Source organism: Mercenaria mercenaria, chromosome 16, assembly GCF_021730395.1.
Source record: "Mercenaria mercenaria strain notata chromosome 16, MADL_Memer_1, whole genome shotgun sequence".
Taxonomy (NCBI): Eukaryota; Metazoa; Mollusca; class Bivalvia; order Venerida; family Veneridae; genus Mercenaria; species Mercenaria mercenaria.
The window spans coordinates 62,590,566-63,167,281 of NC_069376.1; the positions used below are offsets into that span (position 1 = coordinate 62,590,566).

A 576,716-nucleotide genomic window follows, 5' to 3' on the forward strand; every position below is an offset into this window, starting at 1 on the left:
CCCTTCCCTCTCCCTTCTCCTTCCCCAACTCGGCTGAAAAGTTTCAGAGCAAAATATTGTAAGTGTATGTTCGTTTGCAAAGTCATTTTTTTTCAACAGTATTTCAGTTATGTAAGGGTAGACAGTAACCTAACCAGTGTTCCTAACCTGTGTTCCTGGATACTGTACCCGTACAAACCTGTTCTCCACAAGTAAATTACCAACTTCCTCACATGAATCAGAGATGGGGGACGAATGATATCAGACACGTCATCTATCACATCGTCACGGAGAACATACGCCCCGCCCGGGGATCGAACTCATAAACCCGAGATCCATAGTAAGATCCCTACTACATGTATATGTATTGAGCTAAATGAGTGAGTTTTGGGAGAAACTACTTGATTTGAAAGAGACTTGGTGAGGACAAAGGATGTTACTTAAGTGTCTCATAGAAAATAATCAACATTTTCAGTACTGTATTAAATGTTAAATTTACAGCATAAGCACAAAGTTAAAGCGGCATGCCTCCAGATCGTTCGACAACAAAAAAATATTTGTTTTAAGATATCTAGAAATAAATGTTATGTTACGGAAACACATGAGAACTACTTTTTACGATGAAAATCGAAAAACGCTTGTCACGCTTTTACTCAAGGTAAACTCTCTCATTATAAATGTATGTATTTTAAAGTCATTCACTACTTAAGCTATAGCGCTATTGGTTACGACGACGGGAAAATGTCTTTATTGCCGCGGCGGTCATGGATTCATTTCCCCTGCGCGATCATCTTTTTTCTTGACTTGGAAATTTTAAAATATTTTAGAAACAAAAATTCATATTCTAATGTTTATAATATGACCAAACTTCAATTTGAAAGAAAGGTTATTTTTAGCCAAATCTGGAGGTCAGTGCCTTTAAATTAGCACTATAAGGACTTTTTCACTATCTGTTTAGTGTTAATAAAATTATAAAATCAGCACAATTACATGTAGAATGTCAGTGTGCACATTTTGATTAACATTTCGCTTGGATATTTTCTTATCTGAAACCTATCAAGAATATCTGTCAAATTTTCTTTGTGCCTTTGAATTTTGGTGTTTTGCAGTACCTGATATGTATTTTACAGGAGTTTTTTTTCATCAGAGCACTGTTGTCAGCATTTGTCTCACGTGAACTGTGAAGACATTTGGACAATGTACCTGAAAATTCATCACAAATTACTTGTGGTTTAATATCTACAACGTATGTATGTTTATAATTGTGTTTAAGCCTTTAGATAATTCTAAAAAGAATGAACACTTTAAGCATTTTGCATCTGTTAAAGGGAATTCCTATAGTTTTTATGCGCATCTTTCTGCGCCGCAGCCGACACTTTCTATGGAAAACTGAAATGAAGTCTACATTTGTTGAAACATGTGACAGACAACCTTAAATATGAGGAATCTTGAATGAAATAACATTTTTGATAAGTTTTATCAGTAATCAAATTTTGATACTGGTTTATGTTGTATTGACAAGTATCATGCCTACCAGGTAACTTTCCATTTTTGTGGTTGTGTTTTTTCACATCGCATTTTAGTACAAAGACAGTGTTGTTCATATAATGTAAGACAATTGACTTAGTACTGATAAGACAATATCACCTTTAAGATTATTTAGTATTCAAATATAGGAAGATTTGAGAATTTTTAAAACTTTTTTTAACTTCTAGCAGACATACATGTAATCAACTTATTAAATAATTAATAAAAAAATATTCTTCACTATGGGTATTTTTCATTGAAAAAAGTTCACAAAAGTGAATAGGAAACAAGATTTATTTTTCATTTTTACCCATTATTGTAAGGATATAGTATTACAAATATGACTATGATATCTAATAAGTATATTATAAAATCTGTAAAAAGAATCAACCTTATTGTGCTGTCTTGATGTATATTTTGGTTGGTATTTATAAAAAAGCAGAAAATTATGTAAATGTTGAAAAATCGATGGAAGTTTCAGCAACAGAGGGTGTTTTCAAAACAATTTTTCACAAAAACAAGTCTGGTGACCCATTGTTTTTATTTGTTCATTGCTTTCAGTACAAAATTTCCTATCATATATGTGAATTTTAAAAAAATTCTATGAAAGGAAAAAAACTATAGGAATTCTCTTTAAGTTTTTGTTTGTTAAGTATTGCTTTAATGTCAGAATATTTTTCAACAGCATTTAATTTCGTTATGGTGAAGAAAAGTAAAAATGGCCATAATGAACTTATACCCCCGTTTCGAAACGGGACATATTATGTGATCACTAAAGTTGTCCGCTTTCTAACTTGAGCAGTACTTATCCAAAGTTACAATGTATCTTGGTATCGTATCTCGGCAAAGTTTGGCAGTCAGCTGGACTATCCCAGTGTATGTTGTATTACGGCCGATGGATTACTAAAACATCAAAAAAAGAAAAAAGAAAAAAAAAAAACAAACAAAAAAACAACTGACACACTGAGTGCAAACTATTACTTAGGTACTCTTTATCCAGTGTTCACCAACCTTGTCACAATATTTATGACTTTTATGAGCATAAAATCTCAGACAAATTCGATCACCTGGTACATGCTCTAAGGCACTCGTGAGTTATAGCCCTTTATTATCATTATTATTTTTGATATCATTACAATATTTATTATTTCTTTTATTTGTTATACATTATAATAATAATAATTACATAATAATAATAATAATAGTAATAATAATAATAATTATTATTATTATTATTATCTATATAATATTGAAATAATAATAATTATTATCTATAAAATGTCAAAATAATAATAGTTAGTACTATTATTCAACATTCACTGAAGGAAACTTAATTTCTTTCAACTCAACTGCACACATCTTCATGATCTAGTTGGGAGCCCTGCTGCGCTAATTGCCCTCTAATCAGCTACTGTTACATAATCGCTGATAAGCAGTAGATAAGATGGGAGTTGTTTATTGGATTTGGGTGGTGGGGTGGGGGTGTACACTTATATAGTAGTAGATCTAGGCCTATAAATGTGTACTTAAACTTCCCAGATACATGTACAAAAGTTGAAACATCAGCAAGTGAATGAAGCTTTGTGCAATATTAATATTTAACGCCTTCCCGATATCTTTTAAGTTATTTTGTGTGTAGGTTCCAAAACTTCTCGCTTGAGCTACGCAGCCATTGCTAGTTGACATTTTCAATCCCCCACCACCATTCGAATGGTGGTGGGGTTTTTGGGCTGTGCGGGTTATAGGAATGGTCTCCGTCCGTCAGTCCGTCCGTAACAATCGTGTCCGCTCCATATTACTCAAACCCCTAGAAGGATTTTCATGAAACTTGGGTCAATTGATCACCTCATCAAGACAATGTGCAGAACTCAGAGTGAGAAATGTCAGCTCAAGATCAAGGTCACAACTCAAGGTCAAGTTTTGAACCTTCCGTATTGTGTCCGCTCTGTATCTCCTAAACCCCTTGAAGGATTTTCATGACATTTTGGTCAAATGACCATCTCCCCTCATCAGGGCGATGTGCAGAACTAATGAGTCAGTTTTGTTGGCTCAAGGTCAAGGTCACAACTGGAGGTCAAAGGTTTGAGCCTTTCATTTTGTGTCTGCTCTGTATCTCTTAAAACTCTTGAAGGATTGTAATATGACTTGTCTGTAATATTCACCTTATCAATACGATGTGCAGAATTCAAAATGCACCAATACCAGCTCAAGGTCAAGGTCACAACTCAAATGTTTGAGCCTTCAATTTCCTGCCCCCTCCTTTTCTGCTAAGCCACTTGAAAGATTTTCTTGAAACTTAGGTCAAATGTTCACCTTATTGCGATGGTTTGCAAAACCTATGAGTCAGCCATTCATGTTCAAGGTCAAGGTCACTAAAATATACTTAACACCCAATACTATCAACCCTTTCACTAGCAGCGATGGGGTGTGGTGTAACAGTGTTTTAGGTTCACTATACTAACTACAACAATAACAACTCTGTTCTGTATGATAACTACTATTTAATATTGTACTAAGTCCTAAGATAATATATACATCAATGCCTTTCTTCATAATTCTCTAACATAGTTCACTAACATTTTCTCAGTTATTAACAGAACTTCTATTCTTCAACGTTAGCCCTTACCCTGCTAAATATCTAAAATGGACCGATCCATCATTCAATTTGGGCCATACCACTTATTATTCAAAGGGGTGTTCACTGAAAAATTACTGACTGAATAGCGAACAGTGTAGACCATGATCAGACTGCACGGATGTGCAGGCTGATCTTGGTCTGCACTGGTCGCAAAGGCAGAATCATCTGCCGCCAGCAGGCTAAGGGTTAATTGCCTCGGCCCTAACCTAACTTATTCATTTTTCGTGTATCGGACATACGTATCTAACCTAACTGAGTACCAGAATGATACTGAAGTTTTGTCTCAAAACTTCTGCTTATGAAAGAAATGATTCGTGACTTGAGTCATGCGGCGTGATCAAAAGACCGGGTGTTTATAATTACCCTGTCATTTATCCAGTTAGTCAGTTGTCAAAACAATTAGTAATTTTGAAACATGCATTGCTGAACAATGCATTAACTGGGCGATATAATGTAACCTGTCATTTTTAATGCACATGACTAATTTCTAGACCGTAAAGCTAAGTGTGAAAAGGAATGCGAAATATATTCTTAAAGTACATGACTTATTATTGACCGAAAAGCTATCTGAAAAGAATGCCTAAGAAGTATTTGGTATAATGGATTCTTTAAACCATTATACCACGGGGGGATATAGCTGTCTTTCAGACTGCCTTGATATTACCTCCAATGAAAAGCGGGAAGGAGATATAGAAATCCAGTCCGTCAGGTAATGTTACCTCAAAAATCATAAATCCGTCTTAAATAGTTTTAAAAACTTCATATTTTGCTGTTTTGTCCGAACGATTAATTTGCAACAAATATAGGGAATTTAAAGAAAGTTCATGTAATGAGAGAAAGTCTGACCACGAGAACCAGAACTCTTTCTTGAATAATGTGTGATTGGTTTCCAATTTTGTACTTGTTTCCCGTTTAATATTTGCGACATCAGAAGGATATTCAAGAAAGTAAGTTAGGAAGTACAAAGCGTAAGAACTAATCTCTTACTAGTTTTGAATTATCTCCCTTGTTGTACTCGAGTTATTTTTATACGCCCGAAGGGACGTATTATGTTATGACGCTGGTGTCCGTCCGTCTGTCCGTCCGTCCGTCCGTCTGTCCGTTAGCAATGTGGTGTCTGCTCTGTAACTCTTGAACCCCTTGAAGGATTTCAGGGAAACTTGAAACAAATGTTCACCACACCGATACGACGTGCAGAGCGCATGTTTCGAATGTCTCGCTAAAAGGTCAAGGTCACACTTAGGAGTTAAAGGTAACATCAGTTTGTTTCGTGTCCGCTCTGTAACTCTTGAACCCCTTGAAGGATTTCAAAGAAACTTGACATAAATGTTCACCACACCAAGGCAACGCGCAGAGCGCATGTTCCGGATGACTCGCTTCAAGGTCAAGGTCACAATTGGTGCCAAAAGTCATATCAGTTTGTTTCATTTCCGCTCTGTAACTCTTGAACTGCTGGAAGGATTTCAAAGAAACTTGGCAGAAATGTTTACCACACTGAGACGATGTGCAGAGCGCATGTTCCGGATGACTTGCTCCAAGGTCAAGGTCACATGTGTATATTGCTCTGCATTGCAGTGCTTTAACCTATCTGCTCCTATCAAGCAGTAGTTTGTACTTTAATTTCCTATCCATGTAGCTCAGTTTGTCAAGCATGACTGTCAGTCTAGTGGTCACGAGTTTGATCCTTTGGTCAGATGAATATTTGTTAATGAAATTTTGTAAAAGACCATAGATTGCAAGTCCTTTGACCGCCACTTCTGATTCAAATGGGGAAGTTGTCAATTACTTTCGCGCAGTATAGACCAGCACTGTAACACGTAATCTTATTGTCTGAATCATGATTACATAAACTGAAATATTGTTTAAAAATTGCATTCAACTGAAAACCAAGAAACAAACAAAAAAGCTTTAATAGTTTCATGCTGCGTCAGCTAAATTATAATTTTTCCAATTGTTCAGGTTTCATATATACTTATATCATGACTAGGAGCTGGATTCTGAGCTCGACTATACGAAGTAAATGGAGAGCTATCCTATTCACCCTTACGTCGGCGTCTTTCCATGTCCCCAACTTTGTTCAAGTCTTTTACACTCTCCTTTTTCTCCTTATCTCTGTAATTACTTGATGGATTTGCTATAGACTTAAAATGGTTATTTCTCATCATCACCCACATCATTTGGCACAAGGGCCGTAAATCTCAAACTAATATATCGTGAATTATCCACCCTTTTGTACTTAGAATTTCAGGTTAGTTTTGTTGCATTTTCACTCTATCTCAGTTATTCCTAAATGGATTTGATTCAAACTGAAAGTTGTTGTTCCACATCATCTCCCACATCATATGACACATGGCCCATACCTTTGGTGCCAATATTTAATCAATTATCCCCCCTTTTATTAGCTCGCCTGAGCCAAAGGCTCATGGTGAGCTTTTGTGACCGCTCAATGTCCGTCGTGTGTCGTGCGTCGTGTGTCGTGCATCGTGCGTCCGTCAACATTTTCTAAAAAATCTTCTACTTGAAAACCACTAGGTAGAATTACACCAAACTTCACAGGAATGATCCTTGGGTGGTCCCCTTTCAAAATTGTTCAAAAAATTTAATTCCATATAGAACTCTGGTTGCCATGGCAACCGAAAGGAAAAACTTTAAAACTCTTCTTGTCCAAAAACCGCAAGGTGTAGAGCCTTGATATTTGGCATGTGACATCATCTTATGGTCCTCTATGAAGATTGTTCAAATTGTGCCCCTTGGGTGAAAAGAGGCCCCGCCCCGGGGTCACAAGTTTTACATAGACTTAAATAGTAAAAAAACTTCAAAAATCTTCTTGTCTAAAATCACAAGACCTAGGCCTTTGATATTTTGTATGTAGCATTGCCTTGTGGTCCTCTACCAAAATTGTTAATATTATGCACCTGGAGTGAAAAGAGGCCCTGCCCCAGGGTGTCTCAAGTTTTACATAGACTTATATAGGAAAAATCTTTAAAAATCTTCTTGCCTGAAACTATAAGGCCTAGGTTTTTGATATTAAATATGTTGCCTTTCCTAGTGTTTCTCTACCAAAATATTTCAAATTATGTCCCTAAGGTGAAAAGAGGCCCTGCCCTGGGGGTACCAAGTTTAAGATAGACTATATAGGAAAAAAATAAAGATCCTCTTGTCTGAAAGTTCAAGGCCTAGGCCTTTGATATTTGGTATGTAGCATTGCTCGGTAGATCTCTAACAAGTTTGTTCAAATTATGCCCCTGGGGTGAAAAGAGGCCCCGCCCTGGGGGTCACCTGTTAAAATTATGAGTTATATAGGAAAAAATACTTCAAAAATCATCAGATCATATTTCCTAGACTGTTTAATTATAATTTCCTGATGACCCCAAGTGATTAGGGATCTCTCGGCTGTGACCTTGACCTACTTTTTTGACATGTACAGTTTTGCACACCGATCTTAAAACTGACTTTCAGTTACCATGAATGTGACCTACTGATCTACCTTTTTAATATTTTAGCATCAGGTTGCCATTTGAAACATGTGGCTTATATTACTCAGGTGAGCGATCCAGGGTCATCATGACCCTCTTGTTTAGAATTTCAGGTTAGGTTTTGATGTACTTTCACTATATCTCAGTTATTACTTAATGGATTTGATTCAAACTTAAAATAGTTGTTCATCATCATCACTTACATCATATGACACAACTTGCACCAATATTTCATGAATTACCCCCCTTTTTACTTAGAATTTCAGGTTAAAGTTTTATACAATTTCACTCTATCTCAGTTATTACTAAATGAATTTGAAACTTAAAACAGTTGTTTCACCTTATCACCCACATCATATAACACAAGGTGCATAACACTGGCAACAATTTTTCATGAATTATGTCCCCTTTTACTCAACGTTAATTTTGAGACATTTTCACTATATCTCAGTTATTACGAAACGCATTTGATTCAAACTTAAAGTAGTTGTTCCACATCACCCACACATCATATGAGACAAGGTGCATAACTCTCGTATCAATATTTTATGAATTATGCCCCCTTTTTGCTTAGAATTATACTTATATTTTGTGTTGATACACTTCTTCTTAACCTCTCTTATTTTTAATATTTTTGACACAAACTCAAGCTATTGTGCAATATCTTCATCCGCCGTTGGAGTCATTTAACACTCCAGTGACAGCTCCAGTTTCGTCAGATGTGCCCAGTTTCACTATCCAGCATCGAAATAGTCGAACGAGCTGTCTCCTTTGACAGCTCTTGTTTGTCAATGTTTTTTCCTTACATCCATTGAAATATTTCTTTCCTGGTTTGATACAAAGTATTCATCACTTTAAAGAAGTCAAGCTTGGACAGACTCGTTTCCTTGCTGAGCCAGTGTTGATTAGAAACTGTCATGCAAGTGATGAATCCTTCCAAATATGGAAGTTTAGCCATTGGTCTAGCATGGAAATACGGAAATTCATAATTTCTAACAGAAAGTTTTGTTTTCCTGTGAGAGCATATTCTGATTCGCATGTTTAAGTGGTTATTGCAAATAATGATCTATGGTGTTAGAAATTCTGCCAATAGAATTGCAATGCCTATAAATGCAGTACATGAGATGGAATCGACGTGTTTGTTGAATGTCAGTGTATAGAAAAAGTCATTTTTATCAGCATTTATTTTGTAATGAAAATTAGCTTGAAAAAGTTCATTGTATGTAAGTAATTACAGGAAAAAAACCTGCCTTAGAATAGTATGCTTATTATTAAATCATTTGCCGCCTGCTAGTGAAAGTTGCTAGCCAGTAGGTTGTATGTATTTTGAGTATAACCAGGACATAGAAAAAGTTGCAGAGGCTTTGGCGTGTTTTTGCCTACAGAATTATTTAAAGAATGATTATCATGGACTTTATACTTTCTGTCTGTCTATTTATAAGGTTTACTTCTAGTTAAAGCTATAAATAAAAGTACTGGTAGATATGTAATAACAGTAGACATTTAACTATTGTATCTTAGCATTTATATTTTATCAAAGCTGTTAATTTTGTGTGTGTGTGTGTGTGTGTGTGTATTTTCAGATTGTTGATGGTAACATTGAAAATGAAAGTGCTGATAGCAGTTTCCTGCTTGACTTGTGCTGTTGTAGTTCATGCTCGTAAGTGTTTTAGTTATTATAAATGTATATTCCAGTCTGTCTCTTTTTTTTAAAATATTTTTCCCACAACACCTCTGACACGGCACTGCCTATCTACACCAAACTGAACTGATGCTGATCTTTGCCAAGCTATAGTATTGCAGACCATCAACATGTTCTAATTGATTGATTTTAGTGAAGGTATGGCCCATGATTTGCAGTTAATATTTTAACAAACTGAACCAAAACTGAAGTTTGAAAACCACATATATATGCCTTCTGAATTCATTTATTTCCAATCATTATAAGTAACTATATATCACAATAATTTTTACAAGTTTAAATTTCATTGCTAACAAGTCATCTTTACTGCCCAAATATTTATCAAATATAATACAATAGATCTTAAATGTAAATCAGTCCGGAGGCAAAGTATGATTTTGATAAAATAACAGTAACTGAATGGGTTGTGAATCAAGGATAGGAAAATTATTTTCAAAATTTCAGTGCAAAAGTAACATTATCAGAATTTTAGAGAACATTATTGATAAAATATTCCCATTACAGGAACTGCATGAAGAAAGTTTGATCCACTTACATGTAATTGTACCAAATGGTTCTTGTGGCAAACGTCACGTTGACCACTGAAACGATCCGAAACAGCAATATGGAAATCCTCAATGCTTCTTAAAATGCACTTCAGTAGTATGTGGTCTTAAATACATTGCTCAGGCACTTGAGGACACTTGAAATGTACCTTTGTCGCAAAAAGTATTTTGCCTGGAGTCATCACCATAAGCTCAGGGTGAGCTATTCTGACTGCTCACCGTCCGGCGTCCTTCCGTCCTGCGTCAGTCCATTCGTTCGTCCGTCCACACTTTCCTTTAAACAACATCTCCTCAGGCCAATTTTGAAGAAACTTTACAAGGATGTCCTTGGATGGTCTTCTTTAAAAATGAAAAGAAGAATTGAATTCCATATAGAACTCTGGTTGCCATGGCAATCAAAAGGAAAAAAAAACAACTTTAAATATCTTCTTGTCCAAAACCACATGTCAAAGGGCTTTTATATTTGGTATGTAGCATCATCTAGTGGTCCTCTACCAGTGTTGTTCATATTATTTTCCTAGCATCAAATATGGCCCCGCCCTGGGGGTCACATGGTTTACATAACTTATATAGGGACAACGTTGAAAATTTCTTGTCCAAAACCACAAGGCATAGAGCCTCAATATTTGACATGTGCCATTATTTAATTGTCCTCTATAAAGATTGTTCAAATTATGCCCCTGGGTGAACAGAGGCCCCGTCCGGGGGTCTCAACTTTTACATAGACTTATATAGGAAAAAAATTTGATCTTCTTGTCTAAAACTGTAAGCCCTATGCTTCTGATTTTAAGCTCGCCTGACCGCTCAATGACCGTCGTGTGTCGTGCGTCGTGTGTCGTGTTGCCATCAACAATTTCTAAAAAAATTATTTTTCTTCAAAACTACTGGAGATATTTACACCAAACTTCACCGGAATGATCCTTGAGTAGCCCCCTTTCAAAATTGTTCAAGGAATTTAATTCTAAGCAGAACTCTAATTGCCATGCAACCTATAGGAAAAAATTTAAAACTCTTCTTGTCCAAAACCACAGAGCTTTTTATTTGGTGTATAGCATGATATAGTGATACTCTACCAAGATTATTCCCCTGGGACTTATTTAGGAAAAAAGTTTGAAAATCTTCTTGTCAAAAACCACAGGGCCTAGGGCTTTGACATATGGTATGTGACATCATCTAGTAGTTCTCTAGCAAGATTGGTCAAAGTATTACCCTAGGTTGAAAGGAGGCCCCACCACTGGGGTCCCAATTTTATATAGACTTATACAGGGAAAAAAACTTCTTGTCTGAAACCACAAGACCTTTGATATTTGGTATGAAGCATTACCTTTTGCTTTTCTACCTAGACTATTCAATCAATACCTGGGGTGAAAAGTGGCCCTACCACGGGGTTCCCAAGTTTTATATAGACATATAGGATTTTTTTTAAATCTTCTTGTCTTAAAGTTCAAGGCCTAGGCCTAGGCCTTTAATACTTGGTTTGTAGCATTTCCTAGTGGTTCTCTAACGAGAGTCTTCAAATTACGCCCCTGGAGTGAAAAGAGGCCCTGGCCCGGGGACACTTGTTACATGAGTTGTATAGGAAAAAATATTTTTAAAAATTTCTGATCATATTTCTTAGACTGTTTTATTATAATTACCTGATGACACAAAGTAATTAGGGGTCTTTTGACTTTGACCTTGAGTTAATGAACTACGTTTTTTAAGATAGAGCCTTGAGATTTAGATGACAAGTACAGTTTTGCACACCGATCCTAAAACTGACTCACAGTGACCATGAATTTAACCTACTGACCTACCTTCTTAATATTTTAGCATCAGTTTGAAATTTGAAATATGTAGCTCATATTACTCAGGTGAACGATCCAGGATCATCATGACCCTCTTGTTGGTATGTTGCATTGCCTAGTGGTTCTTTACCAACATTATTCAAATTATGCCTCTGGGGTAAAAAGGGGCCCTGCCCTGGGATTCCCAAGTTTTACAAAGATTTACATAGGAAAACTTTAAAAAAATCTTCTTGGCTAAAACTTCCAGGCCTAGGCTTTTGATATTCGGTATGTAGCATTTCCTAGTGGATCTCTAAAAAGATTGTTAAAATTATGTTCCTAAGGTGAGATGTGGCCCAGCCCCGAGGATCAATTTGTTTTATATGAGTTATATAGGAAAATTACTTTAAAAGTTATCTGATCATATTTCCTTGGCTGTTTATTTATAATTACTTTATGAGACCAAGTAATTAGGGGTCACTTGACTGTAACCTTGCCCTACTGACCTACTTTACGGATTTTAAGGTACAGTCTTGAAGTTTGGATGACTTATACAGTCTTGCACATCGATCATAAAACAGACTTTCAGTGACCATGAATGTGACCTACTGACCTACATTCTTGTTTTTAAGACACAGCCTTGAACTTTGGATGACATGTACAGTTTTGCACATTGATTTTAAAACTGATTTTCAGTGACCTTCTGGCCTACTTTCTTGTTTTTTAGGGTACAACTTTGAAATTTGGATGAGATGTATAGTTTAGCATGCCGATCTTTAAACTGACTTTCAGTGACCATGAATGTGACCTATTGATATACTTTCTAAGCTACAGCAAAAGGATTTGGACAACCTGTAATATTTTGTTACAGATTCCAAAAGTAATCTTGCATAGTCTTGACCTTGACCCACTTTCCAAATTTTCTTGCTTTTAAAGCTTTAGCTAAGAAATTTGTTCAAGCAAACAACTCTACTCAAGTGAGCGATATTGGGCCATCATGGCCCTCTTGTAATTAGTATTTCACACAGCCAGATTAGACTTAGTCAAAATTACGCATGCAGTGATAGGAACGGGGGCACCAGTGTCCTGTACATACACATCTAGTTAGACCATTTGTCCACATATACAGCAGACCAAAGTCCTGTAAATACTACAGTGTCCAAATGACACAGCAATGTCCTGTAAATACACGTCTAGCTAGACCATTTATGCTCATATACAGCGGAGCATAGTCAAGTCAGGTTGTTGAGACAGAAGACAGAAAAGCCTAATTTAATCATAGAATTCAAAGGCCTTAGGAGAGACTATTAAAGCTCAACTGAGCAAAAGGCTCATGGTGAGCTTTTATGACCGCTCAACGTCTGTCGTCCGTCCGTCAACATTTTCTAAAATAATCTTCTTCTTCAAAACAACTGGGTAAAATTACACCAAACCTCTCAGAACCTTGATATTTGGCATGTAACATCATCTAATGGTTTTCTATGAAGATTGTTCAAATTGTGTCCCTGGGTTGAAAAGAGGCCCCGCCCTGGGCGTCACAATTTTCACATAGGAAAAACTTTAAAATTCCTTTTGTCTAAAACCACAATACCTAGGCTTTGATATTGTGTATGTTGCATTGCCTTGTTGTTCTCTACTAAAATTGTTTAAATTATAACCCTGAAATGAAAAGAGCTCTGCCAGAGGGGTCTCAAGTTTCTATAGACTTACATAGGAAAAAAGCTTTAAAATCTTCTTGTCTGAAACTGCAAGGGCTTGGCGGCTTTTGTCATTTGGTGTGCTGCATTGCTTTGTGGTCCTCTACCAAAGTTGATCATATTATGCCCCTGGGATAAAGAGCGGCCCTGCCAAGGGGTCTGAAGTTTTACATAGACCTAATATATAGGAAAAAATGAAACGTATAGGCTTTTGCTATTTGGTACGTTAACTTGCCTAGTGTTCCTCTACCAAATTTTTAAGTTATGCCTCTGGGGTAAAAAGAGGCCCTACTCTGGGGGTCTCAAGTTTAACATAGACTTATACAGGAGAACAGTTCTTCTTTTTGAACGTTTAAGGCCTATGCCTTTCATATTTGGTATGTAGCATTGCTTTGTTGATCTCTAACAAGATTGTTCGAATTATGCCCCTTAGGTGAAAAGAGGCACCACCCTAGGGGTCACTTGTTATATGAGTTATATAGGAAAAAATACTTAAAAATTTATTAGATCATATTCCTAGACTGTTTGATTATAATTACCTGTTGACCAAAAGTGACTAGAGGTCAATTGACTGTGACCTTCACTTACAGATCTACTTCTTTCTTGTTTTATTTAAGATACAGCCTTGAAATTTGGATAACGTATACAGTTTTGCACACCAGTCTTAAAACTGACTTTCAGTGACCATAAATTTGACCTACTTTCTTAATATTTTAGCATCAGTTTGCCATTTGAAACATGTGGGTCATATTACTCAGGTGAGCGATTCAGGGTCATCATGACCCTGTTGTATTATATTGTAACTTCAAATAGTGAATGGTATAAGCAATGGGCAAAATGCCCTTCATCATGATTTACCCTCTTACTTTGAAAAGGAGGGTGATGGGTTTTTACACATAGGATCCAAAAATTATCCAAAATACTGTATTATAAAATATTTCTTTTTCTGACCATCTTTTATACAAAACGTATCCATACCCGACCAAGCTCAGGTTAATTTTTGATAAGTAGCTTAAAATGATTTGATTGCTTACAGGTGGAAAATTACCAACTATCTCCATTCCTGAGAGTAACAAATGGCCAATCTCCAAGGTGTATGTGAGGAACGCTGATCCTCAATTATTCAGTTGTCAAGCAAAAACAACAGCCAAGTGAGTAGATTTTATAAATGGATTTTATGTCCCAACAGTTTTTAAAAGGTTTTTATTTTGATCGCTCGATGTCTGTCAAAAGTAGGTCACCAGGTCAAATCAAAGAAAAACATTTTGTATGCGATAGAGGCTGTATTTTCAATTTATCTTCATGAAATATCGTCAGAATGATTGCCTTGATAAAATCTAGGTTGAGTTTGAATTTCGGTCGTCTTGGTTCAAAAAGTAGGTAACTAGGTCAAATCATATAAAACCAACCTTTTATATGCGTTAGAGGCTGTATTTTTCAGTTGCTCTTCATGAAATTTTATCAAAATGATTTCGTTGATAAAATCTAGGTCAATTCTGAATATGGGTTATCTGGGGTTAAATCAAAGAAAAACCTTGTATATGCGATAGAACCTATATTTTTCAATTGATCTTCATAAAATTTGATCAGAATGTTTGCCTTGATGTAATTAAGGTCAAGTTTGAATATGGGTCATCTGGGGTTAACAAAGTAGGTCACTAGGTCAAATCAAAGAAAAACTTTGTGTATGCGGTAGAGGCTGTATTTTTAAATGATCTTCATGAAATTTGGTCAGAATGATTGGTTTGACGACATTTAGGTCAAGTTTGAAGATGGGTCATCCGAGGTTAAAAACTGGGTCACTAGGTCATATCAAAGAAAATACTTGTTTAACATCAAGAAACCACATTTTTGGTCCAATCCTAATGAAAATTGGCCAGAGTATTTGTTTCCATGAATCACTAGGTCAAACATGTTTACTCTGTTATGGTGTGTTTCCCAGGTAAGCGACCTAGGGCCATCTTAGCCCTCTTGTTTTATTGTCTCAGGGCCAGAAGAAGATTTGTTTGTTTGCCGTATTGAAGTATCCCGATATACAAAAGTTTCGATAATATTTGTTCCAAGTGTAAACCCGGACCTGTTATTTGACAGTCAAGGATAACTTAAGAAAGCTGATTTATAGTCTCAGACGGTTTACATATAGATGGAACTCCATTAGAAGACTGTTAAATGTGTGTAAGTGGAAGGATAGTGCAAAATACAGAAGATGCTCCTATTTCAGAAGCTTCCCTTGTTTCTTAGGTGTAAAACACCTGTACACTGGATCCTTTTTTCCAATTTTAGTTATTGAAGTTGGAGTGACGGGGCTCGAACTTAAGATCCCTGGTTTCGTATTCAGACAGTGTTACAATTTGACCACTTTGTCTTAGCCGGATACACAGTATAATTTTTAGGACCATTGTGTATTGTCAAACTCTCCATTTCTTAAAGTGAAATGTCCAGTTATTATTTAATCATGTCCCGAAATCATGACTAGGACCTCAAAATCTGCCAAGAAAAAAATTGTTGGTTATCACATCATTGATCATTCATTATATTATTTGTCAGTGCAGTAATTAATCAGTATACCTGTTATAATTGCTGTATTGTTTCAGGTATAGATGGACTTTCAATGGCACAGCTGTTAAGAATGTTACGGGGGTAACAACTGTTTTTGAGAGAAATGGAACACTTAGAACAGGTCCACTATTTGGACTGGCAAATTCGGGAGATTATCAATGTTTTGCTGAAAATGATTATGGCACCACTTTTACACCAATAATCAAAATTCTAGGAACAAGTAAGTTGAATTATTGGTATATTTTTCCTGTGTTCTATAGACTATTTTATTTTACAGATTTTGCACATTTGATAAACTGGAAGTCATGGCGTAATGCTCTGTATCCAGATAACATAGAATAAAGCTTTGACCAGGCATGGAAAGAAGAACATCCTGGAATCAAATATCATCTTGTGTGTATATTTATAAAAATAACAACATTACTTTCTTTCTTAAGATAAAACATATAAAAAGTAAACATTTATCGATCTTCCAAAATTATATGTTTAACTAATGACTGGTAGGCAATTTGATAAATGTTTTAAGAAGGTAGGTTACCTTGTTACAAGCGTAAATTCAAACTAGTTGAATCGCAGCAATTTTTTGTATTTCGTGTAACATGATGTTTTAACTGCTGCAATCTCAATTTCGTTTATCTCAGTCCCTTCAAGTTCAATTTGTATCCAGGTTTGAAGAACATGACCCTCCAAAGGTATTTTATATGGAAAGAAGAAGGAAAATACGGATGTTTAACACTTTTTAGTGTATTTTAGTTTCATTGATATCCGTAGAAGTCTGCATAATTAATAATTTTACTAGTATGCGAGTTAGCTTTCTGATATAATTTCAAAATGTATATGTCGCGGGGCTCGTGTTTCTATGGTAACCAGTTTCTCTCACTTTTAAACAACTATGTAAAAACGGGTTTTCTCGACGGCTTCAGTAACATTCTTGTAATGACCAACATGGAATATTTGGGTAATATTATTAGCAAAATACCAAACACTTTACATGGTACCCTATTTTTCTTAAATTTTAAAGTAACCATGGCAACAGAGATGTTTAAAATAGCTTATATCTTGCTTTTTGTCGTAATTTCTTATGAAAAAATATTGAATCAAATTATCTTTCTTGTTAGTGTAACTTTAAAACATTTCTTACGTAAGATATATTTTCGCGTTATTTGCATTTATTCAAACAAATTTCACAGCTTAAAATAATCACAGCAGTACCCTTCGTCTGGCATTTTTCATCGAAAAATCGTTCAGCATGCTGCTATTATTCTCATGGATATTGTTGAACTGAAAATAAAAAGCCGAAGCTGTGTTCCTTAAAAAGACCAGTTTTAACGCTTTTGAATTTTACATTTAGATATTATAGGTCACGGGCTTCGTTTCCATGATAACATCACTTAAATTCAAGAAACCACACTTTTCTACTGAAATTTGAACAAGTTTAGATCTTAGTTTAGTATATAAGTAACAAATTATCAACTGAAACTGAAAAATAGGTATTACAATTAAATCTACTAGTTTTTTATTTGAAAATGGCCGTAACAAGTAATCTTTCACCCAACTATATTCTAAATAACATTGGTTACCATCATCCATTTTCTTACATTCTGCATAAGATTTCAATATAACTACATAAAACGAAGCAAAATATTGATTATTATTCAGAGCAAAAGACTCCTAAAAATATTTCAGCAAATAATTGTTATTTGAAAATAGTTCAAATAAAGAAAATGCACAAAATTACATACTTTCAAAATAAAAGCTATTAAATTTGCGCGGTAACTGACACGTAACGTCATGACGTCAGTGACGTCCTTTTAAGGCAACATTGTTTTGAAGCGATTCTGCGGCAATTCATTCATTTTTTCTGCATTATTAAACCATAAAGCATCAGATCGGAGACAGGTTCATGATTTGTTTTCAGAAGAATGGATATACAAACACATTTAGTTTGTCGTAAACGTCGTCGTAAATCGTCACGTTAGCTTCCGGTTGGACATGCGCACAAACAAATATTAAGGTAACCTACCTCCTTAATACATGATGTTAGAAATAAATATTTACATGACGTCAGATATGAATGTTGCTCAACTATTCGAAGAAAAGCACGGTTATCGGAGTTGCTGAAGTCGACGTCCATGTACGCATAATTGTTCCCATTATATGATTGTTTAGCGAAGCTAGGAAGTCCTCAGACACAAGTTCCTGCTGTAGGTCGGAAGTTTTAACTCAATAATAAATTGCTTACAAACACCTGCAAATACACAAGGTTTGACTCTATGTAGCTTCTAGATTAGTGGGCGGAGTTTCCAAGCTGTCATCGATAGCCGAGTATAGCCAATCAGCGTTGCCCATTTGTACTAGACGACATGTGTATGATCTATGCAATTACATGAGATTGTCGGCGTGTTTGCATATGTGTCAGTCCCTGATTTTAAACCGACAGTTTCAGGGGATTATTTTCCTTCTATAATAGGGGCCGTTAACAGGTCCTTTCCCTTTAGAAAAGTTCTTTAAATCATGCAGTGTTCTCCCCAAAAAATTGACTTTACATTTGCCCAAATACCAAACTATTTTTTCCCAAATCATAGGCCTGCGCCTCGTCCCCTCTTGGTAAAAAATACTTTTGAAGTAACTTTGATTGTTTTCCCACATACTTATAAATTGGCAGAATTAAAGAACATTTTAGATAGAGTGTTAATTAGTCTTAATCATGTATCTTCAAGTAATTTTAAGATATTGTCGATGTTGTCTTACAGTGATTATTTCTCTGCATAATTGCAAAGAGTTTGTTTCAAATTGTTACAATTCCGGGCCAGCAAACTTTGTTCAGCGTAGGGGTTAAAAGAATAAGATATGATGTAAGTGAATATATCAGTCCACCGACCCTAAGTACAAGTACTTATAGTGAAACTGAAATGCCCATAATTAAAGAAAATTTGTGAATACTTATTCTGTCGTTACCTTTTTTTTAGCTCGCCTGAGATTGTTAAGGTGAAGTTTTGCTATCACTAAACTTTTGTCATCTGTCCACACTTTACTTGTCTGTACAATAAAGGTCAAAGTTTTGACAAAATGCTTAAGTTTATCCATCTGTCTAATTTAATAAGACTGCAACTTTTTTCAGTTTGTGGAGTCTAAGGACTGCAACTTAAAATTGCGAGTGAGAACCCTAAATAAGCAGAACTATTCGACTAATCATTTCCTCGGCATCTGTGTTAGCGTCGGCATCCCAATTTTTATTGAAAATATTCTTCACACACATGTTGACCGTGATGATCAAACATGCACAGCACAAGTCACATTACACTACTTTGCATTTTGACAGAATTATGCCCCTGTTTCATTTAATAATTTTTGGTTAAGTTTTGAATGTTAGCTTGTATGGGAATGGATTGAAACTTCACACACATGTTCACTGTGATAATCTGACATGTAGTATACAGGTTTCATAACACTGCTTTGCATTTTTACCTTCAACTTTCATATTTATTAAATAACTGTATAGTCGAGTATTGCTGTCAGACAGGTTTTTTTTTTGGGGGGGGGGGGGGGGTTGTTGTTTTTTTTGCAAGTTTTCATTTTAGTCCAACAAATATGTTGGATATTTATTGATCATATAAAACAAATTGTGAATAGAAAATTTATATAAGGAAACAATGAATGAATAATAAATTTAAAAAATGGTATTTGTTTCAGTTGCCCTTGCATTTAAAGGATCTGAAGATATACCAAGGAGCCTGAAGACTTATGTATCGAAGTACATTAAGATGGAATGCAAGGATGTACCTCTTAGTGTTCCACCATGGAAATTTCTTTGGGAAAAAGGAACTTTTGATGTATTCATGTTTTACATTTTTTTATGTCCCCACACATTTATGTAGGGTGCATAGAGCGTTGCTGCTGTCCGTATGTCCATACGTCCCGAAATCTTTTGTGTCATCCAAGAAGATAAAATCATGCTCAATAACTTACAAATGCTTTGACCATTGATCCTCAAACTGTTACCGTAGCTACATTGGTGATTGGTACTGGATGACCTCTTTTGATTCTTTTAGGTCAAATGTGAAGTTCACAGTTACACTTTCGATACAAAAATATATCTGGAGAGTCCCATGATATTCAGTCCACAAACTTGACAGGCATATTTCCTATGGGAAGTGAATGACCCCTTTTGATTTTGAGTTTAGTGGGCCATTGCTTAAGGTCACAGTGACAATCAGTATGGAAACCATGTCCGTTCAACAGTTCTAAGTGATATCTATAAAAAGCACTTGTATAAAAATTTTGTTGATAAAATTACTTCCCCGGGCTATCCATATTGTCTCCCATGTGCATCCAGCTGAGTAAGGAGCAGATTTTTTTTTTAATTTTTCAATTTCTCCATCAGCAGCAGAGTGCCTCTTATGTTTTTCAATCTTAGATAAGAGAATGGTTATTTCGTTTATAGTTGACAGTGATCTTTTTTCAATGAGACATAGGCTTAATTGCCATACGTCTATACAGATGGTTCCTATATTGGCCTGGTTCAAGGGTCATATATACAAAGATTTGTTATGACATATTAGATATTACTAGACCCGCCTGCTTAGCTGGGCAGGGAGAACCAGGATGTACGTATCACAGTGCCATGAGTTTAATCACTGTCCAATGCGAATGTTCTCTATAACAATTGTATAAAAGACATTGTTACTGAAATGAGTCTAAGTATGATTCATGTGAGGCAGTTTGCACTTATTTCCAGAGAACAGGTTAGTGCTGGCACGGAATCCAGGAACACTAGCTGTGTGAACTACACACTGTTAACCCTTATCATGCTGGACACGATTGATTCCGCCTTTGCAATATCCATGCAGTCTGATCAAGATCTACGCTGTTTGCTTTTCAATCAGCATCTTTTTGGTATAAACCCCATTAAACCGTTAATGGTAGTGTACAAACTGAAAGATGGACAAGTTCATTAAAGAAATTTAGCAGGATAAGGGTTAAATATTTGAACTACAATTGAAAAGCGGTGCAAACCCTCCAATAAAAAAGCAGATTTCATTACGTAGTCGTTCAAGTTCCTTTTTTCAAAGTTTCATTCAAACTCCCTTAAGGATGTTTTTGTTTCTTATACAAAAAATGATGTTATGTTTGTGATATTTCAATAGAAATCACTCATGGAAATGATGTTGACTGCAAAATGATATACAGAGGTGATTAAGCCTGTACTGGGTAACAAAAATGAAACTAACAAGCAGAAGTAATGATTGCGGCAAAAAAAATCATTAAAAAAAACTTTGTGTGTGTCCGCGGATTGTATAGTACCCTTTATGTTTGTTGTCTAGCTCTTTCACTTTGATATTTTGTAGGATGGCAGGTTAATTTCTGACCCTATAGAGGACAATGAGAGGTTGATTAATGATCAGCAAGGTAGGTCAGGCTTAATTACACGCAATAGATCTCTTCAGCGGAGTTGTTAAGTTTGCTGATTTTGAATCATTTGCTCCTCAGTGACGCTGCTTTGAGCGTTGCCATGTGACTAGTTTGTAGAAGATTCATGGTCGTACACAGATGCCTGCCCGTGCCTGATATAACATTCAGGAAGGCACCTGACAAGTGTCTCTCTTCTCTACTAAAGCTGCTTCATGGGAAGCTTCAATCTCAAGAGGAGATAGGCGTATTGTCTTCATATTTGGGTTCGATGATTTTCTTACTGCTTTAATAATTTTAAAGCCTGCCTGCTTAACTCCATAGGGAGAGTGCAGATCTGCACATCGTGGGGTTATGAGTTAGATCCCCGGGCGCAGCGTATGTTCTATTTGACGTCTGCTAAAAGACATTGTGTCTGAAATCATTTTTCTTCCACCTCTGATTCGTACATGTGGGGAAGTTTGCAGTTAAGTTGTGAATAACATGTTTGTACTGGTACAGAATCCAGGAGCACTGGTTTGGTTAACTACCCGCTGTTACATAACAAACAAGCAATCAACATCAGTGAACTATAGTGCCCTTATAGTTAGAAGTATTGCGTGGAATTTAGCAGACATTCATAGTATGCTTCACTCTCAAGAGGAGGTAGACATATTTTGGTATTTCAACATTAGTAAACAAAATGTGCCCAGTCAATAAAGTCCGCTTTTGTTTTCAGCTCACCTGTCACATAGTGACAGGGTGAGCTTTTTGTGATCACCCTTCGTCCGTCGTCCGTAGTCCACAATTTCCTTGTGAACACTATAGAGACCACATTTTGTATTTGATTTTATCAAACTTGCACACAACTTGTATGGGCATAACATCTCGGTTCCTTTCGAAAACTGGCCAGATCCCATCATTGTATCCAGAGTTATGGACCCTTAGAGGGCCAGAATTTCCTATTTTCGGCTTGTGAACACAATAAAGACTATATTTTGCAATCAACTTTAAAAAAAAGTTGCACACAAGTTGTATTGGCATAGCATCTCGTTTCCTTTTGAAAACTGGCCAGATCCCGTCATTGGTTCCAGAATTATGGTCCCTTAAAGGCCAAAATTTGATATTTTCGGCTTGTGAACACAAACTTGATCTGAATGTTTATCTTGATGATTTCTAGGCCAACTTTGAAACTGGGTCATAGAAATTAGGTAAGCAGGTCAAATCAAAGGAAAAGCTTGTTAACATTCTTCAGGCCACATTTATAACCCTTTCTTCATGAAACTTGTAGAAAGTTTAACTTGATGATTCCTAGGCCAAGTTTGAAACTTAGGTCACCCATTCAAATCAAAGGAAAAAGCTTGTTGACACTATTGTACATTTGATGTGCATGAAACTTGGTCAGAATGTTTGTCTGCATGAAATATCTGATGAATTGTTATGTGGGTCATGTGGGGTCAATAACTAGGTTTCCAGGTCAGATCAAAGAATAAGCTTGTTTACACCCTAGGGACAAATTTTTTATTCTATCTTCATAAAATTTGGTCAGAATGTTTGTTATCATTAAGTCTTGGAGGATTTCAAATCTGGGCTAAATGGGGTCAAAAACTAGGTCACTAGGTCAAATCATAGGAAAAGCTTACACTCTAGAGGTCACTGTTTTGCTTCAATCTTCCCGAAACTTTGTCAGAATGTTTGTTCTCATGAAATTTTGAACAAGTTTGAATCTGTGTCATGTGTTGTAAAAGACTAGGTAACTAGGTCAAATCAAAGAAAATGCTTGTTTACACTCAAGAGGCCTCGTTTTCTTTGTCCAATCCTAATGAAAATGGTCAGAATATTTGTCTCCATAAAATTACTAGGTAAAACATGTGTACACTTTTATGGTATGTTACACAGGTGAGCGACCTAGGGCCATCTTGGCCCTCTTGTTTAAAATGAAGATTTTGGGTAGCATCCGTTGGTAAAATTACCAATATTTCCGTGTTATAAAAGTCTTATGGTACTTTAAGATATATGAACCCTGGTTGTATTTCAGGTTTTCTACACTTTCTTTGGACTGAGATGTCAGATAGTAACTTTATCTACGCATGCTCTACAAGGAATGATATACTGCTTGTTAGAGCCAGAAATACAAAACATATCAGTCTTACAGTAGAACGTGGTAAGTGTTACTTTTTATGCACCATTAAAAAATTGATCTATTTGCTGTCTCTCTCCTTGCTCAGAATGGTGGAGAAAGTTATTTTTACCACTTATCTTCTGGCCAGGGTATGTCCACATTTTTATACGTCCGTCTCTGAAGAGCAGGACGTATCGTGTGAACACACTAGACGGCGGGCGGGCGGCGTCCAAAGCATGACCGCCTTCTAATTTTAACAGTTTGCCGACAATGGTTTGCATAATATTTCAGCCAAGTTCGATAACCAGCCAAATTGCGCCAGGCATTACTGGATTATTAAAACACACACTTTTTCTTCAAGGTCTATTGAAACTAACTTTGCACTGGAAAACAAGCTGTTGTATGACTGTGCAATAAAAGTTATTTACTGTTGTTTATTGTTCTGTAAAATATCTAGTATAATTAATATGTAGAATCAAACCAGATCCAAGCTAACTACCTTTTAATGTCGATATATTCTAAATATATTTTTGGTGTTGTAGTGTGTGTCTATATCATTCTGTGATATGTAGTTTGTACAGCGCTTTTAAACGTTTATTTTATAGATGGAAAGAGCGCTATAAAAATCTGGTAAATAATAATAATAACAATAATTATGGCCCTTGAAGTACTCGAAAAACTCCAAATTTAGCCTTGTCCTCTCTTTAAGTTGAACAGTTTTCATTAGATCTTCACCAAACTTGCTGACAATATTTGTGGGCATAATATCTCGGCCAAGGTAGATAACCAGCCAAATCGTTCCAGGCACTCTTGGATTATGGCCCTTGAATTATTCGAATAAAACAGCGAATTTAGCATTGTCCACTCGCTAAGTCAAACAGTTTTCATCCAAACTTAACCAAATTTGCTGACAATGTTGTAGTCATAATATCCAGGCCAAGTTTGATAACCAGCCAAACGCTTCAGGCACGCTTGGATTTGGCCCTTGGATTATTTGAAAATGTGCGAATTTAGCCTTGTCTGCTCTCTAAGTCCAACAGTTTTCATTCGATCTTCACCAAACTTGCTGACAATGTTTGTGAGCATAATATCTCAGCCTAATTCGATAACCAGCCAAATTGTTCCGGGCATTCTTGGATTATGACCCTTGAATTACTCAGTAAAGTGCGAATTTAGCCTTGTTCGTAAGTCGAACAGATTTCATCTAATCTTCACCAAATTTGCTGACAATGTTTGTAGGCATAATATCTCGGCCAAGTACGATAACCACACAAATCGCCCCTAGGTTCTCTTGGATTATAGACCTTGAATTAGGCCAAGTTCGATGACGGACATATTTTGTGACTGTCTGGCACTCTTGTTCTTCAAATGGCTTTTTATGCCCCCAAAGGTGGGCATATTAAAATCCCACTGTCTGTCCGTGCATCCATCCATTAGCAATTTTGTGTCTGCTCTGTAAATCTTGAACCTCTTGAAGGATTTCGAAGAAACTTGAAATAAATGTTCATCACATCAAAAAGACGTGCAGAGCGCATGCTTGTGGTGACACTTTGGGATCAGAGGCCATAAGACTTTGTTTCATGTCCACGTTGCAACTATTGTTCAGTAGGGCGAGGGTTAGTCTACGGATCTCCGTGACGTTTTGATAAAAGATATTGTGTCTGAAATCATTTGTCCTCAACCTCTGATAATTCATGTGGGGAAGTTTGCAATTACTTGCAGAGAACAGGTTTGTACTGGTACAGACTCCAGGAAGACTGGTTAGGTCAACTACCCGCCGTTACATGACTGAAATACTGATGAAAATGACGTTAAACCAAAACCAAACAAAGCAACTCTTTAACTGCTTGTCGGATTTTATAAATCTTAGCACAAATGTTCACCACATCGAGATGACATGCAAAGTGCATGTTTCGAATTGCTCACTTCAAGGTTAAGGTCACGCTAAGGGGTCAAAGGTCATACCTTCGAGCATATATTGCTCCGCATTGCGTTGCTCTTGCTTTTATTTGCTTTTTGTGTGGACTTTCATAGAATTACTTCCCTTCCTTGTTACTATAAATACTAAGTAGCTTATTTTTTCACTTTCATTATTTGCTGTAGGGAAAACGTTTAACACATCTGTACCTGGTAAGGATTGTGTTTTGTCGACTAAGAATGTTTTGTGTGGACTTACATGTTTTTAAGAATAACTTCCCTTTGTTTTTCCTAAAAATAGCTTATTTTGTAACTTTTTATTATTGGCCATATGGTTAAACCAACACCATTCTTCTATGATAGAACGTGGATGATACATCAATTTTTTACAGGTGTATTTTGCCATTACTCTGCCTGGTAAAGATTTTTTTGTGGAAATACTATCTATTGTTATTTTTTGTGGATGATCATTTCCATTAAATAACTTTACGTTTAGGTCGAGATATTGAAATGAAAATTGTTTTAATTGGCTGAAATGGTTGAGTCATTCAGGCGATGTGTCAACAAATAATGAGCTTGACATTGTTGCCATTTTGGCTTCAACATTCTAGACTTGAATTTACTGCCTATATCTGAGTCATTGCGCGTTTTACAATAAGTTAGAAAATCTGATTTGGAATGTGTTAAAGGAGATCAACCTGACCGAGCACCAGAGTTAATGTACTCAGAGAATGTGCAGGTGTATGAGGAGGAAGATGCAGAGCTCACGTGCATTTTTACATACTTCTCCAGTGCAAGGTAGGTTTCCTTTCAAAATTATCTGTAAATGTTTTCAACAGTGTTTGGCATACTGTTTGCCATCTGTATTAATCTCAACAGTAACATGTTTCAACATCTAAATGGTCATTGTTACAGTGTCTCAGTATATGATCAGATAGTTCATACCCTTTATCAATTTTAAAAATTGTGCAGACAATAAATATGTGATATTAACCTTAACCCTGCTAAATTTCTTAAATGGACTGGTTTGTCTTTCAATTTGGGCAGTACAGTCTATCATTTGTAGGGGTGTTCACTGAAAATTTACTGCCAGAGAAGCAAACAGTGCAAACCAAGATGAACTCGCACGGATTTGCAGGCTCATCTTGGTCTGCACTGGTCGTAAAGGCAGAATCACTTGCCACCAGCAGGCTAAGATGTAGACTGAATACCACTTGAGACATGTCCTTTTGATTTTCAGATCAGTACTTAGTATCTGGCAATTTGTTTCTGGGTTCTTATAAAGTATAATAGCAATGACCTTAAAACTACACAATGACTAAGTGCTACTTGAGGAAGATCCCTATAGATTTTAGGATCAGTGGCTTACAGGACAGTGTCACAGGGACCCTCGTACATACCCAAATCTCTGTCCCTGTATTTTTATGCTCACAGAAGAAGAAGGGGTATATTGTATTGCTCATGGTCTGTCCTTTTGTCTGTAAAATATTTGGATTCTAAAAATCCCAAAGCTCAAACTTTCAGTAGATGACCTTTATTAGCTCACCTGAGCACGAAGTGCTCAAGGTTGAGCTTTTGTGGTCAGTGATTGTCCGGCTTCCGTCGTCGTCTTTCGTCCGTCGTACGTCGTCTGTCTTCCGTCAACGCCTTCCAGCCTTAACCACCAGTCTAATTATTATAAAACATCCCAGGAATGTTCCTTGTATGATCCTCATTGAAAAAAAAGTCAAAGAAATGAATTCCTTACAGAACTCTGGTTTCCATGGCAACCGAAAGGAAAATCATTAAAAATCTTCTTGTCCAAAACCACAGTAGCTAGGGCTTTGATATTGAGTATGTGGCATCATCTAATGGTCCTTTACTAAGTTTATTCAAATTATCCCCTAGAGTCAAATATGGCCCCGCCCCGGGATGTCACATTGTATATATCGACTTATATAGGACATATAAACTTTGAAAATCTTCTTGTCCAAAATCACAGGGCATATGGATTTGATATTAGGTATGTGACATACTCTAGTGGCCCTCTACCAAGATTCTTCGAGTTATGCCTCTGGGGTGAAAAGAGGCCCCACCCCGGGGGTCCCAATTTTATATAGACTTATATAAAATGAACATTTTAAAATCTTCTTGTCTGAAACCACAAGACCTAGGTCTTTGATATTTGGTATGTGGTATTGCCTTGTGGTGGTCCTCTACTAAGTTTGTTCAAATTATGTCCCTGGGTTGAAAAGAGGCCTTGCCACAGGGGTAACAAGTTTTACATAGACTTATATAGGGAAAAAAATCTTTTGTTCTGAAACTTCAAGGCCTAGGTATTTGGTATGTTGCATTGCCTAGTGGACCTTTACCAAGATTATTCAAATTATGCCCCTGAGGTGAAAAGGGGCCCCGCTCAGGGGGTCCCAAATTTTACATAGACATATAGGAAGAGACTTTAAAAATCTTCTTGCCTGAAACTGCAAGGGCTAGGCTTTTGATATTTGGTATTTTGCATTGCCTATTGGTCCTCTACCATAATTGTTCAAATTATACTCCTTGGGTGAAAAAGGCCCTGCCCCGGGGGCCCCAAGTTTTACATAGACTTTTATAGGAAAATATTTAAAAATCTTCTTGTCTGAAAGCTCGAGGCTTAAGCCTTTGATATTTGGTATGTAGCATTGCCTAGTGGTTCTTCAACAAGATTGTTCAAATTATGCCCCTAGGGTGAAAAGAGGCCCTGCCTCGGGGATCACTGGTTTATGGGTTATATAGGAAAAAATACTTCAAAATATATCTGATAATGCTTCCTACATTGTTCAGTTATAATTACCTGATGACCCCAAGTAATTAGGGGTCACTTGACTGTGACCTTGACCTAATTTCTTGTTTTTTTAAGATACAGCCTTGAAATTTAGCTGACCTATTTAGTTTTGCACACAGATCATACCAGCATAGAAATTTGAACCGCGTCAGTAACTTTCGAGGAAGATTTCAATACTCATCTTTATTGTTCTTAGCCCTGACCTTCTGGCCTATTGTGTTTTTTTTGAAGCTAAAGCAAAGAGATTTGTATAATTTTTTCAATAACAGTACTTATCTTGAAGAATCTTTACCATGACCTTCTCACCTAGTTTTCTTTTGTTTTTGAAGCTTTAGTAAAGAAATTTGTTCAAAAAAGTAATTAAACTCAGGTGAGCGATGTAGGGTCATCATGACCCTCTTGTTGTTTTTTAGTTCAGTAGGTCAAAGATCAAGGTCACAGTGACCTTGAGACTGAAAACAGTTTTCATTCCTTAACTAAAGTTAGCTTGGCCTATATTCTCGAAATTTCATAGAATTCCATGGTTGGTTTATGACCCCAAATATTTTAGGAGTGAGTAGGTCAAAGTTCAAGACAACAGTGATCCATCCCAAAGCCATGCACAATTTCTGCTCAATAAGAACGGTTTTAGATACAGTTCTTATGCGTAAGAATATATCACGAAGAACGAAAAACACCAGTTATTCTACGATAAATCACACTTTGGAACTTGTTATTTCGATTCCAACATGACATACTTGAAACATCATTGTTCAAAAAAATAGTAACTACATTTTACGCTCTGAACTACATTTTGTGCTACGCACCTGGATTTGGCTTTTGAAATTTCCTCTTACAAAACTGTAAAAGTTGCAGATTCATTCATAAAGCTTTGCACACAATATGTAAATGGAATAGCCAAAACACGACGCGCATTTCAAAGGTGGTCTATTGCAGAATAACCCTAGATAGATATTGCTCTACATGTATGTAAGTTATTCGCTGGTCGTGTTAGAATTCTTAGTATCCCAGCCTTTCCTCCACTACCCCACAACATACACAGCTTCAAAGAAATTAATTATGCCCAGTCTTACTGCGATGCTCAATTCTGCTTGTAACTGGGCATACTATGTCTAGATAGGCAGATATTTTTTCACAACTTAAGCCTATGGTTTAAAGTGAAATACTGACATTCATTAAATATTATTCATTCTTAGGGGTGTAACGATATGCTAGTCAATGTTTCTACTTTTCACTGTACTGTATGCTCAGGTGAGTTATTGTGATCATTCGATGTCTGGCGTCTGTCGTCGGTCAACATTTAGCTTGTGTATGCGGTAGAGGCTGTATTTTTCAGTTGATCTTCATGAAATTCGGTCAGAATGATTTAATTGATGATATCTAGGCCAAGTTTGAAAATGGGTCATCTTGGTTAAAAAAAAAGTCATTAGATGAAAACGAAGAAAAAGGTGTGTATGCAATAGGGGCCGCATTTTACACCGGATCTTCAATAAATTCGATCAGAATGTTTGTCTGGATAAAATCTAGGTCAAGTTCAAATATGGGTCATCTGGGGTGAAAAACTAGGTCACCCAGTCAAATCAAAGAAAACTTGTGTACACTATAGTTGCTGTATTTTACACTGGATTTTCTAGGAAATCTAGGTCAAGTTTAGATATGGGTCATCTGAGGTCGAAAACTATGTTACCTGGTCGAATCAATGAAAATCCTTGTGTACACAATAGTGACTGCATTTTACACTGGAGTTTCGTGAAATTTAGTCAGAATGGTTGCCTTGATGAAATCTGATTAAAATTTGAATATGGGTGATCTGGGGTCAAAAACTAGGTCTCTAGGTCAAATTAAAGAAAAACTTGTGTATACAATAATGGCTGCATTTTTCTTTTGATCTTCTTGAAATATGATCACAGTCTTTGCCTGGATGAAATGTAGATCAAGTTCGAATATGGGTCATCCGAGGTCAAAATCGAGGTCATCCGGTCAAATCAAAGAAAAACCTTGCATATGCGATAGAGGCTGTATTTTTCAAACGATCTTCATGAAACTTTGCCAGAATAATTTTCTTGATAAAATGTAGGTCAAATTTGAATATGGATTATCTGGGGTCAAAAACTAAGTCACTAGGTAAATTCAAGGAAAAACCTTGTGTATGCAATCGGAGCTGCATTTTACATTGGATATTTATAAAATTTAGTCAGAATGCTTTGATGAAATCTAAGTCAAGTTCGAATATGGGTAATATGGGGTCAAAAACTAGGTCACTAGGTCAAATTAAAGAAACAACTAGCAATAGGGACTGCATTTTACAAGAGATCTTCATGAAATTTGATCAAAATGTTTGTCTGGATAAAATCTAGGTAAAGTTCGAATATTGGTCTTCTTAGGTAAAAAACTAGGCCACCTAGTTAAATCAACGAAAACCCTTATGTATGCAATTGTGGCTGCATTTTACACTGTGTACTCATAAAGTTTGATCAGAATGTTTGTCTTGATGAAATCAAGGTCATGTCCAAATCTGGGGTCAAAAACTAGGTCACCAAGTAAAATCAAAATCAAAGAAAAATTTCTAAAAGCAAAAGGGGCTACATTTTAGGCAAGATGTTCATGTAATTTATCAAAATGTTTGCTTTGATGATATCTAGGCTAAGCTTAAATATGTGTCATGTTGGGTCAAAAACTAGGTCACCTTGTCAAATCAAAGAATAACCTTGTGTATGCAATAGGGGCTGCATCTTTCACTGGATCTTCAAGAAATTTGGTCAGAATGTTTTGATGAAATCTAGGTCTAGATCAAATGGGGTCATTTGGGGTCAAGACCTATGTCATCCAGTAAAATCAAAGAAACACTTTGTAAATGCAATAGGGGCAGCATTTTAGGCAGGATATTCATGAAATTTGATGAAAATGCTTGCTTTTATGAAATTCAGGTCAAGTTCAAATTTGGCTCATTTTGTTCAAGTCAAACAAATACCTTACTATGCAAAAGGGGTCACATTTAAAGCAGGATGTTCATTAAATTTGATCAAGCTGTTCTCAAGCGAGCGAACTGGGACCATTTGGTCCTCTGTTTTTCTATCATAAAACAGACCTATGATACGATATGTGTATCACCAGACTAATGTATTGTGATAAAGTGAATTTTGATTTATTTTTACACTCTTATTCTTGGCAACAACAACTTTTGAAAATAAGAAATTTAACCTATTTTCAAATAGGCACAGAAACTTGTATAACACAGTGAACTCCTTTAATTTTGTGGACATAAAATTTGGTGGAAAAACTGTTAACTGGCTTTTTATGTTGACTTAAGTTATTGGATGATATTAAAACATGTAGGAATTTTCTGTGTTCATTTCGGATGTGATTTCGTTGACTGATGTAATCTTGAAATCCATGAAAATAGGCCCCGCTCGAAAATTAATATTTGACTGTAACATTTTTTTCTAATCAAAATAAAGAGTGTAAAATGTCTGGAAATAATTTGTTCTAAACTACACAAATGCAAATGTTATAATCTAACACTGATAAATATGTTACAGGGTCTCAAATAAAGTGTTACATAAATCAAAATAAACTAGTTACCTGAAATAATAGAAATAATGGTTTTCATTTTCTTATAGAGAGAGAATGACAGTTGAATGGTATAGGTTCGGAAGATTGGTGGGCGAAGGTCACAAACTGGTATTGAATAAAGTTGATCAGAGTCATGATGGAGAGTATATTTGTAAAGCAGCACTTGGCGGGAAGAGAACACAGCCTAATGTTGTATCTCTCAAAGTTGTTGGTGAGTAGATAGTATTTTTACTTCCCCTGAAAAGATTGGGTGTTGAGTTGTTACTTTGTCCATTCAGCCATTATTCTGTAAGTCCTTCCATTGGTCATAGTTCTGTCTTGAGCATAAATCCTGACCTGGTCGTAGAAGAGATTTTGATGAAAATTAAAATATAGATATTAGTAGGGGAAAGTGAAAGGTCATGGTCACACTTGAGGGACATGTCAAATTCAGAGGAGGGGTGTTCAAAAAATACCTGGAAAAGTTCTCTTATTAAATATTATTAGCTCACCTGAACCATAGGTTCGTCCATCGTCCTTATTTTTTCTTAAACATCTTCTGAAACTACTAGTCAGAATAACACCAAATTTGGCCTTTAACATCCTGTTCAAATGGGGACATTTGGCTCCTTTTAGCGGCCGCTAGAGCTAAAAATAGAAAAAACTTTAAACGACTTCTCATGAACCGCTTAATGTATCTTCATCAAACTTGGTCTGTAGCATTGTTATATGGTCTTCTCCCAAATTTGTTCAAATGGGGGCACTTGGCCCCTTTTAGGAGCCGCAAGAGCTAAAATTAAAAAAACTTTAAACGACTTCTTCTCATGAACTGCGTAATGGATCTTCATCAAATTTGGTCTGTAGCATCATTATAAGGTCTTCTTTCAAAATTATTCAAATGGGGGCACTTGGCCCCTTTTAGCGGCCGCTAGTGCTAAAGATAGAAAAACCTTGAAACTACTTCTTCTCATGAACCGCTTAATGCATCTTCGTCAAACTTGGTCTGTGGCATCGTTATATGGTCTTCTCCCAAAGCTGTTCAAATGGGGGCACCTGGCCCCTTTTAGGGGCCGCAAGAGCTAAAATTGGAAAACTCTTCAAACGACTTCTTCTCATGAACTGCGAAATGGATCTTCATCAAATTTGGTCTGTAGCATCATTATAAGGTCTTCTTTCAAATTTGTTCAAATAGGGACACTTGGCCCCTTTTAGCGGCCGCTAGTGCTAAAGATAGAAAAACCTTGAAACTACTTCTTCTCATGAACCGCTTGATGGATTTTTATCAAACTTGTTATGTAGCATTGTTAAATGGTCTTCTCCCAAAGCTGTTCAAATGGGGGTACTTGGCCCCTTTTAGGGGCTTCTAGAGCTAAATATAGAAATACGTTTAAATGACCTCTTATCATAAACCGCATGATTGATCTTTTTCAAACTTGGTCTGTAGCATCATTATACGGTCCTCTTTAAAGTTTGATCGAATGGGAGCAGCCATTTTAGTGTGTATATGACGTCATTCACACACTACTGAATTCTTTATTTAGCAAATAACCTTTCAAAAGATTAATTTTCATATGTTTCTTGAGTGTAAGGTGTAAAACATGATAATTTCTTTCATTATAGCCGGAAAAAGTAGATAAATTATTTTAAAGGAATAAGTAAATACGATTCAAATGTGTATCTAGAAATTTAATACCTCCGCCATTTTGTTTTTTGTTGCCATGGAAACAAAATGGCCGCCAATTTGATAAAATATTTAAATGCTCATAACTTTCTCATTTTTACTCCGATTTTGAAAATTCTTTCACTTAATTAAATGATTTAAGAAATCCCAGCTGACCAAATTAATGTAAGAACAACGTTGCTTTTCCCTGCTTAAAGGGTAAAGAAAGCCTGAAATTAAGTTAATCCCATATGAAAGCCATCCTCAAGCCTTTTATCACACTGAAAGAATTTTTAAAATCGGACCACTATTGAAAAAGATATTGTAGTTTGAAATTTAAGAAAATGTCTGATTATGGAGGCAGCCATTTCAGTATGTATATGACGTCATCTACACACTGCTGAATTCTTTATTTAGCAAATAACCTTTCAAAGGATTAATTTTCATATGTTTCTTGAGTGTAAGGTATAAAACATGATAATTTCGTTCATTAAAGCTGGGAAAATTAGAGAAATTATTTTACAAAAATACGTAAATACAATTCAAATGTGTATCTAATAATTTAATAACTCCGCCATTTTGTTTTTTGTTGCCATGGAAACAAAATGGCCGCCAATTTGATCAAATATTTAAATGCTCATAACTTTCTCATTTTTACCCCGATTTTGAAAGAATTTTCACTTAATTAAATGATTTGAGAAATCCCAGCTGACCAAATAAATGTAAGAACAATGTTTCCTTTCACTTTAAAATAGAAATACCTTTAAACGACTTCTTCTCATGAACCGTTTGATGGATTTTCTGCAACCTTAGTTGTAGCATCATTATAAGGTCCTTTTTCAAATTTGTTAAAATGGGGGCAGTTGGCCTCTTTTAGGGGTTGTTAGGAATAAAAATAGAAATAGCTTGAAACGACTTTTTCTTATGAACCGCTTGATGGATCTTCATCAAACTTGGTCTGAAACATCATTATATGGTCCTCACCAAGTATATACAGAATTAGGGCACTTGGCTTATTTAAGGGGCCGCTAGCCAAAAATAGAAATACCTTTAACAACTTATTACCATGCACTGCTTGACCGATCTTCATCAAACTTATTTGAATATCATATTTTAGGACATGCACATTATTGATTTATCGTCTCTATGGCAACGTGACTACCTATATATAGCGGCCAAACATCATTATGCTGCTGTCATATTACATACAGTTAATCAATACAGCCTGTGATTACAAGTGGTTAATTGTTGCTTGCATTTAAATGCATTTTCTGCACCTTCCTACAATCAAATTAATTCTGTGAATATAATTTTACTATTGTATTGATGAAATGGGACATTGAACTGTGATGAATTGAAGCGTATTGAGGAGCTCTTTAACTTTCAGAACGTAACCGAATGTTATCGGGATTGCAAGTTGTCAGCAGTATTCTGCTGACCACTTTTAAACCTCCTGTTCCAAATATAAAATGTTTTTTTAAGGCCATTGACTCTTAAGTCTTGTGCAGCATAACATTTGTCTTCTTCCTTGATAAATTTTATACTAAACACATAATGTTACATCATGTATCCATTCAACACATGATTTCAAGCGATGACCAACAATATATGCCTGCCAAACATTTTAATTATGTCATTATATATTATGTATAATTAATGACTACATTTCACATTAATATTCATCTGATTTAAGATTTGATAGCTTGAAAAATAGATGAATTACAAGTAATATTTTAGCTAATGCAATAAAAAAGGACATAAAATAGGGCCAGATGACATCACATGACTTTGCCCCTGGGATTTACTTAATAATTGTCCAAAGAAAATATGATTTTGATATATCAAATAAGTATTTCTGTATCTACATTATGTAACAGTTTCATTGATTTTTGAAGATGCATGAAGAAATGACAGCACTTTTACGGGTATTTGTTGAACACCCTTTTACTTTAACACAGGGTTTTAGAATTTTATGTCCGGAGCCAGGGGTACCAGAAAATTCTTTGGGCTACTGGGTTCTTTCATATCGTGCCTGCCGGGCTACCTTGAAAATCGAACTTGAGTAGTCTGGAAATATTAATCTTGCACATCGACGCATGACTTTTGACAGTTGTCATTTATCCCCTTGTTTACTGACTGATACAGACTGGAGGATGTAATTATCTGAACAATAATCTACTCACTCATCAAACAATTACATGTTGTATACAAAGGCATATGCATGCAAGATTTTAAACTGATTCAGTAGTACTGAAAAAAGTCAAACCCATTGAGAGGTCTCTGTGGTCGAGTGATTAAGGTGTATGAATCACTTGTCCCGAATCAGTGTGGGATTTAAACCTTGCTTGGTGTGTTCTTCTTGTGAGGAGGCTATCTAGCTGGCTTAGGAAGGTCAATGGTTCTACCCATTTGCCAATGCCTAAAACTGTGCCTGGAGGGCATTTTAGATCTTCCATATGGCCTGAATTGTGTCAGAGTGACTCAAATAAAATTTCCATTTTTATTGTCTTTAGCATCAATGGATTTACTTAAAAGTAGCAGATTTAGCCACCAGACTTTAATAATTGCATAGTAGTCTGGTGGACAACTCTTGGTAAAGTGTTTTGCCTAACTGATTTGCTTGCAACAATAATCTGCTTTATACAACATTTTGGTCACTGTGTAATAGTATTTTTACATGGTGAAACTACTGTTTAGGTATAATAGAAGCTAACAATACATCCATTTGCTCTGAAACAGTCATACATCAAAGTATGCATATAGAAATTTATCTCATATTATTCCATTAAGTGCTTTTAGTACACTCTGTTTTGCCAAAGAACTGGAATCACAATACATGTACTCATTACCTCATCTGATTTTTTTCAGGAAAACAGGAAAAAAATGATGAGTTATTGTCATCACTTGATCGGCGTCGGCGTTGCCTGGTTAAGTTTTATGTTTTTATGTCAGCTTTTCTCCTAAACTATCAAGGATATTGCTTTAAAACTTGCAATACTTGTTCACCATCAATAGCTGACCCTGTACAGCACAAAACTTAACTCCATCCTGCTTTTTGCAAGAATCATGGCCCCATTTGGACTTAGAAAATCACATTTCTTGGTTAAGTTTTGTGTTTAGGTCAGCTTTTCTCCTTAACTATTAAAGCTGTTGCATTAAAACTTGAAACACTTGTTGTTCACCATCAAAACTGATTCTGTACATCAAGAAACATAACTCAGTCCTGCTTTTTGCAAGAATTATCGCCCCTTTTGGACTTAGAAAATATCAGATTTCTTGGTAAAGTTTTGCGTTTATGTCAACTTTTCTCCTTAACAGTCAAAGCTTTTGCTTTAAAACTTGGAGCAGATATTTTCCATTAAAAGCTGACTCTGCACAGCAAGTACTGTTACTCTACATTGCTTTTCGCAAGAATTTTAGACTTAGAAAATCATGGGTATGATAATATTTCTATTATACAGAGACAAAAAAATCAGATGAGCGTCTGCACCCGCAAGGCGGTTCTCTTGTTTTATTTTAGCACCACCAAAATTTGTTGTTGAACCACTCTCAAAGGATGTACCAGTAGGAAGTGATGCTGTATTGCAGTGCAAGACAACTTCACATAATTCATATAATCAACCCCCAGTCTGGTTCCTGAATGCTGTACCACTCATAGGTAAGTCCAAGTCTGGTTTCAGAATGCTGTACCACTTATAGGTAAGTTCCAGCCTGATTCCGGAATGCTGTATCAATTATAGGGAAGTCCCAGTCCGGTTTATGAATGTTGTCTTGTGTCTGAATGTTGTACCACTGATAGTTATGTTTCTCACCATTCTCAGTGGCCAAGTGATTAAATTGGCAGATAGATTCATTTAACCCTCACTGCTGCGCGTTGAGTTGAGTACTGGTTGTATGTTCTCAAGTACGACTCAAGTACTGGACAATTTGATAATTGTGAGTACTAAGTACCTATTTTGCTTAAACAAATTCAGGATTAGTCCCAGTACTCGTTAGTTTTATGTGAGTACCACAATATAGTACCACAATATAAATGCAAAGTGTGTTTCCTTAAGTTTAGAGACGATTGTGTTCTGCTGCAGTAGGCATAGAGCAATGGTGGCACTCAGGTGTTATGTCACCAAATATACCATCATGTATGTTAGAACGTTATGCTAATGATTTTGACGTGTTGGGTAAGTCAAAATACCAAGTAACATATAAAAACTAAATGTTGCCTACTTTTGTGTCAGTGGATGAAAAACAAGTTTGATATGCTTCAAAGTAAAGTATATTATATAAGTGCTACTTTGCCAATTGACAGATTGATATTTGTCAGCTCACATGTTGATATTTGTCAGTTGACAGATTGATATTTGTCAGTTGATGGATTGATATTTGTCAGCTAAAATATTGATATTTGTCAGCTGGGATATTAATATTTATCCCTTTGACATACTGATATTTGTCAGTTGACATATTTATTAAAAGATTTTAAGCACTGAAAGCCGTACTTGTCTATAAATAGACTGATACAGAAAATGAAAGAAAATTGTTTTTACTTGGTATTTCAGGCTGCTCTGACCGTAATTTTGAATGTAAAAAACCGAAGCACAGTGGTTTCTCTGAGTGTGTTCATGAGAAAAAAGTATGTGATGGCTATCCCGATTGTCAAGATGCCAGTGATGAGCAATTCTGTCCTGGTAGGTAAAATTTGAGTCCTTCCTATACACAGTAAGGTGTATGATATTTAGAACAATTACATATTAAAGTATATGAAGAACTATCCTACTTGTGTCCGTATCTGCATCCTCACTTTGGTTAAAAGTTTTAATGCACTTTCACTTTTACTTAATGAATTTGCTTCAAACTTAAAATTGTTATTCCTCATCATCACCCACATCATATGACACAAGGGCCATAACTTGCACCAGTATTTCTTGAATTGTGCCTCCGTTTTACCTCGAATTTCAGGTCGATTTTGATACAATAACCACTATAACTTTGTTATTACCGGATGATTTGAATCTCTTGCATGTAATTGTCCTTATATGACACAAGGTCCTTAACTCTTGCACAAATAGTTTATGAATTATGATCCTCTTTTACCCAAAATTTCAGTTTAATTTTGATGTTCTTTATACATAGTTATTGTTTTGATACACTTCCACCCTGTCGGCTGGTATTGATTGATATATGTAGATACCATCTGGATATAAAACACATTAGACTGTTAAGTGTGAAGGTAACATGCCTTTGAATACACAACATTCTGTTTTGTTCATTTCTTTGGTCAAACAGGAACAAGTACATTATATAAGAGCACATTCTACTAATTTTTTGTACATGCTATTTTGAATATTTTTTGCTTCTTAAAATACCTGATAATTTTTGCAGCTCTGCTTGTTTGGTAACTGTACATGCTGTATCTATATATAGCCCAGGTGCAGAGTTCCATTTCTGTTCTGTTAGCATTATGTATTGTTCTAACGCTTTGCTTACAGTTCTAGTTAACACCAGTTACCAATTTAGTTTGTTTTCACTTTTGTGGACATTTTTATCATATATCTATATAAATTGTGTCCAAAATACAGCTTGTATTTCACAAGTAAATATGAACTGGGAGAAAAGATTCTGTATTGTACCTTTTGCTTTTGTATTGTATGTTGCTGAACTATTTTCATTTAATATGCATGACCTGACATGGTTGTTAAAACGCGCACACAAAAACTTCGCCCACTTCTATTTTAACACTGACAGACATTTAAAATATCGTCCAATAACAAAAACAACAAATACAAAAATATGGAGGTATATAATAAAAGGATCATTACAACAGTAGCTTGATCTTGGATTTTGTATTCGGCTCTCGTGGATTTTGCAAGGATGGATCACACTCCGCGCTTGCGTGCTTCATGAGAATCAGATCTATCATCCCAGATAGGGCGAAAATAATAATAATTTTATGCTTATGACTTTTCAGTTTCAAATACAGCATACATTTTACTGATGAATACAAAGCCCTGTATTCAACTCCTGTTAGATAAGGACAAATATTCAGTCAAAAAAGACGTCTTTAAGTTCCATGCATCAAAAGAATTGCCGGTTGAAATGAGTTTTCAGTCTTATTTGCATAAGATTATAGTCAATTTTTAATGATATAACAATAGAAATTGGTATATGTATATAAAAATAATCATAAAAATTAAACCTGAATCTACAAAGATGCTATCGAGGAATTTTCTAGGCTGGATCTGTAAGTACCTCTGGGATCCAGGTCCGGCAAAATCCACTTGAGCTGAATACAACATCACAGATCAAGGAACAGTTATAATAGCCCTATTTTATCTGATCCTAGCATACTGTAGTCTTATTTTTGCATAGGCTTTATTTAGCATACGATGGTTAGCAGCCGCATTGGCAATGTTAAGAAATCATAAAATGTGAATTTTTGTATTATACGACATGGTGCAGATTAATATTCAAGACTATATTTAATTCATAAGCTGCATTATCTGAAACTCTATATCTCAGACTGGCTTATCTCAAAACACTGGCTATCTCGAAGACATTTTCAAATCCCGTCCCGAAACATATGCACAAAATATCATTTCGAGTCAAATTCCATTTATCTTAAAATAAAACGCTAGGGCTCTTGGAATTCAAAGTCCCGAGTTCAACTGTATTAACGGAAATAAAACTACTGATATGAGAAACATTGTCAAATCTGCAGGATTTGTAGCTATACAAGTCAGAATTTTTTATAGACTGGGAATGACAGTAAAGTTGGTAGGCAGTTGGTAGTTGGTAGTTGAAAATTCGAATAACCAACTACATACTAGTTGCCAGTTGGTTATTCAAAATGTATTGGATACTTCTACATGTACATTTTAAACTCGAAATGAAACACAATCTAATAAACCTTATCAGTTTCGAGCTGTTTGGTTTTCAGTTTTCAATTAGGCATGAATATATACTTCTTACTGGAAGGTAGTTAGTTATTCAAATTTTGAAAAATCCGAACCTATTTTGATTGGACAAAATCATACAATTTAGAATTTCATTTGCTGCAAGATATCAACATCAAACACTTAATATATAGATGGGTTTGATAAAACATTCAAGAGAGCCAGTTGCAAATTCGAATGTGAATAACCAACTGCCTACTGCCTGGAATGCAGTTGGTTATTGGACATTTTTTTAGGAAATCAATTTGTTTGTCAAAAATGATAAAATCATTTATTTTAACATAACATTTCATTTGCTCTAAGATTTTGATATTCAACACTTTCAATGTATGTAGCAGTCTTAATGAACATCAAGAGAGCCAGTTGCTAATTCGTATGCGAATTACCAAATGCCTTCTGGTAGACAGTTGGTTATTCAACCTTTATTGAGAAATTCTGCTTTTTCAGATGCAAATGATAAAATCATTAATAGTAACCATTGGTTCATTCTAAAATATTAATACTCAACCGTTTAAATGCATTCAGAAGTTGTCGTAAGGACCAGGAGAGCCAGTTGCCAATTCGCAATATGTTTCAGAAAATCATATTTTCAGACTTAAAGGAATTAAAGCAGTCAGTTTAACAGTTAAGTGTTCTTACAATACATATCAATATCCAACACTATATAGATGATTCTTCAAAACATTTAGGAGTGCCAGTTACTAATTTATGTGCGAATAACTGGTAGGCAGTTGGTTATTTAACGTTTTTCAGGAAATATTACTTTTCTGCAAATGCAAAAAAATGATAAAAAAACCATTCAGCTTAATATTTCATTTGCTCTTAGATATTAATACTCAACACTTTCAATGTATTTAGCTGTCTTTATGAACATCAAGAGAGCAGGTTGCCAATTGGCGAGCCAGTTAACAATTCGTATGCGAATAACCAACTGCCTACTGGTAGGCAGTTGGTTATTCAACCTTGTTTGAGAAATAATGTTTTTCAGTTGCAAATGATTAAAGCATTCCGTTTAGTCATTGGTTTGTCCTTAAATATTAATATTCAACCGTTTGAAAACATTCAGAGGTTGTTGTAAGGACCAGTATTATCGGTTGCTAGTTCGCAATATGTTTCAGAAAATCTTTTTTCAGACACAAAGGAATAAATGCATTTAATTTAACATTTAATTTGTTCTTACAATTTAATATCAAAAACTTTCAATACATAGATGAGTCTTCGAAACACTCAGGACAGCAAGTTGCCAATTCGCTTGCGAATAACCAACTGCCTATAGATAGGCAGTTGGTTATTTGACATTTTTTACTGGTAGGCATTAGGTTATTCAATTTCTTTTTAAAAGCAATTTTGTTTTTCAGTTGAAAATGATAAAATCATTGAATTTATCCATTGGTTTGTGGTTAAATGAAATTACCGCATGATTCCTTTGTTTTGATTGGGTTAGTATTGAGCGTATCAAACTGAAAAGCGCACGAGCGCAGGTTGGTAACCAAATACTAACCTGACTACTAGGTTAGTATTTGAATACAAACCTGTGCTCGTGCTTTGCAAGCAACGTATAGTGTACGCAACTTGACCCCGATGGTTACCCTTGTATTATAATACAAAAATGAGGCACAACGTATTATCGAAAAGGAATGTACGTAAGACGATTCATCTCTTTGCATAAAAAACACGAGCTGCACGAGAAAATAGAAATATAAATTTGTGTAAATATAAATTAAGGTATACAGACTAATTCCATATAAACATATACGGCTACCGTAAGCACTCCCTTATTTCTACAATGAAATAATCGATGTGAATAATCAGCCAAAGGTCAACCATCGCGGTCAAGTTGCGTCTACTATATATACACATAACACGCGCATACAAACTCAAGACTGTTTTTTTCCAAACTATTATGTAGAAAACTACGCGGATTATTTTCCTGTCTAATATTACACTTCTGAAAAGAATATGAACAGAGACAGTCTGACGAGTAAATTTAGTGTTGAACTTAAATAAAAAAAACTGTAGTTCCAGCATATGTAACATTTGTTTAAAATTTTCTTTTTATCATTTAAACACACATGCTTAGTTCAATAAAGTAAAACACAGTGTTTTGCATCCAGAGATTGCAACTTCAATCCCAAGCCCAATTTGAAAGATGACAGTGTGTAATCGGTCTCCACATTCGAGTCATATGAATGTGTAAGGCACTTTATTTTACCCGCACATTAATAGGTCATATAACCTTCGGGCATTAGCTCACCTTGAGCGGGTACCTAGGTAGAACCACCGACTTTCTATAAGCAGGCTGGACGGCTTTTGAGAAGAAACAATTATGAACTCGAAAATATCGAACCTACAGAGGTTATGAGAAAGAGATACGAAGCCAGCGACCTTATCTACTCGGCCGCTGTAAATTTGTGACGCGTGCGGAGTCCATAAAAAACTGTTTAGGTTAACTGACCTCCGTTTTGTTATTTAAATAGTGTGGAAAAATGACTAATAACTAAGGAAAACAACAACAACAAAGAAACAACAACAACAACAACAACAAAGCAATCGAACAGTGTTAAGATCTGTTTTCTTGAAAAAACTGTAGAAAGAACATAATATTTGTACTAGTTATTACTGCTTGTAAATTTAGATGATAAAATATAGCTAAATTATAAGTGCAGTTAAGCAAAACAACAGCTAACCGTATGACAGCGCGCTCCACTATTCGGCAATTTGACAGTACGTAAAATGAATATATATCTCAATAAGAGACCTCTACTTTAAAGCATGCCTCCAGATCGTTCGATAAGAAAAAAAGTTTTTTCTAGATATCTTGAAATAAATGTTATATTTCTTAAGAAGGTTTTAAAACTTAATTACTGACAAGCTTTATGTTAAGGAAACACTTAAGAATTTTCTGTTTTTACTACTTTTTTACGATGAAAAGCGTTTGTCACGCTTTTACTCCAGGTAAACCGTCTCGATTATAAATATCTATATTTTGGAGTCATTATTCACTACTTCTGCTATAGCGCTATTGGTAACGACAACGAGAAAATGTCTTTATTGCCGCGGCAGTCCGGGGTTCGATTGCCGACGCGTTCATCTTTTTTCTTGATTTGGAACTTTTAAAATATGTTAGAACAAAAATTCATATTCTTATGTTCATAATATGATCAAACTTCAATTTGGAAGGAAGATTATTTTCTAGCCAAATCTGGATGCATGCTGCTTTAAAAGGATACACCGGGGGCATAATTCTGTCTAGAACACAAATCAGAGTTATTGGGACTGTTACCACACATGCAGATGATGAATGTAAAGATATATATTTTAAGTTTCAAGTCAATATCTTGTATAGTAAGAAAGTTATGTCCAGAAAACGAGATTTGTTAAAAATAATTAATTAAGTATGAAAGGGGCATAATTTGGTCATAAATACAAATCAGAGGTATGGGGAGTGTTACTACACATGCAGATGATGATAATCAAGATACAATCTAAGTTTTAAGTCTGTATCTTATATTGCATTAAAGTTATATCCAGAAAGGAAAGATTTGCAAAAGGGGCATAATTCTGTCAGAAATACAATAAGAGTTTTTGGGTTTGTAACCACACATGCAGATGATGATTAAAAAGTACAAAACCTTGGTGACCTTGACCTTTGGTGTAATGGCCCAGTCCCTGTCCATACTTTGTTTTTATGCTGGACAATGTTTATGTAAAGTTACAGTAAGATATCTGCAATATTAACAAAGAAATGACAGAAAAACAAAGGTTGCCGTAAAACTTTAACCAGGAAAGGTCACGCCGGCGCCGACGCCGGGGCGAGTAGAATAGCCTCCCCCTAATCTTCGAATAGTGGAGCTAAAAGCGAAGCCCAGTCTCTGTTGCGATTGAAACGCGGTACACATTTTATGTAAACAGAAAGGAAAAAGTTGTTGTTTTTAATTTATGTCATACTTTAAAAATATCAATTTAGATATTTTGATATTGTCGGCAAATTTGCTAAATTTTGACATGTGTTTTAAATACTTTGGTCAAAATTTTTGTACCCAAATGCTGAATATTGAGAAATTTTGTTTTAACAAAATCTACGGAGCAATACAATTCTGCTTTGAAGATACTCCCAGCTTTATTTTTTAAGCAAACGGTAACTTACAGGAAAGGTGAAAGTTTAGCAGATTTGTTATACTTTAAACAATATCTTTTCTTTCATCTGTAACGGTTATGCTTTGTTTGTTTTTGGGTTTTGGGTTTAGCGTCGTTATTCAACAGTTTTTCAGTTATGTTACTGCCAACTTCCTTACATGAATGACGAGCAGAGGAGGAAAACAAATCAGATATAATGTTTCTTATCAATCGTCACAGAGAACATACGCCCGAGGATTGAACTAGAAACCTACCCGCGATCTGTACATCTGCGCTCCCCCTATTGAACTAAGCGGACGGGCTTTGAATTTTCATGCAACGGCATTCAGTTACCCAATTACCCTTGATTATGGATTCTGCACAAGTATTGAATTGTTCTCCGCATGCAACTGACATTTTCTCCACATGATAGATACCGTGTAGAACGAACAATTCCAAGCACACCTGTTTTATGTTAAATAATCAAGAAGACACGTCACGCGCGGTGCAACGAACTTGTGACATTTTTTTCAAAGTCTTGTGGTCAGCATACTGAGCTAAGTAGGCGGACTCACTGGCACCAGAACAGAAAGAAAATGCCACTGTACATGTTATACCTTACCCCTAGGTATTCTACCAGAACCATGGTCATGAAGGGGAAAATTTACTAACCTGCTTCAATCGCGCATTTCATATTGAAAACACGCAGTTCGGTAAATGTGTACTATGGATATCAAACATGTGGTGATTTATCTTCCATTTTGTCCCTGTCACATTCTTCAATACTTCTTATCTTGGAAAAACAACGCATAGTTTATAGTTATTTCAACGTTACATAAAAAACTTGCTTGACCTTCTCTGGTGAAGTTCCGTTCTAGATTACAAAACCATTCTGATTGGCTGTTGGGAAAATGTATGTCAATCGTCATATTACTACACGTGTTCGCTAAAATGTAAAAATGCAGCATAAATGTGCAAAATGAATAAAATAAACAGAACAGATGCAGACCAATGTACGATTTCAAATTAAAGATCATCTACAAGATGAATTTCATTCATCATTTCCAGTTTCAGTGTAAAATTGTATTATTTTTTTTAATTCTGTTTTTGTTTGTTTACATTTCGCCAAACATGTGCACACTGCCGTGACCTCTAGACCGGATGTTCATTAGGGAAGGTCAGGCAAGTTTTTCTGTAACGTTGACGAAAGCATAAAATATCTTGATAATCTCAGCAATATGGAATATTGAGACAAGGTGGCTGGTGCACAGTGGAGGATAAATTATCGCTTGTCCAATATACTAGGTACCCATTCACCGAATTGCGCTTTTAAGTTGAGAAATTTACTATTGAAACGGGTTAGTATATTTTCCCGTTCATGACCATGGTTCTTATAGAATACCTAGGGGTAGGGTATAACATGTACAGAGGGATTTTCTTTCTGATCTGGAGCCAGTGGGCGGACTTGCTGTTAAGGAAGAGACAAAGATTGCATTGCATTCACATGTTCGTGTAGATTTGCATTATTAACGAATTCTACGTTGTCGGGAAAATATGAAATAGTAGTTAGTAGCAATAACAAGCAATTTGGTAAAGATTAACCATGCATAGTAATTTATCAACCTGATTAGTGTGAATGATAATATTCATACCTTTTTTTACTTCTGCATGTCACAACCATCGACTGCTGTTCTATACTATAAATGTGTACTGTACACGATCATGCGGTAAATCAAATACCGAGCCTCAGTGTCGGTATGCATGGCCATACTAACCTGAGCCCGTGCAAAGTGTAAAATTCACGCATTGCACGGGCTCAGGTTAGTATAGCGATGCATACCTCCACTTTGGTCGGTATCTATTACATACTCAACAGTTCAAATGCATTCAGCAATTGTCATAAGGACCAGGATAAACAGTTGCCAATTCGCAACATGTTTCAGAAAAATATGTTGTTTTTTTAGACATGAAGGAAAACATGCATTCAATTTAACATTTAATTTGTTCTTACATTTCAATATCCAAAACTTTCAATGCATAGGTGACTCTTCGAAACATTCAGGACAGCCAGTTGCCAATTCGCGTGCGAATAATCAACTGCATACTTATAGGCAGTTAGTTATTCGACGTTTACCAGGAAATCAATTTTTATTTCAGATATATATTTGAATCATTCAACTGAACATTTCATTTGCTCTTAGATAGTAAGATTAAACACTTTCAGTATATTTAGCAGAGTTCAAAAACATAAACAGAACCAGTTGCCAATTCACGAGCCAGTTGTGAATTCTCCTACGAATATCCAACTGCCTACTGGTTGGCAGATGGATATTCGACTTTTTTTTTTCAAAAAATATCTTTCAATTCAAAATGAAATACTCATTCGCTTGAACTATTGGCTATTTCATAAATATTAATATTCAACTGTTTAAATGCATTCAGCAGTTGTCGTACGAACAAGGCATGTCAGTTGCCAAATCGCAATAGGTTTCAGAACATCATTTTTCAGACTTAAAGGAATAAAATCATTCAATTTAGTATTTGATTTGTTCTTAAATATCAATATTCAACACTTTCAAAATATAGATAAGTAGGCAGTTGGTTATTCGAACACGAATTAGCAGCTGGCTCTCCAGTGTGTACCCAAGATTGATTTATGTATTGAAAATGCTGGATATTGAGATATATAAAAAAAATAATAAAAACTAAAATGAATGCTTCTGCTGTTTTATGTCTTAAAAAGATTTTCTGAAACATGCCGCGAACTGGCAACTGGCACCCTTGGTACTTCTTGAGACTGCTGAATACATTTAAATGCATAAATATTAATAGTGAAAAACTGGTTAAAATGAATGCTTTTATCATTTTCGACCGAAATTTTGACTTGTTGGAAAATGGCGAAAAACCAACTGCCTACCAGGAGGCAGTTGGTTGTCCGCATGAAAACTGACAACTGGCTTTCCTACGTGTTCCCAAGACTGATCTATATATTGAAAGTGCTGGATATTGATATATAAAAACAAATTAAAAAATAAATTCAATGCTTCTGTTGCTTTTTGTCTGGAAAAATTATTTTCTGAAACATGCCGTGAATTGGCAACTGGCTCTCTTTGTACCTGCGAAGACTACTGAATGCATTTAAAGGAATAAATATTAATATCTAAGAATAAAACACGGGTTAAAATGAATGCTTTTATCATTTTCGACCAAAACTTTGACTTGTTGGAAAATGGAGAATAACCATCTGCCTACCAGTAAGCAGTTGGTTATTCGCATGCAAACTGGCAACTGGCTCTCCTGAGTGTTCCCAAGACTGATCTATATATATATGTGGAAAGTGTTGGATATTGATATATAAAAACAAATTAAAAAATAAGTTGAATGCTTCTTTTGTTTTATGTCTGAAAATTCTTTTCTGAAACATGTCACGAATTGACATTTGGCTTCCTTGGTACTTGCGAAGACTGCTAAATGCATTTAAAAGGATAAATATCAATCTGAAATGACAATACAAAGCAAGGGTTAAAATGAATGCTTTTATCATTTTCGACCAATTTTTTTTTTTACTTGCGAAGACAACTGAATGCATTTAAAGGAATAATTATTAATATCTAAGAATAAAACAATGGTTAAACGAATGCTTTTATCATTTTCGACCAAAAATTTTACTTTCTGGATAATGGCGAATAACCAGCTGCCTACCAGCAGGCAGTTGATTATTCGCATGCGAACTGGCAACTGGCTCACCAGAAAGCTTCAAAGACAGTTCCAGATATCAAAAGTGATTTGTTTTGAAATCTAAAAGCAAATTAAGCCTAATTGTATGATTTGATACCTTTAAAGGAGGTTCTGATTTTTTTTCTTCAAAATTTGAATAACTATCTAGCAGTTGGATATTCGTGCGAAATGAAAACTGATAAAGCAATACCTTCAAAATGATGATATATGCTGTATTGTGGTTTATTTTAGTTTATAAATGTACTCGAACTTGCCAGTACATTTTGAAAAACCAACGGGCAACTAGTATGTAATTGTTATTCGAATGTTCAGCTACCAACTACCAACTGCCTACCAACTGTACTGTCATAGACTGGGGCCTCTAAGAAAACCTAGGATGGACTGGAGTTTATCAAGGGAGATTCGTAACAGTAGATGAGGTGTTCTGTAATTTTATCTATAATCACAACTAAAGAATACATCTATAGATTTTGGTTTAATTATCCTTAATAAAGCTAGTATGAAGCATATAGTAGCTTACATGTCTCAAATTGTTTAGATCTTGTAATGTGGTGTGATGTACCTCAGACATGTCAGTAATTGGTGCGCCAAAAAGGGGCATGGCTACAGTTATCAGTGTTTAATTACTTGCCTTATTTATTGTCTCGTCACTTTCCCTTCACTGATATGGGTTAGAGCCTCACTCAGGGCATTGAATTCTTCGTGTGTGGTAGGTGGGTTGTCCTACTCAGGTTCTCGCTAATGATAAAATAATGCACGGAGATGCCCCTGGGGTCTTCCTCCACCATAAAAGGCTAACAATTGTATGATCTATAATTGTTTTGGTGCGATGTTAAATCCAAGAAAAACAAAATACATATTACAGTCTCAAACTATTTATTAAAGTTCTTAAGTCCTTATCTATCCTTCATATGATTTTAAATTGACTTTTCATCATTACAGTTATTCATTTGCATCATTATAAGGTCTCCTTATTTGAGGACTACCTCTGCGGTAGTATCTGCTACTTGGGTATAATTTTCAGGTGTTTTATTACACCAGGGAATCCCCCGAATCTTGTGTTTATATCAAACATAGGTATAAATGATTTCAGAACAAGTTTGTTTAAGCTTTCACCATTCCAGTAAAAGGAAACTTCTCTTCATGTTAACTATCTAGACTAAAATCTCGGATTGCAATTACATTCCATAATAGACAAGGTATTATTATACCCCCACAAAGCCAAGTTTGGGGGAGGGGGCGGGTTTGGTATATTGGAGTGAGGTTGTCGGTCTGTCGGTCCGTTGGTTTTCATGGTTTCTGGACAATAACTCATGAAAGGCTTGACCGATTTTAATAATTTTCAGTACACAGGTGTATCATTAGAAAATACAGGTCAAATTTGACTTTGAGGTCAGTAGGTCAAAGGTCAAGGTCACAGTAACTCTGGACAGTTAAACGGTTTCTAGATGATAACTTGAGAATGTTTATGCCTGGGATCATGATTTTTGGTCACAAGTGTAACATCATGAAATACAGGTCAAGTTTGACTTTGAGATTAGCAGGTCAAAGGTCAAGATCACAGTGAGCCGGAAGAGTTAAAAGGTTTCCGGATGATAACTTGAGAACCTTTGGACCTAGGATCATAAAGTTTTGTACACAGGTATAACATGATAAAATACAGGTCAAATTCGGCTTGCGGTTAGTAGGTCAAAGGTCAAGGTCACAATGACACAAAACAGTTAAATGGTTTCCAGATGATAACTTGAGAAGGTTAAGGCCTAGGATTATGAAAATTTATAGGGAGGTTAAATGATTTTGAGGTCAGTAGGTCACAGGTCAAGGTCACAGTGACCCGGAAAATTTTAACTGGTTTTCGGACAATAACTTCAGAACGCCTTGGCCTAGGATCACAAAACTTAACAGGGAGGTTGGTCATGCCCAGTAGATGACCCCAATTGATTTTGTTTCAAAAGGTCCAAGGTCAGAGTAACCCGGAACATTTAAACCTTATCCGGACAATAACTTGAGAACGCTTGGGCCTGTGATCGTGAAACTTCATAGGGAGGTTGACCCTATTGATTTTGAGGTCAGGAGGTCAAAGGTCAAGCAAATTCGGCTTTGACATTGGCTTAGTTCTGTGACAAGGTCATATTGTGGGGGTATAATTCGTCACTCTTGTGACAACTCTAGTTTGAAAACAAAATTAATTTTATATGAATTCAATAGAAGCTTAAGAATGAAATATCAAAAATCATAAATATTATAATATCAATTAAAGATCAATATACGAGTATAGGCCGAACTCTTGTATAAAAAGTGAAAAAAAAATAAAAACGGATTTCTGGAAAAATGTTTATACCTGTGCATTGGTAGCAGAAAAAGGGGAATCTCTTGCTTTGGATCGTCCATTAAAACTGTATGTATTTAAACTGGGAATTCTTCTCCCGTTAATTAATGCAACATTGCAATATCACAAAAGGAGTGTCAATCAAGTTTTACAAACATGAAAAATCCTTACGGCAGTATGAATTGCAATTTTTCTCAGTAAATTCACTTTTCCGAATTTATGTTTGTCCAAAATTCTCTATAGATTCTGGCATGACTTTTGCTAAAATATTGTCGATTTTTTGCATGTTATACATTTATTTAAATTGAAAAGCATAAACTCAGTGTAAGCACTCAACATCGCTCCATAAATATTGAGGTCAGCCAAAACGAAAGTACACTTTGGTAGGTGGTGGTAAAATGACGTAATTTTTAAGACTAGTTTGCATATTGTTTTGAACACTACGGATCAGTGACTTCGATGTAATTGGATCAGTCTAAAATTTCTCATGCACGTGTTTACAATTGCCTATAATTAAATGGTTAATTGTTTGCAGATTGTGACAGTAGGTGGTAAGATAATAAATGCCTCGGGCGTGAATTTATCGATAAACAAGGGAATTACAGATAACTACCAAAATTATGTTTGAAGAGTATTGATTTCCTGGCTATTTAATATGGAGTTTATGTATTGTTTCCTTCTCTACTTTGGGTCCGAGATACGATTTTTTGACAGATGACATTTTTGTATTCATTTCTTTTTTTACGGGAGATTTTCCTGTCCCGGTAAGAGACCGGGAGATATACTGAAAATACGTATATTAGTAGTATATGAGTCCTTTCGGCCTCACTTGTCTGTGCTCTTAAGTCCAATCTTCACCAAACTTGAACAAAATGTGTTTGACCATAAGTCCTCAGCCAAGTTGGATAACTGGTTAAATCGGCCTTGGCACTTCAGAATTATGGCCCTTGAATTACCAAAAATCTTTTCACTCTTGTCCGCACTCAAAATCGAACATTTCTCATCCAGTCTAAACCAAACTTGAACAAATATCTTTGTCTATAAGTCCTCGGCCAAGTTCGATAACTAGCCAAAACGTATGAGGCACGTCGGAATTATGCCCCTTGAATTACCGAAAATCGGCCTTTTTACTCTTGCCCGCGCTCTAAGTCGAACAGTTTTCATCCGATCTTCACCAAACCTGAACCAAATGTTTTTGACCATAACCACTTGAATTCTCTTCAATGAAAAGGTACGCGGTCTAGAAAATGTCATTTTTCTTAATTTGCTGAGTCAGAGAAAAAAAATGTGGTCTTGTTCTGTACCCGTGTATAAGTCTTACCAGTCCTCATCGACCTGAATCTCGCAAGAAGACGCAAATCTTTAACAAAGATATAACATGACATGAGGCACACTAATTGCCAATAGATACCAGCCACCAACAGATCATAACAAAAGAGGGTCACATCTTTTGTTATCATTTTATGTTGAGAAGCTTGTATCGTTTAAATAAAAAAAAATGCTAAGCAAGACTTATTCTTCTTGACTGCATAGGCAAAATTTATTACCGATGTCAATGCCAATTCAACTTTGGAGTCTACTCCAGAATTGATCAAAAAGAAAAAATTCCAGGATTTTTTGCTTTAAACGAGGATGCACTTTGTACATGGGTATCTATGGCACAGGTGGCAGTAACGTACCTAGGATACAGTATGGGTCCATGAGCTATATACACATAAATATGTTACAGTTATAATGTTTTCATAGAAAAAAAATGCCAAAAAGTCATTTTGAAATTTTTTGCCCCTGTGACAATGAGCCAATAGAAAGGTCTTTATGAGCATTTTGACATGTGCATTGCTTCCAGGTCCGTTCTTTAAATATGTCTTTAGAAATGGTTGGCCGTCTTTTGGGCAAGTGAATACTCTTTCAGAAAAATCTTACTTCAAAACCCAGTTGCAAACCGTTTACGCACAGCGAGCGAGCAACGGCGTAAAAATGGTACTTTTTTCTCTATCCGAATAAATCCCACACAATTTACGCACCGAAGTTTTCCCTCTTAAACACATCAAGTACACCTTGTTAAAAATAGAGTCATAAACGTTCAGAACAGGCTAAGTGCAAACTAACATGACCGAAAATCAGGTACAGTCCTACTTTGTTACTTACAGATTCGCTATTTAACTTTTTCGCTTTCACAAATTACCTTTGTCTTTTGCCAGGGAAAATGCTACTTTTCTCGCTTACAATTTTGATAAAGCATTTTTTACTAGTTGCATTGTAAAGAAGTATACTATGTGGACCTGTGACGAAGTTTGCTTGTAAAGCCCTATCCTTTTTATTGAACAATATTTACGTCAGGTTTCGGAATGCAGTTTTTAGACAAGTAATTGGTATTCCCATGGGAATAAATTGTGCACCCCTTGTCGCAGATATGTTTTTATTTGTTATGAAAGAGATTTTATGTTTGGCCTTTCTGCAGAAACAGACATTATTACTGCATTTAATAGTACATCACGCTATCTAGTTGATATACTTAATATGGACGTAAGTAGTCCGTATGATATTCGTGCGCTTTGTTGTGGCTGCACTTATTTTTGTTATTTGCCGTTTTGCACTAATAAGTGTAGTGGATTTTCATTTCCCGTCTTTAATTTCATTGAGTCGGAGCAAAGCCCCGACCCAAAAAATGGTTGGAAGAAGGTCAGCGTACGCCGTTGAAATACGGTCCTATATTAAGAAGCGTTATATTCTTGGCATAGGATGTAAAGACATTTTTGATGAAATATGTTCTGTTTATGGGCATAATGAAATGTCTTTTTTGACAGTTATTCGTTGGTTTAAGAAATTTAAATGTGGGTTAGTTTCAACAGTTCGGCCGAAAACAGCAACGTTTGCCAAGATGGTTGCTAGAGTGAAAGAAATAGTTGCTACTGATGCAAGATACTCCGCTAGGCAAATAGCTAGTATGGCTGGCATCTCATTAGGAGCAGCTCATACAATTCTGAAACGTAATTTGAAAATGAGAAAAATCTGTTCTAGATGGATTCCCCATCTGTTGACAGATGAGCAGAAAAAGGCACGCGTGCAATGCGCAAAATTGTTCCTTAAAAAATTTCCAAATTACAATGCACGGTCTTTCGCAAATGTCGTCACTGGTGACGAGACATGGGTTCACTTTTTTGAGGTGTGTTTCTCAGGTGAGCGGCCTAGGGCCATCTTGGCCCATCTTGTTGATGATTGCATTCATTTACATTAGGAGCTCCGTAACAGCACTTTGATAAAGGATACTACATGAATGGCTTATCATATTGAATTTCTAAACAAGGTGAGTAATATAACGAAATGCAAGGCTCTGCGTTTCCTAGTGAAACATAAAAAATTCTGCTTTCTTTCACTATAAATAAAAGTCCGTTTGACCAGTTCTCATGTATATATTAAACAATATCGATATCAAAACTTAATTACTCTAGTGTATTATTATTTTTATTCATTAGCTTTATTACACTCCCGCGAAGTCAAACATGTGATCAATTAAAATCTCTGAAGCTAAAATGTTTTGGCTGTTATCAAATGAATCCGAAGAACAAAACTTCAAAAATAAATCAGTCCAAAGAAGAAACAAAATTATTACTAGTTAAATTATCACATTTTCCGCCTGAGAACGAATTTGTTTGGGTGCTAATGAAGAGTATTCAAAAGCATGTACTCTGAAGACTTATACAGCTGTTGCATGAGATATTATAAATACTGGCATTGCAGGAAAATAATGATTCATTGATTTGCAGTCATCCTATTCTGTCGTTCATTTCGCATGAACACCGAAAAAGTCATTTCATTTATTAAATATTTCCATCTTTGAATCTGGAAAGATTACCATTAACTGTAAAAATGGATGCTTACTAAAAAGATACTGACTGAATGGCAAACAAGGCAGAACATAATCAGACTGCACAGATGTTCACAATTGTTATGATCAGATTGCACAGATGTACATGGTGATTGTGATCTACATTGATTGCAAAGGCAGAATCAATCCTCTCAAGCATGATATTCAGCATCAAAATATTTCTGATACAAATTTCGTATTCTCTTATAAATTTGAGAAGCTTACAGTTGAATTAATTTTGGATAAAGGTGTGTCTGAAGTCGCTGCGTTGCCAGGTTAAGAAAAAATCTTTGTTTCCGGTAACATGCTCAAAAAACTAGGGTAGGTAGGTCGGAACATATTTTTTGGATTTTTTTTAAGGGTGACTTTTTATGAATTATTTTTGCGTTAAAAATGAATACGAACAAGGGGGTGTATGACTTTAGAGCATCATGCAGTAAGTTGATTTCTAGCATCATTGGGCATGTTTTAAGCTAAAAAGGTGCGTTTTCGCATATTTTTGTCAAAAAGTTGAAAAAAATATCCAAGGCCATAAAAACATTTAGGGTTGGTCCAAAAATTTCGGGTAGGTTGGGATACTGGAAACGAACATTTTTTTACTTCTCTAATGTCAGCTTTTCTAAAAAAGTTTCAAAGCTATTGCTTAAAACCTTGCAACCCTTGTCCACCATCAATAACTGACACTGTACAGTAAGAAGCATAAATCCATCCTGCTTTATGCAAGAATAATGGCTCCTTTTGATATTAGAAAATATCAGATTTCTTGATTAAGTTTGCGTTTATGTCATTTTTTTCTCCTTAACGATCAAAGCTATTGCTTTAATACTTTGAGCAGTTATATTGGCCATTGAAAGGTGACTCTGCACTGCAAGCGCCGTATCTCTACATGGCGTTTTTTAAGAATTATTGCCCCATTCGGACTTAGAAGATCATGCGTAGGACAATATTTGTATACCCGAGACAAAAATTTAAAGATTTAGATGAGCGTTTGCACCCGCAAGACGGTGCTCTTGTTAACAAGTTATATTTAGTTGAGACTTATCGTTTTACAAATATTTAGTTCAGACTTGTACTGAAATAAAGCCCGCCAGCTTAGCTCAGTAGGTAGAGCACTGATCTGCTGATAGCGGGGTTATGAGTTGATCCTCGAGCGGGGATTATGTTCTCTGTGACTATTTGATAAACCTGTTCTACGCAATTAATGTGGAGGACTAATGATTTTTGACACAATGTCGTTTATCAAATAGTCACAAAAAATATACGCCCCGCTCGAGGATGAATCTCGACCCCGAGATCCGTAGACGAACGCCCTACTTACAGAGCTAACCGCGCATGCCCCTTTTACTTAGAATTTCAGGTTAAAGTTTTGATGCACTTTCACTATATCTCAAAATTACTAAATTCATTTAATTCAAACTTTAAATAGTTATCACTCACATCTTAGGACACATGGGCCATAACTCTTGCATCAATATTTTATGAATTATCCCCTTAGAATTTCAGGTAAAAGTTTTGATTCTTTTTCTCTCTATCTCAATTATACTAAATGATTCAAACTCCACTCAAATCATATGACACAAGGGACATAACTCTTGTACCATTTTACATGAATTATGCCCCTTTTACTTGGAATTGAAGTTTAATTTTGATCCATTTTCACCATATCTCAGTTATTACGATATGCATTTGATAAAAACTTGAAAGTAGTTCTTCCACATCATTACCCCCATTACAGAAAACAGGAGGCATAACCCTTCTTCACCAATAATTTATGAATTATGTCCTCTTTATGTTTAGAATTATACTAATGTAGTGTTTTTGTACACTTTATCTTAACTTACTTTTATTATGCCCCCTCGAAGAAGGAGCGGTATATTGTTTTGCAGATGTCGGTCGATCTGTCGGTCGGTCGGTCTGTATGTAGACCAATTCGTTTCCTGATAACTCAAGAACGCTTTGGCCTAGGATCATGAAAGTTGAAAGGAAGATTGGTCATCACCAGCAAATGGCTCCTAATGATTTTAGATCTATATATCAAAGGTCAAGGTCAAAGTGACCCTGAAAAGTTAAACGGTTTCTGGATTATAACTCAAAAACGCTTAAGCCTAGGATCATGAAAGTTAATAGGGAGATTGGTTATGAACAGTAGATGGCCTCTATTGATTTTGAGGTTAGTAGGTCAAAGGTCAAGGTCACAGTGATTAGGAACAGTAAAACAGTTTCCGGATGATAACTCAAGATTGCTTGGGCCTAGGATAGTGAAAGTTGATAGGTAGGTTGGTCATCACCAGCAAATGACTCCTATTGATTTTGAAATCAGTAGGTCAAATGTCAAGGTCACAGTGACCAGAAACAGTAAAACGGTTTCCGGGCGATAACTCAAGAACGCTTCGGCCTAGGATCAGGAAAATACAATAGGCCAAAGGTCAAGGTCACATTGACTCGGAACAGTTAAGCCCTTTCCGGACGATATCTTGAGAACGCTTAGGCCTAGGATCACGAAACGTAATAAGAAGGTTGATCGTGACCAGAAGATGACCCCTGGTTATTTTGAGGTCAATAGGTCAAAGATTAAGGTCACATTGAACCAGAACAGTTGAACTTTTGTTTACAATGAGCAAAACATTTCTGTTCCTTTTGCAATTGCTGAATGCATCAAGGGGGCATTTCGTGTCCTACGAGCTCTTGTAATTAATTAAAATTTTTGACACAGATTTAAGCTATTGTGCAATATCTTCGTCTACCATTGGAGTCATTAAATACTCCAGTGACAGCTCCAATTTCCTCAGAATGGGGTCTCCGTGGCCGAGTGGTTAAGGTCGCTGATTTCAAATCACTTGCCCCTCATCGATGTGGGTTCGAGCCTCACTCGGGGCGGAAGGTCGGTGGTTCTACCCAGGTGCCCGCTCGTGATGAAATAATGCACAGAGGGGCACCTGGGGGCCTTCCTCCACCATTAAAGCTGGAAAGTCGCCATATGACCTATCATGTATCGGTGCGACGTTAAATCCAAACAAAAATGTCAAGTTTCTCTATCCAGCATCGAAATAGTCGGAGGCTCTGTCTCCTGTTGTTAGCTGTCGTAATGTTCACTGCAAGTGAATAGTCTTAATCTTGAATTGGGTTGTCCCAAATCAGTGAAGGTACACATATTGCAGTTTTTTTATATTAAATATTAGAATTTAACCTTTAATACACAAAATTCATTTGAATTGACACTCCAAACTGATACTATTTACTATAGACATATATGTTAAAGTCATTATGTATAGGATTCATACAATCAGACTGAATTTGTGTTCGTGTGTGAGTTTAATATTTTGGCATGTTTCAAAGCTACAAAGTACAATCAATACTTAGACTGTTTTGTTTTTTGTTTGTACCTACAGCACCTGCATGAATCTTGGAAATGCCAGACATAAACCGATTTCCAGCATAGATCAGATTATTCTGCCATGTCATAAATGCAGCTCAATTGCCCCGACCCATCAGTACTCTCAGTGCTTTGATTGTATTAGTATACACGAGTAGGCAATGTTTAGCGAGCGATAGACACAGCTAAAGTGAACGGATTTTATTGGGTGTGGTATCAATGTAAAGCTAACATGTTTATCTACCCAATAATCTTAATTTCCTTGTGATTTTCGCATTTTTGAGCGAGATAACGTGCTAGATGCATTCATATTTGAACAATCCTCGTAGTCCGGCAATAATACTGGGTCGTTGTTGAATTCTATATGCATACATCTCGATGCGGTGTAGTAAAACGGTCTGTGGCATCCTGAATTCGCTAATCACTAAAATTGTCTAAAAATACTCCGAGTTAGTTTCAACGTGTTGAATGTTTGCTGTTTTCAGCGAGGGCAGTTTTCATCTAGGTAACATAAAGACTTCATAATCAAAATATTTTCAAACTGCGTTGGATATTTTTATAGGTAGTGCATGGAAAAAAATGGTATATTTCATCGACGAGGATCTAACATCGTGCAAATATATTTGTTGCTTTAAATGTTTGTTGCTGTACTTGATTTTTTTTTTCTACACAGAATTTCAGGTTGTTTTTTTTTTTATTTTAACATTGCTCATAAATTCTGTATAAACAAAGTTTCATTAACTATAGATGAAGAGAAAGATTGATATATTATTATAGCTTCAGGTTATGTTTTTGTGGATTGTTGTATTATTCAAAATTTTATCTTTGTCACTTTGACGTCTTCAACCCTGAAGTTGCTGATATGGTTGACTGATAATGGGTCCTTAAGGGCTGGTAATGTTACAAAGTCGCTGATTGGTCAGTATCGTGCGTTCAATCGTGAGTTTGCTTGTCTCTGTTTGCATTCGTGGTAGAACTTGTTAGATAAACTGACCATTGTACTTTTGCTTGCGTTCGAAGCAGACCGTGTTTTTAGAATTTTTGGTTTAAAATGAAATTAGAATTCCACCGTAATACGAGCACTCAGAGATAATAAAAGGGTATAACAATGGATAACAAGAATGATTACACGTATTCAAGTTATTGCAAGGTAAGTACATTATTTATTTATCTTTTAACTTATATAAGTTGTTTTAAATTTAAAAAATACTTTAGCATTTAATTTGCGTATGTAAACAGATTTATATTTTGTGAATTATTTTGCCAAAATCTTTCGGGCAAGTGAATTTGATACATAGTTAAACGAATAACAAAATTCTTTTGTACTTATTGCCGCATTTTTGCTTTTTATTTCACAACATTTGTGACATTGCTAACTTTTTTTAAAGTTCATTAACTTCAAGATATTAACAGTATAACTTTAAATTAGATACTTTAAGGATATGAACTTTGAAACATGTACTTGATAGAAAGAAATAGAATTAAAACGACTATAACAATTGGTTTATTTAAGGAAATGTATCACGGTAATTTTGCTTTTATTAAAATGGCTAGAAAAACAATATGCTTGTTCTCACAAAAAAGGTCTTAGAACACTAAATCTAAATCAACAAAAATCATATTATAGGCCTAACTAAAGTAAAGGAACCAGCGTGGGAGCCATCTGGTCTAGTACCGTAATGGCTACCAGGTATTTGAACACTAATTTTTCACTTGGCATGGCAACAGAGGTCTAAATTAAAGCTAGTTACTGTTTAAATTTCATTGTGGATGTATTTTTGACATTTTGGTAGGAAAATGAGAGCAGGTTGTATTTGGTGAAGCCAAGCTCAATTTTAGTATGAGTAGTACTTCCAGGTCACAGCAGTGTGATTTTGATGTGATTTTACAGGAAGCAAATGTGACCAGAGAAATCTCCCTTAGAAGATACTTTTCTCTTCATTTTATATCACTTTTATCATACCTCTTTAAAATGAGGTAGGGATTTGTTGTCTGAAATGGGTCTAGCTATGTTTGGTAGCTCTTTAAAAAATGTCAGTTTTATAAAGAATATATAGGGAAAACTATCTACCTGTTTGTGACCTATATACAAATAAAAGTAATTACGAATTGCATAGCCATACTTTTTTGGCTTATCGGGGTGACTTATTTTAAGATCTGTTTTGTAATCGTCATTAAGAACTGGTCAAAACGTACGTGCTTTAATTAAACATTAATATCTTATATAGAAAATTCAAATGGGTTGAATATAACTTAATTGTTTTTTAAAAAAACTTAAATCTTCGGAATTACGTTTAAACAGGTGTGAGGAAGAAAAACTACCCTGACACCGGTTCTGCAAACAGGTGCATGGAAAAATCTACCCTGACACCGATTTCAATAAACAGGTGCGTGGAGAAACCTATCGTGACACCGGTTTTAACTCTCTACAGATTGCCATTTACATTAAATTGCAGAAACGGAGCACAAAATTTACATTTAAAATGCCAGCGAGGCAATAGTATGCTTTAATGTCAACATAGATCAATTTCCATCATTGTAAACCTCACATTCTGACTGTTTTCATGTGTCTTACAATACTAAATATGTTTAAACTAGTGAACATTACGGTATAATCGTTCTCACAGGTCTCAGAACGCTTAATGATTTGATGTTGAAATATACTGATAACAATAATTACAAATGTAAACAATAGCATAGGTATTCTGTTCTCAACAGAAATAAAGAAAAAAATGTTACTTTGAGGTCGTATCTTAATTTTTTCTACTAACCTTTTACTCTGCAGAAAATATAGCTCTATGCATGAGGAATGTAACCAAAACCCAGTAATTGTAATAACATATGTATGATCAAGAACTATAATCGAAGATATTTACAAAAACAATACAGTGTATATGTATATACACCTTGGTGACAATCTGACTAAAGTACTTGATCTTCTAAACGAAGATCTGAGAACGACCCATTCACATTCGTCTTCTGTATATTTTGGATTTCCAGTATTGCTATTTTTATTTTCGCAAAACTATTTTTATTTGAACCAATCAGACAACTTGTTCGAATGTCAAAGAGTAAGAAAAATTTGCAGTCAATCCAGGGCTCGAACCTGGGACCTCTCGCTTACTGAGCAAGTGCCCTACCGACTGAGCTAACCGGCCATCTAACGTCTTTCGACATAAAAATTATAGATATCAAAAGCCAATGATTTTTAAAGCTTGCAGAATTTTGTAAGTTAGTTTTTGATTGGCTAGCGGAAGGGTCGTCAGAACGAGGCCATCAATAGCTCGTTGTCAGATCCTATGCGTAGCGTAATAGGAGATGTACTTTAGTCAGATTGACCTTGGTGAAGTCATTTTGAATTATCAACGTTATCGTATAGCGCTACTTTATCTTAGCAATCTGTTGTGTATCATTTTTATGCTATAAATTAGCATGTTATTCTCAAAGGTAGGACCTTTGCGTAAGTCCTTAAACAATTGTCGAGCAGCTAAGGCCTAACAGAATTTTTAATCAGACCTTGCATCATATCATTTTTACTTTTTTCACTCTCAGCCATGTAACTTAATATCATTTGCAAACATTTTTGTTTGTCATCATCTTCATGTTTGATTACAGGACTAGATGTCATTGTGTGTCTTGTTACACTTTCAATAACCATATTACTTTGATTATTTTCAGACTCTTTGACAAAGACTGTGTATCCATGTCATCAGTCTCTGTGGATAGATCAGAATGCGAAGCACTTGATTCCATGCGGTATTCATTATCAAGGTAATGTTTTTCTTTTGTATTGTTACTCATACTAGCTGAATTTTCGCCAGTATTGCTTGCAGTGTGTTCAGTTTCTGAGTTATTTTGTTCCCTACTCTGTTCTCTTAAATGTTTTCTTCTGAGGAAGAATTTTCACGTTCTTGACGGACCCTATTAATGCATTTTAACTTTTCTAATTTTGTTTGATTTTTCAGTATCAGAAACGTCAGATTCATCATTACTGCTTGAGCTAGAATCATCGGAAGGTATTGCATAATTAACCCTCCGTCGTGGATAACCTTTAACAGCTTTGCGTTCGGGCCATTCAGCAATGTCAGCAAGCCTAATCTGATCTGCATGCACTTGAACAACTGAGTTGTCAAGCTGATTCTTAATTAGATATGCAACTGGACCTTTTTGTTCAAGAATTCTGTAATGTGATTTCCAACGATCTTCAAGCTTGTTTTTTTTCTTTGATAGTTCTTATAATGCACAGTATCCTTTATTTCGAACTTAATGTATTTTGCTTTTTTGTCTACTTGTGCCTTATGTTTTCTTTTTGAGCGTTTTAAATGTCTATAAGCCGTAAGGAAACTTGAATGTTGTTCTTGAAGAACTATCTTGTGAAACTCTTCGCCATGTAATTTAGCTCTAGGCTTTAGCAAATTGTCAATAGATAAAACCCGGTCTCTGTTATAGACTAAATAGAAAGGTGTGAACTTCGAACTTGAAGAAATATTGTGACGTATGCCTGCTAAAGACATATTAAGATGAAGATCCCATTCACGTGTATTATCTTGAACTTTTTTTGCTAAAATGTCATGCAGAACGCTGTGCATTCGTTCTTGCTTTGCAATACTTTCAGGGTGGTATGCTGTACATGATACATTGTCAATATTTAACTATTTCAGAACCTCCCTAAAGGCAGAACTTGTAAATTCTGACCCTCGGTCATGAATAATCCGGAGAGGATATTCATATCTAGGATATATTTCATTCAGAAGTAAATAAAATCTGGAAAGTAGATCCCTCGGAAGCACCGAGAACAAGGCAAACAGTGAAAATTGCAGACTTGGTTTGATTGAGTCTTTTCATGAGCAGTAATGGAAAATGCAACACTGCCCACATCCGCTAGCACCGGCTTAACCGTTATTCAATCTTCAAATCTAAATGAGTTGAAATCAATGATCCCGAAGGACCAGAAAATATAACAACACTGAGATAAAGTCGGGGCGACTTTTTACGGCCTCCACACAGCACTTAACACCCGCTAAGTCTATAACTGTATTTGTACTTTTGTCAGGAGCTGCAAAGGCTTCCGGAAAACCACTGAACATGTCAACAAAACAAATGATGTAACGATTGCCACAAAGTGTTTTCTCATACGGATCACACATGTCTTTTGAAACAATTACAAATGGTGCAATATTCGTTCCTCTTAAGATGGCTTTAACCGTAAAATTTCTAGCTTGGTAATCAACACAAGTTGTAACATATCTATTAAGTTCTTTAAACATATTTGGCCGGTAGTACTTTGCTTTTATAGTTGCAAACAAACGCTGTGTACCGGGATGACCATTGTTGTGATATTCTTTTATGACTAATGATTTCAAGTGACTAGGAACATATAGTCTCATAACTGGTTCTTCATCTGGGTTCGAAATATAGTACAGAGCATTGTCTACCTCTAAATACTTCTTGAATTCAGCCTTATTTGGGTCACCATGCTTTAGGTGGGTCGATACCTTATTCATCAAATATGACATTCCTTCCGATTTTGATGAAACTTGGTCCAACTATAGCGCTATGGTTCCTTTTTTGTTTTTCAGTCGTCTTGGCAACAATAAATAATCAGTGATGACGTCACGAACGTCGCAACGTAGGGCGCACAAATGCCCAAAATCCGCCGTAATAGGTCTTCTAAAATATCTAATTAAGATTTAAAAAAAGCGAAACTTCACAATATGATACTTTATCTAATTCACATATGGACTAGTGTGTTTTTAAGTGGTATCGCACCACATTACAACGGACATTTATAATTTTATTGAGCAACCAATTTCCTTCTGATATAAAATTGTGACAAAAAATCGGCAAATATACGCAAAAATGACATCTTTAAAAATCTACAGGCCCATTAAAAGTCTGATTTTCAGCACAAGTGATCAATTTGCAAATGAAATGTCAAATAAAAAAGGGAACTTTACGTTTTCAGTTTTTCACAATATTGTGTTGAAGACAAACTGTCCTTCCGATTTTTGGACTTTTGGACGTAAAACGCAACGTTTTATCGACGTTGCTTATTATTTGCATCGTTGTGCTTTGGACGTTTGCATTATAGTTTAGGTCCATTTCAACTGTATTCATGAGCCAACAACTTAGGGAAATTATTATGCATCATTGACGCACTACCAGCTATCTGGGTTTCACGCAAGAACATTTTCCTTCCTTTTTAACTACAAGTCGCTACTTAACTGCCCGCGATACACGGAACCTAATTTTGACATCACCGATCTAAGAAATATGATCTTTCCTTTTATTTATGTTCATTTAATATTTCGTTTTGTTTTTATTTTTGTCTCGTTCCCGCTGAATTTGCAGTCAGTGTCCTTAATCCCGCCCTTCATTCGCACGTATATTCTGTCTGGCACGTTGCGCGTATGAGTATCTTAGTAATGGCTGTTTCGCATACGCACCAAAAACTGAACCGGGGAAAAAGAAATAGAATGTAGCTAAATGACATCGAAGCAGGCCGAAACGAAATATGCGTAAATTGAGTATTTTTTTTTTCTTGCATTTAAATCACTTTTCCCTAATATTAGTCGAATTTTTACATGCCGCACGACTACTTAAAACAGGCGTACAGATTCATCGTGCAATTCCACACAAAATCATATGTTGATAAATCATACCGATTTCATTATCCAATGCCGACGGAATTGTTATATCGTCATCATCGATATTAAGGACATATCTGCCTCAGGTATTTTGATATATTTGTGAAGCACTAGCCGATTCGGAAACCTTTTTTTTCCGCAACAAAATGTGTAAATCTGTAAGAAAACCAACAGTATAATATTCCCAGCAGTCATTCCCGTTTACAATTATGTGAAGTCACTAATGTTGCATACAATTATATTTACTACAGAGTTACGCAAATGTTTTCTCTTCTAATACGTGGCTTAACATGTATTTGAACTACATTTTTCAGTTAAATCGCTTATGCACCACTGCAAAGTTAAACTGTAAAAAATCGCGAACATCGGTTTCTTTAAAATACCTGCATGCTTATCTGATTTGCAATATGAACTTATCTTCTGTTAGTTTCCAGTCATATTTTGCCCCCAGATTAATGTAAATAATAGACAGACCTATCATAAATAAGTGCATTTTTGCAGTTAGAAGTATAAATAACAAAGCCAGCATCGTAAAAAGATTTTTTTTAAAAACCTACATTACGCTGAAGTAAAACAAAAAATGTGACATGCGAAATATTTCACACCTTTTCCTAAATATAACCAGTCTTACTTTATTTCCATTATAGGTTAAACAGTATGTAGACAAAAATCACAAGATATTTTCACGTTTAGCCATTTAAAGGCACTGGTCTCCAGCTTTTCGCTTGAAGTCAGTCAAGTTTTTACCATTAGAACACGATTTTTTGTTTCTAATCTGTCTTAAACTACCACATCAAGAGAGTAGTTTTAAAACCTTAAGAATTATAGCAATAATTTTTGATATCTATGTTATTTCTTTTTTGTTGTCGTAGGATCTAGAGGTCAATGCCTTTAAAAGATTACTAAAACATGTACTGCGTGAAATCATTAAAAAAAGTTAAAGTTAAAGTTTCTTGTTTAACGTGGGTAGTCGACGAAAGTCCCCACCTGGAATGGATGGAACAACTTATTTCCAGCCGAGCCCACGGCAGGTGTCATATTTACCTCCCCAGCATCCAGTCTAGGCCGATACTGCTGGAAACAGTACCAATTTAAGCATATCACCCGGCACTGAACACTAGTCGGGATATCAGCCGCGACCGGGAATCGAACCCGGACCGCTGGCGTTGTAGTACAACCTGCTAACCACTGCGCCACTGACTCTATTATTTGAAAAACGGATGACTGAATTTTCATAAATCATGACTGTTCAAATAAATCACAAGTCTTGTCGGCGTCAGGGCATGAAGGCATGATACATGTATGTTTACACAATATGATTCTTCCGATACATGTACTATATTTAAATAGAAACTGTGCTAGATCACTATATACATTTTCGTACACTGTTCGGAAGATGTAAACGTCAAGCTGGAAACGTAATTGAAATTCGGCTTGAATATGCGTAAATATCGGGTCTTCTTGACAGATAGGGAAGCAGACGTTCCTTCTTTGTATTTTGGCGGGAAAACAGCATGTGCCTTCCATGATGTTCCTTCGGTAATGACCGAATGCTTATAGAAAATTACGTTTTAGTGTTATATTTCTGCGTCAACATTGTGTTGAAGCTTTTATGTTATTGTTAACAAAATGCTCTACAACCAAATAAAAATGCATGCTTAAGAGCTTGAATTTATATCGTGTCTGTTCGACCGTCACAGGCTCTTAATATGATTTTTTTATTCGAGTATTTAATATTATATTCATGGTTTCAAAAATAAGAAAGGATGTTAACGCTTAAACACCAACAGGTATGTAATGACGATTGTTTCACTTGTTCTGGTGACTCATTTCTTGAAGTGCTGGGTTGGAAGCTGTAAACGAACATGTTTTACAGGTGAGCTTATAATAAATCAGATGGGTGGGGTTTAGACATTTTTCCATTCTAACGGCAAATTTTCAAAGCGGAATGAAGCAGTTTGGTGACTCTTAGACGTTTTTGAGATGTAGAAAGGGAAAACGGTAAATTCCACAGACTCTCTCCATGTTTCGATTTTTGTACATTTAGTAATTGTAGGTGGTGGGAGTTAGTAGACAATTCATAATTATAGGTAGTGGGGGCGGAGGAAAATCAAAAATCATGGGGAGTGGTGTTGGAGGAAAATAAAAAAAGTATGGGTGGTGTTTTTTTTTCTTCTTTTTCTTTCCAAAATTGCCTTCCGACCCTCCCATACAATTAATTCTGGAACTGTCCTTATAACATTCACTTACTTTTTTATCAACTACGCACGATACGATATCAAAGTTTACAATTAATTTACCCTTAGTTATATTTGCTTATTATGTGGTCTCCTTGTAGAACGAAGAACAAACACGTGTATAGATATCAAATTGTTATGGCGCGCTTTACGTACTTGGCACCTAACGTCAAAACGTTGAGTTGTACGTCCAAAAATCGGAAGGACAGTTTGTCTTCAACACAATATTGTGAAAAACTGAAAACGTAAAGTTCCCTTTTTTATTTGACATTTCATTTGCAAATTGATCACTTGTGCCGAAATTCAGACTTTTAATGGGCCTGTAGATTTTTAAAGATGTCATTTTCGCGTATATTTGCCGATTTTTTGTCAAAATTTTATATCAGACGGAACATGGTTTGCTTTATCAAATGATAAATGTCCGTTGTAATATGGTGCGATACCACTTACAAACACGCTAGTCCTAATATAAATTAAATAAAGTTTCAAAATATACAGTTTCGCTGATTTGAAATCATAATTAGGCATTTTAGAGGACTCAAAACGGCAGTATTTCGACATTTTGGCGCCCTACGTTGTGACGTTCTTGACGTCATCACTGATAAAGCATTGTTGCCAAGACGACGGAAAAATATTTTAGAGCTATAGTGCTACAGTTGGACCAAGTTTCATCAAAATCGGAGGGAATGCCATATTTGACGAGTAAGGTATCGATCCACCTTAAGATGCATTTTCATCTGAACAATTGTTGGATCTTTATCTTGATCTAATCTTATATCTAACTCTGCAAATTCTCGGACCGTTTCTACTAAAGGATCTTGTTTTGGATATTCTTTGTTAGCTACTTCTTTTGGGTTTAAATTGTTAGAGTTTATAACATTTATGCTTTTAACTGTATATTTGTCAGCAATTTTGTAGGTATTGTCATTAATTTCTGGTTCAATGTCCGGCTCATTTTTTGTTTGTTTATTTTCAGATTCCGGCGGTCGTGAAAAGAAATCAGCAATAATATTTGCTTTTCCTGGAAGATACTCTATCTTACAGTTGTAACCACTCAGAGCATAGACAATGCCCATAACTGAATTTTCTTGTTTTGCATGGGAGAATTTAATAAATATTGAAGCGGGGCATGGTCAGACTTGATTGTAAATTCAGCGTTGTGTACAAAAATCTAGACCTTGTAATGCATAAATGATTTCAAATGCCTCCTTCACAGTAGTGCTGTATTTCCTTTGAGTATCACTTAGTTTATGAGACAGAAAATATATAGGTCTTTCTTTATTTTCATCTGATTCTGGTGAATTACAGGCTTGTGTGTTTGTTTGTTTGTTTGTTTTAGGTTTAACGCCGTTTTTCAACAGTATGTCAGTCAAGTAACGGCGGGCAGTTAACCTAACCAGTGTTCCTGGATTCTGTACCAGTACAAACCTGTTCTCCGCAAGTAACTGCCAACTTCCCCACATGAACCAGAGGTGGAGGACTAATGATTTCAGACACAATGTCGTTTATCAAATAGTCACGGAGAACATACGCCCCGCCCGAGGATCGAACTCACGACCCCGCGATCCATAGACCAACGCTCTTACCTACTGAGCTAAGCGGGCGGGCTGAATTACAGGCTTGAGTTAAGCATGCAGCCACATGACTATCACTAGCATCGGTGTACAAAGTATTTGGCTTGTTTGGATTTGGGTAGGACAAGAAGGGGAAAGCTGTTAATTGTTTTCTGACATTCTTCTGTCAAAAAATGGAGACTTTTTCCTTGTTAGGTTATAAGGGGTTCTGCTATTTCTGAAAATGAGGGTATGAACCTACGATGAAAACTTTATCAGGGTTTGGTCTTTTACCGTCTTCATCTATCATGACAAAACGTAGGTATTCGGTTTTAGGCTGCATGAATTGACACTTTTTCAGTTTAAGTTTGTGATCTCGTAACCTTAGAAAGATATTGTTTAAGTGGCGTTTGTGTTCTTCTAATGTTTTACTGAAGATTAAGTAAGCGTCCGGATAGGCGACAGAGAAATCTAGACCCTCTAAGACTTTAGACATTAATTTCTGGAACACCCCTGGGGCGTTAACTAATCCGAAGCACATAACAATAAATTCGAAGAGTACCATGATGTGGTAAATGCAGTTTTTTCTTTATCTTTTTCATCGATTGGTATTTGCCAAAATCCAGAGCGACAGTCAAGGGTTGTAAAGTATTTAGCTTTAGGTGGACGGATAGCTCAGTGGTTTGCACACTGGCCTTCCAATCCTGAGGTCGGGGGTTCGATCCCCGACAGCTACTCGGGAATTTTCAGAAACGCTTTTCAGTGTTTCCCACCCAACTAGAGGTGTACTGGTCAGGAACCCAGGCAATCCTTGTGTGTATCAGTGCTATACACTGGGCATGTTAAAGAACCAGGCTGTCTATTCGCAACGAGCTAGGCTAAGTTAGCCGGACAAGCCTGTATCTGATTTCTGATCGCTCTGTCGTGGGGGCTTTGTCTCACTCTGTCCCTCTGGTCAGATCGCTCTGTGTCTGTACTAGTAGAGGATGAATTATGCGCCCTGTGTGGCTACATTTGAACTATTTAAAGCGCCTTTGAACGTGAAATTGATCATGAAAAGGGCGCTATATAAATCTGGTATAATAATAATAATTTATCGGTTCATGTTCTACAGTCGGAATTTTCATTGTAATCGAGTCTGTCTGTGACAACTCTGAGTCATTATTCTCAAAAACGTCCCTATTTGTTTGAACATACTGAAAGTGTTCTTTAGATGCTATTATTTCTTTTGTATTATCTTTTTATTTTTCACCCTAATTGTTTGATAATTTATTGACATCAGAAACGGAAGCTATACATTTTTCATCAATTCGTTCAACAGTTGCGACGGCACACCCTTTTCTTAATTTAATTGTTCTATTTGTAGAATTTACTAACATAACAGGAAACCTTCGATGCTTTCGTAACTTTATGAATGAATTAGCTACCATTAAACCAAGTTCTTTACTAAGATAACCATTTTCAACACTTTTTAATTCATGTTTTAAATTTCTTTAGTTAAGAGTTTTTTCTTAATTGTCCTGGACAAATCTGCACTGTCTGAGGTTTAATTACAGTAACTGTAAGAAATCTAACTACTGAAGCAATATGCACATCTTCCTGTAATGAGACATAGCTATTTTTAACACTCATTGATAAAAGATCAAAATAAATGCATTTGTTCTGAATGAGAAATTCCCTTCCAAGTATTGCTTTTCTATTCATATTTGATATAACAAAATTTATGTTCTATTTGTTCTCCACCTATTCGAAAAATAAGATTGGTGTATCCATCTACATGAAATGAATTACCATTTACAGACTGAAATGAAACTTTATGATTCTTAAATAGTTTAGGCTTCCTATTTAATGACTCATATGTCTTGTCATTAATTAATGAGACTTCTGCTCCAGAGTCTACTAATGCTCTAATCTTCTGTTTCCCTATTTTAATTGTACAAGAGTTTGGATTCCCTGCTAGCACTATAAAATATGTTGATAAATCATTTTTCCTACCATCGATTTCTTTATGACAGGAAGATTTTAGTTTTAGTGCCTAAATATGTTCCTTTTAGGTCTCAATACACTTCTACATTCACTCATAATATGTCCTAACTTTCCACAATTCCAGCAATTGATACGTTTTTTCCAACCATAATTATTTTGAAATTTATTTTGGCTAAATTTCTGCATATGTCTAGTGGCTTTCTTTCGTAATAATACTGCATGAACATATTTCTGACGTGTCCTACATTCCTTGACATTATGACCTAGCCTACGGCAATATTGACAACGATTTTGTGACTGAATGTGATCTAAATCTTTAGCTTTTTGACAAGTTTCTGAAGAATTTTGCTGGCTAGTAACATTTCCATATAGTAAATTAAACCGATTTCTTAAATTTTGTTCATTCATAGCTGACGTTACTGTAGCCTGTAAAGCCTGTAAAGTTTCCGGTGAATCACGCATAACCTCCATTTTAAGAAAATCTTCTGATAAACCGTCAATAAAATGACCTATTAATTGTTTCTGAATAATTACTAAATTTGCAGTATGATTTTGACCTTGATCTTGGTTTTCATAAGCATCTTCTGCCAGAGTAAATAACCTTTCAGCATAAACATTTACATTTTCACCAGGTTTTTGTTTTACTTTAGCAAAAAATATAAAGCATGCTGTGAGTCGTGTACCTCAGAAAATCACGTAGATAAAGCATTTTACAAAGCAGCCCAAGTACAATCTTGATTTTCGTTCATAATTCTATGTATAAAATCTGACATTGGCCCTGTTGCAGTTTGATAGCAGATTAATTTCTTTCTCTCATCATTTAAATCATTCAGAACAGTATATTTTTCTATTGATTTTACCCATGACAAAAATCTCCTGAATTACTATCAAATTTTGAAACCATATGTTGTACACCCTGAGTCATAATGCGATGGAAACATCTTTTAATTGAATAGCCAAATCTCGAAATATTTGCTGATGCGTTGTCTGCTTTTAAACAAGCAAATAGAATAGACAATTTACTAACCTTGTTTCTCGACGTGATCTTCTAGTGGTATTGCGTACCTCATCGAAGTGCCCTGACAACGTTCCAAAGGTTCATCCTGTCTGCGGCTCCAGAAACGCGCGTTGCAACGTAACGTGATCATTTAATACAACAGATCATAACCTTTTCAACAGTTTTATTTAACATAGTAACAGTCTTTTAATTAATTTAAACATAACATAACATTTTCACGTACATAGCATTAAGTGAACGTGACCCTATCTCTCTCTCCGATCTGTCCACATCAAAATAATTTTCGGCATATATTCAACTAGCAGTCTGGCCGCTATGTAAAATTACGCAATTCGTCGTGGCTTTTTCCTTTAACATAATTACTTTGACCGAGGAAATGGGGTATATAAATGCTCAAGTACATAGGCTACATGTTTTGTGACAAGTTTGACCATCCAGGTACAGCAAACTTGCATCTAATTGCATACATTGTAGAAAATAGAAAATTAAGAATCTTTGAAACCCCTGTTACATTACAGTCTGCCATGGGAGGCAGTAGACAGTTTTCAGAGCTTCTCGGCCTAGAGTCGCCTACCCAATTTTCAAAACCTCACACAAAAGTCTGTAACCACACATCTGAAATAAATATATTGCAACATTAAGATGACTGTATGTCTATCGTTACAAACTATCTGCAATACATCTCTAATATCTAGTTTTTTGTTTACAAGACCTGAATTTTGTGCTCTCCCGGTCACGGAAACTGATGGCGAAAAAAGCTAAATTTGCCAATTTTCAAATCGCTGTAGAAAATTCCCTGCAAAAGGTAGCCCCAACTGCTACACGGTTTCATACTTCGGAAACACTGTAAAATCTGAAAAAAAGCTCAAATATCTGTGCCATCCGTATCGTTTTTTCAATATTCCAGTTTTCCTGGGGCCCTTGCTAAATGACAACTCCATTTTAAGCTAGCTCAGCGGAGGCATGTATTCGCATCTGCAAGTCATTACGTCATAATTTCAAGATCAACTCTACTCAACTAATTGTCTTTAAATAATTGAAACTCAATTATTGTAGCCACTGAAACTTCAATTCTAGCAATTATTATTCTTTTAAAGTTTAAATATGCACTTTAATCCGTAAATAGCCTCTTATTTGTAAATTTGACCCTGGTCAATGTTGAAAACAGTTTTCGGAGCTTCTCGGCCTAGAGTTGCCTACCCAACTTTCAAAACCTCACACAAAAGTCTGTAACCACACACCTGAAATAAAGATATTGCAACATTAAGATGACTGTATGTCTATCGTTACAAATCATCTGCAATACATCTCTAATATCTAGTTTTCTGTTTACAAGACCTGAGTTTTGTGCTCTCCCGGTCGCGGAAACTGATGACGAAAAAAGCTAAATTTGCCAATTTTCAAATCGCTGGAGAAAATTCCCTACAAATAATAGCCTCAACTGCTACACGGTGTCATACTCCGGAAACACTGTAAAATCTGAAAATAAGCTCAAATATATGTGCCATCCGTACCGTTTTCTCACTATTCCAGTTTTCCCGAGGCCCCTACTAAATGACAACTCCACTTTAAGCTAGCTCAGAGGAGGCATGTATTTGCATCTGCAAGTCGTTACGTCATAATTTCAAGATCAAGGCTACTAAACTAATTTTCTTTAAATAAGTGAAACTCCATTCGTGCCACTGAAACTTCAATTCTAGCAATTACTATTATTTTAAAGTTCAAATATTCACTTCAATCCGTAAATTGCGACTTATTTGTAAATTTGATCCTGGCCAATTCGACACTAACAGCTGAAAACTTTTTACTGCTTCCTTAATTAAGAGAGATAAAAATGTATGTTCAGCTGCCAAGCGAAATATGACGAAATATGAGAAAAACGTTATTTTTGAGACAAACCTTTCAAAACCTATCTATTTCAGAGAAAAAATGTCTATTTTCTGAACTTTGTGTTCTGTGACTGGCGTCTATGTATATGCAATATGTACATAAATTCTATCCTGAAACGAACACTGAAATACTGATTCAGAGGACATACTGCCGAAAGTACCCCTGAGGTCTGTTCCACAGTCCGAGCCGCTATTGTGCTGTTAAAAAGCTTATTGAATTAATAGAAATCAATGATTTTGCATTTAAATGCCTTATTTGATGACTTTAATGTCACAGTAAGCATCTGTCTAAGCAAAATGGTGTCATAACACTGAAAACACTGTAAAACTGACTGTCATGTCTGAATAGCAGTTATCTTCCCATAGTTATTGCTCTTTAAAGCTCTCATTTTGTTTCAAAATTATTTTTTAAACTCATATCCCTTCACAAATCATACTGAAAACCTCTCAGACATCATATAAATGCACATTGAAGAACTTAAAAATTTTCAAAATTTGCTCTTAAGGAGGCAGTTAACAGTTTTCGGAGCTTCTCGGCCTAGAGTCGCCTACCCAACTTTCAAAACCTCACACAAAAGTCTGTAACCACACATCTGAAATAAAGATATTGCAACATTAAGATGACTGTATGTCTATCGTTACAAACCATCTGCAATACATCTCTAATATCTAGTTTTCTGTTTACAAGACCTGAATTTTGTGCTCTCCCGGTCACGGAAACTGATGACGAAAAAAGCTAAATTTGTCAATTTTCAAATCGCTGGAGAAAATTCCCTGCAAATGATATCCCCAACTGCTACACGGTTTTATATTCCGAAAACACTGTAAAATCTGAAAATAAGCTCAAATGTATGTGCCTTCGTACCGTTTTTTCACTATTCCAGTTTTCATGAGTCCCCTGCTAAATGACAACTCCATTTTAAGCTAGCTCAACGGAGGCATGTATTTGCATCTGCGAGTCATTACGTCATAATTTCAAGATCAAGGCTACTCAACTAGTTTTCTTTGAATAAGTGAAACTCAATTCTAGCCATTGAAACTTCAATTCTAGCAATTATTATTAATTTGAAGTTCAAAGATGCACTTCAATCTGTAAATTGCCTCTTATTTGTAAATTTGACCCTGGCCAATTCGACACTAACAGGTAAGAACTGTTTATTGCCTTTATAGGCTGATCACTACCAAATACAATGCTATGGTAGAGGAAGATTATTTACCAAATTCAAATTAAATAGCAACTGGTAAGTAACTAAGTAGATTGAACCTTATTTTTAGTACTGTTATTTTGCATTTAGCCTATTATGACCGCTTGTAATGCTATTTTTAACTGACACGGTTCATTTGGTTTGTTTTAGGGGGAAGACTTCGGTGCGTAAAATGTGTGTGATTTATTTGGAAAGAGAAAAGAGTACCGTTTTCACGCCGTTGCTCGCTCGTTGTGTGTAAACGGTTTGCAACGGCTTTGAAGTGAAATTCGTCTGAAAGATCATTCACTTGCCCAAAAGACACCAACCATTTCTAAAGAAATATTTTTTTTTGAAACAAAAAATACGGACCTGCTTACAATGCACATGTCAAAAAGCTCATAAAGACCTTTCTAATGGCTCATTGTCACAGGGACAAAAAAAATGTTCAAAATGTCTTTTTCGGCATTTTTGTTTCTAAGAAAACATTATAATTGTAATATATTTAAGTGTATATGGCTCACGGACCCATACTGTATCCTAGGTACGTTACTGCCACCTGTGATCTATGGTACACTTCTGAAACTACTGGTGGGATTTCAATCAAACTTTGAAGGAATTCTTAGTACTGCGGTCTGACATGTTCAAGAGTATAGGAGCTTGGGCCATAACTATGGTCCCAGTATTATGGCATGTTGTGGAAATGGGGGCCACAAAAAATGAAGTTTTTTAAACATCAGATGCACTAATCAGTCAAACCTATGCTGAAGCCTGTCTCCAAATAAAGGCCATTACTATATTGTCTTATTGAGGTCACTACTATTTATTCTCATTTAATTATGATAGTGTGAATTTACTTTCTTTTGTTGAGAGACCCCCTGTCAACAAAGTTCATTTATTTTCATTTCCACAGATTTGTCTTTACAGATAGATTTGACTGCAATCTATTTTCTTAATATTGAAAAAAGAAATAAGATTTTCACCCCATAGATACTCAGTAATGTTTATGATTGATCGTTTCAGACACTCAGCAAAAATTAAAGTCAACTGCCTGTGAGAGTTGCCGATAACTGACTGCTGAAAAATATTGCTGATAGATGCTCATATATAAGTCAAAAAATTTCCGTTACAGTACAGCAGAGAGTATATCAGTAGGTGGACACCTTCATCTATATCAGCTCGTTGCCGCCATTGCCCAACCATTTCCTATACCCCTTATATTTAAAGGTATTAAAAAACTACTACACATCTTGAACTATTTAAGACATTAAAAGTAATTGAAATATTTCAGGATGTTCAGAAGATCAGACGTGGTGTTATGGACAGTGTATACCTAAAACCAGTCCCTGCAACGAACCTGTATGTTACTACCCAGGGTTTACATGTCATAACAAGAAATATTGTTTTCCTGCCGAAAAGAAATGTAATGGAAATCCTGATTGCCCTGATGCTTCAGATGAAATTGGTTGCCGTATGTACATTCATGTTTCAGATTATAATGATCACCTCAGTGCAGCTAGTAATTAACCTTTCTTAAAAGTATTTCACCTAGAGTCATGAACCTTTGAAAAGTATCAGGAAGTGGAGGAAGTAGTTTCCTATGGACACACATCTAGTTACACTGTACAGTTTAGTAATTTGTACCATGTACGATGTATAATCAGCCCGTACCGTATAGCCGATCTTTAGACACTGTCAAGATTGATGAATTAAGATGTAAGTCATTTGAGATCAATTGTTGCTTTACCCATACTTTTTACATATTTTTTATACTTAAGAAAGTGACTCTAAAAAAATTGTACGTAGTTTGATGAAACATATTTCGTATGATTTCTAAATGATATGCCCAGCTTTAAAATTCAATATATAAATAATTGTACAAGTTTCATGACATAACCTTTACAGTTGATAATTACCTATGCCTAGCTTAAATGCTGATACGGGTAATTTTTTGAAGGGTTATTTAGAGGTTAATACACGATAGAGCCGGCCCGGGAGGTGATAATCGGCCCGGAAAATGAATAATGGCACGAGGGCTTTATCACCTCCCTGCCAGGCTCTAGCGTGTATTAATGTCTTTAATACATATGTTTTGTTGCACTTTTTCAATTCAATTCAATAGTTTATTTGGCAAAACATATACAATGTTCAGCGCCAATACTGTATGGCGGTGTTAAACAATTACAAAGAATATGAGAAAAGCATGAATATACATGTATAGACAAACAGACATACAGATGATAGGTATGAATTGTAATACAAGTACACAATTGCAATTAGCCTCTTAAAACAAATGCTTGATAAATATACTTAGCTAACTTATTAACAATACCACTGTGACAATTACTTAACAAAGTTTTAAACTTATTCAAATTGGGCCAGTGACAATAATAGTTTGGTAGACAGGTATGACGTAAATCTCTATAAAATGGACACACTTGCAAAAAGTGATATTCATTCTCAATTGTGTTCATGTTACACCTTGTACATAATCTAAGATTTCTGACTATACTTCTTCCTTCTTCTATAAGTAATATGTGAGCTGAACATCTGAATCTAGACAATGCATTTCTGTAATTATGGTTCTTAACACATGACAAATGCTTTTCTACTTGGAAGTCGGTTTTAAACGTACAATATGTTGCAAGTTTAGGTGAGTTTCTAAGATCTGAAAACCACTGCTGTAAGTACTGGTCATATAAACACCTTATAACATTTTGTATTTGCGCATTTGACACTGATACTACTCAAGGGGAGCAGAATTACAACTCTGTCACTAGTTTTCAAGCGCTAAATAGTTTGGGGTACTTTTGTCTCAAAATCTGTTTAGTCGTAACCGGAAGTAATTTTGGGTCAATATGAGGGAAGTATAAGTAAGTGCACAAAACTTATTCTTGCTACAGAATTTCTTGTCGGTAAGGAGCGAAAGTAAATTCGTATTAACGTATCTATCAAACTTGTTGATCAGATGGTTCGCCTTCTAAAACTGTGGAACAACACATTTTTTTTAATTATTTGAGCCATTCCATAAAAACTGCAAATTTATTAACAATAGATCTATGTTTATGAAAAGAAACCTGCAACTTCGTCGAAATTGGTGCGAATCATGCTGTTTTACAACGCTAATCATTGTAATTCTGCTATGAACAACGGTTTACCGTGTAAACCAGTGACAGACCAGTCTGACGTCCTTTATGACGTTAAATGTGGCCATTGGTTTCACGCGCACGTGTTCACCGGGCGGATCATAATTATGAGTTTTCGGCCCGGTGATAATCAGTGCGTAAAAGGAATAATCTGCTGAAAACACATTTTTGTCACTATATATTGTAACATATGTATTAATAACCGTTTGCTTGCTGTTGGCAATTGATCATCCGTGCGGTTGATCATGGTCTGCACTGTTCGCTATTTAGTCAGTAAATTCTTCGTGAACACCCCTTTGAATGATAAATGATATTGCCATAATTGAATGATGGACCAGTCCATTTTAGAAATTTAGCAGGCTTAGGTTTGATTTAAAGGTACTTGTTTTGTTGCAGCTGGTGGGGATATGATCCAGAGGTCTCGATTCGAACTCAACTCTGAAAGAACCCAGCTCACACTGCGAAATGTAAAACTTGATGACACTGCGTGCCTTCAGTGTCTTGTTAGAAATGAGTATGGTTCATCTATAGCAGATGCTTGTCTCACTATCATAGGTAAATGTATATATTTGTCCAGGTTTTTCATTGTTTTTGAATAGGGAGAGCATAAATCTATGGATTGTGGGGCTTTCAGTTTGATCCACATGGAGGGTATATTTTCTCCATGACGATTGATAAAAGACATTATGCCTGAAATAATTTGTCTGCTTCATGTTGGGCATTTTGAAGTTACTTGTAGGAAACAGAAATTTTATTTTGTTACTATATCTAAGAATAAGGTTGCTGTGGTAAAAAAAAAATAAATATTTTATAACACTTCTCAAAGGCTTTATAGTGCATATTTTATGGGGGGACAATTTTTTGCCACGCAATCGTTTTGTAACGTGAAGAAACTTTACTTCACAATGTATATATATAACGTTGCTATTACAACTGTTGCTAATGACCTTCACTCTGTTTGTAGACAAGATTGTATTACTGAGGGGTCCAAATTCGACGTACGATGTTGCACCAGGAATGGTACTGGATATCTATGCCGAGGCAACCACTGATAAACAGTGGCAGAACCAGATGGTGTATATATGGCAGTGGTATGAGGAAAGTCCAGTTGATAAGAAAACTGGTCAAACTACAACAAGTAAGTAATGCTAAATGTGCTGCAAAAATAGGTCATTTCAGGGTTTCTCAACATCACTGCATTTTTCACATCATTTTTCTTTGTCCTAGCTACAAAACTAAAAAGTCCATAAACAACGCATTTGATAAATACGCCGATTGTTAAGGTATTTTGGCAACTTAAGTAAACTGCACTAAGGTCGTAATAACTGGGACAAAGTCACTGATTCCTAGCTTGCATTTTCTTCATTGCATGAAGTTATCACACAACAAGTGAGTTTAATTCCAAGTCTTCCATTTCCATTGTCTGTCTTGTTTTCATAAGATAAGTTGAGCAATGTTGTGTTTATATGCTCCTGAAGGTGGACTGAGTGTTTCATTTCATGTAGTATTGGATCAAATTACGATGTCGAAATAATGTTGCCCTCAAACTGGACAGGACAAGTAAAATATTTTGGAACTATTGGAAGTTCAAGCCATCGAAAAATATGCATTGTATAGAAATTTTGCCTGGACCTTAAAATGAGTTTTACCGAATGTACGAATTATCGGGAGTTTGAGTGAATGAAGTAAAACTGTATTTGCTATGTTTAAAGTTAAAGAATCTTAGCTACCAACTTAACGGACCATATAAATTTTATCTATGTTACAGGAGCGGTAACGTTACCACCAGAAGGACCATACGGAAAATACTTCCGTATATCTCAAAAGGGCAAAAGTATGGTGATCAATTTTCCAGAAGTAAGGGAGGACGACCAGGACATGTACAATGTCTACTACGCGCTTAAAGACAGACTATATACACTTATCATTAAACACGACTATGATCAAATTGAAGTCAACTTTACCATTAACGGTGTAGAGATTGTTAAAACAAGTAAGTCTTTCTCTTCTGGTTATACGTATAAAGCACATATTTGCTGTTCACTGTTGTGTTTGTTAATCAATTTTTAATGATAGCAATAGTGCATATTTTATAGGGGACAGTTTTTTGCCAAGCAATAGGTTTGTTGGGGGAAAACTTTTACTTCACATATATATATATATATGTATATATAACGTTGGTATTACAACTGTTGCTAATGACCTTCAATCTTTGTAGACAAGATTATATTACTGAGGGGTCCAAATTCGACGTACGATGTTGCACCAGGAATGGTACTTGATATCTATGTCGAGGCTACCACTGATAAACAGTGGCAGAACCAGATGGTGTATATATGGCAGTGGTATGAGGAAGGACCAATTGATAAGAAAACTGGTCAAACTACAAGTAAGTAATGTTAAATGTGCTGCAGAAATAGTTGGTTTCAGGGTTTCTCAACATCACTGCATTTTTCACTTTCTTTTTCTTTTGTCCCCGCTTGCAATTTTATTTACTGTCCTATTTACAGCGTTCGTACAGTCAAAGCTTAACATGAAATCAGTTCTTAAAAAACTCATGAAAAGTATGATACAGTCCTGGAATGTGCCTAAATTTATTTATCCTAAATAGCTCTTGCATAAAAAGTCCTTAAATACAGTTTATATAAGTCTTTAAATTGTGTGATGTTTTTATAGAGCTGAACAACGTATTTGATAAATATGCTGATTGTTTAGGTATTTTGGCAACTTAAATGAATTTCACCAAGGTCGAAATAACTGGGACAAAGTCACTGATTCCTAGCTTGCATTTTCTTCTTTGCATGAAGTTAGCACACAACCAGTAAGTTTTATTCCAAGTCTTCCATTTCCATTGTCTGTCTTGTATTCATAAAAGTTGATTGATAAGTTGAGCAATGTAGTGTTTTTATGCTCCCGAAGGTTGGCATATAAAAATCGCACTGTCCGTCTATGCGTGCGTAAATTCTTGTCCGGTCTGTTACTCTTCCATTCATAAAGGGATTTTGATGTCACTTGGCATAAATGTTCACCATAATAAACCGACGTGTCATGCGCAAGACCAGGACCCCTAGCTCCAAGATCAAGATCAAGGTCAAACTTAGAGGTCAAATGTTATCATGGTCAGTTTCGTGTCCGGTTCATAACTCTGCCATCCATGAAGGGATTTTCAAATAACTTGGCATAAATGATAACCATAATAAGACGACGTTGCATGCGCAAGACCCAGACCCCTAGCTGCAAGGTTAAGTTCACACTTAGAGGTCAAATGTCACATGGTCTGTTTCGTGTCCGGTCCATAACTTTGCCATCAATGAAAAGATTTTCAAATAACCTGCATAAATGTTAACCATAATGAGACGACATGTCATGCGCAAGACCCAGACCCCTAGCTTCAAGGTCAAGGTCACACTTAGAAATCAAATGTTAAGAGGGTCTGTTTCGTGTCCAGTACATAACTGCCATTCATCAAGGGAATTTGAAATTACTTGGCATAAATATTCCTCATTATGAGACGACGTGTCATGCGCAAGATCCAGTCCCCTAGCTCTAAGGTCATGGTCACACTTAGAGGTTAAATGCTTACATTGTCTGTTTCTTGTCTGGTCCATATAACTTTGCCATTTAGGAAGGGATTTTGAAATTATTTGGCATAAATGTTCCCTATAATTACATGAGATGTCCTGCACAAGACTCTAGCCCCTAGGTCAAGGTCACACTGAGAAGTCAAAGGTGTTTCTTGTCTGGTACATAACTCTGCCATTTATCAAGGGATTTGAAAATAATTGGACACAAATGTTAACCATATTGAGAATGTGTGTCACGCTTATGCCCCGGACCTCTTAGGTCAAGGTCAAGGTCACGAAATAATGTGTGATTTATTGCGCATAGTACTGTAGCATTTTTTGGCACGCTTCGGGGGCATTTGTCACCAATAGTGACAGCTCTTGTATTAACAAATTTCCTGATATTATAAATATTGTGTGCAAACTTTTCATTGCAGTCCTTTTTATTAGACATTAATTCGCCCAAGGCTCCTTTATCAAAAGATAATGCTACATTGGACGGGGTCAAAGGTCGTATAAGATTTTGCCTTGGCTATAATTTTGACATGCATTGAGCAATCTTTTTTATTGGGTCGAAATAGTTTCCTTAATTAAACAGAGTATTGCTGCAACGGGACAGGGGTCAGTATCTTAAAGGTTAAGGTCAATGTAATGGGTTAAAGGTGATGTCAGTACTTGTCAGTACTGTATTATTGCCCAACATACTTAAGTGATTGAGGTGGTCTGTCATCAGATGATTGGCTGGACATTGTTGAAGTTTGGGGATCAACATTCTAGCCTCTGCCTAACTTTTGTAATAGTGCCAACCAGTTCAATCTAGGCACCTTTTCAACAATTGAAAGGTACAGAATTTTCTTTCCTAAGGGACTTTGTGACTGATGGCTAAGGTGGCTTACTTTGAGGGATTTAAGCCCCTTACAACTATGGAGTTTTCCATGGTCTGTTAGTATGACTAAAGGTAGAAAGTTGCCATATTACGTAGCCCTTACCCTGCTAAATTTTTATAATGAACTATATCTTCCAATTTGGACAGTACCTTTAACTGTTAAAAGGGGTGCTTACTAAAAAGATATTAAAAGACACTAGCTGAAATGAACAGTGCAGGCTGATCATGATCTACACTGGTCGCAAAGGCAGACAGGGTTGCCACTTACCTTGAAAAGTCAAGGAAAAGTGATTTTTTTTCAAATTCATGGAATTGTCAGGGAAATCTTGATAATGTTCAGTGAAAAATGAAATTCTAGAAAAGTCAAAAAAAGTCAGGGAAGACTTAAATTCTGGGTTGATGTTTAAAATGTTCAGTGGCGGTCTTCAAGCAGTATTTATAAGTATTTCCAAACACATTTTAGTGTAATTATTATTATTATTATTTTATTATACCAGATTTATATAGCGCCCTTTTCATGATAAACACGTTCAAAGGCGCTTTACATATACTGCAGCCACACAGGGCGCGAAATCATCCTCTGCTAGTACAAACACAGAGCGATCTGACCAGAGGGACAGAGTGAGATAAAGCCCCAAGAACAGACAGAGAGAACTTTTCAGATACAGACGTGTCCGGCTAACTTAGCCTAGCTCTTTTCGAATAGACAGTCTGATTCTTTAACGTGCCCGGTGTATAGCACCGAAACACGCGAAGCCGTGTTTCCTGGGAAGAACCAGTACAGGCCTCTAGTTAGGTGGGAGACACTCAAGAGCATCTCAGAAATTTCCAGTGCCTGGACCGGGATTCGAACCCAAATTGTGTATAAACATAATTTAAATGTGTTTGAATCAATTTCATTTTGATGTTAACTTTGGAATTTTGAAAACTGAAAGGCTTTGGAACCCTTGCCTCCAGAGCAGACAAATATAACAGAGTGGATTCGACGGCTGTATGGAAATATGGTTTAAGTCAAGGAAATGTCAGGGAAAAGTCAGGGAATTTCATTTCCTCACCTTAGTGGCAACCCTGGCAAAATCAATCGTGTCCAGCATGGTAAGGGTTAAAATTGAAGAAATAAACTCAGACTGTTTGTATCTATATCGTTAGAGAGAATAATTCTGTACTATGTATGCAGTTACCTGGCAAGGTTAATTGTCTGTTCTTTACTGTTTTTCAAACAACTTGAACTGAGTGTTTCATTTCATGTAGTATTGGATTAAATTACGATGTCGTACTAATTTTCCCTCGAACTGGACAGGACAAGCAAAATTTGTTGGAACTATTGGTAGTTGAAGCCATAAAAAAATATGCATTGTATAAAAATTTTGCCTGGACCTATTTTGAGTTTTACAGAAGGGTGATGTACGAAATATCGGGAGTTTGAGGGAATGAAGTACCGGTAAAACTGTATTTGCTATGTTTAAAGTTAAAGAATCTTAGCTACCATCTTAACGAACCATATTAACTTTATCTGTGTTACAGGAGCGGTAACGTTACCACCAGAAGGACCATACGGAAAATGCTTCCGTATATCTCAAAAGGGCAAAAGTATGGTGATCAAATTTCCAGAAGTAAGGGAGGACGACCAGGACATGTACAATGTCTACTACGCGCTTAAAGACAGACTATATACACTTATCATTAAACACGACTATGATCAAATTGAAGTCAACTTTACCATTAACGGTGTAGAGATTGTTACAACAAGTAAGTCTTTTTCTTCTCTTTATACGTATAAAGCACATATTTGCTGTTCACTGTTATGTTTATTAATTAAGTTTTAATGATAGCGATAGATTGGAATTTTGTCACACTGGATGAGTCAAGCCATTATCTGTTGCGTATATGAGAATGTATAATCTTCCCTGCAGCAGTGTTCAAACCTATGAGATAATGAGGCTGACAAGACGTCCATTAGGTCACCACTCGCTCCAAGAGTGAAGGTAAAGGCAAATAAGTGTAACAATTGGTGCCTCTTTTTTCGTCAACTGTCTATCTATCGTTTTGTATTCATCTATGATTAGCTGATATTGGACTGTTCCAAAACTTACCTGGTACTAATAAAATTACACAAGGTTGTTATGTAGCTATTCTGTAATTTGATTATGCGAACCAAGATTGATTTGAAAGGGGCAGCTATGACATATAAAATATTAATAAATCTGGAAGCATGCCCTTTTAAACAAATTTACATGTGTAAGAAAAATAGGATGCTATGAAAGATTCTGTCATATAATTCTTGATACTTTAAATAGATCACAGTCTTGATATTCAAAAGCGTTGCTCTTATTGTAGCTGGACCACCAGCGGTAGAAACCGTAGCAACAAATCTCTGGTTTATAGCTTTGATCCTCGCCATACTCGTCTTGTTAATTGCTGTGGCCTTCATTGTGTGCTATGTGTATAGGAAGAGAGGTGGAACCTGTATATGTACGTTTCATTTAAGAATTATTGTAAAATCATTTAAATTGATTGCTGTAAAATTTGGTCAAAATGACATTTTCATGGAGATTTCATTTTTGTGCTCCCACTTAGGGCATTGAATTCATGCAAAGAAGCCATCCAGCTAGCTTTTGAAAGTTTGATGGCTCTACCAAGGTGATGAAATACGCACTCAAGGGCACCTCGGGTCTTCTTCCACCATCAAAGTAGGCTGGAAAGCCGCCATATGACCTAAATTGTGCCGGTGCGACATTGAACCCAACAAAAACCAAAGACCGAAGGGGGAAGCATATAGTCGCCAGCTTGTCTGTCCATCTGTCTATCATACATCTTGTCTGGTGGATAACTCAAAGTAACGAAAGTAATGAGTCATTAGATATCGATCGGCGTGCGTCGTCAGAGTTCAGTGTCCGTCAACATTTGTCTTGTGAACTTTCTACAGACCACAGTTGTGACCCAATCTTTATAAAACTTTGTCAGGATGACTGTTTATCTTTTCATCTCCAGGCCAAGTTCTAATCTGAGTCATGTTAGGTAAAAAAATAAGTCACCAGGTCAAATCAAAGGAAAAGCTTTTGGACACTCTAGAGGCCACAATTGTGACTCAATCTTTACGAAACTTGGTCAGAATATTTGCCTTGATGATCTCTAGGACAGATTTGAAACTGGGTCATGTGGTATTAAAAACTAGGTCAGTAGGTCAGATCAAACGAAAATCTGGTTAATACTCTAGAGACTACAATTAAAGTTTGAAACTCTTAAAAATTGGTCATGTTTGTCTTGATGACCTCTATATCAGGTTTGAATCTAGGTCATGTGGGGTCAAAAACTATTTCACCTAATCAAATCAAAGAAAAAACTTGAGAACCCTCTCAAGGCCATAGTTATTACTAAATCTTTACAAAACTTGCTCAGAATTTTTGTCTTGGCGATTTTTTGGTCAGACTCGAAACTAGGTCATGCGGGGTCAAAAACAAGGTCACTAGGCCAGACCAAAGGAAAATTCTGTTAACACATCTAGAGTCCACAGTTTAAGTTGAAACTCATTATAATTGGTCAGAATGTTTGTCCTGATGACAAGTTTGAATCTGGGTAATATAGAGTCAAACACTAGGTCAAAGGAAAAGCTTGATAACACTCTGGAGGCCACGTTTATGACCAGATCTTCATGAAACTTGGTCAAAATGTTTATCTTGATGATTTTTAGCCAATTCCGAATCTGGGTCATCTTGTGTCAAAAAATAGTTCACCTGTTAAAATAAAAGAAAAACCTTGTGTATGCAATAGGGGCTGCATTTTTCATTTGAAGTGCATGAAACTTTGTCAGAATGTTTGTCTGCATAAAATCTCCATCGAAACTTTCTCTGGGTCACATGGGATCAAAGACTAGGTCAATATGTCAAATCAAAGAAAACGCTTGTTTTCACTCTAGGGACACATTTTCGATTCTATCTTCAAACAACTTTCTCAGTGTGTTTGTTATCACAAAGTAATGAAGGATTTCAAATCTGGGTCACGTGGAGTCAGAAACTAGGTCACTAGGTCAAGTCGAAGGAAAATCTTGCATGCACCCTAGAGGCCACCTTTTTGCTTCAATCTTCCTGAAACTTTGTCAGAATGTTGTTTTATTTCTTGAAGTTCGAATCTGGGTCAGGTGGAGTAAAAAATTAGGTCACTAGGTCAAGTCAAAGAAAATGCTTTTGTACACAGAAGATGCCACATTTTTGGTCAAATCTTGATGAAAATAGATCAGAATATTTGTCGCCATGAAATCACTAGGTAAAACATGTTTGCAATGTTATGGTGTGTTACTCAGGTGAGCGACCTAGGGCCATTTTGGCCCTCTTGTTTATTTATCTCCCCTTTAATTTGAAAACCTTGTCCGGACATAACTAGAATAATATGTAAGATATTGACTTCATACTTTACATATTGATAGTAGAAGTCAGTTAGAGGGAATGCAATGAAAAGAGTCCGTAATAGTAGGTGGTCCCATTTTTTAAATATCTCCCTTTTTAAAAACAAAATTCCAAATACTATGTAAGTTATTGACTTCATACTTTACATATATGTAGAGATCAGTGACAGTGAGTGTATTGTGAAAGAACCACAACTCTTGCTGACCACTATTCAAAGCTCCTTATGCTGCAATAACTTCAGGGAGCATCTATCGGTGTTTTAGATCACTTTGTTAGAACTTTCCTGTTTGTTGGGATTAGATTTCATAAATTGACTCGACCACAAAAAACACTGAAAACTAACCTCCGATACTTGTATTGTTAAGAAAACTTTGACTATTTATACGCCCGTTTGAATAACGGGGCGTATTATTGGAACGCCCTTGGCGGGCGGGCGGCGTCCACAGACTTTATCCGGAGCATATCTTCTTCATGCAGGAAGGGATTTTGATGAAACTTGGCACAATTGTTCACCATCATGAGACGGAGTGTCATACGTGAGAACCAAGTCACTAGATCTAAGGTCAAGGTCACACTTAGAGGTCAAAGGATACAAGAATGAAAACTTTGTCCGGAGCATATCTTCTTCATGCATGGAGGGATTTTGATGAAACTAGGCACAATTGTCTACCATTATGAGACGGAGTGTCATGCGCAAGAACCAGGTCCCTAGGTCTAAGATCAAGGTCACACTTAGAGGTCAAAAGATACAAGAATGAAAACTTTGTCCAGAGCATTTCTTCTTCATACAAGGTCAAATGTCCCTATGTCTAAGGTCAAGGTCACACTTAGAGGTCAAATGTCAAATTCAAGAATGACTTTGTCCGGAGCATATCTTCTTCATGAATGGAGGGATTTTGATGTAACTTTGCACAATTGTTCACTATTATAAGACGGGGTGTCGTGCGCAAGAACCAGGTCCCTAGGTCTAAGATCAAGGTTGGAAGGTCAAAATTGATAACAAAGAAACTGAAACAACTTTGTCAGTAGAACTTTCTTTTCATACAGGTCAAATAGTCAATAATTCGGGGGTAAGACTTTATCCGGAGCATATCTTCTTCATGCAGGAGGGATTTTGATGTTACTTTGCACAATTGTTCACCATCATAAAACGGAGTGTCATTTGCAAGAACCAGGTCCCTAGATCTAAGGTCAAGGTCACACTTAGAGGTCAAATGATACAAGAATGAAAACTTTGTCCGGAGCATATCTTCTACATGCATGGAGGGATTTTGATGAAACTAGGCACAATTGTTCACCATTATGAGACGGAGTGTCATGCGCAAGAACCAGGTCCCTATGTCTAAGGTCAAGGTCACACTTAGAGGTCAAATGTCAAATTCAGGAATGACTTTGTCCGGAGCATATCTTCTTCATGAATGGAGGGATTTTGATGTAATTTTGCACAATTGTTCACTATTATAAGACGGATGTCGTGCGCATGAACCAGGTCCCATCAAGTATAATTAAGGACCAAGATTTGTCACACTCTACAGGGCAAATGTCAATCAAAATGACTTTGTCCGGAGCATATCTTAGAGGTCAATGATAATGAAACTTTATCCAGAGCATTTCTTCTTCATGAATGGAGGGATTTTGATGTAACTTTGCACAAGTGTTCACTATTATAAGACGGAATGTCATGCGCAAGAACCAGGTCCCTAGGTCTAAGATCAAGGTCACACTTAGAGGTCAAATGATACAAGAATGAAAACTTTGTCCAGAGCATTTCTTCTTCATACAAGGTCAAATGTCAAATTCAAGAATGACTTTGTCCGGAGCATATCTTCTTCGTGCAGGGAGGGATTTTGATGTAACTTTGCACAATTGTTCACCATCATAGGACGGAGTGTCATGCGCAAGAACCAGGTCCCTAGATCTAAGGTCAAGGTCACACTTAGAGGTCAAAGGATACATAAATGAAAACTTTATCCGGAGCATATCTTCTACACTTAAAGGTCAAATGTCAAATTCAAGAATTACTTTTTGTCCGGAGCATATCTTCTTCATGAATGGAGGGATTTTGATGTAACTTTGCACAATTGTTCACTATTATAAGACGGGGTGTCGTGCGCAAGAACCAGATCAAGGTCACACTTAGAGGTCAAATGATACAAGAATGAAAACTTTGTCCAGAGCATTTCTTCTTCATACATGGAGGGATTTTGATATAATTTGGAACAATTGTACACCAACGTGAGACGAAGTGTCATGCGCAAGTACCTTCTTTAAAATTACTTCCCTTTGTTGTTACTATAAATAGCTTCTATTGTAACTTTTTCATTGCTAGTCATAGGGAAAAATCGAGACAACTTTTCTGTAGTACAACATGTATGTTACATCCACTTTTGTGGTGTATTTTGACCTATCTCTACGTGGTAAGGATTTTTTGTGGCAAACCTTTTTGGGCGTATTTTTTTAAGATTAACTTCCCTTAGTTGTTCCTGTAAATAACTTATTTTGTAACATTTTTATAATTGACCGTAGGAAAAAAACAAGACTACTTTTCTGTGGTGCAACATAGATGTTACTTTCAAATTTTAGGTGTATTTTAAGGTATCTCTACCTGGTAAGGAGTTTTTGTAGACTTAGAAAAACAAAAGAATTACAATAATTACTAAACAACCACAAAATTAAAAATCCATTTGCAAATACGAGTGCTTTTTGCTAATTTGCTGTGGCATTCTGGCATTCTGGCATTCTTGTTATTAGTATATTTTGTAAAGTCTTTTAATTGACAATTTACCTTTTAATCTTTCCTGTATGTTCTGTCTTTGGTTTTAACATAATAACTTCTATTTAGTACAATATATCAGAAACTTTATATATTTAGCTATAGAAACATATGACTTCTTTTGTATTAGCATTGGTTTAAATGTTCTAATATTTATTTATTTATATTGCAGTGCCTCAGAATGAACATCAAGCAGGACATGATTCTGCCCAGGAGTTAAAGGATAGTGGCTTATAATTACATGATGTAGACAGCTGTCTCGTATTTCATTGTGGGACTTTTTTGCCATGTGGTTAAAGACACATTCTTTTATTATGTCTCCCCCATATATGAGGGAGACATATTGTTAACTCATCTTATTTTTAAAAATGATGAGTTATTGTCATCACTTGATGGGCGTAGGCATTGCCTGGTTACGTTTTATATTTTGGTCAGCTTTCCTCCTAAACTGTCAAAGCTATTGCATTGAAACTTGAAACACTAGATCACCATCAATAGCTGAATCTGTACAGCAAGAAACATGACTCTATCCTCCTTTTTGAAAGAGTTATGACCCCTTTTGGACTTAGTAAATCAAATTTCTTGGGTTAAGTTTTATGCTCAGGTCAATTTTTCTCCTAAAATATCAAAGCTCTTGCTTTAAAACTTACAACATTTGTTCACCAACATTATACTGCAAGAAATATATCTCCATCCTCCTTTTTGCAAGAATTATGGCCCCATTTGGCCTTAGAAAATCACATTTCTTGGTTAAGTTTTGTGTTTAGGTCAGCTCTTCACCTAAACTATGAAAGCTGTTGCTTTAAATTCGCAACACGTGTTCACCATCAAAAACTGAATATATACAGCAAGAAACGTAACTCCATCCTGCTTTTCACAAGAATGATGTCCCATTTGGGCTTATAAAATATCAGATTTCTTGGTTCTACGTTTAGGTAAACCTTTCCCCTAAACGGTCAGAGCTATTGCTTTAAAGCTAAAAGCAGTTATTCACCATTAAAAGCTGACTGCACAGCAAATACTCTAACTCTACATTGCTTTTTATACGTCCGAAGTGACGTATTATGTTATACCCCCGTTGTCCGTCTGTCTGTCTGTTAGCAATTTCGTGTGCGCTTTGTAACTCTTGAACCCCTTGTAAGATTTCGAAGAAACTTGACACAAATGTTTACCACATCAAAACGACGTGCAGAGCTTATATTTCGGATGACTTGCTTCAAGGTCAATGTCACACACTTGGGGGAGCGGTGTCAAAGGTCATATGAGTATGGTTCGTGTTCGCTCTATAACTCTTGAACTCCTTGAAGGATTTCAAAGAACCTTGGCACAAATGTACACCACGTCGAGACTACGTGCAGAGTGCATGTTTCGGATGGCTTGCTTCAAGGTCTAGGTCACTCTTAGGGGTCAAAGTTGAATGACTTTGTTTTGTGTGTTTATTGCTCTGCATTGCGGTGTTCTTGTTTTTATTTGGCAGATCCCTTTTTGGTTCACTAACAATATTTTTTTAGCTCACTTGAGGACAACGTGCTCATGGTGAGCTATTGTGATCACACTGTGTCCGTCGTCCGTCCGTCAGTCAAGTCAGCCGTCTGTCGCCAACATTTTTGTTTAAACGACCTCTCATACAAAACCAATGAATAGATTTTGATGAAACTTTGATATTCTTTGGGTAGTCTTCTACCAAATTTGTTCAAACGGTTCCGCTTGGTTGCACATAGAAGATGCCAGAGCTAATAATAGAAAAAAAATTCAAACGACATCTCCTCCTAAACCGATGGACCGATTTTGAAATAATTTCATACAAATGGTTCTTATGTCACCTTCTACGAGGACTGACAGTTCAAATCATAACGATTTATCAAAAACATGGCCGCTAGAGGGCGTGGCCACATTTCCCTATATGTATATAGTGGAAACTTTAACAATCTTCTTGTATGAAACTGTTTGCCCGATTTTAGAATAATTTTACACAAATGGTCCTTGTGTGACCCTCTACCAAGATCGTTCAAATATTTTGATTCATCGAAAAACATAGCCGCCAGAGGGCGTGGTCACTATTTCCCACATGTATATAGTGGCAATAAAAATCTTTTTGTGTGAAACTGCTGGCCTGACTTTAGAATAATTTTACACAAAATTAATGGTCCTTGTGTGACTCTCTACCAAGAATGTTCAAATTATTTTGATTCGTCAAAAACATGGGCGCCAGAGGACGTGGTCACTTTTCCCTATATGTAAAGATTGTAAAAACTTTTTAAAATCTTCTTGTGTGAAACTAATGACCCGATTCTAGAATATTTTTTACACAAATGGTCTTTGTGTGACCCTCTACCAAGATTGTTCAAATTATTCTGATTCGTCAAAAAATATGGCTGCGAGGAGGCATGGTCACTTTTCTTCTCTGAATCAATAAACGCCAGAGTCTTGATATTTGGCGTGTGATATCAGATTTGTAATGTCTACCATAATTGTTCAAATTATTGCCCTGGGTTCGAAAGTGTGAGTGACATGTATATATAGCGCTTTAGGGTCAATGACCCTCTTGTTTTGAATCACTTCCCTTTTATGTTACTATAAATAGATTATTTTATTACTTTTTTATTATTAGCCGTAAACCTGTCTTATAGTTAAATTTTATCTTTTTTAATACTTTACTATTTTTAACAGTGTGTACAAAAAAATGAAATAGAACTAATAGGCTTGGAAATAAGATGTGTGTTGTAATGTATATTAATTCAAAAGTTACAGATCAATTTGAAGTTACTTCTTATTGTACGCAGTAGTTTTACTGTTGAATGTTTTGCAATGGGTGCAGTATTAGGAATAGCTTTAATAGACACTAAAGATCCGGAAAAAAAGTGAAAAACCTCCATGGAGCTGATGAAATAGATATGGCTAGATAATGATACGGCATGAGTTAACCGTTCCAGCAGCTGTATACAGCTCTCATGTGGATTGCTAAGTAGCATGATATTCCTGTCTTCAATACACATACTGTAATTTGGCTCCATGTTTTGTTTTTGTTCGGTTGGTTTAGTAAGAAATGAACAAGATACTAAACATGGTCATAGAAATTATTGAACTTTTTTTTGTCATTAGCATTCTTTATATTGTGTTTCTGCTCTTGACTGATAAGTATTTGAGGTGAGAGGAAACAATTTGTTGTTTTGGGGGTTTTTTTTACAGCCAAAGTGTACAATTTATAATCGCCATTTGCATATGGATAGTAGCTTGTTTCCTTTTCGATGAGCAAACAGATATTAAAAGAAAACAAAAGAAGAATCACATTTTTATTCTTACTAGAGTCTTACCAAACTAAATTTTATTTTTAAGCATGTCTTGATGTGAGTTTTATTTTAAAAAACAACAACAGAAAATGGCAGTCATTATTAATCTTTCTTGTATATTTTTATAATTTAGACCCAGTTTTGTTGAGACTTTCTTAAATAAGCTTCCTTATTCAGGTAGACATGCACACTTTAATTCACGACCAGAAATGATGTTGTTTAGCATATCAAACAGTTCATCAAGTCAAATAGCATGTACTTTATATTTATGTGAAAAGCTGTACCTGTAACGCTGTCTAACTTCTTCTCAGTCATTTTTTGTAAATTCTGCTGGAACACAATCTGAATACAATAATAAAAAATGTGATGTAAGGTTTATACTTAACCTGTGCCAGGAATGATAACAGTGTGTTTAATTTTGATTTGTCTGTCTTTTTAAGTTTTCCATTCAACTTTTGTTCTGTATACAATTGTTGCCAGAGGTGAAGGTGACCAACTATACTGGATATACAGTCGAAACTCGGTATCTCAAACTCTGTTACCTCGAAATTCCGCTTAAGTCGAAGAAGTTTTCAAGTCCCGTCAAATTTCCTTCATTACATATGTACTTCAACTCAGGTTACGTCAAAATTTGACTTACCGAGATTACGGATATGTCGAAAGGGATTTTCAGTCCCGTCAATAAAATTCAAGTGCATTGTAAACTCGGTAAGTCGAAGTTAGAAAAATATGCGATAAAATTTCACACATCTCATTTAGAATGTGATTGGTTTTTAACACTTGTTCATATTTATTGCCTTACCAGAATACCGTGATGCCGACATATCAAAGTGTGGCGATTATCAAAGTGAGATGATGTCATACTTGTTTGCACGTGCCATAATGATAATTGTTTGATGTAAACATTAGATTTCTTAATCAGCAATCATTTGTTTTTGAGACGTTATGAAAACTGCTTTTAAACTAAACTAAATGAATTACTTAGTCTGAACAGTTGGGATCTTTAATAAGGATTAATTAGAGGTAAACGCGATGAGACTGTAAAAAAAAACTTCATTGGGGAAAGCATCATTCGTTCAAAATGTCAGAAATGCTGTCAATCCTCCGGGAGAGGAACGTGGTACGAAAAGGAAACTTACCTCAAAAAACATTTGAGGTTAGTATCATTTTTATTCTTCGAAAAACTGAAAACTTTGATAAACACGAACTGTACAGAATCGGGAACGCGTAGAGTAGTAGAATAGGGATAAATCTATTATTTATCCACTCATGTCAAGTGCAGAATCCTTTAAAATTTTAAATGATTTTCAAGTAATCGAAACCGTCACATTGTTCTCAGATGGTCATAGTGCTCTTTATTGGACACTGAACTATGTTAAAATTGGCTTAAAGCAAGATCGAAAGAAAACAAGTAACTTGAAAACCAACTCTAAGCCGAAATGGTGTGATGAGTTCAGTAGTAATTTTCAAGCAAATATCGACTCAAATCATGTACAATATATTAAGCAACTGTGTGATATTACCAATGTACAAAATGTAAATACTCGTATTGAATATTCATTAACGAAGACAATTCATTAGATGTATATTGAAAATCAAGGTCGTCTACTCAAACTTTTCCCGGGCAGAACTGTAAAGCATTTAAAAATGTAAATAATAAACCATGGTTTGGGCCGAAATGTTACCGAGCACGTACCAATTATCATGAAGCTAAATCACTATATAATACTTGTAAGTCACATGATGATAAATTACGAATGAAAAATGCTAGTAAAGAGTATAAACATGTAATGAATTATTACATTAATAAATATAAGCATGACAATACTAAGAAAGTACGTAAAATGCAATCAAAAAAATCCTAAACAATACTGGAATTTCTTGAAAAGGCTTAAGCCAAAATCAAATACGAAGCCATCTCCGTCAATTAATGAGTTTTATGAACACTTTAAGACAATTAATAGTAAACCAAATGATAACCAAGATATAACTTTGGATCAAACGTTTATTATTTAATTCAAAACTATTCATTAATAAAGAAATAACCCATGATGAAATTCTAAAATAAATAAACTCAACAACAACAACGGTAAAGCTTCAAGTCCAACAGATAAGATACTAAACGAATATATCAAGAATACAAAACATATGCTTTTACCAGTCTATAAGCAGTTCTTTAATATTATACTAGATTCTGGCCATATTCCTAAAGTTTGGCTACAAGGGTGGATAATGCCAATCTATAAAAACAAAGGTTGTCCCAAAAGTACTAATTCATATAGACCAATCATAATACTATCATGTCTTGGGAAATTATTTACAGCTGTTTTAAACACTAGGTTAACCAACTATATGGATGAATTCCAATTACTGAATGAAAGTCAAGCAGGCTTTAGAAGTGGCTACTCATGTTCTAATCATTTATTTACCTTGCATTTATTAACTGAAATATTAAAAAAGCGTAAACAAAAACTTTTCTGTGGATTCATTGATTTTTCACAATGCTTTGATAAAATCTGGAGATTCGGATTATGGTATAAACTACTCCAACATTTTGTTAATGGTAAACTTTTCCAAGTCATAATTAACATGTACAATAATATTAAGTCTTGTGTGGTGTAGAACTGAAAGACGTTACGAATAATGAAACGTGGCTAAAATTACTAGTACTTCTCTACGCTGACGACACTATAATAATGTCTAATTCTGCAGAAGATTTTCAAAATTGTTTAACATTATTTAACTCATATTGCTCTGAATGGAAACTCAAAGTAAATGTTGATAAAACCAAAATACTTATCTTTGGTAGTAAGAATGCGAGAGATAGATTTAATTTTACTTTGGGTGACGAACCGATCGCTGTCGTTGATTCTAATCATTATCTTGGTATGACGTTTACCAGCAATGGGTCTTTTTAACTTGTCGTAAACATGTGACACAACAAGCCAATAAGGCACTCCACTTGTTATATTCTAGATGTAGTAATACAGACTTGCCAATTGATCACACAATTAAATTGTTTGATCACACAGTACTGCCTATCTTAACTTTTGGAAAAGGTTCATAATACATTTTTACGGAGAATTACTTATGCCAGAAAGAGCACTCCAAATTATATGTTGCTGGGTGAACTTGGAAGATATCCAGTTTCTGTCACAATTAAAACCAGAATGATTTCTTTCTGGGTCAGGTTGTTATTAGGAAAACAGAGTAAAATCTCCTATATCCTATATCAATATATGCTTAATAACTATGACCAAAATTTTAAATGGATAAACAAAATTAAAGACATACAAAATTCGGTAGGCAGACCTGACTTATGGGTGAATCAAAATAGCTCTTTGAATAAAAGTACTCACTTACGTATTAAGATTAATTTAATTGATCAATATAAACAACAATGGCATTATCAGATGCAACTTTCGAATAAAGAAAAAGTTTATAATAGTTTTAAAAAATCTTTTGGCTATGAAAAATATTCTAATATTCTACAACGAAACGACTATCTGACACTTTTTAAGTTTAAAACTTGTAATACACGAATTCCGTCAGAAACAGGTCGTTATGATGGCACCACTTGTCTTGACAGAATCTGCCCACTTTGTCAAACGGACTCTCCCGGAACAGAGAGCCATTACATTTTCAAATTTAGTTACTTTAATAGCCAAAGGAATGAACTCCTTAATAATCATAACTTGAAAATCGAAAACGATATTGCATTTGCAAAAATTATGAACTCGATAAATGAAAGAGATCTAGTTAACCTATGCAAATTCATTCGTGCTGTTTTGGCAAAATTCTAGTGTATTTCACAGCAATTAAAATAATACATTAAATCTGCTATTGCACTTACCGAAACAGCACGTGTAATAATCCAATAACAATATAAATCCACAAGACAATGATTCATCATAGTGCACGTCTTTACATTATTATGGCATTTCACTAAATTCACATATTCAATGACCATTCATCAGTTATGGTCAATTCATTTTATGCAAAAATAGCGTAACAACTTTTAATAACCTTATTGACTTAGCACTACTTTTTATTATGAGAAAAATAGCCCTAAATGTAAATATACATATATATGTATATTTTTATTCAAGTCAATTCATGCATGTAATTTCAAAAAAATTGAATAAAATCATCTTGTTTGACAAATGACCATCTCAAACGTATTTTAGAATGTTGAAACTTCAATACGCTTGTTGCAATAAACACCAATGCTTTTTCTTTCTTTCTTTATAATTGATAATGACGCCTTTATATGCAACTTTAATACATTGAATATTTTATCAGAAAAAACATATGAATTCCCCTACCATCTGTATCAAATTTTGATAATGTATGACATTATTAACGCTTGAATTTGATATGGTTTGAACTTGTGCATCTATCTTTATGTTTACTACTAGATATATAATGTTATGAATAACTTAATAAGAAAGTCCCCATATTGTATGTGTAAATGTATACTTGGGTTGTAATAAAGAAATCTGTCTGTCTGAGTGCCGAGAGCGTATAAACAGTTTTTATTTGATTATATTTATATTTATTTGTATTAAACTTGATCACATGGTCAGACCTTTGGAAAAGATTATACTTTCTGCAGTGGAATATTTTCTTAGTTTAGAATAGATTCTGTCTAGTGTTTCCAACCTTGGAAGCTGAGTTACTGCAAATTTCCCAGGTGAATGTCTGCGAAATTACATAGGTGATTGTTTGGGAAATTACCAAGGTTTTATGTCTTGGAAATTACCCAAGTGAATGACTGGGAAACATTATGTTCTATGGTTAAAATTACTGTTTAAGTGAAATATATTTTATGACCCCCCCCCCCACCCTGATGAAGAAGGAGGGGTATATTGTTTTGCAGATGTCGGTCGGTCTGTCGGTCGGTCGGTGGTTATGTAGACCAATCGGTTTCCGGTTGATAACTAGACCGCTTGGGCCTAGGATCATCGAATTTGATAGATTGGTTGGTTATGACCAGTAGATGACCCCTATTGATTTTGAGGTCAGTAGATCAAAGGTCAAGGTCACAATGATCTGGAACAGTTAAATCGTTTCCGGATGATAACTCAAGAACGCTTGGGACTAGGATAAAGAAAGGTGATAGAATGGTTGGTCATAACCAGTAGATGACCTCTGTTGATTTTGAGGTCAGTTGGTCAAAGGTCACATTGACTAAGAACAGTTAAACGTTTTTCGGATGACAACCCAAGAATGCTTGAGCCTAAAATAATGAAAATTGATAGCAAGATTAGTCATGACCTGCAAATGAACCCTATTGATTTTGAGGTCAGAAGGTCAAAGGTCAATGCCACTATGACTCAGAACAGATAAATGGTTTCCGGATGATAACTCAAGAACGCTGAGGCCTAGGATCTCGAAAGTTTACAGGGAGGTTAGTCATCCCAAGCAGATGACCGATATTGATTTTGAGGTCAGTAGGGCAAAAGTCAAGGACACTGTTGCCCGGAACAGTAAAACCATTTCCAGACGATAACTTGAAAACGTTTGGGCCTTGGATCACAAAATTTAAAAGGGAGGTTGATCATGACCAGCAGCTGACCCATATTGATTTTTGTGTCAAAGGTCAAGGTTACAGTGACCAGGAACAGTTAAAATGTTTACGTACAATATCTTGAGAATGCTTGGGCATAGAATTAGGAAACCAATTAGGAGGTTTATCATGACCAGCAGATGACCCTTGTTGATTTCGGGCTCAATAGGTCAAAGGTTAAGATCACTCTGACCAAGAACAGTAGAATTTTTGTGCACAGTGACCATATAATGTTCCTTGTGCAATTACTGAATGCATCAAAGAGGCATTTCGTGTTCTACAAGCTCATGTTAGTTTAGTAGTATTGTTAGAAAAAAAGTATCATTAAATTCTCTACAGAATTTTAGGGCTTATGCTTATGCTTATTATATGTCAGTAATATAAATAATTTTTATTTACAAAAATTATGTTATGTATCGTTTAATAATGTTGGTATATTTGTTGTTTCAGATGGTATATTCTTACCCTTCTTTTAAGTTCATATGAATTTTAGTGTATAAAGATGTAAACTACCTCTTTTACAGATATATTTAAATGGAAGTTTTTATCGTAGTTCAGATTATCACTGCTAATCAGTTCACCCTTGATCTGATCATGGATGATATCTGCTTGCTTTTTAAGGCATTTTTATATTGCGCATATAGTGCCACGGTTTTCAAATTTCAGTTTCTTAATAGTACTTAATTTATGGCAGATTTTTAATATAAATGTTAGCGGAGGTAATCTGACTTTCATGCAATGTAATTAGTCTATGAATGTAATCTGTTTTTGTGTCTCTTATAATTCATTTATTGAATGACCAATAACATGTTAGATACATTCGCTTATTATTATGTCGATTGTGAAAATTGTAATATATATATATATATATATATATATATATATATATATATATATAATGACTTCAGGGTTTCGTTTTGAGGAGGCTACGTTTTTGGTGCGTGGCATTCCCTGTTTGATATTTTTCTTTGTTTTTTTCACACGCTCGCTTAGTTTTTCTTAAATTTTAATATAAAAGTCACAAACTAGTTTCGCCGTGAATGGCTCATCAGTGTGTCTAAATATATAACAATAAGAGATAGGGAATTAATTCAATAGTTTTTGTATATATATAGTGTCGTTGACTTTTATAACAAATCATTTAAGTGTGAGACAGTGTGCCAGTTAATAATTAACACACATAATCATCATTTTTTCATATCCTGACAAGATTCCAATCTTTATTTTGATAACTCAGTGTATATTAATGATGTAAACATTCCTAATTATTCTTATTAACATTGCTTTATCACTGGAAATTGTTAATGTATTTTCATTATTTTTCATCTTATTTTCCATGTGTTATGTTTATCGGATATCACTTTTTTATGTACTGCGGGTTACGCTGTTTTATGTTTCATCTAAAATTTTGTTTTTTCATAAGCTTTTTTCTAGGCTAGGATTTAGTTTTTCCATTTCAAACTACAAGTGTAATTAAGCTATACAATAGTGGTTAAGATTTCTTGCTTGTATGGATACACACATATGGAAAATCATTCTATTACATTTTTGTCAATTTTCAGAACACAGCTTAGCCGTACACATTCAAAATATGCTTGTAAAACCGAAAAGTGAATAGATCTATACAAATTAGTAGATTTATGTATGGCAGGTTACTCAATAAAATAATTTAATATTTCTTTAGGACAGTTTTCAGCAGACTCGGCTATATTTCATGGATTATATATCGCCCTTCTGTAAATTTGGGCAGATTTTTTTTTTCAATTCCAGTACCGTTAGTCTGCCTAGTTTTACGTGTACATCTGATCTGCCCACTTTTACGGTCTTCTAAGGATTGAATCTAAAGATCGAAAGTATATCTGCCCACATCTATGGTATAGTATATATATGGGCACATACAAGACATGAAATCTCAGCCTCATGGATCATGGTTATATACACATAGTTCAGAATCCCAAAACTGGAGGTTTGCCATTTTTCAGCTGGAGTTGGGGTCTCAAAACTGGAGGTTTTTTATCGACATAAATTAAGCGCGCGGACACACAACTTAGAGACAAAATCCAACATTTTAGGCTACACAATAACGCATAAGTCTACACCAGAAGAAACAATTCTCATAACTCTTGATTTGAATTTTGACAGAGTTATGCCACTTTTTAACTTACATTTTTCAGTTAAAGTTTTATATAATGTCCAATATCTCTGTTACATTCAAAGCTATTGACTGTTATGTCCCTTTCACTGACAAAGCTTTAATTGCCCCTTTGGCAAAGTTTTAATTCAGAGTCAATCACTGAGAAACGTCGAGCATTCTGTCTTACAGAAACTCATTCTTGTTCTAACTTTAAACTTTCTTAACAGATTAAATTTGTTGAAACAAAGTCTCAATTTAGGTCTGAAATGGAGGTGAACATGCATCAACATTATTCTACTCGAGGACTGAAAAAAAAAGAAGCTCTAAATTGGTCTGAACACAACTCATAAATTATGTAAATTCCTTAACCCACCCACTTTCGTATAAAAATACTGATCGTTAATGATTTTGACATGAAAAACAGAAAACAGAAATGCATCAACATGTATTTACCAAAATAATGTAGATTGATGTTAAAATATAAATGAGTGTGTTTTTTATCCAATTTTCAATCAGATAAGTCCGATTTTAGTGGCAAATAAATTTGGTAAACATTGGAAGAAAATGGCGTAACTGCATAAGGGGAAATAACATTCATGTTCTAAAAATAGTAATGGGTTGGTTTTTCCAACAATTATTTATGTGTGATTTTATTACCGAACAAAACTTTTCTTTGAATAATAAAAAATTCATTTCAGCTGGGAATTATTTCTTATGACTGGGAGTTCTTTGCTTCAAATTGGTAAAAAAGGAGCCTAATTGACATTGAGAATGGGTCGATATTCGGCCCCGTAAGACAGGTCGAAAAGGCCCTGCTTGTCTCATCCCTTATCAAAACAATTAATCATGTTATAAAAATTCACCTGTGAAAAAATAACTCGTTCCTCCAGCTACATGTAAGTCAAACATGTATAATACACAACAGTCGGTGACACTTTGATTTACTGTGTAAACATGTTTGGCACTCTTCGGTAATTATCAACCCAGTCATAATACTGATTGTTTTTATTTTACTTTATTTTTTTATTTATTTATTTTTTTTTTTTTTGTTGAAAAGCGGGAGAATTATGGTTTTAGTCGGGAGACGGGAGGCAAGGTGAAAAACCGGGATTTTGACCCTCCCGCGCGGGAGATCACATGTATATTATACATTTAGCTGCTCTTAATCACATTTAGATATATATGGAAGGTGTATGTTTCTATATACTAAACGTTTTTTGGTGCAAGACAATAGTTTCATGTAGGGAACATTGCATTATTTGAAATACCACTTCTTTCATGTCAAACAGTGCTCTTTGTTAATGTTTAAGGAAGCCATTCTGGTTCCTCTTGTTGTGAATTCCTTTTTTGTGCTCCCAATGTTTTTTTTTCCTTTTTTGGAGGGTGGGGAGGGGAATGGGGACTTTGATTTTTCATATGATTCAGAATATAAACAAATTTGAAGTGAGAATAGATTTGGTATTGTTGTCACATGTAGCTTTAACCGTTTAAAGGAGAGAACACAGAGAGGTTTTAAAAATAAATTATCAAGCTGTACGATTGTTTGGGAGTGTATAGGGAGCCAATGTGCCAGTGCAGAGAGCCTGGACAATTGTATTTACTGGAAATGATTTGCAAGAAGTGGTAAAATTATGTCATCATATTTTAGAAATCTGATCACATTTGTACAGATATCTTATATGTAGTGATTGTAATAGATTTAATTTAGGGATTAAACCAATATGAATGTTTGCAGCAAGTATGCGGCAAGCTTGTGAAAAGCTTGTATAGGCTGATCATGATTATTGCAAGCTTGCAGCAGGCTTACGCAAGCTTGCGTGCATTTTCATACAACATTCTGCAAGCTTGCGATAGCCTGTTGAAATCCTTCATATCCTGTCGTGTTTGGTTGATATTGACTGTTTTGTTGAAGTATCTGCTGAGACTGAGTAATTGGCTGTATATTATGTGCCATAGCTAACCTTTTCTCACTGTTATTGTCTTTGTCCTGAGGTGAACTTTTACTCTTTTTTCTCTTTTTTTTTCCCATTTAGATCCGAGATATCAAAAGTTTATCACTTGCATGTTTTAAGCATATATATCCCCTGAAAATCCACTTATTTTCACATTGTTTATGCATTTATAATCACTTCTATTTCCCAAAATATAAAAAATTTCTTTGTCACAAAAATTTGAACGTCCATTACTTTGCGCATGCGCACTAACTCTCCTAGAGATAGATTGGGAAATATCTGGCATAGAGAACTATATTTTTACATAGTTTACCCTTTGTCAGCTTTGTAAACAAATTTAACATATTACAATATTACACTTTTTACTTTGTTACTTATTACATCTATGCAAATGAAATCTTGGAGAATACACATAGAAATGTAGGAATCTAAATGTTACACGGTTTTAAAATATTTGAACTAATGTTGGGAAGAAATGGTTCAAAAACATTGTAAATTTCATCTCTCTGATGATACGTTGATGTATCTTTTATCAATTATGACAATGTCCCTTTTTAAACTGTAGAGAATGCCATATAGTTTGATTGAATAAAGATTGCTTCAAAAAATTAGTTTTATGTTTTTGGTTCACTTAAAGTCTATAGAAATATATGAATGCAAAGATCTAACAAAGCATGGGGCTCAGAATTCCTCCATGTGAGGAAGACATACAGCTGGCAGCAGGTAGGTCAGTGCTTCTACCCAGATGTCTGCTCAAAATAATACTTGGGAGGAGCACCTGGCATCTTCCTCCACTATCAAAATCTAGAAAGAGATCTCGACCATCACTTGTAACAGTTGGTTTGATGTTTAACCCAATTAAAAAGCACTGAAATCACACATACTAGAAAATATCATTGCTGTCATATTGGTGGCAAAAAGTTTAGGGTATGGAGCAGCTTTTGTTGGTAGGTAGTGGGACAGGAAACAAATATTTCTTTAAAGTTCTATGTAGCAATCAGCCTTTTAGATAAAATAATTTCTATAGTTTCTTGAATTGAAGATTTCTTTTGGTTCTAGTTTAAAAGGGGGAGTTATATGTCATTCGAGCTTCGTTAACTCAAACTCGATGGGACCAGCAAAATTTGTTCGAGTGATCGGTTGTTTGAGTTATACAACAAAATTCATTTATATAAAATACAGGGATTTTTCCAGGACCTGACGACGAGTTCGAGAGAAGGGTGGTGTACAAAATATCTGAGTTCGAGTTAACAAAGTTTGACTGTATATCGAGGGCTCAATGCGAAACTAGTCTATCTGCTTCTATTTCTATATACACTTGGACTAGTTTCGTGTTGAGCCCTCGATATACAAAATCAAAGAAATTCAGCTCAAACAAATATCTAAACAAGAGCTGTCTCCATAGGATGACACATGCCCCCGATGGCACTTTGAATGAATAGTTATGGCCGATGCTAGAGTTTAGGACCTTTGACCTACGGACCTGGGTCTTGCGCGCGACACGTCGTCTTACTGTGGTACACATTCATGCCCAATAATTTTAAAATCCATGCATGAATGACAAAGATATGGACCAGACACACCCATCAATGCACTATCATGAAATATGACCTTTAACGTCTAAGTGTGACCTTGACCTTTGAGCTACAGATCTGGGTCTTGCGTGCGACACGTCGTCTTACTGTGGTACACATTCATGCAAAGTTATTTGAAAATCCATCCATGGATGACAAAGATATGGACCGGACACGAATGCACTATCATGAAAAATGACCTTTAACGTCTAAGTGTGACCTTGACCTTTGAGCTACGGACCTGGGTCTTGCGCGCGACACGTCGTCTTACTGTGGTACACATTCATGCCCAATAATTTTAAAATCCATGCATGAATGACAAAGATATGGACCAGACACGCCCATCAATGCACTATCATGAAATATGACCTTTAACGTCTAAGTGTGACCTTGACCTTTGAGCTACAGATCTGGGTCTTGCGTGCGACACGTCGTCTTACTGTGGTACACATTCATGCAAAGTTATTTGAAAATCCATCCATGGATGACAAAGATATGGACCGGACACGAATGCACTATCATGAAAAATGACCTTTAACGTCTATGTGTGACCTTGACCTTTGAGCTACGGGCCTGGGTCTTGCGTGCGACACGTCGTCTTACTGTGGTACACATTCATGCCAAGTTATTTGAAAATCCATCCATCGATGACAAAGATATGGACCGGACAAGAAAATTGCGGACAGACTGACAGACCGACAGACGGTTCAAAAACTATATGCCTCCCTTCGGGGGCATAAAAACATTTTTTTTCTGTCGTCAATTTTTTTTAGGTCAGACACAACCAAATACTTCCATTTCTGGTCAGAGACCACCAAATATTTCAGGACAGATTTTAGGTCAGAGACCATCAAATTATTTTAAACTCGGACCGAACTTGCGACCTCTTTAGTGGTTGTTAGCTACAAGGATAATACACCGACATAAACAACAAACCTTTTGTTGACTTTATAAAGTTTTATCTTACAAACGCTGAATAACAAAGAACTCTCTAACAGCATACAGTAAGCACTGTTTAGGTATAAAAATATTGTGCAATTTGAACATTATACTGACATATTTATATAGACTGTGTAGACCTCTTCAAAAATAAATCTATACCATTTTTCTCTTAAATCTTACAACAGCTTCTAAATAAGCCTTGCATATTTTAAAAGGAGCATGCTTCCAGATGAATATCAAAATTTCAAAATCAATAAAAAACAGAAACCAGGACATGAAAATAAAAAAAGTGACATAAATCTAGTAGCATGCCCCTTTAATCAAGTATGTTAACATAATTCAACACATGTATGGTGGGTCAATGATTGTTAGTAATGAATGTGATAGAAGTTATTATGATTTTCAAGGAATGTCTGCAGAATTTTGTATGCAAAGGTTTAAAACAATGTGACATGAAAATGCCAAGCAAGGAGTTCTATACAAAACTTGTACAAATACTTTCTCACTCTTTACTTAATTTTTCACCCCCTTCTAGTCACTGAGAGTGACCTTTGGAATCAACATATTGGTTTTATTAAATATTTAATACAAACCAATGCTGGCAGCATGAATTATGACAAAAAAAACCTTCTGCATGGATATTCTATTTATAAGCCAGAATTTATTTATTTGGGTTTTACGGTGCACCAACACAGTATAGGTTATATGGTGCCAAACAGGACTACAAATTTTGGTTTCATATCTCATTTACATCAAAATAAAAACATGAGGTATGGAATCAAAATTTGCATACCTGCTGGAATCACAGAGGTACAGCAAAACCAAGTGTTAAGACCCTATTAGTAGCCTCTTATGATCATGCAAGGGTAAGGCAGTGGTTCCAATTCTTTTCATACACAGATCGTCCCAGAACCACATGGGGCTTTATAAGCCAGAAACATGTTTCAATAGTTATAAACTTTCAGTAATAAAAAATGCAATGGTGAGAAATCAATGGTGCCAGAGTTATGGACCTTGTCATGTTTGACATTGGTGATGATGAGGAAACATTTTTTGAAGTTGATGCAAACAAAGTAAATTGAAACACCTGTGTGAAAAAATGAAACAGCAAATAACTTCCAACAAACAAGAGGACCATGATGGTCCTGAATCGCTCACCTCTTCCCACATGACCCAGTTTTGAGTATGACTCCCTTTTTTCTATTATTTGACATAGTGACCTAGTTTTTGAGCTCATGTGACCCAGTTTTAAACTTGACCTAGATATTATCAAGATAAAAATTCTGACCAATTTTCATGAAGATCCATTGAAAAATATGGTCTCTAGAGAGGTCACAAGGTTTTTCTATTATTTGACCTATTGACCTAGTTTTTTAAGGCTCGTGACCCAGTTTCAAACCTGACCTAGATATCATCAAGGTTAACATTCTGACCAATTTTCATGCAGATCCATTCAAGGGTATGGCCTCTAGAGAGGTCACAAGGTTTTTCTATTTCAAGACCTACTGACCTAGTTTTTGATCGCAGTTGACCCAGTTTCAAACTTGACCTAGATATCATCAAGATAAACATTCAGACCAATTTTCATACAGATCCCATGAAAAATATGGCCTCTAGAGAGGTCACAACATTTTTTCATTATTTGACCTACTGACCTACTTTTTGATGGCACGTGACCCACTTTCGAACTTGACCTAGATATCATCAAGATTAACATTCAGACCAATTTTCATACAGTTCCCATGAAAAATATGGCCTCTAGAGAGGTCACAAGGTTTTTCTATTATTTGACCTACTGACCTAGTTTTTGATGGCACGTGACCCACTTTCAAACTTGACCTAGATATCATCAAGATGAACATTCTGACCAATTTTCATGAAGGTCTCATGAAATATATGGCTCTAGAGAGGTCACAAGGTTTTTCTATTTTTAGACCTACTGACCTAGTTTTTGATCGCACGTGACCCAGTTTCGAATCTGAACTAGATATCATCAAGATGAACATTCAGACCAACTTTCATACAGATCCCATGAAAAATACGGCCTTTAGAGAGGTCACAAGGTTTTTCTATTATTTGACCTACTGACCTAGTTTTTGAAGGCACATGACCCAGTTTCGAACTTGACCTAGATATCATCAAGGTGAACGTTCTGACCAATTTTCATGAAGATCTTGTGAAATATATGGCCTCTAGAGAGGTCACAAGATTTTCTATTTTTAGACCTACTGACCTAGTTTTTGACCGCACGTGACCCATTTCAAACTTGACCTAGATATCATCAAGGTGAACATTCTGACCAATTTTCATGAAGATCTTGTGAAATATATGGCCTCTAGAGAGGTCACAAGGTTTTTCTATTTTTAGACCTACTGACCTAGTTTTTGATGGCACATGACCCAGTTTCGAACTTGACCTAGATATCATCAAGATGAACATTCTGACCAACTTTCATAAAGATCCCATGAAAAATGTGACCTCTAGAGTGGTCACAAGCAAAAGTTTACGGACGGACGGACGCACGGACGGACGGACGGACGACGGACGACGGACACCGCACGATCACAAAAGCTCACCTTGTCACTTTGTGACAGGTGAGCTAAAAAACACTTGCTGCAGGTGTAGCGGGTGCGTAGATAAGTTGTCCTTACCTTATATATTGCATATTTGAGCCTAAAAACACAGCAGAAAAAACAACACAAAGCAAACATAGAGCAAACACAAGATAAAACATTATAGTACGAGTAGACCTCGCCTCATTAAGCTGTACACTAATATACCTAAATGAAGTGCTAAACCTAGGTATCATTTTCTTTAACAAAGCCGTTTAACATTTTCATATTTTTCCCTACACCTTGACATTTGATGCTCATGAACAGGTTTACAATTTTTTCATATAATGTTCTTGTTTCAAACCAGTTTAAGAAAGGAACCATGCCATCGGTCAATCTGAAAACTATGCTCAAAAAAGAGCCAATCAGATGCTGTGATCTTGAGACTGGTTTCTAAGTATTATTTAAGGGAGAAAATAATCCTGCAAATGATGCCAGATTTCCCTAATTATTAACAAATACCACATGAAAAAGGGATTCAGTGGATCACATGGCAAACACTGAACAACGGGTATAACACATTATGAAAAAATCCAACAAAATATGCTACAAAGTAAGATTGTTACAATAATATCTCTAACTACATACAGATAAAAAATAATGACAAAAATAAGAATAAAAAACAAAGTGCACTTAAAATCGTTAGACAATGCTAAATAGCTTCAGTATTTTGGCAAGACATTTGTATGAGATTCAACATTCTAAATACACTGAATAAACAAGACTTATATTAGTAAGTACCTTCAACCAAATGTCCAAAAAGATAAATTGACAACATATTCCTTTCAATAATATATATTAAAACAAAATTTCAATGATAAAAATTTACTAGTACTTTTTACAAACACTGCAAAATGAATATATTTTGGAGTACTTATGTCCAAGTGTTTAAAATTAACAAATATTCAAGGCCTTCGAGTGGTTTGTCATCTAATTTATCACAGGTCAGAGTTCAGATGCATAGGAATTGAACCTCAAGGGCAGAGTGGTTAATATCTAAGCATCTGAACGCTGAACCATGGTAAATTAGAAGAATAACCACAAGAATTCCTTGTTTTCATTCTTATATGGTCACTGAAATATTTTGGTAAACATTATGCTGGGATTCATTTAATAGAGTAGTAAGTAACAAGACACCATGCGGCAATTTGACATCATAATTGACATCATAATGCTCTCTTACCGGTCAGTGCATCAACTGTTGTTTATTGCAGAATATACAGAGCTTGACTTCCTTCTTTGTTTAACTCGCAAACAAAATCGAGCCATGTTAGAGTGTTTGATGAATAAGGGCCATGAGCTTTAATCAGTAACTTACACAAATCAGGGAAAAAAGGATGGAAAAAAGTCTAGACAATTTCTCAAAAGGTGGGCAATGGTTCTAACTTCAAAATATATCAAATCATTTGTCAACAACATAGTAAATTATAAGATAAAACTTCAGAACACTTGAAATAACTTGAGGTATGCAGTTTGTTCAATACAGGTACATGTAACATTAAACTGGCAACAACTTAGGTGGTACATTCTATTGCAATTAAATAACATAGACAATGTCTTTATCACAGCTATGGTACACTTATTATATGTATATTTTCACCACTATTTCATACAAATATTGTTGTAAACAAAAGATTAAAAACAGATTTTAAGATATAATTAAAGGGTTATAATATAATTACCGTATAGCGGGTTATTTCTACGGGTGGAATATTTCTGCGTTTCTGCGGTCTCTCGGTATAATCGCAAAAATATTTCCAGCAGAATATTTACCAAGCAAAAATTTAAACCGCAAAACAATCTGTATTTTTCTCACCATTAATTTGTTCATGCTTTGTTACCAGATATAATCCGAAGTTCACAATATCTAATTATTGAAAATTACCATCGCTATCTATCAATTATCGATAATGATATAATTGAATGTGATGGTCAATCAAAGAGCTCACTGTTAATCCAGTAGAAAACGTAAATAAAATAAACTGGGTGAATTTTCACATAGATTGTTCTTAATAGTGCCTTGTTAATATATTACTTCCTATACTTTAGTAACCTTTATATAATCTTTATACCGGATATACCACAGTTTGCAGTTGTATTTTGTACAAGTTTTCTTGGCCTTAAAAACGGTAGAATGAGTATTTTACGATGAATACTGAAAATGATAGTCGGGTAAAGGATTTGACTGGCGACAGTGTGCTTTAGGAAGTAAATGATAAATTACAAGAATGTAATTACTTCCCTGTCCAACCCGGGAGCTTCTGTAACTGTTTGTTTGTTTGTTGGGTTTAACGTCGCACCGACACAATTTTTAGGTCATATGGCGACTTTCCAGCTTTAATGGTGGAGGAAGACCCCAGGTGCCCCTCCGTACATAATTTCATCACGAGCGGGCACCTGGGTAGAACCACCGACCTTCCGTAAGCCAGCTGGATGGCTTCCTCACGTGAAGAATTCTACGCCTCAAATGAGGTTTCGAACCCACATCGATGAGGGGCAAATGGTTTGAAGTCAACGACTCTAACCACTCGGCCACGGAGGCTCCCTTCTGTAACTGTAACAACCCTTAAATCTAGGGACAAATATGCATCATACTCACCATCTGACAGCGCTAGCATGGGAATATACACTGCTGAACCAATTTATTTTTTTTTTTGTTTTTTTCACGCGCTAGTAATTCTCACGACAACGCATTATGCCTGGAATGACCTCCTTCTTAGCATCGGAAACGCAGAATTTTCTCTTCCTTTTATGTGAAAACACAGAAATAAAACAAGCAAAAATTTATATAACAATTTTTGGGCCAAAACGCAGAATTATTTGACCGCAGAAATAACCCGCTATACGGTATGCAATATATTGATTTCTAATATTTGAAAAAAAAAATCCAATTAAATCTGTTAGAAGATGCTCTGGAAGCACAGAATGTAACCAAGCAATAGTAGTAGCAGGCTCAGTTTAATAGAGTCTGTTCATGAGAGGTAACAACCCACAAACTCAAAATAATTGAGCCGTGCCATGGGAAAACCAACATAGTGGGTATGCGACCAGCATGGATCCAGACCAGCCTGCGCATCCGCCCAGTCTGGTCAGGATCCATGCTGTTCGCTAATAGTTTCTCCAATTCCAATAGGCTTTAAAAGCGAACAGCATGGAGCCTGACCAGACTGCGCGGATGCGCAGGCTGGTCTGGATCCATGCTTGTCGCATACCCACTATGTTGGTTTTCTCATGGCACGGCTCATATATGTGAATTAAAGAAGCATTATCTCAAAATGTTTAACCAGCTATTATAGTACAAATTCTTAACAATGCAGACATGTTGCTATTTTGCGACTATGGATGTGTTAGGTGGGTTTACAGATTTAAACATTTTTGTAAGTGTTAACTACCAGAATGTTAATGAGATTCTAGGATGAGTTCAACATTATATAAATATTATACATAAAAACAGTAATGTTAATCTACATCAATAGACCTGTGTATTGTAAAACATTCAATACAGCAAAACACCAATCAATTACAGTCACGTGATGCTGAACAATGTTCTCAAGCTATCTGTGGTCTTGGGTGTTTCAGACATAGGAAATATTGAAAACCAATGGAAAAAACAAAACAAAATTTTCCATGGGACACCACTGGGTTTTCCAAAGGGTTTACCCTCAGTAATGTTTGGCTGTCTTGCTACATCCTTGTCTTAACAAGACTGGGCCATACAGATTAAAGTCAACTCAAGTCAAAGTTTAAAGAACTTCAAACAGAAACCACTTATACAAAATATGCTGCTACATCAAAAGTAGGCATAGAATAAAAAGCAAGAACACTAGAGTCTTTCAGAGGTGGTATTGGCTATATGGAGGCAAGAAGCTTGCTGAACTGTATTTACAAATAAAAATCAATACACTATTCATCATTTTGTATCAGAATTAACATTGAACACAAAAAGTTTGGTCCCGAGAGTTAGGAACTATTTGTATAAATACACCAATCTGAGAAAATTCATTTCAACATGAGAGAACACTAAACTCATACAATAAAACACATACTGAAAGTATGCTTAAGCCCTGATAACTTGGAAACTAAAGGGACATGCCTTCACATTAAAATTCACCCCCCACCCCCCCCCCCCACCCCCCAAAAAAAAGAACAACTAGCAAACACGAGGGTCATGATGACCCTGGATCGCTCACCAGAGTAATATGAGCTACATGTTTCAAATGTCAAACTGATGATTTTTAGAAATTTTTTGGAAAATTTTCCGATGTAAAATCAAGTAACCCCTGGGGGGGGGGGGGTCAATTTTGACCCTGGGGGTCACAATTTGAAAAAATGATGTAGAGGTCCACTAGGCAATGCTACAAGTGAAATATCTAAGCTCTAGGCCTTCTGGTTTATTTTAAGAAAATTTTTGAAGATTTTCATATGTAAAATCAAGTGACCCCCAGGGCGGGGTCAATTTTGACCCCGGGGTCATGATTTGAACAATTTTAGTAGAAATCCACTAGGCAATGCTACATTTCAAATATCTAAGCTCTAGGGCTTCTGCTTTTTGAGAAGAAGATTTTTTAAGATTTTCCTCTGTAAAATCAAGTGACCCCTGGGGCGGGGTCAATTTTGACCCCATGGTCATGATTTGAACAACTTTAGTAGAGGTCTGCTAGGCAATGCTACATGTCAAATATCTAAGGTCTAAGCTTCTGGTTTTCGAGAAGAAGATTTTTTAAGATTTTTTTATGTAAAATCAAGTGACCCCTGGGGCGGGGTCAATTTTGACCCCGGGGTCATGATTTGAACAAAATTGGTAGAGGTCTACTAGGCAATGCTTCACACCAAATATCTAAGCTCTGGGGCTCCTGGTTTTTGAGAAGAAGATTTTTAAAGTTTTTCCTTTGGGTTGCCATGGCAACCAGAGTTCTGGGGCTCCTGGTTTTTGAGAAGAAGATTTTTTAAGTTTTTCCTTTCGGTTGCCATGGCAACCAGAGTTCTGCATAGAATTCAATTCTTTGAACAATTTTTAAAGAAGACCATCCAAGGAACATCCCTGTGAAGTTTCATCAAAATTGGCCTGTTGGTTTAGGAGGAGATGTTGTTTAAAGGAAAGTGTGGACGGACGGACGACGGACGGACAGATGGACGCCGGACGGTGAGCGATCACAATACCTCACCTGTCTACGTATTTCACGTTTTACTGCTTTTGAGAGCTTTTCTATATATCGTATGGTCAACATATATATTATAAATAGATCCTGCACAAACTTATTGAACCAATTAATTTATACTTTAAAATTACAATTAAAAGCAGTTTCTAAATTTTCAAAATATTTCACAAATTTTGGAGGAGAGCCCCTTTAAGGCACTAAAACAAGCACAATAAATATTTTCTGAAACTGATGTTTCATGGATCTAATTCTTGTATCTCAGGTTCAGCATAAACTTTTACTGAAATTCCTCTGCCATGGTTTTTAAACTGTTAGATTTCCTAGTTAAGTCTTGAAGTCAGTCAGTGCTTACCATTCCATTAAATACTTTAGTTTTTGTTTAAACTTTTAATTTATCTAACTATATGTTGGCAATTTTATGTTTAAAGAATTTCTAACAGTTTAATATACTAAACTATATTATCTGAAGTATCTTGTACTCATGGAGGACTAATTTGTGTGTATTCATAGTGATGTCAAAACAATTTACAAAATTGAATCCCAACAACAAAATCTCATTGTTTCTTTTGAGCTCTGAAATCCATGAATTAACCTCTCAATAAAGAATCTATTTTTGCCAAAGCAAGAAAGTTTATGCCAACACCATTATTTGTAACTGTATATACAATTATAGACATAATATTATAGTTACAATAGTAAAATTAAATCTAGCATTCAAGATACATGTATCATCATGAACTTTACAAAAATAGAAGCACAAAACAAACTGGAATGTGAAGTAAATGCCCCAGACAAGTATTTGATTGATAAAATGCACAAAATACCGTTTATCCATCTATAGTTCTACTGCACTTATCAGTGTCTATGGAAGTACATGTAAAGGGAAACCTGTGCTTAAAACCAGGAGTGGCTTAAGAAGCAACCAATTAAAACATTTACAGTATATTTCAAATTTGTTTTTTTCCTATTTAAACATTTACAGTAATTTCAATTTTGTTATATCAACTTGTTTTTTTCCCTTCTTAAACATTTTCCATTATTTCAACTTAATTTTCCCTATCTAAATATTCAAAATGTATTTCAACTTGTTTTAACTCTATTCAAACATTAACAGTTTTTTCAACTTGTAGATAAGGACCACCTGCTAATTAAAAAACCTTTTCTTGGCTCTTTTAAGTGTAGTCTTTGTACTCAGGTCTGATTGTACTTTATTCTAACAATGATCACTTCAATTGGGCATTGCCAACTTGGAATCTGCCTGTTTTGTCTCCACCAGTTAAAGAATGAGTTCTGTCCCTTGCCACATCTCCATTACCAGCTACCCGAATGTCAGTGTCCGAGCCGAAGCGTGTCCCTGACCTCTCCAGTGGTGGTGTCCATGCCCGCGGTCTCTGTTTCCAGCGGTTCAGTCGGGTGGGAATGGCAAACATGGAGCTAGGTTGTATCACATACCTGAAGTCAAATAAATTAGTGTACCTGGCATGAAGATCCAGTCATATGATTAGCTCAGTAAAGGGCTTTAACACATGAAAGGAATTAAATGTGTGGTTCCAAATTCACATGACCAAAACAAGGCTCAAATACAAAGAAGTGAAGGACAAGTGGTTGGAAGACAAGAACCAGTCTGCCACGGAAGCCTTGTATGTCTTAGATTATGTATGGAAAATCTCAGCTTAACTGTCTCTTTTGCATATGTAGTGAATAACAGGAAAATAACAGAAATATATAATTGAGCCGTGCCATGAGAAAATCAACATAGTGGGTTTGCTTTCAAAGCCTATTCAGTATTGCAATTAGAAAAACTGTAAGCGAACAGTATGGATCCTGACCAGACTGCGCGGATCCACGCTGGTCACAAAGCCACTATGTTGGTTTTCCCATGGCACGGCTCAATTATTGATAAGATAAAACATATTTGAGGGCTGAATTTTCTTCAGTAATATTTAATACAATACATGCTGTTCGGAAGTATCAGAAACTTTCACTTTTACTACATGCAGGAGACATAATTTATTAAAAAATGTATTATTTTACAATATTTATATAGCACCCCTTTTTATGAGAAACATGTTCAAAGGTGATACAAATGCTGTCACTCGGAGTGCAAAATCTATCCTAAACCAGTAAAAGATACTCTGCAATCTGGCTAGAGGGACAGAACAGGAATATATACACACTGGTCAAGCTAACATAGCCAAGCCCTTTTTGAATAGACAGCTTGGTTCTTTTTAATGTGTACAGTGTAGAGCAGAGATACACAACTCACTGGCCCTGGGGTACAGTATAAGCGGAAAACACTATGAACAGCATTTCAGAAATTCTAGTATCGAGGCTTGGAATCAAACCTGGGTCCTCTGGACTGACAGTCCAAGAGTATTACCAACAGACCACCATCTACACTAATATACTTTCAAATACTGATAGACTGGTCTACTTCAAAATACTATGCTGAATGTTGTTTGCACGTATACAGTCCAAGAGTATTACCAATAGACCACCATCTACACTAATATACTTTCAAATACTGATAGACTGGTCTACTCCAAAATACTATGCTGAATGTTGTTTGCACATATGACACATGAAACAGATCTATACTTACACAAGGTCCCCAGTTCTCAGTTTTCGTTTTGGTGAGGGGTTGAGTATTACATAGGAAATGTCATTCTTTTTATACTCCATATCACCTGTAATAGTCAATTAGCATCATTTTACTCAATGGCTCATACTGTTTTCTCATTTTGTGGATTGAAACATAATATACACAAATGAGCCATGCCATGAGAAAACCAACATAGTGGCTTTGCGACCAGCATGGATCCAGACCAGCCTGCGCATCTGCACAGTCTGGTCAGGATCCATGCTGTTCGCTTTCAGAGCCTATAGCAATTAGAGAAACTGTTAGCAAACAGCATGGATCCTGACCAGACTGTGCGGATGCGCAGGCTGGTCTGGATCCATGCTGGTCGCCAACCCACTATGTTGATTTTCTCATGACACGGCTCAAATATTCTTCAGTTCTATACAGGTGTTGCAAAATGTAAACTTGTATAATGAGCAAACTGAAGTTGTACTACTTTTTGTTTTGCTTTGTTTCAACGTCTCAGTGACACAATTTTAGGTCAAACAGCTACTTCAGCTTCTGATGGTGGAGGAAGTGCCCATGTGCCTGTTGAAGGCTATTTAAGGCACAGGCGGGCACCTGGGTAGAACCACAGACCTCCATAGGCCAAAGGAATATCTGATTTTGTAACAATAGTTGGTTTTGCCCTGGCATTCACTTATTTCTTGAAACTGACAAAATGTTATATAGCAGCATAAATGAAGGTCATTATATAAAGGTCAGTCTGTGGTGTATAACAGGAAGGTCTTCAGCAAACAATGTTCCTGATATTAGAACAGCTCTCAATCAGCCAAACATAGTACATAGTACTCTAAGTTAGTACGCTGATTGTATTAAATCAGTTAATACATTCTCAATAGTTCCTTTACTTATATATAGCTTCTTTAACACACCTCTCCCATGTGAGACAAATGCCCAAAACATTAAATGCTTTAACAGCAAGTGAGTTGGAATATGTCATGTAAAACTTGAATGATACAAGTGTTATACTGAAATGTAAATATAACATAGAAAGTAGGATGAATACTAAATTTGGTAAGCTCCAAGAAAATTTCTTACAGTAGTCGTTGACGGAGAGATCCAGACTTTTCATGCGGTTTTTGATGAGGTCGGAGATATCCTCCCTCTCTGGGTTCTGGTTATTCCAGTTCTTCTGTATGTTGATCTGACTCGAGACCTTGTGTGGATCCTGCACCCTCAGCTTCTTCGGGGAAGGAGCACTTCTGTCAATTTTGTTGTTATTTTGTTGTGCCTAAAATACAGTAGTATAGGGAACCAATGGGAAAACATCTAAATAATTAAATCAGTGGAAAATTGCAAAATTGTATTATTAAAATTGGATATACAAGTTACTGTTAAAATGGGTCCAACAAGTGACTTTCTGAATTCTGAATGTTGACTGATCAGAGTCTTTTACAATTCTGTTCCATTATCATCTCTGTATCCTTGTTAAATTACAGTTGAAACTCAATCTTGACTTGCTTATCTCAAAATCCCAGCTATATCAAACACATTTCCAAATCCCCAGCTATATCAAACACATTTCCAAATCCCCTGCTATATCAAACACATTTCAAAATCCCCTGCTATATCAAACACATTTCCAAATCCCCTTCGGAAAACATGTGTGCAAAATATAATTTAAAGTCGAATTTCAGTTATATCAATGTAAAATGCTAAATCCCATGAAATATGAGATACTGAGTTTCAACTGCAGTTTGTTTTTACCTTGTTTTTTTTTTAGTCACACTGATACATTATGTCATATGGCAATTAAGGAATACCCAAGGTGCTACCCTGAACATTATTTCAGGCACGTGCAGGCACCTGTGTAGAACCAATGACTTTATGCAGGACAACAGGATAGCTTTCTTGCAAGAAAATTCTTCACATTAAGTAGTGGTGTTTCTAACTAACAGCAGTAATGGGCAAGTGATCTGAACTCTGCCAGACAGCCACACGGTGGCCCAGTCACCCTGATGGTTAGATATGTTACACTTACAGTTGTATCTGGTGAAGACTGGCCCACTGGTTTTGTATTTGACTGGTTATCTGTTCTGTATAAAGCTATGGGAATTTCCCCAGTCGTTGAACACAGAGCATGGTACAGTTCCCCGTATGTTCTATATCTGGCAAGGGTTGTCCTCTTCATACGTATCTATAGTTAAATAGGGGAATCTATTGCCATAAAAATATTTACACACCACAAAAAAAAAAAATCATACAATTTAAACAATTAGAAATGCTGCTTGATGTAAATATATTTTATCTTTCACAGATTGAAAATTGTATTTCTGATAGTTTAAATGTTAGTTCAAATTTAACATTCTACAAAAGGTTTATACCCTAACCTAAAAATATTTCAGCCATATGAAGTGATTAACAGTCATGTTTCCAGTGAAGTTCAAACTAACAGCTTCCTAAATGAGTGGCCGAAACCTTAACACCACCTTTAAAAGCTATACTTACACTAGAAAGATGTCCAGAATTTTCCTCAGCATCAATACCCAACAGCAGCCTGACAAATGTGATGAGATAACCCTTCACAAACGTCTACAAAACAAGAAACTCACAATCAATGTATCATGTTTTGTTTTTGTTTGTTAAACATCACAACAACAAAATCATAGGTCATATGGCTACTTCCTAACTTTTAATTGTGGAGGAAGACCCCAGGGGCCTCTACAAATATTATATCAGGCACAGGCAAGCACATAGGGCAGAACCACCTACCTTCTATAAGCCGGCTACATGGCTTACTAACATGAAAAAATCTACTCCCCAAACAGGGGTTCCAAACGCACTGTGCGGTGAGAAATGTAACATGTAAACCCTTTCAGTAAAAGCATGAAGGAATATGTATAAAGCACTGCACTATGAAAAAAGTAAATATCTTTTTATTTTCTTTAGTTGTGTTTCATGTCACCTTACTGAACTAATAAAAAGTGCATTTTTACTTACTGATACAATGTTTTGCTGTTAAAAAAGTAACATATTCAGTAATTAAGCAAAGCAACAATTCTGCATAGATTATTGATAATCTTAGAAATATATTCCATCTGTCCAAATATTGAACTTTATACACTTTTTTACTAGAAACAGCCCATACAATATGAGAAAGTAAAAGTTTAAACTACCTGGTACAGCAATGTATCCAACATACTGGCACTAAAAACCTGTCCTGCAGCAAATGGTAGACGAAATATATGACTCAAGTTTGATGTCATACTTGACTTGAGTTTCTGTAAAAGATACAAACATTACCTCATGAATAATCGCTGAACTGAGAAAATTTGATTCCATGGACACTGCTGCTCCCAAAAAATAATGGTTATATTTTAATACAAGCCCTACCTCTGGAAATGTGAACCCACAAAACTACCTTTCCACTCTATGCATGAAAATACTTCATTAGAATAGCTTTTTTGTGATGACACAAATCAGTGTATTTCAGAGTCCACGGTTACCTAAGGCGGCCACTCTAGCTCAATAGCAAAGAAGTATAAGTGCACCCTTATACTTTACCTTACTACAGTTATACAGGGAATTTTATCTCTTTGTTGGAATTTGGTCCAGTGGATCAGTCAAACTTTAAGATTCATGGAAATTTCTCATCTATTTATAATAAAGATTCCATAAAGATACAAACCCGTTCCAGTCCTGATATTTTCTGTGAGTATTCATCATGGGCTCGGAAGTGCATGAACCTCATATTAGATGCCTGGTTTAATTCTGTTATGATGTTTGCATTTGGGAATAACCTGGAAAAAAACAAAACATGAAAGAAATACATTCAATTCAAGAATATTCTAATAAAATCAGAACAAAAATGCAAAGGTTTTTCAATGCCACATGTTTTGCCTTTTCTAATTCAACATGAATAATCAAAATTTTCATGATAGCCAAAAATCCTGGCATAGCCTAATTTGCCATTATTATCTAAACTTGTATGGTATCTTCCAATTGTTTTAAGTCATAATAACGCAGTTCATGTCAGCTAATAATGGTGAAACAACAGGGACCATATTCATCAAATTTTAAGTCTGACACTTAGACTAAGACTTTGAAATATAAAAGTAAACCACTGCTCATATTTGTAAATCTTGTACAGATTCTAATGACACTTGGCATATACTACAACAAAAAGCTCAGGCTTTCAAGTGCTATTTGGCAAAAAATTAGGGCTAAAATTAGGGCTATTTTAGCCAAAATAAGGGCTAAATTAGGACTTAATGCCCACGGGCAACATGTCGAGCCCGCCCTTTGACCATATTTTAAGTTGCTTTTCATCATCACATGGCCTGGGTCGTCCCCGGCCAGGTACATAGTGCGAGACGGTGCAGGTATGTGAGTTAAGCTGTGACAAGTTACAGCAATGTAGATTTATTACTGTAACAAAGGAATTTACAGCAATTTGAATTTTTTGCGATTTAAAGCCTAAGTCTAACTTTTAGACTCAAAACATTAATAAATACAGGCAGACGTACTTCGAGGTATTATTTCATTCACATAAAGGCACACTGATAAAATTTCAACCTTCCAAAAACCATCTATGTGACTTGTTCATATTGATTTTAGCAAAAACATTTATGCACAGCTTGAGAAGCACAGGACGACAGACAAAAATAGACAAATTTAAAGTTATTATAAAAGCACTTGTCAATATCAGATTCCAAGGTTATAATGCGAGTTTGTAGACCAGTTCAAAACTCAATAGCTAATTGGTTGATTTTGAGCTAGGTCTGGAAACTAACCGATGACAAGTCTAAAACTGGCCTCAAAACTCAGTGCTGTAACTTTGGCTCCTGATGGGTAAACTGGAAATACAAGTAGAGTAAAACATCAATCACTGATGGTGCATGGGGATAAGCCAAATGCTCTTTAAGTAATCTACACACAGAATATACAAGAACAAGAGGGCCATGATGGCCCTATATCGCTCACCTGTTATCACTGCACTTGAGGACAAGAAGATCCTCAGAAAAAATATCTAAGTCCAAAGGACAGGAACAACAAAGGAAAGAAATTTAACCAAAAAGAAAAACAAAATTCTTACAAGGTACAGATATGTCAAAATCCACCTAAAAATTGGAGGTACCATCCATGTTGTACCACAGAAAAGTGGTCTCGGTTTTTCCCTAGAGCCAATAATAAAAAAGTTACTAAAAATAGGCTATTTATAGTAACGTAAAAGGGAAGTAATTCAAAAGAAAATTATTGTAAGTTAACAAAAGAAGGATCTGCCAAATAAATCTGTTAACACAAATGAAATTTCAGATCAGTATCTTCATTAGTTAGGGAGATATACCCATTTTAATTTCAAAAATAAAGGGAAGTAATTTGACATAAAATCAGTCCATAGTTATCTACCCTGATTGGCTCGGTCCAACTAATGACAATTATGAAATTTCAAATAAGTCCTGTAAGTACTTACTGATATAAATCCATTTTGACTACAATCAGGGGAGGTAATCAGATATAAAATAACTCTGGAAACTACGAATGGATCTGATTTGTCATGGAATCCAAGATTTATTGTTGTTGAAGATATTTTGGAAGTTTGTATCAAATAAAACCATAAATGAAGTCTCTATATGGCTGCAAAAGCCAAAATAGCCAACTTTGGACATTTAAGGGGCCATAACTCTGGAACCCATGATGGAATCTGTCCAGTTTAAAAAAGGAACCAAGATCTTGTGGTGATACAAGTTGTGTGCAAGTTTGGTTAAAATCAAATCATAAATGAAGATGCTATTGTGCAGACAAGGTCAAAATAGCTAATTTTAGCCCTTTCAGGGGCCATAACTCTGAAACCCATTAGGGGATCTGGCCGGTTCAACAAAGGAACTGAGATCTTATGGCAACACAAGTTTTGTGCAAGTTTGATTAAATTTAAATCATAAATGAAGCTGCTATTGTGCAGACAAGGGCAAAATAGCTAATTCTGGTCCTTTCAGGGGCTATAACTCTGGAACCCATAATGGAATCTGGCCAGTTCAAGAAAGGAACCAAGATCTTATTGTGATACAAGTTGTGTGCCAGTTTGGTAACAAGAGGGCCATGATGGCCCTATATCGCTCACCTGATATCATTGCACTTGAGGACAAGAAGGTCCTCAGAAAAAATATAGATCTAAGTCCAAAGGACAGGAACAACAAAGGAAAGATATTTAACAAAAAAGAAAAACAAAATTCTTACAAGGTACAGATATGTCAAAATACACCTAAAAATTGGAGGTACCATCCATGTTGTACCACAGAAAAGTGGTCTCGTTTTTCCTACAGCCATATAATCATAATGATTAGAACAAAGAAGTATAAAGAAAAAATATTAAGATTATAGTAAAGACAGAAACAAAGAAGAAAATATTTAATCAAAAAGAAGACCCAAATTTAAAAGTAGGTAATACATAAAATATCATAGTTTACGATTGTCAGCCAATATACAAATTTCAATAAGTTTAAAGTAATAGGATAAAATTGAATAGTAAACAAATTTATCTGGATAGATTTGCAAATCAGATTAGTGGAGTAATTTGAATTGAAATCAACAATAGTTCAAGTAAAACAATCCAATTTTACCCTGATTGGCTCAGTCCAAACTAATGACAAATAATGAAATTTCAAATAAGTTAAGTCTTATAATTAATAAGTCTATTTGCTGACAAGGTAAAAATCTTAATAACTCTGGAACCTAAGATCTGCATTCAGAAAGGAACCAAGATCTTATGTGTCAAGTTGATTGAAGTTGTATAAATCAATCATAAATGAAGTGCTATTGTGCAGACAAGGTCAAAATAGCTAATTTGGACCTTTCAGGGCCATAACTCTGGAACCATAATGGAATCTGGCAGTTCAAGAAAGGAACCAAGATCTTATAGTGATACAAGTTGTGTGCAAGTTGAGTCATAAATGACTGCATAAAGGTCAAAATAGCAATTTGGCCTTTCAGGGGCCATAATCTGGAACACATAGGAATCTGGCCAGTTCAAAAGGAACAAGATTTGGAACAAGTTTGTGAAGTTGGAAAATCAATCATAAATGAAGGCTATTGTGCAGACAAGGTCAAATAGCTAATTTGCCTTCAGGGGCCATAACTCTGGAACCATATGGATCTGGCAGTTCAAGAAAGGAACAAGATCTTGTGACAGTTGTGTGAATTGAAATAAATCTAAATGAAGCTGCTATTGTGCAGACAAGGTCAAAATAGCTAATTCTGGCCCTTCAGGGGCCATAACTCTGGAACCATATGGAATCTAGCCAGTTCAAGAAAGGAACCAAGATCTTATAGTGATACAAGTTGTGTGCAAGTTTGGTTAAATCAAGTCATAAATGAAGCTGCTATTGGCAGACAAGTCAAAATGCTATTTGCCTTCAGGGCCATAACTGGAACCATATGCGTCAACAAATAGGCATTTGCACAGGGCCAAGTAACACCGGCAACCCATAGGACTGGCCATTCAAGAAAGAACTGAGATCTTATGGTGATACAAGTGTGTGAGTTGGTTAAATAAAATCATAATGAACCACTATCGTGCAGACAAAATTGTTGACGGACGACGAGACGACGCACGCACTGACGGTGATCACAAAGCTCACCTGTCACTATGTGACAGTGACTAAAAATAAATCAAAATAAAGCTGCTATTGTGCAGACAAGGTCAAAATAGCTGATTTTGGCCCTTTCAGGGGCCATAACTCTGGAACCCATAATGGGATCTGGCCAGTTCAAGAAAGGAACCGAGATCTTATGGTGATACAAGTTGTGTGTAAGTTTGGTTAAAATAAAATCATAAATGAAACCACTATCGTGCAGACAAGAAATTGTTGACGGACGCACGGACACACACACGACGGACGACGGAGGAAGGGTGATCACAAAAGCTCACCTTGTCACTATGTGACAGGTGAGCTAAAAACAGTAAGGAAACACATCATTGCTCATGTGAGCACTAGTGCTAATGTCAATAATGCTCCAGTTGGCTGTGTGTTACTATATATAACTCACTTGAATATTGTTTGCACAGCTACAATAGTTTCTGCATCAGCTAGAGTATCCTCACATTCTACATCCCCTTCCTCCTTGTTCACAACAACAAGATGTGATGCCTTGTTGATACCTGCCTTCAGTAGATCATCCACACTGAAATTATAAACAGGTTACTTTATTTACCACTATTAGGCATGCCTTGTTTACCTAAACAGCAGAATAAAACATTTTTGAGAGAGATAATAACTTAACAGGCTATCAAACGAAATTGCCAGTTTGTCAGAGGTCAGCAGATGGTTATCATGTACTCTATGGCTAAAATTTGACTATAAAATTTATATTTGCATTTTTGAGCACACTTGATGTCTGCTTACACAGTTTGTATACTTTCAATACATTCAACATCAAAGTTTAAAACCCTGTCAATAATATCAATAATATTTTTCTTATATGTATGATACAGTTAAGTGGTAAGACATTACTCAAATAAAACACCAAGTGGAAAAAATCATCCCTGTAAAGTTTCATGACTGTAGACAAATATTTTTTGAGATACATGCAAAACAAACTTCTAGGCCCTTAATGCATATTTTATTTTTGACTAAGTCAAGGGCCATAACTCATTTCTTATTGAGTGAAATTTCAAACAAAACACCAGGTGCACATGTTCACAACTTGAGTAACATTTGCATAAGGTTTCATGACCTTAGTTTTTAAGATACCCAAAACACAAATGTCAGATAGATGGACATCCAGATGGACAGAGGCAAATCCTAATGTCCCGCTAAAACTTCTTGAGAGATGACACAAAAAATTACCTAAATCCAAAGAAATTGACAATTATCGAAGCACTGCCTGGCATATTCTAGAGTGGCCAAATGCTGTTGGTCACCTCCTCTGTAGATAGCCTTACATAATGCGAAAATAAGTATTTCAGTATGTGCATGAGAAAGATAATGTTAACAGATAAAAGTAAATAGTATTACCTTTTTATGTTTCCTTTCATCCAGTAAACCAATGGAAAGAATGACATGGTCTCCAGGAACATGGCACTCGGTCTGCAAATAATGCAATACATGTATACCAATTTTCTTAGCTACTCCAAAATGCTTATTGTTCTGTATTTTGAAATCCTTACAAGAAAAATTATATTATTCCAATCCTTATGATGGGGCCTCAACAGCCAAGTGGTTGCTGTAAAGATTAAATGACCTGCCCCTTACAGTTTTTGACCCGAGCTTCACTAGGGGTAAAATTCTTTTACATAGAAAGCCATCAAGCTGGCCTACAGAAAGTGTATAGTTTCACAAATGAATCTTCCACCACCTTTTCAACACATTACTTCAGTATTCTAAACATGTTACTAATGGTTTTAAAGAATTTCCTTTAATTAATAAAATATATAACAGTAGATTATTGACTTCTACAGTTTAATATTTATGTAAAACCTATCTTACTGTTCTTCCAGCAGTAGAATGATAGGACAGAGGGATTTCATTCCAATGAACTGTGACCTCAGAGGCACTATAAAGTTATAGATGCCATTACATGCATGCTCCGCAGCCAAAATAATCAACTGATGTGTCCATCTCTCGTCGTTCGTATTCTTGTATTTACAATGGCTACAGTCCTGTAAAAAGATAAAAAAAAAAGATTTTTAATCTAGTACAAGAATGGCGAGGATAGGTCAATCTCCTTAATGACAGAATGGTTTCATCACAGTAAATGACAGTAAATTTTGTGTCCAAATCTCACATTTGTGTGTTATCTAGGAAACAGCCTCCACCTTGAAGCTATAAAGCTGGCTCTTGCACACAACACAATTTTCGACTTAATGTTTCTTTTTCTCAGACCAATATCTCTTTTTTCATTTTATAAATATGTCTGAAAAGTTAAAAATTGGTCTAAAACCCAGACACTGGCAATTTTCCAAAACCCTAGTCTTGAAAATCTTGTTCAGAACTTGAGATCTCAAAACTTTTGAAGCCATATGTTCAAGATAAGCATACATATGACAAGTTCACTTATATGTGTATAATTTTATGCCCTTGCTACTTATTTTGTTCATTTGAGTTTGACTTTCATGTAAAATACAAAAATTAAAATTTAAAAAAAGCTGCAAACTTACTGTTCCCCATTCTAGACAGCAGATTGGTCGCCGTTCCTTCATTAAGTGACAGATAGCTCGCTTTGATCCCACATATAATGTCACTGGAGGAGGTCCAGTTATAAATCTGTAAAAACAACAACATGATTGTACTTACATTACTGGTTACCTCAACCTGCAAATGTTCTCAGATTTGTATTGTCAATATCCATTATGTAGATTATAATTTTAGCATATAATTGTATAAGAAATCATACACTGGTTATCTTGCTATAGCTATGGTGTCCTGGTTAGAAAACTTGTCATCAAACTTTATACAGTTTTTTTAAATTTCAGCACTAATTAGTGCTGAAGTACTCTCTTAATTGTAAATATCACTACCATGTATAGTCGTAACTTGATATACCTCAAATTCCAAGGGATCACACATTTTACTTGGAGATAAACAAAAATTAGAATGTTTTATCAGTTACCTAAATCATGTATTATATAGAATAAATTGTGAGTGAAAGGATTTGGCAAATCAAAAGTAGACTTCAAAGGTTTCAGATTATTTGTGGTATGTTTAGCTGAGCCTCCAAGCATGGTGAGTACCAATATAAAATCTTTTTTTCTGCTCACTTGTGTAATGGTGACCTGTTAACCTAATGATCTTCTATGATTTTTGTAAAATAATATTAACAAGTTCCCTATTACAGGGTGTCAAGTGCTTTTGGGAGTCAAAAATATAGGTACGATCCTGAAATATAGGTATTTGGGGGCCAGAAATATAGGATTATATAGGTTGCTTATAATGAAGAAAACAAGTCAGACAAGTGTTTTATCCTCCTCCACCACCACCAGCACTCTCTTTTATTAAACATAAAATACAAAGGAACAGAAAAAGTGGCTACTTTTATGATTTTAAACAAATAACATTTTAACATATATCTTACTTTCATAATAAACTATTAATTCACCAACAGACAAAACTTTACCAATACTGGTACTCAAATCAGTTTAACAGGGAATTAGGCAAACCAAGCCATATTGCTAACAACATATATCAGTACATTGTTAATACAAGTATAAAATATAATGTTGGGCCTGCATTTGTACATGAATGAAAAAGAAAACAATTATAATCAAACCATCTACAGAACAAAATTACAACAGTTTCATACATCTACTTCTGATAGCCACCTATCTCGAAACTGACTCTTATTAGCAGGCATTATGAGGCTCAATTATGAAACATTAAGGCTTATTCTGAAAACAAAATAAAAACATGTGCATTTCCTATTCACATTTTTATACATGAAAGCTTTAAGAAATGGAAAATATTCCAACTGAAAAAAGAACTTCCATTACTTAAAGCTTTCCTAAAGCTGGGCTGGGCAGGGTCGCTACACCTGAAAGGAATACCAATTTCAATGCCTAAAAGGTAACAGCATATTTATAAACTCAATTATCATAGAATTACTTCTTTTTTAATGGTTTGAATGACCTTTGTATTCCTTGCTTACCACAAAATTTCCAGATTATAGGTATTTATAGGTATTTTGGCAAAATATAGGATTTTATAGGTTATTATAGGTAGAGGGCTAAAATATAGGAAAATATAGGTAAATATAGGTAACTTGACGCCCTGCTATTAATACCGATTGGCATGATACCCACAGTAACAACAGGCTACAGTTGAAGCCAAGACCTTTATGTTAAAGTTTCTCAACTCTAACCTTGCAATCACTACAAATAAAACATTTTCTAGTTATAAATCAGTAGAGGTTTGAAAAGGTACCAAAACTTGTTAGTAAAACCACACAGTCAGAAGTAAATCTAACAGTTTTACGGTTATTGGGTATAACTCTAGAAAGCAAGATTAGGTCCTGGACTGTTGAACAAACTGTGTTAGTATGGTATGGCTGTAAGGCCATTTTCAACATTTGTTTGATTATACAACTGTTCAATAACCATAACAAGTGTTCCTAGATAACTAAGTCTCTAACAAATATCTTGAGGTAAACAAGACATAAATTACTTCATACATATTGTCTTCTGTCAAATACACAAGACCAGTACTGTACTAGATAACAAGACGAATGGTTGTAGAACAAGTAAAGCATAGGTTTTATGACAGAAACTGTCTCAGTTTTGTTTTGTACTGGTTGTTACAGCTGAGCTTATAGCTTGACAGTTTATAGACATTGTGTAGAAAGGAGTAAGTAGCATTAAATAACTAGACCTAAACTTCAGAAACGAAACATTCTGGGTGCAGTAGTCGTTGATACAGATAAGCATATTTTTTGTTGTCCAACCATTACTCAAGTTACATTCCGGAAAGCACCGTCATGCCTCAGGTTCAAACATACAATCTTTTTATTTGTTATCTTGTGATATTAAGAGAGTAGGATGTATAAGAAATCTATTCAGAAATATTTTAGTAACAATGATTGACTGATATTACAACATTTCCGCTACATGCTAGGGAATAATAATTCAGTATTGATTTAAAATTCTTGGGTAACTTTACTACATGCAATGTCATATAATGTATCAGACATTTGTCAAATGATTAAGTATTCAATACAATGCCTTATGTCTTTAAGAACTTACATTACTATTATTTTCCAAAAATACAGACTAGATAGAAAACATTGTTAGTGTTACTTGCATTTTGCAATGGAGAAATCGCTGCATCTTTCATTTCTTTAGAATATGCATCTATCTACAAGCTTTGATCCATGACAGATATAAAAAGATGAATAAAGTTTACTATTGGTAAGTGTTGGAAATCATGAATCAAAATTTCCAGAAAATATGACTTTTTTTTAAGGAATGTTCAAATATTTCTATGGTGTTAGATAAACTACTGTTAGCATGTTGTGACCTCAGAACTCTCAACCAAACTGTGCAGATCAACAGCAACTTTGTGAATGGCTTAAAATGCATTTATCATTGTTACATGGCACTGTTTTTTACACCTGAAAGCAAAAATTTCAATGAAGACAAAAACATGGAAATCTAAAAGAAGAATATAGCAGTATTTGACCTAAGATCATAAGACTGGAACAAAGAATTAACAAGAAGTGCCTGTTTTAACATCTTAAAAACAATAAGGATCCTAGTGTCCATCCATCAACCCCAATATAACCCTGATGTAAGGTTGGTGATAGACTTAACCCTGACATAAGGTTGGTGGCAGACATAACCCTGACCTAAGGTTAGGGGTAGATATATCTTACTTCTTTATTTGATTCTACCAACAGCTTCTGTTTTGCGAACCAAGCAATAATTCATTGTCAACTCTAATAAAACCACATTTCTTTCAAAACATGAATTATCGGAGCTACAAACAAATTCGGCTAATGAGATGAAGTTATAAGAAGCTGTTCTCTATGTTCAGACTATAAACCTATCAATAAGACTGCCCACCTTACAACTGTGTTGGTTATGTAAAAAGTTTATTTTTGTGCTTATTTGATATATTTAAATATCTTATAACATATACCGGTACAATCAATCATGTTGGTTAGGTTTTATGCTGCAAAAGCTCTTTGGCATGAAAGGTGACAAATCAGAATTTAAGAATTTTCCACTTCTCGATTATAAACACGATAACAAACTGGCCGTATAAGGGTCTTCCCTGTCTGTGCATTATCTTATCTGAATGCAGGTTATTGGACATTAAGCTGTATTGACCCAGGAAATAAACGTGTTTATCTTGTAGTGTCCGAAGCCAATACAGGTGTTCCATTCTCACAGAATGTGATTTTTACAGCACTACAGAAATATCAATATGGCAGTAATATACAACATTAACATATGAAACAAATTAAATGAAATTCAATAAAGCAGCTTTATCTAAATCAGACCTAATATAGACCTAATAACATAATTGTCAAACACAGACCGTGTAACGTGATTGTCAAACACATATCACGTAAAGTAATGTGACTGTCAAACACAGATCATGTAACGTGATTGTCAAACACAGATCATGTAATGAGATTGTCAAACAGAGATCATGTAACATGATTGTCAAACACAGATCATGTTACATGACTGTCAAACATTTCTCCAAAAATCTAGTAACAGATACTTTACTTGATGTATTGGTCCATTGACATTGGTTTCATGTCAAGAGAACTTCTTATCAACTAAAGGGCAATTCTTGGCCAATTTGGGCCATTCCAGAAAAACCTGAATATTAAAGTAATATGATATAAGCTAAGAATACCTTCAATGCCATTATTTCTTATATAAAAGTGAATGAAGCATATACATTGGCCATTATACAATTGGCTCGTGCTTACCATACGTGAGTTTTACACGTGTTTTGCTCAAAAAGAAAAGCTCAAGACCAAAATGTGTTTAAATCTGGCACTTTAAACCTTGCACTATATAGTTCAGCACTGCTTAAAGTATATGATAATATGGGCAGCCTCTTCACCAAAACAAGTCTTGCTATATGTAAAAGAACAAACTAGAATGACACAATGCCTAAGATTTATAAAACTTAATTTTGAGACCAGTCTTGACGCTCCAGCTTCTGATTGGTTGTTTCTGAGAATAAATTTGGAATTGACCAATGGCAAACTGGTCTCCAAATTCAACTTATTGAACCCAAAACTGTTTCACAAAATTTGATAAAAGAAAGATAAGACTAGCAAAGCTAAGAACTTCTTCAAAATTCTGGTTATGTGTGTTTGGACATCTAAATGGAAGCTCTGAAGCAAATCTGTTTAGATAATATGCTTATCATAAAATCTGGACAGAGATGTCCATAATAGTAGAGATAAAGCTCTTGAGATAAGCAAAATATAATCTGCTACTACTCTGCCTTATAGACTTAAAGACTTTTAATGTTATGTATACACTTAGGCCTTAAAAAGCATAAAATTAATGCATAAAATTCCTTTGTGTATTAGTGTACAAACAAGAGCGCCGCCAAGCGGGGCAATATACGCCTGAAGGCTTACATCATAGGATGGGAGCAAAATTTTAAGAACTTGACTGTTGTAGCCCAAAGGACTGGAACAACAAAAGGAAAACTTCAAAAAACAAATCTAAGTCCACAAAAAAAAATATTCAAAGTCTACAAAAAAATCCTTATCAGGTACAGGTATGTAAAAATAGACCTAAAAATTGGAAGTACCATCCATGTTGTACCACAGATAAGTGGTCTCGGTTTTTCCCTACGGCCAATAATAAAAAAGTTTCAAAATAAGCTATTTATAGTAACATAAAAGGGAAGTAATTAAAAAAAAAAATATTGTAAGTACAAAAAAGAGATCTGCCAAATAAAAACAAGAGCACTGCAATGCAGAGCAATATACACAAAGCAAAGTAATATATGACCTTTGACCCTTAAGTGTTACCTTGACCTTGAAGCGAGTCATCCGAAACATGCGCTCTGCACATCGTCTCAGTGTGGTGAACATTTCTGCCAAGTTTCTTTGAAATCCTTCAAGCAGTTCAAGAGTTACAGAGTGGACACAAAACAAACTGATAAGACTTTTGACCCCTAAGTGTGACATTGACCTTGAAGCGAGTCGTCCGGAACATGCGCTCTGCACGTCGTCTCGGTGTGGTAAACATTTGTGTCAAGTTTCTTTGAAATCCTTCAAGGGGTTCAAGAGTTACAGAGCGGACACGAAACAAACTGATATGACCTTTGACTCCCAAGTGTGACCTTGACCTTGAAGTGAGACATCCAAAACATGCACTCTGCATATCGTCTCGGTGTGGTGAACAATTGTGTCAAGTTTCCTTGAAATTCTTCAAGGGTTTCAAGAGTTACAGAGTGGACACGAAATTGCTAACGGACAGATGGATGGACAGACGGACACCAGCGTCATAACATAAAAAGATCTGGTACTAACATATTAATTATATGTGTAAGGATAACCTATATCCTAAAACTTAGCTTCTCAATACAAAAACTAAACATTCTAACAAAGCTGAGGCAGATCAACATGAAGATGCTGCAGACTAAGTATTAAGAAATGCACCAAATTGGTAATGAAATTTCACTAAGCTATTGCAGTGAAGTAGAACAAATTGAAAAAAAACTTTATATTACAAAGTTTAAAGAAGACTTGAAGAAACTTTTGTACAAAACCGCATCTCTCCCCCAATGCATAGTCATAATAGGCAAGAAATCAATAGGGGTCAGAAGCAAAAGTCAAAGAGACACTCATGGTTGGCTACAATATAGATAGGCTACTTGGCATGTCCAATCATCCTATGAAGTTTCAACATTCTGGGTCAAGTGGTTCTCAAGCTATTGATCAGAAATGGTTTTCCATGTTCAGACTCCTATGACCTTGACCTTCTATCAAGTGACCCTAAAATCAATATGGGTCATCTACTCTGCACATCCAATCATCCTATGAAGTTTCAACATTCTGTGTCAAGTGATTCTCAGTTATTGATCGGAAAGTGTGTTCCATGTTCAGGTCCCTGTGACCCTGACCTTAGATCAAGTGACCCGAAAAAGGATCATATACTCTGATAATCCTATCATCCTATGAAGTTTGAAGATTCTGGGTCAAATGGCTCTCAAGTTATTGATTGGAAACTGTTTTCCATGTCCTGGTCCCTGTGACCTTGACCTTTGATCAAGTGATCAAAAAATCACTTGGGGTCATCTACTCTACTTGTCCAATTACCCTATGAAGTTTCAACGTTCTGGGTTAATAGGTTCCCAAGTTACTGATCAGAAACTGTTTTCCATGTTCAGGCCCTTGTGACCTTTGATCTAGTAACCCCAAAAGTAATAGCGGTCATCTACTCTGTAAGCCCCATCAAGTTTGAAGGTTCTAGGTCAAATGGTTCTCCAGTTTTTGATAAAAAATGAAGTGTGACAGACAGATGGCCCCTGTGACCTTTACCTTTGATGGAGTGACCCTAAAACAATAGGAGTCATCTACTCTGTAAGCCCTATCACTCTATGAAGTTTGAAGGTTCTAGGTCAAATGATTCTTAAGTTACTGACCAGAAATGGAGTGCCATGTTCTGGCTGCTGTGACCTTGACCTTTAATGAAGTGACCCAAAATCAATAGGGGGTCATCTACTCTGCATGTCCAATCATCCTATGAAGTTTCAACATTCTGGGTGAAGTGGTTCTCAAGGTATTGATCAGAAATGGTTTTCCATGTTCTGGCCCCTGTGACCTTGACCTTTAACAGAGTGACCCCAAAATCAATAGGGGTCATCTACTCTGCATGTCCCATCACCATATGAAGTTCCAACATTCTGGGTCAAGTGCTTCTCAAGTTATTGATCAGAAATGAAATTCCATGTTCAGGACCCTGTGACCTTGACCTTTGATGGAGTGACCACAAAAACAAAAAGGGTCATCTACTCCATAAGCCCTGCCATCCTATGAAGTGTTAAGGTTCTAGGTCAAATGATTCTCCAGCTACTGATCGGAAATGAAGTGTGACGGATGGACGAACGGAGGACGGAAACGGCAAAAACAACATGTCTCCCCAAGTGGGGGAGAAACATAATTCACAAGATAGCACTTTGAAAGAAGTATAACTTTAACTGTATAAGCCTAAAACAGATAATATCACTGTCCTATCATGAAGTAATGAAGACAGTCAAAAAGAAAGCCTGTATCACTGTCCCATCATGAAGTAATGAATAAAGACAAAAAGAAAGCCTGTATCACTGTCCAATCAAGAAGTAATGAAGACAGTCAAAGAGAAAGCTAATATCACTGCCCCATCATGATGTAATAAAGAAAATCAAAGGGAAAGCCTGTATTACTGTCCCATCATGAAGTTATGAAGACAGTCAAAGTGAAAGCCTATATCACTGTCCCATCATAAAGTAATGAAGACAGTCAAAGAGAATGCCTGTATCACTGTCCCATGATGAAGTAATGAAGACAGTCAATGAGAAAGCCTGTATCACTGTCCCATCATGAAGTAATGAACAGTCAATGAGAGAGCCAATATCACTGTCCCATCATGAAGTAAAGAAGACAGTCAATGAGAAAGCCTGTATCACTGTCCATCATGAAGTAATGAAGACAGACAATGAGAAAGCCTGTATCACTGTCCCATCATGAAGTAATGAAGACAGTCAATGAGAAAGCCTGTATCACTGTCCCATCATGAAGTAATGAAGACAGTCAATGAGTAAGCCTGTATCACTGTCCCATCATGAAGTAATGAAGACAGACAATGAGAAAGCCTGTTTCACTGTCCCATCATGAAGTAATGAAGACAGTCAATGAGAAAGCCTGTATCACTGTCCCATCATAAAGTAATGAAGAAAGTCGAAGAGAAAGCCTGTATCACTGTCCCATCATGAAGTAATGAACACAGTCAATGAGAAAGTCTATACCACTGTCCCATCATCAGAGCTTCGGAAATTTGCCGGTTTGTCGGTTTTGGACCGATTTTTGACTTTTCAGACCGATTCATGAAGTGAAAAAACAAAAAAAATCGGCCCCGTAGAAATGGAGAAAAGTATAAATTTCAGTCTGATATCTCAATACACCATCTACTGTCAAGCAGGAAATTGTTGGTCGCACCCTCAGATAACCAATAAACATGTCAAACGGTCTGATTGTCACCTTGATAATGGATCCGTAATTAGCACGTGATGCAATCAGTGCTCGCGCGGCACATCCTTTAATGTTTGCAGACAACCGACTGCAATGTATTAAACGTTTTTGACTGGTTTCCAAATATGTCTGACTGGATCCAAATCATTTCGACGGGGATCCACTTCTTTTATTTAGAATCCGACGGATGGTTTATTTCAAAAGGCTATGTTTGATCACGGTAAAAAAACAAATAGTCACTGCATTTAATCAAAGAGCTATAATTGTACATTATAGGTCTTTGATTTAATGAGACATCACACGGAAAACCGATCAAATAGTTTTTATAATTACTTGATTTGAAAAAATTGCAAGATTCATTTGCTGGGGCTCCAGTTGAAACAAATGCAGAAAATCGTCTTTGCAACCTGACTGTGAAAAAAAGAAAAAGAAAAAAAATGAACTGGCAAACACGAATGATAAAGAAAACCGGAGTGGCGCTGTTTATCAAATCGGTCTTTTAAAAAACGTTTCAAAATGAAATTTTGTTTACATCAGAAGAGAACATATAACTTTATAAAATGTAGTTGCTTATTGAAGTACAACATAAGTGAAATGAAATATCCGTGGCCAACACGCGTGACCTTTTGGTACTATACTTGCGGGAAATTCGATCTCAGCATTCATATAACGTACACATTCGGTCCGTGGCAGAGTATTCTTAAAATACTGAGACTGTTTAGCAGAGAATATGTGTCGTGTAATTCACTTTGACGCATTGTATTTTATAGAATTCCGTCAAAGAATGAGGAAACATCACAAAGTATCTGCCGTGTATACGGTACCGGTCACGTGCGTTGGCTTTTAGACTAGTTACGCACACGGTGTCAATGCCTCGGTAATTTTTATCCTTACAATATTTTCTCGGAAAAACATCAAAATTTAAACAAAGTAACGATCACACATAACACTGAATAACTGTCTTCATTGTATGGAAACACGCGGTGACTGGTAACTCAGTTTTAATGCATGACATGCTTATTTCTTTACTCTATCACGTTTCACAAAATATGTAATATTGGGAATGCAGTGGGTGGGGTAGCGCCGATGTCAGGATTTTCGTTTCGGACCGATTGAGTTATCAAAATTTCAGGAGCCCTGCCCATCATGAAGTAAAGAAGACAGTCAAAGAGAAAGCCTGTATCACTGTCCCACTATGAAGTAATGAAGACAGTCAAAGAGAAAGCCTGTATCACTGTCCCATCATGAAGTAATGAAGACAGTCAACGAGAAAGCCTGTATCACTGTCTCATCATAAAGTAATGAAGAAAGTCAAAGAGAAAGCCTGTATCACTGTCCCATCATGAAGTAATGAACACAGTCAATGAGAAAGTCTATACCACTATCCCATCATGAAGTAATGAAGACAGTCAAAAAGAACGCCTGTATCACTGTCCCATTATGAAGTAATGAAGACAGTTAAGGAGAAAGCCTGTATCACTGTCCCATCATGAAGTAATGAAGACAGTCAAAGAGAAAGCCTGTATCACTGTCCCCTTACAAAGTAATTAAGACAGTCAATCAGAAAGCCTGTATCACTGTCTCATCAAGAAGTAATGAAGACAGTCGAAGAGGAAGTCTATACCACTGTCCCTTCATGAAGTAATGAGGACAGTCAAAGAGAAAGCCTATATCACTGTCCCATCATGAAGTAATGAAGACAGTCAATGAGAAAGCCTGTATCACTGTTCCATCATGAAGTAATGAAGACAGTCAATGAGAAAGCCTGTATCACTGTCTCATCATGAAGTAATGAAGACAGTCAAGGAGAAAGCCTGTATCACTGTCCCATCATGAAGTAATGAAGACAGTCAAATAGAAAGTCTATACCATTGTCCCATCATGAAGTAATGAACACAGTCAATGAGAAAGTCTATACCACTGTCCCATCAGAGAGGCAATGAGAGAGCCTGTATCACTGTCCCATCATGAATTAAGGAAGAAAGACAAAGAGAAAGCCTGTATCACTGTCCCATAATGAAGACAGTCAAAGAGAAAGCCTATATCACTGTCCAATCATGTATCACTTTTGCATCATGAAGTAATTAAGATTGACAATAAGAAACCTGTATCACTGTTCCATCATGAAGTAATGGAGATAGATAATCAGAAAGCTTGTATCAATGTCTAAAAAGCAAATAAGCAAAGAACTTCTTAAATGCTGTAAATGTTTTTGAGCAATTTCTTTAAGAAAGCATATTAACCCATATCCATGTGGCTTACCTACTGGATGGCCCGAAATTTTGATAAAAGTTGTTCAAATTGGAGTTGCCATCCACATCTTCTCTAAATTCAAAACAACCATAACTTACAGCAGCAAAAACAGCATAAAAATTAACAGCTTATAGGAGGAGGCAATAGAAATTGTAAAATGTTGCTATTTACTCGTGCATATAACATACTGATTGTATATTAGGAAGCAGCACTGCTTCAGATGCAGGGTATGTGTAATTGAACAAAATTGGGCCACAGAACAATTCTCAATTATTAATAATAATCAAGTGAGTTTAGTTGCGCACAGAGTACTTCACAGTACTCATTTTTATTGTTATACCGGACATATACTTATTTTGTATTTCAGTTTTGAGTTAATATGCCATTTAAACTTTGCAGAATGTCAGCAATATGTGTATATATCTCAAATTCAATTTAAATCAATATCAATCATTATTTTATGGGGAAGCTATAATTTACAATATTTCTTTTTCCTTTTAGCAAAATAAGAGTGCATTTGATCAAGTTTATACTTTAGCACTATAAAGAGAATAAATATAAGAACGTATTCTATCTACTTAAGGCCTTGGTTCAATTAGGGAGTAATTATGAGAATTAATTTTATCAATCTCATGCCTTAGTGGAAAAATAAAACAATGAAGACAATATATTTTTTCGTCTCTGTGCTGTAGTTAGTTAAGAGAATGACTAAGAGGATATATTTTATCAACTCTGTGCTTTAGCAAAGTTATAGAACACTTTTGTGACTTTTTAAATCTATTTTAGCCAAATAAGAGAATAATTATGAGGTAACTTATCAACTTTATACTTAAAAGCTTGAAGATATTTGATCAACTTTATACTTCAGTCAACTAAAGGAAAATTTAGAAGATATTTGATCAACTTTATACTTTAGCCAACTAAGGAAAAATTTAGAAGATATTTGATCAACTTTATACTTTAGCCAACTAAGGGAAAATTTAGAAGATATTTGATCAACTTTATACTTTAGCCAACTAAGGGAAAATTTAGAAGATATTTGATCAACTTTATACTTTAGCCAACTAAGGGAAAATTTAGAAGATATTTGATCAACTTTATACTTAAGCCAAATAAGGGAAAAGTTAGAAGATATTTGATCAACTTTATACTTTAGCCAAATAAGGGAACATTTAGAAGATATTTGATCAACTTTATACTTCAGCCAAATAAGGGAAACGTTAGAAGATATTTGATCAACTTTATACTTTAGCCAAATATGGGAAAATTTACAAGATATTTGATCAACTTTATACTTTAGCCAAATAAGGGAAAATTTAGAAGATATATTATCAACTTATATTTGGCTAAAAGTTAGAAAATATTTTATCAACTTTATACTTTAGCCAAATAAGGGAAAATTTAGAAAATATATTATCAACTTTTATTTGGCTAAAAGTTAGAAAATATATTATCAACTTTTATTTGGCTAAAAGTTAGAAGATATTTTATCAACTTTATACTTTAGCCAAATAAGGGAAAAGTTAGGAGATATTTTATCAACTTTATACTTTAGCCAAATAAGGGAAATGTTAGAAGATATTTTATCAACTTTATACTTTAGCCAAATAAGGGAAAATTTAGAAGATATGTTATCAACTTTTATTTGGCTAAAAGTTAGAAGATATTTTATCAACTTTATACTTTAGTCAAATAAGGGAACATTTAGAAGATATCTAATCAACTTTAAACTTTAGCCAAATAAGGGAAAAGTTAGGAGATATCTGATCAACTTTATACTTAAGCCAAATATGGGAAAAGTTAGAAGATATCTGATCAACATTATACTTTAGCCAAATAAGGGAAAAGTTAGAAGATATTTTATCAACTTTATACTTTAGTCAAGTAAAGGAAAAGTTAAAAGATATTTCATCAACTTTATACTTTAGGAAAATTAAGAGAACATTGAAGAAAATATATTTTTCTTACTTCATTCTATAGCAAAATAAGAATAATAATTATGAGAAAATGTTTTATGATGTTCATTCATTAGCCAAACAAAAGGATATAATAATGTATATTATAAACAGATTAACATCTGAAGCCATTCAATATAAATATCACACCACCACTACAATAAGGACTTAGACTCACTCATCAGGTGAACAGTGGTTGTTTAATAAAACACTGTTCCCAACACGCTCCCGCTTAAATGGATCTTCAGTTTCATGGACGAAACTTTGAGAAGCTGCAAAACTGTCATTTAAAGAAAAATTGTTCATAAAACGTACACACACAGAATCATTAATACACTTTAGAACACTTAAAATGCTATACATGTACCTTAAGCATGTGTATGTCCGATAAACTACAAGCTAAGTGATAAATATATATTAAGGAAACTTGGTTCCTGCATACTTGTGTTCTATAAGTGCTGACAAAAATCTTCTCACACCTAAGCATGGAGGAGGACTTTCATGCTGTAACCATAAAAAGCTACATTTCCAAATGAATGCTTAAAATTATACTATTCTTTAAGAAACAGTGCTAAAAAGGAAGTCATAGTTTCATTTTATTTGTTCAAATTTTTGTAGAATACTGTATGCAAGAAAAAGAATCCATCACTTGTTGAAGGTGTGGAAGGATATTGCTCAGTTATGCCCAAAGCTGAATATTTATATCCACACCTACAATCTGAGAAAAATTCTTATATTAACCTTTAGCCTGCTGGCGGCAAGTGAATTTGCCTTTGCGACCAGTACAAGATCAGCCTGCATGTTGTGCAGGCTGGTTATGGTCTACACTGTTTGCTATTCAGTCTGTAAATTTTCAGTGAACACCCCTCCAAAAAATAAATGGTACTGCCCAAATTTAATGATAGACTAGTCTAGTCCATTTTAGAAATTTAGCAGAGTAAAGGTTAACATACATAGATACTACTATTGTAGAGAAACACAGTGACTGGTTATTATCCTGCTGCTCATTATCAACATCTTCCTGGTAGGAAGTTCGACATGGTTGGTTAGTGCAGTGTTTACACCGAGTAATGGAAAATCAAGCATAATAATAAGTTCTGCAACTGTACTTTCTGCTAAAAGCAAAAATAACTAGAAAATGCTTTTGTAAAAAAGCGCATGTCTCCCCCAATGCAAAGTCCTAAAGGCAAGAAGTCAATAGCGGTCAGGAGCGAAAGTCGAAGAGACACTGATGTTTGGCTGCAATAGGGATCATCTACTTGGCATGTCCAGTCATCACGCTAAATTTCAACACTCTTGGCCTAGTGGTTCTCAAGTCACTGTTCAGGCTCCTGTGACCTTGACCTTTGATCAAGTGACCTCAAAATAAATTGGGGTCATCTACTCTGCATGTCCAATCATCCTATTAAGTTTCAACATTGTAGGTCAAGTGGTTCTCTAGTTATTTCCATAAAATGATTTTACATGAACAGGCCACTGTGACCTTGACCTTTAATAGACTGACCCCAAAATCAATAGGGGTCATCTACTCTGCATGTTCAATCATCCTATGAAGTTTCAACATTCTGGGTCAAGTGGTTCTCAAGTTATTGATCCGACCTGGTTATCAATGTTCAGGCCCCTGTGACCTTGACCTTTAATGGAGTGACCCCAAAAACAATAGGGGTCATTTACTCTGCATGAACAATCATCCTATGAATTTTCAACATTCTGGGTCGAGAGGTTCTCAAGTCATTGATTGGAAATGGTTTTCCATGTTCAGGCCCCTGTGGCCTTTACCTTTAACAGAGTGACCCTAAAATCGTTAGGGGTCATCTACTCTGCATGACCAATCATCCTATGAAGTTTCATCATTCTGGGTCAAGTGGTTCTCAAGTTACTGACTGGAAATAGTTTTCAATGTTCAGGCCCCTGTGACCTTGACCTTTCACAGAGTGACCCCAAAATCGATAGGGGTCATCTACTCTTCATGACCAATCATCCTATGAAGTTTCAACATTCTGGGTCAAGTGGTTTCTCTAGTTATTGATCGGAAATGGTTTTCAATGTTCAGGCCCCTGTGACCTTGACCTTTCACAGAGTGACCCCAAAATCAATAGGGGTCATCTACTCTTCATGACCAATCACCCTATGAAGTTTCAACATTCTGGGTCAAGTGGTTCTCTAGTTATTGATCGGAAATGGTTTTCAATGTTCAGGCCCCTGTGACCTTGACTTTTGACAGAGTGACCCCAAAATCAATAGGGGTCATCTACTCTTCATGAACAATCATCCTATGAAGTTTCAACATTCTGGGTCAAGTGGTTCTCTAGTTATTGATCGGAAATGGTTTTCAATGTTCAGGCCCCTGTGACCTTGACCTTTGACAGAGTGACCCCAAAATCAATAGGGGTCGTCTACTCCAGCAGCCCTACAACCCTATGAAGTTTGAAGGTTCTAGGTCAAATGGTTCTCCAGTTATTGCTCGGAAATGAAGTGTGACGTACGGACGGACGGACGGACAGGGCAAAAACAATATGTCTCCATAAATATATACTGCTCAAAAAGACACAGCAAAATGCCATGTTCTGAAATGGACTGAAAATGCATAACCATTTCTGCTTGGAATAAACTCTATTGCCTTTATCCAACAGCTACCTGTCTACATCAACTGACACTAATGTAAGTTCAAACATTTTCGCTAGAGGCAAATTTTCACTAATTTAGCATCTATGAATATTTCGCAAATGTGAAGCCTCTCATAAATTCAACTTTTACTTAAATTAATTGTTCAAGCAAAGATTAAACCTCACATAATTAAACCGTTCAAAAAACTTTGTGAATTTTTTGTAACACAAAATATGTGAAGTTAACATAGGTTTCAGCTGTCTAAAACTGAATTGAATGGAATTAGCACAAAAATATCTGAAATTAAAGTAGTTTCAGCTGTCACGAACTCCAATGAGAGATTTAGAACTTACTCATCTTGGTCCATATCCATGTATTTGCCCAGGATCTGACCCTGGTCTGTACCGTCAATGTGGTCAAACTGGTCTTGCTGTTCCCTCGGATTGTCGTCTGCTACATGACCTACTACAAACAACTTCTTCAGTGGTTCAGCTGCAGATTCCCCGCTGCTCTTTGTAGGATTTGATTGCTGCTGACTAAAATACAAATGCATATAATATTATGTAGTAAAATAATAAACAGGGAATTTGCACACTTCTTGTTTTGAGTACTTTTATAGGTTTGCCTTGGACAAGAACATTCAATAAAGGAGATAACTCAAAAAGGAAGACTGGTAGAGTTACAGTTCTTGCACATTACACAACAACATGTTATGCTGATCATTGGTGCCAAGTTTTTTTTAAATCCATCTCTGAATGACAAAATAACAGACCGGACAGGAAATCTGGATCAACATTCAATAAAGGGAGACAATTCTAAAAGAGTGATTGATTAAATATTCTTGCACACAACATATTGTCATGTCATGCTGATCATTGGTGCAAAGGTTTTATAGAAATCTACCCATGAACAACAAAGTTACTGACTGGACACAAACTCAGAGTGGACATTCAACAAGAGAATCATAATGAGCCTATATCGCTCACCTGTTAAACTTGGCCTTGGAATCATCAACATAAACATTCTGACCAAGTTTCATGAAGATAGGGTCATAAATGTGGTAACAAGCTTTTCTTTTGATTTGAGAGTTGACCTAGATTTTGACCCCACATGACCAAGTTTCAAAGCTGGTCTAGGAATCATCAAGATAAACATTTTTACCAAGTTTCATGAAGATAGGGTCATAAATTTGGCCTCTAGAGTCTTAACAAGCTATTCCTTTGATTTGAGTGGGTGACCTAGTTTCTGACCCCACATGACCCAGTTCAAACTGGCCTAGGAATCATCAAGATAAACATTCGGACCAAATTTCATGAAGACAGGGTCATAAATATGGCCTCTAGAGTGCTAACAAGCTTTTCCTTTGATTTGACCTGGTGACCTAGTTTTTGACTCAACATGACCCAGTTTCGATCCTGGCCTAGAGATCATCAAGAAAAACATTCTGTGCAGGTTTGTATCAAATCAAAGCATAAATGAAACCTCTATGTGGCTGAAAGGGGCAGTAATTCTAGAACCCATGATGGAATCTAACCAAAGTTTTCAAAAGGACCTGTCACCTTATTGTTATTTAAGTTGTGTGTAAGTGTGTTTAAATTCAAATGTAAAATGTCACTTCTATTGTGTTCACAAGGTAAAAATTAACAAACTTCAGGGGTCAATTAGGGGCGGTAACTCTGGAACCTATGCTTGAATCTGATGGATTCATCATGGAATCCAAGATCTATTTTTTTAAAGATAGTTTGCATGTTTGTACAAATAAAACCATAAATGAAGTCTCTATATGGCTGCAAAAGCCAAAATAGCAAATTTTGGCCCTTTAAGGGGCCATAACTCTGGAACCCATGATGGGATCTGGCCAGTTTTCAAAAGGAACCAAGATATAATGCCATTACATACTGTGTGCAAGTTTGATAAAAATCAATTGCAAAATGTGGTCTCTATCATATCCACAAGCCAAAATCGCAAATTTTGGAACTGGAACCCTGGAACCCTTGATGGGATCCTGGCAATTTTTCGAAAAGAACCGAGATATTATGCCAATAAAATTGTGTGCAAGTTTGATTAAAATCAACCGCAAAATGTGGTCTCTATCATGTCTGCAAGAAACTGTGAACAGACGGACGAACGACGGACGAAGGGCGATCACAAAAGCTCACCTTGTCACTATGTCAAAGGTGAGCTAATAAAGGGCAATAATTCAAAAGTAAGATGTGCAGATTATGGTCCATGTACAATTGACTTCCTCTAAATGTCCTCTCTTATTGTGTGCAATTAGCATAAAATCCCTATAGGAGAAGTTTCAGAGGTATGCTCTGGACAAGAACATTCAATAAAGAGAAATAACTCAAACAGGAAGAAGGACAGAGTGATGATCAAGTATTTTATGAAATCTATCAATGAATACAAAGTTACAGAACAGACAGGAAATCCAGATGGAAATGCAATAAAGAAGAAAATCAAACAAGAGGGTCACGATGACCATGGATCGCTCACCTGAGTAATATGAGCCACATGTTTCAAATGGCAAACTGATGCTGAAATATTAAGGAGGTAGGTCAGTAGGTCACATTCATGGTAACTGAAAGTCAGTTATAAGATTGGTGTGCAAAACTGTACATGTTACCTAAATTTTAAGGCTGTATCTTAAACAAGAGGGCCAAGATGGCCCTAGGTTGCTCACCTGAGAAACACACCATAACAGTGTAAATATGTTTGACCCAGTAATTTCATGGAAACAAATATTCTGGCCAATTTTCATTAGGATTGGACCAAAAATGTGGTCTCTTGAGTTTAACTCTTTTGCTGCCGATAGCGACTAAACTCGAATTGCCCATACAATGCCGACGGCGACTTTAGTCGAATCTGTACACTGCTGCTAATTATAATAATAAAAATAATAAATGTAATTAGTGGGGAGTCAATTTTGGCAAAGTTACTGAACATCATAGAAAGGAGTAGTCGTTCTTCGCCTATTTCATTTGAAAACTTCCGGTAACAGCTTTTATCTGTGATTTTATGCAAGTGCAAGATTGTGCAAAAATGCTGGATGATTTTCACATCTTCTTTAGGATTTGGAATAGATATCTATGTAGAATGCCTCCTTGTCGTAGAATACATGTCAGCGAAGTTTTGCAAACTATATTTAAAGATTCAGATTCGGAGTGTGACTTTGAAAGTGACGAAAGTAGTGTCATTTCATCCGAAAATTCAGATGAAGAAAACATTCTCCACCTGCTGCAGTTAGAAATCGTTAACCACAAGGAGTGAATCAGCATAACCAAAGAAATATTCTGCAAAACATTCAGAATGGACAGAATGTAAGACAAATGCAGTAAAAAATGTACAGAATCAACACAAGAAGGTATCCTCATAATGTATATGAAGTTTCAATAGGATACTCTCATAAATAAACACACAGTTTACTTTTAAGTGAGCATATGTCATTTTCAGGAATACTCGCAGAAATGCCTGGCACTGGGCAGAAGTTTATGTTAAGGGTTCCGTGCAGCGAAAGAGTTAAACAAGTATTTTCTTTGATATGACCTAGTGACCGAGTTTTTGACCCCCAGATGGCCCATTATCAAACTTGACCTAGATTTTATCAAGGCAATCATTCAGATCAAATTTCATGAAGATCAATTGAAAAATACTCTATCTCATACACAAGATTTTTCTTTGATCTGACCTAGTGACCTTATTTTTGACCCCAGATGATCCGTATTGGAACTCAACCTAGATTTCTTCAAAATAATCATTCTGACCAAATTTTGTGAAGATCAATTGAAAAATACAGCTTCTATCGCATACACAAGGTTTTTCTTTGATTTGACCTAGTGACCTACTTTTTGACCCAAGATGACCTATATTCGAATTCGACCTAGATTTCATCAAGGCATACATTCTGACCAAATTTCATGAAGATCAATTGAAAAATACAGCCTCTATCGCATACACAAGGTTTTTCTTTGATTTGACCTAGTGACCTAGTTTTTTACCCCAGATGACCCATTTTTGAACTTGGCCTAGATTTTATCAAGAAATCATTCTGACCAAATTTCATGAAGATCAGATGAAAAATACAGCCTCTATCGCATACACAAGCTAAATGTTGACAGATGACAGACGACAGACACCGGACATCAAGCGATCACAATAACTCACCTGAGCATTGCTCAGGTGAGCTAAAAACAAGAAAGTAGGTCAGTAGGTCAAGGTCTCAGTCAAGTGATCCCTAATCATTTGGGGTCATCAGGTAATTATAATTAAACAGTCTAGGAAATACGATCTGAAAATTTCTTAAGTATTTTTACCTAAATAACTCATAATTATAACAAGTGACCCCCAGGGCGGGGCCTTTTTTCATCCCAGGGGCATAATTTGAACAAACTTGTTAGAGATCCACCAGGCAATGCAACATACCAAATAACAAAGGCCTAGGCCTTGAACTTTCAGACAAGAAGATCTTTATTTTTTTTTCCTATATAAGTCTATGTTAAACTTGGTACCCCAAGGACAGGGCCTCTTTTCACCCTAAGGACATAATTTGAACAATTTTGATAGAGAAACACTAGGAAAGGCAACACACTTAATATCAAAAGCCTAGGCCTTGCAGTTTCAAGCAAGAAGATTCTTAATGTTTTTTTCCTATATAAGTCTAGGTAAAACTTAAGACCCCCCGGGACAGGGCCTGTTTTCACCCCAGGGGCATAATCTGAACAACTTTGGTAGAGGACCACAAGGAAATGCTACATACAAAATATCAAAGGCCTAGGTCTTATGGTTTTAGACAAGAAGATTTTTAAAGTTTTTTCCTATATAAGTCTTTGTAAAACTTGTGACCCCGGGGGCGGGGCTTCTTTTCACCCCAGGGGCACAATTTGAACAATCTTGACAGAGGACCATAAGATGATGTCAAACGCCAAATATCAAGGCTCTATGCTATGCAGTTTTGGACAAGATTTTTAAAGTTTTTCCTTTTGGTTGCCATGGCAACCAGACTGCATGGAATTAAATTCTTGAACAATTCTGAAAGGGGACCACCCAAGGATCATTCCTGTGAAGTTTGGTGTAATTCTGCCCAGTGGTTTTCAAGAAGAAGATATTTTTAGAAAATGTTGACGGATGCATGACACATGTCACACGTCACACGACGGACATTGAGCGGTCACAAAAGCACACCATGAGCCTTTGGCTCAGGTGAGCTAAAAAGTAAGAGGGATTGATTTAAGATTCTTGCACGCAACACATCATCATGTAAAACTGATCATTTGTGCAGTCTTTTTGAAATCCATTCATGACAAAGTTACAGACTGGACACAAAATCAGGACAAATGAACAAACTTAGGAACAGACAGATGCTACAATTACTATATGCAACCCCAAAGAGGGTGGGGCATAAAATGTGAAAATGTTGAAATTTTGATCAAAGTTGAAATTCACACATCGAAGTTCATAATCACTTGAGCTATAAGCTTGATTTATTTTCTGTTAATCTTACATGGGTATTTGTGATCAAAAACAGAGACTCTGATTTAAGTCTTTAAACACAGCTCCCAGTTGAATCAACACATAAGTTCATTTCTTTTCACATGACAGCTACTATTTATTTAATCAGTCAGAGCATTTTGTTTTGATTTCTGCCCAGTTATATGCAAAAACTAAGATAAACATCACTGTAGAGGTCTCTAAAATGGCTTTTTGATTTTCAAAATCTCTTGAGTAATTTCCATTCAATTACTGAACATGTGACAGAAAGAGAGACACAAGAGATACAGATGGAGTAATAAAAAGGCTAACATAGAGAAAAAGCAAGAGAAAGACAGAGACAGACAGAGAGATAAAGATACCTGCTCATTCTGTTGAACACAGCTCTGTGATGCATGTCCAATGATGGAGAATGGTTGTGTTGAGGGTTCTCTAAAGATCCACTCTCACCAGCATGGTAAGTGGCTCTTCTTACACGACTTGCCAACTCATAACTGTAGCAAGCAGTAAATAAATCCAAACTAACTTCTGACAACACTATTCAAGATTAAGCAGGATACTACAAGTATAATATTCAGGAACAAGAGTGGACTGTCACAAAATACGCCCGTCATCAAACTTGGCCTAATTCAAGAGTGCCTTGGGCGATTTAGGTGGTTATCATATTTGGCCGAGATATTATACCCACAAACACTGTCAGCAAGTTTGGTGAAAATCAGATGAAAACTGTTCGACTTGAGTGCAGACAAGGCGAAATTCGCAGTTTTTGAATAATTCAAGGGCCATAATCCAAGAGTGCATCGGGCAATTAGCCTGGTCATCGAATTTGGCCAAAATATTATGCCCACAAACATTGTCAGCAAGTTTGGTGAAGATCAGTTGAAAACTGTTTGACTTAGAGAGTGGACAAGGCTAAATTCGCTGTTTTTCGAGTAATTCAAGGGCCATAATCAAAGAGTGCCTGGGACGATTTGGCTGGTTATCAAACTTGGCCGAGATATTATGCCCGCAAACATTGTCAGCAAGTTTGGTGAAGATCTGATGAAAACTGTTCGAATTAGAGAGCGGACATGCTTTGGACACCGCCTGCCCACCCAGCCACCAGCCGCCATGGGTGTTCACATTAACACCCCGCTCTTTCAGAGACGGGCATATAAAAAACAAGAGGGCCAAGATGGCCCTAGGTCGCTCACCTAAGAAACACACCATAACAGTGTAAAACATATTTGACCTTGTGATTTCATGGAAATAAATATTCTGACGAATTTTCATTAAGATTGAACCAAAAAATTGGTCTCTTGCGATAAAACAAGCATTTTCTTAGATATGACCTAGTTTTTGACCCTATATAACCCATGTTCAAACTCAACCTAGATTTTATCAAGGCAATCATTCTGACCAAAATTCATGAAGATCAATTGAAAAATACAGCCTCTATCACATACACAAGTTTTTTCTTTGATTTGACCAAGTGACCTGTTTTTGACCTCAGATGACCCATATTCAAATTCGACCTAGATTTCATTAAGGCAATCATCCTGACCAAATTTCATAAAAATCAATTGAAAAAAACAGTCTCTATCGCATACATAAGATTTTTCTTTAATTTGACCTACTGACCTAGATTTTGACCTCAGATAACCCATATTCAAACTCGACCTAGATTTCATCAAGGCAATCACTCTGACCAAATTTCATGATGATCAATTGAAAAATACATCCTCTATTGCATGCACAATGTTTTTCTTCGATTTGACCTAGTAACCTAGTTTTTGACCCCAGATGACCCATTTTCGAACTCGGCCTAGATTTTATCAAGGTAATCATTATGACCAAAATTCATGAAGATCAATTGAAAAATACAGCCTCTATCGCATACACAAGGTTTTTCCTTGATTTGACCTAGTGACCTAGTTTTTGACCCCAGATGACCCATTTTCGAACTCGGCCTAGATTTCATCAAGGTTATCATTCTGACCAAAATTCATGAAGATCAATTGAAAAATACCGCCTCTATTGCATACACAAGGTTTTTTCTTTGATTTGACCTAGTGACCTAGTTTTTGACCCAGATGACCCATTTTCGAACTTGGTCTAGATTTCATCAAGGCAATCATTCTGACCAATATTCATGAAGATCAATTGAAAAATACAGCCTCTATCGCATACACATGGTTTTTCTTTGATTTGACCTAGTGACCTAGTTTTTGACCCAAGATGACCCATTTTTGAACTCGGCCTAGATTTCATCAAGGTTATCATTCTGACCAATATTCATGAAGATTAATTGAACAAGAGGACCATGATGGTCCTGAATCGCTCACCTATCCCCACATGACCCAGTGTTGAACTGAGTATGACGTCGTTATTTCTATTATTTGACACAGTGACCTAGTTTTTGAGCACATGTGACCTAGATATCATCAAGATAAAAAATTCTGACCAATTTTCATGAAGATCCATTGAAAAATATGACCTCTAGAGAGGTCACAAGGTTTTTCTATTATTTGACCTAATGACCTAGTTTTTGAAGGCACTTGACCCACTTTTGAACTTGACCTAGATATCATCAAGGTGAACATTCTCACCAATTTTCCTGAAGATCTCATGAAAAATATGGCCTCTAGAGAAGTCACAAGGTTTTTCTATTTTTCGACCTGCTGACCTAGTTTTTGACCGCACATGACCCAGTTACGAACTTGACCTAGGTATCATCAAGTTGAACATTCTCACCAATTTTTCTTGAAGATCCATTGAGAAATATAGCCTCTAGAGACATCACAAGGTTTTTCTATTTTTAGACCTACTGACCTAGTTTTTGACCGCACGTGACCCAGTTTCGAACATGACCTAGATATCATCAAGGTGAAAATTCTGACCAATTTTCATGAAGATCTCTTGAAAAATATGGCCTCTAGAGAGGTCACAAGGTTTTTCTATTTTAAGATCTACTGACCTAGTTATTGACCGCACATAAACCAGTTTCGAACTTGACCTAGATATCATCAAGGTGAACATTCTGACTAATTTTCATAAAGATCCCATGAAAAATATGGCCTCTGGAGAGGTCACAAGGTTTTTCTATTTTCAGACCTACTGACCTAGTTTTTGACCGCATGTGACCCAGTTTCAAACTTGACCTAGATATCATCAAGGTGAACAATCTGACCGATTTTCATGAGGATCTCTTGAGAAATATGGCCTCTAGAGAGGTCACAATGTTTTTCTATTTTTAGACCTACTGACCTAGTTTTTGACCCCACGTGACCCAGTTTCGATCTTGACCTAGATATCATCAAGGTGAACATTCTCACCAATTTTCATGAAAATCCATTGAGAAAGATGGCCTCTAGAGAGGTCACAAGGTTCTTCTATTTTTAGACCTACTGACCTAGTTTTTGACCCCACGTGACCCAGTTTCGAACTTGACCTAGATATCATCATGGTGAACATTCTGACCAATTTTCATGAAGATCTCATGAAAAATTTGGCCTCTAGAGAGGTCACAAGGTTTTTCTATTTTTAGACCTACTGACCTAGTTTTTGACCGCACGTGACCCAGTTTCGAACTTGACCTAGATATCATCAAGATGAACATTCTGACCAACTTTCATAAAGATCCCATGAAAAATGTGACCTCTAGAGTGGTCACAAGCAAAAGTTTACGCACCCACGGACGGACGACGGACGCCGCGCGATCACAAAAGCTCACCTTGTCACTTTGTGACAGGTGAGCTAAAAATACAGCCTCTATCGCATACACAAGGTTTTTCTTTGATTTGACCTAGTGACCTAGTTTTCGACCCGAGATGACCCATTTTCGAATTCGGCCTAGATTTCATCAATGTTATCATTCTGACCAACATTCATGAAGATTAATTGAAAAATACAGCCTCTATCGCATACACAAGCTAAATGTTGACAGACAGACGACAGACGACGGACGACGGACATCGAGCGATCAGAAAAACTCACCTGAGCATTGCTCAGGTGAGCTAACAAACTCCACCTATACAGAACACACTGAATCTTGCACATGGCTTTTTTTCTCAACATCTCAAAGATCTCTATACAGTCTGTATAATTATCCACCTGATAACGTTTGATAACACTAAGACTGTCACTGTAACATTGTATAACTCATAATTATTTCTCTTGTGCACTATAAAATCATTAATTTCATGGATGTCTAATTTTTATGGATTTTGCAGTTGGATCAATCCAGGAAATAAAATCTCAATGAATAAGAAATTTTACTATCTAACTCCTCTTAAAAATTTGAAATCCGTAAATTCACGTCCCAGCGATAAAGTCAATTTTCACAAAACCGTGAAATTTAATGCCTACGAAATTAACCGAATTTACATTTATGTTACATGAATAACATACCCTTGTTGTATTGTTATTGTGTTAAATACGCTTTCCTCTTCTCCGTAATCTTCCTCCTCATCATCGGACTCCAACATTCGCTGTAACTCTGCTGCCATACGCTCTGAAATACAAATAAGGTAAATTACGTCTACTAACTTAAATGATATCAAAAAGAAATAGACATTATTAATGTGTAAAAAATTATCATACCCATCAAATAATGTTAAAATTTTTCTAGCAAAGTTTTAATGATGCCAAACTTTGTTTTCCTGTCAGATGACCTAATTGTAACATAACAGTGCAAGACTCAATGTTTTTGAAAAGTGCATTTAAACAAGCTGGAGAAAACAACTGAATAGAGACTTGATTGCACTGATTTTAAATGGACAATTTATATGCATCTTAAGGGTGTTTCAGAAAGGCAATCAACATGAATGGTAAAATACTGTAGCTCAGGAATGGCAACTTAAATGGATCATAATAATGTAAAGGCAAAAAAGATAATTGAGAATAGCAATGTATATGAATAAAATAAGCACTTATATGGATATTTAGATAACTTAGTTTAGGAAAGGCATGAGCCATTAGATAATGTAGCTTAGACAAGGCAAATAAAATTGATCATTTGTTAACACAGCTTAGGCAAACAGCAATTTATACAGATCATCAAATAACTTTAGTTAGAAAAAGCAATCTATACTGATCATTAGAAAACTATGGAAAGGCAAATTATATAGATCATTTGATAATGTAGCTTAGGAAAAACAATTTGTATGAATCATTTGTCTACATAGCTTAGGAAAGGCAATTTGTATGGATCAGGAGATAACGTTGCTGAAGAAAGGCAATTTACCGTAGATACCCATGTATAATGCGCAGTTTTTTTACCCCCGGGACCACCCCCGAATCGTGGGTGCGCATAATACACAGGTATAGACAATTTTCCAACTTCAAAACAAGTTTGTTACCGATGTTCGCCATCTTGGTAAAGGGAAACTACTCCCCGCGCTTACTGTCTCCGCTAAAATCTAAGATTGCCGTTACGTTCCGTAAAAGATCGAATTGTTTATTTTTCTTTCAAAAAAATTAATTTCATATAAATTTAAAAGTATTTTGACGAAAGAAATGTTTATAAATCACAAAAATTATGTTACTAATTAAAGATCGAGAATTATCTTTAACCGAGATCAAACTGTGAACAACATAATTGACACGAGGTGACACGTTAATTGCCGGTAATTACTGGCTTTATGATCGTGACAAAAAGACTATCACACCTTTTGTTATCAGTTTAAATTGAGAAGCTCATGTCATTTTGAAAGATACCATTCCGAAATATTGAATCAGCTGCTATTTATTTATTCAAAATAGTGAATTAAAAAAGGTAAAACAACAAATATAACAATAATTTACTGGTTTTATTTTCGAGAAAACAAAAATCGATAGTACCGTGAGACCGATGCTGCTCTCCGCCGCGGAGATATATTTATTACCGGTGTCGATGTAAACTCTACTTTCGTTTTCCATCCACCTCAAAATTGACCAAAAATTTTTTTTTTTTTTTTTTTTTTTTTTTTTTCCCCAGGATTTTGGACTAAGATCGGGGGTGCGCATTATACACGGGTGCGCATTATACATGGGTATCTACGGTATATGGATCATCAGACAACATTGCTTAGGAAAGGCAATTTATATGGATCATTTAATTCAGATAATATGGTTAAGGAAAGGAAATTAATATGGACCATAACATACCTTAAGAAATGAAATTTCTATGGATCATTAGATAACATTACTTTGGAAAGGCAAATTATAACGATCATTAGGCACAAGGAAAAGGCGTGTGATCGATCCCTCTACGGTAACATGCGACATACCGAATGAGATATATACTATCAAATTAAAAAATGTGTCCTTCCGGGATCGATCCCTCTACGGTAACATGTGATACACCGAATGAGATATATGCTATCAAATTAAAAAATGTGTCCTTCCGAAACATGCACAGAGCGTCTGACTTTTTGGAAGAATACGCTTTTTCCTTGTAATAAGCGTCCACATAACTTGTCCGAACCGCTACATCTTGCACATCAGTACAAATATGGGCAGTGTTGTTTTCATTCCAAAATCTACCTTTAAAATGATACAGAATTGATGCTGTCATTAGACAGTTCTTTTCAAATCTTATGGGATGAGTTGAAGTCAGATCGATTCCCGATTGAGGCAGTGCCATATTTCATATTATTACTTTGGAAAGGCAATTTATATGAAGTAGTTTTGCCTGACCTGAAAGTGACACACATTCATTTCATAGTTTCTTTATTCTGTACATACCCATATTTTTGGCTCTACTAGATTTAGTATCATCCTGCCTGAGAGCATCAGGTTGTATTTTGGCATACTCTTCCTTTGTAACACTCATATAGAAACAGAAGTCTGTAGCCTTGAGGATGTAGCTAGGTCCAGGGTTTAGCTGTAAATGTGGCTCCTCTACTGTAGTGTCAAGTACAGCAACTAGGGATATACCGAACCTAAACAAACCAACATAATTTAGTCACATACGTGCTTAATACCACCAGTGAAAAGAAACCATCTGCCTTCGAAGACCACTAATTTGTTCCAAAATCAAACATTTCTAGTTTATTTTGTTTTTGTTGGGTTTAATATCGCACTAACACAATTACAGGCCATATAGAGGCTAGTGGAGGAAGACCCCAGGTACCTCTCCGTGCATTTTTTTATCATGGGTGGACACATGGGTAGAAGAACCAACATTCCGTAAGCCAGCTGGATGGCTTCTTCACATGAAGAATTTAACGCCCCCAGTGAGAGCTTTCAAATCCCATATACAGATAAGACTACCATTATGATCAAATATTAATTTGTTTTCCTAAACTTGTCCATTATCACAAGATACATGTTGGAGGTAACAGTTTAGAACAATGCTTATAATTTATAGCCTATAAACCTTTTAATTTATAGCCTTTAAACCTTATAATTTATAGCCTTTAAACCTTATAATTTATAGCCTCTAAATCTTATAATTCATAGCATCTAAACCTTGTTACAACTAGTGCAAACCTTTCAAGAAGCATCATTCTTTTCTTTTTGTAAATTGTATTATTTCTCTTGTTCAAGCTTAAATCGTCAAAAACATTAATTTATCAACTTTTTTTAAGAAATGCTATTCACTGTCTCTAGTTATATAATATAACAAAATTTTATCATTTCTCTTGTTCAAGCTTAAATCGTCAAAAACATTAATTTATCAATTTTTTAAGAAATGCTATTCACTGTCTCTAGTTTTAACAAAATTTTGTCAGCAAAAATATTTTGTAGCCTGGGCATAAGAACATATACATTCCTGGATTTGCGGATAAAATATAAGAAACTTAGTACCCCACAAAAGTTATATCTGCCAACTATCTCTGAAAACAATTAATGGCTGCTCTTACATTTTATAACCTTTAGGCAAAAACTGCATAATTACACTGACAGAAAGAATGCACTTATCTACGTTTTGTGCTGAGATGATGATTTATCTTCTAAGAGACTGACCTTTGATGGGCATCAGCTGAAGCTTCTGTGAATTTCTTCCCCTCGTAACTACTGAAGAAAGCACTACGTCCCAGCTGAATATGGTAAATCTCATTCCCTGAATGTCGACCGTACGTCTGCTGCCACTGGTCTGTTGCAAGTTCTCCTTCACTGAAGTTAACCAAAACAAGATATAACAAAATGACACCATTCATGTTATACATGAAGAGATAATACCATATTTAACCCTTACCCTGCTAAATTTCTAAAATGAATTTGTCCATCTTTCAATTTGGACAGTACCACTGACTGTTAAAAGGGGTGCCTACCAAAAAGATACTGACTGAATGGCGAAAAGTGCAGATCATGATCAGACTGCACGGATGTGCAGGCTGATCATGATCTACACTGATCGCAAAGGCAAAATCAATCATGTCCAGCATGATAAGGGTTAATATGTACATCAATAAATTCTTCTTGAGTAATAATGCCATATTCATGCCATGAATTACAATGCCTTTAAATAGATATTCTTTTATCATCTCAGTATAGTTTCCTTGAATATGTATCCCTACACGAAACCTCTCAGCTTAACAGGACTACTTCCTGACAGACTACTTCTTGTTTTGTTCTATTCCATCTATTGCACTATATTATTCATGTGCAATTTCTAAATTATGTTATTGATGTTGGAAAATGAAACTATATTTTTGATAGTCACTTGTTTCGGTAGTTAAATAAATCATTTTACTTCAAACTTCTGTGTAAGGCATGTTTCATGCAACATTTTTGGTTTTGTGAAATTTACTTTGAAAAGTCAACCGTGTGTACAAAAGAAACCATGACAAAAAAGGGTTTCACTTAAGGTACCGTTACAATGTCAGTTAAAACACATTAAGGTTCAGGTTTGCAGCTCATGAAAAACATACGACTCTCAGTTATGTGACAACATTTTTATGTCATGACCAGCAACCAAGAGTTGTCGTTACAAATCTGGTAAATGTATAATACATCCATCTTGTAACATATACCATAACAATATACCAGGTGTACATATGTAAAACATATGACACTGTTCTATTCATGTAAGAAATGAAACTATGTGTCAACAAGGGAAAAATACATTTAAATTTTCATTTAGAGTGTAACAAAAAAATTCATCTAACAACAAAAATCATACAAGGCTTTTTTTATGTCAGCTTTATTTTCTAAATTTGGAAAAAAAGATGAATGTTAAAATATCTAAAAGTAAAATACCTTCCCAATGTAAGCACTCCTTTTGCAGCAGAAAAGTGAAAAAAAATATATGTTAAGCAAGATGATAGTTATTGCAATTTATGTGCAAATTCGATAAAAAGTCTTCTCTATCTCTGATAAACGTACATCACCAATAAACATATATCTTTGATAAACCGGAAGTCTTCTATATCTCCAATAAACATATATCTTTGATAAACCGGAAGTCTTCTATATCTCCAATAAACATATATCTTTGATAAACTTACTCTCAGATAAACAGAAATCTCTGATAAACACTTTGATAGATATTAACTCTTGATAAACATAATTATAAATCTTTGATAAATATAAATCAATGATAAACACAAATCTTTGATAAACATAATTCTAAATCTTTAATAAACACTAATCAATGATGGTAATGGATTCTTTCTTACTGCCATTTTTAGAATCAGGGTTAGAATACACAATTGAATACCAGTATTAATATAGAGGGGTATATGTTCTATATTTGTTACTTTCAGATGTCTGACTAGTACAATATTACAGTTCTCTTTATCTCAAAAGATTTAACTTGCAGTATTCAATTAGTAAAAGCTGATGGTTAAGTGCAAACTGTCTTATAATGTCATTTATCACACCTACAAGTTTCTGGCATTTCTATTGGACAAAAGACATCACCTGATGACCAGATATCTTCAATATTTGATTACGGTAGTAATTTCATATTTTATCATTAATAATTACCGTATATGGAATTTCAGGAAAATATTTCGGGCTTTGACACAAAAGAAATGAATTCAGCTAATATGAAAATGCTAAGTAGCTAGATCAAATCATTGCATGGTTTGTGTTGACCCGATACAGGAAAAGGCTATCCATATATGTTATGGACCATATCTGGGATAGAGGTTTTCAAAAATGGTTTGTTCTTGATCAAATAAAAGATGAAGGATGTCTCTACATGGTATGATGTGGACCAGATATGACATGTAGCCTGTCACAGACCATCTATAGAAATCGTCATCAAGCTTCAGTTCAGCTCCTACCTGATATAGTTTTCTATATCTTGTCACCAAAAAACCATTGTACTAATTAAAGTAGAACAATTATTGTATGTATTACCTCCCTTGTAGATGTTAACATTTGTTTTCAGAAGTAACATGGTTCATGGTTTAATAGCATCAACTCCTTTGCAGATGTTAACATTTTTATCCTTTTCTTTTTTCAGCAGCTGCAGAAGCATTACCTCCCTTGGAGATTTAATATTAATACTGAATCATTGTTTTCACCTGCTACATGTCTGAATAAGCTTTATATCCCTTACATAGTGTTAAAAACTATTTTTTATCAACAGGTTTTAGCTGTTGCAACAATATCATATTCTTAAAGAGTGCTTTAACTCTAAGTTCAATACTAAAGCATGACTAATTGGACAAAACAAACTGAAAATCAATGCTGGAAATAGCCAAGTGTCAAAATACCAAAAATTATTTGACAGTTTTACGTTACAGTAAAAGGCAGTCTACCGAAGATATTATTTAATCTTGTGATTTGTATAAAATGCATTTACATGCAAATGTAACATTGTGAACAGCTATCTTATTGTATCTTTTTTTCCCTACTGTTTCAAATCACAGGTAAATACAAACAAAAACTAGAATGTTGCATATCCCTTTGAACTGCATGTAACAAATATTAAAACTACAAAGTTCAGCTGCAAGCCCTGACAGTGTAAAATTAGAGAGGATCTTTATAGCTGAGTGGTTCAAGGACATAGACTTTCAATCACTAAGTCCTGCCTCCTACTAATGTGTGTATGAGCATTGTTCAGAATCAAACAAATTCTTGTATGCAGTAAAGATAGCTTCCCAGTTTGTCAGTTTTGCCCAGATTCTCAGCCATGTGTTTGATTACTGTCAGAAGGGGTACCTTGACCAAGAAACTTAAAACCAAACAGCAACAACAATACACAACAACAACAACAACAACACCAAACAACATGACAACATTTGCATGAAACTGATAAACAGAATGTAATTTCACAAAGGTGAGGAAACCACAAGAAAATCACTAAAAATACTAGGCATTCACTAGGAAAATATAGGTTTTGGACAATGCACAAACTAGCAGTTAAACAAAAGGTCACAAGACAGGAAAAGACATCATGTAGCATGAATCACGACCTGCCAAATGCACTACAACATTTATAGCAAACAAACTGGAAGAATGGCTTATATTCAATCATTTTACGAAAAAAAAAGACATTCACTGTTACCACATACATTGAAAAACAGAAAGGTAAAAGCTTCTTACTTATGAACCAGCCAAAGAAAGAAAGAACTTGCAGAGCAGACCATGATTTTCGTCCTGAAACCTAGTTATCTAACCTGATGAAATTCTAAGATTAAATTTACAAAAGCATAATGGTAAACAAACATAATGGTAAACAAACTGTTTTTTGCAAAATAAAGCCTTGGAAGTGTTTACTAAACCATACAATGTCCATACAATGTGAAATAATGTATAAGCTAGTACTGGGAACTGAAATGTAAACTAGAGGTGCTTTTGAGAAAAGCGCATGTCTCCCACAACTGCCTAATCATCTGAATAGTAAGTCTGGCTTTATATACTGTTTGTGGCCTATTGGTATTCACATGTTGGAGTAACCAGTCTACAGTGCAGTATCAGTAGTGTTGGTAGTTATGTTCAAGGGCCATAATTCCGAAGTGGCTGGGCCAATTTGGCTAGTTATCAAACTTGGCTGAGAACTTATAGTCCAACACATTTTGTTCAAGTTTGGTGAAGGTCTGATGAGAAATGTTCGACTTAGAGTGCGGACAAGATTTGTGACATACACACACACACACACACATACAGACAGACACACAGACAGGAGTAAATCAATATGTCTCCCACACCACTGTGTGGTGGGAGACATAATTACCAAACTCAAAATGTAAAATGACTCACTACCATTTTCTTTCATGCCACCAGAAAGTTTCATATAATACTGTGAAATCATTTAATTTCAAAAACAAAATTTTCATTAATTATTGCCACAAAGTCTATTTTGCCAAGACAAGAACTTGTCATTTAAGGCAAAGTTTAAATAAATCACTATTTGATTTAAACTTTGCCTTAAATGACAAGTCACTATTTTGTTTAATTTTAATTATTCAAATCAAATTGAAGCAAGCATGAAATCTAAGTCAAATAGTTGTCAGTGAATAAAAATGATTTCTTTGTTATCAATGAATATAAGCCACGGCTAGCGTAAGCTATAGGGGTGCTATGATAAGCTGCTTTTAGCGTAAGCTTAGTGTACACAAGCGGGTTGTGACAACAGACCTTTTTCTCAACTTCCTAATTATATCACTACAATAATTAACATCACTAGGGTTAATAATGAATAACTGTTACATTTTTTCTTTTGCTGTACAGTATAATAATCATATCTATGTGTAACATTCTTGTTTATTATAATCCTCTAAAGTAAACTGATCAACTTTTGCACAAACAATCACACAAAAATAAAAAACTGAAACTGTTGTAGCTGTATAGCATTTATGTATCTTTCTAACAACAAAAACATTTAAACAGAAGCTAAAACAATCTTCAGCACAAGCATACATGATAGTGTATCTGGACAGGAAAATTACAGAATAGTAATTCTGTTTTTATTATGAGCCAGATGCCTGATTATTCTGTTTTAGAGAGACTTGTTTTTCATGCCATTTGCCTGACAGACTGGTAATTCTGTTTTAGAGAGACTTGTTTTCCATGCCATTTGCCTGACAGACTGGTAATTCAGTTTTAGAGAGACTTGTTTTCCATGCCATTTGCCTGACAGACTGGTAATTCTGTTTTAGAGAGACTTGTTTTCCATGCCATTTGCCTGACAGATTGGTAATTCTGTTTTAGAGAGACTAGTTTTCCATGCAAATTGCCCGACAGACTGGTAATTCAATTTTTAGACTTGTTTTCCATGTAATTCTGTTTTTAGAGAGACTTGTTTCCAATGCCATTTGCATGACAGACTGGGGTTATTCTATGCTTAGAATTACTTGTTTTCTGTTCTATCTGCCTTACAGCCTGATAATTCTATTGAAGAAAGACTTGTTTTCTATGGCACCTGCCTTCAAACCATGAAGTCTCTCAGAACAGGTAAATTTTACTGTTTGTATGTGAATTGGAAGGGGATATAGTGACCTTTCAAGGCAGGTTATCAATACAGTTTTGGTCCTTTTAGTGCAAGTTTGACAGTATGTTATACAACAAGAGGGTCATTGACCCTAAAGCGCTCACCTGAGTATAAGGATTTAAGTGTGTTTGCATAACGTAATGGTACAAGTATTGATAGGTTTCTTCTATGGCAATAGTTAGACAGTACAACTCTGACATCACACACCAAAAATCAAGGCTCTAGCTATTATTGATTCAGAGAAGAAGATGCATGTGGTCCAAATTTGAAGCCTGTATCTTCAAACATGTGAAAGTAGGTCACTAGGTCAATGTCAAGGTCAAAGTTTATTTCGGTACATAAATCTATGCATGTGGTCCAAATTTGAAGGCTGTAGCTTGAGATATGTGAAAGTAGGTCACTAGGTCAAAATCAAGGTCAAATTTCATTTCGGATCACAAAACTATGCATGTGGTCCAAATTTGAAGCCTGTACCTTCAAAAATGTGAAAGTAGGTCACTAGATCAATGTCAAAGTCAAAGTTGATTTCGGTACACAAATCTATACATGTGGTCCAAATTTGAAGGCTGTAGCTACAGAAATGCAAAAGTAAGTCACTAGGTCAAGATCAAGGTCAACTCATGTCAAGGTTCATCTAGCAACTCATAACTATACATGTGGTCCAAATTTGAATCTTGTAGGATATGGACAAGAAGGTTTTTAAAGTTTTTTACCTATATAAGTCTATATAAACCATGTGACCCCCGGGGCAGGGCCATATTTGACCCTAGGGGGATAATTTGAACAAACTTAGTGAAGAACCACTAAATGATGCTACATTACAAATATCAAAGCCCTATGCTTTGTGGTTTTGGACACGAAGATTTTTGAAGTTTTCCCTATATAAGTCTAAAAAAACTATGTGACCCCCAGGGTGCGGCCATATTTGACCCTGGTAGAGGACACTAGATGATTCTACATACCATGCCGTAGACCCTGTGCATTTGGACAAGAAGATTTTCCCGCCAGCAGTTTCACACAAGTAGATTTTTAAAGTTTCCACTATATACCTATAGGGAAAAGTAACCACACCCTCTGGCGGCCATGTTTTTTGATGAATCAAAATAATCTGAACAATCTTGGTAGAGGGTCACAAAAGGACCATTTGTGTAAAGTTATTCTAAAATTAGGCCAACAGTTTCATACAAGAAGATTTTTTAATTTTCCACTATATACATGTACAAAATATTTTTGGGAAAAGTGACAACGCCCTCCAGCGGCCATGTTTTTGACGAATCAGTATAATTTGAACAATCTTGGTAGAGGGTGACATAAGGACCATTTGTGTGAAATAATTTCAATAATTGGACCATCGGTTTAGGAGATGTCATTTGAAGTTTTTTCTATTTTTAGCTCTGGCAGCCCCTATGTGCAACCAAGCGGTACCGTTTAAACAAGTTTGGTAGAAGACCACCCAAGGAACATCATGGCTAAGTTTCATCAAAATCCATTCATTGGTTTTGGAGCAGATGTTGTTTAAACACAAATGTTGACAACGGATGCACGGACGCATGCACAACAGACGACGGACACAGTGTAATCACAATATCTCACCATGAGCACTTTGTGCTCAGGTGAGCTAAAAAACCATAACAACTGTATGCTTGTGCTGTATTTGGGAAGCATGGTTTCTTTTCAATTATATCTACAAGGTGTCTGTATATAAAACAGAGGAATGAAGCTATGATTTACCTGCGAACTGTTCCCTCTATTGAACCTTTTCCATATCTAATATAGAGAATTAATGAGCGCAACTGTTAGTAATGTACTGCTATAGGCAACACTGCATAATAATCATACTACTTTCACTACAATATTCACCATGTAGTAAACTATATATCTGAAATATGTGGTCTTTAAACAGCAAAAATAAACTAGAATATGCTTTTGTACAAAAACGCATGTCTCCCCCAATGCTTAGTCTTATAGGCCAGAAGTCAATATGGGACAGGAGCGAAAGTCAAAGAGACACTGATAATTGGCTGCAATAGGGATCATCTACTTGGCATGTCCAATCATCCCACTAAGATTCAACATTCTGGGCCTAGTGGTTCTAAGTTATGAACTGGAAATGGTTATCCATGTTCTGACCCCTGTGACCTGACCTTTGATTGAGTGTACCCAAAATCAGTAGGGGTCATCTACTCTGCATGTCCAACCATCCTATGAAGTTTTACCATTCTTGATCAAGTATCCTCAAGTTATTGATTGGAAGGAATTTTCTATGTTCAGGCCCCTTTGACCCTGAACTTAGCTAAAGTGACCCCAAAAACGAAACCGGTCACTACATTTTAAGCCTTATCACCCCAAAGTTGGAAGGTTCTAGGTCATATGGTTCTCAAGTTATTGACCGGAAATGGATTTCCATGTTCTGTCCACTGCAACCTTGAGCTTTAATTATGTGACCATCTACACTGCATGTCCAACCATCCTATGAAGTTTCAACATTCTGGGTCAAGTGGTTCACAAGTTATTGATCCGAAATGGTTTTCCATGTTCAGGCTCTAGTGACCTTGAACTTTAACAAAGTGACCCCAAAATCAATAGGGGTCATCTCCTCTGCATGTCAAACATCCTACGAAGTTTCAACATTCTTGGCCAAGTGGTTCTGAAGTTACTGACCAGAAATGGTTTTCCATGTTAAGGCCCCTGTAACCTTGACCTTAAACAGACTGGCTCCCTATGAAGTTTGAAGGTTCTAGGTCAAATGGTTCTCCAGTTATTGATCGGAAATAAAGTGTGACGGACGGACGGAAGGATGGACAGGGCAAAAACAATATGTCTCCCCCAGTGTGGTGGGGTGGGGGGGTGGAGACATAATATATCTAAAATATGTGCCACATTTGGCCTAAAAATAAGATGCCTAACAGATACATGTACATGAAGAAAGTGCTACATTTGCCTAAAAAACAGCAAAAACAAAATATATTTGAGACAGGTTCCGCGTTTGGCACAAAAACAGAAAACATAAAATATACACAAAGAAGGTGCCACATTAGAGGAAAAGGACATATAAAAATTCCAGTATATTTTGAAAATTATATAACCATAAGGATCAACTAATTCTTATTTCAATCAAATCTTTAACATGATTATTTCAAACAAAGATCATGTACATATTGCATATCTAATGTTGTAGAATAAAACTATAACTGTTCACATTGTGTCAAAGTGAGGATGTGTGACTTGAGCAGATCAGTTAGTGAAGACAGTATAAATCTGTGCCGTGACTGTTAACTTAATTTCTTTGCAGCAACTATTTAATGACTGTAGATTTTTATAATTTAGAAAGTATTACAAACATAGGAAATAACTTAAGTAGATATAAGGAATAAACAGCATATAAAGCCCTCTACAGACGGTAAGTTTTTGTTGTACAACACCAATTAAATTCAAGATGTACAGCCAAATATTACCGTGTGTACCATGCTATTCCTTGATTTCGTAAATCTTAAGTCTTGACTTACAGATTAGGACATGTTCTATTTCGTAAGTTTTGCCTTACGTACCACCCATGTTGACAAGCAACAAATTGGTAAATAATTAGCTGATAAGAGGCAAGTGAATGAAATTCCAGAAACAATTGGCCAAAAAATAAACACAAATCTGAATATAAAATGGCTTTTAATGCATAATGGAAGGATGACACTGAAAAGTTAAATGATTTGAGCTGCGCCATGAGAAAACCAACATAGTGCATTTACAACCAGCATCCGCGCAGTCTGATCCATGCTGTTCGCTAACGGTTTCTCTAAATGTATTAGACTTTGAAAGCAACCGTCACTGATCCTGACCAGACTGCGCGGATGCACAGGCTGGTCTGCATCCACGTTGGTCGCAAAGCCACTATGTTGGTTTTCTAATGGCGTGGCTCATTTGTGTCATGCGTAATCAAATTCATGGGACATAAAAAGGTGCATATTATTTTTTATAATATTAATAGTTACATTCTTTTCAGTACCTGATGCACTATGTTTACTTGGTAAATCTCTGTGATTTATATAGGAATGGAATACTGTCTGTATGTGCAAAATGTACAATTTCAAAATTGTACATCTTTGAGATAATTAGTGTTGTACAACAAAAACCTACCGTCTGTAGAGGGCTTATGAAACCTAAAATAAGGTTTCCAAGTAGAGGGCTAAATTCAAAACTGGTATCCTTCACTAATTTAAAAGCAACAAGCTGTAACCCTAGTTAACTTTTGTATGTATATGTGTAACACACAGCTTTAACTAAAACAGGACACTTTTTCAGCAGCTTTCACAGAAACAAGCAGCTGTGGAAAATGTTTTTTCAGCAGGTTTGACTGAAACAAGAAGCTGTGGTAATGTTTTTCAGCAGCTTTAACTGAAACAAGCAGCTGTGATAAATGTTTTTCAGCACCTTTAACTGAAACAGAGCAGCTGTGATAAATGTTTTTCAGCACCTTTATCTGAAACAAGCAGCTGTGGTAAATGTTTTTCAGTAGCTTTAACTGAAACAAGTGGCTGTGGAAAATGTTTTCTCAGCAGGTTTGACTAAAACAATCAGATGTGGTAAATGTTTTTCAGCAGCTTTAACTGAAACAATCAGATGTGGTAAATGTTTTTGTTTTTCAGCAGCTTTAACTGAAACAAGCAGCTGTGGTAAATGTTTTTCAGCAGCTTTAACTGAAACAAGCAGCTGTGATAAATGTTTTTCAGCACCTTTATCTGAAACAAGCAGCTGTGGTAAATGTTTTTCAGCACCTTTATCTGAAACAAGCAGCTGTGGTAAATGTTTTTCAGTAGCTTTAACTGAAACAAGCGGCTGTGGAAAATGTTTTCTCAGCAGGTTTGACTGAAACAATCAGATGTGGTAAATGTTTTTCAGCAGCTTTAACTGAAACTAGCAGATGTGGTAAATGTTTTTCAGCAGCTTTAACTGAAACAGAGCAGCTGTGGTAAATGTTTTTCAGCAGCTTTAACTGAAACAGAGCAGCTGTGATAAATGTTTTTCAGCACCTTTATCTGAAACAAGCAGCTGTGGTAAATGTTTTTCAGTAGCTTTAACTGAAACAAGCGGCTGTGGAAAATGTTTTCTCAGCAGGTTTGACTGAAACAATCAGATGTGGTAAAAGTTTTTCAGCTGCTTCAACTGAAACAAGCAGCTGTGGTAAATGTTTTTCAGCAGCTTTAACTGAAACAAAGCAGCTGTGGTAAATGTTTTTCAGCACCTTTATCTGAAACAAGCAGCTGTGGTAAATGTTTTTCAGCAGCTTTAACTGAAAAAAGCAGCTATGGTAAATGTTCTTCAGCAGCTTTAACTGAAACAAGCAGCTATGGTAAATGTTCTTCAGCAGCTTTAACTGAAACAGAGCAGCTGTGGTAAATGTTTTTCAGCACCTTTATCTGAAACAAGCAGCTGTGGTAAATGTTTTTCTGCACATTTTATATTGCATGTATTCACTGACAGTCGAGTCCTAAATTCATGCTCACTCATATAATGGAGCATAACCTTCAAACAATCTTTGTTAAAATTAGCATTCCATTCAAAGTATACAAGATTTTTTGTGTACATTCTTTGTCTTTCATACACCATGAAAACATTGATCAGACAGGAAAAATTACAATACTGTTTTGTATAATCATATTTTGATATGGGTCACAACTTCAGTCTCAAATCTATTGAAAGATGCTTGCATCCATTGTAAGTAATATTTGCAATATACTTAGTCAAAATTATTATTGCTGATGGAGTGAATAAAAAGTCAAACTGTTATGTGTGCAACTCATACAAACTGAAATTAAGTGTATTAGTAAAATAGGGTTATGGCACTCACGACAAGATGATGTATAGTGGTAGATAACTCATGATATACCAAGAAATGTAACTGATGAAGAAAAATGTACAGTAATTTATTCCCAACAAAGGGAAGTAACTTGCATTACAAGAAAGGTAACTTGCAGTAGCTTATAATATACTAAGAAAAGTTACTATAGATGAACAAGGGCAGTAACTCCTGGTAAAAGAACAGTAACTGATAATGTAATTTATGCAGGATGATATACAAAGGACAGTAAATAGTAAGATACACCAGGATCTGAAGTCATGATGCACACATGGCGTAACAAATAATATGTATCAAGGAAAGTAATTCATGAAATACAAAGAACAGTAACTCATGATATACAAAGGGCAGTAACTGTAGTGGTGTTTACTTACAATCCTCCTGAAGTATGAACGAGCAGGGAGACTAAAGTTGACAATCCAGGATACAAGCAGTTGTTGGCTAGCAGAGCATACTTAAACTCATCCTCACATACCACATGCTCTGAAATACAGACAATCTTATATTCCAATTTCTTAAAGACATATCTTCAATATTCAACTGCCTACACTTTTTGGGTTTAACATCACACAGACGCAATTATTGGCAACTTTCCTGCATTTGATGGTGGAGGAAGACCTCAGGTGCCCCGCCGTGCATTTTTTATTATGGATGGGCAATTAGAACCACAAACCTTCCATAAGCCAGCTGGATTGCTTCCACACATGAAGAATTCAATGAACAATATAACAAACTCAAGTATTTGCTTAAGTGTATTTCTTATTTCTATACTTCAGTTTCCATGAAATTCAGAATTATTGTGTTTTGATCTATGAAATAGTTATATACGGTTTTGATATAGACGAAAAAGTCAACACTGAAGATGCATAAAGGTCAAAGACAAACATTCAAAGTAACACACTTAACAAAGTAATTACTCAAGTTTTTTTGTGAAACTGTTCCTGGTAATCAAGGTAAATAACTTTTAGTTCAAGTTACTGAATTTTGACTAGGACTTACAAAATATGGATTAACAACAGCTGCTAATTTTCATGCCTTTTGAAGTTGATAGCAATACACATATTTTTGATTCACATTATTTTCATCTAATTGCCTAGAGAAACTCTAATTGTAACAATGATTTTTTCGGTAGGTTTTACAAAAATCAATATGAATTTGTGGTTCTAATGCTCTATTTTATTACCTCTAATGAACAGACTCAATCAAACCCAGTCTGCTATTACTATTTTTTTGGTTGCATTCTATGCTTCCAAGTGATCTTTTTACAGATTTTATTGATATACTCACCAGCAAACTTAACATGTATTTTATTCTCTGGTTTGAACAGTTGGATGTATTGTTTACATTTAGGAGCAAAGTCTTTCACTGCCCATGATCGTAAAATAGTATGTTGGTCCTGAAATATATGGCAAGATTAACTTTTCAAACATAACGAAATCACCTGTTCTCAATCTTAACTCCTGTGGAAGCATTGTCAGTTATAATTGACCTGTAGATAAGTAGTCTGTACTGGCACAGATTCTATGAACACTGATTAGTTTATAGATGACAGCCATTACATATTGGTAACTGAGCTAGGTAGATTTTACAGCAATAAACATTAACAATTCAGATTCTCTAAGTTGCACAGAAACAGTGAGGATCACAAAGTGACTTTTAATGTTGGAGAAAGACCCTAGGCTCCTCTCAAGACAATACTGCAGGCAAGCCAGCTGAACGGCTCTCTATACAGCTAACCAGAGCTTAAACCCATAGAACTGAGGAAAAATGATTCAAACTCAATGATCTTAACAACTCCTACACGGGGCTTCTGAAGTACTTAGTAACCCATATGACCAACAAAACTCTTACAGCTTTAGTTCTGTCCTGTATATATCTAGGCGCCAAGATGAAGCAAGCCTCTGCCTCTGCTATACGGCATCGTTTAAGGTCCGTGTCCTTCTGTGCTGAGCCTCTCATGTACACAACACGCTGTGACCACTTCGGATCTTTCAAAATGATCTGCATATTTACATCCATGGCATCTGCTGCCATCAGCACAACAATATGTTCCTGAAATTATATATTCAAAAATATTAGCATCTGTTAAATCAGCAACATACCATGACTTTTTGTGAACATATTCTGCACTTTTAAATTTATTTAACATCTTGAGGTTCTTTATGTGGCAACATATAAACATTTTAGAATGAAAACTCCATCTTTTTAAACAAATGAAATACTGTAGAATAATTCATTTTCATGGAGGACTAGTTTTCAAGGACTTCGTGGTTAATTAAATCCATGAATTTAATCCCAATGAAGCAGTACAATTCCCATTGTAAAAGTCTAACTTCGCGAATTTATATCCGAACGAAATAGCCATTTTCACACAAACTACGAAATTTTGTTACAGGAAATTAAATGGTTTCACAACAGATGCTTTGTTTTACATCAAGAATGACTTCAGTCATAAACAGAAAAATTTTTCTTTTAAGGCTTGCAGTCAAAAATTTAAACAAGAGCACCTCCTATGGGTGCAATAGTTCGTCTGCAAGTGCTGGTCAGTATGTAAGAAAAGAGTCATAGTTCAGAATTTACAAAAAGGGCCATAATTTTGACAAAATGTAAACCAGAGTTATGGTTCTTGGCCTACTAAGTCAACTAATGATAACAAACAAGTGTGCAAAGTTTCAAAGCTGTAGCTCTTATGGTTTTCGAGAAATTGTGGATCTAAACAAAAATTTTAATCAAAGCCGAAGCCGACACTGATGCCAACAATCAAGTGAGGACAATACCTTGTTAACAATCATGTTAATTTTGCACACAATTATGATCTTACACTTACAATGATATTTTTTTTTAGTTGTGTACTACACCTATACAGAAACTGGAATACAAATTTTCTTAAAATAAGGTATGTGTACATAACAATAAACATTGATGATATATCGCTACTGACCCATGTACCATGATATACCTACCTCTAATTTTGGATGAGCATAGAACTCCAATAGGAAATCCATCACAGTATCTGTCTGTAATGTCCGAGATAACACGACTACATGTTTGTTACCCCTCGCTCGCCTCTCTGAATATTCACTTCCAAACTTTGTTCGTTCAGCCATCGTTGATGCTATAGTTTGTATCTGAAATAGTATAAACAGAATTCTGAGCAGGATTCATAAGCAGGATATAATATCTATTTAACCTTTACCCTGCCAATTTTTTAAAATGGACTGGTCTATTATTCAATTTGGGAAATACAATTTATTATTCGAAAGGGTGTTTACTGAAAATTTAGTGACTGAGTAGCGAACTGTGTATCGATATGCAGGCAGATCTTGGTTTGCACTTGTCGCAAAGGCAGAATCATTTGCCACCAGCAGGCTTAAGGTTAACCTTGTTTTACCTATCAGGTGAATGTCTTTTTTTTTTTTTCATAATTGGCAATCAAGACTGAAAATAACTTGGTTTCAGAGAACTTGGGTCAGACAGCAACTTGATGCTAAACAAGAGGACCATGATGGTCCTGAATCGCTCACCTCTTCCCACATGACCCAGTTTTGAGTATGACGTCGTTTTTCTCTATTATTTTAACATAGTGACCTAGTTTTTGAGCTCATGTGACCCACTTTTGAACTTGACCTTGATATTATCAAGATAAAAATGCTGACCAATTTTCATGAAGATCGATTGAAAAATATGGTCTCTAGAGAGGTCACAAGGTTTTTCTATTATTTGACCTATTGACCTAGTTTTCAAAGGTACGTGACCCTGTTTTGAACTTTACCTAGATATCATCAAGGTAAACATTCTCACTAACTTTCATGAAGATCTCATGAAAAATATGGCCCCTAGAGAGGTCACAAGGTTTTTCTATTTTTATACCTACTGGCCTAGTTTTTGACTGCACGTGACCCAGTTTCTAAAGTGACCTAGATATCATTAAGGTGAACATTCAGATCAATTTTTATGAAGATCCATTGAAAAATATGGCCTCTAGAGAGGTCAAAAGATTTTTCTAATTTTAGACCTAGTGACCTAGTTTTTGACCGCAGTTGACCCAATTTCAAACTTGGCCTAGATATCATCAAGATGAACATTCAGACCAACTTTCATACAGATCCCATGAAAAGTATGGCCTCTAGAGAGGTCACAAGGTTTTTTTTATTATTTGACCTACTGACCTAGTTTTTTAAGGCACGTGACCCAGTTTCTAAAGTGACCTAGATATCATTAAGGTGAACATTCAGATCAATTTTTATGAAGATCCATTGAAAAATATGGCCTCTAGAGAGGTCACAAGGTTTTTCTATTTCAAGACCTACTGACCTAGTTTTTGATCGCAGTTGACCCAGTTTCAAACCTGACCTATATATCATCAAGATCAACATTCAGACCGACTTTCATACAGATCCCATGAAAAATATGGCCTCTAGAGAGGTCACAACGTTTTTTCATTATTTGACCTACTGACCTACTTTTTGATGGCACCTGACCCACTTTCGAACTTGACCTAGATATCATCAAGGTGAACATTCTGACCAATTTTTATGGAGATCCATTCACAAGTATGGCCTCTAGAGAGGTCACAAGGTTTTTCTATTTTTAGACCTACTGACCTAGTTTTTGAACGCACATGACCTTGTTTCGAACTTGTCCTAGATATCATCAAGATGAACATTCAGGTCATAAGGTTTTTCTATTATTTGACCTACTGACCTAGTTTTTGATGGCACGTGACCCACTTTCGAACTTGACCTAGATATCATCAAGATGAACATTCAGACCAACTTTCATACAGATCCCATGAAAAATATGGCCTCTAGGGAGGTCACAAGGTTTTTCTATTATTTGACCTATTGACCTAGTTTTTAAAGGCACGTGACCCACTTTCAAACTTGACCTAGATATCATCAAGGTGAACATTCTGACCAAATTTCATGAAGATCTCATGAAATATATGGCCTTTAGAGAGGTCACAAGGTTTTTCTATTTTTAGACCTACTGACCTAGTTTTTGATCGCACGAGACCAAGTTTCGAACTTGACCTAGATATTATCAAGATGAACATTCAGACCAAATTTCATACAGATCCCATGAAAAATATGGCCTCTAGAGAGGTCACAAGGTTTTTCTATTATTTGACCTACTGACCTAGTTTTTGATGGCATGTGACCCAGTTTCAAACTTGACCTAGATATCATCAAGGTGAACGTTCTGACCAATTTTCATGAAGATCTTGTGAAATATATGGCCTCTAGAGAGGTCACAAGGTTTTTCTATTTTTAGACCTACTGACCTAGTTTTTGATGGCACATGACCCAGTTTCGAACTTGACCTAGATATCATCAAGATGAACATTCAGACCAAATTTCATACAGATCCCATGAAAAATATGGCCTTTAGAGAGGTCACAAGGTTTTTCTACTATTTGACCTACTGACCTAGTTTTTGATGGCACGTGACCCAGTTTCGAACTTGACCTAGATATCATCAAGGTGAACGTTCTGACCAATCTTCATGAAGATCTTGTGAAATATATGGCCTCTAGAGAGGTCACAAGGTTTTTCTATTTTTAGACCTACTGACCTAGTTTTTGATGGCACGTGACCCAGTTTCGAACTTGACCTAGATATCATCAAGATGAACATTCTGATCAACTTTCATAAATATCCCACAAAAAATGTGACCTCTAGAGTGGTCACAAGCAAAAGTTTACGGACGCACGGACTGACAGACGGACGGGACGCCGCGCCATCACAAAAGCTCACCTTGTCACTCTGTGACAGGTGAGCTAAAAATCAAGGTAAGAATGAAGCAATGAATGGACAGTGTTTTTTTTTGTTGCTGTTGTTTTGGGTTTAACACCATTTTTCAAGAGTATTTCAGTTCATGAATCAGAGGTGGACGCATGATTTCAAACATAGTATCTTTTATCAAATTGTTACAATTGTCCCACCCGGGGATCAAACTCATGACCCGGCAGTATTTAGATTTGCACTCTCCTTAATGAGCTAAGTGGGCAGGCCAACAAATGGACAGTGTTAAGTGCTATAACAGCGATGCTAAACAAGTTTCTACACACTGTAACTAACGTAAGCTTGTAAACAGTGTCTTAAATGCCATAATTACAACACTGTCCAATGTAAACCTTTGAAAAAAGATTTTCACAAATATTTAGAAATAACATACCTGCATTGGAATAAAAGCAAAAGCAATGCAGATCATGAGTATCATGAACACTTGGCTCGGCCATATATCCGGAGAAATATCCCCGTAACCGACGGTGGAGAATGTAACAATAACGAAGTAGATGGCATCAAACAGATTCAGCTTTAAATCAGGACTGGCTCGCTGTATATGCTGAACACCACATATGCTGAAATTACACAATTAACAATATAATTAACAGCATACTCAGTTTATATACTATTCAAAAGTAAATGAAATAAATATATGGGAATATATTCTTGGAAACCAGATTCTTCCACCATTCTTAACATTAATTATTGCATGTACACAGTTGGGCATCTGGTAAAAAACAGCACTTCCTCAAACCAGCCTGCTGAACTGCTTCCTGTAAACCTCAGTCAGGATTTTGTACCCACTACAAATGAAGGGAAAGAGATCCACAGTCACTCACTTCAACATCTGGGAGAAGAAGGCCAGAAATACAAGACCTGTTCATCTTGTTAAAACAAAAAGTTTTCGACCTTTTCAGACTGGTAAAATTAACTAAATTGATACTGAACTTACGTGGTAAAAATAAGGCAAAGCATTGTGGCAATAAGGACCAGACTCTGCTGACCCAAGGTGACAGATATTGTCTGGAACCGCTGTCTTGTTCTATGTAAGTCATTCTGAAATTTTAAGACAGAACCAAATGCAGCAATATAATTGAAAGTCTAAGACACGTTTGTTTCTTTTGTGTCATAACTGCATTTTGTTCTCAACAGAAATTCCAGCTATCTTGAAGAAAAACATGTACACAAAATATCACATTTAAGTGGAATTCTGTTAATCTCAAGTAAAAGACTCGATCCCTTGTAATTCCTGATACAGAGTTTTAACTGTATTTTTTCACTTCTTTTTTTACTTGTTTCAGCTGAACGGAGCATTGATCTTGCAATGCAGACTGGCTTTTTTGAAACAATTTCCCAATTTTTTTGGGCCTAACTCATAGACATTATTCTATCAAGTTTGAACTGTAATATAAACTTACCAGTAATCTATCAAGAGCTTTCTTCGCCAACCAACAGCTGAGAAAGGACGGTACAAACAGGTTTCTGAGTAATGGAGGGTATGCAAGCTGAAAGATCATAAGAATAATTTTAGTACTACACAATACTCTTTTAATATCCGTACTGATTTCTTTATTTCTCTTGCTCTGTTTAATCAACTGTAACTAGAAAATGCTTTTGTAAAAAAGCGCATGTCTCCCCCAATGCAAAGTCCTATAGGCAAGAAGTCAATAGGGGTCAGGAGCGAAAGTCAAAGAGACACTGATGGTTGGCTGCAATAGGGATCATCTACTTTGCATGTCCAATCATCCCGCTAAATTTCAACACTCTTGGCCTAGTGGTTCTCAAGTCACTGTTCAGGCTTCTGTGACCTTGACCTTTGATCAAGTGACCTCAAAATAAATATGGGTCATCTACTCTGCATGTCCAATCATCCTATTAAGTTTCAACATTGTAGGTCAAGTGGTTCTCAAGTTATTTCCAAAAAATGATTTTACATGAACAGGCCACTGTGACCTTGACCTTTAATAGACTGACACCAAAATCAATAGGGGTCATCTACTCTGCATGTTCAATCATCCTATGAAGTTTCAACATTCTGGGTCAAGTGGTTCTCAAGTTATTGATCGGAACTGGTTATCAATGTTCAGGCCCCTGTGACCTTGACCTTTAACTGAGTGACCCCAAAAACAATAGGGGTCATTTACTCTGCATGAACAATCATCCTATGAAGTTTCAACATTCTGGGTCGAGAGGTTCTCAAGTTATTGACTGGAAATTGTTTTCCATGTTCAGGCCCCTGTGGCCTTGACCTTTAACAGACTGACCCTAAAATCATTAGGGGTCATCTACTCTGCATGACCAATCATACTATGAAGTTTCATCATTCTGGGTCAAGTGGTTCTCAAGTTACTGACCGGAAATGGTTTTCAATGTTCAGGCCCCTGTGACCTTGACCTTTCACAGAGTGACCCCAAAATCGTTAGGGGTCATCTACTTTGCATGTACAATCATCCTATGAAGTTTCAACATTCTGGGTCAAGTGGTTCTCAAGTTACTGACCGGAAATGGTTTTCAATGTTCAGGCCCCTGTGACCTTGACCTTAAATGGAGTGACCCCAAAATCGATAGCGGTCATCTACTTTGCATGTACAATCATCCTATGAAGTTTCAACATTCTGGGTCAAGTGGTTCTCTAGTTATTGATCGGAAATGGCTTTCCATGTTCAGGCCCCTGTGACGTTGACCTTTGACAGAGTGACCCCAAAATCAATAGGGGTCATCTACTCTTCATGACCAATCATCCTATGAAGTTTCAACATTCTGGGTCAAGTGGTTCTCAAGTTACTGACCGGAAATGGTTTTCAATGTTCGGGCCCCTGTGACCTTGACCTTTAATGGAGTGACCTCAAAATCGATAGGGGTCATCTACTTTGCATGTACAATCATTCTATGAAGTTTCAACATTCTGGGTCAAGTGGTTCTCTAGTTATTGATTGGAAATGGTTTTCCTTGTTCAGGCCCGTGACCTTGACCTTTGATGGAGTGACCCCAAAATCAATAGGGGTCATCTACTCTTCATGACCAATCATCCTACAAAGTTTCAACATTCTGGGTCAAGTGGTTCTCTAGTTATTGATCGGAAATGGTTTTCAATGTTCGGGCCCCTGTGACCTTGACCTTTGACGGAGTGACCCCCAAAAACAATAGGGGTCGTCTACTCCAGCAGCCCTACAACCCTATGAAGTTTGAAGGTTCTAGGTCAAATGGTTCTCCAGTTATTGCTCGGAAATGAAGTGTGACGTATGGAAGGACGGACGGACGGAAGGAAGGATGGACAGGGCAAAAACAATATGTCTCCTGGGGGAGACATAATTATAAAACTAAAATATGAAGAAAACAAAAGCACACAAGTACGTTTTCTAGCCTTATGAGCAAGTTGTGGCTGCTGGCATTTTTTCTAAGGGACTACCTGACTGATATTTGGCAAGGTTCAATTGTTGCTAGGTAACTAATGACTGTGTTTACCAGAAAGAGACAATAATGGTTTTAGATGTTGATCACTACCAGACCAGGCTATGCAGGTCTATTCACAGTAGTCCAAATATAAATAGTTCTAATATTTTTTTCTTTTCTTGGTGCCCTTTCTCAATAGCATCATGTTTTCTTTTACTCTACTGCCTGTCAGTATGAATTAACATCTGCATGCTCCTATCTGATGCAAGAGAACAATGGCAGTGCATCACAATGCAGAGCAATATACGCCCGAAGGTATGACATTTGACCCCTAAGTGTGACCTTGACCTTAAAGAGAGCCATTCAAAACGTAAGCTCCCCACGCCACCTCCATGTGGTCAACATTTGTGTCAAGTTTCTTAGAAAACTTTCAAGGGGTTCAAGAGTTACGGAGTGGACACGAAATAGCTAACGGACGGACAGACGGACTCTGGGATCAAAACATAATGCGTCCTTTCTGGCATATAAAAATAGTTATAATAATAATACAAGAGCTACTTACAGTTACAATGAAAGGCAAAGAGCTGAATACTTCCAGAATGAAATGTCCTTGTAGAAAATGTTCCCACCGATTGCCCTGAAAAATGAATATTTTACACATAACAAAACTGACTTGCCTTCACTTTTTTTGCATAATGATACACATTGCTTTTTACAATTCTACATGTCCAAGCTTTTGGGCAGGAACTATTTTAGTCGTATGGACCTTACTGAATTTTATTTGTTTCAGCCCCGAAAAAAGATAAAATGGTCTACAAAGAATTTTTGAGCTGAAATGTTTACTTACAATTACTATCATTTGGAGGACTGGCATTCAAAATTTAACATAATCACTGGTCTAAAATATCTAAGAAAGGATTACAGTAAGTTTTAAAGCCGCGGTTAGAGACTATTCTAATAAAACCTTATTTGTATTCCTTTAAAGATTGAAACTTTGACATAGTTATGCAACAAAATATCAATTTCTATGTTATTGCAGTGCACTTGAAAAGAAAAGAAAACCACAAAAAAAAGCAAATATCTGGTGGATATTATCAAGGATGTAAATAGCTTTTTTTTTTGATATCATGTTAGAATTGAAATAACGTAATTTAAACAGTGATTTTCTCTTGTAGAAATTCATAGTCGCTCTGATATAATCCCTCTGCATCAGATCTTAATTCAATGACAAAATCTCTGTTTGAGATTGTATGATTTCTTAAGTATTGTTTAAGTTTGAAAATTTATATCTAATGGCAAGAATGTATTCCGAGATTGGTCTAAACTTGGGTTTATATAAGCTTAGAGCCAGTTTTATGTTTTGTGATGCAGAGCTTTTTTTATAACTGAAAGTTTTATCATTTTTACACCAAACTTCAGGCAATGATAAGTATTAACCCTAGGGTCATGCATTAAACAAATTACTGGAAGGTGCACAACATACAACTACAGTAAAACTTCAAAAACTGTCACAAACCAGCATGAATCTTTTTTTCTTCTTTTTTTTAAAAAGACAGTGCAACCTGTGAATGCCACATCTGAGGAGCAAATATCTCTCTACTATGGTAGATATTGATAATTAATGCTTGCTAGACTAAGTGATTAACCTGAATCGATTCTAAAGTATATATATTAGGAATATCATTTTCAGATGAAAGCTTTTTGCAAGTGTACCAAATGATCTAGAACTACTTCTAAATGTGCTCCAAGTTGTGTATCTGACAGGTTTCTAGAACTACTTATCTGACTGGTGTAGAATAACATGTATATGAATGGTGTAGAACTACATGCCTATGTGTACTACATGGTTAAGACAACTTATATGTGGAATGATATATAAAATATATCTTGAAGTACTTGCCCAGTGAATAATAGCCTAAAACTACTGGCAAAGTAACTTGTCCATAAATATTAACAGTTTAGTAATGTTGTTAAAATATACTTCTGCACTAGAACATCCAGTTAAACAAGGTTTTGAACATTTCTATGATTTTGACTATTGTCATTATTTCAAACTGGTCTAGAACTACCTGTCACAGTATTATCTGGGTGATGTAACACTACAGGTCCGTAGGTCTGAGTGATCTAGAAACTAACGTCTTTACCTGTAAGTGATACAGAACCACCTGTAAACGTATCTTAATGATCTAGAACTACCTGTCAATTTATCTTAATTATCTAGAATTACCTGTCAACATATCTGAGATATCTAGAACTATCTGTCAATGTATCAGAATGATTTAAAACTACCTGTTGCTGTATCATAGTGATACAGAACTACCTTTTTTTTAGTCATGTAGAACTATCTGTCAAGGTTTCTAAGTCATCTAGTACTATCTGTCAAGGTTTCTTGGTAATCTAAACTACCTATAAGAGTATCACAATTATCTGGAACTATCTGTCAATGTTCTAGGGTGATCCAGAACTACCCATGAGTGCTTCAGAATGATCAAGAATTATCTGTCAGTGTTTCTGAGTGATTTATAACATTGCCTGCACATTGAGTGATCTAGAACTATATGTCAATGTACCAGGATTATCCAGAACTATCCCAGAGTGCTTCAGAATGATCAAGAATTATCTGTCAGTGTTTCTGGGTGATTTAGAACTTCACCAGTGTACTGAGTGATCTAGAACTATATGTCAAAGTCTTATCTGAATGATGTAGAACTACCTATCAATGTTCCGATAGATCTTAAAAGTTGTCAGTTTGAGTGATCAAGAACTTCCTGTCAGTGTTTCTGGGTGATCTAGAACAATGCAAATATAGACTATCTGTAAGTGAAGCCAAATGACCTAGCACTATAAATATATGTATCTGAGTAACAAACACATGCCTCTAAGTGTATCTAGAACTATCTGCCAATGTATCAGAATTATCACCTAGAACAACTGTTAGTGGTTAAGAACTATCTTTCAGTTTACCTGAGAGGTCTTTAACTTGTTGTCAGTATATCAAAACTTATCTTGATGAATGGATTAGAACCATAGGGCTTATGAAATGTAATTATCTAGAGCTACTTTATGAGAAAAGCACACAGTATGTACTTTAACAATATTTGTCCAGAACATAAAAAATGTATAAAACAAGATAGGTGTCCCTTCAGAAGCAAGTGACACCTGGATTTTAAATGGATATCACTGCATGATACCCACTGACTGTCAACATACATTGTGTCACAGAAAACAAATCATGTTATAAATGTGAACAGGAGGGTCCATACTGTGAAATGGATGGTCAAGTATCCGTATGGTATAGTCAATCTAGAAAGTCATGTCTCTTCCTCACATATATCATACACACTAGAATAAACAACATTCCCACATTTTAAACAAAAATTCAATTACCTGTCTTAAGATTTTATCTGCATACTTAATAGGAAAAAGAGCTGTTTGTCAAATAAATATTCTTCTATGATGGCCTACTGAACTGGCTATATGATTATTCTGTGACCCTTATTTATCCTGATAACCTCACCCCCCCCCCCCCCCCCCCACCCTCAAAAAAGGTTGTAAGTTACTGACCACAGGTAATCATCCAAAGTTTGATCTGGCCTTGGAATCATCAAGATAAACGTTCTGACCAATTTTCATGAAGATAGGGTCATAAATGTGGTCTCTACAGTGTTAAAAAGCTTTTCCTTTGATTTGACCGGGTGAACTAGTTTTTGACCCAAAATGACCCTGTTTCGAACCTGGCAAGAGAATCATCAAGATAAACATTCTGACCAAGTTTCATGAAGACAGGGTCATAAATGTAGCCTCTAGGGTGTTAACAAACTTTTCCTTTGATCTGACCTGGTGACCTAATTTTTGACACCACATGACCCAGTTCATAACATGGCCTAGAATCATCAAGATAAATATTCTGTGCAAGTTTGTATCAAATCAAAGCATAAATTAAATTTCTATATGGCTGAAAGGGCCAAAATACAAAGTTTTGCCCCTTTCATGGTCAGTAACTCTGGAACCTATGATGGAATCTAGCCGGTTTTGAAAGGAACCGAGATCTTATTGTGACTTAAGTCATGTGTAAGTGTGGTTAAAATCGAATATAAAATGTCAGTTCTATCATGTTCACAAGGTAAAAATTAACAAATTTTAGCTCTTTCAGGGGTCAATCAGGGGCCGTAACTCCAGAACCTATGATTGGATCTGATGGATTCATCTAAGAATCCAAGATCTATTGTTGTTAAAAATACTTTACAAGTCTGTATCAAATCAAACCATAAATGAAGCCACTATATGGCTAACAAATTTTGGCCCTTTAACGGGCCATAACTGTAGAACCCATGAAGGAATCTGGCCAGTTTTTGAAAGGAACTGAGATATTATGTCAATACAAGTTGTGTGCAAATTTGAATAAAACTGACTGCAAAAGGTGGTCTCTATCATGTCCACAAGCCAAAATAGCAAATTCTGGCCCTTACAGGGGCCATAACTCTGAAACCCATGAAGGAATCTGGCCAGTTTTCGAAATGAACCGAGATATTATGCCAATGCAAGTTGTGTGCAAGTTTGATAAATATTATTGCAAAATGTGGCCTCTTATCAGATTCACAAGAATTTGTGAACGCTTGGACGCCAGACGACAGACGAAGGGCGATCACAAAAGCTCACCTTGTCACTATGTGACAGGTGAGCTAAAAAGATGGCTATTATGGTGAAATATGATTGAAATGAAGAAACTTGTGAAATAAAACAATAAAATAAAGAAAAGCTCACCTTGGCAACATAAACTTTGAGTAAAGTTTTCACAAATGTGATAACAGCTAGCGTGACTTGCGCTATCCAGAGGGGAAGAGGTCTATGCACCCATAATATAACATGCCTAAATAAAACACACAAAATATCATCACAAAACAAAAATCACACATGTTACATGCAAACTGACTGTGAAACACGAGATAATCATGCAAGATTAATGCTTTAAACACACAGAATCTACACATTCTAGTGGTCCATGGAAGATATGTGCAATACAACACTTTAATGAGCCAGACCAGTCTCAAACTCCAGCAGTTGATTGGTTGATATTGAGCTCAGTTTTTAAACTGACCAATGAGAAGACAGCATTCTGAGACATTATCAAACCATACCGAAGAATATTCCTCCGGCCAATAATCGATAGCGGTCAGATTTTCTATATAGAAATAAGAAGGGCATGTACACATTTTACTTAATAACAAAATTACTAAAAATAAGAAACCTTAGGTGCAAACATATTACCAAAGTTCAACATTTGATTCATCACAAGGTTTTTTTTAATTAAATTTTATCTTAATTTTTGATTCGTTCTTCGCATGAAGTTTGATGCCATCATTTCGTCATTTTTTCCCTTCTTTGTTTCCATATAAAATGTGCAAAAATCTCATACATGCGTTTCTTCAAAGCATTTTTTTGTATAAAACCATTGATATGAAAGCTTAGGTGCAAGAACTTTCCTACTCTCATTGAATTTATCTTTTGAATGATATTTATTTCATTTTTGTGAAATAAAAATTTGATTCGTTCTCAGACGGTTTATTTCCACTAATTTCGAAGAAAAATTAACTTCAGCGCGAAGTTGTTGTTGTAGCGTAATAAGCAGACGATATTATAGTATGCCGCGTGAACATGCGGTATTGTGATCAAAAGGTTAAAGTAATGATTTAATCATTTAATGTAATTTTACTTCGCGAGTAATTCATTTTGTGTTAATATCACAAAAACAATATAAGATAAATATTGCATTTTAATATTTCGGTTCTAAAAAGAAAGAGATGCGCATTTCTTCTTATGTTGTTGTTCTCACCTTATTTCATATACATTTAAATATCAAGTGTCAATTATGCCGATTATGTCAATTAAACATTAAAAGAGATAGCTTTCCTATCGACCCTTGGATCACAAATGCAAACTGTCGTAAAAAAGTAAAATACAGAATTTTTTGTACATGTTTTACTTAATAAATTTGAGTAAATAAATTTCAAGGGCCGCCTTGATCAAATTAAAGCTGGAAAATATGTCCGGAGCATTTTTTTTTTTGTGTACAAGAATGTTTTTGCAATGCGAATAATATCTGCATTTAAAACAGAATTGAATTTTACTTCAGTAACTTAATGATATATTTTTGTTTCGTGAACATTTTACCTGGTTTCATGATCTTTTCAGTTATCATAAATGTCGTCGTGATTAACTTACTTTCATAATTTATTGTACATGTTCAATTCAAGATAATTTTACATGAAACAAATTTCTATATAGAAGTAATAAAATGTTGTATGCATCACGCATAAATACTTTTTATTGGACCTGTAATAAAACTTGCCAATTACCTCTAAATAAGGAACATTAAAACAACACAGACGATTATAATACTGATAAGGCCATAATTGCGTTTTGAATTTAATACGGGTATTTGTTTTGTAATTACAAGGTAAAATTATCATGCGATTTTAATCTTTTGCATATTTTTTATTTTGCAAACAGTTTTCATATATTGTTGGAATATGTGTAGTTATATTAAAATGAATAATGTCTGCCTGGATACGGCAAAATACCTGTACCACGCTGATTGCCACTATCTTTTTTTAAATTTTACAAACATACCATAATTTTCGATTCATTAAACTTCCTATTTTGTCTATATGTTAAGAATTACTGAATTGATATACGTGTGATGTTCAACCATTTCAGATTAAAATAATTCAAAACCTACACCTGTGTAATTATAAATTGTAAACAGCTGTTTAAAAAAGAACAAAAAAACAACAAAATAACTTACGTATGTATTTTTGTGACATAAGAATGGACGTGGTAGTGGCAGCAGGTATAATACATATCAATCAGACAATTTTAAAATATATTCGTCAAGTTTATTAGTATTTTGTGACTTCCCTGTTTGATATTTGTCTTTGTTTTCCTTTTTTTGGACAAGAATATGTTATGGCCGTAAAAGTTATAAAATTGGATAAAACATGGTTCGATCTTCTTTTTTTTCTTGTGTGTGTGTGTGTGTGTGTGTGTGTGTGGGGGGGGGGGGGGGGGAAGGGGCGGGGGTACCTAGGTCTTTTACACATATTATACTTAAAGACAGCGTTATTTAAAACAATGTAAAATCAGATCATATTTCTTAAATATATTTGTCAGATTTTATTTTTCAACGACAGCATATTTTATATATGGGAGACGCCGTAAAAATATCAATGCTAGTGCTATATAAATATAAAAGGATGTGTCTATGGGTACGAACCTCCTTTTTTCTAGAGATTAAGGGTCATTTACATTTCAGATTTGGTTGAAAATGAAAAAAATAAATAAATAAAAGACTTCATCGATATTTGCCTTTAACTTGAATCTAAATGGTTTACAGATAGCAATGTTCAGCCGATTTGTTACATTGTTTTTCGAAAACATGTTAAAATATACATTCTTCTTATATAAGAATATGTATGAAAATAATTTTATATGAAAATATGGTTTTTATTGCTGATAGATATGGTCTATTGATATAAAAATAAATTTAATTATTATAAAATAACATGTTAAAAATGCTATGGTTCAGAAAATTACATATTAAACATTCATTTGATAAAAATGACTTCTTTTATATCTAATGAAAAATCCCTTTTCCATAATTTGTAACTCCAGTGATAATTGAAGCTTGTTTAATTATCTTATGAAAAACCTTCCCTTTTATTACACTTGATATTGAAATAAACATCCAGGTGACAATACCCGGAGGCAGTAGATGTCGACATCGCAATACCGGTCACCTGTTACCAATATATGTTACCAATACCAAATAGCTGTTGTCTCCCCTGATATCGATTTTCTGCAATATCGGTCATGAGGTCAATTCTTCCTCATGCTTAAGCCAGAATGGCCTTCTTTAACACTGCCTAAAATCTATCAAGGTCTGCAACTTTAGTAAATCTTCAAGTAGCCAGAAATAAGGGCAAAGTCAGGAGAAATGCTATGTGTTTAAGATAGATCTGATGAAATAAATTGGTATGGTTTTATAAGATGGGGTGATTTTAACACCTATGACAAGACTTAACATTAGACATTTTCATATTTTGTGTCCAATGTTGATTCCATATAAGTTATTTAAGTTACTAATGTCAAAATGTTATACTGGTAGTGGACATGGACTGGTCAGAGTAGTGGTACTACAGATAGCAATTTCCATAGAGGGAAATACGGTTTATTAATTTTCTACCTATGCTAATGATAACCTTAGAATATGAAAATTTCAACTTGTTACAGAACAGGACAGAAATGTATAATATGAAGTTATAAATCAATATTGCTTATTATAAACAGACTTTTAAGGATTTTGGTATAAATCAGAGTTAAATTCCTACATGTCATAAAGTTGTCAAGGATGTAACTTTGGTTGGAGCCGAATGCAAATATTCTTTAACTAAACTTTGAAAACAACTGTGCATCTGGCATTGAAAATACAGTAGCAAAAAAGATATGCAGCCTTTTACCTGTCAGCATACAAAGAAAAATATGTGTCAACAGTGCTTGTTGGTTCCAGTCAACATAACAACTAAATACTTGAACAAAAAAAATAAACTTGTATGAATGTTACTGAATTTAGGATACCAAAACAATTCACTTTTAACAAACTGGACAACAGACATAGAAACTGGACAAGAAGTGGTCAAGAAAAACACTTCAGCCAAAGACGTTTGTCCAATTAGTGTAAGTGGTAACTTGAAAAGTTGAACCATAAATAACCATTTGTAACAATTTGATAGAGTGAAAATCATCATTGTTTACTTAATAAATACAAATTTCATGTGACAAAATACATGAACATAATTGCAATCAGTTTCTATGTATGAAATTATACTTCTGTGTTCAAATACAGTTCCATACCAGTGCATCTGCATTTCATAATCTCATTGTGAGCAACAGCAAATGCATTAGAATAAAATCCACTGATATATTTCAATAAACTACCGAATAACATGAAATAAATGAGGATAACAAAAACTACTACGATTCTCACTTTGGACTATAAATGAAATATTATGCCACTAAATTTCGAATGAAAATTTCTGGCTCAAACTATAGTGTGCAAACCTCAGCACTTAATTCTCCATGCATCAGACTGTAGTTACTCTGTACCTGACATTCAGTAAAGCACGAAAGCAAAGGGGCACTACTTATATATATCAGTGGATTCTATCAGATATCTTGCTGGTTTTTCATATACACAGTCATTCTTCTTCACTTTCATGCGCTACAGTAGTCCTAACTGAAAACATTATGCAATTATAATGCATGTTTTAAAACTGTAACTGATATGTCCAGACAATACACATGCCTCTACGATTTCTTCAAACACTTTCACAGAGGAAAGACATCATATTCTTACATACTCTTGGTCACACTTACAAGGATTTTATCATCCCAAAGAAAGTAAACAACTTAGCGAAGTACAGTTCACTGAAGTATGAATGGCTCATGCATCCAGCAAAATTTTCAAACTTTAAAAAATACTTTCATTTGTTAGCAACTGGTAATAAAGTTGCTTCAGTGTGTTTTAGCCAGTCTTTGTTTATAAAATCATATTATATCAGTAAAACATATAATAAAAAGGCTCTCAGAAGTGTTTGCCTAAACTGGAAAGAATTAAATTAAATGTTATATGGTAAGAATTAAACATAACATAAATGATTGATATAGATAATTCTGATTCATAGTTGTAAGCTAGGGACTGATATATTTTGAAACTTCTGATATTCCGACCTAACAAACATTTATTACCACCCATTCAGTCTACTCTATCAATATGATATCTACTAAAAGCTCTCAATAATTTATCTAATGTTCTAATCAACATCATTTTAAATCATGATACCTCTTCTTTTTTATATGGGAAACCATTAAGTGTTAACTGAAATGTATAAAATCTGTATTCATTAACATATTTTGTAAACAGATAAATAATATATGTATTTAAACGATTTCATATCTTGATTTCTTCAGTGTTTTTCCTCTATGAAAGTAAACATACCTTAAATCACCAAATAAATGCCCTGGTCTGAAGTCAGATATGACAAAGCATTTATTTTAAAAGGATCTTTTTTACATGAGGGGGCATTTATTTAGGGATATATGGTATCCAAAGTGCAGCCTAAGAGTACAATATTAAAGTAATTACAAACCAGTTAACATCACTATCTGTTGCATTTTCAGGCCTCGGAGGACACGGACTTCCCTGGCTGAAATATAAACATGCTAGTGTTACATTTATCTCACAAACTAACAACCATGAAACTGAAAGTTAAAGTTTTTTTACAGTCCACATTATTACTTCTTTATGACAGCAAGGAGACAGGGAGATTATTTAGGTACTTTGTGTGATATATACTTGTCTTATTTTACAGTATATTTATAATGTACAGTAAAAACACCACTGAATAAAAACACTTCTTTACAAAGCTAGATATTTTTTTCCCTCTAAATAATATTTTCAGCATATTAAAGTCTCATAATTATAAAGGCTTGTGACTTGATGTTAAAAACAGATCAAGCAGCTGTCCAAATAAACAGTATGCATAATTACATGATTAGATAGCCATTACTGTCAATGTTGCACATAAACTTATATAGCTAGCACCATAAAGGGAGGTAATAAAATACAATGGATTCAATAATACTTTTAGCTGTGTGAACCAAATATCTAAACCTTTCACATATAATATGAGAAAACATTAATCGAAAATTGGACTTAAAAAAGAAATTAATACATTTTTATATTTGTAGCTGAAAATGTAGGAACCACATTATGTACAAAGTCATTATGACCTATTTAACTCTCCAGAGGCCAACCTTTTCACAACAAACATATTCCATCTACCCAGCAATGTCACTCTATACAGCTTGTTCTGTATATTCGTTTTAGACACCACTATGTTTTGTTAATAAAACTGCCTTATCTTAACAGATTTGTATCTTTCAGGCAATAATTCCTGTCGAATAGGATACAGAAGAAGATTTACCATTCATACTGTGATACATCGTCTAGCACAATCCTGACCATGTACAACAAACATACCAAACTCTTCGCCACCAAGTCAAACACTGTGAACGTCAATCCTGAAAAAAAGAGATATTGCAAAAATAATTCCAACACAGTCTACCAAAATATTGCAAATGTAGAACAGTCTAAAGTAGTTTTGATATCTCAACAAGAGGTCCCTGAAGGCCCTGTATCACTGACCTGACCTAGTTCTTACCCCAGATATCCTAGTATCTAATTTGATCAAGACTTCATAGAGATGAGGAAGAGTGTTAAAAAAAGTTTAATTGACCTAGGAACCATAAGATCTTGAACCCAGATGACCAAGTAACAAACTTGCCCTGGGTTTCATTGTAGGTCAAAATGTTCTTCAGGTATCGATTGGAAACCGTTTTCAGTTTCAAGGTCACTGCAACCTTGACCTTTGACCAACTGACCCCAAAAACAATAGGGTTACTCTAATTGCCATAGGCAATCATTCTCAAGGAGTTTGACTCATGTAAGCCTTAGTGTTCTTCAGTTACCAATCGGATTCTGACAGACAGACGGTCCGATTACTATTATGCATATGGCATGAAAAGATACTGACTACTGTAATATTGCTAATAAAGCTGGTCATTTATAAACATACAACCATAGACACAGTGTCTAATATTGCAAATACAGTGTAATATTGCAAATATTATATATCTAGAGTCAAATGTGATATTGCAAATATCGATACAGTGCACTTAGGACAATATGTCAGTTAAGCAGACCGATATAAATGCATTAATTTTGTATTGTTACTGGCATGATAATATCTGCACCAGAAGTACAATCAGTGTCCAGAATCACCTGGTCAGCTAATAACTTAGTTCATCAATATCAAATAATTTTACATGTTTAAACTAATTAACTCAACTGACACACTATCTGACACACTATCTTAAATATAGTTGTCTGACTAGACAGCTTTAACTGCCCCTCATTACATTTTTTACCACCTACAAAGGACAAATGGACCATCTCTATAAGTAAATCATTATGTGAGGAGACACAATGTGGGAGTCATTCTCTATAATGTGTTCACACCATGGCAGGTCAATCTGTTAGGGACAGGCTAGATTTGTAACAAATTATGTACAGTCATTTACCAGTGTTTGTAAACTGGCAAAAGCTCAAATTTGCCTTTTGAACAGAACTTCAACTGGTCTTGTTTCTCTTAAGTAAATACACAAAATGCCCCCTTGATGCATTCAGTAACTGCACAAGTTGATCACTGTGCACTGGACGTTTGACATACTGACCTCAAATCAATAATTATGGGTCATTTACCAGTCATAAGTGACCTCCGTATCAAATGTGATCTTAGACCAAAGCATTCTCTAGTTATTTGGCAAAAAAAGTTCTACTGTTCTGGGTCAATGTGACCTTGACCTTTGATCTACTGACCTCAAAATCAATAGGGTTCATCTGCTGGTCATGATCAACCTCCCTATTAAGTTTTGTGATCCTAGGCCCAAGCATTCTTAAGTTATCCTCCAGAAACTGTTTAACTGTTCCAGGTCACTGTGACCTTGACCTTTGATCTACTGACCTCAAGATCAATAGGGGTCATCTGCTGGTCATAATCAACCTCCCTATTAAGTTTCATGATCCTAGGCCTAAGTGTTTTCAAGTTATCATCTGGAATTGGTGTAACTGTTCCAGGTCACTGTGACCTTGACCCTTGACCTACTGACCTCAAAATCAATAGGGGTTATCTGCTGGTCATGACCAACTTCTTTAAAAACTTTTATGATTCTAGGCCCAAGCGTTCTTGAGTTATCATCCGGAAACTGATTGGTCTATTGACCGAGAGATCGACATCAGCAAAACAATATACCCCGCCTTCTTCGAAGGGTGGCATAATAAACAGAGTATATAATCGTTCTCAAAATAAAATGCTAGTCTACAAACAGTACATATTATACAACAAGCAAGAATACATTGATCGAAACAACACTTAGGCAACAAACTTGATTGTCCATCCAGAAGTCCAGGGATTGAATCCCAGTCCAGGCACTGGACATTCCTAAAATGCTTCCGCCTACCACTAAGCGGCCAGTACTGATTCTTCCCAGGAAAGACGACTTTGCATGTATTGTTATTATACAACGGGCACATTAAAGAAGCAGATTGTCTATTTATGCCTGTATTTAATGGACTTCTCTCTGTCCGTTCTTGGGGCCAGTTGGATAACTTCTTTATACAGCAACTAAATTTGGGCTCAAAACTACAGAGGTAAGTGGTAAGTTATTCAAAGCCAGTGACCTTAACCCTTACCCTGCTAAGTTTCTATAATGAACTTGTCCATCTTTCAATCTGGACAACACCATTAACAGTTAAAAGGGGTGTTTACCAAAAACATACTGACTGAATAGCGAACAGTGCAGATCATGGTCAGACTGCATGGATGTGCAGGCTGATCATGATCTACACTGGTCGCAAAGGCAGAGCCAATCGTTTCCAGCATGATAAGGGTTAACTATATGACCATTATAAGAGGTCACTTGAATTTGTTGAAGCAACTTAAAACATCCAGGCAAACAATGGGCATAAATAATAGTGGAAATTGATGCATAGGAATATTCATTTAGTAGATTCTTGGGATTTGCCCAATTCAGAATTGAAACTTTTTTGGAATTCTGTGACCATACTAACCAGTACTTAATTTTGATCGTATCCAAACAGATTTTCAACAGGCATATTTTGAATTCTTCTTTTTTAAAAACCTTAATGTTTGGCAAGTGCCTAGAGAGAACTTTGCCATAACAAACCCATGTTTTTCTCGATTTTAATAATGTGCTGAATGCATAATAAGAAACTGGAAGCTTACTTGCTGTTGAGTTCCGTATCAACACCCTCCGTAATTTCCCTCTAATTGTGTCATGTTCGAAATATTTTACAGGAGCAGAACTGAAAAATAAACAAATAAAAGTAACATACAAGCCTTTTTCTGCTACAGTTCTCTTAAGTTTTATCTAGGACAGGTAATTCTCATCTTTAACTGTGATTATACAGTCACACCTCAGCTAAAGACCATTACTGAAACAGAGACCACCTCGCTGTAAAGACATGTCATTTCTAATTTTATATGTTACTGTGTTACAGCCTGTGAAAATTTAAGTTCAACCTGCAAAATAAGACCACATTTTTTTCTCCTCCATAATGTGGTTCTAACTGTACAGTTTTGACTGTGTAGTCAATATTGATGAATCAATGAATACAAAATTCCATGATACATTGTACTGGAACAATACATATGAGCCGTGCCATGAGAAAACCAACATAGTGGCTTTGCGAACAGCATGGATCCAGACCAGCCTGCACATCACAGCAGTCTAGTCAGGATCCATGCTGTTCGCTATCAATGCCTATTGAAATTAGAGAAACAGTTTGCAAACAGCATGGATCCTGACCAGACTGTGCGGATGCGCAGGCTGGTCTAGATCCATGCTAGTCGCAAAGCCACTATGTTGGTTTTCTCATGGCGCGGCTCATATATAAACCTAGAACATTGAAGAAGAGGATAATACTAGCAGCAATATTTTTCATTTTGAATGATCTTCTTTTAAGATTCCCTGTAAGGCATTTGCACATACACATCAAAACAGAAACAAAACTGAAGCAAAAACAAGTCCCGATTTTTTCTTTGTTATTGGAAAATCACCCATGATCCTCATGTAATTCCTAAACAAGCTTGTCATATTCTTAAAAGTCATCTCTCAGTGTTTATAATTCAGATGTTCCTACATCATGCTCCAACTGTGATGTTGGTGCCTTTGTACAATAACATATCCATGCAATAACATATCATTTGCCCATATTAAGGTCATTTCACATGCATATATTTCTATTCATTATGCTATATCCTCCCTGAAATTTGGACGAAAATTCAGTGAATATGTGAAGTTAAAAAGCACTAGCCAATTCTGAAACAACAAACAACAGCTTCGGTTCAGACTCGTTTGCAGTTACATGTATTATATGAAACGGCCTTTATCGGCTACAAAAATCTGTAGCAATTATAAGGATTTTTTTTAAAGGCAATTAAAATCAAAACTTTATTAATGACTGTGCACTTGACTTTTTGAAGCCCTCCTCCATCAAAACTACCTTAAATTCAAAAGATTTCACAAAATCTTCTACCTTGGAAAAGGGCAAAGCTACTGGGCATAATTTTTCTTTAATGTAAGCCAGAGTTATGAAACTTGTCATGTGTGGTCATGTAGTGAGGAAAAGATGTGTGGAGAATCTGAAAATATTTGGCACAACCAGAAATTTGAAAAGTGAAATAATTTTCACAAAATAAAAACTTAAGATTTATTAAACTTGCCCAATGAAGTCAACTAAAGATGCCAAAGACATGTGTGAAGTTTGAAAGCATTAAATTTTGGCCATGTAGCTTTTGAAAAGCCTGCTTACACATGTAGAACTTTCCTGACCCAGACTCCCATGCCAAGGAAAGAGTGACCATGCAAAAGCTCCACTATACCAAAAATTTCAAACAGTCAAGCCAAAAACATTTTTTAAACAGACTGCATAAAAGAATAAGGTATTTGGATATTAAACTTCAGTGAAAGCAATGTCTATTTATAAAAGTCAACCGATACAACTGATACAGCCCAAGATATATTTTATGTCTATGTTACTACAAGCAGATACAACAAACTTGACATAAGTATTTTAGTGACCAACTCACATAATTCAGTATAATTATGTTACTTACAACTTGGTTTACCTAAAAAGGTTAAATATCAAAAGAGTTTTAAGTTCAAAAGGGGGAATAATTTGACCAAAATGCATATCAGTTATGGGACTTGCTGCTATCAACTAGTTTTATAACCCCTAAGGCACATGTGAAGTTTCAATTCAATATCTGCATTAGTTTTGGAGATAGAAACTCGCATGTAAAACTTTAACCAGAATTTTCAAAGTCCAAAAGGGGGCATAATTTGCCCAAAATACATGCCACAGGTTATGGAACTTGATCCAGTGAGGTTAGTAATTGATCTAGAAAAAGAAAAAAATAAGTTTCAAATCTATATGCCTTTTAGTAATAGCTGTATGTACTTGCACGCAAAACTTTAACCAGAATTTGCTAAGTCCAAAAGGGGGCATAATTTGGCCAAAATGAAGGTCAGAGTTATGGGACTTGCTGCTATCAACTAGTTTTATAACCCGAAGACACATGTGAAGTTTCAAATCAATATCTGCATTAGTTTTGGAGATAATAACTTGCATGTAAAACTTTAACCAAAATTTTTTAAGTCTAAAGAGGGCATTAATTTGCTCAAAAAACATGTCAGAGTTATGGAACTTGACCCAGTGAGGTTGGTAATTGATCTAGAAAAAGAAAAAATAAGTTTCAAATCTATATGCCTTTTAGAAATAGCTGTATGTACTTGCACGCAAAACTTTAACCAGAATTTTCTAAGTCCAAAAGGGGGCATAATTTGGCCAAAATGAAGGTCAGAGTTATGGGACTTGCTGCTATCAACTAGTTTTATAACCCCGAAGACACATGCGAAGTTTCAAATCAATATCTGCATTAGTTTTGGAGATAATAACTTGCATGTAAAACTTTAACCAAAATTTTCTAAGTCTAAAAGGGGGCATAATTTGCCCAAAATACATGTCAGAGTTATGGGTCTTGACCCAGTGAGGTTGGTAATTGATCTAGAAAAAGAAAAAATAAGTTTCAAAGCTATATGCCTTTTAGAAATAGCTGTATGTACTTGCATGCAAAACTTTAACCAGAATTTTCTAAGTCCAAAATGGGGCATAAATGCCAAAATGAAAGTCAGAGTTATGGGACTTGCTCCTATCAACTAGTTTTATAACCCCAAAGACACATGTGAAGTTTCAAATCAATATCTGCATTAGTTTTGGAGATAGTAACTTGCATGTAAAACTTTAACCAAAATTTTCTAAGTCCAAAAGGGGGCATAATTTGCTCAAAATACATGTCAGAGTTATGGGACTTGTCCCAGAGAGGTCAGTTATTGACCTAGAAAAAGAAAAAATAAGTTTCAAAGCTATATGCCTTTAATTGATGGCTGTATGTACTTGCATGCAAAAACTTAACCAAGGTGTGACGCCGACGCCGACGCCAGGGTGAGTAAAATAGCTAGACTATTCTTCGAATAGTCGAGCTAAAAAACTTGACCATAAAAGTATTTTTTAAGTGACAACTCACATAACTTCAGCTCATAATTATGTTACTTTACAACTTTTCACTGTGAAGGAAGACACAAGGTATCCCTTCAAGCATAATTTGATGCAAATGTGGGCACTTGGGTAGAACAAAAAATATTTTGAAAGCCGACTGGGTTGCTTCCTAGCATGAAAGAATTCAACACCCCAACAAAGGTATGGAACCCAAAGTGGTGATGGGCAAGTGATTTGAAGTTAACAGCTTTAACCACTTGGTCCTGGCGGCACCCTTTACCTGACACAGTTAGACACTTTGATCATAACTACTGCATACCAGACTTCTGAACATCTTCTGAATTTGGGTACATTTTTTATGTTTACTCCAAGCACACAATGATAAGCGGGCATTCCAAGTCACAAATATGAGCTCAATTAAGATACTGACTGTGGAAATCATGTGGAAACTTAAGATAACTGTGACCAACACCCTTGACCTGCTGATCCCACAAGGGTCACCAGCTGACCCTTGGTAATTATCCAATGAAAAGCGATACCATAAGTCAATGTTCTCCATAACTGACCTTTGGTAATCATCCAATGAAAAGCCATGCCATAAGTCAGTGTTATCCATAACTGCATGACCCTTGGTAATCATTCAATGAAAAGCAATCAATTTAATTTATTATTATGCCATAAGTCAGTGTTCTCCATCTGACCCTTTGTAATCATTCAATGAAAAGCCATGCCATATGTCAGTGTTCTCCATATCTGACCCTTGGTAATCATTCAATGAAAAGCCATAAGTCAATGTTCTCGTATACTGATTCCAAAACTATTTCCAGTTTCAAGGTCACTGTGATCATGACCTTTAAATGACTGCTGCAATCATCCTATTAGTCTGACAGGCATAGGCCAACATAAAGGCAAAAGAATTTGCTGCAAACATCATTATCCGCATTGGTTTCTTGTTTCGTAGTGTATTTTTTCGTAATCATATAAAACAATGAAGAGCCACTTGGTATAATTACCAGATATCTAAATAAAGATGCAGTATCCTAGTACTGTTTGTATGAAATACATAGAAAACAAAAATCTTACCAGTATCCATCATCGTCTATAGACAGATTGCTACATAAACTTTCAGTGTCCATTTCATTTATCTCTAAATGAATATTACATAGATATCTCTAGTTTTCTTTGTATCTAAAAGGCATATAACAAAACATGGAGTGGAGTTACATATCTCTAGTTTTTCGCATTAAACAGGAGATGGAGTGGAATCACAAAGTATTTCTTTTGTTTTGTTTTAGGTTTAACGCCATTTTTCAACAGTATTCAAGTTATGTAACAGCGAGCAGTTAACCTAACCAGTGTTCCTGGGTTCTGTCCCAGTACGAACCTGTTCTCTGTAAGTAAGTGCCATTAAATTCCCCACATGAATCAGAGATGGAGTACTATTGATAGCAGACACAAGTCTTTTGTCAAATCATCACAGAGAACATATGCCCCACCTGGGGATCGAACTCACGATGCCATGATCTGTAGATCTGCACTCTCCCTACTGAGCTAAGCGGGTGGGCAGGAATCACAAAGTAAGATTTGAAGTGACCTTTGAGTGACTCAAAATCACATCCCAAATAGTCACTCCCAGGTTAAAAAAGAACTTCACTTTGTGAATCCAGTGCAGTTACACATTTCAAAACTCTACTCCACATTTTGTATTATGCCATTCCTAAATCATGTATAAAATGTATTATGAACAGGTATTCAATCCATAAAATTTCTTCATTCTATCATTTCAAAAAGCAGTTTCTTCTCTTTAATTTATTCCACTTATATACAGCGATGTTACACCTCTTTTACATTTCAAAAATATGCAAGTCTAGTCCTGCGGGGGACATCACATTTATATCCTGTAACACTTCTAAGTGACAATTGTTTTATTTTTTTGTCATATTATACAAGTGTAAATAACGCATCAATCATTTTGTCTTTGCCAGCAACAACAGAAAAAAAACACCACTTGCTGTCATAAATAAGTCACATGTATAATAAATTTATTCCCTTTTATCCTGTTTTATATTAAGTTACTTATAACTTCATTGGTATCTTTTGATTTAAAAATAAACATCTGTTTTAACAAATTCTCAATATTAACTAACATATCTAATCAATAAAGAAAACGTTTCATAATTTAGCCGACTTCTTTTGACTCGAACCCTATAGTTTGACAGACGGTGTAAGATGTTTTATAATGTTACATAATCCAAATTGTTGGTTATGTTAAATTTGTTACATAAATATACCCTGAAGGGCCTCATTAGGAAAATCTTGTCATAACTGCTTCAAGCACATATCCTTGTGAATGACAAGTTTACAACTTATTTTATTACCTTTCTTTTAAATCGTGTACCTAGTATACTCCTGGAAGAAACAATTCCTCTCATGTATATATATATTAATATTAATTGATCTTCATTTAATAATCTTGAAGGTATATACAGACATCAAACTGATGTATTATACAGGTGATAAAACCGAGAGCCAAGCTGGCCCTGGGCCGAACACCTTAGAGGTTACAATCTCCTCATCCTAAGGTTTAGAAGGATAATTTTAAAGGGAGGATAATCTCTAAGCATAAATGGGCTTGAATGTAAACAACTGCAGTATGAAAGCTAACTCTTAAAGGGGCTAACCCACAATTTTTAGGCGAAAAATTATTTTTCCCAAAAATCCATAAAAGCAAGTACTCTGAAAGTAACTTATTGACTTAATATTTTTGCAAGATATTCTTATAAATAACCAAAAATATTTTGCAGAAGGTAGTAAACTGTTGTAACGCTTTTGAAATAATGGAGAAAATTTACATTCTTTTCGCATTTTTACCAATATCTAACTTTTATTTTCACCCACTTTATCATTTGTCAGTGTCATATGTACTGCCAAACTTGGTGGGAATTAACATGCTAAAAATTTTCACCCAAACTGTGGGTGAGTAACTTTAAAGAGACATGCCTCCAGGATAACATGAAAACTGCAAAATGTGACAGATAGCAAGTGATGCATGGATATAAGTTAGAGCAATGCATTTCAGGTGCAGACGCTCATCTGATTTTTTGTCTCTGTATAATAGAAATATTGTCCTACCCATGAGGAAAAAAGGGGCCATAATTTGTAAAAATCAATGAGTCAAGCTTTTCCTTTGATTTGATCTGGTGACCTAGTTTTTGACCCTACCTGACCCAGATTTTAACTTTACCTATAAATCATCAAGATTAACATTCTGACACAGTTTCATTAAGATTTGGTCATAAATGTGGCCTCCACAGTGTTAACTAGCTTTTCCATTGATTTGACCTGGTGACCTAGTTTCTGATCCTACATGACCCAGATTCAAATTGAACCTTGAGATAATCAAGATTAACATTCTGACTAAGTTTCATGAAGATACAGTCATAAACGTGGCCTCTACAGTGTTAACAAGCTTTTCCTTTGATTTGACCTGGTGACCTAGTTTTTGATCCTATATGTCCCAATATCGAACTCGTCCAAGATTTAATGGAGGGTAACATTCTGACAAAGTTTCATTAAGATAGGGCCAAAATTATGACCTCTAAAGTGTTAACAAGCTTTTCCTTTGATTTGATCTGGTGACCTAGTTTTTGACCCCAGATGACCAAATATAAAACTCTTCCAAGATTTTATCGAGGGTAACATTCTGACCAAGTTTCATTAAGATTGGGACAAAATTGTGACCTCTAGAGTGTTAAAAAACTTTTCCCTTGATTTGACAGGGTAATCTAGTTTTTGACCCCAGACAACCAATATCAAACTCGTCCAATATTTTATTGAGGGTAACATTCAGACCAAGTTTCATTAAGATTAGGCCAAAATTGTGACCTCTAGAGTGTTAACAGTCAAATTGTTGAAGACAGTCGACGGACGGGCGGACTACTGGACACAGGGCGATCACAAAAGCTCACTTTGAGCACTTCGTGCTGATCTCAGGTGAGCTTTAAATCAGAAAACCATAATTAGATTATATTTTTAATGCTTATGATATGAAGTACAGCAAAGAACTTTCAGAAATGTGACAAAGACCTTTGTTAGTTTTCTTCTTCATTAATTGATTAAAAAGGGAGTTGCCATAGAGAAAAAGTTCGAATCACTCTGAAACAGTTTTCTATTGCAATTATTTACGAAAGAAAGCCTAATTTTCTTATATATCAAACTTTGACATATGGAGGCATATGCAGCTTTGAACAAGAGCTGTCTCCATAGGATGACACATGCCCCCGATGGCACTTTGAATGAATAGTTATGGTCGATGTTAGAGTTTAGGACCTTTGACCTACAGACCTGGGTCTTGCGCGCGACACGTTGTCTTACTGTGGTACACATTCATGCCCAATAATTTTAAAATCCATGCATGAATGACAAAGATATCGACCGTACACACCCATCAATGCAATATCATGAAATATGACCTTTAACGTCTAAGTGTGACCTTGACCTTTGAGCTACGGACCTGGGTCTTGCGCAAGACACGTCGTCTTACTGTGGTACACATTCATGCCAAGTTATTTGAAAATCCATTCATGGATGACAAAGATATGGACCGGACACGAATGCACTATCATGAAAAATGACCTTTAACGTCTAAGTGTGACCTTGACCTTTGAGCTACAGACCTGGGTCTTGCGCGCGACACGTCGTCTTACTGTGGTACACATTCATGCCAAGTTATTTGAAAATCCATCCATGGATGACAAAGATATGGACCAGACACGAATGCACTATCATGAAAAATGACCTTTAACGTGTAAGTGTGACCTTGACCTTTGAGCTACGGACCTGGGTCTTGCGCGCGACATGTCGTCTTACTGTGGTACACATTCATGCCAAGTTATTTGAAAATCCATCCATCGATGACAAAGATATGGACCGGACACTAAAATTGTGGACAGACCGACAGACTGACAGACAGTTCAAAAACTATATGCCTCCCTTCGGGGGCATAAAAATGAAAATAGTTTTTCATAAGTATGCCTCTTTCTCGTAATTCCGAGCCTTCTCATTGATCCGAGCCTTTGGAAAATTTGCACTTGCAGCTATTACCTGTTTCTAAATTTTATGTATGTTGTAGCAAATCATATGAGAGATAAACAAAAATAAAAAGAAAATAGAATTACTTGCATTAAAATAGAAATATACACAACAGAAAATTTTGCCACAAAATTTGCTTATCTAAAATCATTGGGGTAATAAATAACCTTCTTACAGAAAACAGAAAGCACTTATTTTAAAACTTTTTTGTCCGCTAACACAATAAATATTTGTTCTTAATTTTAACAAAGAACTTTTTCAAAAAAGCCTTAATTTTTCAGAGCTAGTACTAATGATTGCAAGTCTCGGTTTTAACGAGAAAGAATCTGGCTGTTTCAGAGGGTTAGGGTCATCATGTGAAAGCCTAGATTATTCATTTACAAAAATCCTTAGAATTTTTCTTCATGGGGATTTTATAAGTTTAGATGTTGGAGTATCAAACTATAGCAAAAACTCTTTTGAAACTTAAATCTTCTACTGACCAGCACTGAAAAACCGGCTTAGGGGCTCGGAATAACGAGAAAAGGGCATACAAATTTTATACACTGGCATTGAAACAAGACTTTTAATATATTTATATTTCACTCGCCTTGATTTATAATTTTGTTTGAAATTGTCACCTGGTGGCATTTAATCCTACCACTACCTGCTGTTGAAATAAATAAAAAAAAAATGACATTTTCTTCTTATTTCTAAACATGTCATACAGTCTTCAGTGTATTTAACAATAATCTAAGCACATTTTCATATAAACCCTTAGGGTGCAAACCCAGGCTAGGTAAAGTATTTGTCATACACAACTGAGGCAGAAACTGATCACCTACCACCCTTCCATAATAATACTCAACTACAGTTTTGTTCTAGATTATCATCAAACTCCTGGGTTGTTTTTACAATACTTACCTGTTTCTTTGATCAGCTGAAATAGAGATCAATGACGTTGCAGGTACGGCTCTTTTAAACAAATAAAATGAATGCTTATCTACAACAAACATATACCTGTTTACTTCTTGGTTTAGTACTTAACTAACTTCAACCTTGTTATACTGTGTAAGATTTAAAACATTACTTACACCAAGTGTTTCCAATGAGTCTGATGATGATGATGATGATAATGTCTATGCCACAGATGAGGAAAATGATGATGATGATGATGATTATCTTCCATAATAAACAAGAAAATCGTTATATTCCAATAAACATGAATACAAATTTAACCTCAAATTGCCTGCACATATATGAGAGAAGACAAAATTTTGACCCTTTAAACTTTTATCTCTCTTGTATTACCTAAAAACAGATACCATGATTTGTACGCACTTAGAAACACTGAAATGTTGACTTTAATTCATAGAATAAAGTGCAATCTTTAAAATGAGTTAAAGAAACAAGTTCAGTGAATTGTTATATCCACTGTGAAAAAGACCTCTTGTCCAAGCAAAAATGTGACTGCTTATTTCGGTCACAGAAATTGTTGTAATACATACAGATCTAAGGCTCTAAGCTGTTTTTACAGCTTATCCTGGGACAATAACTGTCATATGAACAGGGCAAGCAAGAAAACAGCTGCTGTAAAGAAATAAATGTTCACATAAAATTTACTAGACATGGCAAATGAATTGGCAGTAACTGCAGTTTTTTAGCAATTAAAGGGCAATAACTCTTGCATAAGGCATAGATTCTTACTAGGTTTGCTAAACATTCTCCATTTAATATAAACATTAGCATAAAATATACACTTTTAATGACAGGGAGATCAACTAAAATTGAGAGATCTGTTTAACCAAATCAGGGGCAATAACCCTGATAATTCTGTTGATTTAAACAGAATTAAAATTTCATTGATCATTTAAAAGACACAAAGTTGCAAAGCAGGATGGACCAAAAAGTGCAGTTTCTAACTAATTAGTGAAAACAAAACTGGTATTATATTGCAGATTCTGACTGGAATAAATCATTTTGATTGCTTATGTGAAATTGTAAAGAAAACTAACATTCCTCACAGGTTTTTTCCTAATATCTATTTCACAGATATAGGCAGATTTTAACTTTTTTGTTCATTATCCAAAATGGAAATGAAGAAAATACACAATATCACTTTATCTGCAAAAAATCTACACAATGAACACTATAAACTTTTTCATCCTATATAAAATTCTAAATTCAGTATAATTATGACTTATATGCATTTTAAGTGGCCCTCAAAGGTTTTGCGCAAAATTTAATGTAAGCCCCTACAGTCTTCCTTACATGTCGTAACTGGATTAATTTCAGATTGTCTGACCAAATTTACTCCTGCTAAGTAAGTAAAAATGTAACAAATTTTTTTATAAATAAAATACTGGAAATATTTGTACTAAATAAAGTTAGTTTTTAATACAGGAATTTATTTTTTGTAAAAAGTACTAAATCCCTAGAAAGCAGAGTTGTGCATCGCAAATTAAGTTCATACAACGTATATCAATTGATAACTTACAATTAAGTAAATACTGACAAAAACAAACTTGCTGTTATTATCAATAGCTGTTATCAAACATACTCAATAATAGTTTGAATGTGGGTTCGGATCAACATTAAATCTGATTTGATTCCTTTATAGCTGGTAATATATTCATGATGAACCTCTGCACAGAAATGGAATCGAAATGTAAGACACAAAGTCTCTCTGAAAGCCAGTTCAGTTATAGAGCAGTCAAATACACTTGAACACCACTAGTGTTACAGTACCTACTGCAATCAAACAACATGGTACAACCTGTTCACAGCTGAATACCAAAAAGCCCTGCTAGAAAGCAAAACTGATCCTAAATTACATTAAACTTACTATGCGCCACTCTCTATGTCCTTCCATTCCATACGGAAAAACTGCTGTAACTCAATACTGTCACAGTTCAAAGATGTCATTTTAACGGCAGTTCACAGAACAGAAAGAAACTAAGTAATACTGCTACTGTTTCCTGTTACAACTGCTCCAAGTGCACAGCTACAACAATAAAATCAACAGTGTTCAAAACCTAAAATAGTTTTCCTTTTGAAAGGAGATCTCTTATATATTCACAATTTGATCCTTAATTTAAATTAGAACTCTGGTACAAGGAAAATTTCAACTGAAAACAATTAACTTACATTTTTCAAATAATTATTTTATAAGGAAATAATACTAAAAAGTTTTTGAATAGTATACTTTTTAAATATTAGTTACAATTATTATTATTTATTTTATTTATTTCTGCTTAATCAGAAATTATACTACATAAAATTTCCATTATGATTTTTTTTTAATCCCCAACACTAAGGCTATATGAAACTTGCTACTTCCTTTTATAATAATTCCATAGATTTATAGAAAACGAGCTAAAATATCAAATCCCAGCAGACTCCTCTGAAGGAAATCCTCTCTTTTATATAAGTATTTCAGCGTTTTATAAAAAAAATATATAATTATATGTCTAACAACCAATCAGAATGCAGGGATGATAGCTGCGTACCCGCTCACCGAGAAACTCACAGCCTCTGCTGAGACAGCATCAACGCTGGTTAGGTTTCATCGTGATCACACCATGTACGCCAACCACTTCATTGAAAACTATCGTAAGTCATTAATAAAGCTCAACAGTTTACAATAGTTTTCATAGCATCATTAAATACTGGTATGTCTGTACTCTTACAAAAAGTTATCTATTTTGTCATTGAAGCTTTATTGTTTCATTTCTTTTGTTATTTTTTTGTTTTTCAACAATGAAAACACTTATCTAAAACGCTAAAATTTCACAAAATGTAACCATTTTTTGAATTTTATGATGAACAATCCATTTGTCAATGTAATATGGCAAGGACCACTGATGGTTTCCACAGATCTCGTATTACAAAGGTAAACAGTAAATAAAAAATAACAACAATAAGGACTAGATAACTTGTTTACAAAGTTCACACTTATAGGACAATGTCTGCATGTGTTTACTTAATGTTCTTCTTCAGCCAACTTTGAAAAATGACCCACAAACATAGAAAAATGACCCACTAACATTGAAAAAAGACACGCAAGATGTCCCCTTTAAAATACAGTACAGTCAAACTTGTGCTAGCGACCACCCGTGAATAGCGACCACCTGTCGACAACGACCGGTCTCTGGTCCCCCCATAGAAAAATGTTCATTAAAAGGCCGTGAATAGCGACCACCTGGCGACCGCGACCGGCTAAACTGATTCCCAAGGGTCATATTTGCCCCCCAATAACGACCAAGCTGGACCGTTCCGGCTTGATAAATTTGAAATCCGCCGAATTGTCACTACTTTAGCCTTATAACAAACATAATAATTACTGCTTGATTGAAAATTTGCAAGTTTGCACCGGCCGAATAACGACCACCTGTGAACAAAGACCACTTTTGCTTGTTCCGAAGAGTGGTCTTTGTTCACAAGTTTGACTGTATGTGATTTCCTAGAAATATTACCTATACATAAGACTGGACAATTGCTAAGAATATATTCCTTAAATAAATTAAATAAAATGTGTCAACAGAAACAACCCTTCAAAACAAGAGCTGTCGTAGTGTCAGCAATGCTCGACTATTCAACAGTCTTGTCAGTTGAATGAATAATAAAGTCGAAAAAGGGGCATATTTTTGTAAAATTGCAAAATAGGGTTATGGAACCTGTACAATGCCTATCAGCTCATAACAATGGACTACTGTGTGAAGTTTCAATCCATTCCCATTAGTGGGTACTGAGATACCAGCTTATATACAAAGACTTAAGGATAACATGGTGTAATAGACCTCAATTTCACCAAAAGCGTACATACAACTTGATAATGTAAGCTTTAAAAATGTCAAACAACAGAAATCAGGTGCATATTGACAAGTTATATCGTGACAGAAGTTTTCAAAAATTTCCTTTAAATTACCTCCCCTGATAATTTTGGTTTTTCATGAGTTATCTCCCCTGAAAACTAGAAAAAATTGATTTTCTCCTACTCCCTATAGGGAATTTTAGATTTCTTATTGATATTTGTATCAGAATCATATAATGCAGCTTTCTACCGCAAAATTTTCTTGAAACTCAAGTTCAGATTCTCATAATCAAAGAAATTATATCTTTCCCATAGGCATCAATGTTAACTTCAATACCGATTATCTCCCCAAAAAATGATAAAATTTGAAAAATCTCTCAGTGAAAAGTTTTTAATTTTGAATGTCTTTAAAGTGACCAAATTTCATTTTAAATATTACCATCCAGTTACAAGATATGAAATATGGCTATTACACCATGTTATCCTTAACAAAAAAAAACTGCTAAGTCAAAATAGGGGCATAATTTTGTAAAAATGCAAAGTATAGTTATGGAACCTGTGGACTGCATGTCAGACCATGACAGTGAAAAAATGTGTGAAGCTTCAATCCATTCCAATCAGTGGGTACTGAGATACCAACTTACATATAAAACGTTAACCAAAAAAAACATTTTAAGTTGAAAAAGGGGCATAATTTTGTAAAAAGGCAAAATAGAGTTATATGGATCCTGTGCAATGTAAGCCAGTTTATCACAGTGAATATACTAAGTGTGTGAAATTTCAATCCATTCCCACAAGTGGTTACTGAGATACCAGCTTACATACAAAAACTAACCAAATCGGGACGCTGATGCTGATGCCGATGCCAACGCATGGGTGAGTCCAATAGCTCTACCTATTCTTTGAATAGTTGAGCAAAAAATAAACAACACGATGGAAGTTAAAAAATAATGTAGACTTTTCCTGTCAAAACCAACATATTGTGTAAAGAGCAATGTGAAATATATAATTATTGTAATTCACAGTATTTCTGTAATTTGGTCATACATTTTTTGTAACATTTTTATTGATAGGCGAAGCACATAGAACATTTTAATTACCGTAGATATGCATAACCGGTGATTTGTTTTTCATCTGTCATGATTTGAATTTGATTGCAAATGTTCAAACTGATAGTTCACTTGTTTGCCGAAAAATATGTCAAAGTGCAGCAGCACCTCAGGTAGACATGCACCAAGAGTTTGGCGTCATTCGGACGTGGGAGGGCAAAGGAAACAATGTTTAAACTAGGTGAGTATACTGTTTATAATGTATGTAATTCGTCATCGACTCTCATATTGTTAAATAATGTAGAAAGTTTGGCCAACACCAACTGAAATTTATAAACTAATGAAGTAGATGCCACAACAATGTTTGGTCATCTGAGTCTTGATCTTCAAGTGGTACAAACGATTTGCAAATGGTCCAGAATTGTTAGAAGTCACCCAAGGTGGAGGGAGAAAATGAAAAATCTGTGATTTGACGTTAATGTTAATCTATGATGCCATGAATAAAGACCAAGTACTCACGTTGAGCACCCTGTCTGATAGGCTTGGTATAAGTGTTCAGGTATTGTTCATCAAAATTTATAAAATGAAATTAAGAATATAAATTATGCAAACCTAATGAAAGCATCTTGATAAAGGCTCGACATCATCAACGACGTTGAAATATGATCATTGTGTGCCGGGTTTGTGTAAGTGACTGTTTTAGCGGAGGAGTAGCTCCTGACTGTATGATCATAATCACGTCAAATGTGCAGTGCATGCAGTTAGTAGAAAGATTGCAAATCATGATGGTATACTTTTTGTTTTGCTTCATTTAAGTATAGCTAGAGAAAAAGTCTACTTCATTTCTGAACAGCCTTTGTATAATTACATGTTTGCTGTTTCTAGAGAATAATTTACATTTTAAAACATAAATTTGACAAAGATGTTTCTAGTTACCTCCCTTTGTATGATATTTTGCATTTTGTTCTTTCTTTATACAAATGTTCTTCCCCCTTGTGGAGGATAAATGACATTCAGCTTCAAAGACAATATGCCTTACTCCAGATTCTAACCGATGTCTCCTGAATGGACGTCTTGTTATTTACCTACTGAGCTACTGGGCCAGATACGTACAAAGCTAAATATTGTGAAATAATTCATATTCATGGGGAACTAATTTTCATAGATTAAGTTTCATGGCTGCATCAACAATAAAATTAAAATCCCTATGAATAGGCATATTTTCAATCTATCTTAATTTTAATCTTATGTCTCCAAGAAATAGTCAAGACCACAAAACTTAATGACCAAAAAAATAAATTATTTAACAGAAAACATTTTCAGTTTCCTGAATCTAGTATGCCTTACTCTGACAACATGAAAAATTTTAACGCTGTATGATAGATAAGTTTGTATATCCTTGGTATTTTGGTCCAACAGTTCTTTTAGCCCAAATCTGAAAAATGTAGGGGACTTAATTCAGCCACTGAATGCTTTATACGTAAGAATTACATGTACAAAATATGGAGACTATAAACAAGAAGGCCCTGAAGGCCCTGTATCGCTCACCTGAAGTAGGTCACATTCATGGTCATTGAAGTCAGTTTTAAGATCGGTGTGCAAAACTGTACATGTCATCCAAATTTCAAGGCTGTATCTTAAAAAAGTTAAAAGTAGGTCAGTAGGTCACATTCCACATGACCCAGATTCGAACTTGATCTAAAGACCATCATGGTTAACATTCTGGCCAAGTTTCATGAAGATACGGTCATAAATGTGGCCTCTACAGTGTTAACAGGTTTTTCCTTTGATTTGACCTGGTGACCTAGTTTTTGATCCCATCTGACCAAGATCTAAACTTAATCTAAAGATCATCAAGATTAACATTCTGACCAAGTTTCATTATGGTATAGTCATAAATGTGGCCTTTAGAGTGTTAACTAGCTTTTCCTTTGACTTGGTGGCCTAGTTTTTTACCCCATATGACCCAGATTTGACTTTAACCTAAAGATTATCAAGGTTAACAATCTGACCAAGTTTCATTAAGATATATCATAAATGTGGCCTCTAGAATGTTAACAAGCCTTACATTTGATTTGACCTGGTGACCTAGTTTCTGACTCCACTTGACCTAGATTTGAACTTGACCTAAAGATCATCAAGATTAACATTCTGACTAAGTTTCAAGAAGATACAGTCCTAATGTGGCCTCTACAGTGTTAAAAAGTTTTTCTTTTGATTTGACCTGGTGACCTAGTTTTTGACCCCACATGACCCAGATTCGAACTTGACCTAAAGATCATCAGGATTAACATTCTGATAAATATTCAAAAAGTTTACAGTAACAGTCATAAATGTGGCCTCAAGAGTGTTAAGAAGCTTTTCCTTTGATTTCACCTGGTGACCTAGTTTTTGACTTCAGATGACCCGATATCGAACTCCTCCAAGATTTTATTGAGAGTAACATTATGACCAAGCTTCATTAAGATTGGGCCAAAATTGTGACCTCTAAAGTGTTAACAGTCAAACTGTTGACGTAGGACGGACAACAGACACGATCACAAAAGCTCACCTTTGAGCACTTCGTGCTCAGGAGAGCTAAAAAAGAAAGAGTGCAGGTGATGACTATAAATCAATGGTATACTGTGGATCCATTCCGAAAGCAGTTACAATATGTAAATTTTCAACATCTAAGATGCACAATGTTGACAAATAATTAACCTGCAGTAAACTATATAACCATTATAGTCTAATAATGTATATTGCCTCAAATGGATATATCACTTTAAATGACTGTGTTTTACATGCACCAATGCAGGTAAATGCAGCTAAAATGTTGTTCATTTAAAAAGCAACAAATTCATTTCTGATACAAAACAATACTTATTGCCAAGGGCGTAGGAGCTGGGGTGGCAGGGGCGGCACCTGCCGCCCCAATATTTCGAAGAGCAGCGAAATGCCGAACTCGTATATTTATCATGAAGTGCATCGGCGATTGATATGTACACATAATTTTGTCATACCGCTGACACCTTGCTAGATCACCTTGGTGACAGGGTATTGTACAAAATTGATAATCCGCAACGACCAAGGTCACTGTATTTTTACACCCCGCAGACTTGGATTATAGGCAATACATGAATTAATGAAAGTTAATCGTAATTAATTGCTTACTTCCAAACTTGCAATTAATGTTGTGTCTCAAATTCTGCCGACAAAGGAAAACACAAACGCAAATTGGATCTTTAGATGTCTTTACATAAAATATATTAAATTAAATATTTTTGACTCTTAAACATATTGTTTGAAAATCAAAGATACCAATCATAATGATTAAATTCAACGCATAAAAAAGTGTATAAAAATCCTCATAGATTTTACAGATCTAGTTAAATTAACAAGTATTACAGCTTCTACGTAAAAATATAAAAGGCCAATCACCCTTGCAATTTTGCATTTCCAAATCAATCATTTGGTATAAAGAACCCTGAAGTCCGTTCATTCAACCCTCAATGGTTCAAAGAAAACAATGAATTGCGTTTTACCTTTATAACGCCATTTAATGACTAAAATGCTATAAGGATTAGATTACCCCTTCAAGTCTGGGTCTTGTGCTCCATCCCCTACTTAGACATTGTATATATATTTATTTACTGGTTTTACCCTGGCAAGACATTGTCCGTATCTAACATCGTACCGCCATTACAGTGTTTAAACATGATAAACTGTAATTAGGGGTGAAAACTCGAAAAACAAGAGCTGTCGGAGGACAGCAACGCTCAACTATTCAACCGCCTTGTCGATTGAATGAATACGAAAGTCGAAAACGGGACATAATTTAGTAAAAAAGCAAAATAGGGTTATGGAACCTGCATAGTGCTTATCAGCTCATGACAGTGGACAAGTATGTGAAGTTTAAATCCATTCCCATTAGTGGGTACTTAGATACCAGCTTACATATAGGAATTTAACCAAAAACTCCTAAGTTGAAAAAGGGGCATAATTTTGTAAAATGTGAAGCTGAGTTATTAACCCTTTGCACTGCATGTCATATCATGACAGTGAACAAGTGTGTGAAATTTCAATCCTTTCCCATTAGTGGATACTGAGGTACCAGCTTTAATACAAAAACTTAACCAAAAATTTCTATGTTGACAAAAAGGGGTATAATTTTGAAAAAAAGCAAAATAAAGTTATGGGACCTGCTTTGTGCATGTCAGATCATGACAGTAAACAAGTGCGTGAAGTTTCAATCCATTCCAATTAGTGAGTACTGAAATACCAGCTTACATACAAAACCTTAACCAAAAAATTCTAAGTCGAAAAAGGGGCATAATTTTGTAAAATAGCATAATAGAGTTGTGGAACCTGTGCAATGTAAGTCAGTTTATCACAGTAAAAAGGTGTGTGAAGTTTCAATCCATTCCCACAAGTGGTTACTGAGATACCAGCTTACATACAAAACCTTAACCAAAAATTTCTAAATCGAAAAAGGGGCATAATTTTGTAACAAGAGATCACAGAGTGATCTTGGCGCCCACCAATGTGCCATTTTTGAGTGTTCCAAATTTCAAGACTTATTGACTAGCTCAAGGTCAAATTTCATTTCCGTACACAACACAAATCTATGCATGTGGTCCAAATTTGAAGCCTGTACCTTCAAAAATGTGAAAGTAGGTCACTAGGTCAATGTCAAGGTCAAAGTTTCTTTCGGTATACAAAACTATGCATGTGGTCCTAAATTTGAAGCCTGTAGCTACAGAAATGTGAAAGTAGGTCACTAGGTCAATCTTAAGGTCAAAGTTCATTTCGGTACATAAAACTATGCAAGTGGTCCAAATTTGAAGGCTGTAGTTTGAGAAATGTAAAAGTAGGTAACTAGGTCAAAATCCAGGTCAAATTTTACTTCGGAATACAAAACTATGCATGTGGTCAAAATTTGAAGCCTGTACCTTCAAAAACGTGAAAGTAGGTCACTAGGTCAATGTAAAGGTCAAAGTTTGTTTCAGTACACAAAACTATGCATGTGGTCCAAATTTGAAGGCTGTAGCTTGAGAAATGTAAAAGTAGGTCACTAGGTCATAATCAAGGTCAAATTTTATTTCGGAATACAAAACTGTGCATGTGGTCCAAATTTGAAGCCTGTACCTTAAAAATGTGAAAGTAGGTCACTAGGTCAATGTAAAGGTCAAAGGTCATTTCAGTACACAAAACTATGCAAGTGGTCAAAATTTGAAGGCTGTAGCTTGAGAAATGTAAAAGTAGGTCACTAGGTCAAAATCAAGGTCAAATTTTATTTCAGAATACAAAACTATGCAAGTGGTCCAAATTTGAAGCCTGTACCTTCAAAAATGTGAAAGTAGGTCACTAGGTCAATGTCAAGGTCAAAGTTTTTTTCAGTACACAAAACTATGCATGTAGTCCAAATTTGAAGGCTGTAGCTTGAGAAATGTGAAAGTAGGTCACTAGGTCAAAATCAATGTCAAATTTCATTTTGAAACACGAAACTATGCATATTGTCCAAATTTGATGCCTGTACCTTTAAAAATGTGAAAGTAGGTCACTAGGTCAAAATAAGGTCAAAGCTTTTTCCAGTGCACAAAATTATGCATGTGGTCCAAATTTGAAGGCTGTAGCTACAGAAATGTGAAAGTAGGTCACTAGGTCAAAATCAAGGTCAACTCATGTCAAGGTTCATCTTGCCACTCAAAACCATACATGTGGTCCAAGTTTGAATGTTGTAGTTACTGACAAGAACATTTTAAAAGCTTTTCCCTATATAAGTCTATATGAACCATGTGACCCCCGGGGCGGGGCCATATTTAACCCTAGGAGGATAATTTGAACAAACTTGGTAGAGAACCACTAGATGATGCTACATTACAAGTATCAAAGCCCTAGGCTTTGTGGTTTGGACAAGAAGATTTTCAAAGTTTTTCCCTATACAAGTCTATGTAAACCATATGACCCCCAGGGCGGGGCCATATTTGACCCTAGGGTATAATTTGAACAATCTTAGTTGAAGACCACTAGATGATGTCACATACAAAATATCAAAGCCCTAGGCCCTGTGGTTTTGGACAAGAGGTTATTCAAAGTTTTTCCCTATATAAGTCTATATAAACCATGTGACCCCCAGGGCGGGGCCATATTTGACCCCAGAGAAATAATTTGAATCATCTTGGTAGAGGACCACTAGATGATGCTTCATACCAAATATCAAAGCCCTAGGCTCTGTGGTTTTGGACAAGAAGGTTTTCAAAGTTTTTCCCTATATAAATCTATATAAATTATAAAAATAAACGAAGGGCCATAACTCACTCATAAATTGTTGAACCAGTCTGATTTTCAGGGGGACACAACTAGGGTACCAATACATCATTCTGACAAAGTTTGGTCAAAATCCCCCCAGTAGTTTCTGAGGAGATGCGATAACGAGAAATTGTTAACGGACGGACGGACGGACGGACGGACGGACGGAATGTCGGACGGACGGACCACGGACGCAGAGTGATTTTAATAGCCCACCATCTGATGATGGTGGGCTAAAAAAGCATAATAGAGTTGTGGAACCTGTGCAATGTAGGTCAGTTTATCACAGTGAACAAGTGTGTGAAGTTTCAATCCATTCCCACAAGTGGTTGCTGAGATACCAGCTTACATACAAAAACTTAACCAAATCGGGACGCGGACGCCGACGCAGACGCAGACGCAGACGCCGACGCATGGGCAAGTCCAATAGCTCTACTATTCTATGAATAGTCGAGCTAAAAAACGAGTATGTTCAACAGATACTGAGCAGTCCGAGAAGTCGCCAGATTGTACCATTTACTCTAGCTATATGCAAAATTTTCCCAGGGCTGCCCCGGACCCTGTTCATACGTGGGAGACACCCCCTCCCAAACCCACCCCCTCCGTCGCCCCAATGCTCAAATCGTCCCTACGCCCCTGACTGCTATGTATCCTTTACTTAAAATAGTTCTGCATGTCTGATAAACTGGAAGCAATGGTGAGGTTTGATGATAGTAGCTAAGATTTGAAATTCCGCTATAACATTTTACCCTAAAAGCAACTGCAATATAACAACATCATCTGACAGCCGGTTGCCTTCCACTGTATATTAATAAGCCCACTTATAACTTATCATTTACACATTTTGATGTTGTGTACAAAAATGAAACATTCTGACAGAAGGACTGATGGAATAAAATGAAACTAAAGCTATCACTAAAGGTGATGAATGTACCCCCCGCATGCACTGACACAGTACACTGCAATTTGACGCACACAAGATTGCATAATTATGTGGACTGTATGTATATAGACTGTATGTATACAGTATAGTAACAAAAAACAAAGTCCCATAACTATGCAGAATATTTATCTAAAAGAATGTAACATGCACCATGCACAACTAGGGTTGGTACTGATCACTTGTGTGAAGTTTCATTAAACTGTGTGTAAGGGTTTGGTAGATCAGGCACGCACAAGATTGCAGATGCAGACTGTATGTACATAGTATGTTAACAAGAAACAAAGTCCCATAACTCTGCAATTTTTGTCGCTGAAAGAACCTAACATGCCCCATGCACAACTACTGTTGTTACTGATCACTTGTGTGAAGTTTCATTAAATTTTGTCAAGTGGATGAAGAGAGATGGTGCGTACAAGATTGTGTCTATGTATACAGTATAGTAACAAAAAAACAAAGTCCCATAACGCTGCAAATTTTTTTTCTGAAAAAACCTAACATGCCCCATGCACAACTACTGTTGTTACTGATCACTTGTGTGAAGTTTCATTAAATTGTGTCAAGGGGATGAGGAGAGATGGTGCGCACAAGATTGTGTCTATGTATATAGTATAGTAACAAAAAAACAAAGTCCCATAACTCTGCAAATTTTTTTTCTAAAAGAACCTAACATGCCCCATGCACAACTACTGTTGGTACTGATCACTTGTGTGAAGTTTCATTAAATTGTGTCAAGGGGATGAGGAGAGATGGTGCGCACAAGATTGTGTCTATGTATATAGTATAGTAACAAAAAAACAAAGTCCCATAACTCTGCCAATTTTTTTTCTAAAAGAACCTGACATGCCCCATGCACAACTACTGTTGGTACTGATCACTTGGGCCCGCCCGCTTAGCTCAATAGGTAAGAGCGTTGGTCTACGGATCTCGGGGTCGCGAGTTCGATCCTCGGGCGGGGCGTATGTTCTCCGTGACTATTTGATGAACGACATTGTGTCTAATATCATAAGTCCTCCACCTCTGATTCATGTGGGGAAGTTGGCAGTTACTTGCGGAGAACAGGTTTGTACTGGTACAGAATCTAGGAACACTGGTTAGGTTAACTGCCCGCCGTTACATGACTGAAATACTGTTGAAAAACGGTGTTAAACCCAAAACAAACCAAACAAAACTGATCACTTGTGTGAAGTTTCATTAAACTGTGTCAAGGGGATGAGGAGAGATGGTGCGCACAAGATTGTGTCTATGTATATAGTATAGTAACAAAAAAACAAAGTCCCATAACTCTGCAAATTTTTTTTCTAAAAGAACCTAACATGCCCCATGCACAACTACTGTTGGTACTGATCATTTGTGTGAAGTTTCATTAAATTCTGTCAAGGGGATAAGGAGAGATGGTGCGCACAAGATTGCATCTACAGACAGACGACCAGACGGACAGACAGACAGACAGACAGACAGACAACCTGAAACCAGTATACCCCCCCTTACAACTTTGTTGTCGGGGGGTACAATAACATTAATGATGATTATGCAATATTCCCCTAGTAACTCCACCCCTGTATTTACACAACCCAAAATTATTTTTTTTATATATTAGAAATGAATTTCAGCATCACTATGGTATAAATTGTAAATTAACATTCACTCACTAGAATGATTCTAGCAGTTTTCACATACAAAAACTAAAAAAAAAATATTTTCAATAAGGCGGCCCTAACCCCACTCTTTTGCAAAATGTATGACAACACGCCACCACCCCAGTCTGTTTTATTTTGGGGTATTATACAGCAATATGTTCAAACCCAATCTGACTAAAGTACTTGATCTTCTAAATGAAGATCTGAGGATGAGCCATTCACATTCGTCTTCTGTATATTTTGAATTTCCAGTATTGCTATTTTTATTTTAGCAAATCTATTTTTATTTGAACCAATCAGACAACTTGTTTGAATGTCAAAGAGTAAGAAATATGTGCAGTCAGTCCAGGGCTCGAACCCAGGACCCATCGCTTACTAAGCAAGTGCCCTACCGACTGAGCTAACCAACTATCTGACATTTTACGACATAAGAATTGTATGCTATTATCAAAAACCAAGGCTAAATATAGTATTTTTTTCAGCTTGCAAAATGTTGTAAGTAAGCCTTTGATTGGCTAGCAGAATGGTCATCAGAACGAGGCTATCAATAGCTTGTCTTCAGATCCTAAGCGTAGCGTAATAGGAGATGTACTTCAGTTCAAACCTAGACAGAGTATAAGGAAGTGCTCAAAGAATACTTATAATGTCACCGAATTTAAAGCTGGAATGTGAAGTCTTACTGACCTTATCACAATGTCTCATTAACTCACCTGGCTGTCTTCCTTAACTTTGTGAAGAAGTTGATAACTGCCAACAGTTGACATGGTATAATCAATCAATTAATAACTTATGTATTTAAACTTATGATCGCGGAAGTTATCATTCATTTAAAACAACATTCTTTATAACCAAGATACTTTTTGAACATTGTACCAGTCCTATTAATTTAAAGGTACTGATTTGTTGATTATTCCTACTGTCAATGAACCATTGTAACCAACAATTAACGTCATGGGCTACAAGTTTTTTTTATCGGTGATTATTTGTCACGTTTAAACATAACTGACAAATATAAGATAAATCTAGCCTTGTATAACCATTCAAATTTATGAATTCATTAATAACAATGTAATTTAAATTTTTTTATTACAAAATTAATAATCCTCAAAAATTCTAACCATGGCATTATATTCAAATTCATGGAAATACTGCAGTTGTTTAGAACTATTCGATCCAGCCATTGGTGATACATGTATATTTGATTTCAAATAGATGAGCTAAAAATCTGACAGTCGTTCTATCCTCTCAAAATAAAGCAACACAGCTTTTAACTTAGTTTACTTCAAAACCGCTGATATTCTTTAACAATAAATACAGGATAAATGCAGTAACTAGAGCATGTTAAAACTTTGAGAATGAAAACAATATAATTTCTTGAAATTGGATATAGTAGTCGCAACTTGATCGCGATGGTTGACCTTAGGCTGATTATTCATATCGATTATTTCATTATAGAAATCAAGGGTGCTTAGGGTAGCCGTGTATGGAATTAGTTTGTATACAGTGCAGTATCAAAGTATATATACTTGCATTTGATCAGTTAAAACCTTCCAATACAATAATTTATATTTACACAAATTTATATTTCCTTTTTCTCGCGCAGCTCGTGTTTTACGTACACTCCTTTTCAATAATAGGTTGTGCCTCATTATGTATTATAATGCAAAGGTCAACCATCGGGGTCAAGTTGCGTCCACTATAACAATTATGACAAAGATGTCCCTTGCAAATCTACATTCACAGAAAGCGTGCTCTTACTTCATACAGCTATTTTTTTAGTTTGCCTAAGTACATTAGTAACATCACCTAAGTGTATACCTGGCTGTTAAATGCCATCAAATACAACTATGGCTTGCTGCCAATAACGAAAGAGACATGCCCTTTGCAACTTAACCATTCATCACCATATATGGAAATTAAAGATATTGCTACTTCTGCTAATTTCAAGAGACAAAACACACACTCCTGTTTAAAACGGAACCCCCATGTACAATGGTTTTAAAAATAAGAAATAAAATTCCCCCCTCCCCCTTTTAAAAAAAAACAACTTTTGATGATCGATACCATAATAATTAATCTATAATGGCCTTACTATACTTTACCATCATTTCTTGTCTGAACCACTCTTTGGAATTCATCAAAACTTCATAGGAAGCTTCATTCTCAAGAGGAGATGCGCACATTATCTTCATGCTGTTGTCTGATGATTTTTTAGAAGAGTTATTGCCCTTAAATTATTCAATATATTAAATTACCCCGCCATCCTCATTCAGAGTATTTTCAGCAAACACAAAAATTCATAAAAGCTTCACTCCAAAGAGGAATGACTTTTCTGAGTTATTGCCCTTTGATTATTCAACATTTGTAAACTACAGTAACAATTCCTTGTCCGAAGTATTTCTCAGCAATTATATTATATTTTTCCATTCTTTTGCTAACCTGATCTATGTATGACAGGTTCAGATAACATCTAAAAAATGCTATAAAATCTATCATTCCGCATGTTTTGATATTATTTTGTCATTTTTACCATTGAGGACATAAGATTATTCAAGTTTGATGGTAAAATTCTTGATGATCTGTAACATGTTTTCTCAATTTCACATTATACTGGTAGTCATAAAATATTATAACAACTACCACAACAGGATTTAATTTGACAAAACGGCCTCTTTCTGTTTCCTTCTTTTAACTTAATACAACAGAATATATAATACCATGGATGTATTTTTTGAAAAACTACCTGATTTTCATGAAAATCCGTCAAAAGATTAACATAGTAAATTATACTGTTTAGACCACAATTAAAAAAGTCTTTGTTTGCTGTTCCTGAGCCAGGTACTCTGTGAAGTTGTGTAGGTAGGTAAGCAGATTATCTTTTTTTATTTCTGTGCTACTTTAACTATAATTATTTTATATTTCTCGTGAAGATAAATGAATAAAATAAGAAAAGACATCTTATGTCATTTTATATCTGATTTGTTGATACGTTTGCGAATATTTGCAAAAAAAAATCTAAATTTTAAATAACACAATTAAACTCTTTCTGCACTTCTACAACAACGACTAAAATTCTAAATTGTTGTTATCATTTTATGTGGGAGAGGTGGACCTCAGTCTTGGCAGGATGTGTGGTGGTGTAAAACTTATTGCATTTTCGTCGGTATTTCATTTTCGTAGGGTTTAGTTTTTTTGATAATTTAATTTTGTTAATGTTTTTTAACAGTCAAACTTAATGTAGGGGGAGAGTTTTATCTGATGAGGCCATGGATCCATAATAATGTGGTTTAAAAGGATTCACCGAAAAAAGTCACACAACAAATCTCCGAAGTCGATCTAAAAAATTCCTTCTGTAAATACTGTGTGCAAAGACAAGCTATATATCTGAAACTTTATTTAAAGTAATTTACATAAGCCTCTAAATGTTGAAATCTATATGCATATGTTACGAGGAAAACACGCAAAAATTTATTATAATAGTGAATTATTAAACAGCAGAAAACTTACGACATGAAACACAAGTGTATTGTTTTCCCGCCAAAATAGGACAAAATAGACAGGTTACCCTTCTCAGGACCAGAAATGGACAGGAAATATAAGTTCCCGCTGTAAATTTTCTTTTGATTTATATTGACCTGAAATGCACCACAACGTAATTATTTTCGCAAACGTGCACAATCGATCTCATTTTCGAATTAACCAAAAGTATCCTCAGATGTTAAACAAGAGGTTCTTACAGTTTTGTATACAGTTGTTTTTTTTTGTGGTTCAATACGTTTTTTTCTTCTTTAGAATGGACTGCAATATTGCAGCAAACTACTTTGTTGTTTTTTGTTTACGACGCTTTCTATAAAAGATAGGTTCTTATCTGCAACATAATTATTGAAATTTATGAGCAAAAATAACATTTACATCTAAACAAGAAGCTGCGTTCAACGCTTGATGCCCCCGGTGGCATCCTTGTCGATACAAAGCAACCTAAGTAAAAAACGAGGTCAAGGTCATAGTCAAACTGAGGTCAGGTGATGTTTGAAGATGAGGAATGGTCACAGGTTACATCTGCATTAGTATCAAGTCATTCTAGTAAGGGGTATTGATGCTAGAGGAAATGGTCCCATTTGGTTAACCAAGAGATGGCTCATACAAAGCAACCTAAGTCCAAAACGAGGTCAAGGTCAAGGTCAAACTGAGGTCAGGTGATGTTTGAAGATGAGGAATGGTCACAGGTTACATCTGCATTAGTATCAAGTCATTCTATTAAGGGGTATTGATGCTAGAGGAAACAGTCCCATTTGGTTAACCTTGTACGGACGGACCAACGGAAGGACGGACAGGACAATCACTATATGCCTCCCGCATCAGTAGATGCCAGGGGCATAAAAAAGTGTTACAATGGTCTGACGTAAATATGGTATTTTGTGCTTTGAAAATTAGCTTTTTGCACTCGTCGGCAATATGAACCTAATTTTGTAAGCTTGTCAATGCAGCAATCAATAGCCGATTAAATGTCATCTAATATATTTTTCACACCTTGTGATGCTAACACATGGACTAATGTAATTGTCGACCAGTGATAGAAATTCAGGGGTTAATTGAAAGTGACAGACGTTTGGGGGTTAATTGAAAGCACTGCTCTGTCATGTAAATGCACTTTGGGTTAATCTTCTGAAGCACAGTGTTTTAGTGGGTCGCTCGGGAGAAAGCAAACAAACCTTATTTTAATTTTGGCCTAAAAGAGTTATCTATTGCTGCAAGTTCTGCATAGAAAAAGTGCAATCGAGAGGAAACATTTGATTAATGTTGAAAATGATTAGGCGTAAAAAAAAATTGTTTGTTTCCGGTATCCTGACCTACCCTAAATTTTTAGCCCGACCCTAAATGTTGGAGAATATTTTTTTCAACTTTTTAACAAAAAGTTGCAAAATTGCACTTTTTATGCTTTAAACATGGCCAATGATGTTAGAAATCAACTTACTGATGCTCTAAAGCATAACCCCCTTATTTGTATTCATTTTTTGACACAAAAATAATTTCCGAAAAGTCTCCCTTAATTAAAAATAAAAAATCCCCCCAAAAAAATTCCGACCTACCTACCCTAATTTTTTTTAGCATGTTACCGGAAACAAAGAATTTATTTTTAGGCCTTACTGTTAGGAAGCTCCTGACCAAGTCTGGAAAAAAGCCATCAAACATTCTATTTCTAACTCTTGTGACCTTAATGTGCAGTCCAGGAGAACCATATAAACAAATTCTATGACTGTTTCACACTTGAAGTTTGGTGATTCTATGCCATCAGTAATAACACTTAACCTTTGGTTCCAATGAGGTAAAACATTCTCTTATACACTAGAACTTGTATTTCAAATAAGCTAAAACATATCCCTTGAATGTCAAACTGACTTATCATACATTGTTATAACATCAACATTTCCCTTTATCTATGTCACTAGAACAATAAACAAATAATAAATGTTAACAAATGTAATGACATGTCACTTTTAAGCATAATATATATGTAATTATATATACACTGAAAACATCAAACATAACTGGCAAAAGGACTTAATGACAGCAACAAACATAACAACTGGCAGCAACAAAAACATCTGGATGGAAAATAGCATTGTACACATTATAACTGGCAACAACAAACAAAATCTACATTAAAATTCTCAACAAGCATAACAATTATAGGCAACAACAAACAACATTTGAACCAGCAACAAACAAAACAACTGGCAGCAACAAACAACAATAAAATGAAAGCTGGCAACAAGCATAACAACTGGCAGCAAGACAGCAACAAACACAAAAGCTTGCAGCAGCATGCAAATAGACTGTAAAGCAGTATAAACAGCTTTTCTGTAATTATCAATGTGAATTCTGGCATAATTATAATTAATACTTCTTTTCTAATCCTTGTATGTTTGTCTCGGCAGTATAAAAATATTACCTATGCCAGTCATCTTCATCGTCACTGGAATCTATAGTGAAGAATTCCTCTAGGTCCATTCCATCGCACATGCTTGGCGACTGCGACTTTAGTAACTTTGGAGCTTGCATAACTGACTCTACTTCAAAATCCACAAAGGTCATTGTATTTGTCGAATCCATGTGTTTGTAATCTCTTTTTATTTATTTCCCGGAGTCACTGTTTCTTTTTCAATATATATTTTACGTGTTTTCTCTATTCGCAGATTCTGCCCTATAATTTCGTTCATAAATTGTAATATATTCTAGTCCATATGACATGTAGAAACACTTTTGTTTAATTAGCATAATGCACATTTGAAAAATAAAACATATATTAAATATATGAATAATACACTATCTGACACTCTCCCTGTGTATATGACAGAGAAAACGAGCAGATTTCACAAAATCCTCCTATAAATATCCTACGGCAATTTTATGTTAAACCGTTAAACCGCTTTATTACATTAGCATTCATTCCATCACATCCATTTTAAATAAGCGGTAAGTGTCTTTGTTTTAAATCAAAGTCAGCATAATTTTCTGCAGCGGATAACACTTGCTTCTTTGCTCTGGAAGAAAAAAAGAGTTTTCAGCCTCAAGTTACAGAAACGTTCTACAATTCCCCTGCTAACTGGAAGATCTGTAAAATGATTTCCAGATTTTTAAACTTTAAATGAACTTGCTATTTTTTTCACATGTTTTCTGCATAAAAGTCTTCTAATCTTCAAACTGTCTCCAGTTATTTGGCAGCAGAATTATTTTGGAACTCAAGTTTCCATGCATTCATGTATAAAAACTAATACATGTTAACATAAAGAAGAATAGATTATATCAATGTAGAGTAAGTATACATTTGAGTTCACGGCCAACTTACATCCTAAAAGAATCATGTTACTGCATAAATAATAGATGAATGATATCTCTTGCCATGATGGCCTTCTCTCATGTAAATTAAATCGCCACTTCATTTTTTTAATCAAGTTTTTGGTCACACATCATATCCAAAAGTAATCAAATTTTTTACATTTATACTGAAAATACAATAAAATAAAGATTTTATCATAGCTTTTTACATCTATAGGAAGAAAAAATGTTTTTATAACCTTTTTTACTTTTCTGAACTTCTATTACAAATTGCTACTCTTTTAAACATTGAATACTAAAAAATTTGACCGATTTTTCTCTAGTGAAATCTTGCTGACATCCTAATTTGAAAATGCAAGTTTAAAGGGACAAGCCTCCAGATTTTTTTTTTTTTTTTTTTTTTTTTTTAAATATGTGTAAATAACAAGAGCACCGCCTTGCGGATGCTGACGCTCATCTGATTTTTTTTGTGTAATAGAAATATTGTCCTACCCATGATTTTCTAAGTCTAAAAAGGGCCATCATTCTTGCAAAAAGCAGGATAGAGTTATGTTTCTTGATGTACAGTGTCCACTTATGATGGTGAAAAACTGTTGCAAGTTTTAAAGCAATAGCTTTAATAGTTTATGAGAAAAGTTGACTTAAACATAATACTCAACCAAGAAAATGATTTTCTAAGTCAAAAAGGGGCAATAATTATTGCAAAAAGCAGGATGGAGTTATGTTGCTTGCTGTACAGGGTCAGCTTATGATGGTGAACAAGTGTTGCAAGTTTCAAAGCAATAGCTTTGATAGTTTAAGAGAAAAAGTTGACCTAAACATAAAACTTAACCAAGAAATCTGATATTTTCTAAGTCAAAAAGGGGCCATAAATCTTGCAAAAAGCAGGACGGAGTTATGTTTCTTGCTATACAGGGTCAACTTATGATGGTAAACAAGTGTTGCAAGTTTTAAAGCAATAGCTTTGATAGTTTAGGATAAAAGCTGACCTAAACATAAAACTTAACCAAGAAAACTGATTTTCTAAGTCCAAAAGGGGCAATAAATCTTGCAAAAAGCAAGATGGAGTTATGATTCTTGACGTACAGGGTCTGCTTATGATGGTGAACAAGTATTCCAAGTTTCAAAGCAATAGCTTTGATAGTTTAGGAGAAAAGTTGACCTAAACATAAAACTTAACCAAGAAATCTGATATTTTCTAAGTACAAAAGGGGCCATAAATCTTGCAAAAAGCAAGATGGAGTTATGTTTCTTGCTATACAGGGTCAGCTTATGATGGTGAACAAGTATTCCAAGTTTCAAAGCAATAGCTTTGATAGTTTAGGAGAAAAGCTGACCTAAACATAAAACTTAACCAGGCAACGGCGACGCAGACGCCGACGCCGACGCCGACGCCGACAACCGCTCAAGTGATGACAATAACTCATCATTTTTTTTCAAAAAATCAGATGAGCTAAAAATGAAACACAAGCAGATTTATTGATTTGTAATCATCATCTATTCATAAAAACACTCTAGTTGCTGATCATTTATAATGACACATAAGTTCCATATATTAACTCTTACTGTGCTAAATTTCTATAATGGACTTGTCCATCTTTCAATTTGGACAGTACCATTAACTGTTAATTAATAAAATTGGTGCTTACCAAAAAGATACTAACTGAATGGCGAACACTGCAGATCATGATTAGACTGCACGGATATGCAGGATGATCACGATCTACACTGGTTGCAAAGGCAGAACCAATCATGTCCAGCATGGTTAGGGTTAAAATATCCGTTTTTCATTGATATCTTGTATACATGCAAATGACTGAATATCGTTAATATCACTCTGACAATGGTCTGTTAGTTTATACATTCTTGATAATTCCCTGGTAAGAAAAAGGTTACATTGTATTAAATGATAAATCTAATCAATTGCCATGTTATCTGAAACGATTTATAGTCTGCTTACATATACATGATATTTAGATATTTTGTCAAAGTTATATATATAGTTACCGTATAACCCCGTTTAAACGCCCCCAGGGGCGATGCATTTTACGAAAAATTTGATCCAAACAATGTCAGTAACTCGTATAAACGCCCCCCTATTCATCCCAATTCATGCACTGACATATTAACCCAATACGTCATCGTACTGGGAATCTGTGTAAAGTCGCGCGCTGAGTGACGTGATCCGAGTTAAATTCGATCAATACTGTAGCGTTTATAGCCCAGATGTTTATGTGGATTTACCTGCACGTAGCATATTAAGTACTTACACACAGTAGATTTATTTGTGCCATGCCTGTTGACGTGTTTAGAGGTTTGTGTTAATGAAGTGTGGGTTTTTTTTGAAATTCATTTGTATTGTTATGGAATTGTTATTATCTGGATATTATTGTGTTGGATCTAGGACCAATTTTTGAAGGTAAGATTTTTTTATTTTCCCCAAAAAACGTGGGGGGCGTTAATTAGAGGGGGGGCGTTAATACGGGGTTATACGGTATGTAAAAATTTGTCACAAACAATTAGTTATTTATGATACATTTTTTAATATTTTATGGACACTGTAACCTGTTTTAAAACTTTAATTTCTACTCACATTTAATGATATGCACCTTTAAAACAACTTAAAATGTCATGTTTAACATACAGCTGTATCTGAATACAACAAACGACTTCGTTTTTGTTAAATAAAGAAACATCTGTCATAACAAACAACACTGCTGCATCCATGTCACATAGCTCTTCCTTGTTTTTATTCATTAATTCATGTAATTTTTCAAGGCCAACCTCCTTCATTTACATCTTTGTCAGATGATCTCTATTTGTGTAACAAAAATGACAGTAAAAACTGAAGGATTTCCTTCATTTCTATCAGGCTTGCATGCCATGTTTTTTTTTATTATTATACATGTACACATTGTATTTTTATACCTTTTCTAACTTCAATATCATTATTACTATCAACATAAGTCACACATTTGATGAACCAAAAGTGATAGAATAGTGTAATTTATCTGGATAACAGAATAAATAATGGACTTGCATATTTTTAAAGGAAATTATTGGCAATCCATGTATGAATTTGTAAAAATAGCAACATCACTATAATTGTAAAGATAAAATATAATAATAAAAATGTTGACATTTGAAATAATTCCATATAATTTTTATTAACTTCTTCAAAACAGCTTAATATTTTAAGATCTTTTTAATTATGGACAAATATCTTAATAATAAGCAAACAGACATTTATATTTTATTTTACCATGCAACTGAAAATAGGTGAGAATCGACATGGTGGAACATTTTCTATTCAAAGAAACTGAGATTTTCCCATATATAAATAGGCTTGAGCCAGTTGAGGTCCAAATTTGACAGAATATCAAGTCAGATTTGCTTTGAACATGCTGAAGGTTTAAAGTATCAATTGTCTGGTATTTTTTTTGCTCTGAACCATACTGTTCACAAAATCAAATATTTTTGATTATTTAAAGTTTCAAGGTTTCCAAGCTATTAAACATGACTCCATAAATTAGACTGATGAAAATAAAATCTTACAAGTTTATTGGAATGTCACAAAAAAAGTCAAAAGCAGACAAAATTTCCATATAAAATAAACGTTAGACTAGCCCCTAGACTATGATATATTTTTACATTTTTATGATTGAATGTAGTGAACTGAGCCAGTCTATGTTTGAACAATCATTTTTCTGTGAAAATCTAAACAAGAGGGCCATGATGGCTCTATATTGCTCACCTGTTATCACTGCACTTGAGGACAAGAAGGTCCTCAGAAAAAGTATCTAAGTCCAAAGGACAAGAAAAACAAAGGAAAGAAATTTAACCAAAAAGAAAAAAATTCTTACAAAGTACAGATATGTCAAAATACACCTAAAAATTGGAGGTACCATCCATGTTGTACCACAGAAAAGTGGTCTGGGTTTTTCCCTACAGCCAATAATAAAAAAGTTATTAAAAATAAGCTATTTATAGTAACGTAAAAGGGAAGTAATTAAAAAGAAAATTATTGTAAGTGAACAAAAGAAGGAACTGCCAAATAAATCTGTTGACATAAATGAAATTTCAGATCAGTATCTTCATTAGTTACGGAGATATACCCATTTTAATCTGAAATAAAGGGAGGTAATTTGACATAAAATCAGTCCATAGTTATCTACTTTGATTGGCTCAGTCCAACTAATGACAACAATGAAATTTCAAATAAGTCCTATAAGTACTTACTGATATAAATCCATTTTTACTACAATCAGGGGAGGTAATCAGATATAAAATAACTCTGGAACCTTCGATTGGATCTAATTTGTCATGGAATCCAAGATTTATTGTTGTTGAAGATATTTTAGAAGTTTGTATCAAATAAAACCATATGGCTGCAAAAGCCAAAATAGCCAATTTGGACCTTTAAGGGGCCATAACTCTGGAACCCATGACGGAATCTGGCCAGTTCAAGAAAGGAACCAAGATCTTGTGGTGATACAAGTTGTGTGCCAGTTTGGTTAAAATCAAATCATAAATGAAATTGCTATTGTGCAGACAAGGTCAAAATAGCTTATTTTGGCCCTTTCAGGGGCCATAACTCTGGAACCCATTAGGGATCTGGCCAGTTCAAGAAAGGAACCAAGATCTTATGGCGATACAAGTTGTGTGCAAGTTTGGTTAAAATCAAATCATAAATGAAATTGCTATTGTGCAGACAAGGTCAAAATAGCTAATTTTGGCCCTTTCAGGGGCCATAACTCTGGAACCCATTATGGGATCTGGCCAGTTCAAGAAAGGAACCAAGATCTTATGGTGATACAAGTTGTGTGCCAGTTTGGTAAAAATCAAATCATAAATAAAGCTGCTATTGTGCAGACAAGGTCAAAATAGCTGATTTTGGCCCTTTCAGGGGCCATAACTCTGGAACCCATTATGGGATCTGACCAGTTCATGAAAGGAACCGAGATCTTATGGTGATACAAGTTGTGTGCCAGTCTGGTAAAAATCAAATCATAAATAAAGCTGCTATTGTGCAGACAAGGATAAAATAGCTGATTTTGGCCCTTTCAGGGGCCATAACTCTGGAACCCATAATGGCATCTGGCCAGTTCAAGTAAGGAACCGAGATCTTATGATGATACAAGTTGTGTGCAAGTTTGGTTAAAATAAAACATAAATGAAACCACTATCCTGCAGACAAGAAATTGTTGACGGATGCACGCATGGACGCACGACGGACGACGGACAAAGGGTGATCACAAAAGCTCACCTTGTCACTATGTGACAGGTGAGCTAACAATAAATGAAGTCTCTATATGGCTGCAAAAGCCAAAATAGCCAATTTTGGACCTTTAAGGGGCCATAACTCTGGAACCAATGATGGAATCTGGCCAGTTCAAGAAAGGAACCAAGATCTTGTGGTGATACAAGTTGTGTGCAAGTTTGGTTAAAATCAAATCATAAATGAAGTTGCTATTGTGCAGACAAGGTCAAAATAGCTAATTTTGGCCCTTTCAGGGGCCATAACTCTGGAACCCATTAAGGGATCTGGCCGGTTCAACAAAGGAACTAAGATCTTATGGCAACACAAGTTTTGTGCAAGTTTGATTAAATTCAAATCATAAATGAAGCTGCTATTGTGCAGACAAGGTCAAAATAGCTAATTCTGGCTTTTTAAGGGGCCATAACTCTGGAACCCATAATGGAATCTAGCCAGTTCAAGAAAGGAACCAAGACCTTATAGTGATACAAGTTGTGTGCAAGTTTGGTTAAAATAAAATCATAAATGAAGCTGCTATTGTGCAGACAGTGAAAATGATCAGTGAAATTTCACTGATATTTCAATGAAATTTCAATAAAATATCAGTGAAATAACAGTGAAAGATTTTGGCAAATTATCAGTAAAATTTTGTTGAAATTTCACCAAATTTTCCTCAATATTTTGCCAAATTCTTTCAGAGAAATTTCAGAGACATTTTGTCAAAATTTCGCTAAAATTTTACAGAAATATCACTGAAATTTCATGCATAAAGAATTTGGCAAAATTTCAAAGCAAAAAAGTTACTAAGGTCAAGGTCAAAGTCAAATTACTTTGGGCCATCAGTTAATTGTACTTGAATAGTCTAGGAAAAAATATCAGAAAATTTTTTAAGTATTTTTTCCTATGTAAGTCATATAACAAGTGACCCCCAGGCTGGGGCCTCTTTTCATTCCAGAGGCATAATTTGACCAAATTTGTTAGAGAACCACTAGACAATGCTACATACCAAGAATCAAAGGCTTAGGCCTTGCACTTACAGACATGAACATTTTTAAAAACAAATGCCTATAGATGTAAGTCAGTGTAAAACTTGGGAACCCCGTGGTGGGTCCTCTTTTCGCCCCTGGGTAATTATTTGAACAATCTAGGTAGAGGACCATACGGCAATATTACATACCAAATATCAAAGGCCTAAGTCTTGTGGTTTCAGGAAAGAAGATTTTTAATGTCTTTTTCTTTATAAGTCTATGTAAAACTTGGGACCCCATGGATGGGCCTCTTCTCACTCAAGCGTCATAATTTGAAAAGTCTTGGTAGTAGACTGAAGATAATGTTGCATATGGTACCAAATATCAAAGCCATTAGGCCCTGTGGTTTTTGACAAGAAGATTTTCAAAGTTTTTCCCTTATATAAGTATATAAACCAAGTGACCCCAGGGCGGGGCCATATTTGACCCTAGGGGAAAAATTTGAACTATCATGGTAGAGGACCACTAGATGATGCTACATGCCAAATATAAAAGCCCTGTGAACTGAGGTTTTGGACAAGAAGATTTTTAAAGTTTTTCCTTTTGGTTGCCATGACAACCAGAGCTCTTCCTGAATTTCAATTCTTTGAATAATTTTGAAGGGGGCTACCTAAGGATCATTCCTGTGATGTTTATGTTAGTCTCACACTTATATTCTTTTTCTTCTACATTTCCCCACCCACTTGTTTACATCAATATTTTCTAAATTTTCAGCATTGTTTGAATAGCTTTAAACACTTATTTACTGTAGAACTATCAATTTTCAATTATTCTGCAATTTTTCTTCCACTATAACCATGTTCATGTAATGAAAATATGGTATTTTTCACAGATGGAATCAAATTTTCTATCAGGTCAGAGACCACCAATTGTTTTCCCATAGACTTACATTGTAACATTATGGCGTGTACGGCCTTCCATACATCGAAACATGTATATCTAATTACAAGTCTTTCAAGAATTATCTTAGTTCTACCAAAATATCAGACGAAAAACATATGAATAGTGATACTTTATTTAAGTAATTTTCGTGTGAATGAGATGACCCCCTATTTACATCATTGACATGACGGGAGAAATTCGTTTGATAAAACTTTTTTTCAATACACATAAAATGTAGCAGATTTTGTCAAAATGTATAATAAGATACTGTAAATGCAGTGAAAAAATATTATTTTTGAAAAAATAATCACTTCCTGGGTTTGTTTACATGACTGACCAATCAGAATGCGCAGACGTTACCTTATTCCCAGGTATACACTTACCTCATTCCCAGTAAGTTCCCTGTACTTTTTTTAAATTGGTGGTCTTTGACCATCAATGTGACTTTGCAGACGAAATATGTAATCACCAGTTACTTCCCTTGGTGCTAATATAGATTGTAACCCTGAAAACTTACCCTACCCTTAAGGTCACAATAGCCTAAATAGTTTTCCCTATATATTCTATATAAAACTGACCTTTTTCAGAGCTACCAAACATAGCTAGACCCATTTCAGAGAACAAATCCTTACCTCATTTTAAAGAGTTATGATAAAACTGATATAAAATGAAGAGAAAAGTAGGGGTCATGTATCTTCTAAGAGAGATTTCTCTGGTCACATTTACTTACTGTAAACTGACATCAAAATCACACTGCTGTGACCTGGAAGTACTACTCATACTAAAATTGAGCTTGGCTTCACCAAATACAACCTGCTCTCCCATTTGCCCTACCAAAATGTCAACAATACATCCACCATGAAATTTAAACAGAAACTAGCCTCAATTTAGACCTCTGTTGCCATGCCAAGTGAAAAATTAGTGTTCAAATACCTGGCAGCCATTACGCGACTAGACCAGATGGCTGCCACGCTGGTTCCTTTAGTTTAGTTAGGCCTTAATTGCATTTCAATTGGAAGAAAACATGCTTTGAATTTGCTGTCCCCTGTTAATTAATAACTTGATGGCCATTTAGGACATTAATTTGGCATATGAGTGTACATAGTAAGGCTTTACTTCTATTAATAATGATGTATGACTTCATCAGATTTTCAGATTTTCTCACAAAAATTTTGCACACAAAAATTTGACAATCAAAATTTCACTGAAAAATAAATTTTAGTGAGAAATGAATTGCACCAAATTTCATTGAAATTTCAGTGAAATTTTAGTGAAATTCCACCAAATTTTTATCATTTTGTTAAATTTCACCCGTTTCAATGAAATTTCAATGAAATTTGGTGAAATTTCACTGAGATTTTGGTAACATTTTCACTGATCGACAAGGTCAAACTAGAAAATGCTTTTGTAAAAAAGCACATGTCTCCCCCTATGCAAAGTCCTATAGGCAAGAAGTCAATAGGGGTCAGGAGCGAAAGTCAAAGAGACACTGATGGTTGGCTGCAATAGGGATTATCTACTTGGCATGTCCAGTCATCCCGCTAAATTTCAACACTCTTGGCCTAGTGGTTCTCAAGTCACTGTTAAAGCTCCTGTGACCTTGACCTTTGATCAAGTGACCTCAAAATAAATAGGGGTCATCTACTTTGCATGTCCAATCATCCTATTAAGTTTCAACATTGTAGGTCAAGTGGTTCTCAAGTTATTTCCAAAAAATGATTTTACATGAACAGGCCACTGTGACCTTGACCTTTAACAGACTGACCCCAACATCAAAAGGGGTCATCTACTCTGCATGTTCAATCATCCTATGAAGTTTCAACATTCTGGGTCAAGTGGTTCTCAAGTTATTGATCGGAACTGGTTATCAATGTTCAGGCCTCTGTGGCCTTGACCTTTAACGGAGTGACCCCAAAAACAGTAGGGGTCATTTACTCTGCATGTACAATCATCCTATGAAGTTTCAAAATTCTGGGTCGAGAGGTTCTCAAGTTATTGACTGGAAATGGTTTTCCATGTTCAGGCCCCTGTGGCCTTGACCTTTAACAGAGTGACCCTAAAATCGTTAGGGGTCATCTACTCTGCATGACCAATCATCCTATGAAGTTTCATCATTCTGGGTCAAGTGGTTCTCAAGTTGCTGACCGGAAATTGTTTTCAATGTTCAGGCCCCTGTGACCTTGACCTTTCACAGAGTGACCCCAAAATCGTTAGGGGTCATCTACTCTGCATGACCAATCATCCTATTAAGTTTCAACATTCTGGGTCAAGTGGTTCTCAAGTAACTGACCGGAAATGGTTTTCAATGTTCAGGCCCCTGTGACCTTGACCTTTGATGGAGTGACCCCAAAATCGTTAGGGGTCATCTACTCTGCATGACCAATCATCCTATGAAGTTTCAACATTCTGGGTCAAGTGGTTCTCAAGTTACTGACCGGAAATGGTTTTCAATGTTCAGGCCCCTGTGACCTTGACCTTTAACGGAGTGACCCCAAAATCGATAGGGGTCATCTACTTTGCATGTAAAATCATCCTATGAAGTTTCAACATTCTGGGTCAAGTGGTTCTCTAGTTATTGATCGGAAATGGTTTTCAATGTTCAGGCCCCTGTGACCTTGACCTTCGACGGAGTGACCCCAAAAACAATAGGGGTCGTCTACTCCAGCAGCCCTACAACCCTATGAAGTTTGAAGGTTCTAGGTCAAATGGTTCTCCAGTTATTGCTCGGAAATGAAGTGTGACGTACGAATGGACGGACAGGGCAAAAACAATATGTCTCCTGGGGGAGACATAAATAGCTAATTCTGGCCCTTTCAGGGGCCATAACTCTGGAACCCATAAAGATATCTGGCCAGTTCAAGAAAGAAACCAAGATCTTATGGTAATACAAGTTGTGTGCCAGTTTGGTAAAAATCAAATCATAAATAAAGCCGCTATTGTGCAGACAAGGTCAAAATACCTGATATTGGCTGTTTCAGGGGCCATAACTCTGGAACCCATAATGGGATCTGGCCAGTTCAAAAATGGAACCGAGATCTTATGGTGATACAAGTTGTCTGCAAGTTTGGTTGAAATAAAATCATAAATGAAACCACTATCGTGCAGACAAGAAATTGTTGACGGACGCACGCACGGACGGACTGACAACGGACGACGGACGAAGGGTGATCACAAAAGCTCACCCTGTCACTATGTGACAGATGAGCTACAAAGATAGACTGGCTTTTGTCTCTATGAAAGGGCATTTAAGATAAAGAAAGGGGAAAAATGTAGAAATAAATTTATTATCAGTCTAATGGCTAGTCTAAATAATCATTATATTTCTTGAAATTGATGTTTGTCAACAATAACTGAACAAAAACATTATGAACCAAAATTTTTGTGCTAACTAATAAAATGTTGCAGTTAACTAGATAAGTATAAACACATTTATTATTTATAATTAATATCATAAGCACATATCTATCATTCCTAAATGCTCAATATTTTGGTTATTTTAACTGGCAAAGTATTTAAGTTTCATTAGGCTTTCAGTTTTATGTTAAAAGCAGATAAAGTAGCTGTACAAATAGATGTCAATATAAATAATCACATTGTTAGAAAAGCACTGTAACTTTCAACTTTGTACATGATGTTAAACAGTTAGAATCATAAAGGGAAGTAATCAGAAACAATGGATTCAATAATACTTTTTACTATATTAATTAACGTTCAAACCTTTGACATATTTATGAGAAAACAATTATCAAGAAATAGAATCTGACCAGAAATTAGTATATCTTATTTCTATAACAAAAAACTGTGGAAGCCACATCATTAACAAAGACATTATGGTCCTTTAATAACGAAAACTACATAACACTAGTGAAAATTACAAACAAGAGGGCCATAATGGCCCTACATCGCTCACCTGAGTTAAATTGCTAGCTTGAACAAATTTCTTTGCTAAAGCTAAAACAAGAGGGCCATGATGGCCCTATATCGCTCACCTGTTATCATTGCACTTGAGGACAAGAAGGTCCTCAGAAAAAATATCAAAGTCAACAAAGGGAAGAAATTTAACCAAAAAGAAAAAAAAATCTTACAAGGTATAGATATGTTAAAATACACGTAAAAATTGGAGGTACCATCCATGTTGTACCACTGAAAACTGGTCTCGTGTTTTCCCTATGGCCAATAATAAAAAAGTTACTAAAAATAACCTATTTATAGTAACGTAAAAGGGAAGTAATTTAAAAAAAATATTTTAAGTGGACAAAAGTAGGATCTGCCAAATAAATCTGTTGACATAAATGAAATTTCAGATCAGTATCTTCAGTAGTTATGGAGATATAACAATTTTAATTTGAAATAAAGGGAGGTAATTTGACATAAAATCAGTCCATAGTTATCTACCCTGATTGTCTCAGTCAAACTAATAACAATAATGAAATTTCAAATAAGTCCTGTAAGTACTTACTGATATAAATTCATTTTGATTCCAGTCAGGGGAGGTAATCAAATAATTTTGGAACCTATGATTGGATCTGATTTGTCATGGAATCCAAGATTTATTGTTGTTGAAGATATTTTGGAAGTTTGTAACAAATAAAACCATAAATGAAGTCTCTATATGGCTGCAAAAGCCAAAATAGCCAATTCTGGACCTTTAAGGGGCCATAACTCTGGAACCCATGATGGAATCAGGCCAGTTGAAGAAAGAAAGCAAGATCTTGTGGTGATACAAGTTGTGTGCAAGTTTAGTTAAACAAGCAAATTCGATGAATTGGAATCCCCCGCCGAAAGGGTCAGAGTTGAGGAACGGCAAAAAAATATATCCTGCAAAAGGTTAAGAATGTTACCAAGAAGCAAATAATTTCATTAGTCAAATCAAATTAAAAGAAAATGAATGGTTTGTTTGGGTGGGTGGGGGGGGGGGGTGAGGATACAACAGTTTACATGTTGATTATAAATATTGGTAGAAAACGAAAAATGAAAAAAAAAGAAAAAAAAAAAAAAAAAATGGGGGGGGGGGTGAGTGAGGGGGAAGGGGGTGACCAATGTAAGGTGGTGACCAGGTGTTACTGAGGTACACAACATCACATGTTTATAATAAATGTGCATGGAAAAGAATGGAAGAAGTTTAATGAAATTCTTCCAATTGGTTGGTTTGTTATGTACAGATCTGTGGATTTTTAAACAATTAAAGGGCAATAACTAAATGGAAAATTGACCAATCGAAAAAAAAACTTGAAGGGCATCGTCGCAGTATCTTGGTTCATGTCTATTTCAAGTTTGATGAAATTCTACCTGCTAGTTACTGAGAAATGGCTGCAGACGGACATTTTTCATTAAATCAAGGGCAATAACTCTGAGGGAAATTGACCTATCAAAAAAAAAACTTGACGGGCATCAGCGCAGTATCTTGGTTCATGTCTATTTCAAATTTGATGAAATTCTACCTGTTAGTTACTGAGAAATAGCTGCAGACAGACATTTTTTATTAAATCAAGGGCAATAACTCTGAGGGAAATTGACCAATCAAAAAAAAAACTTGACGGGCATCATCGCAGTATCTTGGTTCATGTCTATTTCAAATTTGATGAAATTCTACCTGTTAGTTACTGAGAAATAGCTGCAGACAGACATTTTTTATTAAATCAAGGGCAATAACTCTGAGGGAAATTGACCAATCAAAAAAAAAACTTGACGGGCATCATCGCAGTATGTTGGTTCATGTTTATTTCAAGTTTCATGAAATTCTACCAAGTAGTTACTGAGAAATGGCTGCGGACGGACGGACGGACGGACTGACGGACTGACGGACGGACAACGCCATTTCAATACCCACCTCCCGATTTCATCGGCGGGGGATAAAAAAAATCATAAATGAAGCTGCTATTGTGCAGACAAGGTAAAAATAGCTAATTTTGGCCCTTTCAGGGACCATAACTCTGGAACCCATTATGGGATCTGGCCGGTTCAACAAAGGAACCGAGATCTTATGGTGATACAAGTTTTGTGCAAGTTTGATTAAATTCAAATCATAAATGAAGTTGCTATTGTGCAGACAAGGTCAAAATAGTTAATTCTGGCCCTTTCAGGGGCCATCACTCTGGAACCCATAATGGAATCTTGCCAGTTCAAGAAAGGAACCGAGATCTTATGGTGATACAAGTTGTGTGCAAGTTTGGTTAAAATAAAATCATAAATGAAGCTGCCATTGTGCAGACAAGGTCAAAATAGCTAATTCTGGCCCTTTCAGGGGCCATAACTCTGGAACCCATAATGGAATCTGGCCAGTTCAAGAAAGGAATCAAGATCATATGGTGATACAAGTTTTGTGCCAGTTTGGTAAAAATCAAATCATAAATGAAGCTGCTATTGTGCAGACAAGGTCAAAATAGCTAATTTTGGCCCTTTCAGGGGCCATAACTCTGGAACCCATAATGGGATCTGGCCAGTTCAAGAAAGGAACCGTGATCTTATGGTGATACAAGTCGTGTGCAAGTTTGGTTAAAATAAAATCATAAATGAAACCACTATCGTGCAGACAAGAAATTGTTGACGGACGGACCGACGCACGGACGGACGAAGGGTGATCACAAAAGCTCAGCTTGTCACTATGTGACAGGTGAGCTAAAAAACAAGAAAGTAGGTCAGTAGGTCATATTCATGGTCACTGAAAGTCAGTTTTAAGATTAGTGTGCAAAACTGTGTATGTCATCCAAATTTCAAGGCTGTATCTTCAAAAACAAGGAAGTAGGTCAGCAGGTCAGGGTCACAGTCGGGTGACACCTTATCACTTGGGGTCATCCGGTAAATACAATTAAATAGTCTAGGAAATATGATCTGATAATTTTTTAAATATTTTTCCTATATAACTCATATATCAAGTGACCCCTGGGGTGGGGCCTCTTTTCACCCCAGAGGCATACAATCTTGTTTGAGATCAACAAGGCAATGATACATACAAAATATCAAAGGCATAGGCCTTGAAATTTCAGACAAGAAGCTTTTCAAAGTTTTTCCTATATAAGTCTATGTAAAACTTGGGACCCCCAGGGCAGGCCCTCTTTCACCCCAGGGGCATAATTTGAACAATTTTGGTAGTAGACCACTAGACAAGGCAACATACCAAATATCAAAAGCATAGGCCTTGCAGTTTCAAGTAAGAAGATTTTTAAAGTTTTTCCTATGTAAGTCTATGTAAAACTTTGGACCCCCTGGGCGGGGCCTCATTTCAACTGGGGGGGGCATAATTTGAACAATTTTGGTAGTAGACCACTAGGCAATGCAACATACCAAATATCAAAACCATAGGCCTTGCAGTTTCAGGGAAGAAGATTTTTATAATCTTTTCCTATATATGTGTATGTTAAACTAGGGAACCCCGTGGCAGGGCCTCTTTTCACCCCTGAGGAATAATTTGAACAATCTTGGTAGTGGCCCACTAGATGATGCTACATACCAAATATCAAAGCCCTAGGCCTTTTGGTTTTGGACAAGAAGATTTTATGAAGTTTTTCATTTCGGTTGCCATGACAACCAGAGTTCTGTACAGAATTCAATTCTTTGAACAATTTTTAAAGAAGACCATCCAAGGATCATCCCTTTGAAGTTTCATCAAAATTGGCTACGTGGTTTAGGAGGAGATGTTATTTAAAGGAAAGTGTGGATGGACCCCGGACGACGGATGGACGCCGATGCCGGACGGTGAGTGATCACAATAGCTCACTGGAAGTGATGGCGTAACGTCAATTATCCGGAAAACGTAGAATAAATCCTGGATTTGACGTACGGAAATGAAAATCATTTTATTAATTAATCGAAACCTGTGAGTTAATTTATTACAATGGTACTGTTGCTATATTTCTAAAGTTAAAATATGATATTAAAACATTTGACACTTTAAAAAAATCAAAATAATGTCTTAAAATTAGTGTGAAATGTCTGGTTCACTTTAATCATGGTCAAATATCTCAAAAATAAGCACTTGGACCTATACATTTTATTTCACCAAATTATAGGCCATGTGTTTATTTACAACTGTGAGAAGTTTCATCAAAATCTACATTGTAGAAAAATTTCTATTCGCGAAAATATTATGTAATTAAACATCGTTTAGATTAAACTGCCTTTATGCAGAGCTTTCCAAAATGAATGCTAACCAGGTGTGTCAAGCAAGACAAATGCTGTAATGTTACAAGATGCTTTTCCTCTTCACATTCATTTTAACTTTGTATGAAAAATAACAAAAACTATTGTTTTCCTGCAAAATGTGAACTAAAATTACCCGCACTTCTGATGATCTACATAAAATGCAAAAACAAGCTTTCTTAAATTTGAAGATTTTCTAAATTTTGTTAATGTATTATGTCAGGAAATGCTTAATTGAAATATGAACAAATACAACACTTCTGTCACATCTTATTGCAAAACATAAGATGTAAAAACATGTTCTAATTTTCTTCTAACTTCTTGTCAGATTTAAATTCATAATGTAACATTTTAAACCTTCTTGCATTAAATAACCTTAAAATTTTAACTTGTAGAACTTACAAAATTAAACTTCAAGACTATCATAAATTAACAAAACAACTGCATTTGAATTATTATTTTCCCTTTAATGAATACCTTATTTATTAGAATAATATCTTGAAAATCAGAAGAAATACTGACTGCCTTAAATAATACAAAATTGCATACCAGCAGGTCTTATATCCAAACAACATCAGAAATTATCATAATAATCGTATCTGTTAGAAACCTATCTAGCATAATTATTCACCATGTATATGTGATATACAATTGATATTTTCCATCAACTAGAAATGTAAAATGTTCTACAAAATGTGATCTACATTATTACAATGTGATCCTTCAAATGGTATGACAAGCATTAGCATAAATTTATAAGTATGCTATAAATCATGCTTGAAGTCGAACAAATCTGCCATCTTATGTAAAAACACTTATTTACGGAACACTATATATAGAAGTATGATCACCTATTTCAGAAATTGATGAACTATTTATGTCTACCTTCAAAATAAGAAACTTTTATGAGTATGAACTACTTTGAATTCTGTACTTTTTATAGCGAAGTAAGATCAGTGACATCTATTTTAGAATATATGAACTACATTCATTAGTATGAACTACCTTGAATTATGAACTTTTCAGGATGTATTTCAGAGAAAAATTTGTTTTTAAGATATTTACAGAAATATAAAACCTTTTTGAAATATGTACTATTTGACAAAAAAATTAATGATATATGAAACAGGTATCATATGATGATTTTGTTTATTAATATAATTGAGCCGTGCCATGGGAAAACCAACATAGTGGGTTTGCGACCAGCATGGATCCAGACCAGCCTGCGCATCCACGCAGTCTGGTCAGGATCCATGCTGTTCACTTTTAAAGCCTACTGCAATTAGAGAAACCATTAGCGAACAGCATGGATCCTGATCAGACTGCGCAAATGCGCAGGCTGGTCTGGATCCATGCTGGTCGCAAACCCACTATGTTGGTTTCCCATGGCACGGCTCAATTATCATTTTTTGCCATGAATACAGTCTTTCTGTGGACCACCATGTGACCTGTGAGTTACTGAACAATGAGATAAGTAATGAGTCATAAAATAATACAAGATATAATCTATTTTTAAATGAATAATATAATAATATATTTCAAGACAACAATTATGATGAACTGTCTCTGTTTAAGAATACTAATAAACTTTGATAATGTGGCAGTTGAGTCCAATAAGTCCAGGGATGTTCAAAGATAATCCGTAATAGATCTCTTGTAAAGCAAATATGGATTTACCTTTACTGTAAAACAAGAGGACCATGATGGTCCTGAAGCGCTCACCTCTTCCCACATGACCCAGTTTTGAGTATGAAGTCATTTTTTCTATTATTTGACAGTGACCTAGTTTTTGAGCTCATGTGACCCAGTTTTGAACTTGACCTAGATATTATCAAGATAAAAATTCTGACCAATTTTCATGAAGATCCATTGAAAAATATGGTCTCTAGAGATGTCACAAGGTTTTTCTATTATTTGACCTATTGACCTAGTTTTCGAAGGTACGTGACCCTGTTTTGAACTTTACCTAGATATCATCAAGGGGAACATTCTCACTAATTTTCATGAAGATCTCATGAAAGATATGGCCTCTAGAGAGGTCACAAGGTTTTTCTGTTTTTATATCTACTGGCCTAGTTTTTGACCGCACGTGACCCAGTTTCCACACTGACCTAGATATCATCAAGGTGAACATTCAGATCAATTTTCATGAAGATCCATTGAAAAATATGGCCTCTAGAGAGGTCAAAAGATTTTAATAATTTTTGACCTACTGACCTAGTTTTTGACCACAGTTGACCCAGTTTCAAACTTGACCTAGATATCATCAAGATGAACATTCAGACCAACTTTCATACAGATCCCATGAAAAGTGTGGCCTCTAGAGGTCACAAGGTTTTTTTTATTATTTGACCTACTGACCTAGTTTTTTAAGGCACGTGACCCAGTTTCAAATTTTACCTAGATATCATCAAGGTGAACATTCTGACCAATTTTTATGGAGATCCATTCACAAGTATGGCCTCTAGAGAGGTCACAAGGTTTTTCTATTTTTAGACCTACTGACCTAGTTTTTGACCGCACATGACACTGTTTCGAACTTGACCTAGATATCATCAAGATGAACATTCAGACCAATTTTCATACAGATCCCATAAAAAATATGGCCTTTAGAGAGGTCACAAGGTTTTTCTATTGTTAGACCTACTGACCTTGTTTTTGATCGCACGCAACCCAGTTTCGAACTTGACCTAGATATCATCAAGATGAACATTCAGACCAATTTTCAAACAGATCCCATATAAAAATATGGCCTTTAGAGAGGTCACAAAGTTTTTCTATTATTTGACCTACTGACCTAGTTTTTGAATGCATGTGACCCAGTTTCGAACTTGACCTAGATATTATCAAGGTGAATGTTCTGACCAATTTTCATGAAGATCTTTTGAAATATATGGCCTCTAGAGAGGTCACAAGGTTTTTCTATTTTTAGACCTACTGATCTAGTTTTTGATGGCACGTGACCCAGTTTCGAACTTGACCTAGATATCATCAAGATGAACATTCTGACCAATTTTCATGAAGATCTTGTGAAATATATGGCCTCTAGAGAAGTCACAAGGTTTTTCTATTTTTAGACCTACTGACCTAGTTTTTGATGGCACGTGACCCAGTTTCTAACTTGACCTAGATATCATCAAGATGAACATTCTGACCAACTTTCATAAAGATCCCATGAAAAATGTGACCTCTAGAGTGGTCACAAGCAAAAGTTTACGGACGCACGGACGCACGCACGCACACACGCACGGACGACGGACACCGCGCCATCACAAAAGCTCACCTTGTCACTTTGTGACAGGTGAGCTAATAAACAGTGTCCGCTTGATTTAGGTCAACTGCCACATTATCAAAGTTTATTAGTATGATTTAACTACATCAGGATAACAAACATTTTCAGAGGACAATAAAAATCAGTCTTGTACAAGCAATGTAAAGCAGAAATTTTACATGCCAAAAAATGAGCTGTCACATCCGGACTCAGTCGCTCAGGAACTTCTCTGTGCTATTTGTCTCTTATTATAGCAAAGAGAAGACAATTCCTAAAATATTTGAGAATTATGCTTTTTGTCTTCATTGCCATCTGCTCATAATTATGAAAACTTAATATTCTATTCAGTAGTTCCCAGTCAGAATTGACGGTTTATTACCATGGTAATTCATGGTTTACCATGGTAGTTCATGGTCATGGGACAATGGTTTACCATGGCTGTGGTAATTGGCACCACAGTCATAAAACATGGTATCAGACCGTGGTGATTACTGATTATCAAAAAGTGTATAAATACGAATTTGAACGGGTCGTGAAAATACATGACAATTGCAGTCTATATCTATTTTTGCAAGTCAGTCATTTATTTATCATAAAATTGCTAAGATGACAACAAATTATAGTTAGACTATTGAAAGTTTACCTTTGAATCTGTCTATAAATTCAGGAAAACTATTCTATAATAACTAGGAAAACTTTTAGAGCCAAAATGCTGTCAGGCGTCTTTGGTGCATTGTAAAACTTGATGTGTGAAAATTACTAGCATGACCATGGTAGTCCATGGTCAAGCGTGGTTGAAAAAAGTTGACCACGGTAGCCCCTGGTCAAACCGTTGATCATCTTTTCTGACCATGCCGACCGTGCTCCTGACCATGTTTTCACCATGGTATTTGATGGTTGACCACGTTAAAACATGGTCATCCTTTCGCATGGGTTGGGAAGTGATTGCAACAATTTGAAATATTAAGTTAAACAAGAGGGGCATGATGGCCCTATATCGCTCACCTGAGTACCATTGCTCTTAATGATAAGATCAAGTTTTGTTTTGACATAGATCACATAGATATACACATTAAATATCATCAGGATAAGTATTTTCTTGTAACAGTCCCTTTTGACCTATGGGTCACCTACTAGTCAGGGCCAATTCCCATACCAAGTTTGTGGGTCCTAGGCTCAAATGCTGCATTTTTGTACTAGCATGACTATTCCTTACCCTGGAAGACTTAAAGAACATTTAAAACCAATCTCATTAGAAGCTGCTAATGTATATTCATTTACATAAAAAATAAAGGAAGCTCCCCAGTGAAAATGTCACCAAAATCTCAGTGAAATTTCATTGAAATTTCGTTGAAATGGGTGAAATTTAACAAAATGATAAAAATTTGATGAAATTTCATTTAAATTTCACTGAAATTTCAATGAAATTTGGTGCAATTCATTTCTCACCAGAATTTATTTTTCAGTGAAATTTTGATTGTCAAATTTTTGTGAACAAAATTTTGGTGAGAAAATCTAATGAAGTTATACATCATTATTTAGAATTAAAGCCTTACTATGTACACTCATGTGCCAAATTAATGTCCTAAAATGGCCACAAAGTTATTAATTAACAGGGGACAGCAAATTCAAAGCGTGTTTTCTTCCAATTGAAATGCAATTAAGGGTAGGATAATTTTTCAGGGTTACAATCTATATTCGCACCAAGGGAAGTAACTGGTGATTACATATTTCGTCTGCAAAGTCACATTGATAGAAGATTTGATTCCATCTGCGAAAAATACCATATTTTCATTACATTAGCATGGTTACAGTGAAAGAAAAATTGCAGAATAATTGAAAATAGATAGTTCTACAGTAAATAAGTGTTTAAAACTTTTCAAACAATGCTGAAAATTTAGAAAACATTGATGTAAGCAAGTGGGTGGGGAAATGTAGAAAAAAAAGAAGACATGTGTGAGACTAACATAAACATCACAGGAGTGATCCTTCGGTAGTCCCCTTTCAACATTATTCAAAGAATTGAAATTCAAGGAGAACTGGTTGCCATGGCAACAAAAAGGAAAAACTTAATCAAAGGCCTAAAGGGCCTGAGTCGGCTAATGATTGATGTACTGACAGTATAGTCTACCAGTTTCAGTTTGTTTTTAGTTTTTTTTTCTTAAAATTTCATAACACAGCTCGATATTTACCCAAAATATTATATCCGGATACAATTACACTTTTCTCCAGTTTCAACAATATATTTTACAAATTGTGATGAAACGAAGACATTTAGCAGCAATTGGCAGTATTAATATCAGTAGGAACTAAACAAACCAGTAAGAGCTTCTTCTTCCGATAATTTATCCGTTTACTGACTGCAAAATTCAACCCACGCAAAGCTTATAGAAATCATACGATGCGTGTTTACGTTCAATGTGGGAGAATAAAGGCTGATCGGCTATGTTACCTAACGCATCCAGATGATTCAGATTTTGTTTTTAAAAAAGCATTGTGTGCGTTTCTGTAATTTTATATACGTTTTTATACGCTTGGAAATTATTAGACATGCGTATTTGCATTATTTCTATACGTAATTTACGCTAATACGCATCTTATCTGGAGCCATGTGGAACTATTTTTTGTCTTTCGCTGGATGTTACCCAAGCTTTGTAAGCCTGCACAATTCTTAAAATGCACATTTATGCTTAATGAGTTAATTTCGAGTATTGCACAATTACAAGTCATAAATATGACAGATTACATCGTATATTGCTCATAGCAAAGGGAATTGACACAACTTAACTTCATTCATGCAGTGAACTGTTTGAAGTTTGAGAAATCTAATGGAACTACATCCCTTCACGTGTTATTCGGTCCATTTAGAGAATCGCTGAACAGCAAGGACTCGTCAAAAGGCTTTCAGCCTTTAGCTGACTCAAAAAATCTTCTTGTTTAAAACCTCAGTTCATAGGGTTTTTATATTTGGCATGTAGCATCATCTAGTGGTCCTCTACCACGATAGCTCTGATTATTCCCCTAGGGTCAAATATGGCCCCGCACTGAGGGTCACATAGAGATATATCGAGGGCTGAGCGCGAAACTATTGTAACTGTATATGAATAAAGAACAAGATACAATAGTTTCGCACTCAGCCCTCGATATATATATATATATACAAGTCATATTTCCCTACTGGTACTGATGATAAACCCGAACAGAAAATGAGGTTTTTTACCTGTAACTTTTTTATTTCTGCAATTTGTAATCAATGGTCGGTATCAAAATAAAGCTTAACATTTGCTGAAAACTTTACATAATTCAAATTTATATTTAGTTAGCAAACTCACACGAAGTGAGGTCCTGAAAGGGGTTTGTAAAATGGGGACTGTAAGCAGGTTGACTGATGATAAATTCGAACACTTTGTCATTTACAAAATTTTCTTCGTAGTATTATATTGAAACTTTCCCCAAAATGCTGCAACAGTCATTCCTGATCAAGTAATGAAAAGTGACCCAATGTCAGGCCTTCATGTGGCGACAGTGAGCATGCGCAAAAAAACACCCTCTTCCCCAGTAATTTTGGATAAATATTTTTTATACAGATAAATGTAAGTCATTTATTTATACAGAATATTTACCAATTTTGTTTTTATTTACACCAGTTGGTGTTATAAATGAAAACTATTAAATGGTGTGTTCAATTTTATAAATAACCGATTGCAATCGAATATTTCCAAGGTGTTCGACTTTATCATCTGTCCGGGTTTATCATCAGTACCAGTATATGAAAGACTTTGAAAATCTTGTTGAAGTTCTTGTCAAAAACCAAAGGTCCTAGGGCGTTGATATTTTTTTATGTAGCATCATCTAGTGGTTCTTTACCAAGATAACTCAAATTATTCCCCTAGGGTCAAATATGGCCCCACACAGGGTCACTTGGTTTATATAGACTTATACAGGGAAAAACTTTGAAAATCTTCTTGTCAAAAACCACAGGGCCTAGGGCTTTGATATTTGGTACCATATGTAACATATATAATATTATATAGAAGTCTACTACCAAGACTTTTCAAATTATGTCGCTGGAGTGAGAAGAGGCCCAAACCCCGGGGTCCCAAGTTTTACATAGACTTATAAAGGGAAATATTTCTTTCCTGAAACCACAAGACTTAGGCCTTTGCTATTTGGTATGTAATTTTGCCTTTTGGTCTTTTACCAAGATTGTTCAAATAATTACCCAGGGGTGAAAAGAGGACCCACCACGGCAATGATTTTTTTTGCACCGATTTGACTCCGAAATTCGGCGTCTTCCCAACTGACAGAAATGGTCAAAATTCCCAAAAAATGCTTAAAAATTCCCCAAAACGAGATGATTTTTCCCAATTAGATTGATTTCTTGTGAAAGTTGAACTAAAACGATGTAAATAATCATAAAAATTCCGACTCTAATTATGGTTTATTCGCAGAATTTTGTTGCCAACTCGAAGCGCGTTGTTTACATAAAACGGGTCACGGCATAGTACGGCATTTAGTATGACTTTCATCACGCTCGCTAAACGCTTTTTTATGCGTCAAAATGAGCCGGAAAAAATTGTTAGAAAATTACCTAAATTATCGAAACATGTGGCTAATTCCAAATATTATAATAAGAAAATAAAACTTAAACACGCCATCGGTACTCCGGACATTCGAACATCTTTTGGTAAAGTTAAAGAGAAATTAAATTCAAATCAAATGTCAGAAAAGCAAAGTGATCTGTCCAAGAAATCTGAGTCCCCACAAAATGACCCTCAGAAATGAACAGAAGCTCATGGTGACCCTAAGCTATCTGAGCCATCAGATCCTGTGACATCAGAAAATAACATGTCTGTCTTGTCTGTTCAACCTCAGTGCATATTTGAATGAAATAAATTAACCTTAAAATAAAACTTTTCAAAATGATTTCTTTATTAAGGTTTGTTAATTTTTCCCAATTTTGACGTTTATCGTGCTAAAAATTCTCAACTGAAAAGACATGGGCTGTTGCCAAAAAAAAATAAAAAAAATCACTGCACGTGGGTCCCAAATTTTACATAGACTTGTATAGGCATTTGTTTTTAAAATTGTTCATGTCTGAAAGTTCAAGTCCTATAAGCCTTTGATTCTTAATGGTATGTAGCATTGCACCTAGTGGTTTCTCTAACAAATTTGGTCAAATTATGCCTCCGGAATGAAAAGAGGCCCCAGCCTGGGGGTCACTTGTTGATTATGAATTACATAGGAAAAAATACTTCAAAAATTTTCTGATCTTTTTTCCTAGACTATTCAAGTACAATTAACTGATGACCACAAGTAATTTGGGGTCACTTGACTTTGACCTTGACCGTAGTAACTTTTCTTGCTTTATAAGATACAGCCTTGAAATTTTGCCAAATTCTTTACATGAAATTTCACTGATATTTCTGTGAAATTTTAGCGAAATTTTGACAAAATGTCTCTGAAACTTCTCTGAAAGAATTAGGCAAAATATTGATGAAATTTGGTGAAATATCATAGAAATACAGTAGAATTCCGCTATTAAGACCACCCATGGTTCTTCGTAAAACTGGTCTTATTAGCGGTCTGGTCTGATTAGTGGACAAGGCTATACGGGGAAGGTCTGGCAGATAATAACACATTGGGATACAATCAAGACGCAATAATGGCAAACACAGTGTTAAATTTATATGTAGCTTTATTTTCTTTAATTTCTTTAGCCTTAGATACTCAAACTGTGTATTAATTAAGGACGCACTTAACTGATAATGATTTGAATTTTGTTCAATTAAAGACAATTACAACAATATCAAACAATTTCAAACTTCATTTTCCGCTGAAATCCCAAACGTATTTACATTAATAATAACAAACAAACACCGTTTAGATCTAATTAAATCCGTTTTAATCCAGTCAATTCGATCAGCGGGCATTCGTCTAATTACAAACAAATTAATTATTTCAACAATTTCTCATGTTAAAATAGCGATGTAAAACACCAAACATCTTTAAATAACAATTTCAGACAATCAAACAGTTTGATACGTTGTTTTGATAACGTTTGAAAGACTTGATAGCAATTAATGGATAAATACACAATGTACACGCTTAACGTGTTAACACGATGTCGCACGTGTGAATTCCCGTGGCGATTCGCGGTAACATACAGAAAATATTTGAGTGGTCGTAATTGCGGTGATTAATTAAGTGTGAAAAAATCAAACAGTTCTGAAATTGGTGGTCGCATTAGTGGATTAGCGGTCTGGTCGCATTTTCGGACAAACGACCATTGGTTTTAAGAAGAAAATATTCTGTTCTTTGCAAAATCGGTTGTATTAGCGGTGCGGTCGTAATTTCAGCGTGGTCGCAAGTAGGAATTTTACTGTATCAATAAAACTTTACCAAAATTCACCGAAAGAATTTGGCAAAATATTGATGAAATTTAGCGAAATTTCATAGAAATATCAATGAAACTTCACCAAAATTCACCGAAAGAATTTGGCAAAATATTTATGAAATTTGGTGAAATTTCACAGAAATATCAATGAAATTTCACCAAAATTCACCGAAAGAATTTGGCAAAATATTTCTGAAATTTGGTGAAATTTCACCAAAATTTTACTGTTATTTTGGCGAAATTTTAATGAAATTTCACCAAAATTTTACTGATAATTTGCCAAAATCTTTCACTGTTATTTCACTGATATTTTATTGAAATTTCACTGAAAAATCAGTGAAATTTAACTGATCATTTTCACTGGGGAGGTAATTTGTCATAAATTCAAAATGCAAAAGCCAAAATAGCAAATTTTGGACCATTAAGGGGCCATAACTCTGAAACCCATGATGGGATCTGGCCATTTTCCGAAAAGAACTGAGATATTATGCCAATACAACTTGTGTGCAAGTTTAATTAAGGTTGATTGCAAAATGTTGTCTGTATCGTGTTCACAAGCCAAAAATAGCAAATTTGGCCCTTTAAAGACTCTTGAACCCATGATGGGATCTGGCCAGTTTTTCAAAAGTACTGAGATATTACGCCAATACAACTTGTGTGCAAGTTTGATTAAGGTTGATTGCAAAATGTCTCTATGGTGTTCACAAGCCAAAAATAGTAAATTTTTACCCTCTAAGGGGCCAAAACTGTGGAACCCATGAAGTGATCTGGCCAGTTTTGAAAAGGAACTGAGATATTATGCCAATACAAGTTGTGTGCAAGTTTGATTAAAATTGACTGCAAAATGTGGTCTCTATCGTGTTCACAAGAAATTGTGAACGGACAACCGACGGACAGACGAAGGGCGATCACAAAAGCTCACCTTGTCGCTACATGACAGGTGAGCTAAAAAGGGAGATAACTGGAAAATTATTCAAGACAGTAATACACTTCATAACCTTCGCAGTCACAAATTTCACTACTGAACTATGTTACACTGGAATCTCCTCAGTACTTGTATAAAAGCAATCTCCTGACATATGGAAAAACAAGATGACTGGTGGAACTGATGAATGCACCCTGCTAGTAAATATTGCTTTGTCAAGCAATCATTATGCATTATATCCAGAAATACACCATTGGGGAATTCAAATTCTACAAGGACATGTGGTAGAGGTATTAAGTTATTGTACTCATAATATCCTTTAACCGCATTATATTTTGACTCTTTTGAATATTTACCTCAGAGAAAGAAAAAATAGATCTTGAGAGATTACTGAACTTGCATCCTTTCTTTCTATCATTATGTAATTGCCTTCAACTGTATACCCTCACACCAACATTTAGAATATTTGTACAAAGCAAATACATTTTTTCCCCTTTAAAATTTATTTGACCATATAAAGTTTCACATAATTATGCAGCTAATTTATGTTTTGTAAGGTATAAATCATGCTTAAATGACAACAACTGACATTATGTCCTGCAATTCAATTAATGCTGCCCATATCATTTTTCATTTACATTAAGAACTTCACACTAGTGACATAACATGATGTTGTTGGGGTTTTTTTTCATTTTGTGACAGACATGATTCATGTACTTCATATTATTAGTGCCTTACATAAGTGTTGAGATTTGAACAACATTTTGCAAAAATATGGAAAAATATTTCAGGATTATTGAAATATCACATTAGAAAAGAAAAAAAACAAGAGCGCCGCCAAGCGGGGCAATATACGCCCGAAGGGTTACACCAGAGGATGGGAGCAAAATTTAAAGAACTTGACTGTTGAAGCCCAAAGGACAGGAACAACAAAAAGAAGAAATTCCAAAAAAAAATCTAAGTCCACAAAAAAATTCTTACCAGGTAAAGTTATGTCAAAATACATCTAAAAATTGGTTGTACCATCCATGTTGTACTACAGAAAAGTGGTCTCGGTCAATAATAAAAAAGTTTCAAAAAAAGCTATTTATAGTAATAAATAAAAGGTTTGAGCCTTCCATTTTGTGTCCGCTCTGTATCTCCTAAACCCCTTGAAGGATTTTCATCCAACTTGGGTCAAATAATCACCTCATCAAGAGCTCATGTGTCAGCCATGTCAACTCAAGGTCAAGGTCACAAGTCAAGGTCAGAGGTTTGAGCTCTGTATCTCCTAAACCCCTTGAAGGATTTTCATGAAACTTGGGTCAAATGATCACCTCATCAAGACGTTGTGCAGAATTCATGAGTCAGCCATATCAGTTCAAGGTCACAGCTAAAGGTCAAAGGTTTACCCTTTCACTATCCATAACAGTGGCGGGGGATTTAGCTGTCTTTCAGACTACCTTGTTTCTTTAGCAGCACATGTCAAATTGGTCATTATTTAAAACTAGTTATAACACATGTTAAAATGAAAACTTTGTCTTACAGTTAAGATCAACTTATCTTTCATTGTAAACATCTGAACCTTTGTTTTCATTTGTGATTACACTACCCTTGAAAATATAGCACCTGGTGATTACACTACCCTTGAAAATATAGCACCTGGTGATTAAATTACCCTTGAAAATATAGCACCTGGTGATTAAATTACCCTTGAAAATATAGCACCTGGTGATTACATTACCCTTGAAAATATAGCACCTGGTGATTACACTACCCTTGAAAATATAGCACCTGGTGATTACACTACCCTTGAAAATATAGCACCTGGTGATTACAATACCCTTGAAAATATAGCACCTGGTGATTACACTACCCTTGAAAATATAGCACCTGGTGATTACAATACCCTTGTAAAACAAGAGCTGTCTCCATAGGATGACACATGCCCCCGATGGCACTTTGAATGAATAGTTATGGCCGATGTTAGAGTTTAGGACCTTTGACCTACGGAGCTGGGTCTTGCGCGCGACACATCGACTTACTGTGTCACACATTCATGCGTAGTTATTTTAAAATCCATGCATGAATGACAAAGATATGGACCGGACACGCCCATCAATGCACTATCATGAAAAATGACCTTTAACGTCTAAGTGTGACCTTGACCTTTGAGCTACGGACCTGGGTCTTGCGCACGACACGTCGTCTTACTGTGGTACACATTCATGCCAAGTTATTTGAAAATCCATCCATCGATGACAAAGATATGGACCGGACACGCCCATCAATGCACTATCCTTTAATGTCTAAGTGTGACCTTGACCTTTGAGCTACGGACCTGGGTCTTGCGCGTGACACGTTGTCTTACTGTGGTACACATTCATGCCAAGTTATTTGAAAATCCATCCATCGATGACAAAGATATGGACCGGACACGCCCATCAATGCACTATCCTTTAATGTCTAAGTGTGACCTTGACCTTTGAGCTACGGACCTGGGTCTTGCACACGACACGTCGTCTTACTGTGGTACACATTCATGCCAAGTTATTTGAAAATCCATCCATCGATGACAAAGATATGGACCGGACACGCCCATCAATGCACTATCCTTTAATGTCTAAGTGTGACCTTGACCTTTGAGCTACGGACCTGGGTCTTGCGCGCGACACGTCGTCTTACTGTGGTACACATTCATGCCAAGTTATTTGAAAATCCATCCATCGATGACAAAGATATGGACCGGACACGAAAATTGCGGACAGACTGACAGACTCACAGACCGACGGACCGACAGACGGTTCAAAAACTATATGCCTCCCTTCGGGGGCATAAAAAGGGAAGTAATACAAAAAGAAATTATTGTAAGAGAACAAAAAAGGGATCTGCCAAATAAAAACAAGAGATCACAGAGTGATCTTGGCGCCCACCAATGTGCCATTTTTGAGTGTTCCAAATTTCAAGACTTACTGACTAGCTCAAGGTCAAATTTCATTTCCGTACACAACACTGTGCATGTAGTCCAAATTCGAAAGGTGTAGCTTGAGAAATGTGAAAGTAGGTCACTAGATCAATTTCAAGGACGAAATGTGAAAGAAGGTCACTAGGTCAAAATCAAGGTCAAATTACACTTCAGAACACAAATTTATGCATGTGGTCCAAATTTAAAGCCTGTACCTTCAAAAATGTGAAAGTAGGTTACTAGGTCAATGTGAAGGTCAAAGTTTGTTTCGGTACACAATCCTATGCATGTGGTCTAAATTTGAAGCCTGTAGCTACAGAAATGTGAAAGTAGGTCACTAGGTCAATCTTAAGGTCAAAGTTCATTTCGGTTCATAAAACTATGCAAGTGGTCCAAATCTGAAGGCTGTAGCTCGAGAAATGTGAAAGTAGGTCACTAGGTCAAAATCAAGGTCAAATCTTATTTCGTAACACAGAACTATGCATGTGTTCCAAATTTGAAGCCTGTATCTTCAAAAATGTGAAAGTAGGTCACTAGGTCAATGTAAAGGACAAAGTTTGTTTGGGTACACAAAACTATGCATGTGATCCAAATTTGAAGGCTGTAGCTTGAGAAATGTGAAAGTAGGTCAGTAGGTCAAAATCAAGGTCAAATTCCATTTCGGAACACAAAACTATGCATGTGGTCCAAATTTGAAGCCTGTACCTTCAAAAATGTGAAAGTAGGTCACTAGGTCAATGTCAAGGTCAAAGTCTTTTTCAGTGCACAAAACTATGCACGTGGTTCAAATTTGAAGGCTGTAGCTACAGAAATGTGAAAGTAGGTCACTAGGTCAAAATCAAGGTCAACTCCTGTCAAGGTTCATCTTGCCACTCAAAACCATACATGTGGTCCAAATTTGAATGTTGTAGGTTATTGACAAGAAGATTTTAAAATCTTTTCCCTATATAAGTCTATATGAACCATGTGACCCCCCAGGGCGGGGCCATATCTGACCCTAGGGGGATAATTTGAACAAACGTGGTAGAGAACCACTAGATGATGCTACATTACAAATGCCAAAACCCTAAGCTTTGTGGTTTGGACAAGAAGATTTTCAATGTTTTTCCCTATGTAAGTCTATGTAAACCATGTGACCCCCGGGGCGGGGTCACATTTGACCCTAGGGCGATAATTTGAACAATCTTAGTAGAAGACCACTAGATGATGTCATATACAAAATATCAAAGCCCTAGGCCCTGTGGTTTTGAACAAGAGGTTTTTCAAAGTTTTTCCCTATATAAGTCTATATAAACCATGTGACCCCCGGGGCGGGGCCATATTAGACCCCAAGGAAATAAGTTTGTAGAGGACCACTAGATGATGCTTCATACCAAATATCAAAGCCCTAGACTCTGTGGTTTTGGACAAGAAGATTTTCAAAGTTTTTCCCTCTATAAATCATGTAAATTATAGAAATAAACAAAGGGCCATAACTTACTAAAAACTTGTTGAACCAGTCTGATTTTCAGGGGGACACAACTAGGGTACCAATACACCATTCTGACAAAGTTTGGTCAAAATCCCCCCGGTAGTTTCTGAGGAGATGCGATAATGAGAAATTGTTAACGGACGGAAGGACGGACGGACGGACGGAAGGACGACGGACCACGGACGCAGAGTGATTTGAATAGCCCACCATCTGATGATGGTGGGCTAACAAGAGCACAGCAATGCAGAGCAATATACACAAAGCAAAGTCATATATGACCTTTGACCCCTAAGTGTGACCTTGACCTTGAAGTGAGTCATCCAAAACATGCGCTCTGCATGTCGTCTCAGTGTGGTGAACATTTGTGCCAAGTTTCTTTGAAATCCTTCAAGCAGTTCAAGAGTTACAAAGCGGACACGAAACACACTCATATGACCTTTGACCCCTAAGTGTGACCTTGACCTTGAAGCTAGTCATCCGAAACAAGCGCTCTGCACGTCGTCTCTGTGTGGTGAACATTTGTGTCAAGTTTCTTTGAAATCCTTCTGGGGGTTCAAGAGTTACAGAGCGGGCACGAAATTTCTAACGGACGGACAGACGGACAGACAGACGGACACCGGCATCATAACATAATACGTCCCTTCGGGCATATAAAAATAATGTTTAGTTTTGGCAAATGTTTATTATACCAAAATCCACTGATGATCACAGAATACAATTTTTTCTTCAAACTCATACTTTTTTAAACCAGAAATATGACCCAACATAGACATTTAAAATCTGCATTCTCACTGAGAAACTTGTTTATCATGACCTATTTGTTTATAATTTCTAATTAATTTGCAAGACTATGATGTCTCATACCACAATATCATCATAGAAAAACTCGAGGGCAGGCTAGCTGTCACTCTAATATAAAGTACTCCCACCTATAGAGAAAGAGACCAATCATAGTCTTGGCCCTGGTAATAAGTAAAACTACTATTTTTCTGATGATATTGTGGTATGTGACATCATAGTAATTCATTGCGCATACCTAACCATTATTTACTGGGAACCAGTCAGCGGTACTTTTAATACTGCACATGAACTTTTACAGTTAGATACATAAAGGGAGATAATCAGAAACAATAGATTCAATAAAACTTTCTTCTTTAATTGTTCATCAGTATTCAGACCTTTGACTAGTAGTTTAGTAAACAATTACCGGTATCAGAAGTAAGAGTTAACAAGAAATTAATATATTTTATGTTCATAACAGAAAATGTGGAGCCACATTTTAAACAAAGGCATTATGACCCCTGTGAAAAAGGTTCATGAACTTCATGAATTTATTCATGAACAAATTCATCAAATAGTCCATGAATAAATATTCATGAGAGTCAAAATTTATGTTTCATGAATTAAAAATGATACATGAACAAGTTCATGAATATTGAAATTCATGAAACATAAATTTTGATTCTCATGAATATTTATTCATGAATCTTAATTCACGAAGAAGTTCATGAATATCGAAATTCATGAAACATAAATTTTGATTTTCATGAATTTTAATTCATGAACAAGTTCCTGAATATTGAAATTCATGAAACATAAATTTTGATTTTCATGAATTTTTATTCATGAACTATTTCAGGGTTGTAAAAACTTGTGACATTTTAAAAGGATTTCATAGTTTTTAAAATGAACGATTGATGACAACACCATAATTACTTACTCGATATTCAGTATACTCATGTTCCTTTTAAACCATTCCTAACTGTAGTATGATAAATATTCCCTTTTTCTTTGCTGCACAAACTTCTCAAAAATTGCTGAATCACATGTGCAAAAAAATTCCCAGCATGCAACAAAATAATGGAAACTGATCATGTGACATTATGAATTTAATGTTCATGAACATTCACGAACAGTTCATGAACTTATTCATTATTGTAAAAGGTAATAAACCTAAGTTTTATGTTTTATGAATGAACAGTTCAGAAACTCACAATTGGGTTCAAGAACTGGTACTGAACTAGAAAAAGGTTTTGAATTTTAGTACTTTTAATGAACCTGTGTTCATGAACAATTTTGGTTCTTAGTCTAATACCAACAGTAACTGTTCAGGAACTGGTAAAGTTCTGTAAGTTATTGAACTTTTGCAGTTTTCGAACCAATGGTCAAGAACCATCATTGTTCTTGAACCACAGTCTAAGAACTGTTATGCTGGTTCAGGAACAGTTTTTTAAGTTCTTCAGAAGTTCTTGAATGTTCAAAAATTTAATACTAGTTCTAGAAAATCTTTTACCGGGGAAAACCATAACCCTGTAGTTCCTGAATCACAATTTTAATCATTATATGAATTTCATTTTCAAGTTCATGAATTTCTTAAATTATTTAATGGATTTTCTGAAATGTTCATGAACTGCATTTACAAGTTCATGAAATGAAAGTAATAGTCTTGAACTTGAGAGTTCATGAATTTAAGTAAGTGAACTTTTCCTTGTAGTTCATGAACTTTTTTGATAATTCATGAAATAATTCATGAATTCTTACAAATTCATGAATAAATTCATGAAGTTCATGAACCTATTTCACAGGGGCAGTGTTTAAAAATGCTCAATTTTATTTTTGCTCTGTCACTTTTAAATTAGACTGAATTGTGCTGAAACACTGCGAGGGTGAGCACTCTGCTTCTACAGACAGACCACCAATATTTTGTCAAAGAAAACTTCCAAAAAGCGAAGTATGTAAAAGGCAAATTTAATATTTGTCGTTTCCAAGTCTTTGTCTATGTTTCAGACTTTTAATGTTAATGAATATGGGCCCAGCCCTCAAGAAAACAAAATTTGTATTAAGATGGTTTTTCGTTCTTCCTAACAGTCCTATTTACTAGGCTCTAATATACAACAGTGATGTGTTAATTTATCATCACCAATCATGCGTAAATGACACATAACATGATCACCAACAATTTTTTTTAATCATTCAAGAATTTTGACATCTTAATAAGCTAGATTTACTAGCTGCTATTTTTTAACACAATACACCTGTAAAAAAGTATACTAAGGGAGGAAACTGTAGCACTGTATTCATGGAAACCATTACAGCTGTATTTACACTTGGTACACAACATGACTTTTTACTTTTTACAGGATTACCATCTTACAAAAAAATCAAAATCTACAGTTGATTTTTAATTCTGTTTGGTCAATGTATTTTTTCTTTCTCAATGTTTGTTTACCTTTTTTGGTTTAGTGCCCTTTTTCAGTTTTGTCATGGCAGGCACTATTCCTGGATTCTGTACCAGTACTAACCTGAATGTTCTCTGTAACTAACTGCCAACTTATCCCCATGAATCATAGATGGAGGGAAAAGGATTGCAGACACAATGTCTTAATTCTTTCAAATCATCACAGAGAACATATGCCTAGTCTGAAGATCGGACTGACCACAATCCACAGGTCACCACTCTATCTACTGAGCTGTATGTGATGGCAGATTTGTTTTTCTCCATGTGTTTTTTCTTTTTCAACCAACTGTAGTTCAACATTTTATCACATGATCCAATCAGTTAGGCTTTACTTATTGCATGCACAAAGGATTATCTTATTTTTCCAGAAACCTGTCAAATGAATTCCTGAGTTTAATAGCTAGAAATACAATAAGAGCTGTCCTTAAGACAACCGATACTCAACTATTCGAATCATTGTCCCAGAAGCAGGAATATTACCCTAAATGTTAAAATATCTATAGAGTTTCAATCCAGTATCTGCATTAGTTTTCATGAAAAACTTTAATCAGAAGTTTTTAAATTCCAAAGGAATTATAATTTTGCAAAATACATATCAGAGTTATGGGACTTGATGCTATGACCTAGTTTATAAACCCGAAGAAACATGTGAAGTTTCAATTCAATATTTGCATTAGTTTTTAAGATAGTAACTTGCATGCAAAACCTAAGTCCGAAAGGGGGCATAATTTGACCAAAGAGTTATGGGACTTAATACTATCACCTAGTTTTATAACCCCAAAAACACATGTGAAATTACAATTCAATATCTGCATTAGTTTTGGAGATAGTAACATGCATCTAAAGCTTTAACAAGGATTTTGTAAGTTCCAAGGGGGCATAATTTGCCCAAATACATGTTAGAGCTATGGGACTTGATCCTGTCAGTAGAAAAAAAAGGTTCAAAGCTATATGTCTTTAAATAATAGCTATATGTACTTGCATGCAAAACTTAACCAGGATTTTCTAAGTCCAAAAGGGGGCATAATTTGACTAAAATGCATGTCAATGTTATAAGAATGGATGCTTTTAATGAGTTTTATAACCATGAAGACACAAGTTTCAATTCAATATCTGCATTAGTTATGGAGATAGTAACTTGCATCCAAAACTTTAACCAGGATTTTTTAAGTCCAAAGGGGGGCAAAATTTGGCCAAAATACATGTCAGAGTTATGGGACTTGACCTAGTGAGGTTGGTACTTGACCTAGAAAAGGAGAAAATAAGTTTTAAATGAAGCTATATACGTACTTGCATGCATAACTTTAACCAAGGTGTGATGCCAATGCCAGATCGCGTGAGTAGAATAGCTTGGACTATTCTTCGGAAAGTCAAGCTAAAAACTGACTGCATTGAGCAAAATGCTCAAACCTCCGCGCAGTAAACAATCATCCTTGCCTTCAAGCAAATCACGTGATGATGGTACAACCATTTGATCCTAAAATTGCCGCGCACTTGGCAACGCCGGGTAAATCAAATGCTTGCCTTAATCTACAGTCAAATTGAAGTTTACGTCACAACCTTTAAGAACACAATGAAAATATCTGATATATCTATATTTTGCAATATGCCACTCGTCAAGTTCTCTTACTGTATTCAAAATACCGTCAAGTAATTTCATTGTTTACATGTTTAGCAGATGCGCGATACAACACCTGAAAAAGAAGTAATTTTAGTATTACTGCATTATTTCTTAGCTTTTTGCTCGTTTTACAAACAAAATGTATAATATTTAACTACTGAGATAAAAACTCTGTACAACAAAATTAAAATAATGAAAAATGTAACCTGGCTGAAATTCAGCCCAATTTATAATACTGTACTGATAAGGGGAAGTAAATCTGTGTTGTACCGATAGGGGGAAGTAACACTGTGTTGGAGTTTGAAAATGCTCAAGGTGCATTTCAAACATAGAAAATAAAAACCCGCAGATCACATAAATGCTCGAGGAGCCCAGGGGCTTGAAACATCCATGCTGGAGGAAACAATCACCTTCACAGCGATTTTACTTCATAGAACATTTAAACTGCAGCCAGTAAAATCAATATATACTTTCAATCCCTATTGTGTCATTTCAACCAGTAATATTCAAGTTAGAAATTAATATCTTAGTTACAAAATTTTATAAAGCTACCTTTTTTTCTGAGACTACCATTACTCTGGCGCAAAACATGAATAGACAGAAGCCGTAAATAATGTAATAAAACTTCTTTTTTTAAGTCTTACTGTCTATAATTACTTTAAAATTTACTCACTAAAAATTCTTTACATATTTACCTTTAACACAATGTTTAAAACAAGTCCAAATATACAACTTTTGACTTTGATTTTTTATTACATGTCTATCTTTAAAGGTACTTGTTCATCAATGGAGAAAAATATTTGAACAAACAATCTGCGTAGTAAAATAAAAAAATGTATATCTGACACGGAGACATAAAAGAATTGACTGAAAAACAATACTATATTTCATCAAATTTATGTGGAAATCCGGTTTTATTTATTATCATTATACTTAGCAACTCAGACATTTACTTTTTTTAAGGCATTGTTTTACTCTACAATTTGAAACATAACAAAATATGTTAATCAATCAGTTGATACCAAGGACAACTTTTACAAAACACTATTTTAACGAGTTTTGAAATTACTTCAATTTTACAACAAAAAAAACCTGAATGTTTCACTTTAAGAAAAATGCAGCATATATAATGTATGGGCATTATCATGAAAGCAGTATTTTCTTATCACAGTTTGTCAACATTTAAACTGCCAAATCTAACATAAAGTAAAATTAAATGAATTCAAAACATACCGCATTGTCAATGGAAGATTTTTATACTTAAGCTAAAAACAAACCCTCCCTAAACAGCGATTTGGAACAGAATTTCACTACAGAACAACTAAGTTTTAAAAAATATGACAAAAGAGAAAGAAAAGGATTTATACCATATCTGGCTAGAGGATGTTTACATCAAATAAACCCAAACAATCAATGGAGTTTTCCATTACACAATTAACTTATTTTACCTCATCACCTTGGGAAACGCTTCATTAATTTCTCAAAATCCGCAAGGCCATTTTTTAAGTGGTTTAACTGAGGTCATAATACAGACTTAATATCCTTAGATAAAATCACAAAACATTTTACGAGACATAAATTTCGAACAACTCATAATTGTCCTCTCATAATTTATTAAAGGTTTTATAACATGTTTCTGTGAGTTATTGAAAACCAGTATATTTTTTAATTTAACATGAAAACAAGAGTACCGCTTGCAGGTGCCAATACTTGTTTGTAAGTGCTTGACATCAGGTCAATATTCAAGAAAAAAGCTACCCTATAGCTCTTATCTTGTACTATATAGAAGTCTATTTACAACATGTGGCCCCAGCCTTGAGACCCTCAGGGGCAGAAGTTGAATAAACTTAGTAGAGGACCACAACACAATCTTACATACCAAATATCTGAACTGTGAGCCTTGCAAGATTTTGGAAAATTTTCCTATACAAGTCTATTTACCATGTGCCACGGGGCGGGACCATTTTTAACTTCAGGGGTACGATCTGAATAATCTTGGTAAAGGACTACAATATGATGCTACATACCAAATATCAAAGCCCTAGGTCATGTGGTTTTGTGCAAAAAGATTTTCAAAGTTTTTCCCAATATAAGTCTATATAAACCATGTGATCCCAAAGGCGTTCAGTTCATAGAAGCGCAGTCTCTGCTCCAAAACTGCCTGCTTTCCTACCAAGACCTTTCTTCGGCTTTTCATCTTTTTTCATTTGAAACCTAGTTGGTGCAAGGTCTTATGTAGGTGAGAACGGTTTCAGGATATGCCAGATCTTCCCGAAGAGCATAAAGAAGGTTCTGTAGTGCGGGAAGCTGGCAGCGAACGGTGTAAAACTAAAGAATTTTGTTCTGCACTGCCGTCTCATCAAAACTGTCTATGCTTTTGTACCTGGTCTTCTTGGTTACTATAGCTGGATGATGAGCATTTCCTTTTTCCTTGACAACAGGCAGCACGGTTCTTTCATTGACGCCAGTAGCTATGGACGTTCTTAGGGTGCATGCACCTGGTGGTAACTTGTAAGGCTGCTAAGATTTTAAAGAAGCTGAAGACTTTTGAAATTATGCTTCTATTTTGGTCACTCTGTGTTACCATTTTACGTGTGTAATAAAAATCAATTATATACATTTAATGTAACATGAAATACGGTGCACGCTGATTTCTTATTCAATGGCTTTCTACCTTACATTGTAACCAATGTAACATTGAATTTTAGTTGTTGGTTACCGAAAGACTACGGAATAAAACAATTATGTTATTCTACCTGTTTTGCTCGTTTTTTGAGATTACCCTTATCTGCATAAGTCACAGATTAACTTCGCCCCGCCAGCCAGGTCAAATAAAACGCACAATAGAAGAGAAAACATAAACACCTCTTAGAAGAGAAAATCTCTTCTCAAAAGAGAAAATACTAACAGATAGAGAAAACACTCCTCTGGAAAACGAAAAAACAAATATTTACAATTACAAAAAATTAATATTTTGTGATTCCATCTTCTAAACTTGTTCTTGACAGAATGAAAATTATGTAAAGCATAGAAATAACAAAATCAGCAAAATCACGAGTACTGCATAGAAAATCAGCAAAATCACGAGTACTGCAATAGCAAAATCAGCAAAAGCACAAGTACTGCTATAGCAAAATCAGCAAAATCACAAGTACTAATAGCAAAATCACAAGTAGTGCAATAACAAATTCATGAGTACTGCAATAGCAAAATCAGCAAAATCACAAGCATTGCTACAGCAAAATCACAAGTAGTGCAATAACAAATTCATGAGTCCTGCAATAGCAAAATCAGCAAAATCACAAGCATTGCTACAGCAAAATCACAAGTAGTGCAATAGCAAAACCACCAGTAGTGCAATAACAAATTCATGAGTATTGCAATAGCAAAATCAGCAAAATCACAAGTACTGCTATAGCAAAATCAGCAAAATTGCATGTACTGCAATAGCAAAATCACATGTACTGCAACAGCAAAATCAGCAAAATCACATGTACTGCAATAGCAAAATCAGCAAAATAATGAGCAGTGCAAGAGCAAAATCAGCAAAATCACAAGTACTGCAATAGCATAAGAAAGTAAGCCTATACTAAAGGGCTTCCAACTACCTATGACAACAGGGCTAAATGCTGTATAAAGGTTGAAAAAGTTATGCATTAATCAACTATCTACATCTGAAATTACTAAATTTAAGTCTATAAATTATTAAACCCCATGCCATAGATTACTTAATTCAGGGCTATAAATTTTAAACTCAGGACTATAAACAAATCTTATCAAGAGGAAGAAGAAATTTCAACTGGTAAAATCACAATGTAACTTGCAATTTTGAGTAACATTTTTCCTTCCAGAATTTCATGCATCTGAAAACTTTCTTTTGTGTTTGTTAAAATACAGTCATGGAAATCAGAATTCAAGGCACAGTCCATAAAATAAACAAACCTGTTTGTAAACATGGACTGATCCAAACGGAAGGGGAAGAAGCATTCTATAGAAATATTTCGATGGCAAAATACAACACATCATAGCCCTGACCAACCTATAAACCGGGCCAGTCTATTTTATAAGTACAACAACATGGTTGACCCATTTAAACAAGTTGTATGTTAAGTACAGCTGCCTAAATGCATGCATCTACAAAAATCAATCTCATCTTCACTGTCATTTTGTGTGTATGCAAGTGCTTAACATTGGAGCCCTGTAATTCTTTTGAGTTAAACAGCTATTCACAACTACGATGATACCTGTCCTTAAAACACCTGTGCACTGAGACCATCTGTCTCTAAAGATCTGTAAAATAAACACTTTTTGGCTCTCTCTAGTGTCCTATTTATACAGTATATGGGTTTCATTGTACAAGGATACGTACAAGTTATAAATACAGTCAAAGCTGTGCTAAAGACCACCTCTGACCAGAGACCATATGGCTCTAAAGACTGCTGGTCTTGCTCCCTTTTCTAACATTTACAGTGTATATCAGTCTGTGAATCGAGTCTACGTGCCAATAAAATCCACATTTTATGTTTCCCAAGTGTGGTTTTGTAGGCAGGTTTTACTGTATTGTTAGTTTCAATGTGATGTATTTCCTTACCCAGTTTTTGCATCAGCGAGACTGTCATCACTAGCAACTTTAATCAACTCCTCCGCTGCTGCGTTTCTCATCAGCTCTCTGAAAAAAAAGAATATACTGCATTTTAAAGATCAAATTATTTATTAACAAAGTTGGAGAAATTGAAATTCATCATCTCCAAACAGAAAGCAGCAATAAGGAACCCCATTAAGAAGTCATGTCTATATGGGACTTTGGAGAGGAACCAAGGACACAGGGGCCCTAAGCAGGGCCACTTTCCACCCCAACTTTGACCCCAGAGGCATGATTTGAACAAAAGGATTTGTAAACAAGGCTATATATCTAAGCTCAAGGCATTGGGTATTTAAACAAGAAGATTTTTAAAGTTTTTTTCCACATAAGTCTTCATAAAAAGTGACAATACTACCTGGCAGCCATGTTTTTGAGAGATACAGCCAGAGAGAGAGGGAAAGAAAATGGATTTCGAAGAAGTGATTAATAATTAAAACCATGAACTTCCTGTATTTACCTAGAAATATAATAAAACAGACCACAGTCACGTATATCATCTAAATACTGCCTGTTACAATGAATTACAGCAAAAACTACCTTCTTAAACATGATGGAGAGAATATCAACAAGAACTATGTTAAAATAGTTGTAAATATCATTAATGGGAGAATGGGAGTTGCTTTTATTGGGTGAGCATGCCAATTGGGGAATATGGTACTATTATTATGAAAGATGATACTCTTTAGTTTATATAAGAGGTCCGATTGAGTCCAAGTCACTTGCCTAAGGCGGACCTTGACCTTTTGACAGAGTTTGGTGAACAATCATCAAGCTGATCATTAAAAAGTTATTTAAAGCTTTTTCTATTTTTGCTGTGGTTGCCTAAAAATTTTATAACATACTTGAGAAATCTCGTCCATAATAGTCCGTAAGTAGTAGTTTTAACAAGAGCTGTCATAGGAAATAGCGTATTCGACTATTTCAATGCTGAATAGTGAAATTGGGCACATCTGAGGAAGTTGCAGATGTCACTGCAGTGTTTAATGACTCCAATGTGGATGAAGATAATACTTAAATCTGTGTCAAAAGTATTAAGTAATAACAGGGATAAAGTGTGTCAAAACATTAAATAAGTATAAAAGGGACATAATTCATGTAAATTTTTCGCAAAAGTAATTCACCATTGTGTCATATCATGTGATTAATAATGTGGAATAACTGTTTAAAGTTTGAATCAAATCCGTTTAGTAATAATTGAGATATTGCATCACAACTTGAACCTGATATTTTAAGTAAAAAGAGGGCATAAGTTATAACATACTGGTGCCAGCATTATGGACCTTGTGTCATATGGTGTGGGTGAAGATGTGGAACAACCATTTTAAGTTTGAATCATTTCAATGACATAGAAATCATATATAGCCATTCAGAATGACATGTCTTCTTACCAAAAATTAAAAAAAAACATATTGAGATGTTTTGTTATATATAAGAAAATTAACCTGTTCTGAAAAACATGTATCTCCCCCTAAAATTTGTTGTTTATGCATATATGGTCATTTTCTCAATGAATAAAACTAAACCTGGAAATTCACAATGAAAGTGGTCTAGAACTTTTCTCAATACAACTAAGCCAAAAAATGTAACTGTTACATCCTTTATGACTTGTTAAAACAAATGTCATCAACAACATTTTAGACTACTTCACACGTAACACTGAGTAGTCACTTCCTATTTGGTGTAATCAGTCCTTTTAGGAAAAACTTCTATATTATTAAAGTGCAATTTTCACCTAAAATTGTGCAAGTAACTTTAATGCATGAGAAAATTACCAGTTACAGCTTTATAAAATCAGTTTTTAAGGTTTTACGGATGTTTCAGTTTACTGGTCAAATTTCCTCCGAAACAGCTAAGCTTCAGTCGCGACATAATTTCTAGCCTCTTTTCCTTGCTGGGGCTTATTTTATCACTTTTTGCTCTAAACTGTGCAAAAATCACACACTTTTACTGTAAAATATACCTAATCTCACCTTTGACACCTAGTAATTAGCAATATTTAGGCTGTAAATATGCATATTTATAAAATACACCATAAACAGTGAAATTGAAATATTTTAAGTTTTTCTACACTTTCTCTTCGCACTGAAACTGTCATATTCTATCAAAATCTGACCAGACTAGCCCATATATATAGCCTAATCTGAACAAGTTTTAATTTTTACTCCTGCTCAACTTCTAGTGGGAGGCCACCTTACACCATATTTGGATAGATTTTCTACCTGAACCCTGCTTCCCCTCTGCTGAGGTATACTTTTCAATATCATGAAGAAAATATATTAAAAACTGTTGTTTTAATTTTTACAAAAAATGCCCGGAAAGTTCCAGATCACTTTTGGTTATTATTTTTCCCTTCTTCTACTTCAAGTTACTATACTCCTTCATATCGCTGAAGATTATTATATGTAGGCTCTGATTAAAATTTATGGTGTTTTTACTTATCAAATTTATACATATGAGAAACAGTAAACTTACCAAATCTTACATGATTAAAACTCTGTACACTGGTTGTAGTTTAGGCTGAGGGCAGAGATTAGAACACACACAGTGACAACAGCTTTGAAGGAGTCAACTGTGACTGCTGTGTGTGCGACAGAGGGCAACATGTTCTATGTCCTACAGTTCTAGGAAAAAATGAATATTTGTAGGAATCTTTGGTTGTGCCAATGTGTCTGAAGCTGACAGCTGCTGTATATGTTAACATGTCCATACCTCATTCTTAAATCAGCTGGTATTTATAAATATAGCTAATACATGATGGACTATCTAAAAGAATATTATTAAACAAGCTCTAGTTCTTCTTAATATCTCTAATGAAGGCCTATTTAAATCTGTTAATCAGAGCATGATGGCAAGTTTATAATTAAACTGAATGGAATTTTTTTCTGTGTAATACTAAGAATATTACATTTATCAGGAAGGTACTGCATCAACAAATCCTCTTCCCATTTACCAGTAGCTTACAAATCAGAATGAAAAAATTTACAGTCATTTAAAGTTTTAATTTCTCTATAAATTATGCTATCATCTAAAAGGAGTCTTGAAGTGCTGTGTTTTATACAGTATGTCAGCAAAATCAATGATGTAGATTTAGCACAGGACAGGACCCAGAATCATGCCCTTGGGGACCCCAGAGGTTACACACTTCCTTTCATATTTCACCTTCAGGGACTTTTGGGGTCTATCCTCTAGAAAATCAGATATCTAGTTGAGAGCACTTAAAGTTATTCCATAGTATCTTAATTTATAAAGATGGTGCCAGAGTTGAGACCCTTGTGCCATATAATGTGGGTTATAGCTAGGAATAACTATTTTAAATTTGAAGCAAATCCATCAAGTAACAAGAGCCATGTTAGACATGGCCAATCCCCCCGCCGGGCATATTATAATTGAAGGCTAAAGTTCCTGGCAAGTTAGTGTCTGAAAGTATTAATTTTGGGGAAAACTTTGAAGAACCGTTTCGTTGTGGTCCGCATCAGGGGTTTTAAAGATGTGGAAGAAAGAATAAGTCAGTGGTGAGGTGGTTTACTGCTAAATTTTATTAATTTTCATGAACAGTATAGCTATGATGTTTTTCTATATGGCTGCTGTAAAAAGAAGGAATGGAAAGCTAACAGGGAACAAGAGTGACAGAATGTCACAATATATGCCTGTCACAGCAAATTTCTTTACTCTAGCAGCTGTATTTGCAAATGGAATTTTAATTTTGTGGTTGTTCAGTAATCATTGTACGTCTTTTGTTTTTCTAGTCCACAAAAAAACTCCTTACCAGGTAGAGATATCTTAAAATACACCTAAAATTGGAAAGTAACATCCATGATGTACCACAGAAAAGTGGTCTTGTTTTTTCCCTACGGTCAATTATAAAAATGTTACAATATAAGTTATTTATAGTAACAACTAAGGGAAGTTAATCTTAAAAAAAGAAATAAAAAAAATTGTAAGTCCACACAAAAATCTTTACCAGGTAGAGATTGGTCAAAATACACCTCAAAATTGGATGTAGCATGCATGTTGTACTACAGAAAAGTGGTCTTGATTTTTCCCTACGACTAGTAATGAAAAAGTTACAATAAAAGCTATTTAAAGTAACAACAAAGGGAAGTAATTCTAAAGAAGGGAACTGCGCATGACACTTCGTCTCATGATGGTGTATAATTGTGCCAAGTTACATCAAAATCCCTCCATGCATGAAGAAGAAATGTGTCGGACAAAGTCATTCTTGTATCTGACCTTTGGCCTCTAAGTGTGACCTTGACCTTAGACCTAAGGACCTGGATCTTGCGCACTCTGTCTCATGGTGGTGAACATTTGTGCCAAGTTATATCAAAATCCCTCTATGCATGAAGAAGAAATGCTCCGGACAAGGTTTTCATTCTTGTATCCTTTGACCTCTAAGTGTGACCTTGACCTTAGACCTAGGGACTTGGTTCTTACGCATGACACTCCGCCTCGTGGTGGTGAACATTTGTGCCAAGATATATCAAAATCCCTCCATGCATGAAAAAGATATGCTCCAAAAAATTTTTTTAAGAAAATATGATAAAGGGAAATAACTCAAAAAATAAGCAAGGTAGAGTTATTGTTCTTGCACATTGCACTTCCTCCCAATGTGTTCTATCAGTGTATGAAGTTTGAAGAAAATCCCTCCAATACTTTTGGAGTTATGCTCTGGACAAATTTTTTTAAGAAAATAAGATAAAGGGGAATAACTTAAAAAAAGGCATGGTAGAGTTATTGTCCTTGCACACTGCACTTCCTCCCAATGTGTTCTATCAGTGTATGAAGTTTGAAGAAAATCCCTCCAGTACTTTTGGAGTTATGCTCCGGAAAAATTTTTTTAAGAAAATAAGATAAAGGGGAATAACTCAAAAAATAGGCAAGGTAGAGTAATTGTTCTTGCACACTGCACTTCCTCCCAATGTGTTCTATCAGTGTATGAAGTTTGAAGAAAATCCCTCCAGTACTTTTGGAGTTATGCTCCGGACAAAGATCGTTGCGGACAGACGCACGCACGCACACATGGATGGAGAGCATTTCTAATATCCCCTTCGCCTTTGGCGGGGGGATAAATAACAAAGATAAAGGGAAAGTGCATCAAAACTTTAACCAGGTGGGGACGCGGAAGACATCACACGGTCAGGCAAGATAGCTCTACATACTTAATTCCTATATATTCGAGCTAAAAACATTGATCATCAATATATAACAGTATTTTACAATGTTTATTTGAAACAATATGCATATACATGCACATATTTTTATTAAGGGGTGTTTTGACTTGGTAATTTTTTAAAGGGGAGTGTTCTGACCAAAATGGGGGTGTTTTGACTAGGGGACATTTTGGCTAACATCCCAATTTAATTCAAGCTGAAAAAACTTCAATTTCAACGACGTACTCTCCAACACCTCTGTGGACATCGACTGGAGAGGGTTAAAAACTGCAAATGGAAGAGTGAGAAACGCATCTTCAACATGTGTGCTAATTGTTAAAATGACTTATGCCAAACGTATAAATACACTGCAAGACTATTCTTCACCTAAGCAGAGTCCGGGGAGCAACTGGACAGAAGACTTTAACGCATCCAAGCTCGGCGCAGATACGACAGTGTTGCGTAAAGCATTCCAAACTGGTATGGTGCATGGGAAAAATGAGTTTTGATATAGATACTAATAATTTGGTGATCTGTAACAATCAGACTGGATGATTAATTTATAGATTTATCTCCCATTATGTATTTTCATTCATTCCGTAAGGATACGAGATGATGTCAAAACTGAACACCTTAAAAACACACAAACACGACTCAAGGAAGGACCACACCCCACCCACTTAAGTTAAAACAAATGTTTACCGTTCGTTGATGTCAGTTTTATCTAATAAATTGAGATGAAACGTCCTTTTGTTTAATCTTATTTCGTCCTCATAATTGTCATCAAATAACTTTGATGTAGCTGAGTTTTCTTCATCGATCCTCATAGGAGAAAACTCTATTTTCTCCATATTTCCTTTTTCTGTCGTCTTACTTTGTTTTGATTCCGACTTGGTTTCCCCGATTTCGAAATGCAGTAGTGTGGACTGCCGAGAACCAGTGTCAATATAATTAACCCAAAGATAATAAAGTAGTACTGCAGTAACGTTTTTGCAGGGATCTGACTAAAATTATTAAATGACTGTATCCTCAATAGACTTTTTCGATCATGATAAGGCGCAAAAGTTTATTTTCTATGAGATAATCATTAGTCCTTATCTAAACAGTTTTGAATTTCACGGTTTGCTCGTGGTCCCGAATAATGTACAATCTAACAAAATGAGCGGAGCAATAATCAGACTGTTTCAGTGATTTTTAAGCCGGTATGTACAAAATGCCACTATTAAAGATGCAATGTCTTTTAGTGTGTTAAAAATGGTTGTACACATACCATATAAAACGGGCAATGTCGTTAATAAAAAATAAGATAAAAAATAAAAATAAATCCGCACTGCCTCATTAAATTTACAAAAAGTGGCCAGAGAAACTAAACATTTTTTTGGCCTAATTCTAAATGCTTCCTCAATTCAAACAGTCTTGGATGATTTGTAGCACTCCTGACAAAACATGGCTTTTCACGGAATTTTAATCTATAATTTTCCGTCGGATTTTTCTTTTATTTCAATACTTGATCAGTGAAAAAAAATCTGTATCACTAACTGAGTAAAGATGTATTTTGTACAGCTTTATGAATGCTTTGCTTAAAAGGTAATTATTTCCCTGTATTTACAGGCTTCAACGTTTGTAAGCTTACCAAGTTTACAGTCTCAACTGGAAACCCATACGAGCGACTCCTCCCGAAGATTGTTAAAACCTACTAAATGTATTCAATAACTTGGAGTATCAGTAACTTATATTGTGCTTATTGTAGGTAAATCATTTATGAAAGTTATCTTCTTCTTCTTCTTCTTTCTTCTACTACAGTAATTCCTAACGTTCAATAATGGTACATTATGGCCATGCGCGCGCGTGGGTGTGGGGTTGGGGGGGGGGGGGGGGGGGGGGGGGTAGGGGGGTAGAGGAAGTAAAAGACTGCCAGGTGCCCTAGACTACTCAATCCACCGAGTGCTTCCTAATAGTTGTGATAAAAAGGTGCGAAAACCTAACACCTTAAACCTTAATTCCCTCAACTGGGAATATTATATACACAAAAACTGTTTTGCAGAAAGGAAAACGTTACTATAGTAGGGTTAAAAACAGGATAAAATAAAAAATATATATATACTGGAATTACGGTGTAAACATCATTGTAGCCAGTGCTAACTGATTAAACACTGGCTACATGAGATGGTAATGTGTTCCTCTGAACACCTATTTTAGGGGAAAATAATAATCAGCTATAATAGATAGAATCTGAAATGCCAGATGATTGTACATAGTGTCTGGACTGTTTCGTGTAAGGTGTCACATATTACTTTGGATCAGCATCTACATGATAATAAACTATTTTGTGAAATAAAATTAGTCTACTATATTGTCTTCTAAATTGCAATGTATTCCAATTTAAGTCTTTTATGATATTCGTGACTGTGCACGGGGCTTTGCTATAATTATTTATTACAAATCTTGCAGTTTGTCTTTGAATGTTTTCTAGTTTATCTATATCCTTCTGATGGTAAGGATCCCATACACTAGAACAATATTCTAAAGTTGGTCCTACAATAGTATTATAAGCAGCTGACTTAGTAGAATCTTTTATGATTTTTCGCCAAACTCTTTGTTAAATGTTGACGTTGTCGTCGTCGACGTCGTTTGACGTTGACGTCACTTCCTTTGTTATGTTTATTTTGAACCCTGAAGAAGGATAATGTAGCCGAAACGTTGGTTAAAAATAAAGTGACTTGTTTTGAAAAGTGTTTGCACTTTTGACTACTTTTAATACTTATATTTAGAACCTTTAGAAGAATGTATGTTTCGTTTTAATAAGCCTAAGCTCTGACTAGCTTTATTAGAAACTTTATTTACATGAAGAGAACGAGATAAATTTGATGATACTTCCACGCCTAAATAGGTGGCTTGACTGACAACAGACAGAGGCTGATTATGCAAGGTGTAGACTGTATTTAAAGGTTTTCTGGACCTAGAGACATGCAGTATGTGACATTTGTTAAAACTGAATGACATCTTCAATTTCCGCTCCCATAGTGATAAACTGTCAAGGTCTCCTTGCAGCTGAGCTGAATCATTCTGTGAGTTTATTGTCCTATCAACTACACAGTTATCCGCTGGAAGACACAGACGGAGGTAGGTCATTTATGTAAAGCAGAAATGGGAGAGGTACTGACCCTTGAGGGACGCCTGATATAACAGGAGCCCAACTGGATGTTGCCCCATCGACCACAACGTTTTGAGTTCGATTGTATGAATAACGCATGTTTTTTCGTGTTATAACATCTGCAGAATCCCGAGGAATTGGTTGGTACCCGAGCCCAGTAGGGCGAGTGTACCAACGATTCCCGAGGGATTCTGAAGATGTTATGACACGAAAAGAACATACGCAAACGCTATTCGAGCATAAACCGCGTAAAAATCAAGTAAACAGATACATTGTCCCTCAACGTCATTACATTTCAATGAAATGCGCGGTAAAGTCTACGTTGTTTTTTTCACGTTGACGTCATTTTCTTTTGAATTGTCCGTTTTGGGGCCGTAATACGTTTACGCTTTGCCACGGAACGCGCATATACAAAAATGTGTTATAACAGCACGTAGCGCGAGAATCGTTCTGTTAACACACGTTTTCTCTCCTGTTAAAACACCCCCTAAAAGTGACAATAATGTAGGGATAACGCATGTTTTTTCGTGTTATAACATCTGCAGAATCCCTCGGGATACGTTGGTACCCTCGCCTGGATTGGTTGGTGCCCGAGCCCGTTAGGGCGAGGGTAGCAACGTATCCCGAGGGATTCTGCAAATGTTATAACACGAAATAAACATGCGCTAACGCTATTCTAGCATAAAACGCGTAAAAACTGATAAATGAATACAATGTCACTCATCCTTATTAAATTTTCACGAAATGTCTGAGTTGTTTATTTACGTTGACGTCATTTCGTTTTGAATTATCCGTTTTGGGGCTGAATGACGTTTACGCTTTGCCACGGAACGCGCATATATAAAAAGGTGTTATAACAGCACGCGAGCGCGAGAATATCTCTGTTAACACACGTTTTCTCTCCTGTTAAAACACCCCCGAAAAGTGACAAGAATAGCAGTTTTATGCTAGAATAGCAGTTTTATGCTAGAACTCCTAGAAATGCTTTTATCCAAGAATGAGTAGAGCCCCTGATGCCATAATGGGCAAATGTTAAGAGCAGTCTGGTGGACTACATTAAAGGCTTTGGAGAAATCCATGATGGCAACATCAACCTGGTCCCGCTGTACTAACTGAGCTAAATCATGAATAAAACCCACTAGTCGGGTTTCGCAAGACCGCCGGGCTCGACAACCATCTGATTGTCCACCAGGATATTAAATTTATCTAAATGATCTAAAATATTACTAACTAGTATGTGCTTTGAGATCTTACAAGCTATACAGGATAAAGACACTGGCCTGTAAAAGGCTATAATTTGAAGCTTGAAATTTTTCACCTTTGTTACTTTGTCCCGATGCTGAAACCCTGTAATAGTAAATGAATACGAAAAGACAAGAATTCGTATGCTACTCACTTCTAAACTACTGATTTTCCATCTCTTGTAATAACTCCATAGAACGAGGACATATACAGAAGACTAAGAAAGATTGCAAAAGATTATAAAAGTTAACAAAATTATTCTTTGAAAGAAAAGTGATATACAGACGCATTATTCTTGCCTACCTGGCGGGGAAAGTCACTGGCACTAGAACCGCAAATTTAGCTTTGAGTGGTCTATTTTCATAAATATGTGCATTATTTTTCAATTTATAAAGAAATATAAAAGAAATGGTGCCTTATTATATATTACGTCCCACCCTCTGTTCTTATATTAAAACATGGTAATGAACGGAATCCGACATCGCTCCGTTTCGCCGGTCATAACTTTCCGTAGAAATAAGCTATCGCTGATACTCATGTACCGATCGGAAGGTCTTACATTTATTTAACAATGACAACAAGAAATCCCCACCAAAGAATGCTATTTCTGCAGAAATCAAGCGAATTTTATCGCTTTCGGAATTATTTACATCTCGATCACCCATCAACTTCCGCTTTTACCAAGTGCGAGCGATCTCATTGGACGGAAAAAAAAAGAGTCAAATGGCGCGATATTTGAATGTAAAAAATCCAAACGGACCAGAACAGTATATTTTTCTGTATAACTTCTTTTGGAAAAAGTCATGAATGAGAAAATATCCAGAACGATTTGTCCAACAGAAATAGTATAGTGGTATCCTGCTTTTATGAACAAAATAATGTAATTTTTCAATTTGATTTGCCCAATCAATTACATCTTAGTACCACGGCAAATCAAAATGAAAAATTATATTATTTTGTTCATAAAAGCAGGATACCACTATACTATTTCTGTTGGACAAATCGTTCTGGATATTTTCTCATTCATGACTTTTTCCAAAAGAAGTTATACAGAAAAATATACTGTTCTGGTTCGTTTTGATTTTTTACATTCATATATCGCGCCATTTGACTCTTTTTGTTCCGTCCAATGAGATCGCTCGCACTTGGTAAAAGCGGAAGTTGATGGGTGATCGAGATGTAAATAATTCCGAAAGCGATAAAATTCGCTTGATTTCTGCAGAAATAGCATTCTTTGGTGGGGATTTCTTGTTGTCATTGTTAAATAAATGTAAGACCTTCCGATCGGTACATGAGTATCAGCGATAGCTTATTTCTACGGAAAGTTATGACCGGCGAAACGGAGCGATGTCGGATTCCGTTCATTACCATGTTTTAATATAAGAACAGAGGGTGGGACGTAATATATAATAAGGCACCATTTCTTTTATATTTCTTTATAAATTGAAAAATAATGCACATATTTATGAAAATAGACCACTCAAAGCTAAATTTGCGGTTCTAGTGCCAGTGGGGAAAGTATACATTTATCCGAGCACGCGCCGGGGATAGATATTCCTGTCTTTCCCTAGGGAAAAACCTTGTCTAGAATAGCGTGCACTAAGGTGACGTCACATAGTACTGGTACCATTGTGACGTCATAAACTTTATAAATAATGTCAGGAAATACCCTAACCTATTTGTCTCCACGATCTATTTTGAACATGATAGGCAAGAAAAATGATCTAACATGTCTGCCTGTGTAAGACAGCTGTTTTCCCTACCCTCGGGACAGCATGGATAAAAAACCTCGTTAACGCTCGGTTTTCCATTCCACACTGTCCCTCGGGTAGGGAAAACCCCGTCTTACACAGGCAGGCATGTAAGATCCTTATAAGCTCAATCATAAAATCGGAAACTATATCAGCCCCAATACACAACTCACTATCAAAAAGATGGTAACTCTGGCAAGAAGAACACGATATATGTTGATTCTTCAAATCAAATTTTGGCGGAGTGACAGTAAGTTTGTGACCACGAGCAGCATATCTTTAACATTATAACAACTAAGCACTGATCTTTATGCCAGTTTATGGGCATTAGGGTGCGAATGTTCCATGTTGCGATGGTAAGGTTTTTCCTCTTCATTTATGATTTCGACCGCCCGCAAGTGGATAAGTCCGCCAACTACGGCTGGCTGGCCGGACTGTTCTGGGCAAGCTTTGTTTAGATTACCTTTTCTAGACCCTTCCCCCGCTTTGGTGAGCAGTGCTGTCCTGAATAGGCTGCTTCAGAAATTGAATTCATCATGTATACCATGTGCATGCTTCAGGAATCCATCGGTGATACTCCACGGGTGTTGCGCATCAAAATATACAATTTCGAGGTACTACTCCCGCATTATCGAAGTTAAGTGCATACTGTAATGTTATACAAAAATATTTTCTGTATTGAAACGAATCATAATTATCAAACATGTTATCGTTTGAGTTATCGTGCGGGATTTATAGGTGTTTTTGTTTTTGTAAATAATGACACATTTTTCAAAGTGTTTTCGAAAAACGCAGAATGCTATTCGACATAATATGAATAAAGATCATATGTGTGAATTACCAGCTTATTAATTTAAGAATCAGCCCTGTTATCCCGACAACTCTGCCGGCTCGAACTGTCAAAAAAGTATGGAATCATGAAAATGCAAATTTCTAACTCTTGTGCCTTTTTTCTGGAAATGTGACGCTTCTAATGAGCAAACACGAGTAAAACAGTCATGAATATTACATGTACTTGAATAAAATGTTGGTTTTGGGGAAAAGATTGACAAAAAATAATCGGGAATGGGGTTACGCCCGGAAATGGAGTTGCTCTTATACATTATATAATTAAATACTAGTAATCCTTTCTTACATCCAAATTTTTTTTCCAATGGCCTTCTTATATTATTTTTATTTATCAAGTTTTCAAGTTGGCAAAAAAACAAACAAACAAAAAACTCCTGTGTAGCCAGTGTCCTTATAATAAAGCAGTTTACGGTCAACTACACATAAGATAATCCATTTGAATGTTTGCAAAAATATACAATCAACGGAGACACTAAGTATTTGCTGTTCATAAATTAACATTTACCTCAAGGAATTTGACTCCGAATGGTCTTAATCGACATTAGAGAGAGCAGGAAACCTGATGTTGGCTTTTTTGGGTTTATTGCTGTTTCAACTGTGTTTAAGTTTGGATGGGCAGTTAACCTAGCCAGAGATTCGGTATCCGTAGTAACCTGTTTTCCGAATGTGCCAACATGAATCGGAGTTGGAGGACAAATAATTTCAGAGTCATGTCTTTTATCGTAGCAGAGACCATAAGCCTCACCCGAGGATCGAACTCATAACCCTGTGATACGTAGATCTGCTGTCTCCCTGATTATATACTGCTGTTTCCTATACGTGCGACCTGTACATATGTAGCAAAATTTCAGCAGGAAGACATCTTAGTTCTTGCAACAACAATACTCCGACAGAAGAGTGTCCAGAAATGCAAAGAAACTTCAATAGCAGCATTCCTTAAAGGTCCAATACTAAGGAAAGTGAACATTTTAATTTCTTTTAAAAAGCACAGAAACTATTTCATTTTATTGGAAAATGAAAGTTGGTATGTAGAAATTCGAAATAAATCGCAGCATATGTACAATTATTTTTCTATGAAGTATGAAGAAAGTTAAAAAGACCTAGGGGGTCATTCTGTCGATTCATTGAAATTTCAACATGATACACATACATTTCTTTGAGTTCCAAAAACCTTCTGTAAATTTTGACCTGCCAATCTTCATTATTTAGTGTCTTGCAGAAGTCTATGCACTGGCTATGAAAAAAATTGCCAACTCACTTTCCCTTAGTAATGGACCTTTAACCATGGAGTTGTATGTTTTCCTTATGACTATATTTCTATTATAATTACACGGTCCACTGTATCACTGGTACGTACACTGATACAATGCGTGTGTTTCCTTATCTGTGATGGAATCCAAATCATAGTCCAATTTTTCTTGAAATAATTCAGACAAATACTTCCATTAAATGATACAATTATAAGTACGTGTAAGCATGTGCAGTCAAACACGTGACAGAAAAGTTTGACATGATGTATAATTACGAGCAACTTCATTCCCGTGGCGCAACCCCATTCCCGATGATTTTTTGTCAATTATCTCCCCGTAAGCTGGATTTGAAGCAAATAAATGTGAAATTCGCTACTTGATTACAATAAGTTAATCATTAGAAGATGTCCTCAGATTATGCATATGAAGTCAGAAACTACCATTTTTGTTGATTTCATACTTTTTTTCACGCTTCGAGTTTTTGTGATAATAGAGCCGAATCATAAATTACAAACCAGATATTTTACATATATAATGTATTATCATATTTGTGTCGAATAGCATTTTGGTAGCAACACCAGCACCGGACGTCGCGCAACCAGTTAAAGCGTATTCCCAGCGGGAATTGGATTGCGCGTTTACCACCCGTGCTATTTAATATTTTGCTGGAAAGGATAGTATTACATGGAATAATGTTTTTCTTTTAAGCACACGACCTTGTTTATCTCTCATTGGCAGTAACATCTGAAAATCAGAGAAAAAGAATTTTCTGTCCATAAATACCTAAATGCGCTCATTTTTATCCTAGTTATGGATCCGATTTCTCTCAGTAACTATCTACACATGATAGACAGCGTCAAGCACCCATACACGGGGCTCTTCTCAAAATGTTAGTAATTTTAGTTGGTGGAGCGGCAGCTCAAACTCACGACATATTTTGTAGTCAGACAGTGTTAACAACTGGACCACTGACTGTGTCCGCTCTGCTTTGCAGATTGTACATTAACGACAAGCGTTACGGGCGTTCCGGCCAGACACTTAAAAAAGGGGTGAAGGGCGGTTGCCCCTCCCCCTAAATATATATTAAGCTTATAGAAATATCATATTGCATTAAAGAATAACCATCTGAATGTATGTAGTTGATCTTGTTGTAGGTGGGCCGATGGTCTAGTGGTAACACGCTTGACTGCCAATCCAGAGGTGGAACTGGAAATTTCTGAGATGCTCTCGAGTGTCTCCCACCTGACTAAGAGGCCTGTACTGGTTCTTCCCAGGAAAGACGGCGTCGCGTGTATTGGTGCCATACATCGGGCACGTTAAAGAACCAGACTGTCTATTCGCAAAAGAGCTAGGCTAAGTTAGCCGGACAGGGCTGTATCTCCCTCTGTTCCCTCTGTCTGTTCTGGGGGCTTTATCTCACTCTGTCCCTCTGGTCAGACCGCTCTGTGTCTGTACTAGTAGAGGCTGCGTTTGCTATATGTAAAGCGCCTTTGAACGTGTTTATCATGAAAAGGGCGCTATATAAATCTGGTATAATAATAATAATAATAATACCAAACTATCTAATCATGAGCCAGTAAATCATGTACTGTAAATAGTTTTTTTGAATACTTACATTTGACCACAGATAATAATCCAGAAAGTTAGAACAGACACTGCGTGTATTAAAGGATAGTAAATAATGACAAATATGAATTTCGGGATTGAATATGTTTACAATCTTTGATATCTATTAAAATTCGTTAACTTGCATAGATGAAATAATTATTTTGCGAGGGATGAAAACGTTTATCTCAATTTTTTTTTCAGTCTATAAAGTAAGAAAAATGTTGCGGGGTATATAAATCAGTTTTCGTCTTTATTTTTTGTTAGATGTTTTCTTTAACCACTTGCATATACTTTAAGCTTGAGAGGTTGCTTAGAAATTAAGTCCCTTTCATAATACAACAAACTGTTTCTGCTTATTCGTAATATGCGCACTAAGGATTATGTAAGATGGCCATATATTAAACTGGCTATACCCAAATATGATATCCTCGTTAAATAAATAAAGGTAATATCATCATTATTATTATGAAAGATGAAAGCTGTCCAGTGGACGTTTATATGCTATCGTACAGATTTTAATACTAATACAAGTTTCGGTACATTATATGATAAAGTTGTTTACAAAAACAACCAATATAACAAGTTACTGAATTTTGTTTTGATATTTGGTACAGGGAATGTTGAATGACGTGCAGCTACACATGTATACATATTTAAGTCATTCGGCAAACAAAACATTTCTACATCGATACAATCATTAACTGTTTCACCGTGTTAATCACGCTGGGGCAATGGCAGACTTATAATGGTCATTTAAAAACCAACTACAACCTAGTGACCTTTTTTCACCCACATGAACATCTGATAATACCGTAGTCTGGCTACGGGCTAGACTACTCTTTTTTTATTTTTATAACCTCTTTTATAACAAAACACAGTTCTGAACACAGACTAATAATACTGGTATAATACAGCTATACTGCGAGATGACAGGTGGACTATTTAGGCCCTCCTTGAAGAACTGTATTTTCACAACTTCATCCGCAAAGTCCAGATAGATCTGACACTGAAATTGATAGACCTAAAATTTGTGACACTAAATTAAAAGATCAGTTTGTACAAAGTAGAGAAACAATGAATGATCAGGATAGTTTTAACTGTACACAAGGTGAGGCACCAGAACAACAAGGGCCACAGGTACCTGTGTGCCCACAGCAACCACAGCATGTTTTCAATATGGGCTCGCCAATGATGCCACATATGTCAGCCCCAATATTAATGACCTCTCCTCTACATCCACCAAATATACAGCCCACAAGTTTATCTGACAATGATCTAGTGAGAATAGCCAACCTTCTCAAAGAAGCTTTGAAAGAGGAAATATACACTCTGATAAGTATGAAAGTAGATGAAAAAACATCAGTCATGGAAAAAGATATTGATATTCTTAAAGAAGAAATAAAACATCTGAAAATGCAAAACACTGAATTACAGCAGAAACAAGATGAAGCAGAGCAATACAGCAGAAAAAACAGTGTAAGAATATGCAATTATAAAGAAGAAACAGATGAAAATACAGCTAGCATAGTAACTACACTTGCTGCAAAGTCAAAAGTCAACATAATAAATGCTGACATAGATAATTCACATAGAATTGGTGCAAAGAAAAAAGACAAACACAGAGATATTATAATCAAGTTTACTACTTACAGAGCAAAGATAGAATTCCTTTAAGGCAGAAAAGCTCTAAAGAAACTAGGTGCAAATGTCTACATAAATGAAGACTTAACAAGACACAGAAGTGACCTTGCCTACGTAGGCAAGGCAGATGAAAAAGGATGACAACACCAATGTCAAAGGATCATGGACCTTTAATGGGTCAATATACATTCAAACACTCACAGATGAAGTTGTCAAAATAAATAGTAGACTTGATCTGAAGAAATATCAAACTAAGCCACCAGAACTGAAACAATATTAAATAGAATAAGTCAGTTACATATAACTGGCCAGTGAAGAACTGTGTTCAAGATTTAAAAGAGTATTACATGTATATGTGGAAACTGATTATATATATCTGAGTATATATCTAAATTAGTTTTGAAACCTATGATTAGTTTTGTATGTAAACTAGAAAGGAGATGTTATGTTTGATCTCCTAGTTTATACTATGCATACAGCCACATTCAAAATGTTTAGACATTAACCATATTGTCTTGGCCTGATATATGACATTGTCAATTTGTAACGAGATACGTGTATTTCTCTTTTTTTACATGCAAAATCATGGAAATACAAAGTAATAAATACAGTTGGAAATACAAAGGAATAAATACAGTTGGAAATACAAAGGAATAAATACAGTTGGAAATACAATGGAATAAATACAGTTGGAAATACAAAGTAATACGTACAGTTGGAAATACAATGGAATAAATACAGTTGGAAATACAATGGAATAAATACAGTTGGAAATACAAAGGAATATGTACAGTTGGAAATACAAAGTAATACGTACAGTTGGAAATACAAAGGGATACAGTTATTCTGTGACGCGTCTTAAGGTGATATACGTATAATAAAATTTTGTATTTCGTGAAACTGAAACTTATTAATGGAATTGAAAATTTTAAAATATCCACATATATAATTTTGTATTTAATATTTTTTTTAATATAAAATTCTGGTATAAAATACTCACTCGATCGTGACTGCACATTTAAATGCATGTTTTACCTTTACGCAAATGCAGTTTGTTATAAATATGAAGTATGAAAAAAAAACAACAATTTATTATTAGACTCAATCACATTAATTACTTACCCTGGATACGCAACCGTCATTCTGCGGCCTACCATCCCATTCTCCATTCCATTTCGGCGACGTTTTCCCATTTTGTGCGTTTACAAGTCAACTCCTCACAAATTTCCAAGTGTTTAACATTATAACAAAAACATATTCATATTTTTTTCTTATTACCCCAGGTATCCGGAACTACAATACCCCTGTCTTGAATACACTATCGCTGTAACACTAGATTTATCGTTCCGCTTCAACAAGATGCAATATGAACTTTATTGTCATTTAAAGCATCAGCATGACCGCCACCGTATACTGATGGTGAGAAAATTACAGTTGTTAAAGCGGCTATCTCACAACTAAAATAAACATTTCAAAAATTATCATTTACTTTAATTTTGATGTAAAATGTATCACTGACAAATATAAAAATAACAAAACAGTTTAATTTGTAAATTCTCGCGTAAAATGCTGATTTTCTGCATTATTCCGATTTTACTCCGTTCGAAACATTGCTAATTTCCATCATCATTTCGACTTCATTTCGTTCGGCACAGTGTTGTTACTGCAATGATACTAAATGTAAAAAAGTCAGACACCAGAATGTTGTTCCCATTTAGGGCATCTTGTACAAATTTGAAAAGACTTTATGTATGAAAGAGTCGCTTTACGGTAGTTTGTTTATGTAGATCTAATGGGAAAACGAGCCGTCGTGAAATGCTGAAAATACTACAAACATATTGCATAATTGTTCACAAATCATCGTGCATTAAATGTCGTCTGTGAATACTGCAAGCGTGGTACTGTTTCCTGGTTAATGAATATGTAGAATGATTTGAGTTGAACTAACATAATTTTAAAAACATGTAAGTAAATTAACTTACATTGCACTAAAGATAAACATATGTAATTAATTGCATCCCGAATCATTTGAACGTTGTATATCTTAATGTCTGAACTTCATAATATACAATGAAATATATTCAGACCTTGATCAGATACATTGAAGCATCGTTGCAAATGAAGCATCGCCAGAACTTGATTAGCTACATTGAAAAATCGCCAGAACTTGATTAAATACATTGAAAAATCGCCAGAACTTGATTAGCTACATTGAAAAATCGCCAGAACTTGATTAAATACATTGAGAAACCGCCAGAACTTGATTAGATACATTGAAAAGTCGTCAGATACATTGAAACATCGTCGGTATTTAATTTGATTCAAACAATATTTATTTGAAACATCAGCACAGAGAATTGAGTAGGGAACTATATTAAAGCCCATTTCAACAGTAACAAAATGATAGTCCACCGCATATGTTTTTACTTGCAGTTTCTTCGTTTATCCATAGGGTAGAGACATTTTGTCAAACTGTAGTATAAAAGTAGGTTGGAAAAAAGATGACATCTTTGGATGTAAAATTTAAACTGTTCATGTATAAAGTAAAATCTAAACTGTAACAACTTTGTTATTTTTTATGTTAATATCTAAAAAGATGGACAAAGAAAAAAATAGCGAAATAGAAGAAATGAGATTCTTAGGTCAGGATGTAACTTCAGAGACACGGAGTTATAAGGACTTTTGTTGCAGCTAACGGATGCGAAGCTATTTTACAGCTATAGGCCTAATTGGTTTTAAGTATTAATTTTACATAATCGGATGTAGTTTATTACAAAAATGTGGAAGCAAACAGTTAAGTCACTTCTATTCTTTTCCAAACGCAATTATTATATTGAGACTATCAATCCCAGTAAGGTTAACCCTAAACAGTTATAGATTAGTCTACATGGAATGTAAGGATTTAGTTCTTAAGTCCAAACATCGTCAATTTCAACTGACGTGTCACTGATCCATTTGAAACTGCCAATATGTTTAATGAGCAATTTTCAATGATTCACACAATGAAACTTATTCAAATGAGACAGTCTAACATTTGCAGAGGGCAATAATGAGAAGCTGAAGAACTCTCCCCTCATTTCTATTTGAGCCGCACCATGAGAAAACCAAATCACTTGCATGTGCGACCAGCATGGATCCAGACCAGCCTGCGCATCCGAAACCAGACAAAATATCTAGAAAAAAAAACAATTGTAAAAGATTATAAGGATGGTGGTCTAAAAATGATTGATGTGCAATCATTTGTAAATGCGATAAAAGCTAGCTGGGTGAAACGAATTTTAAACTCGGACAATAAAGGTGCTTGGAAAACGTCTTATTTAATGGAAATTAATGAACTAGGTGGAAAAATGCTTTTTGCATGCAATTTCATTACTCCGATATTACTTCTAAAATCAAGAACACCTTCCTTAAAGACGTTATTTCAAGTTGGTCTAATAATTAATTTTGAAAAAAAATATTAAAAACGTATCCACAGAAAATATATGGAATAATTCATTGATCAAAATATCAGGCAAAACTATTTTCTATAAAAACATGGTTGTGGAGAAAGGGGTAAAAATGATCAAAGATTTGTATAGCTATGAAAACAAACGATTCTATAAATATGAGGAATTTCAAACTCTTTATGGAACTGGAAATAAATGTTATCTTCATTACCATTACCTGATATTAAACATTCCCTCTGCCTGGAAAGAAAAAATAAGTCAGAATAGATAAATGAAAAAGTGGGAGAAGAATACTATCTTATTAATAAAATAATGCAATTGAAAAAACCTAACAAACTTTTGTACAATAAATATTTAGAAAACAAGAGGACCATGATGGTCCTGAATCGCTCACCTCTTCCCACATGACCCAGTTTTGATTATGACATCGTTTTTTTCTATTATTTAACATAGTGACCTAGTTTTTGAGCTCATGTGACCCAGTTTTGAACTTGACCTAGATATTATCAAGATAAAAATTCTGACCAATTTTCATGAAGATCCATTCAAAAATATGGTCTCTAGAGAGGTCACAAGGCTTTTCTATTATTTGACCTATTGACCTAGTTTTCGAAGGTACGTGACCCTGTTTTGAACTTTATCTAGATATCATCAAGGTGAACATTCTCACTAATTTTCATGAAGATCTCAAGAAAAATATGGCCTCTAGAGAGGTCACAAGGTTTTTCTATTTTTAGACCTACTGGCCTAGTTTTTGACCGCATGTGACCCAGTTTCGAAACTGACCTAGATATCATCAAGGTGAACATTCAGATCAATTTTCATGAAGATCCATTAGAAAATATGGCCTCTAGAGAGGTCGAAAGATTTTTCTAATTTTAGACCTACTGACCTAGTTTTTGACTGCAGTTGACCCAGTTTCAAACTGACCTAGATATCATCAAGATGAACATTCAGACCGACTTTCATACAGATCCCATGAAAAGTATGGCCTCTAGAGAGGTCACAAGGTTTTTTATTATTTGACCTACTGACCTAGTTTTTGATGGCACGTGACCCAGTTTCAAACTTGACCTAGATATCATCAAGGTGAACATTCTGACCAATTTTCGTGAAGATCGATTCAAGGGTATGGCCTCTAGAGAGGTCAAAGGTTTTTCTATTTTAAGACCTACTGACCTAGTTTTTGATCACAGTTGACCCAGTTTCAAACTTGACCTATATATCATCAAGATGAACATTCAGACCAACTTTCATACAGATCCCATGAAAAATATGGCCTCTAGAGAGGTCACAAGGTTTTTCGTGGTTTTTCATTGGAAGAGTATCTATATGATACCCTTTAAGACTACTGTTGAGGCTAAGTTGAGAGTATTTCAATATAAATATGTTATGCGGATTATTCCTACCAACAAATTTCTACATAAATGTAATAGCAGAGCTACCGGCGCCGCAAAGCGGCGCCGACAGCGTCGCATTACGGTTAAACGTGTGAAAAAGAAAATGAACAGAGCCCAGTAGGCATTTGACGTCGGTTAGACGTCGTATAGACGTCGGACCCTGACGTCGGATTAACGTTGGATTTTGGTTGGGTTTGCAAACCGTTTAGACGTCGGATCCCGACGTTTGCTAGACGTCGCAATCCGACCATTTTCCAACCAAACTCTAACCACTTTCCAACCAAAATCTGACCAAATTTTCAACAAAATTTGCAATCAAACAAGTAATCAATACATGTATTTTATCATCTTTATTTCACATGATAGCGACATAAGTCTAATATCATAAATTCAAAAAAGGTAATCCAGTAATTGAAACTTTCAAGTTTAGTCATGTCTGCATGATTCTTCAACTCCGCTAAAATTCCCATCTGAAATGTATAAAATTTGACAGTTTCATCATTTCATAAAATTTGAAAACTTATACAAGTATGCTAGAGCTATTATTAAAGAACATAATTGCTACGTACAAAACAAACATGTTTTATTTTAAATTCAATAAGAAATCTCTATAACCTCATAAAATGTAATGAAGTTTTATGTTAAACGCAATTGATTTTAAAGTAATAAACATAATGCATCACACTAAAAAGAATAACTATTAAACTAAGTACAATTTTCAAAAATCTGCTACTCACGTTGCGGATCCCTTTGTGTAAAGTATTTATAAACTTGCTCTATCTTATCCCACAAAATATCAAATTACCGGAAGACTTGTGTAAACCGATGAAGGCTTATCTCGCAAAGGCATGACTAATAAACAACATGTGTAGAAGAAGATCCTTAGGTGAATTTAGAATAATTTATACATGTGTATAGAATGCAATTTTTTCCTGAACAGTTTTAAATTGGTAAAAAAGAAATCCGTTTCCGAAAAAAGACAATCTCATGCGATTTTGTAACATAATTAATGATAATGTTTGATGTGCGAATGACCTATTATTTATAAGCGCATGTTCAGGCATAACTATCTTTAAACTATACTAGCAAAATTACACCAGTTAATTTCATAAATGAAAACATTTAAACAGACTTTCTAACCAACCTAATTCCAACGTCTCCTAGACGTCTAAGTCTGACGTCTATTAGACGTCGTGGTTATGCCGTTGGTAAGACATTGGATTCAGGTCGCCGACGTCGCGACCAAAATCCAACGTCTAACCAACGTCGGTACGACGTCAGGTGTTTACTGGGAGAGATCTAACTGTGTATACTATCGAGTTGAAAATTCGTGGTACGTTTTGGAATCGGTGTTGTTCGGATTTTTTCATGTGCACTATGCACATAGTAATTAATCAGTAAACACGTCAGTAGACGCTTACTGTTTACGGTTGACAAAAGCGTCTCGCTTACTGCCTTGAATATTGAATAAAAATGCAAATGAGCGTTTGATAATATGAAATTAGGTGCTACCTAAAAAGCAGAGCTCCCATGAAGAATCACCAGTGCCCGTTAAAAATTAAAGGAGAGGTGCTGGAATTATCTGGAATTATGGATCCGTTTAGGAAGTTAATGTTCTTTCGATCTATTAAAATTATTAATGATAATTCATGATTTCTGAATGCATGTTTTAGACTGCATCAAAATTGATTGTCGACATGTGAAAACTCCACAAATATTCTGTATCTATATAATCAAAAGAAAGTTCGGTATAGATTAACATCTGCACCAAGATAAAGAAAAAAACGTATTTGAATAATTTCTGTTATTCTTATTACAACGTACTGCATCAACAATTTTACATAACTTATTATCATACTGGAAACCAGTCACAAAATGATAACTGCTTCAAATTGAAAAGCTTGAACTTTGAAAATTTCAAACCTAACAGAATCTCATTAGGCCAATAGCCAAAGGAATTCTGTGTCTTTGCATGTGAATGTTGGGCAATGAGGACTTAATGTAAAAAGTTAATGTTCCAATTCCAAAGTTAATAGAAATTAGAATTTACGTAATCCTGGAAATGACTATTGTAATTCTTTTAAATGTCATTATTGTCAAATTTTGGTTCTTTTTGGAAGGAAGAATGTGTCCAACTTTCAGTCAAAAATACTGCTATAACAGATGCCTGGTATGAGAAAATTACAATCATTTACATGACTGTACAAAGCTTCTTTTAAACCCAAAAGTGGTTAATCTTTTAGCACTATAGAATAGAGATGGTAGTAAGAACCTTTTTGATGTTTGTTGATAATTCATCGCCAATTTTTTTTGGATGGATGAAATATATGCGAACGGGGAGAAGAGCATTATTTGCTTTTCACAGTTTAATGCCTGTATAGTTTGATCCTAAAGCTTTACTTTTTTAATTATGTCTACTGACTACTACACAGGCACTACAGTGGAACCTGACATCAAAACCAAACACATGTTGAATTTCACATGAATGACTTTAGTTATACAATATTTTCAAAACTCATAATAATACAAAAAAAAAATGAAATAAAAAAGATAAAAATTAAAAAAAAAATCTGGTGCAGGTGAGGTTCGAACTCACGACCTCTGGATTACAACGCGAACTCACTAACCACTACATCATTGTAGAGTTGTCATAACACAAACATAAGTACATATAATAAAGTTCAGTAATGGCAGCGTGACGACAGTCGTTTCAAAATGAAAATATTGTGTTTTATTTCTTTTTTTCTTCGTAGAAAATGTATTTAGCACTTATTTCTTATTATCAAACGCTCATTTGCATTTTTATTCAATATTCAAGGCAGTAAGCGAGACGCTTTTGTCAACCGTAAACAGTAAGCGTCTACTGACGTGTTTACCGATTAATTACTATGTGCATAGTGCACATGAAAAAATCCGAACAACACCGATTCCAAAACGTACCACGAATTTTCAACTCGATAGTATACACAGTTAGATCTCTCTGTTCATTTTCTTTTTCACACGTTTAACCGTAATGCGACGATGTCGGCGCCGCTTTGCGGCGCCGGTAGCTCTGCTAATAAGAAATAAGTGCTAAATACATTTTCTACGAAGAAAAAAAGAAATAAAACACAATATTTTCATTTTGAAACGACTGTCGTAGCACCTAATTTCATATTATTTCTCAGTCCAGTCTCTGTGACTTTTGTAACATACATGTAGAAACATTCCAACATTTATTCTGGGACTGTTCATATATTCAAAAGTTTTGGCCAAACTTATTAAACTTTCTTTCACAACATATTTGAAAATCGATTTAATTTAGGTAGTTCTGCACGTTTGATAAACCAGAAGTGATGGCATAACGTCATTTATCCGGAATACGTAAAATAAAGCCTGGATTCGGCGCACGGAAATGAAAATCATTTTATGGACTAATTGAAACCTGTGAGTAAATCTATTACAATGACACTGTTGCTACCATTTACGTTCCCATTCTTCTAATTTTGTCAAATCATCTTGAGGTTTGTAAGAGTCTGCTAATGAGTCGATAGTGAGGTATATGATGGTGTCATCTGCAAATAAGCGTATTCTACTTTTAACAGAGTCGGGAAGGTCATTGATGAAACAAAGGAAGAGACAAGGACCCAACACTGAACCTTGGGGAACCCCCTGAAAGAACTGGTAAAGAATCAGAGTGTGAGCCTTCAACTACTACAGATTGAGAACGATTACTAAAGAAAGATTGAATCCACGATAGCTGCTTTGTTAACACCAAGTTTCATAAGTTTATAGAGGAGAAGTTGATGATTGACTTTGTCGAAGGCTTTCGAGAAATCCATTACAATGAGATGTTTGTTTTCCAGATTGGAGATTGTCAAAAATTTCTTGGTGAAGGATAATAGTCAAGTCTCACAGCTATATTTAGAACGGAAGCCATGTTGGAAAGGTGTGAGAAGATTGTTGTTGTCGAGATGGCGCATGATGTTTGAGAACATGATATGCTCCATTAGTTTGGAAGCTATGCAAGTCAAAGAAATTGGCCGATTGTTGCTGGCTTTATATTTAGGACCCTTTTTGTATACAGGTGCAACAATAGCAGTTTCCCAGTCCTCTGGAACTATACCAGTTCTCAGTGAGGTCTGGAAGACTTTAGTGAGAAAAGGAGTTGTTTCGATAGAAAGTTCTTTAAGTAATCTTGGCGACAGCTGATCCGGACCAGACGCCTTGTTTGGATTTAGATCCTTGAGCATTTTCAAAACACCTTCTACAGTTATATCAATGTCGGACATTTTATTAACTTGTTGAAATTTGTCACTTTCAAAGAGGTTTAATTCGCAAAGTTGTTTAAGGCTGACTGGTTTAGGTTTTGAGAAAACAGATTCAAATTGTTTGTTTAGAATTGTTGCTTTATCATATGGTTTGGTGTAAGTTTTACCTTCAGATTTAAAGGTTCTACACCATAATTGTCTTGTTTTTATGTTTACGAAAGAATAGATTTTTTTGTTTTTATCAGATTCTGAGTCATTAAGAAAGATTACCGATTCTAAATATTCCCAATATGATTTGCGTATTTCTCTTTGGATAGTGGCTTTAAGAATAGTAAGTTGCTGTCTCGTTTTGCTATAATGTTCTTTTCCTTTAGCGTTTTTACATTAGTGTGTAAATGATCTTTTTATGTATCATTTTAATGATCTTTTTTGTTACCCAGAGAAGATCACTCTGTTAGTCATTTGGTTGGTATAATATTACTTGTTAGTTCATTGATTTTATTTTTAAATTTTCCCACAATATGTTTAAGTCATTAGATGAGAGTTTAACAAAAACATTTCATTGAGATCAGACTGAACGAATCCCAGTCAACTTTTTAAATTGTTTGATTTCACGTTTTACTTGACAAAGTCTGCCAATTTTGATGTTCATTTCATGAAAGAACAGTACAGTATTATGATCTGACGATTCCAAGACTAGGTAATGTTTTGGTGGAATGAACTTGAGACGGTTGGTTGTCAAGATTTATCAAGAACATTGTTTTCTCTTTTGGGTTCTTTTACTACTTGATCAGGTTGAAATTTGTAAGATTTTCCAAGAATTGTTCATATAATGATTTAAATTTACAAGAATCGCTAACTGTACCAGACGTCCAATTTAAACCAGGCATGTTTAAATCGCCTAGTATCCAAACTATGCTATTTCATGGTACATTCTGTAGACAGTTCCACAAGGACAACAGGATATTTGATCATTTTGTAAAATACAGATAAAATAAATAGTTTGACCCTGGAATGCTTAATTTGTCCATACTATGTTACAATCTGGATCAGTCTTTAAATCTGGTTGCACCTGTTTAATTGGAACAAAGAAGTATGATCAGAAACCAAACTGTCTACAAACTGACTAATATGAGCAGAGCAATCACGCATTTTTGTTCAAAGGAAATCATAAAATTTTCTATTAATTTGGATAGCAAGAAAAACATAACTCAAATGCAAGGTTCATGTACATTTCATATTTATTTATCATTTCACAAATCCATCAGAGAAATCAGCAGCCACTTCACAAAATAATGAATTCTTACATGGTACACTGCAGTTACCATAATTATGTTATTATTAATTTCTATTACACATATAATCACTAAACAAGTAACATTGAATTTAAACAACTTTGTCACATGACTATAAAATAAATGAATTCTGATGGCCAGAATGTTCATAAGCCCTTGCACTAAAGCCAAATGATATTGCAGAGTGAGGTGATTACTAAAGTGATGATGATGATGATGATGAATACCTCGGGGTCAAAATAGTAAAGATCTCAGTTGGTCAAAACATATTGATAACATCACATCAAAAGCAAAACATCTTAGATTCATCCAAGCGAACAGCTTACATCACCTATATCACCCACAGTTTGAATACTGCTCTTCTATATGGCACCTTGGAAAAATCTCTCACAAACAAAATTGAACGAGTTGTGAAATACAGTAGTAACAAGTGGTGTAAAACTAATACATAAGGAAACTCTAAATGGTGTTATTATATGTTTAAAATCCTTAGATAATTTAGGCAGAATCACCTGGCTATCAGGTCCAATCTTGTTATTTTGTATGGATTTGGTTATGATGGGTTACACATGATGTTGGAGATATTAACTCTTTCGTAAGTTTCTTTCGTCAAAGACTCATAGAACTGGAAAGTGTATCGATGAATCAAGCCAATACCAATCAAGACGTGTTTTCGACCAACTTGGTCGAAAAATACAGTAGACCGACTGTCGTATTCGGCTAAATATCAAGTTTGACTAAATAACGTATGGCAAATTGTCATATTCGACGAAGTGTCTTTCGATTGAACTGTCGTGGAAGTGAATCAAGCAGATGTCACCATTATAAATATTTTAAAACTTTATTAAATATAGAATGTTACCTTACAATAAATCTGCCATTTAAGTACAGACAAGCAATGTCAAAATTTCATTGTTCAAGCCATAAGTTGCACGTTGAAACTGGTAGGCACAGTAAGACCCCTTTCAAATCTCGTAGCTGTCATTTTTGTTATAACAGAAGTAACATTAATATTGTTACGTAATTTTTAAAGTGAGAAATTTAGTGAGATTCAAAATCAGTAGTTCGGATAATGAAAAGGTATTATACCGAACAGCATTGTATCTTGAGAAGCTTGTAAACAATGTTTGACGAGTCTATACTCAACTTTATTGTTTAATATAATTTTCAACACCCTATACAACTATTCTAAACACAATTTGCTAGTTAACTGTATGCAGAAAGTGTGAATACAGAAATACCCCTTAATATGGTATTTCAACTCGATGTGTGTATATTTTGTGGGATCACAACTATTTGATTTGATAACATTACCATAAGTATGTTGTGTAATTTGTATGACCTTTATCTTGTATGGTATGTATGAAAATTTTAGCATATGGTCTTGACCTAGTACCGAAATTTCTGAATGTTGCAAACGGCACGTCGTCTCAACAAGCACACTTGAATGCTTTAAAGGGGTAAAGGGAGAGAGCAAAGGGCGGATTTTGATCTGGAGAGAGACAGACAGACTAAATGGTGACAAACACAATACATTTCGACAGAAATAGTGTCATACCTATAACGTGAATAATTTGCTAAAAATATGACAACAATAGCTTCATTAAAATTTCAAACAAGAGGACCATGATGGTCCTGAATCGCTCACCTCTTCCACATGACCCAGTTTTGAGTATTACATCGTTTTTTCTACTATCTGACATAGTGACCTAGTTTTTGAGCTCATGTGACCAAGTTTGAACTTGACCTAGATATTATCAAGATAAAAATTCTGTCCAATTTCATGAAGATCCATTGAAAATATGGTCTCTTAGAGAGGTCACAAGGTTTTTCTATTATTTGACCTATTGACCTAGTTTTCAAAGGTACGTGACCCTGCTTTAAATTTACCTAGATATCATCAAGATGAACATTCTCACTAATTTTCATGACGATCTCATGAAAAATATGGCCTCTAGAGAGGTCACAAGGTTTTTCTATTTTTAGACCTACTGGCCTAGTTTTTGACCGCACGTGACCCAGTTTCGAAACTGACCTAGATATCATCAAGGTGAACATTTAGATCAATTTTCATGAAGATACATTGAAAAATATGGCCTCTAGAGAGGTCAAAAGATTTTTCTAATTTTAGACCTACTGTCCTAGTTTTTAACCGCAGTTGATCCAGTTTCAAACTTGACCTAGATATCGTCAAGATGAACATTCAGACCAACTTTCATACAGATCCCATGAAAAGTATGGCCTCTAGAGAGGTCACAAGGTTTTTTTATTATTTGACCTACTGACCTAGTTTTTTCAGGCATGTGACCCAGTTTCTAAACTGACCTAGATATCATCAAGGTGAACATTCTGACCAATTTTCATGAAGATCCATTCAAGGGTATGGCCTCTAGAGAGGTCACAAGGTTTTTCTATTTCAAGACCTACTGACCTAGTTTTTGATCGCAGTTGACCCAGTTTCAAACTTGACCTACATATCATCAAGATAAACATTCAGACCAACTTTCATACAGATCCCATGAAAAATATGGCCTCTAGAGAGGTCACAACGTTTTTTCATTATTTGACCTACTGACCTACTTTTGAAGGCACATGACCCACTTTCGAAATTGACCTAGATATCCTCAAGATCACTATTCTGACCAAATTTTATGGAGATCCATTCACAAGTCTGTTCTCTAGAGAGGTCACAAGGTTTTTCTATTTATAGACCTATTGACCTAATTTTTGACCACACATGACCCTGTTTCGAACTTGACCTAGATATCATCAAGATGAACATTCTGACCAAATTTCATACAGATTCCATGAAAAATATGGCCTCTAGAGAGGTCACAAGGTTTTTCTATTATTTGACCTATTGACCTAGTTTTTGATGGCATGTGACCCACTTTCGAACCTGACCTAGATATCATCAAGATGAACATTCAGACCAACTTTCATGAAGATCTCATGAAAAATATGGTCTCTAGAGAGGTCACAAAGTTTTTCTATTATTTGACCTACTGACCTAGTTTTTGACGGCACGTGACCCAATTTCGAACTTGACCTAGATATCATCAAGGTGAACATTCTGACCAATTTTCATGAAGATCTCATGAAATATATGGCCTCTAGAGAGGTCACAAGGTTTTTCTATTTTTAGACCTACTGACCTAGTTTTTGACCGCACATGACCCAGTTTCGAACTTGACCTAGATATCATCAAGATGAACATTCAGACCAACTTTCATACAGATCCCATGAAAAATGTGGTCTTTAGAGAGGTCACAAGGCTTTTCTATTATTTGACCTACTGACCTAGTTTTTGAAGGCACGTGACCCAGTTTCGAACTTGACCTAGATATCATCAAGGTGAACGTTCTGACCAATTTTCATGAAGATCTTGTGAAATATATGGCCTCTAGAGAGGTCAGAAGGTTTTTCTATTTATAGACCTACTGACCTAGTTTTTGAAGGCACATGACCCAGTTTCGAACTTGACCTAGATATCATCAAGGTGAACATTCTGACCAATTTTCATGAAGATCTTGTGAAATATATAGCCTCTAGAGAGGTCACAAGGTTTTTCTATTTTTAGACCTACTGACCTAGTTTTTGACGGCACGTGACCCAGTTTCGAACTTGACTAGATATCATCAAGATGAACATTCTGACCACTTTCATAAAGATCCCACAAAAATGTGACCTCTAGAGTGGTCACAAGCAAGTTTATGGACGCACGGAGGCACGCACGGACGACGGACACCGCGCGATCACGAAAGCTCACCTTGTCACTTTGTGACAGGTGAGCTAAAAACAAACAATTGCTATGAAATATTCTAAAATATCAATAATCACGTTAAAAATATGTGCAATCTGTATTTTGCTTTAGGTCCTTTACACATCTGTATTTTGACTTAAATGTCAATGGCTTACATAGTAAATTCTATGGAATCCTGTTCCTGCCAGTATTAATGTCATTCGTCGCTTTTACAGGACGACATGCTACAATGTGAAGTGACATCACGACAATGTAATACGACACACAAAAATGCCAAACATAATGTGACTGGATAATGTTGCAATGTCACACTGTATTGTCGCGTGTCAATAGCACGATATCACAGTGTCACTTCGCGTTGTCTTATCGAAGTGTTGCGATGTCACGTGTTTGTGTCTTTTTGACCTGGTTCGATTCCAAACTGTATCACACCAAAGACAGGAAAAATTGTACTGGTAGCTCACTTGATTAGTACTCATTTCATAAAGTGTTGTACCAGGAGGTGAAGTAATCCCAGATTAATATCTATCACTGGATACAATGTTTGTAGCTCTATAGCTCATGTTCTCTGTGGATCACTTTGCAACTTTAGATAAAGCTTATTTTTACCTTTTCCTATTGGTAAGACTGATTTTGTGCTGTTGGCAGTGAGAATCCCACCATTCAGGTAATTTTTTTCTATCATCCACGCATTAAGCCAAGTTTCCGTGTTTAAAATAGCCTGATGCATATCTGTTACTTTATTCTTTATTGATCTACAGTTAATGTTATAGTAGACTCTCTTTAAAATCCACTGGATGATTGACACTATTTTTTTTGTATATTGGTTAGGACCAGTAAATCCTACCATGGTAGCCTTTTAGAACATTTTCATAGGCACCAAATGTTTGGACTAACAAACGTTTCCATTGAGAACTTCATATGACTTCAGTTTCCATGGCAGACATTAATACCACGAAATGGCAACCGTACTGATGATTTTTCCTTCAATTCTAAAGTCAGTTTTGGTGACAAAAGAATGAAGATAGTATCAACATTGAGCCAAGACATTGGCCTTTAATTTGTTGTATTTTTATAAACAATTTGGTACTTAGAAAAAATTATCTCGAGGGAACTTCATGCTCCAAACCCAATTCAGTGTAGAACATATATTGGTTTGGACAAGACTCAGCATTTTGGATTGACTCAACCAGTAACTCTTATCAATAACTTGAGGGTTGGGATTATGTTCCTTTTAGTGTCTTAGATTATTTTGCTACTTATTGAGTGTACAGATTAAGTATGCGTTTCTGAACAGTTTGCCTGGTCACAGAACTGAGAGTGCAGAGCAGCTGTCAACATTGCCATGGTAACATGTGGGACACTGTAGTTGTCACACATGTTAGAATCTACTTGTTCACATGGAAAATGCAGCTCTGGTGTACTTGGTTCAGGTTGAAGTTCTATGTCTGGACACTGGAAGACCAACAAGCAGTGTATGAAAATAATAGTATTGTTGTCTGAAGGTGATCTACATCAACAAAGCTTTAATTAGGTTCAAGTGCTTTATAACAGCGTTTACATAAAACACAATTCAACTAGAGCTGTCACAAGAGGCATTTAATACCTGCAGATTTAATTCAAGGCAAAGAAAGTAATGTGATCATAACCTTTGACCTTCAAGTGTAAACTTCAATTGGGATCTGGGTAGTACACTCTGCAAGTTGTCTTGGAAATGTTAACAACTGACACTAGTTTATGAAAATCCCTTCAGTGGTTAGGAAGATATGAAGCAGACAAATCAAGGTATTTGATCTTTCATCCATTGTGACCTTGAGCTTTGACCTTATGATCTGGTTTATGCACTCTGCATATTCTCTTGAAGGAGTTTAACAACTGAAGCTAATTTCATGAAAATCCTCCAGTAGATATGGAGCGGACAAGAATTTTAGCTATATGACCTTTGACCTCCAAGTGTGACCCTGACCTTTGACTCTGACCAGGGTTGTTTGCTGTGTATGTCATTTTGATGAGGTTTTCAGTTAAAACAGTGTTATGAAAATCTTCCTCATGGTTAAGATACTGAGAGAACATGAAGTTAAAGCTCTTTCAACTTAAACCTCTGAGTATGACCTTGAACTTGGACCTTTGTGGTCTTGGTTGTGTGCTCTGCATATCAACTTGTTATGGTAAACAACTGATGTTACCCCTAGACTTATGAAAATCTTCAAAATGGTTTAGACAATATGGACTTTTGACCTCAAAGTATGACCCTGACCTTTGGCCTGGTGACCAGAGTAATGTGTTACAACTGATGCTAATTTTATGACAAGTCTTCCCAGCTGTTAAGAAGATCTGGAGTTGAAAAAATGTACAGAATGATGAACATCCGTGACTCCTAACATAGCCCCCAAATACCTTGTATCTGGAGGTGTAATTAAAAAGATAAAAATAGCTTAGCTTCAAACTTGTATATACTATAAAAGTTTGGTAAAAAGACAAATTGGCAAACAAATGTATGGAATCAATCAACCTGAGCAAACACTATTCAACTTCAAAAATTCGTTTAACTTTCTTCATCACAGATCTTAGTAAAAACATCAGTATCAGTCCAATACACCTCCCAACTCTGTAAGTCCAGTAAGTCCTATATACCATACTATTTCCAGTCCAGTCCACATTGTTTTGGTTAAGGAATACAGATGGTTAAGCTGTGACTGTTGTCACAGCAACAGTAGCAGATAATTAAGATTAGACTTTCATTTAACTTTGTTGTGACAAACATGTTTTAATGACGATTTGTTTCTTATATGTTAAAACAAATCTGCTTGGTTAACGACTTCACAATAATTGGCATGTTATTCTAACCTTGTAACGAATATACTTGATTTTCACAGCAATTTTTTCCAAGTTGTAACAAATATTCTTGATTTTCACTATAACCCATTTTGTTATAAAAATTACACCAGTGTTTCCCCATACTGGTAATTCACTTTCATCATGCCATAAAATGATTTTCACAATGAGATGATAATTCACTTCCATAAAACTTTTTGCTATAACTCACTCCTTTCAACCTACTGTAGAAAGTTAACTATTGTACACTATCATATATCAATGATCACAAATACTTCATGTCTGTCTTCGTCATCATATATCTGCATGTTTGAATAGGTGATTGCCTTCACTTCTGTACCTTGCGGATGTTTCTGAATGTCAAACTCTTCACCGTAACTGAAAATATAGTATTTAACATATTTGTACATTGCTTTTTATTTAAGAAATAGTGTATAGCAGAACCATGTTTTTTTTTTTATATCTAAACACATCAATGATGTAATATGCCTGCAAAATAATTTCTTAATGGCAACACCCAAGTAAATTATCCTATGTGGAGTATATCAATGCTTATATGTCTTGCATGTAAAACAGACACAAAAGTGGATGAAAAAGGAAAGCTCTATCAACTGACCCATGTATGCCACCATAAAGTATGTCAGCACGATGTCAAGCTTACAAAGTTTTAATACTAAAGAACAGCAAGAGGTTACATATCCTGCGGAATAAAAGATGTCTAAAGAGTCATTTTGCATTATTATGTAATATCTGATTTAGAGTATGCCAATTAACTGCAAAGCCATTTTTTTAAATAGTAGATCAAATATTTTGGAAATCTTTCCTGGTACCCATATGGTGCCAAATAATGTGTTAAATACCATCACTATCTCCACAATCTAATGAAATAAACAGGATTATTTTCCATTTTAGAAGAATAAATATGGAAAAGAGGTGCAAGTTGACATTAAACACTTTGATGACAGTTTTGACACTTATCAGAAAGCAGACAAGAGAGCAATTCAAATAACTCGGAAATTTGTTTCACAACTGAACTGAAGTCTTTAAAACATTTGTAAAAATATTTAATTTCGAATTAAATGCCTGGCTACAACTGTTAAAACAAGAGCACCAGCTTGCGGGTGCAGACGCTCATCTGATTGTTTTGTCTCTGTTTATTAGAAATTTTGTCCTACCCATGATTTTCTATGTCCAAAAGGGACCATAATTCTTACAAAAAGCAATGTAGAGTTACTGTAATTGCTGTGCAGAGTCAGCTTTTAATGGCGAATAACTGCTCTAAGTTAAGGAGATAAAGTTTACCTAAACGCAAAACCTAACCAAGAAATCTGATATTTTCTAAGTCCAAAAGGGGCGATAATTCTTGCAAAAAACAGAATGAAGTTATGTTTCTTGCTGTACAGGGTCAGCTATTGATGGTGAACAAGTGCTGCAAGTTTTAAAGCAATAGCTTTGATAGTTTAAGAGAAAAGCTGACCTAAACATAAAACTTAACCAGGCAATGTCGACGCTGATCAAGTAATGACAATAACTCATCATTTTTTTCCAAAAAATCAGATGAGCTAAAAAGTGTGGACAGACTGGTGACAGACAGTTAAAGCGGTCACAACAGTAAACCTCAAGCCGTTTGTTCTCTGGTGGTCTAGTAAAAATAGGAAATTAAAATTCTAATGATATGCTCTTTTCCACTCCCTATTGATGATAAAATAGTTTCATTTGAACTGGATGAAAACTGTAGGAGGAACTGAGTACACAAGAAAGTGTAATATACAGAACGATAGACAGTTCAAACCCTAATGCCTCCTAGGTCCTTAAAACTGAAAAATAAACTTACTTACCCTATTGATTTTATTTTGAAATTTTCTTTATCAAATTCTGTAATGACTACTTTCTGAAACAGAAAGAAATACAACTTTTGTTTGATAAAGATTATCTTCAGTATATTCTATATCAAAATCAAATGCATAATGTCAAGTATAAACTAGAGTTATCACAGGAGTGAAGAATTATACCCCCAAAATATGGCCTTGTCACAGACCTAAACCAATGTCAAAACTGAACTTGCTTGACCTTTGACCTACTGACCTCAAAATCAATACAGGTCATCTGCTGGTCATGATCAACCTTCCTGTTAAGTTTCATAATCCTCGGTCCAAGCGTTCTCAAGTTATTGTCCAGAAAAGGTTTAAATGTTCCGGGTCACTCTGACCTTTGGAACTGAAAATAAATAGGGGTCATCTGCTGGTCATGACCAACCTCCCTATTAAATTTTGTGATCCTAGGCCCAAGCGTTCTCAAGTTATCATCCGGAAAATGTTTAACTATTTCGTGTCATTGTGACCTTGATCTTTGACCTACTAACTTCAAAGTCAAAACTGACCTGTATTTTATCATGTTACACCTGTGTACAAAAAATTATGATCCTAGACCCAAGCATTCTTAAGTTATCATCCAGAAACCATTTAACTGTTCAGAGTCACTGTGACCTTGACCTTTGACCTACTGACCTCAAAGTCAAACTTGACCTGTATTTCATGATGTTACACCTGTGTACCAAAATTTATGATCCTAGGCCCAAGCGTTCTCAAGTTATCATCCGGAAACCGTTTTACTGTTCAGGGTAACTGTGACCTTGACCTTTGACCGACTGACCTCAAAGTCGAACTTGGCCTGTATTTTTTCATGTTACAACTGTGTACAAAAAATTATGATCTTAGACCCAAGCATTCTCAAGTTATCATCCGGAAATCGTTTAACTGTTTCGAGTCACTGTGACCTTGACCTTTGACCTACTGACCCCAAAGTCGAACTTGACCTGAATTTTCTGATGTTAAACCTGTGTACCAAAAATTATTTAAATCGGTCAAGCCTTTCATGAGTTATCATCCGGAAACCATGAAAACCAACGTACCGACAGACCAACCGACCGACCGACAGACAAGCTCACTCCTATATACCCCCCCAAACTTCGTTTTGTGGGGGTATAACAAGAGGACCATGATAACACTATATTGCTCAACCAAATTCCATGACTCAAACACCTCTAAAACTAGAGAGTTAAACAAGATTTTTCTCTTAAAATAGTGACATTCTTTTAGCTACCCAACAGCATAGTTTTTAACCTATCCTATTCTCCACAAAATCAAACCTTTTGATCAGGTTCCACGTAGATATAGTGACCATAGCATGTTATCAAGGCGTTTATATAATTTGACCATGTGACCTTATTATTGATCAAAAAGTATCCGTTTCAAATTTGGTTTAGACTCTTAAAAGACAAACATACTGACTAGGTTCCATGCAGATTCGGCAGAAAAAATATTTAATCATCTGAAAAATTAACAAGGTTTTTCTATGACTGGACCTTGCGACTTAGTTTTTGATCTAAATTTCATAAAGACCAATATTAAAGGTTTTACATAGACAAAGTAGAAAACGTGTTAATGTGAAACAATATAATCTAGACTTATTTAAGGGCCACAAGTCTGGTTTTACTAAGCCATCCTTTGCATTATTAAACTTGGCTAGGATCTAGTACCTGTAACTTGGCTAGGATCTAGTACCTATAACTTTGACTAGGATCTAGTACCTATAAATATTCTGTGTTCATAAAGATTGCTGTAGCTGCTAATGTATTTACAATGTTTAATTTGGCAATTTTGTCAGATTCAAGGAAAATAACTGGTGTAGCTGGTTCTCAAAATTGGTGCAAGGTCTTATGACCACAATCATGTATTCCATCCGCTTTGTATGAAAATTGCCTCTTATATGTTAACAATATGACATTTATCAATTTGGACTTATTCAAGGGCCAATATTTATATTACTGGAGCATTTTGCGCACTATCAAAATTGACTCAGATCTTGAGGTAATATACTGAAACAAGAGATCACAGAGTGATCTTGGCGCCCACCAATGTGCCATTTTTGAGTGTTCCAAATTTCAAGACTTACTGACTAGCTCAAGGTCAAATTTCATTTCCGTACACAACACTTTGCATGTGGTCCAAATTCGAAAGCTGTAGCTTGAGAAATGTGAAAGTAGGTCACTAGATCAATTTCAAGGATAAAATGTGAAAGTAGGTCACTAGGTCAAAATCAAGATCAAATTACACTTCAGAACACAAATTTATGCATGTGGTCCAAATTTAAAGCCTGTACCTTCAAAAATGTGGAAGTAGGTCACTAGGTCAATGTCAAGGTCAAAGTTTGTTTCGGTACACAATCCTATGCATGTGGTCTAAATTTGAAGCCTGTAGCTACAGAAATGTGAAAGTAGGTCACTAGGTCAATCTTAAGGTCAAAGTTCATTTTGGTACACAAAACTATGCATGTGGTCCAAATTTGAAGGCTGTAGCTCGAGAAATGTGAAAGTAGGTCACTAGGTCAAAATCAAGGTCAAATTTTATTTCGGAACACAGAACTATGCATGTGTTCCAAATTTGAAGCCTGTACCTTCAAAAATGTGAAAGTAGGTCACTAGGTCAATGTAAAGGTCAAAGTTTGTTTCGGTACACAAAACTATGCATGTGGTCCAAATTTGAAGGCTGTAGCTTGAGAAATGTGAAAGTAGGTCAGTAGGTCAAAATCAAGGTCAAATTCCAATTCAGAACACAAAACTATGCATGTGGTCCAAATTTGAAGCCTGTACCTTCAAAAATGTGAAAGTAGGTCACTAGGTCAAAGTCAAGGTCAAAGTTCTTTTCAGTGCACAAAACTATGCAAGTGTTCCAAATTTGAAGGCTGTAGCTACAGAAATGTGAAAGTAGGTCACTAGGTCAAAATCAAGGTCAACTCATGTCAAGGTTCATCTTGCCACTCAAAACCATACATGTGGTCCAAATTTGAATGTTGTAGGTTATTGACAAGAAGATTTTAAAACCTTTTCCCTATATAAGTCTACATGAACCATGTGACCCCCCAGGGCGGGGCCATATTTGACCCTAGGGCGATAATTTGAACAAACTTGGTAGAGAACCACTAGATGATGCTACATTACAAATGCCAAAGCCCTAGGCTTTGTGGTTTGGACAAGAAGATTTTCAATGTTTTTCCCTATGTAAGTCTATGTAAACCATGTGACCCCCGGGGCGGAGCCATATTTGACCCTAGGGGGATAATTTGAACAATCTTAGTAGAAGACCACTAGATGATGTCATATACAAAATATCAAAGCCCTAGGCCCTGTGGTTTTGAACAAGAGGTTTTTCAAAGTTTTTCCCTATATAAGTCTATATAAACCATGTGACCCCCGGGGCGGGGCCATATTAGACCCCAAGGAAATATTTTGAATCATCTTGGTAGAGGACCACTAGATGATGCTTCATACCAAATATCAAAGCCCTAGGCTCTGTGGTTTTGGACAAGAAGATTTTCAAAGTTTTTCCCTATATAAATCTATGTAAATTATAGAAATAAACAAAGGGCCATAACTTACTAAAAAATTGTTGAACCAGTCTGATTTTCAGGGGGACACAACTAGGGTACCAATACATCATTCTGACAAAGTTTGGTCAAAATCCCCCAGGTAGTTTCTGAGGAGATGCGATAACAAGAAATTGTTAACGGACGGAAGGACGGACGGACGGACGGAAGGACGACGGACCACGGACGCAGAGTGATTTGAATAGCCCACCATCTGATGATGGTGGGCTAAAAATCATTTAATTTCACTGTCATGAAATTTCATGTTTTTTTCCCAAATGGGTTATCAAATGGTGATATGAATTTGTGCATTTCATATATTTGAGGTGAAATGAATGGGGAAATTTGTTCACTGGGACTGACACACCAAAAAGGTTAGTCCCCTACAAATATCAATGATTTCACAGAACATTCTTAGTAGATTTCATGAGGATTGCTTAAACAAAAAAAAAATATCTCTAAAATGTTAATATTAAAACTGTTAATAGACAGACAACGGAGACCATAGTTAAAAGTTCAAACAAATCACAGTGAAATAAGTAGATTTTTTCAGGGTTTAAAACCATTTTTCAACTTTTTCAGTTATGAAATTGTGGGCAGTTAACCTAACCAGTGTTCCTGGATTTTGTACCATTATTAACCTTTTCTCTGCAAGTCAATGCCAGATTCTCCATAAGTGAGAACATCAAAACATATTTTAAAACTATGTTAGGATAAACTGAATAGCAAATCAACTTCACTGTCTTTATCTGTGACACTTACCTTTGCAATAAAAAATGGCTCGGCTGAAAAAACAAATAACCACTCATCCATGAAGTGGAACAGCAGAGACTCTAAATCTTCACCTGAAAAATAAATCTGCAATTGACCGATCTGAAAAACTGAGAGATAATATGATATAGCTTGAACTGGAAAACAGGAAGAAATATGTTACAAACTAAGCCATCTAAAGTCGAAGTAAAGTATGCTACACACTGAACAAAAGCCATAATTGGCATGGCTATCTCTTGGGAAATAAACAAGATCACTATAATTGACTTTCAAAGCTTGCATGTACAAATTTGATAGAGGATGATAACACTATGAAAATATATATATGAAATAGGGCCAGTGTTTTTTGACATAAAGATTTGTTAAAATTTTTTGGCCTTTTAAGCGGCAGTAACTCTAGAACCCGTGAGGGTATCTAGCTAGTTTTCGAAACCAAGATCTTATTGTGACCTGTGTGGAAGTGTCGTTATAAACAAATGTAAAATGTCACTTCTATCGTGTCCACAAGGTAAAAATTAACAAATATTAGCTCTTTCAGGGGTCAATCAGGGGCAGATACTCCGGAACCTATGGTTTGATCTGACTGATTCATCATGGAATCTAAGATCTACTGTTGTTAAAGATATTTTGCAAGTTTGTATCGAACCACAAGAGCTGTCTGGTGACAGCGCGCTCGACTATTCGAAAAATTGATTGAAGAATGGGGTCAAAATATTTCCACAGATATTCAGACAAAAGAAATAAATAGATTAGACAAACAATGTTCCTGTATTTCTTTGATTCGATAAGTTTTGCACTAAATGGCAATGTATGAACCAATTTTAAAGTCCAAAAAGGGCCATAATTCAGTCAAAATAGTTATGTACTCTTGCCTACAGATGGAAATCATAATAATAAACAAGTGTTCGAAGTTAAAAAGCCATATGTCAAATAATTTTGACAAAACGTGGACTTGTATGAAAACAGAACCAATTTCCAAGTCCAAAAAGGGCCCTAATTCAGCCAAAATAGATGACAGAGTTATGTACTCTTTCCTACAGATAGAAACTATTATACTAAACAAGTGATAAAAGTTTCAAAGCCATATGTCAAACACTTTACAAACAACATGAACCGGTACGGAAAACTTAACCAAGATTTCTAAGTCAAAAGGGGCCATAATTCAGCCAAAATCCTTGATGGAGTTATGTACTCTTGCCTATAACTGGCCATGGTGATGGTAAACAGGTGTTGAAAGTTTCAAAGCTTTATCTCAAAAGACTTTGTCAAAATATGAACTGGTACGAAATATTAACCCAGATTTCTAAGTCAAAAAGGGCCATAATTCAGCCAAAATCCTTGATGGAGTTATATGCTCTTGCCTATAACTGGACATGGTGATGATAAACAAGTGATGAAAGTTTCAAAGCTTTATCTCATAAGACTTTGTCAAAAAATGTACTTGTACGAAAAACTTAACCAAGATTTCTAAGTCAAAAGGGGCCATAATTCAGCCAAAATCCTTGATGGTGTTATGTGCTCTTGCCTATAACTGGCCATGGTGATGGTAAACAAGTGTTGAAAGTTTCGAAGCTTTATCTTAGAAGACTTTGTCAAAATATGAACTGGTACGAAAAACTTAACCATGATTTCTAAGTCAAAAGGGGCCATAATTCAGCCAAAATCCTTGATGGAGTTATGTGCTCTTGCCTATAACTGGCCATGGTGATGGTAAACAAGTGTTGAAAGTTTCAAAGCTTTATCTCAAAAGACTTTGTCAAAATGTGGACTGGTACAAAAAACTTAACCAAGGCGTGACGCCGACGCTGACACTGACGCCGTGATGAGTAGGATAGCTCTACTTATTCTTCGAATAGTCGAGCTAATAAATGAAGTCTCTATACAGCTGCAAAAGCCAAAATAGTAAATTTTAAAAGAGCAAATAACTCTGGAATCCATGATGGGATCTGGCCAGTTTTTGAAATTAACCATATATTATGCCAATACAAGCTGTGTACAAGTTTGATTAAAATCGATTGCAAAATGTGGTTTCTATTTTGTTCACAAGCCAAAATAGCAAATTTTGGCCTATTAAGGGGCCATAACACTGGAACCCATGATGGGATCTGGCCAATTTGGAAAGGAACCGAGATATTATGTCAATACACGTTGTGTGCAATTAAGAAATGAAATGATTCTTTTCCGTGTTCATGCGAAATGAACGACAAAATACAGCAAATCCATGAATCACGCTAGCAATTCATGTTTAATTTGCCACTCCTATTCTGTCATTCATTTCACATGAGCACCGAAAATAATAGTTTCATTTCTTATATTTACATTGTATTTCCTTTCCATTTACAAACAATATAATACTATAATTGCACATAATTTGTGGCATTTAACATTAAAATCAGCTTCCCGGCCATTCTGTTCACTAGACGGAACATCTGCAATGTCATTTAAGGAATATTCTCCCTGACTATACGAGGACGTCGTCAAAACTTTAGTCGGTTATCACTAAGCTGCAATGACGTAACTTTCGCGCCTTTCCTTATGCTGTTCATATGAAATAAACATACTAAGAATAGAGAAAATGTAAATATGTTTGATTAAAATCGATTACAAAATGTAGTCTCTTTCGTGTTTAAAAAAAATTGTGGATGGACGAGAGACAAAGAGATGAAAGGTGATCACAAAAGCTCTCCTTGTCAATATGTGACAGGTGAGCTAAAATTGATAGCAAGGGCTACGAAACCTACTTCATTCACCCAGTAAAACGATTAACAAGGCATGACTGTATGAATTTCTTCTTCAAGTGTAATGACTAAGATATCTACATATTTATATCTGTATAAATACCTTCCGCTTCTACTTCCTGTTCTCCTAACATCTCCACTGTTGAGAAATCTGTTGTCATATAGTTAAACATTGATACAACTACCTGTAATATAAATGATGCTATTGCAGCTCAATATAGAATGTACTATTTTACTGAAATTTTTTTCCAAGAAATTCATTTTCATTTTACAAGAATACAACTTGCTGCTTTAAATAAACACATCCATGTGTGGGAGAAGGCTCTTGAAATCATCTCGGTTTGAGACAAAACAAGAAGCTGCGTTCAATAAACGCTTGATGCCCTCGGTGGCATCCTTGTCGATACAAAGCAACCTAAGTCCAAAACGAGGTCAAGTTCAAGGTCAAACTGAGGTCAGGTGATGTCTGAAGATGAGGAATGGTCACAGGTTACATCTGCATTAGTATCAAGTCATTCTAGTAAGGAGTATTGATGCTAGACGAAAAGGTCCCATTTGGTTAACCAAGAGATGGCCCATATAAAGCAACCTAAGTCCAAAACGAGGTCAAGGTCAAACTGAGGTCAGGTGATGTCTGAAGATGAGGAATGATCACAGGTTACACCTGCATTAGTATCAAGTCATTCTAGTAAGGGGTACTGATGCTAGAGAAAACGGTCCAATTCAGTTAACCAAGAGATGGCCCGTATAAAGCAACCTAAGTCCAAAACAACAGCTGTCCGTAAGACAGCCAAGCTCGACTATTCGAAATATTGTCACAGAAGCAGGAAATTATTACCCAAAATGTTAAATATCAAAAGAGTTTTAAGTTCGAAAGGGGACATAATTTGACCAAAATACATATCAGAGTTATGGGACTTGATGCTATCAACTAGTTTTATAACCCCGAAGAAACATGTTAGGTTTCAATTCAATATCTGCATTAGTTTTGGAGATAGTAACTTGCATGTAAACTTTAACCAGAATTTTCTAAGTCCAAAAGGGGGCATAATTTGTTCAAAATACATGTTAAGAGTTATGGAACTTGACCTAGTGAGGCTGGTAATTGACCTAGAAAAGGAATAAATAAGATTCAAAGCTATATGCCTTTTGGTAATAGACTAATAGCTGTATGTACTTGCACGCAAAACTTTAACCAGAATTTTCTAAGTCCAAAAGGGGGCATAATTTGCCCAAAATACATGTCAGAGTTATGGGACTTGGTGCTATAAACTAGTTTTATAACCCCGAAGACACATGTAAAGTTTCAATTCAATATCTGCATTAGTTTTGGAGATAGTAACTTGCATGTAAAACTTTAACCAGGATTTTCTAAGTCCAAAAGGGGGCATAATTTGCCCAAAATACATGTCAGAGTTATGAGACTTGACCCAGTGAGGTAGGTAATTGATCTAGAAAAAGAAAAAATAAGTTTCAAATCTATATGTCTTTTAGTAATAGCTGTATGTACTTGCACGCAAAACTTTAACCAGAATTTTCTAAGTCCAAAAGGGGGCATAATTTGGCCAAAATGAAGGTCAGAGTTATGGGGCTTGGTGCTATAAACTAGTTTTATACCCCGAAGACACATGTTAAGTTTCAATTCAATATCTGCATTAGTTTTGGAGATAGTAACTTGCATGTAAAACTTTAACCAGGATTTTCTAAGTCCAAAAGGGGGCATAATTTGCCCAAAATACATGTCAGAGTTATGGGATTTGACCCAGTGAGGTAGGTAATTGATCTAGAAAAAGAAAAAATAAGATTCAAAGCTATATGCCTTTTGGTAATAGCTGTATGTACTTGCACGCAAAACTTTAACCAGAATTTTCTAAGTCCAAAAGGGGGCATAATTTGGCCAAAATGAAGGTCAGAGTTATGGGACTTGGTGCTATCAACTAGTTTTATAACCCTGAAGACACATGTGAAGTTTCAATTCAATATCTGCATTAGTTTTGGAGATAGTAACTTGCATGTAAAACTTTAACCAAAATTTTCTAAGTCCAAAAGGGGGCATAATTTGCTCAAAATACATGTTAGAGTTATGGAACTTGACCCAGTGAGGTTGGTAATTGACCTAGAAAAAGAATAAACTAGAGCTATCACTAAAGGTGATGAATGTACCCCCGCCCCCCCATCCACTGACACAGTACATTGCAATTTGATGCACACAAGATTGCATAATTATGTGGACTGTATGTATATAGACTGTATGTATACAGTATGGTAACAAAAAACAAAGTCCCATAACTATGCAGAATATTTATCTAAAAGAATGTAACATGCACCATGCACAACTAGGGTTGGTACTGATCACTTGTGTGAAGTTTCATTAAATTGTGTGTAAGGGTTTGGTAGATTAGGCACGCACAAGATTGCATATGCAGACTGTATGTACATAGTATGTTAACAAGAAACAAAGTCCCATAACTCTGCAATTTTTGTCGCTGAAAGAACCTAACATGCACCATGCACAACTACTGTTGTTACTGATCAATTGTGTGAAGTTTCATTAAATTGTGTCAAGGGGATCAGGAGAGATGGTGCGCACAAGATTGTGTCTACGTATATAGTATAGTAACAAAAAAACAAAGTCCCATAACTCTGCAAATTTTTTTTCTGAAAGAACGGAACATGCCCCATGCACAACTACTGTTGTTACTGATCACTTGTGTGAAGTTTCATTAAATTGTGTCAAGGGGATGAGGAGAGATGGTGCGCACAAGATTGTGTCTATGTATATAGTATAGTAACAAAAAAACAAAGTCCCATAACTCTGCAAATGTTTTTTCTAAAAGAACCTAACATGCCCCATGCACAACTACTGTTGGTACTGATCACTTGTGTGAAGTTTCATTAAATTGTGTCAAGGGGATGAGGAGAGATGGTGCGCACAAGATTGTGTCTATGTATATAGAATAGTAACAAAAAAACAAAGTCCCATAACTCTGCAATTTTTTTTTCTAAAAGAACCTAACATGCCCCATGCACAACTACTGTTGGTACTGATCACTTGTGTGAAGTTTCATTAAATTCTGTCAAGGGGATAAGGAGAGATGGTGCGCACAAGATTGCGTCTACGGACAGACGGCCAGACAGACAGACAACCTGAAACCAGTATACCCCCCCTTACAACTTTGTTGTCGGGGGGTACAATAAGTTTCAAAGCTATATGCCTTTAAATGATAGCTGTATGTACTTGCATGCAAAAACTTAACCAAGGTGTGACGCCGACGCCAGGGTGAGTAGAATAGCTAGACTATTCTTCGAATAGTCGAGCTAATGAGGTCAAGGTCAAGGTCAAACTGAGGTCAGGTGATGTCTGAAGATGAGGATTGGTCACAGGTTACATTTGCATTAGTATCAAGTCATTCTAGTATGGGGTATTGATGCTAGACGAAACGGTCCCATTTGGTTAATCTCGTACGGACGGATGAACGAAAGAACAGACAGACAGGACAATCGCTGTATGTGTCCCGCATCAGTAGATGCCGGGGGCAAAAAAACTCAGTAAAATGTTTTGTTCGAATCAAATTACATGTACACAGTAGATGTCAGTGTATGGCAACTTTCTTGTTTTTACAGGGGCAAAGACCTCAGCTACTCATCTGGGTATTACTTCAGGTACCTGGGTAGAACCATTGAAATTTTGTAAGCTCTTACACATGAAATTGTTATTGACTTTACTTAGGTAAGTAGCTCTGATGACAGGAAGTCTTGTGTGAAGTTTCAATCAAATACATGAAACAGTATACTGAAAGATGGCACTGCATGCAAAACTTAAACAGGATGTTACGTCAACCCAAAGGTGAGTAGAACATTGGTCACTATCTCCAAATAATCGAGCTAAAACATCTACCACATTGATATTGGTTTAAATAATCAATATAACATTTTATTTTGAAAACTATGATCTTTTTTAACATATTTTGAAGAAGCATCCCTTGAACGAAGTGTTGTGAACCAGAAAACATGTTTGCATGAGAGTTGTCATGTACACTTTCAATTAAAAACAAATCTAAATATTTTTCACTCACCTGTTCAAATGCTTCTTTTAAGCTTTCGCCCCCTTGATGATGTCAAGGAACCTAAATTTCATACTGTTGAAAAGTCAATCAACAAACCTACCTTAGAATAGCCATTTTATAAAATTATTACTTTTTACATATTCAAAATATTACATAGATTTCAATATTTTACATAAATTTCTACAACGTTAAAAATGAGAAATAAATTTGCTAATATCATACATCATGAGCAGAATATTGAATATAGAATAGTTAAAATCTTACTGGTAACTGTAACAGTTACACATATAAATTACTGTCAAACCTGTGTTAAGGACTACCTGTAAACAGAAACCACTTGCCTACAAAGATCTACATGTTTATCTCTGTTTGCTGTTGGTTTGTTTAAGGTTTAACGTATTTCAGTCATGTAATGACAGGCAGTTAACCTTAGCTGTGTTTGATGATCCTACACCAGTACTAACCTGTAGACACAATGCTGATTATAAAATCGTAACAGAAAACGTATGCCTAGCCAAGGGACTGAACTCAAGACTCTGTATCGATAAACTAGTGCTCTCCTCATTGAGCTAAGTGGGTGGGCATTTCTTAAATTTTCTAATTAAACGTCTGCAGTGTTTTTTCTAACACGCAAATAAAAGTTGGCTGAAAAGTAAACAAGCTTTAGGCTGTTCCAACAATAATCTTTACATACAACAATAAGCTTTTTAAAGAACACTCAAGTTTTCATTTAAAGCTAAACATCCACAGTTCGGGTGAAGGTTTTCAACATGTTCATTTCAAGTAGAATGTATATTTATGAAACTTAAAAATGGTTAAGCAAATGAAAATTATTGTTAGATTTTGGTGAAAAAAGAAGCAGGAAGGACATTGGTCTTCTCCATTATCTGAAATGCGTTGCAATAGTTAACTACCTTTTTTTGCAATTTTCTGGGTAATTTATAAGGAGTAAAAAAAAAAGTTGTTTGTTTCCAGTATCCTGACCTACCCTAGATTTTTGGTCCTACCCTAAATGTTTTATGGCCTTAGAGTTTTTCATGGTCAGTGATGTTAGAAATTGATTTACTGATGCTCTAAAGGCATAACGCCCTTATTTGTATATGTATTCATTTTTTTTTGACATAAAAAATAATTTCTGAAAAGTCCCACTTAATACCACCCCCACAACAAGAGGACCATGATGGTCCTGAATCGCTCACCTCTTCCCACATGACCCAGTTTTGAGTATGACATCGTTTTTTCTATTATTTGACATAGTGACCTAGTTTTTGAGCTCATGTGACCCAGTTTTGAACTTGACCTAGATATTATCAAGATAAAAATTCTGACCAATTTTCATGAAGATCCACTGAAAAATATGGTCTCTAGAGGTCAAAAGATTTTAATAATTTTAGACCTACTGACCTAGTTTTTGACCGCAGTTGACCCAGTTTCAAACTTGACCTAGATATCATCAAGATGAACATTCAGACCAACTTTCATACAGATCCCATGAAAAGTATGGCCTCTAGAGAGGTCACAAGGTTTTTTTTATTATTTGACCTACTGACCTAGTTTTTTACGGCACGTGACCCAGTTTCAAACTTGACCTAGATATCATCAAGGTGAACATTCTGACCAATTTTTATGGAGATCCATTCACAAGTATGGTCTCTAGAGAGGTCACAAGGTTTTTCTATTTTTAGACCTAATGACCTAGTTTTTGACCGCACATGACCCTGTTTCAAACTTGACCTAGATATCATCAAGATGAACATTCAGACCAATTTTCATACAGATCCCATGAAAAATATGGCCTTTAGAGAGGTCACAAGGTTTTTCTATTATTTGACCTACTGACCTAGTTTTTGATGGCACATGACCCACTTTCAAACTTGACCTAGATATCATCAAGATGAACATTCAGACCAATTTTCATACAGATCCCATGAAAAATATGGCCTCTAGAGAGGTCACAAGGTTTTTCTATTATTTGACCTACTGACCTAGTTTTTGACCGCACGTGACCCACTTTCGAACTTGACCTAGATATCATCAAGGTGAACATTCTGACCAATTTTTATGAAGATCTCATGAAATATATGGCCTCTAGAGAGGTCACAAGGTTTTTCTATTTTTAGACCTACTGACCTAGTTTTCGACCGCACATGACCCAGTTTCGAACCTGACCTAGATATCGTCAAGATGAATATTCAGACCAACTTTCATACAGATCCCATGAAAAATATGGCCTCTAGAGAGGTCACAAGGTTTTTCTATTATTTGACCTACTGACCTAGTTTTTGAAGGCACTTGACCCAGTTTCGAACTTGACCTAGATATTATCAAGGTGAATGTTCTGACCAATTTTCATGAAGATCTTGTGAAATATATGGCCTCTAGAGAGGTCACAAGGTTTTTCTATTTTTAGATCTACTGACCTAGTTTTTGAAGGCACGTGACCCAGTTTCGAACTTGACCTAGATATCATCAAGGTGAATATTCTGACCAAGTTTCATGAAGATCTTGTGAAACATAAGGCCTCTAGAGAGGTCACAAGGTTTTTCTATTTTTAGACCTTCTGACCTAGTTTTTGATGGCATGTGACCCAGTTTCGAACTTGACCTAGATATCATCAAGATGAACATTCTGACCAACTTTCATAAAGATCCCATGAAAAATGTGACCTCTAGAGTGGTCACAAGCAAAAGTTTACGGACGGACGACGGACACCGCGCGATCACAAAAGCTCACCTTGTCACTTTGTGACAGGTGAGCTAAAAAAAAAAATCAACCTACCTTAGTCTACCCTAATTTTTTTTTAGCATGGTACCCGAAACAAACAATTTTTTAAGGCCTAAGGATATATTACAATGGACATCCGCCAATAACATTGCATCACTGGTTATTCACACAGTATCCACATTTTTTGTGGAGTTTTAAAAGATAAATGTTTTCCACCTGACATGTTAACGAGTCACTTCAAGTTAAGTCTTGTACCTAAAAGCTTTCAATTTCACTGCTAAGACTCTTCAAGAAGTTGTTACCATGGTTGCAATGGTGCTATTTCTACAGTGATACTATCTTTAAAGGATACATGCATGCAACCTGAAAAAAAAACAACATCAGTTTTCTTTTAATTCAATAGACGTCTTAACAAACTGTTTAAGCAACAGCCTCTTAATACAAAAAAGGCCCGTCACAGCAAGTTTCTGTTTTGATTTATAATTTCATTTACTTATTGAGCAGATGAGTTACCTATTTTCTCAATTTCATCTAATACAATTACCATCTTGCTGGGGCACCTCGAGTCTTCCTCCACCATCATAAGCTGGAATTACCTAAATTGTTTTGGTACGACTCTTTATCCAAGAAAAAAAAAACAACAACACAAAGCTAGGACAAACCAGCTGGTTTTGTTTTAACTTGATTGAGATATTATGCCCATAAACACTGTGACCTGGTTTAGTGAACACTTCATAGGAACTACAATGTATTCCAGTAAGAAAGGGGATACTGTCAATTTTCACAACTTCTATCAATTCAAGGACCATAACTCAACAGCCACCTTGACAATTCAAATACTTACTTAACTTGGCCGAGATATTATGCCCAAAAATTTTGTAAGAACTGGTCAAGATATAGAATGCACTTCTTTAGTAGATGTCTGCGGAAAAAGGTGATCACTTGTTACATCCCATTACATGGGTGTGTGAAAAGTACAATTTACATGTAAACATGACAGAAGCATGGCTGTATGTATAAACAGCATTCAGTGTTAGAAATAAAGTTAAAATTTTTATGTATTTAACAATAAATGTATACCTAGCCACAACTATTGTGTACTATCTCTAATAAAACTGGCAGTGTTTTTTTTATAAAGTAACTCTGATTGCAGCTCTATCTATACAGTATTTTTCATATTAAGCAATGTAAACTATAGTTGTGCGTGTTATACTTACTGGACATCTGCTGTGTGGTCAAGATCTGCAAAGGAAAATTAAGAAAATACATTAAACTAGAATATGTATATAGTTTACAAGAGTATACATAAAGGATTTTATGTCAAAACTGCACATGAACTTACAAAGCAAGAAAAATATAAAAGGGAGATAATAAAAAACAATGGATTCAGTAAACTTTTCTACAATGTACACTGTAAGTCAAATTGTAAATCAAATACTATGATGGTCTTGGCTTAAAGATCCTAAATCTTTTATACTAGTTTCATTAATCATCATCATCTTCAGTAATCGCCTCACTCTAGAAAAGGTAAATTCATTTACCATCACTTTGTGAAACAATAAACATAGGCTCTGTAGAACTTTTGAAAGTTTAGAGAGGAACAGTTAACACCGGAAATAATTTGGTAATAATGCAATGACGTAACAACATAACAAACTAGAGCTATCACTGAAGGTGATGAATGTACCCCTCGCATGCACTGACACAGTACATTGCAATTTGACGCACACAAGATTGCATAATTATGTGGACTGTATGTATATAGACTTTATGTAGATATATAAACTATGTATAGTAACAAAAACAAAGTCCCATAACTCTGCAGATAATTTTTCTGAAAGAACCTAACATGCACCATGCACAAGAAAGGTTGGTACTGATCACTTGTGTGAAGTTTCATTAAATTGAGTGCAATGGTTCTGGAGAGTAGGCATGCACAAGAATGCATTATGCAAACTCTATCTATATAGCACAGTAACAAAACACAAAGTCCCATATTTATCTAAAACAAAGCGACTTGTGTTAAGTTTCATTAAATTGTGTGCAAGGGTGCAAGCCTTGAAGGGTTCTGGAGATCAGATGCAGGCTACCTTGCTGCTGATTACACATTGAAAATAGTAAACAACCTTATTCTGCCTAGTCTACTGCCTTAAGTATCTTACATTTAAACTCCAAGGCTCCAAGTATGGCACAGGTTTTCTACTTTTGATTTTCAACATGCTGTCCTGAAACGTCCTGTTATTTGGCCTAGTAGGTCTTTTGTTCTGTACAGCTTAATATTAAGTACGGATTTATAGATGCAAAATGATGAATCTATTGAAAATTAGTTATTTTAAGTGAAATAAGTAAGTTTACAACATCATTTTATAAAGGCATGTCCTACCATATGTTTGATGCCTCTTAAATACTTCCGTAATCCTAGCCTACCCTCATAGGGTTGTCTAGGAATATGGAACATCCTAGAGTCAGAGGCCTGGATTAGGGTACCGTAAACGGAACCACTGCGTTTGGACTAATGGGCATCAAGACGAATACAGGCTGACTCGGACCATGGCTGATTCGGACCAAATTTACTTGGCTTATTCGGCCCAAATTGTCTAAGTTTTCCTGACACTGATGTCATGGGTAAAAATAATATTTATGAGTATTAAGTTTAATGTCTGATGCAAAGAACAATTAAAGTCCTTATTTAAATGCATAAATGATGCATTTTAGTTTGTCAAAACTTCTTACCTATTTGTATGGTGTATATTTTATGTCTTTACTTCAAATTAAACCTCTATATAAGCTATAATCAACATTATTTTCTAAAAAAATTTGAATCATCCAAAATTTATGGTCATTATTGACTGTTAAATAAAAGTTTGTGGTCTGAATCAGCCAAAATATATGGTCATTATCTACTTTTATTCGAAGTATGTGGTCCAAATCAGCCAAAATATTTGGTCCGAATCAGCCATGGTCCGAATCAGCCACGTCCGCGCCCACGGTCCGAATCAGCCTGTTTCCATCAAGACTAGACAACTTGACAAGCACCTGTGGAAGTATATACAACTTTGAAGTCCCTATCAACAAACACATGCAAATAATTACATTCATATTTGTCATTTGCATTTTCCTGATATCCAATATGATCACCCTCGGCTCCTGTATTACACCGTTTACCCGAGGTTGCCACCGTTTTTTCCTCACTGGTGGCATCAATCTCGGATGATTTCTCTTCAATCCTAGCGTGTTTCTCAGCGCTGTCAGGCCGAGACTGCAAGTTCTCCATTTCTTCACTTCGTTCCCGTTTCTCTGCCATGTTGCAGAGGTAAGTCAATGCCTTTAATTGCAGTTAAAATTCGAATAAATTTCAAAATAAGAAGTAATTTTCATTGTTGTCAAACACATGTGAAACTTCCGGTCAAATCCGGTGCGTAAGAAATGTTTTAATGTGCCGTTAACTAAATTTCGGAACGACCATCTTTTCCGCGGAAAAAATATTTTATTTAGTACTGTATTTTATTGGTTTAGAAATAGTGCAAAAAGTATCATGCAAATGAGCTAATGCACTACTAAATAAAACATCAATAAAATACTGCAACAAAACATCAATTCTGTACTTCATTTGCACATGAAAGGGTCTACATCTACATCTACATCATACGTCGACTCAGTCACACTTGACTATCACGCGACGGGTGGTTTGGTCAAGAGAAAAGATGGAAAGGATAGATAGTTAGAAAAAAAGAGAGAAGTAGAAAAAGTGTTACCCAGCTACGTTTTCGCCCCTTTAACCCAAGCCTCTCCGGTTACGGTGGCCGCGGCCGGCACAGCCCCAGGAATCATCAGGAGGTACTTGTGGCTGGGACGGTCCTAATATGTAATGCTGTACTTCTTGAAATTAAACATTAATTTTATATACTTTTCAATAAAATACTTACACTGTATCAAAACAAATGAAATACCAATGCTTTACTTTTTATGGAAGGCAATAATTGCATGGTCAAATGTTAATTGAGCTGGTATTTGCAGGAATAATGCATTACATCTATTTATGTCCCTGGTATTTGTTATAATTCTAACCTGAATATTCAGAGATAAGAAAATAATTTGCAAAAGTGACTCAAAAACTTTTTCCACCCAAGAAACATATACTAGTACATATTTATATACAGTCGCTGTTCTTTGAAAAACTGTTTGTCCCCTTTTTTGTATGAAAACATTTATTCATGTACGTATTTCTGTTTCAACAGCATAACTTCCTTAAAATACATGTATTTGTGAAAACACTACCTGGCGGTTACTACATAATCTGCCTCCTAGACTATGATGCATGTATATCATTTGTTTACTTCAGACTGTAAATATAGCCAGTCGATCAATTTCCTCCGATGATGAGTCCAAAATTATGTTCCAGTACTACATGTATCAAAATCATAGCAAAGTGGCCAGTACGTTGATGCCAGAAATTGTGTCTGTGAGCAGGTCTGTATTACTGTAAGATCTTTTAATTTTGTGGTCATGAAATTTCGTGTTTTGACCGTTGGCTATTTCATGAAAATATGTAAAATTCCACTATTGGAGATCTGTATCTGTATCTGCATTTGTCTAAATACGACGCAGGATTATCTCTTGGTATGAGGTTTTGGGAATGAGAGCCGACTTAACGCTCTCCACTGTCTCTGTACATGCAGCAGTCTTTTCAAGTTTATTCCATTCCTGCACTGCCTTAATAAAATAATAATTATACTGTTTGGACTTTGTAACAGTCTGAATGTTTGCAATTATTTTAGAACTAATACTGTCACTAATGATTTTAGACTTACAAGTCTTTTACACTCGTGTTAAGTAATTATTTTGGTCAGTTGACGGTACCATACCTCTAATTATTTTGAAAATGAATATTAATCTTGCCCGACATCTCCTATTCTGTTGGCTGTCCAGGCTTAGTCTTTGCAACATGTCAGTTATGCAGTTTCTTACAGTCTTGGGCACAATTCCTAAGATTCCTCTTAAAAACAAAAAGACTGAATTTGCTTTTTACAAATATTGTCAATATTTATTTTCCATGTAAGATGTTTTGATAATGTTAAACCAAGGTAAGGATTAGAATTCACATGTAGAATGGTTTTATCTAGTTCATAAAAATTGATTTCTGACGAACACTTAAAATATAACATTTTTGGCATTAAATTTTATGCCCCACAGGTTAGTCTTTATCTAGTAAGAGATGGTTGTCATTTGAACGAATTGACCTGTATAGTAAACAGTCACCAGCAAACAAACATACTGAGGATTTTACCAAGTCCAGCAGATCATTTGTATGACATAAAACATGGAGAGGGCCTAGGGTTGTTCCTTGTGGTACACAGACTCAGCTTCCACAATGATCGAATGTAGGCCTACGCCTTCCATAACAACGTTCATGATTCTATCTTTCAGAAAGAATGACAACCAATGAAAAAAAAAACATCATCGAATGCTGTAATTCATTAGATTTTGTAGTAATTTATCATGTAGTACGGTGCTGAATGCCTTTGAAAAACCCGGTACTGCTATGTTTTTCCATAAAGATTCTAATAAGTCATTCATAGTTACTAATAACAATACAATAATGTTTCATGATTTCTATCTGAGAATATAGAATGATTTTCAAAATGTTTTAGTAAGTGACCACATTTCATGTGTTCTAATGTTAAGATAACATAAGTGGTTATTTTAATTCTTTCTTAGGATTTAATTTTGTTGATTAATGCAAGCACGAAATCCATGAAAATCCGTTCCTGACGAATATTAATGCCTTCACAGTATTACTCTTAAAAAAAAAGACTCAAGTTGGGGACAGAAATAGTATATTGTGTATGATCCAGCTCTTTCACGAATTGGTAATAGACTCTTCCACGCGTTTATACTACATATTAACAACTGACTCTGTATTGCTAGACAGATCAGTGTAACAGACTAGAACTTGTAACACTATTAATAAATACTGGAACATTTTGAACCTGTTAAAAATAATTACAACTAAATCCGTTTATGAGAATTGTAAACCTGTTGTTGCCTATTCCCAAGATTCAGGAAAACCAAATATTATTTACTCTTGTTCTCTGTACATGAATAACATATGCTACCTTTAATGTTGCAACTATTCAAAAACTGCCTAATGCTTTCGTGTAGAAACCTTTGCATACAGTGGCAAATGTTTAAAACACTATTCAAAATGTTCAAAGATCGAAACATCTGCTTTTTAACATTCTACACAAGTTGCATTACACAGAAAGGGCACAAAACTGATTTTGTTGGTCAAATCAACTGGATAAGGTCACTGCCCTTCAAGTCAAATGACAGAAAAAATATATGTTAATGTACTACAACTTACTAGTACTCAGCACCCATATTTTTCATTGTCAGTACAATAGAGATACTATAACAGGATCTTCAGCTGGGATGTTGTATTTGACATGAAGCTTTGAATTAAAAAGGTATTGATATCAAAGTCTTTTTTATGTCCAAAAGTTACAAATTTCTAAGAAGCACAAATTTAGATTTCCACCTAGTTCACTTAATGTTTTTTTGCAGTTGTGAAACTTATGCCATATTTATACAGGAAATTCTATGTCATATGATGACATTGGTATATTTTCTTCTCTCAGAGTTGGCTGTATGGGATAATAGAAACTACCCGCCGTCTGTATTGGTATCTTGTCAGAACAGCATAGTCCCGACTGCAGCACTCATTCTATATATAATGTTCTGGCCCAAATTTCACGGAAAAACTTAAGTAATTGCTTAGCTAAGTCTGTTGTTTCAAATGCTTGTTTTTGCCCTTTATGCGACTTCAATGTTGACTTTTTCATCTATATCAGACCTGTACATAACTATTTCATAGATTAAAGCACAATAATTCTTAAGTTTACAGAAAAAAAGTATAACAAGAGCTCATCGAACACGAAATGCCTCCCTTGATGCATTCAGTAATTGCACAAGGAACAGAAATTATATGCTCACTGTAAACAAAAGTTCTACCATTCTGGTTTAATCTGACCTTGACCTTTAACCTATTAACCTAACAAGAGATTACAGAGCGATCTTGGCGCCATCCACTGAGCCATTTTTGAATGTTCCAAATTTGAAGACTAGCTCTAGGTCAAAATCAATGTCAAATTTCATTTTGGTACAAAACAATGTGTATGTGGTCCAAATTTGAAAGCTGTGGCTTGAGAAATGTGAAAGCAGGTCACTAGATCAATTTCAAAGTTCATTTTGGTAGACAGAACTATGCATGTGCTTCAAATTTGAAGGCTGTAGCTTGAGAAATGTGAAAGTAGGTAATAGGTAAAAATCAATGTCAAATTTCAATTCAGAACACAAAAATATGCATGCGGTCCAAATTTGAAGCCTGTAGCTTCAGAAATGTGAAAGTAGGTCACTATGTCAATCTAAAGATCAAAGTTCATTTCGGTACACAAAACTATGCACGTGGTCCAAATTTGAAGCCTGTACCTTCAGAAATGTGAAAGTAGGTCACTAGGTCAATCTCAAGATCAAAGTTCATTTCAGTACACAAAACTGCTAGGTCAAAATCAAGGTCAAATTTTATTTTGGAACAAAAAGCTATGCATGTGGTCCAAATTTGAAGCCTGTACCTTCAAAAATGTAGGTCACTAGGTCAATAACAAGGTCAAAGTTTTTTTTCGGTACACAAACCTATGCATGTGGTCTAAATTTGAAGGCTGTAGCTACAGAATGTGAAAGTAGGTCACTAGGTCAAGATCAAGGTCAGCTCATGTCAAGGTTCATCTTGCCACTCAAAACTATACATGTGGTCCAAATTTGAATGATGTAAGTTATGGACATGTTCCAAGTTTTTCCCTATATAAGTCTATATGAACCATATGACCCCTGGGGCGGGGCCATATTTGACCCTAGAGGGATAATTTGAACAAACTTGGTAGAGAACCACTAAATGATGCTACATTACAAAATATCAAAGTCATAGTCTTTGTGGTTTGGACAAGAAGATTTTCAACGTTTTTCCCTATATAAGTCTATGTAAACCATGTGACCCCAGGGCGGAGCCATATTTGACCCTAGGGGAATAATTTGAACAATCTTAGTAGAGGACCACTAGATGATGTCATATACAAAATATCAAAGCCCTAGGCCCTGTGATTTTGGACAAGAGGTTTTTCAGTTTTTTCCTATATAAGTCTATATAAACCATGTGACCCCCGGGGTGGGGCCATATTTGACCCCAGGGAAATAATCTGAACAATCTTGGTAGAGGACCAGATTTTGCTACATACCAAATATCAAAGCCCTAGGCCCTATGGTTTTGGACAAGAAGATCAGAAACCGTTTTAACTGTTCCTGGCCAATATGACCTTGACCTTTGACCTAATGACCTCAAAATCAATAGGGGTCATCTGCTGGTCATGGCCAACATAACTATCAATTTTCCTGACACTAGGCCCAAGCTTTCTAGAGTTATTGCCTGGAAACCATTTTACTGTTCCTGGTCACTGTGACCTTGACCTTTGACATACTGATCTCAAAATCAATAGGGGTCATCTGCTGGTCATGCCTGCGGTACTCTTTAGTTGTTTAGTTGCCTTTTTTATTGTATACGCGTTAGTTGTTTCAATTCTAGCATCCATTAGTTGCTTATCTTTATATTAAACTTATCCCTTAGTGTTAGTTACTGTAGATATAAAAGGTTTATGTTATGTCACTGGATGTTCATATGAACAAGATTTTCGTATTTGTTTGTAAAGTGATGATTTGTTGATAATCCTAATCAGCATCCCTCTTATTTCCTTGAGAGAAAATAGTGCTTATTAGTTCAGAATAATTTATTTCGGGTGATTCCGTTTCAATTCTTTAATTATTTAGTACACAACTGTGTCTTTATTTGTCATTCTCTTAACTGTTTTTGTTTTAATTTGTTGTATTATGACCATTAATCCTGATCAGCATTGCATTATCATTTCGTAGCAAGTATTGTAAATTTAAATGTTATGCACATTTTCAAGAACTCATTTGAATTTGAACGTTATTTATATGTAAACTGTTTACTAAAATCATAAACGTATTTGGTGTTGTTGTTTTTGTTGGGTTTAACGTCGCACCGACACAATTATAGGTCATATGGCGACTTTCTAGCTTTGATGGTGGAGGAAGACAGCAGGTGCCCTTCCGTGCATTAGTTCTTCACGACCGGACACCTGGTTAGAACCACCGACCTTACGTAAGCCAGCTGGATAGCTTCCTCTCATGAAGAATTAAACGCCTCGAATGATGCTCGAACCGTCATTGGTGAGGGGCAAGTGATTTAAAGTCAGCGACCTTAACCAATCGACCACGGAGGCCCCTATATTTTAATTTGAGAAAAGGTAAATCTTGTGGTGGGCAGTCGTGTGGCAGACCATAAAATGTACATATATACAAACAGACACAAAAATGCAACGACTCTACATATACAATACCGGCCCTCATCTTATAGTCTTGAATGGCTATCTATTATATGCAGTCAAACGTGTGTTCGGGACATGATCTGAACATCACCACCAATTACCTCAAGTATTTAAATAGTTCCTATTTTTAATCATTCTTCATTTTTCGGGATCTGAATCTGAACATACTGCGTTGCATGACAAACATAGGAAGGGAGAAGTTGGTTAAGTTATAAACATTATTCAGGTCCGTATTAAAGCTACTTGTTGTCTCAGCTTGTACAAACCTTCTTTCTTTTTTTTTCTTTTTTTTTTTTGTCTTTTTTCAATTTATCGCTGGGAGAGAAGGTTCCTTAATATGGCGGTGTATTATTTGAATAGTTTTAAAACACGTAGAACTGTTAACAGAGTATTAAGAGCGCACTCAAGGGTGTCTTTGAATTGTTTTATTTTAATAGATCCCTTGGCCTTTATAAGAGTTAAATGATCACAGCAATGTCGAGGTAGCACCTGTATTCCAGCTGCGTACCTAGTTTCTTCATGACTTGCAGACTTCTGAATCGAAGACCATATAGCATAACCCTTTCCCTCGCGATCTATATTGATCTGTTATGAATCTGGCCACTTGTTGTTTTTGTTCTTTTTCCAAGTATTTGGTGTCTTTGACGCAGAAGGGGTTCCAGAAAATTGTTTACAGAGATAACAAGTTTCAACTCGTCTGACAAATGTCTTAAGTAAAGCAAACATGCCAATCCTATATATAAAAAGATTGTGGCAAATACCTATTGAAGTATTCGAATGTTAGCAAAACATTTTAGCGTTGTTATTAAATAATTTTTAAAAATGTAAAGCATACGGCAAGAAAGAAAATCTGTTTGTTTGAAGCAATCCATATCTGGAATAGTTTCCTGAACAAGCTTAGGACTACATCTGATTTCGGTGAGTTCAGACGACTTAAACAGACCTGGGGAGGCTTCGAAAATTATGTGCAAATGTTGCATGTGCCTTCAGTACTCTTCAGTTGTCCTTTTAATTGTATACGCGTAAGTTGTTTCAATACTAGCATTCGTTGGTTGCTTATCTTTATGTTTCAGTTATCTTATCTTTATGTTTCAGTTGATGTAAATGAGATTTGAAACCAAAATTTGTAGTCCTGTTTGGCGCCATATAACCTATACGCCGTAAAACCCAAATAAATAAATAAATTATGTTTCAGCTGACTGCATGTTTCTTTTATTATTTTTTTTCGTATAATTTCTTGCGTGACAGCAACTTGATATGTATGCCAAATTTATGCTGCTTCCTTGCGTTTGCTTCAGAATAACTGCTGCTAATGCAAATTTATTCCTTAGTGTTAGTTACTGTAGATATAAAGGGTTTCTGTTATGTCACTGGGTCTTTTCGTACTTGCTTTTTACAGTGTTGATTTATAGATAATCTGAGCATCCTACTTAATTCCATATGTGAACATAGTGCTTATTAGTTCAGAATAATTCATTTCGGGTGATTCCGTTTTATTGATCCTGATCAGCATTTCATTGTAAATTCAAATGTTATGCAGATTTCAAGAACTCATTTGAATTTGAAAATTATTTATATATCATTTCAAAAACAACTGTTTAAGTACATTACGAATACACTAGATTTCGTTTATCAGCATACAGCACATCGATTTACTGGCATTGATCGAACTTGTAAGAGTATGCCAACTGAATAATAAACTGGGTATTATTTTTATTTATTTGTTGGAGCTATATACGAAGAAAGTACATGTATTTGAATAGTTCATGGCCTACTTTTGTCAAATTTGATTACATTGTTAGTTCAAAAATGTAGCCATGAAATACAAAATTTCTGAATACAAAAATACTTCTAAATCAAGACAAAATGCTCTTAAAAATATGTTAGCTATAGTAATGATGAATTATAATTTATCAGTTTGAACACGCATGTATATTATGCAACTGTGTTGCATGCTGCTGTAGGTAATCACAGGTGCACGGCGCGTAGCCATGACTTAAACTACTACCCCACTCACCCTCTACATCCCCCCCCACCCCCAAAACAAACAAAAAAACCCTTGTGCACATCAAATGTATTCTAAAATCTATTAAACATCATCCAAACACCATTGACAAAAGTCAATTATATGGACCAGCAAAACTTTTATACTCTTAAGACACATTTAAGAGTATATGTAATTATTATCGCTTCGAAATGAACTATCCTTCATTAGTTTTATACTTCATTGAACCGAGTTCATCATGTTTGGTAGTAGGCAACAGCTCTCTAAGTGTATGCATTGTAGGTGATGAAGTGAAATCAGTGAGCTGTATTCGATATCTAGGTGCATTCCTGGATGAAAACTTGAATATAAAAGAGCATGTAAAACGGAAGTGTAGAACAGCAATGCTCAACTACTTCAGAATAAAATGTATCCGGAAATATCTTACCAAAGAGGCTACCGAAACCCTTGTCCTGTCATTGGTGATATCCCATTTAGATTATTGTAATGTCATTCTGTATGGTATTGCTCAAAGCGAAGTAAACAAAATGCAACGAATTCAGAACATGTGTGCAAAACTTGTCGTAAATCGAAGAAAATATGACAGTTCCAAGCAAGCGCTGTATGACCTTCACTGGCTACCAATCAAAGCCAGAATCACATTCAAAATGCTCACCTACATGTACAATTGTTCAGTTGGAAACTCTCCAGAATATCTTTCTGAACTTCTCATAAAACAAACACAGACAAGAAACTTGCGTTCTTCAAACTCCGTTACTGGGCGTTTTGTTGTTCCTTTCAACAAGCGCAAAACGTTCAGCGGCAGAAGTTTTGGTACTGTTGGACCTAAACTCTGGAATGAATTGCCTCTCGAAATAAGGAACTCAGACACAATAGATGTTTTCAAAAAGAAGTTGAAAACTCATTATTTTGGAAATTACTTTGCACTCTTTTAGAGACTGTGACTGTAATTTTTAAGAAATTGAAGTAACGTGAACTGGGTGATTTATTGTGTAAATACATTCGAATATGAACTATATTATAACAAATACATGTACAAAATACAGTTGTTTGTAATAACTTCTGGACATGTCGCAATAACCCACTTATTCTTACTTAATAACAAACAGCTGTCTTACTGTATCTTAATATTCTAATATTTTATTAATCTTATCTGATGTCTGATCTTTTTTAATGCTTACTAAATAGTTTATTCACAATGGTATTTATGCTCATTTATGTTATATGTCATTAAATATCTTAATTTTTGTCGTATTTTTATGTATTTGTAAAACGCCATTGAATATGTTTTGCGTAAAAATAGGCGTTTAATCAAATAAAACAGTTTCAGTTTTACAGTTTCAGGTTTTTTTTTCATTGGTTTCTATTGTATATGTTTTGGCGGGTTTTTGCACGAACATTTCGTGCAATTCTGCCAGTATATATAGGTTTTTTCGCGCTTTATCTCCACTCGAGGTTAAAATTTGGCAGCAAACATACGTTTATGCCCACCCTCCCTCCCAGTTAAATTTGATAATTTGGTAAATTTGTTCGAGGCTTTCAACTCTTAAGAGGGAACCGCTTTAAGGGGACGCATATTGCTACATTCACAGTTCATAGAGAAATGCGGAAGGGGTGCATATTCAAGAAATCGATGGTGGGAAAATAAAAAACATATTCCTAAACTGATATAATACTGATGGACACCTGTAATATTCAGTACTTTGTGGATAAGGATGCAGTACTATGAATGTAATAGGAAAACAGGGGTCTTTTTGAAAGTTCAATCAACACAAAATATTAAGCTTTTGTATAAGGAAAAAAAACAGGTTTTTTACAATAACAGTGTTCCAAATAATGTTGAAGGGATGAAATTTTCTTTCTAACACACCGGGTTTGCTTAAGGTAGCAGGGTACACTTTCGAATTTTGGCCCCCGTCAATATTTGTTATAAAGAGAACATCGTGTTTTTGGATGCATGTTAATTAAGGTGAGAGATAATGATTATTAATTCTTTAGAAAATCTATACAGCCGATACATGTAAAATTCTGATGTCAGTTGGAAAACTAACTGCTGGTAGCTTTGTATCATCAATGAGACACCATTTCGCGGAAAAATTCAATTCACGGAAGGGTTCTGTGCTTGTTGATTGATACTCAGGAACAGTTTCGTTATTTTCCGAAAAAACGAGCTGGATAGGCCCCCATTCCGTTTATGTCCTGACGTTCAGTAAGGACTATTAAATTAAGAAATGCAGTAAAATTGGACAGTGTTCTTGCAGCGGGATCATTGTAGACTGTTCAAAAGGTGCAAAATTGATGATTTTGGCACGCTATTTTTCATGGATGATGTAAACCTTTCGCTTTGATAACTTTCTTTATTCTTGTATGAGAATCCTGATCTTGCCATTAATTAAAAGCACAAAACATGCACGCAATTTATAAAATAGCCACCCAAATTTTGCTCATAGGGGAAGTGCAATATTGCGACTCGCTACATGTAAGACCGTCCGTGCCCAAAATTTTCGCATCTAAGTGTACCTTGCTACCTTAAACATGTAAAAATTTAACGCCACGTCATTTCAGCTCGGGATTGACGCCATATTTCTCATTGATAAAAAATGAAAACAAAAAAATCAGAGTGGGATTAGCATTGCAAGGGCATAACATGACATTCTACACAATGAATACCTTAGAACAGATATCTAAGATGCTACACAGGTCAGGCGGGTTAAATGCATAATGTCGATCACTTGAAATTCATCTTGAAAAGGTGGCTAATTTTAGTTTATTTACATGGTTTTTAATTTTCCCACGACTTCTCGGCGATTCACTGCAAATGTATTACTGCGCCGGACGAAAGGTAACTCTAATAAACAACGGGAGACAACTTAGGTGTCAGCACGTGTACGATTAAAAAAAAAACATGTCGCTGATTATAATTTCTTATCAAATAATGAATCCTATTCAGATATTCGGCTTTAATATTAGAACATTATTAATTTGTGTGGACATTTATCAAAAAATATTACTTACAGTGGACTACTTTGCGCATCAAACTGGTTTCCGCTTCAGTTGCGAGGCACTTCCGTTATACTTTTTGACAACAAAAACAAAACACAAAATGAATCAATAAAGTCACTTAACCCCGATTGCTACTTAAATCAGTGTAAGTATAATTGTTGTTACAACATTATACATGTTCGTTACGTTATGAGATATAGTTTATCTTGAACTGCATAATCCCTTAATTACGTTTACATGATATTGCATTTACAACTTATTTGACCCCGTTTTTTTACGTGAATGACAGCATTCTCGTGCAACTCGTGCAAACAGAGTTATGAATAGTATGGTGGAGAATTCAAGGACAAATTATAAATGACATTAAAGTGAGGATAACTGTATATTCGTCAAGTTTTGATCATTGACATTCCTGCTGTGTATTAGTAAGTTTTGTGAACAAGATTAGAATGTTACTTTTGCACATATACACATTGATTGGACCTCTCAACCAAATTCCATACCTTATTTTAGGCATTTTTAAGACAATACATTTTCAAAAGTTTGTTGAATGTGTTTTGATATTTAAGTGCATTGTAATTCATGAATACCAAGTTAAAAATTAATAATGGCAACATTTCTAGGCCCTTATTGTAAGCCACTAGACTTCTGTAACGATAAATGTTTAATGTATTAAGGGGAATATACTCTTTAAGTTTTGGAATGTGGCATTCCTTGACCACCGTATCTTTTCTTATGCACTACTTTGTAAACAAACTAAATAATGTGTTTTAGCTTACATATGCGAAATGAAATGCAAGACAGTGAACTTATTTCACATTCTTTCTTTAAATTAGAATCTGTAGGAGATTGATAAATGTTTGGACAAGGTGAAGCACTATTATTTTCGCACAAAAAAGTATTAATTGTTGACATTGAATGTACACAATAAGTCTTATGTAATTCAACAATAACTTTCTTGTCTCAGTTTTTCTCATTTTTGTTTTAGTGAGCAATCCTTTGTGTACTTATAACAGTTGAAACTGTATCCATTTCATGTACCAAAATCTTGTACTTTTTTGCAGGTAAATTTTATCATACCCCACCCACTTTTTTCTAATTTCAAAGTATGCGTCCCCTTAACGTTCATTTAGTTATCATTATAATTTCCATATTTTAAAGTGAAATGTTTAATTTTAAATAAACTGCTTTGTAGCACAAAAGATGTAAAATAGGTATTTCATTTTATAGCATCTATATTTCAACATGATTTTCACATTTATATTAGTGTCGTTTCAGATTTTTACAATCGCACAAAGTCATGCCAAGAGACGAGGGCACAGTCGAGGACAACATAAATTTGACGTATTGTTGAATATTTACTCCGCGATACATTGTTCGCGATATTTGCTGCCAAATATATACCTTAAACCTATTCATGTTTTGGTTTTATGTTATTAGTTAATTGAGATAAGAGAATAATTAATTTACTCACAGCTTTAGCGTGAGTAAAAAAATTTTGCTGGTCTAAAGTTGAGTTGAGAGTTGAGTAGCTGTTGTGATAAACTGACACAGTGGTAGTTGAGTTGGGTTGTAAATATGTATTACCTGTTTCTTCTCATGTAGAGTATTTAGAAGTATATTAGTTTAGAAAGCCATTTCTATTGTGAATGTTGGTACATAGAATATCCTTTTATATATGTTGATAGTATTTTATGTGCATTTAAACGTCTTTTCAGATAGACATCTGTCACAGGGTGAGAAAAATGTGCACCCAGACCGGAACTCGAACCCAGGGCCTCGGAATACCGCGACTGATCTATCCGGCTGACTACACATTTTCTCCCCGTTTTAATATTCAAGTCCTATATCATGACATACTCCCCCGCTATTCGAATTTCGACTGGGACAGAGAACAAGGTGAACATGATTTCGGGGTATATACAGTCACAGCCCCGCGATCCGTAGATCAATAGGGAGAGCGTTGATCTACAGATCGCGGGGTCGTGAGTTCGATCCCCGGGCGAGGCGTATGTTCTCCGTGATGATTTGATAAAAGACATTTGTCTGAATTCATTCGTCCTCCACCTCTGGTTCATGTGGGGAAGTTGTCAGACAGGTTTTTACTGGTACAGAATCCAGTAACACCGGTTAGGTTGACTGTCCGCCGTTACATGACTGAAATACTGTTGAAAAATGGCGTTAAACCCAAAACAAACACAAAAAAAACAATAATAAATGTATCTTACAAGCGCCACTATGTTTATGAATATACAATATGTACCGAAGTATGGTACTAACGTACTTATTACCAGGTACATAAATACGGTGGAACAGAGGTGCGTCCTAACTCTGAGAGGCTTCAAAGGAAAGCTCCGGGATGGTTAGAATGTCGGGATAATTAGGAAAGGTTACTTGTGCTCACCATGCTGGGTGAAATTCCCAGAAAATTCCTACTTGCAGAACATTGAAGACATCACTGAAGACAACACGTTACAACAATACTGGACATTAACCTAAATACAGGCCATCTCTGTGAGGAACTATGTACAAAAAAACAATACTAAACATGCTGCTATACAAACACCTTACCTTCTAATTGTGTATTTTTCCTACCCAGTAATAGATTGCGTGCTTGATTTCTTACATGATAATCATGTTCTGTTGAAAGAAAAATTATTTTACTTAACATTTTTATATTGGTAAAACCGACCTTAAATAAAGATTATCTGATCTTATTTTATAGAATTGTAAATCCGAAATAGATGCACTTGCTTTTCTACATGTCAAAACATAACCTTTTACCCTGCTAAGTTTCTAAAATGGGACTGATCAATCACTGAATTTGGGCAGTACCATTTATTATTTGTAGGGGTGTTCACTGAAAATTTACTAACTGAATAGCGAATAGTGCAGACCACGATCAGACTGCACGGATGCGCAGGCTGATCTTGGTCTGCAGTGGTCACAAAGTCAAACTTGCCACCAGCAGACTAAAGAAGTAGGCAGTTGGTAAATCCAAGGTTGATATGCAGCTTTATTACCTTTGCTCCATTATTGGCGGCGCCTTTGAAATGTTGATCCATCTGAAAAGAAATTGTATTATATAGATCATACTGTGTTAAATAATAAACTAACATAGTCATTTTTATATGCTAATTAGAAGTATGGTAACTCCCTCTTAACACTGTTGTTGCGTGCATTAATATTCTCTTTTATTAATAAGTATTCAAATTACGTGACACTGTCTGTAAGATAAAAGGTCCATAATGCTTTGAATAAACAAACGAAACAGCTTTCCAAATAAATGTTACGCTAATTACGTAGTTAGAAAAGCACTACTTTTAATATTGCACATGTAATGTTATAGTTAGAGGAGGTAAAAAAAAGTAGATTCAATAAAACATTCTAGCATATTCAGCAATGCGCAAACCTTTGATAAATGTTAAAGAAAGCAATTATCGGAAATAGGATTTAACAAGAAATCAATGTATTTTATGTTCATAACGGAAAATGCGTCAGCCACATTTTATACAAAGTTTGTTGAAATTAAACGTTTTTGCTTAAAGCAATTAGAAGTATATCTTTAAGATAGCAGGGATTCAATTGTATCTGAAAACTATATGTATCTGTTATGTTGCTAATTTTCGACCAGTGCTGAGATAAATATTTTAGAAATTAATTAGTCTGGGTGTAGGTCTATTATGTTTTTGTTTAAAATCTGTGTTTCCGAGAGCCATTTTCTGTCATAACCCTAGGGGAGATTCCCAAGATGTTCCCTCTTATTATCATAACCTAAATTAAAATCTCATACAAACAGGATTCCGGAAGGTCCACTTCCGTCACAACCTGTGGGTTCTCAAGTGAATCACTATCTTTAGATTTACCAAGATGACTACAGTATTCATGACTCAATGGCTGTGTTTGGGGTGCTCTGTGCTTCCGGGAAATCTACCCTTACATTTTCTTTTACTTCTTGTCGCATTTCATTTTATGACGATATTCTCCTGATATAATTTGGCAGTTTATTATTGTAAGGGATTTGTAAATAAATCTTAAAAGCGTTATTTGGCTTGGTCTTAAGTTAATCTGACTTGGGAGTAAACTTGATATACCCCGTTTACGAACCAATTTTTGTTTAACTATCGACTTACTCTAATTCTTAATGTTATTTAAAAAGTAATGAAAGTTTAGCCTGATATTTGAATAACTTTATATTACTACTGGGAAACCCAAATAGACCAAACAGAAGCGGTCCAAATACTCCCTTTTCCCCCAGGAATATAGTCCTGTGGAATAATCTTCCACCTGACATTCCCTCCCTTCCAACCCTTGAGCAGTTAAATGCTGATGTTTGCAACACCATATGAGCCGCACCATGAGAAAACCAACATAGTGCGTTTGCGACCAGCATGGATCCAGACCAGTCTGGTCGGTCTATGCTGTTCGCTTTCGAAGCCTATTGCGATTAGAGAAACCGTTAGCGAACAGCATGGATCCTGACCAGACTGCGCGAATGCGCAGGCTGGTCTAGATACATGCTGCCCGCAAATGCACTATGCTGGTTTTGTCATGGTGTGGCTCAGTTTTAACCTTGCTCTTCATCCTTGTTTTTATCTTTTAAATCACGAACAAATTTTCTTTTTCCCTTTAATTTTGCCCGATTTTCTTTCATTTTCTACTAACAATCTCCGTGGCTTGACGCAGACGAAAGTGTCTACGTACAGGTCTGTGAAGGGTTAGAGAGTAATGGAAGACAGATAGATCTAGATAAAAAAGAAATTCTGTTGGCAAACCTTAAAACAGATAAAGCTGCTGGTCCAGACAACATTAAACCAATTGTCCTTAAAGAACTTCGTTGCCAAATTGCGCCTATCCTTAAAATACTTATCCAAAAACTCTCTTGACTCTGGTGTTATGCCATCAGTTTGGAAAAAACGAAATGTTGCCCCTCTATACAAGAAAGGACCCCAGATTGATCCATCCAACTACCGTCCTATCACATTAACCTGTATTCTTTGTAAACTGACAGAACATATTATTGCCTCCAATATTTCCTCCCATTTTACTAGGTACAACATTCTATATGAACTGCAACATCGATTCAGAGAGCACCGCTCATGTGAAACGCAACTCATATAATTGGTTGATGACCTTGTCAGAACCCTTGTTGCAGGCCAGCAGTCAGACCTTATTCTCCTTGATTTTAGCAAGGCTTTTGATAAAGGTAGTCACACTAAACTATGAGCATGGTATCAGAGGCTGCACTCTTGACTGGATTCGTTCTTTCTTAATACGCAGAACCCAGGTGGTTGTTCACGAGGTCGAGAAATCTGTTGAACTTCCTGTGACATCTGGTATGCCCCAAGGGTCTGTCCTTGGGCCTCTCCTCTTTCTTCTATATATTAACGACTTACCTGATCATGTAAAATCCCAGGTCCGACTTATTGCTGATGACACAGCTGTCTATCTTACTATCAATAATACTGATTGCAATAATTTACAACAAGATCTTGACAGAAATGGGAAAGTAAATGGGAAATGCACTTCAACCAAAGTAAATGCCAGGTTCGTAACATCTCACGAAACAAACATACAATACGACATGGTTATATATTGCATGGCAAGATCCTTGAAACCGTAACAAATGCTAAATACCTTGGTGTAGACCTAACAAACGACCTCTCCTTTAACACTCATATTAACAAAATCTGCACAACCTTTATGTTCATATTGTAATGTAGAAAATGAAAGTATTGAGCACTTATTCTGGTCATGTACTCATACATCAAATCTCTTCAGTGAAATAAGGTCATTGTGTGAAAGAAAAAAATATCACTTTTTTGCCAAATGAAAAAAATGTTATCTTAGGTACCACAGATAAGCCATTGAATATCACTTTGTCACTACTTAAAAAATATATTTTCCAAAGTAGGTCTTTACAAAGATCTTTAACACTCGGTGGATTTGTATCCTTTCTGCATCATAATTATAAACTCAATAAAGATATTGCAATAAAAAGAAAGTTAGTGCAAGTTTTTGAAAAAGAATGGACCAAGGTTAAGAATATATTCCAGTAAATTTTATTGATCCTCTTTCTAAAATTAGGAATTTATTTCCTCCTTAATCAATATTCAATCTGTGGATAACTATATCAAGATTTTTCTGTCTAAAGAAAAACACTGAAATCATGTGGGTTATGTTCTTCTTTCTCTCTTTCTTTTTCTCTCTAGTTTTTTTTTTTTTTTTTTTGGTTTCCTTTTTGCATTGTAGAAAAAAAAAAAATATTGTCTCTCAACAGAGTGGGATGAAATATTGTTACATAGATATAGTATATGTTAATGTAAAGAATTTGTCTTGAATTCTGAGCTTATTTTATGAATAATACTATAGTATGTAATTGTACTATTGATTAGTTATCACCAATTTAATAATTATGCCAACTTTGTAAGGTGCTGAAGTGGATGCCCTCGACCATTCAGTAACCTATGACGAGGATAATAAAGAGACAGTATAAAAAAAATCTGCACAACAGCAAATAGAACATTTGGTTTCATAAAACTTAACATCCAAACTAAAAACCAAAAGGTTAAAGAAATAGCATATAAAACTCTTGTCAGGCCTCATGTAGAATACTTGATCATCCACAGTCTGGTCACCCGACACTAAACTTAATATCAATCAGATAGAAATGGTACAAAGAAGAGCAATCAGATGGATATATAACAACTATTCCACATATGACAGTGACACAGGTATGCAAAATTCTCTCGGTTAAAGATCTTTGGAGAACAGACGAACTGATGCAAAATTGTTATTTACAAAATTGTCCATTCACTAGTAGCTACTCCTGTCCCAGCATATTTTGAGAGATCAGGGAGACCGACTCATCACACACACACCCTTGCCTATAGACAAATCTATGCAGTTTCCAATTACTACAAATTTTCCTTTTTCCAAGTACTCTGGTCTTTTGGAACAACCTCTCATCTGAGGTTGTTCTCCTGCATGCCTACGCTTGAGTCTTTCAAGCAGGCAGTATGCCAACATACATGCAATTAGTTGTAGCAACGTGCGTTTTAACCTGATTTTACTACTCTTGTCTGTATATCTAAGTCTCTTAGACTTAACTTTGACATCTCACTGTCAATACTTCTGTAAAAATCTTTCTCTTGCACTGACTGCGCAACTGCTAATAATATTTGAAATGGGGGTTAAGCAGTATACGAGTGAGTGAGTGTGTTCGGGTTTAACGTCTTTTCAAAAATGTTTCAGTCATATAAACGACGGTGTCTACTTGTAGCAGTGAGCACAATGCCCAACTTTATAGTGCTGCCTCAATGGCATATCATGCCGTAGACACGTGGCATGATTCCCCACCCAGTCACATTATACTGACACCGGGCCAATCCTAGCACTATCCTCTTAATGCTGAGCGCCAAGCGAGGAAGCTACTAGTACCATTTTACGTCTTTGGTATGACGCGGCCGGGGATCGAACCCACGACCTCCCGCACTCGAAGCGGACGCTCTACCAATACAGTAGGCTACTTTAGATATTCTAGTATTTTACAGGTACCTAGAGTTAACTCTACAACATATGGTAAGCACTCCTACAGATATGCTGCTCCTGTGTTGTGGAACTCTCTCCCAGATGATTTTAGATCTTGTTCTAATTTTAGCCAGTTTAAAACCCTTATTCAGTCATGGAATGGCACAGTATGTAAATGTACCTCCTGCTCTAGGGGGGTTTCATAACACAGACGCAGCATAAAGTTAATCGCATGCTTGGCTAAATGTATTCTCAAGCTTAAGATTGCTTTTGTTCCTTTTATTTTTGTCTTTTTGTTTTGCTGCTTTATATTTTTTTTCCAAGCACTGAGTTTCATTTTGCCTTTGTAGTCTGCTTACTGCTATTGTGTCTACTGTAGATGTGTGTAGTGTGATTTTTGTCTTCCTGTATTTGCTGTTGCTAATGTTTGTTTTGTATGTAATTAAGACCTACTTGTGTTTGTTTCTCAAATGTTGTATTTCTGCTTTAGTTCATGTTGTATTCATTTTGTGTTTATTTAATTACATTCCTTTGATAGAACTAAAATAACATGTCAGTGTACCTATTAACTTTAAAGTGAAGTACCTTGTTGCTTGCAACCCTGCCTGTCTATTGGAAAATCTAATGATAGAGCTTATATGTCACGTCTGTATGCAAATTCTTAATTAAACAAAGTTAATTTTTAACCATAATACAAATCTATATTCCTATGTAATTTAATCATGTTCATTTTAATGATTAGTGATTTACTCTATGAAAAAGATGCTAATCAGGTCACTTTCAAATCTGATTTGAGTGATATTCTGATTTTTTAAGATATTTCTTAACTATGGCACCTTTGCCCCATATTTTTGGTCAACTTGTAACTAATTTCATCTTTTTAAGCTGTTTTAAACCAAATTTGGTAAGATTAGCATGTTTCTCATAGATTTTATGTTGTAAATTATCCTTCTTACTTGTAGCTTATTTACTTTTGTTAACATACACTTGTTATATAGTCGGTTAAAAATTCTCTTCAGAGCTTATGTTATTTGTAAATGTCTTGCCGACTCAAAATAAATCTTATCTTATCTTACCGAGGCGGTACAAATAGTATATAAAGATAGATAGAATTGTTGAATTCATTTACAATGTTTAAAAATGAAAATGTTAAATACACTTTTCTGTTTAGTTTCTTTGTAGAAGGGTGCCCTTTGTTTAAAACCAATGCCAGACATAGTAAAATAAAATGCATTAATTTAGTTCTCTCAAACCTACTGTTATTCCCCTCAGGTGCCCCGTAAAATCGCGCGCGCACGCCGCACGCAATTCAGCAACAACAACAACAACAACGAAAATGGCGTCGGTATTTGCATAATTAGAAATTAAAACCGAAAATCACGTTAAATTTTGAAATATTGGTAAGTTGTTATAAAAGACCATCGCAGTTAGACAATTTATACGCCGTAAAAGGCATCTGCAGATGATACAGAGCTGGCATCGTCCCGGTTAAATCTGAAAACGACATTTTAAAAGTGGGCCATCTGGCTCGAGCGCGAGCACTTGTCTCTTTCCAGAAATTAAAGGGAGCTCGAGCCAAAAATTAGGGATTTAAAAGATAAAAGGCCAGATAAAAACTGATGTGAAAAGCTAAATTACGGCGAAATGATCTGGATCTCGCCGCCCAGTGATAGTCGGAAATCGACGGTTGGGTGAAAGATGTAGATGTAGATGAAGGAAGGGGAATATGCACACTTGATTTAAATGAAACACTTTGAGGTCAAGCGTTATTTTGTTAGCGTATCGGGATGACTTATTTTATATGATGTGTTATTTTATAGTTGTCATTCCTCTAAGCCTTACCACTATCTGCATTTTACTGTTAGGAAAGTGGAGATGTCAAAAAAGTCATAAAATACTGGTGAAACATATGTGTCACGGTATAGGACTTGAATATTAAAACGGGGAGAAAGTGTGTAGGCGGCCGGGTAGCTCAGTCGGTAGAGCATCGGAACGGTATTCTGAGGCCCCGGGTTCGAGTCCCGGTCTGGCTGCACATTTTTCTCACCCTGTGACATTTGGCGCCCAACATGGGGCCGTGACTGAATATACTCCGAGATCATGTTTACCTTCTTCTCTATCCCATTAGAAATTCGAGGACGAATTTCATATAGCGGGGGAGTATGTCACGGTATAGGACTTGAATATTAAAACGGGGAGAAAGTGTGTAGGCGGCCGGGTAGCTCAGTCGGTAGAGCATCGGAACGGTATTCTGAGGCCCCGGGTTCGAGTCCCGGTCTGGCTGCACATTTTTCTCACCCTGTGACATATGCCTACTTCATGTCAGTTGGACCCTTCCTGTGGTTTCGATCCCTTAGCATTTTCCGAAATAACACAAGATCTATGCATCTGACATCAGCCAAGTACCGGTTACGTTTGATACGTTGAATATTCACCAAAGCTTAAAACATGAATTTATCACTAAACAAGCACAAAAAGCAGATAAATCATCAAACAAATGTTTGCCACAGTATATATTCGACCTTAATTTCACCTAAATTCTCGATTATTTGCCATTAAATTGTTGTAGTTTCCTCTTAATTTTCGCTAAACTTTCTTCCACGCAGTCAGATGCTTGCAGGTGTGCATTGATTTTTCAGCCGGTAGTTGCTTCCCTTCCAAAAAACCCATATTTTACAGTTAAATTCATACTTACTGGTCTGCCATTTTTAATGCAAAATGAGGCGAGCGGCCAACGATTTCGCGGGTTGTTGGGTCATGCAATTGTCCGCGCACCTGCTCTTTTGACACTAAATTTCTTGATTTTGCTTTGAATACATTTTATTGCATAATACCAGTATTTTTAGCTCGACTATATGCTATACGAAGTATAAGGAGAGCTATCCTACTAGACCCGGTGTTGGCGTCGGCGTCTTTCCGCGTCCCTACCTTGGTTAAAGTTTTTTTTTACACTTCCGCTTTTTTCAACTTATCTCTGTAATTACTTGATGGATTTGATTCAAACTTGAAATAGTTATTCCTCATCATCACCCACATCATCTGGCATAAGGGCCATAACTCTGGCACCAATATTTCATGATTTATCTCCCCTTTCCACTAAACTTAAAATAATTGTTCAGAATCATCACCCACATCATATGACACAAGATGCATAACTCTGGCACACATTTTTCATGAATTATTCCCCCTTTTTACTTAGAATTTCAGGTTAAAGTTTTGATGCACTTTCACTCTATCACTGTTATTACAGAATGGATTTGATTCAAACTTAAAATAGTTGTTCAACATCATCACCCACACCATTTAACACAAGGTGCATAACTCTGGCACCAATTTTTCATTAATTATGCCCCCTTTTACTTAGAATTAAAGGTTAATTTTGATGCATTTTCATTACCTCTCAGTTATTATGAAATGCATTTGATTCAAACTTGAAGTAGTTATTCCACATTATCACCCACATCATATGACACAAGATGCATAACACTTGCACCAATATTTTATTAATTATGCCCCCTTTTTGCTTAGGCTATACTTATATAGTGTTTTGATACACTTTATCTGTACCTCTCTTATTACTTAATATTTTTGACACAGACTCGGGCAAATGTGCAATATCTTAATTCACCATTGAAGTTAATAAACACTCCAGTGACAGCTCCAGTTTCCTCAGATGTGCCCAGTTTCACTATCCAGCATCGAAATAGTCAAGCACGCTGTCTCCTGTGACAGCTCTTGTTTATTTTTCAACCAACTAATTGGTGTCTTATAGAGGATAAACGAAATAAGGCTGCAGTGTCTAAAACTGATTTCTTCATCCAGAAACTAATAATCCCAGTTGACATGTGACTTTCGTGACCCTAGGCCTAAGCGTTCTTGAGTTATCATCCGGAAACCGTTTTACTGTTCTGGGTCACTGTGACCTTGACCTTTAACATACTGACCTCAAAATTAATAGGGGTCATCTGCTGGTCATTACCAACCTTCCTATCAACTTTCATGATCCTAGGCCCAAGTGTTCTTGAGTTATCATCCGGAAACCGTTTTACTATTCAGGGTCACTGTGACCTTGACCTTTGACATACAGACCTCAAAATCAATAGGGGTCATCTGCTGGTGATGACCAACCTCCCTATCAACTTTCATAATCCTAGGCCCAAGCGTTCTTGAGTTATCATCCGGAAACGGATTGGTCTACATTCCGACCGACCTACCGACCGACATCTGCAAAACAATATACCCCTCCTTCGAAGGGGGGCATAAAAATAAAAAATATACTTAAGCAAATACTTAAGTTTGTTATATCTGGAACAACTGATAAGTATTAGACCTTCCTGGTTATATCGTGTTTAAATAGAAATATCATATTTGCGTGACTGAAATAAGTACTGCAGACAAATACTACTAACCATGATTTAATTCAGCTATAAATGCAAATGGTCAACATTAAATAACAATAGCTTAAGCAATTGCATGATTTTAAAATAACAGACTTAACTAAGTAATTAATTAAGTTTTTTTCGTAAAATTGGGGCCTGGTTTTTCCAGATGTCTTATTTTTGCACGATGAATGCCAACTATGATGAACAGGTTTATTTTTTACCAGGAGGGGAAGAGACCCAGGCCTGTGATTTTGGGAAAAAACTCGGTATTTGGGCAAAGGGGAATAAAAACCAGATGTAAAGTCAATTTTGGGGGAAAACTGCATGATTTTAACGGACCCTATTTATTATGAAGGAAAAACCCTGCCCCCGTTGGCAACCATGGTGTCTTTGTTTGTTTGTTTTGGGTTTAACGCCGTTTTTTCAACAGTATTTCAGTCATGTAACGGCGGGCAGTTAACCTAACCAGGATTCTGTACCAGTACAAACCTGTTCTCTGCAAGTAACTGCCAACTTCCCCACATAAATCAGAGGTGGAGGACTAATGATTTCAGACACAGTGTCGTTTATCAAATAGTCACGGAGAACATACGCCCCGCCCGAGGATCGAACTCACGACCCCGCGATCCGTAGACCAACGTTTTACCTACTGAGCTAAGCGGGCGGGCTTTACCATGGTGTCAGAGGAGGAGTTGAACTATCAAAAATACCGGTAAACAAAAATGATAATACTAAATAGATAAAATACAGTAAAGGTTGTGACAGTTACCTCAAATACCCAGCTTTAAACACTTAAAAAGAATTGTGCATGATTTTGCCCTTTAGAATTAATTACACTTGTCTTTCAATTATTTCCAGCAAAATTAATGGCACAGTGTATACAAAAATATGCTTGTTTTTGTCCTATCTAAACTTCATTGCCATGTTCAAGATTAGAAGTCAATAATTATTTGTTGATCATGTTTTGACTGTTATAATAAACTCTAGCTTTATCATCATATAGGTGATTGACTGTGTTGCTATTGAAATAATATTATTACTTTGTTTGTTGCATGAAATAAAAACAAGAGCTGTTTGTAAGAGAGCCAATGCCCGACTGTTTGGATTGTCGTCCCAGAAACAGGGATATTACCCTAAATGTTAAAATATCTATCAACTTCCATCCTGTGTTTGCATTCGTGTTCGAGATAGTAACTTGCATGCAGAACTTTAAGTCCAAAAGGGGGCAGAATAAGCCCAAAATACAAGTTAGAGTTGTGGGACATGATCTTGTGAGGTTGGTTATTTACCTAGAAAAAGAAAATAAGTTTCAAAGCTATATGCCTTTAAATAATAGCAGCTACTGTATGCACTTGCATGCAAAACTTTAACCACCATAATTTGGCCAACATGCATGTCAGAGTTATGGAACTTCATGCTATTACCCAGTTTTATAACCCAGAAGACATAATTATATACAATTTAATACACGTCAGAGTTAGGGACTTTACCAAATGAGGTTGGTGATTGACCTAGGAAAAGAAATGTAGTTGTGTTTTATGCTTGTTGTATGTGCAGACAGAGATGTAGAAACACTTTAGTGCTTGGAAGATAAACATCTTGGGCACCAATACAATTAAGTGCATCATTTCGGGAGATGTTCTACTCATCTGGGTCTCTATTTCTGGTGTTCTTTACATCGTAACTCAATGAATTAGCTTCCAACTTAAAACAGAAACATTTGATCAATCTTCACAATACTTGGTCTGTACTATCTTTGTATAGACCTCTCTCAGCTACATGTTCAAATGGTTTAGCTTGGCTCGTTTTAGGGACAGGCAGTATTTGTAAAATGTTGTAAGGTACCTTGCATATTGTGTCCCTGGAAATTCTATCAAAGGACTCCTTACAGTTGAGGACGCCAATGTTTTAGGTCTTACAGTGCTGCCTGCTATGGTAACAAATTTGCATGAACAGTCACCTCTTGTGGCCTACATACAAACCGTTGGATGTTCAATAGTAATAAGGCAGTCTGAAAGACAGCTATATCCCCTGCCACTGTTGTGGATAGTGGAAAGGTTGATGGTATTGGGCGGAAGCATTGAGGTTGTATGAAGTATATTTTATAGTCCATGTATGACAACATCAATGCATTTGAAAATCATTCAAGGAGTTTAGGAGATACAAAGTGGACACAAAATGGAAGGCTCAAACCTTTGACCTTGAGTTGTGACCCTGACTTTGAGCCAACGTGGCTGACTCATAAGCTTTGCACATCGTCTTGATGAGGTGATCATTTGACCAAAGTTTCATGAAAGTCCTTCTAGGGGTTTAGGAGATACAGAGAGGACAGAAAATGGAAGGCTCAAACCTTTGATCTGGAGTTGTGACCTTGATCTTGAGCCAACATGACTGACTCATGAGTTCTGCTCATTGTCTTGATGAGGTAATCATTTGACCAGTTTCATGAAAATCCATCAAGGGGTTTAGGAGATATAGAGAGGACAGAAAATGGAAGGCTCAAACCTTTGATCTGGAGTTGTGACCTTGATCTTGAGCCAACATGACTGACTCAAGAGTTCTGCTCATCGTCTGGATGAGGTAATCATTTGATCATTTTCATGAAAATCCATCAAGGGGTTTAGGAGGTACAGAGAGGAAAGAAAATGGAAGGCTCAAGCATTTGACCTGGAGTTGTGACCTTGACCTTGAGCCAATATGGCTGACACATGAGGTCTGCACATCGTCTTAATGAGGTGATCATTTGACCAAAGTGAAAAGCCTTCAAGCAGTTTAGGAGATACAGGGCGGACACAAAATGGAATGCTAAAACCATTGAAGGTTGTAACCTTGACCTGACATGGCTGACACATTAAGTTCTGCATATCGTCTTGATGAGGTCATCTTTTGACCAAAGTTTCATGAAAATCCTTCAAGGGGTTTAGGCCATAAAGAGTGGACACAAAGTGTTACAGATGGATGGGAGGACAGAAGGAGACCATTCCTATATACTCCCAACACTCGTGGCAGGGGATTAACAAACCGGTGCATCGGAGAGAGAGTGAATAACATACAGGCATACATGATCCCACCCGGTGACTTGTATACACTTTCATGTAGACATCTGTTGTCTCGTTGCCAAAAAGAACAAATGCTGTAGTGTATAATATTCCATTTTATTATATACCTATATAAATTCTCTAAAACTAGAAATGTGTCCATAGGACACAGATGCCCCCACTACATGACAAAGGACACAAATTTTTTCCTAGGTCAGGGGCCATAACTCTTATAATACTGAATGAATCCGGACGCGAAACCTAAGTCAGGGGCAATAACTCCTACACGACTGAATGAATCCGGACATGAAACCCAAGGTGCACAACTGCACATGCTGACCAACATTCCTGTAAACTTTGGTGACTCTAGGTCAAATTCTTTTGGAGCTACGCGCGACACAACATTAACCAAGTTTTAACTAAGTCAGGGGCCATAACTCCTACACGACTGAATGAATGCGGACACGAAACCCCAGGTGCACAACTACACATGCTGACCAACATTCCTGTAAAGTTTTGTGACTACGCCAAATACTTTTGGAGCTAGGTACGACACAACACTAAAATTACCAATTTTTACAAAGTCAGGGGCCGTAACTCCTACACGACTGAATGAATCCGAACGTGAAACCCTAGGTGCACAACTACACATGCTGACCAACATTCCAGTAAAGTTTTGTGACTCTCGTCAAATACTTTTGGAGCTAGGCGCGACACAACATTCTCGGACGGACGGATGGAAGGAAGGAGGGAAGAACGGACAAGGGCAAATCTATATGCCCCCCCCCAAAGTGGGGGCATAAAAATCTGCTTGTATTTCACAATTAAATATGAACAGGCAGAAAAAAATCCGAATTGTACCTTTTAAATTCCATTTTGTACCTTTTGTATTGTATGTTGCTGGACTACTTTCATTAATATGCATGACCTGACACAGTTCTATAAATAGCACACACAAAAGCTCACTTTTTCCACTTTAATATCTATAAACATTGAAGATCTTTTTCAGTATACACTAAACAACAAACAAAAAGGTAGAGGTATACAATAAAAAAATCATTATCATTAACAGTAGCTAGATCTGGGATTTTTTATTCCGTTCAAGTAGATTTTGCAAGGTTGGATCACACTTGGCACTTGCGTGCCTCATGAGATCCAATCTAACAACAAGAGGGCCATGATGGCCCTAAATCGCTCACCTGTTATCATTGCATTTGAGGACAAGAAGGTCCTCAGAAAAAATATCTAAATCCAAAGGACAGGAACAACAAAGGCAAGAAATTTAACCAAAAAGAAAAACAAAATTCTTACAAGGTACAGATATGTCAAAATTCACCTAAAAATTGGAGGTACCATCCATGTTGTACCACAGAAAAGTAGTCTCGGTTTTTCCCTACGGCCAATAATAAAAAAGTTACTAAAATTAAGCTATTTATAGTAACGTAAAAGGGATGTAATTAAAAAGAAAATTATTGTAAGTGAACAAAAGAAGGATCTGCCAAATAAATCTGTTGACATATATGAAATTTCTGATCAGTATCTTCATTAGTTACGGAGATACCGTATACCCATTTAAATTTGAAACTAGAATGTGTCTGTAGGACACAGGGTGTGCCCCCCCACTGGTACATTAGTCACAAATAAGGGGCAATAATTCAAATGTTTGCAGTCTTAATGGGGTATAGCCTCAACAAACATTTTATGAAAAGGGTTCATTATTCTAGGCCCTATACTTTTTGAGCTATGAGCATCACAAACAAAAAATCCACTATTCTGGCTATTTCAAGGGCCATAACTCTGTAATAAGAGTAAGATTCTCAAGAAGAATGCCAAGAGTGCAAGGCCACATCATGATAAAGACTCCTGCAAGGTTTCCTGAATTTACATCTAATACTTTTTGAGCTAGGCACATAATTAGGTGAAAAAGTGCATTTTTTTACTATTTCAGGGGCCATAACTTTAAAAATAGGGGTGGAACCAGCCAAAAAATTAGAGGTGTGCAAGTTTATATCATGATAAAGACTTATGCAAGTTTTCAACCATTTATATTAAATACTTTTTGAGCTAGGCGCGTCACAAGGTGAAAATGTGCATTTTTGACTATTTCAGGGGCCATAACTCTAAAAATAGGGGGCACAGCCAGATGAAAAATAGGAGGTACGCAAGTTCATATCTTGATATAGACTCATGCAAGGTTTCATCAATTTATATAAAATACCTTTTTAGCTAGGGGTGTCACAAGGTGAAAATGTGCATTTTTGACTATTTCAGGGGCCATAACTCAAACAAGAGGACCATGATGGTCCTGAATCGCTCACCTCTTCCCACATTACCCAGTTTTGAGTATGACGTCGTTTTTTCTATTATTTGACATAGTCACCTAGTTTTTGAGCTCGTGTGGCCCAGTTTTGAATTTGATCTAGATATCATCAAGATAAAAATTCTGACCAATTTTCATGAAGATCCATTGAAAAATATGGCCTCTAGAGAGGTCACAAGGTTTTTCTATTATTTGACCTATTGACCTAGTTTTCAAAGGTACGTGACCCTGTTTTGAACTTGACCTAGATATCATCAAACTGAATATTCTCACTAATTTTCATGAAGATCTCATGAAAAATATGGCCTCTAGAGAGTTTACAAGGTTTTTCTATTTTTATACCTACTGGCCTAGTTTTTGACCACATGTGACCCAGTTTCGAAACTGACCTAGATACCATCAAGGTGAACATTCAGACCAATTTTCATGAAGATCTATTGAAAAATATGGCCTCTAGAGAGGTCAAAAGATTTTTCTAATTTTAGACCTACTGACCTAGTTTTTGACTGCAGTTGACCCAGTTTCAAACTTGACCTATATATCATCAAGATGAACAGTCAGACCAACTTTCATACACATCCCATGAAAAATATGGCCTCTAGAGAGGTCACAAGGTTTTTTCATTATTTGACCTACTGTCCTACTTTTTGAAGGCATGTAACCCAGTTTCGAATTTGACCTAGATATCATCATGATGAACATTCTGACCAATTTTTATGAAGATCCATTCAAAAGTATGGCCTCTAAAGAGGTCACAATGTTTTTCTATTTTTAGACCTACTGACCTAGTTTTTGACCGCACGTGACCCAGTTTCGAACTTGACCTAGATATCATCAAGATGAACATTCAGACTAACTTTCATAAAGATCCCATGAAAAATATGGCCTTTAGAGAGGTCACAAGGTTTTTCTAGTATTTGACCTACTGACCTAGTTTTTGATGGCACGTGACCCAGTTTCGAACTTGACCTAGATATCATCAAGGTGAACATTCTGACCAATTTTCATGAAGATCTTGTGAAATATATGGCCTCTAGAGAGGTCACAAGGTTTTTCTATTTTTAGACCTACTGACCTAGTTTTTGACCGCACGTGACCCAGTTTCAAACTTGACCTAGATATCATCAAGGGGAACATTCTGACCAATTTTCATAAAGACCCCATGAAAAATTTGACCTCTAAAGTGGTCACAAGGTTTTTCTATTATTTGACCTACTGACCTAGTTTTTGATGGCACTTAACCCAGTTTCGAACTTGACCTAGATATCATCAAGGTGAACATTCTGACCAATTTTCATGAAGATCTTGTGAATAATATGGCCTCTAGAGAGGTCACAATGTTTTTCTATTTTTAGACCTACTGACCTAGTTTTTGACCGCACGTGACCCAGTTTCAAACTTGACCTAGATATCATCAAGGTAAACATTCTGACAAATTTTCATAAAGACCCCATGAAAAATGTGACCTCTAGAGTGGTCACAATCAAAAGTTTACGCATGGACGACAAACGACGGACGCTGCGCGATCACAAAAGCTCACCTTGTCACTTTGTGACAGGTGAGCTAAAAATAGGAGGCAGACCCAAAGAAAAATAGGAGGTGCCCAAGTTCTTATCATGATTAATACACATGCAAGGTTTCATGAATCTATATCCAATACTTCTTGAGCTAGGCGTGTCACAAGGTGAAAATGTGCATTTTTGACTATTTCAGGGGCCATAACTCAAAAATTAGGGGGCGGAGCCAATGAAAAATAGGAGGTGCGCAAGTTAATATCATGATAAAGATTCATGCAAGGTTTCATCAATTTATATGAAATACTTTTTGAGCTAGGTGTGTCATAAGGTGAAAATGTGCATTTTTTACTATTTAAGGGGCCATAACTCTGAAAATAGGGGGCGGACCCAAATGAAAAATAGGAGGTGCGCAAGTTCATATCATGATTAATAGACATGCAAGGTTTCATGAATCTATATCAAATACTTTTTGAGCTAGGCGTGTCACAAGGTGAAAATGTGCATTTTTGACTATTTCAGGGGCCATAACTCTAAAAATAGTGGGCGGAGCCAGATGAAAAATAGAAGGTGCACAAGTTCATATCATGATAAAGACTCATTGCAAGGTTTCATCAATTTATATGAAATACTTTTTGAGCTAGGCGTGTCACAAGGTGAAAATGTGCATTTTTGACTATTTAAGGGGCCATAACTCTGAAAATAGGGGGCGGACCAAAATGAAAAATAGAAGGTGCGCAAGTTCATATTATGATTAATACACATGCAAGGTTTCATGAATCTATATCGAATAGTTTTTGAGCTAGGTGCGTCACAAGGTGATAATGTGCATTTTTGACTATTTCAGGGGCCATAACTCTAAAAATAGGGGGCGGAGCCAGACGAAAAATAGGAGGTGCGCAAGTTCATATCATGATAAACACTCATGCAAGGTTTCATGAATTTATATCAAATACTTTTTGAGTTAGGCGTGTCACGAACTTCGGACGGACGGATGGATGGACGGACAGACGGACGGACAAGACCAAATCTATATGCCCCCACCACTCATGGGGGGGCACAATAAAAGGAGGTAATTTGACATAAAGTCAGTCCATAGTTATCTAATCTGATTGGCTCAGTCCAACTAATGACAATAATGAAATTTCAAATAAGTCCTATAAGTACTTATAGGTAATCAGCTATAAAATAACTCTGGAAATTACGATTGGATCTGATCTGTCATGGAATCCAAGATTTATTGTTGTTGAAGATATTTTGGAAGTCTGTATCAAATAAAACCATAAATGAAGTCTCTATATGGCTGCAAAAGCCAAAATAGTCAATTTTGGACCTTTAAGGGGCCATAACTCTGGAACCCATGATGGAATCTGGCCAGTTAAGGAACCAAGATCTTGTAGTGATACAAGGTGTGTGCAAGTTTGGTTAAAATCAAATCATAAATGAAGTTGCTTTTGTGCAGACAAGGACAAAATAGCTAATTTTGGCCCTTTCAGGGGCCATAACTCTGGAACCCATTAGGGGATCTGGCCGGTTCAACAAAGGAACTGAGATCTTATGGCAACACAAGTATTGTGCAAGTTTGATTAAATTCAAATCATAAATGAAGCTGCTATTGTGCAGACAAGGTCAAAATAGCTAATTCTGGCCCTTTCAGGGGCCATAACTCTGGAACCCATAATGGAATCTGGCCAGTTCAAGAAAGGAATCGAGATCTTATGGTGATACAAGTTATGTGCCAGTTTGGTAAAAATCAAATCATAAATAAAGCTGCTATTGTGCAGACAAGGTCAAAATAGCTGATTTTGGCCCTTTCAGGGGCCATAACTCTGGAACCCATTATGGGATCTGGCCAGTTCAAGAAAAGAACCGAGATCTTATGGTGATACAAGTTGTGTGCAAGTTTGGTTAAAATAAAATCATAAATGAAACCACTATCGTGCAGACAAGAAATTGTTGACGGATGGACAGACTAACGATGGACGAAGGTGATCACAAAAGCTCACCTTGTCACTATGTGACAGGTGAGCTAAAAATCTGTAGCAAGTTCTTTAAATTTGAAGCATTTGGCTACATTGGCAAATGGCAGAGGAGGCCCTGCTTTAACCTTCATTCTAACATTTACTATTTAAATTTCTGTAGACATTTTGTCATCAGAGTGGAAAAGTTCCATATGCAACTCTATATTTTCTTTATAGACAACAGTTTTTCCACATATGTTACATATAAAAGGATCATTTTCATGCCGTTTCATGTGTTTCTTGAGGTTCCACAAACTTTTTAGCATCTTTCCACATTTATCACAGGCAAAACGATCTTCTCCAGTGTGAGTATGCATATGTGCTTCCAGATAATCAATCCTATCATATGACTTCTTGCATATATCACATTTGTATGGAAGTTGTTTCATGTGAACTGACATGTGTGTCTTTAAGACTTTTGACAGCGCGAAAGTTTTCTTGCAAATATCACATTCATATGGGCGCTCAGTTGAATGTTTATTCATAAAATGACACGTTAGCTGCTGTTTAGTTGTAAACTTTTTCTTACATACCTGACAGCCATAATTTTTCTCTCCTGTATGTCTTAGCATATGTTCTTGAAGGTTTTTAGAACAAGAAAAATTCGTCATACAAATGCAACATCTGTATGGACTCTTTTCTAAATGTTTATTCATATGCGATTTCAAACAATGTGACTGATTGAATGCTTTCGTGCATATTTTACACTTGTAGGGACGTTCTCCTGTATGAATCATCATATGCCTCTTCAAAGCGTAAGAATTTGGCATTCCTTTTTGACATATTTTACATTTAAGACTATCTGGAAATTCTCCCGAGTGCTTTAACATATGATATTTAACAGAGGAAAGTTTGAATAACGTTTTTTCACAAACCTTACATTTAAAGACACGCTCACGAGTACCGGTATGCCTAATCTTGTGTCTCTTTAAGTCATCAGAACGAATAAAACGACACTTACATATAGTGCACAAATACTTCTTCACATTTGTGTGGATCCTCATGTGAACTGTCAATGTTCCTGGTCTCGAGAAAGATTTCTTGCATATCTTACATTCATAATTACGCTCTCCTGTATGTATTGGCATGTGCATTTTCAGAGTAGCTAACTTTGCAAATTTCTTGTTGCAAATGGCACAATGATAGGGTCGGTCTCCAGTATGAATTGGCACATGTCTCTTTAAAGTCAATTTACAGGAAAATCCCTTTCCGCAAATATCACACTTATATGGAAAATCTCCAGTATGAATAAACATGTGTTGCCGCAAGTTTCGGGCTGAAATAAATGCTTTACTACAAACAGCACAAACGTATTTACGTTCTTTTGGGACTTCTGTTTGCGTATCCATATGTCTCTTCTAAGTATCAGAACTTGAGAATGATTCTATAAATGCAATACATTTATAAGGAAGCTCCTTAGTATGTGCAAAGAAATGTCCTTTTCACATTTTTATCTTGATCCACTTACGCATGTTTAGACCCATTCTTGTTAAAAAATGTTACATTCAAATGGTTTCACTTGTTTGTTGGTCTGTATATGTGGCTTTAGATAACAAGACCTTTACATGTTTTCTTGAATGGTACATTCATATATAAACTCTGCAGAATTACCATTTATACATGTGAAATTTTAATTAATTTTCCTCAGAAAATGTTTGGACATACACTGAACAATGCTCTCCTTATTGTCTTCATGTCTAGACAACAGCATTTTGGAAGAATTTGTTAAATACTACTTGTCGCTAAATACTAGATATTAGATGATGTAAACAACTACATTTTGCTAGTTTTCTAAGATAGGCCTATTCTGATGCAAAAATTGTTTGACTATCTTTCACTATCTATAAGCAAATGTAACACAACTAAGAACGCAGTTTTCTTGATCCATTCCTAATATATCTGCTTCACTTTCTTAAAAAAAAAGATGCAATTACTGGACAATACATATGTTCTTCTACCATGTAGTATTGCTCTATTTCATCCTTTAAATGCCTCCTTTTTAACTTCAGTATGGTATGTATCTTGTCCACAGTGCTTAACTTTCTCAAGCTATAAGCTGTGAATGTACTGTACATTCAATACCTTTCTCATTCATTTGGTTAACATGCAAATGGTTGTAACTAATCAATGCTCTCTGTGTGTAAGTCTTCTACCTATTAGTACCGTTTCCAATGCCGTAATTACAAAATTCTACATTTCCACGTAGCACTATATCAAAAACTTCATGTACAATGGAATTACATATGCCACACACCATATCACTGGTGTTCACAAAAAACAATAACATTCTTTTCCTGCTTACATGAACTCAATTAATTAAAATCCATTTCCTCCCATCTCTTTATCTTTCCTTTTCATCTTGGTGAGAACTGATAAATGACAACTTGGTATGATTCCTAAAATAAACAAGAGAACATTTAACTATTTAATAGCCATATGATTTCTATCTAGAGCTGTCGAAAGACAGCACTCTCTCATATATTAATTAAGGTTTGTCACTTAAACACTTCAGGGAATACAAAAATTTGTGTGAGATTCCATATAAAATTTATAACTAGATGCCCACTGGCAACATGTCGAGCCAACCCTTTGACCCCTAACTGTGACCTTGACCTTTGAGATAGAGTCTGTCTCATTGAGTTAAACATTCCTATCAAATATAAACAAGATTCCTCAATGCATGTCAAAGTTATGGGCCGGACAAGATCTGACTTGACCTTTGACCTCCAACTATGACCTTGACCTTTGAGATAGGAACCTGGGGTTTGCGCAAGACACTCTGTCTTACTTTGGTTAACATGCATGCCAAATATAAAAAAGATTCCTCAATTGATGCATGTCAAAGTTATGGGCCAGACAAGATCTGACATGTCCTTTGACCTCCAACTGTGAACTTGACCTTTGAGAAAGGAACCTGGGGTTTGCGCATGACACTCCGTCTCACTGAGGTTAACATTCACCCTGAATATAAACAAGATCTCTAATAACTCAAACATTGATATTCATGTAGAAACTTCAGATGGGTTAAATATAACTCATAATTCTAAACAAGAGTGCCAGAATGTCACAATATATGCCCGTCATAGCAAATTTCTTCACACTAGCACCTGTATTTGCAAATGGAATTTTAATTCTGTAGTTGTGTAGTAATCATTGTAATTCTTTTGTTTTTCTAAATCCACAAAAAAGCTCCTTACGAGATACCTTAAAATATACCTAAAATTTGGAAGTAACATCTATGTTGTACCGCAGAAAAGTGGTCTTGGTTTTTCCCTCTGGTCAATTATAAAAAATGTTACAATATAAGTTATTTATAGTGACAACTAATCGAGTGAATCTCAAAAAAATAAAAATAAAATAAAAAAAAAGTCCACACAAAAATCCTTACCAGGTAGAGACAAGTCAAAATACACCTCAAAATTGGATGCAACATGCATGTTGTACTACAGAAAAGTGGTCTCTATTTGTCCCTATGACGAGTAATGAAAAAGTTACAATATAAGCTATTTATAGTAACAACAAAGGCAAGTAATTCTAAAGAAGGGACCTGTGCATGACACTTCGTCTCGTGATGGTGTACAATTGTGCCAAGTTACATCAAATTCCTTCCATGCATGAAGATATGCTCCAGACAAAGTCATTCTTGTATCCGACTTCTGGCCTCTAAGTGTGACCTTGACCTTAGACCTACGGACCTGGTTTTTGCACATGACACTCCATTCCATTGGTGAACAATTGTGCCAAGTTACATCAAAATCCCTTCATGCATGAAGAAGATATGGTCTGGACAAAGTCATTCTTGAATTTGACCTTTGACCTCTAAGTGCGACCTTGACCGTAGACCTAGGGACCTGGTTCTTATGCAAGACATTCCGTCTCATGATGGTGATCAATTGTGCCAAGTTTCATCAAAATCCCTCCATGCATGATGAAGATATGCTTCCAACAGTCTGTGGACGCCGCCCGCCCACCCAACCGCAAGGGGTGTTTCCATGTTTTCAAACGGGCATATAAAAAGAGACTTAAATCTTTGGAAATATGTGTAAACAGGTGCAAGGAGAAATCTAGCCTTACACCAGTTTCAATACACAGCGGACTGCCGATGACACTAAATTTCAGAAACAAAACACAAAATATACATTCAAAAAATGTCAGCGAGGCAATTTTATGCTTTAATGTCAACATAAATTAATTATCAGAGATGTTATCATTACAAATACATTGTACATGTACCAGAACACATTCCCAGAAGATTTCATTGGGGATTTCCTAACAGAAATATGCAGAATAAGTCTGGACATGACGGGACAGTGACAGTCAAAAGTTATCATGCAGTCCCAAAACGTCCTATTATTTGGACTATTCATAGCTCAATCCCTTCAATTTTGGAATCATACAGGTTGCATTTTCTAGTATTTGTTTGTTTATTCGGTATTTCACCAATCTCGCATAAACAATTGCGTATTTTTTTCTTGTGGCTTAAATCAAGTTGTGAATGGTCTTGTGATTTTTCCAGTAAATAGCAACCTGTTCTGCGGTACCCAACGTACAACCAGTCAGTTGTCCAGCGTTAAAGTCTCATACCCGTTCTAGTAATAAAGAAAATGCGATACGTGTTTTTTTATAAATTGGGTATTAGGAATTTTAATTGCGTTTCAGTAAGCGCACTATATGAATTCAATTGGGTTTTCTGCAATTTAGTATTTTCATTGCGTAATTACGCAGCTTATCTGGAGCTCTGTTACGTCTTATTTGTTATTTCATTTGCAACAAAATTTAAGATGTAAACATTCCTAAATCTCTAGAAAAAGGAGGTCCGTACCGCTAACAAGCTAGTCTAGAGGTACGGATCCGTACTCCTAGACACTTCCTAATTTTATTCACCTTGTTAACTCGGTCGAATGATCACCATTACAGACTCCATGCAGGTTCTATGGGTTCGCAAACGTTTAAATATCTGTATCTGTTCGAATACGTAGAAGGACCACTTCTGGTATATGCATCTACGGGGAGGAGGCTAGAAGTGATCTGGGAGGGCTTTCTTGAAACCCTCGACAGTAGATGCGCGCACTACACTACGATTTCTTTTAATTTTATTCAATTAATAATAATATAACAAGAAATTTCATTTTATTTCTTGTTATATTATTATTAATGAAATGGTAACTGTGCTTTCATTTCATTACAAATGGCGTTTTACTTAGGAAGGGAAGTAACTTTGATAGTTAAATAAACTAGTTTACAATGACCTGTTTCAGTGACCTTCTGAAAATCTGCTGCCATTTCCAAGTGCAATAATTTTCTTTCTTATGCAAATGTCATCTTGTTTTCTGTCTGATTTTTATGCAGATAGAACAGTCCAACAATTACTTTTAGGAAATATACAGCTTTGAAATCCACGATTGGCTTCACAGGTGCTAGACACATAACCAAATATTTTACTTAATAGGCTTATATATGTATAAGTCTCTTATATACATATACTTAGTTGTCTAGCACCTGTGATTGGCTTATATATCTTTTAAAGGCAAAGAAAATCTCCTATATAAGTGACCCCCCCCCCCCCCCAAATACCAGACTTTTTAATCCCCAATATACAAGATCCTGTCTGGTCCAGTCTGATAAGGGTCCATAAACCCCTGTAGACTTGAAATGTAGCCTAATTATTGTCAGAGAATCATAAATTTTATTGCCTACAGGTAAATTGGTTATTTCCTGTGTTTTGCATTTTATTAATTGAAATGCTTTTGTTTTTTTAGTCTTTTTTCAGCATGTACACAAAATTATTTTAATTTATAAGATACTAATTTTGATTGCTCAGTCATGTTGAGTAATGTCCTGGCCAATTAAATTATAACTCTTATAGCAAAGCATTTCTCACTATAAAATAATTATTCAAAACTTAATAAGAGAAATTATAAGTTTGTTTATTCAATGATTATGATCTTTTTATCAAAAGTAACAAAATAAAAAAAAAATAAAAAAAAGATAATTGCTGGATTTTATTAGAAATTAGAGAAGCGTTCAGTTGCATTTTTAATAGATAAAGAAGGTATATAGACAGAAGGATGTTATATATTAAAAATGCTTAATTCCTCTTGGGTTGTCTAAATAATGTTAACTTTCTTTTATGTATAATAAAATCCAGCAATAAAGATATATCATAGTTCAAAATACACAATAATTTATTACTTCTAAAAGCTATGTGCCTGAATGCATTTTTTATATGTTTGATAATAAAAAACAGCAATAATGAGATGTAATTGTTAAAAAACTTACTTTATTAAAAATATGATAAAAACACTGTTGTATCTTATCACTTTGTTGATTTAGCCCTAATTCAATCAAGCTTTCTAAACTCGTTATAAAGGTGAGAACTGATTTGCTATAAAGGTGAGAAATATCACCTGCAATTTATTTACTGCACAGTAGCTATACAGTAGCTTATTATGATAAACAGAAGCAAGTCTACCAATGGTCCTGACTTGTGTATTGGCCCTTATCGCCAATACGCAGACCTTATCATTTCCATAGGCCACATACCAGGCATACCAGAATCAGTGTCTTTAATCAGAAATTATAGCCAATCTGAAAAATGACAAAGTTCTAACTTTCGCTTCTGATACTGTTGACATGAGGTGGCCAGCATTTCCATATTTTATCAAATGAGATAACAGCATCTTGTTGAATAAAACAACACAGTATGTTTGAATATTACCAACAGATGTGCATATAATACCAAGTCTTTGAACCCCACCCCCTTATAATTTATAGAATTTTTATGCCGCATAACCAGTATGACTGTTTTGCTCTGTACTTTATTATGAACAAGGCCTAACATTGTGTTTACTTGGTTTGTTGTTCAGTTTGTGTAAGTTAACATTGACGAAAGGCCAATTACTGGCTACCTTGACTAGTTTAGAAATAAGGTAGGGGTCACTGAATCAGGTCCCACAGAAAATCTCTAAGGCAGATCAGGGTTAGTTGTGATAAACAGTACCAAATATTTTTGCTGAAAGATTTTCCACTCTATTGTACATCCTCTGAATTGGGGAAAGGCTACACTATAGTAATCCATAAATGACATTAGTTTTTCTCCAAGAATTTATCTAATTCTGCCAGTGGTATTCTTAGGGTCAGTGAAACTGGTACATCGAGGATGCATACCCCAGTAACGCACCCAGTATCACTCTTTCAGAGAAGACATTTAGCCTTGGGTTAGACTGAATATATATGGGAAGAGCATTCCAAAATGATTCAAGAACTCCAGTGGAAATCTCTAGAACACCGTAGAATTCAAAACTGTCTTTATCTTTTTCTATAAAATTCAGTATAAACTTGTCTTTGTTGACCACAATCACCTACCTAAATTTTCACATACCCAAGTAACGCACCCAGTATCACTCAAATTCTTTCTTCCCCAGACCCATCAGATATTGGAATGCTCTTCCCATATATATTCAGTCTAACCCAAGGCTAAATATCTGGTCTGGGCATGAAGCTTTGTTTGGGCTGAGACCACTAAGGAGTTTGTCTATACCCTCAACTGTTATGCTTACTGGAGATATGGAAGCAGTTGTAGAATTCACAATTTGGTCGTCTTTGACGGAACGAATGCCAAGCACAGCTCGTCAAGTGTGTCATTAAAAGCATTCCAGGCAATGTCAGTGTCTGTATAGTTACTAAAGACCCAAAACATGAACAAATACTACATAGTTTATATAACATAAAATCAGCAAGTTGCTGTGTATTAACAGGACGATGAATTAGTTTAGAAATAGGACACGCTGTATACATATATAGCTGAACACAGTATGACTGTGCACTACAGAAGATTTTTTTTATTATTATGAATGTACCTGTAAATGCAAAATTAATTTATATATTAAGTAGATTTACATATATTTGATGAGGATTTAAATATCTATATATAAAATATTTTCGGGGGAGCGAATGCGAGCCGTGGGTAAGTTCGGGAGGATTTTCCTTCTCCTGCAGGTGTGGGTTTGGGGGACTCCCTAAGAAAATTTTTGATATGTGGAATGTATTTCGTGCAATTTCTCGTACATCTGAGACCTTGTCGGATTAGGACTTGAAGTGTCAAAGAAACCAACAGAATCATGAAAATTAAAATTTCAAATATTTCTCAGATGAATTTGACCATCTGTGAAGTTACTTCTCCTTAATTAATCAATTTTGTTTGCGTCAAGAAATTCTCACAAATGTTAGCGAACGTTTTTGGTTGTAGTAAACAATCACACTTGAATAGCTATTAATCAGGTTGTCAGATTCTAAACATCACAATAGCTGTACACCTGTGCGTAACATGTCTGATTTTGAACAGCGTTGTTGGATCAAAATTTCGGTTGTGATGTTGATTTTTTTTCATGTGAGGAAGCTGTCTAGCTGGGTTTTGGAAGCTTATAAATATCACAGAAAAAAACTGTGTCGGAAGATAGAAGTTTGAAATTCAAACCTTAAATTTCGAGCAGACTTGGGAGATCGAAATTAAAATTAAAAGAAAAAGAAAACGAAATCGACCTAGAATTGAAAACAGAGCCAGCTGGAAGATCGAAATTTAAATATTCAAGCCAGTATAAATTTCAAGTATTTCAGCATTTTGAAAATTTGGAATGCGATCTTCAATCCAACTCTTCAATACGTGTTCAATATTCAATTTTGATGTTCCACCAAAGGACTAAATGACTAGGTATTTTTATGTAGTTGCTATAATATTGCTTATACTTTACAGACAGTCCATGGAAATTAAAGATGAAGAAGTTGGTCATATGTTAATTAATGGGAATTGGTACATCAGAGGTAATTCTTGGAGGAGGATCATAAGAGAGCTGACGAGCAAATTCAGATATGTCAGTGTCTAGAGAGGTCATTGATATCGTAACTCGGAGTTTCCTGACTGAAACGGATCAAAATGCTAGTAACAGTGTAGATCTGAAAAGAGGAACAGTTGACTTACTTCATGTATGAAAAAGAAGCTTCTGCTGAAGGTGTATTTTATGCAATGCCATACCAAACACATGACATTTCAAATCAAGAGGCAAACACTGAAACCCAAAATTGATCAGCTGTTGTATTAGACCAAGAGATGATGTGTCAAAATATACCTGCCGGTATTCACAAATATGCGAAACAGAGCACAAAGCATCACTCCGGCAGAGCTTCAAATGCGACCAAAAAAAAAAAAAAAAAAAAGAGATCAGTTTCTTTGTGTAAGATGGACCTACTCTTTTCAGAAAGGCATTTGAACTTTACAGCATTACAGATTCTGATGTGTTTTGTCTCGTTCAAGGGAAAAAGATGGCTGCAGATGATTTTATGGTTCCGAAGAGTTACGGGATAAGTTCTGTACAATATATCTTCATTCTATGGAGAAAGATCTGGTGTATCATGTGACACAAAAGCCGGACAGACCCATCAGCCCTTAGATAGAAGGAGGAGGTCAAGTAATGCAGTGAAAGCTAATGCTTCAGGTAAGAAGTCTTCCAGAAAATGAACACACAGGAAGACAACATACCTACAAAGAGCAAAGCGCGGCACATTCCTCAAACTCTGTTACGAAAGAGAAGGGGCGAACCGGGAAAGTCAAAAAGGGATCCTCCTGAGTGAAATGAATTAAAACATGAACATGCATTTATTTTTATTCTTCATTTTTATGTTCTGTTGTTGTGTTCAGTTCCGATTGCAATAAATACTGCATAATATATTACTGAATAACTGGAAGGAAAACACTTTCCATGATTTATTGAATACAGTTACCTTGAAGTATAGGCTTTTCTTTCTTAATCGCTACACTTACTTTCTGAAACAGATGGCCAGGGGAAAGAGACACTTACTAGTAATTGTTATAATTTATGCACTATTTATTTCCTATAGTTACTTTTAGAGCAATACTTGTGAGACATGTGTACAAATACTCAGATATACAGCAAAAATAGTTAAAATATAGATATTATTCTTTTTTTTTTGCTATGCAATGGCACTGTTTATGCAAAGACACGGTTTTTACAATACCGCTTCTGTATAGATATTGTTTCGAAATGGCACAAGAAAACTGTTTTTTTTTTCTAGTACTATTCACTATTTGTTCATTTTTGATAATCTAATTCACTATATTGTGGTGCTTTTTAAGTATTGTTTACTGTGTCAAAAGGAATTAGCCATTTGTTTGTTAATATAAATTATGCATACTTGGTCATTTTAATTGAAAACGTGTAACAGTGTGCAAGTGTTTATGTGCAAAAGCTTTTAATTATTTAACTTACATTACATATCTGTGTTGTTGTCCTGTTGTTCTGTACCTGATGAATTGTCTTGTATTTCATCATAAATTAATTTCACTACACAAATTAATCAAATTGCTTTTCTCTGCCCTTTTGCTCCATCAAGCATTCCCATACAATACTGTTGCATATCTTCATCCTTTAGCCTATACAAACAACTCTCAATTAATTTGCATATTGCTTCCTTTGATTTATGATTTATGCACTCTTAAGTTTGCCTTTCAGTCTGTGTTACATAGACAGGTGTCAATTTACATACCTCTGGCACATTACCTGATGATATCACCTTGTAAAACCAAACCTGGCAAGTAACTGTTTCAAAGCTGGGTAAAGTTTATAAAACCAGAATCTACTTTATCTCCAGTAACTGACTCGTGCTCTCCAGTCTCTTTTTGTTGTATCAGATAACATTTCTTCCTTGAAAAACTGTCTCCATACGAAAAGTTCATTGTCAGACTGATTAGTTTATGTATCCGGACTGTTTTGATAATGCTTGTTAGGTTGCATACTTACGGACTACAAAAGCCATTGCCTAAGTGTGACGATGTTTTCTAGGTTTCTGAAAACTCACAGTAAAGTTTCAAGATGTGGAACCCAAATAATCCATGCTTTACTTTTCTTATTGAAAGATTCCAATTTAAAATCTAGGTTTTCTCCCTTCTTACTACTTCCTGACTTATCAAATGAGCTGTCATTTTTCATTCATTTATTTCACTGCAGACGTGTACATGAAGTCGTCACATGTTTCTATAAGCGATATGAACTGGTACTTGGGATGTTGTCGACCGTAAAATATTATCAAACATCTCCTCGCCACTACTAAAATTAAGATTGAAATAGTTAGAAACCAAGTCTGTAATTAAGTAACGCTTAGCTCTATGTTAACACTAGCTCGTGCATGTATAAATAATTTGGACTTTTACATATTTTACACTCATTAATGTATGCCTCTGCAGAAGGGACGATATTGCTCTCGATGGCCTCCCAGACATATGGAATCAAAAGTTCTTGTAATGATCCAAAATGAAATATTTTCAGCATTATTGGGTTTTGTTTGAAATTTGTAGTCTTTTTTAATTCGTCTAACTTTTTTCTTTTATTTTCATGACCAAGATTTTTGTTTGCTCCAGCAGAACTTTCTGTTTGTTTGTATTATTAATCTTACACGAATCACATTTAATGTTTGATCTATCGAAACAAGTTCCACACAAATCACACGTTATTTTGTGTTGCAAAGTTTTGTCAATCTGAATCGACAGATCGATGCAATTACTAAATCCAGTGACATGACTATGTACCTACGACTACTCTTGGTAAACTTTAAAACAAAAATATCCAAATTTTTATATCACTCCCTATAATGAATGTCATATACACTGTTATACATGTCCCCGCTTTTGTTTCCGACTTCTTGTAATTTTTCTAAAATTCCATCATATTGGAACGGTTCCTAGGATGCAAGCTTGTATCAAAATGTTCGAAATGAAAGACAAGGGTGTTACTAAGTAAGAGTATATAGTTGCTAAGACTGTAAATATGTTCAATTGCAATGCATTCGTTAAGTAAAGAAAGCTTAGTGCTAATTTCTGAAGTAAAGTCCTCTAAACTGGCAATAACAACTTCATTCTACTTCCGTTTGCATACTTCAAGTTGAGCTGCTTTTACAAATCCACATCCATGTACACCGAAGATAGTATTTTACAATCATAGGTCCTGATTTTCCTAGGGTGAAGGCAAGATGCGGAGAGATCTAGGCAGAAAATAGTTTAATAAAGACATAATAAACAGGAGCAAACTACCTTTAATGTTTAACCCTTCTCTGAAACGATCCCATTAAAATTCTATTTTTACCAGAGCACGTGCTTTATTCTATATTTCTGTGATTGCAAAGTCCTTTTATCGCTTATTAGACCACCTGTTTCCATCCAAAATGAACATATACCACATACCATAAACTACCATGTATATATGTCATATCTGCGGTAATAAGAAGACCAAAAGCTTAAGTTTAAAACAATGTAAATTTTAATTATGAACATCTCCTCCTAAAGTCTGATTTAAATAATGTTTAAACAATTTTTTGTAAAATTTGTTAGTCTGCAAATATATTGGGAAAATGTGACTTCTGATGGCATTTTTTGTTAATGCTCGGATATTAGTATTAAAGTGTTCCTTAGAATCGAACATGAAATTTAAAAGGGGCTGTCGCCTTCTAGGGTTCCTCATTACAGTACAATGGGGTCAAAGGTCAAATAAGTGCATTTACAAAGAAAATATGCCGCTGTGCACTCGTTTTATTTTCATATACCATCTAAATTGGTTTAAATACTGTGTCTCAATGCCCTTTACTATTTTGCAAATAAAACTGATGATAATATATATAAAATATGTATCTAATATATATATAATATTATATAGAATAATATATATCTGGGGAAATATGACGGCAAAGTATGTTTACTTGATATGTTTGCTAATCTTTATATGTGGATGAACTAGTGAAATATGGTTTGAAAATGTTGTATCAAAGGGTTATTTCAATGTAAATTCAAGGTCACAGACATGTCAAGGTCAAAACTGAACTTCTAAAAATGACTGCTAAGTTATTAACGGTAGCAAAATGGTGCGTATATTAACAATATACACAACAACTTTTCTGACTCCACACCTGTTTTTCCCTTTATCGCCAAATTTGACAGATTTCAATGAATGTTTTACACAATAAATGATTATTCTATTATAATATAACATAAAAACCACCATAGCCTATTGTAAATTCATTAAACTGTAATGGTTTCAATAAGGTAACCCTTAAATTAAAAGTCACATTAGTAAATTCCAACTCACAGTAGTACACTTTCACCCTATTAATTCAGTGATATTAAAATTGTTATATTCTGAATGTTCAACTCTGTTTAGTTGTAACGGAACATCTGTTAATATTTTCTGTTTGTACATATTAATTTTTATCAGGTTTGTGACGTCATTAATGACACCAAATTAATGACAAAATTGTTTAATCCCGCAGATGACAGTATTGCCATATACAGACCAGCACCAGGTTGCATTCATTCAGTGACATTTTTTTGTAGGGGGACGAGGGGTGGGGTACCTTATTTAAACTGTCATGGCACAACGAATGTACGAACAATTGATATTGTTGTTATGTTTATTTAATTGAACTGGTCATTAAACAGTGTGTCCAATTTTCATTCAAATTTGTCACAATTTGGCAGAGATAAAAACAAAAATCAGGTGTGCAGTTAGAAAAATTGTTGAGCAAATGATTACAAAATGACACTGCAAATGCATTTCTTTCATTTCAGGCAGCAATAAAACTTGAATTTAAGCTTTGAACTGACTATAAAAAGAATATTTACATATTGTACAATTTTTGAGAAATGTGTGCAAAAGAGAAAATATGATAGGTTTTGCAGAAGAAGACTAAGCGGAAAATGAATTACATATAAATGTATAAACTTCTTACGTAAATAGTACATTAGCTCAATCAGTAGAGCAAATATCTAATGATCGAGGGGCCATGAGTTCGATCCCTGGGAGAGGTGAATGTTCTCCATGACAGTTTGATAATAGACATTGTCATGAGTGATTTCGTCCTCCACTTTCTAAATCATTTGGAGATGTGGGCAGTTACTTGCAGGGAAAAGGCAACTGCTTGTAAAGACTCCAGATACACTGATTAATTAATTAATAATAAGTTAATTGACCGCCGTTACATTCATAATATTATATGAAATACTTCTCCAGCACCTAAAGAAATGATTTCAGATCTGGTGATGATTCATTATTTGATATATATTTATGCTAATTTGTCCAAGTGACGATGGTTAAATAGGACATTTTAGAAGAATAACTGAAATATTAGTCAGAGCATAGGTTTACACTGTCACAGTACATGTACGGTAATAAACTAATCAGAAGAGAACTGTATGATTTCAACTAGTTAATCTATACACTATTCCCTTGATTCACTGTAATATAGTTATTTTTTTTACTACGCAGTCAGGCTTTTATCATCATATTTTAGGTACAGTCGAATACCGTTACCTCGATATTCAAGGGACTGTAAAAATTGCATCGGCGTATCCGAAGTTCGACGTAACGATATACGATATCTGGGACAACTTTGTACTTGTGTCGGACGTCTATATTGTCACTATATCCATTGTTGTTTTTTTTTTCAGAGGGTTTGAAAGGGGAAAGAAATAATATAACGTAAATACGATTTTAATTTTATTGACAAATAAAGATATTAATTAAATAGTACATACATACATTTAAGTTTTAAATTTTTCAAAATATACGTGTAAAGATTAGCATTTTATTCCTTCATTAAACAAGTCTGAATGCAGCTGTAATGTTCCTAGTTGAGTAGTCATTTTGACTGTGCTTCGATAACGAAAATTTGCCTGTGTAATACGCATATTGTTACTCAATCCTAAATGGCAGATACAGAAAAATATTTCATCCAAATTAATTGTTATATTGGAAAACAAGTTGCCCGCTTGCACGCTGTTTTATATGTCTAATTATTTGGAATTAAATGCAAACTTCCTAACATTTGAATTGGATTAAAGATTAAATAACAAACACACTAACTTGATTATGATAAATACATCGCCGGACAACAATAGGTTGCTTTTCACACCTTACAAATAACATGGATATTTTTTGACACGCTGTGATATCGACGAAACCAGGTGTAAAATCATTACAGGTAAGTTGACAGGACTGAAAAATCTCATCGAGCTATACAAAATATCGAGCTAATCATATCGAGGTAATGATAAATAATTACATTAGAATATATAGGGAAATATCGGGACCGGCTAAAACACATCGTGCTAACCGGAGTATCGAGCTAACCGATATCGAGGTAACGATATTCAACTGTATTTCCAATTAAGTAGCACATTTCAAGAACTAGATTTTTTATCAGCGAAGCTCTTAATGCGATATTTGCGTCATTTTAATCTAAAAATTCACCACGCTATTGCTGTTTCGATCTTTTTTATCTTTGGCTTTGCTTCTACACTCTCACTTCTTATTTAAATCAAAGTTGAAAAGCGAATCAGATCGTAACAATTTACAGATCCGACATATGGTTTCAGACAGGATGTCCTTGACAACATTGTGAAAACAGTGATACATTGAAGTTATACCTTCCGATATTTTCATGATTACTGACATAATTATGATGGTTCAACTAATCAAAATGATGAAATATTGTGGTTCGATAGTTACCACGAGATATAAAAAGCGTAAAAATAACCTTCCTGTAGGATGAGAAGAGCATGAAGAAGAGATCTGAAATTCAAAATGATGGATTTATAATAAACAAATAATGCCGATTGATATATTATGTCAGGCTAACCCGTCAATAGCTTGTGAAGTGTTATCGAGTTTATTCATTTTTTATACAAGGGTAAGAAGTTATTTCTATATAAGGGAAATTCATTCCAACATTCCGCACTGAATTTAATTGACAATATATTTTACACGTTTAAGGCTACAATAGCATTAGCTCACAATTGCTTATTTTATAACAACAGTAGATTCCTTCTTGATACATTGGTAAGTTTCTACACACGGTTCTATCACCAACCAATCACTCGGAAATCTAAAGGTGTTTTAACAGGAAAACAAACATGCTTTGCCCCTATATTCACGGTCATAAAGATCATACTAAAAACATTCGATATACTATCGAATTCACTGAGAATTATCAAGCCTTTTTGAAGTTATGACATCTAAAGAACCAACATAAACAAATATTTACAAAATTGTAGATATTGAAACACTTGAAGAGCGGTTACAAGTTCTTATAATAGCCTAATGTCAGTGTGCAAGGAATAATTTTTTAGTGATTCAAAAATATGAAAAGTACCATTTTTCATGCTGATCATCATGCGTAAACCAATGGAATAGAGTTTTGATTGACACCATGGACAGTTTAGATAATGCTTGAGAAAAATTTCACATTTCATTTTATCTCACAAACAGACTTAATCAAACCGAGTTTGCTATTTTTGCGTTCTGGAGTTCTGTGCCACCGAAGGAACCTTTAGATCTATCAACAGTTAGTACAGCCAAACTATTTTCGCGAGAGTTTGATAGGACAAGTAACATGTGTTCCAGATATCAGTAGTACAAGCTAACGTGACGTATACATTATATAGACCTTACATCGAGTTCGAGCGAGCAAACTTTGACTTTGCTAGTCTTTATAAAATACAGTCAAACCTGTCTATAAAGACCACCCTTGGGTGAAACAAAGACTGGTCTTAATTGACAGGTGGTCTTTGTTCACAGGTAAAACATAGTGTAAATGTCAAAATAGGAAACAAAACCAGTAGTTTAGAGCCAGGTGGTTTCTGTTCAGAGGTGGTCTTTAGCACAGGTTTGACTGTACGCGCCATAGAATTTTTCTACCTGTACTGTTCATACAGACAACCATACAGGTAACCAACCAGCCATTATGGAAACTGTTAGCCAGAAAACGGAAATTTTAAAAGCATGAGAAAAATAACTTTCATAAATGAACAAAATATTCGAGCGTACGACAATTTTAGCTCATTCTATAGAAATACCTTTAGTCGTTTTGAATTTAGCCAGTCTTAAATGCAATAAATCTATTTGAAGTAATTTATTTTACTTCTGAAATTCATAATTATCACCGAAAAATTACAAGTTTGTACTAGAATGTAGCAAAATTTGCAGATATCTGAAGTTTATAACAAATATGCACTTACTGACCTTTGACCTTGTGCTGTGACCTTACTATGACCCTTAGAAGGCGACAGCCCCTCTGAAAAGTTTCCAATTTTTATAAAGTTAACAATGAACATGGCTGTCGGGCATTAACAAAAAATGCCATCATAGCCATTTTCTAGGCCTCTTTTTTGGATATATAGGCAGACTATGTCTTTTTCCAGTATTCCAGATAATTGTTTCTTTTTATCTTTTTTTTATTTGATCAAACTTGAATGGTTTTCATTGCAAATATCAACCTCTAGTAGATATAAATTAACATGATTTTTATTTGAAAAAATGAAACTTGTATTAAGGAAACAGATTTTAAATAAACATATAGTATTCAATCAATAAAACGTTCTGAGGCAATACCAACAAACCCTAATAAATTACAGTTTCTTTTTCGTCGAGAAGAATGTTATCTATAGCAAAACAATCATACAGAAAACAAACTGTTCATTTCTACATAAAATCAGCGGAGGCATTAGTACGATCTACATTTTTTTTAAAACTGTGTTGTCAGTTGAAAGCATTCAAAGCGCCTAAATTTATCCAGGTTAATAATTAATGCATTGACATACTGAAATATCAATGGCTGTTTTTATGTTATGTTGGTCTAAGCTGTCAAAATAAATGCAAATAATGATTTCACCTCTCACGTTAGACGGATGGCAATAGACCTGTGTTAATGCTTTCAAGATAAAATTTACATTTCTACATCATTTGAAAAAGAAACTCGATTATTAGATTACCCAACTATTTAAATCACTTTTTAAAGAACTGCATTTGGTCTCGTTAGCGGTAATCAACTATAAACAACTGAGAACATTATGGTAAATTATATATAAGCTAAGACAATAGCAACTTAATTGCAGCATTTGCAATGTATGAAATTCTGATATGACAGTAACCTTTTTATCAAGTTACTTCACTATCGATTGTCCTTACGCATCATACCTTTTTTTTTTGCAAATTATTCATTGAACCTGTTTGTATTTCTAAGCTGGTAGTCGATGTTAGTAAGTTGACTTTCCCACAGTCAGTACAGTTAGTTTTTAGAATGTAAAATATAGCCTTTACAATATTGTTGTTGCTGAGTACGTTTTATCTTTGCAACTTGATGTTCTATCTAGTGGCACCAACGACTCTCCGTATTCAAATACTTTCAGCCTTGCCAATATTTCAAATGTATTCCACATTGTTTTGCACATTTTCCTCCAACACGTTTGGAAGCCATTTTACCTTTACCAAACGGGAAATTGCATTTCTAATTCTGGAAATGCAGGTTTTGCACTAAATTAAAGTATAAGTGCTAACTTCTGAGGACAATTAAAAGATAACGAAAATAAATTCTGAACGGTAAAAATTTAGAAATACACGGTTTATGTACAGTGGTACCAATATATATCTGTAACTTGAAAATCATTATGCACTGGTCAGTTTTTCTGGCCCTATTAAAACAGTGATTTTGTTTCCCGAACGGGAAAATATGTCTCTTAATATAGTCCTGATTTCCCAACCACTGTTAAAGTTGAGCTAATGAACGAAAAGCACAGCTTTAAAAGGATTTTCTACTATTTAACGTTTAAACACGTTTTTATCAAATTTGAAATTTCTTCAAGGTTGAATTGAAACATAGCTGATTTATTACAGTAATAAATTGAACGTCTATGTGTTTTTATTTTTCTTCAAGTAGATCTTACTAGCTTTTCAATCGCTTAATCTTTCTGATAAGACAGTAAAGATAAAGATGGAAGATATTTTAAATTACGGACAAGAGTTTTTCCATGAAAATTATTATCCAGTTTTCAACGAAAAGGTCAATGTAGTCTTTCAAGTTATAGAGTCATGGCCGTCTTCCAAGTAATAGACTCTTAAACCACGTTCGTATTTTCGTATTGTACACTTGCAAAGCAATATTTTCTCAAGTGAATGGCGGTTAAGGAATAAATATTTGATAAAGGGATCGGTTGTCTAGTAGTTAAGGTGCCGGCCGCTCAATTCAGTGGTCGTGGGTTTTAACAGCCTCAATAGGGTCACATTCACGCCATCTCAAATCACAACAGTTCTGTTTTTTCCAGAAAGCAAACTCGAGAGTGGTTCAATTGAGCTTGAAGTTTTCATCACTGTTGAGCTGAAATGAATTAGTATAAACTAAACTAAGTATTCGATACCTTCAAAATTGTGGCATGCATTTGCAAGTTGTTCAGTCACAATACTTGCTAAATGCTCGTTTTATCCAAACAAATAGGGTGAGCTGACATACATTTGTAGGATAGTCTTTTTTTTAGAATTATATTTACGTTTTCAGTTAATATGCTGAATACTGATGTAATAAATATCATTTGTAATACAGTCCATTTTTATATTATACGACTGAGTAACTTTTTTAAATGTCACTTTATAAATCAAAGCACTGAGAGACTGATGTGGGCAGTGGTTGACATCCTCTGGTAATGGGCATGAATAGTTAGCTAAGTTTGGTGATTCTAGTTAAACTACTTGATTAATAAGTATTTTCAACCTTTTTTTTTACCAAATCATGGGGTAAAACTCTGCTTTTACTCTGTCAAGAGGGATAAAATAATATATGAGCAAAGCTCATATGCTTATAGAAAATTTTGTGAGGTTTGGTTAATTTTGTTCAAAATCCTTTCTGAATTTTAAGCATTTTTTAAACAAATCAATGGGAAAACACTCTGCTTTTACTGGAACAATGGGAATAACAGTAAATTTGAGCAAAGGTCATGGACTAATTGATAATTATGTGATGTTTGGATATTCTAGTTATAACAAGACCTTGTAGAACACTTGCATGAAGTGATTGATAAGGAACAGAAATTATTTGGTCACTGCCCACTGGACATTTAACGTATTTACCTTAAATCAATGATTATGGTCATTAACCAGTCTTAAATGAGCTCCGTATCAAATGTGATCTTAGACAAAAGCATAATCTAGTTTTCTGGCAAAAAAGTTCTATTTTCAATGTGTTCTTCACCTTTGACCTACTGAACTCAAAATCGATAGGGGTCATTTGCTGGTCATGACAAATCTTCCAATCTCATGATCCTAGGCCCAAGCGTTCTCCAGTTACCATAAAAAAACCGATAGGTCTAAAGACCTACCAACATCCATCATCAAACAATTATATTTACAATATACCCCTCCTCGTTCGGAGAAGGGCAATTAATTTTCAAGTTAGAAGATACCCATGTCTCCCCCAATGCATAGTCGTAATAGGCAAGAAGTCAATAGAGGATAGGAGTGAAAGACAAAGAGACACTAATGGTTGGCTGCAATAGAGATCATCTACTGGGCATGTCCAATCACCCTATGAAGTTTCAAAATTCTGGATCAAGTGATTCTTAAATTACTGATCCAGAAAGAGTTTTTCCAGCTTCAGGTCTCTGTGACCCTTCGCTTAAGTCAAGTGACTCAAGAAACATTAAGGGTCATCAACTTTGTAATTCCTATCATCGTGATTGAAGGTTCTGGGTCAAATAATTCTAAAGTTATTGGTTGGAAACATTTTCAAAGTTCTGGTTCCTGTGACCTTAACTTTCGATCAAGTGATTCGAAAATCAATAGGGGTCATCTGCTCAACATGCCCAATCATCCTATGAAGTTTCAATATTCTTGGCTAAGTGGTTCTCAAGTTATTGATCAGAAACGGAGGGAGGGGTATATTGTTTTGCATATGTCGGTCGGTCGGTCGGTTGGTATGTAGATCAATCCGTTTCCGGATGATAACTAAAGAGCGCTTGGGCCTAGAATCATTAAATTTCATAGGGTTGGTGGTCATGACAAGCAGATGACTCCTATTGATTTTGAGATCAGTAGGACAAAGGTCAAAGTCACGGTGAGCCAGAACAGTTAAACGGATTCCGGTTGATAACTCAAGAACGCTTCGGCCTAGACTCATGAAAGTTGATAGGGAGATTGGTTATGACAAGCAGATGATCATTATTGATTTTGAGATCAGAAGGTCAAAGGTCAAGGTCACAGTGGCCAGGAACAGTTTAACGGTTTTCGGATAATAACTCAAGAACGGTTTGGTCTAGGATCACGAAAGTTTATAGGGAAGTTGATCATGAACAGTAAATGACTCCTATTGATTTTGAGATCAGTAGGACAAACGTCAAGGTCACGGTGAGCCAGAACAGTTAAACGGTTTCCGGCTGATAACTCAAGAACACTTAGACTTAGGATCACAAAACTTAATAGAAAGGTTGATCATGACCAGCAGATGACCCCTATTGATTTTGTGGTCACTAGGTCACAGGTCAAGGTCACAGTGTGACCTGCAACAGTTAAAATGTTTCCGGACGATCACTTGAGAATGCTAAGGTCTAGGATCACGAAACTTAATATGGAGGTTTATCATGACCAGCAGATGACCCCTATTGAATTTGAGGTCAATAGGTCAAAGTTCAATGTCACTTTGACCAAGAACAGTAGAATTTTTGTGCACAGTGACCATATAATTTCTGTTCCTTGTGCAATTACTGAATGCATCAGTGTGTGTGGGGAGGTGGGGGTGGGGGGGGGGGGGAGGGGGGGGTGCATTTTGTGTTCTAGAGCTCTTGTTTCAAATGAGATCTCATCTTGGTAAAAGCAGGCTATGAAAATATTATACATAAATTAAATAGATAAAAGACACTTCAGAATAGTTCTTAAAAAAATTAAATGTTTTATTCACTTTTAAAACAACCAAAACAACTCCTACTGTCTCCGATATCAGCACATATCATGATCTTCAGGTTGCATTCGGTCATTTTTCAGCTATAGATTAATGTAGTATGCCTCATAATCATGACAGCATGCATGTTTTAGAGTTGCTATATTTTCTGGTCCTTTGGGATCAAGGAGTCCATTTAACATATATGGAATAGAGTTCCGATTAAGCCGGTGCTAGCGGGCGTAAGAGGTGTTGCACATTTCATTAACTCTCATGAACAGACTCAATCAAACCGAGTCTGCTATTATTCTTCTTGGTTGCATTCTTTGCTTCCAAACAGGGTCTTTAAATAAAGAGACCCTGTTCCAAAGGATCTTTTTACGAAATTTATTGTTAAAAAATGCAAATACTGAAAATCGAAATTTTTCAAACTTAGTTTGAATTGTCTCAAATGATTTCATTGCAGCCTTCAAAATCCCGCTATTGTATAATTACCCGAGAAGAAATCGTATGCCGGTACGTGAATATTTGGGGACGAAAACACCGCGAATTTACCGGCGATTAAAAGGCGAACTTATTAAGAATAATGTTTCTTTCGAATTAATTATACCCTTGAATAATATGCCAATCACAAACACCAGCTAGAATGTAAAATTAAATGAAATTGAAGTGCATATGTTCGTATTTTCGGGGAACAGGTACGAATATTTCGCCCCCTCTGTTACGGCTGCAATTATTTTCCTAAGTCGTGCAAATAAAAATTATTTACGTAAATATCATGAAAGAATCGTATCTTTCTCTATGAAAAATAATTAAGATAACACCTCTTCTGTTGATTTCATGCAATATATCTTTCCATAAACCCATTTCTTTGCCATAAACTTCGACGGATTCATAAGACGCACGCTGTGATAGTTGGATGTTTTCTGATCATATGACCAAAACAAGCTCTTAAGTGTTGTTATGATAATAAAATTTCGATTAACTTAACTAGCAGGAACTGAGTTTAAATCTAAAATGATGAAAAAACGCAAACTTGATTTTAATACCGATAATAATTCTACGCGTACTGTATTATTTTTGTAGGTTATGTATAGTTTATTTTGGTCATGTGATCAAAGCGAGCATGCTCATTTTCATACGCTTGGTTTCTGTTATAAAATATAGATTACGACAAATATGTACTTAAGGAAAGCATTTTTTTTAATAAAGTTGAATCTCAGAAATTTTCCGAAAGTTAAACAGCGTTGTATTACGTAAAAGTTATGGATGACATGGAACTACCTGTTGTTCGGTTTCGGATATGCGTATCGACCGTAAATTTGTGGTATGGTAAATCTGTGGGCTACGCTTCACTGCCCACAAAAACCAAGTTAAAGCTGTATGAAGTGTATTGAAAATATATGTGCATATTTGTGCAGAAATCCTTGTAACGAAATATTCCTTTCTGATTTGCTGTCTTTCTAAACACAAGAAGGCAAGTTCATGTTGACTATTTCTATAAAGCAATTGCCACTGACAACTGAAATATCTCAGTAACAGTGAATAAGATTACAGTGAATAAGATTATGAAACGCCGTACATGTCTGATGTAGATAAATCATTTACTATACATTTTGGGATACTCTCTTCTAAAATAAAATATTCCATGTTCACTGATTTGCATTTCAAATAATAATATGTCAGTTTGGTTTCCTAGTTTGTCTATTGGTGTGCTTATAGATAATAAACTATCATTTTAAATTTTAAATGCTTTTTTGTTCACATGAAATAAAGTGCTCATATAAGATGTTTATAGTCGACGAAAGTCTAACCCTCGAATAGATGGAGGAACTGGTTCTAGGTGGGCCCGTGGCAGTTGTCATACTTTCCTCTCCAGCATTCAGACTAAGCCAATACTGCTGGAAACAATGTCAGTGTATATAAAGAAACACTGAGTTCTATTCTAGACATCATACACCACCTAGAATTAAACACTGATCGCTAGAACTGAAATCTAATCTGCGTAGTACCGTCTAACTTGTTTGTTGATATACTGTGTTCTTCAAATAAATTACAGTCATCTTATGTAAACAGTCCATTTTAAATACTGTATTGTCAAGTACAAATACCAATGGTGGAGAGAGGTCAACATTAGTTATAGAACTTATTTCACAATCGACCTACGATAAATTAGTATGAACTATTATAACTCGGCAAAACTTCTTCAGATATTTCATTTTCTTCTTAGTCTTTTCATTCAAAATGGTGGAATCATATAAAATAAATGTAAAGTCGTGTTAATTGGCTTACTGTCTACTTCAGATTATTAACCATATAAAATTAAAGTACTGATAGGACAGTACTGATGGAAGGTGATTAATGTTAGTACGTGTATGAAAAGAATCTATTCCTAAAAATGGCACAAGCGCTGTAACAGCGCTTTGATAGAAACCCAATACATACAGGATTTGATTCGGCTAACCACATCAGTATCTTCAAATTGATTATGATACCGTCAGTGTGCTTTGGTGATATATACAGTTATGAATTCAAACCCCATGTAAAGTAAAAAGATGTGAAGTAAAGGCATACAGCCGATAGTTATACGGAGTAAATTACTGCGCCATTGCTATATATTCAAAGTATGTTGAACTATTTTTACTGGGCATGAGTACTGCCTCAAAGGTGGTGACAGAGTAAGCCAAATTTTCCAATCTGTAACGATAATGACATCACAGGTGGTAAATTATTCCGCGTTGAACTACATTGAACAGCGGATAGATACGAAATAGTTGTGAGACAGTCTATTCCTGATTAAATTCTGCGTGAAGGTGACTTTGATAAATCACAATCCAAACATTACTATACCATACGCCATTCTATAACATGTAAATAAATTATCTATTGTGCAATAGTCCATTAAGATATAACCTAAACGGTTTCACAAAGCTATCTGATGCATGTCCTAAACAGTGGTTATTTAAAGCATACATTTAAAGACATGTCTTAAGAATTGTAAGATAATACTTAATGCAAAATCCTATTTTTTTAATGTTCAGAGATTAGAAAATGAGTCTAAGGAGTGTTGCATTTTAAAAGTATGATATAGATACATGTAATGACTCATTTTCAAACAGGATGCGTTTTAAAATAGAAAAAGTGGAAACTCCCAGGTCGCTCAACACGAAAATGTTGCAGGCTCAGTTTGATTGCGCCCTCTAGCCCCGGGTTGAGCAGAACCCAACATTTACACATGCTACAAGCACAAAAATAATTTGGAGACATCCGCAGATTTAGTTGTTTAGATAGAAATCTTAGAACTTGTAATCTATACAAGCAAATTACTTTATGAGACAAATTTCAGTATCTTTTTAAGTGTAATCACTTTTCGGTCGAAAATGTTTAAAAGGAGTAATATAGAAATTCAAATTTTCACATTCAATGAATAGTAAAGACAAATCAGTACGTATTAATAAAACTATCAATTTTCTCTAAACATATCATGTCCATATACAAATAATTGTCATAAATATTCTAATTTCACGCTGTCTTTCGTTAATGTCATATAATCATTTTGCTGTTCTTATTATTTTGTTGCTGTTACTGTTTATGTAATTGTTGTTGTTGTTGTCAGATGCCGTTAATGGGCCTTGACATTAAACTTGAAATTTGCAACTAATTGAAAAGTTATTGCAGACTAATAACTTAAGACGATTTCGAACCCATTTCTCTCTATCCTTCGTCATTTGCACCACATTCTGAACAGTACGTGCACTGAATCAGATGAATCTAATTGCGAGTGTCAGCGTTTACAAAGAAATATGGGAAACAAGTTTTGTTATATTTTCTGGTCCTTTGAAATCATGGATTACACTCATCTTTACTGTAATAGAACTCCGCTTAAGCCGGTGCTAGGGGGCGTGAGGGGTGTTGTACCTTACATTACCTCTCATGAACAGACTCAATCAAACCGAGTCTACTATTATTTTGCTTGGTTGCATTCTATGCTTCAAAAGGATCTCTTTACAGATTTTCTTGATTGTCATCATACTATACAATATATATGTGATGTATTTAAATTTCGCATTTATCAAATGCGAGTACCATTACGAACCAGACTTGCTGTAGCAAACCTAAACAAAAAGGTGTAAAAGCTACTGACAGGGTCAACTGGGTACATTCTTAACCGTGATAAAAGTTTGTTATCAGTCCTGGAATTTCATACTTGTTCAGGTTCGTGCTTGCTTAGGTTTTAATTCTGTTTTATTTCCCAATAAGTATCTACTCGTACGGTATTAAAATTCAGATCATACACTCTTCACACAAATTTGGTGTACGAGTTCAGTATGTTTATTTATAATTAAGATGTACCACGCAACTTGTTTATCTAATATACTTCAGCAGACGATTTTGTAGAGCTTTCCTACACATACGGGTACCCGTACAGGTATGAAATCGTAACCTCCCTATAAAAACATAGGCGGTTTTCGTATTTAGTTTTATTCTAAGTCATGTTTCACCTAAAGCTAGGACTTGTCTTAAGCTTAAACCTATTAAACAAGTTTCGTGAAACAGCTTTTTGCACAGATTACTTTTGAGGTATTTCATAAACTTTGTTATGAGTACGCTTCGAGAAACGGAACCAAGTTCTTTAATTATAGCACTATTGTGTTTGGTTGTTGTTTTTAGACGACCCCGCTTCTCTTGTTTGCCAAGTATTCTTCGATTTTATCCAATGTATTACACCACCAATATCACAGACCTCTTTGCAGATAGATTTTTGCTTAAACCAAGTTTCTTTCTACCTTTGATGTAAACCCTGATGTCGGTGCACGTGTTCATGCCATGACGTGATTAATCCTCGCGGATTACTCGTAAAGCTGAGTTTGATACATGTCAAGGTTTACAAGTAATTAGAGGTGTTAAAACATCTACACAAATACTAGCGATCGATCTTTATGATGGATATTTAAAACATACCTGCGTATAAGTAAGGCTATACGATCTGTAACTTATAGTACACCAGGCCCCAATTTCACGGAGAAAAAAACAAACACTTAAGTAATTTCTTAGTATAGTCTGTTATTTTAAAATCATGCTATTGGTTAAGTTATTGTTTTTTTTAACTTTTTTTTTCTATATCAATGTATTTATACCTGAATTTACCATGGTTAGAAGTATTTGTCTGCAGTATTTATTTCAGCCACATAAATATGATATTTCTAATTAAGCACGATAGAACAAACTTAAGTAATAGGTCTGGCCCACGAAAAAAAAACCTTAAGTAATTGCTTAGCTCAGTCTGTTATTTCAAATGCTTGTTTTTGCCCTTTATGCGTCTTCAATGCTGACTTTTTCATCTATATCAGAACTGTATATGACTATAATAACATTTTTACAATCTCGCGAATATGCTCAATATTTCAAATTAGCTAATTTTTGACCATTGAAAATATATGCTTTTACAGTAATAAGTACTATGACAACAGGTATATCAGCAGTATCAAGTAAACGGATCGAATGGGGCACACAGGTAAGGCCCCAAAAATTATTTATTTCCGTTATCCCTACCTACCCCTCAAAATTTGCTGCGACCCTAAATATCTTTATGACGTTGGAAAAAAAAATCGAAGGTTTTGCTACTTTTTAAAAAGAAATACTTTTCGCTTTGTGTTGCTCTTTCTTCGTTGTAAAAAGAAATCTACCTGCCTACCCTATTTATTTTTCATTTTACCGGAAACAATGTTGTTTTTTTTGCAAGCCTAAGCAATCGGTGTCTCTGTATATAAGCCAGATATGACATGCAATAATCACTTTGACTGCGAGATAAGCGAGGAGTTGCCTTAGTTTCGGAACAACTCGCATATGAAAGTAGATGGTAAAACACAAATAGTTATTGCATCTCTATAAATTAGCTATTTAAACAACTTTTTAGGATTGTTTACATTTATCGTGACATACGGAAGTTGCTTTACTTTCATATTTAAAATTATGGGATCTGCGTCATCAAGTAGCTATAGTGGACAGCGGGAAAAGAAAACCAGTAGCAAGGTTCCAGAAACTGAATCTTTTAACGAAGAAGATGGATCTTTTAATGAAGAAGATGACGCGGAAACAATTGAGAAAATCATAGAAAGAAGCCTCGATCGTCTTAAATCGGCATGGAACAGTATTGCTAAGATAAAAGGAAATAATACTTCTTCAATTAGTGTTTCAGATGCCAAGAGAGAAATTCAGTATATTTTAGATGTATACGACAAATTCTCGGACGAATTGTCTAGACGAAAGTTACGAGACTATCGCAATGATGTTGCTGAGCTGATACTTGAGACACACATGTTTGATTTCTTCAAGTCAGTTGTGGAAAAATATCGATGTGAAGATATTAAACCTGAGAAAATTGGAGAGGAGAGTCGTATGTTTTTTATGTGTCTGTCTGTACTCTTTCGTTACTCAGATGATTCGGACACCATGGCTATTGAAGTCGCAAAAACCAAGGTTTTGGAAACGTGCAAAAAAGTGTTAGAGATTTGTGTGAAATCTCACATCGAAAAGAAATTGCAGGTATATCTTAAAACTATTTATTATCAGAAGCTATCATGTCTCTGGCATTGCACAGAAGAACATATATAACAATGTTAAACATTTTCTCTCTGGAATGTACTGTCTCTGATAGATGCATTTTTCTGTATTCCGTTGATTTTGTGGTACTTAAGTCTGAAACTACAAAGTATAGGATACGGTCTGGTTATCAACATGTAAAACAAACAATTTTTATCAACAAGAATATTATAATTTAGAGCTGGACCTGCCTAAACAGCCACCTGTTTTAAGGAGCCCATTGCTTTAAGCAGCAAGTCAATTAACATACAAATTGGCTTTTTGTTACAATTTAAGCTTATCTTAAGTTGCACCTGCCTCAAGCAGTCAGACTGTGTTACTCCCTCTACTAACTGCTTTAAAATGTTTTGACTGTATTATATTTAATACAGTTCATCCGTGAGTATAGGAAACATGTAGTTTTCATCTTTGCATTTTCTATGTGGATATTGAGGCAGAAAGTCTTGGTGTTCCTTTATATTTGGATTTCTGAACTTTTGGGAACATGGAATACACTAAATAATATGAAATAAGGCGCTGCTTCAATCGCGAATCGATCCGACTTCAATTCATCCCATAACATTTGAAAAGAATTGACTAATGGCATCACGTCGCTAAAAAGCTCTACTGGGCTTCTGTTCATTGCTTCACAAAGTGACGGTTAATAAAAGTTAACTTTACCTTTACTTTTACCGAACGACACATTTTTAATTCGATAGTTAATATCTCATTCGGTTTATGTAGAGGGATCTATCCTGATTTTCGTCGATTCCCTATCAATTTAAAGGTAGATTTTGGAATAAAAACAACACTGCCCGTATTGTATTATATGAAATGACACCGACTGTTGCATTAGAATGTTTGCTTACACTCCATGCTATCAAAAGATCTGTATATTCTCTTATTTGAACAAAACTAACTTATTTCATACCAAGGCAGATGACACTCAGAGCATGATTAAAACTCTTTTTACCACTTTGTTTTCTTCCATTTACTGTAACTTAATTGATCCCGTTCTGCATACCTTCGAAATTTAAAGTATCTCAATGATATAAAATTGTCAACAGAAGGCGGTTGTTGAAAAGGCAAACGGTCTTACATCGTGCCACAAAATATACGTCCAGTAAATGCGTACGACGAGATGATGTTACTTTACAAGATAGAAGAAAATATAATAGATTAGCATTCTTTCACAAAATCATGGTGATACCAATCTAAGTCAGTACCTTACACCATACACCAGAAAATCGAGGCATTACCACCACCTAGCATATCACATATCAGCTACCACAGTTATTACAAATTTTCATTTTTTTCCACGGACAGTTGTACAATGGACCACACTTCCATCGTATGTAGTCAACATTGAGTCAATCTCCGGATTAAGTCAGCGCTGGCTGCGTTCATGCTCCAACCATTAATGTAATACACTTGCTTTTATCCTATTTTAACCCTACTAACGTCTTCCTTTCTGCACAACATAGTATGTATGTGCATTTTTTTTATTCAGATAGGGACTTGCACAATTTTTTATCACCAACTGCCAGTGAGTACTAGGTGGAATTGAGTAGCCTTGGCAAGCTGGTAATTCTATCACTTTTTAACCCCCTCCCCTTCCCCCACCCGCATGACCATAATGTTTCATTACTGAACATTTGCCATTATTAAAAAAGACGAAAAGGATGCTTGTAACCAAAAGTAATCAGTCGAGCGTTGAGACCTTAGGGGGCTATCGATTTAAACGAAACAGGAGTGTAGTCGTTGTTTAATGTTTCGTAAAATGTGTCATTTAATATATATATATTATTTTGTAAGATTTATATATCTAAACTTTTGAAAGACGAGTAAATTACATTAAATACAATTAAGATTAATTTTCCTTTTCTTTAACTACAACTAAGCATTTTGAATCATTTAGAAGTTTTACTTTTTCGCAACTTGCAGCGTATTGGTGAAGACATTGCTTTCATGTGTCATGGGATTGTTTACCATGTTTCAATGAGAGGTACTAACATCGAACGTTTGCGAAATCTAGGATTTATAAACGTTCTGTTGCCGTATTTGAAGTCTCACAAAGATATAGTAAAGATACCGTGTCTAGCCACACTTGCAAACATCGTGAACGAAGAGGAGTGCGACATCATCAAAACGAACATCCGTAGTGTGTCTCGCCTTCTGGACGTGATGGCCGAAGGACTAAATAAACCAGATCGCACATATGAAGGATGGTCCTGTAAGGAATGTGCCATAGGTAATGCCAACAATAAAAAAACATTGGTGCTTATAATACGCTTACTACAACCATCGAGAACTTTCTTTTTATTTTGAAACTATTACTTTAAAACCGGAAAAAATAACATGTCGCTATATTCGTGGTATGCTTCCAAAGGATCTTCTTATTGCCTAATAAGAGCATGTCACATGTGATGCACATTTCGTTATAAATCCGAGTCTGCTACAATATGATGCTATTGTCTTATTATAGATGCAGGCACACAGACTTTAAACTCTTGATTTTGCCAAACCCGATTTTATAATGAATACGTGCGAAAATGGCTTCCGCCGCTTTTTAACTTGTCATTTTGTACATTAGCGTGCCGAGAAGTTGTACGTCACTATGATAATGTACCTGTAGTTAACACCGATAATTGCTTACTTTTGGAAAACGCTAATGGCCAGGGATGTATTTAAGAAAAGGTAAATGCCTAAAAGTGTAAAAACCAAGTCAGTTATAATGCATATTATTTTTTAACGTAAATCGCATCATCCATTTGATATGACAGAACAAGATGTAACGTGTAAATGCATCGTACAGTTAAACACTCAATATTCAGACAAGTAGCTAGTGTACCTTGGCCAAGTATTTCTTTATATTGCCCTCACATTTGAAAATACCTTATCTGATTAAAAATAGTATTCAGATATTTCGTCAAGCTACTGTCAAAATGCTAGCTATGCCTGCCCTCTGCCGCTTAGAGGTATTTCTCACGATCGTCCGGTAGGAAGTCAGCTATGTGTAATTTGTAAGAAGAGAACGTTACTTATATAGGGTCTACATCCATGAAAGAAATTAATTAAATCTAAAAAAAATGCCGATTACAAATGAATATATTTATTTTCCGTGTTGCAAAAGATGAACAAGCGACGAGAACGATTAGTCAGTCCTAATTTGTCAATGTCTGAATTATTTCTCAATTGCCACTTATCGATGTCTCACTCGGGGCGTTGAATTCTTCATGTGAGGAAGTCAGTCAGCTGGTTTACGAAAGGTCGGTGGTTCTACCAAGGTGCCCGCCCGTGATGAAAATTCACCGAGGGTATCAGGGGTCTTCCTCCACCATCAAAGCTGTAAACTCGCCATTGACATATTACTGTGTTGGTGCGACGTTAAACCCAACAAAAACAAAACAACCAAAACTATGGTGTAACTTAAGTAGAATTTACGCGAGTCGCTAATAAAAGTATGATTAACACGTAAGTTAGTAAGTTGATCAGTTGATCAGTTAATGACCAAATATTCGAACATTCGTTCGGAAGGTTAACCAAAAATTCGAATTTGTTGCTATCTCCAGTAAAACTGCAGAGGTAATCCATGAAATCGATATTAAGGTAATCGCGACGAACGTGCTTAGTTCAATGTCACATTCTCTATTAATCACCTTATCTATGATAAACGGTAAGGGCTTTTCATTTAGGACATAAAAATATCAATATAAAGGAAGAATGTGTACTGAATACGGACATTCTCAAAGCATCACATAAGTACACCTGCATTACTTTTGTTTGTATTTTCAGCTATTCGTAAACTGGCCAGAAATGATGCGAACAAGCAGATTTTATGGGAGTTAGACGTGATTCCATTGCTGGTTAGATTCTCTCAAATTAGTGAAGAAGATGAAAAAATAGGTACCTTTTGATGGTTCTTTTGCAGAATTATTTCAACATAACACTTATTTTCAACTCTAAAAATAGGAAAATGGTGCATTAATTAAGATGACAGCCATTCAGAACGTTTTTATGGATCGTCAACTTTTATGGCTTGGCTTTTAATATTATAAACATGCTTATAGTATTAAGTAGAGTGTGAAATGTTTTTATAATCACGGTATTCGAGAAGTTTATCAGATTTATTCGATTTTATCAGATTTCAGATGGAATTTAACCACGAGCATGATGTAAGTTGCAAAACAACAAGGGCTTTCTTTACCTCATTCAGCCATGAACAAAATGATATTTGAGAAACTAACCAAAAACCTGTTTCTATTACATGCAGAGGGTGTACTTTCTATTTGGACCTTAGCCTTCAGTAAAGATATAAGAAAAGCTATAACCGCAGATAGGGATCTGGGTGTTGTTGATCTGCTTCTTGACCTGAAAAAGCAAGAAAATACCGAGTTAAAGAACGCCTGTGAAAGATGTCTCTGGACATTGAAGGATGAACTAAAAGCGTCCCCAGTAAAAGAATACAATGAATCAGGTACTTACATGTTGTTTTGTCATACCATTATTTTGTGATTCCAAAGAACATAATTAGTACAGATACGAAGTATATCGAAGACAAAACTTTGACAGCTTCATGCATATTGATACATATGATAAAATTTTCAGAGTATGCATTAAGCTTAATAACTGAAAACAAATTATTACGCAACTGTCCGGCAATAAGCTATACATGTATAAATTACCACTTATGTTACGTAGTCATGGCGATCCAGTGGCAACCATCTTCAGAAGTAAATGAAAAGAACGAAGGTCATATTATGATATCCTATCAGAGTGCGCACAGAGATGTTCTGATAAAAATCAAGGATATATTGAAAGAACAAAACTATAAAGTAAGTGTTTGTACTTTGGAATATTCTTGCACGGTCCTTTTTTGGACAATTAAATTGTTAAAAATCCATTCAGTTTTATTTTATTTCGACTCGTTTAAATGGTAGTCATACGATGTGTTCAACAATAAAATATTTCGGTGCGTTAAGTTTTACGCCTTTTAGAAGATATGGACTGATTCTACAGTTTATGTATGATCCCACAAAGTCACGGGCTCTTAAATAATCTAATTAAGAGAAGTTGCTATTAACATAGGTTTGGATGGACGTGGACCAGATGGGAGGTTCAACACTTCAGGCTATGGCAAATGCTGTTGAAAATGCCTCAATTGTTTTACTGTGTTATTCGAGGAATTACAAGGACAGCCAGTATTGCCAATCGGGTAATTTATCAGTAACGAGCTAATGTTCCATACACCTACCTGTTTCTTAGCTGTTTTTAAATTTAAACCGAATAACAAATAAGCAAAATGACAATTTAAAAACATATCATGGAAACTAAGAATTCGGATACTATTACATCGTTTCGGGATTTACATCAATGTATAATGATTTTATCCACATAGAAATGATGACAACACATACATTTAGTATTGGAGTTTTTCCCAAATTCAAATGGGGATTTACCTTGTGTAACATCTTATTTGCTTTATATTTTCAATTAAAAATATACTCGGTAAAAAAGTCCTGCACAGCTGGATGTTTTCTTCATTATAGCGCAAATTAAAAAAGTACATGCATTTTTGGATTTACCATAGTCAACAGATATCTGTTACAAGGACACTGGTCAAAACAGAATAAAAATCGATACATAAATGATCAAATTATAACAGTTTATATGAACTGGGGGTAAGCTTTCAAAAATGGCAAAATTAGCAGTAAATTTGAAAAGTGCTCACAATAGTCTTGCTTGCATTCTTTCCTCACACGCTGACCATACACACAGACAAAGTCCTGAATATGAGTAATTTATTCTATTGTTGATCAATCAAACACCTAGTAACTTAATTACTTAATTACTTTGTTTGTAAAACGAATTTTATAAAGGAAAATAAACTTGCGATCCTTATTCAAAGTGGCCACCGTCACAGTAATGGCTAATGTACTGCCAAGGCGTCCGTTAAGACGACTAACTAATGAAGACCGGGCTCGTGCCCTGGGACATTTACAAGCTTGTATGCGACCCCAGGATGTTGCAGCGATATTTTGAATTCACCGGAGTACTGTTGTTCGTCTTAATCAGCGGTATCAAGCAGAGTGTCACATTCAGCGTGGGGGATATACGCATTATTAATGTTTGATAGTAAAACAGTGATTTAACCATTTTTGACAGAGGACCCTTGGGGATTTCTTTCATGGATTACTCAAGAACGGATACTTGGATTTTATTTTCGTTTTCAGTTCTATGTTAAGCTTTGATTAAAGTTTAATCTGGTGTATCCATATTTGTTGTGTGTCATAAATTATATAATAAAAATATAGTCACCCAAAACATCCGTGTGTGCAGAACTTTTTTTTACCGAGTATATTTAGGAGGGTGTGTGTTCTAGTTGAATAGTTAAAAAATGACAGGTACATTAACTGCGAATATAACTGTATTTTAATATCCTAATTCAGATTTGGTATTTAATAGACACTTCTGTGACAATAAATATCAATACCATAGGTAGTGTCCACTGCAATTCTTCATCTGTCTTAGTTGTCATGTTGTTTTGTCTACTTAGTTTTGCAATTACATATCCATATAACACTGTTTTGGGTTTTGTAGTTATTCACTGCATTCTTAGATATCTATTGAAACTTTGTCATTATTTTTAATTGCAAACATGTTTTACAATTTGTCATTACATTGTTAGTATTTAAAACCGACTTTTAGATGTTCTCGCGAAGAATGTATATATCTAAAGAAAACATTTGCGTACTCGTGGTACGATATTAAATTTGAACCAGTTACTTATTGTGACATGTATCCTCCCAAAACTAACAACTCTTGTGCGTTTTGTATCTTTATTCATTTACTGTGTTGTCTTTCTGTAGAGGCAGAATATGCTTATAATCAACGAAAGCCAATTATACCCCTGAAGATGGAACAAGGATATAAACCAGATGGCTGGCTAGGTATTTTGCTCGGGGAAAAGTACTTCGTAGAGTTCTCTGGGAAATATGACTTCAATGACAAAGTAAAGGATCTCTTTAAGGAAATCAGAGGTACACTGGCACAGACGTCTTTGAAAACATCTAAAGCACTGTCATTAAAGGTACAATTATATTTTTCACTTACAATTTCGGAAACGTTTGTTTATACATTCTATAGGAAAAAGTACTGTCGACATTGAATCACTATTTTTAATGCGGTCATTTTTAGCTCATCTGACTTTTTGAAAAAAAAATGATGAGTTATTTTCATCACTTGATCGGTGTCGGCGTCGGCGTTGCCTGGTTAAGTTTTATGTTTAGGTCAGCTTTTCTCCTAAACTATCAAAGCTATTGCTTTGAAACTTGCAACACTTGTTCACCATCAATAGCTGACCCTGTACAGCAAGAAACATAACTCCATCCAGCTTTTTGCAAGAATTATGGCCCTTTTTGGACTTAGAAAATATCAGATTTCTTGGTTAAGTTTTATGTTTAGGTCAATTTTTCTCCTAAACTACCAAAGCTATTGCTTTGAAACTTGCAACAGTTGTTCACCATCATAAGCTGACCCTGTACGTTAAGAAACATAACTCCATCCCGCTTTTTGCAAGAATTATTGTCCCTTTTTGACTTAGAAAATCAGATTTTTTGGTTAAGTTTTATGGTTAGGTCAGCTTTTCTCATAAACTATCAAAGCTATTGCTTTAAAACTTGCAACACTTGTTCAACATCATAAGCTGACCCTGTAAAGCAAAAAACATAACTCTGTCCTGCTTTTTGCAAGAATTATGGTCCCTTTTGGACTTAGAAAATATCGGATTTATTGGTTAAGTTTTATGTTTAGGTCAGCTTTTCTCCTAAAGTACCAAAGCTATATTGCTTTGGAACTTGCAACAGTTGTTCACCATCATAAGCTGACCCTGTACATTAAGAAACATAACTCCATCCTGCTTTTTGCAAGAATTATTGCCCCTTTTGGACTTAGAAAATCAGATTTCTTGGTTATTATTTATGTTTAGATCAGTTTTTCCATAAACTATCAAAGCTATTGCTTTAAAACTTGCAACACTTGTTCAACATCATTAGCTGACCCCGTAAAGCAAGAAACATAACTCTGTCCTGCTTTTTGCAAGAATTATGGCCCATTTTGGACTTAGAAAATATCCGATTTATCGGTTAAGTTTTATGTTTAGGTAAACTTTTCTCCTAAACTATCAGAGCTATTGCGGTGCTCTTGTTCCTTATACGGTCGTTGATAATATCACAAGAGTTAGCTGCAAAAATGGGATTGTAGTAGTATATAAATAGATTTAAAATGTTAATGATCACTTAGTTAAACTTTTGGTGTTTGTTTACAAAAACCGTTCAAAGCATAGGAAATATGCTTTGTAGGATTCAGTCCTTCATGTAGGTATACATTTCTTTGACTTTCACTTAGCTTTCATAGCAACACCATGACTTTTTATTAGGATCTATTGTATTTGATAATTGGGTTATTTAATCATACTTAATAGACCAGTAGTTTGCATAAATCATCTGTTATGTGCATGATTTTATGCCTTGTCGTTGTTTTTTTCATTTACAAAGGCATTTAGAGTTTTGAGACAACATATACAATCAGGAAAAAATAATAAAATGGCTATGAGCGGTTATTTTGTATGAACATGTAATAATCTATCCATTATTACTCATCCATTATATTCTATTTATTTGAGTGTCAAAAGCAGGAAATTCCTGTTCACATAGTAACGAACAAAATGTACAAGTAATAGGACTGGAAGTTGAATTTAATTTTATAATGTGGAACAACACTGGCACCGTATTATATAAAAATAATAAAAACGTTGCCATAAAAATTATGAGCTACATTTGGATCATGACACCGTATCGGAATATGTTTTAATGTTTGAAGGGAAATGAGACATTTCTGTCTATTCAACATGAAGAAGTATATACACCAGTAGCAAATACAATCAGGAATCCAGACAATGTAAACATGATGAAGAAAATACGTCTAACACGCCAATGGACCGAGGATGACGTCAGCAACTGGCTGACAAAGTATGGTTTACAGAAGTAGGTTTTGTACAGTTAACGGATTTTAATTCCCAACTCTTGATTGCAAGGCGATATCAGTATTTTGTCCCCGAATCTTTTTGTTTTATCAACATATGCGCTGAGTACACATCAAACATACAACATATTAATGTGTTACCTTTATTGTATATTATATTATGAAACATTATGAACATAAACACGGACATGCTTTGATTAAACATTCTTATGTTGTACATGTACAAAAATACCATCTTAAAAACAACAAGTACGTGTGATTTTAATACTTCTGAAAAATTGGAACTTAGAATTTTAAAAATGGAAAATAAAAAATCGTTTATCATTTATCATTGCGCTTCTGTTGGTATTCGGTGTGATAGTCGGTGAAACTGTATAATTAAACGCCACTTTACAGGAAAACTTGTCTTTTTGAGATAACAGCCGACACAGCCGCAAAAAGTGTTTTATTATATCAATGTTTTGCATAATTAATAGCAAACATTCAAAGAAACGTAAAATGCAAATATTACTTTTTATCATTTCATCTTGAAATAGATTTGCAGGTTTATTATTCAATGTTTCAAATGTCAACTATTTTTTCTAGCCAAGGCATAGACGATATCACAGGCGAAGAAATATCCCTCTTAGCAAAGATGCATGTCGAGGCACCTGAACGGATGTATAAATGTATAAAGCGAGAATTGGAGTTGACCTCACTGCTTGCAAGATCAAGACTTGTTTGGGCTCTGTATGAACTTGCCAAGTAATAATGAATAGCTTGCCTTTTAGCTCACTGAAACACGGTTACATTATATAATTTAATCTAATATTTGGTTGAGGTATTGTTATACCAATGAGGGTATCACTGCTTAGAAATTATCTTCCGTTTTCACACTGTGTATTTTGCATTATTTGACCATTGGCTTACTAAGTTTTGTGTTGGTATACAAGAACATATAGTTACATTTGCATTTTCTAATTTTAATCACGTTTTTAGTTTTCGCATTTAGCACTGTTTGCGGAATAACCTGTATCAAATACTTTGTGTTACAGTATGCATCATATAACTAACTCAAGCAATTTGATGCTTTAATTATCAGTACTTTCAATGTGTATGTTTAAAGACTTCCTGATTTATTGTTATCAACATTTATGGCTACATTTATTTGTAACCCTGTTTGAAAGTAAAAAGTAGTATTAATACTTCCCTAAGCTCAAGAAAAGTTAAGTATAGATATGGTTCAATAGAAATATGCATCTGCCATCTTGAAACGTCCAGTAATTTTTGACAACATTTGAATATATTTATTAAATGATCCTAAAGCATAGTGTTTAAGCCATCATTGAAAGTACAAAGTAAAATAAAACTGAACATCAGTTTCAGGAGTAAAGATAAGAAGGAAATAATTGTCAAAAATTGATCCGTAACAGATGGCATTTAACAATCTATAGCATAAATGCTTTCAATATTTACTAAACTATAACGAGTTTTTACGTGAATAATCTATTCAGAAGTCACCTGAATATGCTTTCAATATTTACTAAACTATAACGAGTTTTTATGTGAATAATCTATTCAGAAGTCACCTGAATATGCTTTCAATATTTACTAAAATATAACGAGTTTTTACGTGAATAATCTATTCAGAAGTCACCTGATTTTTTTTTTTATAAACTTGACAGTACCATCGTCTTTGATTTGGATAAACCATTTCTATGCGCTTTACATTTAATTTGATTGCTAACTATTATTATAACCAAGAATTAGAATGTTGTATTGAAAGAGATATGTCATTATATTCTCCTAAGTTGTTTTTTGGGATTATCTAAGACAAAATTCTTCAAACTGTTAACTGAAATATGCTTTATAATGAGTCCGCTCAATTTTCAATTTTCATTATTGAATTTAACACTTCATAAAATATAACTTTAGAATAGTTCCTTTATTATACATAATATCATATTCCACACCCATGCTCCTATGAAGAGATTCGTATGAGGCGACAGACATGGTGGTAACGCTCATAGTAAAAACATTTTGTGAGTGTCCTTTGGTTTATTAATAAATTCCTACGTAAGAAATATTCTGTTTTTTAATAAAACATTTTGATTCCACAACACAAAGCAACAAATCAAATTCAGCTTATACTTAGACAATGAGTTTCATACATGCTATCATATGCAAATATTTGGTATTGTTGGTTTGATGCCTCCACTCCGTTTATCAATTCGGGATCCTGCGATAGCTTAAAAGTACCAGATATATTTTCATAAAACTTGGTACATGGATAAAAAATGGAAAAAAATATATATGCTATGGCAACACATGACAAAAGTGGCAAAATTGGATCCTACACAAAGTTTTAAAAAGTACTTTTCACGAAACTGGCCTGACTGGTTCAAGGCTGATATCGCTGAAACTATAAAATCTAGGGATTACGCTTAACTATCTGGTGACATGGTTCAGTAAAAATCTTAACTTCGGAAGCTAAAAAGTTGTTTTATGCAAATGTCATTAGTAGCAATAAAAACAATCCAAAAGATACTGCGGAAAAACCTCAAAGATTTGTCTGGCAAAAGTGTCTACTATCAAACAAATTTAGTTCATGATAAACATGGCGTACCAGACATTAATAGCAGCAGAAACATTTAACAATTATTTCTCAAATGTTTTCAAATCTGCACCAAGTATACATGGAGACTTTAGTGAACAAAACTTTGAAGTTATTAAAAGCTGTGTAGACAGTAATTTAAAAGTGAACAGCAGGGACATTTGTGATACCAGAAATAACAAAAGTTTTTATAAAAAAATGAACTTAAATAATTTAATCCTAGAAAATCAACTGGTCTTGATGGATTGTGGCCTAAAGTTTTGAAAGTAAGTGCTGATATAATAACAAAACCATTAATCATTAATCTTAGCATAAACAAGGGTATATTTCCTTTGATTTTCAAAATCGCTAAAGTAACATCTTTATTTAAGAACGGCTCAAAATCAGAAATAAGTAACTATAAAAACCAATATACTGCCAGTTCTCTCAAGAGGCCTCCGTGGCCGAGTGGTTAAGGTCGCTGACTTCAAATCACTTGCCCCTCATCGATGTGGGTTCGAGCCTAACTCGGGGCGTTGAATTCTTCATGTAAGGAAGCCATCCAGTTGGCTTACGGAAGGTCGGTGGTTCTACCCAGGTGCCCGCTCGTGATGAAATATTGCACGGAGGGGCACCTGGGGTCTTCCTCCACCATTAAAGCTGGAAAGTCGCCATATGACCTATCCTGTGTCGGTGCGACGTTAAATCCAACAACAACAAAAAGTTACACTGATAGAACACATTGGGAGGAAGTGCAGTGTGCAAGAACAATAACTCTACCTTGCCTATTTTTTTAGTTATTCCCCTTTATCATATTTTCTTAAAAAATTTTGTCCGGAGCATATCTTCTAAATGCATGGAGGCATTTTAATATATCTTGGCACAAGTGTTCACCACCACGAGGCGGAGTGTCGAGCGGAAGAACCAGGTCCCTAGGTCTAAGGTCAAGGTCACACTTAGAGGTCAAAGGATACAAGAATGAAAACCTTGTCCGGAGCATTTCTTCTTCATGCATAAAGGGATTTTGATATAACTTGGCACAAATGTTCACCACCACGAGGCGGAGTGTCATGCGCAAGATCCAGGTCCCTAGGTCTAAGGTCAAGGTCACACTTAGAGGCCAAACGTCAGATACAAGAATGACTTTGTCCGAGGCATTTCTTCTTCATGCATGGAGGGATTTTGATGTAACTTGGCACAACTATACACCATCATGAGACGAAGTGTCATGCGCAGTTCCCTTCTTTAGAATTACTTCCCTTTGTTGTTACCTTAAATAGCTTTTATTGTAACTTTTTCATTACTTGTCGTAGGGAAAAATCGAGACCACTTTTCTGTAGTACAACATGCATGCTACATCCAATTTTGAGGTGTATTTTGACCAATCTCTACCTGGTAAAGATTTTTGTGTGGACTTACAATTTTTTTAAGATTAACTTCCCTTAGTTGTTACTATAAATAACTTATATTGTAACATTTTTATAATTGACCGTAGGGAAAAAACAAGACCACTTTTCTGTGGTACAACATAGATGTTACTTTCCAATTTTAGGTGTATTTTAAGGTATCTCCATCTGGTAAGGAGTTTTTTTTGTGGATTAGAAAAACAACAGACTTACAATGATTACTAAACAACCACAAAATTAAAATTTCATTTGCAAATACAGCTGCTACAGTAAAGATATTTGCTGTGACGGGCGTATATTGTGACATTCTGGCACTCTTGTTCCCTGTTAGCTTTCCATTCCTTCTTTTTACAGGAGCCATATAAAAAAAAACATCATAGCTATACTGTTCATGAAAATTAATAAAATTTAGCAGTAAACCACCTCACCACTGACTTATTCTTTCTTCCACATCTTTAAAACCCCTGATGCGGACCATAACTAAACGGTTCTTCAAAGCTTTCCCCAAAATTAATACTTTCAGACACTAACTTGCCAGGAACTTTAGCCTTCAATTATAATATGCCCGGCGGGGGGATTAGCCATATCTAACATGGCTCTTGTTAAAATTGAAAATCATTCCCAACTTTCTATGTTACTAATTAAAGGCAAAGTTTCACAGCCGAATTTGTTATTAAAGAACATGTCTTTTCCACCGAAAAATCACGAGTGTATTTATGAATTTTCAAGCGAGCGGCACTTTCTGCTTTCAATCGGCAGCCACCATATTTGTTTACATTAAAGGTCAAGGTCATTGAAATACCTACATATAGATTAGACATATAGGTATTGTCCGTAAGTATTGACCTGGCACTCATGAATATTCCGTATATTTCCGTAAATTAATTTTCGGTGTCCAAACATAAATAGCTATATAACATAATATTACATATATCGTTCTTAATTGATATACTGTTGCATGTGCAGGTAGCTGTGCGGACAAAGCGTTTACCTGCCAATATCAGGATTGTTGGTTCGAGTCCTACGTCTGACCATATCTTTTTTTTCCAAAATTTTATATGCAGACTTCCTACTCATTTGATCAAACGTATCGTGATGTTTAAGGTTCATTTATTAAGTGTAATCATATAAATAAAATTATTTACACGTTGTAAAAAGGTGGAATAAAATTGTTTTAAATGTATCTTAGATAAAAAGACAAATTACCTGTCACCAGCGTACCAGAAAATAAATACTACAAGAGAAAACAATTAAAATTCATGAAATATTACACATAAAATAATGTTAACGATAACATTACAATAAAATAAATTGAGGGAAAAAAAGATCTATTCAGCAAGTGATTTCAAACCCGTGTTAATTATAACGTGCTAGGAAGTCCGACACCTTACCTCTACGTCACTGTGTCACCGATTATCTTTACATGTAATTTTAATGTTACTTTAGTAATGTAGATACTTTCAGGATACTAATTATGCGTAAATAAACGAAAACGCCCGAAATATTGGCGAAGATTAATGAGTGCCAGGTCAATACTTACGGACAATATTCAAATGCATTAATTTCACAACAGAATTACATCAAAGTATACATGATTATAGAAAAATGTATAATAAAGACGATGCAGTATAAAGTACCTGTAAATATATATGAAATAATATATATTTAATGCAAATATAGATGGCATGTACGTCAATGATATGTACAGTGTCAATCGATGGCGGCTCTGATTGATATTACGCACAAATCGATTGGCCGATACTGTCCGGTAACTAGCATTACAAAAGGATAAGTATAAAGTACACAAGTTAGATAAGTAAAGAAGGGGTATTACCTGATACGGCATCCTAGTTACAATGCTACGGCTTACAACTACAAGTAAATGATATTACTACAGCTGGCTACTCGGCCTTTGGGGTTGAAACTAGTGTATTTGGTGGGAAATAAAGCAGAAGAAGTACCAATACAGCTCTTAGATCAACAACAAACCAACTACTTTGGTCCTATAAAATCAGGCAATTTATAAAAAATATTTTGATTCATTTTAGAGATTACTCTTTTATTTTGGTCTCATTTATAAAAAACATTTTATCATAACATGATGATGAAACAATATTTCTTTATATAGTCACCATTAATAGGAGTTATATTATAATGAAACACAAACTATAGTATGTAAAATAGAAGTAAATATATGTAAAAAGATTGTTTATATAATATGCATTTACATAATGTGTATAAAATTGAAAACTATTATCAAACCCCTCTAGTTGGAGTCTCAAAATTTATCAAATTGATCTGGAAATTAGCAGTATTTCTTTGGAAAATATTGAGAATAATATAAATGAGCCGCACCATGAGAAAACCAACATAGTGCATTTGCGACCAGCATGGATCCAGACAGCCTGCGCATCCGCGAAGTCTGGTCAGGATCCATGCTGTTCGCTTTCAAAGCCTATTGCGATTCGAGAGACCGTTAGCGAACAGCATGGATCCTGACCAGACTGCGCGGATGCGCAGGCTGGTCTGGATCCATGCTGGTCGCAAATGCACTATGTTGGTTTCCTCATGGTGCGGCTCAGATGTGTCCCATAATGGTGACTTCGGAGAATATAGCATGTATGCATCCATGGGCGTTTCACGAAATACAGCATATATGCTAAAATCTTACTTTTGTAATAAAATATGATTATAGAATAACTGTAATAACATTATATTCATGCTTTTAATTAAAAGCAAAAATAAAGAATCAAGGTGGATGTAAAATCCGATATAAATAGCGAGACTCGTGGCCACTGTGGTATCAATAATACGGAATAATGAAGTGCACTTGAAGCTATCAAAATCATTTGTATTATAGATACAAAATATTTTATAGTCATAAGTAAACTAACTGGACACAAATAAAACAAGAAATATCTTTTAAAAAGATTATGGGCACATTTGAACAAGGTGATTTCATGAACTTTCAACAAATTTCCAGTCATAAACACCCCTGTTATACATATTTTGTCAGGTTAAGTTGAATGTAACATTTCTGACGTCCTAAAATATGAATAATTTTAAATTTGCAAACAAATATTTTGGGTAGGGGCAGGAGCGGAAAAGCAATATCTAAATTTAAGTTTTGTCTACTTTTAGTCTGAACATATGATTTCTTTATTTTTGGAATACAACATAAATATATTAAAGATTATATCATTGATACCTTTCGAATGCCTATTTCTAACTTTAAAAGGGAATGTGATATATGTTCTATAACGCGTATGAAAGATGAAACAAATTGTCTTTTGAAGGCTTAAAAATTATTTCCTGGTTCGAGGTTTAGTAAGAAATAAATCTATATATTTCATACTTTAGAAATGTTTTACAAAGTCTATGTAACAGTTCACAGACCATTTCAAATGGAAAGTGACACCAGAATCGAATCAAGGTTTCAAAGAATATAGACACACTTAATCATCACAAACATTTTCAAGTTTTGAGACGGAGTATCCGCCTCAGTGCTAACACAATCTAAAAGCGAGCTTCAAAAATCAGTCAATGACTAACAAATTAGTACAAAAAGTAGTTTTACCTCCTTTATCAAACAACTGTTTTCTGCATTGACCGCAGAAATAACCCGCTATACGGTAGTCATACTTACCTAGCGGTCGTATGTAACAAGTGGTGCATATATGTTGTAAAACAAAAACATTTAGTTAAGAAGTCCCGATTATGTGAAAAGATATGGGAAATGTTCTTATTTTATATATTAGGTTTTCAAATCTAAACGGTGGTTGCTACATTTTGAATAGCCTACAGAGTAAGAGGAACCCAGCTCTTTTACTGGATGAAGAAGATCTGTAACGGGAGATATTTTAAAGTTAAAATTTATAAATGCGGTTTATAAAAAATATAGAACGTTTCTAATCATTTGGCACGTATTTCACAGCTAATGCACAGGATACTTGCGTACGCTAGCTTAGCGGATCATCGGTGTTATTTCGCATTACGTCAGCTACGAGTATTTGTTTGTTTTGGGTTTAACGCCGTTGTTCAACAGTATTTCAGTCATGTAACGGCGGACAGTTAACCTAACCATTGTTCCTGGATTCTGTACAAGTACAAACCTGTTCTCCGCAAGTAACTACAAACTTCCCCTCATGAATTATCAGGTGGATGACTAATGATTTCAGACACAATGTCGTTTATCAAATAGTCACGGAGAACATACGCCCCGACCGAGAATCGAACTCACGACCCCGCGATCCGTAGACCAACGCTCTTCGAGTAATCGGCGTGTGTTCGACATTCAAAAGTAGCGTATAGGAGAGATCGTATTTGTATACAAATCCCTTGTATTTTCTATTTCTAAAACTGATAAAACAAAGGTCGGGTGGGCAGACGCCGAGCGTCCATGTTTTTTTTTGTAAACTGTGATGTTTTTCTAACGGCTTAAACTTTCTTAAAACACATTTGATATCAATATTTTTTTGATCAATGGAAAGGATATAAAACAAGTAATTTATTGATTACTTTTAATTATTATTTCGAAATAAAATGGATTAATTATGAAGCTTAACTTACAGTGTTTTTTCTAAAACGTTAGAGCATCGTTACGCCGCTATTAAAATCATATGTCATTTAAAATTGTTTTTCTTTTTAAAAAGATATTTACATAAGAAAATATGAAAATCGTAAGCATTTCAAAACTTTTTGAATTTTTAAAATCCATAAATTAGCGAAAAAGTTACTAAAAATTAAAACATTCCGATCCCATACACAAACGATGTAAAAAACATTTGTTTAGCCCACCACCAGATAAACAGGTGTTAATGCGTGACGTCACGGCGATCTTTCCTATTGCATCATCGATAGTTGTTTGCACTATATCTCATCACATCAAGTAATACGATTGGCCGACGAAGTTAGTTCGTAAAACACGTGACTCGTTTCGTTGATAAACGTGTATTGAATGGTAAACATTTGCATAATACGTTATCGATATCTGCACCCGGCCCAATGAATATGCATGCACCTAAACGATAGACAAAGAACAGCCGCAGCAGCAAGGTCATGTAATTAAACAGGACGTTTTCATTGGAAGCGACACGGCAATAATTTATGCAGATTCTGTTCCGCGCAAAGATCGCTGCTAGACACGATTTTACAAAAAAGTTTCACATTTATTTCACATTTAATAATCAATTAATGACTAGTATATGGAATTATTCTGGATATTAAAAATACGTGACATTTGATGAAGGATTACATTTAATGCTTAATACAGCCTAACTGGAAACAAGAACAACCTGTGAAGGTCCGGGAAACTCGATCGAACAGTTATTCAGATTACCAATAAAGATGGCGTCATCGAGAAATTCTCGCCAAAAAATAAAACGAGTATACGACAAAGATAATGTGGATAATTGGACCGTATCGGAACTAAGGGCTGCACTTGAAAAACAAGGGATCAAAGTACCAGTGAGAATGACAAAATCAGTTTTAAAATCTTTGTACAAAGAAAATGTCAGCGAAGGTTCCACGCTCTCAGACAGACAAAGAAGTAGGTCGCCGGTCAGAAACTTAGGGGTAAACGGAGCCGATAGCAGCGCGCAAATGGCGCAATGTCTTCAAACACTTAATGGTACCATGTCAGCATTCAATGAAACAATAAAAATGATTAATAAAAACAAAGAAAGTGACGAAAGGCAGGAACAACAGCCTGAAAAAGCCAGTATGCTGACAAACATCGACGTCGTGAGTGACAATTTAAAGAAACAAATTGTTGATGGCAGGGATGTGAATCTTGCAGTCCTATGTCGTAAAGCCCAGTTCTGATGTCACATGTTCAACGAGGACCTAAATTGTGGTTGTTCGCAATGGTCTTATAGCGCGAGTTTTGGGGTTAAATATTCAGGATGGCCGGCACCACTGGCTTAATTATTTAAAGGAAAAGACAGGATTCCTTATAAAACCACTTTCTGGGTTATTTCAAAGTTATTATAACGCCAAGTGCTGTAATAATAAGTTTGAATTATTATCACACCACTTAGATTATAAATAGGAGAAAATCAACACATGACTGTGTAAAATTAAATGAAAACACAAGAGTAAGTCCAATTTTATAAATCAATTAAATATAAAGTCCTCTCATAGCCACACATTCACAACTACAAAGATCTAAATCATGTCTACAAATAAGCTTCTACAATTAATATATACACCAATTAAAATATTAAAATATATGTCAATATCATCAGAAAATTCCGCAACTATTCCAATTGAAATGCACATAAATTTCAGAAATTTTCTTAAGCAAATAAATTAAACTCCAAATTTCTAAATTGTTCTCCAATAAAAATAAAGTTCAAAGTTCCTAAAATTGGCTCCAAATTTCCAATAATTTCCAACTTAAGAAGGAGTGTTTAATCCAAAAGTGTAAACTAGAAAAGCCAAGAAATAACTGATAAGCCCATATTTATAGAAAAGCACCAAAAATGCTGCAATCTGATTGGTCAATGACATTTCCATAAATATGCAAAAAAAAAAAAATCAAAAAAAAAAAAAAAAAAAGAAAAAAAAAAAATCATCAAATGCAAGAAATGAAATGAATGTCATCAAAAACCAATTACATAAACACAAACTAGAAGAAAAAGTACACCTTATCAGTATATTTCAAATCACATATAATGATTTAAAAGTACTTAAATCAAGTGTCAAACCCGCCCGCTTAGCTCAATAGGTAAGAGCGTTGGTCTACGGATCACGGGGTCGTGAGTTCGATCCTCGGGCAGGACGTATGTTCTCCGTGACTATTTGATAAACGACATTGTGTCTGACATCATTAGTCCTCCACCTCTGATTCATGTGGGGAAGTTGGCAGTTACTTGCGGAGAACAGGTTTGTACTGGTACAGAATCCAGGAAAACTGGTTAGGTTAACTGCCCGCCGTTACATAACTGAAATACTGTTGAAAAATGGCGTTAAACCCAAAACAAACAAACAAACAAAAATCAAGTGTCAAAGAGTTGACACACAAATTCTCCCAAAAATATCCAGTATGGCTGCCAAAATCAGTCTTCACATCTAAGGGCCATCTTAAAGGATTACAAGAGAACAAGGCTTCTAAAAAATCTACAAAATTCAATATAACCAAAAGTTAACATCCCTGACTTGACAGTTAAAATTTCTATCCTGAAAAATATCTCCATTTTTAATAAAAAAATTTCATTGGCCAGCTCTAGCCACATATGAAATTGACTAGCAAAAATGTAAACAAAAGAATATTTTTCAAGATTACTCTAAAGCTTCATAGTGTCATGTTCTCAAACTTTACAAAAACGTTAAGACATATATTTACAACATCTTGAAAGTAGAAATATCATGGCAAAATATAAAATATGTATTTAGGAGCATGTATTTGTTTTTTTACAGCAACTGTGTTCCGGGTCAGAAAAATATGCAACATGTTTTTGCCTACAACTTTTTCTATCAAATCAAGCCCGATTAAATTGAAACTTACACTTAAGTTGCGTAATAAGATGCGCTACGGGTCACTGTCCTCAACATAGTGTAAAACGGAAAAATCACAAAGATATTTACAAAAAGCAAAATATTGCTTTGCCAAAACCCAGGTTTACCACACCTACTTATTCCTGATTTTACGGCGAGAGTTTCTACGATTACCATCTGGAATTTTCAAGTAAGGCTGCAGAAGCTGTCAAGTTGGGAATTGCAGTAGATTGGTCTAGAAGAGACAACGACTTACTTCAACTCGTCCTTGGAGGAATAAAGGCGCGTCAGTGTTCTGTGTGCACTTCTACGCTACATGAAACAGACTTCTGTCCCAATACCTCAACACCTGAGACGCACAAGTACAAGGCAGTCTTCAGCCATAATAAACCGAACAAATCGAAGGAAACAGACAAATATGACCGAAAGTTACTATACCACCAAGGTGCAGAAGTATGCAATAACTTCAACGCAGAAGGATGCTCTAGGCATATGTGTATGAGAACGCATATATGTTCGGAATGTTTCAGCAATACACACGGTAAAGCTACTTGTCAAAGAGCGAAGAAAACAGATCGCGTTCCAAACAAAAAACAGTGACTACTTCAACCATCTACTCCAATCGACATTAATGTATTACGGAGAGAACTTGAACATTACCCTGATAAAGAATTCACAAATTACCTTTGCGACAAAGTTGAGAGAATCATGGAGTTTATTCTGAGTTTGCTCAAGAAGAAATCATGTAATAAACGCGAAGTGTTGCAATTGCTAGATCATTTTAATTTTGATTCTAAAGTTATAGTGCCTGGAAAAAGCTTTGTGTCTTATTTAATCAATATTTCTGATACAGTGAAGGAACTACATCACTATGCTCATTTAAGCAAAGACTGCAAAGAAGACCTCACAGTGTGGTTAATATTTTTAGAGAAATGGAATGGCGTTTCAGTGTTTTATGAAGATAAGTTCTCTTCCTCTGAAGATATTAACTATTTACAGACGCTAGTTCAGTGTTAGGGCTTTCTGCATTTTTTCAAAATGAGTGGTTTTGTGAGAAATGGCCTAGCTTTGTAGAAGAAAACTTATCTGGCATTCAGAGAGATGTACCCAATTGTAGCAGCAACAATTGTGTGGGGTAAAAAATGGAAATGCAAGCAGCTAATTTTCTTTTGTGACAATGAAGCTACTGTTGGTATTTTGAATAAAGGCCGTTCCAAATGCCTTTATATTATGCAACTAATGCGAAATATAACATGGCTAGCAGCCAACCATAACTTCACATTTAGAGCTAATTCTAACACGACCAGCAAATAACCTACATACATATAGAGCAAAATCTATCTCGGGTTATTCTGCAATAAACCACTCGCGTGCAATGACGTCATCCGATCCAGGTGCGTAGCACGGTCGTAAAAAGTAGTTACCATTTTACCATTTAACCAAAGTTTTTCGTTCTTATGCGGAACAATATATCACGTGATATATTCTTACGCATAAGAACTCAAAACACGGGGTATTCTACGATAAACCACGTTTGGGAACTTATTATTTCTTAAACATATCCCTAGCAAATCTAATATTATTGCAGACGCTCTTTCTCGTTTTCAGATGAGTCGCTTCCGCAAAGCAGCTCCGGAAGCAAATCTCTACCCGGAGCGATGTCCGACAGAGAGGGAAATATTGTGGGACTACAAAAAATGGTCAGTGACATGTGGGAAGACGTTTTAAGCCCGAACACAGCGAAAGCGTACGAATCTAGCATAAGACAATATAGAACATTTATTTATGTGTAAAGATGGTTACTGTGCTGCAAATACGGAGGTACCACCGATTTCGGAGGATATTTTTATCAAATTTATTGCTTATTTGTTCAACCGTTTACATATTCAATATTCCACAATCAAACTTTATCTTTGTGGACTCAGACATCACTATATCAAACACGGTGTAGGTCCACCTTTAGAATCTAATAGTAAAAATGTGAGAATATATACGTTTTTAAAATCAGTTAAGCGAAAACAAACAACTCGATTAAAGAGACTTCCAACTGATATACATATGCAGTCAAAAATAGTTGATTATCTGAAGGAAGGTTGTTTCGGTGTACATGATGATGCGATGATGATTATATGTTGTACCCTTGCCTTCTTTGGATTTTTGAGATGTAGAGAGCTTACGGTGAAGGATACGTTTTCAGCATATGATAGTCTTTGCTTTACAGATGTAATGTTTGAAAAGGAACGTATTAGCGTAAGTCTGAAAACTCGAAATCCGATCCATTTAGAAAAAGCGTTAATATCTCAACTTACACTACGTACAATGCTGCCTGCCCCTTGGGAGCACTGTTTGAGTACTTAAAAGTTCGAAAACTACATCATGCCTCCCGCAGAACAGAAGCTCTATACATTTCCTTTGATGGTATGCCTCTAACAAGAAGCAAGTTCATTCATATTTTGAAATTTGTTACAAGAATTTTAGAATTAGATGATTCTAGATACAATGGTCATAGACTAAGAATCGGGGCCGCTACCACATGTGGCAAATTAAGATTAGAAGACCACTTAATAAAATATCTAGAAATGTGGTCTTCGGATTGCTATACTAGATATATTCACACGCACCAAGAAACTATACATGCGGCTCAAATTGCTATGTCAAAGACTTAAACATTAACAACATCAAACATTCACAGGACCATCTTTGTGACACGGGCTTTCTTAAGGGTCCTAAGAAAGCAATATTAGCGCAACATTGTATTGCAGAACGCTAATAGGGATGTTCATTCAGTATACTCAGTATTAAGTATAAGACAATTAAGAGTATTAGTTATTGTTCATACTTTATCTTACATAATTGTAGTTTTGTTCAGCAAAGAATGTTCATTATGCTAACAAAGCGAAGAAGGGGTCACGTGATCCGTCATATGGTCAGTTTTGGCGCGATGTTTTTTGCATAAGAGCAATACTGGGCTATTGACTTTTGGATATTTATATAGATACAGCACTTCGATATCAAGCGTTTTCTCCGAGAATACGGAAATGCCCGATGTTTCATGAGCAGACAATGCATATTCCTACGACCAAAATCAATAAATAAAAAGACTACTTGTAATACGCCTATATCTGTTTTGTTACAGTAATTTGGAAGCTCTATATCACTCTTGATTATAATTTTGCAGACTCATTTATCATCCTATTGTTGGTTGCATTTATTTAAGGCGATACATGTAGGGAACTATTTTATTCCAACGGAGTTTTACTAAGTGATTAAAAAATCGAGTAAGAGATTTATATGTATATTTTTGTGCAGGGGTGGAGAAGGGAGGGGGGGGGGTGCACTGGCAGATTTGTCTTCGACAACCGTCCAAAAATATAATAACACTGATATCTCGACTTAATAAGAACGTAGTTAAAATTTGGTCTTTAGCATTATCTAGATTCTAAGGTTTACTTGAGTGTAAACAATACGTAGAATTATGAAATTTTGATAAGAATTGAATTTTATGAACGGATTTATACTTGACTGACTGAAATTTACATAAGGATATTATTTCCCCTTATACATCAACAATCCGCTAAAAATAACTTCCACTTGATCAACCATCATCACTTGGTATAGTAACTCCATATATACCCACGCGTAACCCCCGTTAATCAATTTTATTTCAGCGTAACTATAACACCGAAAATTCAAATGGGGTGGTGGGAGGCAAGTAGTCAGGCAAGTATAAATCCGTTCATAAAATTCAATTTCTTATCAAAATTTAATAATTTTATTTCACGATTTATACTTGCCTGACTGAAATATACATAAGGATAGATTTCAAAGCAGTACTTACCTTATGGTTGTGGATGAATTTTACCTTCTATCTTCTTGTAGAACCAATCAATGTACTTCTTCTTGGAAGTTTTGTTAAAAAGTTCTACCATAATATTTTACAATATTATGTACACAAGTGTTCTCTAACACTGAATATAACGTCTTTACTTGAAGTACTATCATATATCAAATATATCTCAGATTACTTTAAATATCTGTACATCAAAGTCATAGAATCATACCAACAGGAATCCGTCGAACATCAAAACTTCTGTTTAAATATCTTTAAAACAATATAATGTAGACTCCTTGTCTATATGTTATCATATTTAATATGTAATTTAACTTTGTTCAAGTACAGCTGTATCAACATTCCTGTAGTAAAATTTAATGAAAGTATTCTCTCTTGTCCAAGATGGCCGCCATAATTTTAGAAATACACTAATTTTCACTTTTGGGTCCTTATCTTATAGAAATACGAATGGATTTTTATTCTGATGTTCTAAAACAATAGAAAACACATTTTTCCACTGATTTAAATCCATTTATTGTCAGTTCTTGAGATATATATCGGAAAAAAATATTGAAAATATCGTGAAAATTTCACAAAAATAGCAAAAAAAAAAAAAAAAAAAAAAAAATGGATATGGTTGTAAATTTTCATTTGTCTTATTTAAAGGTTCTATGATAGTGACCAATTTTAATGATTTGTTAAATTCGACAACATTTTTCATTACCTTGATACCATTTGTCTTGTATAATGACACCTCATTGTTAGCCTATGGCTAAAATAAGTGGGTGGGGTAAATTGAAGTTTTGCTAGGAATACATTTATTGAAATGTATGAATTTTCAATGATGTTTTTTGTTTCCTCAGTAATATAAAAACGATGTTTACGATGTTTTATTGTTACTTACAAATGTTCAGATAAAAGTACTATATTTCGTTAAAAATAATTGGTCAGTTCTGGTCGTTGCCATGGCTACAGCAGTAAAACAACGAAAGTACCATTAGAACTGTTCAGGTGAGTTTGGTTTCTTGAGAAAGTTAAGAATAATTTATATAATATTGTCTTAATGACAAAAGATCGAAAAACTTTAAGATTTCATTGTAGCGAGACCGCGAAAGCTCATTTATAGGTGTATAGGCACTCGGGCAAACAAAATTTTGGATAACATTTAAATATATGTTGAAAGTTTATGGACACTTATGTGATATTTACTATCCCCTTACATTGCACTTTGCGGAAATGATATGTATAATGTCATATCTGTCATATTAAATTATATAAACTATAGTGCCGCATAAATAGTTTTGGGGTATATGTTTTATATGTCTTTTCAGTAGAAGTATATAATGCAAATGTTATTATGTTTGAAAAAGTATACCCTAAAACATTACTTCTATACTTTTATACCAACATTGTAAGAATAATTATAAAAACAGCCTCAATATTAAACAGCGGTAAATTTCGCTTAAAATTCAGTAATAAAACCTTTAAATGATTTCTGAGAAGCACCAAAGTTCAGAATTTCTATTTTCAATTTACTGCATTTATCGGGCGTTTAAAACATTTGTTGTGCATATAAATTTCAACATATAATCACATAATCATGGTGTATTACACAGATTATTTAGCAATATAAACGTACTGCCATGTACATGAATATCAAGTACAATAGAATACCAGCAAAACAAATTCGTGGTTGCGGCTACAGTTTTATACAGGAAAAAGTTTTGTATAGTGACGATAGTGATGTACAATGCCATTCATTCAGCATATTTCACATTAATTCTAATTCATTCACAAATTACATATTATTAAGAAATTAAACACGCAGATTACGAAATTAAACACACAACACATCTGTATTATTGAGCCACTAGTAACATAGAACCTCACGTATTTGTTTAATGAAGTTGCAATGGTATAAGGTCGTCACAACCATTTGAGAATATAAACTTACCACAGCTTCATATTGGTATGTTAAATGTACAGAATGGTGAACAAATATAAGAAAAATTCAGTTGATTTGATATAAATGCATATAAGGCAATGGATATATAATATACAGCCTGTGCAAATATTTACTGTCTGATATCAACTTAATTGTATCAAACAAATTCGCAACCTATTTTAAAATCACAGATATAGTTATCACAATTTGTATACTTCGGAGCATATACATATTCCTAAATGTCTATAATACAATTTATATTGTATGAACTATAAGCTAAATACTTACATAAAAGATGTAACGTTTTTATAGTTTGTTATGCCAAAGAAGTATAAAATACACAGAATGGCAACTGGCTGTAATCTCGCGTGATCTCGTGTCAGAGTGTGAATCGGCGTTATCTCAGTAAAAACAAACATCGGCGAGCATGGAGTTACAATTTGTACCTTTAAAACTACATCTAAAATACATGTTAGCTTCTAAAACAACATTAGTTTAATGTGAAATAGTCTTAAGACACAGAGTACACGTTTCTTACCATCAAAGGAAGCGTGGTCATACGGTGATAATTAATTTACCGATGAATAATTGCTTTCGCATACAAAATGGCGCGTCACTTCCGGTAAACGAGATCTCATTCAGTTGTCACGGGATATTGGCGAGATTTGCTCTATATAACTTTCAGTTGCCGATCTATTTATTTTTATAGCTCTTTGGTTATGCATATCCATATATACGCATACTAATAAAAAGTGTAGCCCTTTAATGTCAATACCAATATCATAATGGGTATTTCAACATTGTTGACACATGTACACAGCCTCTAATTACAGTATTCACATACATTGTTTTTAGCAATGGTGCATTATCGGAAAACACAAATAATGAACACATTGTTCCTTTAAATGTAACATACCTGTGTTGTTTTTGTTTTTTTTTTTCATTTAAACTTAATAACATTCTTTCATTCTTTTAAAGTGATACAGCACAAGTCTGTGTTATTATCGTTATATTTCCTAAAGAACTACTGGTACGAAAACGGGCACATGGGGAATTTTCAAAATGGCCCTTAATTGCTATTGCTACAGTGGCAGAATATGCAGCGTGGTATTCCAGCTTTTTGGCAGGTACATCGTTTGATTGAACATTTCTTACATCGACATACCTCCACAATACTGCCTGGGACACTTCGATGGTCATTAACTGGTAACAGTAACTATAATTTGGAGCCATTTTTCTGTTTATATCCATATAGGGTTGGATCCACATCTATATTCTGAAGACAGCTTATCTGAATGTAGCAAGAGTACAGACAAGAGTATGTGTGCACGCAGAGAGTAGCTACTCGGCGGCAGTGAATTTAAGCCGATAGCCTTTCTTGTGTAGTACATGGAATATCTCAATTCACCCATTGTTTTATATTCAAAGTCGTTCTTCAGCACATTTACGAGGAAACCACTCTGCTTTTGCAATGATTTCTTTCTGATTTTGATCATTTATTGTTTTCCCAACGTCTGACAGAGATGTTTCAGGCGATGCCTTCAATGCTAAATGCTTTGTGCCTACTTTACTGGTCGTATCACATCCAGTCAAAATATGAGCGGCCGGAAGAACACGACACAACTCGGCTTCTTTTCAGCAGTCAAATGTAGTGGAATATATCTGGTCGTGTCACCTACTCCATTGCTCATCCACAGCTCTGCCAAACCACTATTACTTAGCCTTTAGAAGAAGTAAAGTGCCAGAACCATAATAGCTGTGTCACTTGAAATCGCCACAATACGCTTAGCTCCAGAATCCGCAGCATGAAGAGCATGTGGAATCAGACGCACGTCAGTTTCTTCGATTTGTGACTTTTGAAAACAATGAATGATCAAAACCGAGGAGAAATCATTGCAGACTGAGCAGAGTAGCTTCTCGTAAAAGTGCCGAAGAACAGCTCTAACTATAAAACAATGGGTGAATTGAGATATTCCATGTACTACACAAGCAAGGCTATCGACTTAAATTCACTACCGCCGAGTAGCTACTCTCTGCATGCACATATACTTCGGTCGGTGTCTGTACTCGTGCTACATTCAGATAAACTGTCTTCAGAATATAGACGGGAATCAAAAAATGGCTTACCGTTACCAGTTGACAACCATCGAAGTGGTATTGACATTAAAGGGCTGCACTATTTTATCCCCGCCACGAGTGGTGGGGGTGGGGTATAGCTTGGTCTCCGTCCGTTCTTCCTTCCGTCCGTCCTTCCGTCTGTCCCTAACACTTTCGTGTCCGCTCCATATCTGCTAAACTCCTTGAAGGATTTTTATGAAAGTTAAGTCAAATGATCGCTTCAGCAAAACGATGTGCAGACCTCATGAGTCAAGGCCAAGTTCACAACTCAATGTCAAAGGTTTTTGCCTTCCATTTTGTGTCCGCTCTATATCTCCTAAACCCCTTGAAGGGATTTTTTAAAACTTTAATCAAATGATCACCTCATCAAGATGATGTGCAGAACCCATGAGTCAGCCATGCCGACTCAAGGGCAAGGTCACAACTTAGGATCAAAGGTTTTAGCTTTCCATTTTGTGTCCGCTCTGTATCTCCGAAACCCCTAGAAGGATTTTCTTCAAACTTGAGTCAAATGATTACCCCATCAAGAGAATGAGCGGAACTTGTGAGTCAGCTTTTCCGGCTGAAGGTCAAGGTCATAACTTAGGGTCAAAGGTTTGAGTCTTCCATTTTGTGTCTACTCTGTTTCTCCTCAACTCCTTGAAGGATTTTCATCAAACTTTGGTCAAATGATCACCTCATCAAGAAATCATAAATCAGCCATGTCAACTCAAAGTCAAGGTCACAACTCAAGGTCATAGGTTTGAGTTCTGTATCATCTAAACACCTTGATGGATTTTCATGATACTTTAGTCAAAAGATCACCTCATGAAGACAATGTGCAGAATTTATGAGTGAGCCATGTTAGTTCAAGGTCAAGGTCAGAGGTCAAGGTCAAAGGTTAACCTTTTCACTATCCATAACAGTGGCGGGGATTTAGCTGTCTTTTAGTCTGCCTTGTTTCATTAGTAGACGTATATTTTGATATGCATAACGAACTATAAAACGTTACACCTTTTCTGTAAGTATGTAGCTTATAGTTTACAGAATATAAATTGTATTATAGACATTTAGGAATATGTTTATGCTCCGAAGTATACCAATTGTGATAACTTCATCTGTGATTTTAAAATAGGTTGCGGTGATTAGACAGCAAATATATGCACAGGCTGTATATTATATATCCATTGCCTTATATGCATTTATATTTAATCAGCTGAATTTCTCTTATATGTGTTCACAATTATGTACATTTAACATACCAATATGACGGTGTGATAGGTTTATATTCTCAACTGATTGTGACAACATTATACCATTGCAACTTCGTTAAACAAATACGTAAGGTTCTATATTATATATGTTACTGATTGCTCAATAATACAGATATGTTGTGTGTTTAATTTCTTAATACATGTGTAATTTGTGAATGAATTAGAATTCGTGTGAAATATACTGAATGTATGGAATTGTACATCACTATTGTCACTATACAAAACTTTTACCTGTATAAAACTGTAACCCGGAACCACGAATTTGCTTCAGGAACATTTTTGGTTTTGTAAGAACTTACTACATTGCAATGAACTTTTGTAGCAATGTATCAGTCAAAGTAATATGTAATGTTATGATGTACACAACTGGTATTGTATTGTACCTAATAGTCATGTACATGGTAGTACGTATATATTGTAAAATAATTTGTGTAATACACCATGATTATGTGATAATGTGTTGAAATTTATATGCACAACAAATGTTTTAAACGCCTGATAAATGCAATAAAGTGAAAATAGAAATTTTGTACTTGTGTGCGTCTCAAAAATCATTTAAAGGATACCTCAAATCGATTTTATTACTGAATTATAAGCGATATTTACCACGTCCTCTTAATATTAAGGCAGTTTTTTTATAATTATTCTTACAATGTTGGTATGAAAGTATAGAAGTAATGTTTTAGGGTATACTTTAACATAATAACATTTGCATTATATACTTCTACTGAAAAGACTTATAAAACATATACCCCTAAACTATTTATGCGAAACTATAGTTTATATAATTAAATATGGCAGATATGACATTATACATATCATTTCAGCAAAATGCTTTCTAATGGGGTAGTAAATATCACATAAGTGTCCATAAACGTTCAACATATATTTAAATGTTATCCGAATTTTTGTTTGCCCGAGTTCCTATTCACTTAAAAATGAGCTTTCGCGATCTCGCTACAATGAATCTTAAGGTTTTTCGATCTTTTGTCATTAAGACAATATTATATAAATTATTCTTTACTTTTTCATGAAACCAAACTCACCTGAACAGTTCTAATGGTACTTTCATTGTTTAATTGCTGTAACCATGGCAACGACCAAACTGACCAATTATTTTAACGAAATATAGTATTTTTATCTGAGCATTTGTAAGTAACAATAAAAACATCGTAAACATCGTAAACATCGTTTTTATATTACTGAGGAAACACAAATCATCATTGAAAATTCATACATTTCAATAAATGTATTCCTAGCAAAACTTCAATTTACCCCACCCATTTATTTTAGCCATTAGGTGTCATTATACAAGACAAATGGTATCAAAATAATGAAAAATGTTGTCGAATTTAACAAATCACTACAATTGGTTACTATCGTCGAACATTTAAATAAGACAAATGAAAATTTACAACCATATCCATTTTTTTCGCTATTTTTGTGAAATTTTCACGATATTTTCAATATTTTTCCGATATATATCTCAAGAACTGACAAAAATGGGTTTAAATCAATTGCAAAATGTGTTCTCTATTGTTTTTTACGTCAGGATTAAAATCCATTTATATTTCTATAAGATAAGGATTAAAAGTGAAAATTAGTGTATCTCTTAAATTTTGGCGGCCATCTTGGATTTTTAAAAACGTACCATGATGCGGCAAATGCATCCAAGATTTTCTGAAAGTTGAGATATTCCCCTATACATTGATGTATAAATCAGCTCTGGACCTTTTTTGCACACGAAACACCCCTAGGGACTGGAGTAAGTCTGCGGCATCTAAAATAGAATCCGTAGAAGCACCATTAAAAAAAGAGCCCATGATGGTCCCAGAGATCTAGTAGAATGAGCGTTGACCTTTTTATTTTTGTCCTCATAAGCCATTTGAATAACTTTAACAATCCACTTACTAATTGTTTGTTTAGAAACTTTCTGATGAGGCCTGTTTACACTAATAAACAATCCTGTCTCATCTTTCCCATTTATGTTTCTTAAAGGTTCTGTCTAAAATATAAAGCAATAGTTCTTTCAAGATCTAACAGTTTATTCTTTTGGAATGTAGGAACAAAAATCTTTGGTGACAAATTATTTGGACGATCTTGTTTGCTCAAACCCTGTCTAAGAAATGTTATGCCTTTAGCCTGGACTGATATAGCACCTTAACCCAATCTTAACGCTTGTAAGTATCCGCCCTGCGGAACGTCGTGATGGCTGTAAGAAAAACAGTCTTTTAAGTGACAAATTTGAGACTAGTATTAGACATATGTTCATAAGGAAATTTCTGCAGGGATTTAATAACTTACTGTAAATCCCATTCTGGTACTAATCTAACTTGAGGAGGCCGTTCATTAAAGACTCCTTTCAAAATTCTGATAATATGTGGGTGCTGCCCAACCGGTTTATTATCAACTGGAGGAAGAACAGCTGAAAGGATAGACCTATATCCTGATATAGTACGATACTGTAAACCTTCATGAAACAAACCTGCCAAGAAATCTGCACATTGAGTTATAGATGCTTTAAACGTATCAACTTTTTTTTCGACTACACCAACTACAGAATTTCTTATATTTGGAATTGTAATCAACTTGGGTGCCTGCTCTCCAACAAGACCTGAGCAACTTTCTAGCCCTTTTAGAAAAACCTTCTGCTGTGAGATATTGGTCGATAGCAACCATGCAGTGAGATTGAATACTTTTGGTTTAGGGTGACAAATGTTTGATCGTGGTTGACTCAACATATTTTGAGTCACTGGTAACATTATTGGTTGAGCCACTGACAGTTGTAATAACTGTGGGTAACAGTGGCGTCGTGGCCAAAGTGGTGCTATCAGAATGATTGTACACTGAAACTGATTCATGTGTTGCAATACCTTCGGAACATATTGGGGGAAAGGCATATGCAAACATTCTGTCCCACGATATTGTCAGAGCATCTAATGCTAGGGCTTCTGGATGAGGAATCCAAGTGCAAAAGATCTGAGCTTGTTTGTTCAGAAATGACGCAAACAGATCAATCATTGGAAACCCCCATCTCTGAAAAATCTGATTGACAACACATTTGTTCAGAGTCCATTCAGTTGGTCTTATGATATTTCTGGATAACTGATCTGGTAAAACATTCAGTTTGCCTGCAATGTGTACTGCTTTCAGAAAGATTTTATTTTTTCAGAGCAAGTTGCCAAATGTTCCATGTTTGGATACACAACTGTGGGGAATGGGTTCCACCTTGTTTGTTTATGTATTGAACTACCGACATATTGTCTGACCGGATAAGGACATTTTGGTACCGTAACTGAGGTAGGAAAAGTAGAAGTGCTCTGTGCACTGCTTCCATTTCCAGCCAATTTATGTGCATTTTTTTCTCTACAGATGACCTAATTCCCTGAATTGTCTGATTCTCTAAAGAAGCACCCAAAGCGGTCATGGAAGCGTCTGTCTGAAGAGTAAGATTCATCAGAGGTAACTGAAAAGATCTTCTCTGAGAAATGTTTGCTGGGTGTAACCACCATCTCAGATTTGACACTAGTGGTGTTCTTAAGGGAATTAGGAAGTTCAAATCTCTTGAACTTGGTCTCCAAAAGTGAAGCAGATACAACTGAATAGGTCTCATGTGTAACCTGGCATTCTGAATGATTTCTATGCAAGACGCTAACAGACCTAGAAGGTGCAAGTATTCTCTGGCTGTTGCTAATTGCTTTGACAGAATGGTTTGGACTGCTAGTACAATTTTGTCTTTCCTGTCTTGTGTGGGACTGACAATACCTTTTTTTAAGTTGAATACACCTCCTGTATAAGTGACCTTTTGTGTTGGAACTAATTGGGATTTCTTGGCATTTATTATAAATCCTAGTTCTAGCAGAATATTTATCAAATTCTCTCGAACTCTCAGAATTGCTAATCTTATCGTATTTAAACCTAGCCAATCGTCTTAATAAATAGCTAATCTCAGATTTTGTTCTCGAAGGTGTGCTGCAACCGCTACTACCTTTGTAAATGTAAGGGGCGAAACTTTGGGTCCGAATGCCATCACCCGGAACTGGTAATTTTAAAACTTGTTTTGCCAAACAAAATCGGAGAAATTTCCGATGATTTGGAAAAATTGGTAGATGTAGATAAGCATCTGCTAGATCTAGAGAAAATGTATAATCTTCTTTTCTTACAAGATTTAGTACTATTTTCATAGAGTCCATCTTGAAATGTTGAGTACGAAGATACCCGTTGAGGGGTCTCAGATTCATGACTGGTCGTACACCTCCTGTTTTCTTTGGAACTAGGAAAAATGTGTGTGTGTGTGTGTTCGGATTTAACGTCTTTTTCAACAATTTTTCAGTCATAAAAACGACGGTGTCTACTTGTAGCAGTGAGCACAATGTCCAACTTTATAGTGCTGCCTCACTGGAATATCACGCCGTAGACACGTGGCATGATGCCCCACCCAGTCACATTATACTGACACCGGGCTGACCAGTCCTAGCATTCTCTTAATGCTGAGCTACTAGTACCATTTTTCACGTCTTTGGTATGACGCGGCAGGGGATCGAACCCACGACCTCCCGCACTAGGCTACCGAGGAAAAATGTACTGTAAAAACCTTGATTCAGATTTTAGTAAATTGGTTCTATAGCTTGTTTTTTTAACAAAATATCTACCTCTTGCTTTAAAATAGACATATGTTTTGGAGGTAGTTTTGTTTCTTTTATGCCCCTGAAAGGTGGCATTTCCTCGAATTCCAGTTTGTAACCTTCTTGGATAAGAGAAAGAACCCATTTGTCGTTGGTTATCTTCTCCCAATTTTTCTTGTAAAATCTAAGTCGCCCTCCTACCGGTATCTCCGGATTTGACATTAAAAGTTCATTTTGTAATAGATTTGTTTCGAAAATTGCTATCTACCGTTGCTGTATTTGTAGACGTAGACCTAGGAAATCTAGGATAAGATCTAGTCTGATGTCCCGATGGATACCGCTGTCTGGCTAACGTTCCATAAGACTGACATTAAGGCTTGTAAGATTGAGATCTGTCATCCTGAAATCTTGGCCTTTTTGGAGGATAACTAGAACTGGTGGCAGACTTCCGTTTCATATTCCTGCCAACCTCTGGTGAAAGATCTGAAATTTGTTTGTTAATTTCAACTCTTTGTTTTAACATTTGTTCCAAACCTGAACCAAAAATACATTCATGTGATAAAGGAAGATTCCAAATTTGATTTCTCAAGTCCTTGGATTCATTCGAACTAGAATCAGACATGGCTGTTTTCCTTCTTATCAGATGATGAATAGCACCCGACCTACCCATCTAATCTAAAGATTTGGTGTTCGTGGCAAAAATATCACGCTGGTATAAAGATAAGCTGGTATCTATGCCACTGCCTGATATATAGCTGTAAAACTAAGAGGTAAACTTCAATGTTTTATCAGAAAATAAAAATCTGCATGCCAGAGTCATTTAAAACATAGCGAACAGATCGATGGAGATACCATGTACCAGCCCGTAAATAGAGGGAGTATACCAAGCACTACATAAGCTTTATAGCAGTCAGGTTTTCTCCCCTTTTCACGTACAACATATACTCATTTTGCGGCGGCGCCGTTTGTTTTCATTGAATATGCAAATTAAGCATGTCTCCCTGGACCAGTGTAAACTTGTCTTATCGTCTATGGAAAAACGCGCGTGAAAGTTAGTAAAAATCACATATTCTGTGTGTGCCGATTAGTCCAATCGTGGGATTCCCCGGGATTTCAGGTTCATATTTTCATAATTATGTAAAATATTGTTTGGTTAACATGCAAGCTATTTCTTCTTTTTTTAAGTTCTGAATTAACATATTTACAACTGATACAGGAAAATAAATGTTTGTCTTACTCATTTATTGTTAGTATTCTGCATTAACTGATCCGCGAAAATAATGTTTAAATTATATCTAAATACATATATTGTCAAATCGATAGAGCGGGGCAAAGAAGCAAAAACACAAAATTATTTGGCCTAAGTTGAAACACGAAACCTTGTGACCTGTCATAAAATGACACAATAACGAACCTTTATAAAGACGTTCCTGTGTGCCAAAATAATATTAAAGCGCACTAGTGTATTGTGCTGTGACTAATCAACTGCACAGAAAATCAAGGCTTTATTGTAAAGACACAACTGAAGAAGTGGGCCTCAAATACCCTGGTTTAAATCCTAAAAGTAAATATCACAGTTTTAAAGATGCACCACAAAATTACTGTATTTATATGTATTTCCACGATGGTAATCATACATGCTTTGCATGAAGACAATGAGAAATAAAAAGTATCTACTTATAAATTGACAGTGACATATATAAGGGCCAAGACAATGTGTTTAATATTAAAGTAATGTAGTAGTATGCACAGTACTTGATGTATTAAGGTGAGTATATACCACACTTTCAAGTTCGTTTCTACAGTGTAAGACAGTTATCAGTCTATGTTTATAAAACTGTACTGAGAAGAGAATGACTGAATAAGTTTGCAGATGAAGTTGGGAAAACACATTAATTCAAGGAGGGCCTAAATTGTCCACCTGTCATCTGTAGAAAAAGTACCACTTTTTTTAATATACCAAACTAATGTCTTTAGTGAATGCGCTTTATCTTTTTTAAAGATATTTCTTGTTTGTTTTATGGCACTACTGTGTACCTCAGTGTCATTCACTATCAGCTGTGATAAAGCAGAGAATATCTGAATTTACATTTTGTTCATTAAAATGTGATGTCACCTGTACAAAATGTAATTTTATTAAAACAAAAACAACATATAATTTGCATGCAACCACTGTGGAATATTAACATTCATCACAATTACTTTATAAATAGCTCGCTTATAAATTGCCCTATTAATGATATAATTCTTGTAGTGTAATGGCTAAATTTTGTATTTTATTTTGGATATTTCTTTCAGAGACTTAAGATTGTAAACATTACACAAAAAACTGTCCATTTCATAAATTATGAAAGTCAGACTTCGGTAGCCGGACGGTGTCGAACAAGTACACATCCGTGAATTATTTTAGTTTAATTACTCTAAATATCTTTAAGTTGTCAGGAAGTTGAATTATGTGCCTGCTGTGTTTTCCTGTGTTTTTCTGTATAAACTCTCAACATGCATTGTGATCAGGAGGGGAGACAGCCCAGGTGACGGGCTAGAAACATGGTCCCAGGTTTGTCTGACAGCTCCCAGGAACAGAAACGTATTAATATTGTTAATCGATAGACTGAATCTCATTCAAGTAATTTATGTTAAAAGTAAGAAAAGGAACAGTTTTAAACAATTATTTGAACAATGAGTCACTTTTTTAGATTCTATCAAACAATATATTATCAGAATTGTGTTCTAAAAAGACAGGTACCTCGGCCACAACGTTACATTTTGTTCTATTTGTAACACTCTATTTGTAACAAAGCAAATACTTGACTATTACAATACATGTATGAGAAACAAATACAAATGTGTCCTCACATGAAGTTATCTAAATGACCAGCTGGAAAGCAGTGATGTTATCATGGGCTGGAATACCTTATCATTGATAGAACTTATATAGTCTAAATTGTCAGTGTGAAATGAAACTAACTGCTAAAGTAGGACTGCTTGATCATGGATAATTTATCCATGATATTCATAAATTGAACTACTTTGTACAGCACATGAACATTTCTTTAATGTTATTAGGAATAAAATGAAGATTTTAGGATTGTCAGAAGAACACTTGTAACTTTGGTATGACATCCCAGAAAAGGTAGTGCCAAGATGAAATAAACAAGAAATATCCTTAAAAATGATGGTCGGCGAATTGTAATAAGGAAAGAAGTTTATGAATTTTTCATCTAACATTCATCTTTCATCTAACATTTTTCAAATTGCAAAACTAAACACCGCACTTTAACAATTTAAATGGTTCTCTTTTAATTTTTCGCAAAGGTTTCGTAGGGTTGCAATTTTGTTTCGTTTATCCTTAGACGAATAATTACAGCAGTAGTTTGATGAAGATTCATGAAACGAATCATGAGAAGAGGTCATTAAACGTGTTTATATTTTTAGCTAAATTGGTCCCTATCCCCATTTGTAACAAAATAGCAGAAGACCTTACGATATTGTTACACATCGAGTTTGATAAAAATCCATTGAAATTTTAGTGGTTAATGCGAAGAAAGGCATATCTACTTTTAGCTATAGTGGTCCTTAATAGGGCCCAAGTTCCTATATAAAAAAATTTGGAAGAGGACCTTATAATGATGCTCCAGACCAAGTATGACAAAGATCCACCAAGCTGTCCATGAGACGCTGTATAAAGGCATTTCTAGTTTTAGCTCTAGCAGCCCCTAAAAAGGGTCAAATGTCACAGCTGAACAAAGTTGGCTGCGGGCCTAATAAAGATGCTACAAATCAAGTTTGATTAGAATACATGAGAAAAAATCAATTAAAGGATTTTTTTATTTATTATTTTTATTTATTTCTAAAATAGGCCAGCTGATCCCTGCTTTCACAAATGCATATTCGCTATTCATGAATCTTTGGACAATGACGTCACACCTATAAAAAAATATAAAAGTGAAGGTCAAGCAGAACGTACAATTGTAATTGACCGTAGTCATTTCACATAGATAAACTGTATGCAGCGTACCTTCATTACAGTGTAATGAGATTCAGTCATTATATAGCATATATATAATGAAACAGATTTCAACTGAGTTCAATATTTGCATACCATACTAAAGAAAAATATCCATATATAATAAATCAGTTAAATAATTTATAACAAATATGTCAAAGCAAACAAGTACTCATTTTAATATGCAATCTGAATAAGTCACAAAAGCAAGAAACCTTTTCATATACAGACGACAATTGTAACAAGGAAAATCTTTTAAAAAGCACTTCTCTACATAAAAGGCTCTTATCACACCCTTATTCATGTGATACGCAGACCGTATTCAGCTCTTTCTTTAATTTGATATATGTTGGTATTTGAACAGGTTTTTATCATATTTATTAAACTTACTTATCATTTTGAGATATATCAATATTCTTGCTAAATATACTGAGCTAAAGTTAGCTTTAAAACTGTGAACAGCGTCGTTTAGGATAAACGCTTTGTCTACATTTCACTCAGCGTAGCACAATCAACAGAGTGAAAGAAATTGACACTCTCGTCCAATCAGGCAGAGTGTTGCATAAATCTTCCATTTTGATAAATTATCTATAATGCGTCATCAAGCAGTTCGATTTGCAGTTTGAAGTCACGTGGCATAGGTAACGAAAACGAATTTAGACGGCGTCGCCGAAAAATGTTCTGGTTCTAAATGGACAAGACTGGTCTTAGATCCCTCACAAAGCATGGACCTTAAAGGAAGAAAGAGCCGTTTAATGCACCAAACACATTTTTGTTTAGTGTATACCTGAACCATAATATGTATAAGTTAATATACTGTCTTTTATCCTGTAGCTATTACTTAGCTAATACATTGTTGAATCATCATTTAATGCTCATTTCATTCGATTGCAGGGATTTTGTGTGCATCCAATGCTCTTTTGTGCTTAATTTGATACCTCAGTTATTCTAGATATTTAAGTTGTTTGCACTCATTGCCTTGTGACAATAAATTTGCCATCAAATGCAGTTTAGATAAAATTTGATGTGTTTCATAATAGCAAATACTGTTTTCAACATAAAGGAAATACGGCGTAATTAATGCATAACATGTTTGCAGATCACCAGAAATGACCTTTCGTGTATTTTGCACGTATTATTGGCAAAACTTATTATCTAGTACGTTGTACTCCGTGATGTTATTTATATTTTGTACTATTTCTCGGAGAATATTATCTGATACAGATACACAAGTCCCAGAGGCATAAAATATGCACGAAAAGACATTGTTAGAATTTAAAGGAATTGCTGAACTCAGAACATTTCCATATGCAATTTGTTCACCAAGATACAACCATGTACTGTATAAATTTACTAACTATAACTGTATTACCTTTTACCATTTTGACTGCAGTATTATTACTATCGTTAGAGACTTTACTTTTGGGCGTTTTTCTCATTTCGTACTGTCATATGGAGGCTTGGTGGTTCTGGCAACACAAATTAGGTTAAATTACAACGTTCTACATTTCAAACACAAATAGGCATTTGTGATTATAAGTTTGAAAGTCGCATTTAGACCTAAATCATGCACCAAACCACATTAAAAAAAACTTTAAAGTATCAAATAAGAAAAGATAGATACATATGTATCTTATTGATACTAATCCAGCCGTTTTATTGCATTTAACCAAAACCATATTTATTGCTAATATTTAACATCTACTTAACTCAATAAATCATCAATATTTACGTATACTACGGTTATGAGTAATGTTTAGTAATGTCTAATGAAAGTTTTGCTGACTGTTGTGCAACATAAATTGTTACTTTTTATATTTATGATTGTTAGTTGTAATTCCAGTTTAGATTCAGATATTTGCAGTAATGTTGCAATTTGAAAATTTGCCTGTAGCTGTATATATATAATAAAACTACAATCATATTCAAAGGTCAAATTATCACCAGTACTCATTTACTTTAAGTTCATTTTGACTTCTTTTTTTTATTAATTTCGACATCTCATCATAATCACGTGGGTACATGAAATGGAGCGTCAACAAATTAGAACTATCAATACTTCTTCACATAATTGGTATTACATTCAATGACCTTCCGCACTCGAAGAGTGGTCTCTTTTTGTATTTTAAATTCTTCTTTCATGAACAAGTTTTCCAAGAACAAATTTAAGAATGATAACTTTCAAATTCACTTTAACTGGGTCGAAGAGATTTCTCCCTGAAAAAGTAAACTGATTCAAAAAGGAACTTTCTCAGTCACTTTCGCTTTTAAATGAGTTCTGTTTAAATTCGATTTAATTAAGAAACTTGAAGCATCCGACTCAACTAATTAGTTTCGTACATTTAAGCTATACAATCGATTGCGCATGTTAATTTAAGCAAATTAGTATCGCGGAGAAATTAATTTGGACAGTATAGAGCCGTAGAAACAATACCTTTAAATGTAAAGCCTTATCTATCTGCGTATTAAACCTTCACGTGTAACGCCTACAATTACCACCGATGTAGGTAAGTACGTTCCCACATTTCGTTTTTACAACCGAAACTGAAACTACAAGCTTGTGATGCTGAATAATACTCAGAGAAATTTATAAATAGTTACACAGAAGTAATATCTATTAATAGACACAAAAATTCCCAGTAGTATGCTTATAAGGAGGTGAAATGTTAACCGGCAATAATTCTTTTCCGACACAGTTTATTTGTGGTGATATTAAGGTATGTATTTTTTTGTTCAAGTGAGATAGTGCATGGCGTTATGTGAGTTGTAGCGTAGATGATTTTTGTATACAATAAAGAAGTGTTTTCTTTTATTCAAAAAATGCTAGATTTATTATAAGTTACAGTACATTTGTGTATCGTACAAATATTTAACCAAGTACGCTTTGTGTTTCAGAAATTTAATACATACTGAATATAAAACAACAGTTCTATAAGAAAACGGTGCTAGCAACAATATTGTGGAATTACATATTGGCAACTACACATATCCAGAACGATCCAACTATATTGAATCGGAACGTTCATTTCTAGCAGAAAAAAAAAAGAACAGAAAGTACACAACAAACAAAACAAAAGCAATGAGAGTAAGCGTCCTTCTACTAATTGGGATACTGCTGATGGCCGTCCTAATTGATCGCATAGAATGCAAGAAACGTAGGAAACTTTGTCGATTTAACAAAGCAAAGATGACGTGCACTGACTTTATTCCAAAGAGAAGAAAATTTCGTAAAAACAAAGGCAAACCGAAAGTTGGACGCTGTGAAAAGAAGGGCGGTACATGCGAAATTTTCCAAGGTAGAAAGAAAGTACGTTGCTTTTGTGCAATATCATTTGACGTTTGAATGGGCTTTTAAAAAGGCAGAAATTATGTTAATACGGGTAGTGCTGGGCAAAATAGCCAATTCTAAAAAGAAAGTAGTCGGGCAGAATCGTCAGTAAATATGATGATATTGTTTGTAAGTATGTATATGTAAAAACTGTGACTTTAGAATTTGGGTATGTTTGACTTGTATACATGATAATGTTACGAAAACAAGTGTAACTTGTTTATGGTAATGGGATTATATCAATCGTCGCAATTCGCATTCATGAAATAAGCAAACTACTGGTGCATACTTTAAAGCTGTACTTCAAATATTTATATCCGTAAAATAAATATTTTGTTACAATTATTAACTGATACGTTAAGGAAGTATACTGTAATATGACTTTTGTTTCAAAGTAGTAAAATAGGACAACATTAAAGGGACATTTATGTGTTTGATGTCATATGAGTAACGTCTGTCTCCCCCCTCCCCGCATCCCCCACCCCTCCATTTATCATCCTAAACAAAAATATTTCCGTAGAGGACCAATATCAGACCAAATAACTCATATTTTTTAAGCTTTAATGTCAGGTATTGAATGTTTGATTATGTCCCGACCTTTTGTTTATGAAAATTAGTCTTTGATAAACTGAATGTGTATATTTATGTGTTTCTAAGTTACAGATCTGAGATATCTGCAGATTAATATGTTGTTTTTTTTTTTCATTATTACAATTACATTTTGCACTTTAGTGAATATCAACATTTTAAGAAATCCTTCTTGCCATTTATACGAGTACAGCTTGTGATTTATGGCAGCTATGAAAATTGTCTCAAGTTGACAAAAAAAGTATTTGTGCATTCTATCATGGATTAGTTCGTAGTCATGTATTGTTTATGGTTTTCTTCTGCTGGTTATTGGTATTGTTCCCTAGATATTCTGCTTAATTCTTGAGCTTAAGAATAATACATAAGACAATACCAGTTGTATTACCTTTAGAACTATTATGTAACTTTTGTTATGTATATATGGTTTTGTTTTTATCAAATAATAATTTGCTGTACATATGCTTTGTTAAATTTGTTATGTTTTGTTTTCTAATAAAATTTTAACATAAATCTGCTTTACTTTTCATGTTTAGTTCACTATGATACTATCGAATAGACAGTACTCTCGACCTCGTAACAAGGTTGTCTCATATTGTTTAAACAGCCGTTATCTATGTATGCACAGTTACATTACTGACACAGAAACAGGGTTTATACAAATGCATTGAAACATGAAATAGACTTGATCGATTAAAATATAGACATTCTTCTTTTATAAAAGCGGATAATTGTCATAATGTATTACTACAGGTCAATAGTCGAGTTCATAAAAATACACATATTAAGGCAATGCAAAAAGACCTGATAATTTAAAAGTCGTAAAAATAAATAATTTGTTTTAACTTTGTATTTGTGAAATTGAGACCAAACTGAAATACATAATATCTACAGACAGATTTCCAATGTTTTATCGGATTAAGTAATTTTTTTTCCGGCCGCGGGCCGGTATTGATTTCATTATTCCTTCTCTTGAGAAGGAATATTATAGTTCAATAAGTCACACTTGACTGAGCTATTGATACCGAAAGCTGTTGTCATTACAAGCTGGCCAATAAAACTCCGTGACCTTAGAAATAACCTCTGACGTTAGACTATTCTTTCCTAATTGAGGCGACTCTCTGACTGAACGCGTTCCGTGGATTACATATTACTAAACCCGAGGATGTTATTTCCTCCATTCTTGAGGCACATAACATACATTCAGTCGACCAGATAGACATATATCAGCAAATTTAAATGTAAACAACTAAATATTATCGTTACCTTGAAATGCATAGTTAATATATGAAAACAAACCCCATTGCGACCCTCTAATTACGCGCAACAAATTCACGCATCGAATCGTAATTGATTAACCGGGTCAATGTCTTATTGCCGTATTTACTCTACTGAAAGTGGTAACAGATTTAATTTGTTGTTGGATTTAACAATTTATGTTAAATAACTAGCGTAAATACTTACTTGAATTTTTTTGCAGTATAAAACAGACATTGCAACCAAAATTTTACAAGATGACCATTTTATATTTATATAGATATGCCCTAGAAGGAACTTTTGCTATGCTTTAACTTGTTTTTACTTCCTGTTTATATCTGGGGTGAAGGTCATTTAACAGCAGATTAACATTGTACATTTTGATTGGTGGATGAACAATTCCACAGGTTTCCGAATGGAATAGATAATATTTTCTTAAGGGGTGTGCAGGTGCTCTGAGCAGTATTGTTAGACAGTATAATCCGTTGCAAGGCTCCTGTGGAAATAGCTTGTAATAGGTCATAAGTTCGACTCCGCCACTCTGATCGTAAACAGTCAACACGTCCCCTAGTCAACTCGTCTACCAGTCAACTCGTCCCAATTTTGGTCATTTCGTATTCCTTGACGATTGCAAAAATGGTCATTTCGCTCCCCACCCCCACCCCACAAGACACCGCCTTTTTAGACAAAGTGTTCCAGATTATGATTAATATAATTATGATGTAAAATATGTGTTCTGTAAAATATACCCGACATAAAAAGCATGAAAATATTACTTTAAAAATTACATTTTGTTTTACATTATAAATACCCGATCGTATGTAAAAGTGCAGAGTGCATGCACGTTTCGTAGCTTAAAGTGTGCATTGGCTAATGTGGCCGTGTATCTTTTTTAAAGATACTTCTGTTTCTGTGTATTATGGGAGTGTGTTTCATCGAGTGAATACCAGATGCAAGAGTCGTAGTCATGGGTGAAAATTAAGAACTGATGTCCGCAAATTTATATGTAAACTATATCAAATTCTTTCCATTTTGCCCGTGCAATGAAAATTACAACAGTTTGACGTCACAATGTCTATGAAGTTGCTTTAATAGTTATAAGTGATTTATAAAAACATCGTATACGAGTTCTATGATGGTTTATACCTGTATTGTTCTGTTGTTAATGTTATATATGCACTTCTATATAAGTATGTTTTGGATATTTATCACTCATTTCCCTCTAAGATGAAATAATGAAATAACAATTAAATTAATTACGATGTTGATAATCTAACTGTTTGAAATACAGTCAAATTTGCCCGAAGTATTACGTCTATTAAAAAAACACTTGCAGTAAGTGACCACATTTTCAGTCCTTTTATGTACATGTATAGCCTATATTGATGCCAATAAGAGGACATTAGTGTTGGGACCACATTTTGGTGTTCTTTTAGGTGGTCTTTTGATTCAATATGTACTGTAGTGAAACTTATAGAATAAAGATAAATAATCTACGTTATATTTCAATAAACTGTACTAACATGTAATTTAATATATGAAACATATACAAGTTGAAGAAAATAGCCACTGGAAAACGTGAAACAGTTTCATAGTGCGTCTGATCGGTGGAATATATGACGATCTTAAAGTTCAGCAAAACTAGCAACATTCTAGCGCTATTCTGTCATTTTGTGCGAGTTAATAGTAATACTTTCAGTTTACCATGATGACATTTACTTAATCTGAAGTACATTGCATCAGAGCGGGAACGTTTTCTGATTAATAGCGGGAGTGACAAAAAGATATGGAAAAACTGATTCATGACGTAATGTAATGAAAATGTTAACAGATCTTTTTCTTGCGATGAACTAGCTCTAAGCAGGGTAACTGTATGTTCTATTCAAATATTTATTTGTGATAAGCAGGTAGAAAATTCGAAGCTAAACAACATTAGAATACAGCACCAATATTATTTCAAAAGAGGTTTTGTCACCATAATAGATACAGGTTTGACCACAATGGACAAATCTGCAAAAAGTCATGTCAGACCGATGTTGACCAGTGATGCATCAAAATCTCTTTTTAGTTGCCAGTTACATCAGGATTTGCTGTTAAATGATATTCCTAATACCATACGGGACAAACTACAACATGTTTTAGAACACGAGAGCTTGCCTTGTATCGGGTCATATTACCCAGGAAGCAATGCCATATTCAGACCATCACCTTCTACTCGCATTTGATAGAAGTACACAGACATGTCAGAAACCCAAGATCAAAAGACACTATGCCTGTTCAAATGTACGATCATTACAATACACTACTATCAGATTATAGACCGCTTTAAAATTGACCGATAAACCTCATCTGTTGATGTTTTTATATAAACATTTAGTTTTGTTTCTGTTTCACTTTCGGTTATATTCAAAATACGTACTTAAAAGTATGTGATAACAAATAAAAACTAAACAGAGTATCATTTTATGGGAAATAATGATAAATAAACACATATTCCAAAATTATCCGTTATTAGGATATTTAACTGCGTGGAAATACAACGATGCGGTGCATTTGTATACACTACTTAAGGGCATTGTGAGTCAGAAAACCTTAAACGCAGTGCATTCAAGATTTGTAATGCTTTAAAAAATATTCAGTGAAATAGACAGGTTATTTTCTGTTTAAATATATTTTCTTTTCACCTTCAGAACTTCTATCACATATTTCAGTTGTGTTTATTACTCACAGTATAAAATCGATTTATATTGGTATCTTTTGAATGTGTAAAATTTTCATTATCAATTATGACATAGAACAGTACGCAGACTAACTAAATTGCATCCAAAACATACACTAATAGGAAAAAAGTGTCATAGTTCATCAATGATATATAATTTTCCATCCTGGTATCCAATTTTTAAAGACATTATACAACATAAAAAAATGTGTCACTGTTCGCAAATTGTTTTGATGAAATGGACGATTTATGAATAAATTTGTCAGGGTCACACAGGGTCAAAATATGTGCTGGTACATTGATGTCTACATACATTTAATAATCAAAGCCTTGAAATGTCTGATGGTTGCGGGTTGTTGGTAAAATAATTTTCTGTTTAAATGCCAGTCTATGAATATACATGAATGAGAAACAAATACAAATTTAATGTGCCTCATATCTAAGATGAACTCTGCCTGGCCCAGCTTGTGATGTAACCATGGGCTGGAATGCCTTATCGTTGATAGATCTTATATAATCTAAATGGTCAATGCTAGTGGATAAAGGTTGAATAAGAACTGCTTGTTCAATGATAATTCATCCGCATTGTTCATGAATGGGACTATTTTGTGTAGCACATGAATATCCTTTGGATGTGATTTGGAATCAAATAAAGATGCTATGATTGTCAGAAATACACTTTAATTTTAGTAGCGGGATAAATCCGCAACCAAAAATGACAATACCTGGATAAGTTTTAACTATCGATATGGATTAGATATGTCTGTAATATATGTACTTTCTGTTTTGAATTGTTCTGATAATTAGTACATTATTTGGTATATAGTTTTCGTGCTGTTATTGATAATGGTGTTTAAATTGAATATTAACATTTCTGAATACTTTGGAATACTTTATAGCAAGCCAATCTTTTTTCATGTGTCTTTTAGACTTTCAGTGCAGGTTATTCTAAAAAATGTCCCAATTGATCTCCCCTTAATCAGTGTAAGTGCAACGCTCGCAAATAAAAATGACACAGGAAGATTTACAAACATTTTATTATCTACAAAAGTATTATCAACCCATACCATTTTTATGTACACGCATTTTTATGGAGGAGGAGCAATATTATAGCCAATACAGAAAAAATGTTTCTGGACGCATATCATTTCCAGACTTTCAGTTTATTTAATCGTAATTATCAAGTACACAACAACATATATATCTCCAGATGTCTATATAACAGCTTAATTTTGCAGTTTTGCACTAGAAATGGAACATCTAACCTATTTAATATGAATAAAACATTTTGCTACATTTTCCCCTCAAACGCTTTATTTTTACTTTAATGATACTAATTGAACTGGCACAAGTTTCATGTGCTGGCGCGTTTCTCTTTTTTATGCCCCCTTCCTGTTTTGCAGATGTTGGTCGGTATGTAGACCAATCCGTTTCCGGATGATAACTCAAGAACGCTTGGGTTTATGATCATGAAAGTTGATAGGTTGGTTGGTCATAACAAGCAGATGACTCCTATTGATTTTGAGATCAGTAGGTCAAAGGTCAAGGTGACAGTGACCCAGAACAGTTTAACAGTTTCCGGATGATAACTCAAGAACGCCTAAGTCTAGGATCATAAAAGTTGATAGGTGGTTGATCGTGACCAGATGTCCCCTATTGATTTTGAGATCAGTAGGTCAAAGGTCAAGGTCACAGTGGCCCAGAACAGTAAACGGTTTCCGGATGATAACTAAAGAAGGCTTGGGCCTAGGATCATCAAAATTGATAGAAAGGTTGATCTTGGTCAGCAGATGACCCCTATTTATTTTGAGGTCAGTAGATCATAGGTCAAGGTCACAGTGATCAAGAACAGTTTAACAGTTTCCGGATGATAACAAAAGAACGCTTTGGCCTAGGATCACGAAAATTGATAGGAAGGTTTATCATGACTAGCAGATGACTTGTATTGATTTTGAGGTCAGTAGCCCACAGGTCAAGGACAAAGGTGACTGGAACAGTAAATCCGTTTCCAGACGATAACTTGAGAACACTTGGGCTGAGGATCACGAAACTTAATAGGGAGGTTGACCATGACCAGCAAATGACTCCTATTGATTTTGAGGTCAGTAGGTCAAGGTCACAGTGACCTCAAACAGTTGAAATGTGTCCGGACGATAACATGAGAATGCTAGGGCCTAGCTATAGGATCGCGACGAAACATAATATGGAGGTTTATCATGACCAGCAGATGACACCTATTGATTTTGAGGTCAATAGGTCAAAGGTCAATGTCACTTTGTGCACAATGACCATATAATTTCTGTTCCTTGTGCAATAACTGAATGCATCAAGGGGGCATTTCGTGTTCTACGAGCTCTTGTTCCACATGGGTCAGTTTCAAATTAACTAAGTAGCCTCTGATAGAATTAAACCTAGTGACGTGATGACTGCAAAGGCGCGCTATATAAAGATCCTAAAATGACTTATAAAAAATCACTTTACTATTAACACAATATGTCCTCTTGGTCTAAGTGTTCCAGGATGATTTATGCCTGTAACGGATCTCAGAAAAGTGTCTAACAATGAAATACAGATCATTGATCCTGTACGTTTGCCAATGTAAGTCAAACAGCTCTCACACATGTACATCTTATACAGAGATTAAGACACACCTCGATTCTGTGAAAACAAATTTATAATAAGACGTTTAGTTATGAAATGTTGTGCATTTGATTCATCTATAAGTAAACGACGAAAAGAATTTCCTTTATTATATATTTGCACCGATTGCTGCCGCCGCAGATCTGATGCTTGTTTCTGTTATCACATCTTCAGCTGTTCCACATATATGCGTGGGTCTGTTATATTGCTGTGTAAAATGTTCAACAAAATCTATAAGAAGGTTATTAAGCACAAGAAAATATGCAGTTGAATAGACTAACGGCACAGATTGCACTGTGAGATCGTATAACGCCCCAGTCTTTGGTTATGAGAACCTAGACTTAATTGACAAGTACACGTAAACTTTTACGCAAAATTATCAAAACGAGGAGAAATACTCCCCGGTATATGTTATACTAGTATGCCGAGCTAGGGCGTTACCTCATACATATCATTATCAAGTCCCAAATGGTTAAATTCTGAAATAAGTTAATCTTGTATAATGAATCAAATGATACCAAATATATATTAGATAGATAGATTTATTTCGGAAAGGAATGCACATACATGGACATTTAAAACAACATGTATAGTAAATAAAACATAATACAAATAGCCATGACAAGCACACCATCACCAAAGAATACACAAAAGAGAGAAAACTCTTATTTCCATTGTGGTCCTTTGTGTTGGTGGCATGACATAGAGAGGCATAACAAAGTTTAAAGAATTATATGCCTAGATGGAAACTGCACAACTATATCTGAAAGTAAAATGCGAGCTTAAGTTAAAAAAGTTCCTATACCGAAATCCATTTGAATAGTTATTAAAAAACATTCCTTTACCGACTTTAACCCAAAGCACAGTATCCTGGGGGATAAAATGGTATCCCATGTAGTCCGGGGCTATGCCATTTTCTATTTTAAAAACATGACACAGAATAATCTGGTCTACACGTTTGTTGACGGGTAACCAGTTGAAAGATTGAAAGTGTTCTTGGCCAATGTGCGACCTAGCATCAAGGTCCAGAACAAACCTCATTAACTTATTCTGTGTGGTTTGGTGCTTGGATTTAAGTAACTGAGTCAGACCATTATACCATATTGAATAGGCGTAATCAAAATGCCATTGGATTAGGGCCATGGCAAGAAGTTTCTTAGTGTGTCGGCACTGTCGGGTAAGGTAGCGTTTCTTCCGATATAGATATTTGAACCTTGCGTTACCTTTTTTTAATACGGAACGAGCCATGGAATCGAAAGATAGGGTCTGATCAATAGATGCCCCAAGATATTTAAGAGTAGAAGTTGGTTTAATAGTTGTACCATTACATGTTGTATTAAGAGTCGAGTCTGACCTTATTCTATGTTTAGAACCAAATAAGATTGACTCAGTTTTACCTAAATGAAGTGACAACTTATTGTCTACCAACCATTGACTGACAAGATACAGGTCATCTTTTAATGATTTTTCTGCAGATGACTTACATTTACCTGAAACAAGTATGCCAGAATCATCTGCATATAACAAAGGCTTGTTTTGTTTTAACCATAGCTGACACGTCGTTGACATAAATTAAAAATAAGAGTGGGTCTAGTATGACTCCACATGTAATGAGAGCAGTAGCAGAAAGAGTACCAGAGACATCCACCAGTTTTTGTTATCCGAAAGATATGACAGAAACCATCTTAAAATGTCATCACCAAGTCCTGCTGAACAAAGCTTCATAAGAAGAATGGAGTGGTCGACTATGGAACGCCGGGGAAATCTGATCAGTTATAGTCTCATTATGTTAAAATGCAGTATTAACTTGTTTACAGCTGTGTTATTTGTCAGTTTGCTGTACTATCTTGTCTATTGACCATATATCTTGTCAAACAGACATGTCATTATGTTAATATATAGTATTAACTTGTTTAAATCTGTGTTATTTTGTCCGAATGCTATACTGTCTTGTCTACTGACCATATCATCTTCTCCAACAGACTTGCCATTATGTTTACATACGGTATTAACTTGTTTAAAGCTGTGTTATTTTGTTCGAATGCTATACTGTCTTGTCTACTGACCATATCATCTTGTCAAACAGACATGTCATTATGTTAACATACAGTATTTACTTGTTTAAATCTGTTATTTTGTCCGTTTGCTATACTGTCTTGTCTAGTTGTGTTTTGTCCATTTGCTATACTGTCTTGTCTACTGACCATATTATCTTGTCAAACAGACATGCCATTATGTTTACATACAGTGTTAACTTGATTTTGTCCGTTTGCTATGCTGTCTTGTCTACTGACAATATAATGTTGTCAAGCGGACATACTGTAATGTCAACTGAAAATGAATAATTTGATTAAACGCTTATTTCTATACAAAAAAGTGACATATTCAATGGCGTTGTACATAATAATAATAATGATGATGATGATGATGATTATGACGCTTCTTAATTGCATATATCACAGTTTTGTAGTAATTGTTTTATGAATGAAATAACTCTGCGTGAGTAACCGTATTTTTTTTAAACAATCAAATCACGCGACTGTAACTCATCCGTGTAAGTAGATAGTCTAATACAAAGAAATTCTCCGGTAGCCGCTTTGTATTAAACTTATGAAAATATTCTAATTTGTAGGGATCTTTTCAGAGATTTTATTCTTTTTTCTATTGTCAAAGGAGTAAAAATTTCCACAACAATACCCATATGTCAAACAATTAAGTAAAATGTTTACATCACGTACTATTTAAATATTATCCCAGACAATTGTTCATACTTATAATGTTTTTTTTGTACTTTTTTCTAGAATACTTGTATTTTGTAATATGTGTCTTCGAAAATAAAGTATATGTTCTGTTCTATTCTGTTAAGAAAACAATGTTGAAAAACCGATATTGACTGATCAATGTGTTTCGCTACATGGTATTTATATGTAACATATCTGGAGATAAGAGAAAATGTATCCCTGAAATACATGTTTTTTCACTGTCGAATCCGTATGAAGATTTCCGAAAGAGCCACGATCCTTAATTTCAACACCTTTTCTTTCGGTAACATGACTGTATAAAGTGAATGTCAAAATATCGAGCAGTAGCTCGTAATGAAAGAAGAACTATTTACTTCATATGTGGTCGGAGAACTAAGCCATTCAAAGAAGACAACTTGTAATCAATCTTGGTTTCATTTCAAGCGTCTTAATCTTGTGATGACTGGTTGCATGAAATAAGACGAGTTGTCAGCCTTTAAATTAGAATGAAATGGGAACATTAACGGTCTTACAATTTACTAATGTAGCCATGACCCACATAATTATAGCGTATTTATATCAATTGGGTTTTTAAGTTTGAAAATAGTTTATAGGCCGATACTAAAATTGAAATGTTTATTTGTACATATCAATTACATTTTTTCTTGTATAACCCATCCTCAAATGATAATTGATAAAACATATTTGTTGAAAACAGACAATTTCTTTGTTTCTCATATCATTAACCATTTATATATATGTATTATAGCCTTATGTATGTACAGAACATAAAATAATTATCTTCAATAGTCATGCACAGCTATACACAGGCATTCTGTAAAAAATACGAGAGACTTATCACAGTATACATAATAAAAAACAGTCATAAAGACAAATAATAGTATTTAAATGCTAAATCAGGGGAACAATTGTTAATTTCAATGCTAAAGAGTAATTGTAACTGAAAGTTTTAAAATACTGAATGTAGAAAATGGGCGCTAATGCGCATTTAATGGATGTTTTAAAGTATCAGTTATCAGCCTCGATCAGATCGAGAGTGAACTAATTAGGGATTGTTTCTCGTACAAAATAAAAAAACTCAATAGTTTGTAAAAGAAAAATGTGAGACATTCTTTACAAAAGTTAAAATATGATCCTTGTAGTATGTAAAAACAGATTTTGGCACAAACTCGCACTAAAGATGGATGGGTAAACAAGTTTTTTGTTTTTGTTTTGAGTCTAACGCCGTTTTTCAACAGTATTTCAGTTATGTAACGGCGGGCAGTTAACCTAACCGGTGTTCCAGGATTCTGTACCAGTACAAACCTGTTCTCCGCATGTAACTGCCAACTTCCCCACATGAATCAGAGATGGAGGACGCATAATTTCAGACACAATGTCTTTTATCAAATCGTCACGGAGAACATACGCCCCGCCCAGGGTCGAACTCACGACTCCGCGATCCGTAGATCTGTGCTCTCCTTACTGAGCTCAGAGGGTGGGTGGATGAGTAAATAGAATTCATTTGGCCATTATCTCAAAAGGTATTTCTCTGGGATCACTATACATTACATGGTCTCTCATTTTCTAATAAACCACAAAGGGCACTTCCGGTTTCTATCCTTAATGGAGCCACTCCACATCTAAATTTACAAAATGCAGACCTGCATGAATGAATGTTAACATCACTAAAACATATACAAAATTCCAAAGGTAAATGAAATATGTAGACAACAAAGACAAAACAAACAAATATAGGAACACAATAGGGCACCGCGCTAAAACTTTTAGTGGCAAAAACACCACATTGAAGTTTAAACCTGTTAAAAGTGCATCAAACCTCACTGTTATTCTCCATCATGTTCCAGTGTTATAGGGAGTGTGTAAATTTACATAAACATCCTACCTAATAAGCAAGATATATATGCCTTTGCGAACCGAGAGAAACGCCATAAAAGGAGTCTGCCATCAAACATGCAGTTTGTCTAAAACCATTCGGATTTTTATATCATTTTAAAAATGTTTAATAACCATATACAACTGAAAATTGCCTATGTCCCCCACCAAAAAAGAAAACAAACAAAAAAAAAAAAACGTTTCATTAAATTACTTTTAAATAAAAATAAATAAATAAATGCTTCTATTTGCACTTTCTTCTGTTTACAAAAGATTTTTGCAAAAGTTACACCTGCATAAAATCGAGAAAAGCAGAAACCAGTCATATAGAGAAGCAAAAGAAACAGACACAAACAAACAAACATGGAGAAGGAGCACATCAAGGCACCACTTTAGTACGGCCAGTGTCAAAACCACCGATTGAGAGTTTGCACTAGCTCACTAGTACCAAACATCACTCTGTAACCCTCGTCATTTTCTTAAGTTACCAGCCTACTCCGCATCAGGTAAACCAGTGACGGGTTATTTTTGTTTCTTAGAGCTATCAGACAATATTAAAAGCATACTGTATGTTCGCAAGTTATTTTACTGATAATGAGTTGTTGAATGAAATAAATTCAAATTCCCCGTTTCTCTCAAACAATGTTACAACGTATTTGACGCATTACGCAGTTGGAAAAATAACGCAGAAGTTGACGCGAACTAAAATAGAACAGGAAAATGGATAGCATTATCTTCCTCCTTTTACATTTTCTTGAACTCATTCACGAAAAACCATAATGCAGTAAGACAACAAGAAGAAAGACACGTTGTTTAATTGGTCTGTTTTTTATTCAAGTGTTTAATTGTTATGACTAATATACAAGTGGCAAAGAGAAGGTTATTACTGTCAGTGTGGTTCGAATACTAAAAACGTTGAACATTATTTTTCCACTGTAAATTATTTAAAGATCAGGGAATTACTCTATTCCGCGACACAAGACTATATCACTGAATGATAACCTTCTACTATTCCGCGACACAAGACCATATCACTGAATGATAACCTTCTACTATTTGTCGACACAAGACCATATCACTGAATGATAACCTTCTACTATTTGGCGACACAAGACCATATCACTGAATGATAACCTTCTACTATTTGGCGACACAAGACCATATCACTGAATGATAACCTTCTACCATTTGGCGACACAAGACCATATCACTGAATGATAACCTTCTACTATTTGGCTGCGAAAACCTACGATACGATGGCAGCATAGTCATTTGTGAAGCTGTACAAACACTTATTAAACTGACAAAACGTTTTAATACAGATTGATTGTTCTTATCTCAATATAGCACACAATTTAATTGTTCCTAGTATTTATAACAACAAATCCCTGTAGCTCACTATTAATGATAATGTTACCTAATAAATTTTACTTTTTTTACAGTTTGCATTCACAAATAGGTACCTTTCAAACTATGATTAAATGACAAATAACATTTAAATAATTAACTACATATACATGTTTATGATTCTGTGTCGCCATTCTAAAATAGAAAAAGTGGAAACTCCACAGGTCGCTCAACACAACAAAAACGAAAATGTTGCAGGCTCGGTTTGATTGAGCCTGTTCATGGACGGTAGTGGAAAGGCATGCTACCGTCCACGCCCTCTAGCCCCGGGTTGAGCAGAACTCAACATTTACACATGCTAAAACTTGTATTAAAACTTGTATTTTTCTGTAATTTTCATTACTGAGAAGGGCTTAATGAAATGTTGGTAGAACTTATTGCCCAACCCATTGCTTTTGTATTGTTGTAATTTTATGTATCTGCTTGCATGTATATGTAAGCAATAAAATATTATTAAAACTCTACAAGTGACGATACATGTTAAGTATGTATCACTATAAATATGTAATTTATTCCAATGTACAACATCCTTATCCAAACAGAAAAAGGTAAATGTTTCCTATTTAAACTAAAGTAAAAATGTTGAGTAATAAATTAAAACGTAAGAACTAAGACATTTGACCATTAAGCGTAAGTAAATATTTATATCAGGGTTGTTTGTTTTGACAGCTGTTATTGAAAATGGACAATGTTTGAGGATGAATGTAGGTGGTAGGTCAACCATAGCTGCTGGACGCTGTGCTGAGAATGGCGGCACATGTGAGGTTCTTACATTATATGTTTGTACTGTTATGTTTGCCGATTAAAATTACACATATTACATTCACTATATGTTATATTTATAAAGAAACAAGAGCTGTCACTATTTGTGACAAATGCCCCCGAAGCATGCCAAAGAATGCTACAATCGTCTGCGCAAAAAAACACACATCATTTCGTGACCTTGTACTTGACCCGGGTCATAAGCGTGACACACCTTCTCAATACGGTTAACATTTGTGTCAAATTATTTTCAAATCCCTCGATAAATGGCAGGGTATTGACCAGACAAGAAACACCTTTTGACTTCTAAGTGTGACATTGACCTTGGAACTAAGGGTCTGTGTCTTGCGCATGACGCGTCATCTCATTGTGGGGAACATTTATGCCAAGTATTTTAAAATCCCTTTATCAATGTTATATACCGGACAAGAAACAAACAATATTAACCTTTGACTTCTAAGTGTGACATTGACCTTGGAGCTAGGGGTCTGGGTCTTGCACATGACACGTCGTCTCATTATGGTGAACACTTATGCCAAGTTATTACAAAATTCCTTTACGGATTGCAGAGTTACAGCCCGGACAAGAATTTACACGGACGAACGCACAGACACACGGACGGACGGACAGTTCGATTTAAATATGCCCATCTTAGGGTACATAAAAACGTCTCCCTTCCCGTATACTAGTAAATGACATTCTTGATTGCCCCTTTAGCGAAATTGTACGCGCAATTCCTGGATTCATATGAAGTCCCAATGTGGTTTACACCCGTCTAAATGCACAACAAATAATTACAGACAAAGAATTGAAATGACGAAATATGACTACTAATTTCATGATTTGGTTCATCTTTCTGAAGGCCTAGAATGGATGTCATGTTGGTTGCTAACTGACTTTTTATACCTTGATGACTTGTAATTGGTTTGGATGTGCATTAATGTAGATACTGGCACATATAAGTGCAGATAAGTACAAACATTTGATCATCCGCAAAACGAACACGATACTATATATTTGCATACGTAAATGCAATAAAATTAACGAAATGAAATGCACAGATGGTGTTCAATATCATATATATAGAATAAAAATTAGAATAACAAAAATCTTCAAGTCATGCCAGATATTATACAACGGAAATTTTAACTTACAGCAGGTTTTTAATGCTCTAAAATGGACTGAATTATATTTGACTGCTAAAAACGAGTAAATTTACATGTTTGATTAGGCGCTTACTTTCATAGAAAATCTAATAAATTGTAGAATCAAACAAATTTAATGACATGCACGAAATCAAAAACATATCAATTAAAAAAAATCATCTATCTGTAAAATAGAAATAAAACTATATCGCAACTTAAACAGGTGCAATATATTATCTGCATAGTACCAAATGACTCAATACGCTATGACTGTCGGGTTATTTGGGTTTACAGGTTTACAATAACTGAAGAAATCCGTTGTCACTGCAATGAATAATGGGCTCTCGAGCCTCTCTCGAAGACTTTAAGCAACGAGTAAAAATGTTAAAAATTGTGTTTCAGAGTGACCGACCAATATTTTGGTCCATCTAACAAATTTTATTCATATTTCAACTGCTTTTACCATCTTTTACTAATATTGCACGTGCAGCATAAAGTCACGCGCAGCATCACCGCATCACTATGGTTTTACTGGAAAAAGTTTAATAGTTCTATGAGATTTATAGGTGTTACACTTTAGTACGAATATGTGTGAAGATATAACAGTTTACTTATATATAGTATGTTTTTACTGGTGTATTCTTTTGAGAGTATTCATTAATGAAATACCACATCTGTTTCACTTTTATATCTCTGTAATACATTCAAAACATGCTATAAAATAATTTCATCCTGAAATTGAAATTAATCTTTTATTTAGTTTTACATATTTATTGATAACCTACACCATTAGAAGTCTTTAATCTATAAGGTCTTCATTGAGCTACAGTAGCAAAGGTTTTCGATAACATATACTGGGCGAAATCGGAAAAGCAGCGCTAGATGAGCGCGTGCGTGAAAAACTTAACATTCATAGGAGCTTTGAAGCAGGTCAGAAAATTTACAACATTTAGGTGTCCTCATGTCTTGTGAAGCTCAACTATATCTTTACGCAATCTGTTATAGTCAGAATATCAAACAGAAACCAGTCGGCGTTATATTGTAAATGATTAAATAAGCGGAGTAATTTATGAGATGCGATTGCAGTAATGACTAATCGGCTATCAACTTAATGACTACTGACTCATCAGTTTTAATATCGGTTCTATTTTTCTACATATTACAACAAAAGTTATTGAGATTATATATCCTCTTCTCATCTTAAAGAATGTTTCTTTTCAATCAATCAGACTGAGAAAGGAAGAAAACTTAAAGCAATGTATTTAAAAAAAACACGAACGAATCAATATCAGTATCGTCACAAGTATCTTGTTGAGATACACAAGTGGCGTTAAGTGGGACAAGTCCTTCACTGAAATAGGGTTAATGTACCAAAGTAGCCTTGGTTTAAACTATTAAAATCGACTGGGTTTTTATTCTTTTGATAGGTTAGGACAAATATTAAAATGATACGTTTCAAAGGGCATTATTAATTGATAAATTCAACGATACAGAGAAGACAGAAGAGACAGTGATCGTTCATTGATAATATGATCATCAGATTCTAAAATACATTTGTAATAATATACTGGTATACACAGTTATGAATGGCCATTCATTCAAAATATTAAAAGGTATATTGTACGCCCACCGTTTGTCCTCTTGTTGATCTAGGTTTCCAGCATTTCACCAATCCAAGACGATGCCTATATTTATGACCTGCAATGCATTTATTTTGTGTGGTTTGTTTGATGTTATATGCCTTTAGTGGCCGTTTGTAAAATATATCAGATACTTTCTCCGTTTCTCATTTCTGAAAGTAAGAACAGCCAATATCTAATCAGAATAATTATATTTAGAAGAACATTTTGTAAATAGAAATTTGTCACCTCCGTTAGTTTTAGAGTACAATGTATATGTGATACAATTATTTTTCTGTTTTACTCATGCAACGTTTTATATTCAGCCAAACATGTAGAGGATGTAGATAAATGATAGCTGATCCATTTTGATAAAAACCACATTGTAATTTTGTTACAAGACAAGGTCATGGACAATTTATACACACACATTTCCCTTAATCGACAATCCACCTAAGTGTTAGGTCACCTGCCGTTTCTATTACCACAGAATTAAGACATTTTACGCTTATTCCTGTCCATTACTGTCGCTCACTTGTCAGTAACTGGTCGGATGAATCGTTGCCCCTCTTTTTAGATTTGTTTCCTGTACGAATGTAGCTTTCTTTCGAAGGCACTTTGCTGGTTGAGTTTTCAACTACTCAGTGTGAAAAATCTTTCTAAAACTAAAAACATCTGATATTAGAATTTAGGTTAAATCAGTGAAGTTTTGTTAGTGTTTGGTATTATAACATTACACATGGGTCGTATTATGTTCCAAACTTTGTTATTTGTTTCTGTTTTCTTTGGAACCCTAAAACTCTTTATTATCGTCTGTTGTTTTAATTTCGATCTCAGTAGATGGTAATTCAAACGACTCAGAAAGACTTTATTCTACAATTAAAGCTAATAATAAGTAATTTACAAGTTCTACATTTAGTTTGCAATTGAAATATTTATAAAGAAATAAATACAATATCTTCCATCTCAAGATTAGGGAAAACAGAAACAAAGTTACTTTTGTAATTGTTACATAATGCAATATGAAAAAACGCATAATATCACATGATTCTCTTCTAATTACATATGGTATAAGTAAATTGGTTTCCTCTATGAAATCATTAATAAAAAACCCTTCCATGCAGTAAAACAAGAAGGAAAGAAGGAAACGTTGTTTAATTGGTCTATGTTTTCATTCATAAGAAGTTTGTAATTGTTATGACTAATTCATAAGTGGCAAAGCATGTGAATAAAACATGACTATATTTAGGCGATTCCAACGTCCAGCATCCTTATCCGAACATATAAAACAGTAACGAGATTATAGCTCAACATTAAATGTGGTCGAGGAAACGACAAGCACAAATTTAACCAGATTAAACATTAACGGAGCATTAACAGAAGCAGAATTAAAACGAGCGAACACTAACAATTATAATAAATATTCAGGTGTGTTACATTTTTAGACAAATACTAAAATTTATCATACTTCCTAAAGTATTTTCCTTTTAAGATACTAAATCTTAGTCATTCAATAGATATGTTCATATACACTGTTAGTTATGTTGTTTTTTTAAGTTTTTCAAAGGTTTAGTCACTTACTTTAGTATTAAAACATAACTGATTCATTATTTTAATTTATTTGTTGTTTTAGATTTATTTGCAATCTGTGTTTTATTCTTCAGGTAAAATGGGTTCTACCAAAGTGATACTCTTGGTTGGGTTGCTTGTTCTGGCAGCTGTTATTGAGAATGGGCAATGTCAGAGACGCCAAAGGTTGTGCAGAATGAATAGAACATCCGGTGCATGTAAGGATATTGTAATAAAAGGAGATGGTGGTTCATCAAGGACTTCTGGTCGGTGTGCTGAGAAAGGCGGTACGTGTGAGATCATATCAATAAGGAGGAAGGCAAGATGTGTTTGTGCTATCATGTTTGATGTTTAAAATTACATTTCCAGCCGATTGTGCCGATATTTGACCAGTATCATGTAAGCGTAAATAAATAACTGAATTCAATTCACTGACAATCTTTATATGGCTTGGAGTCGCCTATGTTTACATAATTATGTTTGAGCAAACGTTAGAAATCGGTAAAGCTTGAGAAAAAACGTTTGTATGTTGTTGAACACAAGCTGAAAGAAATGAAATATCATCCGCTTCCTATGATTAAATCTACCAGTTGCTACAAGAATAAAACATACAGAATGTTTTCAGCCGAATGTTGGAAACAGAAAAATGAGATCAGGTTTACTTCACCAATTTTATTTTAAATTGTTCATTACATAATGACAATGGTAAGGAGTTGGTGAAATATTACACTTTTGATGCCTGGTTGATTCCTCCTTTGCTGTTGGCAATTTTACTTGTAAACGTTATTCTTGCATACATATCAATGTCCAGTACTTTTTAGGGGAAAATTTATATTATTATTTTTCATCATTTATTTACTTGCTTCTTTTTGTTATTCATTTGCCCGTTCATGTATTTTTATCATTTTATGTGAAATAGGTTAGTTAGATTGATTAATCGATATTAGCTATTTATTCAGAGCAGTTTTCATCATCCAAATATGTTTACTTTATGCATCAGAGCTTAAGTTCGTTCGATTCACGCTATTATTATATAAGGGTTGTCAAATTGTCTTAGTCATACTATTGTAATCCCGTTTTTTCTAGATCATGACTTGTAGCATGTGTAAATGTTGAGTTCTGCTCAACTCTGGGCTAGAGGGCGTTGACGGTAGCATGCAGTTCCACTACCGTCCATGAACAGGCTCAATCAAACCGAGCCTGCAACATTTTCGATTTTGTCGTGTTTAGCGACCTGTGGAGTTTCCACTTTTTCTATTTTACATCATTTTGACATATTGTGATATGTATTTATTTATAATATTTATGAGTGGCAATCTCAAGTGTTATTTATTCTTTTTACTTAACGTTAATGTTCGTTACAAGAGTAATATATATATAATAAGATAATTTTACATACATTAATTAGTTTGTTTTGATATTGTTCTTTTACCTTTCTTATAGACCATTAAAGAAGCTGGTTTGTTTATTTATACAAATAAATTTGATAACTTAACAATAAGCTGTTTTACTTATTACCGCAACTGAGCATATCCTGCTCAAGGTGAACTGTTGAGTTTGCCAGGTGTCCGCCGTCGTCCATCGTGCGTTGTTAACAGTTCTTAACACACTTTTTCTAAGTCTTAAAAGGGAAGAAATTCCTACATGAAAGCACTCCCCCAGCCGTTCATAACGGTGATTCGATTTTGAATTGAAGATGATACGAAGGTTTTAAATCGAAGACAATGGCAAACAAATGAAGAAGACATTCGAGTGTTTATGGTGCCATTTACACAGTGATGATTTTACTTTTTCAAACAAATTATTTTAAAAGCCACTTTGGCGAAAGACAACTGAATCGAAGTCATGATTTAATCCTAGTAACAATAGACAGCTAATTATCAAACTCGTTCAAGGTTTTATTGAGGCATACATTCTAACTAAATTCCATTTGAAGGGAACTTAAATCTTAATGGAGGATTAAACTCATTGTATTTATCACTTTAGATATTTCACTCTTGAATTTTGAATAATTTATACATGCTGTAAATATCTATGAAGACGAGCATTTGCTGATGTTCAATTAATGTTATCAATAGAGAACTCTGCTGCGCCAAATTAAAGATTTTCCCCGCTTCGTGAGTTTCACTACTTATTTAAATAAACAAATATTGTAAAAAACATGAAGTAAGATAAACGATATATAGTAAACCTTTCGTTTTTAACGCACGCATTTCAATATGCTGTAAGTTTTAAAGACAGTAATTTTGTATTTAAACATGTTTAAGATATTTATGTTGTGAATAATCTAGGTCATTTTCGAGTGACTCATTACGTATTTACTTACTAACTGAGGGAATCCCGCTACTGTTACTCAGGAGTGGCTGGCGTGATTAAATAATGATAGAGAATTTATTATCTCATTTAAGATGATAAGGACTTTAATATTTCGTATAAAATAATCATAACATGCTGACAATCTAAATTTTAAGACTTTCCACACTGCATTAACTGAATTCCCTATAAAAGAATGTACATGTTATATTTCATATGAAAATAAGGTCTTCTAATTACCATTGTCTGTTCTATTAACAATGACACTGATTTGCTCTGGAATGAAACTTTACCGTCTAAAGAGTTACTCTTGAGTCAGATGTTTCCATCCGCACCTTCAACCACTTAAAGATTCTTATACGCTTGCAAAACATGAGTGAGCCACGTGTCAAGGTTATTCTAGTGTTTAATTCCCTGAAGTAATACAGTTGTAATTTGCATAAAAGCCTGTTTTTAAGCATTTAAACATATGAAAAATACACTGTGTAATATTTATAAAAATAAATTTTCATGATAATATGATTGACATTTTGAAAGAAATGTTTTTAGCCTATATAATCTGAACTTTTGAAATATCTTTTCATGTTTTATTTAAACAAGCTTTTTCAGCTGACACGGACGGCCTAGGGAAATTCGGTGAAATTTTGGTGGCGGGTTTACCCTGCTACCAAAGTTACCACTGTATTTCTATGAAATACACTGACAATCATAGAATCTTTATTTTATTCCTAATTACATCAAAAGGATATTCATGCACTACGTAAAAAGTACTATTTATGAACATTGCGGATGAATTATAAATGATTAAGCAGGTATCTGTTCACACTGACCATTTAGATTATATTAGATCTATCAATGATAAGGTATTCCAGACCATGCTTACATCACTGATTTCCAGCTGTCAATTTATATAAGTTCGTGTAAGGTCAGGCAGAGTTCATCTTAAATTTGAGGCACATTGGTATTTGTTTCTCATACATGTATATTTGAATTATAGTTTGGTATTTTCTTTGTTTCCAGTAGAGTGTTACTAATAGATCAGGGATATTATAAACAGGGCAATTTATAAGCGAGATATTTATAAAGAAAAGATGAATGCTAATATTTCACAGTGAAATTTTCTTTTTTATTTGAATGTAAACTGTCTGCTGTCTTTGCTATGCTCCCCCACCGTCCTCAATCAAGGAAGTCGGGAAATTTTTGGGTTTCGTCGATTACTTCAGAAGGTTCAGCAACCACTACTTGGAATTTTGCAAAACTTCACAGGAAGCTTCACCATCAAGAGGAGATGCACATGTTATCTTAGTATTCTGGTCGGCTTATTTTACCAAGTTATTGCCCTTTGATTATTCAACAGTAGTATACTATAGTACACTTCTTGTTCCGAGTATTTCTCAGCAACTACTGGTTGGAATTTAGCCATAAATCATAGGGAGATTTATCATTAAGAGGAGATGCGCATAATTATTATCTTCGTGTTCGGGTCGGATGATTTTTACCGAGCTATTGCCTTTTGATTATTCACTAATAGTATACTATAGTACAATTCTTGTCCGGAGTATTTTTTAGCAACTACATGTACTACTTGGAATTTAGCGAAACTTCATAGGAAACTTCACCCTTAAGAGGATAAACACAATCATGTTATCTTCGTTTTCCGGGCGGCTTATTTTTACCACGTTATTGCCCTCAGATTATTCAACAGTAGTATACTATGGTACACTTCTTGTCCAGGGTATTTCTCAGCATCCATTTTTCACAGACTTGTTGCCCGTTGATTTTTCAACAATACTTAATTATAGTACAACTCTTGTACAGAGTATTTCTCAGCAACCACTGTTTGGAATTAAGCAAAACTTCATATGAAGCTTCACTATTCAGAGGAGATGGGTATTTCGTCTTCTTGCTTTGGATGGATGATTGTTCACGAAGTTATTGCCCTTTAAATTATTCAACATTAGTATACTATAGTATAATTCTTGTTGCAACCACTGTTTGGAATTTAGCCAAACTTCATTGCAAGCTTTACTATCAAGAGGAGATGCGCATATTATCTTTGTGTTTCAGTCGGATGATTTTTCAATAAGTTATTGCCCTTTGATTATCAACCATTAGTATATTATAGCACAATTTCTTGTGCAGAGTATTCCATAGCAGCCACTTTCTTGAAGTCATCAAAACTTCATAGGAAGTTTAAATCACAAAAAGAGATGCACATATTGTCTTTATGTTCTGGTCGGAAGATTTTTCACTAAGTTACTGCCCGTTTAGTATTGAACATAGTGTAGCGTAACACAACACGACATGAACACGACACGAGTCTATACGTTTTTGATATTTATTTGCACAATGGAATATTTCGTACATACTTTCATAATTTATTTTGTAACTTCTTAAGTCTTAACAAATGTCATATCTAAAGCCTAACTTAATCTTAGTATCTATGAGACCCATTTCCTAGGTCTCATGCACCTGGTCTCTTCTAGACCCTTCTCTCCCCAAGACCCTTCTCCCCGAGATATCTAAAAACATCATTATATAAAGTAATTTTCTAACCATCATACATATGTACTGTCTGACAATTTGACGTACAAAACGTGTGGGTTTCATATAATAAACAATTACAAACATGCATCATATATCAACTTGACAGGTGTGTAGCTGGTGTACTGTCTAACCCAACTGATTATTTTACACTCGTTACCCACCGAAAGAAAAAATTTGAATTGCAAATTTAAATTTTTCAGACTTGAAGTACTATCTATCGCCTTACAATATGACATGTAGAATGATATTTAATATGATCAAGAACATTAGAATACAATCTGAAGGAATGATATTAAAAACAGTGTTAAAGAAAAAATCTTAAGTCATTTATGCAATTAATGTAAACAAGAACAAAGGAGAATAGAATTTTAAACTAAACAATTTTCACAATTCATAGAAAGTCTTTTTTCATATTTTATATCGGCCTTTGTAGTGGCACTTCTCCTTTCTTCCTCCAAGACTTTTTCTTTAACCCGTGTTACATTCATATTTCACAAAACCAATATCTGTAAAGTAAAGCAAAACACAGGTGAGTATCTTTTAGAATATATGCTATATAAGAGTTAGGAAAAAGATAACAATTTCGTTTAATAACATTGATAAATTGCCTGTAATTATTGTCGCGTGTATAGAAATTTGTCATGATACTTAAATTTCACTTATTTATACAAAGATTTTAATCAGCACATTCATCTTACTTCCGAATATTTTGATATTTGCTACAGATCTTAAATAAATAGTAAAATCGATATGTAATGACCAAAATGTATTAATTATGTATTGATAAGTAGAAAGAAAGGAAAGATAATTAGTTGTTTTTCAAGTGTTCTGCAATTCTCCAGCTGGACCATTTTCTTCGCCAAACTCCACAGGCTTCCCAGCATTTTCAATCCACTTCGCCACTGTCGCTTGGTTTCGCCATTTTTCTACACATTTGTCCTTTGGTTCCGACATTCTTATACAGCATAACGCATCACCATCAATCTCTGTAGCTAAGAATCTCCCGTCATAGGCCATAACGTTGTACCGCACTCTCCAAGTTTATGATGTTCATCAATCTAACTTCATTTACTAACTTCTGAAATGTTCTAGAGTTCTCCAAGTTATAATATTACTGTTTTATTAAAGTCATGTCCAATATTCCGATGACCTCCGAAAATACTTTGTTATTCATTGTTCCCATTTGTCATAAATGACAGTTTATGACAGATAAAATCAAGTCTGCATGTTTACAAATTGTCATAATACAAAATGCAAATGTCATCATTTTGCTTTGACAGGTACTTCTCGATATGTAACCGTTAGGTATAATAAGTTTCCCTTTGTCTATTACATAATGACAGTCCACAATACGACAAGACTTATAATGTTGACTTGGAATACACTTTTTCCCATGTTAATTTGACAGTTTGTTGGTATTTTATTTCGGACAGTTCGTATTTGATTCAAGGCAGTTCGTTCGTACTTTCTTTTCATAAGTGGTATCTGTACTGCGAATAAACCGTTATGTTACCGAAAACCTTACTTCTTTGTACTTTGTTTTGCAAGCTATGTCCTACGTTTTACATTATTTGAAAAATAAAGATATCAGCCAAAATATGTTTCTAACAAAAAGCAAAACCTGTTCTCAACATAAAAATATACTTTTTTAAAAATGTATAAGAAAGCTATAAAAATTCTACAAAATAAAGCATTTAGTCATTTCCAAGTACAAACAGACATACATACAAAACCAACACCAATATATAACAGAATAACTGATAATGATTTCTTCCATGATTATATTTACACAATGTAACCTTTCTAGATGATTCAACAGAAATATTATGTCGTCCGCGAGGAAAATATAAATTTTCCGACAAAATACCCTGCTTAAAAACCATGAAAGGTAACCTAAAAGTAACAGCACATTCAACTGTTTTTGCAACTCTTTGACAAAAATACTACATCAGGTCTCATAAAACAAAAGCTATTGCGCTTAAAATATCCGGTACACACATGTACCTCATAATGCAATATATGCATCGATTTCACGCTATGATAGTAAGACTCCGATTAAATATTTCGGAAGACAGTATCTGTGTCTGTATAATAGTATACATCTTACAAACAACTGGGATCACAACTTCCAGTCTCACAAACACAATATCAAGTAACTCTAAGTATCTCACAATATATATAAATTCAACCTTACTGGAATCCACATGTTCCAGCGAAAATATCAAGTCATTTTTGCATAATAAACATATTCTTGTGCCATATCAGGCTTCAAAATAATTCCAGCACAACAGACCAGACCAACCTTTTAATTTACTGATACCTGAAGTGACCATATGGTTAGAAAGATAACCATGTACACATTTATTCAGCAATGACAATTTAACCCAACAATGCATTATCATGCATAAAACATCTTAAACACGAATTCCACGTATTTAACTAGTTTTCAGCCGTTCCTTGTATTTTCACATATATTCGTGATGAAATATTACCCATAACCTCAACAGAAACTATTTACAACTCATTTTGCGCATATTTATGACTATACACAAGTTTCATAGGACAATCCATCTTCCTTCATTTAAACAATTTGTCAATGCGGGAATGCTCAAAACTGTTTAAATGTGGCCATAAGGGAAACAAATATCATATGGAACAAGTAAAATAAACATAATATGACAAGTAAAATTTTCGAAAAACAAATATTTTCACATTTGTATTTCTTAATTCAGTCTCTTGAGTATTTTCCTCCATGCATTGTTTCTTATTGTTTTACATTTTTTAACTATATTTTACTCTTTTTTTTAAGAATTTTGTATATTATTAGTTAGGTTTTATCATTTTATAAATTTGAATTTCTTTTCGTGTCTAACAATTGATGAAAATAATTTTACCTTGAAATTTTGTTCAAAAATAGAAACAAAAATTTAATAAAAGAAAAGACTAGCTTGCAAAATTGCACTAGAAGATAGGTAAAATGGCAACTCACAGTTTCTCTTCTTTCGGCTTGGCAGCGTGTCGTCGTCGCAGGAGTACTTCGCTTCGTAATGTCGCAACAACCCATCTTGAAATTCGACATCCTGTCTGCGGCTCCAAAAATTGAATAAGGTTGTGTCACGTAGCACAACACAAACACGAAACGAGTCTATACGTTTTTGATATTTATTTGCACAATGGAATATTTCGTACATACTTTCATAATTTATTTTGTAACTTCTTAAGTCTTAACAAATGTCATATCTAAAGCCTAACTTAATCTTAGTATCTATGAGACCCATTTCCTAGGTCTCATGCACCTGGTCTCTTCTAGACCCTTCTCTCCCCAAGACCCTTCTCCCCGAGATATCTAAAAACATCATTATATAAAGTAATTTTCTAACCATCATACATACGTACTGTCTGACAATTTGACGTACAAAACGTGTGGGTTTCATATAATAAACAATTACAAACATGCATCATATATCAACTTGACAGGTGTGTAGCTGGTGTACTGTCTAACCCAACTGATTATTTTACACTAGTATACTATAGTACAATTTCTTGTCCGGGGTATTCCCGTGCAACCACCTGCAGGAATTCATTGAAACTTCATAGGAAACTTCACTTCTTACAGGAGATGTGCATATTATTATCTGCATGTTTCGTTCAGATGCTTTTCACTGAGTTATTGTCCATTGATTATTCAACATTAGTAAACTATAGCGCCATCATCGTCAGTGAGTTCCACTTGTGTTCTTTTAATATGTAATAATTCAAATTTCGGGGAGCATCCATCGGTTTTATACAGTTACATTTTGTACAGGTGACATGATATATTTAATAGACAAAATATAAATTCAGATGCTCTCTGGTTTATCCTAGCTGTTAATGAAAGGCATTGAGGTACACAACAGTTGCCATTAAACAGAAAATAAATCTACCAAACCCCCAACACCCCCAGACGTCTCAAAGCTTTGATTTTTACACGTCCAATTACAGCAGAGAGTAGCTATACAGTCGAACCCTAACAAAAATAAATGAGTTATCGAAACCTCTTATACCGGCACTTACGGTACAATGCACCGGAACTGGTATATCATAGTCATATTATTCAGATGATTCCTATCATATAAGATACAAAAGTATAGTGGCTTATTTATTCCGAGTCTAGTTGTCGTGTTGGCAGCACGAAGACACGACAACACGATAGCATGACAACATGACAAATACAGAAAGTGTCGTTCTGTTGTGCTGTCTTATGTGCTGGACGAAAGACATAACCCTACACGACAGGTTGACAAAGTAAGGGCACTAGAACGACAGTTTTAAGCCCGCTGACAAAATGATGAGTTGGATTGGACTTGTGACCTATATTTGTTGTTATTTCGTGTACAATCTGCAAAGCTTTTGTAACACGACGCACGACAATTAAAAAAATACAGAAACTGTCATTCTGTCGTATTGCCGTGCTTGCGGTGCGAAGACACGACTAAAATTAGGGGGTATAACATTTAAATTACCGCCGACACGAAAACTTCGACAAAAAGTCTGTCGAGCTGGCGATTCAAATATGTCATTTTAAAAGTATGTGATGGTGATCCGTTCAAGACGTTGCAACATATCACTGTAGATACCGAAAAGTTCCCCTTTATATTGAAAGTAATAAAATGACCCTTTTCCACGTAAGCTGTAAACGGAACAATTCTAGAGCAAACTCTTGTTTTTGATAGGAATAAGATAGTATTAGAGAAAGATACAACTATTCAATTCGAAAGGACCTTAATGGCTGAGTTGTTAATGTTATTAGACCCTCAACTCAGTGGATTTGAATTTCGAGCCCTGCTTGAGCCTTCATGCAAATAGGCCATCCACTGGCAGATGGATTGCGAAATGTTGGTGGTTCCACTTTAGCGTACAACCGTGTCTGGAAGAATGGAGGGACACTTGAGGTCTTATTTCTACCTTAAAATCTGGAAGGCCGCTATATGACCCAACAAACACTAGTGGGGATAATCGGACTCCCAATCTTGTTTAAAATTAGTAATAATAGGGAGCGCCCTGGTTTCTCGCTTTTTCCCTGCATGGTTAAAATTATAACATTTTTTCCCAAGTTATTCTAATATTAGCTATTGAATAGAAATCTCAGGCGATCTATGTGTATAAAATGGTAGCGAAGTGGTAATACAATTAAGTAGTATACTCTGATATTTCAGTGTAAAGAACTGTAGTGTTACAAAAGGTACGTTTAAACTTTAAACGACAGATAATAATAATTTGTTAGAATTCGTTAACATCTTGAAACAGTTTACAGTACGTTTAAGGAAGACAAAAAAGGGATTATGTTATATATATTTCACATCTCTTTTATTGTTATTATTATCAATATTATTATTATAATTGCAATGACGTTTGTATATGGCAAAACGCATGCTCTTTGCCAATTGCCAGTAATTCATTAGTAACATAATTATTCTTTTTTTCAGGAGTTGATTTACCCAAAAGAAAGAAACAAATATATCACCTAAATACAATCAATACCATAATATGGCTCATAAAAGATTATTTATATGCGTCGCAGTGTGTCTATGTTTGTTGCCACTTCTTCAAATATCAGAGGCAAAACGTTTCAAACTCTGTCGCTTTAATCGAAAAACGAACACATGTAATGGCATCATTTTACGAAAGAGCGGACCAATACGATACTATGTTAATCCATGTGAAGTTGCCGGAGGAAGCTGCATGAAATTCGAAGGACGCAAACGGACCAGATGCTTCTGTAACAACAGACATGATTTATGAAGTCAGGATATCAGAAAAGATGTTTTTAAAGAATCAAGTTCGGCATCAGTACGTCAAAGAAAACGAAGATGATGCAAGTATAAAATCTCACATAATTCAATAACTGTTAGCATAGAAAAATTCAATTATCACTACTTTAAAAGTCGGCGATATTAAATGATCAACTACAAAAGTGGTGCGAAAATATTCAATATATGAAGGAACATGGACGAAATAAAACTCTTATATATTTTTTTTTAATTTTCAAACAGATACAATGTATTTTAGAAAAATGCATGGAAACCACTCCTATAATGTTAATATGGCTAGGTATTCTGCAAAAACCTGTTTTTATATACTGTAACGCAGAAACTTTATCTTTGTGAGTAATATCTACACCTCATTTTAGACACCCTGTTAGATGTACCAACAAGAGGAAACTGCTAATCCTGTTCCCTTTTTTTTTAAATCAGATTACGGGAGACAAATATTTTAGCATTTTAGTATTTATAACTACATTTTACATGGCACATTAGTGCTTCTTTACTGATTCAAGTTTTTAATGTGTTGTATTTAGAGGACTTTAAACTTTGGATTAGCAATCGTATATTTGGCTTATGATGTACATAAGATAATATTTAAAAGCAACGTCGCTGTTCGGCTAACGTTCTTTTTATAAACATAAACATGTTCGATCAAAACATTTTATATGATTTTACAAGAATGATTTGTGGTAAAAGTTATAGCATATATTTAGTTTCATATCTTAGAAATTAGATATTTCATTAATATTCAAGTTATATGATGCATATATAAGGGGGGTCAATATACGTTTCCGTAATGTTCTATATCCAACGACAAATTATTCTAAATCATCAAAACGTTTACATATTTTTACCTTTTGGAAAATGGCATGAATTACATCTAAAAGTGAGGTGATACATGGACATCTAAAAAGACAGTGGTCAATCTTATTGATTTCACCTTTACTTCCTGTAAATATCTGGGATGAAGGTGATTTAACAGCTGATTAAAACTGTACATTTTGATTGGTGGATGAAACATTCAACAGGTTTTCGAATGGAATAGATAATATTTTCTTAAAGGGTGTGCAGGTGCTCTGAGCTGTATTGTTAGATAGTATAATTCGTTGCAAGACTCCTGTGGAAATAACTTATGTTAAAACCTGAATCCCTCGGTAGTGAAACTGCGGCAGAGTTCGACTCTGCCACTCTGATACGGATTGCTCTCCCGTAAACAATTTACAGTCAACTCGTCCCATAGTCAACGCATCCCCAAGTCAACCTGTCCCCATTTTGGCCATTTCGTATCCCTTGACGATTTCAAATATGGTCATTTCGTCCCCCACTTTTCGGTCCCATCTTTTTTTAGTGTTATTTTTGTCAAACAGTTTCCTAGATTATGATAAATATTTTTTGATGCAAAATATATTCTGTAAAATATGTTATACATAAAAAAGCATTAAAAATACTTTAGAAAATACATTTTGTTTTGTTGTATAAATTCCCGATCGTATGTAAAAGTGCAGAGAGCCTGCACGTTTCGTAGCTTTAAGTGTGCATTGACTAATGCGGTCGTGTATCTTTTTTAAAGATACTTCTTGTTATATATAAAATGAATTCAGGAATTTCTATTCCACCATCATATCTATTTCCTCTCAAAACTGTTTTTTTTTTTTCATTTTTATTACACCATAAAAGTTGAAATATCATAGAGGTAATGTTATGTTGTTGGTATTGATTTGATTTAGGTAGGCATGTTTTGGTAGAATTAAAGACTTTATAACCGTCAGTTTTCCAAAGACAGTTATCTGTTACTCCATTTATCACTCAAAATTTGACATTTTTTAGTTTTATTGTTCCAATCTAATTGCTCTCCTTCAGTAGCATTTGTTCCAAAGTACGTTCTAAGAGTTTTAACATTTTTGTTGAACTTAATACTGCTTATTGGCAGTTGATAAGCATTTTTTGATTTCCCAATTAGAAGGCCTTCTGTTTTATATTAATTTAGTTTTAGTACTGGATGGTACCCAAATTCTTCAACTATTTTAACCCTTCTTATATTTCTTGTTTGTTTTTCAAGAACAGAGTAGTATTATCAGCTAGTGTGTGTGATACAGATGCAGTTGCGCAGATAAAAACATAAAATTTTCTCAGTTACCATTATGATTTCCTACTTACATATGATAATGGCGAGTTATTGTACAATGACATCATGATATGAGCTGGCAATAACCATTTACTGTCTGAAAGTGAAAGTACTTCTTGCACTGTGTGGAAAATCTCAGCCCTCCCCCACCTTTTGATTGGAATACTACACCATGTTTTCTGTGGAATTCAGTGTTTATAGAAACGCATTACGGCTGATTTGTTACTAGTACCTTTGATTCTACAGTAGACTCGAATGGCACCAATGGCCCTAAAATATTTATTTCACTCGGAAGGCTCAATGTTGTGAAATGTAGAAATGGTCTGCAGGAGTCCTGTCACTAGGGTAGATGGAGTGGAGAGAGTTCAACACGATGCGAGATGCAGACTCCTAGACACTGAATAGGTGGCCCGCCCGCTTAACTCAGTAGGGAGAACGTTGGTCTACGGATCGCGGGGTCGCGAGTTCGACCCCGTGCAGGGCTCATGTTCTCCGTGACGATTTGATAAAAGACATTGTGTCTGAAGTCGTTCGTTCTCTACCTCTGATAATTCATGTGGGGAAGTTGGCAGTTACTTTCATTTTTTTGTAATACAGTTTGATGTTTACTTTATTGATTTTAGGTGTAATCATATTCACTTCATTAATTTACACCTCGTAACTCGGTAGTGACTTACATATTCAAGTATCACATTTACATATAACTATTTTCTGTAATATATATACATGTAGTTTTTTTACCGGTCTATATGTCTCATATAGTTCTAAAATTGAACGGCCACTTAAATATATTTACATGTTTTGCTGTATATTTGTATATGTATTGTAAATGGAAGAGACTAAAACAAATACAATAAATGATAAAAAATGATAAATATTGTAAAATGATTAATATCAAATCTCTGTCATTTATTATGAGTTATTTTTTCGTGAGTTGTTTTTTTTACTGGAAAACATTACCTAACAGGTTTATGTGAAGAAACATCAATGAAACGACTATACACTTTAGCATAGCCTTAATGTTTAATGGCAGAGAATACGTTGTAAGTTTAAACAGAAATGGACAGTAAAGAGTGACTCAGCTTGTAAATTAAATTGAGAGAACCGCCTATTTATTCATCAATTAGATAAGGACAGTCAATACCGGAATATTTATCAAATGCTCGGAAACTATATTTTTAGATTGTTGTACAACATGTGATCCCAGTAGCTTGAATTCTGCGAATTATGTGGCTTTTAAGATCTGATATTTGAACGAATTTTTTATATACTGGTCTATGTTTGTAACAACATTAGATAATTATAAAAATGATTCTAATAAAAATCATATCTTTAATTTTTTACCCCTAATAAATGAGTCGATATGATAAACGTAACTACCGTAAAATGCCATCAATAACACTACCATTATTATCATTAAAAACAACAGCAATATCAATAAACTATTTTAACTCTTCATAATTACTATTATATCATCATTATCATCATCATCACAACAACAGCTCAAAGTAATGACAATACCATTATTGTTCTTTCTGACGTTAGTAATGATTATTATTATCTACAAAGTAACATGATTTGCCTGGCTCCCTGCCTGTATGGTTATTTTTATATAAACACTGCAAACATTTTATGACTCTAAAATAGCACATTTTAGTTTGGGGGCAATAAAAAAACGTCAATGTAGAAACAACCTGCGGGAGTTACGTCCCTGTCAACGAAGAAAACTTACATAATGTATATAAAAAAGATGACAGGAGAAACAAAGGTACGGGAGCCAGTCTTTAACATGAATGATTATCATTGAATCAGCTCGTGCTTCTGGTAGGCTGGCGATTTTGTGTTTCAGTTTAATTTGACATGCTGCAACAACGACATGGGAGGTTAGTGAACACTCCATGTCAGCTAGGGAGTTCAGTGGGTCTCCATGTCAGCTAAGGAGTTCATAGAGAATCCATGTCAGTTAGGAAGTTAAGTAGGGTTCAATGTCAGCTAAGGAGTTCAGTGGTACTCCATGTCAGCTAGGGAGTTAAGTGAGGGTTCAATGTCAGCTAAGGAGTTCAGCGGGACTCCATGTCAGCTAGAGAGTAAAGTGAGGGTTCAATGTTAGCTAAGGAGTTTAGTGCGACTCCATGTCAGCTGGGGAGTGAAGTGAGGGTTCAATGTCAGCTAGGGAGTTCACTGAGGACTCCGTGTCAGCTATGTAGGTCGACAGTGAGGACTCCGCGGTAGTTGTGGAGTTCAGCATTGAGGACCCCGTAACTGTGTATGAACATGTAGCATCTCAGGCGAATGGGCAGGCCGCATAGGGCTTTCAGCTGTGAGAGGGGGATTGGCAGTGTATGATTTGCATCCCTCCACCTCATTTTCGTTAAGAAGAATTAGTCCATTGTACAAGAAAAAATGTTTATTTGCCACCCCACCCCCACACCAACACACACGCACACGCACACGCACACGCACACACACACACACGCACACACACACGTACACGCACACACACACACACACACACACACACACACACACGCACACACACACCTCCCCTTCTAGCTGAAACTGCTCCTAAGAAGATGCACATAAGTACGAACAAAAGCAAAATGACAAACCCTGTCCTAAACTTCCTGGACTTTAACGGAAAATCCAAATATCCTTTTTTTAGCTTACATATGGGTTTTTTATCGTCGTATGCTAAAATTAGATATTTACATAGTTTAGTAGAAATGTACAATGCTAGGTTTCCGGATTCTAGGCTAGTATATATATAGCGGTCGTTCAACAGTAGTAATATTCAACGATTACTGCATCTTAGAAAACGTAGGTAATAATTTTCTTTATGAATCTGATACTTTTATAAATAAATAAAATATATATAAGCTATCATATTAGATATCCTGTAAAACGTTTTAAACATGTCAGCGTCTGGTAATATCAAATCATTTATTTTTTTCAGAAAAGAGGAATACGGACGAAGAACAGAATCTAAATCAAATAACAAAATGCCGCACAGTCGACTTGTGATATACATGGCAGTGTTTCTTGTTTTGGCTCAACTTGTTGAAATATCATCCGCCAAGCGTTTAAAACTTTGTCGGTTAAACCGAAGAACAAACACGTGCCATGACGTCAATTTTCGTAGGATTGGGCCGATCCGGTACAAGAAAAGTCTATGCGAGATTGCGGGAGGGCGCTGCACATTATTCAAAGGACGCATTAGAACAAGGTGTTTTTGTAACAGTAGAAGTGATGTTTAAAATAAGAAGGAAAAAACACATGCTTGTTGATCTCATAAGACAAAGCAGATCCATGTCTAGATCCAGGTATAAATGCAAAAGTAGTTCTCGAGGAAATAGACTGAAGTGATTGATTCATAATGACGCCTAAATAGCTACTCACAGGTCATCATACCATCAACTAGATCTATGTTGAATATTGTTGACCTTGCAACGCGGTTCAAACGCATACTAGTATTAGAAAGTACTATTGCGTGGTGGATAAAATTCTTAATTTGACAGTCCAAAAATAAAGAAAAAGAAGAGAAAAAGATATTTTGCTGAACTGAATATTATGCAATAACCTATAGGTTGTGTTTTATCAAATGTTGATATATTAATGCCTTTGTTACTTTTATTATTTAGTTGAATGATCTATCATTCAAAATGCCGCATTTCATTATTTTGGAAAACTAGTGTTCAATAGCATGCAGTATGTAATGGCCAGTTTATCAATACTCACAATAATGGACATATGAGATTTTCTTTTGTAAGTAGTGTAATTTTACGTAAATCGTCTGTGACTTTTTCACATGGGTGTATCTAAGGTTCTCCTCCTTTCTTATGATATAAAAATGTATATGACCCTTTTCTTCCTATTTTTCTATTTTAAGACTTAGGAAATCTTATTTCCCCAGAGCTGTTTTTAATAGATCGAAAGAGAACTTTTTGTAGCTGAAAAACAAGATTCTTTTTTTTTTAAAGTCTGATGAATATTCGTGCTCACCACTTCCACTCTCTGTCCAGTGTAAGACCAGTTGCTGAAGTTTTATAATAAATAATGTGTCCAAAAAATACATTTTTATCTTTTTATTTAGCTACAAAGTCTTTTCCAGAATTTATCATATAGGATGTAGTATATAGACGGACAAATGTCACAACTTTAATATACCATAGCGAAAACGTGAAAAATACTTGTCTCCCTTTCTGTTTTTATATGAGTACATTTTTTCTGGTCGTGTTTTATTTATGATAAATCATATGTAAACCAGATGTAAGTAAGATTCAAGAATCCACGGAAAAGGAAAGCTGTCATCATCATCATCACGTCTGCTGCGAGTGTGCTTGGTTGCGGCATATACTTCCAAAAGCGTTATTATGTTATAGAAAATATCACGCATTTGCAAAAGTACATTTGTATTGTCTTAATTAAGCAGATTTCGCTGATACATTGTTTGTACAATTCATGTCACAAATTATTATGTCTAGTTTTGTTTCAGTTGTGGTAAATAAAACAGGGTATACTATGAATTGTTCTATAAATTTGTTGTATGTGAGCCCTTTATATTGGCCGGCAACTTTATTTAGAGCACAGGTCTATGAATCTAGATTCTTGGGTGTTGCGTAAGTTGTCCGTGACGACTGGACAGAATAAATTGTGGCTGAAGACATTCGTGTGTCGCCTCTGAGTTATCCGTTACCTGTGGACAACAAGTCCGTACTGGTGCTGAATCAAGGTACCTGGCCGCCGTGACATATAACTGAAATGCTAATAAAATACATCTTTAAACACAATAAAAACAAACGAATAGATATCTTGTGTAGAGGAATGTACAACTGTTACTAGTATATAGAGACCGGAAGTATGCCACTAATACTCATTAAAAATTTTACTCTTTCCCTAGAAAGAGGTATTGTTCCGCCAGATTGGAAAGGTGCAGTCGTCGCTCCCTTATATAAGAAAGGTCGGAAGTCGAAGGCCTGCAACTACAGGCTTATCTTTCTCACCTGCATTGCTTCCAAAATCATGGAGCACATTTTAGTTTCAAACAGTATGACACATTATAAAAAAAGTTACCTCCCTAGCCAGTAGCAGCATGTATAAAGCTCGAAATATAGCTGTGAAGCTTAACTAAACAGCTTCGCACAAGAGGTCTTTGACAACCTTGAAAGTTGAAAACAAACAGATGTTATTGTTATGAATTTTAGTGAGGCGTTTTACAAGGTTGATCACAAAATTGAGCCGCTGGGATTACACCCTCTGACTTGAAGTCCAAGGTGGATAAAGTCTTTCCTAGAGTAGCGCCCTCAATGTGTTGTAGCAGACGGATACACTGCCTGTCCTATCTGAGGTTCCCTAAGACTCCATTATTGGCCTATTGCTTTCCTACATAAACGATCTTCCTGACTCAATAGAAAACAAAACCAGACTGTTTGCAGATGATTCTATAATATATCTGACAGTCAAATCTTAATTAGACTCCAAAACCTTACAAAATGATTTGCATGCTCTGTAACTGTGGGAACAGGACTGGTTCATACAATTCAACCCTGTTAAGTGTGACTAGGGAAAGGAACTCTTATATTTTCCTGTACATCATACATGGCACTAAGTTAAAAGAAAAGCTCCGATGCCTCAAAATTATTCTAAAATGGTCTGAACAATACACTGTGAATGAAACATACAATTAACGTAATTTGTACACTATCTATTTCTAGTCCGTGATATGATAGGCTGCAACATACACAAATGGCGCCTATTAAGTTCACGGCCAATACACATATGCTTTAAATGACTCTAATAGAATATCTAATTTAATTTATGTGCAATTTATTCATCATATTAAAACTTAAGTGCAATATAACTTATTTGAATAATTTTAATACATATCCTAATCTGGAATTACGTGAAATTCAACTTTATATAATAAACACAGGTACACTTTTTATCTATTGTTACACTTACCGTATATGACGAAATTTTAACTGTATATCCAAATCGTTTAAGCAATATTCACAGTCGATAACACGTATCATGAAAGTCGGGTAAGTGATTACTAAGTGATCCTAACAATTACAGCCGATCAAAAGAATCATCTGATCGCGACTTCTTTGCATCATCGTTCATTTATTTCCGCTGGCGTTGGGGTGATCTTTCCGTGGCAATGGTCTTTTTCCTTTTATCTGGAGTTTCATTGTTATTGCTCGTGCTTTTCATGAAACATTCAATATTTTGCCGGCCATTGATTGGCTGTTTCCCTTCCTTTCGCCTACCTTTGCCCGATTTTTCTTCTTCTTCATTGGGTCATCATCGTGACTATAGTGATCCCTAGCTAACGGGCCGTCTGTCGGATTAGAAACATATAGTTGTGTCTCATCTAAATGTCGCACGCACTCGCCTTGAATGCGGAATGCGGGGGCTCAGAAGGAGATTTGTCAACAACGCATTGGCCTCTTTTATGGCCAAATTCGTTGCAGTCGAGACACTTCCAAATATTTCTACACTCCGATGCTTTATGTCCGTCTTCAAGGCACTTTTTGCATGTGATATTTTTATCATTTTTCTTGTGTCTTGACCTAGGTGGAAGACTCGACCTGTAAAGTGTCCGAAATACATAAATTTTGGAAGAGGGTCCTTGAGGGTACTTGCTTTTAAGATGCATAATCTATCACCTGTGTCACAATTTGTCAATTTTCCTTTAAAACGTAGTTTCTCTCGACTTGTTAAGATAACTTCGAGACCTTTGAGCACAGACAATGGAATATCCTTAATTCGTACCTAAGTCTGTGTTGGATTTGTGTTCAATAGCTTTACCTCCTTACCCGTTAAGCGCACCCCATCAGTTAAAGGCAATTTATCATGAATGTTGTCTATATAATATTATATTCTCCACATACCTCGTACTCTCTGAATCCCGGTAATGTGGGAGCAATCTATCTTTTCAGACAAAGCTTCATAAGGTTCAGTTTTGCTTTGCAGGGGGTTTATTTCCAAAGATACTGCGTTCTTGCATAAACACAAAAGGTGGTCCGCCATATTGATTTACCTTTGCACTATCAACAGCGTGAATAATTCCAATGTATTCTAGATTTTGAGATGTCTTAGAACCATGGCGTTTTCCTTGTTAGTGCGTTCCATTTGTTGAATATATCTGTATTGTAAATATAAGGTGATAGAATACTTTTTCTAATTTTGCAGATTTGTTTGCCTGTATTTGAACTCAAGTTCATATAACATAACTACATATGTTATAGATAATATAGAACATATTTACTTGTTTTTCGTGAATATAGAATACACCTAAGTGAGAAGTGAGACAATTTCTGTTCTTGAAAATTGCATCATTTCAAGATAAGATATATTCCATATTGGTCAGGGTTGGCGACTACCCGCCCAGGGTGGGTAAATCCGCCCGGAAAAATCCGGGTTTCCTGGGTTAGGCAATACTCCTAAAACGAATGAAGTGGGCAATACTGGGCAAAAAGAAATGGTTTTATTTGATGGGGGTGTGTTTGCCTTAACAATTGAGTTTCTATGTTATAAAATGTGAGCTTATTCTTACATTAAGTTTTACTTACTTTAAAACCATTGGTAAAGTGATAGGTAGCTGACTGAACAGTTTTAGTAACAAAACTATGGTTTATTTACACAACAAATTATGTGTATGTGAAAGTAAGTTTTACACTCTTCAACAAATACATGAATTTATAAATGACACAGTATTACTTTGTATATATGTAATCTATACACTGTCAGTGATCACATATTGAATGATCTCTCTAGGTCACAACTTGCTTAACGTATGATAGTCTACTAGTCTAATTCTTCTTTATCACAAAGCATCCTGTAGCAGTACACAAGTTTTGCAGTTTTTTTGTTGTTTTTTTTTTTAGTTTTGTCTGAATAATACCAAAATATGAAAACATCCTTTCAATTGAGGCAGAAGATGCCGGCATATCTACAAGTTTTTGGCTACCCTACAGAGTGGTTTACCAACTACCTTTGTTCTGTTGGAGAACTAATATCCAAAGGTTGATCTAAACTTAACACACTGAAACATTTTAAACAGTCTATGAGCTTTCAGTCTCTCAACTTTGGCACTAATCAAAGTGCCACAGTCTTTACATTTTGCAATTTGTTTTTAATCATTCTCAGTAACATTAAAACAATTCCACACAGCGTCTTTATGTTTCATGGTAATTTGATAGAAATGACAATGTGGTCTAAACTGATTTTCATGAGTAATTTTAATGACCAGATTTACGTTGTTAACATTTCTAACTTTAATCCCCTAATCTTGCTCAATAATTGCTCAGTCATCATCATAATAATGTCTATTCAATCGAATAGCACTAGGCATCTGCTATCACTATACGGGTTATAAGTCAACATGTTTTGAAGTATGAACTGAAATATCATATTGCCCTGTGTTGTCCAGTAAAACCCGGGTTCCCCCCCACCCCAGTATTACCCACTGGGCTGGGCAATATACTTAAAACCCGGGTTTTTCCAACACTGATATTGGTCACAACAACAATAACAACAACAACAACAACAACAATAATAATAATTGTTTTTGTTTAGTTCTAATTCATGAAAAACGACAACAAAAAAATGGTATTTATATTTTATGGTTATTGATGAAAAACGAGCAAGGAAATAGGCAATAAGTCTCTATCATTCACCAGTGTTTGTGCGATATAGGTGATATTTCGCAGAGATAAAACATAGAATTTTCTCAATTTGCGTAAAAAAAGTGTTAACATCATAATCTCGCCTACTTACATTGGATAATGGCGAGTTATTGTTCAATTACATCTTGATATGAGCTGGCAATAACCATTTACTATCTGAAAGTGAAAGATTGGAAAATGCTACCCCGCCCCTCTTTAATTGGACTCCTGCCATGTGTTCTGCGGAATTCAATATTTATAGAAACGCATTACGCTTGAGTTTAATCCAGCCGAAGATTTGTTACTAGTGCCTTTGATTCTACAGTAGACTTGAATGGCACCAATGCCCCTAAAATATTTATTTTATAATGGTTCATTGTCGGCAGGACTCCTGTCTCTAGGGTGGATGGGGTGGAGAGAGTTTCACACGATGCAAGATGCATACTCCTAGACACTGACATGCCGCAAGATTCAGGAATCGTGTCACTTTGGGGTGGGGCGAGGTGGGGGGGGGGGGGGGGGGGGGGCGGGCGTCCGCACCACGCAAAATGCAGGATTCCAAATACAGAGCGTCGTAAGATGCAAGAATCGTTTCACTTCGGTAAGTCCGACATGGCGCATGCAACATGCAGGAGTCCATACCCTGGGTTGAGTTCCGCACAAAGTAGGAATCCATTGATATGTAAAGCCTTCATGTCGTAGTCTACACTGACAGTCGGGAAATATTAACTTCTTACAAGTCTGAATAGTACTTAAATAAGTTATGAAATGTTTTGTTATACTATCATGCAAAACTTTTTTCAGCAGTATTTTGTCAGTTTTAATATCATGTTGTTTGTGTTTACTGCCCGGAATCAAACTTTTATTTTTTGTAATACAGTTTCATTTTGGCAGTTCAATTTATCGGTTCGTCTGCCGACTACGGAAATCAGCATGATTTCCTTACTGGGACCACAATTTGCCACAGATAGTGCATGGTTGCATGGCGGCTAGTCACATAAGTCCCTCGGTGTAATCATATTTATTTCATTCTTTCACTCTCTCACTACGATACAGTAGTGACTTACATATTCACATATCACATTTACATATAACTGCTTTTTTGTAATATATATAGTTATTTTTAACGGTCTATATGTCTCCTATAATTCTAAAATTGACAGGTCATTTACTTGTATTTACATGTTTTGAAGTATATTTGTATATGTATTGTAAATGGAAGAGACTGAAATAAATACAATAAATAATACACATTGATAAATACTGTAAAATATTGTATATCTTTTCTCTGTCATTTATCATAAGTTATTTTTTCTTGAGCTGTGTGTCTTACTCGAAAACATAGCTAACAGGTTTATGTGAAAAACATCAATGAAACGACTATACTAATTCTATAACCTTAATGTCGCATTTCTATAATAACAGAAATGTATAGTGTACACACAGTGTAGCGTTTTGGACCAGTCCGAGTGACTCAGTTTGTAAGTTTAATTGAGAGAATCCCCTACTTATTAATCAATTAGATAAAGACAGGCATCGCGGAATATTTATCAAATGCTTGGAAATTATATATATTTAGATTGTTGTTTAACATATACTCCCAGTAGCTGGAATTCTGAGAATTATGTGGCTTTTAAGACTGAGTATCTTATCTCATATTTGAAAGAATTTCTTATATACATTACTGGTCGATGTTTGCAACAATATGATAATTATAATAATATTGATATTAGTAAAATTATATCTAACTGTTATTTTCCTAATGAATGAGTCAATATGATAAACGTGTATATAACTACCGTCATTGTCATCAGTAACACCATCATTATTATCAATAAAAACAATGTTCAGCGATATCAACAAACTATCTTAACTCTTCATAATTATTATTATATCATCATTATCATCATCATCAAAACAACAGCAGCAGCAGCATTAACATTCAAAATAATAACAATATTATTATTGTTGTTTCTGTCATTAGTAATGATTATTATTATGTACAAAGTAACATGATTTGCCTGGCTACCTGACTCATGGTTATTTTTATATAAACACTGCAAACATTTCATAACTCTAAAATAGCACATTTTTATCTGATGGTTAAACCATACATGTTCGGAGTTCGTCAATGTAGCAACAACCTGCTGGAGTTATGTCCCTGTTTATGAAGAAAACATATATATGTATATGAAAAATATGACAGAAGAAACATAGGAACGGGAGCTAGTCTTTAACATGGTTATCACTGCAGCAGCTAGTGCTTCTGTTAGGCAGGCGATTTTGTGTGTTTCAGTTTCAAGCAAATTTTACATGCTGCAACCACGACATGGGAGGTTAGTGAACACTCCATGTCAGCTAGGGAGTTCAGTGGAGAATCTGTGTCAGCTAAGGAGTTCAGTTGGACTCCATGTCAGCTAGGAAGTTACGTGAGGGTTCAATGTCAGCTAGGGAGTTCACTGAAGACTCTATGTCAACTACGTAACTTGACAGTGAGGACACTGCGGTAGCCTCGCCCAGGGCTCGAAAGCATGAGCCTGAGATCCGCAGATCTGTGCTCTCCCTATTGAGCTAAGTGAGCGGGCTGTTCAGCATTGAGGACCCCGTAACTGTGTATGAACATGTAGCATCTCAGGCGAATGGGCGGGCCGCACATGGCTCTCAGCTATGAGAGGGGGATGGGCAGTCTATGCTTTGCATCCCTCCACCTCATTTCCGTCAGAAATGTACAAGAATTAGTAGTCCACTGTACAAGAAAAAAATGTTTGTTATTATAAAACAAAAATCGTCAAAATTATAAAAAATAATCGTTGCCACCCCATCCCCCCCCCCCCCCCCCCCCCCCCCCCCCCCCCCCCCCCACACACACACCTCCCTTTCTATCTGAAACTGCTCCTAGAAAATGCACATAAGTACGAACAAAAGCATAAATACCAACATGTATGACAAATCCTGTCCTAAATGTCCCGGATTTTAACGGAAAATCCAAAATATCTTTTATTAGCTTATATATGGGTTTTTATCGTCGTTACTAAAATTAGATATTTATTTAAAAACGTTCAATGCTGGGGTTGGCTATATAATAGCTGCTGTTTAAACAGTAGTAATATTCAACGATTACTTCATCTGAGAAAAAGTAGGTAATAATTTTCTTTACGAATCTGATACTTTTATAAATAAATAAAATATATAAGCTATCATATAAGATACCCTGTGAAACGTTTTAAACATGACAGCGTCTGGTAATATCAAATTATTTATATTTTCAGAAAAGTGAAATACGGACGAAGAACAGAATCTAAATTTCAAATAACAAAATGCCGCACAGTCGACTTGCGATATACGTGGCAGTGTTTCTTGTTTTGGCTCAACTTTTTGAAATACCATCCGCCAAGCGTTTAAAACTTTGTCGGTTAAACCGAAGAACAAACATGTGCCATGACGCCATTCTGATTGGACCGATGCACCGGTACAAGAAAAGTCTATGCGAGATTGCGGGTGGAAGTTGTACGTTATTCAAAGGACGCGTTAGAACAAGGTGTATTTGTAACAGTAGAAGTGATGTATAAAATAAGAAGGAAAAAAAAACACTTTTGTTGATCTCAATGTCAAGATCCAAGTATAAATTAAAAAGTAGTTCTCAATGATATTTGTAGAAGGAAATTTAACAAGCGAAAATAGACTTAAATCGTGATTGATTCATAACGAAGTCTAAATAGCTATTTACATTGGATAAACTCGAGTCCTCATACCAACAAGGACATAATACGAACTAGATCTATGTTGAATATTATTGACCTTGGCAACGCCGTTCAAACGCATAGATCTATTAGAAAAGACAAAACGAGCTACTACTGCGTGGTGGATAAAAGTCTCAATTTGAAAAATAAAGAGAAAATATCTTTTGCTGAACTGAATATTATGCGATAACCTTCAGATTGTGTTTAAACCATTTTTAATATAATATGAATTAAGGCACCGCCTAGCATTGGGGATTTATCTTTTATAGCGAGCTCGAGAATCGAGCTTTACGGTAACGCAAGTATACTTTCACACTTGGTGATGGATTTGAAAAGTTTCGTCGGAAGTTTTAAAAAAGCGCACCCTAGCGGACTGGTGCTCACAGGAAGTACTTCTTTCCGGAGTGAATACAGAACTTCATTCAATTGCTAAAAATTACTCATCACTTAACAATAATGAAAAAAATGATTTCCAGTTGTTTGAAAAAAATATTGTTTTCATTTAAAAGATCAAGCATCGGCCAGAAAATGGAAAAAATGTCATAATAAGCCAAAAGAAACGGGAACGCGGTAATGACGTCACCGTGACACCGGCTTCCCATAAATTTTGCAACGTATGATATTCACTGTTATAGGTATGGTGACACTAAATGTAGACTTTTTCAGTGAAGGTTAAAGGTCAGTAATTCAAATCCTTCTTTGTTTCATATAAAAAACGACAACTTCAGGTCGTCTTTACGTATCTTTAGAGAACATCACTTTTTCCTACACCTATTTTTCATGAAAGTTCTATCACAAATTAACGAAAAAATGAAAAGAAAATAGGGGGTTATGTAGTTCCTATTGAAATGCCAGTCAGTTGTGGTCTGCTACCCTAAAAATGGCTCATATTTACTCTCGTCCGCGCAATAAACACCTACTTCCGGTTTCGATCTGCAAAACTTGCCATGTGGGTTGTATGAACATGAAAACCGTCTCATTTCATGCAGAATGTCTTCTAGTAGTGAAAAACGGTGACTAAAGCACTCGTTCTACACGAATTTGCGCAAAAAATGGGAAAATTAGGATCTATTTATTATGGACTTCTTTCGACACCACGGAAGCACATTTTCGACCGAATTACTGACCTTATTCCTGAATAGGTTCTCCTGAGTTCTTGTGACTAGTGAATAGTTTCTTTGTGACAAATAAATGATGCATAATATTTTCAGATAAATCCGATTTCTTTGAGCTCGCTTTGAGGCTTTGCCTTATTTCATATTATATCCGCTTAGAAAGAAATATTCAACGCTCAAGAAAGTGAAACTTTGCTCTAAACTGTAGTTTACATTTAGTGTCATCATACCTCTTACAGCGAATATCATACTTTGCAAAATTAACGGAAGCCATGCCGGTGACGTCATTCAGCGTTCTCGCACTAGCTTTTAGAATTTTGTTTTGTTTGTTTGCACTCCACGCAGAAACTTGACGGTCTTTACACTTCCTTACTGTTTTAAAAGTGTTTTTCAGTAGCACGTACAGTTTTCATTACAAAAAAGAAGTAAAATTATCATGTTAGCGCGGTTTACGAGTTTCTATGACTGATACGGGGTGCTCGGATGTTCATAAAGACAACCAGTCAGCGGATTTTACATAAACCGGAACCGGAAAACATCGAAAAAATTGCCTCAGTATATGCAAACAGCAAAGACGAATATCTATATACGGACGTTACCGTCCCGGGGATTTTCATCCCCGGCGCTTGGCGCCGGTGATAAATCCCTTATTAATGATTTTATTATTTTTTTGTTGAATTATCTATCATTCAAAATGCCGCATTTCATTATTTTTGAAAACAAGTGTTAAATGGCATGCGGTATATAATGGCCAGTTTATCAATAATCGGAATAATGGTTCATTTGTAAGTAGTGTAATTTTACGTAAATCGTCTGTGACTTTTTCACCTGGATGTATCTGAGGTTCTTACTGACTTTCTTATGATATCAAAATGCATATAACCTTCTTCATTTTTGTCTAATTTAAAACTTAGGAAAACTTTTATTTCCCCAAATCTGTTTTTTAATATATAGTTCGAAAGAGAACTTTTTGTAACTGAAAAAAAAAACAGGATTCGTTTTTTTTTTAAAGTCTGATGAATATTCATGCCCACCACTTCCGCTCTGTATCCAGTGTAAGACCAGTTACTGAAGTTTCATAATAAATAATGTGTCCAAAAAATTTTTTTATCTTTTTATTTAGCTACAAAGTCTTTTCCAGAGATTTGTTAGAGAATGTAGGATAAAGACGGACAAAAGTCATAACTTTGATATATCATAGCGAAAACATGAAAATATACTTGTCTCTCTATCTGTTTTTATATGAGTACATTTTCTTCTGGTCAAGTTTTATTTATAATAAACTATATGTGAACCAGATGTACGATAGAAGTATTAATTCAAGAATCCACGGAAAAGAAAATCTGTCAACATCATCATCACGTCTGCTGCCAGTGTGCTTGGTTGTGGTCTATACTTACAAATTAGTTATTATGTTATAAAAATCACGCATTTGCAAAAATATAATTGTCATGTCTTAAGCAGATTTCGCTGATACATTGTATGTAAAATTAATGTCACAAATTATTATGTCTAGTTTTGTTTTAGTGGTGGTAAATTAAACAGGGTATACTATGAATTGTACTATATATTTGTTGTATGTGAGTCCTTTATATTGGCCGGCAACATTATTTAGAGCACAGGTCTATGAATCTAGATTCTTGGGTGTTGCGTAAGTTGTCCGTGACGACTGGACAGAATAAATTGTGTCTGAAGACATTCGTGCGTCGCCTCTGAGTAATCCGTTACTTGTGGCAAACAAGTCAGTACTTGTGCTCAATCAAGTTACCTGGCCGCAATGAAATATAACTGACATGTTGATAAAATACATCTTTAAACTCCATCACGACAAACAAATAGACACCTTGTGTAGAGAAATGAACAACTATATGCTAATCAAATGGCATGTTTTTTTCCAAACCTGCTTTCACTTTCAGTTTCATTGAAGTTTTGGGTGTAACTGGAGAAAGTTACACTATTGTAATGGCGGAAGCATTTCATATAAGAGTTCGCAATTTACAGCTTGTACGAGTACGGGTATACGTGCATGATTTCAGTCTGTATTTCAGTCATCGAAAAATGTCTGATATATCAAAATTCTGAACATTGTAAGTTCTTCACACAATGTTACCCTACACGCTCAAAATGCACTCTGTTTTGTTTAGGTGTAGCTAGAAACACGATTAAATTCATAGGAAAAGTTATATACGTTCGGTACAAAAAAAGGTGCCAACATGACAAGATATCATATCCTAAGGACCTTGTTAAGATTTAGCAGCATATCACCAAAAACCACAGAAATATTTGGTAAACGAACGACATAATTATTTACCAATAATCTTCCTGTCTAATATATATTTTATCATACTGTCCTATACGACTGGGTACTAAAACTATTCTCAAAAAGTCCCCTTCCTTCTAAACCGTTTGAAAATGAATGTCATTTGTAAAGAAATAAAACTTCATATAAACAATTGTTGAAAACTACGTTAAACCTATAGTTTCTAAAAATTTCAACACTGGGATATAATTTTACATGCATCAAAACGTACATATGAAACAGTTATTTGAAATGGTGAGTTTTTAAAGGCACCGGAATGTCCAGAAGTGTGGTCCCTTAATGCAGACATTTTTTGGAATTCAATGCATATATCAGTACACTGAAAGTCGATTTGTATAGGGTAATTAATGGGCTGTTCGTATTTCATGTAAAACAACTCCTTCTTTCTATGAGATTGTGCTGTTTTACTTTCTTTCTTTTTTTTCTTCAAAATCTGGACCTAGCCGTTAACACATGTTTACACTTTTGGTAAGGCACCACTTCAAAACAGCAACAGCAGAATTTCACGGTACAATTGTAGCCGTAATATCACGAAGTCCAAAACAATGCATAATTTGAGAAAATATATTCGGATATGAAAGTCCTGAAAAGATGTGCATGTCACTTTCAAGCTGATGACGTAAACAAAGTTTCATTTGAACTTGGTAGAAACTGTAGGAGCAGTTGAGTGCACAAGGTGCACATAGTTGTATTGTCTAAAAAGGGACGTAACTCGAGTAAAATTATTCGGACATAAAAGTCACCATTTCAGTTCGGATGTAACTGACAATTAGATTTAAATACTTTCCAATTACATGACACATACATCAATTCAGAAAACATAACTTATTTTCTTGAACAAATGGTTAACAAGAAATTGTAACAGAGTTACCAGGTACATTTTTTCACAAGCATACTGCCAGCCAATATAACAGCTTTTTCGAAGTTAGGGTGAAAAACAAAACTAAAGATGTCTATGAATAATAATTTTATCTCATATAATTCATGAAGAGGCATGTACTATGAAAATGTCTGGAAATCAATAATCGGTGAAAGCTTTCAAATGTTGGTATATGTATTTTAAAGATTTAATGCGATTTTATCTTTAAATTGGTAAGAGAAAGGAAATAAAATTGTTATATAAGATTTTATTATCATATTAAAGGGATGTAATTAATAAACAAATGCAATGCATTACTTTGGGAAACAATATTTATGCGGTTATTATGTAACTTGTTTTTAAATTGCACACCAGTGAAAGTTAATGCCAGTGTTGGTCATTGCATAGAACTGCACTGTATATAAACCTAATGTATTGCAATCAAAATAATATTATATTTACATATACATACAATAAAGTTATAATGTCTGGGTTTGCCGCCCTAATGCGTCTATCATACCCACTACAGCTAATTCATCAGTATAAAAGAAAAAAAAAACACAATTCAGTATGGAACGGCCGCGACTTTCTCATGGCAATGCATATATCCAATAAGGAATGCCACCTTGGATATTGTTGCCATGTCTCACAAGCTTCCTCCAAAATGGCGGATATATAATACGCATGATACCGCTATGGCGGATTCTCTTTTATAAATAATCTAAAAATCATAAACATTATTATAAAAAAAAAATCAAAAACCTATCAGAACATGCGCTAAACGAATCATTAAATAATTATATCTAAGGTCACGTTAATTCTTTGAAGAAAAGTAGTGAAACTGAGAGCTGTTAATGTCGATGCTAATAAAGTCTTTATAAATACGAAAGTCGCAGGATTTGTTAAATCCGTACAAAGTGTACACAGACATATTACTTACACCATCAAAGAAAATCACGACAAAATTGTGTTCTTGCAAAGAGGGATATGTCCCTAAATAAATTATATCTAAATCGAAAGTCGAACTCTTAAATCAACTGAATAATACTTGCGCGTGTTCGTTCATGATATGTTGGTTTTTATGCCACCGATTATGATTGAAAAGTTCATCAATTCCTTTCTATATTTGCGAATAATACTAGTATATAATCTTAATTAGTATCATTTTATCTTATTTGAGTATGTTGTATTCTGGAGACTATTGATACTGTTCGCTACAACATCATTATGTGCGGAGATATCACAATGTTTGTGTGTACCTGTTGAAGAAAGCTGCAACAGCGTCCTATATTACCAGAATGTCCCGCGGGCTTGAAAAAGTAATTATCATGGTTGCCATCCGCTGCGAACGACAAAAGGAAGCAGGTGAGATAATACACGTACAATAACGCATTTAAGTGATTGTTTGATTGAATATTTGTCACAATAACTTTGATCAGTGTTCGTGTAAGAAGTGTGCTGGATTGTAACCCAATTTGGTAAAGTAATTGAATGTAATTAATTACATTTGCAATGTAATTTTAACTCAATTAATCACAATGCTTGAATCGATGTAATTGTATATTCTATAGTGATGATGTACACAAACTCTTAAATGAATTGGCCAGAAACTGTACGAAATGTTAAGTACATAATGGGCATGTGAACATGTACTATTCAAAAGTAATAAGTCCAACTTATAAGTCCAAGAAAAGGTATTAATTAAAAAGTCGAAAATGTACATCCCGACGATATGCGCATGTCAACTTCATGTTGATGGTATATATTCGAGTTGAGTACAAGACTAACTGACGGTCGAATGGGCGGACGGACAGTTCAAATACTACAAACGTTACAGGTCTTTGACTTCGAGGCATAAAATATCTGGGCTGAGTATGTGTAACTTAAAATGTATGAGATTTAACATGACAATACATAGAGTAAATAAATTAAACTTCTGCAAAAACACATATCATCTCATATAAATTAGTACAAAGATACTATCAATACTTCATATTCAAGTGTTTGCAACAACTTAAATTTGGTTATATACGAGCAGGAAACAATATCCAAGTTAAACTTATATTCAAGTTTGTGAGAATTTGAATTTTTTCTCCCAGTCTGGTTATTTTCAAGCAACGATTTTTCATTGGAAATACGTCTTCAGGGTCAATTCCAGCGGCATAAGGGATAAATATGTATGCCGTTAAGCACTTGACTAATTAGTTTATGAATAAATCAAATTTTCAAAAGGTTAAGTCACCCGTTTTGCCAAAGTTTCAAGATTCACATCTAAGCAATCTGAAACGAACTATATGCAAGGGCTTGCAATTTTCACAAGTTCAAAGCCGCTTACTCGATCACTACTTTCGATATAGTTTGATGTGAGCCAAAATCTCTTTCCAGTCTTATCTGAGCATATAGCCATCGGCTTTCATGGGACATCTTCTTTAATCTCATTCAATAATATTCCTTCAGCTGATAGGACGATTACACTAGGTTTGAAATAAGAATGATTACAAACGTAAATATTGCCATTTTTGTCCAAAGTTACTCCTTGTGGGCATTCCAATACACTGTTTTTGAAGCAGAAGACTTCTTCTCCATCAAATGTCCGACAGTTTACTTCGTTGGACTCTAAACAGGTTTGGATCAAGCGCATTCGTTTGACATCAACGATAAAATATTCCGTTGCTTTGATTTCTTTCCCAGCTTTATTGTGCGTAAGATGCTTTTTCATTTGGAGACGGTTTAAGTCCAATATGATATTGAAAAAGAGAAATCCCAGAGGTTTTTGCGTTGATACCACATATGCGCTGTCAGTCATGTGACATATTATATATGGTTTCACTTCTAGTTTCCAAGAAGCGATACTAGACAATTCTCCGTCAACACATTTTATCACAGATACCGTGGATAATTCTGGTTTACTAACAATGAATTTATTGTTGCCAATTTGTAAGACACTGTGTGCATTGCTGACCCTGAAACTAGAAGCTGTCTTATTTGATAAACTGTAAGAATACAAATCAGAAGAATAAGTGTCGAACAAAACTAGGTTTTCATCAGTGTTGCATGTAGATGAAAATATTGGTGAACAAAGGTCAGGTACGTCTATTTTCAATGGAGACATTTTCTCCACTTCAAAATCATGTGCCAAATCTTCAGTGACAACAAATGCTTTATGATCCAAAGGAACTGTTTCAAGTTTCACCCCAATAAGTCTGCCATGAGTCTGTAGTTTATCCTTCAAATGCTTGAGCTCGCCGCAAATTTCAAGCGTCAAGCGACTACCTTTGATAGTCATATCAATGTTTTGTAGATCTGTTTCTAAGTCACTAAATTCAGACTGAACCGCTTGAGACAGTATAAACACATGCTCATTTGATTTGCAATCATTCAATGCCTTAAGATATTCCAGCTGTTTACCACAACTTTCTCTCATCTCGATAAGTCTGGGTTCATTTTCAGTGTTTTCTTCAATAAGCAACCTAATTTCTTTGAGACGGGACATGGTGTCAGCGTATTGTTCATTCAATTTGTTCATAATTTCGTCTTTGAAAGACTGGATTTTATCCGATACTTCTTCAATGTTTGACAGCAATGAATCTCTGTTATCTTTTTCAAGTTTTAGCAGAAAATTTATGTGTTCGTGTGCATTTGTATACATTTCAGCAACCATGTTTGCCTTGCTTTTCGCCTCATCACCGGTAACTTTAGTATGTATTACTTTACATTCCCGGTGCTCGTATGTCACACAGTGAAGACAACAGAAACACACATGTATTTTGCAGAATGCCATTATATCTTTATCTAAGTGTTTTCTGCACTTTGTATACTTCTCAAATCTATCAGTTAACTTTTGGGATTTAAACAGTTTGCATGAGGACAGAAGGACAACATCGTGTTGCTTAAACAGCTTGAATTTTTTATGCCAATCGCAACAAGTTTTACATAGAGCCTCGCAACAATTCAAACAAAACTTAATAGCAAAATGCTTCATTCCACTTTCTTTGCAAGGTGCGCACAGGACTTTATCGGAGTTGTCCGTGATATTATGATGTAGGTCTACATCGGTTTCATCTGTACTGACGCTACTTTCGTTTTCGATTTCCATACGTTTGATCATTTTCATATCCAGTGGAAATGTGTCCTTTATCCATTGATTTGTCACTTCGGCTGAAGGGAGATCAATTTGTTTCCTGCAAACTGGACATTCAAAGCCACTACAAGTTCCATTCGAAAATGACGTTTTCTTCTGTGCTTCCAAAACGAAAGTGAAAAGACAATTTTCACAAAAAGAATGAAGACAATCGGTGATTCTTGGCTGAATAAATTTGTCCAGGCAAATAGAGCACAAGAACTGTTCTTTTTCCATGACTTCATAAAAATGATAAAAAATCAGTATTTACACAGCACTTTGAAATGTTAGGCCTATCGCAGTCCTGAGCAAATGCGCTGGGTATCTTCCCGTATCCGGTATTGGTGGCACGGACGAATATTGATTTAAGTCCTCGGCCTAACTATAGTAAAGTATGGTGGCATATTTCTGTCGCGAGATATCTAGGTAGATATAGCGATAATTCAAAAAATGTTTCTTGATAAAGCGATGTTTTCTGAAAAGATTATCTCAATAGTGGAAGGTTTCCTGGAAATATTATCGCGATATTATTATTTTACATTATTTTGTCGATACTTTTGTGTAAGTGTCCAAAACTGCCATTTATAAGCTAGGTTACCTTTCTCGATAATTTCAGAAATTATCTCGATATTTCGAACTTTTCTGAAAAGTTTATCGCAATAGCCTAAACTTTCCTAGAAATAAAAGGCATATCGAGAAAAAATGATTTATTGCGATAATGTTAAATTATCAGAAAAAAATGCACAACTTTGCTGGAAAATTTAGAATATCATTGTGATAGCTACCGAGCATCTCGTGGCAGTTCCAAACATTAACGCGAAATTTTGCGATAAAACATTTTCAGGAAATGAACAAAATACCTAGAAAATATTATTGTTGGAAGGTTTTCAGAAAAAAATGGACACATTTCCTGGAAAGTTTACAAATTATTGTGATAACTACTTAGCTATCTCGTGGCAGAGAAATATGCCACCATAGTAAAGGAACCATCATGGGAACCATCTCGCGGACAGGTTTTTGAAGACTAATTTTTCACTTGCCATGCCAGTAGAGGTCTAAATTAAAGCTGGTTTCTATTTATATTTCATTGTGGATGTATTTTTGACATTTTGGTAGAATAAAATGGGAGTAGAGGTTGAATTTGGTGAAGTGAAACTCGATTTTAATATGAATAGTACTCCAAGGTCACAGCAGTATGATTTCGATGTGATTTTACAATAAGCAAATGTGACAAAAGAAATCTCTGTTAGAAGATACATGACACCTACTTTTCTCTTCATTTAAATTATATCATTCTTATCATAACTCTTTAAAATGAGGGAAGGATTTTTTCTATGAAACTGGTCTAGCTATGTTTGGTAGCTCTTTAAAAATGTCACTTTATATAGAATATATAGGGAATAATATTTACTGGTGTGTGACCTCCAAGATGTATCTCATGTCGAATACAACAATAATAATAACATTAGGTCATGAGATATTTTCCGACAAACAGATATAAAACAGAAATTAACCTAGATAAAGCAAAGAGCTATAATGATAAGTTAGTTATAGAACAGAACTGAACAGAACAAAACAGAACTTTATTAACTCAAATTACATTATTATTATCATTATTATTATACAAGATTTATATGTCGCCCTTTTAATGATAAACACGCTTTGCATATAGCAAACGCAGCCACATAGGGCGCGAAATTCATCCTCTACTGGTACAGACAAGTGAGTGAGTGAGACAAAGTCCCCAGAACAGATAGAGAGAAAGCATTTTAGATACAGGCCTGTCGGGCTAACTTAGCCTAGCTCTTTGCGAATAGATAGTCTGGTTCTTTAACGTGCCCGATGTATAGCACCGAATCACGCGAAGCCGTCTTTCCTGGGAAGAACCAGTACAGGCCTCTTAGTTAGGTAGGAGACACTCTTGAAAGAGCATCTCAGAAATTTCCAGTGCCTGGACCGGGATTCGAACAGCGGACTTCTGGATTGACAGTCAGGCGTGCCACCACTAGACCACCGGCCCACCTACTTATGCAATATATGAGTATACAGATTGATATATATATGGAATTATTACAAATATATGACACTGATTTCTAAAAAAAGTTCCAGTCGTAAGTAAGAAAGCGAATTTTTGCTATTTCAGTATTTACAGTTTAATTTTAAAATTGCAAAAATTGTAAAGAATAAAAAAATCACATTTTCAATGTTTTGGGTTTATATTTTTTTTCAAAAATGATGCATATTCAGAGCCTAAATATTACCCATTCATAGCAATCAGAGTAGAGAGTATGTATATTTAACTGTGTTTTATGTTATTTGCTTGCAAATTTTAGTGCAAAAAAGAATATGGCAAAAATAAGCTCTAACTAGGAGAAAATGTTAAAAGTTATGTTACCACAAGTATTTTTGAGGAAAATTATTGCAGTGACATGCATTACTGAAAATGCCATTAATATAGTTAAACCTTGAAAAAAATGATTTCCTCAAGCTGAAACTTGTTTTTTTCTGCAAATAAGCATCTGTTACTATATAAATGAAACTGGCATTATTACAGAAAGCCACTTTTTCTTAAAGGTCAAATAGTACTAAATGGGTAATCAAACAGCACTTCTAGTCTAGTCGGATAATGGCGGGAAGAAAAATCCTCAATTTTTTTCTCAGTTACAGTGGCATTTTCATGTTTTATGTAAGCCAGTTCCTATTTTTAATTATTGTGGACCTATACTTAACATTTTGATAGCATTTTCAAGAAGATTTTTGTTTTGCATTTATAGAGATGTAAACAAACATTATTACTCATGTGTTCATACGGGTCCACTTTTGAAGATATTCCATAGTGTTGACCTGTTAGACAAAAAAAATCTCTCTTAGGCGTAGAAAATGTTTGTTTTCGGTATCCCGACCTACCCTAATTTTTTGGCCCGACCCTAAATGTTTTTATGGCCTTGGAGATTTTTTTTCAACTTTTTAACAAAAAAAATGCAAAACTTCACTTTTTATGCTTTAAACATGGTGAGTGATGTTAGAAATCAACTTGCTGATGCTCTAAAGGCATAATCCCCTTATTTGTATTCATTTTTTTGACATAAAAATAATTTCCGAAAAGTCTCACTTAATAAAAAAGATATTAAAAAAGAAAAAACAAAATTCCGGCCTACCTACCCTAATTTTTTTAGCATGTTACCGGAAACAAAGATTTTTTTAGGCCTTAGAAGATACATGACCTCTACTTCTCTGGTATTTTTGTTGGTTTATAGGTCATTTAAGGATATAAGGCTAGTAATCTTTTCTTAAAATGGGGCTTGGCTATGTGTTACAGAACATATTTGCAAATTCATTCCTATAAGGCATACAGACACTAAATAGAAAAATGGCGCGAAAAAAAAGGTAGTCGCATAATGGCGGATACAAATAGTCCTTTTTTTCTTTTTGCTCTGTAGAGCTATGTTTTCTTTGCAGTTTTTTTGCTAAAATCACATGACAGGTCTATGCTTGACATGTAGGTAGCATTTTCATAATGATATAACAATATTACAGAATTTTTCACGAAAGATCATACACCGCCACTATAATTTTGGGTCTCATTTTTAGCTGATTTTGCAGTTTGTGTGTTTGACTGAAAATATTTTCTTGCATCAAAATGACCCACACTTTTCTTTTGATTTTATTTAGAAGTGACAATATTCTTCAAGAAAATGTAAGTTACAGACATTTAAAATGGGTCCTGATGTGCTGCGGTCATTGGAAATAGGTCAATTATATAGAATAAAGAAGAACAGCTTTTTAGTGCGTTATAACCATGATTAAATGCTAGAACAGCATGCAAGCAGGATTTTATTATTTGTAACAAATATGTACCCAATATTGATGACGATTTTTATATAACTGATATGCCGTTACCCAGGTATTCGATGGACAAGGGAAGTAACTCGCACGGAAATAAACTTATAGATATGTTTAAGGCCACTTCACTTAGAATTGTAAATGGTCGTTTAGGGTCAGACTTTGGTGTTGGTGCGTACACTTGCTTTAATAGGAATGGTGCCAGTGTTATAGATTATTTATTGCTAACAGTGAATATATTAAAGGGAGTAACGAAGAAAAAGAACTCTAAAGGTCGGGTCTAATTGAAAGGCTGATAGACATAAATAGATTACTTTGAAGATATAAACGTTATAGTTGAGTCTTTCACCACCACAATTAGAGATGTAGCAGATCCATTATTTGTTAAACATGTGTCAAAATCTCCTCAATTTGAAAAGATTACAGTTGATGATAGCAGGAAATGGTTTGATTCTGAATGCAGAGAATCTAAGCGGTTGTATAGAAATGCCTTGTCAGTATATAACAAATCCCATTTAGATATAGACAGAGTAGAATTATGTAGATTAAAATGCATATATAAATATGTGGTTAAAAAGAAACAGAGGGCATATAAGTTTAAGCACTCCAGGGACTTTGAATTGTTGAAAAAAATCTAAACCGCGTGATTTCTGGCGGTATTTCAGAAGCAAACAGGGCTGTAGTAATCCAAATGTTAAAAAGAAACAGAGGGCATATAAGTTTAAGCATCCTAGGGACTTTGAATTGTTGAAAAAATCTAAACCGCGTGATTTCTAGAGGTATTTCAGAAGCAAACAGGGCTGTAGTAATCCAAATGTACTGCTAGATGAGTTTAAGAGACACTTTGAAACAATGTTTTCTGATGTAACGCATAATTTGTATGACGATGCAGAAGAATTTGATACTTCGCATAATTTTGATGATTTTAATCCAAATTTTGAATGACTTGATAAACCAATAAGTTATGAAGAGGTATGTAAAGCAATCTCTCTGTTAAAAACAAGAAAATCTCCCGGAGAAGATAAATTGCTCAATGAATATTTTATAGAGGCATGTGATATTTTAGCTGGTTATATTACTGAAATATTTAATGCGATCTTAAATACAGGTATATTTCCAAATGCATGGACAAAAGGCATAATCATTCCTTTGCATGAAAAAGGAGATAAGTGTGACGTTAAAAATTATAGAGGTACATTGTATTACGTTATTAAGCAAATTTGGAAAATTGTTTACTAGTATATCAAATCAGCGTATTACAGCTTGGTGCGAGGAAAATGATGTTATATCTGACGCACAGTTTAGTTTTAGGAAAAACAAATCGACTGTAGATGCGATTTTTATTCTTCATTCTGTAATTCAGAAATTTGTTAGTGAAAATAATCGTTTATATTGTAGTTTTGTTGATCTGAAACAGTGTTTTGACTCAGTTTACAGAAATGCACTATGGTGGAAATTATACAATAGCGGGCTCAATGGTAAATTGTTACGTATTATACGAAATATGTACCAGTCTGTCAAGTCGTGTGTATGTTTTCTCTCTTCGTTGAAGATCTAGAAATGTATTTACAAAATAGAATCGATTGTGGTTTAAGCCCCCAAGAAATTTGTCTAATATTGCTTCTTTTTGCTGATGATATGGTTATATTTGGCTTGACACCAGAAGATTTACAGTTGTCTTTAGACAGATTATATGAACATTGTAACAAGTGGGGTCTAGAAGTCAATGTAGTTAAGACTAAAATTGTTGTTTTTCGAAAAAGAGGTGGTATAAGAAATAATGAACATTGGTCATATGCTAATGAGGATATAGAAGTTGTTAATGATTTTAACTACTTGGGCGTAACATTAAATTACACAGGAAATTTCAACCTATATACACGAACTTTATACGGAAAAGGCCTAAAGGCAATGAATGTACTTGTTTCAATTTTAAAAAGATATGATACAAAACCAAAGATAGCTTTACAATTATTTGATGCATTTGTATCATCTATCATAACATACGGTTGTGAGATATGGGGTTTTACAAAATCGAAACAGCTTGAAAATTTACATCTCAAGTTTTGTAAAACTATTCTTGGTGTAAGACAATCTACCTCAAATGTTTGTTTGTTTTGGGTTTAAGGCCGTTTTTCAACAGTATTTCAGTCATATAACAAACGGCGGGCAGTTAACCTAACCAGTGTTCCTGGATTCTGTACCAGTACAAACCTGTTCTCCGCAAGTAACTGCCAACTTCCCCACATGAATCAGAGGTGAAGGACTAAAGATTTCAGACACAATGTCGTTTATCAAATAGTCACGGAGAACACACGCCCCGCCCGAGGATCGAACTCGCGACCCCGCGATCCGTAGCTGTATATGGAGAGTTAGGTCGATATCCTCTTTACATAAATAGATACGTACGCATAATAAAATACTGGTTTAAATTATGTAGTAGTGAAAATATAATTATAAGAACTATTGTAGATTCTTCTATGTCAGATGTTGAGATGAACAAAGTTAATTGGTTTAGTAATGTAAAAGATATGCTAGCCAGATACGAGTTTCTAGACGTATGGTATAATGCAGATCTACTAAAACCCGTGACGGCCGTGACGACCGTGACGATGTCATCACGGAAAATATATTTTTTGTCACGGGTCTGTCACGGGTTTTGCTGTTTGTATTGTTTTAGCTTAAACTTAAACTCATGGGCAATTTATATCACGACATATGCCAGTTCTAATGATGTCATTACGTGACGACGTCAAATTTAATGGCAATAACGTCACGTGATTGTCTTAGTAACGTCGTCAGCCAAAATGGATGGAAAATAGATGTCCTTATCTACGGAACAAATTCTCCATTTAATACGGTCCGAACAGCCGATATCGGCGCTACCGTTCAGGCCAAAAGGTGGGGAAACATGGATTTTCAAAGGAGAAGGCTTAAAAAAAACAGGATTGGAGAGCCGATGGACATCGTTGGGTGAACCAAGGAACTGTGGGCCTACCTCGACGAAATCCAAGATTGAAGAAAAAATATAATGTATACCAAATAGATATTACAAACTTTCTGTCAATGTTCAAGCAAAGACTGGTTGATGAATTTATGCAAGATTGGCGAGGCAGTGTAGATCGAAGTGCTGTATTGTTATTGTATAAATCTGTAAAAGCATCTTTTGCTTTTGAATCTTACTTAGACAAAATTGTTACAAGAAAACTTAGGATAGCATTGACAAAATTGCGTATATCTGCTCATAGTCTTCGAATACAAACTGGGAGATACTCCCAAAACAGAATCGAAAGAAATCTACGTTATTGTCAAATATGTGATATGAATGAAATAGAAGATGAATATCATTTTGTGTTTATATGTGCACCATACAATGAGTTACGACAAAAATATATCAAGCGCTAAATATATTATAGATAGAGACCAAGTAGGCTATGTTTAAGTTCGTAAATTTAATAAGTAGCCAAAACAAATCCGAATTATATTTGTTAACTTCAAATTTATACATGAAGCTATAGATGTACGTCGCCGTTTGCTCAATATCGCTGAATAAACAACTATCATTAATAAGTTGTGATTGTGAAATTATTTAGATTATTGAAATTCATATTCATAATAGATTCGTCATAATAGATTCGTAAGTTCATCTACATTACTTTGTTAAGGAATATATTATTTTATACACGTTTTGTTCCCATACATGTCTTGTTTATATTGTGTTTAAACTTTATAGCGAGCGTAGCTCGCGAGCAATTGCGCGAAGCGCAATTGCGAGCGCGTAGCTCGCCTTACGGCAATGTGTAGGCGAATATAACAAAGGTGTGCCGAATGGGGCAAAGTGATGTAGCTGAAAAATTTTCCTCTCGTCTGGGCGCCGCCATTTTGGGTGCCGCCATTTTGTTCTACTTCCGTCAAAGTCGGGAAAATTGTTTGTGTTTTTTTAAATTTTATATTTGAGTTACAATCTCTATGTTCATTAGGTGTCTTTATTTTTAAAAAAGTTATGTTATGGAAATAATTTCAATTTTGCTTTTATTTTACAAAGTGCGTGTCCCTAGACGACAGGTGCTCACAGGAAATGCTTTGTTGGCAGTGAATACAGAACTTCATTTGATTGCTGAATATTATCCATCACTCAAAAAATAATGCAAGAAAGATTTCCAGTTGGTAGAAAAAAATACGATTTTCTTTTAAAAGATCAAGCATTGGCCAGAAAATGGGATAGAATATCATAAAAAAGCATAAAGCAATAAGAACGCCACAAACAAGTAATGACGTCACCGTGACACCGGCTTTCCATAAATTTTGCAACGTATGATATTCGCTGTTACAGGTATAATGACACTAAATTTTTGTTTCTTTTCAAGTGAATAGGTTCTCGGAATTGTTTTAAGCAGTGTTATGTTCATGATGAGGATTGAGGACGATATTTCAAGAATAACTGAATATGCAATGTTGTTGATGTATTTATTTCGGATGTTATCTTCTTACTATGACACCGGTACATGTTTATTATGCGGATCATATAAAAGGTTAAGGTACACTAAAAGATAGGTCACTACATCTCTCCCTAAATTGGATAGATTTTATCAAAGGATTTAAAACAAACTTTTAACAGAGTACCTTGAATGTTTCAACAATAAAAATAACAGATCAATCTTAAAATGACTCAACAATACAATGAAACTTATGAAACACTATATAAACACAAAATAAACACAAAGACTAGATTTTAGAATGACTAGAGTTTTAAACAACCTTCTTTGAAAATAATACTGATTACTATTTGCAATTGGCACTGTGCGGATAACATTCGTTCAACATAACTTTCTATTAATTCCTAATGTTTTACTATATAACTGAGATGGAGGTACAATAAATGTTTATCAAAAGTTAACATTAGCACAATGTTTCATAATCAAATGTTTTCATCAAAAGTTAACATTATGTAGTTAACACAATGTTTCATCTTCATTTTTAATATAATACAGCAACAGTTCTGTCAAATATTTCTTCGTCTTAGATTTACAAGTTTTAATGCTGTAATTAACATTCCTTCAAATATGTTTGAATTTCTCTTCCGGTTTCTCACACTTATATTTTCTTATATTTTGGGGATTATTATGCCCCACCACTGAAATTAAAACACTGAAGTATTATCTTTTATGTATATATGTATACTGCAATTTGTGGCAAGTTGCTTATATGGGATTATTATGCCCAACACATTTTATTAATTAATGTTTTACGAAATCTTTCAGATATTTTGGTTCGCGTCTCATTCTCACAGGTCTTTCGCGTTCCGCGGAATTTCTCTGTGGTGATTTTTGAATTTCAACAAGTGTTTCTGATTTTTCAGTTGGGTTTTCAGTGATCCGTTTTTCAGGGATTTTCTTTGATCGTTCATCTAAATTTTTTCATTGTCTTTTTTTCAGACTGAAAATTTAGTCCGATCGCCCCTTTTTAAAACCCGTGAACTTTTCGGTGCTTCATGGTTTTTTCATTTTCTGCGTTATCTTTTTTCCTTTTTTTTCTTTAACCACATTGGAGGGTATATACTTTGGTGTTATTTTTGTTTTTTTCTAAATTTTCTAGAAGTCCCTTATTCCAACATTAAGATTGTATTTTACAGCGTTGTGTTTCTGCGCTGTAAGTTTGCTCTTGACTTGGATTGTTCATCGCGTTGCTTAAAATTTCGTAACTTTGGGTTCTGTACCCTTTCCGAATTTTTTGGGAAAACTTTGGTTCGGTTCTCTTTGGAACATTAGTCGAATGGTGTGAAACCAGAAACGGGTGGGGTTGCCCTATTTGTCTAAGAAATTTGAACGTTTTTGTTTCCAAATTCTGCCTTCCAAGTGCTCCCCTATGATTTTCATGAGTGGTTATTGAATGCTTCGCTTGGAATTAGCTTTTTGGCCACCGCGGAGTTTGCGTCGATGTGTAAATCCGCTGTATGCAGAAAACTGTTGAAGAATCGGAATTGAACGGATTCCTTGTCTTTTTGTTGTCTTGCCATCCCAAAATTCGGAAAATGTTTTCCCCAATTAGGAGAAAGCTGGATGATACGACTTCATATTTCCACAATGGGGTCCTTGAGTTTTTATCTGTTATCAAAATAGTATTCCCCGCTTGGAAATGGTCCGCAAAGTCTGCGCTAGATTCGCCAGGCCCCAGAAGGTAATTCAGACTTCTTTAGAGGTTCTGTACGGTTTTTTCTTTTTTTTGTAGCCAAAACGCATACGCCTTTTTAATGTCTTCTACCAATTTTTTCAGTTTGGAAACCAGATTTTGACTTGAAAGTTTTTGGTTTGGTTTTTCCCTTGTGACCTTTGTGCGTGTGTATGGCTCTTTCACGGAGGGACTTTGGGTAAAACAATTCTACTGTCACGTAAGAGGACTGTTTCCCCGTGCACGTCAGTCGTCTTTGATGCTTCTGACGAAGAAGTTTTTTCCACACTTTTTTTCTGGGTCTTCATTCTTTTATTTTGGGCCCATTTGCCATACTTTGCTGTAAATGGCTTGCAGATTTTTTTGTTTGGAGTAGCAAACTTCACTTCATCAAGATCATGCTTTTTAGCATGGCTTTAGCTATAAAGTTAATATTTTCCCGCAATGTTCTTTTTGTTTTTGTTTTCAGAGTTTAGGGGGTGTCGGACATTTTTTCCCGAAGGATTATTTTTTCCTGGTTTGTTTTTATGAAATTTTTCGGTTGTAAGCGCAAACCCCATTTCTATAGTAATGGGGGTTTGGGGGTTTTTTCTGCCTTTTTCTTGGGGTTTTGTGGTCACTGAAACTGTAAAATGTGGAGCACCATGATATATTTGAAGTGTTCACATGCCTCCCACGGTAACGTTCTCGTTCGTCTGGCTTTAGGGGGATTTGTTCGGAAAAAAGCGCGGCTTGCGAAAGCGTATTTTGTCGTTTTGGTCATTATGCGGAAATAACAGGACTTGCACCCGTCATTTTTGGTTTCTTCATTGGGTTGAGAAACCATGACAGTTTCACTAGTAGTTCTTTTTGGAGCATTTCAAAAGCATTTGCTCACTTTTGTCCCATTCCCATCACATTTTCTTTGTTAGTTTTCAAACGGTTCGTAATATGGCATAATCGCGTAGGAATCGCGAACGTAACTGGTCATCCAAGGAAGCTTTTCTTTCCCAGTGACATTTTGCGGCGGTGTCATTTCCTGTATCGCTTTTATTTCTTTTGGGATCGGCAGATATACCTTCCCCACTAAAAAACAACACCGAAAATGTGATTGATTTTTGTTGTATTCACATTTTCTTCTCGTTCGTGTTGGGCCCGTTTTTGTTTTCGCTGAAATACCTTTTTCGAGGCGGTCATGTTCGTTTGGTTTTTCCCCTATACTTGTGTGTCAGATATATTCTTCGTCCATGTATGTTTTGTATGACGTTGGGTTGTATCTTGAAAATTTCAGAGCAGAACATATGCCAAAATTTAGACGTTGTTCTAAAAATCCGACAGGGAGTGTTGAAGGGGTTATGTATTTGAAAGGGTCAAGGCAAGTGAGGGTATCCGGCCCGTAAATAAATTTAGTATGCGAAATTCAAATCGTTGATCAGTCATCGTTTTTGGGAAGGAGATGGCGTCCCGTTCTATGGCTTTGTTGCTTCACGCATTCAATGCTTTTAGTTTATTCATCTGTGTTTTTTTTGGTGGTGTTACAATTGGAGAAACCCAAGGTGTTGGTTCCTTAAACTTTTTCGTAATGTTTCTTTTAAAACAATTTATTAATTTGCTCTACTTTGAGAGATAAATGGTGTTTCCTTGTCGTTGTGCGACAGGTTTCACAGATTTATAAATGTGTAGTTTTCCGTGGATTCGGGTTTGGCCTTTTCCCTGTAAATAGCCAGGTTTTGTTTTCTCTGTCTTTGACGTTTTTACAAATTTTACCCAAAGTTTTTTTTCTGGGAAAACCAAATAAGGCACATGATTCCCTTTTCCCAATGAAAAATGTTCTAAAAAAAAAATTTGTGCTCTTTTCATTAACATTTCGCATTTACCTTTCACTGGAAAGGGTTTTTACTCCCACGTGGCATGAGATTTGGTAGATTTTTTTTTTTAATTTGATTTGACCCAAATTATGTGTATTTTCACCCAAAATATTTACAGAGGCACCTGTTCTACCTCATGGTTATTTTTTTCCCTTGTTTATTGTGACATAGTTCTGGGACTTTTATTTCCAACCTGGCCAATTATCCCATAAAAAATTTTTCTTTTTCATCGAATTGACTGTCCCCCAATGCCCCTTCTGAATTTCTTTTTACATTTTGATTACGCGCTTTTTCATGCAATTTCATGAAATGTTTTGGGTTTTTGCAATAGTTACATTTTTTCCCTTTTTTGTGGACAGTGTTTCTATGGGTATTCACCCCACAGTGCGACATTCGTTGATTGTTAGGGGCCCATGAATGATTACTTTCATAAAGTTTTCTGGGGTCTTTTTTTCCTTTTCCTCGACGGGGCTTGCTTGCCCGATTAAAGCATTGACAGATCCCTCTCCTTCCCCCAATCCCCCCTGGGTTGTTCCCGGCAATTCAAGGAACGCCAAAGAGCGAGTATTTCGCTAGAGTTTTATCGGGTTTCACGCAGTGCCCTTCTTCGAAATCTTTAAAAAAATGGTTTAACCCAAAATTTGATCCAATCTGTAAAAAAAAGTTCTTTGCCAAATTTTGGGTTTTTCTGTTAGTATATCAAGTCTGATGTTTCGTTTGTTTATATGAACGAATTTAAGATTTCCATCTGTACTTTTTTTTTTGGGAAAGTATTTCGTAAGCACGTTTTTGTTGCTTCGAACTTTCCCCTCTGTGTCCCTTTTCCGGCATCGTGTGGTAGACCCTTCCCCGATAGTGAAGGAGTAAAGCACGTTTCCTTCCATCGTTGGTGATTGCCATCCCCAACTAGGAGTTCTCCAGACGACCGACCCTTTTTCCGGGGGCCCCGGCATTTGATTTGTCGCATGTAGTCAAACGAGGGAAAATAAGGGCGATTCAGGTTAGAATTGCGTAATTCATGGAGAATGTTATTTGTCTAACCCCGTCGCCAATGTTTTGTTCATGGGGATTGAGGCGAATTTCAAAAATAATGAATAGCAAGTTGTTAGTATTTTATTTCGGATGTTATTTTTACTATGCCCCCGGGTTTAATGTTTATTATGGGGATTCATATAAAAGGTTAAGGTACACTAAAGTAGGTCATAAAAGCAGTGAATATTTTCTTTGCCGTTAAGTACGCTCGCTCAGGGCTTTGCCTTTTATATTATTGGAAAACACTAAAAATGTATGTTTATGTGAAATAAATTGTTTTTTCTTTTTGTTTGTTCATGATATTCGGATAATTTACACAAAAAAAATATGTTATTGCCCCGTGTAATCACATGATCAGGGTAAAATTAAAAAGGGTGGACGGAGAAGAAAATAAATTAGGAAATGTTAAATTGTTTAGGTGTTTATTGTTTTGGAAAAGCTTTACTACATTTTTGATACCAGAATGGCATCAAAACTAATTCGAGCGCTAAAGGATGTTTTTGCACACCACAGAAAGTTCACACAGTTCCAAAAAGTGTTGATTTGTTCTATTTTTGTGGGCGTTCTTCCGTGTTTTTGAGAAGTTGGTGGCTTTTGTGTGTCCCCTACTAGTGACATTTTATCCCCTTTTAAAAAGTCCAAAGTATAAAATTAATGTGAAAAATTTTTCCCCATCAGTGTCTTATCTTTTGGGAAAACTGCATGTATTTTGTTACAATTTACAGATCAGTTTTTCAAAAAAAAATAATGGCCGGGGATACTGAGAAAAATTTGCTTGAAAATATTGATAGGAGTGAAAAAAAAGATAATGTCCTATCAAAAAACAAGAAAAGCAGATGAAGACAAGTTTTATGACACTATAGATTCAGCAGAAATACGTGACGGTCCCGAAAATATTCACACAGTTTTGTATTGCGAAAGAACTGCTACGGCATTTGATGAAAGTGAAATTTCGTCAGAAATATATCATATTATTTGCTTAATCAAAAAGGATTTTATCGAGTCATGGTACAAGTTATTTAGTCAACAGAAGTCTGTTTTAGTTGAAGCAGAAATTGTGTTTAACCATATTGTTCAAGCTTTAAAAGGTCGATTACACAGGGCAAATACAAAAAAGTTGTTTGAATTTATATTACTATTTTTTTAAGACCATGTTCACTTTGTAAAGGAGGCTCAGACAATGTTTTTAAAGTTCGTCAAAGGGGCCAAAAGGGGAAAAAGTTCTGTGAAAACGCCATTACAATGGAAGTGTTAAAAATTCCCCATCAAAAGTGAATATAATGTAAAATCTGTGGAGGAGTGCTATGGGCCAAAGTTGAATTACATCTAGCGTTAAAATCAGAAGGAGAACATATCCCAAAAGTAGTTTTTGGGAATTATTATTGGTTCATTTTTTAAGAGAAGATATGCATGTTTTAAAAAGACTTAATTGTGCTTGAAAGAGTATTAAGTGAAATGTACTCAAAAGGGTCATGAACTTTTAGTGAAAACTCTTCCTTCTGAAAGAATTATAAAAATTACATCAGAAAAATAGTTTTTTGCCAGCTTAAAAGCTTCCCATAAAATTCAGTTTTAAAAGATACCCACCAAGCAAATGCAGTAAATTTTTGACACAAAGAATTGTTCAAAAATGTAAGGCTGTTTTTGAGCCAGGAAAAGTTCATCAGAGAAAGCCAAACAAAAAATCTGAAGAAAACGCAAAAAAAACATGTCAGGATGATTTTTGGGTTTGTAAAGGGGAGGGAGGACACGAACTTCAGCAATATAAAAGGGTTTTGTGAAATGAAGTAAGCTTGCTTGCAATAAAGACGATTTCACCAAGACCACATTCATGTTCGCTTGGAAGAACTCCAGTTTTCTTTGACATTAGTGTAGATCCAGACCGTCTTTCCTTGCAGTCTTTCAACTCAATATCAAGTACATCCTCAAAGGACAGTGCTGCATTTGTTGAGAAAGAGGATGATATGATTGACACACAACAGTCTGTCCATAATCAAATACATGATTTGACATTGAATCAAATGGAGAAAAGCTCTCCCCTAAAAGATCTGGGTTTGAAAAGGGAAAACCAGCAGCCATCCCCAACAGCATTATCTATGATTTTAAAAAATCAAGAATTCTCAGCGTCAGAACAAAAGTCCCATCAAATATTTCCCACTTTAAAAATTCCATTTACAATCCTCTGCCATTTTTCCTTTTTAAAAAACCTAGTTTTAAAAGTTTGTCCCCTACTTCTGAAATAGCAGCTTCAGCAGAGGCCAAGAATCAGAGTAGAAATGATTTCAAGAGATCTCATTCACAAGGTGACTTTACTCCTGTGCCAGATGATATGTCTTGGCCTGTAAAAAGACCATCTGTTTTTCAAGATGTGAGAATCACGACCACAGAGAAAATGAAGGAAATTGGAAGCTTTGGTGAATACACCTTATATAATGTTGAGGTATGTTCATTCGGCACTTAAACATATCTTTTTTGTATAGATTTTTAAAGATTTTTGGCTGTTTAAAAATTACTTGCTGTAAGGGTTAAAATGAATTAAGTGTTCAGTTTTAATTTTCCGTGTTTCTTTATTTTCCCAGGGAAAGAAAGAAAAGTTTCCCATTTTATGCTTTTATAAAAGGTTGCTATTCCCTTTCATGAAAGTGTATATTTCAAAATAGTTAAATCATATGTATTTTAATCAGAGAAAAACAAATTTCTGTCTAAACCAAACAAATTTCTCCATCCCTAATATGCCCTTTTATTTCAAGTAAAAATTTGCCTAGCGAACTGAAAATAGTTATGTTTTTTTAGCAGAAATTTTGATCCGAAATCCCTACCTCCCTGCTCACACTAAAAACTTTGGGTCGGTCACAAAAAAAAACTATTTTATATGCCTGAATGGAGTATTGTTTTTTTCCACCGGGTCCGTCCGTCAGCTTTTCATGTCCGCTTTAAAATCTGAACCCTTGCGGATTTCAAAAAAAAAACTTTAACAAATGTTAAAACCCATCGAGATGACATGCAGAGGCTGTTTGAAAAGGTTTGTTTTCAAGGTCACTTGGGGGGGCCCCCCCAAAAAAAAAGTATTGATTGTTTTATGCCTACTCTGTAACTTTTGAACTGCTTGAAAGATTTTAAAGAAACTTGGCACAAATGTTAACCATATTGAGATGACATGTTTGAGATGAGTCGCTTCAGGGTCGAGGTCACACTTAGGGGTCTTGAAAAGTAATTTTGTGTCTAATCTGTACTCTTGAACCCCTTGAAGGATTTTGAAGAAACTTGATCAAAGTTTCAACTCAAGATGTTTTGGGGTGGCTCGCTTTAGGGCAATGCCCCCATGGTTTGGGCAAAAGGTCATTTTCTTTTTTTTGTGTTTGCTCTTGATACTTGAAGGATTTTAAAAAAACTTGGGACAAATATTAACCCCATCAAGAGACTTGCAAAGGGGGTTTTGCATGGCTTGTTTCAGGTCAAGGTCACAATTTGGGGTCAAAGGTATATTTTTTTGGGGGGGATATTGCTCCCATTGCTGTGCTCTTGTTTAATTTTCAGCCTAAAAGCATTTAATAATGTGTTTTGTATTGTAACAAACTTCTTCATGTTTTTAACTGTTTTCAAACAATGAAACTATTTTTTTGTTAAAAATATGCTGAAAAATGTAAACCAAAAAAATTTTGTGAAATTATTGACAAAAAATCAGTCTGAAAAACATTTTCCATTTTAACATGATAATATGCAAATTAATTACAGCAATACTGTAAAATTGTACTTTGTTTCAGTATGAAGCATTATACCAGTCCGATATTGGAGAATTAGTGTATAAGTCAGGGACTGTGAAGAGAAGGTTCCGGGAGTTTATAAATTTACAGTCACGTCTGGAAGATAACCCTTCATATAAGAAAAGCATGAAAGGTATCAACCCTAATCCTGCTCGATTTCTGTAATGAACTTGTCAGTCTTTCAATTTGAACAGTACCACATACTGTTAAAAGGGGTGCTTAGCAAAAAGATACGATGAATGGCAAACAATGTGTTTTATGAGAGACTGCTGGATGGCAGGACTGATTTTATGATTACACTGGTCCCAAAGGGAGAATCAGTTGTGTCAAGTATGAAAGGTTTTTCATCGGTATTTATTTTATTTTTTTTTAGAAGCTAGAAAGTTCAAAATGCTTTGGAAACATTTGTGTGGTTCTCATAAATTCATATGTACAAGACACTGGAACAACAGTAGAAAAGGTTCACAAATCAGATAGATATATCTATTTAAAGGTGTTTTTTTTCCACATACATGTTAACTGTAGATTGAAAAACCTACTTGTTTCCCTTATAATTTTAATAAAATAAAGAATACTGCTCAAAATAAATTATTTTGCATATGTTTGTTAAATTAAAATTGAACTTTTTATTTAGAAATAGATTACATTAGGGCAGTCAGCTTGCTGTTATATCTTCTTAGATGTTTTATGTTATTTATTTACAGTTTTTCATTTTCTAGATAAATGTTAAATGTCTCTTGAAATAAATATTAATGAATATTTTTCTAGATGTCAAGGGTCCCAAAAAGATTCTTCCATCACTACCATTTGGAAATATGGGCAAGGACACAGTCGACAGTCGCAAAAAATTACTGGGCATTTCTTGCGTAAATTTCTTAGTTACATAAGCCCAAACCCGTCTCTAAAACCACCTGTGGGGAAAAAAAGATATTTTCATACAGTAAATGGGCCTTTAAATTACTAATTTTACCAGGTAGATAAGTAAATAGGAAGAGAAAAAATGGTGACAGTTCGAGGGGAAATATGTATTTATGGTTTATTCAAAGATAGTCTCTTAAATTAGCACAGGTTAAGCTGTAATCAGTCTTTTGGCAGTTAAACACTCTTTTTTTATTATGCGAAAAAACTACTACTTGATAGAATTTATATGGTTAATTAGAATAATCATAGTACAGTGCTTAAAATCATATCTGTGTTGGGACACAGTCACATGCTCAAGAGAAAACAACCGCAAAATATGAAAATGTCATATGTCATTAAAGGAAATAGAGAATTTTCTAATGTGGGCATAAAGGTCCCGGAAAAGGTTTTGACTGTATCGCTGCAAAATTGATTAAAAACATCTGGTTACCAATTAACTAAGTGATTAAAGAAGCTTTGATATACTATTATAAAGTGGATAATAAATTTTCAAGAATAAATATCTGTTAAATCAAGAAAATTCAGGTTAGCTAAGACATAAAAAGTACAAACAAGTCATTTTTAGAATCAAGGAAGATCCCAAATTGGTTTTCCCCCTTAGACTTAACAAGGTTTATAGCCCCCCCCCGTTAATAAAAAATTGAGTTTTCGGCACGTTGTACAAGAATCAATACTTGAAGGTGATAAAGTGAGTAGTGTACATTTGGGCTTGGAGCTATCCGTGTTGGGTAATGCTTAAGCCTTAACTTTAGCCTGCAAAATTTCTAAATGGCCCCGGTCCCAATTTCAAATTTTGGGGAAAACCATTTATTATAATTTATTTGAAGGGGGTGTTCACTGAAAATTTACTGAAAGAACAGCAAACAGTTGCAGGCCTGTCAGCCTGCACGAAAGTGCAGGCTTTCTTGGTCTCATGGTCGCAAAGGCGAATTTACTTGCCCCGCCAGCAGGTAAAGGTTAATTTCTGGCTTTTAATGAGTCGGGTTTATTACTATAAAGTTGATTAATAATAATCAAAAGCCTTTTGCCATGTCTGAGCAAGATGGTTTTGATGGATGCAGATTTAAAAAATATTCATAGATACTTGCGCCATATACTTACTGTATTAAAAACAAATTTTTGTGTATACTGTGTGTGGGTTTACCTCCATGACACCTAGTACCCCTTTTTTTAAACAAACATACTTCTAAAAATATTTCAAAAAAAATTAATAAGTTTATCCAGTTAAGAAATAAAGGTAAAATGAATGAACTAAAAAAATGAATGACTTCATTTTAAAAAGTTTAGAAGGTTTTCAAAAAATTTACTGTTTTTTGTCAGTAACCTGTATTAATAGCCAGTTTTAAGGGGGGGAACCCCCGTCTGATGCACAAGACAGGTGGGTCATAGGACAGGGCCTGCTAAGATAGGTGACTGTTAAAACGGGACGCATAGGACGGTGACTGCTTTTAAGACAGGTGACTTTTTTTTTTTTTAAAGAAAGGTGACTGCATTGGACAGGTGACTGCATAAGACAGCACAGGTGACTGCTTAAAGACAGGTGACTGCATAAGACTGGTGAGCGCATAAAACAGGTACCAGGTACAGGTGACTGCATAAGACAGGTGACTGCATAAGACAAGTTGACATTAGAACAAAAAGCCAGTAAAGTATATGGCTGCTTAATACAAGCAGCTACTAAAAAATTTCTGTTGGGTTTTTTTAGCAAAATTTTATAAAAGGAAATATTTGTTTATTTTGTCTTTTTTGTTGGAAAGGAAGAAATAGTAATGGTGAGGAATTAAAACGTTTCTGGGGGTTTAAATGGTGATGGCATTAGCCTTTGTTAGAAAAAATTCCAGAGAATCTGGACCGGAATAAACAGGTTGCCAAAATTTTTTGATTAGTTTGAAAAGCTTGCATTTTTTTAATTTGGGTTGGCTCATGATTAAGATTACTCTTATTTGTTTATTATAGATAATAGGCGAACATTTTCTGTTTCTTGGAAGAGAGTATGTGTATTGTGATTTGTCCTCAGTTCAGACTTTATGTGTGTAAGTTGTCACCTATTTGCAGGAAAAAAGGCAATCTTTGGTTTTGAATTTGGATGTAGATTGTTTGTATGAAATCCTTTTAAGCCAGAATTGGTATGAAATCTTTTAATGTGTATGGTAGGAGTTCCCAGTATGCCAGTTTTGCTAGAAATCCCCCGAAAACTGTATTTGGTATGAAAAACCTTTAATGTAGTATTGGTATGGAATTAGGAAAGTAGTATTTGTTAGTATGAAATCCCAGAAGCCAAATTGAAATTTACTTTGGTAGAAATTAGGAATGTTTTTTGGTACGGAGTCCCTGGTTTTTCTGTACTTTGTTGAATCTGAAAGTGTTTGTATTGGTATGGAGTCCTAGTATGCCCGTATTGACTGTAGTTTTAGATGAAATACTTTTACCAGTATTGATTTTTGGAATCATGGAAAAGCCCGTATTTGATATGGAATCCGGGGGAAAAACCCGTATTGATATGGAATCAAGGTATGCTGTTTGGGGATTGAATCTAGGGAAATTTTGTATTTGGGATGGAATCTTGAAAAAGCTGTATTTTATGGAATCTTGGAATGGTTTGATTGGTTGGAATCCTTGAATGTTAGTACTTGTGTTTGAATCTAGAAATGCTAGTATTGGTTTAGAATCCTGGAATGCTAGTTTGGTATTTTAAAGTTTTTGGCATGCTGGTATTTGGTAAAGGGGTTTTTTTAGGAATGTTAGTATTGGTATGGGAATCCAGGCTAGATTTGGGATGGTACCCGAAAATGTTTATGGTATGAAATTTGGAAAACCCGGAATTTGGTAAGGGGGAAACAAGGAATGCTGGTATTGATCTGGCATCCGGCTTATGTTGGTATTTTTATTCTTTTGGAAGTAGTATTTGTATGGAAAGCGGAATGTTTGTTGAAATAAGTGGGGGGGGAAAATAAATTAAAATAATATCCCGGACAGTATAATATTGGGGTTTTCTTACTGCAAAAAATTTTCCTGCAAAAACCCCCCAAAAGAAGTTGACAAACTGAGAAAAAAACCCTTCTTTCAAGGTAAACAGTTTAGAATAAAATTATAGCATTAATTGAAAAAAAGTTATGTAAAAAGAGGTGTAAATTTCCCTTTATAAAGGGAATGCATTGAAAATTTTTGAGTGTTTTTTGAAAAAAACGAAGGGTATTTCATCCATTTCCATACAAATCCTGTATTGAGTAAGTCAAGTCCTGTTACAAAAGTTTTTGCTTTTTACTTCGGCTTTGTTTGGTACTTTAAAAATGTTTATTTTAAAAATTTTGGGGTCTTTTATTTCAGTCGCATCCATTTTGGTCATAATAAACCTTTCATTTTTAGTCACCCGAGCCAAAGTGCCAAAGGGAACTTTAGTGATCGCCCTGTGTGTCCTCCTCGTCGGCGTCCGTGTGCGTCCGTGTCGTCTCCTTCGTCAACAAAATTTTTACTGTTAACACCTAGAGGTCACAATTTGGCCCAAACTTAATGAAACTTGGTAATAGTTTTCCCTCAATAAAATCTTGGACGAGTTCAATATTGGGTCATCTGGGGTCAAAAACTAGGTCCCAGGTTTTAAAACAAAGGAAAAACTTGTTAAAACTTAGGGTCCAATTTTGGCCCAATCTAAAAGGGAAAATTTTTCGAATGTTTCCCCCAATAAAATCTTGGACGCTTTCGATATTGGGTATCGGGGTCAAAAACTAGGTCACCAGGGTAGACGAAGGAAAAAATTGTAAAACACTCTAGAGGTCACATTTTTGGCCCAATCTTTAAAGAAACTTGGCAGAAAAGTTACCCCTTTTAAAAAAAATCTTGGACGAGTTCGATATTTGGGGTTTTGGGATCAAAAAACCAAAGGGACCGGTTTTTAAATCAAAGGAAAAGCTTTTTTAACACTCTAGAGGGCACAATTTGGGGCCAAATCTTAATGAACTTGGTCAGAATGTTCCCCTTTAACAAAGTCTCAAAATTGGGGGATCCAGGGTAAAAAATAGGCACCAGGTCAAATCAAAGGAAAAGCTTGTTAACACTGTGAGGCCAAAATTTAGCTTTTCTTCATGAAACTTGGTCAGAATGTTAATTTGATGATCTCAAAGGTCCATTTGAAATTTGGGGCACGTAGGTCAAAAACTAGGTCCCAGGTCAAATAAAGGAAAAAAAAATAGTTTCCTGTAGGGCTCATTTATGACCATATCTTAAGAAACTTGGGTCAGAATGTTAAAACTTGAGTTATAAGTCATGTTCAATCTGGGTAGATGGGGTCAAAAATAGGTTCAGTCAGACAAAAGGAAAAGCTTGTTAAACTTAAGGCCCCATTTTTAAAATATATCTTCCGAAAAAAAAAGTAGAATGTTAATTTGGTGTCTTTAGGTCCCGTTCAAGTTGGGTCATGTCGGGTCGACACTGGTCAAAGGGGGCAATCAAAGGGGAAAAACTAAAACACTTTTGAGGCCCTTTATACCTTTTACTGAAACTAGTAGAATGTTAATGGATGATCTTTAGGTCAAAAAGGTCAGGTGAGCGATAATGGCCTTCATGGCCCTTGTTGAGAGGTTTTTTAAAAAAAGTTTACTTTTTTTCATATGTTGACCCCCACTGTCAAACCTGTATTAAACACTTATTTTAAGGGACTGCCCCCGTATGGGTGTTTAAGTCAGGTGGTTGTTAAGGGTGTAAATTTAGAACAAAATGTCAATAAGGGGAGCAGTGGTCTAGTGGTAAAGGTGTCGGCTGCTCAACCAGGGATTGTGGGTTCGAGCCCCATGGGGTCAGAACAGCCTTTCATATGACACCCTATGGTTTTTTTCCCGGAGTGGATCAAGAGTGGTTTAAATAAGCACGAAAACTTTCGTCACAATCAAGCTAAAATAAATTAGTATAAACTAACTCGCAAAGTAAGCTGACAAGCTGCTTAGAGTGTGATAAAAGTCATTATTTGAGCGAAGCCCTCTACTTTGGGTTTTTTGAAAGGGCGTGCTCTTAAAAATTTTGCAAATCTTGTATGGAATATGCCTGGATAAAAACCGGTTTTTCCTCCTTTTGGAGCGGAAAGTGCTTGATGGTGGCCACTTTAACTCCCAACAAAAAAAAACAAGAACAAAAGGTAGAAATTTGTTCTCTAAGGTTTTGAAAATATTGAATTTTTTTGGGTAGATCTAATTCATTATGTTCATTCATGTTTCAGGTTGGTTAAAACGAGTCAGGAGTTTTGAAAGATTGTTGAAGGATTACCCCCGCCTGCCCCAAAAATGCCTAGAAATTAAACTCCCTTTTGTCGCGTGAGGAGAAGGATGATTTACCAGATGACAAGCTCACAGAGGACAAAGATGACATTGATCTTGTGTATGAACAAGATCTTGACAAGGTTAGAAAATTGGGTTAAGGGGAAAAAAAAGTTTAAAAAGTGATGCAGTAAGTGTGAAAAGATGGAAGTAAATACTCAACTATTTTTGTAAAGTAGGAAAAGTCGTAGGGGAAAATTGGGCTAGGTAGCTGCTTATATCTCCTTTTTATACATGCTGTAAGTCAGGTGCCGGCCCTTTAAAATAAATTTTTAAAAGGTCATTATGTTGTTTAAATAAATTACATTTCTTGTGATTTATTGTTTATTATTTGTGTTTAACCTGTTTATTTCACCATATTTATGCACTCATAACATATCGGCTGACTTTTTGTTATACTCGTAACATAATATTGAGATACCGTGATTCATTCTTAATGTGTGTCTTTAATAAATTAATTACTACACAATTTCTCCGCCAATTTGTTTATTAGTCAATAATCTTGATTGGTTCTAATTGTTTGTTTGAATAAAATAATGAACTCTTTATTCTTAGACAGCATATACTGTGAAATATAATTACATATCAAAAGACATAATTCTAAAGGATTGCCGACATATGGCATCATCTATCAAAAAAAAATTTCAATATATAACAAACTACAAAAAAATATTAAAAACTTTATTTTAGGAAGCTATAAACATGCTGATGATGATAAAGACTCTGTGATTATTTGCTGATAACGTAACAAAATATCGGCCGTTATGATATGAGTGCATAAATACGGCGAAATGAACAGTTAAATCACCGAAAGTAAATAATGAATCACAAGGAATGTATTTAACTGATATAATGATCCTTTTTAAAACAGTTTATCAAAGTCGGCTACCTTGACTTACATGTTCATATACGATATGTGTATATATAGAGCCGGTTACGTAGACTAAAGGTCTAGGTAGCTGGAACCGGCTACCTAGCCACTGCGAAATGAACAGTTAAATCACCGAAAGTAAATAATGAATCACAAGGAATGTATTTAACTGATATAATGATCCTTTTTAAAACAGTTTATCAAAGTCGGCTACCTTGACTTACATGTTCATATACGATATGTGTATATATAGAGCCGGCTACGTAGACTAAAGGTCTAGGTAGCTGGAACCGGCTACCTAGCCACTGCCTTTCTTGAATCGGAGACATAAACTAAATATAGTAACTTGCTTCGTTTTCAGCAAAATCACCATTATTACTTGTTTCTTTGAAAAGACAAAGTGCATTTAAATATACATGGCATCAAAAAAAAAAGAAATACACCGTTGTGAACCTGTGAAATTGTTCGAAATGTCTTCCATTCAAATTTGTTTTTAATTTCCTAATAATTTTTTGTGGCAATTAAAATATATAGGTTGTACATTCTTTTTCTGGCAGAAAGCTTTCCCACATCCTTCTAGGGATTTTGTTAAGTTCTGTTTATATCAGCTTTGCATATTATGAGAATACTTCAGTAAACTGTCCACAAATTTACAAACAATTTAATGTTATTATATATCTTAGTTTCTGAGTGGGAAGCTCAAATGCTGGGAGCTTTTAAATTTAGAAATTCAGAATTTGGGTAAAAAATTTATTAAGGTATTTTGAAAAAAATTGAACAGTAGAAATGCAGAAAACTCTCTTAATGTTAACAGTGGTGTATCTTATTTAACGATACCATTTATTATATACGGTAATATTCTTATACCAGGCCTTTTGAAAGAAACAAGTAAAAACTTGATATTTTGCTTCCAGAATGGGAAGCAAGTTACTATATTTAGTATCAAGTTTCCCGTTCGGGAAGTAGGGAAAAACCCTTAGACTGTTTCCCACACAGGAAGTTTCCACTACATGTACTGAAAGTTTAGCCTATAAAGTCTTCAATAATTCATGCTTTGTACCCATTATCTGTGCCTTGAACATCTTGCTAAGATGATGGTAATAAGTGTTAATTAGCGTTGATTGAATTTCTGATATTATCCATGTGTCAATTTTCTGAAAGAAAAAACTAAAGTAAAAGATTGACAGGTTGGGGCCCTCGTTTTTTGAAAAATACTTTTTTTTTTTTGGGGGAATATTTAAAAAACCATGTTTAAAAAAAGAAATTTTGAACCCCGTTTTAATTCTAAATAAATTTTGTAAAAAAATTTTTTTTAAAAATTTTTTCCCCCCCAACCCCCCCCCAACCTTTATTTTTTAAAAAGCCAGATACCCCAATTAAGAAATTAAAAAACATTTATAAAAATTCAATTATACCTATTTCAGTAGTAAACTTTTTAATAATATCAATTTGTAATTGGGAAAAAATTTGAAAAAATTCACCAAAACTTGGGCAGGTACTTTTTAACGATCATTAAAATTAAAGTAATATTTTTACGCAAAAAAACGAAAAAATGTAATTTTTTTCCAAAAAAAAAAGTTCTAAAGATTTTTGGGGTGGGAAACCAAAAGGCCCCTTTTATAAAATTAAAGACATAATAAATTCACTTTTTCCCACGTTAACCCCGTATTTTGTTTATCACGTAAAAATTACATTACCAAAAAAAAAAATAAATTTAACAAAAATTTGGGTAAAAAACCCCATTTTTATTTTATTTTCGTTAAAATATTAAAAAAGTTTATTTAAAATCAAAACTTTGACCGTTGTTTTATTTTATTTCCTAAAACGGCCAGGGAATACTTTGAATATTTTCGTTATTTTCCCCCACCCCTACAAAAGGAATCCTTTTTAGGGATTTAAATCAAAATTTCAAAACGAACAGAAAACAATAACATTGAATTTAGCTTTTATTCCTGAGTTTTGAAAAAATGAATTACTTTTTTTGATTTAACATTTAAAACGGCGAAATTTCCCTTAAAAAATAATATCCGAGGTGGCTTTAAAAAAATTTGATCGAAATTTTCTTTTTTAAAATAAAAAGGTTTTAGTAAACAGCCAATATCATCTTATATCCTACTTCAAATTTCTTAGAAACCGCGAAATTTTAATGGGCATTTTTCGGACTTGTTTCAGCAGGTATTTTGTACTTGAATTCTTTTTTAAAGATTATAAAATTTTTTTAAAAAGGGACCAGGTCAGAATGCTGCTCTGCCTTTGGGTCATTTCAACTTAGCTAAAAACCAGTTTGGGATGCGGGTTTTTTAAGGCTTAAAAAGGCAGCAACGTTCCAATTTTTTTTTTAAATACTGAGATTTAAAAAATTATTTTTTTTTCCAGAGTCAAAATGATAATTTTCTGTGGGTTTCTTCACAGAAGTTTGATCAGCTTTTGGGAAGTTTAAAAGATCACCATCTAGACCCTTTTGGATGATGAACAGTTTTGAACAATTTTGGGTTTTATTATTGATTGAATATTTCATTTTAATTAAAAGGTTTGTAAATAACAATTCTTTCATTGAACATGGACAAAATTTTATTACTTTTTGTGACCCCCAAAGAAGGGTTGGTTTAAATGATAAAATCATATCTGGTTTAATTTTTTAAAAGGTCTGGGTGCTTGAAAAAATTTTGGAAAAAGGGAAAAATGGTTTTTTTAATTTTTACTAGTCTTTAATTTAATATCGGTTTGTGTATTAAAAAATACTACATTTTATGTATTCAATACCTTGCTATATGAAAGCCCTTTTGACTGCCAGGGCGAGTTGACCGTTGACCAAAGTGGCTTTTTTCTTAAAATGTCACTGTCAGAAAATTTTTTCATATACATTTATTACAAATGAAGGCTTTGATTTTTGGGGGGCCCGGGGTTCCTAAAAGGGCTTTAATTTAATATGGGCACCGGGGTTAACCACAAGCTTTCTTAAGAAGCTTGACGCCCCCAACGTGAAATAATTTACCCAAAACAAGGTTCAAACCCAAACCCTTAAAAATTTTTCCCGGGATGTGTTCAGGTTTTTTAAACCCCTTTGGGTTACGAATCGCATAGGGTAAAAACAAAATGTCACTTCATACATAATTTGCTCCTCGTTTAAAAGTGAGTATTTCAACAATATTAAATTCAAAACCTTGGTAAGGTTTGGTAAAGGTGATCCCGGGACATCACTAAAAAACGTTAAAACCAAACTGAAACTTTTTCTGTTTATCTGAGTTAATTTTTTTTTTTCCTTTTAAAAAAAAGGGCTCAACTTTTTTAAAAATTCTTTAGGGCCCATTCATGTACAAAAAACTTAATAAATAAGCTTTATCAAAAAAAAAGGGGCCATTTTTTTGTTAATTTAAAACTTTTTTATATTTTGATTTTTAAAAATTCATTTGTTTTAAGATTGGGCCTAATGTTAGCAAATACCATAGGAACCATGTACTAACTGGCAGGACCAGCGGGGAAAAAACTCATAAATGACCTCTACACATCACAACAGATGAATCTATCACATGACACAAACATTAAAAATTTTCATTAAAATTAGAAAAATGGCAGTAGAATTTGCTAAGGGAAAAAAGGGACGGATGGCGGGAGTAAAGCGGGGTCTCCCTTTTTTAGCTTTAGGAAAACTAAAATTGAAAATTTATTTTAAAGATTCCCATAGATTTTCTGTGTTCCTTATGCAGAGTTCTTGCTTAACCTAGCGGCTTTTCTGTATCCAAACTCGTAAAAAAAAAATTAAAAAAAAGGGGAATGAAATTTTCCACCCAAATTTTTCACTGACCAAAATATTTTTTTACTTTGTATTGTCATTAATAAAATCATTATTTGGATTCGAGGAAGGGAATTATATCACGGGGGTGCACCCAAAAGTGAATAACACTATGCACGACGACAAACTGTGTTTTTTTATCAAGAGCAAACCACTAAATGAGATATTTTATTTTGATTCAAACATTTTCCAAAATTTTTAAGACATCCTTACCCATCCATGAAATATTTGCCTTTTCCTTTGGGGTTTATTTTTCTGGCCCCCTATGCCGTTTGATGCTATGAGTAATAATTGTACATCAAAAAATATTTTATAATAACACATGTTTTTCGCTTTTTTGTTTAAATGGGGAAAAAATTTTTTTAAATTAGTGTAAAAATTTTTTTAAAATGTCAAAATCCCCCCAAGTTTTTTCAATATTTTCCTTTTGCAACCCGGAAACCAGGGGAGTATCTAGAGCCATCTTGGGTGTTTGTATAAAATTTTCCCTTTTACTTTACTGTTACTTAAATATGAATTTTATTGCTGAAAAAAAGGGGATTTTTGAGGTTCAAATTATTTTATTAAGGAATTGAATTAAAATTTTACCCTTTAATCCCCTTTGTTTTTTAAATTTCCATTTCCTAAATCATATGAAGAACAGATACCCTCTCAGGAAAACATATTTTAAAAAATTCTCACGGGAAATTTTTTCAAGGGCAAACCACTGGGTTTTGCAGAAAAAATGTCAAAAAAACAGCTAATTTCTCCACGAAAGGGTTTTAACAGTAGGCAACACATTTTTTTAAGGGAAAAAATAATTTTTAGGGGCAACTGGGAAGTTTGATATATGCTATATTGGAAATGCCAGTTCTTTTGCCATGGTGACTTTTGTGACAGTTTAATGTCTTGTCGTTGTGTGTTGTGTGTCGTGCGCCGTCAACTTTTCTAAAAAAAAAACTTTACTTAAAACCGCGGGTAGAATTCACCAAAATTTCCCGAATGATCCTTGGGTAGTCCCTTCAAAATTTTTCAAAAATTTAAATTTCCATCAGAACCAGGTTGCCATGGGAACCCAAAGGGAAAAAATTTTAAAAACTTTTTTTGTCCAAAACGCAAGGCTAGAGCCTTGAATTTTGGGTTGCTCTCTTATGGTTCCCCTATCAAAATTTTTTAAATGTGCCCCCGGGGTGAGAAATCCCCACCCCAGGGGCACAAGTTACATAGACTTTTTATAAAAAAATTTAAAAATTTCTTGTCTAAAACCACAAGACCAGGCCTTTATATTTGTTTTTAGCATTTTGGGTTTGGTCCCCTACCCAAAAATTTTTCAATTAATCTCCTGGGATGAAAAGAGGCTTTGCCCTGTGGGGCCTCAAGTTTTAAATAGACTTGTATAGGAAAAAACTTTTTCTGTCTGACATATGAAAATGTTATATTTTAGATTTCTTGAAGATAAAGTGGACTTTTTAACATCAACAGAGATGAACATATTCTACCTCAAGACATTACGTGAGACTGTATGGCCCAATGGACAACTTTCTACTGAAGAAGCAAGAAGGTATACTGATCTACAGAAGGAACAAATAAGACTGCAAGCTAAAAGGGTCTTGGGGGTTTCTACCCGGTAGCTTTAGATTCTTGGTTTTTTTTTTCTTTGTCTAAGTTTATAAACTTCAAAAAAGGAAGTAGAGATCGACTTTTTTTCGTTAGTTTGGGATGGTTTTGTTAAGCAAAAAAAAGAAAACCTTTTTTCCAATTTTTTCCAGAAGGCTTGATAGATCTTCATCAAATTTCCCGTACACCTTCTAAGGCTTTTCCCAATTTTTTTTTCAAAGAATGGGGGCTTTGTCCCTTTTAAGGGCCGCAAAGTTAAAAATAAAAAAATCCCTAACAACTTTTTCTCATGAACCATTTATAACTTCATCAAATTAAGTCCCTCTTCGTTTTAATTAAAAGAGGCATCGGTCCCCTTTTGGGGCCCTTTGAGCTGAAAAAGATACACCTTTTAAACAACTTTTTAAATGTTGATTTGGCTTCATCAAACTTTTTTACAGCATTTTGATAAAGTTTTCCTAAAAATGTTTTCAATGGGGCACTTCCCTTTAGGGGCGCTTTGAATAAAAAAATAGAAATACTTTAAAAAAGACTTTTTTTGGTGGGTTCCCCTTAAATTTGGTCCAAAATCTTTGTAAAAACCCCTCAAATTTTAAAAGGGGAAAATTTATCTTTTTAGCCCCCTGTCACGTAGTAATTTTTGGTTCACAACCAAATAGTTAAAGGGGGGGTAATACGTTAGTTTTAAATTTAAAACTTGCTTTCAAAGATTTTATTTGTTTATGTTTAACTTGCAAATATAATACAAAAGTTCTTAATTCATACCATTCATAGCAAAATTTTTTTATTAAATTTTTTAAAAAAGCAAATAAGTCACAAATTTTTAAAATACTTTCCCTGTATTAAAAAATTTATGAATACAAAAAGTGAAAATGGTCTTTTTTTAAAGTTTCGATCAAATCCTTCTGACTAAATCCTTTTTCCACCTTTTTAAAAAACCCCCACCAATTTAAGTAAAGAAATTGAAAAAGGGGCCCCACAGTGGGTTTTTTTTAAAATTGACCCTGAATTTTTTATTATGTAGACAATTTTTAAATATTTTTATTTCAAAAAATGTAAAATTTACTTAACATTTTATTCCCAAAGGTGTCTATATTTTTAACACTATGGTTCAACAGCAATTTCAAAGGGGGTTACTTTTTAAAAAATAATAAAATTTTTTAATTTACAGGGGTACGAGAGTAAATTTTTTGGGCAGAAGAATTTATAGCTTTAGAAGAGGGGATGGGAATCTTTTAAATTAAAAACTAAACAGGGATTTCCATTAGATTTTTTCTTACTTAAGATACATAACATCAAAACCGAAAGCACTGGTACTCATTGCAGTTTACTCCTGTCATTAAACCCCGCTGAAGGGAGGGATAGTGTTTTGGGGGTTTTTTCCACCCGCGTTCTCTGGGGGTCGGCCATCCTCTTTGAATTTTCCCCAATAATACCTTTTCATTAAAAAAATTTACACTAAATCCCCAAACCCCACAAAATTTTAATTGACACATAACCTCACTCATTTTGTTTTATCCTCCTTTAAAAAATTAAAGTAATTTTTTTCCCCCTTTATTTTGGTTTAAAAAAATTTAAAATGCTTTTAATTCAAAAATATTTGATAGCCAAACCCCACATATTTTCTGATACACTGACCTTGCTGACTTTTTTTCCCCCCAGAAAAAAAAAGGTTTTTCCCCCCCTTTTGGGAAAAATTTGTTTTTGATTTTTTCTTGGAAACTTTGAGATTTCATGAACTTTAAAATTTTGGGGGTACTTAGGGGGGCTGGTCAGAAATTTTGTTAGGATAAAAATTTTATGGTTTTTTGCCCCTTTTATTTTTTACAATCCTTAAAATTTCAAAAAAGTAACCTTTCGGTCTTTTTTAAAAAAAAAATGAGGCCCTAATACGGGGTGGTGTGCTATCTTTCAAAAGCTTTTCGAAACAAGGGGTTTGCCCCAAAAAAAATAGAATGATTGGCCTAAATTGCCAAAAGTTTTTCAATACACTTGCTGAACATAATTTTTCAGTCCGAATTTTGTTTGCAAATCTCCAAAGTAATTAACATAGAGTAACAAAAATTACATTGTTATTCCAGTGAAAAAGATGCACTTTTTTAGATAAACTCATAAGTCCGGTTTGCCCTTGGCATTCAAAAGTAACAAATGAACCCAAAAAATTTTGGGTTGAAAAAACTATTTGAATTTTTTAATGTTTCAAATAGGGAAAGCATTTAACATATGAAAAATAACCCTAGTTTTTGTTTGGGTTCATCTCAGTCTACCCAAATTATGGGCTTGATTTTTCCCCGAATATACTAAAGACTTTTAAAAGTTTTTTTGCACTTGTTCGCTTGTTTAATTTTTTCCCTTGGTATTTTTTTGGTTTGGAGTAATACCCCAAAAATTTTTGATTTAGTCAAAATCAAAGGGCACAAAGAATTAAGCGAAAAATTTCATCCCCCTTTTTATAATTTTTTTTTTGCTAAAAACTTATGAAGGGGGGGGCTGTTTTTTAATCTAAATTTTGCCCTTTTTTGTTCAAACTCGGGATCACGGTTTGAAATCCTCATTTTTTTTTGAATTTTATTTGCTGTTTTCCTGATCTTGTGAGGAGTTAATTTTGTAAAATCCCTTGACCATTCTTTTGGAAAAGGTCAAACAGAAATGAAGAAAGTGGTGGACACTTTCATTAACTATGGGATAAAAGACTAATTCAGTGATAGGTAAAAAAGTATTATTTCCTATTACCAGACTTTTTTTAGATGTTTCCTAAAATGGGGGTTTTCAAAATTTAACTTTTGAAATTTTTAAAATCGAACGTTGGAATTCTAAACATGAAGCTTGATAAGGACAAAATTTTTGTTTATGAATTCACACACAATTAAGAAAAAAAAACTTTTTAAAAAGATATGCAAGTAAAAGCTCTTGTAACAAATGACCTTACCTAATGATCAAATCTAAATTATTGTCATCTATACTATTATTTTTTCAGTTTTTTTATTTAATATTTTATGTTTGGTAGAAGAATATTTCCTGAAGTGACACCAAGTTTTTACGGGGAAAAGATACTGCGTTCTTTTATAGAATAAGAAATGGCGATGAATTTTTTTTTAGTTTTTAGGGAATTTTTTTAAAGATAAAAATTTAAAAGAACTTTTTAATTTTTATGGCTGGTCCATGAAATCATCGATTTAATACTCGCACACATTCCTTTGATTTTCAGAGGTACTTTCTATCTGTATTGTACCTTGACTTTTTCACAGCTGGTTGAGATAATTTAAAATTATTTTGCAGATTTTTGACAGCTATATCTTTGATAATACTAGATAGATAAATGATACTTTAAAGGACTGTATCCTTAATTTTTGCACAGAAAATCAATTTGAGAACAAGAATAGATTGAAAAAAACACCTATTTTCCAGTTCTTTAGTAAGAAATTTTGAGGGATTGTTTCATGTATGCATGGCAGAGGGAAAATGTAACTTGAAACTAGTAGGATTAAGTAAAGTTCCCATGTTTGGTCATTGGTTCAGTAAGTTGTAGTCTTAAGTGAATAGAAATTGTCACTATTTATTTTGTATATGACTATTGATAGCTCATTATCAAGCAGTATGTTCGTACATGTAGGTAGACTTTTAAATTACTTCACCTGTAATAGAGTAGAATAATTTTAGATCATCTCATGCTTTGCATAATATTTTCTTTTTCTGTTTGTATTTATTTTTATGCACCCATTCGAAGGAGGGGTATATTGTTTTGCAGATGTCAGTAGGTCGGTATGTCAGTCGGTATGAAGACCAATCAGTTTCTGGGTGATAACTCAAGAACGCTTTGGTCTAGGATCATGAAAGTTAAAAGGGAGGTTGGTCATGACAAGCAGATGACCCCTATCGATTTTGATGGTAGTAGGTCAAAGGTCAAGGTCACAGTGACCCAGAACAGTTAAATGGTCTCCAGATGATAACTCAAGAACGCCTTGGCCTAGGATCATGAGCTGTAATTATTGATTTGAGGTCAGTAGGTCAAATATCCAGTGCACAGTGACCAAATAATTTCTCTTCCTTGTGTAGTTGCTGAATGCATCAAGGGTGGCATTTCGTGTTCTACAAGTTCTTGTATTATTTATTATTCATCTGTGCCAATATGTATTGAATTCGGCCAAGCTGAACTGCTCTAGGTGCACAGAAATGTCAGCGTTACCATTTTGAAAAAGTAAGAGTAGAGTCATTGGAAGAATTGAACTAATCAAATGCAACAAGAACCATACACCACAGTTAATGCCACCCCCAATAAAAAAATACATCAGACATTGCGTTTAATGTATGCATCAACAAGACACATACTATATTATGATGAAATGTATATCAGGTTGGGAGTGTAACACCACAACTAGACAAAGAGAAATTGAACATAGGGGTGCATCTTTGGAATGGTCTGTTAGCTTTGTATCGGGAAATGGGTAGTTCAAGGAGTTTATTGCATGCCAGTCTCAAACTTTACCCGAAAATTCATCTTTTTAAAGAAGATTGTTATTAATTCCTTAATTATTAATTATTAAGCTCTTAGGTACATAGTAAAAAGCTCGGTTGTATAAAATAAACATTTCAACATGTCAGTCATTATTTACTTTGTCAGATATATATGCAAGACTGGACACTTGCATTAATTTTATTCAACAGTTCATTTTCGGGTCCAAACCAAATGTACCTTCTCGTTTATCAAAAGTCTTTGTGCAGGTCTACTCTTTATCACAAAGTGGACGAGCCTGAACTTTCGCTTAAAGAAGTGAATAAAACTGTTTATGATGTCTATACTTTTACATTTTTTTCTTAAAATTATTTTAATCCTCCAAAAGGTCAAAACATGGGCATTTTTGCTTAATCATTCTTGTATCAGTGTGCAATAATTCATTATGCCCCCCTTCGAAGAAGGGGTATATTATTTTGCAGATGTCGGTCGGTCTGTCTGTCTGTTGTCGGTCCATAGACCAATCGGTATCTGGATGATAACTCAAGAACGCATGGGCCTAGGATCATGAAAGTTGATAGGGAGATTGGTCATGATCAGCAGATGACTCCTATTGATTTTGAGATCAGTAGGTCATACGTCAAGGTCACAGTGACCTTCAGCAGTTAAAGTGTTTCCAGATGATAACTTGAGAACGTTTACGCCTAGGACCAAGAAACATAATAGGGAAGTTGATCATGACCAGCAGATGACCTTTATTGATTTTAAGATCAGTAGGACAAAGGTTAAGGTCACAGTGTCCCAGAACAGTTAAATCGTTTCCGGATGATAACCTTCTTGGCCAAGGATTTTCAAACTTGACATAGAGGCTTCCGGATGATAACTCAAGAACGCTTGGGCATAGGTTCATGAAAGTTGATAGGGGTGTTGATCATGACCAGCAGATGACCCCTATTGATTTTTGGATCAGTAGGTCAATGGTCCAGTGCACAGTTACCAAATAACTTCTGTTCCTTGTGCAGTTACTGAATGCATCAAGGGTGGGGATGGGGATTTCTTGTTCTACGAGCTCTTGTGGTCAAATGATATCCATAATAATACTGAGTGTTGATTTTAGTGTTTTCTAAAATTGAATTTTATCAATATAAGAAGGTTATAGAAATCGAATTAAAATTAAAGACAAGATGCCTACATTGACATATAAATCTACAGATTGACCTCTGCCTGGACAAAGGGCTATAAGCCGCTAATTGTATAGTTAAATGAAAAGGTCGAAAGAAAATGTCCATTCAGGATGTCGACTTTCACTTAATTACTTTTTAAGCTCACTAAGGGAGCGCTATTAGTGTAGGCGGATGGTCCTGCGTTCTTTGTCTTATATCTTTCTTAAACATCGTCAGCTATGTCTTTGCTTGTCAGAATTACACCAACTCTCTTGAGTTTTTAATGGTTGCTCTCGCATTTAGGGGTATCTAAAATAGAAAAAAAAACACTTTAATGACTTATTTTATGAATTGCATGATGGATCTTCACCAATCCTAGTTTGTAGTATCCTTTGATGGACCTTTGTTCGATTTGTTCAATTTTTCCACTTGACTGCATTTAGTTACCACAAGAACTATAAGTCAGAAAACCTTAACAAGATTTCGTCGTTATGAAACACACCACCATTAAAGCTGGAAAGTGGCCATATGACCTATAATTTTATCGGTGCGACATTAAACCCAACAAATAAATAAATTACTTGACTGAGTGGTCAGTATTGTCAAGTTTGTTCAAACAGTTCTGGTTGACAGCACATAGGGGCTGCTAGCGCTAAAATAGAAAACACATGTTAATGACTTACTCTCATGAATGCGTGAAAGATCTTCTTGTCTGCAGCATCATGTCTGAAGTTTGTTAAAATGTTTCAACTTGACAGCTAGTTGGAACCGAAAGAGTTAAAAATAGAAAAAAACACTTTAAACATCTTCTCATGAACTGCTGATAAAAAGATGTTCACCGCACTTCTTTAGAGACATCCTTTGTCGGACCTTTCTTAAGTTTATTTAGATGATTATGCTGTAGAAAATCCTTTTAATGACTTTTCATGAACTGTTTAATGGTCCTTCACCAAAACTTGGTTTTTAGCATTGATACATGGGCTTTTTCAAGTTTGTATAATGGTTCGTCCTGACTGAAAAAAAGGGTTTGAAAGCGCTTAAAATAGAAAAAAAAACCTTCAAATATCTTCTCTTGGACCACTTGATGGTCTTCATCAAACTTGGTCTTACCATTCTTAGTAAGGTCTTCCTAAAGTTTGTTAAAATAGATCTGTTTGAATGCATTTGTGGACCTCAGTCAGAGCTGACAGTTTTTTTAAACAACATCGCCTCAGGAACAACTCGATGGATCTTCAGAACAAGGATAAAAAGTCAGGGTCAGATAAGTGACTTAGGGCCTTCACGGGCCGTGTGCTTTTCGATAGTGCCTTAAAGCGTAGGATGATATTTTTCTAGAACATTCCATAATAAAATATATTCTTTGTATTTAAGGTTGTATCTTTACGGTTTATTGTGCTGTCTTAGCTCTCGCAAGATACTAAAACTGTTCGAAAATAATCACAGCAGTTCACGAGAAAAATGTATGAAGAAAGTAATCTTGAGTAGAAAGAAATCCCGCAGAAAATTTTAAAGATTTTATTTTGTATATAGCCTTTTCAGTGTTAAGCTACTTTCAAGCCGATGTATTTGAGACATTGTAGTATATTTAACCAGGTTTTCAACGAAAACCTGAGTTATTAGATTAGGGTAGATGTCGGGCGGGCGGGGGCGGCGGCGGTGGTGGCGGCGGCGGCGGCGTCAAACTGGTGTTTCCGGTCAATAACTTTTGTTTCGGTAAAGATATTTGAATAAAACTTGGTATGTATGTAGCTTATATCAAGACAAAGGCTGGGATTGATTTTGGGGTTTCTGGGGTCAAGGTCAAGGTCACTGTTACTTAAAATAGAAAAAGGGTTTCCGGTCAATAACTTTTGTTTCGGTAAAGATATTTGAATAAAACTTGGTACGTATGTAGCTTATATCAAGACAAAGGCTGGGATTGATTTTGGGGTTTCTGGGGTCAAGGTCAAGGTCACTGTTACTTAAATAGAAAAAGGGTTTCCGGTCAATAACTTTTGTTTCGGTAAAGATATTTGAATAAAACTTGGTATGTATGTAGCTTATATCAAGACAAAGGCTGGGATTGATTTTGGGGTTTCTGGGGTCAAGGTCAAGGTCACTGTTACTTAAAATAGAAAAAGGGTTTCCGGTCAATAACTTTTGTTTCGGTAAAGATATTTGAATAAAACTTGGTATGTATGTAGCTTATATCAAGACAAAGGCTGGGATTGATTTTGGGGTTTCTGGGGTCAAGGTCAAAGTCACTGTTACTTAAAATAGAAAAAAGGTTTCCGGTCAATAACTTAACTTAGGAATGAGCTATCATGATGAAACTTGGTGTATAGAAAACTTACATAAAGTTGTAGCTTGGGATTGATTTTGGGGTTTCTGGGATCAAGGTCAAGGTCATTGTTACTAAAAATAGGGTTAGGTTAGGGTTAGGGTTAGCATATCTTCTACATGCATGGAGGGATTTTGATGAAAGTTGGCACAATTGTTCACCATCATGAGACGGAGTGTCATGCGCAAGAACCAGGTCCCTAGGTCTAAGGTCAAGGTCACAGAGGTCAAAGGATACAAGAATGAAAAGTTTGTCCGGAGCATATCTTCTTCATGCATAGAGGGATTTTGATATAACTTGGCACAATTATACACCATCATGAGACGAAGTGTCTTGCGCAGTTCCATTCTTTAGAATTACTTCCCTTTGTTGTTACTATAAATAGCTTATATTGTAACTTTTTCATTACTAGACGTAGGGAAAAATCGAGACCACTTTTCTGTAGTACAACATGCATGTTACATCCAATTTTGAGGTGTATTTTGACCAATCTCTACCTGGTAAGGATTTCTGTGTGGACTTACAATTTTTTTTTTGTATTTTTTTTTTTTTTTTTTTTTAAGATTAGCTTCCCTTAGTTGTTACTATAAATAACTTAAATTGTAACTTTTTTATAATTGACCGTAGGGAAAAACCAAGACCACTTTTCTGTGGTACAACATAGTTGTTACTTTCTAATTTTAGGTGTATTTTAAGGTATCTCTACCTGGTAAGGGGTTTTTTTGTGGACTTAGAAAAACAAAAGAATTACAATGATTACTAAACAACCACAAAATTAAAATTACATCTGCAAATACAGGTGCTAGAGTAAAGAAATTTGCTGTGACGGGCGTATATTGTGACATTCTGGCACTCTTGTTTATTCTTATGAAAAGTGTTGAAAACCTGGTTTCGTGGCATTGACGCGTTTCTTGTTATAAAAATTAGCTGGGTGTTTTTACCAACATTATCATACCAATATATACTAAGTATATTGGGCAATATTGGAGCAACGCATGACCATCCGTCCATCCATTCGTCCGTCCATCTTTCCATCCATAGAAACTGCTCCATGTCTTCTTGACTGCTGGGGAGATTTCATAATACATGCAGCAAATGTTAAGATTATTGGGACGATGTGCAGAGCGCACAACTCAAAGTCACTGGCCCCAAAATCGAGTCACGCTATGAGGTCAGAGTTGAAATGGATCAAATTTGTGTCCGCTCCGTATTTTTTAAACAACTTGAAGCATTTTGATAAGATGTCATTAATTGTTAACCTGTTGCCGATTGGTGAAGGTCGCTGACTTTAAATCGCTTGCCCCTCACCAATGTGGGTTCGAACCTCACTCAGGGCGTTGAATTTTTCATATGAAGAAGTCACCCAGTTGGCTGACGGAAGATTGGTAGTTCTACCCAGGTGCCCGCCCGTGATGAAATAATGCATGAAAGGGCTTCCTCCAATATCAAAGCTGGAAAGTCGCCATATGACTGAAATTGTGCCGGTTCGACGTTAAACTCAACATCCTCACAACAACGTGTAAAGAAGGGTCAGTTCATCATCACAAAAAATAACAGAAAAGTCAATTGATTAAAATTAGATTATTCACTTACGACCAAAATTGGTATATAGAACTAATTTTCTGGATTGTTGTATAATGAAAAAAACACTGCTTTTTGCTGATTTTGAACATGATCAGTTTTATGGAATTATTTTTTTACAAGCATATTGATAAATTAAAATGCAGTTCTACCAACGTAATGGATGTGCAGCACTTGATTGAGCTTTCACTGGGAAAGTGTTACTAATGTAACATTTAACCTTTTTGAAGTATAACACCATGTATGTAAACTCACTTGCTTTTCCATTCATTGAAATTAGATCAGAATTTTAAAAAATTAATTTACAAAGTGTTTTTAGCTGAAATAAGCATTATTATGCTCCCCCAATTTTATCAGTGTGTGTGTATGTTTGCGTGTGTGTTCGTGATTGAATGTAGTTTTTTTGTGCGTTAAGACGGGTAAGACAACAATCGGACTTCTTCATAATACACAAGAATCACTTGCGAGGTTCACAGATTCGCAAGAAGTCCAATGTGGTTTATGCCATCTATACGCAACAAAAGTAACATTTAATTCTTAGGTTTACAATGTATAAATTGAGTAGTAATGGTTGGAATATGTGAAAACATCAAGCATGTGTGTGTGAGTAAGCATTCAAATTTTGATCCGTTTGGTGACGTTTGATACGATAACACCACATTGCTTTAATTGAAAGCTTGATATTGTCAAGTTGGAAAGAGTATATCTAAAATAAGGCCTAAAAAAAGAATATGTCTGTTTCCTGTAACCCGACCGACCGTAAGTTTTTACCGCCGACCGCAATTATTTTATGGGCCGAAATTCGAGATTGTGATCATATCTTTATTGATTATAGGGATAATTTAGTTGTACCCGACCTTGTCGACCATAGTAACGAGCGTTCCTGGTTCCGTCGACATGAAACATCATGGCGAAAAGCCTGTTTGTCGGTAGACTCGAGGTTCCGGATTTTCATCCGCGAAAATCGAGAAGTTTTCTTTGATGCATATCGAGTTCAAAAGTTCTGCCCCTTGTCAATCAAAATCTCGGTGAATTTCAATACTGTTCGCCGCCACAAGTGGAAGTATGGCAGTAGGCGGAGCGTCATATACTAATTAGCTACTGACAGATGTCAATCACGCGACGCACCGACTGACACGTGGTCATCTCGCGGTTTGTATTTAGTACGAAAATGTCCTTCGTTATGAAAGGTGTTTATTGATCAATGTGTAAACGTTAATTGATAAACAATTCGTAGAAGAGCAGTCTATTATCATGTTTGTACCACTTGTGGCGAGTAATCAAATAATAGCCATTCAATAACAGATTACAAGTTTTTTTCTACACTGATTCCTTTTGTTCAGTAAACATTGTGTAACAGGCAAAGTTCATAGTTTTGCAGACAGACATAGCTTCGGGCCGTTTTTGCCAATTAGATATTTTCGGGGTCACAATTAATCTTTTGTCGCAAATGGCACAAGTGCAACCGACAGCGTGACCCCTGAACTTGGCGATAATAAGGTTACTAAACACTGAAATGTTCTGACATCTACTAAAAAAAAATTAAAAAAAAAAATTTCCTACCTACCGACCCCCATTTTTTTCAGCATGTTACAGGAAACAAACATACTTTTTTTTAGGCCTAACCTGTATTTTTAGTATAAACGAAAATATTGTTTTATTTTATGACATCTGTATGAAATACTGAGCAATTATGAGTATATGTGCTTCTATTGCCAACGCTGGCGCAAAAATATAGCTAACTGCCAAGACTAGATTCATAGTTTTTTTCTGCAGTACTACTTTATTGTGATAAGTTAGGAATAAGTTTATATGTTTTTGCAAGCTATAATTCAAGTGATATTTTAGAATATACAAAAATGAGACTTATTGTATCATCATATATCACGGTGCATATATTATTTTGTTGAAACTAGTTTTAAGAAGTTACCTTTGTTTTAATCTGATAATGCCATAATTGTTCGTTTTAAACAATTGACCAAAAGAACTAAGATTTACTAAGTGTATGCGGGTGTTTAAAATCATCCAGTTAAATTATTTTATATACTTCTAATTTATCATAGTAATGAACTTAAGTATAGAAATTTATATTTACCTCAGATTGTCTTTACATAATCAAAATGCTTAGCATTTGTTATTGAATTTTATTAACTTATTTGCTGTTTTGAAGGTTCTGTTACATTTTTCATTCAAACGGGGAAACCCATTTAACCATGGCTTAATCTCATGTTCTGGATTGTATACGATATAATTACCATGTCCCAATCATAACCATTTGACATATTTTGCATTAATATCTTTCCTTGAACTGCAAATGGCGACAGAAATCCAACAGGATTCAAAGTTTCGCGACAATTCTCTGAACAGTTCTCACTGTTATTTTGGTCAAGACATACATACTTTTACAGAGTTTAAATGTGTCATTGTTCTTGCATTTTGTTTCTGGTTTGTTGAGAACAGTATGCCGGCACCAATTTTACTTTATGTTTTTTGTTAAAAGAATCCCATTTGGATAGGGATGGATAAATTGGTAGTGTTGTTACCCTAGGATTAGCTTCATTAAATTGAATAGTTTAATATTTCAGAGATCATTTTAGTTTTAAACTAAGCCATTTCCTATTTCATTATTTAGTTCTGTTTTCATTAGGCTGGTTATCGATTTCAAATGTATTTTACTTATATACTTGAACAGGGTAAATCGTTACGCTGAACGCTTTCGTGTGTGCAATCAAATTAAAGATCTCTCTGACCTTGAGGCAGTAGACAAACGTTGTTGATGTTCTTCTACTGTGAACATCTGTATGTCTGTCCGTTTGTCTATATACCTGTGAATAGTATTTTATTAAAGTTGTTTAAGGTCTTTAGAATGGAATGCTGATCTGTGGCTAGGTCAGTGCATGTTATATGGTATGTAGTGACCGGTCGTTTAGTCAGTGCATGTAGACTAGTCGCTAAGTCAGTGTATATGTATGTTTCATTGAAACTAGGACCAGTTCAAAGTGGAATATGTGTTCTGTGAGACAACCAAACCAACACTCTTTCTTTAGAATCCAATCGTTATTCATTTCCATTGAATGTCTGCCACATGTGTAACATGTATTGATGTAGTGCTGTCTGTCAGTAACTGCCTTTATACCAGCAGGAGATATTATACCACACTTCAAAAAAGTCAAGACATTGCGCTTAATTGTTGATATCGGGGGGCATATTCCAGTGTAGAGTAATGGTAATTTATTTGTCACGTTTTCTGATGTTTTTGTAGCTTCTGTTACACCACTGGACAGATTTCAAATAGCAGTTACGATTAAATTTAAGTTTTGTATTTTTGTTTCGAAAATATATGATCAGCTATATAATCATTCCAATAAAAAGAATTGTTTAAGTTGTAGATGTATTTTAGTTTATGAGAGAGAGGTGAGTTTTTTCTATGATACATTGTGGCATAAACTTGGCTTTGAGTGTATGTTTGCAAGATGTATTTTTAGATTATTTTTTTTGTTGCAATAGATATGTTGTTATTTTGTTATTTAACTATGTACGTGCATTTGTTGTTACTTTGTACAATATGTGATAACTCTGAATAAATATAAAAAGTCTGACTGGTATGTTCTTCTTGTCAATGTTTGACTTGTGATATTCAACCATACATATTTTGGCCTGTTTTATTTGATCGTAAAGTGACTTCTTAGCAGTGAAATGGCTATTTCTCTTTTTTAGATCACCTGAGCAATGCTCAGGTGAGTTATTATGATCGCTCGATGTCCGTCGTCTGTCTGTCGTCTGTCAACATTTAGCTTGTGTATGCGATAGAGGCTGTATTTTTCAACTGATCTTCATGAAATTTGGTCAGAATGATAACCTTGATAAAATCTAGGACAAGTTCGAAAATGGGTCATCTGGGATCAGAAAGTAGGTCACTAGGTCAAATCAAAGAAAAAGCTTGTGTATGCGATAGAGGCTGTATTTTTTCAGTTGATCTTTATAAATTTTGGTTAGAATGATTACCTTGATGAAATCTAGGCCAAGTTCGAAAATGGGTCATCTGGGCTATAAAACTAGGTCACTAGGTCAAATCAAAGAAAAACCTTATGTATGCGATAGAGGCTGTAGTTTTCAACTGATCTTCATGAAATTTGGTCAGAATGATTGCCTTGATGAATTCTAGGTCGAGTTTGAATATGAGTCATCTGGAATCAAAAACTAGGTCACTAGGTCAAATCAAAGAAAAACCTTGTGTATGCGATAGAGGCTGTATTTTTCAATTGATCTTCATGAAATTTGGTCAGAATAATTGCCTTGATGAAATCTAAGACAAGTTCGAATATGGGTCATCTAGAATAAAAAACTAGGTCACTAGTTCAAATCAAAGAAAAACCTTGTGTATGCGATAGAGGCTGTAATTTTCAATTGATTTTCGTGAAATTTGGTCAGAAAGATTTGATGAATTCTAGGTCGAATTCAAATATGAGTCATCTGGGCTTAAAAAGTAGGACATTAGATCAAATCAAATAAAAACCTTGTGTATGCGATAGAGGCTGTATTTTTCAGTTGATCTTCATGAAGTTTGGTCAGAATGATTGCCTTGTTGAAATCTAGGTCAAGTTTGAATTTGGGTCATCTGGGGTCAAAAACTAGGTCACTAGGTCATATCAAAGAAAATACTTGTTTAAAATCGAGATCACATTTTTGGTCCAATCCTATTGAAAATTGGCCAGAATATTTGTTTCCATGAAATCACTAGGTCAAACATGTTTACACTGTTATGTTGTGTTTCTCAGGTGAGCGACCTAGGGCCATCTTGAAAAAAATGTGATCGCTCACCGACGTCGTCCGTCCGCACTTTTCCTCAGATGACAGCTCTTCTTAAACTACAGGTCAGAATTGCATCAAACTGGGTCAGTAGCGTCCTTGCATGGTCCTCTGTCAAGTTTGTTCAAATAGTTTAGCTTGGTCCCTTTCAGGGAGCTAAATAGCTAAAAGGAGCATTAAGTGACTTCTTCTCATGAACCGTTTTATGGACCTTCATCAAACTTGGTCTTTAGGATCATTTTAAGGTCCTTTCACAACTTAGTTCTAATTGAGGTACTTCGTCCCTTTTAAGGGTGTTTTGCCTCTTTTAGGGGTCACTAGAGCTAAAAATAGAAAAAAGCTTTAGATGACTTCTTGTCATGAATCGCTTGATGGAACTTCTTCAGATTAGGTCTGAAGCATCATAGCAAGGTCCTCTCTTAATTCTATTCAAATTGGGGCGCTTAGACCCTTCAAGGGGTTGCTAAAGCTAAAAATAGAAATATATCTAAACCACTTTTTCTCATTAATCGCCAGATGGATCTTCATCAGACATGGCATCATTGTAAGGTTCCATCCCACTTTTGTTCATATGGGGCTTGATCCCTTTTAGGGGTCGGTAGATAGAAGTACCTTCATACAATTTCTTTTTCTTCCAAGCCAAGTTACATAATTCTAGCTTTTTTGTCAGAATAATGTCCCGTTTAACTTAGAATTTCAGGTTAAAGTTTTTTATGTAAGCAAAATCCTTAGAAACTAGTTGGCCAGATGTTTTTAAACTTCACACATGTCTTCTTCATCATAAGGTGACCTTCCAGGACAAAGCTTTAATTTTGTTGAAATTATGTCCCCTTTTTGCTTAGAATTTAAGGTTAAATTTTTGCATGTAAGCAGTTTTTTTCAAAAGCTACAAAGTCAAATGCTTTCTAACTTCAGACATGTCTTCGGCATCATGAGATGACCTTACCGGGCATGTAACATGACTATAGTGTTTTTATTTTGTCAAAATTATGTCCCTTTTCTAAATTAGAAATTTTGCTTAAAAATTTGCACACAGATAGGTTTCTCAAAAACTACCATGCCAAATACTTTCTAACTTCATACTGTTTACGGCATTATGAGATGATCTTATTTGGCAAGTTATACAACTTACCTTATATTTTCGCACAATTGTGTCAGTTTTTCTAATAGTCAACGGCGCTGTCATTAGACAGCTCTTGTTATATTTTGTAAATGTAAATGTAAAAAGTTTCTTTAACTCCAATTATTCTATACCTATTTTATCTATCCAATCGCGAACGTTCATTTGCAACACGTGACCGTACAATGTATTACGGTATTTGGATGCACGTGCGTACAAAAATCCTGTATTTTCTGTATTTGGACGCACGCGCGTACAAAACATCCTGTATTTTCTGTATTTGGACGGTTCAACAGTCCCATGTTAAACATACGATAAAGCCCGAAACGCGTGAAAATGTTCCGAATGTAAATCGGATGAAGTAGGCGCTCTATGTACAAAGTTTGATTATGCGTCTTGAAATCTGGATTAAATTTGAGTTTTTTTGTTTACAACACACAAAAACTATTCAAGGGATAACAATGCTATCTGATTTAGATATTAAAACGTTCGTTATTAATCAAAAACTTAAAAATACAGTAAAAAGGATCATCAGATGTTGGAATATTTGAAAAGTCGTTAAAAGAAGCCGTTCCGGACGAAACATATAGAAATTGTTATCAGCTGTCTGAATAGCTACTTCAGCAGTTTTTATTTAACGGTTAAGAAACAAAATGGAGAAGATTATGAATGGCAGCGGACGGGCGGTCAGCATCCAAAACATGTCTGCTCTATAATTCAGTTTTCGTCGGCTCTTCACCAAACTTGCTGACAATGTTTGTGGGCATAATATCGGCCAATTTCGATAACCAGCCAAATTGTATTAGGCACTCTTTGATTATAGTCCTTGAATTACTCGAAAAACGGGGAATTTAGCATTGTCCGCTCTTTTAAGTCGAACAGTTTTCATCCGATCTTCTCCAAACTTGCTGACAATGTTTGTGGGCATAATATCTCAGCCAAGTATTATTACCACCCAAATCGCTGGCTGGTGTAGGGAGGTTGCACCATATACTTTTTTTAATGACGATACGCAGAAAAAACAACATTCAATGAATTACGTATATTACGTATGAAGTGAAATAAATATAGAATAAAAAGGTTATTTAAGGTCTAACATTGTTCTGTATAATATATATTTGCACTCATACCAAGCTGGGAAAAACTAGAAAAGGCAGGAATACAATATTCAGTGAAACATTTTTAATTTAAACTATTATTATAGTAAGATAAAATGGATATAGAATAAAAGGTTATTTAACATTGTACTGTACAATACGATATATATTTGGACTCGTACCAAGCTGAGAAAACCATATTGAACTCGCCTAGCGGCTCGTCCAATATGGTTTTCTCAGCTAAGTACTCGTCCAAATATATCTCCGTATTGTACAGGACAATGTTAAATAACCTAATATTATAGTACGAAATGACACATATTGTTAACCATTCTCATGCTGAACACGATTGATTCTGCTCTTGCGATCAGTGTAGATCATGATCAGCCTGCACATTCGTGCAGCCTGATCAAGATCTACATTGTTCGCCATTCAGCCAGCATCTTTTTGGTAAGCACCCCTTTTAACAGTTAATGGTACTGTCCAAATTGAAAGCTGGACAAGTTCATCATAGCATTTTAGCATGGTAAGGGTTAATTCTGCAGCACTGCATAAGTTGAACAAAACCTTTAAACAAGCTAGCCCATGCACGTTTTCTGCCTCAACAGTAAGTTATATAATTGATAACTGTTTTAACAGAATAACAGTGTGATAAATAGTTGACCAAAGCTATATAACGTTTTTGGTCTTGACCTGTAAAATGTCTTTGATGCTATTATCTTATGTCGAATATTTATTTTCGAAACTTAATTTCCGTATTTTAATTTAGAATCTTTTAATCATTATATGATATTCTTATGCTATAAATTAGACTAGGACAGAAACTATGCATTTAATATTTTAATTGTCATTGATGTAGAATAACAATTTACCACATTAAGGATCTGATATTTAGTTCCTACAGACCACGCTTAGAAAATAGTGTGAACAGATATGTTTATTTTTAATAGCAGTTAATCACAACACTGACAGTAATCAGTATAATATTAACCTGTCTATATATTAATTTTTAGACGTTCTCATGAATAATAACAAACAGTTTGTGTAAAAGTGAAAATAAGTAATACATATACTTAATGATGTATCGTCTAAAACGATAGTAAATTAAAAGGAATTTCTGTTGTATTTGAACCATCAATCAATCAAATTAAACAGACCATTCACTAATATAAAACTAGACGTTACATTTGTGTGTATGTTATTTAGCAGCAAAACGGTCGTCCACATGGACATCCCCTCAATAAGAGTTTTGATCATTTTAAGTCTGTAGAAGATAGATCTAATGATACAGACGCCTTCCTGTCTGCCTTTAAGTTAGTTCCTCATTCAAGAATCTAGCCCTGGTACTTACACTCGTCATGTTGACAAAAGCATTTACATACACCCCAGTTGAACCACAGGTTCAGTCAGAGATGATGGAGATGGACTCAGGTTTTGAATTTAAATGTCTAATGTCTTGCCACTTAGCAATATATATTCTTATCAAATACATAGCAGTATCATTTGCAGAGGAATATAAACATCATGTAAGGTGAAACAGAAGTGTGGGGTTCGAAGTCACTACCTCTGGTTTCGTAGTCAGACAATGTTACCACTTGGCCACAGCGTCTGCTCTTATTTGCGTAACAGCTGTATATAATGCTTTTAAAAACAGTAAAGTGTCATGTTTCGCATGAATTGTGATGATTATTAACAAATTAGGCGTAATTAATTACTACATTTCCTGTACAATGCTAACAGCCAGTCAAGGCTGATGATACGATTTATATACGTCAAACAACCAGCAAAAACATCTGTTACAACACAAATACATCGTTTGCCACTACGGCAGTTAAGTCAACAGTGTTTGCACTTTTGAAATTTTATAAACACTTAAAAAAAATTCTACCATAAATAGGATGGCAAAAGTACAGAAAAAATCGAAACATGCATTACACTTTTTTACTATTTTTGTACCTCAATTCATTTTTTAAAAGTTGCAAATTACATTTAATGAAAAAATGCATTTATTTATGTAACTCATACACATGTTATGGAAAACTGGAAACATTAAACATTTGTTTAAAATAACACTGATGTGAATGGCATACAGTACAATTATTCCGATATGAACTTCTGCAATTTGACCACTTTAAGGTCAAACTATTTCGGATGGGGACAATTAATACCAAGACACTTTTGGTAGAATAAATACAACGAACATATGCGTATATACATGTATCAAATTTTTACTACGGGATTTTACTTCATTTGTATTTTTTCCGGTGTTAGAGATACTTTCTGCTACCGACTAGCATATGAAGATTTTTTTCTGTTGCAATCGAAAGTGTATGCGAATAACTTTAAATGAGCGAACCTTTATTAAATGTGTACAATTGTGCAGATACCAGTACTTACTTTTCTTAATAAAAAGCTCTTTAAAAAATGAATGTTATTGTAAAATAGGTAAAGTAATGATAGCTTTAATTTATTTCATTCAAAGTTTATTCGTATTTTAAGTCACAGAAATGTACTTCGGGTAATCTTCCAGATATAGGCAAAACAGGTTTGTGGTATCTTTAATTTTGTTAAATGTAGAAGAGATGGTTATTGTCAGTCTTTGTTCGCAGAAATATTTGTATATTTACCAAAATCCTGATTTCCTTATGTGGTGCCTGCTCTAATGTGGCTCCGAGGTGGTCACTTTCACAGGTTGGAATTTATCTATTTTCTATAACGCTACTATGTCGCATTTACCACACTAGTTTTAATCGTGCTGAAGAGTAAATTAGAAGTGTCAATAATGACTAATAAAGGCATCTGTTGACAGCTAATACTGTCAGGTGTCTTTTCACGAATGTTCACTTTCTGCAGTTGCTAATTTGACAGATATTGCGAACATGTTCTTCTCAGTTGATGCAAAACAGTTACTATGTGTGTGTTCTAGCTTCAGTATGGCTCAAACGTTCGGATATTACTATTAGAATGTATTTTTCTTCTTGCTTTCCAAATATTGTTGCTTTACGGTAGTGGCGTCTTATCAACACTTTGGGTCACGTAAATCATGTCACTGTGTAAACAGTTAATCATTTTCTGTTAGTTTTACATTTTTATGTTTACAATAACGGCTAAGGACGGATACGAAAATGTTACAGCTAAATAGCACTTCTTTTAACATATTCGACAATGATTATATGATTTTCTCATGTCATAGTAGTAATTTAACCTAATAGATGTTCCTTGTGCAGTAAATTATATATAAAAAAAAGAAATAATAATTTAGAATCAAAACAAAAGCAAAAATATTGTTGAAGTTTTGCCACTAGATAGAGGATATTTAAGTTTTGGCAAATACAACAAAGACCATCAACCAACATCATAACAACTCCCAAAATAACAATTTAATTTTAAAAAGTGGATTGGTTTTGATTAAATTGTTATTTTGGGAGCTGTTATGATGTTGTTCGATGGTCTTTGTTGCATTTGGCCAAATTTTAGACGACCAGGACAAGGTCGTAGCTTGTCCAAACCCCAAGTAACTGTGGTATACCCTACACCTGTCTCTTTCAAAGTTTTTACGTTCCATAGCATAGGCATTACTGTGATTGTATAATGCATATTACTGAAGTAATTTTGAAGGTTTTTATGTTGATATAAAAGCCGACTTTTTGTTTTGTTGTAACAGTAATTAGCATGTTGCTTTACGGTTTAGACCGGACAAATGGTAAACATGTAAAATTTGTGGAGAAAAATAAACTCTTCTGACTTAAAAGCCAGATGGTGCATTAGACTCAGTAGTGAACTCTGTATAAGTCTTTTGGACATGTGTTTATGGGAGAATTAAATTTATCATTAAAACCAAATCATGAAAATGAATGCTTTCTGTGTATGACAAACACTATATAACAGGATAGCGAAAGTGTCCGGTCAGCTTCTGGTGTATGATAAACACTATATAACAGGATAGCGAAAGTGTCCGGTCGGCTTCTGGTGTATGATAAACACTATATAACAGGATAGCGAAAGTGTCCGGTCGGCTTCTGGTGTATGATAAACACTATATAACAGGATAGCGAAAGTGTCCGGTCGGCTTCTGGTGTATGATAAACACTATATAACAGGACAGCGAAAGTGTCCGGTCGGCTTCTGGTGTATGATAAACACTATATAACAGGACAGCAAAAGTGTCCGGTCGGCTTCTGGTGTATGATAAACACTATATAACAGGACAGCGAAAGTGTCCGGTCAGCTTCTGGTGTATGATAAACACTATATAACAGGATAGCGAAAGTGTCCGGACAGCTTCTGATGTATGATAAACACATCTGTTCTTGAGTGATGAAAGATGACAACAATATTATGATCTTGCCAAACAAGTCCTATAAGTTTGCAAATATGAATGCAGTAAAGAAATAAACATTTTATGTATTACGTTCACTACAAAGTTTAGGCTATAACTGCACTGTTTTAATCGACACTGCATACCGCATTAGTAGCCCATTTGTAGAGCGCCCGCTTTAAGTGCTGGAGGTCGTGGGTTTGCTCTCAGGCCGCGTCATGTTAAGACGTTAAAATGGTGCCAATAGCTCTCTCGCTTGATGCTCAGCATAGAGGGGAAACTGACTTCTCTTCTCTCACACGCTGGTGGCTTCATGAACCTATCAGAAGTGATAAATATGAGTTGTTCCAAAACAGACCTGAATTGAATTAGTTTAACCGAAACAGCTGAATCCGAAAATTCCACATGACCGATGTGAGAGTCATCTGTCCAATGAGCTTATAAAAGACAAACATTTCATCTTTCCTTATGGTAAAAGGCAGGCTACCAACGATTTGCACCGTGCTCATTTTAAACTCTTGTAAGTCAAACTATCGTCCGTCATGATCAATATTTATTCTTCCGCAATAATATGTATATATTAAATTCGACAAAACAAAGTCCTAAATGGGGAACTCGAAATATTATAGTTTAGCCGACCCAGCAATTTATATGAATTCATAAATACGACATGATTACTAGATTTTGACTGATTGGAATGCTTCGGTCATGATCTTTTGTAATTCATCTCGTTTTATGACGTGTTTTAATTGTTTAAACTTATTAACATTTTTAAACCATAATGTTCTACTTGTTCGCTATAAACAAATGAAATTAAAAAAGAAACTATAGTGGCGTTTGACATTTTTAATGTGTCATCAGACAGTGTAACTGATTCAGTTATCTTTTTGATACATTACTCGTGATTAATCACAAAATAATCAATAAAATTTCATTGTTCTTTATTGAATTGTCACGTACGCTCAGTGGGAAATTACTTGTCTAACAGGTCTAATTAAGACATTATATATATCGCCAGTCTGGCAGCAGAATCAGTATATTTTGTTTATATGCGCGCATTGTTTCAATTAGGAGTAGTAATGACATCATGTTTTTGCGTTGGATCGACTTCATTTGCAAACGAGAAAATTGCGATGATTTAGAATGCGCCTGTTTTATTTATCATTTCTTCTCCCTCTTACAAAATCCCCCAAACGCCTCCATTTTTAGCCAGTCGAAATAAATCTTTATGAGATGTAATTTAAATGTCTGCTGAATATACAAATATACATTCAGATGATCTGTATTATCCAGAATTAGCTCACATGGTATTCCAAACATTTCATCTACTTAATGTATACTTTCTTTGTAGGAAAGTAGTATTTTAGCTCCATTTGTTTTTATATGTTGATGTAAATTAATCTTGATTTTAGACCAGAACAGAAAATATTCCAGTTAATTAATAACATCTCTCTGTATTCACTCAATGGGCTAAATGTATAAAATGAGCTTATTAACTTGATTAATATACTGATTTTCTTGTAAAGTGAGTTTCAAACTGAATAACTAGTTTGTTCAGCTGAATTACGTCAAACTGGCTGACGAACTTAATGGTTAGTTATGTGACCAACGGATGATTATCCGTTAATCTTTGTTTGGTTATTCTGTCGGTGAACGGAAAGACGACGGCCAAAAATGTATGGTAAGCAGATAAAAAATCAAAGATTTTGCTAGGAAATGGTGTACGGAAAGAAGACAAAATCCTGACATGATCACCAATTGCCTTACCCTAGAACTTAGAAGGATTAATGTGGTATATATTTCGACATTAGTGCTGCCAATTGTCAATGTGTTTCCAAAGAATTCTCCAGTCCCTCTTAACCGTACAGAATTGTTAATTAAAGACTATTGAAAAATTAGAATGAACTTGTTTCTGTTTTTTAGCTCATTTGAATGATGTTTAATATCTGCGTAAAATCTGATAGATAGATATATTCTTTTATGCACTTGCTTTGGACGACCTTTATTTGTTGGGAAGCAAACAGAATTGTGTTTTACCTGATCATGTGAGCTAACTTGTACAAATGAATACACAAGCTACAATTTTCTTTGGATTTATTACTGTATGTCAAAAACGGATGCCTGCATAGCAATTTGTTATCAATTTGATTGTGATTCTGTCATATTTTTAGTAAATAAGAGTCCAGTCATAAATCAGCCTAACACAAGTTGTGTTATGGTTCGTATCATAGACTGGGAATATTTCCGCCAATTTTGTGAATAGTACTTCCAGAAACATTGTCATAATTTAATAAAGGCCGGATTTAGAGTAAATACTGGTCAAAATATTCACAGAAAACATCACTAAAATAATCTAAAATTGCAGAAACAGCTAAAGGCATAGATAACATAAACCGTAACACAAAAGTGTTAAAGGTATTGCATGAATAAGTGTTCTGTTTTTGCAGTTAGAGCATACACCTAATAACATTAGAGACCAACATAAAGATATCATTGTAAGGAAAGAATGAGCAACACATTTCCCATCAGTCTTCTGTTATATATTTTTACTCGATTTTGTTCAAAACATGAATTAATCCAAAGTGGTTCTATTATTCATATACAGCATAATAACTAATGAAATGAATGCAATTCATAAACAGCTGTTGATTCAGAAGAAAATCTGTTTAAAGGAGAGAGTTTCAAATAAGCTTTCAGCTTCCTACTCAATCCTGTATGCTTTTTTTGATATATATATACATGTTGTAAATTTTGTGATTAATAAAATATTGTTTAAACCAAAATCTGTTTAAAACGGATACAGTCAATACTGTTTTAAGAGACCGACTTTGGGAAGCAGCGAAAAAGGTCACATATGACAGGGAGTCTCTTAAAACAGTCTCACTTAACAGGATGACGCTGGTTTCATATATTTTTCCAATTAAAGTACATGAATATCGGAAACTTATATATTGGCCTCTTTTAAGGTAGGAGTGGAAAATGATTAAATACTATTTCTTTAATTGCATATTGATAAAATATAAATTTCAAATAATTTGCATCATTCGTATGATGTTGATAAAACAAATTTAAGCTCATGATCTGGCAAGAAAATAAAAGGGAGTAGTAAAATATAAATGTTCCATTTGAACTATTTACACACTGACGTTTATGATATTTATATTTTGTGTACTAATTGTTCATTGACATTAACTCGATTATTGACTGCATCTTTAATCTGTGTTTATTTCGGCTTTTCCTGTTAAATATCGCCATATTTTTGTTTCACCAGGAATAAAGTTAATTTATGCACCGACTCCGAATTCTTCAGCGACTTTATACGCTGGTTTTCCCTAATCGAGCAATATAAGTGCCTTAACACGCTGTTCTAATGTCAAAACAGTTCTTTTTTATGTTTTTCATCAGCCATTTTTTGTAAACAAATAAGTTCTCGTCTTAAACAACTTCACGCGAGATGAAGAACGGTAACTCTATCGTGTAAAATCTTGCGAGGGAGCGTCTCAAAGTCGCTGAAAACGGTCTAAATATCGATTCGGGAGTCTGATTTCACAGTCGCTTGTCGCGTAAGGCAGGGAGTTGCTTAATTCAGACTCTTTTAATAGTAAATTGCGTCCGGAGCATAAAATAGGGTCGCATATGACAGGGAGTCGCTAAATTCAAGGGGTCGTTAAGGCAGTCTCGACTGTAATTTCAATTTGCTACGGACACTAAAGGGCTACGGATAGCAAATATTGACACACAACTTATAAAGTACAGTCATTTTTGTAAAATAATGATATGTCATACCCTCTGTGGATATGAAACAGTAGATTGTAAACATGTATTTATGCCATGTAAGATGTGTGTTTCTGCTGTAGTTTTAAATAGGGGCTACGGACACTTCAAAAGTATATGCCGCGTTTCAACACGGCAGGTATTAAACATACTGATGCTCACATAAGTTCATACGCCGACTTTGAAACACTCAACAATAACACGTGTATATCATTAGTACAGTAATTAAAGCATGTTTTGCAGCTTTTTAGTTGAAAATTAAATGACTTATGTAACACAACCCCTAAAATAATAAATTTTATTTAAATAATTAAAATATGACTAATAATGTACCATTTAACAAAATAGATTCTACTTTTTGTAAAATAAACCCTTATTTTTGGCTGGCATTTGCCTAAAATTGACGTAAGATTTACAATGGGGTAGAGGTAGGTAATTTCAAATATCTATGAAAGTTGATCAGGTTTAGTTTTGATATTATCCTGACTGATACATATAACAATAAGCTATAGTTGAAATAAAAGTTTTCAAGATAGCACTCTATTTTATCTAGAAAATTTAGATTAAAACAAAAAAAAATATCAAAATTCACCAGTTTTTAACAGCTTTTTGTTTATAAATCTCTTAGATGCACGGTGACCCCTTTTCTTTCCGTTTTGAAGCATTTGTGTGTGTCATTAAAGCTGCAAAATATTTTGAAAATCTTACCGTCAGACCTTTTTTGAAGATCTGAATATTTTTTTCCATTGAAAATGAAGTGAGTGAGGTAATTATGTCAACATGTAAAAATGAAAGAGATTTGTTAGTGACATTTTTGCTTATATAATACCGACATCACATTGTTTTCATATCAACCTGTAAGACATGAAATCCCTATAGCATTAAATGGGATATTATATGTTTTATAAAGTACAACAATCGGTGACCTGTGTTTTTTCTTCTCTTGTTTGTCTTAAAACATTGAAAATTGGCAGCACTTATGTCGAAATATATACAAAAATCGTGTCAGGATTTTGTCTTCCTTCCGTACACCATTTTCTAGCAAAATCTTTGAATTTTTGTCTTCTTACAGTATATTTTTGGCCGTCGTCCTACCGTACACTGACAGAATAACCTCGGCCTTTTGTCCGTACACTTGGCAAATTTTAAAACGAGTATTTTTTTAAGAAATATGCGATTTTCAGAGAACTGGCTGATACACACGTTTTGTCTATGTACATAGTACATGTCTACTTCATAAATATGCAGAAATCGCACAAGAAAGGGATGGAAAATTCGAAAAACCGAGTCTCTCCTCGCTTAGATTTATTTTCTGTTGTTTTTGTTGCATTCAAGGGCAAGGTCTAAAAAATCGAGACGTTGTCTGAGATAATGGTATACAATCGATGATAGACAAATGTTAGTGCCGTGTTATACGACAAAACATTTTCCCCTAAAGGAAATACTAACAGAGAAATCAATGAACAAACAAGGAGCCTACCTTTCTTCAATATCCACGTCCGCCATCTTTACTTTTTCTCGCCGTACACCAAGTCACGTGACAGCATACAGTGAAATAGTGTCTATAAAATTGTGCATTAACTTTCTGTTTCTTAAAAAACTCGGTATCTAGTACACTGTCTGTCAACTTGTGTATGTAGTAAGCTGTCTGACATATTTACGTCCAGTAAGCTATCTGACAACGGCGGACCCGAATGACCGGCCGAACAACAAGCATTTGTGACCTGTATGTTACATATATACTAATGCATGACTGATTCTACTGGCGCGACTGACTGACATTTATTAAACTGAATTGTTCGCATACTGTCTGATATATTATTTTTTCTGCTCAGTAAGTCAGTCAAACTCACCATAAAAACGCCTTACTGAATTAAATTATAAACTCCGCATTCGCATTTAACTTTCAGTATTAAAAGTGACTTGCAAAAGTTGATATATTTGCTTTTGTAAAATTTAAAATGTCATCTCAGCAAACTAAAGTGTAGCCGTTTTTGATTTGTTAATACACAGGATAGCATACCTTGTTTATGCAAATTATTTATCTTCTTGCTATATGTAGCCGCATACGCACACGTACACATCTCATCTACCTTTAAGCACCAGAGGTGTTTAAACAGGGATTGCACAGTAAATTCAAAGAGTATGTATAAAGATGGAAAATTGTATTGAGTTTCCTCAAAGAAAGAGCACGTAGTTTGTTAATGTACTGATCAAATGACATTGCAAATATCAGCGGCCCTCATTTGTTGGATCATATGTTGATTATTAATATGAACATGGGTTTCATAACAGTGTTGTAACAACTGTTGGTTAAACAGATCACAGACAGTCCTAAAAGCTAAGTAAAAGTTCACTTCATTTCAAACTTCTTGAAACACAGTGATCCTGAGAGTCAAAATGAGATTCAGTCAGTTGTTGAAGAATATCTAAGTATTCAAATTCTGATATTACTTGATCTCTGAAAATTGGAAACCCTGTATAAGAAATGATTAGCATTACACTTCTGTGAAGTATTTATGATGTTAATTATGGCTTTTTGAAAGTTTGAACACAAACATTTTGTATGTAGCATTATTTATGCACTCATTTATGCATTCGGTTAATTCTGTTCACACTTTTCTGGATGTTTAAAACAGTTTACTGCAGATACTCATTTAGTTTTATCAATAGTAAATGAAAAATGTACATGTAACTGACATAAGACCGTGTTCAGACGCTAGCAGGATTTTCTAATCATATTAGCACTGGAAAATATCTGGCTATAAAGAATACATTTCTTTTGATATTAAATGCCTTAACTTGTCAAATGCTTTTTGTTACCTTAGATATGTTTAAAATGTTTCCTCAAATGACCATTTAGTATATTTAAACACATTAAGATTTAAGTGCACAAAATAGTTTCATAAGTTAGCAAAATCTATGTTGATAAATTCACAAACTAGACGACAGAAAATGCCTAATGTGTATCTGATATTCATGTAATAGTTTTTGATATCATCAGTGTACTAGCCAACTTCCTTATCTGCATCTCACTTATCAGTTAATGCCATATGTTACCTTTACTTTTAGGTTTTTGATATTCAGTTTTTGATGTTGGGTTAGAAGAACTCTTTCCTGAAATAAAAACACAAAGCTTCAATGGAAACTGCAAAGTACAGCCCTTCAGTTTGAGTAGAACATGTTGCATAACTAAATGTATGCACAAAGTTGTTGTGATTTACATCTGATGTTGAAACTGGGCTTAATTATGTTCTATGGAGCCCAAATTATCGTAAAACAGGAATTAGTTCTTCCGAGATGAAAGTGGATGGAAATGTTAGGATAATCGATGTAAAGACAAAGCTGTTTGATTGTTTACACATCTAGGGATATCGGTCACACGGAGATGTGATTTCAGATGAGCCTCAGTAAAGGAATTCTGAGAAACGTGTCGCGGATTTCATGACAAATTCTGGGTAATTCTCCGTTATTGAAGACAAAAGTAGGTCGTTGTTTTAAAACATTATCTCGACTGTACAATAATTAAGTTGTACTTCATAATATAGTGCTGTTTTTCTCAAATGAATGCAAGCAACAGTCATGGAACAGATTAGGTAAATAGCAAAACGAACCTCATGCCATTTTTCATGTATTCATAAAATCACGACATTTGTCGTGTACTAGTAACTGCCCATACGCATGCCATTGATTTTCTGATATATTTTCATATCGGTTCTGTAAGTTGCTTTTTCCATAGCTGGCTGAGATGATTTTTATCACCTAGCAGATATTTGATGAATAGGTATGTGGTAATAATGTTATCTAACGAGTAAGCGACAAATAGACAAATAAAAAGAAATTATTTTGAACAGCACAGACACCTGTCTTTAGAACAAGAAGTCATGCGGCAACAAACAGAACCTTTTTACTGGGATATACATTTAATATCCTGTAGCAGGAAATGGTAAAGTCATTTTATCACTGAAGCGCTAATTTCACTTAAAGCTAAAAGAATTACAAAACAAACAGAATATTCCAGTGTCTGGTAACATGTGTCACTGAGCCTTAATATGTTATACTTTAATTGATATGGTTAAATTAGTTACAGTTTTTAATGATTAAAAACCTATGTATTTTATATACGGTCAACATGTATTCGTTATCAAACAGTTTATTCGTGTAAGTAGGCAAACAAATCAAAGATGATTGAGTGAGATAATAATAATAATGATGATGATGATGATGATGATGATGATGGTGATGATAAGACTTAATTTAACGAGGGAACACATTTGAACAAGTCAATCTTCAATGAGGCTCTCAACATTACATACATTTACATAAAACATGTTAGAAAAAAGAACGTTACAAAAAGCATAATAATCATAGTAATTGCTCTCAAAAGCTGCTTGCTACTTGGAAATTTGCTCCATTTTAAATATAAGGATTTAAAATGTTTTACTGAAGTTGCATTTTGTAATTATTGAAGCCGTTCAAAAAGTTGAACCGGAGTACAGAAAAAAAATTCTGAAAGATCTACTGCCTGGTTTGGGAGATGAGAGGATGTCCTTAACTGGTCTAGACCTGACCTGAAGCAATTGTAACCGGATATTTGAGAAACTTAGGAGCTATGCCATGTATGGTTTTATACATGAGGACTACTTCTTGAAATTTAACGCGTTCGGGAAAGGTCATCAAATTTATATCTCAGAACAGTGTACGGTATCCCAAAGACTGGCCACTGTAATCGCTGATAACTGTATCTTCTGAGTCCTGTCTTGAAGTATAAGTCACTTCCTGTCGTCGGTGCAAGTTTAGTTCAGTTAGTATCAACTTCAGATGACTGAGAGACTCAACACAATGTTATGTCTCGATAACAAAATAATGAGGATCTCTTTGCAGGTAAACCCGTTTTGAAAACATGTTTTCAGTAAGTAAAATGCGAAGACCCATCACCGCTAGGGAGGGGGTAAGTAGGGATGACTCCATCGGCTGTGATTAAAGAAGCATAAAACAGCATTCATTTGAAAAATAAAATAGTAACTGTATCTTGAACAGCTAGTAAATTAAATCTATAAAAAGAACGTTTGAAAGCAAGTAAAACAACAGCAAACACGGTTTGATTGAGTCTAATGTAACGTGCACCACTCTAACGCTCCCTTAGCATCGGCTTAAACGGAATTCTAAAACAGTAGAATTGAATGTACTCCAGGGTCCCAAAGGACAAGAATATATAACAATATGAGCCGCGCCACAAGAAAACCAACATAGTGGCTTTGCGACCAGCATGGATCCAGACCAGCCTGCGCATCCGCGCAGTCTGGTCAGGATCCATGCTGTTCGCTTTCAAAGACTATTGGAATTAGAGATACTGTTAGTGAACAGCATGGATCCTGTCCAGACTGCGCGGATGCGCAGGCTGGTCTGGATCCATACTGGTCACAAAGCCACTATGTTGGTTTTCTCATGGCACGGCTCATATATAAGGGGCTCACTTTGTACAGACGCCACCCGGCACTTAAAGACTGCTGCTGTGATAGTTAAAATCTATTTAAAAAACTTTCGGAGAATAGAATGCAACAAAGCAATATAATAGTAGACTCGCTTTGATTAAGTCTGTTCATGAAAGGTAAATCAGCAGAGGAGCGTTCACACGAGCTAAAACCAGCGCGCTCCTATAACCAAGAGTTCAATTCAGTTGATAAAGGGTTCCTTGTCATGAACATCCATTAATTAATTGCCTATTTGCCTACCCGCTATACCGTAGGTTCCGCTTTCTTTCCTGGAGAAAACAACAATTTAATTATTTACATTATACTAATTATATATCTAAGTATACAAAATTAGTTGCATGAAACGACAATTTCAATACGCGTTTGAGTAGTAGTAAGATATATTATAGAAACCTTTATAATACGGAAAATGTTGCATATTTCACATTTTAATACGAAATGAAAGACCACAAATTCTCTATTTCATTATAAGGAAATCTAATATTTTGCATGTGCTACGACTGCCCTTATTTTTCTATATAATAAGAGGGTCGTAATAACAGTTACTGTTGTTTGAACTGAGATATATTAGGCTCTCGTGGGCATTACCAGGTTGATCACCTTCGGCGGTGGTGCGCTTCGTGTGACCAGGGCTTGTCAATCCGCTCAAGCCAAATATAACAAGTCACATCGAGCTATTATTTTGATACTAGCAATCAAATAGTTTCTTTGAAGATAAAAACACAAATGTTTTAAAATACTAACTAAACACGCGAACGAGCATTGTTTATATACAATCTAATAATGCAGTTACCATATACATATGGATATAAACACCATATAAAGCAAAACAACAAACAGTAGCGGACTAAACCTGCAAAAACAAGCTTATTGTTGAAATCTACGCTAACAGTAGTAAATGTAAGGTTTCGCATGATTAACAAATTAAGCGTAATTAATTACTCATTTCCTGTTTAAAGCACACATCCAGTGAAAACATGTTACAATACAAATACATAGTCTGTTTTTACAAAATAATGTATGACGTTCTTCATTCATTTTTGTCGATCATTGTTCTATGTATTTGCATATTCAAATGGCATTTTTGTATGTGATGTCTGTTCGTACGTAAACACTGTAGAAACTATACCGATGCAAGTGTAACGACCAATCAACAAAGTGTGAACTCCGCATAAGTAATAGTTTCTTTTATTATTGTTATTATTATCATTTTCATATACGTGTATAGGAATTACGTGGCAACAAAACAATGTAGATAGCAGAGTTCATGATGTTTTAATAATGACTTTAGTATTTGTTTAAACAAACCACAGAATATAACCACAGAATAAAAAATGAACTCTCTTGTACGAAAAGCGAAAAATATAGAAAAATAATGAAAAGTAAGAGTGATTTTGAATCTGCAAATACGTGGTTCTACAATTCACATTTTAATCTGAGCTTGTGTTTTATAAGAAATGCAGGAAAGAATGTAGTGAAGTTTGTAGAATATGCTCACGGACCATTCTGTATGAATAATGCATAACCTTTATTGGAGATACCGTTTTACTGAATCTGTAAAAGATCGTTAAAGTCTAGCTTTTGTAACTGAATTCGACTTATTACCTCATACGTACGACATACTAACTCAGACTTAAAGATATATACAAGAGAGTTTAAACTAATTAACAATGCACACACCCTTAATTTTAGTCACTACAATGTTCCAGTTTGAAAGAAGTGTAAATAAAAGTTACCAAGTGAATATCTAAAATACGTAACCAAAGGTACAGAAATAGCCTTATAAAGATTTAAAAGAAGAGAACCTATCGAACCATGTACGAATATAATCAGTGTCAGTCCAAGAAGACATCACATTTAGTTTTCCCCCAAACGATCTTGAACCTTTGAAAATGAAAAGAACAAATGCATATTTTAACGAGCTCGCCATAAAGAGCAAATAAACGTGTTTTTGTTTTCTATGAACTTGTCTAATTGTGACACATTTATTAAAATGACGTTCAAGACCACATTTCTTACAAGAAGCGTTTCTTGTTTCTTCTCAGTTCTTGTTTTGCTTAATATGTGTCTTTCTTTGTGTGAAATTTTACGTTTATTATTATCACAGATTTCAGAGAAAAACATGTTTGTATTCATTTGGAATTTAGATTTATACGAAACCATTTATTAAATTATATTTATGAAGGTATTTTAAACATAAAATCGGTAAATAACGAACGTGTGGTGGCATATTTCTTCCACTAGATAGCTAGGTAGCGCACGTTACTATTGTAAACTTTCCAAGAAACGTGTGTGTATTTCTTAAAACATTTCAGCAAAACAAAATATTTTCTAGATATTTTTTTTTGTTTCTTGAAAATATTTTAGCGCAAAATTTCGCGTTAGTGCTTGAAACTGCCACGAGATACTTGGTAGCTACCACGACAATATTCAAAACTTTCAAGAAAAGTTGTGCATTTTTCTGAAAACATTATCGCAATAAATTATTGTTTTCAAGACATGCTTTCTATTTCCTACGGAAACGTTTATGGGCCTCCCAATGTCGCGTTAGATAACGCAAATATCGACATATTTTCGCGAGAAATCAACATATTATCACAACAAGTCGATATATTTTATTGACTTATTGCATTCATTTTTTCAATGTTTAATAATTTTTTCTCGAGATCCGCGTAAGCTATAAAAGATATCTCGACATAGTATGACGATATAAAACGCCCCTTTCTTGATTTACTAATGTGAGTTCTCGTAATATATTCTTACATAAAACTGCTGTTCTTGTCACTTTTTGGGGGTGTTTTAACAAGAGAGAAGACGTGTGCTAACAGAGAGATTTTCGCGCTCACGTGCTGTCATAACACCTTTGTAGGGATAACGCATGTTTCTTCGTGTTATAACACCTGCAGAATCCCGAGGGATTGGTTGGTGCCCGAGCCCATTAGGGCGAGGGTACCAACGTATCCCGAGGGATTATGCAGATGTTATAACACGAAATGAACATGCGCTAACGCTGTTCTAGCATAAAACGCGTAAAACTGATAAATGAATACTATGTCATTCAACGTCATTAAAATTCCACGAAATGCGCGGGAATGTCTGAGTTTTTTTTTACGTTGACGTCATTTCGTTTTGAATTATCCGTTTTGGGGCCGAATGACGTTTACGCTTTGCCACAGAACGCGCATATATAAAAAGGTGCTATAACAGCACGCGAGCGCGAGAATCTCTCTGTTAACACACGTTTTCTCTCCTGTTAAAACACCCCCGAAAAGTGACAAGAACAGCAGTTTTATGCTAGAATTTATATATGCGCGTTCCGTGGCAAAGCGTAAACGTATTACGGCTCCAAACGAATAATTCAAATGGAAATGACGTCAACGTGAAAAAACAATTCAGATATTCCCGCGCTTTTCATGGAAATTTAATGACGTTGAGGTAGAATGTATTCATTTATTAGGTTTTTTCCGCGTTTTATGCTAGAATAGCGTTAGCGCATGTTCATTTCGTGTTATAACATCTTCAGAATCCCTCGGGATACGTTGGTACCCTCGCCCTACGGGCTCGGGCACCAAACAATCCCTAGGGATTCTGCAAACGTCATAACACGAAAAACATGCGTTATCCCTACATAGTAATTGCTCTCTTTAGAAATATGAAATTTGGGTTAACAGGCCCGTAGGAAGTATTTTCATATTGGGCGGGCATTTTCAATACCATGCTAGTAAGACAAATCAAATAGCTGGAAGTTTGATTAGTAGAATAAACGCAATTTTGGAAATTATTTTGGGAATTGTAGCACTGACCCTGTTCCTAGAAGCATGGCTTACCACCAATATAAAGTGACCGTAGTGCAGTTTAAACTGTTCTTTAACAATTACAGCACTTAGTTTGCAATTTTTGGGAGCGCAATGTCCTAAGAAGCGGTTCCTAAAAACCACAGTAACCATGATTCCTTTGAATTCTGACAACACACAAAAGATATATGAATGTACACAAAAACAAGTTCCATATTTCCTGCCATGAATAAAAGTATGCACTATTCAAGTTGACCACTTATAGTATGTAAGTTCCTAATCCATGTGAGGTGACAGATAGCAGACAGTGTTACAAACACATTGGTCCGTCAAATGCAATGCTACAGATATTTTAGGATATCCAAGCAGTCTTAATTTTCTTCATATAAAAACATCAACATTTTATTTATTTATTTCCTTTAATCACCTTTTTAAGAAAATCCGACTGTATTCTAGATGAACTTATTTATATTTTTAATTAAAAAAATTGTTGTTATTTTCGGACGTTTTTTTTAATGAAATCCATTCATAAAACATAATCATTGTATTTTCTTTTAATTTGAATATTTACTTTTTCTTATGAAATCCATGTTGAACCTAGATCTGCTTTATGAAAAACATCATTTTTGTCATTTAATACAAAGGTTTCTTGGTGTTCATTTATGAAATCCATAAAAATAGAAAAAATCATTTTCAAAGAATTGCTTCTCTTTCACAACATCTGACGGACGTCTGTTGTGAAAGTAAAACTGTGGATATTTTACTGTGAGGTTGTTTTCTTTTTTAATTTTCTTTATCTGTTTAATTTGTTTGCTGTTGCTGTTTTGGAAAAAAAATATGAAAATATGAAATATTTATAAAAATGTGTTATGTACTAGTGATATGTTATTTGTTCCCAGACAAACCAAACTATGTATGCAGTTATTCTCTGCTTCATACTATCTGTCAACGAGTAGCATTAAAGCAATTACAAATTGCCATAAACCAGAAATAAATTTTTAGTCTTGCTATAACTAGCAGCTTTACCGAGTCCCTTTATAGAAAGGCAAATGATCCGCCGAGTGAATATGTGGTGCCTAAGTACTCGTAAACTGCCTATACACAGTGAATCCGCATTTTATTCTAGAATCACTATACGTTTTTATTTTATATTTATGTTCATTGTTTACTCTGCTTGACAGTCCGCCAGCTTAGCTCAGTAGGGAGAGCGCAGATCTACGGAACGTGGGGTCGTGAGTTCGAGCCCTGGGCGAGGCGTATGTTCTCCGTGACGATTTGATAAAAGACATTGTGTCTGAAATCATTCGTCCTCCACGTCTGATTCATGTGGGGAAGTTGGCAGCTACTTGCGGAGAACAGGTTTGTACTGGTACAGAATTCAGGAACACTGGTTAGGTTAACTGCCCGCCGTTACATAACTGAAACACTGTTGAAAAACGGCGTTAAATCCAAAACAAACAAACAAAACTCTGCTTGACGAGACCCAGGATCCACGCATACATACTGAATCCTTAACCCAACCTCACCTTTCCTACGCCCCTGGTCACTGTCATTGAAGTGACTTTGTTTATATATAGTCGGGTTAAGACGAGAACTTGCGTTAGAAAATCAAGAAAGGGATGGTTTATATCAACATTATATGTCGAGATATCATTACAGCTTACGCGGATCTCGAGTAAAAATGATTAAACATTGAAAAAAGGAATGATATGTTGATTTCTCGCGAAAATATGTCGAAATCTGCGTTATCTAACACGACATTGCGAGGCCCATAAACGTTTCCGTAATTTCCAAGAAACTTTAGGCTATTGAGGTAAAGTTTTCAGAAAAAGTTCGGAATATCAATATAATTGCTAAAAGTATCGAGATAGCTATCTTGCTAATAAATGGCAACATTCGGCACTTACGCAAAAAATATCGAGATACTATAAATGTAAATTATCGCAAAAATGTTTCCAGGAAACTTTCGGCATTCGAGATAATATTTTCAGAAAACTTCAAATAAAAAAAAAATAACAAAAAACAACTTGTCTTATTCAGCTTTGTTGTAAAGTTTTAATACCTTTTTTTAGTGAGAAACGGAAGCTACTCAAGTTAAAAATATCAAGCCAAATATATTTCAAAGCAGTTACGGATTTGAAATTAAGCTATAATGTAGCGCAAATGAAACTGGCTACATTTAAAGTGCTTTGCAGTTGAAAAGCATCGTGTTCTGATTCGAAATAATTAGCGCTCATCAAACGCTTTTAAATCATGAATTAAAAGTAAGTCATTATGTCCCTACATTTAAAAAGACTATACATGCTTAAAAGATTTTAAATGAAACACAATCTTAGGAATAGTTTTAAATTTTAGCTTGTTTGTATAACTATATGATATTATAGCCGAAACAAAAACAAAATATACGCATGGTGATTAATGGGCTAAATGTTATATACATAAATATTTGTAGACTGTAAATAGACTTTTAAGTTTTGATTTATATAGTCTCTTATAATTCCTATGAAGGAGTGGCTTTGTGATATGTATTGTATATTGTATTGTACACAAAGATGAGACTTTAATAAAATATGAGTTGAGTTGAGTAACATTGTTGCATGCAAGTCCTTTGAGGACATAAGTACTTTGAGGACATAAGTTATAATTTTGGTAAAATTACAATATTACCATAATTTTCATAAGCACCATCAACAAGAAGTTAGTCTTGTACGTCACAAAATGGAAGTTGAACAAACAGCTACAGTGAGGTTGCACGTAACGTAACATAATTATTGTAACCACATATGTTTGTTTCTTTTAGAAAACATGCATCTATAATTATGCACGTCTATAAAACCACTGCATAATGTTATATTTTTTTTGTAAATAAGATATCGTTGTACCGCTTAAAACAAAGAAAACAGCGGTGAATTAACTGGCTATATCAAGTTAAATAGTCTAATGTATTCATACAATGTTATTGATGCGTGTCGATGCTCCGTATAAATACACACAGTTCACCAAAATTATCAGATACGGATTTGTATATATACAAAAACCGAGTCTACATAGATATACAAACCATACGTACCAGAAAAAAGGTTTTGAAGAAATATTTGCCGAAAGTATTTAATTGCAAATATCATATTGATTCAGTGGAACTAGCAAGTGTCGCAGTAAGTAATTTTTATTTTTGTCTAAAAGATCAATGTTTAAATCACTGGGATCAAACTGGAACTCAAGGAGAATGCTTACATAAAAATGTATTAATATTTAACTTCCATCTATATCCCACTGACGTTTTCAATTTCATTAGTTTTATTTTCTTTGACAAAATAAGAATAAGCAGAAAAAACAAACAAACGGCAATACCTACAAAGAATCACTCTTTATAGTCGTCCATGTCTTGTATTACATTATTGATGGCATATTATGTGTTATGAAATGTATTTGCTTAAATCTTCAAAAGTTAATTTTTTTATTATATAGTTTTTTTATTATATGCTAACCTTCAAATGTTTCGCTCTACTTTAAGGCTGTAATTTACCATAGTGAATGTTTATTTGTATCTTTGCTCTAAAACGATGAGAGGAATTTTGTTGATAGATGTACTTCAAACATACTTTCCTTAATATCATTCAATATTAATAAACATTCCATTTAATATAAAGGAAGGTATTTTGTCATTATCACAAAGTTGTATGTCGATATTCCATTTTTTGGACGAGTTCCCAAAACAATCTTTGCCTAAGAGTTAATGAAATATGTAACACCTCTGAGGCCCCTAGCACAGGCTTATGCAAAATTCAATCCTAGCAAAATTGGATATTCTCCTTTATCTGAAAGTACCAGAAAAAATATCTTCCTTGGGTTCAGTGAGAGCATTAAGTGTTAATGTATAATAGCCTGTGCCAGGGGACGCGAGATGCGTTACAGATTTCATTAATTCAATGCTATAATTGTGTTCGGTTGCTGTTTATGTATCCGATAGATCTTGCTTTTAATTTATTTTATTTAATATTTTGTCATAAAATAAAAAAAATATAAAATGAAACAAGTTTTACAATGGGACTGAATGTTATTAAATTTCTTGAGGATTCGTACGATCTACATAGTGGATTAGTGGTGCATATTGATTAACACGTTTATAGCGTAATTGCAATATAAATAATAGGAGAGAATTCGAATGACTTTTAATTGTAAACACGTTCGGAGACGATTCTAACTTTTAACTTCAGATTCTTGTTTTCAGGAGGTGTACAAAGCATGCAGCATTTGATAAGAAGCCTGTTAGCTTGCACGGTATGTTTGATCGTCCTGTTTCATAGCTCAGAAGCCATGTATGGACTCTGTTCCACCGACTGGTTTCACGTAGACCCTAACAGTGAAAGATGCCTGGACAACCAGGATGATTGTAAACAAGTAAGTAATGATAAAGGATTTTAAGTGGTTTAGATTTGTGTCAGAATCGATCAAATGTTTGCTATAAATAAGCCAGTGCTTTCTAGACAGTATTCCCTATGAAATACGAATAGAAGCTTTAGACAGGCAATGAGAAGTTTTTATATAAGGAAATAACTGTTCGTTGTTTTAAATGGATAATACATCATATTAAGTGATGTTACTTTTTTTGCTGCTTTCATGGATGCTGCTTCTCTTCGAATCTTTTTGGTATTGTAGTGAATATCTGTAGTCAGGTCCCTTCAATGTTAACAACGTTTCAGATACATATGCTAAGTTCAAACATTTAATGTTGACAATTATGAGTGAATCATATATGCGCATGTATGTATCTGTACAATTAACATCAACAAAAATTATGACAATTATTATAGGAAAATTATAAATGTCTTGACAATACGTGCAAGCATATTTACCTTTACACTTGTTTCATTTTTTTCCATACATTCACTGACAGAATTTCCCGTGAAATTCACTGTACTTAGATGAAGATTAAAGTATTCCCTTTGTTACGTTTATAATAGATTCCTATCTATTAGTAACTTCTGCTTAATGTAACTTGAATAAATTTTATTTATCCGCTTTATACTGAAATACAATTTTTACATTTTACTTTCTTCTATGGTTAAGTTATATTTATACATTTAGCATTAATGTTTCAATATCTACACTGATTTATATTACGTCATGAATCAAATATAAGCGTGTATTCGGTTTAAATACTTCAGACTCACTTAGACTGATACGCATGAATCATATTTATACAGCCAGAAAAATTAGGATGTCTATGAAGCAATTCATGTTATACATTCCATATTTTTTTCAATTTAACATTTAACTGGATATTTATGTATACGGGTATGTATGCCCGTGACAGATGCATGCTCTGTCTATGACTTCTATGTAATAATGAATACCATATTTTGTTAACAGGCAGGTGGACGATGCCACTACGGTGCTGGAGATCACAGGGAAGGCTGTGTTTGTCTTAAAGAAGTTTACCGAGAGGATCACTGGGAGTATATGACACTAACGAAAGACCATTTCAACGGAAAAGGTCGAATGTACCCAAATCCATTCCATCCATTTCCTGTTAAAGTACAGAAGCTACCACCAAAGAAAACGTCATAACAGACAATGTCTCCAGCCATAATTTAAACGACACAATTGCGAACGTGTTAAACATGTCATAAGATGCTATGCGATCACATGTCCGTAGATGCGATTTTGCAGCGTTTTGATAGTTAAATGTGTACAATTATTTTCATTCGAAACACAAACTTACACAAAGCGTTGTATGGTTGGCTAGGTTCTTAAACTATGACTTGTTCTTTCGACTTTTGTCCTCGTTTTCTGTTTGGTGAAATTCAAGAAAAAGCAGATAAAACTTCCACAGATTTCAATAATACAATATATGCAATATAGAATAATAACGCTTACTAAGTAAGTCCATTGTTTTCTTCCTGAACCTAAACATATTCTTTCATGTAATGTTAGTAACTTATTACTCATGTTCGAAAACACCATTTTGAAGAACCTTCGTGAGTTAACTTTTAATTTTACTGTACAGTCAAACCTGTCTATAAAGACCCCCCCCCCCCCCCCCCCTTGGGAGAGCCAAAATGTGTTCTTTGTTGGGAGGTTATTCACATGTTAAAATACACTGTAAATGTTAAAATGAGAAACAAAACATGTGGTCTTTAGAGCTAGGTGGTCTCAGAGGTGGTCTTTAACACAAGTTGACTGTAATTGTATTTTGTGCATATGCTTCAACACCTGAATGCACTTTTGTATTTTATTTATTATCTTGATTATTTATTTCTTCAATGATTCTTATGACATACAACATTCATTATATAAATACGCCGAATACACGCTTGTGTCTCCAAATTATGCTGGTAAGCCAGTGGATCTAGAATGCTAACTTAGATGTTATTGTGGTCGGTGTTGCTGAAAAGAATTGCTACTTTACGAATGTTACAAGATGATTTTGATTTTTCTTCTTGAAATGAATTCAAAATACTTCATTATTAATTTAATAAGAACAAGGCTCTAGTACTCAAATGGTTATCCTGTGTGTGAGGAAGGTTTACAAATATTTGTAAACAGATTTACACGTGCACTAACATTAATATGATCTTTTACTTAAACGAAATGACAAAGTGTAAAGGAAACTAGTGATTTTTCTATTGCATTCAAAGAAATTCATTGTTCCCGTATAACTTTGTTTCTATGAAATCCAAGTGCAACAGACACGAATTATATGACTGATTTCCTTACAAAATTAAAAACTGCATTAATATATAAGGTGTGTATAAAAATTCATTTTAAGTTTGAATTTAATCTATGACATTTTCAGTCGTTTGTATTATATTTTTTTTCTTAATCCCTGGGTATAAAGAACCATACTCTCTCTTAATGTAGAAGGTTTCACCAAACAGTATTCTAGGTTTGGAATTTGTTGTCGTTACATCATTTCCCACAATGCTTAAGTTTCATAATATACCTTTGTTTTCTTTTGAGTATGTTAGCGCTTTTTACATGCTATATCATATACATTATTGTACATTGTATAATGTCTTATATCACCATAATAAAAACAATGCCTGAATAATTTCATCTTGCTCATATTCCTTTTCGTCATTCACAAGATTGACAATTGATATTACACGTGTGAATGAAATTAATATAAATCAAGTGGAGATGCAGATTTACGTACATATTGCGGCCCAGCCTTGCTTATGACAACAAAATTTGTTACGTCGGTGGCGAAAATAGTTAAAATGTTTGCAAGACTTTATCAACAAAGGGATGAAAAAGGCTAAATTTAATTTTACTGTCGGTGTAGCTCGAAAATAATATGGTATTTCGGCTGTTTAAACCTTTCATATAAATTAAAAAGATGACCGTTTTGATCGTAAGCAGATTGGAATATGGACAGTCTCTCTGATAGAAAGTTCTAAAAGTACGCTAGGAATAAACAGCTATAAGCATTGACTTTATACATGTATCCCTCTCCTTTCTGATGTTTTCTTCGTGTCATACTTTCTGCATTGCCTGTAAAAACATTTGTATTTTGCTTCTCTGGGTGTCTTTATTGTTATAACATTTACACGGGCATTGCTTTGGTTTTATATCGTCCTTTATTTTACAATCACTTGATTCACCTGGCTAGGATAGCTTTGCTTCCTTAGGAACATGTTAAGTATGAAGAGCGAGATAGCGATATAGCGTGCACTTTTAACCGGTTTAAACTTTTTATCAGTGTTTTGCAACCGCCTGTTCCAAGGCGGTGTTCCACTGTGTTCCCTTAGGTGATTGGTTTGACCTCACTGTTAACTCTAATTAACTTTTAACTATTTTTGTTTAAGTGTTCATAAAAGCTTCATATCAAAATTAAAAAACAGTAATTCAAAGAAACAAAAACATGATATAACATCTACTTGATCATTATGAAAGACATGTACATTTTGCAGTTAGAAAAACATTATATATACAACTAAGTGTGCAAATTTATACTATATAACTATATATAAAATTCATTCTTTTATGCACTTAAGGTGTTCATGAAACAGTATAAAGTGCAGATCTGTTGCTGCCAAGTAGCAAGGCATACAATGCACACTCCTGAATGGATCAGCGCCACTTTGATTTTTTTTATCATTGAGCCTTTTTATCATTATATGGCAATTATTTGAAAACTATTCACAAGAACTGTGTGGTATGTTGTGGATTTTAATGAATATAATTATAAACAATAAATATCATTTTTACTTCTTCAGCAGTAATACTCATACATAAATTGCGTAAACAGCATGTCAAATTATACTATCGTAATTCTGATTTTGTTTTAAAATTTGATAGTCACTTCCGTGAGACGGTTCGTCAAAACATGATTTTATGGAAATGTTGTTTACAAACTTCGTAAGGTTTTCAGTCACGACACACCATATGTTTTGTGTTCAGCTCTTTTAATATTGGCCGCAGCGCTTTTCCCTTCTTGTCTGACGGAAGAGTTGGAAAACGAAATACATGATAGGCAGTTCTTGCATCGTGCTGGGACTATGCTGTTTTGATATCCGTCTTCATAACGTTTGTTTTGCCCTTAAAGATGTTTCGTTTTTCCTGATGCTCTGTCTTCTACAAAGGCAATAGGTACATGTGTTAATGATTCTTTATTCTTTATTCTTTATTTCAGTAACATTTACAAAAGTATTTTCCTAGTTTTACATTCCATGCCCTCAATTGTCATTGAGTATGTTAAGGACTTGCCTTGTGGGAATATTTTTTATTAGTTAAAAGTGAAGTTAAGTGCACAATGATAGCCGATTTGAGCAATTCAGTGCTGATTTTGCGTCTGAACAATCCAAGGCGGTGCCCCATACTGTTCCCTGTTGCTTGTGCGTTTTGCTTTGTCAGTGTGTTTCTTTGCGATTATGTGTTGTTCTTGCATAGGTCCATGCGTGCACTGCTGCGGATTGTTGTATGGAGAGATAACGTTTTATTAGTTTCTATTCTATATTCTGTATATTAGCGAATTGCAGTTTAAAAAAAAAATCAAATCATGAAAATGAATGCGTTCTCTGAATCATAAAAACTATGTTAGCTACATATCAGCATTAGGATAGAAAGCATAAGGCAAGCTTAAATTTAGACTCAAATTAGTTCAAAATGCGAGTGAGTTCATACGTAAAGTTGTCGCCAAGGATTCTTACATATTAGACATATTAGAAAAAAATACCATCAAAGAATAACGGTAAGAGATGTATATCAAGAATGGTAGGCTAATAAAAACAACGCTAATATTGCGCAAAAGTACGTATGTTATCTCTATCTTGTATTGTAAATATACATCCGAAAACAGGAACATAACGCATGGGCTGTTTTATAGGTTCGTATTTAAGGTAAAGTTTTTAATTAAGTGTCATTAACATTACATTCATAATGGTCGTAAAGATGAAGAAAGCAATAAAAACGTCCTTTTAAATATCTCTCACCGACGCTTTATTCTTGAGTGGTTATAAATGACAACAGTATTTTGATTTTGTCATTTCGGCATCTTAGGTATGCTATATGTTTCATTTTATTTACAAAACACTTCAGGCCTTACGATATAAACAATTCTTAAATCGTTTTATTAAGAATGTGGTTTGATTTAACGTGTGAATTGTAGAATCCGAAAATTGACATCACCGAGAGTGATTTATACGACCTTAGCTGACACTTTATAGCAGTATAAGGAAAGTTTCTAGGCAACTGTACAATTATAAAAATACAAACTAGTTTCGCCCATCGGCTGTGAATTTAGCTTTTGTCAATAGTTTTTTAAGGTTTGGTGGTTGCCGTTTGCTTTTGATAAATTTTGAGTTTGCGATTACCTCTTTAATTTTATTGTCAGACATTATTATACGTAAATTATTTGTGATAATTTTATATAGTTCTGGGTTTTTAGGGTTGAATGTAGATACGTAAGGCATTGTGTTTTTATGTGGTTTGATTTGTGTTTTAAGCAGTGTTTCTCTTGGAATTTTAAGTGCTTTGCTGATTCCATTTTGGATAATAGTTAAGAAGTGATGACATAAGTTCTTTTAAGCGTATTTTCTTAATGTTAGTATATGACACAATTGTGCAAATACGTCTTGCGAAATTATATTATATACCTAATTTTGTATGTTTTGGATGGCAAGGTTTAAAATTAAGGTATTGTTTTGTATCTGTAGTTTTAAAGAAAATGTCTATTGAAAGATGGCAACCATTTTTCTTAATCAAAATATCTAAAAAAGATAATTGTGTTTCCCCTATTTCTATTGTGAATTTTTATCTGGGTGTAAATTATTTAACAGGACGTAGAAATGCTCAAGTAGGTTTTGTGATTTTGTCAAAATGACAAAACAGTCATCTAGGAATCGTTTCCATTTCTTTTTTTATATATGTAGCAAATGTTGTGTCTGTTGCATGTTCCAAGATTCTTCCAGGTAACCTAATATTAAAAAATGTTGCATATGTAGGTTCAAAGTTTGTTCCCATAGCTGTTCCCCTGATTTGATTGTAAATTGTTTTTTTTTTTTTGTTTTGTTTTTTTTTTAATGAAAAATTGTTATTTTCCAAAATTGTTTTGATGCCTTTAAAGATGAATTCTTTTGTAAATCTTTTATGAATACTATCAGGATGTTTTTCCAGCCAATGTTGAATTGCTTCTAGTCCCAAGTTGTGTGAAATATTTGTATAAAGGTTTGTAATATCAAATGAAACTAATAATAGATCTTCAGTTGTAATTGATGGAATGTGGGAAAGAAAGTCTGTATCATCTCTAATGTAACTTTTAACATGACAGACAAAGGGTTTTAATAAAATATCTATGAGGTAACTAAGTCTATGTGTTTCACATATTGGGCCTGCTACTATCGGTCTAAACTTGAGATCATCTGGGTCTCCTAATTCTATATATTCTGTGTTTTGTTCAATGCACTTATCTTTTAAAAGCTTACTTTTATGAATATTAGGCAGACCGTAAAACGTACTAGGTTTGAATTCAAAGTTTAATAAATAATCTATTTCTTTCCTACTTATATCTTTACTAAATTTAATGACCTCTTATTTTCTTAAATGTTGTTTTAGAACATGTTTCATCAGTTTCTCTGTAAAATGTTTTAACTGCAAGCATTTCTAGAATATTAAGTTTATAATAATTCTTATTCATTATAACTATGCCTCCCCCTTTGTCTGCCTGTTTGATTACAATGTTGTCATCATTTTGTAAGGACGTGATTGCTGTCCTTTCCTCCAATGTTATATTATATTTCTGACTGACATGTAAATGAGTATGTGGAAAATATTTATAACGTCAGAATTACGTCCCTTTATATTGACGTTGCGTCATTACCATAATAACGTCATGTTACATTGTATGTACACTGATGAGCCGATAGGCGAAACTAGTTAGTATTTTTATAATTAAATACTGTTGGAAAGGCATGTGAAGTCATTATATATATATATATATATATATATATATATATGAGAGAGAAATTATACGAAATAAATCACCACCACAATATACCAGACCAATTACGGCAAACGCCTAGTAGCACAAATGAACACGCACATGCCACAGCAAGTCCATATATATATATATATATATATATATATATATAGTAGAGAGAATTTATAATAAATCACCACCACAATATACCAGTCCAATTACGGCAAAGCGCCAAGCAGTAGGAACGAGCGCGCGCATGCCACCACAAATCGATTAGTTTCGATGCTGCTTAACATACACACCCGAAACGTACTACGCATTCTCACTGATTCAACATTTTCATATATATCTCTGTTTTCATGTCTCATAAATCAGTAAAGGCATTTTAGTTTTTTAAACTGATTGTGACCAAAGAAGCTATATTTCTGTCTCTGAAATTTAACCGGATCTCGAGGATACATTGAATTTATAGAGATAGTTTGCATTAAGGGATATGATAAAATTCAGAACAGTTTACTTTCCCATACGTGAGATCCGCTAGGATACAAGTTCGCTTTATGAATTATTATATAATAGAGAGAATTTATACGAACTAAATCACCACCACAATATACCAGTCCAATTACGGCAAAGCGCCTAGCAGTACAACGAGTGCACACATGCCACAGCAAGTCCACTAACCCAATATGATTAGTTTCGATGCTGCTTTATATACACACCCAAAATGTACTAAATATTCGTACTGGTTCAACATAATATAATACCGGTATAACGTGAATCCTATCGCGTTTTTCTTAGTTTTGAGAGCATGACTGCATGGGATACATTTTGATTACTTTTGTTGCAATTCAAATTTTGTTACTTAACAATGCACGTCTATTTGTTGTTACTTTGTACAATATGTAATATGTGCAAGGTACAATGTTATATAATATGTACAACACCCCAACTAAATCTGCTATGCTCTTCGTCTCATAGATTGGTTAGAATATTCATCCCGGTTTTATATGAAAGGAAAGTCCTAGCTTCTGGAAGCTACATGTCAAAGCTATATTTGTGTATTACGCTGTCAATACTTGCTCGCCAGGAAAGCATGTAGTTTACTTCTCCCCGTCCCTCGTCTATCATCCCATTGATCCCTTCTTACCAGGAACATATGTAATTTTAACTACCAAAGGTAATTGTGCTGTGTTATATTAATTTCATTAAACGACATCCTCCCGTACGGATTTATTAAAACCATTAAGAAATTTTATTTAAAAAAAGGTTCTTGTCATGCATCTCTGAGATCAAATTAATGCATAAAAGTTGTAAGAACATGTTAGTAAACGACCATTTTTTGTTTTTCTTGTTATATATACATACAGCATACATACTTATAATAATATAAAACAATATCGCATTTAAATGCATATAAACACCATGTAAGGCCAAACGACAAATGCTAGCAAACTAAACTTGTAGAACAATTCTAATATTGAAATATACGTAAAAAGTGTCATGTTTCGCATGACTTATGACGATAATAAACAAATAAGGCGTAATTAATTACATATGTTATTTTGGTTATAGTGACAACAAGTGAGATAAATAAAGTTGAAATGGTGTCAGGTGGCAGTTACTAGCATGTTTATACTTTGACTGACATTTGTTTCGTTTAAACTGACACAAAACCCAGTTTCATATGGTTTTTTTATCAGTACAATTTTATTTACGTACACACGTTCCGAACTATACGCACTCTTTTAATGCCTTTATTGATTATTCGGCTCCTACATCGTAACTTGCACCTCATTTACATTTGTGTACAATATCTAGTAAGTGAGGAAGCATTAATTGTTACTAAATGTATCCCTATCAACTTAATGTATATCATATTACATGTATATCAGATTTATACAGCACTTTTTATCATGTGCACATTCTAAGGTGATTTACGTAAATAGGCAGTCTCTCAGGATTTATGATCTGTAAGTTTAGACAAAGCGCGATCAGGCCAGAGGGATAGAACGAGAGAAAGTTCACAAAACCTAAGGGAGAAAAAATCTTTTAGATACAGACATGTCCAGCCGAATAAACCAAACTTTTTTTAAATAGACAACCTGTTTTTAAAAGAAAATGTTGAATTTTGGATTTTTATAAGAGTTTTAGACTTGATTAGGATATATACTCGTGGTTAAATTGGAGATAAACATGTGAGTTAACAAGATAGTATGGGAGATAAGAAAAATAAGAAAAGAAAAGACAGAAATAGTAGTGGTAATGATAATGGCGATGTCAATAATAGAAAAAATTTCAGAGGCCCGTCTAGTGATATTGACACAAATGTTGAAGTAAGTGATGTTTTAAGCCAAACTAACGCTGTTTTGTATCACGACGAGTCAAATGATAATAGTGTTTTCGAACTGAAATCTGATTCTCGTAGTGCCCATTCTTCTGTAAATACCTTGACAATGGCGACAAATGGCGACAACGAGCCTACAAACAAGGATATAATGAACTGCTTGGAAAGTATTAGTGCCAGATTATGTGCAGTGGAGAAAAAACTCAGTGCTATAGATCAGCTTGAAAAGCAAGTGTCGGGATTTGAGAAAGAGTTAAAATCTATTTGGTTGGCGATAGACAGTAGAGCAAAGAAAGTAGAGGAGCGGATGTCCAAACTGGAGGACAAAGTGGACGGTGCGGACATAAGATCAGCCTTGCTAGCCGGTAGCCGGTAAGGTAGAAGAGTTGGAGAAGGCCCGCACTAGCATCTGCGATGAGGTAACCTATCTCAAATCTCAATCTATGCGGAATAATCTGATATTTACCAACATATTAGAGGACAACTCCAGCGGTAATGAATCCCCGGAGTTGACGGAGAGGAAACTGCGAGATCATCTACATGAGGCCCTGAAGATAGCGAAAGAGACAGCGGACAGTATTCGCTTTGAGCGAGTTCACAGGTCACCAGGGCATCCAGTATCTGGTAAAGTGCGAACAATTGTAGCCAAGTTCACGTATTTTAAGGACCGTGAGTTCGTACGCAGGCAGTGGAAAAACTTGAGTGATACAAGTTTCAATATGTATGAACAGTTTCCGCAGGAGGTAATTGCAAAACGGAGGAAGTTAGTCCCCAGGATGAAGGCGGCCAGAGATCAAGGGAAAAGGTCATGGAAAGCGTACGATACGCTATACATAGATGGTAAGCCTGTGAAGGAGTAGGGATGCGCTGGAGATGAGCTGTCCATCCTGTCTTGGAATGTCCATGGAGTTACTAATGACAAAAAGGTCAATAACGACTTTGTAAATACTATAGCTAGTCATGATATTTGTTTCTTATATGAATCATGGACCAATTCTACAAGTAATATTTCACTTAATGGTTATGTCACCCACAATTTTTATAGAAAATTTCAAAATAAAAATGCACGCAGATGTAGTGGCGGTATTGTTTTGTGCTATAAAGAACATTTAAAAGAGGGTATTCAAATTATAAAAAATCACCACGATACAATTATCTGGTTAAAATTAGAACATACTTTCTTTGGTACTGAGGAAGATATTTATTTGTGCGGTGCATATATTTGGGGCGAAGAATCACCTGCATATGATATATTGAACATTGATTTGTTTGATACATTAGAAAATGACGTTTTTATTTATGATAGTTTAGGCGCTGTGTATATGCTTGGCGATTTTAATAGCAGAGTAGGAAATAAAAATGATTTTATTGTACATGATAAATTTAATACTGTCATAGATGACTCAGATTATGACCCAGATATTACCCCTACAAGGGCCACAATTGACTGTAAACATAACGGTCACGGTATTAAATTGTTAGATCTCTGTAAGTCATCAAGCTTACGTATTGTTAACGGCCGTATAGGAGATACCAATCAATATACTTATATTTCACATAACGGTACGTCTGTCATTGACTACGTATTATGCAGTGAACGCAATTTTTCTCTAATCAATGATTTTAGTATAAGATCTTTTAATGAATGGAGAGATCATGCCCCTTTACACCTGTCATTATTGTGCAATAATGCAAGTAATAAAGATATCAGTTACTCTGAGATTAAATATAAGTGGAATGATGCGTGCAAGCAACAATTTCGTTCAGGTATTATTGCTAATCTGCCGTTATTTAATGATATTGTTAATACATTAGACTGTAGTAGTAGACAGTCCGTCAATAATGCACTTAGCAATTTTACGGATGTATTACGTAGTGTCACTGACCCTATATTTTCTAAAAAATGTCATTTTAAGAATGTTCATTATTTTGAAGCAAAATCATACATGAATCATGCCGATTGGTTTGATAAGGATTGTGCTGATGCACGTAATGTATATTTAGAATCATTGAGATTGTTTAATTGCAACAAAACGGATGATAACAGAATACTATTGTGTGAGCATAAGTCTTATTATAAAAATGTTGTACGCAAAAAGAAAAATATGCATTATAGAAAGAAAATGCTTGAAATAGAAAGTTTAAAGAAAAGTAAACCTAAAGATTTCTGGAAATTTTTCAAGAAGGGGACAGGCAAGCTTGGAAATAAAATATCATTAGAACAGTTTAGAGAATATTTTTCTAATATAAGATATAATATATGAATTGTTTGATTGTAACAATGAGGAGGCTGAAGACTTTTGTGAGAACAATGACTTTATGAACCCAAATGAATCATTCCCAGAGTTAGATCAGCCAATTACATAGAGACCGTACCATAGCTCTTCGCATCTTCGATTTTTCAAAAAAAGTGTTTTTTACACGAGCACCGGTTACGATTAAAATGTAAACAACGGACTCTGTCTACAAATTATTTGAATGAATGAATAATCGTCGATCTTAGTCATAATACTGATTGACAGTGAATGCTTATGACTCCACGTGTTGCAGAAAGGTATTTAGTTTGTAACTGTAATTTCCTATCAGTTTATATCTTCTCGAAACTGGTAAAGTAATTGCTTATATTTGGACAAAGCCCACTGTCTTTGCCATTCGCCAGCTGCTAAAAAGGCAAATATATAAGATTCAGTGTAAGTTATATTTCACTGGTACTACCAGTTAGTAAGTTCATACTCTAAAAAAAACATCAGAGAAATTTGGGCAGCTTTGACCAATTAAAACGTTTGCAGCATTAGATTATATTTTTTCTTTACACGAAAATTGCCGTTAGGTAACAAAGCGAATACACCGATAATCCGGAGTAGGCCGATTATGTGTTATTGTCACAAAACTGTTCCAGTTCACGTAATGTAATGGGTGCACTTAAACTGCCTAGCTATAGCTACTGCTGTTATAGGGAAGTGGTAGAGTGTCTGCCTTAGGTGTGAGAGGTCCTGGGTTCGAGTCCCAGTTAGAGCTTAAAAATTTCCATTCTGCTACATCATCTTTTTGTTGTTAAAGGACTGTTCCAGTTGTTCTATATTTTAGCACACAGTATCATAGATCATTATTTAGAAATCAAGATCACAGTTGAATGTTAAATCAAATGCACCCAAGTAGAAAATATTCGCTATATTATGTCCCTTTGATGTTTCTGTTCCCCAGATCCTAGAAGAGTTAAATTTCCTTGATCACAAACCTTTCTTTTACATGAAAATATTAAATACTCATAACTCTACGCTTCTGGTTTAAATGTTGTTAATTTATCTATTTTTGAGAAATATATGTACATTTGTTTTCATTTCAAAGCTTTTTAACTTCATACCTATGATTTGAAAAACTTAGGTACTATCTCTACAAGGTAGATTACTCAGAATTATACGAGATATGTACCAAAAAGTTAAATCTTGTGTCAAAGCTTGTTCTAACTATTCTGATTATTTTCAATATGCTGTCGGTTTACGTCAAGGGGAGGTAATGTCTCCTCTATTATTTTCTCTTTTTGTAGAACATCTTGAGTTATATCTACAAAAAGATGCCGAGTCTGGTCTTTCTTTAGATGATATAGTTTTAATACTTTTGCTGTTCGCAGATGATATGGCCATAATAGGTAAAACTCCAGATGAAACACAAGAACTTTTAAATCTTTTATACTCTTATTGTAATCACTGGGGACTTAAAGTAAATACATTGAAAACGAAAATTATGGTTTTTCGTAAAAGAGGGGGATTACTAGCTACCGAGCGTTGGACCTATAATGGCCAAGTAATCGAAGTAGTTACTGATTTTAATTATCTTGGTACTATTTTTAATTATACTGGAAAGTTTGTTTTAAATCAAGAACATTCAATTGGTAAAGCGTTAAAGGCAATGAATGTACTTTTGTGTAAATGTAAGGAATTTGATCTTAGTCCTAAAACGTTATGCCAGTTATTCGATGCTTTTGTGTTATCTATATTGAACTATTCATGTGAAATCTGGGGTAACTCTAAGTCTAAAGAAATTGAAAGAATACATTTAAAGTTCTGTAAAAAGTTATTAAAAGTTAGGCCAAATACATGTAATGCTAGTGTCTATGGTGAACTTGGGCGATATCCTTTATATGTTCATAGGTATGTAAGAATAATTAAGTACTGGTTGAAAATTATTGATACTGAGAACATAATATTAAAAACAGTGTATAATCAAGCATTGGAAGATAGTATTAATGGCTGTACAAATTGGGTTTCAGCTGTTAGAAAACTTTTAAATGACTATGGATTCTCATAATTATTTGATCATCCTGAAGGTATAAATAAGGTTTTGTTTTTGAACGAATTTAAATGTCGCGTTATTGACACTGTTAAACAAGAATGGTATGCTATTATTGAAAACAGTTCTGTATTGTATATGTATAAAAAACGTTAAAAATAGTTTTGAATATGAGGGGTATTTGGATATACTGCCAAGATGCTTTAGATTTTATTTTTGTAGACTAAGGATGAGTGGTCTTCCACTCAGAATACAGACTGGCAGATATAGTAGAAATCGAATTCCTCGTGAGGAAAGATATTGTTTATGTTGCAACATTTTAGACATTGAAGACGAATACCATTTTGTTTGTGTATGTAAATGTTACGCTAATATTAGAAAGAAATATTTAAAAGTAGAATATTGTAGACGTTCATCGGTGTATAAGTTCATACAGCTCCTTAATTCAAATAACAAAACAGAACTTATTCAATTATCTAGATATGTAAAAGAAGCTCTAACCATCAGAAATGCAATTCTAACTGTCGAACGTTGATATCTTATGTTCATTCTCCACATATTTTCTACTGTATATATAATTATATTCAAGGATAAAATACTAAATATAAATGATCCATTATGCCATGTTAATTGTCACGTTGATATTATATATGTATAGAATATGTATTATAGATGATGTACTATGTACAAGTCTTAACAAACTATCTGTTCTGTTCTGTTCTGTTCTATAAACAGGAAGATAAATTATAATAATAAAATTTTAAACGTACCGATAGTCCTTCTTTATTGAAAGAACCAGTACTACCTCTTAGTTAGGTGGCTGCCACTCAAGAGCTGCTAAGTACCAGTGTCTAAGGATTAGAACCTCAGGTATCTGGACTCACAGTCAAACGAGTGATACTAGACCACGGGCATATTCTGACGTTACCAGAAAGCGTACATATGTACCAATTATTAAAGGCACAACTGAAGTGTGTAAAGGTAATTTTAGAAAATAAGGTACTTATTTTATTATATACAGATGTCAATTTAGACCAAAAGCATGATCGATCCCCAGTTATTCACGCTCAAACTGTTATCAGAATATTTTTAATGAAGCAACAAAACTTTTGACTTTTTGTTTTTGTCGACCAGTAAATTTAAAAGAGTGTTTGTTTACATTTCAATGACCTGTCACAAAGGTTGTTTACATATCTATTAGCGATTGATATATATTTAACTATAGGTAGACCGCATGTGATTACAGGATTAGCTGTTTTATTGATACACATAAAGGAACATCATACACCCTAAGTTTTGTTAATAGAATATCCTTTACTTACTAACAGGTAAATGACCTTTGTGGGGAAGGTCAGTTTTAAAGTAAACATCAGATCAAATAACTTGACCTTAGTATATCCACATTTAAAATGATTTAATTCATTACACTTACTCGCAATGATTATTAAAACTATCGACATATGTATTTAACAACATTTGACATGTATTTGGGAGAATATAAATCATATTCTGGGCTTTTATAGTGGCTTTAACATTTGCCATGCTGTACACATTTCCGAAAACTCGCGCAAGGATAGGCACTTCTAAACCTTTATTGGCACTTGAATATGCTGGCTCGCATCGGCCTCGCTCGCCTCGATAGGATTTTTCTATGAAAAACTACCTAAAATGCCGAACATCTCCAATTCCTGGCTCTCAGCTCTTTCCTTCAATTACAAAGAGCAAGCCAGCAACCTAAATCAAATGTCGTTTCGTTTACGAAAAGTGACCAATCGAAAGCTGACTTACAAAAGCAATGGCCATCATTAATGAACGAAAAGAGCTCAGTGGTACGCAAAGGACCAATCTATTGCAAGTAGAATATTGCATCAATCGCTTCTCTATAATTGCAGAAATGAGCTTAAGGTAGTTCTGCACGTTTGGATCAATTTTTTTCTACAAATTAGAATTTTATTAAATCCTGATTTTTCAAAACTTCAGAATATTCTTAGAAAATTCAGCAAATAAAAAAGATAGGTTCGTGTGCTTGATTTTTTGCTAGACTAGTTTGAAAAATTTGGACCTCACGCAATTTTTCATAATGGATGTCTATAGGAAAATCACAACTTTCATAACAGTTTCGCGAATAGAATTTCTTTTCAGTGTAGATTTAAATGAAACTTCTCACAATCGTAAATAAACATATTTTCTATAATATGGTAAAATAAAATGTATAGGTCCATGTGCTTGTTTTTGAGAAAATGATTAAAGTGAACCGCACGTTCTTAAGATATGTTTTTGACTTATTTAACGTGTAAGATGTTTTAATATCATATTTTAACTTTTGAAAAATAGTAACAGTGCCATTGTAAAAAAAAATACTCACGGGTTGCTATTAATTCATAAAATGATTTTCATTTCTGTACGCCGAATCCGGGCTTTATTCTACGTTTTCCGGATAAATGACGTTACGCCATCACTTCCGGTTTATCAAACGTGCAGAACTACCTTAACAGTCAGAGAAACTTTAGGTAAATAAGCCAGTTGAACACTTAGAAGCTTGCGTATTTGAAACAAATGCCATTAGGGTCTTAACACTGGAAATATTTCAGGGACTGGATAAATGTTTATATTCATTTTAAGGTAGAATGATTACTTCTTTGGTGGTGATAATGAGTGATGGCAAAATTTGCATCGGCACTATGTGGACACTTCTCTAATATTGAGGTAGTACTATTCAAGATCTTTTTTCAATGGCATAATTATCATTTTTAGTTCCGTCCCTGCCCTCTCATAACAAGAGCTAAGCAAGCCACTGTCTAGCTTTTTTTTAAAGCTATACTTGTCTAAATATCTTACATTGTAGTATATGCGTCTATACTATAGTATTTACTTAAGGGGAACATAGGGAAAAGAGCAAACAACTAAATCATGTCAGAATAAATTTTTTTCGTAGACTGCTAAAAATGTCTTGGCAGGCTAGGATTTCCAAAATAAGTCATTTTGGATTTTGCAACTCGCTATCGGATGGTGCAAACTCCTGTTTCCTAAAACACTGAAAACACAACAGACGATCCAAAAAAACGCGAGTGAGTTTGTTTTCGTTTCCCTAATTAATTTCACATAAATGGAAAAATGGTTTTATGTCTGTCAGTTTTGATTTCACGTACTAGGTGTTCAACAAAAATGGGAGATTTTAATTGTTCAATGCTAAAGTCCAAAAGGCATGAAAAAGCAACATAACCATAGGGCAATGCCACTTGTCATTAAAATATTTTCTTGTCATGAAAGAAATAGTTGAAGTCGTAACCTTCATGATGCAAATATGCAAGGCTTGAAACAAAGGAAAATGTAAAATTTATGCTGATATTTAAATGACATTTTAATGTTTTCAATACAGACAACTTTTATGATTTAGATTTAATATTAATTATGTTTTTTTTTTATGTTGTAACATCCACATGCATTTAATAAAAGTGCATTAAACTTTAGGCTGTTAAGCAAAAGGCATTACGAATCGGACTGCACGCATTTCTAGGTTAAAGGTGAGGTTTGGTGACAATTAGCATCATTGTGGTATTTTTAAGAAGTCTATCCCATAGTTACTTTCGTGAAAATATAGACTTTACTGTAAACTAAAGAAAAACATCGTTTCCTCTTAATACATGGTTTGAGTTTCTTTTCACTAATGTTGCTCTTCAAGAAGAAGGGGTCTCAACACTGACGAGATATGAAAACGCAACAACATATGCCTGAATATATTTTAAGTACTACAAAAATCATCACCTTGAAATGACCAACACTTACACATCTCGTTACTCTATAACCATTGTGTTAATTTTACGGTCTGTTGTGATGATTAAATTTGAACACAATGGGTATAGAGTATCGAGATGTGTATGTGTTGAACATGTGCGTGAAATTAGCCAGAGCATCCAGAGTAGCCAGAGTAGCCAGAGTTCAGCCAGAGTTCGGCATGAGTTCAGCCAGAGTAGCCAGAGTTCAGCCAGAGTTTAGCCAGAGTAGCCAGAGAAGTCAAAACTCTGGTTACTCTGGCTAGCCAGAGTAGCCAGAGTTCAGCCAGAGAAGTCATAACTCTGGTTACTCTGGCTGGCCAGAGTAGCCAGAGTTCAGCCAGAGTTCAGCCATAACTCTGGTTACTCTGGCTGGCCAGAGTAGCCAGAGTTCAGCCAGAGTAGCCAGAACTCTAGTTACTCTGGCTGGCCAGAGTAGCCAGAGTTCAGCAAGAAAAGCCAGAGTTTGTAGGATGTTAAAATGTTATGGCTACTCTGGTCAGCCATAGTATCCAGAATAGCCCGAGTCGCCTGGATTTTTATATGCTTTGGTTAGTCTGGCCAGAGTAGCAAGAGTTTCTAGGATTTAAAGAGCAGGCAGAGTAACCTGGTTCACTAAACATTTTCAGTCTTAGCTGAATTTGATTATGAAACTTAATATGAGCCGTGCCATGAGAAAACCAACATAGTGGGTTTGCGACCAGCATGGATCCAGACCAGCCTGCGCATCCGCGCAGTCTGGTCAGAATCCATGCTGTTCGCTAACAGTTTCTCCAATTCCAATAGGCTTTAAAAGCGAACAGCATGGATCCTGACCAGACTGCGCGGATGCGCAGGCTGGTCTGGATCCATGCTGGTCGCAAACCCACTATGTTGGTTTTCCCATGGCACGGCTCATATGTAATTTCTATCCAAATAGCATGTTTAAACTGAATTTCAAGTTAATTACTATTTTTAAGTGGCTATTTAGTGTAGCCAGAGTAGCTAGAACTCTGGTTAATCTAGAGTAGCCAGAGTAGCCAGAACCCTTGTTACTCAGGCTGGCCAGAGTAGCCAGAGTTCAGCGAGAGTAGCCAGAGTTCAGCCAAAGTTCAGCCATAGTAGGAAGAGTTTCTAGGATTTTAACATGTTCTGACTACTCTGGTCAGCCAGAGTATCCAGAGTAGCCCGAGTCACCAGGATTCCTTTTGCTCTGGTTACTTTGGCTGGCCAGAGAAGCCAGAGTTTGTAAGATTTTTTTGCAACTCTGGTCAGCCAGAGTAGCCAGAGTAACCAGGTCCCATGTTCACAAAAGTTTTTCAGTCTTAGCTGGATTTGATTATGAAATTTAATAATTGAGCCGTGCCATAAGAAAACAAACATAGTGGCTTTGGGACCAGCATGGATCCAGACCAGGCTGCGCATACGCGCAGTTTTGTCAGCATCCATGTTGTTCGCTTTTAAAGCGTATTGGACTTTGAGAAACTGTTAGCGAACAGCATGGATCCTGACGCACTGGCTGGTCTGGATCCATTATGGTCTCAAATTCACTATGTTGGTTTTCTCATGGCACGACTCATATGTCATTTCTATCTAAATAGCATGTTCAGAACTGAATTTTGAGTTAATAACTATTTTCAAGTGGCTATTTAGAGTAGCCAGAGTAGCAAGGACTCTGGTCACTATGGCCAGAGTTCAGCCAGAGTTTAGCCAGAGTAGCCAGAGTTCAGCCAGAGTAGCCAGAGTCCTGGTTACTCTGGCTGGCCAGAATATCCGGAGTTCAGCCAGAGTAGCCGAGTAACCAGGATGTCAATTGCTCTGGCTACTTTGGTTAGGCAGAACAGCCAGAATTTCCGAAATGTCCATTGGTTCTAGCTACCTAGGCTGGCCCGAATAGCCAGAGAAAATACTGTAATACCTATTGCGAAATGACCCTTTTGGTTCTCTCAGGTTTGATTTTTGAGTGTTTTATATATATCAAGTGATTCATAAAACGGACTTCAAAGAATTGTCTTATCTTTTAGACTGCAGCCAGAGTAGCCAGACGTTCTAGGATTTTTATATTTTCTAGCTCTGGCTGAACTCTGGCTACTCTGTTAGAAACAGCCAGAGTGACCAGAGCAAATGATATCCTGGTGACTCGGGCTACTGTTGCCACTTTGGCTGAACAGAGTAACCAGAACATGTTAAAAATCTAGAAACTCTGCCTACTCTGGTTGAATTATGGCTACTCTGGCCAGCCAGAGTAACCAGAGTTCTGGATACTGGATAATCTCTGGCTACTCTTGCTTAACTCTGGCTACTCTGGCCAGCCAGAGTAACTAACCAGAGTTCTGGCTACTCCTGCTGAACTCTGGCTACTCTGGCTAGCCAGAGTAACCAGAATTATGGCTACTCTGGCTGAACTTTGGCTACTCTGGCCAGCCAGAGTAACCAGAGTTATGACTTCTCTGGCTGAACTCTGGCTGAACTCTGGCTACTCTGGCCAGCCAGAGTAACCAGAGTTATGACTTCTCTGGCTGAACTCTGGCTACTCTGGCCAGCCAGAGTAACCAGAGTTTTGACTTCTCTGGCTGAACTCTGGCTACTCTGGCTAGCCAGAGTAACCAGAGTTTTGACTTCTCCGGCTACTCTGGCTAAACTCTGGCTGAACTCTGGCTACTCTGGCTGAACTCTGGCCGAACTCTGGCTGAACCCTGGCTACTCTGGCTACTCTGGCTGCTCTGGCTAATTTCACGCACATGTGTTGAACATTCCAAATCGGTGCTTTATGTAGTAAAAATATATTCAGGCATATGTTTGTTTTCATATCTCATCAGTGTACTTATGTCGAAATAGCTCTTTTCTCGTTTTCGTCCCTAGTTGGTCAAAATTACTAAAAGTCTTGTTCCAGGAATCAAGCCTCTCTAAAAAGAAACTCCGCTACACTGTTTTGATACGTAAATGAATGGCATTTAAACAGACATACATACAGGCGGCAAAGACATAAGAAATAAATAAAGGGATGCATTTGGGCTAAGTGGGGAGTTTAAACATGTAAACAGGCGTTTTTGTTTTTTACCTAGTTTGTCAAAATGTGACATATTATTAAAATGACGTTCAGACCACATTTCTTACAAAAAGACTTTATTGTTCTCGGTTCTTGTTCTGCTTGTTAATGTGCGTTATTTATCGTTCACTGAATGAACTTCTTTGCACAAATATGAGAGACAATGTGTTGGTTATCTTTTTGAAGTTAACTAAATAATAATTTCCAGATCAGCTATAAAAACAAAAATAGATTAAGATATAGTATTTCGGAAATATACGAGAGTTATCGGAGAATACGACAAATAGCAACAGTGACCAAAATGGTGAAGGACGGTTCAAACTTTCCCTTTGAAAATATTGGGAATTCGTTAAATGAGGCCCATGTCATCGATTAGTTAGGCATTGTAACGATTTTAAACTTGGTTCTTGTCCGTACTGTTTTGGATACCCTGTATGTGTTACTTTTCAATCCCTAGAAATTGATGTAAAAGCGCAAAAAAACAAGGAAGAATATCTAACAGGGAAAGCCGCGTTCTAAAAACGCAGCCTCGCCAAACGCAAACCCAGCACGCGGACGCGCACACGATCAACACACACACACTGGATGAAAATTACATAAAATATTTCTTTTTTGTTTTCTGATATGTATCTGTTTTAATTTTATATGTGCATGCCTTTGCATTTTAAATGTACTCATGTTTATTATGCATTATATTCTGTATATTTATGTGTTTTCTTCTTAAGAGGGCCTCATGGAAGATTAGCATCAGCTAAATGAGCCACACTCTATAAATAAAGAATTTACTTACTTACTTACTTACTTACTTACTTAATTACTTACACACACAAAGCAAACAAACAAGGACAAAACAAACAAATAAAGGAACACAAAACATGCCATATGATATAACCTCTATACTAGACAGATAAATGTATGTCTAAAATGACGCTTCTAGCTGTTTAAAGTTTTGTTTTTTCTGAGAAATATATGTCACCATGTTTTAGAAAGCCCCTGTCCATGTTTGGGGAGATTTTTAGCAGCCACCACACACCACTTAAAGACTGCTGTCGTGTCAGTTAATAAATTCTGTATGAAGCATAGTACGACACCAAGCAAAAACAATAGCAGACACGATTTGATTTAGTCTGTTCATATCAAATAAATCTTCAACGGAATAAATGAACCCTACAACATATACTAAAATAAACTCATCCCAAAGGACCATAAAATATAACAAAACTAAGCCATTATACTATCTGACGTTAGCTATATTCTCGAAAGCAAGTTCTTTGAGTATACGTAAAGGTTACTACTGTTGTTATAAACATCATACCATGTACGACATAAGAACTACAATACAAAACTGCAGCTGACACGGAAATTGAACAATCAGTCATAACACATGACTGCACGTAAAATAACAGATGTTTCCTGTAAAAACAATGCTCGTTCAGTTGTTATCTGTGGAAAAAATTCACATACAGTTATGTGCATACGAACCACTACATAATGTAATAAAATGTTATGGATGAGAAAAACAAATAAGCTGACAACACAATCTTAAAGAGTTAAAGGTATCCATATGGCGTCATTTGATGCTTTTTGCTGTTCCATATTGACAATACTTACCTTATTCCTGCAAACACCAGTGTGGACGTTCTATAGAATTCGAAGATTCATTGTTCTATAATGTTTATGAATGTTGCTAATATACGGTAATGTTATATTTTCTATAATCTTAAGTCTATAAATATGTTCTGTCATCCCAATTTCTGCCACAGAATACTTCTGAAATTATGGTCCAAACAAAATTTGACAGTTACAATTTCTATAGCCTTTGCTCCCTTTTAGAACAGCTCAGTGAAATTTAAAGAATTGACATGCATTATTGGCATTCTTAATATGCGCAGCCAATTCTAAAACGGTCTATATTCTCATAATGAGCAAAGCAAAATGTGCACACAACTTAATACATTCACTCTTGCTGTGATACATACGTATTTAAGTTTCAGTTGTATGAGGGAAATATATTACAGGCAATATTTGTGAAAATATTTGGCTGAAACATTTCATCCTATTTCAATTGATCTAATAGCTTCCGAAAAAATACTACGTTTTTGTGTGAATCACTCCTGTCGTAACAATACTAGAATTGCTAACATATGCAATTTTCAATCTTCAGTGTTGTTATATTTTCTGGTCCTTTGGGATCATGGAGTCCACTCAATGTTCTTGGGTAACAGAGTTTCGCTTAAACTAGTGCTAAAGGGTGTGAGTGGTTTGCACTTTCCACTCCCTCTCATGAACAGACTCAATCAAACCGGGTCTGCTGTTATTTTGCTTATTTGCATTGTATGTTTCCAAAGGATCTTCTTACAGATTTAATTGCCAATCATCAAATTCAAACAAACTTTAGAGATATGCGTGACCCCTGTATGAAAGTGTTCTACTACATGTTCTACAAACAAGTTTACGTACGTACTCTTTACTTTTATTGCACGGGTTCCGAGAAGATACATTTGCATTCAAGTGAATAACTGACCCATGGTGATGTCATGGATACACGGACTGATTTTTATTTTGCTTTGGCAAAGGTATGGAATATGTATTTTTAAAGTTCAGTTGATTGTAATCAATTTATAAAGCAAAGAGCTGATTGCACTAAACAATTTCCTGAATGCGAAACAACGACAAAAATACGACAAAATAGGACGCCTACACAACAGAAATTGTCATTTTGTCGCTGTATGATTTGCAGTGCCCTCATGCTGTCGCTGTCTTGCTGGCGGGGGCGACCCTTATCAATGATTCAAATATACTTATACATTCAGCATTCAGGTTTCAAAAATATTGTAGGTCCATGGATCAAATACATACATACATTCTGTTCTTTACCTTCAGAATTTACTCTTATCTTAAATCATATGTCAATCAACCGATTATTTGTTCATATGTATTTTGTGTCCATGATAAATATAATAATATGATCACAGGACGGTTGACGTCTGGGAGTGTTTGTGTTAAAGACGTTTTCCTAGAGGATCACTGGGAGTACATAACCCTAACAAAAGATCATTTGAAAGGGAAAAAATCGAAATCTGAATACGATTCATTGTTATAGTAGTTCAGTTTTCCCTCCAAAGAAATTACCGTGATGGATCATGTTAAACGACAAAATTGTGAATGTGTAAATATGCTATGCGAGGTTATATAGTTTGGTTATAATAATAGTATATTGAGGCATGTTTGCAAATTTAATTTAGATGATATATCTTGAAATCATCTAAGGAATGTTTTGTTTACAAAGTATTTCACAATGCATTTCACCTTCAGCTGAGGCCTAAGGCAAGGAAACAGAACATTTCCCTTTGACTACATTATTTTTGCCAAGTTCATACATTGATGTTGTCAAGCAGGAAATACTACACATTTTATATATTAGTCATAATCATCTTCTTTACTGTCTCAACCTTTTATTTTTGATAATAAAAAAATCAAAATTAGTTTTAAAAGAAGTCATGGAATACATACCGTTTGCACTTGATAATGCTTATCATGTGCAAGAATAAGGTTTCGAAATATTTCTACACAGATTTATATGTAAACAAATTTCTATTACTTGGATACTCATTTATTGTTCTCATATGAAATCCATCTACAAAAAGAACCATGGCAATGGTGTTACGAAATTTCCTATGTAAAATTCAAACAAATAGTAACATAAACGAAATGTACTTTTGATGCGCTTTTCCATTTATTTGTATTATTAGTTTTTACGAATCCGATGATACATAATGTCTCTCCCTTAAAGAAGTATTTTATCAAACAATTTACTTGGACAGGAACTTGTTCTGGTCACAGCTTACCATAATAGTATATTCATGATTTCATTGGATTTTGTACAATACCTTAGATTTAAAACAAAATCTGAATATGGTGGTCTTGCTCATATTTCTTTCAAGATCAACAAGAGCGACAATAACCTTGCACTTTTTAAAAGATCAATACAAGACAGGTACAGATTTTGACTTACACAACTGTTATGACATCAAAATGATAGTGACTATAAGGATCTTACATGCCTGCCCGTGTAAGACCGGTTTTACCTGCTCAAGGGACAGTGTAGAATGAAAAGCCGAGCGTTCGCGATGTTTATTTATCCAAGCTGTCCCTTGTGTTGGGAAAACAGCTGTCTTACACAGGCAGGCATGTAAGATTATTTTTCTTGCCTATAACGTTCAAAATAGATCGTGGTGACAAATAGATTTTGGTATTTCCTTGCATTACTTTTACAGTTTATGATGTACGTCATAATAGATCTAGTACCAGTACCAGAGACGTCACCTAAGTGCACGCTATTTTAGACAAGATTTTTCCCTAGGGAAAGACAGGAATATCCATCCTTGGCGCGTGCTCAGACAAATATATACTTTCCCCGCTGGGTAGGCAAAAAATAATAACTTACACTTTTGAGGGGTGTTATTTTCATTTGAAGAACTGTGCTGAAGCTCTATACCCTGTGTCCCCCTAATTTGAAAAGTGCATGAGATTAATTCCATAAACATGATAATTTGATTGTACTCTATTTCGGTTAAATAATGTTTTGGTGACAGCTTTCAATAAGTAATAAACCTTTCTTCTTTGACTGTGTCTGACCGGACACATATAGAAGGCTCAAGAGTTCTCAAAAGCCCACTGGGATTGAATTGCATTTAATATGTGTCTTTTGACCTTTGTCATCGAGCCTTTTGTATTGTCTCTCCTCTTGATCTCCCTTCTGAAAAGACAATAATCACATAATATTTAGTCCATTAACATTTCTTTGTTATACATATATTTGCATAAGCACTTCTGTGAACTTAATAGCTTGCCTTATGTTACCATTAAGTGTGTTAGGGATTCTACTAACGCCATTCATTTTTGGTTGCGGGTTTATCCCGCTACCAAAGTTTAGTGTATTTCTTACAATCATGTAGCATCTTTATATGATTCCAAATCACATCCAAAGGATGTTCATGTGCTACACAGAGTAGTCCCATTTCATACTGAAACTGAAACTGAAACTGGTTTATTTGCTTAAACGCCTATTTCTACATTTAAAACATATTCAATGGCGTTTTACAATACAAGTCGAAATAAAATATTAAATATAAAATATTTTAAATAAGATTAATTTAAACGAATCAAAATAGCAATTATTAATTTAAAGTCAATGATAATACTATATTTTAAAATATTACTAACATACAATTATCACAGACAAACATTAAATTTCTATCACTGTCACCAGCATCACTGTTTAAAACTCAGTCAAAACTTAGAATAATGCAAAGTAGTCTCTGAAGAAATGCGTTTTCAACTTTTTCCTAAAGCAGTCAATTGAAGAACTTTGTCTGATGTTCAACGGCAAATTGTTCCACAACTTTGGCCCTATAGTACTAAAGCTTCTATCACTAAAAGTTTTTCGCTTGTTGAAAGGGACGATGTAACAGTCAACTGATGACTCCGAGGATCTGAGGGAGCGCTGGGGGATTTTCGGTGTTAAGAGTTCAATCAAATATGCAGGCGCATTTCCAACATGGCAATTGAACATGTACGTCAAGATCTTAAAGTTTATTCTGGCTTTGATCGGCAGCCAGTGCAAATCGTAGAGTGCCTGCTTAGAACTGTCTCTTCTTCTACGATTCAGAACTAACTTCGCACACATATTTTGAATGCGTTGCAGTTTTGCGATGTCACAATCAGAAATACCGTATTTCATGAACGATGCAAATGAATTATCAATGATTAAGCAGTTCTTATTCATCATCTGTCCATTCACACTGGCCATTTAGATTATATAAGATCTGTCAATGATTAGGTATTCCAGCCCATGGTTACATCACTGACTTCCAGTTGTTCATGTAAGGTCAGGCAGAGTTTATCTTAGATATGAGGCACATAAGTATTTGTTTCTTATACATGTATATTTGTAGATTGGCATTTAAAATGAAGATAACTCTAGCAAAACCCGCAACCACCAGACATCTCAAGGCTTTGATCTTTACAATGTCTTGCAATTTTGGAACTTAGTGAGAATAAAGATTCATTCATTATCAATTGTCAGACAAGGTCCCTTTGAAACGCCATTGGCTGGGAAGGGGAGGGCCTCACACTCCCCTGTTTACAATTGACCAGTCACCATATTTATATAGCACTCTTTTCATGCACATGTACACGTTCAAAAGAGCCCGCCCGCTTAGCTCAGTAGGTAAGAGCGTTGGTCTACGGATCGCGGGGTCGTGAGTTCGATCCTCAGGCGGGGCGTATGTTCTCCGTGACTATTTGATAAACGACATTGTGTCTGAAATCATTAGTCCTCCACCTCTGGTTCATATGGGGAAGTTGGCAGTCACTTGCGGAGAACAGGTTTGTACTGGTACAGAATCCAGGAACACTGGTTAGGTTAACTGCCCGCCGTTACATGACTGAAATACTGTTGAAAAACGGCGTTAAACCCAAAACAAACAAACAAAACACGTTCAAAAGTGCTTTACAGAATAAATTGCAAACAATACAGGCAATAACACATTCATCACAAAAAAAATGCATTTTTATATAAACAAAATTTATGAATGTAAAACATATAGATAAAACTATCAAGTAGCATTTTCATTGAAACACATCCAAAGAAACTTACTATTTTTATTGTTGACGGTTTCGGTTACAAACTGCAACCTTCTTGAGAACTTTCTCACGACTGATTGACTTCGTGGATCGTCGGGAATTTCCGCCACTTTCCGACATTATGGCGAAAATCGGGTCGTTGATGCGAGAGTGACTATAGCCCCCCTCGTCCCGGCTCATATATAAGCAGGAATTCGGGACAGCAATGGGTAGCCCGGTTTCCACCATAGTGGCAAATTTATATATGGAGTTTTTGGAAAAATAAGCCATAGCTACATCTCTTGACTGTAAACCCACATTATGGAAGAGATACGTTGATGACGTTCAGGAAGTATCAAACGGGGCCAACTCCAGAATCTAACTGACCATTTAAACACGGTAGACAGTACAGGTAATATTGAATTTACCCATGAGGAAGAAAGCGTTTCTGGACACACTCATCGTCAGGAAACCGGACAGGTCAGTGAAGTTGCTAGTTTATAGAAAAAAAGATACACACAGATCAGTACTTGTACTTCACACCCTCCCCTACAGCACACACTTGGAGTGATAAGAACCCTCCTGGACAGAAACTATGACATAGTAACCGAAGAATCGGACCAGAAAAAAGAGGAAACACACATATGACAAGCCCTGAACACATGCGGGTATCCTAACTGGACATTTGAAAAAGTGAAAGCTTAGATTAAAGAAAAGAAAATTGACGAAAAGAAGAAAAGAAAAAAGAAAAAAGACACAAACCAGAAGTCTAAGGGCCTAGTTGTCATACGCTATGTCAAAGGCTTGGCAGAAAGTATATCAAGAGTGTTTAGAAAACATAATGTGGTCACTGCGATGCGACCCCGCCAGACTCTGAGAAATATGTTAGTCCACCCAAAAGACAAACAAGAGCTAAAGGTAAGTGTGAAGTGGTATATGAAATTCCATGCAAAGGGTTCGACAAAGTGTGTGTAGGAGAGACCGGTCGGAAATTTGGCACTAGACTATCTGAACATAAAAAAGATTGTGATCAAAATGAGAAAAAGTGTTTCACCAGGAATGAAAGAAAGCAATCCTAACAGTATACAACAAAAGTGTATGAACAGACCACATCAATTGTTCAAATTATGTTATTGACTGGGAGGGCTCGCGCGTAGTTGAAAGAGAGGGTGACACAATGACTAGACAAATAAAAGAAGCCTATAGTCTCTCTCACATCTACGACCCGATTTTCACCACAATGTCGAAAAGTGGCGGAAATTCCCGACGATCCACGAAGTCAATCAGTCGTGAGAAAGTTCTGAAGAAGGTTGCAGTTTGTAACCGAAACCGTCAACAATAAAAATAGTTTCTTTGGATGTGTTTCAATGAAAATGTTACTTGACAAATGACAACCATCTTAATGAACAGTTTCAAGAATAATATAGATAAAACAAGCATATCCAAAGATATTTCAGTGACCCTATGATAAAATACATTGTGCATTCATACCTTTTTAAATCATTACGTGATATTTCTGTATGTTATAAATTCGTGAATACTAGAAAAGAATTGAAGCATTTAACGTCTTATTTTTATTTTTAATTAACGATGTAACTCACTCAGCTTTCACTGATAAATCGTCACAAATGACTATTAACATTACTATGTAATGTAAATTGATGAAACAATTTGACAAATACAAACGGTCAGACATTAACCGTTTTTATGAGGCAATCTACATGCAGAATGTAAATAACAGTGTAAAATGTATGTTTATGTGTATGTTAACATAGTGAGATATTTTCATTTGGAAATAGTTCAAATGTTGTAAATGTTATACGTAATTATTCTCGCGTGTTTTCGTCTGTCGAAGTTAAACATAAGGCTATGAATTCGAACATTAACTTCCTTTTACATAAAGTCATATTTAAGACACAGTCAAACTTTCTTCTAGAATTTAGATGCATATGTTTCTTGATTTTTTTTAAATCTATTAAATTGGCCTGCGTAGGTCTGGCGAAACGGCAATTCATCGCCCTGTAGCAAGTTTTCAATTAAGGCTGAAATTAATCCATATTTATACATTTTCATGCTTTGAATTATGTAATATATAGTTAACAACAACAATAACAAAATCAATTAAAAACATACCACTGGCAAACGAACAGCGATATGCATTTAACTATAGTTAGCACAATACAATTAACATTTTGACATCTTAATACTAACACTTATATTTCCTTTAAAAGTTAAGTTAAAGTCTGTCTACATGAGGAATATTATAATCGCATGTTGTTGAAGGAAATAAAGAACTGAATTAAACTTTAGCCTGCTAAATTTCTAAAATGAACTTGTCCATCATTAATTTTGGGCAATACCATTTATTATTCGAAGGGGTGTTCACTGAATATTTATTTATTAAATAGCGACCAGTGCAGACCAAGATCAGCCTGTACATCCGTGCAGGCTCTGAGATCTTGGTCTGCACTGGTCGCAAAGGCAGATTCACTTGCCAGCAACAGGCTAAAGGTTAAATAAGAAGAAATCTATACACGCAGTGACTTTAAAAACGCCTCTTCTGTATATGACATAGAGACCGTACCATAGCTCTTCGCATACTTTGATTTTTCAAACTAAAGTGATTTTTACAAGTGCACCGGTTACGATAAAAATGTAAACAACGGACTCTATCTATAAAACTTTGAAATGAATGAATGACAGTCGATCTTAGTCATAATACTGACTGACAGCGAATGCTAATGATTCCATGTGTTGCAGAAAGGTATTTAGTTTGTAACTGTAATTTCCCATCAATTGAAATCCTCTCAAAACTGGTAAAATAATTACTTATATTTGGACAAAACTCACCGTCTTTGCCGTTCAACAGCTGCAAAAAGGGCAAATATAAAAGATTCAGTGTAAGTAATATTTCACTGGTACTACCAGTTAGTAAGTTCATACTCTGAATAACACGTCAGAGAAATTTGGGCAGATTTGACCGATTATGACGTTGGCAGCATTAGATTATATTTTTTCTTTACACAAAAATTGCCGTTAGGTAACAAAGCGAATACGCCGAAAATCCGGAGTTCACAGGTTATTGTTCCAGTTCACGCAATGTAATACAGCAATTAAACTGCATAGCTATTAACTACTGCTGTTATAGGGAAGTGGTAGAGTGTCTGCCTTAGGTGTGAGAGGTACTGGGTTCGAGTCCCAGTTAGAGCTTAACTATTTAGATACTGCTAAAGCATAGTTTTGCTTTTTATAGACTGTTCCAGATGTTCTAAATTTTTAGCACACAGTATCATGGATCATTATTTAGCAATCCAGATCAAAGTTGAATCTTAAATCAAATGCACCCAATTAGAAAATATTGACTTTATTATGTCCCTTTGATGTTTATGCTCTACATGTTCAAGAAGAGTTACATTTCCTTGATCACAAAATTTTCGTTAACATGAAAATATTAAATGCTCATAACTCCACACTTCTGGTTAGAATATTGTCTATATTTCTGTTTTTGAGAAATATATGGACATTTGTATTCATTTCAAAGCTGTTTAACTTCAAACCTATGATTTGAAAAAATTAGGTACTATCTCTACATTATGACAATTAATTTCATTCTTGCAATATCAAGCGTGACCATTTTCACCTGTACACGAGTAGCTCGTGCTGTAATTTACGTCGTTCAAAATTCACAGCCTGTATCTACACAACCTGTTGAAGTCGATTACAAACTAACGAACTACAATTCTTTTCAAAACTTCTGACTTTTAGTAAATTAGAGATATAGTAATCAAATCATTATCAGTGTTGGTTTTTTATTGTCCCCAAAAGTATCTTTTTCTCAAAATCCTTTATTGGAACGTTATAAAGCAATAATGTCAAAAACCATCCACTGATTTCATTATGGAAGAGTCATCGAACTATAAGGACAGCGAGCAACTCTAGAGCTCCAAATTTGCCACCACCTCATAAACGTCATCTACTTAAGCGTTTTGCAACGTAAAATTCAATTTGACTTTTTATTATCTGAAAAAAAAAATATTTATCTTGTAACGATGTAACGACTTTTAACATATATTCATATATGATTTTTACCGGCGATGAAACCGCAGTCTCTATTTATTCGAATAAAACTAACCCGAATATGAGCTTCATGAGCAGTAGCCACGCTCGGTTTAGCACATAAACTCTTATTCTTGCATAAAAACTTTTTTCACTGGATCGGCCCATGTATTAACGGGAGAAAAATCGTGTGCAAACAAGGCAATTCACGTGCTGTTTTTGAAATGCTTTGCCAGGGACATATGTATGTATTTTTGCGCACACTGATATTTGGCATCTGCGTCTTGTTTCTTCCATAACAACCTCTTCTTGTAGCATTATAGATACAATGTAATCCATAGTCTGTTTAGCTGTATCAGTTTCCAACCCCAAACGTACTGCCCCCATCAATGTACGCACTAGCTTCTCTTAGAGTTCACTCCCTTTATAAAGCGTCTGTTCAGTTATTGTAAATAACTGTGAATAAATAAGTATCGCGTGTAACTTGTGCTATTGCTCGTTTTTAAATATTATATTTATGACTTTTGTTAGTATCAGTCGGTTTGTTTTTACCTGATCTTTCGCAGAATTCATATAATAAACCTTGAAAGATAGTCACTACCCTCGTACTCATCCGTACTCTAAATGTGTTCGTACTCAAAATAATTCGGATGAAAATTTATTATTCTTAAAATTGTGTTCCTGTTAATGAAATTTTTAAGTTATATGCAAAATTATTGGTAATATAACATTTGTAATAACTAGAAATAAAAATACGACGCTCAAAAACCTTCAAATCACGCTTTTGGTAGTGTTGTTGATCTGTGTGCCCTGGTTATGGATATTTAAAACATGTTTACCGTTTCCAAGAACAACCGAATGGTAACTAAAAATGTACCGGAATCGTAAAGTCATCACATATGAAAACAATGCATTAAGGCGTCGTGTAATGTTTTTTTTATGCAAGAATAGCGACAATACACGTTTGTTTTATGTATTAACGTCTGCAGAAGCTTCGGTCTTGGTCACAAACAATCCCGCGGGCTTCTGCAGACGTTAATACACAGAAAAACGTGTATTATCCCTACAATGTATTTTGCATGTTTTATACAATATACAATACGACAATCCTTTTAGATCAATTTTTAAATTTGTATAGATTATACCTTTTAAAGTCTTTGCGTTTAGAACAAGCGATCGATTAAGACTCTAAAATTGTTCTGTCACATATACCGAATGATTTTATTGTAGATTTTGACTGACAAAATCCTTCTCATTCCTGTTTCTTCAATTAATCCATTAGGAAGACACTGTTAGATTATTATTTAAAATGGTTGAAAAGGTGTCCCGGTTAATAGGGCTGGAGTCCTGCTCGGGTTGTCAAGGCTGGATAAGGGAAAGTCGTAGCTTTACACAAATACCTACCATACCAACCCATGCCTTTACCTTGTGAACAATCAACCTGTTTTACATTCTGTAAAATGACTGTACAATGCCTGTATTTTAAAATTACGGCTGTAAAGGACCTGTGAATGGGAAAAGACCAGTAATACAATAATTGTAAAACATTTAGGTATAAAAAAATACAACTTTTAGTCGAACGTTACATCTGTTAATCTGTCATGTCTCAGAATTAAGGCTGTACGAGTACATATGTTTTGGACGGAAAATTAGTATTGTCAGTCATGATTGATGTATTTTGGAGAGACAGAACAAAAATTCAGAGAGACACCACATCTTAAATATTGGAATTTTAACTGTAATGGAGTAAGTGCAATAGTTTAAACATGTAATGTAGTTGTAAAAGGAAATGTATAATCACATACATTAGTTAATTAGAAGTTGAAAAGTTGAAAAAAGAACCAATTACAAGACTTGTGATATGTTTTCATGACAAAGAGATTTTTATAAACGAGAGCTAATGCGTAGTTTCTACTCTTGACTTTTGCAATTGCAATACTGTATTATAATTACATATTAAATATAGTTCTCTACTTCCTACTTGCTACGATAATTATTTGACATTTTGTACTAATTGCTACCCTTTCATCTGTCATCAAACTTATTGTACATCTGCTTTGATCCTCTGAGTTATGCCCAGTTTTTCCAACATCTAGAACATTTCTACAGCTGTAACCATTAGGAATATTAACACCTGAAACATTTTCATCATTACAGCTGTAAGTTTTTCAATAGTTGTATCTAATTTGCATAATTTTAACTGTTTTACATACTTTTACAGCTGTAAAACGAAACCTGTTAGATAAATAATTATATATAAACTCTACAGGTATTAATTTTTGATAAAAGCACAGGTCTTTTACAGCTGTGAAATTTCGTGCAGGTAGTTTCCCTCGCCATATGACCTGAACCGTGTTTGTGATACAAGAAAAAATCACCACAATACTGCAATATATTCATGTACATGTCGTGGGATGTTCACGCATATTGTGGTGGTCTTATGGCTGGAAAACCCCTAAATGCATTCAATTAAAATGCAAATAAAGCATAATTGCCTCTAATTAGATTTAACTGTGAGCTAAAAATTCTACCGTTTTTTTTTTCGTTTGGAGAAAAGGTCATTACACTCAAAATATAAATATACTTTCATATGTAAATTGTCACCTTTCATAAAATTAGAGAATGGATGGTACAATGTCTTGCTTTCACACTAACGAAACAAATAGATAGCTACAATAATTGTTAAGGATTGTTCATAACATAACAGGCAATGAAACAGACAATTTGTTGTGTTTTTAAAATGAAAATTCGAAAACTGTCAGCTATATATGTATTATACAAATGAATTAAAAAGATGTAATTAAGGTTAACGTCACATATATAAGTGATGTATAAGTAACAAAGAGTGTTTCCGATGTATCCACATGCTTGTATAACGACTGAAAAGCAACAGTGCTGGAACGACTGTGCTTTCGATTTTGTTCTGAGGTTGTTACTCGAAACACTGCCTTCAGTATAGATCTATCGTTCGCTTTTTCTAATAAATGTGCGAAACACGAAGCTCATTTTTGTAATATCTAAAAGTGAATTGTTTCACGTTTTTATTGTATGGACTCTTTTCCATTTAATGAAATCGTCAAAAACCTTATAACCTTTGCAGAAAAAAAATACATCAGTTTAATTAAGCATTTTTTGGTCTGTTAATTGTTACTTCAATGTATTCCGCAAAAATGACAAAATATATTGTCACCAAGTTTGTAACGTATTATAAATGATGGATTATGTACACAATATTTTAACAGCTAACATGTGTTCGACCTTGATGTTAAAGGAGTACTGATAAAATTATTTCACGGCTCTGTACATAAACTGAGGCTATATCAGACATAACTAATAACCAAACAAAAAAGAAAAGAAAAATTAACAAAATAGTGTAAAACTGTTCTTTTGAATTTACATATTCCTATGACATTTTAGAAAAATAAATAAAAATAGTATAAATTAATATAAACTGGAGACATCAAAACAATGTTTTTGATTAGTAGAAACATTTCGTTTTTTTTTAAAAAAATCTTAAACGTAATCGCATACAGTAAATAATGTTTTTGAGAATTCACATCAAATGGTAATTAATATATTTTTAGTTTTTGGTTAGTTATGTAATAGTGTATATGATGACTTAAAATACAAATAAACTAAAAAAAACACATACACTGCGGCAAGACAGCACAAAAATAATCGTACTAACGAATTGTAAACCGCCATTGTCTTCTTTGTAACTCGTAATACTGTACCGAAAGATAAATATTTTCATTGACTCAGAAATTCAATTTGATATTAGAAATATATTCTTGGTTACCTGGGTATTTTCTTTTTCAGCTTAGATGACATGGGTGTGGGTGACATCACAGTAAGACTGTGGTAACTTGATGAATATCAGTACGTGGCAAATATAAGAAGGCATGAATCTAATTCGAAAATTAAATATAGATCATTTAACCTATAGCCTGCTAAATTTCTAAAATGGTCTATTATTCGAAGGGGTGTTCACAGAAAATTTACTGACTGAATAGCGAACACTGCAGACCATGATGTGCAGACTGATCTTGGTCTGCACTGGTCGCAAAGGCAGAATAACTTGCTGCCAGCAGGCTAAAGGTTAAGCCGGGTTTATTTTTCAACATTTAATTATGAAATTAGGAAAATGTTGTTACGTCATTGGCATTCTGTTGTGAACACAAATGTCAAGTTATTCTAGATCTATACAAAGAGTCGCATATTTTATACAGTGTTCAAAAAAATCGTAGATGAAGTGTGTGTGTTTACCCGTCACTTTTATTTTTTTCATCAAAGTATATATAACCAACTAATGCAATCATATCCATCTTAAAGTTATTATTAGTATGCATTGGAGATATCGGGAAATTGGAATAAATCGTAGTATGATTAAGATTATTTCCGTATAAATTCAGAAAGAACAAACAATAGATCACCCACAAATGTTTCAAATGCACCTGAATATTATTTACTATGGTGTGAACTTGAAAAGTGTATTTTTCGTAACTAGTTGCACATGTGTGACGCTTGAATTCACTAAATATGAAATTATACTAAAGTTTACCTTCCTAACATATGTTCTAAATATTTTAGCCAAAAATAACGTGAACACGGCCACGGTGCTATTTTGTATTGCCAAACAGAAAAAACATCTTTTTTATTCATGACAAACGTTATGATATAATGCCATAAACACACACACACACACACACACACACACGGTGCTATTTTGTATTGCCAAACAGAAAAAAACATCTTTTTTATTCATGACAAACGTTATGATATAATGCCACACACACACACACACACACACACACACACACACACACACACTAATGGTGGTGTTGCCTTAAATGAGAAAAAAAAGCAATAATTTCATGTTGAATATAACAAACCGATCCTCTGTTTTAAGTATTAAAAAGTGACAACAATATTATGATCTTGTCAATCATTCTTCTTAAATATGTGGTAACAATTGCTATTATGATATGAACATTTTTACTTCATGTTATAACATTGCCTAGGGTATCATTGTTTTAATATGTTACTGTTTTTTTTTCAAGAATGAGCTTGAACGGAAGAATCTTAAAAATGCATACATCGCCCAGAGTGATTCATAAGACGTTTAAGCTTATCAAATTCAAAAAGGAACCAATCTTCTCTAGTAATCAGCAATACTTTCTGAAGAATTAAGCGGTGTAAACTCTCTTGTGGTGATCTAAGGCAGTGCCCCACTGTGCTGCTTAATGTGTTTGTTTTGTCCTTTTTGTTTATGTTTATGTTTTTTCTTTGTCTATAAATTTTTGTGTAAATATGTCTGTAGCTTACATATCCAATCATGCATTGCCGTAGGGTTAAGCTTTAGAAAGAATGTGCTTTTGGAAAATCTTCGTCTTTGTTTTCTTTTCGCAGTTTAAAATCCTGGACAAGGTTTCATCTTGATTGTAAGTTCAAAACTGCTAATCTTTCTTATTACTCTGTCATGGTTAGTTTTGCCAAAAATTAACGAAAACTTGTATTAAATAGTTATTTGCATATTTAATTTCTGCAGTACTGTGTTGTAAACTAAGTCCCGACAAGTTTTGTTTTAAAGAAAGTCCTTAATTTCGGACTCATAACAATCACCTTTAGAGGCCAAGAACTTCATGTTAAATTTTGACAGAATACCGGTGTGATTAATCTAAATTTGATTCATGAACGTAGACACGTTTTGTTCATGACCTTAGGTTGTTTATCATTTATGTAGATTTCTAGTTTCTTGTCGTATTTTTATTTCCATAGACGTCCGTCTGAACTATTTTTACATTGTTCTTTCATAGCTTCTTTTTTGTATGCTATAAATTAGTAATACTAGAAAGAAAACGTGAATATATATAACAATTTGATTTTTTAAAAAAAACAATTTAGCTGTTTCGGTTTTCAGTTAATAATTATCTCTACTCCATAAAGACAAGATTTGTTCAGGGTATCTGTTTGTACATTTCCTATTTTCTGTGTTGGGTTTAACGCCGTTTTTCAACAGTAGTTCAGTTATTTAACGACGGGCAGTTAACCTAACCAGTGTTCCTGGATTCTGTACCAGTACAAACCTATTCTTCGCAAGTAATGCCAACTTCCCCACATGAATCAGAGGTGGAGGACGAATGATTTTAGACGTAATGTCTTTTATCAAATCGTCACGGAGAACATACGGCCCGCCCGAGGATCGAACTCACGACCCCACGATACGTAGATCGGCGCTCTCCCTATTGAGCTAAGCGGGCGGGCTTGTACATCTCCTAGGTTCCAGATTTCCGAACGTGAATAAGGTAGATCAAACGTTTATAAAGTATCCAACTGATCCAGTCCATATCAACGTCGATCAAATATGTGCACTGTAGATAATGTATTTGTATTAAATTATTAAATAGTTTAATTAGTCACATATTGAACCAGAGAAAGTCTCTTTATACTTTATTTGCGGATTATACCAAGGCATTTGACTATGTGGAACGTGAACATCTATGGTATAAATTAATTCAACTTGGGCTTAGGTGAACATTTTAAACATTATAAAATCTATGTATGATTCCGTGAAACCAAGAGTTAAGTATTGTAACCAATTAGGTGATGAATATACATGCATGTTAGGTGTAAGACAGCGTGAATGTCTTTCCCCTTTCCTTTTTTCCATGCTAATCAACGATCTTAAAGATTCTTTTATCAACAATAATATGGAAGGTTTAGATATGGACACTTTTAAAGTCTTCATGCTGTTATACGCTGATGATATAGTCATACTTGCAAATAATGCTATAGAATTACAGAAAAATATCGATTTATTATACGAATATTGTTGTATATGGAAACTAAAAGTGAATGTTGCTTAAACAAAAATTATGATTTTTCGACGAGGAGGGACCTTTCCTAGGGATACAGTGTTTTATTATAATGGCTAGTCTGTTGAAATAGTGAACAAATTTAGTTATCTAGCTATTGTTTTTACGCCTGGTGGTTCTTTGAGTAATGCTTTAGATACTTTATCCGTTTAAGCACTTAAAGCTATCTTTTATTTAAACAAATATCTTTATAAGTTTACATATATATCACCACGTCATACGCTAAAATTATTCGATAAACTTATATCCCCTATCTTAAAATATTGCTGTGAAGTTTTATGTTTTTCTAATAATTTGTCTGTAGAAAGGGTTCACATGCAATTCTGTAAAAAATACTTGGAGTCAAGAAAACTACACAATATGATTTCATTTATGACGAATCTGGTCGATATTCATTTAAAACCATTCATATGTATCGTGTTATTATATATTAGTTGAGAATTTTAAGATTAAGTGGAAACAGATACATATATTTAGCATACAATATGTTAAAAAGTGATTTTGAACATAATCCAAATAAGACATATTGGTGCAGTTATTTAAAAGATTTGCTATGTTCCCTTGGTTTTGCAGAGGCTTGGGTGTATCAAGGTGTAGGAGATGACAAAATATTCCTCTCGTTATTAAAGCAACAATTAAATGATCAATTTGTTCAAAAATAGCATGAAAGAATACAAAAGTCTGGCAGGGCATTGTTTTATAAGACAATTTCGAATTTTCATTTTTTAACCATACTTAGACTGTTTTAATATTAATAAGTTTTGTCAACCTTTAGCTCGTTTAAGAATATCCTACCAAAGGTTACAAATCGAAGCTGGTAGATGGAATAGATCTCAACGTACACCCATATCTGACAGAAAATGGAAAATACTCTGTGGAAAATTAGAAGATGAATATCACTTTGTTATTGAATGCACGTTATACCAAGAGATAAGACAGCGATATATTCCTCGTAGATTTTGGATAAGACCGAAAATGTTTAAATTTACTGAACTTATAACATCAGAAAACAAAGCTTTAACAAAAAACTTGTTATTTATACTCATACAGCCTTTAAGATAAGACACACACTTTTGTATAGTTAATTCTTCAAGGACTGTATCATAAATATTTATATTTATATATTTATAAATATTTTAATTTTACGGTTACCGATCAATGATACGAAACTATATTACAGTACTTGTACTTTCTCTTGTTTGAATCTTATTTAGGATCTAAAAGTTTGACTTATATCTTTCGATGATTTCGTATAAGGCTTTCCTAAGCTAAATGCTGTTTAATGTAAATCGCCTGTACGATAGCTAGTCTTGTATTTTTATTTTATTTTATGATGTGTTTTTTTTTTTTTGTTGTTTTTTTTTTTTGGTTTCTGTCCAAATTGGTTTCAAATGTGTTACATAATAATGACTTAAACTGATTGAGAAAATATTTTTTTTGTAATTGGTTTACCAGTCCTTTCTGGTAAACATTAAACGTAAAGGTGATATGTAGACATTCTAAAATCGATGTAAGGTTAATATATTTGAAATGCATTCTTCTATGACATTATTTGGTAACTTCTTTCTGTTTTTCCGGCCTTCTTCGGGTACATACTTATCTCATCTAATAGGGTTTCATTTAAACGCAATGTCAGTTTAGCTAGTTCTTATATGTTATATATGTTACTGTATATTTCTTTTGTACACTTCCGCTGTTGTATTAGTGCTTATGTATGTCATCACGGGCTTTTCAGCCTATTTGATTTGTAATAAAATGTCTGTCTGTCTGTAAAATGTCTGTCCTCTACCTGATAACGCTGATATCAAAAGGCAGTAGCCTGTTATCCTCTATACATCGAATGCTTTAGCAGGATTTATTTCCTTTCTGTTTCTTCATTTAATCCATCAGAAAGATACACATATGACTATAACACCGACGACGTCTTTGTAGAGGTTCATTTAGCACGGCTGAAAACCATATAGAATAAACTTTTCCTAATTTGAAAGACTGAGTTGTCAAGTACTCAAACTGAATCGGCGTTACAAGAAGAAGCTGTAAATTGTTACTCTGTTCCAAACTTTACATTTTCATTGATATATATTGGGATGTTCCGTCTAACTATGGCGTGCTCTTATGGCTGGAAACCTCTCAAGTTCATTAAAAGAACACATTGGTAAATGTTATGGAAATATCATTGAATGTCCCTCAAATTGGTCTGAACCGTTAAACTAGCATTTTCTTTTTTTTTGCTCTTATTTCATTTGAAGAAAGGGACATTACAGTCAAAACATAAATATACTTTCGCAAGTAAATTGTCATCTTTAATTAAATTATAAGAAATAGACAAAGATGCGTTGACGTCACCTTGTCACTTTAACACATGTCCAGTAATAAAATAGATGGTATGATATCTTGTTTTGACGCTACCGAAACAAATAGATGACAGCAATAATTGTTAAGGACTGTTCACACCATAACAAGCCTAGTAACCTTATTATTGGACAGATGATAACTTGTTGAATAAAAAAAAACTTTTGAAATGAAAAATATAAACTGTCAGGTATACATTAAAAAGTTATAATTAATTAAAGTTTTGCACATAATTGAATAATGGTTAAGTAAGAAAGAGTGTAACAGATGTATTTACAAGTATTGTATAACGCTTGAAGAGCAACACGGCTTAACCTTTACCCTGCTGTCGGCAAGTGATAATATCGTCATGTTACTTAGATTATAAAAATAACATTAGTGAAAAAAGATGTAAATTGAACTGTTTAATGTTTCATGTTTCAGTTTAAATCTCATCACAATGTATGTGTGCTCTTCCTTTTGATGGAATATCTTCATCGTTATATGGAATGGTAAAACGATACACTTTTATAATACACCATAACATATAGTTATAATGACAAAATCTACTAAATCGTTAAATAACTTATTCCCATTCAAGAAAACACCATCAATTTAATTAGGAATTGTCTAATTAATTTTTATTTCAAAGGTTTCCACACAAATGACAACGTCTATTGTCATCAAGGTTGTAACCTATTATAAATGATGGATTTTGTAGACAGTATTAGAACAGGTAACACGTGTTTTAGCTGAAGGTACGATGAATTATGATGAAACTATTTCACGGTTCTCTGCCGCTTCATTTTTCTGTTTCAGGGGGTTATTCTGATCGTGCCTACACGTGTGCCGACGGACAGATTTATCTATGATTTACAGTAATGTCACCTTGCTACGTAAATCCAATTAACTTTCTATTCATCATTAAACATCTGCTTGAATCAGTCAAAACAGAGGTAATTAATAAGATTTAATTAATAAAAGTGGAAAAAAAACTGAAGTCTTTGACACAAAAATAGAAAAATTATATTTCCGTTTTCACGAAATATTTGGTTTTGAATTGTAATGTTACGGCTATTCATTGACCTACCTATTTATCGATGTAGCGGTGAAGACTTACTTTGGGATTCAAAGGCAGATTCAGTGCAGCAGAAGTAGTAGACTGCAACTCATTGCAGGATTCCTTGCTTTATTGATATGTGTAAATGATAAAGCAAAACTTCAGCACGAACATTGTTCAGTTACTCTTTATTTATGTTTGAAAACACCTTATTATATGTTGAATGACCCTGTTGGAAAGGTCGTATTCTGTAGACACATCGGCTGTGGTTATCCTCCAAAGGTAACAATTTAAGTTGTCCCCATGTTATCAACCAAACACGCCAACATCTAGATATGATACACATGCTGAATGTGTTTGTTTGATGGAAAAAACCATCTTTAAAGCCAGCCAGCTGTGTATATAATTGATTAGCTGTTGGTGAGTTTATGGTCGCAATTAATTATATCTCTATTACGTTTATTATAAATAAATTTCTGCCGCAAGGTCGCGAATAAGCCTGTCGGCCGTGTTTAACGTATGTCAGTGACATATGGCATTCGCGTTGTAGATTAATTGGGTATCACAATAAATTGTATAATAATGTCACTGAGCGGGAAAAAATTCTTATGATAGAGTATGCATTATATTCATACATATATATACTACTACGAGTTTACAGAAATATTTTATAATACCGACTCGATTATTCTCGATAAAACTTTTAAGTTATTGCTCAAGGAGTGATAGAGTGGAATAGATGTTTGTTCGTTACGATGCACGACATTAAGAAAGTGCCAACACGATCTTTACCACAAACTAGGAAGCGTAATTAAGATGTAACTTATTGCAACATTACACTTCTTCAGTTAAAAACATTTTCCAGTCAGAATTTTTCGAATAAGGGATATTGTAATGCTATGGAAAAGAAGAATTAGCATCCTTAATAAAGCTTAAGATATTCTGTCTGTTTCTCACTAAAATAACATTTCTGATCATTATGTAATATTTTTACTTTAAAAGCGATGGTTTGGTGGATTGACCGATGGACGGACGGATGGACCTCCCGATAGACCCCCCGACTGACTGACAGACAGACAGGCAGATAGATTTTACCACAATACTATTTATAACAAATATTTACATAATTAAATGAGGTTTTGCCGCTTCGTTCATGTAAACAAAAGGAAGACAACTCCAACTAATTAATATTGTAATCCCACGAGAGTTACGTTGGATAGCACGTACATTAGTTTACTTTGAAGAAAACATTTCATAAGAGCAATACACATAAAAGAACAAATCTAGTAAAATGCACTAAAATGATTAAAATAGCTGACACGTTAAAAGCTATAATATACCTTCCTACACATTTATTGTCCGGGAAATGAATTTAAATTTTGGAACATTGGAATACTCAAAATATGATAAATGTACTCAAGAATTGAGCCGTGCCATGGGAAAACCAACATAGTTGGTTTGCGACCAGCATGGATCCAGACCAGCCTGCGCATCCGCGCAGTCTGGTCAGGATCCATGCTGTTCGCTAACAGTTTCTCTAATTGTAGTAGACTTTAAAAGCGAACAGCATGGATCCTGACCAGACTGCGCGGATGCGCAGGCTGGTCTGGATCCATGCTGGTCGCAAACCCGCTATGTTGGGTTTCTCATGGCGTGGCTCAATTATGTATTTACCTGACATCTACGTTTCCTGAATTTACATAATTCTGTTATAGCAATTACATTAATCTTACATGTTGTGGACAAGCAATTTTATTTGGTGAAAATGGGAAGCTCTTTAATTCAAAGCCCTGAAATTAACCTCGGACATTTTCGACAAAATTGGTCAAAATTGTGACTTTAGAATAAAACTCAACAAGCTGTTTTGCGTGTATTTTTATTCATTACATTTGCAACTCTGGTCTAGAACTGGATATTTATGAGAATAACCTATGTCAAATCCTTCATGCTGTCCGTAAGGTATGAAGGAGAAAAAACAGTGCCATACACGCCGTAAAAGTCTGTCCATTGCTATACTTGAATGCAAATTATACATATAATTTCATGGCATTTATATTATACGGCTGTATTCAATGGCAACATAATTTCAAAGTTTTCAAGATACCGTCATGCCAAACTTGAGCTTGAGAAAAAGATGCTGGGCTTATAAAACACCTCGGGTAACCCACAGGAGCTGTCATCAGATATCATACAGGTTATCTGCAGAAATTTATGTAAGCTTCACAATTTGTTAAGTTTGTCTTTTCATGATAATACCAATTTTGTCGGAAATGTCCGCGGTTAAATGTAAAGAAGACACCATTCATTTAGAGATTTCAAAATTACCTGGCAAGACTGTTTCCCATAAGTAGACAACAGGTCAAGGCCCCTGTCTCAAAGGTCAATGTCAAATTTAGAGGTCATTTTTGTCTGGTCAATAACTTTGATTTGCTTATTCAAATAACTTGGCTCAAAATAACTTATTTGTCACATTTAAGATTTAAACCTCGTTCTCAAAGTCAAGTTCACACTTGGAGATAAATGAATTTTGGTATTTTTTGTCTTTTATATGGTCAGTGCATCCGTGCAGATTGATCATGGTCTGCACTGTTCGCTATTCAGTCAGAAATTTCAATGAATACCCCTCCGAATAATAAATGGTATTGCCCTAATTGAATGACTGACCAGTCCATTTTAGAAATTTAGCAGGCTATGGGTTAATAGAAAAATGAAACGTGTCGTGTTAGAATAGACATTTTTCAATGAATACCCCTTCGAATAATAAATGGTATTGCCCTAATTGATTGACTGACCAGTCCATTTTAGAAATTTAGCAGGCTATGGGTTAATAGGAAAATGAAACGTGTCGTGTTAGAATAGACATTTCAGAATGTTGCTCCTGTTAAATAGAAAATGTTACATTGGCTCGCAGTATGATATGCGAACAAGAGCTGTCGGAGGACAGCAACGCTCGACTATTCAACAGCCTTGTCAACTGAATGAATATTAAAGTCCACAAAGGGGCATAATTTTGTAAAATTGCAACACAGTGTTCAGAAACCTGTACAATGCATATCAGGTCATGACAATAAACAATTGTGTGAAATTTCCCATTAGCGGGTACTGAGATACCAGCTTATATACAAAACCTTAACCAAAAAGTTCTAAGTCCACAAGAGGCATAATTTTGTAAAAATGCAATTAAGAGTTTTGGAAGCTGTGCAATGCATGTCAGATCATCACAGTGAACAAGCGTGTGAAGTTTCAATCCATTCCCAGCAGTGGGTACTGAGATACCAGCCTACATTTTACCAGTCTCATGTTGTAACACTTAGTTTTTAGTAATATATTTTGAATGACATAATCATTCAACATACTTGGAAAGTATATACACATTTTAAATGAATAATTATTTACATATTA

General features: G+C 35.0%; 8 protein-coding genes, 5 long non-coding RNA genes and 1 other non-coding gene across 25 annotated transcripts; 9 read left to right on the top strand and 5 right to left on the bottom strand.

The window, feature by feature from the left end:
- The first annotated feature begins 1,093 nt into the window (after window positions 1-1,093).
- LOC123540989 (uncharacterized) lies at window positions 1,094-93,828 on the top strand. The gene is made up of 19 exons (XM_053527249.1): window positions 1,094-1,225; window positions 9,204-9,280; window positions 14,367-14,481; window positions 15,925-16,109; window positions 19,583-19,722; window positions 21,238-21,298; window positions 23,316-23,441; window positions 26,006-26,114; window positions 31,740-31,903; window positions 36,852-36,989; window positions 37,885-38,013; window positions 75,508-75,687; window positions 77,759-77,917; window positions 78,327-78,500; window positions 79,131-79,355; window positions 79,581-79,751; window positions 83,336-83,560; window positions 84,149-84,283; window positions 89,160-93,828. The coding sequence occupies exons 2-19, from the start codon at window positions 9,211-9,213 to the stop codon at window positions 89,222-89,224; spliced, it is 2,571 nt and encodes an 856-aa protein (XP_053383224.1). The 5' UTR covers window positions 1,094-1,225; window positions 9,204-9,210; the 3' UTR covers window positions 89,225-93,828.
- On the bottom strand, window positions 60,788-60,860 carry Trnat-agu (transfer RNA threonine (anticodon AGU)). Its single transcript has one exon. It is a non-coding gene; the product is annotated as a tRNA-Thr (tRNA).
- A 10,615-nt stretch (window positions 93,829-104,443) lies between the features above and the next one.
- On the bottom strand, window positions 104,444-275,815 carry LOC123539742 (potassium channel subfamily T member 2-like). Of its 9 annotated transcripts, XM_045324485.2 has the most exons (34): window positions 263,756-263,817; window positions 257,853-257,930; window positions 217,202-217,793; window positions 188,111-188,190; window positions 185,231-185,327; window positions 184,394-184,450; window positions 178,953-179,058; window positions 174,751-174,825; window positions 172,214-172,300; window positions 171,748-171,851; window positions 171,184-171,370; window positions 167,970-168,134; window positions 166,858-167,058; window positions 166,294-166,402; window positions 165,381-165,489; window positions 160,887-160,922; window positions 158,303-158,329; window positions 153,734-153,883; window positions 152,510-152,706; window positions 150,194-150,296; window positions 146,167-146,298; window positions 140,671-140,853; window positions 137,889-137,990; window positions 124,960-125,065; window positions 124,289-124,461; window positions 123,818-123,889; window positions 122,850-122,984; window positions 118,492-118,603; window positions 117,980-118,084; window positions 117,312-117,395; window positions 116,845-117,000; window positions 115,902-116,094; window positions 114,822-114,906; window positions 104,444-113,671 (listed from the first exon to the last, which is right to left on the bottom strand). In XM_045324485.2, the coding sequence occupies exons 3-34, from the start codon at window positions 217,360-217,362 to the stop codon at window positions 113,443-113,445; spliced, it is 3,918 nt and encodes a 1,305-aa protein (XP_045180420.2). In that variant the 5' UTR covers window positions 217,363-217,793; window positions 257,853-257,930; window positions 263,756-263,817; the 3' UTR covers window positions 104,444-113,442. The 9 variants fall into 9 exon arrangements, with proteins under 9 accessions (XP_045180420.2, XP_045180421.2, XP_045180418.2 ...); XM_045324486.2 differs by lacking the exons at window positions 217,202-217,793; window positions 263,756-263,817 and adding an exon at window positions 275,671-275,815; XM_045324483.2 differs by lacking the exons at window positions 137,889-137,990; window positions 217,202-217,793 and adding an exon at window positions 135,765-135,827 and having other exon boundaries at window positions 263,756-263,968.
- Window positions 220,350-352,804, top strand: LOC128549757 (uncharacterized). Its single transcript, XR_008367916.1, has 3 exons — window positions 220,350-220,507; window positions 311,604-311,731; window positions 351,285-352,804. It is a non-coding gene; the product is annotated as an uncharacterized LOC128549757 (long non-coding RNA).
- Window positions 291,138-310,685, bottom strand: LOC123539746 (protein archease-like). The gene is made up of 8 exons (XM_053527253.1): window positions 310,355-310,685; window positions 308,479-308,503; window positions 307,614-307,624; window positions 304,547-304,578; window positions 300,574-300,655; window positions 297,724-297,806; window positions 293,376-293,428; window positions 291,138-291,915 (listed from the first exon to the last, which is right to left on the bottom strand). The coding sequence occupies exons 1-8, from the start codon at window positions 310,563-310,565 to the stop codon at window positions 291,789-291,791; spliced, it is 624 nt and encodes a 207-aa protein (XP_053383228.1). The 5' UTR covers window positions 310,566-310,685; the 3' UTR covers window positions 291,138-291,788.
- On the bottom strand, window positions 337,640-354,041 carry LOC128549756 (zinc finger protein 234-like). Of its 3 annotated transcripts, none has more exons than XM_053527252.1 (2): window positions 352,816-354,041; window positions 337,640-344,928 (listed from the first exon to the last, which is right to left on the bottom strand). In XM_053527252.1, exon 2 carries the CDS (start codon window positions 343,879-343,881, stop codon window positions 342,640-342,642), a length of 1,242 nt encoding a protein of 413 aa, XP_053383227.1. In that variant the 5' UTR covers window positions 343,882-344,928; window positions 352,816-354,041; the 3' UTR covers window positions 337,640-342,639. The 3 variants fall into 3 exon arrangements, with proteins under 3 accessions (XP_053383227.1, XP_053383225.1, XP_053383226.1); XM_053527250.1 differs by lacking the exon at window positions 352,816-354,041 and adding an exon at window positions 347,417-347,726; XM_053527251.1 differs by lacking the exon at window positions 352,816-354,041 and adding an exon at window positions 347,355-347,726.
- Window positions 354,042-368,225: 14,184 nt separating this feature from the next.
- On the top strand, window positions 368,226-384,313 carry LOC123541422 (uncharacterized). Of its 2 annotated transcripts, XM_045326881.2 has the most exons (9): window positions 368,227-370,834; window positions 372,815-373,121; window positions 374,666-374,776; window positions 375,144-375,347; window positions 375,572-375,705; window positions 375,959-376,085; window positions 377,740-377,960; window positions 379,751-379,914; window positions 380,498-384,313. In XM_045326881.2, exons 1-9 carry the CDS (start codon window positions 370,262-370,264, stop codon window positions 380,658-380,660), a joined length of 2,004 nt encoding a protein of 667 aa, XP_045182816.2. In that variant the 5' UTR covers window positions 368,227-370,261; the 3' UTR covers window positions 380,661-384,313. The 2 variants fall into 2 exon arrangements, with proteins under 2 accessions (XP_045182817.2, XP_045182816.2); XM_045326882.2 differs by lacking the exon at window positions 375,144-375,347 and having other exon boundaries at window positions 368,226-370,834.
- Window positions 384,314-411,231: 26,918 nt separating this feature from the next.
- LOC123540249 (uncharacterized) lies at window positions 411,232-413,592 on the top strand. The gene is made up of 2 exons (XR_006684139.2): window positions 411,232-411,883; window positions 412,062-413,592. It is a non-coding gene; the product is annotated as an uncharacterized LOC123540249 (long non-coding RNA).
- A 16,546-nt stretch (window positions 413,593-430,138) lies between these two features.
- On the top strand, window positions 430,139-432,234 carry LOC128549758 (uncharacterized). The gene is made up of 2 exons (XR_008367917.1): window positions 430,139-430,693; window positions 430,930-432,234. It is a non-coding gene; the product is annotated as an uncharacterized LOC128549758 (long non-coding RNA).
- A 14,130-nt stretch (window positions 432,235-446,364) lies between these two features.
- On the top strand, window positions 446,365-448,146 carry LOC123540507 (uncharacterized). The gene is made up of 2 exons (XR_006684197.2): window positions 446,365-446,444; window positions 446,577-448,146. It is a non-coding gene; the product is annotated as an uncharacterized LOC123540507 (long non-coding RNA).
- Window positions 448,147-455,354: 7,208 nt separating this feature from the next.
- LOC128549235 (uncharacterized) lies at window positions 455,355-458,702 on the top strand. Its single transcript, XR_008367530.1, has 2 exons — window positions 455,355-455,425; window positions 455,559-458,702. It is a non-coding gene; the product is annotated as an uncharacterized LOC128549235 (long non-coding RNA).
- Window positions 458,703-460,418: 1,716 nt separating this feature from the next.
- Window positions 460,419-464,771, bottom strand: LOC123539818 (E3 ubiquitin/ISG15 ligase TRIM25-like). The gene has a single exon (XM_053527254.1). It carries the CDS (start codon window positions 464,678-464,680, stop codon window positions 462,737-462,739), a length of 1,944 nt encoding a protein of 647 aa, XP_053383229.1. The 5' UTR covers window positions 464,681-464,771; the 3' UTR covers window positions 460,419-462,736.
- A 14,715-nt stretch (window positions 464,772-479,486) lies between these two features.
- On the top strand, window positions 479,487-487,236 carry LOC123540840 (sorting nexin-19-like). Its single transcript, XM_053525987.1, has 4 exons — window positions 479,487-479,773; window positions 481,098-481,230; window positions 481,866-481,963; window positions 487,228-487,236. The coding sequence occupies exons 1-4, from the start codon at window positions 479,663-479,665 to the stop codon at window positions 487,234-487,236; spliced, it is 351 nt and encodes a 116-aa protein (XP_053381962.1). The 5' UTR covers window positions 479,487-479,662.
- Window positions 487,237-530,506: 43,270 nt separating this feature from the next.
- LOC123540442 (uncharacterized) lies at window positions 530,507-534,562 on the top strand. Its single transcript, XM_045325477.2, has 3 exons — window positions 530,507-530,663; window positions 531,740-531,909; window positions 532,882-534,562. Exons 2-3 carry the CDS (start codon window positions 531,754-531,756, stop codon window positions 533,077-533,079), a joined length of 354 nt encoding a protein of 117 aa, XP_045181412.1. The 5' UTR covers window positions 530,507-530,663; window positions 531,740-531,753; the 3' UTR covers window positions 533,080-534,562.
- The last annotated feature ends 42,154 nt before the right edge of the window (window positions 534,563-576,716 follow it).

Excerpts from the sequence above, each read along its gene's own strand:
- LOC123540989 (XM_053527249.1), top strand. The coding sequence starts at position 9,211 with ATGGTAACATTGAAAATGAAAGTGCTGATAGCAGTTTCCTGCTTGACT. Across the intron at positions 14,482-15,924 it reads CAAGCAAAAACAACAGCCAA|GTATAGATGGACTTTCAATG; the intron begins GTGAGTAGATTT and ends GTATTGTTTCAG. Across the intron at positions 79,356-79,580 it reads TGTAGAGATTGTTAAAACAA|ACAAGATTATATTACTGAGG; the intron begins GTAAGTCTTTCT and ends CAATCTTTGTAG.
- LOC123539742 (XM_045324481.2), bottom strand. The coding sequence starts at position 263,904 with ATGGAGAAAATAGAGTTTTCTCCTATGAGGATCGATGAAGAAAACTCA. Across the intron at positions 160,923-165,380 it reads GTTCATACTTCAGGAGGATT|ATATGGAAAAGGTTCAATAG; the intron begins GTAAGTAAACAC and ends TCTCTATATTAG. Across the intron at positions 117,001-117,311 it reads ATTCTGGACATCTTTCTAGT|ATACGTATGAAGAGGACAAC; the intron begins GTAAGTATAGCT and ends ATTTAACTATAG.
- LOC123539746 (XM_053527253.1), bottom strand. The coding sequence starts at position 310,565 with ATGGCAGAGAAACGGGAACGAAGTGAAGAAATGGAGAACTTGCAGTCT. Across the intron at positions 308,504-310,354 it reads TGCAAATGACAAATATGAAT|ATCTTGACCACACAGCAGAT; the intron begins GTAATTATTTGC and ends TTTCCTTTGCAG. Across the intron at positions 291,916-293,375 it reads TTCAAAATAAAATCAATAGG|TTACGGTGAAGAGTTTGACA; the intron begins GTAAGTAAGTTT and ends CTATATTTTCAG.
- LOC128549756 (XM_053527252.1), bottom strand. The coding sequence starts at position 343,881 with ATGGATACGCAAACAGAAGTCCCAAAAGAACGTAAATACGTTTGTGCT.
- LOC123541422 (XM_045326881.2), top strand. The coding sequence starts at position 370,262 with ATGGGATCTGCGTCATCAAGTAGCTATAGTGGACAGCGGGAAAAGAAA. Across the intron at positions 376,086-377,739 it reads CAGCCAGTATTGCCAATCGG|AGGCAGAATATGCTTATAAT; the intron begins GTAATTTATCAG and ends GTCTTTCTGTAG. Across the intron at positions 379,915-380,497 it reads ACAAAGTATGGTTTACAGAA|CCAAGGCATAGACGATATCA; the intron begins GTAGGTTTTGTA and ends TATTTTTTCTAG.
- LOC123539818 (XM_053527254.1), bottom strand. The coding sequence starts at position 464,680 with ATGGAAAAAGAACAGTTCTTGTGCTCTATTTGCCTGGACAAATTTATT.
- LOC123540840 (XM_053525987.1), top strand. The coding sequence starts at position 479,663 with ATGTCTTGGCCTGTAAAAAGACCATCTGTTTTTCAAGATGTGAGAATC. Across the intron at positions 479,774-481,097 it reads ACACCTTATATAATGTTGAG|TATGAAGCATTATACCAGTC; the intron begins GTATGTTCATTC and ends ACTTTGTTTCAG. Across the intron at positions 481,231-481,865 it reads ATATAAGAAAAGCATGAAAG|ATGTCAAGGGTCCCAAAAAG; the intron begins GTATCAACCCTA and ends ATATTTTTCTAG.
- LOC123540442 (XM_045325477.2), top strand. The coding sequence starts at position 531,754 with ATGCAGCATTTGATAAGAAGCCTGTTAGCTTGCACGGTATGTTTGATC. Across the intron at positions 531,910-532,881 it reads ACCAGGATGATTGTAAACAA|GCAGGTGGACGATGCCACTA; the intron begins GTAAGTAATGAT and ends TTTTGTTAACAG.